This window comes from Mirounga angustirostris, unplaced genomic scaffold, assembly GCF_029215605.1.
Source record: "Mirounga angustirostris isolate CCGP_5_RB_7025 unplaced genomic scaffold, mMirAng1.0.hap1 SCAF_8, whole genome shotgun sequence".
In the NCBI taxonomy this organism is placed as follows: domain Eukaryota; kingdom Metazoa; phylum Chordata; class Mammalia; order Carnivora; family Phocidae; genus Mirounga; species Mirounga angustirostris.
The window spans coordinates 23,033,217-23,609,099 of record NW_026991716.1 but is presented as its reverse complement, the minus strand read 5'-3'; the positions used below and the strand labels follow the sequence as shown (position 1 = coordinate 23,609,099).

The window sequence follows — 575,883 nt, the reverse complement described above, 5'->3', positions numbered from 1 at the left end:
AATTCTGATGAATGAAATCAAAGAACTAAATAAACAGAGAGATATTCCATGTTCAAGAATAGAGAGACTCAATATTGTCAAGATGTCAATTCTTCCCAACATGATCTGTAGATTCAGTGCAATTCCAATCAAAATCTCAGGAAGTTATTTTATGGATAGCAACAGATTCTAAAATTTTTATGAGAGGTCTGGTAGGAGATGGCTGTGGAGTAGGAGAACCGTAGGCTCCCCTTCTCCCAGGAATACAACGAGATAACTAATCATCCTAAATACCCCAGAAATAGACCTGAAGTCTGGCATCACAAACTCCACAACTAATGGGAGAGAAGAGGCCACATCAAGGAAGGTAGGAAGTGCAGAGATGTGGTTTGGGAGTGCTGCAGAGGGGAGGGAGCCATGGTCATAAAGATGGGCACTTGAGAGAGAAGCACACAGGAGAATGCACAAGGGGAATCTCTCCCCAAGTTATTGTCTTGGAAAATGAGAGGGGCTGCAAATCATAAGTTCTTGCAACCAGCAGGTCTTAAAGCCTGGAGTTTTAAAGGTCAGCAGGCTTGGCTGGACTAGAACCTAGAGAGCACTGCATTGCTCCTGGAGAGAAGGCAGGCAAACAACCTGGGGAGTGGTGGGGAGACAGCATGGAAACAGTGATCTGAAGACCACATAAAGCACCGGAGAGATTATTTGTTTTTCTCAGAGCACATCCCTGAGAGGCAGCATTCACAAAATGCCTCTCTGGGAACAAAGGAGCTGGCCTGAGCCACTTCTCTCCCCACAACTCGGCATAAATACAGACCCACCTGTGGGAAATAGTGCACCACCAACACTGCCTGCCTAACTTGCTTACAGCAAGTCCCACCCCCTGCACTGTGACAGGACTGTCCTTCTCAGTCAAGCTTGCCTCAGTCCCAGTATGATGCGTCTTTCCCCCAGAAAACCAACATAAATGCCTGTCCACACCACGTCTCCAGACCAGAGAGTTCTACAGGGCCTCAGTTCTGGTAGAGGTAGTGTCAGGTCTCATTTTACAAGCAGACCAGAGAATACCTGGTAAAAACTCCCATGTTCAGGCAGGGGACCAAACACTGCCCATGTGGGCAAGAAGAGCCTCTGTAGATGACCGGCTTGAAGGACAGAGCAGCCAAAACACAACTGTAAAGTACACACAGCACACAACAGAGATACTCCCTGAAACACCAGGCCCTGGGCACTACATGATCTCTTCTTCATAAGGCCATTCCTTTCAGGAGCAGGAGACATAATTGGCTTTTCTAACAAGAGAAGAAGGCAGAGACTTAGACAAATGCAAAGATGGAGGAATTTATCCCAAATGAAAGAACAAGATAAGGCCGCAGCCATATCTAAGTGAAATAGATATAAGTAACATGCCTGATGGAGAATTTAAAGCAACAATTGCAAGGATACTCACTGGGCTTGAGAAAAGAATAGAAGACATCAATGAGACCCTAACCACAGAGATAAAAGAGTTAATAAAGAATCAATCAGAGATGAAGAGTGCAGTAAATGAAATTGGAAACAGACTTGATACAATGAATGGCAGGCTAGAGGAAGCAAAGGGATGAATTAGTGACATAGAAGACAAAATAATAGAAAGTAATGCAGCTGAACAAGAGAAGGAACTGCACAACATGAGAATAGACTTAGGGAACTCAGTGACTCCATCAAATGTAATAACATTCGTATTATTGGAATCACAAAAGAGAGAGAAAAGGAGGCAGAAAATTTATTTTAAGAAATAGAAAACTTCCCTAATCTGGGGAAGGACACAGACATCCAGATCCAAGAGGCACAGAGAATGCCCATCAAAATCAACAAAAGCAGGTCAACACTAAGACATATTGTAATTAAATTTGCAAAATATAGTGATAAAGAAAAAAATTAAAAATAGCAAGACAAAAGAAGTCCCTAGATTACAAAGGACGACCCATAAGGCTCCTGCAGATTTCTCCACAGAAATTTGGCAAGCCAGAAGAAAGTGGCATGATATATTCAAAATGCTGAATAGGAAAAATCTGCAGCCAATACTCTATCCAGCAAAGCTATCATTCAGAATGGAAGCGGAGATAAAGAGTTTCCCAGACAAACAAAAACTAAAGGAGTTCATGACTACTAAACCAAACCTGGAAGAAATGTTAGAAGGGACACTTTGAGTGGGAAGGAAAGACCAAAAGTGACAAAGACAAGAAAGGATCAGGGAAAATCTCCAGAAACAATGACAAAACAAGTAATAAAATGGAACTAAATAGATATCTATCAATAACTATTTTGAGGGGCGCCTGGGTGCCTCAGTTGGTTAAGCATTCAACTCTTGGTTTCAGCTTGGGTCATGATCTCAGGGTCTTAAGATAGAGCTCCACATTAGGCTCTGCCCTCAGTTTGGAGCCTGCTGGAGATTCTCTCTCTCCCTCTCCCTTTGCCCCTCCCTCCCTATTCCCTCTCTCTCTCTAAAGAAAAATAGATACATAAATCTTTTTTAAAAATTATTATTATTATTTTGAGTGTAAATGGACTAAACCTTCCAATAAAAATATATAAGATGTTAGAATGGTTAAAAAAATAAGACCCATCTATATACTGCCTACAAGAGACTCATTTTAGACCTAAAGACACCTGCATTTTGAAAGTGAGGAAATGGAGAAACATTTATCATCCAAATGGATTCAAAAATGTGGATATATAAATATAAATATTTATGCACTAAACATCAGAACACCCAAATACAGAAAAAATCAATAACAAATATAAAGGAAATAATTGATAATTTTACAATAATAGTAGGGGACTTTATCACCCCACATACATCAATGGACAGATCATCTAAGCAGAAGATCAACAAGGAAATAATGGCTTTGAATGACACACTGGACCAGATGGACTTAACACATATATTCAGAGCATTCCATCCTAAAATAGCAGAATACACATTCTTTTCAAGTGCACATGGTACATTCTCCAGAATAGATTACATATTAAGTCACAAAACAGGACTCAACAAATATAAAAAGATTGAAGTTATACCATGCATCTTTTCTGACCACAACACTATGAAACTAGAAGTCAACCACAAGCAAAATTTTGGAAAGACCACAAATACATGGAGGTTAAAGGATATCCTACTAAAGAATGAATTAGTCACCAGGAAATCAAAGAACAAATAAAAACTAAAAGGAAACAAATGAAAATGAAAACACAACAGTCCAAAACCTTTGGGATGCAGCAAAAATGGTCCTAAGAAGGAAGCATCTAGCAATACAGGGCTACCTCAAGAAGCAAGAAAAATCTCAAATAAACAACCTAACCTTACACCTAAAGAAATTAGAAAAATAACAACAAATGAAGCCTAAAGCCAGCAGAGGGAAGGAAATAATAAATACTAGAGCAGAAAGAAATGATATAGATATAAAAAACAATAGAATATATCAATGGAACCATACCACTCACCATAATCAAGTGGGATTTATTCCTGGGTTGCAAGTGTGATTTCTTTGAAAGAAAGTAATAAAATTATCAAACAGAAAAAAGACCCCAAAATATAATCACAAAAGGGAGGGGAGAAATAACAACCAACACAACAGAAATACAAAGGATTATAAGAGAGTATTGTAAAAAATTATCTGCCAACAAAGTGAACAACCTCAAAGAAATGGAGAAACCTAGAATAAATTCATAGAAACATAAAACCTACCAAAATGGAAACAGGAAGAAATAGAAAACTTGAACAGCCTGATAACCAGCAAAGAAATTGAGTCAATAATCAAAAAACTCCCAGCAAACAAAAGTCCAGGGCCCGATGATTTCACAGGTAAATTCTACCAAACATTTAAAAAAGACTTAGTACCTATACTTCTCAAACTATTCCAAAAACTAGATAAAGAAGGAAAACTTCCACGTTCATTTTATGAGGCCAGCATTATCCTGATACCAAAACCAGACAAAGATTCCACTAAAAGAGAGAAGTTCAGGCCAATATTCCTGATGAACATGGATGCAAAAATTCTCAATAAAATACTAGCAAATTGAATCCAACAATACATTTAAAAAAATCATTCACCACAGGGCGCCTGGGTGGCACAGTCAGTTAAGCGTCCAACTCTTGGTTTTGGCTCAAGTCATGATCTCAGGGTCATGGGATCAAGCCCCACAGCTGGCTCCACAGTCAGCGAGGAGTCTCCCTGAGATTCTTCTCTCTTCCTCTCGCTCTGCTCTTCCCCCATGCTCTCTCTCTCTCTGAAATCAATAAATAAATCTTTTTTTAAAAAGGTGAATAATACTGTAATAAACATTGGGCTACATGTATCCCTTTGAATTAGTGTTTTTGTATTTTTGGGGTAAATACCCAGCAGTGTGATTACTGGATTTAGGGTAGTTCTATTTTTAACTTTTTGAGGAAGCTCCGTGCTGTTTTACAGTGGCTGCACCAGTTTGCATTCCCACTAACAGTGTAAGAGGGTTCCCCTTTCTCCACATTCTCGCCAACACCTGTAATTTCTTCTGTTGTTTTTAGCAATTCTGACAGATGGGAGGTGATATCTCTTTGTGGTTTTGATTTGCATTTCCCTGACGATCAATGATGTTGAGCATCTTTTCATGTGTCTGTTGTCTTCTTTGGAGAAATGTCTATTCATGTCTATTCATCCATTTTTAATTGGATTATTTGGTTTGGGGGTGTTAAGTTTTATAAGTTCTGTATATATTTTGGATACTAACCCTTTATTGGATATGTCATTTGCAAATATCTTCTCCTATTCAGTAGGTTGTCTTTTAGTTTTGTTGATTATTTCCTTTGCTGTGCAGGAGCTTTTTATTTAATGTAGTTCTAATAGTTTATTTTTGCTTTTATTTGCCTTGACTCAGGAGACATATCTGAAAAATGTTGCTACAGCCAATGTCAGAGAAATTACTGCCTGTGCTCTCTTCAAGGATTTCTATGGTTTTAGGTTTCACACATAGGTCCTTAATCCATCTTGAGTTTATCTTTGTGTATGGTGTAAGAAAAAAAGTGGTTCAGATTCTTTCTTTTTCATGTGGCTGTCTGGTTTTCCCAACACCATTTGTTGAAGAGACTGTCTTTTTCCATTGTATATTCTTTCCTACTTTGTGGAAGATTAATTGACCATACAATTTTGGGTTTATTTCTGGATTTTCTATTCTGTACCATTAATCTATGTGTCCATTTCTGTGCCAGCACCATACTATTTTGATTACAATCGTTTTGCAGTATAACTTGAAATCTGGAATTGTGATTCCTCCAGTTTTGTTTTTCTTTTTTCAAGATTGCTTTGGCTATGAGGGTTTTCTTGTAGTTTCATCCAAATTTTAGGATTGATTGCTCTAGTTCTGTGAAAAATGCTGTTGGTATTTTGACAGGGATTGCATTAAATCTATAGATTCACAAGGTATAAAATTTTTTAAAAATTTAAGTAGACTATATCAAAATTAAAAACTTCTGCTCTTCAAAAGCTACTGTTAGGAAAATGAACAGACAAGCCACAGACTAGGGAAAGTACAATTGATTCTCCTTCTTTGCTGTAGTTACATTCTTTTTTTTTTTTTTTTTTACAGATTTTATTTATTTATTTGAGACAGAGAGAATGAGAGAGAGAGAGCACATGAGAGGGGGGAGGGCCAGAGGCAGAAGCAGGCTCCCTGCCGAGCAGGGAGCCCGATGCGGGACTCGATCCAGGGACTCCAGGATCATGACCTGAGCCGAAGGCAGTCGCTTAACCAACTGAGCCACCCAGACACCCACTGTAGTTACATTCTTACACGAAGTTGCCACGAACATTGAACTAGCAAATGCTGAACTAGGGAAGATACAGGGTTAGGCTCCGGTGGGTGGGTCTGTGGTCACGTTATCATTAACCAGTCAACAAATAGCCTCGTTTTATGTTTGTTTCTGTTTAAAGACACCTTATGTAATATATGTTGTTAATTTATTAACATTGAACTCATGGCTGACAGCACGATAGCTCACGCCTGACCAAAACTAATCTAATACATGTACTTTCTCCATAAGGCATGTCACTACCTTCTTGCACTCAGGAGCATGAGATAGCTCTTCAGCACTCTGCTTGGAGGCCATTTTAAACAGTGAATCACCAACAAAAAGGTCCGAAATGTGAAAAACATGATACTGAATAGACTATGGAAAGGATGTTTGTTTATAGCATGAGAGTTGAAACAGATGGCAGAGCATCACCTTGTTCATTCTCATTTGGCAAGATGCATGTCAGACAACTTGAATTTTTTGCCACTCTACGTGACTGTGAATAACTGCAAAGGTGCCAGGAGTATTGATTTTGGAATTACAAATACATCGTAGGGAGAAGGCAACTGCAAATAACACAGATGGGCTGCACTGCTAGCAAAGTGGATGGAAGCTGCCGTAAGTGGGGAGGCTTGCTCTTGTCTGAACGCCATGCACGGCCACCAAAGGGTTTTAAACAGTGACATGATCTTTGCTGTAGAAAAAGCACTTTTCTCTAAATGTAAAGTGTGGTTTGAAGAGGTGAAGACTAGAGACAGGTAGGGGATGGCTGTGCTGGGGGAGGGTGAGAGTGAATGAACTCAGCCAGGGCAGAGATGTGGGGAGCTGGTCTGAGAGCCATTAGAATCCCGGTGTCAGCATTGGGTTGGGTGTGCGTGGTGAGGGAGGAATTGAGGACAACTCCCAGGGTTCGGGCTTGGGCAAACGAGTGGGGTAGGGCCATGGGTGAGAGCTCTAGTCTCCCAGTCAGAGGTGCTTGAGTTTAAATCCAAATTCCACCAACTCACTAGCTGTGTAGCCAATAGACACTCTCCTTCACTTCTCTGAGCTTCAGTGTTTTCTTCTCTATATACAGATTCTATATAATGGGAAAATAACATCTCAGAGTTATTTTGAGATTCAAGTAGGTGCTGGTTTTTTCACTTAAATAAGGAAAACAGGGAAAGCAGCAGCATGTGGGGTTGGGGGGAGAAGGAGAGGAGTCCCACTGGACACATAAGTTGGACGTGCCTGTGGGCATCCATGTACAAAAGCTATTTGATATGCTCCCAGGAGGCCAGGAGCAGAGAAGCTGGGGAGAGACATACAGACTTGGAAGTGATAAGCAGGCAGGTGGCTACAACAACCACAAAGGATGGGTAGTTCCAGCATCAGAGGTCTGAAGACCAAGCCTGGGGAATTCGAGCACAGAGGAAGAGGCTGGAAAGGAGCTCAAGAAAGAGCAGCAGGAGAAGGAGGAAAACCAGGAGAGTGTGGGATAACGGAGGTCAGGGAAGGAGAGTTCCCGGCAGGGAGTGAGTTCAGTTAGTGTTCTGAAAGCATAAACCTAAAGTCATAGAAATTTTGCGCTGGAAGGGACCCAAGAGATCTTTTAATCTAATCCCCTTAGCTCTTCTAATGAATAGATCGAGATTCAAAGAGGTGAAGTGAGGTGCTTGAGGTCACACTGTGATTTCATAGCAGGATCCCTGATGCCTAAGGAGAAATAAAACACTTTTTCTAACAAATATTCTGAAATTCAAAATTGTTCCTCTTCAGTCACCCTGGACTTTTTCCCAATGTGATAAATTAGTGAGATTTTATTGATGTATCAGAACTGTTAACTTTCCCATGTACTAAGATGCCATATAGTCAATCTGTGCAATAGATCTTAAATCTATTTATTTTGTACCCTTAACAAATTTTGCTCTAAATAAGTTTAGAAACAATAGGAGTCATAGCTTATCAGACTGTACATTTAAATTTTAATGTATGTAACATTACCTCAATAAAACTTAGTTTTTAAAAAAACAAACAAAAAGTTTAGCTATTTAAAGTAAAAAAGTAATCATTTGCTAAATTATTTTGTATATAGAGAGCCAAGGAATAGAAACATTTGAATGTTTGAAACTTGCTCCTTCTTACAGCCTTGAAGAAACCATTTACTCCTTATTCCGTCTTAGTGGGTATTAAGGAGGGCACGTACTGCATGGAGCACTGGGTGTTACACACAAACAATGAATCGTGGAACACTACATCAAAAACTAATGATGTATTGTATGGTGACTAACATAACATAATAAAATTAAATTAAATTAAAAAAAGAATGAAATGAAAACAACGTCATCTTGCAAGACTGCTCATAGTTAATAAATATGTGTGAAACTGTTGAACATAAGTATTAAATATTTGATAAATATTGTCTGGAAAGTATTACTTAACCACACTTATAAACATGAAGTTGCATTTTTACAGCCAACTTGGAGTTACAAATTATAGCCCATGTGAAAATATATACAAATATATGCATGCATATATACATCAAAAGAAAAAGAAAGCCAAAATTATCAAAGAACAAAGTGGAAAAATATCTCCTTCACATAAGACTGAGTATTTGGGTTGATAAACATAATAAAAAATTTAGAAATCCAGGAGTCCACAATGATAGAATATTGCTATAAATCAGGGTTTCTCAATCTCAGCACTATTAAGATTTAGAACAGCTAGATGGTTCTTTGTTGTTGGGGGGGATCTTCTGTGCATTGTAAGATGCTCAGCAGCATCCCTGCCTCTACCCACTAGATACCAATAGCACCCCCTACCCCAGTTTGTGACAACCAAAACTGCAGACATTGCCAAATGTCCCCGGGAGACCTTTAAGAACCACTCGAGGACCATTTCTACAATAGCATTTCTGTGCACAAGTTGGGCCCCTGCTACATGCACTGAAGACAAAGGTCCACATGTGGAGGTTCCAAACATTGTGTTCCAAACTGTCATTTCCCATTGGTTGGGCAGATACAGCAGCCTCCAGATGCTTGGATGCCCCCACTTCTTAACCCCAGGCAGAAGTAGAGGCACAATAGGGCTGTCTGCATGGCAACTGGGAGGCGTTGGGGTTATGGACAAGTCTTGTCTGCTCACAGCACTGCCCAGGTCCTCCCAGGATTCGTGACTCTCTCCCTACACTCTGCAGCTAGGGCATCCTTTTGGTTTTTCCTTAGTTCTCCAAAATAATTACCTAAAAAGTTTCCTTTATCATTAATTATGTCATAAACATGTTGATATTTTGTACAAACAAAAATAAAAAAGATCTTTGAGTTTTCTATTTTCATACATTAGAACTTGAAAATAAGACTAGAGGAAAGAATGTACAGAAACACATAAAGAAAGTCGTATCTTAAAGCTGAGAGGGGTCTTAGAATTGAGCTTCCAACACAGTCACACCTGCCACATTTCAAGGTCTCAGTTGCTACAGGTGGCTGATGGCTGCCACACATGGGACACTTCTGTCACCTGGAATTTCTTGCAGGTGGCACTGTCTCAGAGAGTGCCTAGGTCACAGGCCTTACTTTATAGATTAGTAACTAAGTCCTAGAAGTTGTATAAAATAATCCAGCTAAGAGAAACAGCAAGCTTGTGGCAGAACCAAGACTGAAAACCTGACCAGTTAATTCTATTCCTGCGCTCTTTCTCCCACACACTACCTTGCGGTAGGTCCAAGCTTGGAACGCCACAGGGAGTTCTGGACATTGTAGTGTAAAAATGGGTGTCGGACAAATGAATAAGGAAAATGTGGAATACACACACACACACACACTGGAATATTACGCAGCCATAAAAAAGATCATGACATTTGAGACAACATGGATGGACCTAGAGGGTATTATGCTAAATGAAATCCAATCCAATCAGACTGAGTGATGAGCACTGAACAATGTATAGAATTGTTGAATCACTATGTTGTATACCTGAAGCTAATATAACACTGTAGTTAATGATACTGGAATTTTAAAAAAGAAAGAAAGAAAGAAAGAAAGAAAGAAAGAAAGAAAGAAAGAAAGAAAGAAAGAAAGAAGGAAGGAAGGAAGGAAGGAAGGAAGGAAGGAAGGAAGGAAGGAAGGAAGGAAGAAAGAAAGAAAGAAAGAAAGAAAGAAAGAAAGAAAGAAAGAAAGAAAGAAAGAAAGAAAGAAAGAAAGAAACCATACTGAGAAAGACAAATACTATGCAATTGCACTCATAAATTGACTCTAAAAACAACCCCAAACCAAAAAACAAATGAAAAAACAAACAAAAAGCAAAACTAAGCCTATAGATACAGAGAACAAACTGATGACTGCCAGAGAAGAGGGGGCAGGAGTTTGGGCAAAATGGGTGAAGAGCATTGGGAGATACAGAATTCCAGTTATGGAATGAATAAATCACAAGAATAAAAGGCACACATAGAGAATATAGTCAACGATATTGCAATAGCAATATATGTAGACAGATGGTAGCTACATTAATGGTGAACATAGCACAATGTATAAAGTTGTTGAATCACTCTGTTGTACACCTGAAACTAATGTAACATTAAAAAATGCATGTCAGAGGTGGGGAAAACAATTCCAAATAATTAAGAGGATGGACCAACTGTAAATAAAATTTGAGTCAAATTCAATAACCATATGTTACATGCCTGCCATGTACTAGGAACTTAGCTTTGGATACAATCCCTGTTCTAGCTAGGGATACAGACTGCAAACCATTTACTTTCTATATCATGTAGTCAGAACAAAGATAAAGAAAAACACAAGATTGTTTTCAAATATAGGCTTTATTATTATTAAGAGTGAGGCCAACAGATAAGGAGACAACTAATATTTAAAAGGAAGCTTATTAGAATCACAGAAATCAAAAGGAAGCATGCCACACCACAGGGGGCCACACAGGGAAGCCCTGGGGTTGGTCAGGAGGCAGAGGGAGAGGGGAAAACTGCTAAGAGCCCTTATTATGGTTTCCATGGGAAGAAATGGGTGAAATAGCGTCAGCAGGTTTAGATTGACTAATTTCAAGAGGCCCTGGGGCATAGGGACTATCCGGTATCTGTCTAGTTGTCTGGGACCTTGTTCCGAGGTGATTAGGGTCAGTAGCTAGTTGCCTAGAATGTGAGAGCCTGATAAAGAGGGTGGGGTTGGGTGTAAGCTGGTTTGCATTTGAAAGGCATGCTTATGGGGTGGGTTGTTTTTTATCTCTAAAAATTGGCTAACCCTTGGAAGAGGCAGTCACTTCAGCGTCAGCAAGCCCTCAGATGTCAAAGCATCGGAATACAGAAAATAAAAGATGTGATTAATACAATTGGCTTTGTGATACTTTGACATCATATGAGACCTTGGTGGAAGATGGGGGAAGAGAGCAGGAACAGGCACTAGGGAGTGGGCGGTCCTCTCCTCAAGGGCTCCAGGAGTTGATTAATATGAGGCAGGTACCTGCTGGGGAGAACAATGATCTCTTTAGAATGACACTAATCATAGTAACACTACCAGATTTCCCTTTATTGTGGGAGAATAGGATATATGTTTTGGCAGAGAGCGAGAAATATACCAGGATCATGGGCTAAGCAGAAAGTAGATCAAGAAACATAATGGAATCCCTAATATCAAAGGAAGGATGGCAATTAAATGTCCTATGTCCAAACTGTTAGCACCTTAAGAGAGGCAGTCCACAGGCATTGCTGGGATGGAGGGGTTTCTCCCTTCCCCCAGTTTTATTTTAAGAAATAATTTACATACATCACTGTATGTATAAGTTTGAGGTGTACGGTATGATGGTTTGACTTACATATATTGTGAAATGATTACCACAGTAGGTTTAGCCAACATCCATCTTCTCATACAGATACAATAAAAAGAAAAAGAAGAGGAAAAGAAAAAGGAAAAAAAAAAATTCTCCTTGTGATGAGAATTCTTAGGATTAACTCTTAACAACTTCCCTACCACACAGCAGTGTTAGCTACAGTCATAATGCACATTACATCCCTAGTACTTTTTTATCTCCTACCTGGAAACTTTATACCTTTTGACCACCTTTCTCCCATTCCCCCTCCCCACATCTCCTGCCTCTGGTAACCTCAAGACTGAGGTCTTTTTTCGATGAGTGTGGTATTTGTTTGTTTTAGATTCCAGATATAAGTGAGATCGTACACTATTTGTCTTTCTCTGTCTGACATTTTTCACTTAGCAAAATGCCTTCGAGTTCCATCCATGTTGTCACAAAGGGTAGAATTTCCTCATCTTTTATGGCTGAATAACAGTCCATTGTGTGTGTGTGTGTGTGTGTGTGTATACATATATATATATACCACAACTTCTTCATCCATTCACCTATTGATGGATACTTAAGTTGTTTACATGTCTTGTCTATTTTAAATAATGCTGCAATGAACGTGGGGGTGCAGATATCTTCTCAAGTTACTTTTTTGTGTCCTTTGGCCATATTCTCAGAGTGGAATTGCTGGATCACCTGTAGCTCTATTTTTAAATTTTTTGAGTATCTTCCATAGTGTTTTCCATAATCTCTGCACCAATTTACAATCCCACCAACAGGACAGGCACAAGGGTTCCCCTTTCTCCAATCCATTTGTTATCTATTGCCTTTTTGATGATGGCCATTCTCACAGGCATGAGATGGTATCTCACAGTGGTTTTAATTTGCATTGCTCTCAACAGTGATGTTGAGGATCTTTTCATGTAACTGTTGACCCTTCCTATATCTTGTTTAGAGAAATATCTACTCAGGTCCTTTGCCCATTTTTTAATTGGGATATTTGTTTTTTTGTTATTGAATTGTATGAGTTCTTTATATGTTTTGGATATTAACCCCTTATCAGATATAGGGCTTGCAAATATTTTTTCCCATTCTATTGGTTTTCTTTTCACTTGCCGGTGGTTTCTTTTGCTGTGCAAAGCTTTTTAGTTCGATGAGCCTTACCTGTTTATTTTTTATTTTGTTGCTTTTGCTGTAGGTGTCATATCCAAACAATCATTTCTAAAACCCATGTTAAGGAGATTTATTCCTATATTTTCTTCTAATAGTTTTATGTCTTCAGGCCTTAAATTTAAGTCTTTAATCCATTTTGAGTTAATTTTTGTGAGTGGTGTAAGATATGGGTCCAGTCCCATTCTTTTACATATTCAACTATTCCAGCACCATTTTTTGAAGCTATTATCTTTTCTCCATTGAGTATTCTTTTCTCCCTTCTCAAGTATTAGTTGACTATATATGCTTGGGGTTATTTCTAGGCTTTCGATTCTATTGGTCTATTTGTCTGTTTTTATGTCAGTACTATACTGTTTAGATGACTATAGCTTTACAGTATAGCTTGAAATCAGGAAGAATGATGCCCCCTGCTTTATTCTTCTTTCTCAGGATATCTTTGGCTCTTCAGGATCTTTTGTGATTCCACATAAATTTTAAGAGGTTTTTTTTTGTTTTTTTGTTTTTTTGCTTTTGTAAAAAATGCCATTGGAATCTTGACAAACATTACATTGAATTATAGATGGCTTTGGTAGCATTCACATTTTAACAACATTAATACTTCTGATCCATGAACACAGGATACTTTTCCATTTATTTGTGTCTTCTATTTTTTCATCAGTATCTTGCAGTTTTCAGAGTAGAGATCTTTCACTTTCTCAGATAATTTATTCATAAGTATTTTATTCTTTTTGACACTATTACATATGGGATTAATTTCTTTATTTCTTTTTCAGAAAATTCATTATTAGTGTAAAGAAATGCTACTGATTTTTGTATGTTAATTTTAATCTGGCAACTTTACTGAATTCATTGATAAGATATAATAATATTTTGGTTGAATCTTTAGGATTTTCTATGTATAAAATCATGTCATCTGTAAATAGAGACAATTTTACTTCTTTCTTTCCAATTCTGATATCATTTATTTATTTTTCTTGCCTGATTGCCCTAGCTAAGACTTCTAGTACTATGTTGAATAGGAGCAGTGAGAGAGGGCACTCTTGTCTTATTCCTAACCTTAGAGGAAAAATTTTAATCTTTTTACAATTGAATATGATGTTAGCTATGAGCTTGTCATACATGGCCTTTATTATGTTGAGATATGTTCTTTCTATGCCTAATTTGTTAAGAGTTTTTATCATGAATGGATGTTGCATTTTTGTCAAATGCTTTTACTGTGCCTATTGAGATAATCACGATTCTTTTCTTTCATTTTTTTTAAAGATTTTATTTATTTATTTGACAGAGACACAGCGAGAGGGGGAACACAAGCAGCAGGAGTGGGAGAGGGAGAGCAGGCTTCCCGCCGAGCAGGGAGCCCCATGTGGGACTCGATCCCAGACTCTGGGGTCATGACCTGAGCCGAAGGCAGACGCTTAATGACTGAGCCACCCAGGTGCCCTCTTTTCTTTCATTTTATTGATGTGATGTATCACATTGATTTGCTTATGTTGAACCATCCTTGCATCCCAGGGATAAACCCCACTTGATTATGGTGAATGATCTTTTTAATGTGCTGCTAAATTCAGTTTGCTAGTATTTTATTGAGAATTTTTGTTTCCATATTAATCAGAGATATTGGCCTATAGTTTTCTTTCATGGTTTTAGTATCAGGATAATGCTGGCTTTGTCAAATGGAGTTTGGGAGAGTTTCACCTCTTCAGTTTTTTGGAAGAGTTTGAGAAAGATTGGTGTTAATTCTTTTTTAAATATTTGGAAAAATTCATCAGTGAAGTCATCCTGGGCTCATTGGAAAATTTTTGATTACTGCCATAAGCTTCTTACTAGTAATTGGTCTCTTCAGATTTTGTAATTCTTCCTGATTCAGTCTTGGTAGTTTGTATGTTTCTAGCAATTTATCTATTTCCTCTAGGTTGTCTGATTTGTTGGCATATAGTTGTTCTTAGTAGCCTCTTATGATCCTTTGATTTTCTGTGTTATTGGTTTTAATGTATCCTTTTCCATTTATAATTTTGTTGATTTGGGTCCTTTCTCTTTTTTTCCTTAGCAAGTCTAGCTGAGAGTTTGTCAGGTTTGTGTATCTTTTCAAAGAACCAACTCTGAGTTTGGTTGATTTTTTCTGTTCTCTATTTCATTTATTTCTGCTCTAATCTTTATTATTTCCTTTCTTCTGCTAACTTTAGGCTCAGTTTGTTCTTATTTTCCTAGTCCCTTAAGATGTAGAGTTAGGTTGTTTATTTGGGATCTTTCTTGCTTCTCAATATAGGTGTTTATTGTTATGAACTTCTCTCTTAAAACTGCTTTTGCTGGATTCCACAGGTTATAGTATGCTGTGTTTCCATTTTCATTTGTCTTAAGAAGCTTTTTATTTCTGAAGCTCATGGGTGGCTCAGATGGTTAAGCGTCTGCCTTCAGCTCAGGTCCTGATCTCCAGTACCTGGGATCAAGCCCCACCTTGGGCTCCTGGCTCAGCAGGGAGTCTGCTTCTCCCTCTGCCCCTCCCCCTGCTCCTACTCTCTCTGTCTCTCTCTCAAATAAATAAATAAATAAATAAATAAATAAATCTTTTTTTTAAAGAAACTTTTAATTTCTTCTATGATCCATTGGTTATTCAGAAGAGGATTATTTAATTTCCATGTATTTGTGAATTTTCCACTTTTCCTCTTGGTGTTGATTTCTAGTTTCATGCCATTGTGGTCAGAGAAGATATGTGGTATGATTTCAGTCTTCTCAACTTTACTAAAACTTGTTTTGTGGCCTAATATATGGTCTACCTTAGAAATTCTACTTGTGCACTTGAGAAGAATGTGTATTCTTTTGTGCTTGGATAGAATGTTCTGTACATGTCTATTAGGTCCATTTGGTCTACACTGTTGTTCAAATTCAGTTTCCTTATTGATTCTCTATCTGGATAATCTATCCATTGTTGAGAGTGAGGTATTAAAGTCCCAAACTATTATTGTATTACTGTTTATTTCTCCCTTTAGTTCTGTCAGTTTTTCTTTTCTTTTTTTTTTTAATTTTTTTTATTGTTGTTAATCCCCATACATTACATCATTAGTTTTAGATATAGTGTTCCATGATTCATTGTTTGTGCATAACACCCAATGCTCCATGCAGAACGTGCCCTCCTCAATACCCACCACCAGGCTAACCCATCCTCCCACCACCCTCCCCTCTAGAACCCTCAGTTTGTTTTTCAGAGTCCATCGTCTCTCATGGTTCGTCTACCGCTCCAATTTCCCCCCCCTTCATTCTTCCCCTCCTGCTATCTTTTTTTTTTTCCTTAACATATATTGCATTATTTGTTTCAGAGGTACAGATCTGAGATTCAACAGTCTTGCACAATTCACAGCACTTACCAGAGCACATACCATCCCCAGTGTGTATCACCCGGTCACCCCATCCCTCCCACCCCACCCCCCACTCCAGGAACCCTCAGTTTGTTTCCTGAGATTAAGAATTCCTCATATCAGTGAGGTCATATGATACATGTCTTTCTCTGTTTGACTTATTTTGCTCAGCATAATACCCTCCAGTTCCATCCACGTCGTTGCAAATGGCAAGATCTCATTCCTTTTGATGGCTGCATAATATTCCATCATAAATATATACCACATCTTCTTTATCCATTCATCTGTCAATGGACATATTGGCTCTTTCCACAGTTTGGCTAGTGTGGACATTGCTGCTATAAACATCGGGGTGCACGTACCCTTTCAGATCCCTACTTTTGTATCTTTGGGGTAAATACCCAGTAGTGCAATTGCTGGATCATATGGTAGCTCTATTTTCAACTTTTTGAGAAACCTCCCTACTGTTTTCCAGAGTGGCTGCACCAGCTTGCGTTCCCACCAACAGTGTAGGAGGGTTCCACTTTCTCCGCATCCCTGCCAACATCTGTCATTTCCTGACATGTTAATATTAGCCATTCTGACTGGTGTGAGGTGGTATCACATTGAGGTTTTGATTTGGATTTCCCTGATGCCAAGCGATATTGAGCACTTTTTCATGTGTCTGTTGGCCATTTGGATGTCTTCTTTGGAAAAATGTCTGTTCATGTCTTCTGCCCATTTCTTGATTGGATTCCTTGTTCTTTGGGGGTTGAGTTTGATAAGTTCTTTATAAATTTTGGATACTAGCCCTTTATCTGATATGTCATTTGCAAATATCTTCTCCCATTCTGTCGGTTGTCTTTTGGTTTTGTTGACTATTTCCTTTGCTTTGCAAAAGCTTTTTATCTTGATGAAGTCCCAAGAGTTCATTTTTGCCCTTGCTTCCCTTGCCTTTGGCGATGTTTCTAGGAAGAAGTTGCTGTGGCTGAGGTCGAAGAGGTTGCTGTCTGTGTTCTCCTTTAGGATTTTGATGGACTCCTGTCTCACACTGAGGTCTTTCAACCATTTGGAGTCTATTTTTGTGTGTGGTGTAAGGAAATGGTCCAGTTTCATTCTACTGCATGTGGCTATCCAATTTTCCCAATACCATTTGTTGAAGAGACTGTCTTTTTTCCATTGGACATTCTTTCCTGCTTTGTCAAAGATGAGTTGACCATAGAGTTGAGGGTCCATTTCTGGGCACTCTATTCTATTCCATTGATCTATATGTCTGTTTTTGTGCCAGTACCATGCTGTCTTGATGATGACAGCTTTGTAATAGAGCTGGAAGTCCGGAATTGTGATGCCACCAGCTTTGCTTTTCTTTTTCAACATTCCTCTGGCTATGCGGGGTCTTTTCTGGTTCCATACAAATTTTAGGATTATTTGTTCCATTTCTTTGAAAAAAGTGATGGTATTTTGATGGGGATTGCATTGAATGTGTAGATTGCTCTAGGTTGCATTGACATCTTCACAATATTTGTTCTTCCAATCCATGAGCATGGAACGTTTTTCCATTTCTTTGTGTCTTTCTCAATTTCTTTCATGAGTATTTTATAGTTTTCTGAGTACAGATCCTTTGCCTCTTTGGTTAGATTTATGCCTAAGTATCTTATGGTTCTGGGTGCAATTGTAAATGGGATCGACTCCTTAATTTCTCTTTCTTCTGTCTTGTTGTTGGTGTATAGGAATGCCACTGACTTCTGTGCATTGATTTTACATCCGGCCACTTTACTGAATTCCTGTATGAGTTCTAGCAGTTTTGGGGTGGAGTCTTTGGGGTTTTCCACATAAAGTATCATATCGTCTGCAAAGAGTGAGAGTTTGACTTCTTTGCTGATTCGGATGCCTGTGATTTCTTTTTGTTGTCTGATTGCTGTGGCTAGAACTTCTAATACTATGTTGAATAGCAGTGGTGATAGTGGACATCCCTGCCGCGTTCCTGACCTTAGGGGGAAAACTCTGTTTTTCCCCATTGAGAATGATACTCGCTGTAGGTTTTTCATAGATGGCTTTTATGATATTGAGGTAGGTACCCTCTATGCTTATGCTCTGAAGAGTTTTGACAAAGAAAGGATGCTTATGATTCTTGTTCTTTCTTTTGTTAATGTATTGTATCACATTGATTGATTTGCGGATGTTGAACCAACCTTGCAGCCCAGGGATAAATCCCACTTGGTCATGGTGAATAATCCTTTTAATGTACTGTTGGATCCTATTGGCTAGTATTTTGGTGAGAATTTTTGCATCCATGTTCATCAGGGTTATTGGTCTGTAGTTCCTCCTTTTAATGGGGTCTTTGGTTTTGGGATCAAGGTAATGCTGGCCTCATAAAATGAGTTTGGAAGTTTTCCTTCCATTTCTATTTTTTGGAACAGTTTCAGAAGAATAGGTATTAATTCTTCTTGAAATGTTTGGTAGAATTCCCCTGGGAAGCCATCTGGCCCTGGGCTTTTGTTTTTTGGGAGATTTTTGATGACTGCTTCAATTTCCTTAGTGGTTATAGGTCTGTTCAGCTATTTCTTCCTGGTTCAGTTTTGGTAGTTGATACATCTCTAGGAATGCATCCATTTCTTCCAGGTTATCTAATTTGCTGGCATAGAGTTGCTCATAATATGTTCTTATAATTGTTTGTATTTCTTTGGTGTTGGTTGTGATCTCTCCTCTTTCATTCATGATTTTGTTGATTTGGGTCATTTCTCTTTTCTTTTTGATAAGTCTGGCCAGGGGTTTATCAATCTTGTTAATTCTTTCAAAGAACCAGCTCCTAGTTTCGTTGATCTGTTCTACTGTTCTTTTGGTTTCTATTTCATTGATTTCTGCTCTGATTTTTATTATTTCTCTTCTCCTGCTGGGTTTAGGCTTTATTTGCTGTTCTTTCTCCAGCTCCTTTAGGTGTAGGGTTAGGTTGTGTACTTGAGACCTTTCTTGTTTCTTGAGAAAGGCTTGTATTGCTCTATACTTTCCTCTTAGGACTGCCTTTGCTGCATCCCAAAGATTTTGAATAGTTGTGTTTTCATTTTCATTGGTTTCCATGTATTTTTTTAATTCTTCTTTAATTTCCTGGTTGACCCATTCATTCTTCAGTAGGATGCTCTTTAGCCTCCATGTATTTGAGTTCTTTCCGACTTTCCTCTTGTGATTGAGTTCTAGTTTCAAAGCATTGTGGTCTGAAAATAGGCAGGGAATGATCCCAATCTTTTGGTACCGGTTGAGACCTGATTCATGACCTAGGATGTGATCTATTCTGGAGAATGTTCCATGGGCACTAGAGAAGAATGTGTATTCCGTTTCTTTGGGATGGAATGTTCTGAATATTTCTGTGAAGTCCATTTGGTCCAGTGTGTCATTTAAAGTCTTTATTTCCTTGTTGATCTTTTGCTTAGACGATCTGTCCATTTCAGTGAGGGGGGTGTTAAAGTCCCCCACTATTATTGTATTGTTGTCGATGTGTTTCTTTGCTTTTGTTATTAATTGCCTTATATAATTGGCTGCTCCCATGTTAGGGGCATAGATATTTACAATTGTTAGATCTTATTGTTGGATAGACCCTTTAAGTAGGATATAGTGTCCTTCCTCATCTCTTATTACAGTCTTTGGTTTAAAATCTAATTTGTCTGATATAAGGATTGCCACCCCAGCTTTCTTTTGGTGTCCATTAGCATGGTAAATGGTTTTCCACCCCCTCACTTTCAATCTGGGGGTGTCTTTGGTTCTAAAATGAGTCTCTTGCAGACAGCATATCGATGGGTCTTGTTTTTTAATCCAATCTGATAGCCTGTGTCTTTTGATTGGGGCACTTAGCCCATTTACATTCAGGGTAACTATTGAAAGATAGGAATTTAGTGCCATTGTATTGCCTGTAAGGTGACTGTTACCGTATATTGTCTGTGTTCCTTTCTGGTCTATGTTGCTTTTAGGCTCTCTCTTTGCTTAGAGGACCCCTTTCAAGATTTCTTGTAGGGCTGGTTTTGTGTTTGCAAATTCCTTTAGTTTTTGTTTGTCCTGGAAGCTTTTTATCTCTCCTTCAATTTTCAATGACAGCCTAGCTGGATAGAGTATTCTTGGCTGCCTATTTTTCTCATTTAGTGCTCTGAATATATCCTGCCAGTCCTTTCTGGCCTGCCAGGTCCCTGTGGATAGGTCTGTTGCCAATCTAATGTTTCTACCCTTGTAGGTTACAGATCTCTTCTCCTGAGCTGCTTTCAGGATTTTCTCTTTGTCTATGAGACTCGTAAGTTTTACTATTAGATGTCGGGCTGTTGACCTATTTTTATTGATTTTGAGAGGGGTTCTCTGTGCTTCCTGGATTTTGATGCCTGTTTCCTTCCCCAAATTAGGGAAGTTCTCTGCTATAATTTGCTCCAATATACCTTCTGCCCCTCTCTCTCTTTCTTCTTCATCTGGGACCCCAATTATTCTAATGTTGTTTCGTCTTATGGTATCGCTTATCTCTCGAATTCTGCCCTCGTGATCCAGTAGTTGTTTATCTCTCTTTTTCTCAGCTTCTTTATTTTCCATCATTTGGTCTTCTCTATCACTGATTCTCTCTTCTGCCTCATTTATCCTAGCAGTTAGCACCCCCATATTTGATTGCACCTCATTAATAGCCTTTTTGATTTCGACTTGGTTAGATTTTAGTTCTTTTACTTCTCCAGAAAGGGTTTCTCTAGTAACTTCCATGCTTTTTTCAAGCCCAGCTAGTATCTTTAAAGTGATGATTCTGAACTCTAGATCTGACATCGTACTAATGTCCGTATTGAGTAGGTCCCTGGCAGTCGGTACTACCTCTTGTTCTTTTTGTTGAGGTGATTTTTTCCATCTTGTCATTTTGTCCAGAGGAGAATAGATTAATGAGAGAACAAAGTGTTAACAGGGTAACAACGTTCCCAGAAAATATACTCTAAACAAATCAGAAAAGACCTGAAGCAGTGGGAAAAGAAATGGAAAGAGAGAAAAAAGAAAAAGAAAAAGAGAAAAACAAACAAAAACAGAACAAAACAAAAAAACAGAATGTGATCAAATATGATCAGGCTGGTATATAGATCAGTGCCACCCACTAGATTTTGGGTGTTTTTGGTCTGTTAGAGGAAAGTGCCTCCCAAAATTTTAAAGAAAGAAAAACTTATATATGTACAAAAATAAGGGTTGATATGCTGAAGGGATGGAATATGACTGTAAAGATGGAAATTATAAAAAATTTTATAAAAGTAATTGATAAGAAGTTGTTTGAAAAAAGAAAGAAGAGGATTTAAAAAAAGAAAAGAAAAGAAAAAAAAAGGGAGAGAATGTGATCAGGCAGGCGAGTAGAAAAAAACCATACACTAGAGATTTAGGGTATATTTTGATCTGTTTGTAGAAACTATCTCAATATTTTAAAGAGAGAACCACTTATATATATATGCCAAAAATACGGGTAACTACTATGAAGGGATAGAATATGACTCTAAAAATGAAAAATAAAAATGAAAAATAATTTTTTTTTTTTATAAAAGGGATTGATAAGGGTGCCTGGGTGGCTCAGTTGGTTAAGTGACTGCCTTCGGCTCAGGTCATTATCCTGGAGTCCCTGGATCGAGTCCCGCATCGGGCTCCCTGCTCGGCAGGGAGCCTGCTTCTGCCTCTGACCCTCCCCCCTCTCATGTGCTCTCTCTCTCTCATTCTCTCTGTCTCAAATAAATAAATAAAATCTTTAAAAATAATAAAAAATAAAATAAAAAGGATTGATAAGATGTTGGTTGAAAAAGGGAAAAAGAAAAAATCAAAAAAAAAAAAAAAGACAGTTAAAACAAAAGTAACTTTGAAAAACTAAAAAATCATGGTAAAAAAGCCATGAATTCTCTGTGCATTATTCCCTTAGCGCTGGAGTTCTGCCATTCTCATTGATCGGTAAACTTGGTCTTGGCTGGCTGTTCTCGCTGATCTTCTGGGGGAGGGGCCTGTTGCCATGGTTTCCAAAAGTCTTTGTTGGAGGCGGAATTACCCCACCTTTGCCCCCTCCCGGCTAAGTAATCTGCTCGGGTTTGCTCTCCGGGGCTTTTGTTCCCTGCGAGCTTTCCCTACAGCTTTGGAGGCGGAGAGTGAAAATGGCAGCCTCCCAATCTCCGCCCCAGAGGAGCCGAGAACTCGGGGCCCGCTCCTCAGTGAGCCCCCAGAGAAAGGCCGTCAGTCACTCCCGGCTCCCCGGTCTCCGTTCTCACTCCGTGCTCACCCGGCCTGTGACCGCGCGTTTCTATCTCTGGCACCCGACCCCGGGTGGAGTCTCCAAACCCAGCAGATCCCTGCGGTGCGCTCCCACGCGGCTCCTCCCGGGGGAGGAAGGTGAGTCTCCCCGGATCTGCCGCTTGTTGGGTCCCTGCTGGAGGAGCAGGGGCCCGACGGTGCCGCGGATCCCGGTTTATGGCCACCCCGAGCTGAGAGCCCGCGCCTGGGCTCCGCCTCTGCAGCCGGCTTCCCTGCTCCGATACCTGGGAGCTCTGCCGCCCTCAGGCACCCCCGGTCTTTCTGTGACCCCGAGGGTCCTGAGACCACACTGTCCTGGAGGGTTCCACCCCCCGCTTAGCCACCAGAGTGACCTCCCTCAGCGGAGCAGACTTCTAAAAGTTCTGATTTTGTGCTCCGCGCCTCTATCACTTGCCAGAAGCGGCCGACGGAGGCCCCTCCCCCGCCGTCTATCCTCCCGAATATCGCCTCGGATTCACTTCTCCGCACGTCCTACCTTCCAGAAAGTGGTCGCTTTTCTGATGAGAGAGTTGTTGCTCTTCTTTTCTTCGATCTCCTGTTGAGTTTGTAGGTGTTCAGAATGGTTTGATCCCTATCTAGTTGAATTCCTGAGAGGAGACCAAATCCAGGTCTCCTACTCCTCCGCCATCTTGCTCCGCCCCCCTGTCAGTTTTTCTTTTATATACTTAGGTGTTCCAAGTTGGGTGCATAAATATTTATAATTTTTTTATATGTTCTCTATTTTTATATGTTCTCTATTATCCTTTATCATTATATAATGACCTTCTTTGTCTCTTTTTACCATTTTTTGCTTAAAGTTTATTTTGTCTGATATAAGTTGATGGGAGTATAGCTAACCCTGCTTTTTTGTTGTTGTTGTTGTTGTTACCATTTGCTTGAAATGTCTTTTTCCATCCCTTCACTCTCAATCTGTCTGTGTCTTTACACTGAAGTGAGTCTCTTATAGAAAACATATTGCTGGATTTTGTTTTTGATCCATTCATCCATTCTATATCGTTTAATCAGAGAATTTAATATTTTTACATTTAAAGTAATTATTGATAAGTAAAGACTTACTATTGTAATTTTGCTAATTGCTTTATGGTTTTGTTTGTACCTTCATTGTTCCTTGTTTTTTATTCTGCTCTTCTGTGTGTGTGTTTTGATGTCTTTTGGTATGAGTATGCTTTGACCTCTTTATCACATTCTTTTGTGCAATTCCTACCAGATTTTCCCTTGTGGTTACCATGAGTATTACATAAAATATCTTTAATTTATAGCAAACTATTTTAAACTGATAACAACTTCAATAAGCTTTATACTTTTAATTCTGGGGTGGAGATTTACACTTTTAATTCTGGGGTGGAGGTTTTAGTGTTTGGGGTGAAGTTGTCTTTGGTGAAGAGGGCTAAGTCATCTCCAACAGTGAGAACTTGGGCTAGGATGAAGTCTTCTGAAAAGATGTCTTCTCCAAAGCAGGCATCTGAGCCACAGTGATGTCAATTGAGATGTAGAACTGGTGTATCCTTTCCAAGTGGATATGACTTGAGTGGATGTGGGTCTTGTTTTTGTGGCGCTTTGTGGTATTATAACAAGGCTGACCCACTTGTGTGATTTGAATGCCATGCTGGGCTTAGGAATTTAACTTGTAAATATCTTATATGTCAAGCGGCTCACAGGTGAAAAGCTAGCAAAGGTGATATTGGCACCCATCCCAGAGCCCAACTGGCTTGACTCAAGCCCCAGTTAGGGATGGGCAAATCGTAGTTTCCAACAATCCAAGGTTTTCCCCAGATTGGTGATGAGAGGGGTTCTGTTGCAAATAGGTTTTAAATCATATGGCCTGCTATCAAAATTCCAATGGCATTTTTCACAGACATAGAACAAATAATCCTAAAATTTGTATGGAACCAGAGAAGACCCCAAATAGCCAAAGCAATCTGTAGAAAGAAGAACAAAGCTGGAGCCATCACACTTCCTGATTTCAAACTATATCACAAAGCTATAGTAATAAAAATAGTATGGTATTGGCATAAAAATAAACACGTAAGTCAATAGAACAGAATAGATAGCCTAGAAATAAACCCACATGTACTTGACAAATTAATTTACAACAAAGGAGGCAAAAATATACAACGGGGAAAGGACAGTCTCTTCAGTAAATGGTGTTGGAAAAACTAGATAGTCACATGCAAAAGAATGAAACTGGACCACTATCTGACATTATACACAAAAATTAACTCAAATTGGATAAAGACTTAAACATAAGACCTGAGACCATAAAATTTCTACAAGAAATCATAAGCAATAAGCTCTTTGAGATTGGCTGTGGTAATGATTTTTTGGATTTGACATCAAAACCAAAGGCAATAAAAACAAAAATAAACAGATGGGACTACATCAAACTAAAAAGCTTCTGCACCAAAAAAAAAAAAAAAAAAAAAAAAAAAAAAAAAGGCAGTAAAAGGAAAAAGAAAAAGACAAGGCAATACCAAATGAAAATATTTGCAAATCATAATCTGACAAAGGATTAATATCCAAAATATATAAAGAACTCATACAACTCAATAACAATCTAATTAGAAAATGGGCAGAGGGTCTGAATAGACATTTTTCCAAAGAAGATATAGAGATGCCTGACAGATCCATGACAAGTACACAACATCACTAATTACCAGGTAAATGCAAATCAAAACCACAATGATGTATCACCTCACATCTGTTAGAATGGTTATTATCAAAAAAGACAAGAAATAACAAATGTTGGTAAGAATGTGAAGAATTACTTATGCATTCTTGGTGGAAATGTAAATTGCTGCAGCCATCATGGAAAACATTATGAGGTTCCTCAGAAAATTAAAAATAAAACTACCATATGATCCAGCAATTCCAAGTTTGGGTATTTATTTGAAGTAAACAAAATACCTGACTTGGAAAGCTATGTGCACTCCCATGTACATTGCAGCATTATTTACAATAACCAAACCATGGAAGCGACCTACGTGTCTATCAGTGAATGAATGGGTAAAGACGTTCTGGCATATAGACAATGGGATATTATTTACCCATGAAAAAGAAGAAAATCTTGCCATTTGAGACAACATGGATGGACCTTGAGGGCATTGTGCTAAATGAAATAAGTCAGACAGAGAAAGACAAATACCACATGACATCATTTGTATGTGGAATCTAATATGGGTGGGGTGGGAAGTGGGCAAAATGGGTAAAGGTGGTCAAAAGTTACAAACTTCCATTTGTAAAATAAGTAAGTCCTGGGTACATAAGGTAGAGCCTGGTTACTAGTTAATAATACTGTACTGTATATTTGAAAGTTATTGAAAGCAAATCTTCAAAGTTCTCATCATAAGAAAAAAAATTCTATGTGTGTGATAGATAATTAACTAGACATTGTGGTGACCATTTTTTCAATACATACAAAGATTGAATCATTATGTTGTACAACTAAAACTGATATAATGCTATATGTCAATTATATCCAAAAAATATATATGGCCTAATTTGGGTGCATGTTGTTAATAGGGTGTAAGATTGTTTGCCAATTAAAATATTGTAGCTAAGGTTGGAAGTTTAACATCACCCTGTAGGCAGGCCTTTGGATTGGCCAATTACTATAAGCCCTTTACCTCAGTTTTTGGTATGGTTGTAGATGAGCAAGTCAGTGAGGGTGGGGGGGGCTTGTATTAGTCAAACTTGATGACATGTGGGCTTCATTCAGCACTTGTCATGTCTGGTTGAAACAATGGCTTACTTGGAGGGTTTGGGACTCCACACTGCAAACCAATGAAAGCACCCAGACCAACTGTAATGAGATAAATAGCCAATGGCATGGTGTACAGTTGCACATAATAGGTGTTTTTGTTTGTTTTTGTTTTTGTTTTGGGGGGTGGTGGAATTTTTAGGCTCAAATGGACCCATATCAGAGGAGCAGCTACCTGGCCCATGGGACATTCTCTGGTGAATGAGTCTCAGGAATGTAGATGTCCCTGACCTCCAGCCCTTATGGAATGGAGAAAAGATTAAAAATTTATACAGATGAGAGACATAATTAAAAGGCCTCATATAGTGAGTCCTTATATACATGGAAGAGAAATATATCCACCTTTAAAGATAAGAAAAGGTGATGGAAAAAGTTTAGCTTTTTTTTTTTTTTTTAATTTAGTGTAAGGTGTGAGTTGGTCAGGAGGCAGTAGATTAAGAGAAATTAAGGCTTGGAGCAAGATAGAGACCCATTTACTAGACTGGAATGTGAAAACGAGTTGTTTGAGGAGACTATTAATGTCTCTAATTAAAGTGGTTGGGACACCTCAGGGACATGAAATTTCTATTGAATGCCTTTTCTAAGAGCCTAACACTGTATATTTTGAGAAGTGAAATGTGTGCCTTGGTTATTATTAGTAATGTCTATAACTACTAAAGGGGTAAAGAGTATCCTGGTAAGACCTTGTATTGTGGCCTTAGTGTAGGTAGAGACATTCTGAGCATCTGTGGGGCAAGAGACTTCCTTAAGGGTACAGCTCTTGGGTGATGACCCAATAATTTTTAACAAATATGAAGATGGGGCCACTTGTCGGCCAGAGCATCCAGAGCTAAGATGATTGCCTGAAGGTGTTTCATCTCTTATCAGAGACATCCTGGTTAAGGGATGGAAAGCAGCAATATTTTATTGAACTTCATCATTTTTATGAGAGTGGTAGTGGCATTCTTAGAGTCTTCAAATTCCTATTGCTGTTCACTCAGTTAAAGCCCAAGGGGTTCCTCAGTAGCCAAGGGGTCTGGAGGAGGGATGCCATCTCTGGCAAAGGACTGAGGTCAAGAGAGGCCACCCCCTTCTACAAGTGAAATATGCCATAGGGCCACGGTTTGGCTCCATCCTGTATTAAGGAGGTGTCCATACGTATGCCAAGCTTGTGGGATGCTGTTTCTGTGATCCAAAGTGTAATGAGCAACTAAGTATGAAGGGTCAAAGGCTCGGGGTCTATAAGAGCCTCCATTTCCAAGAAAGCCCAGTATGCATCCAGCTTTTTGTTTGTTTTAATGGTGTATAGCACAGAGCTAGAAGGGGCACTTTCTCGCTTCAGAAGACCTTTAGGAATTTACAGCCATAATAGGTGGTCCAGAGATTCCAGGAGGCCTGAGAAGAGGCTGTCAAAGCCTCTACAGTGATGGAGCCTCTGAGGCACTAATGAGAGTGCCTGCTGATTTGAATGTGGATGGATTCTAGAGCCTTTTTTTATTATTATGTTATGTTAATCACCATACATTACATCATTAGTTTTTGATGTAGTATTCCATGATTCATTGTTTGCATATAACACCCAGTGCTCCATGCAGTAAGCGCCCTCTTTAATACCCATCACCAGGCTAACCCATCCCCTCACCCCCCTCCCCTCTAGAACTCTCAGTTTGCAGGGATGCTCCTTTAAGCTGGGCTGACTCGCAATTAGCAGCATCAGTGAGATAAGCAAAATCTGTAAATGAGGAATACACTGTCATCAGAACCCCAGGCAGGGCTAGAAGATATCGGACTTGTATATCCTTTGGGCATGAATCTCCTGGGACGAGGATGGCATTGATATAATGTTATACCTGTGCTCCTAGATGAAGATGGATGTAGTTAAGGATCTTGTGCAAAGATAATGTGGGATGGCAAAGCTGTTCACGCACTGATAGCCTGGAAAAGACGGATCGGGTCTGCTCAGAGAGAAGGCTAACCGTGACTGAGAGGCGGTTGAAATAGGCATTGAACAGAACGTATTAGTCAAATCTATATCAGTAATTTTTAAAATATTGGATATTGAGTATGGCAGCCTTAACTGCTGGGACCACAGCATTAAGGTTGCAGGAGACATTTATTTTTTCCAGGTTGAAGAACAGGCAAAGTTTAGAACAGGGCTGTCAAATGGGTAAACAGTGAGGATAATAATCTGTTTATTAATTAGGTGTTACACAGTAAGTTTTAAACCCTGAAGGCCCTGTGTTAATTTACATTGGGCCATATTATCTATTTTAGCTGGGGTTCGTGGGTCCCATTTTATCAAGCTGATTTGTAAGTGCTAAATACTTCATCTAATTTTACTTTATTATTCATTTTGTTCGGACATCTATGTCCGAATAAAATATTTTAGGGCAATGGGTACTAAGAGTACAAGAAATTTAGGCAAGGCTACAACTACTGTGAAGCATGCCTATTTTTCCTCTGATTTATAGTTATTTTTCTAGATTATAGGGGGTATAATGTTTAAATTTAGTGGGGTTCCCATGCACTCCACGTATAATATCAGCCCCCATACTGGTTAAGCATGTTAAGTTTTGTCAGCTGTTTTATTTTAGCCAATGCTAAAGTTGATTTAGAACCCATGCTGTTAAAGGCAGAAAGGCCAGTCGGTGCTCTCATTTTTTGTTGTCGTTACATAAATTATTTTAATATAGAAATTTTGGTTTTCCACTTGGATCAAATTATGAAACTTTGTTTTAATTTAGTTTTAATGTATGTACGCATATATCATTTATTCTATGTATTAAAATATTATATATTTTTAAAAATAATTTGCTTATTTACCTGTATTTTCTCCCTCTGCATTTAGGTGGCTTTTTTTTTCTTTTCTCTTTTACCTTTTTTTTTTCTGCTGCCATTGTCTTCTGGGTTTTGCTTTAGGCTGTTAGCCCCTGGAAGCCATGTTTTTTTTTTTTTTTTTCTTTAAAAGATTTTATTTATTTATTTGACAGAGAGAGACACAGCAAGAGAGGGAACACAAGCAGGGGGAGTGGGAGAGGGAGAAGCGGGCTTCCCACTGAACAGGGAGCCCTACTTGGGGCTCGATCCCAGGACCCCGGGATCATGACCCGAGCCGAAGACAGACGCTTAACGACTGAGTCACCCAGGTGCCCCAGCCATGATTTTTAGTTCCTGGTTGATAACTCATAGTGTGGAACTTATGGGCAATTATAGGAAAAGAGATAAGGGGCCTGGTGAGGGCCTCAAAGGCAGCCAGTTTTCATTCCAAGGCTGCTCAATCCATCAACCAGAGATTGGGGTTTGCACTTACAGCTATAGAAGCCTCTTCCTGGAACAATGCAGTTAGCTCTGTTGTCTGAAGGATCAGTCCATTTCCACTGGCTTTTTTTTTTTTTTTTTTTTTTAAGTTTCCTATCTATCTCAGACTGTTTTCACCCTTTGGCAGCTTACTGGATAAACTCATAGTGGTCCTGAATAAGTTCTGTCCATAGAGAGTGGCCTCCCTCTCTGGGTGCCACAATTGACCTCTGAGGGGCTTGATCCACTTTAGGAGAGTAATGGTAGCCTAAGGCCCTGGATTTTTAGTATAAGGCCCTTGGCTGGTAATCAGAAATGCTCAGTAAGGCCCACGTACATTATCTGGGCTGTTTACATTCTTCAATCAATTGTACGACCTCCTCAAGGGTCTTAGGCAGGATAGGAACAAAATGTTCTCTCTCTCTTTTTTTTTAAATTAAGCATGATGCCCCTGGTCTCCAAGGGTAAGATCCCTTGAGCAACAACACAAGAGGTCAGGTCTAGAACAGCACCTTTTGTGAAGCACCTTGGTTCCTGAAGCAATACCCTCACACTGACTCTGTGCATGGCTCCCAATACCCCAGCACCTCCAAAGCACATTCTCCCTCTCCTCAATGGGTTAGGCTAAGATGTATGAAAAAATAGCAACTCACCTCCCCCACAACTTGTCAGTGCTGCCTGGTGAATCAGGCCCATCCTCCAACACTCTGAAGAAAGTCACACCTTATTCCCTTCAGGGGAGTGTTTTGTAAACTTAGCAAGGTGCCCCTAGGAGCGTATTCCAGAATCTCAGCAAGTAACTCAAATAGGAACTAGAGAGCTTTGTTTTCAGTTCCTGAATTTAGGGTGGGAATCAATGGCAACAACTAGCGCTTGCAACAAACAGTAGTCTTGCCACAGCAGAAGCACATATCAGCAAGTAGTGATACCTCCCCTGGCTGTCACTGCTGTCTGGTAGAACCAAGTCAGTAAGCAAAGAGCAGTCTAGTGGCATATCATTCCAGTCTAAGGCTAAACTACTCTGTTCACTGTGTTAATTGTTTTAAAATATAGGGTATTAATAGAAAAATTTAAGGTATAATAAGGCCAACAGATCAGGAGATGATTGCCATTTGAAAAGATAATTCATTACTCATAAATCCCAAGAGGCAGGGGCACCAAGTCAGGGGGCTCACAAGGGGAAGCTCCAAGGTCGATCACAAAGCAGAAGGAGGGGGGGACAGTGGGCAAGAAACTTTACTGTGGTTTTCATGGGAAAGGACACCTGGTTGATTTTTTAAAATTTGCATAGGGTAAAACTTACTCTTTGTGGTAGATGGTAGATTTTATATATAATTATAGTTATATATCTGTATAGTTACATATCTACTTCCACAGTAACATACTGTGAGATAATTAAAAATATATATATTGATCTCTCTTCTACTTCCTGGCACAGACCTCCTAAATCCCTTGTAATTTCCTAAATAATAAGTACTGTAGGAGCACATTTTCCAATAGCTGGTCTTTGACCCCAGTTCCTGGCATAAAGCTACTAAATCACTTGGAATTTCCTGGGTGATAGCAGTATCTTTTGTTCTAATGAAGTGACTAATGATGGGCCCCTTGAAAAAGGCTGGTCAACAGAAACACCAAGCTAAGATGAGAAGCTTTGGATTTTCAGCCCTACCCCCCATTTTCTAGACAGAGGAGAAGGGCTGGAAATAGAGTTAATGATCAATCATGCCTATGTGATAAAGCCTCCATAAAAAATCTCCAAAGTACAATGTTCAGAGAGCCTACAGGTTGAACATGGAAGGGTGGCAGAGTGATATGTCTGGCCATTCCCATGTACATACTTTGCCCTATGCATCTCTTCCATCTGAATGTTAATCTGTATCATTTATCATATCCCTTCATAGTAAATTGGTAAACAGTAAGTAAACTGTTTTTCCTGAGTTCTGTGAACCACTCTAGCAAATTAATCAAACCCTAGGACAGGGTCCTGGGGACCTCCAATACAAGCTCCAAGATCAGGAGCACAGGTAACAACCTGGACTTGTAATTACATCTGAAGTTGGGGGAATGGGGCAGTCTTGTGGGACTGAGTCCTAACCTGTGGCATCTAATGCTATCTCTAGGCTGATAGTGTCAGAACTGAGCCAAATTAGAGGATACCCAGCTGGTGTCACAGAAAATTGCTTGTTGTGGAGGAAAACCCCACACATCTTGTGCCTGAAGTGCTGTGTGGTAGTAGTGTGAGAATAGAGAAAATAGAGAATGAGAAACCTCAGAAGGAATACTGAGGTTTTCTTTACACATACAAAACTATTTCATCAGCCTCCAAATTCTCTCATTCTGCCCCTTCCCCCACATCATGCCTTGACAACCACTGATCATTTTCCATCCCTATAATTTTGCCTTTTCTAGAATGTCTTACTAATGCAATTACATAATATATACAACTTTTGGATATGACTTTCTTCACTTACAGGAAGGTACTTAAAGATTTTATTTATTTATCTTAGAGAGAGAGAGAGAATAAGTGGGGGGCAGGGAGAGGGGCAAGCAGACTCCAAACTCAGCACAGAGCCCAATGCGGGACTCGAGATCCCAGGACACTGAGATCATGACTTGAGTTGAAATCAAGAGTCAGAGACTTAGCTGACTGAGCCACCCAGGTGCCCCTAGAGGGATGTCTTTAAGATGCATCCATGCTCTTGTGTGAATCAATAATTTGCTCCTTATTATTGCCAAGTATTATTTTATTGTATGGATGTGTCAGTCTGTCTACCTATTCATCTACTGAAGGACATTTAGTTTATTTACATTTTTTGGCCAATATGAGACTATAGTAGACATAAACTTTCACATAAGGTTTTTGTTTAAATATTACCTTTTAATTTGCTTGAAAATTGAAATACCTAAAACGATATTTGGGTCATATAATAGGTGTATGTTTAATTTTATTAAAAAGCTGCTAAACTCTTCTCCAAAGTTCACTGTACTATTTTGTGTTTCCAGTTCTAACTGCTCCAAATCCTAACCAGGACTTTGTATTTACAGTAATGTTTTCATTTTAGCCATTCTAATAAGTGTGTGGCATCTCATCTTGGCTTTGGCCTCATTTTTGAAAAAGAGTTCTGCAAATATAGAATCGTATGTTGACATTAGGTTTTTCTTTCTGCACTGTAAAGATGTTGATTTGAAGAGACTTCTGGGGAAGATAGAGGAGTAAGAGGACCTAAGCTCACATTGTTCCATGGATACAACGAGATAACACCCACATCAGTGTAAATAAACCAGAAAATGACACAAAGACTGGCAGAAAAGACTCCACAGCTAAATGTGGAGAAGGGGCCACATCGAAGAGGGTAGGAAGGGTAGAGATAAGGCCAGGCCCTAAATGTACCCATAGGACTGTCTGTGGGAGAGAGGGATGCAGGGAATGCAGAGAGAGGAGAGAAACAGACTCTCATCACATCCATCAGGGAATCTTCTTGAGAAAATGAATCCCCAGAACATTTGGCTTTGAAAACCAGAGGGACCAAATTTCACAAGTTCTTATAATCAACAGGGCTTAACACCTGGAACTTTAGAAATCAGTGGGCTTGGCTCAGGGAGAGCCAGGAGGGCAAGAGGAAACTGAGTCCCTGCTCTTAAAGAGACAGCACAAAAAACAGCCCCATGGAGATATAGTGTAGAAGCAGCAGTTTGGAAAATGCCTGGGATATATGAGAGGCAGATTTGTTTACTAATCTCAGAACATGTACTGGAGAGGCAGGGATCATTGAAAGACTTCAAGAACTGTCAGGCACCATTTCCTCCCCCCATCCCGCAAACTAGACACAGGAACACCTGCAGGAACCAGCAAAGCACAAACACTTGCTACCTAACTTGCTAACAGCATGCACTGTCATTGTGTTCTCCTACAGACATGCCCCCTCCAGCCAGGCCTCCGCTCCAGGACCCCTCCCACAGCAGACCTGCTTAAACCTTGCTAACCCTGGGTACCCCACCCCCATGTTCTCCTGCAGACTGCCCCCTCCAGTATGCCCTTAGCTGGAGTCACTCTGAAGTATGCTACAAGCCTGGCAGTGTGCAAGCAGCCCCAACGTGGACAAGCACCACTCCAAAGTGACTCTTGCCCCAAAGAGAGGGGAAGATAACGAACCACACACACACCAGTTCCACTGCAAGCCCAGCAGTGAGCTGGGGGCAGACAACTGGTCTGATTGCAGGCCCCACCCACCAATAAAAACTTCTCAGGGAACAACACAGGGAAAGTGCCCTGCAGCTTGGTGCTACTGTGTCTCTGGCAAACACCTGGTCTGATTCAACTCAAGCCCAAGGCAGCCCCAGACTGGCCTACTAACAAAATAGGGACCAAACCCTGTCCACAACAGGCAAAGAGAGCCATTTTAGATGACTGGCCTAAAGGCAAAACAGTAAGGCACACACAGTGCTCTAGAAGACAACTCTAAGCTCCAGGTTCTGGTGAACAGGGGACACTGCACTGCAGGACACTACAGGACCTCTTCTTCATAAGATCACTACTTTCAAGAACAGGAGACATAAATAAAATCTAAGAGAAAAAAAAATGTGGAGAGTGCCTGGGTGGCTCAGTTGGTTAAGTTCTGCCTTCAGCTCAGGTCATGATCCCAAGGTCCTGGGGTTGAGCCCCACATGGGGCTCCCTGCTCAGCCAGGAGCCTGCTTTTCCTTCTCCCTCTGCCCCTCCCTCCTGTTCATGTTCTGTGTCTCAAATAAATAAATAAAATCTTAAAAACAAATCAGGAGACATAGCTGATTTTCCTAACACAGAGAAACAGACACAGAGAGTTAGATAAAATGAGAAAACAGAGGAAAATGTCCCAAATGAAAGAAGAGGAAAAAAAATCACAGCAAGAGAGCTAAACAAAACAGAGATAAGTAATATGCCTGATAGAGAACTTAAAGTAATGGTCATAAAGATAATTACTAGACTTGATAAAAGAGTGGAGGACCTCAGTGAAACCCTTAACAAAGAGATAGGAAACATAAAAAAAGAATGAATCAGAGAAGAAGAAGAACTTAATAGCTGAAATTAAAAAGAGTAGAATAGAGGAAGCAGAAGAATGGATCAGTGACCTGGACACAGAGTAATGGAAAGCAACTGAGCTGAAAAGGAGAGAAAAAATACTAATGAAAAGTGAAAATAGACTTAGGAAACTCAAAGACACAGTCAAGTATAATAACATTCATATTATAGGGATCCCAGAAGGAGAAGAGAGAGAGAAAAGGGGGCAGAAAATTTATTTGAAGAAATAATAGTTCAAAACTTCTCAAATCTAGATCCAGGAGGCACAGATTGCCCCCCTCCAAATCAACCCAAGGAGGTCCACACCAAGACAAACAGTAATTAAAGTGGCAAAAAGTAGTGATAAAAAGAGAATTTTAAAAGCAGCAAGAAAAAAGAAAATGGTTACATATGAGGGAAATCCCATAAGGCTACCAGCTAAATTTTCAGCAGAAATTTTGCAGGCCAGAAGAGAGTGGAATTATATATTCATACTGCAGAGAGAAAAAAACATGCAGCCAAGAAAACTATCCAGCAAGGCTATAATTCAGAATAGAAGGAGAGATAAAGAGTTTCCCAGACCATAAAAAGGAGTACATGACCACTAAACCACCCCTACAAGAAATGTTAAAGGGCTCTTTGAGTAGAAAGGAAAGACCATCAGCAGGAGCAAGAAACGTAAGATGCATAAAAGCAGTAAAATTGAGTATAACTTTAAGAATCAGTCCAGGGAGTCACAAAATAAAAGGACATAAAATATGACATCATATACTAAAACTTAGGAGGAGGAAAAATAAACAATGAGTTCAAACTTAAGTGACCATCAACTTGGGAACTCTGTTTCTAGTTTGCTGAGAGTTTTTTGTTTTTTGTTTTTTATCATGAATGGGTATTGGATGCTTTGCATCTGTTGATTCATATGATTTTTATTCTTTAGCCTATTGATATAATGGATTCAATTTTCAAATGGTAAGTCAGACTTGCATGCCTGTAATAAATCCCCCTGGGTTGTGGTGTATAATTTTAATACATATTTGGATCTTATTTGTTAATATTTTGTTGAAGATTTTTGTGTCTGTGTTCATGAGAGATATTGCTATGTAGTTTTCCTTTCTTGTGTTTGTCTGAAGCCTTGGAGCTGCTGTGGAAAAGGTGTTCACCAAGAGAATGGTTCAGAAGTTGTTCTTACTACAAAAGAATTCCTAATTCAATATTTAATATATGCCATTTCTTGGAAGACAAAAGAATAAAATATAAGACATCAGGACATCATAAATACATCTCCATTAGTTATTACTTAAAACTACAAATTAACCCTAATAAAAAGGTATGGACAGTATATTTCAGAGGTGTGATGAAACATAGGGATCAGCTTAGGAAATTGAGGCAGAGGTTGCCCATTGTCGTATGGGAGCTTTTGGGATAGGGAACAGCCAGGACCTGGATCTCCTGAGTCTCAAGCTGTTAATCTTTCATGATATGACATGGCCAATGAAGAAGATAATTCAAGTTCCCTGATGTTAAAGAAAAAAATTTTCTTTTATACCATTCATGCTTAAAAACTCATGCGGTGGCAATATAGCTCTTCGAGATTACACCTTGTTCCCTAGAATGTCATTCTTAAATAACTATGCTCACATTGAATTGGAGTGGGAGGTGGTGAGAGAGAGGGAGTCTTCAGGAGTTCCTGCTAAAAACTTTTTTTCTATATTCTTACAGAAAAAGCTAATAGGTAGACTCTTGCCAACTTATTCTCCTACAACTTGGGGAGAGGGGAGATGGGCACTTATTAATGCTGGCCTATCTTGACATCTAGTATAAGTGGATGTCTGATTTAACAGCAACAAAAATAAAAAGTATACATTTACTTATTTCAAGATCTATCAAGCTCAGTATTTTCAGGTGATCTGCAAAGAATAGCACGAATTTGAAGGACTCTGTCACTGTTTAAGAACTGATGTCTCCTATTACCTGCCTGATTTCTGAAAGGGGTAAATTTCCCAAAATGTTATTAAAAGTCCAGCTCTACAAACAAGTAGTCAGTATGTTATTTCAATAAAGGATAATGTCAACACCCAGTGGAACCTACAAAGTGGGAATCAACACAAGGCAAGGGGCAGTGCAGGTGTAGCTGTCCCTTGCCCACTCTCCGCCCCAACTTTCCATTCTCAAGTGAGGCAGATTGCGATCTAGTCACTCCAGGATTAAGGTTGAGAAAGGAGAAAAGAAGGAAAAGGTCATCTCAGAGCTGAATGGCGTGAAAGGACCCAGGTTGGACACTGCAAACCCTGCGGGCAATCTTCACCGCCTACAACATCACCTTTTCTGTGTTCTTCTCTTCATCAACTTCACAAACTAGATGTCACGTCAAATAACAGGAAAAGTGTGAAATAATAACTGGTAGCATTAGTGCCAACTTAAATGAAAGACTATAACTAGATTTATTTAAGTAAAAGAGAAATGTTTCTTTATTTCTTCTTAAGTAAAAGAGAAATAAAAGTTTCTTTTCCTTCCTTGTTTTTCCAGGGTGGGGGTTAACTCAGCTGAGGGCTAGAAAGGCACGATCTCCCTCACGAGTGTTAAATGCACTATCACCCCAGCATAAGGAATCAGGCTAAGGAGCAGCTGCATCCGTGAGGGGCCTGGGCTGATTCACCATGCTCATGATTATGTTTTCGCCGATCTTTTCAGTTTTTCATGTGTGTAATGCCCTAAATATCAGGTCTGGCTACCACAGTGGTTAGCTGCACTAACTAGTTGAATTCATGGAAGGGTATTTAGAGCTAGTTATCAGAGGTTGGTATGTAAATTAATGCAAAGTATATGTAAATAGGTCTCGAATTCAAAATGCTGCCTCTTGGGAAAGAACAGTCCACACCCCAGTGGCATGCTCCCCACACTCACTACTCCAAGCATCTGATGGAGACACCGCTGCTGGGAGGGCTCACTCGGGGTCTCCCATGTGGCTGGTACGCTCCGGGCCCAGGTTTCAGAGGGAGCAGAGTGACAAGGCCATTGTCCCCAGAACACAAAGCCTTAACAAAGGTGGCAGAGGAGTGAGAAAAAGGAGCCCCAGGCCGAACCAATCTGTAGCCCCTGCTGGTGCCAGCTAGAGGGGGAGAAGCCTGACCTGTCCTGGATAAGGACCTCCAGGAGGATCTCACAGTGGCCACTGGAACCCTGAGGACATCAGCCATGTGCGCAAGGCTCCCTCCACAGACTTGCCAGGATGGTCCTGTGCCAGAGGCTAATGACAGAGGGAAATGAAAAGTGTTTCTCCCAACATGTCAGGGTCCCTGCTCTAGAATCTGTGATCACTCTGCCCAGGGCAAGAGAGATGTCCTTTCAGTCACCAGCCCAGCAAAGTGGGCTTGCGCTGAGACCAAGCAGAAGTCCTGAGTCCGGTGACTTACACATCAGAGAGAAGGGGGGAGGGGAGGAGGGCCAGAATAAGCTCTCCACGGATGGTTGCATGAAATAAAAAGTGCTGTACTGAACCGTCCTGGACGAAGGTAACCTCCACGTCAAAAGATGTGCGTGCACCTTCTAGACTGCATGATATATTGGCAAACACCCTCACAAAGACATAGTACCTGTGAATCTCCCACCGAGAGCGGGTGAGAAGGCACATTGACAGCTCCTCTCTGACACAGAGTATTTTGGGTTTATTTCATCTCTGCCACTCTGACGCTTAAAAATGTATGCTTTTATATTCATTTCTTATTGGTGATATTTAAAATCTTTTCATATTTTTATTAGATTTTTGTATTTCTTTTAAACCACCTATTCTTTTTTTTTAAGATTTTATTTATTTATTTGACAGAGAGATAGAGAGAGAGCACAAGTAGGCAGAGAGGCAGGCAGAGGGAGAGGGAGAAGCAGACTCTCCACCGAGCAGGGAGCCTGACATGGGGCTCGATCCCAGGACCCCAGGATCATGACCTGAGCCGAAGGCAGCTGCTTAACCGACTGAGCCACCCAGGTGCCCCAACCACCTATTCTTGACAGTTTATTAGCAAGCTATTGTTTTCTTACTGATTTGTCTATCAGGTATATTGCATTTGTTGGAAATATTTGGCCATTTGTCTTTCATCCTTGCTTATGGTGTTTAATAATTAAGTGGATCATTTAAAAATTTTTATCACAAAGCATTAATCATGGCACCTTCCTGAGCAAATGTACATTGTTTTTTCATGACTAGCCTAAAAATGTATGCAAAATAGTTCTACCTGATACTTATTTTCTCAGAAACTTGCTTTAGCTGTAGAAAGATAACACACCCTATGATAAACCACCAGGAATGCTTGTGGTCCCTGCTTTTCAGCAACTAAGTGATCCTTTGTACTCCTGACACTTGGAAGAAGCTGGACACTGCTGAAATTGGCGGGGCAGGCAGCACTCAGTATATCCATTAGGTGCACTTAGCATCAGGGAGGGAAAAACAATGCACCATTCTGGCAAATTTTTTTAGCTGTGGTATTCAAGCTGAAAATAGATTTGCTTCAGGTGCTCTGGCACACATTACATCAGCAATTCCCCTCCCTTTCTACTACGGAGGGAAAAAACAAAACAAAAATGCCAGACTTTAAAACATCCACCAGAGCTGCCAGTTTACAAGGGGTTGAGATACCCAAAAGAACCGATATGCTTTGTTATCTCCGGAGTAAGCCAAGCAACATAGACACATCCTTTTTTTTTTATCTAAAAAGACTAACCAGAACTAGAAAGAAACATTTTAAAAGTTAAAGCCATTTTTTGAAAAATGCTCAGATTTCTCGGGCTCTGCACCCACGAGGTGCATGGGAAGTACAGGGAGCCAGATGTTTGCAGGTGCTTGCTAACAACCCCCTCCCCGCAGCAAGATGGCAGGTCTTCCCACGTGACAATCTAAGGAGGCAGGGACGTGACAAAGGAAGTGTGTGGTCGGTTCTCAGTGGAAAGCCAGTGTGACTCCCCTTCAACTGAACATGGTAGCCTTTGGGCCCGTCTTCCCGGAAGCAGGACTGCAGCTCAGGGGCTGCGAGCCAAGCCGGGAAGGCAGAGGAAAGCCTAGCTGCCACCATTTGTGACACTGAGCTGTTAGAGGAAACAGCTCGATTTCCCCAACACTGTGTGCACACGGTTTATCACGTACCTATGTTTGGGGCCCCTGAGTGTGCACTCTTCATACACCGGTCAATGGAAATTCATTCCACCAAAATGGCTCAACTGCTCCTTCACCAGTATGTTCAAAACACGGGCAAGTTGCCGAACAAGAACTGAGAAAGGGAAAAGGTGATAGTTAAGAGGTAAGAGGGTCCACATTTTCACATTATAGTAGAATTAAATTATAGCAAGCACCTTGGTAGAAAATCATAGTCTCTTCTCTGTAATTATTACTAAAAGGAGTAGTGATTGGCAGGTAAGGGAAGAGAAAGTAGAATCAATTATAAATATACTGGTATAGAGAATAAATCCCAGAAGTAAATTACCAACCAGTTTCAAGCAGGCATAATGTATATGCATTATCTTCACTCTGAATAATTTTACAGCCCAGTACACTATCACTGCAGAACCATGATCAGCTGTGCTAAACCTTGGCAAAGCCAGTTTCCTCCAGCTCTTCCCTACAGCCCAGCAGTAATGAGCCCTTTACTACCCTGGCCATTCTCCTCTGGCCTCCAGGTGGCTGGCAGGAAACCCTGGGAAGACTCTGGGTGATCACTGCTCTCCATCCTAGATGTTCATATTTCAGCAGAAACTCACGATGAAAAGTCTTCAAGACTTAAAAGCCTAACTCACTACTTGTGTAATTTGGGGTGTAAGGAAAGCAGTAGAAGGTCTTTCCAGCATCTCTCAAATCATAATGGAAAAATAACCCTGGTTTCATAAAGTCAGCCCGTGGTATCTATTGTGCAGAGCAGGGTCCTAGGTGGTACAAAAGACTGGGTGTATACAATATTATCCTGTCCATCAGAACTATGTCACTTTAAATGAACCACTGGGTGTTTACTTTTTTTTAATTTAAATTCAATTAACCAATGTATAATACATCATTAGTCTCATTTGTAGTGTTCAACAATTTATCAGTTGCATGTAACACCCAGTGCTTATCACATCAGGTGCCCTCCTTAATGCCCATCACCCAGTTACCCCATTCCCTCACCCACCTCCCTTCCAGGTCCCTCAGTTTGTTTCCTATTGTTAAGGGTCTCTCATGGTTTTTCTCCCTTCTGTCCCATTCAGTTTTCCCTCCCTTCTCCTATGATCCTCTGTGCTATTTCCTATATTCTACATATGAGTGAAACCATATAATTGTCTTTCTCTGATTGACTTACCTCAATCAGCATAATACCCTCCAGTTCCATCCACATCGATGCAAATGGTAAGTATTCATCCTTTCTGACGGTTGAGTTATATTCCATATATATATATATATACCATATCTTCTTTATCCATTCATCTGCTGAAGGACATCTCACCTCTTTCCACAGTTTGGCTATTGTGGACATTGCTGCTATAAACATTGGGGTGCAGGTGCCCCTTCGGTTCACTACATTTGTACCTTTGGGGTAAATATTGATAGGTCATAGGGTAGCTCTATTTTTCACTTATTGAGGAAACTCCATACTGGTTTCCAGAGTGGCTGCACTAGCTTGCATTCCCACCAACAGTGTAAGAGGGTTCCCCTTTCTCTGCATCCTTGCCAACATTTGTTGTTTCCTGTCTTGTTAATTTTAGCCATTCTAACTGGTGTAAGGTAGTATCTCATTGTGGTTTTGATTTGTATTTCCTTGATATCAAATGATGTGGGACATTTTTTCATATGTCTGTTGGCCATTTGTATGTCTTCTTTGGAGAAATGTCTGCTCATGTCTTCTGCCCATTTCTTGACTGGATTATTTGTTTTTTGGATGTTGAGTTTAATAAGTTCTTTATAGATCTTGGATACTAGCCCATTATCTGATATGTCATTTTAAAATATCTTCTCCCAGTCCATAAGCTGCCTTTTAGTTTTGTTGACTGTTTCCTTCTCTGTGCAGAAGCTTTTGATCTTCATGAAGTCCCAATAGTTCATTTTTGCTTTTGTTTCCCTTGCCTTTGGAGACATGTCTAACAAGAAGTTGCTGCGGCTGAGGTCGAAGAGGTTGCTGCCTGTGTTCTCCTCAAGGATTTTGATAGATTCCTGTCTCACATTTAGGTCTTTCATCCATTTTGAGTTTATGTTTGTGTATGGCTAAGAAAATGGTCCATTTTCATTCTTCTACATGTGGCCATCCAATTTTCCCAGCACCATTTATTGAAGACTATTTTTTCCATTAGATATTCTTTCCTGCTTTGTGGAAGATTAGTTGACCATAGAGTTGATGGTCCATTTCTGGGTTCTCTATTCTGTTCCATTGATCTATGTGTCTGTCTTTGTGCCAGTACCATACTTGATGATTACAGCTTTGTAATACAGATTGAAGTCCAGCATTGTGATGCCACCAGCTTTGGTTTTCTTTTTCAATGGTCCTGTGGCTATTCGGGGTCTTTTCTGGTTCCATACAAATTTTAGGATAATTTGTTCCAGTTCTGTGAAAAAAGTTGATGGCATTTTGATAGGGATTGCATTGAATGTGTAGATTGCTCTGGGTAGCTAGCCATTTTAACAATATTTATTCTTCCAATCCATGAGCATAGAATGTTTTTCCATTTCTTTCTGTCTTCCTCAATTTCTTTCATAAATGTTCTGTAGTTTTTGGAGTACAGATCCTTTACCTCTTTGGTTAGGTATATTCCTAGGTATCTGATGGCTTTTGGTGCAATTGTAAATGGGATTTATTCCTTAATTTCTCTTTCTTCTGTCTCATTGTTAGTGTATAGAAATGCAACTGACTTCTGTGCATTGATTTTATATCCTGCCACATTGCTGAATTCCTATATGAGTTCTAGCAATTTTGGAGTGGAGTCTTTTGGGTTTTCCACATTAAGTATCATGTCATCTGCTAAGAGTGAGAGTTTGACTTCTTCTTGGCAAATTTGAATTCCTTTTATTTCTTTTTGTTCCCTGATTACTGAGGCTAGGACTTCTAGTACTATGTTGAACAACAGTGGTGAGAGTGGGCATCCCTGTTGTGTTCCTGACCTTAGGGGAAAAGCTGTCAGTTTTTCCCCACTGAGAATGATATTCACTGCAAATTTTTTGTAGATGGCTTTATGATATTGAGGTATGTTCTCTCTATCCCTACACTGTGGAGAGTTTTAATTAAGAAAGGATGCTGTATTTTGTCAAATGCTTCTTCTGCATCAATTGAGAGGATCATTCTTGTCCTTTCTTTTATTAATGTGATGTACCACATTGATTGATTTGTGAATGTTGAACCGTGCTTGTAGCCCAGGTATAAATCCCACTTGGTTGTGGTGAATAATCCTTTTAATGTACTGTTGGATCCTATTGGCTAGTATCTTGGTGAGTATTTTGGCATCCATGTTCATCAGGGATATTGCTCTGTAATTCTTTTTGATGGGGTCTTTGTCTGGTTTTGGGGTCAAGGTAATGCTGACCTCACAGAACGAGTTTGGAAGTTTTCATTCCCTTTCTATTTTTTGAAACACCTTCAGAAAAATAGGTATTAGTTCTTTAAATGTTTGGTAGAATTCCCCTGGGAAGCTATCTGGCCCTGGACTGTTGTTGGGAAATTTTTGATTACTGTTTCAATTTCCTTTCTGGTTATGGGTCTGTTCAGGTTTTCTATTTCTTCCTGTTTCAGTTTTGATAGTTTATAAATTTCTAGGAATACATCCATTTCTTCCAGATTGCCTAATTTGTTGGCATATAGTTGCTCATAATATGTTCTTAAAACTATTTGTATTTCCTTGATGTTGGTCGTGATCTCACCTCTTTCACTCATGATTTTATTAATTTGGGTCCTTTCTCTTTTCTTTTTGGTAAGTCTGGCTAGGGGTTGATCAATCTTATTCTTTCAAAGAACCAGCTTCTACTTTCATTGATCTGTTCTACTGTTCTTCTGGTTTCTATTTCATTGATTTCTGCTCTAATCTTTATTATTTCTCTTCTCCTGCTTGGTTTAGGCTTTATTTACTGTTCTTTCTCCAGCTCCTTTAGGTGTTCTTTCTCCAGCTCCTTTAGGTGTAAGGTTAACTTGTATATTTGAGACTTTTCTAATTTTTTGAGAGGCTTGTATTGCTATGTACTTCCCTCTTAGGACCGACCACCTTTGCTATAACCCAAAGGTTTTGAACAGTTGTGTTTTCATTTTCATTTGTTTCCATGAATTTTAAAAAATTCTTCTTTAATTCCTAGTTGACGCATTCATTCTTTAGTACGATACTCTTTCACATCCATTTCCTCCTGTGATTGACTTCAAATTTCAAAGCATTGTGGTCTGAAAATATGCAGGGAATAATCCCAATCTTTTGGTATTGGTTGAGACCTGATTTGTGACCCAGTATGGGATCTATTCTGGAGAATGTTCCATAAAGTATCATGTCATCTGTGAGGAGTGAGAGTTTGACTTCTTCTTTGCCAGTTTGAATGCCTTTATGTCTTTTTGTTTTCTGATTGCTGAGGCTAGGACTTCTGGTACTATGTGAGAAGAATGTGTATTCTGTTGCTTTAGGATGGAATGCTCTATATGTATCTATGAAAGTCCATCTGGTCCAGTGTGTCATTCAAAACCTTGTTTCCTTGTTGATCTTCTGCTTAGATGATCTGTCCACTGCTATGAGTGGTGTGTTGAAATCCCCCACTATTATTGTATTATTATCAATCTGTTTCTTTAATTTGGTTATTAACTGGTTTATGTAATTGGCAACATCCTAGTTAGCATAAAAATTTATAATTGTTAAATCTTCTTGTTGGAAAGACCCTTTAAGTATGATACAGTGTCCCTCTTCATTCCTTAATACAGTCTTTGGTTTAAAATCTAATTTGGGGGGTGCCTGGGTGGCTCAGTCTTTAAACGTCTGCCTTTGGCTCAAGTCATGATCCCAGGGTCCTGGGATCAAGCGCTGCAGGCTCCCTGCTTGGCGGGATGCCTGCTACTCCCTCTCCTACTCCCCTGGCTTGCATTTCTGCTTTCACTAACTCTCTGTCAAATAAATAAAATCTTTAAAAAAAAATCTAATTTGTCTGATATGAGGATTGCTACACTAGGTTTCTTTAGAGGTCCATTAGCATGATAAATAGTCCGCCACCCCTTCACTTTCTATCTGGAGGTGTCTTTAGGTCTAAAATGAGCCTCTTGTAGACAGCATATGGATGGATCTTTTTTTTTATCCAATCTGATATCCTGTGTATGTTGGGGTGTTGATCTATTTTTATATCTATTTTGATTTTGGGAGGGGTCCTCTTTATCTCTTGGACTTGCCTGTTTCCTTCCCAGATTAAGAAAGTTCTCAGCTATGATTTGCTCAAATATACCTTCTGTCCCTCTCTCTTTCTTCTTCCTTGGGAACCCCAATAATTCTAATATTGTTTCATTTTGTGGTATCGCTGATTTCTCAAAGCCTACCCTCATAATCCATTAGTTGGTTTTCTCTCTTTTCCTCAGCTTCCTTCCTTTCCATAAATTTGTCTCCAAGTCACTTACTCTCTCTTCTGCCTCCTTTACTGTAGGTTGTAGAGCATCCAATTTAGAATGCATCTCAGTTAAAGCATTTTTAATTTTGGCCTGATTAGATTTTATTTCTGCACTAAGAGATTCTCTAGTGTCTTTTATGCTTTTTTCAAGCCCAGCTAGTAACTTTATAATTGTTATCCTGAATTCCAGCTCTGACATTTTACTTATAGCCATATTGATTACATCTGTGGCAGAAAATATTACCTCTGGTTCTTTCTTTTGTTGTGAATTCCTCCTTCTAGTCATTTTGTCCAGAGGAAAATGGATGAACAAGAAAATAAAATCAATAATTTCAACCACAACTCAAGTTGTGAAATACACACTAGACAAATCTGAGGAGGTCAGGAACCAAAAAGAAAAGAGAAAGGAAATGGGGGGGGGGAAAGAGAAAGGCAGGGGGAGAGAATATAATCTCCCAGGTGGACAAAACAGGATGATCCACTAGGTCCTGAGTGTATTTTGGTCTGCATATTAGAAGACACTAAATCTCAAAATTATAAAGAAAGCAAAGCTTATATACACACAAAAATAAAATCAAATACAATGAAAGGAAGCTAAAAATGAAGAATATATCTATTAAATATAAATGTAAAAAATGAAAGTTAAAAAAAGACTTAAAACAAAGAGTTGATAAAGTAAGAAACTAGTGAAAAGAAAAAAAGGAAATTTTTAAACTGAAAGATGAATGAATTGTGAGGAAAAAAACCCTCAACTTCTATATACTATTTTCCCCTAGTGCTGGAGTTTTACAGTCCTGTGTGCTCTGGAAACTTGGTATTCCCCTGATGTTCCAGCTGGTCCCATGGGGGAGGGGTTTGCTGTGCTGATTTTCAGGTGACTTTGTTCAGGGTTGCACCTCCCCTTGCCTGGAGGCCAGGCTCAGTGTGAGCTGCTTCTGGTTGCACTAGGTGGCTTTTGTTCCCTGAAGGACAGCAATTGTCTTCTTACATCTCAGGTTGAATTCTTGGGTGTTCAGAAGGATTTGATAATTACCTAGCTAAATTCAGGGGGCCAGATGAACCGAGGTCCCCTACTCTTTTCCATCTTGCCCTATCTCCCCATCACTGGGTGTTTATAATCAGTTATAGAATGTAAAGAGAAACTTCCTTGGGGTAGGTGGAATATTACAGATCAGAGGAACAACCTCTAGAATTTTCATACCTTATAACAAATTATATGCCCTACACCATCCCTATGGGTATACTAGCAGTTCCTTCATAATAAATACTTTTAATTTTCAGCTTGAAAATGTCCAGCTGTTTAAAAGTCCCAAAAGAACAAAATGAAAAATTTGGAAACAGAATTATTTTTTTTCAGAATTATTGTTTTTTAAAGCCAACAAAAGTAATAACACATCAGTGAGTTCCAAGAGAAAAGCTCTCAAACTAAACAATCATGTTTGATGAGGATGGTAGAAGATGGCAGTTATCACTGTGAATGATGGAACTAATCCAGAACAATCCAAATACTGATTAATGACAAAGAGATTAAATCAAATGCCCAGGAATACTGACTTGGAAATCAAACTCCCATCATCATCCCTAGAAGCATTTCTGGAACTTTCCATCTGGACACAAGTTTTTATCTTCCAATATAGACAAACCCCTAAACAAACCAAGACCCACAGCAGACAGAGGAAGAGGAGTCCCTGCTGGAGCAGCATTGAGAGGGACTCAGTGCCTGGATGTCACATCTCCAGGAACCCCACTGGATGAGGGCTTCCACCAGAACCATTCTCCCGCTCAACAAGAGCCCTCAGGGACATTTAGCTTCCTTCATCAAAATCAGAAAGAAACAACTAAAAGAGGAAGAATACATTAAAATGTTAGTTCTTCATTTGAAGCACGTAAAGCATCTAATTATAAATTCAACAGTTGAAAAACAAATCTACTCGCTAGCTGGCAAAACCAGTATGTGAGAACATGCTTTATGCTCCACAATCTCACCAGCAGGGATAACCATTGTTCAGTGTGCTATATAATCAACTTTCCTATGCATAGGGAAACTTCCATTTGTTTTTATAAAGGAGGGACTATACCCTACTTTTTATGCACCCAGTGTTATTGAAAACATTGTACAATTCTTTAACTATAAATTTCAATGACCGCATAACATTAAATTAAAAGAACTGGTTATAATTTACTTCACCATTTTCTTACAGGACATTTGGGTAGCTTCCCATGTAAATTTATATGTATTTATGTGATTATTTGATGAATGTTTGCATCTCCAGACTGTAAACCTTTGTATTTGTTTTGGTCATTACAGTCTCATTCCATATCAGTACCTGAAATACAATGGGTAAGACTACAGCATCTGGTCAAATTATCCTTCAGTCCTTAGCTCCAATCAGCCTCATCCACAAAACATTCCTGATCCCACACACAGCAGCATGAACACGTTGCACAGCCCCTACCCGTAGCTGTTTGTGTCCAGCACCTGGCCTCCTGCACCTCGTCTTTGGGCCCCATAGAGCTCAGGATCTTCATGTTCCATGTAAGGTGCAGGGAGCACAGCCCAACCTGACATTCTTTATCACCTCGGTCATCCACCACGGGATGTTTGATGGGCTCCACTCTGTCTTGAGCTGCAGGCTGGGTCCTTGCAGATGACCTGAAAAACAGGTGTCTATGAAGGTAAGGAAACCTCCAGTGGCCCCCTGCTGGCCCTGGCTGTTGCCAGAGGGAGAGGCTGGGGTCATACCTTCAGGCAAATTCTGCGGGTCCTGACCATGCTGCCCAGGGTGGAGGGAGTTTCCTTTTGGGGACAGTTGGTTATTTCTGGGGCTCTCCCACTGCTGCTGGTGAGGGTGGAGGATGAGGTCACGGGGCCCCCTGGGAGGCTGGGCAGCAGGTGGTGGTCTCCAGGCCACGTAGGGAACTGACAGGCACTGAGGCTGTTCTGCTGGCCTTCCACCTGACTCCCGGTCCTCATGGCACTTATTTTCTGTGTTAAAGAACAAAGTAAAAATGGGAATGGCAGGTTCCTGAAATTCCGGGGCCTTGAGGTAACAGAGATCCTAGGCTCTACCTCACAGGAGGAGGAGGGACTCAGCTGTTGGTGGGATCAGCTGAAGCAAGGGCTTCATGGTGATAGTGTAGCCCTCAGGCTGGTGTGTCTTATAGCCCAGGAAGTGACAGGTGGTCATCGTTTGTCATGCTTCAGGCCCATCAGTGAGTCCTGGATTTCTTCCTATTTGTAGTCCATGGACAGCATTGACTCAGTCTGTGGGGTGTCTTTATAGTCAGAGAATGGCTCAGTCCCTATTCATGACCAATGTTTATCCATGGGTCCCTCATGATTTCCTCTAAAATGCCTCTGTCACTGGGGTTAAAGATAAGAATTTCTTAAGCAAATTTTTCACACTCCACAAACATGTAAATGGGAATGTGGCATATTTCTCTCAGTATCCATTGCCACAGCTCTCCGAAGTTCTGACCATTAAAAGGCAGGGACCCAGTGACCATTGTATAGAAAATGACACCTCTCCACATACCCACTGTGGGGCCATCAAAAGAGCTCTGGGGAAACATCAGGGGAACTGCCACAGAAGGTATCTTCCTTGTTACCACAGGTAAATTTGTTGCCAAAGCCGAAGTCCATGACCTTGACATTAAGGTCAGTATCCAAAAGCAGGTTCTCTGGCTTTGATGCCTGTGGCCAATGCCCTCCTGGTGGCAGCAATGCACAGCAGACGCTATCTGGAGGAATTTGTTATAAGCCTCTTTCTTTCATGTGGCTGTGGTACAGTGGGTAATCAACCATCTCTCCTTCACTAGCATATTCCATGGCCAGCTGGAGTCTTTCCTGGGTATCAATCACCTCAAATAGTTTCATGATATCGGGGTGATTCAAGGCCATTGTGCTCTGGACTTCAAGGAAAAGTCACTGGAGGAGCTCTGCTGATCTTATTAATGACCTTCATGGACACCTGTTCCAGGCAGGATGCTCCAGATCAACCTCATCTCAGCACAGCTGATCTGGCTGATGGTCTAGAGGAGCCAGTAGTTGTCAATATAGGTTTCCTTTTCAGCAGAGGTGGCCAAGAGGCCTGCAGCATGGTGACCTGATAACTACATTAAGAATACTAACAATGCTAACTACATAGCAATACCAAAATACTAACCAACTATATAAAAAATCAAAATAATAAAGAAAAAAATGAGATGAGAAAGATAAAAGGTGAGAAAAATAAAAATCAAAGAATAAAAAAGTAAAAAACAAAAATAAAGAAAAATTAGAATAAAAAGAAAAAGTAAACAAAAAGAAAAACAAAAAGAAAAAAAGAATAAGAAAAAATCAGAAAAAGGAAAAACAAGAATAGAGAAAAATAAAATGGACAAAAAGTCAAAGAGGGATAAAGCTAACTGTAGTCCAGTTCCCTCAGGTCACCAAAATGAGCTTTGTAGGTTAAAAGGACAAAAAACCTAGGCCAACCAGGTACTTCTACAGGTGCTTGGAATTCCCTAATAGTTGTTGCTTATGAGATCATAGCAAAAAAATGAACCAGTCACAGCTGGGAATAATCCACAGTGGTTTCCTCACCTCTTGGTTTCAAGAACCACTATACTCTTTCAAAAAAGGGGATGGGGACCCCAGTGATTTTTTGTTTTTGTGAGTAATACCCAATCAAATTTACTTTATTAGAAATTAAAACCTGTAGGATGCTTTAGTGACCTTTTCATTTCTAATTTGAAAAGCTAAGCATTCTTGTTTTTTAAAGAGCTTATTATGTCTATATTTAAATAATTCAATTTCTTTTCTTAAAAAAAAACTCTGAAAAGTTGGTCTCAAAATGGAACCACAATATAAATGGCATCACAATGCTATAAAAAATGTTCTGTAGCATAATACACAATAAATACATTATTAATACTAATATGCAGCTTCATTAATATGGCATAGTACATACAATACATTAATATACGTCTGAGAGGGAGACCACTACCATCATATTTTCATTTCTTAGTTGCAGTTTTGTTGAGAATATTTGGAGGAGATTCTTCCCTCCCATGAGCCAGAGAACTCACTACGTCCATTTTGATATCTTTAAATATAGAGCTTATTGTTGTCTAGAAAGTCTATTTATCCTTCATTTTTGAAGATTTTGCTAGATACAAAATTGCAGGTTCATGGGTATTTACTTTTTTGCTGTTTTGGTCTCTTGCATAGTTTCTGAAGAGAAGTCTGAAGTAATTTTTATCCTTGTCCTTTTACAGATAAGTTGTTTTTTCCCCTCTGGCTTCTCTCAAGATTTTCTCTTTTTCTTTTGCTTTTTCTGCAGTTGAATTCCTAAGTATCTTTTGTTGTTGTTGTTGTTTTTGTTATTTTTCTGCGTATAGTTTGCTGAGCTTCCTAGATCTGTGATTTGATGTTTATCATTATTTTTATAAAATTCTCAGCCATTATTACTTCAAATATTTCTGTTTTCTTCTTTTTTTCTGGTATTCCCATTATATGCATGTTATACTTTTCAAAATTGTCCCACAGTTCTCGGATATTTTCTTCTGTTTCTTTCATTCTTTTTTTTTTTTTTCACTTTGCTTTTCAATTTGGAATGTTTCTCTTGACACATCTTCAAACCCATTCTTTTCTTGGCATGTCCAGGCCACTGACGAACTCATCAAAGGCATTCTTCATTTCTGTTACAGTGTTTTTGATTCTAGCATTTCTTTTTGTTCTTTCTTAGAGTTTCCATCTCTCTGCTTACATTACCCATCTGTTCTTACATTTTGTCCATTTTTTCTATTACAGCCCTTAGCATATTAATCATAGTTGTTTTAAATTCCTGGTCTAATAATTCTAAGATTTCTGCCATACCTGAGTCTGGTTCTGATGCTTGTTCTGGCTCTTCAAGCTGTGTTTTTTCCCTTTTAGCATGCTTGTAATTTTTTGTTGAAAGATGGACATGATGTACTAGGTAAAAGGACTGAAGTAAATATGCTTTTGGTGAGAAGTTTTGTTTATCTGGCTAGAAGCTTGTCTGTGTTTACTCTTTGCTGTAGCTGTAGGTGTTAGAAGCTAAAATTTCCCTGGTGTCCTTGGTTTTTTTCTCCTCTGTTGTCTCTGGGTTTTCCTAGAGACTTCTTCAATAAGCTCTGAGTCTTGTGGTCCTTTCAGTTGTAATCTGTTATTGTGCAGGAGCCCTGCTGCTGTTGGGGGGAAGGTGTGGAGGGAGGGGGAGTGTTCTCAGAACTAGTCAATTAGATCTCAGTTTTTAATGAGCCTGTGCCCTAGGCTATGACTTTCACAAGGTGCTTCTCAGGCAACCATCACACTTCCCTGCCCTTAGGTAAGACAGGGGAGCTTTGGGGGACTGCAGTTGGGTATTTCCCATGCTTCAGGTCTGTTAGACTCTGGTAAATCCCAAGATGGTTAGACTCTAGCAAAATAGAGTTCCTCGAGGGCAGGCTTTTGTTAGGAAGAATAGAATGCTCTGGCTCTGTGCATATTTCAAAATGGCTACTTCTCCCCCCCCCCTTTGGAAGACAGGAGGGAGTTTTTCTTTGATTTCCACTCAGAACACCTGGTGGGGCTCCTGGGAGTAGGTTCACGAAAGTGTGAAGCCCCTTAAGTAAGATTGGGCCCCTCTTGGGTGCCTGGGTGGCTCAGTTGGTTAAGCGACTGCCTTTGGCTCAGGTCATGATCCTGGAGTCCCAGGATCGAGTCCCACATCGGGCTCCCTGCTCAGCAGGGAGTCTGCTTCTCCCTCTGACCCTCCCCCCCTCATGTGCTCTCTCTCTCTCATTCTCTCTCTCTCTCAAATAAATAAATAAAATCTTTAAAAAAAAAAAAAAGATTGGGCCCCTCTTAATTTTTAATTATCAAGTTTACGAACACTGAGCCTCCAGCAATTTGCCAATTAAAGTTTAAGTTTCCTTTTTCCAATACTAGATCCAATAATTAGTCTCTGTTCCTAGCCTTCTGCTCCTGGTAAGCTATAATTCTCTGTAGTCACTTGTCTCTCCAATTTTAGGGGCAGCAGTTTACCCTGTGACCTTAGTTCTCTGATGAACCTAAGGAAATTTGGTTGAGAATGATGTCAGCATTGTGGTGGCATAAGACACACAGAAAATACATAGAATCATAAGAAATAACTAGAAACAATTATATGCCAACAGACCAGATAATCTAGAAGAAATAGGTAAATTCCTAAAAACATAAACACACCAAGACTGAATCAGAAAGAAATAGAAAATCTGGACAGACCAACAACAAGTAAAGCGAGTAAATATGTAATCCAAAACCTTCCAAAACAGTAAAGCTCAGGACTGGATAGATTCACTGGTGAATTGTACCAAACATTTAAAGAAGAATTAATACCAATCCTTCTCAAACTTTCCAAAAAACTGAAGAGGAGGGAACACTTTCAAAATTCTTTTATGTGGTCAACATTATCCTGATACCAAAGATAGATAAGAACATTACAGGGGCACCTGGGTGACTCAGTCAGTTAAGCATCCAACACTTGATTTCAGCTCAGATCTTGATCTCAAGGTCATGAGATCAAGCTTTGTGTTTGGCTCCATGCAGAGCATGACTCCTGCTTGGGATTCTCTTTCTCTCCCTCCGCCCCTCCCCCACTCAATCACACTCTCAAAAAAATTTTTTTAATAAAAAAAAGAAACTACAAGAAAACTATAGACCAATATCCCTGATGAATATAGATGCAAAAATTCTCAACAAAATATTAGCAAACCAGATTTAACAACACATTAAAAGGATTATACACTATGATCAAATGGGATTTATCCCTAGGATGCAAGGATAGTTCAACATACACAAATCAATAAATATGATGCACCACATCAATAGATTGTGAAATAAAAATAATATTTACATTTTGATGATGTAGAAAAAGCATTTGACAAAAATACAACATCTTTTCATAATGAAAACCCTAGGAAAAAAATACCTCAACATAATAAAGGCCGTATATGACAAACTCACAGCTAACATCATAATCAACAGTAAATGATTAAAAGTTTTTCTTGAAGACCAGGAAGAAGACATAGGTGCTGTTGAGAGAGGTCATCAATAGGACTTGACCACCAGATGACCTGTGGACTGGATCCAGGCAACCAGAGGCTCCTAACCACCTCCCTTTCCTGTTCTTACAATGTGCATTCCACTTGATATCTCTGCTCCCAGAAGCTACATCAAATATATAGCTTTGAGATAGTGATGTGGTACTGAGACCATCTGAACCAGATGTGACTGAACCCAGTTAAGACCTCTATATAAATTTTTAAGGCTTGGTGGGCAGGTGCAGAGATCATCTCATTTTGCAGCCATCCAAGACAACATCTCATTTAAGTTCCCTTGCTTATTAAACTTGTCACCTACCAATCCGGAGTAGTCTGCCTCTTTCTTTGGTCTCTCTCTGGCCTCTGTGTTTGGGGGCCAGTTTCAGATTATACCTGGGAAGCATCTGAGGTTGTGAACCAATAACTGGTGAACCAGGCAGGAGAGGAATGGTCATTGACAATGAGGCATCTACAGGGGAAATCCTGAATTGGCCATCAATGTCTATGAATGGAGAGGTGGCCCGTATGTCAGATGCTTATGGACTGCCACATGAGTGTGGGGATGCCCCCAAAATGCTGGCTGTTTTAATGCCCTTGTTTGAGGAACTGTGCACAGTTGCACTATGGCAGAAAAGAAAAACAAATGGTTGCTGTAGTAGGCTGGCTTCTACTTTGCATAGTTCAGCTGGACACCAACCCAACTAGAGACTGAAGATTGAGTTAGAAAGTTGGAAGAAGAGCTGATATTAGACAAGGACATGTGGTTATCCACTATTCTGCTGGCTTTGGGGTTGGGGGATAACTTGGGAAGGCAGGATAATCAGTTGGAGACCCTAGCATGTTCTTTTGCAAAGCCAGGAGGGTGCAAGCTGCTGGGTGAAGATCTGAGCTCTTGCGGCAAAGCCTAATTAAAACACTAAGAGGTGGAATCCCTGGGAAAGTGAAGAGGGTGAAGAGGAGGAGAGGATATTGTGGTGATTGATGGGGAAAAGAATGGAATGTCCCATGCCATCCAACCCCTAACACCAAGGAAAATTTTAAATAGCAATTACCCAAAAAAACTCCTAGCAGAAAATTTGCATTCTTTCTCTATCCCTTGAGGTTGTAAGTCTTATCTTGTCTTTGAAATGTAAACAACCCAAGAGATCATCAAAACACTTCCCACAGAGACTGAAAAAAGGAGAAGAGGGCACCGCTCTGTTTTCCACCAGTAGGATCATTTGACTGCATTTGTCTTTTTCCTCCATCAGCTTAGAGCATATTACAGCACATGTGGAAACCCTTAAAAAATTTACCCAGCAAGCCTTAAGTGATACCCAATAAAACCTGTCCTCACTGAACACTGAAATGTCTCTACTAAGAAAAGCTGTCTTCCAAAATAGGATAGCCTTGAACATTATTACTGCCTTGCAAGAGGGCACCTATGTCATTACCCAAACAGAAGGTCATATGTTCATAACTGATGAGTCTGTTAATGAGTCATCTTTAGGAAATCACATGAGGATACAAGCTAATGCTCTGAGTGATCTGAGCATAAGGACTCAATAAATCAGTGGTTCAGATCATGGGGCTCTTTGTAGAAAAAGTTGTCACTAATTTGGGGAATCATTGTCTTAACATGTGTTTTCTCTCCATGTGCTTGTACTGTTGCTGTGGCATCTGCCTCTAATGCTCCAGATAGCAGCCAAAGGAGCTGCCTCCATTTGCGGCTCAGGGCACACTGTAAGAGAGGGGAGGCATGTGAGATTTTAAGAGCCAGGCACAAGGGGTTGAGTGTTGAGGAAGGTCACCAAGAGAACATGACTTCTCGTTGACCCATAAACTAGACCCAGGCAATTGAAGGCTCCCTTATCCTTGGAGTGTGCATTCCACTTGCCTTCCCATCTCCCAGAAGCTTCCCCAAGGACACAGCCTTGAGATAATGATGTGGTATGGAGACTGGTATATGTGACTAAACCCAGGTAAGGCCTCTATATAAACTTTTGAGACCTGGTGGGCAGATGCGGAGATCCACTCATCTTGAGCCTCCATAAGACAAGCCCTGTGTGTAAGTTCTCTTGCTTCTTAAACCTGCAACCTATCAATCTAGAATGGTCTACTTCTTCCTTTAGTCTCTCCCTGCTATCCACATACAGGGCCCAGTTTCAGATTATACTGGGAGGCTCCTGAGGAGGTTGTGAACCAACAGATAGCCATTCTGACCCTTATTCAACATAGTACTAGAAGTCCTAGATAGAGCAAGCAGGCAAAATAAAGAAATAAAAGACATCCAAATTAGAAAGAAGTAAAACTGTCATTATTTGCAGATGATATGATCTTATATATGATCTTATATAGAGAAAATCCTAAAGACACTGTTGGAATTAATCGACAAATTCAGTAAAGTTGCAGTATATAAAATCAATATACTGAAATCTGTTGTGTTTTTATATGCTAACAATGAAATATTTGAAAAAGAATTAAAGAAAACTATCCTATTCATTCACAAAAATATCAAAGATTAGGAATAAATCTAACCAAGCAAGTGAAAGATCTGTATGAAGAAAACTATAAGACTGATGAAATAAATTTAAGAAGACACATGTAATGAAAAGATATCCCTCATTTCTGGATGGGAAGAATTAGTATTGTTAAAATGCCTATACTACCCAGAGGTATCTATAGATTCACTTCAATCCTTTGCAAAATTCCAATTTTTCTCAGAAACAGAAAAAAAAATCTAAAACTTTATGGAAATACAGAAGACCCAAATAACCAAAGCAATCCTGAGAGAGAACAAAGTCAAAGACATCATACTTCCTGATTTCAAACTACACCACACGTGTTAGTAATTAAAACAGTATGGCACCAGCATAAAATACACACAGAGACCAATGGAACAAAATTGAGAGCCCAGGAATAAACCCCTGTGTATATGGTCAATTATTATTTGACAAGGGAGCCAAGAACACTCAATGGAAAAAGGAGAATCTCTTCAATAAATGATTTTGGGAAAACTGAATAACCACATGCAGAAAGATAAAACCGGACCCCTATCTTAAACCACTCACAAAAATTAACCTGGAATGGATTAAAGACTTAAACATAATTCCTGATACCATGAAACTCCTCGAATAAAATGTAAGGAAGGAGCTCCTTGACAATGGTTTTGGCAATGATTTTTTGGATATGACACCAGAAGTACATGCAACAAAAGCTAAAATAAACAAGTGGAACTAGATCAAACTATAAAGCTTCTGAACAGCAAAAGAAACAATCACAACAAAATGGAAAAGGCAACTTATAGAATGAGAGAAAATATTTGCAAGCCAAATATCAGATTAGAATATTCAAAATGTTTTGATGTAGTTGCAATAGTTTATTTTTGCTTTTGTTTCCCTTGCCTCAGGAAACACATATAGGAAAAAGTTGCTATGGCCAATGTCAAAGAGGTTACTGCCTGTGTTCTCTTCCAGGATTTTTATGGTTTCAAGTCTCACATTTAGGTCTTTAATCTATTTTGAATTTATTTTTATGTATGTTATAAGAATGTGGTCCAGTTTCTTTCTTTTGCATGTTGCTGTCCAGTTTTCCCAACATCATTTGTTGAAGAGATGTCCTTTTCCTATTGGATATTCTTTCCTGCTTTATCAAAGATTAATTTACTGTATAGGCGTGGGTTCATTTCTGAGCTTTCTATATGCTGTTCCATTGGTCTGTATGTCTATTTTATGTTGGTTCCCTACTGTTTTGGTTATTACAGCTTTGTAATATAACTTGAAGCCCAGAATTGTATGCCTCCAGCTTTGCTTTTCTTTTTCGACATTGCTTTGGCTATTTGGGGCCTTCTGTGGTCCTATACAAATTTTAGAATTATTTGTTCTAGTTCTGTGAAAAATGCTGTTGATATTTTGATAGGGATTGCATTAAATGTGTACATTGCTTATGGTAGTATGGACATGTAAACAATATTTGTTCTTCTAATCCATGAGCATGGAATTTCTTTCCATTTCTTTGTGTCATCTCGAATTTCTTCCATCAGTGTTTTCTAGTTTTCAGAGTACAGGTCTTTCATCTCTGGTTGGGTTTATTCCTAGGTATCTTATGGTTTTTGGTGCAATTGTAAATGGGATTGTTTTCTTAATTTTTCTTTCTGCTGATTCATTATTGATGTATGGAAATGCAACAGATTACTGTACATCGATTTTTATATCTTGTGACTTTCCTGAATTCATTTATCAGTTCTAGTAGTTTTTTGGTGGAGTCTTTAGGGTTTTCTATATATAGTATCATGTCATCTGCAATTAGTGAAAGTTTTACTTCTTCCTTACCAATTTGGATGTCTTTAATTTCTTTTTGTTGTCTGATTATTGTGGCTAGGACCTCCAGTACTATGTTGAATTGAAGTGGTGAGAGTAGACACCTTTGTCTTGTTCTTGTCCTTAGCGGAAAAGCTCCCAGTTTTTCCCCACTGAATATGTTAGCTGTGGGCTTTTCATATATGGCCTTTATTATGTTGAGGCTTGTTCCCTCTAAACCTACTTTGTTGAGGGTTTTTATCATGAATGGATGTTTGTACTTTGTCAAATGATTTTTCTGCATCTATTGAAATGATCATATGGTTCCTATCCTTTCTCTTATTGATGTGATATATCACGTTGATCAGTTTGTGAATACTAAACCACCCTGCGACATCAAAATAAAAAGCTTCTGCACAGTGAAGGAAACAATTCACAAAACCAAAAGACAACATATGGAATGGGAGAAGATATTTGCAAATGACATATCCAATAAAGGATTAGTATCCAAAATATGTAAAGAACTTATAAAACTCAACACCCCAAAAATAAATAATCCAATTTAAAAATGGGCAGAAGACATGGACAGACATTTCTCCAAAGAAGACATCCAGATGGCTAACAGGCACATGAAAAGATCTCATCATCACTTGCCATGAGGGAAATACAAGTCAAAACTACAATGAGATATCACCTCATACCTGTCAGAATGACTAAAATCAACAGCACAAGAAACAACAGGTGTTGGCAAGGATATCTAAAAAAAGGAACGCTCATACTCTGTTGGTGGGAATGCAAACTGGTGCAGCCAATGCGGAAAACAATATGGAGGTTCCTCAAAAAGTTAAAAATAGAACTACCCCATGATCCAGCAATCACACTACTGGGTATTTACCCAAAGAATACAAAAACACTAATTCAAAAGAATACATGAACCCTTATGTTTACAGCAACATTATTTACAATAGCCAAGCTATGGAAGCAACCTAAGTGTCCATTCATAGATGAATGGATAAAGAAGAGATGGTATACATATAGAATGGAATATTACTCGGCTATTAAAAATAATGAAATCTTGCCATTTGTAATGACATGGATGGAGCTAGAGAGTATAATGCTAAGGAAATAAGTCAGTCAGAGAAAGACAAATCCCATATAATTTCACTTGTATGTGGAATTTAAGAAACAACACAAAAGAGCAAAGGGAAAAAAGAGAGAGCAAGACAAACCAAGAAACACACTCTTAGTTATATAGAACAAACTGATGGTTACCAGAGGGATTGGGGGTGGAGGGATGGGTTAAATAGGTGATGGAGATAAAGGAGTGAACTTGTCATGATGAGCACCAGGTGATATATGGAATTGTTGAATTACTATATTACACACCTGAAACTAATAATACACTGTATGATAACTAAGTAGAATTAAAATTAAAACTTAAAAAAATTAAAACAAGCCAAAAAAATATCCAAAATATGTAAACAATTCATACAACTCAATAACAATAAAACAAAAACCCAGTTTTAAAAAAACAGGCAGAGGAACTGAATTTTTCCAAAGAAGACATCCAGCTCGCCAACAGGTCATAAAAAGATGCTCAATATCACTTTTCACCAGGGAAATGTAAATTAAAAGCACAATGATATATCACCTTACACCTGTTAGGATAACTATCATCAAAAAGATGAGAGACAAGTACTGGTGAGGATGTGAGAAAAGGGAACCTATGGGCACTGTTAGGGCAAATGTAAAATGGTACAGCCATTGCATAAAACAGTATGGAGTTTCCTCATAAAATTCAAAATAAACCTACCATATGATCCAGCAATCCCATTTCTGGCTATATACACAAAGGAATAAAAATAGAATATGAAAAAGATATCTGCCCTCAACCATAATTTGGTTTTTTACATATGGCTATCCAAATGACCATTATTCACAATTGCCAAGATGTAGAAACAACCTAAATATCCATCAAGAGATGAGTGGATAGGGGCGCCTGGGTGACTCAGTCGTTAAGTGTCTGCCTTCGGCTCAGGTCATGATCCCAGGGTCCTTGGATCGAGCCCCGCATTGGGCTCCCTGCTCAGCAGGAAGCCTGCTTCTCCCTCTCCCACTCCACCTATTTGTGTTCCCTCTCTCACGGTGTCTCTCTCAAATAAATAAATAAAATCTTTAAAAAAAAAGAGAGATGAGTGGGTAAAGAAGATGTGGCACATATAATTAAACATTATTCAGCCATGAGAGAAAAAGAAATCCTGCCATTTGCAACAACATGGATGGACCTTGAGGACATTAGGCTAAGTGAGATCAATCAAACAGAGAAAGACAAATACTGCATGATATCACTTGTATGTGGAACCTAAAAAAGTTGAACTCATAAAAACAGAGTAGAAAAGTGGTTCCTAGGGGCTCAGGGGTGGGAAAATTGCGGACATGTCATTTAAGTGTACAAACTTGCAAATGGAAGATGAATCAGTTCTGGAGATCTAATGAACAATATAGTGGCTATAGCCAATAATACTATATTACATACTTCAAAGTTGCTAAAAGACTAGATTTTAAATGTTCTCACTATAAAAAAGAAATAATTATGTGATGTGATAGGTGTGTTAGTTAACACTATAGTGGTAATCATACTGCGATAAATAAATACATGAAATAACACGTTGTCCACCTCAAACATACACAATGTTATATATCAATTATGTCTCAAAAAAAAAAGTTGTTTACTTTACTTTGTTTAGCTTTGTTTTTTTTCTTGTGAAGATGGTAGTGACAACTTCCATGCTGGAAATCAGAAGTCTAGTTTTTTTTTTAAGGTTTCTTTTTCTATTACAAATAATGATGCTATGCACATTCCTGTACATATCTTTTAATATGCATGCATTTCTGTTACCCTAGGAGTGAAATATCGGGTCCTAGAGTATGCTAATTTTTACATCTAACATATAATGCTAAAGACAATATACTCCCTCTAGCCCTAAAAGTCTCATTGTTCTACATCCTCACCAACACTTGGTATTGCCAGCCTTTTAAATTTTAGCTATTCTGGAGAGTGTGTGGTGGTATTTCATTGTGATTTTAATTTGCATTTGCATGACTACTAATGCATCTGAACACCACCTGGGTATCTTCTTTCAAAAATTTCCTGTTCGGGTCTTCTATCCGTGTTTCTATTAGGTTGTCTTTTTCTTATTGATGTGTAGGAATTCTTTATATATTCTGGATATGAGCCCTTTGTCAGTTTTGTTTGTAGCATACATCTGTTCCCACTCAGTAATTTCCTCTTCATGCTCTTAATAGTGTCTTTTAATAAACAGAAGTGCTTAATTTGAATGTAGCCAATTTACCAATCTCTTCCTTAAAGCTAGTGCTTTTTGTAATCTATTTAAGAAATCTTTCCCTAACTCACAGTCATAGAAATAAATTATCTTACAAAATCTTTCTTTTTCGCATTCATATTTAAGATACCTTCTGTAGTCAATTTTTGTGGAGGGTACAAGAGAGGTCTGAAGATTTGGTTTTCTACATATGGCTATCCAAATGACCTAGCACCATTATATATATATATATATATATATATATTTTAAGATTTTATTTATTTGACAGAGAGAGACACAGCAAGAGAGGGAACACAAGCAGGGGGAGTGGGAGAGGGAGAAGCAGACTCCCCGCTGAGCAGGGAGTCCGATGTGGGGCTCGATCCCAGGACCCCGGGATCATGACCTGAGCCAAAGGCAGATGTTTAACAACTGAGCCACCGAGGCACCCCACTGTTATATTTTTTAAATGTATTTTTATCAATAATCTATAGTACTTCTTTTGTCATAGATCACATGTCCACATGTGTGGGGGTGACTTTTGGGACTCTGATCTTTTCTATTTGTCTAGTTTCCATTCTTCATTCGACAACACTGTCTTAATTCCCATAAATTTATAGTAAGTCTTGTGTCTGTAGTTACTTTTGTTTTTTGAATTCTTTTTAGAGAATGTCTTAGCTTTTCTTGGCCCTTTGTATCTTATGTACCTTTTAGAATTAGATTATCAATTTGCATTTTTAAAGCCCTGCTGGAATTTTTTTTATTTAGTGTTAATTGTTCATCAGATTTTATATTTTTTCAGAATGGTATTTTTCTGTTTCTGATGATGATGATGATGGTATTTAATAGGTAATGAGAGTAGGATTACAAACTATCAGAAAGCAGTGACAGTATTTTACAGAATCTTTATGTGTTAAATATATCCTGCAAGAAGAAAATCCTCTCAGAGTTTATAACTGGTCATTAGGACAGATTTGTTAGCATAACCATCCAGTCAAGATTGGTGGGTCAATCTGGCATTTTGTGGGAATCTCCAAATCCCAGAAGGAACAAATGGAACTCTTAATCATTTCCACAAAATCAAATTATGGCCGGATTCTCAAACTTCCAGGGGTCTCAGGACATATTCTCAATGAGTTCAGGCTTCTCAAAAATATTTTTCAATTTTTTATTTTAACTAATAATCTTTAAAAAATTGAAATAGCATATTCTTGATCTTCTAGATGAACTTTATTTTTATAACAAAATCATGTCATTTCTATGCCCAAAATTACAACAAGGTAAGCCAGAGAACAATATGTAAATTTCTTTATGTTTCCATATGTGTCACAGATTCACCAAAAACCTATAAACCTCACTTCACATGGTTGATATGAAATAACTATTGGATGAGGGCTTTAAGCTGCCCAGTGTTTTATCTATCAGAAAGTTATAGACTTTAATAACAATTGACATTATTATTATTTTTAAATACAAATATAGATTTTCAAAATAATAGTGAATATGGCTTCAGGAGAATCTATTCCAGTGTTACAAATTTACTAGTGTGACAAATATTTTAATTTCATTCATGATAAATGTGTTGTCCTAAGACTGACTCCAGCAACCTGCCTACCAGAGCAGGCATGAAGCTGCCCAGACACTTCACTCTACGTGTGAGTTAGTCAGTGTCCAAAGTTGAACTATCCATCAGGCATTTGAATGTAAGAGTGGCTTCCAGGTGAATCTGACTGCTGGCTCATTTCCCAGAGGCACAGGGGGTCAGGCACATCTTTCTACAGGGAAACTGCCCTGTGGTTCAATATCCTTGGGGTGTTTACCTTTGCTGTTGGGGTTTATAGTACTGTCTAAATTGGGAGCAGCTAGTGTGGGACTGAGGAGGGGGTGTATCTACTCATTATGTACAGAAATGATCCAGGGGTCAAGGGCAGGGAGAGCCTTTGGTTGAGGAAGAAGAATATACAGACTGTGTCAAATACAGAAGCACAGAGGGGTGCTTCTTCAGCTCAAAGGTATAAATCCATGTCCCATTTTAAGTGCTATGAAAAGTGTGAGGAAAATGTTCAGGCACATGGCAAGGTTTGACTTTTGGGCTCAGTATCCTTTGTCTTGGGGAATGATGAGGTTGTCATCTATTGGCCCTGATCAGGGGTTCAATGCTCTGGGCAACAGGGTCCCCCCCACAGGAATGTAGGCCTTTATCAGTTCTAGGGGATGAGTTGTAGATGTCAAGTTATATTCGACATGCTTTCCAGAAATCTGCTGCTGAGACTCCATAGGCAGGAGTGAGCAAGCCCTTCCTGGTATAGAGAGTAACAATAGAAAAGAGTGCCCCATTCTTGGGTCTGTGCTTGGGAGGTTCTAATGGATCTGTTTTAAGGGAACTGCTTGGTGAGCAGTGATGAATCTGCTGCAGATAAAGTAAATCAGGGCTGGAAGTAGGACAGGGCCTTCCATGCTGGCCTGGGGCTGAGTAACTCAGATGGATGCTGGCTGAGCCAGTAATGAGTCTTCCGTGATGGAAACTGGTGACTGCCTGAGGTTCTCATCATACATCACTGTGTTTATGAAAGTCTATAACCAGTCCAATAATTAACATGTCTACTGCTAATTATTCGTTGAGGGTTTTTTTTTTTTTCCCTTTTAGTCAGGGGAAATGAGAGTGGGGGAGGAGGAAAAGAAAGAAACCCCAATGGGCGAGAAGCCCACCGATGATTAACAATATCATTTTGGCATTATTCTGACTCACAGCTTGCTTCAGCTTGGAGTTAAATTGCTGTTTTCAATGTTCAAATTTCTCATTTGGTTGCTTAAGGTCTTTCATTCACACTTTAATTAGAAAATTTTGGTGCAGGACGTTAGGACTTACTTTCAACCCTTACTCCACTCCTTGCCCTACTCTCTATTGTCCTGAAAAAAAAAAAAAAAGGAAAAACAGGTTGATTGAATATATGCTGTTTAAGTTCCATGAGAGCAGGGAATACATCTGTCATGGTTACTGCTGTATTCCCAGGGCTTAGTACAATGTCTGGCCTGTAGTTCGTTCTCAATAAATATCAATTAACTAAATACTACTTTACACACTGCCTTTCTTCAAACTTCTGAAACAATACTAATAGCTTCTAAGTTACAGCAACTTCTGGTAAGCTTCATACTAGTTTTCCCTCGCAGTGTTACCCATTTATTTTTAAAGCAGCAACTCCTTTATGTAGATTAAGGAAAACAAATGAAAATAAGCAATATGTTGTCAGCCCACTTATTCAGTGTTCCAATCATATCAGACATCCTTCATTTTCACCCAGACGTAATTCTGATAAAAGATCCACTGGCATATATTTAGACAATCCATAAACAAGATGTGCCTGATCAATACAATGAAAAGGTAACTTACAGAATGAAAGACAATATTTGCTAATCACATATCTAATAAGGGTTAATATCCAAAATATATGAAGAACTCATACAACTCAATAACAATATAACCATCCAATTAAAAGAGGGAAGGAAATTAATAGATATTTAAAAAAAAATTATCCAAATTTCCAACAGGTACAGGAAAAGGTACTCAACATCACTCATTATCAGGAAATGCACATCAAAGCCACAATGAGATATCACCTCACACCTGTTAGAATGGCTATGACCAAAAAGACAAGAGAGGGGCACCTGGGTGGCTCAGTCGGTTAAGCGTCTGCCTTCGGTTCAGGTCATGATCCCGGGGTCCTGCTTCTCCCTCTGCTGCTCCCCCTGCTTGTGCTCTCTCTCTCTCTCTCTCTGACAAATAAATAAATTAATAATAATAAAAAAAAGATGAGAGAACAAGTACTGGCGAGGATGTGGAGAAAAGAGGAGCCTGTGCACTGCTGGGGGGACTGTAAATTGGTTTAGTCACTGTGGGAAATAGTATGGAGGTTCCTCATAGAATTAAAAATAGAACTAACATATGATCCAGCAATCCCACTTTTGGGTATATATCCAAAGGAAATGAAATCACTATCTCAAAATGATATCTGCACTCCTATGTTCCTGCAGCATTATTTACAATAGCCAAGACATGGGAGCAACCTAATTGGCCATCGAAGAATTAATGGGAAAAGAGAACGTGTATGCATGTATGTATGTACATAGGTATTTATATATTCAGCCATAAAAAAAGAAGGAAATCCTACCATGTGCAACAACATAGATGAAACTTAAGGGCATTATTCTAAGTGAAATATGTCAGAGAATAAGGCATATAGAAATGAAATATTGTACAGTCTCACTTATATGTGGAATCTAAAAAACCCAAACCCATAGAGAGAACAGATCGGTGGTTACCAGAGGTGGGGGGTGAGGAGTTGGAGAAATGGGTGAAGGTGGTCAAAAAGTACAAAACTTCCAATTATAACATCAATAATTTCTGGGGATACAATGCACAGCATAATGACTATAGTTAATAATACTATATTGTATATTTGAAAGTTGCTAAGAGAATACCTTCAAAGTTCTCATCACAAAAAAAAAAAATTGTAACTACATGTGATGGATGTTAACTAAACTTAGTGCAGTAATCATTTAGCAATGTATACATATATTGATTATTATGTCATATACCTTAAACTTGTACAGTGTTACATGCCAGAGGAAACAAAATGAGAGGTGTCTGTTGATGCCTGCAGGCTTAACCCAAATATTTAGAGCGGATCAAAAGAAATTAGTCAAATAGGCAAGTCTTCTCAAAATCTGGCAGATGACATCCTTCAGAGACCTAGATCACAGTGGACTGAAAGGACCCTCCTTGGAACGACCCACCTGACTTTCCAGGCTTCTATGTCTGCCTTTGTTGACTCAGAGAGGAGCTCCCAGTGATGTGACTTGAGTGCATCCCATGCCCACAGGCCTTCTGAGAAAGCAGCTGTGCTTCTCATCCCCCTGGTTCAAGAAAAAGGGGCTGGCCCCAAGGGCAGCTAATTTATGGAGTGGTCTTAGGAGGTAGATTGGTATGAGATCTCTTCTCGGCAGGAAGGAGAGTAACTATCTTTCTTTATGGTGATTTAAATTTGAAATGAGGGGATCAGAGTATGCTATTCCAAACTGCACAATTTTGACAAAGGATTGTTTTTAGGAGAAGGCAAATGAGAAACAGAAGATGCAGGACAAGCTCTCTACCCTCCCCAAAGGTGGAGCATACATTTCTTTTTGTGAAGGTGTCCCCCTTCTCTTCCCCATACCAGGAAGAGGAGATGACTATCAGCTTGAATCTGCATAACAAACCTTACAGGAATAACCTTTATCCTCCATTAGTTCCCCCCACATATTTACCTTCTTAGAATTTGCCAACCCTTCAAGCCCAAAGCCTTTTCCTTTGTCTTGTGACCTCTCCACAAATTTATTGCTCTTCATTAAAATGGTATGCAAGATCTCAGGCCTAACTACTTCCGTGGGTTTTCACTTCCTTTTCTGTGAGAGCACATGTACACACAAAAATTAAAATAGTAACATCAAATAAAACTTGTATGCCTTTTCTCCAGTTAACCTGTCTTCTGTCAGTTTAGTTTGCAGGGCCCCAGTCACCAAGCCTAAGAAAGAAGAGGAAGAAGTTTTTCCTCCCCTACAAAGACCTGCAGAGACCATCAGCACTTGCTAATCTGGGCAGAAGCCTAAGGCAGGCAGAGAGAAAAGTGGCAGAAGGGACGAGTCCGGACAAGCCACGGCCAAGCATTGTCTGGAGCAGCTGAGTCTTCCTAATAGCAGCCCCAGCTCCAGAAGGAGCTAAGGTCCAATCTCGAAAAGACAGCAGGCGGTGGAGTCCCCCGGTGGCTGCCCGAGGGCCAGGGCACATCTGTCCACCGATGACCTTCCTGCCAGGCCCCAGAGCCCCATACAGAGGGCGGTCTCTGTTCTTTCCCCTCCTGTCGCCTCAGCTAACCTGGAAGAGCCTAATCAACACGCATATAAATAAGAACTCCCTGGTTCTATGGGCGCCTGGGTGGCTCAGTTGGTTAAGCGAGTGCCTTCGGCTCAGGTCATGATCCTGGAGTCCCTGGATTGAGTCCCGCATCGGGCTCTCTGCTCGGCAGGGAGCCTGCTTCTCCCTCTGACCCTCCCCCCTCTCATGTGCTCTCTCTCTCTCTCTCATTCTCTCTGTCTCAAATAAATAAATAAAATCTTTAAAAAGAAAAAAAAAAAAAAAGAACTCCCTGGTTCTAAAATTCTAGAATTACACTGAGCACAGTAAGAACTCATTAATGCAGCCCACGTGTTCCAAGCTTCTAATTATTTCTTTTGGATGAAGCTTAAGTTTATTTTGCTCAGCAAAATTTTCTTATAGATAGCTCAAATTAAAGAGAGGGCAGGCAGAACAATTATTTAGGATATTGAAGGGAACCAGCTGTTAATTTAATGTGTTAATTTTAAACTATTTTATCTCTTTATTAAAAATTTATTACTCAAAAAACTTCAATGGGGTAGAATGAATAAATATTCTTAACATTTATGCTTTTATTTTCAACAAATATTTACTGCTCCTATCTATGGGTCAGGCTCTGTGCTAAGTACCAGAACTCAGAAACGCAAATCAATCAAATGTGGCATGGTACTGTATGTTAGTTTAAAAAATAAAACAGAAGTACAACCAAAGAAATATCTTTGAGTGTTGGGTTTTGCCACCCACAAAATATATATTTATATGTGTACATGCATACAAATATACATATATATGTGTGTGTGTGCATGTGGATGGATAGATGGATGGATGGATGAAGGGATAGGAAGGAGGGAGGGAGGGAGGGAGGAAGGAGAAAGGATGGAGGGAAGGAAGGGAGGGAGAACCTTGCCCTCAAGCAGCTTAGAGACCGGTGGGGGAGACAGAGAAATGTATGAGCTGTTGCATCGCCAGGACAGAGATATACACATGGTATGTTAGCACAGAAGAGCAGTATCTCAGTCACCCTGGGGCCGGGGTCCAGAGAGACTTCCTGGGGACAACTGGTAAGGAGGTTTGAGGATGGATCAGGTGACCAGATGGAGAGAGAAAAGAAGGCACCTCAGGCAATGACCAACAGTGGAGCCACATGGCAGGCATAGTGGGAGGGACGGTCAGTTCTCACCATCCACAGTAGTTATGTTGTGTGAACTGACTGCAAATACTGAATTAGTGAATAGCAGAGCACTGCTCCTAGGGAAACACAGGGTTAGGTTCCTGGGAGCCTCCAGGCACAGTTTTGTCAATCAAAACCCCATTCGTGTTATGTAGGTTCGTGTGCCAACATCCTTGCAAAAGAAGCCTGATTCATCAGCATGGAGAACCTGCTCTTCCACATAACACCTTTCCTGCATAATGTGTAGCAGGTATTTTGAAAATTCTTCCAGGGGCGCCTGGGTGGCTCAGTTGGTTAAGCTTCCAACTCTTGATTTCAGTTCAGGTCAGGATTTCAGGGTCCTGGAATCAAGCCCCATGTTGGGCTCTGCACTCAGTGGGGAGTCTGCTTGAGGACTCTCTCTCCCTCTCCCTCTGTCCCTCCTGCTTGCACTCACACACACTAACTCTCTCTCTGTAATAAATTAATAAGTCTTTAAAACAAAGTCTTCCAGAGCCTCCTGATCTGCCTCCCTTGCCTCCCATGCAAGTTTAATGCTTCTCACACCATATCACCTTTGAAACAGGCAAGTGAGCCAGCCCTAGCTGAGAAGGGTTATTTTTTTTTTTTTAAGATTTTATTTATTTATTCATTAGAGACAGAGAGAGAGAGGCAGAGGGAGAAGCAGGCTCCCAAGGAGCAGGGAGCCCGATGCAGGACTCGATCCCAGGACCCTGAGATCATGACCTGAGCCGAAGGCAGACGCTTAACCATCTGAGCCACCCAGGCGCCCGCTGAGAAGGGTTTAACATTTCCCTGGCCATCAATTTCTTTGGCTTTGCTCACAATAATAATGCCTTCTTTGATCTTTTAAATCAGTCATCATCTCACGAATCCACAGTTAGCCCCTCTTCCATCTCTCCCATAGCTTCATCAAGCACTATAGATGTTACTTTAGTGCTGTCCAGAGCAGCCTCTTAGACAGATTGGCTAATTTCCTCTTCTTTTTTCTGGAGGTACTGTATTGTTGCTTCATTAACATTGAACACGTCGCCAAAAGTGCTATAACTCACTCTTAAATGAAGTTCATCTAACACACACGTTTTCTCCGTAAGCCACATCACAGCCTTCTTGCACTTAGGAACACCAGAGATCACTTCAGTGCTATGCCTGGGGGCCATTTTAAACAGTGAAATTACCAACAAAATGCACAAAAATTTTAAAAACGTGGCACTTAATAGACCTTATAAAGGATACTTGTTTACAGTATGAGCTGAAACGAGAAGGCAGTGTTGCCTTGTTTGACCTCAGCTGAAAATATGCACATTGGGCAACTCAAAGTTCTCACCACTTTGGGTACGTATGTGAATGACCATGGAAGCACTGCAAGGATTGATTTTGGGGGTTACAAAAAAATTTAGTGAGTATGCAATTTCACAAATAAGAAATTCACAAATAATGGGGATCAACAGTATCTGCAAATCACTTATCTGGAAAGGGACTGTGTCCAGAATATATAAAGAACTCTAACAAGTCCAATAAAAAGATAAATAAACCAATGAAAAAATTGGGCAAAAGATTTCAACAGACACTTGACCAAAGATAACATATGAATGGCAAATAAGATACTTAAAACCATTAGGGAAATGCAAATTAAAACCACAATAAATTAGCACAACAAACTCATAAAATGGCTTAATTAGACTGACAAAACCAAGGATTGGCAAGGATGCTAAACTACTGGAACCTTCACACACTGCTGGAATGTAAAATGGTGCATCTGCTCTGGAAAACAGTTTGTCAATTTCTTACATGGTTAAAAATACACTTACCATGTGACTCAGAAATCCCACTCCTAGGTATTTACCCAAGAGGAAGACACATGACCACACAATGACTTGTATACAAAAGTTCATAGCAGCTTTATTCAAATTGTCAAAAACTGGAAATGACTCAAATGTTCTTTTTTTTTCCCCTTCTATCCATTCTTCAACAACTCAAATGTTGTTATTACTCAGCAATAAAACAGAGCAAACTACTGATACATGCAACAATGAATGATGCATAATGAATCTCGAGAGCATTATGCTAAATGACAGCAACCAGACCCAAAAGACTAAATACTGCATAATACCATATTATAAAATGTTACAAAAAATCACAACTTGAATGACAGAAAGATCAGTGGTTGCCAAAACCCAGGGCTTGGAGGAGGGGATTGAGTGCAAAGCAGCAGAAGAAAACTTTGTGAGGTGGCAGAAATATTCTACATATTGAGAAGGAGAATGGGGGAATGGGGCTGAAACAGGAAGTGTGATTCGAAGTTTGAAAAGCAACTAGAGCCCGGATGAAGGATGGTCAGATAATATAGGATGCCCAGTCCTATTGGAATTCCAGATAAAGAATGAGGGACGCCTGGGTGGCTCAGTCAGTTGTATCTGCCTTCAACTCAGGTCATGATCCCAGGGTCCTGGGATGTAGCCCCAAATCAGGCTCCCTGCTCAGTGGGGAGCCTGCATCTCCCTTTCCCTCCATCTCTCCCCCCTGCTCGTGCTCTCTGTCCCTCTCATTTGCTCTCTCTCTCTTGCTCTCTCTCAAATAAATAAAATCTTTAAAAAAAAGAATGAATGATATTTAGTATAAATATATCCCAAATACTACATTAGACATATTTACATTAAGAATTACCTGCTATGTATCTGAAATTTAATTTTAACTAGGCATCCCATATTTGCTAAGTCCATCAACCCTACTCAGATGCCGTCTCCTACTTTGGCGGCAGACTGGAGGGTGAGTCTCCGGAAAGAATGAAACAGTGTCACACATGCTCACTAGGGTGGAAAACAAGAGGATTGACTGCAAGTGTATGTAATTGACAGCTATATCCTCACCGTCTTCTCAGAGCACTTATAACCATGCCTATTATCTCCAGGTGGGAGCTAGAAGATTCTTCCCTGGGAAAGACAATCAGCTTGAGTCAGAAGATCTAAAAATACTGACTTTGGAAGTTCTCCAGTGAAATTATCCTGTCAGCACCCCCTACCCCTGCAGTGAAGACTGTAGTTGACGAACCTCCCTGCACTGCAGGCACGTGGGACACTCACCCAGCATTGTGGGCTCCGCTCTTAAATATGAACAAGTAGCCAAGAAGCACCAGATGTATGAGGTAATCTAATGTGAATCTAAAATGAAAGACGTGCACGCATGCACACGCACACACACACAGGATAAAAGACAATGCAAGGAGGAGAACCTCTAAAAAGCCTGTCATTTGTATCTTCTTATAAACAAGAGGATATTGAGTACCTGAAAAAAAAATAGTATGTTACAAAAATTAAACACAGAACATAAAAGAGCTCCTAGAAACCAAAAATATGATAGAAAAAAATCAAAACTCAGTACTAGAGTTACAAGATAAATTTGAAAAAATTTCCCAGAAAATAGAACAAAAAGAGATAGGAAATAGAAGATAAAAAAAAAGAAATGAATAGCCCCAATGTAGACTAGAGGTCAATCTTCAATTGTAGGAAGGGGGCACAGGAGAAAAATGGATGGGAGGAAATCTTTAACTGGGTGACCATGTGCTCAACTAAAAATTCTGTTTCTATGTTTGAAGGGAAGAATGCATCCTGGGAACAACTCACTGACAGTCTCCAATAATAAAAGCACCCATGAGGAAGATTAGTCTGCTAAAAGTATGTAGGATGGATTTGGAGGAGAAAGGCTTAGCACCCTCTGTTTGCTGACTGAGGAGACAACTGTTTAGCCCGTGGATATAATTAGGAGATATAATAAGAATAAATACATGTGTGAAGGGGTGAAGATCTGGACTATAGACAGACAGGACCAGAAAACTTTGAGAAGAAATTTGAAAAACAAAATGATACTTCTTGGTGAATTCAGAAAGTTAGAAGACTAAGGGCACCTGAGTGGCACAATGGGTTAAGCGTCTGACTCTTGATTTCCTCTCAGGTCATGATCTCAGGATCGTGAGATCGAGCCCTATGTCAGGCTCCCAGTGCAGTGTAGAGTCTGCTTGAGGGTTCTGTCTCCCTTTCCCTCTGCCCCTCCCCACCTCAATAAATAAATAAATCTTTTTTTAAAAAAGAAAGAAAGAAAGTTAGGAGATTCACAGGTCCTATAGCCTGGTAGATAGCAGAGTGCCAGCATTCCTGGAAATGGAGGTCTAGAGGGGCCGCCTGCCAGAAGCAAAGATGATGACTTCAGTTTTGGATATTTTCAGTTAATAGAAGGGGAAACGAGTCCTGGCGATGAATAAGGCTCTATTCAAATAACATACATGTAAAACTGACTAGTAAAGTAATCTCAGGGGAGCGCTTATCTCAAACAAAAAGAACATTCTCTAGTTATTTTTTTAACAGAGAAAACTTAACCTCTGAGCAAATGTAATGTATTAAAATAGATCAGGGTCGTATCAGACAGATAAAAGCAGGACCATTAACATAAAAAATGAAGCCAGAACTTAGTGCCCATGCTCTCAGGTAGGGAAAGCTAGACTGCAAATTTGTTCTGAACTCAGACTGCCAGTAAATCCAGCTTCAGCCTGCTGGAAGATGATAGAGGTATTATGGGCCATTCCACAGCCATTCCTGGACAACAGATGCTTCTAGCCATTGTAGGACACCATTCAGGTTGGTGCACCAACAGGGAGGGAAGGGAACATGGCTCAGTAACATGGGGGTGGTGAGATACTGTAAATCAACCCAGAAAGTGAGATTTGTTTCTCCGGGTCATTTCAGGTGATCCCCCCACCCTATTCCAAGGGTAGAAGGGGTTCAGAATTCCAGATGCAGGACTCTGGGCTTCTACATGTCAATGGAACCTCATAGCAACTGGAGATCTGTTCTTTTTGTCTACTTGTTGATGTTTGGTATTAATCCTATTTTCTTTTGGTGCCATAACTTTACAAGAACAGACTGGGAGAACGTCGTTAGAAAATATTTCAATATAAATGTCAAACTTTGACAGGTGTTATATTTATACAGGGTTTTAGAGTTAAGCTTCTAAAAGAGAATAATAGAAGAATTATGGTCATCAAAGTAACACATTACTGGCAATATATATGCTAATTCCAAGGAACTGTTGGCTAAGCATGACTCATAGCCTTCTCTGAGTAACAACAACAACAAAAAATGCTTCACAACTTCTCCTTTAAAAAAAATCACCGGGGCGCCTGGGAGACTCAGTCAGTTAAGCGTCTGCCTTCAGCTCAGGTCATGATCCCTGGGTCTTGGGATCGAGCCCCGCATCGGGCTCCTTGCTCTGTGGGGAGTCTACTTCTCCCTCTCCCTCTACCTGCTTGCCCTCTCTTGCTTGCTCTCTTGCTCGCTCGCTCACTCTCTGTCAAATAAATAAATAAAAATCTTTAAAAATATATTTTAAAAAATCACCGGGTGCCTGGATGGCTGAGTTGGTTAAGCTTCCGACTCTTGATTTGGGCTCAGGTTGTGATCTCAGGGTTGTGAGATCCAGCCCCTCGTCAGGCTCTGCACTCACTGGGGAGTCTGCTTCAGATTCTCTCTCTCTCCCTCCCTCTGCTCCTCTCCCAGTGTGCACTTTCTCTCTCTCTCAAATAAATCTTAAAAAAAAATTACAAAACTAATAAGCCCTGAACACCAGAAAGCAGACACAAGTGTGAGCAATTGAGAGCTCCTTCCCAAGAACTGCTACAGAGGTGAACAGTGCACCTTCCTGAGGCACTTTGAAGACTAACCAACAGGCACTTTTCATTGTCTACAAGAGTCATGGCAGACGTTCTGAGAAAGTGCAAAACAGTATAAACTAACAGAAAATGGATAACGCTAGTCGGAATGAACAAGGCACAGTTACTGTGGATAACACGAGAAACTAGAACACAAATGGGGCTAAATAGTTAGCCCATTCTCCCTTTGGCTTCAGTCACTCCCCATTCTGCAGCATGCCAAGCCTGAAGGAGGCAGAGGGAGGCAAAAGCATGCTGGCAGTCCTAGGGGACAGACCGTGCAGCCCTAGGGGACAGGCTGTGCAGCCCTAGGGGCCAGGCCAACAATGAGCTGCCTGCTCTCGGCACCTGCCTGTGAAGTGTAGCGATCAAAGGTGAATGGTCCAAATTACTCGTAAAGCGCTGTGCGTATACAGTGGCAACTTCTGCCGTACCCTAAGCAAAATCTCTTTCTAGACTATGTGGCTTATTTTTTGCTTTTCTATCCTGCTTTTTAAAAATCTACAGTGGTGAGTTGAACACGAGTTAGTATCTGTAAACTCAAAAACCTTCATCTGCTGAACAGGAATATTGCACAACGGGGGCTATTGATAGTAATTATCTTAAGAATCCCTATCCTTTTGGAGTTTTGAACTTCTTATATTTGATTTTGCTACATTCTCTCCTGTGTTCCACTCTTTACGTCTAAAAGTAAAGGGTAGCACATGTCAGACTTCCATGTGTGTGTAATCCCCTGGAGATCTTGGCTGATTCCGATAAGTAGGTCTGGTCTGCATTTCTAATAAGCTCCCATGTGATGCTACAGTTGTCCAGACTTCAAGTTGAGTACCAAGGCTGTAGAGAATATATATGTACTAAAAAAAAAAAACTTTATTGTGCTCACAGAGTAGGTACTAAAATTCTAACAAACGGGAAGCTATTTTATAAAAAGGGATGATTTTACAAGTGATTACTACATGTATTCAGTGGTGCCACATACAGATGTGCTGGCGATGAGCAAGGATACAAGGGGACAAAGCAGCTCCAAAATCAGCTGAGCCCTTCTCATCAGAACTGATGAGTTCCGAGGCAAAGCTGTGCCTGCCGGGAAGGGGCGCCCTCCCAGACATGCTTCTATCTTCCCAAGGAAGGATCAGCTTTCTCTCATTTGCACAAAGGCCCGAGCTCTGCATGGGCTTTGCATGAGCGAATTGTGGCAATTTGGGAAATTTCACTTCAAAGACAAGAAAATAAGAATTTATCATCATCGAAAAGAAAAAAAAACGGCCATTTTAAGAATCAAGTTATTTTTATTAATTTAAATCCTAACATAAGATTCTTTGAACAATTTTGGGGCGCCTGGGTGGCTCAGTTGGTTAAGCGACTGCCTTCGGCTCAGGTCATGATCCTGGAGTCCCTGGATCGAGTCCCGCATCGGGCTCCCTGCTCGGCAGGGAGTCTGCTTCTCCCTCTGACCCTCCCCCCTCTCATGTGCTCTCTCATTCTCTCTCTCTCAAATAAATAAATAAAATCTTAAAAAAAAAAAAGATTGAACAATTTTGAACATTTTTGAACAATAAACATGTTTTGTGATTCTTTTTTTTTAAAGTTTTTGTTACTGAAGTAGAGTTAACATACCATGTTATGTTAGTTTCAGGTACACAACATAGTGATTCAACAATTCTAAACATTATAGGATGCTCACCACTTAAGTGTAGTTACCATTCGTCACCAAAGAATTATTATTAAAATGCTATCGACTATATTCCCTATGCTGTACTTTTCATCTCTGTGAGTTATTTGTAATTGGAAGTTTGTACCTCTTAATCCTCTTCATCTGTTTTGTCTTCCTCCCCATGCCCCACTCCCAGTCTCAGTTTGTTCTCTGTATTTATAAGTCTGTTTCTGGTTTTTGTTTGTTGTTCATTTGAACAATAAAAATATTTTAATTTACTTATATTTTACCCCTCTAGAGGGTGCAAAATTTTCAAAGAACAGCATTAGTAAACTCGGGATTAGCAAACAACAAAAAAGTTGTGTTTTTTTTAACTACCAGCATATTAGATTGTATTTTTATTCCCCAAAAGCAGTTGATTTGCCTGACATAATCGACATCTTAAAACATTTCTGTATTTTACTGTGTTTCTGGGTAAGAAATTTAATTAGAAACAGAATCAATGTTTTTTTTCTCACACTGTATCTATGTGTATATACATATTGATGGGTTCAGGGCACACTACCCCAAAACATGGCACCCTAAAATATTGAATATTTTAAGCAGGAAGGTCACCCTGATCTCACCCCCTCACCCTTTTCCCTGAAACAGATCATAAAATTCTCATGTGAGAGGCGACCTTCGTATCCCCGGAGGAAAGGTACATCTTTATGTCCAAAGAGGACACCAAGAAGAATCCTAAAAAACAAGCCTTGCTACATTTCCCCCAGTATTACAAATACTTTATAATCCTTAACCTATCATATTCCTCCACAGCTGTGCACTATTCATCAAACCTAGCATAAAAATACACAGGTCTGTTTCTTTAAATCTTTATTTCCTCCTGAAGATTCCCATGTCACATAAAGCTTATATTAAATAAATTTGTATGCTTTTCTGCTGTTAATCTTTGTCAGCTTCATTCTCAGACCCATCCAGAGACCCCAATGGGGTCAAGGAAAACATTTTCCTCCCATGCAATGTATCTATTCTCTAATTTCAAAAGGAGTTTAATATCTATTACGGTAAGAATATAACCACACTAAAATCATAAACTATTAACCTTCAACAAGAAATGAAAACAAAGAAAAGTAATGAAAGAAAAAGAGAGGTGAAAATTATTTCCATTCACCTTGGGGAAAACAGAATTCTGGTTTCAAGTTAACAAACAGGTTGAGCCCATATTCCAGTTCTCTCCCTCACATCAAACACAGAAATAACAGAAAAGACTATATGTGTGTGTGTATATGAATTTTTTTTTAATATGGGGCTTGAACTCACAACCCTGAGATCAAGACCTGAGCTGAGATCAAGAGTCAGATGCTTAACTGACTGAGCCACCCTGGCGCCCCTATGGATATTCTTAAGCTTGACCTAAAGGGCCCCATGTGAAGGCTGGGAGTTGCCAGGGGTTATAGAGAATTCTAGATAAAGAGGAGAAGCCCATTTTTAGGTAAGCATTTCTGGTCATCTTTAAAGGATCTCTGAAGAAAGGAAACTGAAGCTCCAAGACTCCTGAAATCTGTTGTGATTTATTTTTACATTCTAAATAACTACTCATTTTCATAAACAATTTTGTATTCTTGTCCTTAGAGGAAGTATTCCAAATTGGAGAAGCTTCAGAACCCACAAGACTTAGATGACCCCGTATCAGAGAGATGAGGAGTGTCATATCCATGGTGCAAGTATAGGTCATTATGAAAAACAACAGAGTAGAGGTCTTGAATGTGAACATTATAATTGCTGAAATTTAAAAATAATTTAATGGATGGTTTGAAAAGCAAAATGGACATATATGAAGAGTGAATTAGAGGGCAAGAAGGCCTGGGAAGGAATTCTTCCAGAGTCCATTGATGAAAATTTAAAAGTTGAGAAACATATAAGATATATCTGTCTCACAGGTTTTATAAAAGGGCAAAATAGGGTAAGTGGAAGCGAGCAACATGTGAAGGAATGATGGCTGAGAATTGCCCAGGAGCAAAGAATCATAAATCCTCAGACTGAAAGGACCTACTGCAATAAAATAAATAAATAAAATAAAATAAAAAGAAAGGCCCCATTAAATATGAGAGGGTAAATAAGAAGAAAAACAAACAAATACTCAGGCATATAGTATTGAAATTTTAGAATATCAGTGATAAATTTCCAAAAGTAACTAGTGAAGAAGCAGATTACCTGAAAAGAACCGGAGTCAAATCAACACTTGACTTCTCCTCAGGAACACTAGAGTCAAGAAGATGATGGCGCACTATCTTCAAGAACTGAAGGAAAAACAATGGAATCCAAAATTCTATATTCAGGGAAAACACTGGTCAAATTTAAAGGCAAAATCAAGACATTACTAAGCATCTAAGAACTCAGGAAGTTTACTACCTACATACTTTCTCTAAAAGGTATGCCCCAGCATGAAGAACAATTAATCCAATAGACAGCAGTGATATACAACAATCAATGGTGAGTTTAAAACTTAGTAAAATGTAGTGTTGTCTAAATAAATATAGTTTTTAAATTAGAATTAATAATCCCAAAGATACCAAAATGGAGAAAGGTTTTGGGGGGAATTCCATGGAGAATGGAGTAAAACAAAAGTGTGCTTGGGTTCCTGTTTTGCTAACTCTAGAGGTTAGAAAAAAGTAACTTTAAGCATATGCATGATTATTTTAAAAATAACTCTTAGGGGGGCGCCTGGGTGGCTCAGTTGGTTAAGCGACTGCCTTCGGCTCAGGTCATGATCCCAGGGTCCTGGGATCGAGTCCCACATCGGGCTCCCGGCTCGGCGGGGAGCCTGCTTCTCCCTCTGACCCTCTCCTCTCTCATGCTGTTTCTCTCTCGCTCACTCTCTAATAAATAAATAAATAAAATCTTTAAAAAAAAAATAACTCTTAGGAATAGAATGTATAAGTTTTAGATCAGTGGAGGTAAAAAAATTGAACAAAGAAAATTAAATGCAATAAAAACCAAGAAATCAGGAAAAGAGAAAAAAGTAAAGAGAAAGTATTGTAAATAACAAGAACAAAATGAGATGCCAAATACAGATCTAAACTTGAGTGGTCACAATAAGTATAAACAGGATATGAAAAAAGCTAGAAGTTGAATGTTACATATATGAAAATGTTCTATATATTAAAAAAACTACACAGAAAACAATACTATTTATAGATATATGTATGCATTAAAACATCAATAGAAGGGCATTCATTAAACTCTTGATATGATTGTCTTTGGAGAGAGGAGTTATTGGAACCCATGGTAATAACTAAAGGATTATTAACTTGAGATTTATTTCTTAAATAATAATAAAAAAGACTGGAAATAACATGACTGAATATTAAAGATTGTTACTTCTGAATGATGTGAGTGTGGTCATTTGTCAAATTGATCCATTACTATTCTGTTTTCTTTCAATTTCTCAAAAAAATATTATTTTATAAAACTAGAAAGGGAAGATAAGAGGGAGGGGCAAGCAAGTGACATGCTCTGGCTGCTGACTTCACTCTGACAGCCAAGAAGTCCTATTCTTTCGTGGGCAGTAGTGGTGGGGGCGGGGGGGGGACACGAAGACAGACAGAGGTGGGAGAAGGTGTTGGCCGGCATGATCAGAGTAAACACATCAGCATAATGATGCTGCACACATATGTAATACATCAGGGGTCACTCACAGATGTCCTACAATGGAAATCATCACTTCACCACTGCAAACAAATGTATTCCCAACTTTTCAAAAGAAATTCAATATTTGAGGGCTCCTGGGTGGCTCAGTTGGTTAAGCGACTGCCTTCGGCTCAGGTCATGATCCGGGAGTCCCTGGATCGAGTCCCATATCGGGCTCCCTGCTCGGCAGGGAGTCTGCTTCGTCTTCTGACCCTATCCCCTCTCATGTGCTCTCTGTCTCTCTCATTCTCTCTGTCTCAAATAAATAAATAAAATCTTTAAAAAAAAAAAATTCAATATTTGAAACTTTTCCCCTAGCTTTTATAAATAGAAATCAATATTAACTGAAGAATAAGGAAGCCTTTCCTACAAGTAATAGCTTCCTATTGACTCTCTTTACCTCACTTCTTGGTGTTGCAATTCTTTGCTGACTCTTTCTCTGGCTCTTGGTGGTTAATTTGCTACTTTTCAAAAGTAATGGCCCATTTGTTGCTTGCAGAAAGAAAACTAAACTGGAGCTTGAGCAGCAAGCTGTGGTCTGGGAGCTGGAACACTGTTTAAAATTTTTTTGAGCAGAAGTTCTAGAGTGCTTACTACATTCCTTAAGCCCTAAAAATGGTTATTAAATTTGTATTTTGTTTGTTTTTCAATCTTAGTGTTAATTATAAAATATGAAATATTCCACATTCCTGTATGAGGATTTCATATGGACTCATACATCATCTTCTGCAAAGTTGTTCTGTACATTTTCTTTCTTTGACTTTTTGAGGAGTTGAAGAAACCACCTAAATTATAAATGTTGAACAAAAATCATTGGGGGAAATACAGTCTGTGCATTGGAAAGGACCCATCTAATAGCATCCTTCCATACTTTCAAGTCAGAGAGCTCAGAAAGCCATAATAAAAATGTTTCATTACATTAAGAATACAATTTAGCAAGCTGAGTGACAAAATTTGTTGAATAGTGTTCTAATGTTCCAGAATTAGTATATATTCTGTCAGCAATTTCCCCTAAGTCGGATGGAAATAAGGCTGATAGAATCCAATGCCCAGTGCAATGTCTGGCACATAATAGGTAGTTAATAACTTTTTTAATAAGTAAACAAATGAATTAGTAAATAAATATGGGATAAAAGGCAAATGGGAAGAAAGATTACTGATGTATACAGCAATGGTGAGGACTGTACCTGATCCCATAGAGCTACAGTCACTTTTAAGAACACTTCTGTAACAGAGAAATAATAATCAAACACTGTCCATCACTTCTCAGGTCAGCAGAAACAAAAAGATAATAATAAATAAAACAACTCAAAATTTTAAAATTGAAATATTGGTCTAGTGAAACACCATTCTCAGAAGCTCAGTGTTATGGGTTGAGTTGTGTCTCCCAGAAAAGATATGTTGAAAACAGAGTCTTTCTAGAGGTAGTTAAGTTAAAATGAGGTCATTTGGGTGGGCCCTAATCCAAACTGACTGGTGTCCTTACAAAAATGGAATATTGGGATACAGAGACAGACATGCACTGAAAGAAGACTATGTAAATAGACCCAGGAAAAATAGCATGTGACAAAGGGAGTTATGGTCTCACAAGCCAAAGCACATCTAAGACTCCCAAAAGCTGGAAGAGTCAAGGAAGTATTTTTCTCCTACAGGTTTCAAAGGAAACATGATCTTGCCAACAGCTTGATTTTGGACTTCTGGCTTCTAGAACTGTGAAACAATAAATTTCTGTTGTTTTTAGCCACCTAGTTTGTGGTATGTAGTTATGGTAGCCCTCGGCAACCAATACGCTCAGCATAATCACTTTATATTGCAGTTAGACCCATCAGGGTATTAAAAGATAAACTGAGATCTATTACAATTAAGAGTTTATTGAGCAAAAATTGATTCAAATCAGGTAAGCGCCAAACTGAAAGTTGTTAGAAGCACTCCACTGACAGGAGCTAAAGGAAAGACTTTTACAGAGAAGAGGCAGAGGCAAAGCAAGGAAATTGCCTGTAGCTTAAGTGGTTGCATTACTTGGGAAATCCCACTTGGCTGTTTGTGATTGGTTGTCATTAGGATTCAATTTCTTAACCTTGAGGCTTTTAGGTTTTGGTTTGCTTACCTAGGGCATTAAAGCCATCTCAGTCTAATGGCCTCCTTATTGAATTAACTTAACAAGGGTTTCCCATCCAAGTTTATAATTACATATAAGGAAACATTGTTTTCCTTGTCACTTCATTAGGATCTCATTTGTCAAGCATTATATATGATTTTGAAATTGTTTTTTTAAGTATTTTTTAAATTTATTTAAGAGAGAGAGAGACAGACCACAGAGGGAAAGGGGGAGGGAGGAGCAGTAGACTCCCCACTGAGCAGAGAGCCAGATGGATGGGGGGCTCAATCCCAGGATCCCAAGGTCATGACCTGAACTGAAGGCAGATGCTTAAACTGACTGAGCCACCAAGGTGCCCCTTGAAATTGTTTAATGTCCCTGTGGAATGAATTAGTTGCCAAATGAATTTATTTCATCTTTAAATCTTATGTGAATAGAAAGAACCATCAATGACAGGTTGTCAGTTAAATGTTTTTAAATGACCTGCATTTTGGGTGCCTGCGTGGCTCAGTTGGTTAAGCGACTGCCTTCGGCTCAGGTCATGACCCGAGAGTCCTAGGATCGAGTCCTGTACCGGGCTCCTGGCTCGGCGGGGAGCCTGCTTCTCCCTCTGACCCTCTCCCCTCTCATGCTGTTTCTCTCTCTCTCACACACATAAATAAATAAATAAAAATGAAAAAAAAAATAACCTGCTTTTTATTTTGAAAAAAAAGTCAACAATTTCAAATTGTGACAATTTCACTAGAAATATATTAAGTGAAATTAAGTATAAAGAAAAATTATGGCACCAACATAAGGACAGATAGATTGGTGGAATAAAATTGAGAGTTCAGAAATAAACCCATATATTTATGGTCAATTGCTTTTTGACAAAGGGGCCAAGGCAATTCAATTGGGAAAGAATAGTCTTTTCAAAATGGTGCCAGGTGGGGCAACATGCAAAAGAAAGCAGTTGGACCCCTGTTTCACATCATTCTCAAAAAATAACTCAATACAGATCATAGACTGAAGCATAAAAGCTAAAACTATAAAACTGTCAGAAGAAAAACACAGTAGTAAACACTTGAGACCTTGCATCAGGCAATAGTTTTTTAGATATGACTCCAAAAGTACAAAATGAGATAAATTGGGACTTCATCAAAATTAAAAAAATTTTGGACTGCGAATGATATCATCAGGACAGTGAAAAGTCAACCTACAGAACGGAAGAAAATATTTGCAAATCATGTATTAGATAAGACATCTGTATCTGGAATATATAAAGAATTTATACAACGCAACAATAAAACATCATCCCAATTTTAAAATGTCAAAGATATGAATATCTTGAGTATCTTCTCTAAAGGAGATATACCAATGGCCGATAAACACATGAAAACATGTTCAACGTCACTAACCATGAGGGAAGTACAAACTGAAACCACCGTAAGATACCCGTCAACAACCACTGGGTTAGTTATAACCAAAAAGATATACAATGACAAATGTTAGTAACATGTAAAGGCTTTGGAATCCCCACACATTACCGGCAGGAATGTAAAATGATGCAACGGTTTTTGGCAATTCCTCAAAAAGTTAAAAACAGAGTTACCGTATCACCCAACAATTCTTCTCCTAGGTATATACCCAAGAGAATTGGAAACGTATGTCCATACAAAAACTTACACAAATGTTCATAGCTCCAAAGTGGACCTGAAATGCCTACCAACTAATTAACAGATAAACAAAATGCGTCATCTATACAATGGAATATTATTTGACCATAAAGAGTAATAAAGTACTGACGCATGCAATGGTGTGAGTTATTTACTTACTCCTGTGTAGCTGTTTTTTATGTTTATCGATTTGACTATCAACTCCGGAGGCCAGATTCTGGGTCTGGTTTTGTTTACTATTGTATCTTAGTATTCAGTAGGGTACCTAGATATTTGTTGGATGAGGTAAAAAATAACATTCCAAAATTCCTATACTATAAAATAATCTGAACATTCTCAGAGTTAAAACATTCCAGAGCAGGAGCTGTTGAAGGTAATGGGCAGTTCCTCCAAGAGGGAAGGTACAGGTTCACATGAAGAAACCTCCTCCATTGCCAAAACTGGGGACCCAGCAGGTCCATCAATATATGGAGCAGGGGATTGCCTGTGTTTTCCAATCTTCATCGTAGTTATCCTATATACATTGGGTGTGTGCAGGGTTGGAGGATGGAGCACAGTTCCTACGTCTTTGGACCAAAAGAAATTCCATCAGACTTGATGACTGCACATCACCTAAAGGACCTGGTATGTTTAATAAATGTTCAAAAATAGGTACACCGGAGTAAATAGCAGGAAGATTTGACCCAGCTATGGAGGTCAGGGAACTCCGTTTTTTTCCTTAAATATGACTAATCTGAGGTCTGAAGGAAGAGTAGAAACTCATTTCACTGAAGAGAGGGGAGAAAAGTGTTTCAAGTACAAGACACAACACAAGAAGTCCCAAGAGGGGCAGAGAAAATGCGAGGAAGCACGGGGCAAGCTAAAACGAAGAGAGAAGTGGGTTTGTGAGGCACTTTAAAGCCCATGTTAACAATTTTGTATTTATCTTCAGAGTATCAGGAAGTTGTTTAAATAGTTTTACACAAAAGGGGTTAATGCAGTCAGGTGTCATTTTGAAAAGATCACTCTGCCTTTTAACTCCTTCCTGGGGCCTTTTGCTGGCCAAGGTGCACACCAGCATCTCAGCTGCTCCATTACAGTTAAGTGCATGATATGCAACAAATGAGCACCAAAGCAGTACTGGGGCTAACAGCAGAAGGCTGTGGTGGAGGAAGGTAAACTGCTTTTAATTTCCAAGAACTTTTGTTATTTTTTTGTTATGAACCCAAATGGCCTTATGAATACTTTTTTTTTTTTTAAAGATTTTATTTATTTATTTGAGAGAGAGAGAGAGAGAGCATGAGATGGAGGATCAGAGGGAGAAGCAGACTCCCTGCCGAGCAGGGAGCCCGATGCGGGACTCGATCCCGGGACTCCAGGATCATGACCTGAGCCGAAGGCAGTCGCTTAACCAACTGAGCCACCCAGGCGCCCTGAATACTTTTGAAGATAATATACTTATTTGGGGGGCTTTTCCTGTTTTCTCTGTTCATTAGTTGTTCTTTTTATTACATTTCTTTCTTCTCTCATGATGTATTTTTTTCAAATATATGGTGCTTTTCTGTTCTGCCTCTCTGTGCTTTTGAGGATCCTTACTTGTTTGTGGATACAGCTTCTGACAACGTATATGGAGGAGAAGGAAATACTATTCCAATATTATTGGAAAAAGGGTGTTGGTAGTTTACAGTTAAGAGGTTAACTACCAGGAATCTTCCATGTCTCTCCATCCCCAGAGCCCACAGTGTCTGCTTTATACCGATAGCAAATACCACTGTTGTTTGTTGCTCAGTCTAAGGAGAAACCGGCCAAGCCGCTCCAAGCGCAGTTCTCTGATGAATCATCTCAATGATTGTGCCCAGGGCCCCTCCTTGTAACTTCATATCCCGAGGACATGCCCTAGACTTTTAAAGAAGTTCTCTCTTGCCCTTATTTTGGAGAAAATTTCCTGTAGACTTGGTTCTCTCTAAATGTGACCCCGTCTCTTTTCCCTCTTTCAGGAATTTCTCAGTCTCAGCTTACTGATGGCTCCTTTCACACTTCCCAATGCACAAAGTTATTCAAGTACACTCCTTTTTCAAGCCATGCCAAAAAAATTTTGATTGGTGGGGAAGGTAGATATCATAATCAATATAATTTTGTTTCCCTTCATGGTGTACAAAGGAAACCTAGACTGTTGTGGATACTCAGGGTCACATTGTGAAGCTGTTACAGAGTGGTACGCTCCGCAGTAAATCGGGTGGCGCCATCAAGAAAATGTTCTCGGCCTTTTGGCTAAGATCAAGTGTAAAAAGAGCAAGTTCCACAGGAGCTACACTGACATTCTCTTATGGTCAAAGTTTCTTTAAACATTTGACTTTAATAATTTCCAGGCTAAAACCGTTTATTCCGTGTCAATAGGCGGCAGTAGGCTCACAATGAAGAATCTGTACAATTGTTAGAGCAGATGCCAAGTTGTTTTTGAGAGAAAAAAAAATTCATTCTAACTGCATTAGCCACACATGTAAAAGACTTTTGTGTCATCAGGAATATAATTCTATTTCTTACAATACTTGTACAATTCAACAAACTTACCCTCTGCCCCATGGTATCAAAAGCATTTTACTTGTATTTTTTAGTATAAATTAATACCTGCACTCGAGGGGACTATGACTAGGGTAACCATATAATTTGTTACCCAAATAGAAACGCTTTGAGAACAAAAGTAGGGGCTATTAATAATTACTTCCAGAAACCGGAATAAACTGAGACTGTTTCAGACAAACCAGGATGTATGATGACCCTAAGCATAACCCAGCACCCTTTTCAAACATCTAATAAGAGTCTAATGTGTATATTACATATTCATTCTTCCCAGTCCCCTTTCCACCAATGTAATTAGGCAGATTAATGGACAGGAAACATGAAAATTTCCTTCCACTTCTACTTCTACTGAATCACATGGGGGAATATTTTTACAATTTGAATAATCTAATTATTTAAATAAAAGAATGTCAAATGGGAAAACTGACACTCTCTTTTTTAGCATTATCTGAGTGTTGCAACATGGAGACAGCTTTCTTAACTTTCATTCCTTTGTAGTCATATTAAGAGCATAGAGTTCCTGAGCATTACCTCATTGCATCCTTGAAATAAATTAATCAAGGCAAGTGGTATTACATATTCAATTTACTAAAAAAGGAAAACAATATTCAGAGAAGTAAGGTTATTTTATAATCTAATAAGAAAATATATATGTATGTATATATATATATATATATTTTTTTTTTTTTTTTAAATTCCGGTATAGTTAACATACCGTGTTAAATTAGTTTCAGGTGTACAACACAGTAATTTAATAATTCTATATATTACTGAGTGCTCATCAAGTTAAGTGTACTGTTGCACTTGTTGTGATGAGCACCAGGTGATATATGGAATTGTTAAATTACTGTATTATATATTTGAAACTAATATAACACTGTATGTTAACTAAAAGGAATTAAAATAAAAACTTTTAAAAAATGATAAATGTACTCTTAATCACCCTCACCTATTTCACCCATCCTCCCACCCACCTTCTGGAAACCATCTGTTGGATCCCTGTAGTTAAGAGTCTGTTTTTTGGTTTGTCTCTTTTTTCTTTTGTTCATTGTTTTGTTTCTTAAATTCCACATATGCGTGAAATCACATGGTATTTGTCTTTTTCTGACTGGCTTATTTCACTTAACATTAATCCATATCATGGCAAATGGCAAGATTTCATTCTTTTTTATGACTGAATGATATTCCATTGTGTATGTATGTGTATATATATGTGTATATATATACCACATCTTTATCCATTCATCTATCAATGGGCACTTGGGCCTCCTCCATAATTTGACTATTGTAAATAATGTTGCAATAAATATACGGGTGCATATATCCTTTTGAATTAGTGTTTGCATATTCTTTGTGTAAATATCCAGTAGTGCAATTACTGAATCATGTGGTAATTCTATTTTTAATTTTTTTGAGGAAGCGCCATACTGTTTTCCATAGTGGCTGCACTGGTTTGCATTCCAACCAACAGTGCATTAGGGTTCCTTTTTCTCCACATCCTCATCAACACTTCTTGCTTCTTATATTTTTTATTTTAGCCATTCTGACAGGTGTGACATAATATCTCATTGTGGTTTTCATTTGCATTTCCCTGATGATGAGTGATGTTGAACATCTTTTCATGTGTTTGTTGGCCATCTGGATGTCTTCTTTGGAGAAACGTTTGTTCATGTCTTCTGCCCATCTTTAAATCAGATTATTTTGTTTTTTGATGTTGAGTTTTATAAGTTTTTTAATATATCTTGGATACTAGCTCTTTATTGAATATGATATTTGCAAGTATCTTCTGCCATTCAGGTACTGCTGTACAGAAGCTTTTTATTTTGGTGTACCTATTCTTCTCAAACTATTCCAAAAAACAGAAAACTTGAAAATCCATTCTATGAGGCCAGCATTACCCTGATATCAAGACCAGATAAAGACACTACAAAAAAAGAGAACCATAGGCCAATATCTCTGATGAACATTAGATACAAAAATCTTCAACAAAATATTAGCAAATTGAATTCAAGTGAGAGTCCCACAATCAAGTGGGATTTGCTCCTAAGATGCAAGGGTGGTTCAATATTCACAAATCAATAAATGTGATACATCACATCAGTAAGAGAAAGAATAAGAACCTTATGATCAACAGACACAGAAGAAGCATTTGACAAAGTACAATAACCATTCGTGATAAAAACCCTCAACAAAGTAGTTTTAGAGGGAACATACTTCAACATAATAAAGGCTAAATATGAAAAGCCCACAACTAACATCATACTTAATGGTGAAAAACTGAGAGCTTTTCCCCTAAAATCAAGAACAAGACAAAGATGTCCATTCTTACCCCTTTTATTCAACATAGAACTGGAAGTCCTAGCCACAGCAGTCAGATAAGAAAAAGGAACAAAAGTCATCCAAATTGGTAAGAAAGAAGTAAAATTTTCACTATTTGCAGATGACATGATACTATATATAGAAAACCCCAAAGACTCCACCAAAAAACTATTAGAACCGATATAAATTCAATAATGTGATAGGATACAAAGTCAATGTACAAAAATCTGTTGTATCTCTATACATTAATAATGAAGCCACAGAAAGAGAAATTAAGAAAACAATCCCATTTACAATTGTACCAAATAATAAAATACCTAGGAATAAACTTAGCCAAGGAGGTGAAAGACCTGTGCTCTGAAAACGATAAAATGTTGACAAAAGAAATTGAAGACAACATAAACAAATGGAAAGATATTCCATGTTCATGGATTGGAAAAACCAATATTCTTAAAACATCCACACTAGACAAAGCAATCTACAGATTTAATGCAGTCCCTATCAAAATACCAGTAGCATTTTTCACAGAACTAGAACAAAGAATCTTAAAATTTGTATGGGCCCACAGAAGACCCCAAATAGCCAAAGCAAACTTGGAAAAGAAAAACAAAGCTGGAGGTATCACAGTCCCAGACTTCAAGCTGTAGTAATGAAAACAGTATGGTACTGGCACAAAAGCAGACATATAGATCAATGGAACAGAATAGAAAGCCCAGAAATAAACCCAAAAGTATATCGTAAATTAATCTTCAACAAAAGTGGCAAGAATATGCAATGGGAAAAAGTCTCTTCAACAAATGGTGTTGGGAAAACTGGACAGCTACATGCAAAAGAAAGAAACTGGCCACTTTCTTTCTTACACCATACACTAAAGAAACTCAAAATGGATTAAGGACCTAACTGTGGGACCCGAAATCATAAAATCCTAGAAGAGAGCACAGGCAGTACTTGCTCTGACATCAGCCATTACAACATTTTTCTAGGTATGTCTTCAAGGCAAGAGAAACAAAAGCAAAAATAAACTATTGGGACTTTATCAGAAAATATGTTATTATGTGTATTTTCGTTTCACTGATTTTTTAGTGAGAGTAAGCTTTTCTTCATGTCAACTGATCCTTTGTGTTTTGCGAATTGCCTGTCAATATCCTTGCCCATTTTTTTCTATTAAAGAGCTAATTTCTCTTATACTTTTCTCTGTTTAATCATTAATTTTATTAGAGTAATAAATATATCTATTTTTTAAAGTCAAATAATATTCTAGGCTTTATAGGGGGGAAAAAGCAGTCCCTCGCCTTACTCTTCTCCCAGCTTCATATCTGCTTCCTAGAGGCAATTCTTTCAATTCTTTTAGGTGTTTCTTTTGCTATTTATCTCTATATTTCTAAATAATATTCTTTAGTTTCTACTTATTTCTTTTTTTTTTAAAGATTTTATTTATTTGTTTGACAAAGATAGAGAGAGAGCACAAGTAGGCAGAGAGGCAGGCAGAGGGAGAGGGAGAAGCAGGCTCCCCGCTGAGCAGGGAGCCCCATGCGGGGCTCGATCTCAGGACCCTGGGATCATGACCTGAGCCGAAGACAGCCGCTTAACTGACTGAGCCACCCAGGAGCCCCTCATTTCTTGATTATTTTAAATATTATATACTGACTTCTTCTGTGATTGAGCATAAGAATTTAGTACTCTTATAAAACACTTGCCCACCTCACCCACATACATGGAACGCTTTTCCCAGTACAGTTATATCATAATTCTTGATTAAATTAAAGTTTAATATTTATATTGTTATGACTATATAAATACTGTTTACCAGTGACCTTTATAGTACAATGGACAAACCCACCTCAACTTATCATGGGATTATGTCCCAATAACGCCATTGTAAGGTGAAAATACCGTAAGTCAAAAATGCATTTAATACACCTAACTTACTGAACATCAATAAAGTCTTCTCCATGTGGCCAAAGTCATCAGGTAATCTATTGATTTCACTTATTTATCCCTTGGCCACATCTCTCCTATAGCTTTCTATCTTCCTGCCCAATCTGACCTATCTGCTCTGCATGTGTATCACACAACTGCCATACTTGGAATTCACTCTGCTATTATCTTCTAAATTCTCTTCACCTCTCTCCTGTGTAGGCATCCTTCTTTTCCAGATCTCATATCTGTTTCTTGGGTTTTCACCCTCATTTCCTAATTTTAATGTGTATCCTTCAGTAACATCCTGAGAAAAGGAGACAAAAGGAAAAATTTGGAAACTGAATGTCTGAAAATGTCTTTATTTTGCCCTCACTATTGATTAATAGTGTACTTGGATATAGAATTCTGGCCTGGAAATTAATTTCCTTCAGAATTATGAAGGCTTTGTTCCATTTTCTTCTACCTTACAACATTGCTGTTGAAATGTTCAATGCCATACTGATTTCTTATTCTTTGTATGCAATCTGGTTTTTTCTCTCTGAAAGATATTAGAATCTTGTATCAGTCAGGGTACTGTCAAGAAAAAAAAGAGTCATCTTATGTATTCTGTATATGACAAATTTAATACAGAATTGAAAAATTTTCATGACTGTTGGAAGAGCTGAAGGAGCAGAGGTCATGGGAGCCATCACCAAAAATCAGAGGAACTCATGTTAAAGATCTCAGCTTAAGCATAAGGCAAGTGGTTCTCAAAAACATACTGAAAGTCTCAAAAATTTCCGAGAAGCATCCACCAATCATCTCAGAATTCAGTAATGAAGAGGGTAGTTCTCAAGAGTTTGCCAGGAAACCACTGTGAATCTCTTCTCTACCCACATATTTGAAAGTTTCTCTCACCAGCATATTCTAACCAAAAACTGTGTAGGAAAGGGGATTCTGGAAAATGTAGTTCAGCCTTAAAGATGAATGATAGTAGCACTGAGTTAACAACAGACTGTGGATGCACAGTCTACACCTCTGTCAGCTCAGCATCCAAAGACCCTCATTTTCAACATTTAACTTCCAAATGAAGATATTACTTCCTCATTATATGATTTAACTCGTCATCATACAACCAATCCCAGAAGAAGAAATCCAAAGGTCCACTTTTCCATCTTTAAATGTTTCTTTATCCTCCGAAATACAATCCTCTTTTGCAATCATATAACCTAAAACTGAGATATGGAAATAAGCATGATTTACACATTAATACTCTTAGGTGGCATCGGAATGGGAGAGGAGAAAGAGAAAAATATCAGTATATATACAAATGTCCAAATATAGGAACAAGACAGGAAATATATTTAACTACCACAGTGCGTATTTCTGTAAAGGGCCATATGGCCATAGGTGGTATTTATAATCCCCTTCTTTTACCATACTTTCCCTTTTCCACTTTTCCCCAGCAAGTGCCCAAACCAGTTCATTTTTTTTTTTTCCAATCTGGTAAGGTGACCTAAATCTTATTCTCGAACTCTTTATGCCTTAAAGGCCCTACCTGTTCTGGTTGCTGTAGTTTTCTATTACTTCTACTATAGAACATGAGAGCACTAAGAGATTACCAAGAGAATCTCCTGGACCCCAGGTATCCCTCCTTGCCCTCATTGTGTAGTAGCAAACCAATTTACTATTTTTAAAAAGATTTATTTATTTATTTGACAGAGAGAGAGAGACAGCGAGAGAGGGAACACAGCAGTGGGGAGTGAGAGAGGGCCACCCAGGCGCCCCGCAAACCAATTTACTATTGATAATCAAGATCAATTGTCACATCCAGTACAGTAAGCTTTTATTTTTACCTGACAATGTGGCCAAATGGCAATCTCAGCTTCCTGTTTAATGAAACCATTGTTGTGCCCCTGGTAGAAGCATTCCCTACCCTATAAACCAAGATCTCTAAGACAAGCAGAGCTCAATACCATGGAGATGGAAAGCCAAAACTTTGCTAGTATATCATTAGGTGTAACAATTTAAAAAGCACCTGTTTATACCCTTTGATTCCTGAAATTGCATATCTACTGTGGGGGAAACTGCTTTATAAATGAATCTCTGGTTCATAGCACATCCTGTATCTCAGGCATTATGCCAGCTCCACAAAGTGACTTAACCCAGCTGACACCATGACTGAATTTCCAGAGTCCATTCTGTCACGCCAACTTCAGGATGATGGGAAACATGGTAGACAGTGAATTCCAAATAACAGTATTAACAACATCATGCTTTCATGAGACAATTGCGGCACTTCATTTGCTTTTAAAAGAGTTCCCTGTCAGAAGTAATGCTAAGAAGAGTACCATGATCATAAATAACACGCTCTGTAAGTCCAGGGATAATCATTACGGCAGAGGTATTATGGGCAGTGAAGACAAAATCCATATCCAGTGAGAAAAAAAAAAAATTGCTCCTGAAAGGAAAGAAATGATCCAATGTACTTACTTGAACTACCACCAGGTGGCTGGTTGGTTCCCCCAAATAATAGTGCCGCATCATGGGCTCAATGTTGGTCTTTGCTATTGGCAGATCCGGCACCCCTCAGGGGCCACTGTGCTGTTATTTCATGAAGGTTACATAAATGGAATTACACAACATGCATCCTTTTAAAATTGGCTTTTCTTCATTTGACATAATTTCATCCAAGCTGTTGTATATATTAATAGGGCATTCCTTCTTATTGTTGGTTTAGGTGTATGACAATTTCTTTAACCATTCATCCATTGAAGGATATTTGGGTATTTTTCAGTTTGGAGCTATTACAAATAAAGCTGCCATGAACATGTGTATACCTATTTCTTTATCTTAGTTTCTGCTATATTATTAATTTCCAAAAGTTCTTTCTTGTTCTTTGATTGTTTCTTTTTATAGCACTTTCTTTTTGCTTTATTGGTAAAAAATTTTCTCTCTTATTTGCAGATACTAATTATAATTTACAACAAATGTTTTCTACTATTCTTTGCATTGTCTCTGTTCCCTAGGAGTTCCTCTGTTTCTTTTTTTGCAAAGGCTGTTTCTCATGTGAACATTTTCCTCATTATATGATCAATGTTGGTTAAAAATTTGTATTTTTAAAAGTGAGGTACTACAAAATTTATTGGAAGGGCTTCTTGACTAGTTAGCTTCACTGGGAGGAATTGGACAGCTTACTAGTTACAATAAATTAAGGTATGTTGTGGTAACAAACAACACCCAGATCTTAGTGGCTTAGCACAATAAAAGTTTACTTCTCACTAATGTCACAGTCCAATGTGGCTTCCACAGAAGTAGAAGAAAGAACACAGGAGATTGTGTAAAGTCTGGGAGTTTATGTCATTGTCAAATCTCCACAGAGCCCTCTGTATCTGTCGATGGACATCTGGGCTCTTTCCATAGTTTGGCTATTGTGGACACTGCTGCTATAAGCATCGGGGTGCACGTACCCCTTCGGATCCCTACATTTGTATCTTTGGGGTAAATACCCAGTAGTGCAATTGCTGGGTCATAGAGTAGTTCTATTTTCAACTTTTTGAGGAATATCCATACTATTTTCCAGAGTGGCTGCACCACCTTGCATTCTCAAGTAAAGTATTTTTTTATTAAGATGTGTACATTATTTTGTTAGACATACTGCTATTGTGAACTTAATAGATAACGTTATAGTGTAACTAACATAGCTTTTATATGTACTGGGAAACCAGAACATTCATTTGACTTACTTTATTGCAATATTATTGGTATGCAATAGGTATGCATATATATACAATGAATTATTATTCAGCTACAAGAAAGAAGGAAATCCTGCCATTGGTGACAAGGTTGGACTTTGAGGACATTATGCTAAGTGAAATAAATCAGATAGAGAAAGACAAGTACTGTATGATCTCACTTATATGTGGAATCTAAAAAAAAAAAAAAAACCAATCTGGTAAGAAATGTGGTTTCAGGAGCTGGAGGGAGAGGTAATAGGAGTGATGTTGTTTAAGGATAAAAACTTACAACAAGTAGATAAATAAGTCCTGGAGATCCAAAGCACAGAAGAGTGACTGCATACAACAGTACTGTATTATTAACCTCAAACATGTTAAGAGCCTAGATCTTAAGTATTCCTACCACAAAAAGAAATGATAATTATATGATGTGACAGGGATGTAGCTAAGGCTACAATGCAAACATATTGCAATATATAAATGTATCAAACTGAGACTTCTATACCTTGAACTTACACAATGTTATATGTCAAATATATTTCAATTTTTAAAAATATCAAATTAAAATTTTAAAATATTTTAATATAAATCACTAATTTTTAGAATATTGTTTGACATTTTGTTCTTAATGTATTTAGAATTTGATAGCCAGTTGTTCAATACCAGGAATAAAGTACTCTTTCACCACTGGCTTTACATAATACACCTGCATATAAAAGGGTGTATTTCTAAACTCTTTTGTCCCATTGAGCTTTCTGTCTTTTCTTGCACCAATACTAACGCATTTTAAAGTGTGTTAAAGATACAAATGCCTAACTCCGTGAAAAATAAATATAAACATATTTATATGTTTTATGCTTGGATTCTCTAACAATTGCAGACATGTGAATTAATGAGTTATAGTTTTAAGTTTTCCCAGATTTATAATTTAAAAGATGAATAATATCTCAGTTAGCAAAAATATAAGGAAATAAATGACCTAATTGAGGCTCAGTGATGGTATGGACTGGGAACAGCCTTTTTGAAAGGGAAGTTAACATTATATACTTATTTTTAAAACTTGCACTTCAGAAAAACTTAGTCCATAAAAAATGTTCCAGAAACAACATTTGTAATGGCAAAAAAATGGTAAATAACTAAATGTTAACAGTAGTGGAAGATAAGGTAAACACGGCATAGCCTACCATGAACTATGCTGAGCAGGTAGTACTCAGCACAAAGGGGAATTGTTGAATTGGACAAGGAAAAAGTATCAAGATTAGTTAGAAGAAATAAATTCATTGTTAGTCAATTTAGGAGAAAGTGAATAGGTTACCATGACTGTGGGAGTAAACAGAGGAAACAGAGAAACAGAAGTGTGAACTCCGTGATGTTTGTCATCTGGCCACAAGACGAGGATAAGCCAGGAGTCAGTGGGAGTTCAGACAGGGAGAGTTAAAATTTTAGTAAAGGTTCAGCTTCATGTACACCATTCCTTGTTGCTGTAGCAATGATACCTCCATTTTTTGTAAAGACATCGTAGTGAGGGGTGCCTGGGTGGATCAGTCGTTGAGCGTCTGTCTTCGGCTCAGGTCATGCTCCCAGGGTCCTGGGATCGAGCCCCACACCAGGCTCCCTGCTCCGCGGGAAGCCTGCTTCTCCCTCTCCCACTCCCCCTGCTTGTGTTCCTGCTCTCTCTCTCTAGCTCTCTCTCTCTGTCAAATAGATAAATAAAATCTTAAAAAAAAATTGTAGTGAGAAAAATCACATGCAAATAAAGCAAGTGGTATCTAGAGGTAATACAACTTGTGGTCTAGTTAGCTCTATTTTGGTAGGAGGCCAGGGTCACAATTAGGTGGTAGTTTTGAACCCATAGGATAAGCAATACTCGTTACAGGATAAAGCTGAACCTGTACACTTGATTCCTATAATGATAAATGACATTATTAATAACAATAAATAACATGATTAATAAACAATATGACTTATAATGTATTGTTTCAGAGGTACAGGTCTGTGATTCAACAGTCTTACACAATTCACAGCGCTCACCATAGCACATACCCTCCCCAATGTCTATCACCAGCACCCCATCCCTCCCAACCCCCACCACATAGCATTTAGAGACAGGGCATTCAGGATCTTAGCCCAGTTTCAATACTGGGTACTACTAATACAGCTCCTAAGTAAATGGAGAGAAAGAAAAATCCACATTCCTGGGTAGCAGTCTTGAATGGAATTTCCTCCTCTTTTTCTTTCCCTTCTTCTCTTAAGATCTATTAAACACCTAGTTCGTACTAGGCATTGTGTTAGGCACTAAGAATCCTCACACAAAACAGGTCCTACTGGGGAAAATATATATTAAAGTTATACAAGAATACTGAATGAAATAAAAGAGAAGTGCAGGGTGCTATAGGAAGATCTAATTAATCGTCTCTTGCCTCACTTTCTGGTGACTGGGCCATGGAAGCAAGACCTAGCACTTCAGTCCTAAAGACAGTTGACTCAATATTACAAAGATGTAGATTGATTCCTTATTCAAATGAAAACCTCACAAATGTAGCATGGTTAGATCTCCTCCTTCACCCATGTGGATTTTTGTCCATTTACTGTCACCATGGGCATTTATAAATATAAGTCCAGCCTATCTTCTCTTCCCAATGATTGTCTGGGTCCTGTGTATGTGGCTGAGTTCAGCATTCTAAATTTAAAAGTGCCATTAGGATGCAAACAAATGATGCCCTTTTCTTTGAAATGTAGAGAGGTCTTTTTCTTTTAAAAGGTGGGTCAAAGTGCATCCAGTTAATCTTGCCCATCAACTAGTTTATAATCTAGGTCTCTCCACTTTTGATAATCTGCACTGTGAATATCTCATTGAGCACACTGTAATCAATTTGAAATGTTATCATTATTTTTGATGAAAGGGCCATGGAAAAAATTGAGATAATGTTAGCCTGCAGTGGCCTTTGTCCTTGAGAACAAATTGCTCTAACAATACCAATTTCTGTATTTTTAAAGAATTAGTGCTATTTAAGCTGATGCAAGTGTAAGGCATGTAACTGGAGTGACAGCAAGTTTGCTTTGTGAAGAAAATTGAGAGGTTGTTTACTTCCATGGAGAGCTTCCACAAAAAAAAAAAAAGAAGAAGAAGATGAGATTGAGAGATGTGATTCCTCCCAGAGATGGGCAGGATGACCTCTTTCAGGTCCATGGTATCTTCTGGTCCTTTCTGGTCACCTTGCTGCCCCAGTTGACTTATTTTATTAGTGACTTGTCCTTGAATTCAACTTTGATTAAACTTGATGCTGGTCATCATTCTCTCCTGGGACCAACATTCCTCACCTCCTCCCCTTCTGCCAGTCTTTCCTATGCAGTCTTCATTCTGAAGAATGTGTGTAGAAAACACTATGCTTGATGCTTAGCTTTCCCTTTCTTCTACCTTTCTTTTCTGCTTTAACCAACTCAAGAGCCCAAATGACTCCCTTAGAGAGATTTGTCCTTTTTCCTCCTGGCACACCAGACATTTTCCAAGTACCTGATCTACAGAGTGCCAGCTTAATACTATAAACTCTGGCACAGATATGAGAAGCCAAAGTCAGGATTTTCCATAGGACAAGACAGACCACAACCCAAAAACTGGTTCTTTGTTTTTTTTTTTCTGGCTTTTTCATATTGAGCACCATTGATGATAGTAACAGCTACACAGCCTCTATCATTCATTGGGGCCAAGGACTTTTAAAAAACTGAGTGCCTGACTCTTGGTTTCGGCTCAGCTCATGATCTCAGGGTTGTGAGATCAAGTCCCGCATCAGGCTCTGTGTTCAGCGCAGAGTCTGCTTGAGATTCTCTCCCTCCCCCTTTCCCCTCCCCACTCAGCTCACACACAAGTGCTCTCTCTCTCTTCCCCCTAAATAGAAAAATAAAATCTTTTTTAAAAACCTGAAATATAAAAGTGTTACAAGAAATAAACTGTTAAATGTTTTTATATATATGTTGGAGCAGGGAAATGTTTTATAGGCACAGCAGGAAACCCAGAAGCCACAAGGGAATTTGACTAAATAATCTGAAGCTTCCTCAGAGCACAACAAACAAAACCCTCCATAAAGTTAAAAGATAAAAGACAATCTGGAACGTAATGTATTATCGTAGCTTGTGATGTGCTTTTGGTTGTCAATGAAGCCTGCTTGAATGCCAGCTCTAAAACTAACTGTATGAATTTGGGTAAATTACTTAATCTCTCTGAACTCCAGTCTTCCTTGTATGAAAAGTGAGAATAATACCAATATTCCGCAAGACTGATGTGAGGCTCAAATGGGATAATGTATGTAAAGTATTTAGCACAGAGCCTAGCATAAGCATTCATTAAATGCAAGGGGAAAGATCTGTAATATTTGCAAAAGCAGTTATTACAAATTAATAAGAAAAAACAAAGCATCTTTTAAAAAGGGCAAAGTATGTGAACAGGAAGCTTGAATAAGTAGAAATGACATTGGTAAATAATTATATGAAAAAATGTATAAACTACTAATAGAAAAGCAAAATAAAAGAACAATAAGATATATGGTTATACTGTTTGCACGGGAAAATAAAGTTTTCTTTGACCTTCTTATGGTCCCTGTCTGGGTCTGAAAATTAAATTGGCAAAGACAGATTAACAGGAGAAAAACATGTAAATTTATTTAATATAAATTCCATGTGACTTGGGAGCCACAAAAGGAAATGAAGACCCAAAGGAATGGGTAAGCCTGTGTGTTTTTATGCTAGGTTCGATGAAGAGTGGAGAGTCATGGGAAGATATGATAGGGTAAAGATTATAAGTATAGTAAACTGGGGGAAACTTAGCAAGGCCTGTTTGTTCTAGGCAGTCCCTTGTCTTCAGAGATGAAGATGCTTCTTTCCTCCAGGTAAGGCAAGGGCACTTCTCACATGAGGGTTTTATGATTGCTTCAGGAGGGAAGGGTAGGAGGATGTCAGCATGACCTTCCTGCTCTGCCATTTTCTCAAACTCCTTCAGCTTAATATAGTCAATGTGCCAAGGTTGTATGTCCTGAAACCCATCAGACCAGCAAAGATTTAAAAAAAAAATTGATAATGCCCTGAGCTAGTAAGAATATATAGGAAAAAAATCACTCTCTTACATTTTGTTGGGAATATAAATTGGTATACTTCTCAAGATAATTATTGGTATTTATTAAATTTAAATGTTCATACCTGTTTGATCTCACAGTTTCAACTCTAGAATTTTTTTTTTTTTTTAAGATTTTATTTATTTATTTGACAGAGAGAGACACAGCGAGAGAGGGAACACAAGCAGGGGGAGTGGGAGAGGGAGAAGCAGGCTTCCTGCCGAGCAGAGAGCCCGATGCGGAACTCGATCCCAGGACCCCGGGATCATGACCTGAGCCGAAGGCAGACGCTTAACGACTGAGTCACCCAGGCGCCCCTCAATTCTAGAAATTTTCTACTGAAATATTTATTCAAGGAAGCACAACATATTGTAGCTATAAGGATGGCCATAGATAAAACCAAAATTGCAAATAATGAAGACTATCTATAAATACTATAATTGAAATTCAAGATATATACAAAAGCAAGTCATACGCTAATCTGCATAATGTGATCTCCTTTTGGAAAAAAAAAGAAATTATAACATATATGCTAATATGCTCATAAAATATCTCTAGATGTTAAAATTATAGAGCTTTTCCCCTTTTAGTATGATTTTATGTCTAAACTACAATCATTTATAAACCAATAATAATTATACACTAGTGATAATTTATAATTGAATTAAGATGGGGTAGGAAAGGAGATACCAAAATACAGGAGATACCAGAATATAAGAGGTGATCCCTCAGGAGGAAAAGAGATAGGATCTAAAGTTCAAGCAAAATGGAGAGATACCAGGTTATAAAAGTCATTTCAAAAATTTTTTTAAAGATTTTATTTATTTATTTGAGAGAGGAGAGAGAGAGCACGAGCGGAGCAGGGGGGAGGGAGGGGGAAGGGGCAGAGGGAGAAGCAGACTCCCCACTGACTCCCACTGAGCAGGGAGCCCAACACAGGGCTCCATCCCAGGACCCTGGGATCATGACCTGATCAAAGGCAGATGCTTAATCCGCTGAGCCACCCAGGCACCCCTAAAAGTCATTTTAAATACTTGAAAATAAACCTCCAGCCAAGCTGTCTGCATACCAATAGTTAATATTCAAATTAAATTTTTCATATACTCATTGAGAAATGTAGTATAAATTAATCACTACTTTCACTTTTAAAAAAAAAAAGCTACACAACTTTTTTGTAATTTAAATTTGCTTTAATTCGGAGGAGGAGGTCCTTCTCTTGCTCCCCCATCTTACTCGAAATTATCTCATGAGTGTAAATTCAAACAAGTCTGTGCAAATGCTTTGCAGTGCTCTGAAAAGTGCTAGATTGTACATGTCATTAGACGAGGCTTCAGTGGAGTGGCAGTAAGCATACAAATTGTTCCCAGGAAAAGGGAGTGTTACTGCTCCATATCAGTAAAAGTGCATATGTTTATTATAATAACTCCGACATGAAGCTTTACATTTAAAAAACCAAACACTATATTTGAACACAATAGTCTTTCCGACTGTAGTATTGCATCCTCACACATGTGTGTGATTACCGCCCAAAGCTCCTATTTAGTCTGGCCCCTGACCCAGTCTCTCCCTTCATATACTGTACCTCCAAACTCAGCTGACATTGAGTCCAAACCATTAACATAACATAGGCCATACCCTGTTTAATTTGCCAAACCAAGTCATTTATTCCTAATCTTAAAACATGCTTCATTTTATAAAAGCGTTCAAGGGAATAAATGCACGGAAATGAAACTTGCCCAAGAGTTTCATATGTAGGCAGATACAAAAGACATCTGTGTAGTAATCCAGGAATCAGATTACTCTACTTGTCATTTTTTTTTTTCAAGAATGGTAGAAGGAACGGGTGTAACCATGGAAATGTTCCTTCCAAAAACACAAATCTTAAACAAAACCTCAAAGCCTAGGAACATCAAGGAAACCAAGAGCCCTAGACTTTTCAACAGAGAATTCAACATTACCATGACACAGAGTAGCTAAAAAGAAATGCTTTCCAAAACAGAAAGAAAACGCTACAAAGACAAGTCCCTTTGCATTTACTCCAGGCAAGATGCCTTTTATTCTGTAAAACAAAACACTTGTCAGCAACTACAGAAATAAAATACGTGTCTAAAATTTTCCTAAGAAGAACTATTATTCAGTAGCTAGACTCAGCCACTTTCCTTAGATAATTGTGGTGCAGCATCTTAATCCTAAAGTAAAGCAGGATATTCCTCACATCCTGCTTGAAAAGGGGCTAGTCTTTGGGGGGACACGGATACTTCTTGGCCTAAACTTAATTGGAAGCAACTTAAATTTGTACAAATTTGTATAAAGACAATAAACACTCGCTTGCCAAAGTGGCTGGAGCATAAACTAACAACACTGAAATTAATTCATTAATTCAACAAATATTTATCATATACCTATTGTATAGTAAACACGGTCAAGTGCTAGGCAAACAGCTGCCAAGAAAAGTAGAAAATCTCTCTAATTTTATAGAACTTACATCTAATTTAGTGAACCATTATTAAATAAAGCAAAAGGGCAATTGTAATACAGTCTTAAGCAGTGAGAAGAAAATAAAACAGGGCAATTTGATGAAGAAGATTTCTGGGTTAGGGGTGGGAGGCTACTTGAAACTGAGAAGTCTTCGAAGATGTGACCTTTGAGCTAAGACTTGAAAGCCAGGAAGACTGACCATGCACAGATGTAGAAAACAGAGTTAGAAGCAGAGGAATAGCACACAGAATGGTTTTGAGACAGAAAGAAGCTTGGAGGATTATCATAAAAGAAAAGAGGGTGTTGCTGGAGCTTAAAGAGCATAAGAAAGAATTTAGGGAAGGCCAGATCGTGTAGTGCCTTACAGACCAGACTGGTGGATTTTGGCTCTGGTTAATGTTCTAAAACATCGCTCTGCTGCTTTGGGGAAAAGGAATAGAAGCAGAGAGACTAGGTAAGACATTTTGGTGGCTTAGACTAGAGTGATAGAAATGGAAATGAAGATAAGAGGAAATCATGCAGTATAAACATATTTTATGGTAAAGTCAATAGGCAGGCACTTGCCTTCCTCTCATCTAAGTTAATTAACGGAGGGAAAGAACATCATTGCTGTAGTAGAAGCAGGCTGACCTAGACCCTAGAGTTATTTTAAACTGTGGCGGCAACAGATCTGACCTTGTAAGAATTGAAGAAAAATTATCCTCTTGGGGCCAAAAAGACGCAACTTGGAAATTTGCAATAAAAAGTTCACAGCCAGGGGTGCCTGGGTGTTCAACTCTTGATTTCAGCTCAGGTCTTGATCTCAGGGTGGTAAGTTCAAGCCCCACGTTGGGCTCCACGCTGGGCACGGAGCCTACTTAAAAAAAAAGAGTTCATAGCCATTTCATAAATATGTTAAAAGCAACCAAACGAAGAAACCAAGAACAAATCCTGGAGATTAGGTTAATAAAATTTTGCAGGTTTCTTTCTTTCTTTCCTTAATAAGCCTTATAGCTAAGCTGCTTATTAAAACAGATGAAAGCTGGTAGCTAGAATGAAGACAAATGTAAAAGGTTAGATTTTACAAAATTAACCATATAATGTGAAATATGAAATTCTAGTTGAGACTGGGAAAATATGAAAGACATTGCAGAAAAACACATGTGGGTGTATTAGAAAGAGGTAAGTGAGGAAAGAAAATAAAGAAGTATAAGATAAAGCTGTACTGGGGGATGGTGATCTGTAATTACTATTACAGCAAAAAAAAAAAAATCATATTTAAAGAGAAATTCATTGAATGTCTGAAATATAAAGTGACATAAAAACAGTCAATTCCGCCCAAATGCCTTCTCTACTGAGAAGGAAATAAATTCTATGTTCTAGTATAAACTGAATTTTATATATATTAAAAAAAGTTATATATTATTACGCTAATGGTGGTGATACTTTCAGAGAACAATTTTCCATGAAAAGACATGGATTCCTCAAGATCTAAAATTTCAGAGAAGCCAGAAGAGACTTTTAAATATATATTTAATAGAAAAATACTTTCCAATAAACAGATGAAATTTCACCAAAAACATGGTAAATTATGATTAATTCAGGGATGATATCCAAAACCCCTGGTATGGGCACTGACGCCTCAGAAAGGAGGCTGGCCATAGAACTAGAGCAGGTTCCAGGAGGTCCCTGACATAAGCTGGGCAAGGAAGGAAGGAAGAAAGGAAAAGTGGGGAGGGAGGAATAAATCAATTCTCCATTTTCAGGACTTTCCCTGAGTGACTTGTTTTTATCTATGTGTACTGTGAATCTTCATGCTGCCACCTCACCACCACTACAAGGAAGTTCTGACACAAATCTGAAGATTATCTGCAAATGCATTGCCTATAGTTATTTACATCCTGTTGCTTTTCAAAAATGTAAGTGCCTGTCATATAATGAATATCAAGTATTTTTATTATTATGCAATTCTTAATTTAAAAAAATTTGTAAGTATGTATTTCATAATTTATTCACTTCACAAATATTTACTAAGTATCTCCTATGTGCCAGATACTCTTGAAGGCCCTGGAAATACATACATAAACAAAAAAGATAAATCCCTCCCATCCATGACGGGCAGGATATAGGCAGGCAGACAAGCTAAACAAAAATTGGCTTTCCAGGGTACTGACAAACTGGAGACAGAGGCACTGTTTGGCAACACCTGAGCAATGATTCTCCTTCTTACCTTAATTAAGAAATGGCTTTCTATTCTGAATATGGCTTGAAAACTACAGAAGTCTCGAAGCTTTGATAATATTTCTTATTAGAGACACAGCTTGTCTAAATTCTTGCTTAAAATAGTGCTGTAAGTCCCAAGAATAAAATATTTTACAAACTTTCATGATAAAGACACTTAAACTAGGAACGGAAGGAACTTTCTCCACCTAACAAAGGTCACATATGGAAAACCCAAAGCTAACAAATCAAGTAAAAATAGTTAATGGTGCAATACTGAAAGCTTTGCCTCAAACATCAAGAGCAAGACAAGGATATCTGCTGCCGCCACTTCTATTCAACATCCTACTGGAGGTTCTGGCCAGGGCATTTAAGCAAGAAAAATAAATAAATAAATAAATAAATAAATAAATAAATAAATAAATGGCATCCAGATAGGAAAGAATTGAAACTGTATTTGCAGATAATATGATCTTGTATGTAGAAAATTCTGATGAACCCACAAGAGAATTATTAGAGCTAATAAGCAACTCCAGCAAGATTGCAGGATACATGATCAATATACAAAAATTAATTGTATTTCTGTACACAAGCAATGAACAATCCAAAAATGAAATTTAGACACTATTCTACTTACAATAGCATCAAAAAGAATAAAATATTTAGGATAAAATTTAACAAAATAAGTAGAAGACTTGTACACTGAAAACTACAAAACATTATTGAAGACCTAAGCAAAGGTGTAAATACAAGCATACCCCAGAGATACTGAGGCTTCAGTTCTAGATCATTGCAAAATAAAGCAAGTCAAATGAATGTTTTGGTTTCCCAGTGCATATGAAACTATGTTTATACTATACTGTAGTCTATTAACTGTGCAATAACATTAAGTTTAAAAAAAACAATGTACATACATTAACTTAAAAATACTTTACTGATAAGAAATGCTAACCATCATTTCTTAACCATGGTTAAGAACTGCTCACCAAATGCTAACAATCGACCAACTTGCTTTCAGCAAGTTATAATCTTTTTGTTGGTGGAGAGTCCTGCCTCCATGTTGATGACTGCTGACTGATCAGGGTGGTAGTTGCTGAAGGCTGGGGTGGCTGTGGCCATTTCTTAAAATAACACAACAATGAAGTTTGCCACATTGATTGACTCTTCCTTTCAAAAATGATTTCTCTGTAGCATGCAATGACGTTTGATAGCATTTTATCCACAGTAGAACTTCTTCCAAAATTGTAGTCAGTCTTCTCAAATCCTGCTGCTGCCTTATAAACTAAGTTTAGGTAACATTCTAAATCCTTTGTTGTCATTTCAACAGTCTTCACAACATCCTCACCAGGAATAGATTCCATCTCAAGAAACTACTTTCATTGATCATACCTAACAAGCAACTCTTTATCCATTTGTTTTATTATAAGATTGCAGTAATTCAACATAATAAAGAAAATGTTTGAAATCTTGTGAGAATTACCAAAATGTGACACAGAGATTCAAAATGAGCAAATGCTATTGGAAAAATGGTGCCAATATCATTCAGCAACTATGCCCTGAGCTCTGACCCTACACCAAGTGCTTTGGCAGGCCCAAGTACAGTGCTGAAAATAACCAAGTGTTCCCTGCTACTCTGGAGGAGAAAAGAAAAGAAAAGAGAGGAAAAGAAAAGAGAGGGAAAGAGAGGAAAAGAAAAGGAGAAGGAAAGAAAAGGAGAAGAGAAGTAAAGAAAAGGAGAAGAGAAGAAAAGGAAAGAGAAGAGGAGAGGAGAGGAGAGAAGAGAAGGGATGAGATGAAAGAGAAGAGAAGAAAATGGTAACAATAGCCTTGCTCAATGTAGGATTGCCACAAACCTTCAATTTATAAAACACGCAGTATCTGTGAAGTGCAATAAAATGAGGTATGCTTGTAAAAAAAAGACATAAATAAATGAAAAGACATTCTGTTTCATAGATTAGACAACTTAATATTGTTAAGATGGGAACACTCCCAAATTGATCTATAGATTCAATGCAAACAAAATTCCATCTAGCTTCCTTGTAGAAACTGAGAAACTGATCTTAGAATTCATATAGAAATGCAAGGAACCTAGAATAACCAAACCAGTGTTGAAAAGGAAGAACAAAGTTGGAGGACTCATACTTCCTGGTTTCAAAAATACTACAAAGCTACAGTATCGAGACTGTGTGATACTAGCAAAAGGATAGATACATAGATCAATGATACAGAATTCAGAGTCCAGAAATAAACTCATACAATGGGAGAAAGAATAATCCTTTTAATAAATGGTGCTTGGCAAACTGGATATTCACATATAAACAAGTAAAGTTGGTTGTATATAAAAAATTAATTCAAAGTGAGTCAGACTTTAATAGCTAAAATTTATATATTTCATAACTTTGTGTTTTATGAATTTTGTAACTCCTAAAAAAGTGTAGGAATAAACCTTTATGACCTCAAATTAGGTAATGGTTTCTTAGATATGACACTGAAAGCACAAGCAACCAAAGGAAAAAATGGATAAATTGAACTTCATTAAAATTAAAAACTTTTATACATCAGAGGACACTATCAAGATAGTAAAAAGACAATCAATAAAATGCGAGAAAATATTTGCAAAGCACATATTTGATAAGGGGTTAATATCCAAAATATGGAAAGAATCCCTACAACTCAACAACAACAAAAACCCAAACAACTCAACTCAAAACTGGACAAAGGACCTGAATAGATATTTCTCTAAAGAAGATATATGAATGACCAATAAGCACACCATAAGATGCTCAACATCAACTACCCATTAGGGAAATGTAAATCAAAACCACAATGAGACGCCACCTCACACCCAACAGGATGGCTATTATCAATACAAGGAAAAATAACAAGTGTTGGTGAGGATGTAGACAAATTGGAACCTTCTATCGCCATTGGGAATGTAAATGGTTCAATTGCTATAAGAAAGAGTTTGGTGGTGCCTCAAAAAGTTAAGCCATATGATACAGCAGTCCCATTTCCAGGTATATACCTGAACTGTTTTTACTCATAACACTTCTGACACCAAGTATTCCGTGTCTTTCCCAATACCATTTCTCTCTCAGGCATCAGCAGGGTGTCCTACAATTCAATTCAATTCTGACATTATCTACGTGGAGTTCTCAGACTCCACAAGTTAAGGGCTCAGGCCCACAGGTCCCCACTCCAGGTGACAGTCACAAGTCCCAGGTTGTCGCCAGTACTTCTAAGGACTAGCTATAAATTTAGGGGGATTCTCACAACCTCCTCCTCAGGTTCTATCATTTGCTAGAACAAGTCACAAAACTCAGGAAAGCATTTTATTTACTATTACCAGTTCGTTATAAAGGGATGCATAGGCAAGGTATGGGGGGAGAGAAGCAGAGCTTCCATGCCCTTTCTGAGTGCATCATCTTCCCAGTACCTGGATGTATGCATCCACCAATGGGAAGCTCTCTGAACGCTGTCATTTAGGAGTTTTTATGGAGGTTTCATTATGTAAACATGACTGATTAAATCATTGGCAACTGACTCAATCTCCAATTCCTACCCCTGCCTGAAGGATAAGGAGTGGGACTGAAAGTTCCAACCTCTAATCATGGCTAGTTCTTTCTAGTGATCAGTCCCAATCCTGAAGCTTTCTAGGGGCTCTCAGCAACCAATCGCCTCATTACCATACAAAGACACTCTTATCACTCAGCAGATTCCAAGAGTTTTAGGAGCTGTATGCCAGAAACTGAGGACAAAGACCAAATACTTACTTCTTAATACAACTGCCCTTAAACGAAGTGGAGGTTTAGAGACTCCCCACCCCTTAGGTGAAAAGCCACAAACAACTTTTGACTCCCCCAAAACTTAACTACTAATTGCCTACTATTGATTATAAACCTTACCCCTAACACGGTCAATTAACACTTATTTTGTATGTTATATGTATTACATACTATATTCTTATAATAAAGTAGGTTAGAGAAAAGAAAATGTTATTAAGAAAATCATAAAGAAAATACATTTATAATACTGTACCATATTGAAAAAAATCCATGTATAAGTGGACTGATGCAGTTCAAACTCATATTGTTCAAAGGTCAACTATATTATCACAATAGCCAAAATGTTGAAAGCAGGGACTGTCAGGTATTTGTAAGCCAATGCTCATAGCAATATTATTCACAATAGCCAAAAGGTGGGAACAACCCAAGTGTCCACTGATGGATGAAAGGATAAACAAAATGTAATATACACACACAATGGAATATTATTGGCCTTAAAAAGTAATGAAATTTTTATCCATGTTACAATAGGGAAGAACCTTGAAGACATATGCTACGTGAAATAAGCTAGACCCCAAAGGACAAATATTATAGGATTGCACTCACATGAGGTAACTAGAGACAAAAAGTAGAATAGAAGTTCCCAGGAGCTCAGGGGGAAGGAGAAATATGGAGTCATTGTAATGAGGATGGAGTTTCTGTTTGGGGTGAAAAAAAAAAGTTGTGGCAATGAAAAGAGGTGATGGTTGTACAACAACATTGTGAATGTACAAAATGCCACTGAATTACACACTTAAAATGGTAAATTTTATGTTGTGTGTATTTTACCAATATTAAAAGATGTGGAGAATGTGGAACCCTCATATACTACTGGTGGGAATGTAAAATAGTGCAGCCACTTTGGAAAACAGTCTGGCAGTTTCTCAAAATCTTAAACATAGAATTGCTATATGATTCAGCAATTCCACCCCTAGGTTCCCAAGAGAAATGAAAACATATGCCCACCAAAAAATTTTACATCGATGTTCGTGGCAACATTATTCATAATAGACAAAAAGTGTAAACAACTTAAATGTCCATTAGCTGATGAACAAAGTGTGGCATGTCTATACAATGAAATAGTATAGTATTCTGCAATAAAAAGGAATGAAGTACAGACACCCACAACATGGATGAACCTTGAAAACATTACACTAAGTGAAAGAAGCCAGTCACAGAGGGTCACATACTTCATGATTCCATTCATATGAAATGTCTACAATAGACAAATATATTGACAAAAGTAGATTTGTGGCTGCATGGGAGGGACGAGAGGGCTGGGGACAAATGGGGGGGGTGATTGCTAATGAGTCCAAGGTTTCTTTGTGGGGTGATGGAAATGTGCTAAAATAGATTGTGAAGGTGTCTCAGTCGATTCAGACTGCTATCACAAAATACAATGGACTGGGTGGCTTATTAAAAACAGAAATTTATTTCTTATAGTTTTAAAAGCTGGAAGTCCAAGATCAGGGAGTCAGCATGGTCAAGTTCAAGCTCCAGAATGGAGAGCGTTGTTTTCTTGACCCCTCACATGGCACAGATAGGAAGAAAGAGCTCTCTAGAGTCTCTTTTATAAGGGCACTAATTCCATTCTTGAGGGTTCCAGTCTCATGACATGACCATCTCCTACAGGCCCCACCTCCTAACACCATCACAATGGGGGACTAGGATTTCAACAAAAGAATTTTAGAAGGACATAAACATTCAGTCCATTTCATACAACCACTTTGGAAAATATTTGGTGCTATTTGTAGAGTTGAACATTCACAGCAATTTTACTCTTTGGCCCAAAGAAATTACTGTTTAAGTACAACAAAAAGTAGAAAAAACTTTGGAAAAAAACCACCTAAATGTCTATAAATAGAAGAATGGAATATCTATAAATAGAAGAATGGAAAATAAACTATGGTATATTCATACAATGGAATAGTGTCAGAAGATTCCATATAGTCCTGGAAGATTACATACAACACAATTCTTTTTTAAAAAATAAAATTAGAAACAACTATTTCAAATTATGTTTTAGGAAGCATAGAGATAAAATACAGCCATGTAAAGCAAAGGGAAAATGGGCAAAATTTAAGAAACGAACAGGCCCCAAATTCAGGTAGGCAAAGAATGAGAGGGGACTGCACCATATTGCTAGGTATGGGTTAATATTAAGATCCAGGCTGTTGAATTGGATGGCAACTTCATGGATGCTTAATTGGTATTAAAAATAAGTAAAAAATAAATGAGGGCCTTGCATGGGCCAACGGGTGAGAATGTGTCAAGAACCAGATATTAATGATCTATTTCTGTGTACCACTTGAGGTCCATTTTAAAAATACACAAAAAACAAATAAAAAGTAACAATCACCTCAGGCTAAAATTTTCTATTATTTCTCAAAATATAGGCATGTCAGAGGGGAAATTAAAAAAAAAAGTAGTCTAACTGTCTGACTTGAGACTTGGAAGTTACTCAATAATTCCCAACACTGATAAAAAGATATATGTCAAATATGGCTAGTAAAAATTTAAGTACAAGAGATAAAAAGAGAACCATAATTAGTGAAGTTTCACAGGCAAAGGGGAAAAAAAAGAAATAATCAAGAATGCTTAACAAATGAAAAACATGAAAAATGTCAGAAATAAGAGACATAATTATCACAATAAATTTGTGAGAATTAAATGAGGATGAAACAAGCTCACTTATTTATTCACTTAGAAAATAATTGGAGTAGCCAAATTAAGACATCCTATTGAAATAGCACAAGATTTTTAATTTATTTTTTTATTTTTAATTGAGGTATAGGTTGACTATATTAGCTTCAGGTGTACAACACAGTGATTCAGCAGTTACACACACTATGCAGTGCTCACCACGGTAAGTAGTTACATATCTGCCACCATACAAAGCTATTTCAGTATTATTGACTATGTTCCCTATACTGTACTTTTCATCCTTGTGATTTATTTTATAACTGACAGTTTGTAAAAAATTAAATGTATTTAATTGGCTTTAGAAATTATATGAATAAATGATAATTGATACATAAATATATGCTGATTTAAAAATATAGAAGTAGGGGCGCCTGGGTGGCTCAGTCGGTTAAGCGGCTGCCTTCGGCTCAGGTCATGATCCCTGGGTCCTGGGATCGAGCCCCACGTCCGCCTCCCTGCTCTGTGGAGAGCCTGCTTCTCCCTCTCTCTCTGCCTGCCTCTCTGCCTACTTGTGCTTTCTCTCTCTGTGTCAAATAAATAAATAAAATCTTTAAAAATAAATAAATAAATAAAAATAAATAAATAAATAAAAATATAGAAGTAACTACCACAGTAATGGCCTATACTTTCCTTCATCAGACCCTAAACAGGATTTTAAGCAAATAGCATACATTTGAGACTGGTAGGTTATCGGGTTAGTTTTTTCTATCTCCATCTTTCAGCCTCTCCAGGATACAGAATTTCAACTGTATTTATTAAAACCATTTGAAGTAGACGCTGCTCTTCCCTAAAATTTCCCCTCTTTTTTTAACAGATGAAGAAGTTGAGGCTTAGAAAGGTGAAGTAGTCTTTCCAGGTTACACTGCTGATGTCACCCTGCTAGCTTTCAAACTCCAACAACTGACCCCATGGCCAACATTCAATGACTAGACTATCACTGATACCACAGTCCTTGTGAGATAATCTACTGTGTTGTACAAAAACCATATTACACCATAGAAAAGATAACCTAGAAACTAAGTAAAACTGTAACGATGCCCTCTGTTTTCCCTTACTCTTGGAAGATTTCCATTACTTAAGTTTTTTCTGTGAGCCAATCTCTTGCAAGGCTACACAACAAAATCATGCTGGTCCTTTGCTGCCCCCTTATGGGAGACGTACACAGATACATAAAAGTCCCCAGCCAATAACTACAGTCTCATTTGTCACAACTATTTCAGATATACCTAGCTTTAAGTGATATTGTTCAGCTTCTAGAACAAAGCAACCAGTACGTAAAAGGGACTCAATGAATGTTTGTAGATTTGAACTGATAGTTTATCCACAGAATCTCTGATATGTACTAGGAGGTTGATTTATAAGAATCCTATAAAAAATAACTTATTTGGTCAAATGACTACACACCTTCCAATTTAATCTTTTGGGGTATACAGACTGGCTCATATCATGCTTATTTAAAATTATAAAATTGCATCATGTAACCAATTGATGCATAATAAATAAAATCCTGAAATTTACAAAATAAATAAAAATTATAATCAAAAATTTTCAGTTCAATCACTTGTTTCCAGTACTTTTGCTTCTTTTTAGAGCCCAAATTCAAAGCAAATAGTTCAAGTTTCTTCTTATTTCCTGCTCTTGTTTTTGTCTCTGTTGGTTGTGACCACAGTCTATCTCAGAAGAAACAAAGGGTTTTGAACTCTGCAATAGGCCAATAAAACCTCAACAAAATCTATGAAGAACAGCAGTGCTTTAAGTTTTAATGTAGGTAGAGGCGCCCGGGTGGCTCAGTTGGTTAAGCGTCTGCCTTCGGCTCGGGTCATGATCTCCGGCTCCTGGGATGGAGCCCCACATTGGGTTCCCTGCTCAGCAGAGTCTGCTTCTCTGCTTCTCCCTCTCTCTCTGATCCTTCTCCCTGCTTTTTTTCTCCCTTAAAAAAAAAAAAAAGGTTTTAATGTAGGTAAATAGTTATCTCCCCAGCTACTTCCTCAAACTGATAAGGCTATTAATGATTACACTAAACATTAAAGCCCATAATCTTATGACTTCAAAACAGTAAGAGATTTTTGTAGCTCAATGGTAAAGGTAATTATTTCACTAATTCATGGATAAGTGGCCTTCCAAAGTCATGGATGATTTTCTACAAGGAAACCTCTCCAGGCTTTCTACTAGAGTGGGGTGTTTAAATCCTTAGAATTGACTTCACGTGGCTTTCTTCACAAGTACTGGGAAAGGCTATACACATCACTGAGATGTGTGATATATATTGTTCCTACATACTGGGCAGATTCCATAAGTATCATTCCTACATGTTGGGTAGCTACCACAAATTAAAACACACAAACACACATACACATATAACAACGACAACAACAGCTGCCAGTGTACTCACCAGAAATATTTCCTGGATCCTTCCAGTAGCTCTATCAAAACAACTTACTATGAGTTCATCAGGAGCTTTCCTACTCCTATTTCCCTTCCCATTCTCAATGGTCCCCCACTAGTACAGGCTCTTATCTTCTTTTGTTTTTAAAGATTTTATTTATTTATTTGAGAGAGAGAGAATGAGAGAGAGCACATGAGAGGGGGGAGGGTCAGAGGGAGAAGCAGACTCCCCGCCGAGCAGGGAGCCTGATGCGCGGGACTCGATCCCAGGACTCCAGGATCATGACCTGAGCCAAAGGCAGTCGCTTAACCAACTGAGCCACCCAGGCGCCCCCAGGCTCTTATTTTCTTAACACCCACTCACCAAATACTGAATTTCTTGAGCACTATGTACAAACATTGTGCTTGGAGCTAGGTACAGAATGATAAGCCAAAGATACATGATCTGCTATCATGTAACTTACAGTCTAGAAAGAGAAAACGGACACCAAGCAAATAAACATACAAATAAATATACTGATTGTTTGATAAGGTTTGATTAAGGAAAAAAACAGAATGTTTTAAGAAGAGTTAAAAGGAAGGTAGTTCCTTATATTTCTATTCACACCAGGCTGTCATTCAGGGAAAGGCCCCTCTCTATAGAACTGACATTTAAGTCAACACCTGAAGAATAGGTTGTAGTAATGAAGGTAAAAAAAGAGAAAAGAGAAATCCAGGTTAAAAAAAAAAAATAGCAAAAAGCTTAAGCCTTAAGATAAGAAAAAGCATGGCATGTTTTAGGATGTATATAAGGCCAGTGTGGCTGAAAAACAAGACTAGACAATACAGCCTAAATTATCAGGGCTTTACGGGCCATGTTAAGAAGTTTGACTTCAAACAACCAGGGTACCATTAGATGGTTTTAAGCAGTAAAGTGACATGATCTAATTCATGCTTTTAAAAGCTTACTTCATTTTCTGGGTAGAGAATTGTTTGGAGCGCAGAAAAGGCAAAAGCAGAGAAATCATAATGGAGGCAACTGCGGGCATTCCAACAAGATGGAGGCTTGGGTTAAGAAAGTTAAAATGGAATAGAAAGGAAATAGCTGAATTTAATATGTTTTAAAGGTAAAGTTAATAGAACATTGATGATGGACTAGATGTTGATTGGTTTGAGCAACTCATGAATGGAGGTATCTCATATATTGAGATAAGAAAGACAAAAGGAGCCTACATTTAGTAGGGAGGGGGAATGAGAATTCAGTTTTAGGCATGTTCATGTTCAGATTTCTGTGACATATCCAAGTAAATATGTCAAGTATTTAGTACATAAATGACAAATGATGGCAAAGGATGAAATCACTTAAAAAGATCATAGAGAGAATAAAAGAGACTCAAGACTAAGCTGTAAGGGGAATGAGTATAAAGGAGTAAGAGCTCCAAAGACCCAGACAGGAGGAAAGTCAGGAGAGTATTATGCCACATAAATTTATACTTAGAAATTAGAGCTGCTAAATGAATACACGAACGGCAGGTTAGTCCATCTGACCATTTCTTACAGAGATCTTATAAAAGAATTGAATGCACAAAACTGGGATGTTTTAGTGGTTTGTCTGCTAGCATTATGATCTCATAAAATGAAATAAACTGTTTTGAGTGGGAAAACAAGCCTTCTTCCTGTCTTTTGAACACATCAAATGTATCTCCTTCTCAGGATTTTTACACTTGCTGATGTTTGGAACATCCTTCTCCCTAATGACTCCCCATTTGTATTATTCAAGGCTCAGTTCAAATAACACTTCCTCAGAAAAGCATCAGAGAACCATCCTCTAAAATGGCTTTGTCCTGCTTCATCTTTTCACAGCACTTCCTATTGCATGTTTCCTACCAAATAGAATATAAGCTACATGAGAGCAAGGATCTTATATATCTTGAGTTCACCATCATTTTCCCAATGCCTAAACAGTGCTTAAAACAGAGTAGGCACTCCAAAAATGTATGAAGTAAATAAAATTAAAATATATAATATTTTCCAATAAGTATAGAAGATCATTGTTATTATGGTTTGAAAAATATAATAAAGATAGACCTGCATTAAGTAATATGTATATCTAGAATTGTGAATCTATTATTGGAGTCTTCATCTTTCTTCTAATCAACAAGGACTCCACTAAACCTTCATACTGCACTCCTCCTACTGACTTCTCTGAGGTCACACTTGGCAATTCACTTCCTCTCCTGATGAGTATGTCTAGCATTTCCTGGGGCCCAAGTCTAGCCTACTTATGACACCTAAACATGAAACTAAGCCACTGCCTCTTTATCCAAAATCACAGCCAATACTGTGCCAAAGAACCCTGGACTCTTTCCAATCCTTCTGATGCCAAAGGCTGAGGGCTCATTTTCATCAAAGAAGTTTTGTAATAGGTGATTTACTAATTGAAATATCACTTAGAGATAAACAACCTGTTTCCCAAAGCAAGTTCTACTAAAAGTGAAATTTGTAACTGTATATATATTGTTAGCAAAAACCATGTAAACTATATATTTCTGATTTTTAAAAATTGGTAGGCATTTATTCAGAAAACATTTCCTAAATACATTCTAGATAGTCAACCATGTATTTTCAGAATGCAGAAGTGCATAGTGGGAAACAAAGTAATTTTCATTAAAAATTGCAAGTTATATTAACATATAATGGGCTTATAATTGACATTTTAAATTAATTAATCAGTATTGTTAAATTTCTCTATTTTAATATCTATTACAGCAAATATCAATAGGCATAACCTGCCTAAATAAAAGTTTTCCATTAATTTTTAGGGATATAAAAGGTTCCAAAGAACAGAATGTTTGAGATCCACTATCATAGGTTCAGGAAGAGAGTAAAAACAGGAAAGAAAACCAAAAGAATGGTTTTGTGAGCATGAATGCCTGATTTAGTGTGACTATAAAGAGAAAGAATAAAATCTGATATAATGTGGATTAAGAACACTAGCAGCCCTAAAATCTTAAAGACTGATGGTGCTTCCCTCATCATATCAAAATAAAACAATATTAATGCATAGAATGAATGTAAGGAATTCAAACAAATATCTGAGATTTCCCTTGTATTTCTTTTTTTCCCAGCTTTATTGAAGTATGATTGGCAAATAAAAATGTTATATATTTCAGTTATACAATGTGACTTTTTAAAAGACATACAATGTGATGAGTTAATATATGCATACACTGTGAGATGGTTACCATAATCAAGTTAACAAACACATCCATCATCTTACATAGTCAGCTTTTTTTTTCTTTTTTGTGGTGGTGGTGGTGGTGTAAGAAAAATTAAGATCTACTGTCTTAGCAAATACAGTACTATTAACAATAATCACAGTGCTATACATTAGAGCCCCATCTTTTAACTGGAAGTTTGTATCCTTTGACCACCCTTCCTCAGCCCTCAGTCCCTGGCAACCACCACTCTACTCTCTGGTTCTATGAATATGACTTTTTTAGATTTCACATATAAGTGAGCTCAAACTTGTCCTTCTGTGTCTAGCTTATTTCACTTAGGCATAATATCCTCCAGGTTCATCCATGTTGTCACAAATGACAAAACTTCCTTCTTTTATGGATGAATAATATTCTACTACACGCCCACACACACACACATTTTCTTTATCCATTCACCTGTTGATGGTGAAAGCTGAAAGTGTTTCCTCTAAGATCAGGAACAAAACAGGGATGCCTACTTCCACCATTTGATTCAACATAGTACTGGAAGTCCTAGCCAAAGCAATTAGGCAAGAAAAACAAATAAAAGGCATCCAGAAAGGCATCCACATCCCAGAAATAAAACATGCTTAGCAATCAACTCATCTTTGAGAAGGGCTCCAATATAGAATGTTGAAAAGATAGTCTCACCTGTTATTTCAATGATATTTTTAAAGTTTCAAATAACAAAATCTTCTGTTCACCTTGTAAACTGGTACCCTTGCTTTGACAGACTCTAAACATGTTTCAGAGGGAATAGGTCCTACATCATTCTATTATACATTATTACCCTTATACCAAAACTAGTTATACAATTTACAAGAAGAGAAAATTATAGACTAATATGACTCATGAACATAGATGTAAAATTCTAAAACAAAATATTAGCAAATCTAACCCAACAATGTGTAAAAAGAATTATAAACCATGACCAAGTAGAATTTATACCAGGAATGCAAAGCTGATTCAACATTTAAAAATCAGTTAATGTTATCCACCACATCACCAAGGTAAAGAAAAAAAATCATATCGAAGATTGATCAAAAGATCTGAACAGACACCTTACAAAAGAAGGCACACAGGTGGCAAATAATCACATGAAAAGATGACTTACTATCATATGTCATTAGGTAATTGCAAATTGAAACAACAATGAGATACCACTACACATCTATTAAAATGGCTAAAATCCAAAAACTAATAATAACTAAATCTGGTGACGATGTGGAGCAACAGGTATTCTCATTCATTGCTGGTAGAAATGCAAAATAGAACAGTCACTTCGAAAGACAGTTTGGCAGTTTCTTACAAAGATAAACATTGTCTTTTTTTCCCTTCCAGGTTTATTGAGATATAAGTAACATATAACATTGTGTAAGTTAAAGGTGTACAACATAATGATTTGATATATATTGCAAAATGATCACCACAATAAGGTTAGTTAATGCAACCATTACCTCATCTAGTTACAAATTTTTTGTGTAGTGAGAAGTTTAAAAAAAAACAAAATACAACAACAAAAAAATCTACTCTATTAGCAACTTTCAAATGTACAATACAGTATTGTTAACTATAGTCACCATGCTGTACATTACATCCCAAAACTTATTCATCTTGTAACTGAAAGTTTGTACTCTTTGACCACCCCTGCCCATTTTCCCCACCTCCTACCCCCCACCCCAACAAACTCTTACTGTATGTTATAGACTGAACTGTGTCCTCCAAAAATTCATATGTTGAAGCCTTATCCCCCAGTTTGACTGTATTTGGAGATAGGGCCTTGGAGTGGGGGGTGGGTAATTAAGGTTAATTGAGGTCAGAAGGGTTGAGCTCTAATCTGGTAGGACTGTCTTTATAAAAAGAGGAAGAGACACCAGAGATCTCTCTCTGGAATAAGTGAGGACACATCAACAAAGCCAAACCAGGAGGAGAGGCCTCACCAAAAACTAAATTTTCCCACACTTTGATCTTGGACTTCTGGCCTCCCTGAACTCTAAGATACACTTCTGTTGTTTAAGTCACCCAGTCTGTAGTATCTTGCTATGGCAGCTGAGTAGATTAAGATACTGCATGATCCAGTGATTGTTTTCCTACATATTCACCCAGTTGAGTTGAAAAGTTATGATCAGGGCGCCTGGGTGGCTCAGTTGGTTAAGCGACTGCCTTCGGCTCAGGTCATGATCCTGGAGTCCCAGGATCGAGTCCCGCATCGGGCTCCCTGCTCAGCAGGGAGTCTGCTTCTCCCTCTGACCCTCCCCCCTCTCACGCTCTATCTCATTCTCTCTCTCAAATAAATAAATAAAATCTTTAAAAAAAAAAAGAAAGAAAAAGAAAAGTTATGATCATACAAAAATCTGCACATGGATATCTCATAGCAGCTTTATTCAGAACTCACTCAATAGGTGAAAGGATAAACTGTGGTATACCCAAAGAAATATTATTTAGCAATAAAAAGAATGAACTATATTAAGCCCCACACACACATACAAAAAGACATGTAAAAAATTTAAATATGTATTGCTAAATAAAAGCAAATCTGCAAATACTGTATAATTCTAAGTATATGATATTCTAGAAAATACAAAACTATGCAGACAATAAAAAGATCAATGGCTGCCAGGGGTTCAGTGGAAGGAAAGAAAGGATGAATAAGAGGAGCAGAGGAGATTTCTAGGGCAGTGAAACTAGTCTGTATAGTGGATACATGACATTAAACATTTGTCAAAACCCTTAGAATTATATGATGCAAATTGTGAACCCTAATGTAAACTATGTACTTCAGTTAATAATAATGTACTAGTATTGATTCATTGATGGTAACAAGTGTACCACATTACTGCAAAATGTTAATAGCAGAAGTTGTGCAGGTGGGGGAAGAATATGGGAACTCTGTACTGTCTGCTCTATTTTTCTGTAAATTTAAAACTATTCTAAGCAATAACATCTGTTAATTTAAAAACCATATGACTTGGAAAGGAAGAAGTAGAAGTTTTTATTTGGAAAACAAGATGTTTATATATACAAAATCCTAATAGATCTAAAGTAAAACTACTAGAAATAATGATTTTACAAAGTTGCAAGACACATAGTCTATATACAAAAATCATTTATATTCTATATACAACAGTAAACAATTAAAAATTGATATTTAACAAATACCATGGCACCAATAAATGTGAAACATGTAAGGATAAAATTAACAAAGTGTATGTAAGACTTGTATACTGTAAACTAGAAAATACTGGTCAGAGAAATTTTAAAAGATCTAAATAAATGGAAATCTATACAATGTTCATAGACTAAAAGACTCAATATTGTTAACAGGTCAATTCTTTCCAATTTGAGCTATAGATTCAGCACAATTCCAATCAAAATCACAGCAAGATATTTTGAAAAATCAACAAGTACACTTCTGCAGTTTCTAGTCAGACATATAAAGTGCTTTGAAGTTTACTCCCATCCTCACAAGAAAAACACTAAACTGAAAATCAAGAACTCTTCTTTGATACATCTGAGAATTGAGATGACAGGGTAAACTGCTGCCCCCAAAACTGAAGAAACAAACAAACAGATACAAAGAATCACAGCTTACTGGGAACAAAGGCCTAGCAGAAGCTGGCAGCTAGAGTCAACATTACAAGAATCACTTTAAACTGTAACTGATGAATTGCTGGAGGCTTAGTGTGGGGAAACTTGAAGGTTAAAATACCTAAAAGGGTCAGTTGTTTTGGGGGGAGTTCCACATTTATTTATTTATTTATTTATTTTAAGATTTTGTTTATTTATTTGAGACAGAGAGAATGAGAGAGAGAGAGAGCACATGAGAGGGGGGAGGGTCAGAGGGAGAAGCAGGCTCCCCGCAGAGCAGGGAGCCTGATGCGGGACTCATCCAGGGACTCCAGGATCATGACCTGAGCCGAAGGCAGTCGCTCAACCAACTGAGCCACCCAGGCGCCCCGGAGTTCCACATTTAAAAGAGGTTTACCTCCAGGAGTCCTACCACTGTGAAGGTCAGAGAAAAATTCCATGTTTATAGGTGTGGTACTGGAAAAGGAACCATATAAAAAATGTCCCCAGAGCATTTTGTTCTTTTTAACAAGTTCTGCCCTCAAGGGAAGCTATTTTATCAGAGCATAACTGACTTGGTGGAGGGGGGCAGGTTTACCTTAGCCTCCTAAGGGGAGGAAAATAACTCCATCCTCCTATAGCCTTCAATGTGGAGGAAGAGAAATACCTAAATCACGATCACTAAAAGACTGAGACCTAATCACAGGACTATAGAATGCCTCCCCCCCCACCCCGCCCCGATACTTTACCACCATATCAATAGAGCTCCTATACAATCACAGGATATTACAACTAAAATAACTGCAACTCTCAGGACTTATTTAGGGAATCTCTAAGGATACCCAAAGACAATAGGGAACACAAAAACAAAAATACTGAAGGAAATTTTAACCTCTGACACCACTGCTAGAGCAAATACAGCCTAACTCTCCGCCAAATAAACATAAAACCTCATAATAAAGGCTTATCTATCTCATTTCAAAACCTATGAATTTCAACAAAAAATTTCAAGTCATGCTAAAAGGCAAAAAAGCACAGTGTGAAGAGATAAAGCAAGCATCAGAACTTGAGTTAGATATGCCAGGGATTTGGGGATAATTAGATCAGAAATTTTAAATAACTATAATTAATATGCTAAGAGCCATAATGGAAAAAGTAGATAACATGCAAGGGTAGATAATGTAAGTAGGTAGATGGAAATGCTAAGAAAGAATTTTATAAAATTCTAGAAATCAAAAACACTGTGAAAGAAACAAAGAAAAGGGGCGCCTGGGTGGCTCAGTTGGTTAAGTGTCTGCCTTCCGCTCAGGTCATGATCCCAAGGCCCTGGGATCAAGCTCCGCATCGGGCTCCCTGCTCAAAGGGGAGCCTGTTTCTCCTTCTCCTGGCCCCGCTCATACCCTCCCTCGTTATCTCTCTCTCATAAATAATAAAAAATAAAATCTTAAAAAAAAAGAAAGAAAGAAAGAAATGAAGAATGAATGGGCTTGTCAGTAGAATGGACAAGGCCAAGGAAAGAATCAGGAGATGAAAACAGATCAATAGAAACTAACCAACTAAAATGCAAAGAGAAAAAAGGATTAAAAAAATGAAACAGATTGGGCACTTGAGTGGCTCGGTCGTTAAGCGTCTGCCTTCGGCTCAGGTCATGATCCCAGGCTCCTGGGATCGAGCCCTGAATCATGCTCCCTGCTTGGCCGGGAAGCCTGCTTCTTCCTCTCCCACTCCCCCTGCTTGTATTCCCTCTCTCGCTGTGTCTTCTCTGTCAAATAAATAAATAAAATCTTTAAAAAAAAAAAGGAAACAGAATGTCCAAAAACTATAAGACAATTACAGAAGGTATAATATATGTGTATTAGAACTGCTAAGAAGAGAAAAAAAAGAACAGAAGAAATATTTGAAGTGATAATAGCTGAGAATTTTCCAAAATTAATGACAGGAAATGCAGATAATTAGAAGCAGGATAAATACTAAAAAATATATATATCTAGGCATGTCATATTCAAACTGCAGAAAATCAAGGATAAAGAGAATATTTGGAAGAAGCCAGGGAAAAAGAATACCTTACCTATAGCAAAACAAGGATATTAGTTATATCAGATTTTTCACCAACAAACATGCAAGAATGAAGAGAGTAGAGTGACATACTTTAAATGTTGGGAGAATCAAAAATAAAAACACCAACCCAGAATTCCACATCAAGTGAAATTATCCTTCAAAAGTGAGAAGGCTTGGGGTGCCTGGTTGACTCATTTGGAAGAGCATGTGACTCTTGATCCTGAGTTCAAGCCCCATGTTGGGTGTAGAGATTACCTAAATAAATAAACTTAATAAAAAAATTAAAAAACAAATAAATAAACAAAAGTTAGAAGGCTTATCCTCCTATGTCCAAACAGGGAAGGTAGGTAGCAGAGTTTACTCAGGGTGAGTATTTTAGGAGGGAGAAGCTATGAAAAGCAGATAGACAAGAGAGTTAAGCACATAATCAAGAAAGAATAAGTGAAATAATGTAACATGAATCTAAACTAGGCAGAGAGAAGAGCAAAAAGAAAAGAGAACATGGAAGGGTCAATGAGTTTAGGGATCACAATGAGATTGAAATTCTTAATTGGACAGCTAACATCATAATCAATGGTGAAAAACTAAGAGCTTTTCCCCAAAGGTCAGGAATGAGACAAGGATGTCCACTCTCACCTTTTATTCAACATAGTACAGGAAGTCCTAGCCATAATAATCAGAAAGGAAAAAGGAACAAAAGGCATCCAAATTGGTAAAGAAGAAGTAAAACTCGCTATTTGCAGATGAGATGATTCCATATATAGAAAACCAGGAAGACTCCACCAAAAAACTACTAAAACTGATGAACGAATTCAGTAAGGTCGCATGATACAAAATCAATGTGCAGAAAGCTGCTGCATTTCTATACACTACAAAGCAGAAGAAAGAGAAATTAAGAAAACAATCCCACTTACAACTGCACCAAAAATAGTCAAATACCTAGGAATAAACTTAACAAAGGAGGTGAAAGACCTGTGCTCTAAAGGCTATAAAACACTGATGAAAGAAACTGAAGACAGCACAAACAAATGGAAAGATATGCCATACTGATGGATTGGAACAGAAAACACTGTTCACAGGTCCATACTACCCAAAGCAATCTATACATTTAATGTAGTCTTTATCAAAATACTAACAGCATTTTTCACAGAACAAGAACAAATAATCTAAAATTTCCATGGAACTATGGAAGATCCCTCATAGCCAAAGCAATCTTGAAAAAGAAAAACAAAGCTGGAAGTATCACCGTTCCAGGTTTCAAGTCATATTACAAAACTGTAGCAATCAGGGGTGCCTGGTGGCTCAGTCGTTAAGCATCTGCCTTCGGCTTGGGTCATGTTCCCAGGTCTTGGGATCGAGCCCTGCATCGGGCTCTTCGCTCACGGGAAGCCTGCTTCTCCCTCTCCCACTCCCCCTGCTTGTGTTCCCTCTCCCGCTGTGTTTCTGTCAAATAAATAAAATCTTAAAAAAAAAAAAAAAAAACCTGTAGCAATCAAAACAGTATTGTACTGGAACAAAAATAGACACATAGTTCAACAGAACAGAATAAAAAGCCTAGAAACAAACCCACAATTATATGGTCAATTCATCTTTGACAAAGAAGGAAATAATATATGGTGGGAAAAAGACAGTCTCTTCAACAAATGGTGTTGGGAAAACTGGACAATTACATTCAAAAGAATGAAACTGGACCACTTTCTTACACCATACACAAACATAAACTCAAAATGGATTAAAGACCTAAATGTGAGACCTGAAGTCATAAAAATCCTAGAGGAGAACACAGGCAGTAATTTCTCTGACATTGGCCATAACGTCTTTCTAGATAAGTCTCCCGAGGCAAGGGAAACAAAAGCAAATATAAACCACTGGAACTACATCAAAATAAAAAGCTCCTGCTCAGCAAAGGGAACCATCAACTAAACAAAAAGAAAACCCTCTGAATGGGAGAAAATATTTGCAAATGACATACCTGAGAAAGGGTTAGTGTCCAAAATATACAAAGAACTTAAACAGCTTAACACCAAAAAAAAAAAAAAATCCAGTTTAAAAATGGGCAGAAGACATAAACAGATATTTCTCCAAAGAAGATATCCAGATAACTGACACATGAAAAGATGCTCAACATCACTCATCATCAGGGAAATGCAAATGAAGACCACAATGAGATATCACCTCACACCTGTCAGAATAACTAAAATCAAAAACACAAGAGGGCGCCTGGGTGGCTCAGTCGTTAAGCAACTGCCTTCAGCTCAGGTCATGGTCCCAGGGTCCTGGGATCGAGTCCCACATTGGGTTCCCTGCTCCACAGGAAGCCTGCTTCTCCCTCTCCCACTCCCCCTTGCTTGTGTTCCCTCTCTCACTGTGTCTCTCTCTGTCAAATAAATAAATAAAATCTTTAAAAAAAAAAAACTAAACTAAAAAAACCCCACAAGAAACAAGTGTTGGCGAGGATGTGGAGAAAAAGGACCCCTCTTGCACTTTTGGTGGGAATGAAAACTGGTGCAGCCACAGTGGAAGACATTATGCAGGCTCTTTAAAAAATTAAAAATAGAACTACCACATGATCCAGTAATTTCAGTACTGGGTAATTATTCAAAGAATACAAAAAACACTAACTCGAAAGGATATATGTGCCCCTATGTTTATTGCAGCATTATTTACAATAGTCAAATTATGGAAGCAGCCCAAGCATCCATCAATGAATAAATGGATAAATAAACTGTGGCGTACATACACACAAAGGAATACTCTTCATCCATAAGGGTGAATGAAAACATGGACAGACCTCAAAGATACTATGCTAACTAAAATAAACAAGACCCAGAAGGACAAATATTGTATGATTTTACTTATTTGAGGTAGCTAGAATAAGCAAATCATAGAGACAAATAGCAGAATAAAGGTTACACTAAGGCATGGGGAAGGAGAAAAGGAAGAGCTATTGTTTAATGGGAATACAGTTTATGTTGACAATAAAAGGTTGGAGATGATGAAAAGCGTTTGTGTATAATTGGTAGTGATGAGTACACAGCACTGTGGATGCAATTAATGCCACTGAGTTGTACATTTACAAATGGTTAAGATGATAAATATCATGGTATGTATATATTACCACAATTTTAAAAACTGTTAAAAAATAAAGGAGAAATAGTTATTCAGAAAACTAAAAATTGACAAATTCTAAAATTCATATGGAAATAGAAATGGAAGGACCCAGAATAGTCAGGCAATTTGGAAAAAACACAAAGTTGAAGGACTTACACTACCTGATTGCAAAACTTGCTATAAAGTGGGGCACCTGAGTGGCATAGTTGGTTAAGTATCCAACTCCTGGTTTCAGGTCAGGTCGTGATCTCAAAGTCGTGATCGATCCTCCACACCCTCTGCCCCTCCCCCACTCCATCTCTAAAATAAAAATACATCTTTAAAAAAAACATGCCATAAAGCTACAGTAATTAAGACTGTGAAGTTTTGGTGTAAGAACAGACACACTGATCACTGGAACAGAATGGATAGTCCAAAAACATACCCATACAAATATATCCATTTGATTTCTCAGCACAAGGACCAAGGTAATTTAATAGTGTTGGAACAACTGGATAGTCATGAGAGAAAAAAATAAAAAGAATCTTATCTCGCACTGTAACAAAAAAATCACCTGGACAAGCTAAAATTACACTATGCCTAAAACAAAACATCAAAGAAAAAAAGTTTCCTTCACTGAAAATACATTTCTTGCATAACAAACTGTATGTGTTGTAACAGATTTAAAAAAATGGAGGGGGGCGGAGCAAGATGGTGGAGGAGTAGGAGACCTGGATTTCGTCTCCTCTCAGGAATTCAGCTGGATAGGGATCAAACCATTCTGAACACCTACAAACTCAACAGGAGAGCGAAGAAAAGAAGAGCAACAACTCTCTGAACAGAAAAGCGACCACTTTCTGGAAGGTAGGACGTGCGGAGAAGTGAATCCGAGGCGATATTCGGGAGGATAGACGGCGGGGGAGGGGCCTCCGTCGGCCGCTTCTGGCAAGTGATAGAGCCGCGGAGCACAAAATCGGAGCTTTTAAAAGTCTGCTCCGCTGAGGGACATCACTCTGGTGGCTAAGCGGGGGGTGGAACCCTCCGGGACAGTGTGGTCTCAGGACCCTTGGGGTCACAGAAAGACCGGGGGTGCCTGAGGGCAGCAGAGCTCCCAGGTATCGGATCGGGGAAGCCGGCTGCAGAGGCGGAGCCCAGGCGCGGGCTCTCAGCTCGGGGTTGACATAAACCATGATCCACGGCACAGTCGGGCCACTGCTCCTCCAGCAGGGACCCAACAAGCGGCAGATCCGGGGAGACTCCCCTTCCTCCCCCAGGAGGAGTGGTGCGGGAGTGCACCGCAGGGATCTGCTGGGTTTGGAGACTCCACCCGGGGTCAGGTGCCAGAGATAGAAACGCGCGGTCACAGGCCGGGTGAGCACGGAGTGTGGCCGGAGACGGGAGACGGGAGTGACTGACGGCTTTTCTCTGGGGGCTCACTGAGGAGCGGGCCCCGAGTTCTCGGCTCCTCCGGGGCGGAGATTGGGAGGCCGCCATTTTCACTCTCTGTCCCCAAAGCTGTACGGAAAGCTCGCAGGGAACAAAAGCCCCAGAGAGCAAACACGAGCAGATCACTTAGTGCGGACCGGGTAAGGGCGGGGCACTTCCGCCTCCGGCAGAGACATTTGGAAACCACGGCAACAGGCCCCTCCCCCAGAAGATCAGCGAGAACAGTCAGCCAAGACCAAGTTTACCGATCAATGAGAACGGCAGAACTCCAGCGCTAGGGGAATACTGCACATAGAATTCATGGCTTTTTTTACCATGATTCTTTAGTCTTTCAAAGTTAATTTTTTTTTAACTGTCTTTTTTTTTTGAATTTTTCTTTTTCCCTTTTTCAACCAACATCTTATCAATCCCTTTTTTAAAAAAACATTTTTATTTTTCATTTTTAGAGTCATATTCTATCCCTTCATAGTAGTTACCTGTATTTTTGGCATATATATATAAGTTGTTCTCTCTTTAAAATATTGAGATAGTTTCTTCAAACAGATCAAAATATATCCTAAATCTCTAGTGTATGGTTTTTTTCTACTCCCCCGCCTGATCACATTCTCTCCCTTTTTTTTCTTTTTTCTTTTTTTAAATCCTCTTCTTTCTTTTTTCAAACAACTTCTTATCAATTCCTTTTATAAAATTTTTTACAATTTCCATCTTTACAGTCATTTTCCATCCCTTCATCATATCAACCCTTATTTTTGTACACATATAAGTTTTTCTTTCTTTAAAATTTTGGGAGGCACTTTCTTCTAACAGATCAAAATACACCCAAAATCTAGTGTGTGGCACTGATCTATATACCAGCCTGATCATACTTGATCACATTCTGGTTTTTTTGTTGTTGTTGTTTTCTTTTGTTCTGTTTTTGTTTGTTTTTATCTTTATCTTTTTCTTTTTCTTTTTTCTCTCTTTCCCTTTCTTTTCCCACTGTTTCAGGTCTTTTCTGATTTGTTTAGAGTATATTTTCTGGGGACGTTGTTACTTTGCTAGCATTTTGTTCTCTCATTAATCTATTCTCCTCTGGACAAAATGACAAGACAGAAAAAATCACCTCAACAAAAAGAACAAGAGGTAGTACTGACTGCCAGAGACCTACTCAATACGAACATTAGTACGATATCAGATCTACAGTTCAGATCATCACTTTAAAGATACTAGCTGGGCTTGAGAAAAGCATGGAAGTTATTAGAGAAACCCTTTCTAGAGAAGTAAAAGAACTAAAATCTAACCAAGTTGAAATCAAAAAGGCTATTAATGAGGTGCAATCAAATATGGGGGCACTAACTGCTAGAATAAATGAGGCAGAAGAGAGAATCAGTAATATAGAAGACCAAATGATGGAAAATAAAGAAGCTGAGAAAAAGAGAGATAAACAACTACTGGATCATGAGGGCAGAATTCGAGAGATAAGTGATACCATAAGATGAAACATGAGAATAATTGGGGTCCCAGAAGAAGAAGAAAGAGAGAGAGGGGCAGAAAGTATAATGGAGCAAATTATAGCAGAGAATTTCCCTAATTTAGGGAAGGAAATAGGCATCAAAATACAGGAAGCACAGAGAACTCCTCTCAAAATCAATAAAAATAGGTCAACAACCATACATCTAATAGTAAAACTTATGAGTCTCATAGACAAAGAGAAAATCCTGAAAGCAGCTCGGGAGAAGAGATCTGTAACCTACAAGGGTAGAAACATTAGATTGGCAACAGACCTATCCACAGAGACCTGGCAGGCCAGAAAGGACTGGCAGGATATATTCAGAGCACTAAATGAGAAAAATAGTCAGCCAAGAATACTCTATCCACCTAGGCTGTCATTGAAAATTGAAGGAGAGATAAAAAGCTTCCAGGACAAACAAAAACTAAAGGAATTTCCAAACACAAAACCAGCCCTACAAGAAATCTTGAAAGGGGTCCTCTAAGCAAAGAGAGAGCCTAAAAGCAACATAGACCAGAAAGGAACACAGACAATATACAGTAACAGTCACCTTACAGGCAATACAATGGCACTAAATTCCTATCTTTCAATAGTTACCCTGAATGTAAATGGGCTAAATGCCCCAATCAAAAGACACAGGCTATCAGACTGGATTAAAAAACAAGACCCATCGATATGCTGTCTGCAAGAGACTCATTTTAGAACCAAAGACACCCCCAGATTGAAAGTGAGGGGGTGGAAAACCATTTACCATGCTAATGGACACCAAAAGAAAGCTGGGGTGGCAATCCTTATATCAGACAAATTAGATTTTAAACCAAAGACTGTAATAAGAGATGAGGAAGGACACTATATCCTACTTAAAGGGTCTATCCACAAGACAATCTAACAATTATAAATATCTATGCCCCTAACATGGGAGCAGCCAATTATATAAGGCAATTAATAACAAAAGCAAAGAAACACATTGACAACAATACAATAATAGTGGGGGACTTTAACACCCCCCTCACTGAAATGGACAGATCGTCTAAGCAAAAGATCAACAAGGAAATAAAGACTTTAAATGACACACTGGACCAAATGGACTTCACAGACATATTCAGAACATTCCATCCCAAAGCAACGGAATACACATTCTTCTCTAGTGCCCATGGAACATTCTCCAGAATAGATCACATCCTAGGTCATAAATCAGGTCTCAACCGGTACCGAAAGATTGGGATCATTCCCTGCCTATTTTCAGACCACAATGCTTTGAAACTAGAACTCAATCACAAGAGGAAAGTCGGAAAGAACTCAAATACATGGAGGCTAAAGAGCATCCTACTAAAGAATGAATGGGTCAACCAGGAAATTAAAGAAGAATTAAAAAAATTCATGGAAACCAATGAAAATGAAAACACAACTATTCAAAATCTTTGGGATGCAGCAAAGGCAGTCCTAAGAAGAAAGTATATAGCAATACAAGCCTTTCTCAAGAAACAAGAAAGGTCTCAAGTACACAACCTAACCCTACACCTCAAGGAGCTGGAGAAAGAACAGCAAATAAAGCCTAAGCCCAGCAGGAGAAGAGAAATAAAAAAGATCAGAGCAGAAATCAATGAAATAGAAACTAAAAGAACAGTAGAACAGATCAACGAAACTAGGAGCTGGTTCTTTGAAAGAATTAACAAGATTGATAAACCTCTGGCCAGACTTACCAAAAAGAAAAGAGAAATGACCCAAATCAACAAAATCATGAATGAAAGAGGAGAGATCACAACCAACACCAAAGAAATACAAACAATTATAAGAACATATTATGAGCAACTCTATGCCAGCAAATTAGATAACCTGGAAGAAATGGAGGCATTCCTAGAGATCTATCAACTACCAAAACTGAACCAGGATGAAATAGAAAACCTGAACAGACCTATAACCACTAAGGAAATTGAAGCAGTCATCAAAAATCTCCCAAAAAACAAAAGCCCAAGGCCAGATGGCTTCCCAGGGGAATTCTACCAAACATTTCAAGAAGAATTAATACCTATTCTTCTGAAACTGTTCCAAAAAATAGAAATGGAAGGAAAACTTCCAAACTCATTTTATGAGGCCAGCATTACCTTGATCCCAAAACGAGACAAAGACCCCATCAAAAAGGAGAATTACAGACCAATATCCCTGATGAACATGGATGCAAAAATTCTAACCAAAATACTAGCCAATAGGATCCAACAGTACATTAAAAGGATTATTCACCACGACCAAGTGGGATTTATCCCTGGGCTGCAAGGTTGGTTCAACATCTGCAATCAATCAACGTGATACAATTCATCAACAAAAGAAAGAACAAGAATCATATGATCCTCTCAATAGATGCAGAAAAAGCATTTGACAAAGTACAGCATCCTTTCTTGATCAAAACTCTTCAGAGTATAGGCATAGAGGGTACATACCTCAATATCATAAAAGCCATCTATGAAAAACCTATAGCAAATATCATTCTCAATGGGAAAAACTGAGAGCTTTCCCCCTAAGGTCAGGAACGCGGCAGGGATGTCCACTATCACCACTGCTATTCAACATAGTATTGGAAGTCCTAGCCACAGCAATCAGACAACAAAAAGAAATCAAAGGCATCCAAATCGGCAAAGAAGAAGTCAAACTCTCACTCTTTGCAGATGATATGATACTTTATGTGGAAAACCCCAAAGACTCCACCCCAAAACTGCTAGAACTCATACAGGAATTCAGTAAAGTGGCAGGATATAAAATCAATGCACAGAAATCAGTGGCATTCCTATACACCAACAACAGGACAGAAGAAAGATAAATTAAGGAGTCGATCCCATTTACAATTGCACCCAAAACAATAAGATACCAAGGCATAAATCTAACCAAAGAGGCAAAGGATCTGTACTCAGAAAACTATAAAATACTCATGAAAGAAATTGAGGAAGGCACAAAGAAATGGAAAAACGTTCCATGCTCATGGATTGGAAGAACAAATATTGTGAAGATGTCAATGCTACCCAGAGCAATCTACACATTCAATGCAATCCCCATCAAAATACCATCCACTTTTTTCAAAGAAATGGAACAAATAATCCTAAAATTCATATGGAACCAGAAAAGACCCCGCATAGCCAGAGGAACGTTGAAAAAGAAAAGGAAAGCTGGTGGCATCACAATTCCAGACTTCCAGCTCTATTACAAAGCTGTCATCATCAAGACAGTATGGTACTGGCACAAAAACAAACACATAGATCAGTGGAACAGAATAGAGAGCCCAGAAATGGACCCTCAACTCTATGGTCAACTAATCTTCGACAAAGCAGGAAAGAATGTCCAATGGAACAAAGACAGTCTCTTCAACAAATGGTGTTGGGAAAATTGGATAGCCACATGCAGAAGAATGAAACTGGACCATTTCCTTACACCACACACAAAAATAGACTCCAAATGGTTGAAAGACCTCAATGTGAGACAGGAGTCCATCAAAATCCTAAAGGAGAACACAGGCAGCAACCTCTTCGACCTCAGCCACAGCAACTTCTTCCTAGAAACATCGCCAAAGGCAAGGGAAGCAAGGGCATAAATGAACTCTTGGGACTTCATCAAGATAAAAAGCTTTTGCAAAGCAAAGGAAACAGTCAACAAAACCAAAAGACAACCAACAGAATGGGAGAAGATATTTGCAAATGACATATCAGATAAAGGGCTAGTATCCAAAATCTATAAAGAACTCTTCAAACTCAACACCCAAAGAACAAAGAATCCAATCAAGAAATGGGCAGAAGACATGAACAGACATTTTTCCAAAGAAGACATCCAAATGGCCAACAGACACATGAAAAAGTGCTCAATATCGCTCAGCATCAGGGAAATCCAAATCAAAACCTCAATGAGATGCCACCCCACACCAGTCAGAGTGGCTAAAATTAACAAGTCAGGAAACGACAGATGTTGGCGGGGATGCGGAGAAAGGGGAACCCTCCTACACTGTTGGTGGGAACGCAAGCTGGTGCAGTCACTCTGGAAAACAGTATGGAGGTTCCTCAAAAAGTTGAAAATAGAGCTACCATATGATCCAGCAATTGCACTACTGGGTATTTACCCCAAAGATACAAAAGTAGGGATCCGAAAGGGTACGTGCACCCCGATGTTTATAGCAGCAATGTCCACAATAGCCAAACTGTGGAAAGAGCCAAGATGTCCATCGACAGATGAATGGATAAAGAAGAAGTGGTATATATATACAATGGAATATTATGCAGCCATCAAAAGGAATGAGATCTTGCCATTTGTAATGACGTGGATGGAACTGGAGGGTATTATGTTGAGCGAAATAAGTCAGAGAAAGACATGTATCATATGACCTCACTGATATGAGGAATTCTTCATCTCAGGAAACAAACTGAGGGTTGCTGGAGTGGGGGGTGAGGTGGGAGGGAGGGGGTGACTGGGTGATAGACACTGGGGAGGGTATGTGCTCTGGTAAGTGCTGTGAATTGTGCAAGACTGTTGAATCTCAGATCTGTACCTCTGAAACAAATAATGCAATATATGTTAAGAAAAAAAAGAAGAAGAAGAAGGTAGCAGGAGGGGAAGAATGAACGGGGGGAAATCGGAGGAGTAGACGAACCATGAGAGACGATGGACTCTGAAAAACAAACTGAGGGTTCTAGAGGGGAGGGTGGTGGGAGGATCGGTTAGCCTGGTGATGGGTATTGAGGACTGGGTGTTATGCACAAACAATGAATCATGGACCACTACATCTAAAACTAATGATGTAATGTATGGGGATTAACATAAGAATTAAAAAAATTAAAAAAAAAGATTTACAAATAAAGAGAGAGCATGTGCCCACATGCAAGTGAGGGGAGGGTCAGAGGGAGAAGGAGAGAGAATCTCAAGCATATTCCCCGCTGAGCCCAGAGCTGGATGTGGGGCTTGACCTCATGACCCTGAGATCATGACCTGAGCCAAACTCAAGAGTCAGACGCTTAACTGACTGAGCCACCCAGGCTCCCCAGGTTCTGCCTAAATTTTAAATGATGAAAAATAACCTACAAAAGTGTCACATTAGATCTAAAAAAAAAAAAGAAAAAAAATTAAGGAAAATGCCAAAAAAATGGAACTGGAAGAAAAGTTACCAAATGTTAGTAGGACAATGTCTTGGTGGGAGAAATATAGATAACCTATTTTTCACTTTATAATGTTCTATATTTCCTAGCTTATCTCCTAATAGCAAGCCACTTACGTATGTTGCTGTTATTTTGTTTCCTTCACATTCAGTGTGCAAATGTGAATAGAAATTGTAGGCATGAGCACTGAAATGCTTGAGAATCTCAGGTAAAATTTTATCTGTCTAAAAAAAGCACGGGAGTATACAGATTATCTATAATCTTCAAAATGTTTGTGAAGACTAATCTGAAATGTTATTTTAATTCTATGAATTTTAGTGACTACAGATATCATTTAAACCTGCATCTATATACTTACAGATCAATATATGCTGACGATAATAAGATCAATATATCAAACTAAGTCCTTTATAGATGAAAAAAGCACAAGAATAAAGTTACAATTTATAAAAGGGTATAACACTGAAAGATGGAAATCCAGCCTCAAATATAAAAATCATCCTTTCATATTCATACTGACCTCATATTTCTGTTTAAGGTAGTCTCCTCTTCATCCAAGTGTTTTACCCCTGCTCTCATCTCTTTCTCTTTTACTTTGGTAACTTTCAGTAACTAGTATTTGTATATACCCTTATAGATTACAATGTACTTTTCAATGTATTGTGTAATTAAGAGGAACCACTCAGAATATCCAAGTAAAACTGACATTTATAAATTTTGTTCCTGGAAAAATGAATGAACTTATGTGTACCTAAAAATTAGAAGTGATCTCACTGGCACCTTCCGGTATATATCATTTTAGAGTTTACAAGCCATTCTTATACACTATATGCTTTTAAAAAAGTTTCTAGTATTGAAGTATAGTTGGCATACAATGTTCATTTCAGGTGCACAACATAGTGATTCAACAATTTTATACATTAACACAATGATCACCACAGTAAGTGTAGTTACCATCTGTCACCATACAACGTTATTACAATAATATTGGCTATACTCCCAATGCTGTACTTTTCATCTCTGTGACTTATTTATAACTGAAAGTTTGTACCTCTTACTCCCATTTACCTATTTAGCCCTTCCCTCCATCCCCTCCCCTCTGGCAACCACTAGTTTGTTCTCTGCATTTATGAGTCTATTTCCATTTGTTTGCTCATTTGTTTTTCAGATTCTACATATAAGGGAAATCATATGGCATATATTTTTCTCTGTCTGACTTATTTCACTTGCATAATAACTTCTAGGTCTACCCATCTTGTCACAATGGCAAGATCTCACTTTTTATGGTTGAGTAATATTCCATTATGTATATACATACTGTACCATCTTCAGCCATTCATCTATTGATGGACACTTGGGTTGCTTCCATATCTTAGCTATTATAAATAATGCTACATGAACATAAGGGCGCACATATCTTTTTGAATTAGTGGGTTCTTTTTTTCCTTTGGGTAAATACCAGTAGTGGAATTATTAGATCATATGATATTTCTTTTTTAATTTTTAAGGAATCTTCATATTGTTTTCCACAGTGGTTGCACCAATTTACACTCCCATAAGCAGTGCACAAGGGTTCCTTTGTTTCCACATCCTTGCCAAACTTATTTCTTGTCTTTTTTATAATACCTATTTTGACTGATGCGAGGTGATATCTCATTGTGGTTTTGATTTGCATTTCCTTGATGATTAGTGATGTTGAGCATGTTTTCATGTATCTCTTGGCCATCTGTATGTCTTCTTTGGAAAATATCTATCCATGTCCTCTTACTACTTTTAATGGGATTATTTGATGTTGAGTTATAGCAGTTATTTATATATTTTGAATATTAACCCCTTATTGAATATATCACTTGCAAGTATCTTCTCTTATTCAGTAGGATGCCTTCTCGTTTTGTTGATGGTTTCCTTTACTGTGCAAAAGCTTTTTATTTTGGTGTCATCCCAATCTTTGGGTTAATCTCTGTACACATTAGGACATTTAATACAAAGCAATTCCAATTTCCCCCAAAATACTACCTAGGACTTAAAACGGGGCAGTGCCAATCAACCAACCAAAGGAAATAGTGGACTTCCTTCCAGAGAGAACACCAAAGTTGCTACCAAAAGAGGAAGGAGCTCTCAACTGAAAAAGCAGAGTCAGGTAGCCAGTATCTCTTTCAAGATACAGGGAAAGTACAGAAATAGTTCCCTTGTAGGACTAATCCAACTCTGTAGCAGATCTCTTCACTGATAATCTATCAGACTCTTTACTAATAAGAATCAGATTTTTGGGGCGCCTGGGTGGCTCGGTCGTTAAGCGTCTGCCTTCGGCTCAGGTCACGATCCCACGGTCCTGGGATCGAGCCCCGCATCAGGCTCCCTGCTCAGCGAGAAGCCTGCTTCTCCTTCTCCCACTCCCCCTGCTTGTGTTCCCTCTCTCACTGTCTCTATCAAATAAATAAAATCTTAAAAAAAAAAAGAATCAGATTTTCTACTAATAATCTACAACAGGATGTCAGTCATCAGTTTAATAAGCACCAAAAGGAGGCAGTATCGATTCCAAATAGTTTGTTGAAATGGCAGAAGACTATAAATAGATGGAAAATAACTGAGGAAGCAGTGGCAGAAACTGACAACATGCTTCCCCAGTGTATAAAAATGGCATATGTCCCGGAAGCTTTGATTTTATGCTTTCTTTGGTCTCGAGGACATTCGTAGTACATAGCTATCTAGCATTTCCTCACTAGTTTGGATTCATGGCTATTAGGTTATAAAATTTAACTTATGCCTAGTTCCCTACTAATTTAAAAAGTTTAAAAGCAAACATCTATATAATTACATTTTATAATAATTTCAACAAGAAAACATTACAGAATACATTAAAACAAAACGATTTAACAGAAAAGAAAGTAAAGCACAGAGCGTAGGCTAGCTCAAGAGGAGCAGCAGGGAAGACATGACCTTTGGGAAGGCAGTCTCATGCCCACAGTCCTTCTACCCCACTCAGCCACATAAGAACAGGCCGTGGGCAGGAACACTTCCTTACCAAGGTAAAGAGTCCACACAGCCTGTGTTGATCTTATCACCTTGTGTAAGAAGATATATCCCTGTTTCAGGCTCATTGTGTGCTCCTTTGTTCTGCTGAAGTGGGCACCTCAAAGGCCCTCAGACGTGCCCCTAGCGTTCAGTATTTCAGTCTCCACAGGGGAGGTGTCGGCGTCCTTCTCCCACAGCATACGCGGAGTTGGTGCAGGCCATTTGTCCTGCACTGGCTGCCAGGGGACCTGCTGGCCAGGGGGACCAAAGCACACTGTTAGAGCTGATCTTGTTCTGCCCCTTCTATACTTGAGTAAAAGCATTGTTTCATCTAGTGCTTGACTGTGTTCTGTTTTCCTTGGCGACTCTGACATGAAGATGCTGTAGACAGGAGTGTCTGGACTTCTATTCCTGGGGGCTGGCACAGTGATGAGCTTTGCTATCCTCCATATAGTTGGAGTCTTCTGGCATTGGTAACCGGTGCAGTGTTCGGATTAACAGTAACGGCAAAAGTCATCCCTCCCTCTTTTGTCTATTTGATTAACTTTTCTAAGTATCATTGTAGTTCTCAAAGTATGGTCCATGAATCATTAGGGGTTCCCAAAACTTGTATGGGGGGTCGACAATGTCAAAATGACTTTCATAATACAGGTATCCCTCATTATCTGAAAGCAGAGCGTTCCTATGAAACCTTCCATTAGGCAAAATGGGGTAAAGCGAAGAAACGATTACCATTAATTTATACAAAAAAGGTTCTAAGCGTTCCCAGACCCAATAAAACCCTCTTAGGCTTTTCTGATACCTTGCAACACATCTTGCCAATGGATGCACAAAATAAATTGAGATAAGGCACAAACGCTCACAGACACAGTTCAAAGCTATAGCGGCTCCGCACTGAGATGGCGAGGATAGTTCCTGGGGAAAGCGCTTGGCAGTGCCGCCCGCCCTACTTGGGGAGTATAGCTGTTCGCTGCAAAACAGATGCTGAACACTATTTTTGCTTTATGTAAAAGTGGAAATCCTCTATGGCTTTCTTTCGGTTAGTGAGGAAAGAATATAACGTGGGTCTTTCATAAATGCAAGGTGGCATAATGCAAACTTTCAAAAATCAGGGGATACCTGTAATACCAAGATGCTGTCTGCTTTTGGCTGTGCTGATGTTGTACTGATGGCACAAAATCAAAGGTGGTAGAACTGCTGGCACCTTAGTATAAATCAAGTGGCACCAAACTGTACAAGCAATTCTCGTATTCTTCACCAGTTTTAATTCACAGTAAACAGACTGTAACTCTATTGAGGTATGTCTTTAACTCTACAAGATTAGGGACATATATTCAAACATAGATTAAAAGGAGACAATGTAATACATACACTAGAAAATCATTTTCTACTCCTACACACTTTGATTATACCTAATTGTATCAAACTGCCTGAAATTATGCAAACAACAAGACGCTAATCATACGGTTGCACTAACACATGCAGGTGCCATTACTGTTCGTGTCTAAAATACAATTTGCCGGATATCATCGAAGACGAATGAATAAGAACAGCAATAACAACCAAAAGAAATGCTCTAAACGTACCAGTGAAATTACTGTGCAGATTTAAATAAGTTATCATCATGAGAAGTCTCCTGTGATTACGTACGTGTTCAGCTTCACAGAAAGCTAAACATTCTGGACACTAAAAAATACTATGATGACTGATTCCTTTTCTTGGTGACTGATTCCTATGCAGCCCCCCAAATCATTTTGTGTCAAGAAAACTTTTTCCGTATCAAGCACTCCAACCAGCATGTGAAATTTTAGGTGTCCTCCCTTTGAGTTCTATTCAGTCATTTGTCAATTACAATAGAAATGGACAAATCCAAAAAGTCTCTTTTGACATTCACAGTGTAAGTACACTTTGGTCTAAGATATCAGGCTATATAGAAGGCTTCTTTCATCGTAACATTTTAACAGGTGAATTCTTGTCATTTCTTCCTTCTTTTCTGCCTTTTTCAATTCTCTGTTTGGAAACTACTTTGGACACTTAATTGTACCAAGGTTTTGAGATTATATACTATAAACTCTTTATAAACCAACAGTTGTAAAGCACTCAGACTAGGTCTTTTATCTTTCCAACCTGATTTTAGCTCAGAGGATATTAGCCACAGAGAGAAAAGCCCTTTAGCAGGAATTGTCCAGCTTCTTCAAATAGTGTGCTTGCTTCACGTGTGTGGGGTAGGTACATGAGGACTGTTGCTTTGACCACCTGCAGTTAGAATCAGCACACAGAATTCAGGTTTGGGCGTACTCTACATTGATAACAGAAAAGGTATCTTTCTCAAATTTTCTTTGTTTTCTGACTAATCTACACTCTAAAATTGTTGATGTTTCATCTGAGTCAAAATTTATTTCTAGTTCAAAACTGTAATGCCACCTATCCTTTAGAAGAAAATTAAAATGTGGTTCTTGAGGTTTTTCTTTGTGCTGCTGGTAAACTAGCAAATCTTGCACCTTATATCTAATGAAAGTATTTCAACCAGTTGCAACTGGAGCTTCAAAGTCCTTCCCTAGGGAAGAAAAAGGATTGAGCATTATGCTTTCCTCTGATAATTGTCAGGATCACATGAAATTTACTTGAATTTAAATTTGAATTCATTAACAACACAGACCAAATAGAAAAAAAAAAACAAAAACAGAGAAATGAATGTATGAGAAGGCATTTTAAATGACTGGTGTTAAATTCTTTTGTTCTCACAGTTTTATTGAGATATAATTAACATACCGAAGGGCTAATGTTAAATCTTTACTACAAGGCATAAAATTTTAAAAATAATCTATCGTGTGCGGTGCCTGGGTTGCTCAGTCGGTTAAGTGTCCAACTCTAGATTTCAGCTCAGGTCATGATCTCAGAGTCATGAGATTGAGCCCCCTGTTGGGCTCTGCACTCCGTGCAGAGTCTGCTTGAGATTCTCTCCTTCTCCCTCTGCCCCTCCCCTGCTCGTGTGCTCTCTCTCGCTCTCTCATAAATAAAAACTAAATAAATAAATAGATAAATAAAAATCTTTTAAAAATAATCTATTATGAATGTGGAGGGAATAATGTTGCTGAAATGACATCTAGTTATCTCTGATTCCACCCAGTAACACAATGATACACTTAGAACATATACAGGTCTATCTCACAAATTTGCTAGCTGAGAGGTTTTTTTTTTATAGATTTATTTTTTAGAGCATTTTAGGGTTACAGAGAAACTGAACAGAAAGTACAGTATCAATATATACAGTAGTTTCTCCTTACCTGCAAAGAATACGTTCCAAGACCCAACAGTGGATGCCTGTAACCTCAGATAGTACTGAACCCTGTATATACTGTTTTTTCCTATACATACATACACCCCTATGATAAAACTTAATTCATAAATTAGACACAGTAAGAAATTAACAATTACAATATATTATAATAAAAGCTATGTGAATGTGGTCTCTCTCTCAAAATACCTTATTGTACTGTACTCACCCTTCTTCTTGTGATGATATTTGATGATAAAATATCCATGTGATGAGATGAAGTGAAGTGAATGATGTAGGCATTGTGACAGTGCTAGGCTACAACTGACCTTCTGAAGATATATCAGAAGGAGGATTGTCTGTTTCTGAACCGTGGTTGACCATAGGTAACTGAAACTGTAGAAAGTGAAACCATGAATGAAGGGGTGGGGAGGACTACTGTACTCTCTCTCCCTCCCACCCTCAGTTTCCCCTATCATTAACATCTTGCATTGGTGTGGTACAGTCTTTATAATTAATGAACCAAAATTGATGAATTATTAACTAAAGTCCATAGTTTACATTAGGCTTCACTCTCAGTGTTGTACATTCTAAAGGTATGGACAAACATATAATGATGTGTATCCATCATTATAGTATCATACTATGCCATGACTTCTTTCATATACTAAGATTTCTTTCACTTAGCAATGTGCACGTAAGATTCCTCCATGTCTTTTCATGGCTTGATAGTTCATTTCTATCACTGAATAGTATTCCAATAGTATCACATTCCATTGTATGGATGTACCACAGTTTATCCATTTACCTACTTAAAAACATAGCCAAAGAAGAACATAGCCTATTGAAGAGCATAGCATACAGTACATACAGATGTCTATTTCACAAACTGCTGCAATTAAAATTTTTTTAAATACAAAGTGCTTTAAATTCAAGGTAGATTTATTAAATTTTAAAAATTTTAGTGAAATGAAATTTCATGAATGAATGAAATGAATTTAACGAAAAATTAAATCACAATGTATTGTTGAGCCTCTAACACATGGAAATATAACATATTTGCTAAAGGAGGTGGGTAGGAGAAAAGCTGTACTGGGCTAAAGAAATTACTCTGAATGGTAACACGAACTCACAAAGACAATAAATGAAGAGAACCAGAAATCATAAATAAGAAGGTCAAGGTCAGGGGTGCCTGGCTCCCTCAGTTGGTAGAGCATGTGACTCTTGATGAGGTTGTAAGTTTGAGCCCCACGTTGGGTGTAGAGGTTAAAAATCGTATTTGTTTTGGTGTTGAGTTGTTTGAGTTCTTTATATATTTTGGATATTAACTCCTTATCAGACATATCATTTGCAAATATCTTTTCCCATTCACTAGGTTGCCTTGTGATTTTGTTGATGGTTTCCTTTGCTGTGTAAAAGCTGTTTCTTTTGGTATAGTCTTAAAAAAGAAAAGTCAAGGTCAATATAACAAAAGCTATAAATATGTATATACTTGCTCTCTTTCTTTCAGCTTCTTTAAAAGATATAAAGTAATCATTGTAACAATATATTGTTGGGTTTGTAACATCTATATATACAATGTGTATAACAATTATACCACAAAAATGCAGAGAAATGGAATAAAACTACATTAGAGTGAGGTTTTTAATCTCATTGCAATTAAGTTAGCATAAAACTAAAGCTGAGTCTAGTAAATTAAGATGTTTATGGCAAGCCCTAAAGCAACCACTAAAAAAATGCTTTAAAAAAGTGAAAACAAAAACAAAAACCACCTATGAATAAACTTAACCAAGGAGGTGAAAGACTTGTACTCTGAAAACTAAAAAACATTGATGAAAGAAATTAAAGATGACACAAATAAAAAGAAAGGTATTCTATGCTCATGGATTGTAAGAACCAATATTGTTAAAATGTCCATAACACACAAAGCAATCTATAGATTCAATGCAATCCCTACCAAAATACCAACAGCATTTTTCACAGAACTAGAACAAATAATACTAAAACTTGTGTGGAAACACAAATGGTCCTGAATAACCAGAGCAACCTTGAGAAAGAACAAAGCTGGAGGTATCATAATTCCAGATTTCAAATTATACTACAAAGCTATGTAATCAAAACAGTATGGTACTATCACAAAAATAGACAAATAGATCAGTAAAACAAAATAAAAGAGCCCAGGAATAAACTCATGCTTATACGGTAAATTAATCTATGACAAAGGAGACAAGAATATACAGCAGAGAAAAGACAGTCTCTTTAACAAATGGTGCTGGGAAAACTGGACATTCAAAAGAATGAAACTGGACCACTATCTTACACCATACACAAAAATAAACTCAAAATGGATTAAAGACCTAAATGTGAGACATGAAGCCATAAAACTCCTAGAAGAAAACACAGGCAGTAATTTCTTTGACATCAGCCATCACAAAATTTTGCTAAATATGTCTCTTAGGCAACAGAAATAAAAAGCAAAATTAAACTATTGAGACTATACCAAAAGAAACAGCTTTTACACAGCAAAGGAAACCATCAACAAAGTCACAAGGCAACCTAGTGAATGGGAAAAGATATTTGCAAATGATATGTCTGATAAGGAGTTAATATCCAAAATATATAAAGAACTCAAACAACTCAACACCAAAACAAATGAACAAATAATCTGATTAAAAACGGGCAGAGCACCTAAATAGATATTTTTCCAAAAAAGACACACAAATGGCCAATAGACACACGAAAAGATACTCAACATTACTAATCACTAGGAAAATGCAAATCAAAACCACAATGAGATATCACCTTACACTTGTTAGAATGGCTTGAATCAAATAGACAAGAAATAATAAGTGTTGGCAAGGATGTAGAGAAAAAGAAACCTTTGCACACTGATGGTGAGAATGTATATTGTTGCAGCCACTGTATAAAACATTAAGGAGGTTCCTCTTAAGATTAAAAATTACAAATAGAATGATCCAGTAATTCCACTACTGAGTATTTATCCAAAGAAAATTAAAACACTAATTTAAAAAAGATACATGCAGGGATGCCTGGGTGGCTCAGTCAGTTAAGCATCCAACTCTTGGTTTCTGCTCAGGTCATGATCTCATGGGTGCTGAGATCAAGCCTAGCACCAGGCTCCACGCTCAGCGGGGAGTCTGCTTTAAGACTCTCTCACTCTGCCCCTCCCACACATGTATGCTTTCTCTTTCTCTCTCTCTCTCTAAAATAAATATATCTTAAAAAAAAAGATACATGCACCCCTATCATTATTTACAATAGCCAAGATATGGAAGCAACACAAGTGTCCATCCATAGATGAATAAAGACAATGTGGTACACATATACAGTGGAATATTATTCAGCCATATAAAAGGATGAGATCTTGTCACTCACAACAACATGAATGGACCTAGAGGGTATAATGTTAAGTGAAATAAGTCAGAGAGACAAAGACAAATACCATATGATTTCATTCATATGCGAAATATAAGAAACAAAACAAATAAAGAAAAAAAGAGACAAAAAAATAGACCCTTAAATACAGAGAAAAACTGGTGGTTGCCAGACGGGATGTGGACAGATGGGTGAAATAGATCAAGGAGGTTAACAGTACACCTATCATGATGAACACTGAATAATGTAGAGAATTGCTGAATCATTATATAGTATGTCTGAAACAAATATAACACTGTATGTTAATTATACTTCAACTTAAAAAAAAGGAGGAGAAAATGTGAACAAAAATCATTAAAGAAAGTAACTGCTCCATTAGGAAATAGTCACCTGATGCAAAATAAAGCAGTAAAAGAGGGATAGAGGAACAAAAAACACATTAGACTATAGGAAACAAAGTAACATGGCAGACATAAATCCATCTTTACCAATAACATTGAATGCAAATGAATTAAGCATTCTAATCAAAAGGCAGAGATCATTAGACTAGACTAAAAAGATCCAAGTATGTGCTGTCTATAGGAGACACTACAACAATGATCTCTCATGCCAGCATGAACCACTGGACAGCTGGAATTGTTGTATAATATGAGACAAAGTAAACTAAAATTTTTTAAAAAGTTACTGGAGGGACATTTGGTAATGATAAAGGTGTCAATCCAAATGGAAAAGGTTTGTAAACATGAATGCATCTAATGAGAGAAGTGAAAGGAGAAACAAGTAACTCAACAATAATTGAAGTTTTTAAGACCTCACTTCCAATTAGACATCTAACAGACTCCAAAGTATGATCTGACTAAAACAGAACTCTTCTTTCCCCCCACTTAAAATCTGTTCCTCCTTCAGTCTCTATCTCTGTAAGCAGCAACTGCATCCATCCAATTGCTCAAGCCACAAACCTCTAAGTTGCTGTCTCTTGCACCCCACATCCAATGAATCATTGAATTCTATAGCTTGTCCTTTCAAAATATATTCAGGATCCAGCACTTTTTCCATTTCCACCCTGGTTGAAACCACCACCATCACTCACGAGGATTACTGAATTACACTCCTAACTGGATTCCATCTTTCCCTTTCTGGTGCCCTGCTGTCTATCTCCATACATCAGCCAAATGAACCCTCCAAAACAAATTAAATCAGGTCATTCCTCAACACTGAACTTATTCCATAAATTCGAAATGAAATCTAAATTCTAAAACCTCCCTTTCCAGCTTTTTTCCTACTCCTTAATCACTGTACTCTCTTCACACTGAACACTTTATGATGCAATTCTTAAAAATAACAATGTATGTATATATGTATAAAAGGTGAGAAAGAATAGGCCCTACCATAAAACATGAATATTTATAAATTATAGCCAAATATAACTTTTATTGCAAAAAAGTATTTCTAACTTATGTTTTTATGAATAATTTATATAGTAAAATATATAAAAAGCCTATGTATAAAACCCCTTAGACCCAGTGTGGTGATAGTATTTAACCATATACAAAATCTGGGAATAAACCATGCATGTTACCAAAAAAATCAGAACAAAAGAAATTTAAAAATACAAAAATCGAAAAAAACTTTACATGTAGAAATAGTTGGTATTTACTAATATATGATCCAGGCATTTTCATTCATTATTTCAATTAATTCCCATAATAACCCTTGTGATGAGAACTATTACCCTCATGTTACTGATGTGTAAAATGAGGCTCAGAAAGGTTAAATAAGTTGCTTGGTAGAGTGGTGAAGCCCAAGTCAACTCCCCTTGAATGGTCACGTTCTAAATACTATTCTAAATATCGCTTCATCATAGTCATATACAATAGTGCAAAACTGAAATGACATACACATCCACCAACAAAGGAAAAAAGAGACATCACCTGGTTATAAAAATGTTTACTGAAACTAGAATTATGTAAAAATAGATGGGTGTGTTACATGAAAAAGCCAACTATCGCATTCTACTCATGAGTACAAGAAAACTTAGTATTTCATATGGAAATAAGTCAAACCAAGCCAATATATTAATGTTGGTTCAGTTTGGACAACAGAACTCTAAGTGGTTTTGTTTGTTTTCTTTTGCTTTTTGTATTTTCCAGATTTTCGTGAATGCTTCAGAACTGTTTTTAAAACAACAAAAAACTAAATTTCATGGAACAAAAGTCAAAGTTCTTGATTAGTAATAAAAGAAAATTCAGTCTCAATGTCTTCCAGCTACGGATTCGAAATCTAGATCTAAACTAGATAAAACCTTAAGTATTATCTAAAAGGCGATCTACATTCTTTTAACTGACATCTGAGAACTCTCCATGGACCAGGAGTTTTTTTCAAAGGATTTTATGATACTCTTTATTTTGTTTGTAGCCTACGTTAGGATGAGCTAAATAAGAGCTTATCGGGATTGATGACTATGTAGCTTAGGTGGTCCAAACGTTAATAATCTCTTTCCATAGGAGGAACATAATTCAAAAGCATTTTCAAACTACCCCTGGAGTGTGTATCTTGCACGAAAGTAATAATACTTAAAAGGAAGCAAAGATGGTTAAAAAAAAAAAGTCAAAAATGCATGCTTGTTCTCAAAACCTTGTCTCCGGGCCAGAACACTTTTTTGGTATTGTTCGGTAGTGAGGCTCCAAGCGTTGCGGGTTTTACGCTCCCTGTCTGCAAAAGAGAGTCAACGTCCGCTTTTTTTGAATTCGGCTTTTCGCGGCGGTCAGCAAGGCGTGCCAGGTCCCCCCGGCCGCAGGCCGCGGATTTCGGACCTACTTACTAGTAGTCGCGCCGGCCCTGCGGCTCCGGAAAACCGCCTCAGCTCTAAAGGTGGCAAGAGCGGCGAAACTGACAGGGGCAAAAGAGCGCGGGCTCAGGGCCCGAAGGAGTAGCGCAAAGGCTGGGCGGCTCCGCCAGGCGCGACGGAAATGTACTGACCATAGAAAACCAGCTCTCAACCTACAACCGCAGCTACAGAAAACCTACCGCCGGCGGCGGCGGGCCGCTGCCTCCCTCAGGCACGCCCACCCCTTTCGCCAGACGCACGCATGCACGCACGTACGTACGCACGAGCGCGCTTCTCTGGGCGCGCGGACGGAGTGCCCACGGTCGGGAAGCGCGTGCTCGCCGAGGCCCCGCCTGTTCAGGGACTTCCGGCCGGCGGGTTCAGCCGCTTTACTGTCCCTCCCGCGCGGGTCGGGTCTAGCTGTGTCTGCACGTTTTCGGTGCAGCGGTTCCCAAACTCTGGGAGGAAAAGCAGAAGAGTGAAAACCTGGACTTAAGTTTGTCTTTTAATAAACGTTTGCTGACTTATTTAAAGTAGTACAGGATGTTTGCCTTAATTTTAACTCCGCCTTCCCTAAACCCCATTCTTCCAAAACTACAACACAGTTTTGGGTGAATCCTTAACAAATCCCTCCTAGTGCGGTCGGAACTGGTAGTAACTGTGCAAGGGAAAGCGAATTGGTGAGAAAATCTTAAAGGAAATTTGCCAGCATCATTTTCTGAAATGTTTTGTTTTTGTTTTTACTATGCTCTTTTTAAAAAATTTGAAGGGTTTGCCCAAGTCTAAATTTGAGCCAGTCATAATGTGGCTTCAAACCTGAACAACTTAGCGTCTATTCTCCCCACCTATCCTCCCTCAACCACACTCGTACGGCATGGTGAGCAGTGTCAAATCACTATGTATACATTTGAAACTAATAAAACATTACATGTCAATTACACTTAAATTAAGAAATTTTTTAGAATCAAACAGCAGAGGTGACAAAGGAGATAATATTGTGGTTGAGGAAATTGGGATTTGCCTATGAGCTTTCAGCAATAAGCTACTCAGCATTAAGGAAGAGACCCGGGGAAAATAAGGTATATCTGGATGCCCATCCATTGCTCTTTCCATTACCTTTAACTGAAAACACATTTGAATATCAAAGAGCTGTGTAGGTGGGTGCTCAATAAGTAGATGCTAAACAAATGACATTTCTGTGGGAAGCAGCGTAAGGAAAGAGCACAGAAAGGAGTTAGATTTCATTTCATATCCTGGCTTGGCAATTGGGAACTAAGTCATCATAAGTTACTTTACCTCCTGGTGCCAGTGTGCTAGGCTTCTTTTGCCCTAACGTACATTCTACTTTATATCCAAGATGAGATCTCTTGCAGGTTTGCACTTATTTCCAAGAATAAATCTGAAATAGGGTTGTACATACATAACTATGTTCATCTATTTTAATTTTAAATTTTATTTTAAATATTTTTTGTTATTTTAATAACATTTGAGCCAATCGATACAATGACACATGGCCTTGCCTTCATGGGGGCTGGGGCAGAGAATATAATAAACCATAAATATAAGAATAAATTCATGAATTCATACTACTTTTGAAAAGATACATAGAGATGAGAATCTAGAGGCAGAAACAATTAGAACTCTGAAATCCCAACCTACACACTATTAGTAAATAATAGATATAAACCATCTTTAACATACTTCCGAAAACTTTTTCCTATGAAAAAAGTCTTCCAAGTTATTATACCTGAATCTCATTGTTAAGGAGAAAGAGAAAAATCCTTCACAAAGAAAGCAATGCAATTAAGGACCATATAAAGAAATGCTACAGTGGAGTCAGGGGAGGAGAGGGAATCCCCAAAAATCAGTGTTAGTGTTCCATATTAATAGAGTCCACGAAGGTAAAACGTTTAACATTTTAAACACGTTTAGGATTAAGCCAACGAGGGACTCATTTTGTAAGAATATTTGTATATCTTCCCCTCTGAAAACCAAGATACATAGCAAGCCCAGATATTCTGAGGTCAAATTTCTATGGTGAAACCAAACTCAGTTGATTACAAGAATGAAAGCGATCGTCACCCTGATTTCAGGTTCCAGAGTATAAAGAAAGATATTTTTGAAAGAGAACGAATATACAAACCTACGTGGTGTTAAAAGCTCTCCAAGAACCAGTAAATATTTTCTCATAAAATATTTCATTTAATCGATTACTGTAGAATTCATTATAGAAAAACAAAATCACATAAAGTGATTTGGACCAAAAATATTACTGAACCAGCAAACCTAACGACTCCCGAATCGTTACCCCTAAATTAAGCAAAAGCTGAAAGGAAATGCAAACGTTTCAAATAAATGTATTAATAATAATTCCGTATTAAAAGACATTTACGTTCTAGATACAGTCCTAACCTCCCAGTATTCTCAAAATGTCTTTCTACAAACTTTCCCTTAATGCCACTTCAGATTGGGTTATCTATCCAGTAATAAGGCATTTACTATGTCTCCTACTCAGCCCAGCAGCAAAATCATCATCTTGTCCTAGTTTGAAAATTAACTCAACTTGTGGGTCCCTCAGTGAAACTAGTTCTCGGAACCGCACACAAAATACCGGTATCTGACTCCCTCTGTCCCTTCTTTAGCAAGTTTTCAGAACCAAATGTTCGGTGCCAACACTCACTAGCGGGTAAGCCTAAGTCACTCACCCCTAAACCCTTAGCAGGTGCCGTCTATAGCTCCTCACGCCCAACCCCCGCCCCGGAAGTTGCGTCATGGCGCTCGTGCGCCATGTCCCCGGATGCACTTCTATATCCGGATTCTTAGAGCGGACTCAGAGCTCCACGGTTCCCTACGCGGTTAGCACATGCGCGACGGCTCTGCTCCCTCTTCCTCCACTTCCACTACCTTATACCGTCCGGGAAGCCGCCGCCACCGCCGCCGAGGAGTCAGGAAGTTCAAGATGGCCGCCGCGGAGACTCTGTCGGTGCGGGAACAGCCAGAGTAAGTAGTCTCTGTGAGCGGTGCGGAAGGCCGGCGCCCAGGAGGCCGCCGAGTGGGAAACCGCGGAGACCTGCATGGGCGGGCGGGAAAGTTCAGGCCTAACGGCGAGAGCCAAACTTTGTCTTTCCCCGCGCGATACGTTGTTGGGCGGGCGGCCTTCGAGCTTCGCTCTCCCGGAGGCCGCGGCTGTTGGGTCGAAGGCGGCCGCGGCCTGCCGCGCGTCGTTTCCCTGGGAGGCGTACGCGCGAGCGGCCTCTACAGGTCCCGTGCGCGAGGCGGCTGCCGCGACTGTGCGGTCGCGCCTTAGTATTTCTCCCTCTGGGACCGAGCCGAGCTCCCTGGCTGCAGCACTCAGTGCATCGGTTTGGGGCACCCGAGGAGCAGTGGCGGGAGAGGGGCAAGCCCTAAGACTTTCTGCCGTCGTCCTGCTGCTGGTGTCAGTTTTAGGACCTGAAAGCAGGGAGGAGAAGGGATATAGGGCTAACCTCTTTGACCATCCCAGAGCTATATAATAGTTTGTCGCTAACGGGGTACTTCATTTCCCCATCTCTGTGCTCTTAACTCCAGCATCATTCGATCTGTTTTTTCCCCCCTCTGCCTATTGGCAGCTTATTTGCCAACTTGCCAACTTGAGGCAAAGTAAGATCAAGTTCTTGGTTTTGAGGCCTGACATTTTTGGCCTGAGTTTGTAGGGCTTCTTTGGGAGTACAAGGGGAAGAAGTAGTAGCTACTTCCAAACCCAAGCACTTTAATGTCTATAATTAAGCTAACGTAAGAATCGATGCGGCCAAGTGAAAACATAACTTGTATATGCTGCAAAGTCTAATCGTTGCTTAAAAGCAGTATTTTGTTCTCCTGTTCATGTTGGGAAAACTCAAACAAGAACCCAAAATAGAGAGTGCATTTTAAAACAGAATTCATAGAGCGATCGTTTTGTGCATCAGCATTATCTGATTTTTTTAAAAATCCGTTTTAGGAAAGAGATACAGTCTCCCAGCAACTAGGGACTGAGAGGAGAAATTTTTACTACCAGGCGCCCCAGCACTTCATTGCTAGGCATTCAGTTCTGGACTCCTCAATCATTTGTTTTACTCAGAAAATTAAACTAAGTTGAAATTAAGGGCTTTTGAAGACTGCTCTGTTATCTTCACAAATTGACTTAGAAGAGAGCAGATGGATTCTAAAGTTTTAACTAGACTTCACCTCCTTTTGTTTCTCATCGAGTTCACAGCGTGGCACGTTCCAGTATTTATGCCAGTACAATACAAATGTTATGCAGCTGTTTTTTCTAGCAATCTCTTCAAAGTTCTGTAGTATCATGTCCATTTATTTGATTTCAGGGACCGTTCAGATTAATTTTGAGGAGTGCTGGGATCATATTTATATGCATATTCAAATACTAGACTTGATAATTAGCATTTATTTATGCCTTTGCAACATGAATGCCCCTGAGATAAATAGTCTTTAATTCTACCTCGCCTCCTCACAGGACTCTTGGTATAAATGGAGTATTTGGTCTGTTAAGTGTCGCACTTAAAATGTTTAACAAAGATAAATTTTGTATGAAAGCAAGTACTGTGCGCTGCTCATAGTGAATGCTGGAATATAGTGTCTGAACAGTTCTTTAGAGGACACTGAGTAGTTTACAATTGTATGAACTCTATTCGAAGTGGAACATTTGGGACGAAATAAAAAGTTAAGTTCCCTGAAGGCTTTTTAGTGGCTTTTACGTTTGTCCTTTAGCTCTCTTTAGTTCAGCCTCTTTGATGGTTTTAAACATTTAAATTTTTATCGGCATTCACTTATTTGCACTTACCAAGTACCAGATACTGTTCAAAGCACTGAACAAATATTTTATCCTTATAACGACCCTATGGAGGTAGATGCTGTTATTTTCTATATTTTACAAATGGTTAAACTGAAGCACAGAGAAATTAACTTACCCAAGGTCACACTAAGTGACAAACCCAGGATTTAAACCCAGGTAGTCTAATTCTAGAGCCCTGCTCCTAACTATTGTACTGTGTACTCGCCCACTATACATTGTGGCTCCTTTTAAAAATAGCCTTTAAGGTTTGAAATCCTTTTTATTGACTTCCAGTGTCCCAGAAAGGTCCCTTTTTTTTGATGTGACAGTTCTAATTCTTTGAAGCTTAATTTTCCACACCTGATTTGGAAAAGGAGGGATGGAGGAGTTCATTTTAAGACTAGTTGGTCTTTTGAATCCATTCTTATTTTTACATCTACATTAATTCTGTATTAAAGTAGTTGAAGTTGTCAGAGAAACAGGCTTAATTACTTTCTTTGTAAAGAAGAGAATGCTCACCATTCTGTTTCCAGAGCATAAATTGAATGCCTCCCAGATAAAATGTCATTAAGAGTATTCTTTTTAAAAATTTGAAAGACGAAGTTAAAATAACACTAGTGGTTCGTAATCAGTCTTTATTTTAAAGTTGTTTCATTGTGCCAGATGCCCAGAGACCCCTCTTTGAAGGATGAAACTTACACGTTGCATTTAACAAAATAAATGATAACACTCCTAACACTTCCATATAGTCTGCACTTCAAATCAGCTTCATTTCCAAATAATGTGATTTGAAGGATATTACTCAATTCTCAGTAAGTACTGTTTTATGACAGTCTTGTTGTAGACAATTTTAAATGTTGGTTTAAACATAGACCTGCTAAATGTGTAAATTGTAAAGTGTTAAATTGCAGAACGTAAATGTTAAAATGTAAATTTACATATATGGAACTTAAATACCTGTATTTATTATAAACATGAACTATGCAAGAAGACTATGAAGTTTCTTATCAGGGTAGCTTTCCGTAAAGTTTTAGAAGAAAGTTGTTGATGATGAACCTAAATTAGCTGTTTTAGCACAAGCTTGTTACGTGTAATATGCCATCAATTCATTGAGTTCACGATTTCCTGATGTACCTAGTCAGACTTCAGTTGGTATTTTCTATGGAATTTGCATTGAGAGAGCAACTTGAGGAGGGTGAAGGTCTACTAACCCCAGTGTAGGAGAACTCTAGAATTATTAAGGTTAAACTAATGGGCCCTAAGTGCTTATAGCATCTTTATCAGTAGTGTAGTCATTTCTTTAGATAACATTCATTAAGTTACGTTAGAAACTAGGGACACTCATGGAAATAACTCAAGTGACACTGGACATCTTGATGTAGCTTCTAATTCTCAGAAGCTTTAGGAGCTAGGTTTTCTTTTGAAGGGAATTACTTCCTCTGTGGGTAAACTCTTAAGAATTTTGATTTGCAATTCCTTGAAGACTTCTAAATTGTAGAAAGCACTAGAAAAGAGTTCAAAGAGTAGATTTTTCTTGGGGAGGGAGGTAATTAAATTTAAATCATTTGGGGGCACTGCATTCACCAGATAGGTGTATGCACTGTGTGAGGCACTGGAGATAGAACCGAGCAAAAACAAAATGGTTCCTGTCAAGAGATGAGTGTAGTGTAGCCAGTAAGCACAGCTGTAGTCCAATGAATACAATTTTTATGTGTTATTCTATATAAATCATTTATTGACACAACAAATTACTTATTGAGTACCTGCTTACTATAGGTTAGAAAGTTTACTAGGCCTTAGGGATAGAGCAGTGAACTAAGTAAATTAAAATTCTGCTCTCATAGGGCATGTGTTACAATACGGAGAGACAAACAAGAATTAGGTGGTGGCAATTACTTTAGAGAAAAAAAATAAGCAGAGAAAGGGGATATGTGGTAGGGTAAGGGTTGTGATTAAAATGAATTGGTGAGGAAAATTTGACTGAGAAAGTAATTTAAGCAAAGACCTGAGGTAGGCAAAGGAACCAGCAATGTATATGTTTGGGAAAAGCATTCCAGGTGGAGAAACAGCAAGTACAAGTACCAAGGCCCTGAAGTAGGGTTTACCTATTGTTTAAGGGGAGCGGTGTGGCTAAGAGCATGTTAAGTGTGGGAGGAAAGTAGTAAGATCAGTGTGTTGGGGAGGTTGGGCAGATAGTATGGGGCCTTGTAAACAATTTTGGTTTTTATTCTCAATGTGATAGGAAGCAATAATCAAGTTTCACACAGAGTAGTGATACGATCTGACATTTTAAAAGCATCTTCAATCAAATGGAAGAGCTCTTGACTGACTTGGAATGTAATACTAGCCTTCTCACTAGCTTGATGTGTGTTTGACCGAAGGCAGGACCCTTAAACTTCCTTGAAACTTAGTCTCCTCTGTCCTGGAGACTTAGTATTTCTTCAGTACTTTGTGTGGTAGCCTTTTATATATGAACTTATTGCTACAACAAGCCTGTGATTTATCAATACTGTTATTTCCCCAGTTTGTACAGTTGAGAAAACTGAAGCTTGGAGGAGCGACTTGCTTAAGGTTAGACTAGGTGTGTCATGTTGGAAACACCATTTGAACAAGGTAGTTTGACTCAATCCATGCTCTTTGACCATATTACTGAAAATAACATTCTTAGTATCAGCCCTGACAGCTCCACAGTGTCATGGTGAGTAAATATTAATCCAGTTTCTGAGGAAGAATAATCTCTTACTTTTGAGGTGCTTGGTTTGTGCTAGGCACTATTATGAGCCTTAATAACATCTCTTAACAACCATGCAATCCTTACAGTTTGCTTTGAGGTAGGTACTATTTTCTCCAGTTTGTAGATGAGGTGCCTGCAGACTCGAGGCCACACAACTAGTATTGGAATCAGGATTTGAAACCAGATAGTCTGGCTATGGAGACTGGTTCCTAAAGACACATTAGAGGATCTTTAGATAGTTTGAGTTTTAGCTTATTGACTAGAATTTTGTACTTTGGGCACTGAGATTTTATATGCCTGAAAATCATTGTCGGCCTTTAAACAGGTTCTCCATACTTGTCTCCATATCTTGAATTAGCCTAATTCAGTTTTTCTCACACGTTTCCCCCTATAAGTCGAGTTTCGGCGGGGGGAAAAAAAAACCTATACTACCACTTTCTAGGTTGTGTGATGGGAGATTTCAGGGTAAGGGAAGTGGTTACCTATATGAGAATATAGCCTATATAAGGAACAAAGTTGAAAAGTCTTTGTATCGGGGCACCTGGGTGGTTCAGTCGGTTAAGCGTCCGACTCTTGGTTGCAGCTCAGGTCGTGATTTCAGGGTCCTGGCACGAGCCCCATATAAGTCCCCGTGCTCAGCGGGGAGTCTGCTTAAGGATTCTCTCTCTCTCTCTCCCCCTCCTGCTGCCTCTCCCTGCGGGTGCGCTCACATTCTCTCTCTGTCAAATAAAAACCTTAAAAAAAAAAAAGAGAGAAAGAAATGTCTTTGTGTATTCTACTTAAATCTGTGGTTTCCCCCCTCTTCCCACCATAATAGAACCATGTTGTTTGTTTTTGTTTGTTTTTGTTTTCACATAAAGATATTACACTTTCTTTTTCTAAGTCTTTGAGAAAATTTGATGATCCAGAGAACCCTGGAAAGCCTCTTTGCAAAGCCTCTTTTCTCCACCAGTGCCAAAAGTTCAGTTGCAGCTTCTGCAACCATTCGGTATGGTCAGGGGGGATTTATTTTTTCCCAACAGAGAAGAACAACCATTAGCAGCCTTCTATTTTTGATGTCTCGCCCAACTGTGAGGAATGTGCTAGTTTTAATTCATGTTGATTCCTGTAAGCATTTGACTGTCTCAAGTATTTCCCCCAGAACTTTTTCAGGAAATGGAAGTCATTTGGCTGATATTTGCTTCGTGACTCCAGGTTCCTTAATTTATTGGACAGAGGTAGTAATTTATTTTAAGGACAAAGTGATGAAGTGGGGAAATTTATAAAGCTAAATATTATATATTTTATTTTTCATACGTGTTTGAAGTGCAAGTCTGTGGAAATTCCATTTGTAGGACCAAGTTGACATGCCCATCTTAACATTGTATGCTACAAGAACTCTTCTGATGACGGAATTTTGATTAAAGTGCACTGGAAGATGCAAATATATATGTATATTCTGTCGTCTTTGTTATATATTTATTTTTTGTTTGTTTATTTATTCTGTCGCCTTTGTTCCCCATTAGAGAGAAGTCAGTCCAAACTAAAACCTCTCAACCAGAAGATACAGCTTTCTCTGCAGCTGTCTTCAATACTTTCTTCTTTCTCACAGTCCACAGTACCAAAATGGGGATTGGCAGTCTGACAAAAATTTAAATTTCCTGCCATGGGGTAGTTGTATGTTCTTCATGTTCTGCACACCACCTCATTGTTATCAACTAAGAACTTTTCAAAAATACCTCTAGTATGTCACCTCCCTCCTCAGCCCTTCCAACTTTACTGAAGACTGAGACCTGACTGGAGGACCAGATTTTCCTCTGACTCCTGCCATAATGGCAGTGTCTTTACAGACCACTATCCGGCAGCCTAATCCTGCAGTTCCTGGGCCTCTGACCCCAGTGAGCCTCTAACTCTATCTCAGCCATTCACTCCCAGAATCTCCTGCAATATCTTTTCATCTCCTGGAATTGGTCCATTTGAGATCTTAACCATTAGACCAGTTTCTTCACAAGTTTGATGCCTGGCAACACTGATCTGCTTATAGTTTGCTATCTATAACTGTACCTTTTGTCACCTTTTTCTTTTTTCCTATCTAAAGTACTCTTTTCCCTTCTCATTAATTTCTTACTCATTCTCTAGGACATTTTTACACAACCTTTATTTTATAATCTATGTACCTTCTCAATAAACATTCCTTCTCTCCTTTCAAAGTCTCTGCTTAACAAGTAGCTGGGGCTTTTCTGTGATCTCCTTGACCGTTTTCAGAATGATTTTAGTTGATCCTTCAGTGTTCCCGTAATGCCCTTATTTGTGTCTTTATCATTGCATTCTTCCAGTGTTTCATGTGACTTTCTTTTCCCCTGAACTATAATTTCCTTGAAGTGGCAGGTACAGGTCTTGTACATCTTTGTTTTCCTGCTACCTTTCTTAATGCCTGCGTTAAGTGTAGTGATTTAAAAAAAAATATTAAAAGAAATTGAATTCTGAGGCACCTGGGTGGCTCAGTCAGTTAAGGATCTGACTCCTGATTTTGGCTCAGGTCATAATCTCAGGTTCATGAGATTGAGCCCTGCATCTAGCTTCACGCTGGGTGTGGAACCTGCTTAAGATTCTCTCTCTCCCCCTCCCATTTCTCCCCTTCCTTCTCTTAAAAAAAAAAAAAAAAAAAAATGAATTCCTTAGTTCTTAATTTTGGCACAAATAATAAATTTAGTAAAAGTACAGGAGTATATAACTTGAAGGACTTGGACAAAATAATCCATATCTTCCTCCAAAAATAGTGTGTCTGAATCCAGATGATTTAAAGTCTTACGTTAGTCTCACATTCTGGGATGTGATGTTTTAGTATGGAATGATTTTAAAGGAGAAGGTTAAATAATACTATTGTAGTCTGTGTTTAACCTGGGATTAATGAACAGCAAGGATTTAGCAAAATAATTTAGAATCATAAACTCTTTCAGCATAGTCTAAGCATTTAAGCATAAAAGCTACCCCTTTGATGTAATTAATTTTATTAATATTTTTTTTTTGCATGGCACCAATCAATATGAGTGTATTTTGGGAAAGTAATCTTTCATTTGAAATTTAAAGAGACTAAATAGCCTGTTGAACAAATACTGGTTGAACTGTGTAGGCTTTTGCTGATATTGGACTATTGTTGACCTGCAGGAGACCCTTTGATGTGATTCAGTGGTTGCTCAGTGGCCACTACAGGCTGAGCATCCTAACTCCTTGTCAGCTCACTTTGAAATTTTAAACCTTTGGGGGGTTAAAACATCAGCCACCAGTGCACACTTAGAGTGCTTTTTTTGGATATAGCTGAATATTGGTTGTAAAGATTATAAAAAGAAAAAGTATACTTTTCAATATAAAGTGGAGAAAGAGATTAGTCTCCCAATATATGGCAGTATGTTTTCTGGAAAAAGAAAATAGGGGGTGGGGCATGCCTTTGGTGTTAAGTCTGTGTGGGAAATTATGGTTTAAAAACAAGTTACTGAGTGACTTTAAATCAATATTAACATTTTACTGTACTGGTTTTGGATTTTCTTTTTATTAAGCGTGATTATTTTGACTTCCCTCATTATGTATGTATTCTGTGTATTTGAGTTCAACCATTGGAAACAAGTTGAAGTTAAATCACTAAGTCAGTTTTTGCCATATATCTTTGCAATTAAATGTCTGAAGCTGTTCTGAAAATATTTCAGTGACTAACTTCATGTATTACATTGAGATGTGTTTTATCATTATTTTGTTATGACTAAATGCTTGATAAATGATGGAATTTTAAAATGTGTTTGATAAATTTATAGGATGGAAGATGCTGATAATTCCGAAAAGAGTGTAAATGAAGAAAATGGAGAAGTATCAGAAGACCAGTCTCAAAATAAGCACAGTCGTCACAAAAAAAAGAAGCATAAACACAGAAGTAAACATAAGAAACATAAACATTCCTCAGAAGAAGACAAGGATAAAAAACATAAACATAAGCATAAACATAAGAAACACAAAAGAAAAGAGGTTATTGATGCTTCTGACAAAGAAGGTATGTCTCCAGCAAAAAGAACTAAACTTGATGATTTAGCTTTGCTGGAAGACTTGGAAAAACAGAGAGCCTTGATTAAAGCTGAACTTGATAATGAGTTAATGGAAGGAAAGGTCCAATCTGGGATGGGGCTCATATTGCAAGGCTATGAGTCTGGCTCTGAAGAAGAGGGGGAGATTCATGAAAAAGCAAGAAATGGAAATAGGTCTAGTACCAGATCATCAAGTACAAAGGGGAAACTTGAACTAATGGACAATAAAAATAGTACGAAAAAGCGAAGTAAAAGCAGATCCAAAGAACGGACTAGACATAGGAGTGATAAAAAGAAAAGTAAGGGAGGTGTTGAAATAGTTAAAGAGAAGACAACTAGGAGCAAGTCAAAGGAGAGGAAAAAGTCCAAAAGTCCATCCAAGAGAAGTAAGTCTCAAGATCAAGCAAGGAAATCAAAATCTCCTACCCTTAGAAGGCGATCTCAAGAGAAAATTGGGAAGGCCAGATCTCCTACTGATGACAAAGTTAAAATTGAAGATAAAAGTAGGTCAAAAGATAGAAAAAAATCCCCAATTATAAATGAAAGTAGAAGTCGTGATCGAGGCAAAAAATCCAGATCCCCCGTTGACTTAAGAGGTAAATCCAAAGACAGAAGATCACGGTCCAAAGAGAGAAAATCAAAACGGTCTGACACGGATAAAGAAAAGAAGCCAATTAAATCTCCCTCTAAAGATGCTTCTTCTGGGAAAGAAAATCGGTCACCCAGTAGAAGACCGGGTCGAAGTCCTAAAAGAAGAAGTTTGTCTCCAAAACAACGGGATAAATCAAGGAGAAGTAGATCTCCACTTGTAAATGACAGAAGGTCTAAACAAAGCAAATCACCTTCCCGAACTCTGTCTCCTGGTAGAAGAGCCAAGAGCCGATCCTTGGAAAGAAAACGAAGAGAACCAGAAAGGAGACGACTTTCTTCTCCAAGGTAACTTGTTTTCAAAATGTTAATGCTTTTTACCAATGCACCGGATTTTAAAAAGGAGAAACTAGAACTTGTGGACAATAAAAAATGAGGTAGTGCGATCAGTCTTACAGTTTTAAGTAGATCATGTCCACTAACTAAATTAATATTTGTACTTTTTTCAGTGAGTAGCTTGACTGAAAGATTTACAAATACTGAACTTGGTGACAGAATCAGTTTTTTTTCCCCCAGGTTCTTAATTTAGTATCAATTTTGCAGAATCACTGCTTTAAATCCAAGTAATTTGGCTGATAAATCTATGTATACCCATTCATGTATTCCCATTTATGGGAAGTGAGGGGAATTTCTAGAGCAGGGATTTTTCATTGAACAGTATAGGCTGAAATTTTTAACTTTAAAAAAGGAGGTGTCAATTTAAGGATTGTGATGTATCCATTCATTTGAATTGGCATGATTTTGAATTCCAACAATGTAAATTGGAACTACCAAATTTTTTTTTGCCCCAAAAATAAAATTAAATTGAAAGTGGACATTTTTTTGTTACTAATTCATATACCTATAATCTCATTGTTTAAAAAAAGTAGTATGTCTTAAGTTTAGGAAGAAGAATAGTGTAAGAAATTATTTTATTTTTTTACCTATAATAATGAAAATAATTCATATTTGTATAATGCTTTTAGCCCATCGGTTTTTTTCCTCAAATTCTCCTGATTATCTCTCCTCATAAAATGGAGTGACTCTCATATTCAATTTATAAAAGAGAAAATAGATTGAGAGATTATTCCATTTACCTAGCATCATAGAACTAATAGGTAATCAAGGCACATGAAGGATTTTAGCAGAGTGGGTGGGGATTGTTTAGATTAAACTATTTTAGAAACTGATTTTTTTTAGTATCCTTATGTTGAATAATTGGACATGTGAAATTATCACCCAGGTTTAGCTTAAAAGAAGGTTGGCTTATACTATGTAAAGATATAAATTCCTAGCCACGTATTGTGTGTGAGTATAAATACAAGTTGACCTTGAGGTTTAAATCGTTTTTTCTGAAAAATTTCAAGAATGCTGTTTTCACAAAGTGCTGCATCTTAGATACTCTTAATTCTTCTAAGTAGCATTGTAATTAAATGGCCCCTTCTTCCTTTAGCTTTCTAAATTGAGACAGTTGTTAGTGTTGCTGATTATGTCCTCTAAAGTGTTTCTAAGTGATCTTTGTCTCTTTCAGTTTGTCTTCCCTTTGAAAAGGAAGTTCAGAGCAGTTTATTAAGGACTAGTGTTGAATATTTGAAACAATTTTAATTACAGAAAAGATACTAATTAAAGAGAAATTCAGATAAGGCAGAAGCCTGTAAAGTCTTTACCTTTTCATCCTTCCACTACCAGTCATAAGAATACATCCTTCTAGTTCTTTTTTTATGCACGTACAATTATATGAATGTTCTTTCATACAGAAATGGAGTCCTACATGTTAAAATGTGATTTGCTTTTTTCATGAAACATTTCTGTGACAGCAAAGATCTTTTTTAGCTCTTTATATAGCAGCACCACATTTCACAGTATAGATATACAAAGTTGAGCTTTGAACAACACAGGGGTTATGGGCACCAGTTGCCCACACAGTCAGAAATCGGCATATAACTTTTGACTCCTCCAAAACTTAGCTACTAATAACCCACTGCTAACTGGAATCCTTACCAATAACTTACCACGTATTTTGTATGCTCTAGTATCATATATACTGTATTGTTATAATAAAGTAAGTTAGAGGTAAGAAAATCCTAAGGACTAAATACATTTACAGTACTGTACTGTGAAAACAATCTGCATGTGAGTGAACCTGTGCCGTTCAAACCCATGTTCAGGGGTCACCTCTAATCAATCCCTCACTGAAACATGAAAATTTTGGTTGGTTCCAGTTTTTCAGGATTGTATGCAAAGATGTCCATTGTTTATATGTGAAGTTTTTTGTAGAATATATTCATAGAAGTGAAACTGCAAAGTCTAAGGTAACGTACATTTACATTTTATGAAGTACCGTCGAATGTCTTTCCAGGAAAGTTACACCAATATGTATTTCCTTGACTAGATGGACTGTCCCTTTCTCTAAACCCTCACTTTGATTTTCTTTGTTGTAAGGGTAACAGTAATTGTAAGATGCTGTTGTATGTAATATATTAAAAATAAGACTATATTACAAAAATGTCAAGATTTAGGAAGAAAACAGTCTTCAAACTGAGGAAATGGAATACTGTCACTTAGACAAGTTTTATTTGAGTTGTTTATCTGGAATTAGAATCAGTGGTTTAACAACGTGAATAACCTTTATAATTTTTCAAATTGTGAGACCAGAGGAAGTAGACCTTCTACTGTGTGCATACCATAACACCAAAATGTCATTGTGATTTTCTGAATTCAGGTTTTGTTGCAAAACATGTTAATCTGTGTGTTCTGTCTTCAGGTTAGTGTGCCCTTAAGATGTCTTTTATGTGCAAAACAAATTCATTAATTTAATGTATTTTTCTATTAACCTGTATTTGGTCCCCTTAAGAACACGACCTCGAGATGATATCCTCAGTAGACGTGAAAGATCAAAAGATGCCAGCCCGATCAATAGGTGGTCTCCAACCCGAAGAAGAGCAAGTAGATCTCCCATCAGAAGACGGTCTCGTTCCCCACTCAGACGTAGTAGGTCACCCAGGAGAAGAAGCAGGTCTCCTCGGAGGAGGTAGAGATATGTTACATATGTTGACCTTTTTAATTCATTAAACTCTGTATGCTTCTGAAGCTTCATATTAGCTCATTAGGTGAGTTTCCTTAAAGACCATTTTTCTCTGAAAAATTGAAGCTGTGATCCCATATAGTTTCCTTTTTACCAACATGTGATATTTCACACACACTGATTTTTCTTTATCTTTTTTTCAAATTTAAATCAGTGGTTCATTAAAAACTCAATCTTTTGAAAAGGGAACACTTTTTTTTCCCTAATTCTTAAGAAAGAAATACTACGTGAGCTATGCTTACTGGTTTGTTTTGTTTTGTTTTAAGCAGGATAGATCGTAAGGTAATAAATAAGTAGCCCAGTTTCCAGTCATTATGTAATTGCAGGTCTCTATTTTTCTATTAACTTGTATTTGGTCCCCTTAGAACATGACCTCAAGATGATAGCCTCAGTAGTTGTGAAAGACTCTTGGCAAAAACCTCTTTAACTTGTATTTGGTCCCCTAGAACATGACCTCAAGATGATAGCCTCAGTAGTTGTGAAAGACTCTCTTGGCAAAAACCTCTTTAACTCACAGTAGTAGAAACTATTTTATGTAAAGCACATGTAGTGAATTGGTTAATCAAAATGTTGGTTTGTAAAGCAGGAATCATTTTAAAGTATACACATTAAATTCTTTTTTAAAGGTGTATCTATTTTAGAGCATGCATGCAAGTGGGGGGAAGGGCAGAGGGAAAGAATCTCAAAGCAGACTCCCTGCTGAGCACAGAGCCAGCCTCAGGCTCCATCTCACAACCCGGAGATCATGACCTGAGCTGAAACCAAGTCTACCACTTAACCGACTGAGCCACTCACACAGCCCTGTGTGTTAAACATTTTAACTCAAACATAAGTGGACTTTTAATTTGCCAATTTTTTAACATTTTTAATTGAGCTAATACATGAATGTAGTTTAAAAAGACAGCACACCAATGGCTTATATTCTAACCAGTGGATACATCTTTACATTATCTCTGAGTATTTTTGTATACTAGATTTCTTGAAGTAGAAGTGCTTTGTCTGAGGTTGTGTATGTTTAAATTTTTGAAGTTATTGCTATGTTATCTATTGATTCAATCTTACTTTGGACAGTTTCTTTTCTTTTCCTTTCTTAAGTAGACTCCGCGCTCATAGTGGAGCCCAGTATGGGGTTTAAACTCAAAACCCTGAGATCAACACCTGAGCTGAAATCAAGAGTTGGATGCTTAACAAACTGAGCCACCCATGCACCCCAACAATTACTTTTTTTAATTCCACCCATCACACTTTCTTTTCTACCTAATTGTATCACATTTCTCTATGTTGTTGTTACAGTCATTATGCTCTTGTGCCTATTGCTCATTGCTGAGCAAGTAGTCAGGGGAAGGGGGCAAGGAAAGACCTTCCTCCTAATGCTTCTAGCCTTCTGTCTCCAAACTGACTAATAGGCCTGCTTGTACAGTTATTGTAGAATTTTTTTCCCTTTTCTGTCCTCTGGATATTCCCTTGTTTCTGTCTTATTTTGTGGTTCCCTTTCCTGTATCCAGCATCTTCAGGTTTTACTTCCTTGCTTTGTTAATGCATCTCCAACAGCTTCCTATGAAAAGGACATTTTTGGGGACTTTTGTTTCTTAAAAGCCCCCCCCTTTTTTTTAAATCCCCATTGCTGATTTGATTTGTCAAGGAGTAGAATTGCAAGTTGAAATAATTTTTTTCTTAAGAACTTTGAAATTGTTATTCCACAGATTTCTGGTTTCCAATATTGATTGCTATTGAGAAGTCCTGTTCTGATGCCTGGGCATTTCTTAGAGGACTTGCTTTTTCTCTCTCCCTCTCTTTATAATAAATGTCCTGCATTCTGGAATTCCACTATAACGTGCCTTGGTGCATGTCTCTTTCCATTGATTTTGCTGGGCACTAAGTAGGCCCTTTAAAGCAGAAATATTATGGCTGCCTATTCTGGGAAGTTTTCTCTCTTTTGTTTTGGTTTCCTTCTTGCCCATTGTCTCTTCCCCCCCCCCCCCCCCCCACTGGACCTTCTGTATTGTTCCACTGATTTCCCCCCCCACACAGTCATCTTTGATGTTTGTCCTTTTGTTCTACTTTCAGTCTAGGAGATTTTCCCATTCACCCTTCTTACCTTTCTATTGATTTTTTTCCCCTGTGCTCATGTATATTTATTTTTATTTCTAAGACTTGTTGGCTGTTTAATTTTTTTATGACATTTTACTCATGTTTTATAGAAATAGCATCTCTTAGGTCAAAGATGATAATGAATTTATTTTATGGAGTTTTTGTTCTTGATAGTTTTCTTACCTATACTTTGTTTCTTCCCAGATTCCTTTTGTTGTTCCTTACCTTTTTTCATTTGAGGACTTTACTCATAAACAGCTGGATCCTTCTTGTTGCCTATTCTCATTTAAAACTTAGCCACTGTGAAAGCTGAATGGAAGCTTTCTTCCATTCTGAGAATGTAGAATTTGTGGATTAGTGGGTATCACTTCAGTGTAACTAAATCTCTTTAGCATATCAATGACTATAGTCCTGTTCTTTTGGGCTAGCAGTTTTCCAGAATCCTCTCATCTGCTGGAGAATATTGTCATGTTTGCCTGGAGAGTGGTGGTTCTTCATAATGTAGACTTTCCCTTAATCCTTTAATGTTCAGTACTGTGCCTCCCTGCTACCTTGGGTCAGTTTTTATAACAACCAACACCTCTCTATAAAATAAATTTTAAGTATTATGCCAGAATGTGAAGGGGGGTTTTTGGCATTTGAACTATACAGAGGCAAGTTGTTGCTAAGGCTTTCAACCAGTTCTTTTTAGCTTTTACCTCACACCACATCCAACAGAATATGGTGTCTCCAGTTCGTGAGGCTTTCTTGGGTTTTGTGGCATGCATTTACTTGTTTCTTATTTACCTTGTCTATTCCTGTTGGACTGATATTTAAATTTGATTTATTGCTATTCTATCCAATTTGCACATCAAGATTTTGTTGACATTTCTGTTGTCATAGTTCTTCTCATTCTCTTTGCCTGAGGGTTTTCTTTTCAGTTGTTCCTTTCATGTTATTTTAGTAAGGTTTCTTGAGAAATGTGACATAAGCATGGTAGACAGATGTGACATTAACCAGAGTTTGCCAATTCTTTGTAGACTTAGCAGCCTTTTGTTTGGAGTTCCATAGCATCTTTCCAGCATAAACTTCACCTTTAATGCTTGAGCTGTAATATCAGTTTCTGTTACACATGAGGCAAGATCTTTATGCACTTATAAAAATGTCTGAGGGGCATGTTAATTAGACTTGGAATTTTTGTCACATTTGTCTTTTCTATACCTTATTAGCAGTGATCTCTTTTTAAACTCGGTTTTATTGAAACATATTCACATAAAATAAATTCACCCTTTTTGCTGTAAAGTTATATGAGTTTTGACAAACACATAATCACCATAATCAAGAACATTTCTGTTGCCCCCAGAGTTCTTTTGTGCCCCTTTGCAGTCCAGTAAGAACAATACCTGTATTTTAGTTCTCTTCAATTAAGCTGATTAACCCAATCTTTCTGATGTTATTTTACTTTTAAATTTTTAATTAACCCCTTTTTAAAAGATTTCATTTTTAGAACAGCTTTAGGTTCACAGCAAAATTGAGCTTTTGAAAAGTAGAAAGAGTTCTGTATACTACTGCCCCCAACACACCCACAGCTTCTCTACCTTTAATTGACCTTTAAAATGTGTGTATGTATGTTCCCCCCCCCCCCCCATAGGGACAGAGGTCGGAGGAGCCGGTCACGCTTGAGAAGGCGGTCTCGATCACGGGGTGGTCGTAGACGTAGAAGCAGAAGCAAAATAAAGGAAGATAAATTTAAAGGAAGTCTTTCTGAAGGAATGAAAGTTGAACAAGAATCTTCATCTGATGATAAGTAAGAATGGAATTTCCCATAATTTCCTTTTTCCAATTTAGACAAGTACTGTTTGACCTGGAAATCTTTTAATTTCCACCTGGATATTGTAAGTGAATCTATTAATTAGGTCCTGAATTTAAAAATTAATTTTTGTGTATATTTTATAGGTTAAAATTATATGGCAGAGGTCATGGTTTTCTGAATTTAGAGGTTCCAGTTTTGACTGGAATGAATATCATGAGCCTTCCCTTTTTCATTTTTGTTAGAGACAGCAGATCTATTAGATAGCCTTACCAATCTTGATTACCAGTTTTACAGTGGTTGGGGGTGGGGGGTATAGTAATTTTTAAACTTTTCAGTTCGTGTAAAATGACACACATCCTTTGCAGTTGAAGCTATCTGGTGTTAGGTATGCCTGTTACAGTGTGGAAAATACAGAAACATTTCACTGTCTAGTGGATAAAATTTTTTTAATGTGAATTTAGTTGTCTAGATAGAACATCTCAAAAAATAAGATAATTTAGAGCAGTGGTCCTCAGCTGGGGGTAATTTGCCTTTCTGAGGACATTTTGGCAATCTCTAAAGGTATTTTTGGTTGTCATCTTGTGGCTAGAGACCAGAGATACTGTTCAGCATCTGCTAATGCACAGGACAACGCCCTCTTCCATAACAAAGAATTATCAAAATGTCAGTAGTGCTAAGGTCAAGAAAGCCCAGTCAGAGCTAGGTGATATGCAAGTTAAGGGAAGGGTGTTAAACATAGATCCTGATACCTTGAGAATGCAGTTTGCTTACTGGTGTGGAATGAACATTCAGCAGATCATAAAAGAGGCCGTGCGGGGAGGGATTGTAAAGATTCGGAGTTCTTACGGGAGGAAATTGGGACCAGTGGGGCAGTGTCTGCGGGTAGAGCCACATTCCTCGTCAGATTGTATGCGAATATTTACATACATATTTTTGATAGGGAAAGGATCCATAGCTTTCCAAGGATCTGTAGCTTTCTGTGACCCAGAGAAGGTACTAGTTTTCTTACGTGTCTCTTACTCTGTTAGGGGTTAAAACTGAGGCTGGCTAGGTGAAATGACTTTAGTAATAGCAAGGTCATGGTAGAGCCAGGGGTCACTTTTTTGAACTTAAGGATCTTTTTGTTCCCTAGTTTGGTGCCATGAAACAAGTGAGGAGGAAAATGAGATACAGAGGGTTAAATTACTTGCCAGGATTCCAAACCAGGCAACTGAGAGAGTTTAGAAACAGGATAAAGAGAGTAAGATGGCTTAAGACATTTGCTGGAACTTGCGGATGACCTATGTTTTCTAGTTTTTATTTTTAAACTGTGTAATAGTTATGGTTTGTGACTGTCTAAGGATGTTTGAAATTGTATGTATATATGTGCAATTTTTTTTTTTTTTAAGCCTTGAAGACTTTGATGTAGAGGAAGAAGATGAAGAAGCCCTAATAGAACAGAGAAGAATACAGAGGCAGGCAATTGTTCAGGTATGTGATATTAGTAAAGTTTGAGCAATCTTTTTAAATAATTACTCTCTTAGCAAAAAAGGTTTTTACTTTAATAAAGAATCGATGGTAGTAGCAATTGATTAAGTCTTAAGGAAACGTATATGTGAGATTATGAGATTTGAAAAGATGATAATTTCTTAAGTTGAAATGGTTGCTCTTTTTTTGTTATATATTAGGATTCAGATATAAACTATAAGGCAAAATTTGAAGTGGTTTTTTTCTTTTGGTTTGTTTTTGTTTTTTGGAATTTCATTTAGCAAAAAATTATGTAATTACATCTGTTTCTATGTTGGGGGGGAAACCATTTTAATGTCTAAAAAAATAACAGATTTTCTTGTGTAAATGTGATTGCTTAAATGGGACATCTCAAAAATAATTTAAAAGTAGTTTAGAGGTAGGTGATTAAGCAAATGGGGTGGGGAGAGGGTGTTGTATATAAGTCTTTGTGTAGTCATTTAAGATTACCTTCCTTGGAAGATTGTCCGTTGTGCCTCGGGCATCCTGAGATAGAACCATGACCACTAGATCCTTTGTGGATGGCAGTCCCTGTAAAGTGTAATGCTTTCTCTTGATCATGGGAAGGTGAGTGATGGAGTAAAGAACACATTCTGGAAGAAGTGAAAAATGTTTAGATACTATAAGGAGGATAGCAGGCAAAAGGAAAGAATAGTTGTGCCAGCTTACACATACATAGCAAATCATAAATCTAGCACTGGAGGTCAGAGCAAAGGAAAGAACTTGAATCACCAGAGGATGTAGGGCAAAACTGGAATTCCAGAGAAACTTGCTTTTCTGGGGCACTGATGAAATTGTTGTTATTAAACTGATATCCCTAGAGACTTGGTTGAATCTTTTTTTGTTCTTGCCCAGGTCCACAATCCCTTATCTCCAGCCCTTGGGGCCAGATGTGCTTCAGAACTCAGAACTATTTGAATTTTAGAAAGGTAATATGGTGCATCTGTGTATATTATTTAGCCCCATCAGTGGGGTCTAGAACAGCACCCCACTATCAAACACATTAGTATTTCTGCAATGAAACATACTATGTTCACACTGGGGGAGATAAAAATAAGACTACAAATAGTATCGCATCTGTTCAGGTGAGGTTTTGTCACCTAATGAATGTGCACCAAACGTAGAAAAACTTCTTCAGAGTTTTGTGGATTTTGGAAATACATGTAAGGGATTGTGGATCTGATTCAATCAAGACATCAATACCTTTTTAAAGTTTTTAACATTGACAGTCTTTTCAGTGCAATACCTCTTAGCAGATATGCATCAGATTTTACGAAAATAATATGTTGTATTATTGTTACAGAAATACAAATATCTTGCTGAAGATAGCAATATGTCTGTGCCATCTGAACCAAGCAGCCCTCAGAGCAGTATCTGTACACGGTCACCTTCTCCGGATGACATTCTGGAAAGGGTAGCTGCTGATGTGAAAGAGTATGAACGGGAAAACGTTGATACATTTGAGGCCTCAGTAAAAGCCAAGCATAATCTAATGACTGTTGAACAGAATAATGGTAAGTTAGATTTTTGTTTTGACATGCTTTTCTCTGAATTTTTAGCTCTGTAAATAATGAAAAAGATTGTTTTGAAATGGGTAAAAGTGAAAGGGATTAGAAATGTTGCCCCTCCTAAATTTTAGGGTAATAACAATGTTAAATGTGTCCCAGTGAATGTCCTTTATAAATGTTTTGATTAGTTCACATAACCTAAACAGTATTGTACTGAATCTCATGTATTCATTACCTTCTGTTTGGGGCACCTGGCTGGTTCAGTCAGTAGAGCATGTGACTCTTGATCTCGGGTTTGTGAGTTCAAGTCCGGTGTTGGGCATAGAGCTTATTTAAAAAAAAAAAAAAAAATGTCATGACCTTCTATTTTGCTTGCTAGAGTCATTTAAAGCAAAACACAGCCATGATTTCATTTCATAAATGAAATTGTGTATCTCTTCTAGATAAGGACTTTAAAAAAAAAAAAATTACTTGGGTACCTGGATGGCTCAGTCAGTTAACTGTTCAACTCATGATTTCGGCTCAGGTCATGATCTCAGGGTCCTGGGATTGAGCCCCATTTTGGGCTCCATGCTGAGCAGGGAGTCTGCTTGAAGCTTCTCTCTCCCCCCGCTCGCACTTTCTCTCTAAGTAAACAAATAAAATCTTTTAAAAATAAAAAACATTATACCTAAAGAATTGATCATTTTTAAATATCTTTCGAATTACAGTTGGTTGGTTTGAATCAAAATCCAAATAAGATGCACATCTTTTAATCTCCAAGTCTTTAGTAGTTATTCTCATCCTTCCCATTTTCTTGTGAGGATGCTGAGGCCATGTGTCCTATAAACTTTTCTCTTTTGTGATTTTGCCACATTCTTGTTTCATTTATCTTTATTTCTTCTATCCTCCAGGTTTCTTATAAACTAGTATAAGTGTAAGAGACCTGAGTACATTTACATTAATTTTTTTTGGCAAGAATACTGCCTAAGTGGTGGTGTGTACTTGCATCGCATCAAGTGGCATGTGCTGTGTGCTTGTCCTATTTTTATTGATATTGAGATTGTGTGTTTAGATAAGATGATCACATCTGTCTAACATGAAGTTGCCCTTCAGCTGTTCACCTGGCAGTTTCAGCAGCCATTGGTCATCATTCCTTAGATCCACTGTTTCATGAGGGGTGGGGGCAGGTGGGCACACTCCGAAGCCGTGATTCTTAAATTTCCATAATTCCTTTTGAATTATTAGCTATAATTCTGTAAAAGAAGAGGTTTCCATTCTTTCGTTAACCAAGAAATATAGTTTGTACAGGAAAGTCAGGATAAGTGCTTGGTTATTTTCTTTTATTGACTGATAACTTAGGGTAGAATAGAATTGGTACATTAACAACCTCCAGAGATGACCAGTGAGATTTGGGCTGTTTCTGTTAGGTTTTTATTATTTGGTATCATTATGTACTAAAATTCTCTCTCCAACTGAGATGGGGAGGGAGGGAGCATTTTTAAGTTGGTTTCCATTGTCTTTTTGATCTAAACCCTACAGGATTTATTGGTATTAATATATTATGTTTCTTTCTAGGACGGGCTGGCAACTGTTTAAGGTCAGATAGTCAATATTTTAGGCTTTTGTAATTTATGCGTTTTTTTTCTCTGTTCCAACTACTGAACTCTGCTGTTGTAATGCCAAAGCAGCTGTGTTCCGAAAAAAACTGTGTGGACATCAAAACTTAAATTTCATATAATTTTCACATGTCACAAAATATTCTTATGTTTTTCCCTAAAACCTTTAAAAATGTAAAAATGGGCCATATAAAAACAAGCAGGGGACCAAATTTGCCCCACTCTGTAATTTGCAAACTCCGTTCTACCACATTGTAAGATATCACAGGCTCACCTTGTGCATATCTTGTCCCAGAATAGAAGCAGCTATTGCTGCAAGGAACCCGGGTTCCATTTAATAGGAAATGCCATTTAGACTTCACAAAGCACTTAGGAGTGCCCATTATTCATGGGATTTTTCAGTGGACCAAGCTAGGACGTGCATTTCTGCATTTTTGGAAAGGGGAGGTTCATACTGAAAAATTGCCAATTCAAACTTGAGATTACAGGGTTCTTATTAACCTCTTTGATTTTTGACTTACTTCTTTTATAGTGAAAAACATGATTCCCAATAACATTGATTATTTAGGTTATTTTGAAGCTTTTATTTACAGTTACCAGTATGATCACCAATATTCAATGTAGTGAATGCAAATTGAAAATTTAATGATTCTTTTTATCCTTGGGATACATTCCAAGGTGTAAAGTCATTTGAAATACTTTGGTATGGTTATACCACCCATTTGATAGATTTGGGTTTATTTTAATTGCTTTTGATTTTTAGGAATTTTCTATTTGATTATTAAAATGTCTTTCACATGTGTATTTGTATTTTGCCTACACAAGCACACACAAATATATACACACTCATCAGTATGAAAAGATCTTCATTCCTTTTTACAGCTCTGTGCTATTCCAGTGTAATGAATGTGCCAAGGCTTATTCACTGTGTCTTCTAATGGTGGATGTTTGGGTTGTATCCAGTTGTTATTATTCATTGGAGCATTAATTATAATGGCATTGTGCATTAAGTCATTTTTTTAATGCTAAAACTGTATCTTTGAAATAATTTCCTAGAAGTGGGGTTGCTGGGTCAAAAGAGTATAATGTGCTATGTTTCCAAATTTCACTCTGTAAGGCTTGCACAGTTTTGCCTCCTGCAAGTAATGTTTGAGTACTTGCTTATCAGGGCCTTGTTACCAGGATGTTATCATACTTTCAGGTTTTTTAGCCTATCTCAAAAGAGAAAGGGTATTTCTTTATAATTTTAATCTGTATTTCCCTTACTATAAGTGAGATTGGGTGTGTGTTCATATCCTTAAAGCCCTTGCATTCTTTCTTTCTTTCTTTTTTTAAGGAACTCCTTTTATTTTGCCCAGTTTTTCTTGGGGATTATTGGACTTTTTAGGGGAGAGATACATAGAGATCTAGATCTATAGTGGGGGTATTAACCTTTTGAGATTTTAAGTTGCAGTTTGGAAATGGAATTTTTTAAAGAGGAACTTTGAATGTAATACATAATTAATTTAGCTATTAGCATATTAATTTAACAGTGGAGAAAATACTGACATTAGGTCTTTCAACTTTCTAAAATGCATCCTTTTAGTAAAAAATGGATAGCTTTCTAGATTTTAAGTGTTACAAAGTGACTTTAAGTTGGGTATTAGTGAAAAACTGATGTGCAGGTTTGAATTGCTAGTGATATTACATTAATGACTTATTTGTGTTTTAATTTGTATCCCTTCATTTTTCAAATATTACTGTTAATTTCCATTAAGGTTCATCTCAGAAAAAGCTCTTGGCACCTGATATGTTTACCGAATCTGATGATATGTTTGCTGCCTACTTTGATGTAAGTAATTTTAAGTCATAAAAACATAACTATTAAAATATATATAGGGGTGCCTGGGTGGCTCAGTCGGTTAGGCGGCTGCCTTTGGCTCAGGTCATGATCCTAGGGTCCTGGGATTGAGCCCCACATCGGGCTCCTTGCTCAGTGGGGAGCCTGCTTCTCCCCTGCCTGCCGCTCCCTCCTGCTTGTGCTTGCTCGCCCCCCTCCTTCCCCCGTGTGTGTCAAATAAAATCTTTATTAAAAAAATAATTATACATATATATAATAAGTATGTGTGTTGTATATAGAGAGAGAAAAGGATAAAGCAAATTAATAAATGTTAACACTTGGACAGTCTGAATGAATGGTATCTGGAAACTCTTTGTACTAGTGTTGCAGCATTTCTCGAAGTCTAAAATTAGGTTAAGATTTTAAAAAGTATGGCAGAACGATTTGAGAGCTTCCGAAAAGTTAAACACCAAATGACTTAAACGTGTAGTTATTTTTTTGAAACAACTTTTTTTTGGATTTACAAACTGGGGCAGGGGGGCGGGGATACATAGTTAGCTGAGACAAGATGATGTCAGTAATTTCCAGGCCTGGTTTAAAACAGAGTCCACTTTGGGCTTCTATATTGTGGGTGAATGAGAACTTAGGATTTGGATCCTAATACATTCACTGAAGAGTTGGGAATGTTATTACAAAGAAGGGGTTAAGAAATTTTGGTTTTTTAGCTATTAATGACTTTTCTTGAAAAAGTTTTAACATATTTAAAAGTATGAGACCATTTTCATTATAAATTCAAGAGAACATGAGAAATAAGGAGGCTTTGGCAAGGGAAGGTGGAGGGCCAAACATAAAATAGAGAAAAAAATAGAGTAAGATTAAACAGTCTGTGTCTAGGACCCTGAGGACATTGTCATTGGCTTAAGTAATGTATCTATATTTTGCAACCGGAACACCAAAACAAAGCTAGGTTAAGAGAGGATGAAATGATTAAGCCAGTGAAAGTATCCCCGCCTATCATTACTTGGATGATAGTGAAGGGTCTTCCGGGTATCACGGAAAGTGATGTGTCATGCTCTTCAGAAGTTACACATACTCTTAATTTCTCACACCAACTGTTAGTGCAGCATATATGGGAAGAGAAATCAAGGGGTGTTTCGTGGACAAAGCAGTAAAAGAAATGTGAAAATTGTAGGAGAGAGAGTTGAACGCTGTTAACTGAGTGCCCATCTATAATTTTTGTCCTCCTCTGTCTATTAATAACTGTAAAAACCAGATCTGGTTTTGAGTTTTTATTTTCATTTATAATCCCCTAGTCATATTACTAAGAGTTTTTGAAGATAACTTTGTTAATTTTTTTCCTGAGCATTACTGTGATGTGAGACTTTGGTAATCAGTCATGTTTTCAGCTGTATTGCATTTACGTAGGTGACGGTAGGAGTTGACTTAATTTGGCTAAAATGTTTTTATTAAATTATAGCTGGTTTTCCCCATTTTGGTTTTAAAGGAAGTGCTTTAAGAATCTGCCTGATGAGTAGTAGCTGTTAGATAAATGGCTCTCTTGTTGCCTCCTCCATTTCAGAGTGCCCGTCTTCGGGCTGCTGGCATTGGAAAAGATTTCAAAGAGAATCCCAACCTCAGGGATAACTGGACAGATGCAGAAGGCTATTACCGTAAGTTCACAGTTCTGATTAATTTTAGGGTTCATTACAACATTTTGTAGAAGTATGTTGCTTGATGAAGTTACATGTTGGAGAACTCTGAAAGTCACGTCACAGTGCCATCACTTAAAATGTGTGGCACATCTAATAGCTGCATGAACCCATGTTGTATTTTAGTAAGCAGCTCAGGAGCTTCATGAATAGAAGTGAGGTGAAGACTTGATGTGCAACTTAAATCTAATCAAAGTTGTTTTCAGCCATGAGATAATCCTCCAGAAGGAAGGGGGAACGTCACTTGCTCGTCTTGATCTGAAACCAAGAAAAACGACATACAGGAACTTGGGATGCCAATCATGCAGTATTTGTCATGCAGGACTACAGTTGGAAACACTTCAGTGAGCACATTTCTTCCCTACTCAATGTTAAAATCCTTAGCAGTTGATAGGAAGTGGGCATGCAGCTTGAACCACATTATGAAAGAGTGACTGATGGAGGCTCGTCTTTGATTCTCCGTGGTGTCTAGGAAGCCAGGCACACAGTAGAGATTTGACACGGTTTTTTTTAAGTGACTGCGCTGTGTTTCTTTTTGCTTTATTATATGTATCTCATAGTTTTGTTAAGTAAGTATTTACTATGGTCGAAATTCCCGTTTCTTAATTTACTTTTTCAGGTGTGAACATAGGTGAAGTCCTAGATAAGCGTTACAATGTATATGGCTACACTGGCCAGGGTGTCTTCAGTAATGTCGTACGAGCCAGAGATAATGCAAGAGCCAACCAAGAAGTGGCAGTAAAAATCATCAGAAACAATGAGCTCATGTAAGTTCAGAAGACCTATGTAATGAAACCTAAAAACACAGGTAGTCACAAATGAACATTTTTAAAAAGTAACACAATCTGTAAAAGTATTGAAGTTATAAAATAACAGAAGTCTGGTAGTGAATCTGCTGCCTTTTTTTCTTTTATACAATAGAGGTAATTGCCATACCCATAGGTTTTAATAAGCACAGTCTATACCACACACTGAGCTGATGTTAAAGTCAACTTGCCATCGGCTTTAAAACACTGGGCATAATGTTACAGATGTATATTAACATCTTCAGCTGCCCTAGGCTTAGAAAATATTTTAAAGCCATTTTAAAAATATGGCCTACTGACAAATTATAACTAGAATTTTAGAGGAAAACCAAATGTTAATACTTGGTAAGACATCCATTCTTAGTTTCTTATATAGTGTGGTTCCATTTTTGTTAAAATAGCATTTACATCAAGACATTTTTTAAATAAAAATATGCAGGATTGGGGGCACCTGCATGGCTCAGTCAGTTGAGCGTCCAACTCTTGATTTCAGCTCAGGTCATGATCTCAGGTTTGTGAGATTGAGCCCCACATCTGGCTCTGAGCTGGGCGTGGAACCTGCTTAGGATTCTCCCTCTCCCTCCACCCACACCCCCCCGCCCCCAGAGAAAAAAGAAAATGTGGAAGATTGAATTCCCTTCAGGCAGGGTAGGTTTGTTCCTCCAATGTTTTTTTCTGTTAATTATTGTGGAAATAAGCTCCGTGGAAACCATATTTCACTAAATATAAAGTATTGTGTGAGTGACCTACAGACTTGTCATTCCTCAACAGATTTACTATTAGTACTTAAAAATCCAAACTACTTATCACCTATGGTAAATCAGACTGGAACTGGTAAATATTTAGTTTTCTTAAATTCTGTATTCAGTTTTGAACTAATTTTCTTTTCAGGCAAAAAACTGGCTTAAAAGAACTAGAATTCCTGAAAAAACTTAATGATGCTGATCCTGATGACAAATTTCATTGTTTGCGACTCTTCAGACACTTTTATCACAAACAGCATCTCTGTCTCGTATTTGAGCCTCTAAGGTACACTGTCAAACCTGTACATTACTAAAAATTTAGATAAACACCATGACAGATTTCTGGATGTTTATTTTTTCCAGTTAGCTCTGGTTTTGTTTTTTTACTTTTGGTTAAGAACTAGCTTCATGACAATCATTAATGTAAAGACCGTAATTGACCACATACTATGTGTCAGATAGTAACCTTATGTAGCCTTCAGCTCAACAGAGATTCTCTGAAAGTTAAATACTTCCAAGGAAGGATCACAATGTAATAAAAAGAAATGGGAGTAGTGAAGTAGAAATAGTTTTGATCTTCAAAAGTATGGCTTCAGTTTTGGGCTTTCAAATGTAAACCCATTCTAAAATCAATAGGAATTTTACCATTGTGTGTCTTCCCTTCCATTTATTTTGAAAATTGAGTTTTATTGGAAAACTGTCTTATTTATATACAGGTTCATGTGCTCTCATTTTAGTGTAGAATAATTCATTAAACATCTGGGCTCATGAACAGATACTTTCATTTTAGTTAATGTTTTGGATTTGATTTTACTTCATGCTTGAACATGGTTTTGCCTTTTTTATTTCCATTTTGCATTTTAAGCCCTAATTTTGTGGGTTTTTTTTTCTCTCCTAAAAGTATGAATTTACGAGAGGTGTTAAAAAAATATGGTAAGGATGTTGGTCTTCATATTAAAGCTGTAAGATCCTACAGTCAGCAGTTGTTCTTGGCATTAAAACTCCTTAAAAGATGCAATATCCTACATGCAGATATCAAGCCAGACAATATCCTGGTAAGTCAATCAATCAGGCCACCTTGTATATCCATATAGGTTCTTGCCAGTAATGTGATAACCACTGTATTATTCTAGAAATGATGTCTTAATAACTCAGCATATTACTCATTACAAAGGACTTAACCAGTGTTTACTTTTTTGGAAATTGGTCCATGAAATTTTATAGTAAAGTATAAAGAAAGAGGAAATAGGCTATTTTCTCAATTTTTTCCCTTAGATTGATGGATTTGGAGTACACACAAATCCCAAAAGTGCCTTAATGTAGTAATGATGGGCTTCCTCTGGTATCTAAACACAAAAATGCACATGTTGCTGTTTTGAAATGGTGTTCACAGGTCTTTGTTCTCTAATTTGTGGTCTGACAGGCTTAGAGACATTTAAGGAATTATCTTTTAAATAGAGGTATGGAGTAGTGTTTTATAGGTGCCCAGGAGGGGCCCAAAGACAGCAGAGCTAGGTTGTGATTAGATGTTACGTTGAAAGGCGTTCCTTTCACATTCTTCATCTCTTAACTAAAGACTTCTGGGATGGTAATATGCAGCTTTCACAGGGTTTGTGTTTTTTAAATTTAGAAGTAATACATTATCATAGGGGAGTGATGAATACACACATACCGCTTCCTTCCCTGGCACCATTTATTCACCCCTGTTCTGAGGTATTCAGAGTTGGGGGTGTGTTCACAACTTGGGGAATTCCTACCTTGTCTGCTAATAACATTCTACACTTTTTTTTTTTTTAATGATTTTATTTATTTAAGACAGCACAAGCAGGGGGGAGGGACAGCGGGAGAGGGAGAAGCAGACTCTCCACTGAGCAGGGAGCCCAAAGTGGGGCTCGATCCCAGGACCCTGAGATCATGACCTGAGCCAAAGGCAGATGCTTAACTGACTTGAGCCACCCAGGTACCACTTTTAGAAGATTATGATGCCATTAAAGTTTGTTAAGGACTCCTCATCAGTAGCTTAGCTCTTAGTTCAGATTTTTCTTCTTTTTTAATATCTTAAAATATATCCTTCCAGACTACCACGTTAATAATGAGACATTCCATCTTAATAGGTTTTGTTTGACTTTACAGTGTGTTACACATCTAATATAACCTGGGGTTAGAGGAGCTAAGTAATTACAGTGAAATAAATGAATTGTAGACTTCATGTTAGGATTGAATTGTAGACTTTTCAACTTCATAGTTAATTTTTACCTCAGTTTTGTTTCTCTATTTTAAATTGTGAAGTATACCATCTGTATCAAAGAACGTATAAAATACGTAAAATGTAAAGGTAACTATGCAGTGAACATCTGTGTAACCACCGTAGAAGTTAAAGAGTAAAACATTTGCCAGTATTTTAGGAGCTCTTATTTTTAAAACTTTATTTTCCTTGAGTTACTGCTACTCTAGTATAAGTTTACACATGGACTTCAGACATTGAATGTTGTCTCCTTCCTGAGAAAGGAGGAAGTAGACATCAGAAGCTAGAGGGAGCTGTTTGTGAATGAAAATCCAAAGCTTTTAGCCCAGGATTTCAACCATCAGTGTGGTAGGAGCACCATGTTCCTCAGGGAGGATAAATGTTGTCTAGGAGTGCGTATAAGTGTGGATACCCTGAGGTTGTTGAAGGCATTTTAGCCAGCCCAAGAGTCCTACTGATAGGTTTTAATTTTAAAATTGTCTTGGGATTTCTCTGGGTTTTAAACTGCATCCTTAAATAGCTGAATGCAGTTTAGACTTTAAAAAGTTTCGGAAGTACTTGTGCATTTGAAGATACCGATTTTCTTGATTCCCCAGGTGAAGAGAATGGTTATGAATATGGCAGTGAAAAATAATCATTTCCATTAATAGCTTAATTCTGTGGATATCCTCTGTAATGGGCCAATCTGTAACACTGACCAAGCTTTATGATATCCCAGTAGAAAGTGGCTAGGACTATTTATTTAAAGTGTTAAGTTTCTTTGGGGTGGGAACCGTAGGCCAAGTTCAAGTCCCAACTCGGAATTTGTGTGTGTCTCTTTTGAAGGGGGGAAGGGACTCTGGAATATGAATTACCTTCACTTGTTAATCCTGAACATGCTTCTGACTCATGAGTGGCAGCAGCCATGGGAGCAACTCCAGCCTTTCTCAGCAGATGTCACTGTTACTGTGTATGTTGAAGTATTTACAAAGGAAAAAAAGAAACAAATGACTAATATAGAGTTCATATTTATCAGTTGTGCCAAATATATTTAACATTTTCTTGACTAATACCTTCTTTATATTTAAGGGATTTAATATTTTTTAGACTTGAAGTGATTGCTAAATTTGGGATGGTCTAGCAGCTTCGGATGAAGAATGTTTTTATTCCGTTTTTGTCCAGATTTAATCTGAATCATCCTCTGCTTTCATTGCTATCGTAATTTTCTGGCAACTGAAAGTTACCTTCAGTTAATTGAAAGTTAATCTAAGTCTGATCCCTTATTAATGAATTGTCTTCATGTTCCCTTAAATAGTAACTCGACTTTATTCAGGTATTCTGGGGATTTTTAGAAGATGCTTTACTTCAATAAGATTTTTCTCTTACTACCCCTCCCTTTTCAAAGTAGCATTGGTTAAAATTAAGTGTACTTGGTATTATCCCATATTTCCTCACTGAAAAAGTTATTTTACTAATTATAATCAAATATTTGATAGCTCTTAATTTTTTATAATTAGGAAATTGAGTTATAATTAGAAAAGGAATTATAAATGGGTAACTTTGTTTTCAGTATTGGAAGTAACTTCTCAAAGCCAATTATTTTTATCTGATTACTTGTCTTAATTATTTCTGGCATGAATTAAACTTCCATGATAAAATGTTTTGCAGGTTAATGAATCAAAAACTATTTTAAAGCTCTGCGATTTTGGGTCGGCTTCACATGTTGCGGATAATGACATAACACCTTATCTTGTCAGTAGATTTTATCGTGCTCCTGAAATCAGTAAGTTTCTTCAAATGTTCTTTGACCTGGGCCATCATATGCAGTGGAAACAGCATATGTAATGTCTAAGTACTGTTTTCCATCGCACTTCAGCAGCTGCACGAGGTCATTGATGAGGAAGGGAACCGTAGCAAGTTCATCCTCCTCAGGTGGAATGGTGGTAGTTGTGACAGGAGTCTTGATCATGTCTGACAAGAGTAGCAAAACAATTGTGGAAAATCCTCGGCTTTAGAAGACTGCTCTTGATTACTCAAGGTCTGATTATCAAATTTATGGATTGTATGGGACCTTTGTTTTTGCTCTTCCTGTTGCCTTGGTTGAGGCTGGTTAGCACCTCCACCAAAGGTGAAATGAGAAAAGAAATACACATTTCCTTCTACCCCTCCCCCCATTCCTTCCGCATTCCCTCATTTTTTAAGGTTTTTAAGTTTAAGAGTCTGTTAAGAATTAGTGGGGGAAAAACATGAGGTTAATGCCAAAGCGAGGTATTAAGATTGCAGTTATGTAGGCCAAGCTAGATTAATCCCCTATTAATGAAAATAAATAGTTGATTGTTTCTGACATCATGTATTAAACTTCCATTTTGTTTTCAGTTATAGGTAAAAGCTATGATTATGGTATAGATATGTGGTCTGTAGGTTGTACCTTATATGAACTCTACACTGGAAAAATTTTATTTCCTGGCAAAACCAATAACCATATGTTGAAGCTCGCCATGGATCTCAAAGGAAAGATGCCGAATAAGGTAGGACATTAATGCGAGCTGTTATTTTTTTTTTCCCCCCCAAGGCCTTAGCAATAGTTTACTGTAGACCAGTGGATTGCTGACACTTTACTCATCACTAATGGCTGTAAAACCATTTCAGAAAGGCCGGTGTATGGCTACTGTAATTCCTTAGCTTTTGTTTATTTCTGCTGTTTAAAAAGTAGTGGGTCTAACCAGCCAAGAGCTATCAGAAGTGAATAAGAGAACTCCATTTTCCTGTTCCCCTCTAATGTCTCTCTTTGCTTTTCTTTACCCTCTTAAATTAAGCAGGAGGGTAGGGGGCCGTAGTTTAGAGTTGGAATTGAGGAAGAGAGATTGATGAGCATAAATTTGTTAAGCAACATACATGTATATTTGACTGTTTCATATCTTTGTTCTTCCCTTGTTCCATTTATTATCCTTTAATGATGGGCAGAGAAGCAGCCTTGGGAGCACACCGTTATTGGTAACAGCACCAAACATGCTTGAGAGGTGGAGTGAAAAAAGATGCAGGTCAGGTTAGTTCAGATGTGAAGAAGGGCTCAGTTGTCAGAGAATGACGGGTGAATATTGGAAAAGGAGCTTGATGGCAATCAGTTTATTAAAGATTGGAAGTTATTTGGGATAGGAAGATACCAAGAAAAACTCCCTTAAAATTGACATCTTTCTAACATAAAACTCACCCTTAATGCTTCAGCCACAATAATTAGTTTCAGAAATGAAGCAGAAACTTTAGGCATTTATAAACCTGAGGGCCATATCTTAAACTTTGATGATTTCAGCTTATTTGCTGAATTTCTGAGAGATTATACAGATTTTTCCCCATATAGGTCAGAAGCCACTACGTTTTTTAGGTACTGTCCAAATTCTCTCATGTTGGACTTGTTTAGAATAAGTTACACAGAAATTAGTTATGTTGGTATTTGTTTTAATGAGGTCTGACCTGTATCATTTCAGGGCTATTGGAACATAATTTGTAAAACGTCATCGGGTTTCTTAAGCTGCCAAGAAAAAAGGCCCCAACTGTGTAATATTTTTCCTAGGAACAAATGATTTTTTGTTTTGTTTGAGTCTCAATTTTGAATAGTGAAAGCACAACGTGATATTATAATTGGTTTAAGTCACTGCCTGGGAAAATATAATTTCAAGTTACTGAGTAGTTTCAGGCACAGCATTTATATTAGCTTTTTCAAAGATGTTAGACTCTCCAGAGCAAGGAATCTAAGTGAATCCTTAAATGAAGAGACTAAATAAGTCCTATTTGTGACTTGTTATGTATCAAATTGTTGGTAGGCCAGACTGTTTTATAATAGTTCAAAACCCAAGTTTTATTTTGCTTTATTGCCAGATGATTCGGAAAGGTGTATTCAAAGACCAACATTTTGATCAAAACCTCAACTTCATGTATATAGAAGTTGATAAAGTAACAGAGAGGGTAAGTCTCTTTTAACTGTGCTACAGTAAATGATTCTTATTGTGAATGAGCTGAATACTGGGTGGTAGTAGGAGCTGTGAATATTTAAAACACTAAAAATAAATCCTTTTTGCTGGTGGCCAATTCCTGAATAAAACACAATGAGGTTATGAGAAAGAGGAAGGATTTTAAAATGTTTGTCTAGTATAATGAGTCTGTTTTTATCATAGGTCATAATTAGACCCTCTTCCTCTGTTCTTTGGATCATTTTCTTTCTCTGGCCTCCCATCCAGCTTCTGGACTGCTTACCAGAGTGATCTTTTTGAAAACAAATCTGATCATGTTATTCTCCGTGCTTAAAATCCCTTCATTGGGTTCCTCTCTGATGAACTCTACCTCTGCTGTCTTGAGCAGTTTGCATACCCCCTCATGGTACTCTGTAAACCACCCCTGGTCCATACTTGGCAGGCAGCTGTGTCATACCTCTCTGCCTTTGTTCACAGACCATCCTGACCTTATTTGCCTCCTCTCCTTCCTCATCCCCTAAAAATAATTTATCCAACTTCAAGCCTCAGGGGAAATACACATTCTCTATGAGCCTTTCCAAATCCTCCAGGTTGAAGTAAGGACTTCTCTGTTTTTGCCCCCTTATATTGTCTGTTCCTAACTTTGTCAGAGCCCTTAACAAACACTTCCATGTCTGTCTGTCACCACTTCGGGGTAGGGAGAGGACAGTTAAAACAGGAAGTGCTTACTGTTAATTATTATTAATTACTTAACGGTGTGGGGATTTTCATAGACTTCTTTCTGTTAGCAGTTTGGTCTTTTTACAAACTTGGAGTATGTTTTTTAAAAACTATCATAGCTAACTTGGGGTTGATTTTTTTTCATTCAGGTTTTTCGGTTACTTCTTAAAAAGATGTAGGGAATAGAGGAAGTCACGTAGAAGTTTTAAATGAGTAGATAATATATATATATGATATATATATACACACACACATATGTATATATATTAGAAGTTCTGAGACGCCCAAGCAGTCTGATTTAAATTAAGGTACATATGTTTAGTAACTCATGTAGACATACACATTTTTAAAAATTATTTTTAGGAGAAAGTTACTGTCATGAGCACCATTAATCCAACCAAGGACCTGTTGGCTGACTTGATTGGGTGCCAGCGACTTCCTGAAGACCAACGTAAAAAAGTACACCAGCTAAAGGACTTGTTGGACCAGATCCTAATGTTGGACCCCGCTAAACGAATTAGCATCAACCAGGCCCTACAGCATGCCTTCATCCAGGAAAAAATTTAAACGAGATGAAAGAAGCTCCAAGGGTTTGAGTAATTAAATACAAAGACTGAAGAAATTTCACAGCAGTTTATTAATGTATATAAACTTATAAATATTTCTCCAGCAAATTTGAGGAAGCATGATATATTTGAATTAACACCAAGGGTGATATTTCTTTTAGAAATGTTAGTTAATCTGTTTTGTGTCTTATGTGAAATTTCACTGTAGAACTGTTTTAATTGCCAAGACTGCACAAAATTACAGTGCTAATGTATATGGTTGCAGTTCACATAAAAGACAAAAAGCATCTGTTATAAAATGAGTAGTAATATTGGGTGGTTGATTTATTTTTAGCAAACTTGGCTTCATATTGGTCTTCAGATAAAATGGCCAGCATAAATGCTGTTTATATTCACGTTTTCCTAGGTGTGTGTGTGCAGGCCACAGCAGCATGCCCTTGGTGTAGTCAGTGCCGAAAGGGGTCTGTTCCTTCTTGAGCCTGCCTGCAGGGATGGTCTCCTCTTTTAAAGCAGGTTGTGTACAACATTCAGTACACTGAAGGTAAGCTAAACCATCAACATCACTGGTGTTTTAAGATGTTATTTTACTGGAACAGTTGACAAATGAGGGATATTAGCTTTGTGGCGGAATTCCCTGCATGTGTGGTAACTGATCTTGTTTTATTTTTTGGCATTGCAACTGTGGCATAGTTACAGTTTCTGTTCTGTTCATCACATTTAAAATTGGAAGAGTACGCGCTTGATGGATAGAGCGCCTTCAGTGTACTGTTTCTTATTAACTTTAATTTTTTTAAATCAACTTGCTATAGACTTTATATACATTTTGTTAAATACAGTTCGTAGTGACGTAGAAACAAGGCATAGTTTTCCTTTACTAATTACACATGTTGAGGCCTAATTCTGAAAGTCCTCATATTTAAAAGTTAGACAACATAATGAAATTTTTAACTATTTGTATGTCATTTTGAAAGTGTACTGCTTTATGGTAAAAGTGTTTTTCATTTGTTCATTGTTTTCATTATTTGTGATCATGTTGTCTTTCAATACAGGCATAAACCTTCCACTCTTGAACAAAGCAGCTGCTTTTTAAAAGCGGTAATTGCTTCTTTACCTTTTATTTCTTTTGTAAATGAAGCTTTTCTTTAAGAATGTGACTTTAAAGTGTTGTCTATTGCATAAAACAGTTGACACTCACTTATTGTAAAGTGAAGATTGTTCTCCTGCATGTGAAGTGGACCATGCAGATTTCTGTATGTTCTCAGTATGCATCACTAGATAATAAAGTCTTTTGTGAACAAGGCATTTGTAGCCATTTTTAAAAGTTTTTGTCTTCAGTGCTGGTAAGTCAGGTAAACCATACATAGTTAAAAAGCAATCTTTCATTTCTTCCTTTAAGTCTTTAAAAGATTTATTTGTTAAAGATGTAAGCTTAGCCACAAGTTGATCATTTTATTAATAATCAGGATCCTAACTATTTCATCAAAAAAAAAAAAATCCTACAGATATTGTCAGCTTTCAGTGTAGTGAGATAATTCCTGTAGGTTACAGGGTGTAATTCAGGATTTAACTAATGTTTCTGCTATTTTCTCACTTTTCCTTTTGATGGTGCGGAAAGAGAAAAGGAAAACGGGGCACAGGCCACTCACCGCCTTCTCCAAGGGGTCTGATTTGCTGAGACACCAGCTTCACCTTCTTAACAAGGTTATTTCTGACAGCATGTGTAGTTAAACATTTAGCAACGATTTAAAACAAAATCCTGTAAATCAGCTTGGTTTTGCAACACAAAGGAATTTGTATTTTTAACATGGTAGGAGAGCATTTTCAGAAATGTATGTACATCTTTTCTGTTTGGGTGGTAAAATTAATGCTTGTCTTCCTGAGCATTGTGGAAAATAACCAGATTTTGGGGGTTTAAATAATATTTTTAAATTGTAAATGGGATTTTTTTATTCACCCAGGCACCTAATTACAACAAGCATGCACATTTTGGTGCATTCAAGAATGGAAAATCAGAATAGCAGCATTCTTCTGGTGGGTTTTGCTCCATTTAAAGACATGAAATGAACTACAGCCAGGAAGGTGATAGATGATATAATAAGCCAACTTTGAATCTACACCCCGTCTCTTCATGGTTTAGACTTACTAAAAATAAATAAAAGGTGGTTTCCATCTTCAGGTAGAGTGAAGCCTTTTAAATAAGGCATCACAGGTGCAGCTGTCTACCTTACCAAAATGGGTAGTGATTTTCCCACCATGACTTACTTTATTTTGGTGATAATATGCTGCATATTCAAGTCTTTGGTAGTTATTTTCACTCGAAATAGTTAACATTTTGATGCTTCTGGTGATTTTCGTGACTTCATTTTATATAATTATTTAATAAGTAAGTTAACTTCCACTAGAAACAGTTCATCTTATGCCTTCAAAACTGTTACCTATTCTTTAAAAAACAAAGTTGCTTGTTACTTGTTCTTTGTGTTTTAGGTGCAGTTCAGTGGAAGATGATGACAGCCAGAAGACATGAGCTAAGGTTTCTGTCCTATAAAAGATTTAAAAAAAAAAAAGAAAGAAAGAAAGAAAAAAAGAGTTCTCCATTTAATTTTTGTCTAATTTTTTAGTTTTCAGCATTATGATTTGGGTTTCGTTAATGTTTGGCACTTAGAATAGTAGTGCTGTTGTGGTGCACATCTGTAAAGTGCTTGTTTTATCATGCTTCCTGCCTCCTTCCCCTCCCCCCCCAGTAAAAACAGTAGTCAAATTTAGTGACTCTTTATGAAAGAGTCTTGAATGGTGAGATTCCACATAACACATGGCCATCAAAATTGGTTCCTAGGGGTTATTAGAAAAATAGAAACCACCAAAATCACATGTATCAAAAAGTAGTCTTTAGCTTTAGGTATCTTATCTCCTTGGCAGATGCAAAAGAATAGAAAGTGGAACTTTAAGACCACTGTTACTCAACTCCTTTAATACTCTAGTCCCCAACTTTCCCTTTTAGTAACTGTTTTTGCGAGTGCTCCAGTCATGGTCTTAAGATAGACAAAATATTTAGAACCACTGTCCGTTTTTCTTCTTAAGTGAGAGAAGTAGATCTTTGTTCCCAAATTTAGCATTCCTAGATTTGTCTATTCTAAAAACCCATAAACATTCTTTATGTACATATACATGATTTTATTAGAATTAATAAGTTTGCTGAGGCAGAGATTTGGAACTTTGTAAGACCTCTATTAGATGATGGTCATAATTTAGTGAATTATCTTTAGCCTGCATTCATATTTCAGAGTAGCTGTATAGTTTTCAAATAAGTTAATCTCTGATGAAGCATTTGTTTTATTATACTTCACAGCAAAAATATCCCGTGATTGTCAGATGTCAGGGTTCCTAAGTCTTAGGATCTAACCCTCAAAAAGATCATAGTTTTTTCTGTAGTCGGGGCAGGTGAGATCCAGAATGCAGATACACTGTAGACCCTGTTCTCTATGTGAACAGGGTCATGGTTTTCATTTCATTTCATTTCATTTCATTTCAACAGGGTCATTATTTTCAAAGTCATGGTTTAGAGTATCAAGGTTGGAGTATCAGGTTGGACTATCGAGGTTTTGAAGGAAGGGAACATCTTAATTTTAAAGACCTTCCCAGTATTCCCATTCACCCCTTAGTCCTTATTAGTTGCATCCTGTTTATTCCCCAATGTATAACTCATTCCACTCTACTACTTTCAAAATAAGTTTGTTTTTAAGATACTGTAATTTTTTTCCCATTATAATAACCACCTTTTTTCTCCAAAACAAATACTCAGGACATTTCTACAATACAAAAAAATGTATGTTTTATGGTATGTGGTAGAGGCAGAGAAACGTGTAATGTTCTCAGATCTGTTTCATATTTGCATTCCTCCTACTATGCTTTACCTGTTCTTTATCATTTTGTAACGCTAGCTGGGTAGGTAGAAATAAATCTCTGGAGTGAAACAGAGGAATCACATATCTTCAAATTTAGGCCAAGTAGTTAAAGAATGCCCTTTTAAATGTTGGAGATAACTCAAGTAATTTCCTTTCATTAATTATAATGACATTAGAAATTGGGCTTCATAAAAAGTGTTTCTTTCCTTGTAGTATCGTAGTTCAAGCATATATTCAACATGAGTTTATCATCCTCCTAGATGGAATATCTTCCTTATGGAAATGTTCACTACAAATTCATTTGTGTTTTTTTACATGTCAATAGTGTACACTAAATTGACTTTTAAAATGTTTTCCAGTTATTTGATAGATATCATCATGGCATCCTTAATTTTTTTTTTCTCCTTCTGTATGTAGGGTAAGGGGCTATTCTTCTGAAGAATCTTTCCATTTAGTGATCAAGATATGGAAGCTGGTCTCTGAAAATACTCAATATGTATCCCAGTTACTCGTGGTATCATTTGAATTGTAACTTGCATTTTAGAAGCAATGTTTCCAATTATTGGGAAAACTTAATAAAATATGCCTCTTGTTACCATATTGTTTCCTGATTTTTCCTCTGCTGGAGTTTGCTATTTTACATTTAGTTTTAAGTTCACCATTTCCTACCTAAGGTTTCTTAGATGCTATTTCACTGGTGTTCATAGATGTGCTTTGAAGGGTATTCTGTGCCCAAATATGATTGGCAACTGCCAGATTAAAGTTAGATATTTATGTTAAAACTTCTCAGAAGATATCTGATGTGCATTGTGAACCTCTGAAGGAGAAAGGTGTGGAGAGAAGTTTACCAAACCACTTGGCAGAACCTGCTGCATGGAAACGGCTAATTTAGTATGATCTTCCTTACAAACATCAAAATCTTTCCTAGCAACTAAGTACAGAACACATGCCAAAGGGTGTGGTATTCATGTTCTTGTTATATACATTTCTGATTTGGTTACCTAATAATGAGATAACACTCTTTTCTGTAATGATTTAAATCAGTTGGTTCATTATAGATGGGGAAGCCTGACAAATAATTGGACTGTATCCTTGGTCTGTCCGCTCCTCATTTTCTTTTAAGGAAACATTCTCAGCTTAGAACAAGCAAAAAACCTGTAAAATACCTAAGAGGAATGGGGAGATTGAGTGAATCTTTAATGCAAAGCAGGACTGGAGGAGGCAGGGCCAAGGGTCTGGCTGTGTGGGGTACACCTGACCAAGCAGGTGCCACCTTCTCTACCTAGTTGTCGAGCACTGGTTTTTGTAAGAGATGGGCCGTAAAGGCAGTGGCCCTGGACAGCCGCCTTGCAAAGGCCCCAGTTGTAGTTTTCTACTTGGGCTGGCAGAGGATTAAGAACTACATACTCGTCTGTCTAAAGCAACTGACAAGGGTCGTGAGATCATCTTTTGTTAGGGAAGGTAGTATGCAGGGTGCATTGGGTTTGGGAGGCGGTCACGGCAAAGAAAGTCAGAATCTGCCTCGGGTTAAGATCCAAAAAGGAGCTAAGAAAAGGTGTCCGTACTGGACAGCCAAAACATGGGGAATGTACAAGCAAGCCAGAGAGCCAAATTCAACTAAAATTTCCTGAACAGAATTATTTCAGTTTATATGCGTCTGTTAGAAGCTGCCAAGTGTTTCTTCAAAAATAGTGGTAGAAGTTGGCTTCCAACAGGTTTGAAAAACAGCCGAGTCTTTCAAATTTGTTGGTAACTATAGTGCTCCCACCCCCCAATGGTAAGTTTTTCTCTTGGCCAAATGTTTCCTGTTTTACTCCCAACACTTCACAAGATAAACTGAAGATGGCTATCTACTTCCTATGTAGATGTCTCTTCTAGCCTCATTTCAGGGACTCCATTTAAAAAATTTCAATTATTGGGGAACCCTCCTGCACTGTTGGTGGGAATGCAAGCTGGTGCAGCCACTCTGGAAAACAGTATGGAGGTTCCTCAAAAAGTTGAAAATAGAGCTACCATATGATCCAGCAATTGCACTACTGGGTATTTACCCCAAAGATACAAAAGTAGGGATCCGAAAGGGTACGTGCACCCCGATGTTTATAGCAGCAATGTCCACACTAGCCAAACTGTGGAAAGAGCCAAGATGTCCATCAACAGATGAATGGATAAAGAAGATGTGGTATATATATACAATGGACTATTATGCAGCCATCAAAAGGAATGAGATCTTGCCATTTGCAACGACGTGGATGGAACTGGAGGGTATTATGTTGAGTGAAATAAGTCAAACAGAAAGACATGTATCATATGATCTCACTGATATGAGGAATTCTTAATCATAGGAAATAAACAGGGTTGCTGGAGTGGGGGGTGGGGTGGGAGGGATGGGGTGACTGGGTGATAGACACTGGGGAGGGTATGTGCTCTGGTAAGCGCTGTGAATTGTGTAAGACTGTTGAATCACAGGCCCGTACCTCTGAAACAAATAATACATTATATGTTAAAAAAAAAGAAGATAGTAGGAAGGGAAAAATGAAGGGGGGGAAATTGGAGGGGGAGACGAACCATGAGAGACTATGGACTATGAGAAACAAACTGAGGGTTCTAGAGGGGAGGGGGGTAGAGGGATGGGTTAGCCTGGTGGTGGGTATTGAGGAGGGCACGTTCTGCATGGAGCACTGGGTGTTATGCACAAACAATGAATCATGGAACACTACATCTAAATCTAATGATGTAATGTATGGGGATTAACAAAAAATTTTCAATTATTTTTACTAATGATCATAACATTAAAATAAGTACCTTTGCCTCATAATTGAAGTCAGCATTGCTGCTAATGCATTTTTTACATAGTTATATTTAAAGCAATTTGGGACTAATTGAAAACTGGTAGGTGTGTCAGTAACTACTTTTTTAGGTCTAATGGCATCCTAAATAAAGTAGCCTGGTTATGTTTCCAGTGAGAAATTTGCCCTACCTATCTCTTAAGACATCGAAGCCCAGAATCCGTCTCCTCCCACCCCCCCAAAGCAATCCTTCAGTGCAGGAATGTATTTTTTGGAACTGCTGACACAGTGATCTATTACCTCTACCTCTGTAGTACTACTCCCTACCTCCTGTTTCCCGTCTCCCATGTCCACTCCCACTCCTGGTCTTCCTGGAAACCAGGGCTTGTGTCTTCATCACTCCACAGCATGTTCCTGACGCCGGACACATGCCTTGCAAGAAGCAGGACGTGAACCATCGGAGTTGTTACTCCAGTGACAGTTAATTCAGTGCTGAGGCAGCTCGTTCCATCCAGTGTGCCCTCCTGTGTCATTCCGGTTTTTCCCCTGATCTATTTTTTTTTAATTTGTCAGGCGCTTGATTCAATCCTCACATGATTATATGAGAGAAAAGGTCCGAGCCGAGGTTAAGGAACCTGCCCGAGGTGCAGATGTGTTAAGTGGCAGAGCCTGGCTGTGGAGCGGTGATGCTGAGCCACATAACCGGCCTCAAGGCTGGGCCAAGTCCTTTCCTTAATCCAATACTTGGAAGGGATCTACAGACCAGGCGATGGTTGTTCAGAATAAGAGTGGTGAACTGAACAGGCAGGTCCCTTTCCTGGCGCTTTTACAGATAAAAATTACATCATTACGAACCTAAAGGTGAGGGGGTGAAATCCAAGCAAGTGAAGAAGGCACAAATGAGAATGGGTAAGAGGTCTGCCAAATAAGGCTCGGGACTCAAGTTAGAGTTGTAACAATGAGAGGAAAGGGGGTTGACGGGAAACAAAGACCATTGCAAGCTGGGATGGAGTGAAAGCATGAGTCCGTTTTTACATTCTGTTCTGTGAAAGGGATGTTCTACCTCTTTGGATAATGACACCAACTGGGATTTAGGTAAGGTTCTGTTCTATGATAAGAACAGTTAAGTTTATTTTTCTATTGCCATGTTGATACAATTCCAGAAAATTCTTTGAAATTAATCTAAAAACTGCCTACTCTCTTTGACCTCTGCTTCTAATTCTTTGAGCCTTATTCTTTTACTAAAAATAGAATAGCGGGAACTGAAGCCACAGTTGCTCTCTTCAATATGCATTTGAATTGTCTTTTAATTCATCTCCCCCATCCCTATCTCAAATATTTCATCTGGCTTGGCGGGGGGGGGGGGGGGGGGGGGGGGGGGGGCGCCCACAGGGAAGATGATACACAATATTGACTGTGCCTTGGCAGGGGGCTGGGGAGTAGGGATCCTTTTACTTCTCAGTTTCCTTTGGGCAACGCTTGAAGTTTTCATTGTGTTTTTTTAATGTTTAAGAAAAACTCATTTGAATTCACCAAACATCCACTGAAACCAAAGCACACTATCCCTACCCCCGCCCGCCCAAACATCCAGACTCTGAGCTATGCATTTTACACCAACTTTTTCCTTTACAATGTTTTTCAAAGTGTGATCCAAGAACCACCCGCATTAAAATCACCTGGGATATTTGTTTACAATGCAGGTCCCCAAGCCCCACTCTTGGGTTCCGTGTCCTTGGGCCTGGGACAGAACCCCGGACTCAACTTCTTTGTTTCCCTGATTAGGTGCAGTAAGGTGTGTCAGTCACATAGTCTCCCCTACACACACACACTTTCTATTAATGAGATAAGAAGCTTTAGCTGTTTGCTTTTCAACTAACTGAAGTTAAGACTTGCAGCAACAAAGAAATTTGGGGAAAAGTTCCATTAACATGAGATTTTTGGCTGCTCTGTGGACAGCAACCTTTTCTCGTTTTTCCTTTGACATTCTAAAACTGTTAGGTCTGAGTGGAAGAGGGTTGTTTCATGCCTACAACTATCATTCGGACCCAAGAAAACTGATCTCGCTTTCATGTATATGACAAAGGACCTGGGAAAGGAAAAATTTTTAAGATTCACTGGAGGATCTAGAGGATCTTGCATATTAATTCAACAAAATCACAAGTATCTTAGCTTTTAATGGCCAAAAAAATACTCAAAAGATAGGTCAAGATGATAGACAAAGGAGATTTTAGAGCTAGCAAAGGAAAGAAAAAAAGGTACCAGAGCGGGAAGAACTAAAAAAATTAATTTGCTAATAGAGCTAATGTACTCTTAAGACTATAATGGGGGGCGCCTGGGTGGCTCAGTTGTTAAGCATCTGCCTTCGGCTCGGGTCGTGATCCCAGGGCCCTGGGATCGAGCCCCGCATCGGGCTCCCTGCTCAGCGGGAGGCCTGCTTCTCCCTCTCCCACTCGCCCTGCTTGTGTTCCCTCTCTCACTGTGTCTCTCTTTGTCAAATAAATAAATCTTAAAAAAAAAAAAAAGACTATAATGGAACACAAAATACACCAGCAATCAGTCGATTACAGCATTTACTGATGATGGAATTCTACTGGGAAACACAACAAAAGAATAATCTTTTGAATAGTTTTGAAACATTCCTTTGAAACATGACACGCAAAAGATTGTCAAATATGTCAGGATGGAAGCCCTTGGATTTATATATAGACATCTCAGCAGTGCTTTTCACAAGTTCCACTCCACATCACATCAAGTTATTCATGTGTGTAATACCTGTATCTCGGCATGATGAACCGTATTTTAGCCAAGCTTCTTGGAAATAGATTTGCTCACATTGAGATGCAGGAGAGAAAAGTTATTTTTGGTCAATGGGTGAACACTTATCCTTACCTACAAAGGAAGGCGATAGACAGTTTAACTTCTGAATATAGAATGGTTTGTTCAATTCTATGTTTTTTTGATAAGGTTTCTTTTTGGTCCTTGGTGCCTTAATGTCTTCTCTGTGATTTTCGGGAAAAGAGAGAGGTGTAGGTGAAACTGGTATTGGAGACCTTGGTGGCAGACATCTTGTTGAGACCATCTTAACCAACGATTGAGTTGTTTGGGAAGTAGTGGGCTTGGCTGAGAGTTCTTGGCATGGATTCAAAATGGAGCTTTTGAGATTCCTAATGTCATCACAAGTTGCCATCAATTGTTTGGTGGCAGATGAACTTTTTAGAGACGGTGGTCTAGAAGTCCATTTGTATGTATTGCCGGCATTGCTCCAATTCCATTTGGAAGCATTTTGTTCAAGCTTGCAAGATCCAGAACTGCTTTTTCTTTTTTCGCGACTTTTATCTACACAAGTTGTCTGAAGACTCAAAGAGTCCGAAAGTTTTGGTTGTCTCATTTTGGAGATAGCTTTGGAGGAAAAGGGTCGCTCAGTAGCTGCTGGAGTGCAGAAGGTAGTTTGAAGTCTGGGCCTCTCTTTTTGTATAGTCATGTGTTGTAACCTTTCCATTTCCAGTAAACGAGTTATCAAATGTTCAATAGAGCTTTCGGGAGGTTCCACTGTCGCTTTCCAATTTTCAGATTTTGAGAGGGCTAATTTGTGCAAGTCCAGAGTATTGAAAGGAGAAGGGAGAAAATCAGGATATGGAAATACTTCACTTGGTTCCTCTGTGAAAGATTCCTCAACATTTTCTATTGTTTCTGGCTTTAAGTTCAGGTCCATCTTTTTAAAATAGCTGAGCAAACTATCATTTGCTTTTTCATTTTCTGATAAATCACTTTCATCTGTTAAGTTTTCTTCCACACTGCTGTTTCCATATTTCAAATTCCAATTTGGGGCAGATAAACTTTCACCATTATTGTTTTCCATGGCTGAACATAAATTAACATAAGGCTCATTTCTGTCCTGAAAAAAGTCTCCATCAGCATAGGGCCAGCAGAGACCCGATGGTATCTGGAGGCCAGAGTAAGAACCAACTTGCTTATCGACCGAAGCACTTGTCAGGGCGGGGTTCAGAGTGAAGAGCCTCATGGGATTATTGGCTACATTAAAGCCAGTTTCCACTGCAGACTTCTTGAAATCCCTTTAAAAAAATGATTTAAATAGTGAATGGTGTGTTGACTAGAATTAAAATGCTGTTAAAATGATAATAAGCAAAATTATCAAAGACTGGATAATGTTTAGTTCCTAATGGCCTATGTGTACCTATCTGTAACAGAGATATGTTCATTTCCAAATATGGCCAATTATATAAAACTATATACATTTTTTAAAGTATAGATTAGAATATTAACTGGACACCCCTTTGTGCATGCACAGGTGACGAGATCATTCTACCCACAAATGGGCTAGCTGTGTCTATGAATGGCCACTAGGTTAAAAATGGCTAATTATATCTATTTGCCTATGAACATATTGTACATGCAGTGATGATGTCTAAGAAGGGGGCTCTCCAACTCAAACTGAAATTATGGTGAAACATTTACGGACACAAGATTAGATAAAAGGAAACTCAAAGAATGTAATTAGGTTACTCAATAAAGCCTTCTACTTTAGCCATTGTGGTTTTAAAAATTGTGCTAACATAAAAGGAAGCAAAACAATGTTTACCAAATCTTATCCCATAGTAAAAAAGAAAGAAAGAAAGAAAGAAAGAAAGAAAGAAAGAAAGAAAGAAAGAAAGAAAGAAAGAAAGAAAGAAAGAAAAAGAAAAAGAAAGAAACTGTATAATTTAAAAAATTAGGGGCGCCTGGGTGGCTCAGCCGGTTAAGCGTCTGCCTTCGGCTCAGGTCATGATCCCAGGGTCCTGGGATCGAGCCCTGCATCCGGCTCCCTGCTCCGCAGGAAGCCTGCTTCTCCCTCTCCCACTCCCCCTGCTCGTGTTCCCTCTCTCGCTGTGTCTCTCTCTGTCAAATAAATAAATAAAATCTTTTAAAAAATAAATAAATAAAAATAAAAAATTATCCCATAGTAATTTTCATCTGAGGGTCTTTTATTTTATGAGTAATGCTTCTAGGTGCTATATTAGAATGAAAACTGCAAAAGAGCCGTGTTGTAGAATACTGAGTTTATAGTTTGTTTCTTTTAAAAGCTTATTAGAAATTCTGACATTGGGGGGCGCCTGGGTGGCTCAGATGGTTAAGCGTCTGCCTTCGGCTCAGGTCATGATCCCAGGGTCCTGGGACCGAGCCCCGCATCGGGCTTCCTGCTCAGCGGGGAGCCTGCTTCTCCCTCTCCCTCTGCCTCTCTCCCTGCTCATGCTCTCTCCCTCTCTCTCTCTCTCTGTATCTCTGTGTCTCAAATGAATAAATAAAAAAATCTTAAAAAAAAAAAAAAGAAATTCTGACATTGGAAGAGTTGAAACATTAATTGACATATATAGTCTCATTATCTTCTTGCTTCCTTTAATGCCAGTTTACAGTAAAGACAGCAAAGTGTTCTTTTTTTTTTTTTAAAGATTTTATTTATTTATTTGAGAGAGAGAGAATGAGATACAGAGAGCATGAGAGGGAGGAGGGTCAGAGGGAGAAGCAGACCCCCTGCCGAGCAGGGAGCCCGATGCGGGACTCGATCCCGGGACTCCAGGATCATGACCTGAGCCGAAGGCAGTCGCTTAACCAACTGAGCCACCCAGGCGCCCAAGACAGCAAAGTGTTCTTGAAGGATTTTGAAAAATACTTTTATTTCTATAGAAAATGTAAAAATTTATTGATTTAGCTAAATATTAGTTAAACTCATTTGCTTTTGTAAAACCATGGGAAAGTCATTTTAAATCTACAATTGATAAGAGACAGAATCCATGCTGTTTAGTGAAAAGAGCATGGAATCTGGGGGTGAGGACCTAGGTTTGAACCCCTTTGCCACCAGTGAGCAGAATGGTAATGACAGCACCAACCTTGGGGTTGGTTGTCTGAGAAGCAAAACAATTGCATGAATGTACTTTGCAAAATGTTAAACACTAAATCAAAGGTATTTTATTCTTGATGGCATACTGAGGAGAAAAATTTCAGTGATAGAGTATTTCACTGATCCTGGACTTCTTTCTTTTTTTTTTTTTTTTTTTTTTAAGATTTTATTTATTTATTTGACAGAGAGAGACACAGCGAGAGAGGGAACACAAGCAGGGGCAGTGGGAGAGGGAGAAGCAGGCTTCCCGTGGAGCAGGGAGCCCGATGCGGGGCTCAATCCCAGGACCCTGGGATCATGACCTGAGCTGAAGGCAGTCGCTTAACCAACTGAGCCACCCAGGCGCCCTGATCCTGGACTTCTAACACTGCAACATACTTAGGCTTCCCCAGGATTAATAATAAATACCTATCAAACACATGATTCTGTTTAGTCCTCACAACAACCCTATAAGATAGGCGCTTTTATTTTCTACCTTTTATGGGCAAGGGAACTGAGGCACAGAGTGGCTAAGGTCACACATCTGGTAAGTGGTGGAGCTGGGATTTAAACCTGAGTGGTGGCACCCCATGTTGGTAATCCTAGCCACTGCCCTCTACTGACTCAGTTTATGTTTGCTGTATGTTAGTATGATAAAATTCAATTTATTTCATTTGACCTCTTACCTTGAAATCCTTGTTCCCAGCAGAGTTCATTCTAGTAAAAGTAGCCTTTCCTATGCCCCTCACACTGACATTCCTTTGGGACATTAGTCACTACGGTCCCTTTAGCGCTTCTTGGACTCATTTCAGCATTAGGTTGAGTTTTATCCTGAGCCTCACCGAGGTAAAGTCCTCTGACTGGGAGACTGCTACCAATGAGCCATCCTACTGTCAAAAGTGGGGACAAAACTGAGGAACTAATTCTAGTTCTGATCCAGAACTCAAGATCTCCATTAAACAACACACTGTATGTAAAAGTGAGCCAGTATTCAATAAATGGAATCTCCATATAGTAGTAATCTGTGTTTGTGAGAAGCATTCCAGCTGGTTCTAACACACATTCAGTTTAAGAACCAAAAAATAAGAATTCAAACCCAAGTAAATTCTGAGAAACAATATACTGTAGTGCTTGAGAGCATGAATCTGATTCTGCCATTCATTCATTGTATGACTTTGGGCAAGTAACATAGCTTGTCACCCTGACTCAATGTCCTCATCTGTAAGATAGGGATGCTGACAATAGTGTCTTATAGGATCATTGTGACGTTTAAATGAATTAATATATGCAAGGGACAGAAATCATTCCTGCCCCATGGACTGTTATTTTTCTATCACAGTTTCTATTACAGTTCCTTTTCCCTTCGACAAGAAGCCCCAGCTCTATCCATGGAAACTCTCATTGTTAAGGGCACAGGAAACTGAATTCTTCTTACACTGATGATCTCTGGGGTGTACGCCAGCCACTTCCTATTTTAGGGTGAGTTTCCATAACTTCCCACAAGTGGCACACAATACTTTTTCTTCTGGTTGTTCTTCTCTTTGTCTTTCAGATGAGTAGTTAACTCATTTGCATTTAAATGCATCTCACTAATTTAGGGGGTTACGAAAATAGATATTCTCTCACCTGTTCTCCATGGTACTTCCTTCGTTAAGAGGATAACTCCATAACTGAAATATCCCTTGTTTACTATTCTGGAAACAGAAAAACCATGGACAACATTTTAGTAACTGCATGCATTTAAAAAAAAATACTTTGATTATGATGAATAACATCTCACCTGTGTTCTTTTGTGAGCATGCTCTGACAAATTTAGTTCTAGCATCAGTTGCTCTATTGGAATTTCCAAATGGTTCTATAAAGCAGCAGAAGACTTTTAAACACAATACATCTCTAGTCCCTGTTACTGTTCTAAGAATGTATAGTTCTTGTTCTAACCAACAAATATATTGTAAATATATTGTAAAGTCATAAAATACTCCCGTTTATACATACAGATATCATTTGTTTTTACTGACTTCAGCAGGAACTAGTTACAAATACCAACAGTGTTAACTAATGAGCCTCGAATATCATTAAGATTATCTTTATTTTACTAACAGTTAAGTGTCTTATATTTTGACCCAAAAAAGTAGATGAAAGATAAATTTCCTCACTATTTCAAAACAAAATATTAACCATTTTAACTGCCTCAGTATATCTTAAGAGCTGAGACTACTTCTCTTTTGGAAATGACTACAAAACACTATAGTCACTACAGTGTTAATTTCCATTTCTGGTATTCTTATATTGAAAAAATATATAATAAAATGTTAACTTAATGACCAGTTTGCAGCCCTGCAGAACAGAAAAGGCTTTGACTTGTTTGAAGAACTCTACAGAAATGAAATTGAAATTTTTAAAAAAAGAAATTTTTTTTAATGAACATACATATAATTTTAAAATAATGTTTTGTGAATTATTTAAAACCAAACATTTATCCTTACCTTGTTAATTTTGCCTGAAAGAATGTGTATGGAAAAAATGACAATTAATAGTTACATAAAACTGGTTGTATTAAAAACAAACCCCCTTTAATATGAGTGGTTATTCATATTATAAATATGAATGAACATAAATTTGCAGTATTTATAAATATAAATACACACATCTAGGATTTCTTACCACCTACTGCACTGTCCTTTCCAGGTGGGAGATTTTTATTTTCAGGAGCAGGTACTTCTGAATCCAAATTCCAGTGAGACAAGTTCTAAAACAATATTTGTTTTAGGATGAACTTAACGTTAAGAACACTTTAAAAGCTCAAGTACATAATTTTTCATGTCTGTGGCTAAAGTATGAGAAAGGCATAAAGTTTCATGACACATTCCCCTTCCTAGAAGGACACTACCAGAATTTTTGAGAAGAATGCAGTGTTCTCTAATCAAACTTATTATCAGCTTGATAACACCTATTAGGAGATAGGCTTTTACAATAATTTACGGTTTCGTTCTCACTTTGTTAAAAATAATGACACACGGGTTTTCAAAATTGATTTTAAAAATATAATAAGATATCCAGTTCAGCGTGTCCCTGGTACACAATGGCACATTCGCCAAATTTTCTGTATCTGAACACCAGATCTGATAACCCTATAAAATCTTTCCAACCACCAAAGAAAATTCTCTAATCTTCACATTGTACTCAGCACTGACCAGCCCACTACTCATTCTAGACTCCAGACATTGAAACGCACTCAGGAAATATTCAAAAGCAAGCCAAAAAATGAATAGGGAAAGGCACGAATATGTACTATTTATGTTCCAGACATTGTGCTGAATGCTGTGGCGGAAAAATGTGGAGTGTGTGCAGGAGAGGATTATTAACAATTTATCCTGGAAGAGGGAAAGTGAAGAGGTGAGGAGTTTATTAAAGAAAAAAAATAATAATTTTTTGAGAGCAAACTCCGTCGTTTTCTATCTCCAAAAGAGAAAAGCCTTTGTAAATTACACAAGTAAAATGTTAGGTATCATCCGCAAACTAAAGGAGGAACAGGGAGAATAAGCTTAAATACAGTATGAGGATTTAATTGGCCCACAAGAAAATTATCTCCTGCTGGGAAGGGTAGCTGAACATTGGAAGGTAGGCTGCAGATTATCTTTTTCTGGAGGTTAATTCCCTGCTCCCCAAGATGATACATAATTAGGTCTAGTCTCTACGAGAGAATCAACTGGGGAGCGTTTTAAAAATGATACTTGAGGGGCACCTGGGTGGCTCAGTCGGTTAAGCATCTGACTCTTTTTTTTTTTTTAAAGATTTTATTTATTTATTTGAGAGAGAGAATGAGAGAGAGAGCATGAGAGGGGGGAGGGGGAGAGGGAGAAGCAGGCTTCCCGCCAAGCAGGGAGCCCGATGCGGGGCTCGATGCCGGGACTCCAGGATCACGACCTGAGCCGAAGGCAGTCGCTTAACCAACTGAGCCACCCAGGCGCCCAAGCATCTGACTCTTGATTTCAGCTCGGGTCATGATCTCAGGGTCGTGGGATCGAACCCCGGGTTGGGCTCCGTGCTGGGTGTGGAATCTGCTTAAGATTTTCTCTCTCTCTCTGCCCCTCCCCTTGCTTGCGCGCTCTCTCTAAAATAAATACATCTTTAAAAAATAAAAATACTTGAAAAAAATTACTACAAGGTCTGACTCAGTAGGATGAAGGTAAGTCTCAGTTATTTGTATTTTTAAAACCTCCCTGACAGATTATCAGGCTTCTTTCAGCTCTCTGATCCTGGCCCACTAATGTACAAAATAACATGTGACAGAAATACCCTTACAGTGACACGTAAAGGGAAGCTGATGAAAACTGCAGTTGAGATCATATAATAAGATTAATATAACCAAATTTGTCAACTGGTAAGGGAAGCTATCAACTACACACGAGGTGTGCTAGATTGCAAACTCCTTACAGGTTGGGAATTGATTATGCTTTCTGATACCGCCTCCTGCCTTACCAACATTTCTCATAGAATATGTGTGAGAGAATAAAAAAAAAAGGTGAGCACAGCCTGAGGGAGCAAGGCAGCATCTTTCAGGAAATCCAGTTGCAATAAGAACCGGTTTGAGATTTGGAGAGAAGCTGGTTAATTTTTCCTTTGTTAAAAGAAAGAAAGAAATTTCCCACTTGATATTCCAAATGTGCCAAGAGGAAAACTCAGTACAAAGTGCTCACAAAGAGAGAAAGCAGCAGGGATGTGGGCAGATTCAGCGGGAGTGAGATCTTGACCAGGGGAGGGGCCCAAACGCTCAGGTTAAGCCATTAGCCTTACCTCATGGGAGATGTTGGACCCACGCGGGTTGGTACCACTGTTCTCACCATTTCTTCTCCCCATTTTGGTCCTCTGTTTCCTTAAAATCCTACACAGGTTGTGACAGGCACATTTATGGGTAAGGTAGAACAACGATTGTTTTAAAAGCTTGAGCTTTGGCTCCCTGTCTAAAGGAGGTCCAACAATGCTTTGAGTGCAGGAGAATGGGGACTATGAGGGCAGAGGAGGGCTAACAATATGAAATCAGCCAGAAACAAGGGGGACCAGACCCCCCCCCAAGAAAAACACGGAGAAAGCAAATTGTAAGATCTGACAGAAGATGAGGATATTAAGGTCTTAGGTGAGAACAGAGACATTATCAGACAGAAAGATAAAATACAAATCAGAAAAAAATGATGAATTATCTGAAACTTATAAAGCAGGGCCATGAACTCTTCTTTTAATTATTCAAAACAGGTGCTACGTTTGAAAGCAGGATTAACCTCGCAGGCAGAACAGGCACCCCATGCGTGTTTCCGGGACACTAAAAGGCCCACAGGGACAAGCAGGGACAAGCATTACTTTCCACGCCCAACTGTCATAGTATCTAAGCCCGCTACTGTTTTTTTTTTTTTTTTTAAAGATTTTATTTATTTATTTGACAGAGACAGAGACAGTGAGAGCAGGAACACAAGCAGGGGGAGTGGGAGAGGGGGAAGCAGGCCTCCCACTGAGCAGGGAGCCCGATGCGGGGCTCGATCCCAGGACCCTGGGACCATGACCTGAGCCGAAGGCAGTCGCTTAACCAACTGAGCCACCCAGGCGCCCTAAGCCCGCTACTGTTTAAGGTAGAAGGATCAGAAAACTATCAGATAACAGGTAAAACAATCATTAAGGTAGGACTATCCGGAAAGAATCACAAATTAAAGCCACCGCGGTAATCAGTATATTTGCGAATCGTTTACAATTTATTGTCTCCTAGAGGGAGAGGTGTAACCTGCAGAAATAGAAGGTACAGTTCAGGTAAGTTTTGAATCAGTAAGTATTGATCCACCCGCTCTGTGCCGGGCCCTGGGATGGAACGGTGAAGGCGGAGGGGTTTGCTGAAGAGGTGGCGCTGCGTGGGGCCATCCACGTGTGTGCCACGGAGTAGGGCGCCGGGCGCCTGGACGAGGCCACCGCGCCTGGAGGAGGGGCCCGAGGACAGGGGGCCTTCGAGACAAGGGGTCGGGAAAGGAGCCGCGGGGCAGGAGAGCAGGGCGGTGCAGGTGGGCGGCCCAAAGCGCGCGGGCGAGCACCCCCCCGCCTTCCGTGCCGGGGTGGGGGGCGGGGCGCAGAGCGGGGGCAGCAGGTGGGGCTCGCGGGGGCGCCCCGGGCCGGCCTCTTACCCCACGGCGCCGCAGGCCCACGTGTCGTCCTCAGCGTCGTCTCCGAGGGCGCTGCCGCCCCGAGGCCCCGGCCCGTCCGCGTGCGGGGCGCGCGGCTGGACGGGCGCCCCCTCGGACCCGGCCTTCCTGCGGCGGGAGGACAGGGAGGGCAGCGGGCGGCGGCCGGCCGGGAGCACGGCCCCCTCGGCGCTGGACGGCCTGCGGGCCGCCGGGACCCCGGCGGGGCCCCGCGCGGCCAACCTCGGCCGGGGCTGCGGCTCCGCGGGCCTCCCCCGCGGCCGGGCCGCCCGGCAACTACCATCGAGCGCCCGCGCCCGCGACGGCGCCGCGTTGCACCGCGGCCACCGGTCCCCGGGGGCCACCAGGCCGCCAGGCCCGCGGGACGGGCGACGCGACCGGGGGAGGGCGCTGAGCCGGAGCCCGGGCCCCTGCGCCCCTCCGCGCCTCCTCCGCGGCGGCCCGGCGCACTCGGCCATCGCGGGCGGAGGGGGCCGCCCGGGGGCCGCGCGCGGGCGGCGGTCACGGCCGCCGGGCCTTCCCCGGCCTTCTCCCGCCCTGGCCCTGGCCCTGGCCCTGGCCCTGACCCCGAGCTGAGAGCTCTGCGCGGCGCCCAGGGGGTCCCTGGCCCCTGTTCGAATAGAGCCAGGAGCTCGGGCGTGTAGCGCGCTAGGCGGAGCAAGCTGTGTGTATTCGCGTGGATATATGCACAGTTCTGTCTGGGCTGATAGTGTATACCATTTAAATAATTACAATGGAAGAAGGAAAGTATCCCAGCTGAGAGCAAGCCCACCTCTGGTCGTTCCAGATCAGTCACTGGTGTTACAACAGGAAGAACAAAAGATGATTTTTTTTTTCCTACCTGGGATACATGTACATGATAGGCCAGTTTTGCCCTCCAAATGCCTGTCTCTGACTTCAGTTCCCTGAAATAAGTGTGTGGGGTGGCAGAGGAAGGAGTATATATACACGTATATAATATGGATATATTATTATATATGCATTATGATGTACATACATATATAACATAAATATGTAAGTGAACACTTACATATTTCTGACTGATATATGTGTGTAAGTAAGTAAACGAATACTAAAAATGTCAGAGATATTCTTTATAATAAAGCATTGACATTTGAGGAAGACATTTTGCAATCCTTTGCTGATGATACTATTGCATTCTGTTGGGTTGAACATCCAAGCCCCAAAATGTTTCATTAAGCATCTAAATTCAAGCCCCAAAATGTTTCATTAAGCATCTAAATGCACTGGTTCCTAACATTTGGGGGAAAGAGAGGCCATCTCAGGTTCTCTTCTGAGAATCTTCCCAGGAAAATGCACATATAAACCAGATGTCCAACCCAATTTCAAGGGTGTGTCAGCTCTTCTATCTCCCATCTCTATCCCCTGCCCGGAGGTGTCTGTCTCCCTCCTCAGCACGTCCATTTTCCTCTCAGAAAGGCCGGCTCTGACTCAACTTCAAAGACACCTTTCCACCACGTTACTCTATTTCGTAACACCCTATTTTCTTCTCTATACTCCTCACAGTCTCGTTAATCATGTGTGCTTTTCTATCGCCTCTTCCCAGTAGAGAATGAGGGCAGAGGTCTTGCCTGTCTAGTTCACTGATACACCCTGTCACTTTAACTTTTTTCTTTTTAATTTTATTTTAGTATGTTATGTTCATCACCAGACAGTACATCATTTGTTTTTGATGCAGTGTTCCATGATTCATTGTTTGCATATAACACCCAGTGCTCCATTCAGTACGTGCCCTCTTTAACACCCATCACCAGGCTAAAACTGTGCTAGGCATGGGACACCTGGGTGGCTCAGTCGGTTAAGCGTCTGCCTTCGGCTCAGGTCATGATCCCAGGGTCCTGGGATCGAGCCCCGCGTCGGGCTCCTTGCTCAGCGGGGAGCCTGCTTCTCCCTCTGCCTGCCGCTCTCCCCGCTTGTGCTCTCTCTCTGACAAATAAATAAAATCTTTTTTTAAAAACTGCTAGGCACATAGCTGGAGCACAGTAAATATAGGAGAATGAATATAAGATTAGCATAGGCCTCCTTGGCGGGCTCCCCCCTGGGTTCCCTCCTCCTTCAGACTGTTTTCCATTCTGCTGATAAAAAGCACAGATCTGCTCTAATGCCCTCCTAACCCCAAAGAATGAGCCAGGCTTTAAGTATCTGCTTATCATTTTCAGGGCCTACATGTTCAACCCCTCAGATATTTTGCAATTTTTCTAAACGCTCTGTCTCCTCCAGGACATACATCATTTTTCTTTTCCTATAATAGCTTCTCCTTTTTTTCCTCCTCCCTCCTTTTATCCACCTAGTTAAGTCCTATCCATAGAAATCTAGCTCACAAATCATCCTCCTTGACCCCTCAAGGAAGAATACATTGCTACCTCTTCCTCTTCCAAAATCCCTGTCAGGTTATTATGATTTATTTGCTTACAATTCCTTTCTCACTGTTACATTATAATTATTCATTTACAATATCTCACTCACCATCTTTTCCGATGCCTTAAAGGCAAGGCCTGGCCTTATTCTATCTGGCCTGGTACCTGGTGTATAGTAGGCATTCAGTAAATGTTCGAGTTAATTTAATTACTCCAAAAAATAACATTTGTGGTGATATGGTTACCATGTTGGTTTCCGCATTTTCCTTTTGTTTCAGAACATGAACTGATCCTGATCCCTTAAAGTCCCTCTGAGATTTGTCCTCCATAAATACATCCTCTAAGATTCTCTCTCTCTCTCTCTTTTTATTTTTCCTTGACAGAACATATTCCTAAAAACCTTCTTTATCAACTTGACCCTCCTTACTTTCCCTGGAGACTTTCTGAATGCTTTGACATCGGCATAAAAATCATGCCCCACCCCTCACTTTTTGAATTGATAAAGTTGTTAGTATTACAGGTTTAAAACGATAGTGACAGCCTAGTCCCTGTAGAGAGTTCGGCAGGAGAACATGCAGTCTAGGTGGTGAGGAGACAAGGCTGAGAGAGAGGAAAAGTAAGCGTGGGATGTTGTGGTCGTGGACAATATAAGGGCAACAACGAAGAGAATCGCCCTCTCCACGGCTTTGAGTCTGGACTGGCTGTCATCCAGCCTTGAGGACAATCATTAGACAGTGGACTGTTCTCCACAGCAGCTCGGGGGCAGCCCTAATGTCAATCCTTAGCCCAACAGAATGCGCCTTCCTTTCAGGCCACCCCAAGACCCCTCTGGGAATTCAGGTTTTAGGGGTAGCATCAGGCTTGCCTTACTTGAAACCTGTACTTCTTAGCTAATCTAGTGAGGTAAGGTGAGGCAGATGTTCTGTCTCGGCATGGCATTCAACACGCTCTTCCATTCATTACCATGGAGGTGGTCTGGATTGGTGGAAAAAAGGAAAGCCTTGGGCCAATCCCTCAGTAGGTAAGCATGCCTTGCTGCTCACCTGTTTCCCCTACTCTGAGAGAGGTGACAATTTGGGCCCACAGGAAACTCTTTTGGAAAGCACTTTGATAGACATTCCTTTTTTTTTTAGCCCAGGGTGATGCAAAGAAATGTCAGTGACTACATTACTTAGCTTCTAATTACCCTGCAGGGAAATCCTCCTAGTTCAGTCCACCTCTTTCAAAACCTTTCATATCTTTTATATCACCCATGTGTTTGCCCCCACTTCCCTTTATTTGTCCCTGCTGTATTGTCAACCTCACGGCTGGCTGTTTACTGCAATGGAATCTTGTTCGGTGTAATTATGTAACTATTTTCAGAAAGTCAAGGTCATATTTTCTAATTAATAGCATGCATTTTTGTTCTCAAGTAAATAAGATGCTATTCAGTGGGAAACATTTCAGTTCAATTCTACGTGATTTCAGTTCAATTTGTGTGTGGTTAGGTAACTAGTCCTGTGTTTCCCCTGTTTGCAGCTTCAGCTTTCTCTTTCCCTCATGGCCAATTACCTTAATCCCCGACTTAGGTCTCCATTTCTGTAAGCATTTACCTGAAATGTCCTAACTTGCTTGGGTGTGTACAGTTTCTTTTTAGGAAATATGTAATATGTATAAAAATATTTTTTTAGTTAGAAGTTGTGTTTCTCTTTTAAAAATTAACCTTGAACTTTTTACTCCCTTGTTTGGGAGACCACCATTTTGTTGCAAAAATGTAACAGATCTTGTTTAAAATCTATTCATTCCTAGAAAGAATGTGATAGTGATGCCCAGGAATATCTTTCCAAAAGATAAACAGACACTTTGGCTGCAGAAGTGGTAGCCAGTACTTTTGGATAAATTCTCCATGGTATATGTCCACCTGTTTAGATTTTTCTTCAGGACTTGCTGCCTGCAGTTGGAATAGCCTTATGGCTTCCTGTCCTTCAATGCCTATGCTCTGCAGTCGTGTTTTCTTAGTCTTACATCAAGAGTGTACTTGGGGGCGCCTGAGTGGCTCTGTTGGTTAAGCGACTGCCTTCGGCTCAGGTCATGGTCCTGGAGTCCCGGGATCGAGTCCCGCATCGGGCTCCCTGCTCGGCGGGGAGTCTGCTTCTCCCTCTGACCCCCCTCCCTCTCGTGCTCTCTGTCTCTCATTCTCTCTGTCTCAAATAAATAAATAAAATCTTAAAAAAAAAAAAAAAAGAGTGTACTTGGAAGTTTTAAGTTTCAGGATCAAGACTTACTTTCTGGTGCCAGGAAAGGTGCAGCCTGGGTCCTCCTTACGGCGGCCGGAAGCCTCCCACCTCATCTGCTTTGAACGGAACACTCTCTTTAGAACACTTTCTTTAAGAAACTTGGAGATGATCTTTTCCCTTTGAACATTACTGAATACTTTGCCTTCTGGAAGCCAGCTGGTCTTGTCACATCCACTGTGGCAGAGGGGAAGGGGAAGGTGCTCGGGAGACACAACAGCCCTCTTTGGAACAAAAAAAGGAATTGCCGTTTACCTAAAAGTCATGAATAAGACATCAGCCTAACTAGATAAACGACCCAGTGTCCTGCAGGTGCTATGCTGTGGGATCAATTTAGTTAATAACACAGAGCTACTACCTGAGCGGCGTGGCTGGCCCTTCCTAGCAACTCGCTGTCACCATCAGAAAGGGAGTGCAGGCTTAGGAGGATTCTCTCTCATCTTTTCTTTGAGAAAATAATAATACATTGCCACTGTGGTTGTGGAAATGGAAATGTATTGATCATGGAAGAACAGAATTGGAAATAAGCCAAATCGCAAACAAGATACAAAAGAGAAGGATCTGTTTTGTCAGAGCACATCCGTTCTGCAGGCTGAGACCTGGCTGGCTGAGATCAAGATCACACAGCTGGTTAGCCACAGGGGTGTTAACTCTGGTCCTGAACAGTGTTCTTTCCAGCACGATTAGAGAAGATGAAGGAGATGGATTCCTTGGAGAAGTCTTATCCATTGCAAAAGACATTTATCCATCCATTCAATAAAGTTTATTTAAAAATAAAATATCATAATTGTGGTCTACTTCTGATTTCAGCCAAGGTCAATAAACCAGATAACTAGAAACATTCCATCAGTTGCTATTCAGAGCAATGATTAAGAACATATGGTGGGGATGAAGGGTACAGTAGAGGGAATATAGTCAATGGTATTGTAATAGCATTATATATATATCATATATGTATCAATTTATATATATTGATATATCTATATATCAATTTACATGCAGTATAAAGAATCAATTTTAATATATCACTTCCTTGGCCTGTTGAATGGCTTAAAACATGGCTTGTTCTTTTCGATTTATATAAATATTTAGAGTAATACACTCAAGTTTGCCTGGAAGAAAGAAGTCTCCGTCTATCAAAATATTCTACCACCCTCACTTCCACCAGCTCCCTTCTCTTTCCAAAAACATCCACGACATTATGAGAATCACATTCTATTCGAGTGGCTCTGATTCTATATCATATTTTAAGTTTATTTAAAGTATACCTTTTTGTGTATGTTTAAAAGTCTTACTTTTTAAAGTTTGCAAATGGAAAATGAACTCGATAGTTAAGAAGTGAAAGTTGGTATCTTCCGCTCTGGGCACTAATGTACCCTACGATATAATCCTGAAGTTTTTATAGTCTTGGTCAAGGGTTTTTAAGTTCGGTAAAAAGCTGGCAAACACTCCCAGCTCTTGCCCTGGCATGCCTGGCTTCCATGGTTCTCCCTGATCACTCTGAGGTGCGATTCCCAGCCAGTGCACGGGCCAGGGCAATGACAGTGAACCTGGCTCCTTGGGTGGAACATGCTGAGATTAAGGAGTAGCTAGAACAACGCTTATTATTTGCACGTTTGCCCCAAATCTGGGAGTATCTCTTGGCACCTTCTATCTGGCTCAGGGCTGTGCCATCGAGTGTGGTGGCTTAAGATGATATAGTACTTCTGCTTGGGGCCCACGGTGAAGAATGGCTTCTGCTGCTCAAGCTAGAATTGAACATTTTGTTTCCTTTGTCAGTTTGGATAAGAGAATACGCAGCAGGTTGGCTTCTTACCTGTGTTAATCTGGACATTTCCGCAGTTTGGGGCGATGGAGCTCTTTCTTCAGTTCTGCTCGAGAACTGTGTGGATGTAAGCGGCCTCCCGTAGGGCCCCGTGGGTCTGTGGAGTCTGAATTACATGCACCCAGGGTGCATGGCCCGTGCGGAGTGCCAGCCGGAGAAAGAGCCCTGGAGGCACGCACACTGGCTTCCCCTCTTCCCTTCGAGAAAGCACCTGCTTTCCTCAGGTCTTGCTCATGTTCAGACAGGAAACCGGAGTTTCTGCCTGAAATCCCTATTAGACTTGGCAAGGTGTTTTTGACTGGCTGATTTCCTCTGGTTTGAAGATCGGATAGCCCTCAGGGTTCCAGGAGAAGGTCCGGGCCATTGTGACTCTCAGAACGCTAAGCGATCAGAGACCAGAAAAGGGATTCCATGACATCTCCGCAGAGGAGTAGAAAAACATGGAGAAAGAACAACGGCAAGGGGCTCCACCCTTCCAATTCTTTATTTGTTCTTCTCTCTAACTCCGGCGGGTGGTCATGGGAACGGCCAAGAACAACCACTTCACACTGAAACTTCCTCTCCTAGACAAACCGAAGACACCCAAAAACTACGCACAGCCTGAGGTTCTGCATCACACCTTTGAGACTCTGTCCAACCTTCACAGACTGCTGCCAAACCATCTGATGGAGACACTTTATTCTTACAAGAGGGAAGAGGACAAACAAAATTGTACGTGGGTAGAGGGTGGTGTGAGCTCTTTTAACAAGCACACACTTTATCTTGGTGCAAACTGCTTCTTCTTTTAGCCACAAGTAAGAACTGGCTTTTTTTTTTTTTGAGAGAGAGAGAGAGAGAGAGAGCAGGGAGAGGGGCAGAGGGAGGGAGAGAGAGAGAGAGAGAGAGAATCCCAAGCACACTCCCCGCAGAGCGCGGAGCCCCACGGGGGCTCGATCTCATGACCTTGAGATCATGACCTGAGCTGAAATCAAGAGCTGGATGCTCAACTGACTGAGCCACCCAGGTGTCCCAAGAACTGCCTCTCTACATGGCGGGTGTGGTCCGTCCTTGAGACCCATGGCCCCGTGGATAGTGTGCCCATCGATGGACTCCACCATCACTCCTTCACATTCCTTTTCTTTCACTGGTCTTTTATGAATGGAGATAGGTCTGTCACTCCTCTTTCGGCAAAGCTTACCTGTGGAATGATGGAAACTGGACTAGGTGGGAAATTACCACTAAATTTACAGGTGTAAATGTGATTTTGAGATGAGTGAGAGAACTTCCAAGTTGAAGGTGGGGCTTTGACATTTATTCCTTTGCTCTCTTTCCCGCTGCTTCTTCCTCCATTTGTACCACCCCAGAGAGAAGCCAGATATTCCCCCCAAAGATTACAAATGACCTTCCCTTTCTGGAGTTTGGAGTGGCCCTCCACTTCTGGAATTCCATCAGGGCAGTGGATGACTGAACTGATTTGCAGAATTGGGTGGAGCCTGCCTCCTGAATTGTTTATGCTTCAGGGAAGGGCAAAGGTAGCTGGTAGCCCATGAATTTAGAAACACAGTAGCAGCTACCACGGTAATGAAGACACAAGTCAGGGGTAGGAAGTTTTGATGGCAAATTTGTCTATTTGTATTCTGGTTAGTCCCTGGTCCCTGAATGCACAGTATTATGAATTGTCCCCAACATCCAGATTACACTAACAATTACATAAAAACAGTCAAGGAAAATATAAGGAACCTACTACAAGTGATACATGTCATAGATAGGCAATTCACAAGATGAAATGCAAATTATCAATAAGCATCAAAGATGTTCAAACACTCTGGTAATCAAGGAAGCAGAAGATAAATCAAGGTGGCATTTTTTAGGCCATCATACTGGTCAAATCTTGAAAGATCAATAATGATGAACATGTGGGGAAATTAATACCCTCCCAGTCATTATTAGCATGCTTACTGATTCAGGCTTTTTTGAAGATAATTTGAAAGTCTTTGTCAAAATTTGAAATGTGTGTTACTGGCTTCTTAAATGAGTTGAACTGGGCAAAGAGTAAGTAGAAACTAATTTTCTTTTTTCTCTCAACTTCCACCTTTTGGCCCATTCTGTTGCTCTTTGCTCATCAGCTTTGGGTGAAACTACAAGCAGATCTCAGAGCTTTCCTGGTCGTATTCATTCAGATAACAGAATGTCCACTCTAATGCCCACATTCTAAACTCTCAACCAGAGTAAAGACCTCTCTGCTCCCCACCGCTCTGGCCTGACGTAGACTCAGAGACTGGGAGTCGGCCTGTTTTTTACCGTTCCATCCCCGCTCACTGGCTGCTGTTGGGTTGACAAGGGTGAGGGTGGGAAGAACTGAAAAGGTTTCCTTGATGTGAAATATCAGATTGTCACCTGTCATTCGTGCCTTCTAGGGGTGGCAGCTTTCCAAAGCTGGCCTCTTCTTTCCTGGGCATTTGCTGGGTTCCCTTGCTGGAGATCTCTCACTCACCCAGCCTCCTGCTGACGTTTCCCCTCCTCCATCCCCACCCCTGGCCCAGCTTCTGTAGGCTGTGCTCCCAACGTGTTTCAGTGGAGACTGCCTCACTGGGTGACAGAAGCCCTCTTGAGAGCCTATTCAAGATGACTCAAAACTAACCCATTTCCAGGGGGTTCGCATATAACATGTAGAAAACTTGACCCCCTGTCCTTCATACCTTCACCCAGCTGGTGAAAATACAAGTGACTCCCAACACTGTGGGAGTCTCTGTGTCTCTGTGGCCACAGGCAGCTGTGGTCCTAACCAATTATCTTATACTTTCTGAGGTATTAGGGCTGAACTAGGTCCCCCAAAATGATATGTTGAAGTCTTAACCCCCCAGTATCCCAGGATGTGAATTTATTTGGAAATAGGGTCTTGAGAGAGGTGCAGATGTAATTAAGAGGAGGTCAACTGGAGTGGGGTGGGTTCCTAAACCAGTATGACTCTCCTTGTAAGAGGACAGAGACACAGAGGGAGGAGATGGCCATATGACAACAAAGGCAAAGATTGGACTGATGCATCTGTAAGTCAGGGTAACATCAGGGATTGCCAGCAAATATTATAACCTAGGAAGAGGTAAGGAAGGATTTTCTCCTAGAGGTTTCAGAGGGAACACAGCCCTGATGACACCTTGGTTTCAGACTTCCAGCCTCCCGAACTGGGAGATAATACATTTTTTGTTTTAAGCCACCCAGACTGTGGCACTTTATTATGGCAGTCCTAGGAAATGAATACATCAGGTGTTAGGGGACACAGCCCAGCTCCCCAGGTAGTTCTCTTATTTATTTACTTATTATTTTTTTAAATTTAAATTCAAATTATTAAATATAGTGTAGTATTGGTTTCAGGAGTAGAATTTAGTGAATCATCACTTACATATAAAACCCAGTGCTCAACACCAGTGCCTTCTTTAATGCCCATCCCCCATCTAGCCCATCCCCCCACCCACCTCCCCTCCAGCAACCCTCAGTTTGTTCTCTTAACTATAGTCTCCTATGGTTTGCCTCCCTCTCTGTTTTTTTTTTTTTTTTAAGATTTTATTTATTTTATAGAGAGAGATTGAGAGTAAGCAAGCAAGTGGAGGGGCCGAGGGGTAGGGACAGGGACAAGCAGACTCCACACTGAGCAGGGAGCCTGATACGAGGCTTGATCCCGTGACCCTAGGATCATGACCTGAGCTGAAATCAGGAGTCGGGTGGGTGCTCAACTGACTAGGCGACCCAGGTGCCCCTCCCTCTCTGTTTTTATCTTATTTTATTTTTCCTTCCCTTCCCCTGTGTTCATCTGTTTTGTTTCTTAAATTCCACATAAGAGTGAAATCATGTATTTGTCTTTCTCTGACTGACTTATTTCACTTAGCATTATATCCTCTAGTTCCATCCACATCATCGCTAATGGCAAGATTTCATTCTTTTTCCATTGTAAATATATGCCACCTCTTCTTTATCCATTGTTGATAGTGCTGCTATAAACATTGGGGTGCAGGTGCCCCTTCAAATCAGCACTTTTGTATCCTTTGGGTAAATACCTAGTAATGCAATTGCTGGGCTGTAGAGTAGTTCTATTTGTAACTTTTTAAGGAACTTCCATACTGTTCTCCAGAGTGGCTGCACCAGTTTGCATTCCTACCAACAGTGCAAGAGGGTTCCCCTTTCTCCACATTCTTGCCAACACCTGTTGTTTCTTGTGTTGTTGATTTTTACCCATTCTGACTGGTGTGAGGTGGTATCTCATTGTAGTTTTGATTTGTATTTCCTTGATGCCGAGTGATGTTGAGCTTTTTTTCATGTGTCTCTTGGTCATTTGTATGTCTTCTTTGGAGAGATGTTTGTTCATGTCTTCTGCCCATTTCTTGACTGGATTTTTTGTTTTTTTGGGTATTGATTTTGATGAATTCTTTGTAGATTCTGGTTACTAGCCCTTTATCCAACATGTCATTTGCAAATATCTTTTCCCATTCCATAGGCTGCCTTTTAGTTTTATTGATTGTTTCCTTCACTGTACAAAAGCTTTTTATTTTGATGAAGTCCCAGTAGTTCATTTTTGCTTTTGTTTCCCTTGCTTCCAGTGATGTGTCTAGCAAGAAGTTGCTATGGCCAAGGTCAAAGAGGTCACTGTCTGTTTTTCACCTCTAGTGTTATCAAAATGGGTTCCTGTCTTACATTTAGATCTTTCATCCATTTTGAGTTTATTTTTGTGTATGGTGTAAGAAAGTGGTCCAGTATCATTCTGCATGTTGCCCTCCAGCTTTCCCAATACCATTTGTTGAAGAGACTGTCTTTTTCCCTTGGATAGTCTTTCCTGCTTTGTCAAAGATTAGTTGACCATAGAGTTGTGGATCTCAGGTAGTTCTCTTAAAGCACCTTCAGTTGCCAGGGGGAGCAGAGATGCTAGAGTGCACAGCATTACAACAACTCAGCCTAAAGTAATCTCCACATGCCTTAAAGAATGTTTAGCTTTTTCTCGTTTGTTTTTTTTAAAAGATTTTATTTATTTGTCAGAGAGAGAGGGTGCGTGCACACAAGCAGGGGGAGCGGCAGGCAGGGGGAGAAGAAGGCTCCCGCTGAGCAAGGAGCCTGATGTGGGGCTCGATCCCAGGGCCCTGGGACCATGACCTGAGCCGAAGGCAGACGTTTAACCGACTGAGCCACCCAGGTGTCCCATGTTTAGCTTTTTCTTGTATACATAGGTATGTTGTGCATAGGTGGGTAACTGCCACCTACCAGATTTTTCTCAGACTGTGTGGCCTTAGGACAAAACCAAGACAACAGAAAAACTCACTTTTTAACATCCCATTACATACTCATGCCCTTTGACTTAGCAATTCCCCTTCTAGTTAGTGTCTTAGAGAAATTCTTGCACCCGTGCACACAGATGCAGGAAGGAGTGTGTGCGCTGAAGCATTGTTTATCATGATGACAAATTGTAAACAGCCTCATGTCATTCAATAGCAGAACACTTGAATAAACAGATACGTCCATATTGTGGAATACTATTAAAAAGGAAGCTGATGTTAAAATATTTATAAAATGCCCTGTAGAATATTAAAAAATACGCTGCAAAATAAGAAACACTGGTTCCATTTATACCAAAAGAAGACTGTATACTTGTACGTACAGACATGTACGTACATGCAGAGGGAAGAGTTCTGGAAAGAGACACATCACATTCAGGCCGGTGGCTACCTCTAGAGAAAGAGGAATAAGGACATTCCCTTTAACTATGTACACTACTTTAAGTTGTCTGATTTTATTTATTCCAATGGAAATCTTTTCATGTATTTTTGTAATGAAAATGCAGTTTTACCATTGAAAATGCATTCAGTGTTTATGTGAGGTTGGGGAAGCGGGTTTTGATTTTCTAGTGATATTCCAGTTATATGTTGATTTCAGTTTTGTTCCCTTAGCGTCCCAATGTAGACACGGATAGGTATTGATACCCCTTTAGCCACTGGTAGTGTTCCTGCCAGATAAAACCTCTGCTCATGATCACTGAGGTCCCTCTGTTTCAGAGGGGCTGGGCTGCAGGGGCTCTTCGCTGGTTGGAAGTCAGTTGAAAGTGCATGACGTAGCTGACGTGAACGGCATTCGGAGGAAGAAATGTTTCCTCACAGTCCTGGGTCTGAGGCAGAATCCAGTCATTGAGGGGACATTAGCCTCCGAGACCCTGAATTCTTCATTGGAAGGCTGCTTCATTTCCAGAATGCCATTTCCAGTGATAGCCTTGAAGGGGTTCTGCAAGAGATTACCCTATTTCTCACACTTTCATTGTCAGATTATGAATTCAATAATGGATACCAATGGCTCACTGCTACATGTCTAAAGTCTTCCGTCTAGTTGAAATTTCACCTGACCTTAAAAATGGGTTTTATTTCTTCTCGTGCCACCCCCATCTGCACCTGCAGGGAAGCTTTGCCTGCATTAAACTATATTTGTTACCCAGAGCCATCAGAAGAAGAAAGAAATAGAAAAAAGAACTGAAGATTTGTAGTTAGAAACACAGGGTCTTTAAAAAAAAAAAGAAACACAGGGTCCTTTTTCTGGATTTTAAATAATAGGAACTTAAATCATACGAACAATGTAAAATGAAGAATGAGGATCCATTACACTATATGCGTTTAGATCTACTGTGCCCACATAACTGTCCCCCAAACATCACAAGCCTCCGTGAGTGACCCTCTTCCTCCTCTTCCTCCTCCCCCACTACATCCCAGCACAGCAGTGTAAGGAGCTATCCTGAGATCACTTTAGGATTGGTTTGATGATGTTTAATACATTCTCCAAACCAGTCTTTTCAATGACTGGTACCAAACCAAAAAGTAGGACATGGGAGGAAGTTTAAAGCTTTTGTATGTTGTTTTTAATGCTTAAGAAGATGCCTCTCTTGGTTAATTCCCTGCTCCCCCTCTCCAGATACTTTGGGAGATTGCATAATTGGATGCAGGGAGAGATGAAGCAGGCGGGAAGAGTGGTTTCCACAGAGTGAGTGGGCTCAGGCGGAGAGACCAGTGGGGCAACTCTCTAAGCAGTGTGTGTGTGTGTGTGTGTGTGTGTGTTCGTGCTGTTCACGTGCCAGCCGGCCACTGATGGCCACCAAATCCATGACTTCCATGTGCAAATTAGAGAAGACATTTATGAAGTGTGAAAGCAACAAATCATTTTAAAGCCTGGAGTTCTAAGTTACCTATTTTTACTGCCTCTGGTACACATACACACACACACACACACAGGCTTGTGTACTTGGCTCAGGTACTTGTGTACCTGATCTATGCTGAATTGTTTTGTGATTACTAATTCATCCACCCACCCATTCTTCCATCCATCCCTCCACCCATCTAACATGTATTGCATTCCATACATTAAAATAAGAAATACAAAACCATCCAAGCAGCTCACAGTCCAATATAGCTAAAATTTCATCTATAAATTGATAATCCATATTATTATACTTCCAATAATTTTTTTAAAATTTTTTTATTTATTTAAGTAATCTCTACACCCAGCGTGGGGCTCAAATTTATGACCCCGAGATCAAGAGTCACATGCTCTTCTCACTGAGCCACCCAGGTGCCTCTCCTTCCGATAATGTCTTGAGGCATCCTTATAATTTTTGTGCTTTCTTTCAAAACCAGGAAACTTGCTTATAATTTCAAAGAAGGCCAGCAATAAGATCTAATTAAATATTGAAAGTGAGTTCTGAGTTTTTATCTCATTTTGGTGTGCAGTACTGAATACTGGAGGATAAGATAATTTGTAATATTTGTGAAATACTAGTCTCTCTAATTTATTCCTGTTTCCTTACATAAAGGATTTGAAACAGTTTACAATACCAAAGTATGTGTATACAACAAGACAATAAAAAACAATTCATTTGAGGCAAAAAAATAATATTTTTAGCTGGATGTCATCCAGTACCTGAATTGGGTTAATTAATTCAGTTTAATATTATATTAACTTTAGCTGTGGGGTCTGACAACCAAAGCAAACCATATGCTATTCCTATCATTCCAGTGCCGGGGAGAGCTTCTGGATGCCCCATTGCGGGATCCTGAGCTAATAAACTGTCTGTAAGAGCAGTATGTGGAAGCTGTTTGGGCCGGGCCTGAGACCACCGGGCAGGAGCCCCAGATTCCAGCCCTGTTTCTGACTCACTGGAAGGATTTTCAGGCCTCTAAGGATCAATCTATTCATCATTACATCATTTAGTCAGATTGCCAAGCTATGGCCCCTTGGGCCAATTCTTGGTTCTTTGGGGTCTGTGCCAATTACCTTGTCTGGGAGGGACCTTCAGGCGTTCAGTCTGAGAAAAAGGGAGGCTGGATGAGTTCTGATCTAATTGCTGTGCAGGGTCACGCTGAATCACTGGGGCTCAGCTCCTCTTCCTGCATTAGGTTGATGACAGTGTCTTAGTTTCTCGTACACCCAGATGGATCGCAGAGCTACGCATAGAGCAGCCTGCACGCTGCCTTTTGATTCTCAAATTGTTGCTAGTTGGCAAAGAGATAAGCTTGTACCACAATGTAAGATAATCATGTCACTAAATCCACGATGTAGTTTTACTGACTCCCTTTCCTTCCCTCCCTCCGTCCCCCTCTTCCTTCCTTTTGGTAGCAGGACTGTTTTGATGAAGGATGCAGTGTACTGAATTACATTCTGGCCCAAGCTCTTTGTCCCATTAAGATGAGCCATTTGGTTTGGGGTCAAACGAGGTCCACGTGAAGCAGTGCATGTGACGTAAATGCAGAGTGTGGTTAACATCTCCGGAGATCAAAATAATTGTGCAATCAATTGCCATTGATTTGAGAATCAGGCACGGATTGCTTAACTAGACTTCAGTATTCGTGGTGGTGCCAGCACATTGGTTTGCATGTTCATTCACTCATTCATTTGCTGTGCGTCTATCGGACGTCCAGGACCAGGCTAGGGTCTCAGTGTTGCTCAGTAATATTTTTGCAGGGAAGGGATGGCAGAGCTCAATAGCAATTATGTAGTGGCATAAATATTCTTTCTCAAATGAGTGCCATGTTACTCTTGCTGTGCAAAGATGAAAAGGCATGTCGGATTGCATTAATGTTTCTTCTATTACCAGGTCAGAATTCTGAATTCTCTGGCTTAGAAAGGATCTTAGCAAGACATGAGTTTCCAAAAGAGATTAACATGACCCCAAAGCCAAGTAGCATGTCCCTGTGGAAAAGAAAATCCATCAATAATGCAAATCGTGGGTGGAAGAAATGCCTCTTGTGGAATATAAACGTGGAGGAACCTCCGATGTCAACCATAGTTGTCAGGTAGGTGTCTAATTTTTGTCTGCCACCAACATATTTAGAGATATCCAGGATGACCACAAACTCTCTTTATGCCTTAGCTAAAAAATGACTTAATGTGGTCTTTGAGATACATGGGAAGCCTGAAAACAAGGATGGCTATGTATTAAAGCACATAAGCCCCATTTTCACACACCCAAGTGTCTGGAGGAGCCCTCACTGAGAGAAAACTCAGGGAGACAGGAGCAGGTGTGTAGGTCCCCCGGGAGCCATTGCATTGCAGGCTGGTGAGCAGAGATCTAGCAGGGCTGCAATGGGATTCTTAGAGAGGGAGCCAACCACTGAACTGTAGCTCTTTTACGCTGCATGAGTCAGGAAACACCAGCTCACCCCCAGCATGACCAGCAGCCTAGGGTCCAACAGTATAAACAGTAGAAATTTGGCTTGATCTGTAATCTGCCAGATTTTACCTGGACAGAAATGGGAGCCATTTCAGGGTCTTAATGAGAGTGGTGACGTGATCTGATCTGAACCCTCCCTGGCCTGTAGGGGGACAAGGGTGGACTCAGGAGAGGGGTGGTGGGCCTCAGACCAGGTGGTAACAGCGGGGATGTGGAATTGCCTGGATTCTGACACCTGAAGTTGTAAGCTTTGGGGGCACCTGGGTGGCTCAGCTAGTTAAGCGTCTGACTCTTGACTTCGGCTGGGGTCATGATCTCAGGGCCCTGGGATCGAGCCCCGTGTCTGGCTCCGCGCTGGCTGTGGAGCCTGCTTGGGATTCTCGCATCCTCTCCCTCTGCCCCTCCCTGCTCTTGCACACGCACTCTCTCTAAAAAAAAAAAAAAGAAGCAAGTTATAAGCTTTGGTTCCTTGGCAAATTATCTTTGTTGGTTGGTCTTCCTCCCTAATTATGCCAGACAGATGATGTCTTCATATTTGTTTCTTTAGTATTGCTGCATGTGTTGCTGTACAATACCTAATAAAGAATTTCTACTCAGTACTTAGTAGGTATTCCAAAAATGTTGCCAAGCTGACAGGAGAAATATATAATTTGCTATAAAGACAGAGTTCTCTCTCCTTTGAAGGTAGCAGACACAGGGAGAGACTTCCAGCTCATGAATTTGCCTGTACGGGACACTCCCACTGGGACCATTGTTCTGTGGAAGTAATGTCCTTGCCTAGTTTTCTCCCCCCAGTGTCCTCAGTGGCATAACCTGACAATTTGACTTAAAAGTCCATATTTGAAGAAGGCAAAGAAATGTTATAAAAGAATTAGAATGGTGGTATTTTCTTCTTGGACAATACAAGGTACTAAATTTGCATCCAGATTAAGGGTATACGTTATTTTAAATGATGATTCCTGATTACTTGAGTTAAAATTATTTGACCATACTTTAGAGGCCTATAAAAAAAAAAAAAAGAAAAAAACAACTTCACAATCATGGAAAGTTTATATACCTCAATTTCAGGCCATAATGTCTTGACATGAACTAATATATTTTAATTTACATCTTAGTTTGTGTGGTTTCTGAAAAGATAGCTCCATTGTTAGAACATAAGAAATGATCTATTTATTCACATTTTCCTCTATGAACATTCATTTGCTTTCCTTAAAAGCTAGGACTGGTAAAAGCAGGCATCCTGTACTTGTTCTTAATGTCAGGGGAAAATAATTCAATATTTTGTTGGCTATTGGTTTTTGCAGGTTACTTTTATCAGTTTGAAGAAGTTCATGACTGTGGCTGTTTGCTTAGTTTTTATCATAATGGATACTGAATTTTGTCAAATGCTTTGTATCCATCAAGTTGATCATATTTATCTTTTCTATTAATATGGTGAATTGTATTATTTTTAAAAAATATTTTTATCATGGTAGAATGTACATAACATAAAATTTCCTATTTTTTCCCATTTTTTTTAAGTGTACAGTTTGGGGGCATTAAGAACATGCACATTGCTGTTTACACCATCATCACCATCCATCTCCAAAACTTTTTCATCTTCCCAGACTGAAACTCTGTCCCCATTGAACACTAACTCCCTATTCCCTCATCTCTCCAGCACCTGGCAAACACTGTTTTACTTTCTGTCTCTATGGATTTGCCTAATTTAGACACCTCAAATAAGTGAAACCATACAGTATTTGTCCTTTGGTGTCTGGCTTATTTCACTGGGCAGGTTTTCAAGGTTCATCCATATTGTAGCCTGTCAGAAATTCCTTCCTTCTAAAGGCTGAATAACATTCCATTGTCTGTATATAACACATTTTGTTCTATCCAAACAAAAATTCCTCACCATTTACTGAAAAGATCATCCTTTCCCTATTGAATGGTCTTGGCACCCTTGTCAAATCATTTGATCATTAAAAACAACAACATTTGATCACATATGCAAAGGTTTATTCTGAGTTCTCTATTCTATTCCATTGTTTATAAGTCTGCCCTTACGCCATCCCACACATGGTGTGTGTGGGTATATATACAATTATATATTATTACATATTGAAGGTCTAATATTTGGCATGTAAATGTTTATGATTGTTATATCTTCTTGCTGTATTGACCATTTTACCATTATATTATGTCTTTATCTCTTGTAAGAGTTTTTTAGTCTCCTTTGATATGAGTATAGCCATCCCTGTTCTCCTTTGCTTACTATTTGTGGGGAATATTTTTTTTTCACCCTTTCATTTCTTTTTTTTTTTTTTAAAGATTTACTTATTTATCTGAGAGAGTGAGAATGAGAGAGAGAAAGAGAGAGAGAGAGTATACATGAGAGGGGGGAGGGTCAGAGGGAGAAGCAGACTCCCCGCTGAGCAGGGAGCCCGATGTGGGACTCGATCCCGGGACTCCAGGATCATGACCTGAGCCGAAGGCGGTCGCTTAACCGACTGAGCCACCCAGGCACCCCTCACCCTTTCATTTCTAACCCATGCATGTCCCTAAATCTAAAGTGAGACTCTTGTAGGCAGTGTATAAATTGAATCCTGACTCGTTTTATTATCCATTTTATCAGTCTATGGTTTTTGGAGAGTTTAATCCATTTACATTTGAAGTAATTACTAACAGGGAAACACTTGCTTTTGCCATGTTTTCTGTATGTTTTACCTATTTTTTTGTCCCTCGTTTCCTCCATTACTGCTTCCCTTTGTGCTTAGTTGATTTCTTGTACTCACACATTTTGATTCTCTTTTCATTTCTTTCTGTGTATCTTCTATGGGTATTTTTTGTGTGTGTGTGCTTACCATGGGGATTACATAATAACATCCTAAAGTTATAACAATCTATACTATAGATTATTAACTATATCTTATATGTAGTTACAACAATCTATAATAATATATCTTTAATTGTTACCAACTTAACTTCAATTGCTGCTCTGTCCCTCCACTTACATTATTGATGTCACATATTACTTTTATATATTGCATTCCCATTAACATAGATATACAATTACATCTTAGGCATTTGTCTTCTAAGTCCTATAGAAAATAAAAAGCAGAGAGGCAAACCAAAATTATAAAAACACTATTTTTATATTTGTGCATATATTTACCTTTACTGGAGAACTTTATATTTTCATGTGGCTTTGAGTTACTATCTAGCATCCTTTCATTTCAGTTTGGATGCCATTTGATATTTCTGGTGGGGGCAGATCTAGTGGTAATGAATGTCCCCAGTTTTTGTATAGGAATGTCTTAAATTTCTTCCTCATCTTTGAAGATGTAGAGTTTGCCAGATGTAGAGTTATCAGTTGACAATTGTTTTTTTTTCTTTCAGCATTTTAAATATGTCATTCTAACTGCCTTCTGGACTGCAAGGTTTCTGGTGAGAAATCTGCTAATCTTACTGGAGATCACTTTATGTGATGAGTGGCTTTTCTCTTGCTGCTTTCAAGATTCACGCCTTGTCTTTGGCAGATCTGATTATAATGTGTCTCACTGTAGGTCTCTTTGTGTTTATCCTACTTAAGTTCATTGAACTTCTTGGATTTGTATATTCACATCTTCCCTCAAATTTAGCCCTTCTTTTTTTTCAAATAATCATCCTGTCCCTTTCTCTCCTCCTCTCTCACCTCACTCCCCTCCTTCTCTGTCTAGGACTCCCATTGTATATACATTGGTTGGCTTGATGGAGTCTGTCCCGTAAGTCTTTTAGGCTCTATTCACTTTTTTTCATTCTTTCTTCTTTTTGCTCCTCGAACTTGATCATTTCAAACAACTTCTTTTTAAGTTTGCTGATTTTTTTTCTACTTGTTTGAATCTGCTGTTGAACCCCTCTAGTGAATTTGTCCATTCAGTTATTATAATTTTCAGCCCCAGGATTTGTTTGGTTTAAAAAAATAATAATGTGCACCTCTTTGTCGAGACTCTTATTTTCTTCACGTACTGTTTTCCTGATATCCTTTAGTTCTTTGGCCATGTTTGTCTTTAGCTCTTTTAAGGTACTCGACATTTGTTTTAAAGTCCTTGTCTAGTAAATCTGATGACTTTTTTTTTTTTTTGGAATTTTTTCTGGAATTTTTCCTCCTTTGAGTGGGCTATATTTTTCTGTTTCTTTGCAGACCTATGACCCTTTGTTGAAAATTGAGCACTTTTGCAAAAACGAGCCCCTCTTACACTGATGGGGAAGACCCTCTCTCACTGTGAGTCTTCAGATCAGCCCAGGAATTCTCAGATCTTTTCTAGGTATGCTTCCTGTCTAGGCCTGTGTTTGTTTCTCTTTTTTTTTTTTTCTTTTTAATTTTCCCTCAGCTGCTTTTAAATGTCTTAATTTCCTGAAGAGTCTCCAGCTTCTTCTCAGGGCCTTAAGTGCTCTATTGGATTCCTTTTTTGTGATCTCCTTCCTGGCACCTGAGGGGCTGTAGTCAGCCTTACCTTTCAAGTGTTTGTGCGCGCTGCCTCTTGGGGTTTCTTATCTCACATCCAAACTATGCCAGCATCTCCCTCCTGAACTGTGAGTCAGGCAAGACAGCAACCAGTCCCTCAGATGGCCTGCACATGGCCAGAAGGTTGCGAACAAGTTCCACTCTGCTCCTTCTATCCCAAGGGAGGGAGCTGGGAATTAGGTGAATTTCTTCCAACCCCACCATGCAGGGTAGCGGTGGGGCGGGGGATGGGGGGTGGGGAGGGGAGTAGGGGTAAGAACACCACACAATTTCCTACAAGTTTCAATGTAATTTTTCTTTGTTGGACATTCACTTGTTTGCTGTAGATGTTTAGTTTCTGTAGTTTGATGCTTCTATGGAGAAATGAGGGTATTTAGAAGAGCAAACTATTCCATGCCAGTTTGGTAGCTGCTGAAATTATGCCCTCGTCCTTGTCACTAGATATGGCTCTAATCAAAACCCAAAGTTGCAAGGACTGTTAAGGCGGCTTGTGGGTATGCCTTTTATAACATACCACGTTACACAAGAACAAAGACTACGTAGTAAATAATTATGTGATAACTGATCCAGAACACTGCTTTTATTTCCAGTGAAATAACCCAGTTTTCCCTTCATGGCTTTTTTATTAAATTATAGGGTTTAGTGGAACTATTATTGTTGTTTCTTTTCTTTTGTGTGTGTGTTTCTTTTTTAATACTACTACTGTTCTATCTGCTTGCTTGCTAGGTGGTTGAAAAAGAACATGCAACCCACCGAAGACCTTCAGTCAGTGATCCAGAGGCTGTCGGTGTTTGGGCCTATTAAGTCCGTCACCCTCTGTGGACGGCAAAGTGCTATCGTGGTGTTCAAAAATATGACTTCAGCTTGCAATGCTGTGAATGCTTTTCAAAGCAGGACCCCAGGCGCAATGTTTCAGTGCTCCTGGAAACAAAGATTCATGTCGAAAGACGTAAGACTCCCTGTGACCCAAATCCTATGTAAATTCTTAAAGCTTGTGGTACATAACTGGTTTGTCATCGGGGCTCTAGTGAAATATGAGAACCATAAATGGTATGTTAGCACTGAGAAAAGGCACAATTTATTTAGTCCGAGTACTGGATCAGAAATGACAGCACATCCCTTCCTTTGAAATGCGTAACTCTGCTGTAACAGCATCACAGCTTGGCTTTTTGGGACAAGAAGTTCATGACTGCATTCACGCATTCGTCTGACAGCCATCTTTCCTGGAGGATGCTGCTTTCTTCAGCATTAATAGCGTGCAGCTTTTCCTTCTCGTGATTTCTGATGATCTGTTTCGAAATACGCATGGCCTGAAAACACAAAACCAACAATAAGGTTAAGGGCATTCCAGAGGGAATGGGATTATTCCATAGTGCTGATTTTTGTTTCTCCATGGTTCATGGAATCCTGTCACACCCTCAGATGTATGTGTAACATAGGACAGTGCTTCTCAAACTTTAATGTGCATATGATTCATCTTGGTAGACATGGGAGAGGGCCTGGGAGCACACATTTCTAAAAAGCCCCAGAGAGACTAAAGCTTCTGGTTCCAGGACCACATTTTGAGCAGAAAGAATATAAGAGCAGTCAGTCACGAGTTACCACATATAAAAACCAAAGTGCTACACAGTAAGAATCTCCTAACAATCAGCCTATCTGGCTTCTCACCTGGATTCAAGAATAAAAGTGCTCAGCAAATACTGCCCATCCTCCTCCTCAAAGTTATCCCCAGAAAGAACTGTCCCTCTCCCTTCATATGTATCATAGCAATAAAATGCCTATCTGAGAAGTTTTTTAAAAAATCAGTACTTCTGACATTATTATGGTTATTTTTAATCTCAAATTTAGATGTGCTTACAGCCAACCAAGGTATACCTTGTTTTTTAAAATGCTTATTATCTCTCTTTTTTTTTTTTTTAAAGATTTTATTTATTTATTTATTTGAAAGAGACAGAGATAGCGAGAGCAGGAACACAAGCAGCGGGAGTGGGAGAGGGAGAGCAGGCTTCCCGCGGAGCAGGGAGCCCGATGTGGGACTCGATCCCAGGACCCTGGGATCATGACCCGAGCCGAAGGCAGACACCCAACGACTGAGCCACCCAGGCGCCCTAAAATGCTTATTATCTCTTAAGGCAAATAAATTATTTCCATGGTTTCTACTAGGAAAAAAACCCCCAAAAAACAAAAGACAACACTAACATTCCTGGGGAGCTTTGAATATGCTTTCAGCCTGGTCCAAACTTCTTTCTCAAAGGTGCTATCAGGAAAAACTTCAGTAACAAGTCCTTGAGCATAGGCTTCTCCAGCGGTTAACTTCTTCCCAAAAATGAGCATCTCTACTGCCTGAAACGAAAAGCAAGATTAAGACATTAACTCAATGAAACACAGGTCAGTTAACCTCAGAACTAACTGTTTTCAGGAGACAGAGGGCAGTTCCCTTACGGTCTTCTGAGGTTGCCAGTATTTCTTGTTAAGGGAGAAACTGAAGACCTCAATAGGCAATGTTTTGCAAACTGTGCTGAGAGCATCTCAGGCTCTCTGGAAGGTTTGCAAGGATTTTTGCTTCTCTATGTGTCTGTGCTGGGAAGGCAAAAGCAGGGAGCCACAGGTCCGCAGAAAGGACCTGAAGCAGATGCTGATCCGGTAACCCACACAACTAGAAATTTCTGTTTTATACACTATAAACAATTACAAAAGAAAACAGAACTTAAAAAAAAAGGAAAATCCAGGTCACAGTGAATGCCAACCAAACTTTAGACACCCTAACTTTCAAACTTCCCTTCCTTGGAAACTGTATGCAGTGGTCCAGCTCTGACAGTTTTCTTTACCTGCACAGGTACTACTAATTAGTTCTACCTGACCAAAAGAAAGGGAGGAAGGACTATTCAGGAAGGGAGGAATATTCAGCTTCTAACAAAACTGAGCTCACTAAGCGGATATCCTCTGTATTTCCAGTTGTGCTTCTGGAAAAATATTATTTCATAGTCAAATGCCCTAAGCCTTAAGAGTTGGTTCTGCCCAACTTTTCAAAGTTAAAATCTGTAATAATGTGACAGAGTAATGAGCTTTAAAAACTATATATTTGCAACAAAAACCTAGCAGTCAATGAAAACAGGCTCCGTTCCAACCCCACCACGTTCAGACCTCCAAGAATTGGCTAAGCCTTCCCTTATCCCCGGCTACCCACTGTTCGGTCTCATCATGATTACCCTGGAGTCATGCACACTGAGCCTGGGCACCCAGGCTTCCGTAGACACGGGGACAGACCTGGGCAGCCACAGAACCCCTCTGGGAGCCTGAACACACGGCTAAACTTACTGAATGAAGAGGCTGCTATGACTGGAAGCAGCTCTGGAAGGCGTAAACCCCCAGGAGGACTCGCATCTGCTGGTACCTCCCATGACTCTCAAAGTCAAGATGTCATCTTATGGCTTCCAGAGGATGCTGTTCATCCACACAGAAATCAAGTGGGGCCGCGAGGTGGCACAGCCCTGGTCCTCTAATGACTCATGCCACACAGCAGTGGAGGACAAGGCACCGGGCACCCAGCTGCAAGAGCAGATCCTAGTCTGCAGAGTCATGGAGAGTTTCTAATTTTCCCTCACACCAGACATTTCCCATAGCCTAGCTCTTCTACATTTGGAAGTTTTAGAGTGGAGGAGCAAATAACTCACTTTTCTTCTGTCTATATTATCAAGGAAAAGAAAAGAGTATAGAATTACTTTTCGAACAGAGGTTATTTTTTTTTTTAAAGATTTATTTATTTATTTGAGAGAGAGAGAGTGCAAGTGGGGGAAAACATCTGAAATCAAGAGTCGGATGTTTAACTGACTGAGCCACGCAGGCTTCCCCAGAGGTTACTTATTACAACTTATTCTTAGGGTTTCCAAGAGTTACCTTGGCTAGGCCCATTATCTTCGGAAAAGTGTAAGAGGAACATCCTTCTGGAGTTTGGCCAAGGTGACTAAAAGGGGTGTGAAATGTTGCCTATTTGGAGAAAAAAGAAAAGAAAGACAATTACTTTTTGTATGTGATTTTTAAAAATCACTATTTGTATATATCCTCACAATACTTGAGAAAGTTTTTTTAAAAATTAGGATTGCTGTGGTATCATATACACACCAAGTTCACTCTCAGATAGGCAGCTTGGTGAGTTTTAATGAAGGTACACAGTTACGTAGCCACCACCATGTCAAGATGTAGAATATCTCCATCACCCCAAAGGGCTCCTTGTGCCCTCTGCAGTCAATCCATTCCTGTCACTACCAAACCACCACCGATCTGTTTTCTGTCCCCTGTTTTGCCTTCTCTAGAATGTAATATAAATGGAATCATACATTCTGTAGCCTTTGGTCCTTAGCATAAGACTTTTTGAGAGTCACCATGCTATTGTATTGGTAGCTTGTTCCTTGTCATTTCTGGGTAGAATTCCATTGTATGGACATCACAGTTCCTGTATCTATTCACCAGTTGAACCCACTGGTGATATTTCTAGTATTTTGGCTATGATGAGTAAGACCGTTAATGAAAATTTGTACACAGGTCTCTGCATGAACGTGTTTTCAGTTCTCTTGGGTAAATACTTAGTGGTAGAATTGCTGGGTTGTGTGGTAAATTGTGGTTTAAGACCAAAAGAATTTCCAACGTGGTGTATCATGTACCACTCCCCCCAGTTGCTCCAACCCCTTGCTAAACCTTGTTACTGTCAGTTGTTTTAACTCGAACCATCCTGGTAGGTGTGTAATAGGGTCTTGTGGTTTTAATTTACATTCTGTAATGACTAATGATGTTGAGCATCTTTTCATGTGCTTACTAGCTCTTTTTATATCTTCCTTGGTGAAGTAACTATTATAATATTTGCCCACTATTTTTAAGTTAGATTGGTTGTGTTTTTATTATCACGACATGGCTGGGGGGAGTGGTACATGATACACCTCTAGAGCCAGCCCTAGTTTTTTTTTGTTTGTTTTTGTTTTTTTTTTAAGATTTTATTTATTTATTTGAGAGAGAGAATGAGATAGAGAGAGCATGAGAGGGGGGAGGGTCAGAGAGAGAGGCAGACTCCCCGCTGAGCAGGGAGCCCGACGCGGGACTCGATCCCGGGACTCCAGGATCATGACCTGAGCCGAAGGCAGTCGCTTAACCAACTGAGCCACCCAGGTGCCCCTGTTTTTGTTTTTAAACAGACTCCATGCCCAGCATGGAGCCCAATGCGGGGCTTGAACTCATAACCCTGAGTAAGACCTGAGCTGAGATCAAGGGCTGGATGCTTAACTGACTGAGCTACCCAGGCACCCCTTGTTTTTTAAATTTTTTAAAGATTTATTCACCTATTTTAGAGAGAGAAAGGGAGGGAGGGCAGAGGGGCAGAGGCAGGGGAACAGAGAACCCCAAGCAGACTCCCTGCTGATCATGGATGCAGGGATGGATCTCACGACCCCGAGATCATAACCTAAGCTGAAACCAAGAGTCAGAAGCTCAACCGATTGTGCCACCTAGGTGCCCCCCTTTTTTTGATTTAAGAAATATTTTTGTGTATTTCTTGATCAATGAGAAGTCCTTACGAAAGGAAATTAATTTATACTTGACAATATGCATACAGAACATTTAGACTTCACTTCCCATTATCGGATCTGGTGCTATTTCTTAATGAATATTGTTAGAAGACATAAATATATAATATACGCAGTATATAAGTGAAAAGAAAAATATAAAATAAAAACTTACTAATGTCACCTATCACCCCCTCCCCCCAAAAGCAAGCTTATTCAAGAAGATGTACTGAGAAGTCACAGCCTAAGGAGGATAAGTGGGAAAGCGAAAGAAAACGCCAACCATAGCTAAAGGGCTGCCAACAGGTATGTGAAGAACTGACAGTAAGCAGCATTTAACTTATTTTCAGAAATAGAGCAGTAAATGTAATTAAGGGTCAGGCTCTGGCATCTGACTTCCTGGTGACTCTGGGAGCTTCTTAACCTCTTTGTGCCACAGTGAACTCTTTTGTAAAATGGAGACAAAAATACCTATCTCACAGGGCTGCTGTGTGCATTAAATATGTATCACGTGCATCAACAGAGTGCCTAGGATGTGGTGAGTACGCAAATACTATTTTTATGATTTCTACCCTTTTAGTACCTCATAGGGGAAATGTATAATTTGCTGACAAAGAAGCTAATGGGCATTGTTAACTCTTACCCACAATAAAGGATAATTTGGTTGTACGAGTGTTAAACCCACATTTAATATGGTATTTGTTTATGAAGCCAATAATGATAAATCCTATCAAACGCATTCCTCTTCACAGATTCTTTCTTCTGTGTCTTTCTCTGGTTTTAAGTTGAACCTTGGTTTAATTCAGTTGGTGAACTCTTAGTAGTGGTCAGTACTTGTCAAATATTTTACTCTGGGCCAAATGTTTTAGCATTGGAAGTATCTATGTACGCTTTCTTTCTATTTCAATTCCAATTTGTATCATAGAACCGAAATCCTAGAAACCTTGAAAATATGATGGATGTGACAGGCGTTTTGAATTCTGAGGGAGAACCAGGAGAATATTCAAATAGGATGATATATTTGCCCTCTAAGTACTGAAGAATGAGATCCCTAAGTTCAGGTCAGGAACTCCTGACCCCACCCCTGGTCAAGACCGGCTGATCAATCAGTCCTCTAACACACATGATGTGACCACAGCCTATTGATTTCTGCCTTTGAGCAGAAGCTTCCACCTATGAAGGTTAGGCAGCCTAGCACTTAGAATCTCATTTGCTATTTTCATGGGATAATTATTAAAAACATTTAGGTCTGACAACATGCCCAACCCCATCAAACTGTATCCAGTAAAAAAAAAAAAAAAATGAACTCCAGAGATAAGGGTCTTAAAATATGGTCATGTCTATTGGTAGGGAAAACACCTCCAAACAAAGCTAGGAATCTCTTCAGGGGTAAAAACCAAATGTTTCCACAAGGTTGTAGAGCAGGATATTGTACGACTGCATAAGAAAAAATTACTCTAAGAATCTGATAACCTTATAAGTGGTTCTTAGTTCTACAACAGAAGTTCTAAAACAAACGGTCATCACATCTTTGTTCATAATGACAGAACTGGAGACAGCCTAGGGTTCCAGGAGTCAGGGACCGGTTATCTGTGAGTGGTAAGATAAGAAGTGATTTTTAATTGAACCCTTTATGCTTTTCCACATTTTTCAAAATTTTATTCTACTACAGTATATATTAATACTGTAGTGAGAACAGAAATTAAAAATCAATGCAATGCAATGGTGAACACAAGGCTAAACTGTTTTGGCAAGTAACTTGAACTTCGATTTATTTATCTGCAAAAAAGGGAGTGAGGGTAGTTACTGCTTCAAAGTCCCTTCTTATTCAAAAATTCTAATATTCTTTTTTTTTTTTAAAGATTTTATTTATTTGACAGAGAGAGACACAGCGAGAGAGGGAACACAAGCAGGGGGAGCGGGAGAGGGAGAAGCAGGCTTCCCGCCGAGCAGGGAGCCCAATGTGGGGCTCGATCCCAGGACCCCGGGATCATGACCTGAGCCGAAGGCAGACGCTTAATGACTGAGCCATCCAGGCGCCCCAAAAATTCTAATATTCTAAAATTCTAAATTCCAGAATTTGTTTACTTGGAAAAAAGTATCAAATTATCCACTTGCAGAACATGCAAAAATGCTGTTCCCCCTGCCCCCCCGCCCTGATAGCAAGCTTTCAAGATCTCCTATTTTAGATTAATTGGAAAATCAAAATTTGAGTAACTGTTACGTAATTTGATTAGAATATAGAACCATAATAGTTGAGACAATGTTCACAACAATATTGGTGTTTAGGAAAACCAAAGTTAATAATGAAGGACAAATAAAACAAGTCGAATTAAACTAAGAGTAATTCTTTGGGAAAAAGGGAAATTTAGTCCATTCTACCATAAATCATGCAATCCATTTACTACCAGCCAACAATTAAAGAAAATTCAGAGGACCTCATTTTTACTTCATGACTTTCTACGTTTCTGGGGGCTGACTTACCCTGTCGGATGCATACACAAGATCAAATAGCCCGAGAACGGTGACGGATATTCCCACAGCTGGACCATTGACCACTGCAACCAGAGGCTTAGGAAAATCTATGAAACAGTCTACAAAATCCCTACAGAAATGGAAATACAAAAGCAGAGTTAAATGAGCTGGAGGGGATTATGCTAAGTGAAATAAATCAAGCAGAGAAAGACAATTATCATATGGTTTCACTCATATATGGAACATAAGGAATAGCATGGAGGACCACAGGGAAAGGGAGGGAAAACTGAAGGAGGAGAAATCAGAGAGGGAGACAAACCATGAGAGATTCTGGACTCTGGGAACCAAACTGAGGGTCACAGAAGGGAGGAGGGTGGGGAGATGGGGTAACTGGTGATGGGTATTAAGGAGGGCACGTATGGTGATGAGCACTGGGTGTTATATGCAACTAATGAATCACTGAATGCTACATCAAAAACTAATGATGATAATAACATGCTGGCTAGTTGAACATAATAATAACAATAAAAAAATGTCCCAACGTGGCATGACTGAAGTACAATGAGGAAGACAGCATGAGTCTGAAATGAACTCTGGCCAGCCTGGATATCCATCTGGATGGCATCTGATGGAAACTCATAGACTGAATCTTCTAAGCTTGACCTTGGTTCAACCGTGTATTCTGGGTAACCAGGTCAGGGCTATATGTCAGCTGCAGACTTGGAGATTAGGAAGGCTGGCTGAGCATATACAAGAGCTGCAATATTACGGCTTTGTGGGAATCAGGAACCCCGTAGCGATACATGAGTTAGGAGGAGAGAGGCCTTCATGTTCTCTGTGCTGAAACTACTTCACATGTCCCATTACCAGCAATCATGGAAATCATGCATTCCTCTGGCCGAATGAGAACTGGCTAAATCTCTCTGCTTCAATAGGAGAGAACTTTTTTTTTTCAACTGTAGTTGACTTTTATGCTTTCTGATCGAATCTCATGTAGAGCAGCAGGATGAATGGGTAACAGAAGTTAAAGTGATAGAATAAATGCCCACATATTGATAGAGGCGGTCTGGAGAAATATGCTTGTCCAAAGCCACATTAATGACACTGACACAAAGAAGCATTTATCTTACTTCTGCTGCACGAAATACCACTTTGAGGAATATGAACGAGTCCGCTGGGTTCAGACAAATGTCACTCTTACCTCAGTAAAATGGCACCATTTTTAGCTTTCTCCTCTACTCCACCAGGGGGAATATCAGTGAAATTGGTCAGATCATTTCCACTAGAGTAATAATCACCACTTCCTGTAAATAAAATCAACAGATTCACCATTCATTCATTCTGTCCATTACTGAGTATCTGCTATGTGCCAGGCTCTCTAGCAAGCACTGGAAATACATCGGTGAACCAGCCATGGCTCTTGCCCTAATTTACAGACAGGTGAGTAAGCTGGACATTGATTTAAAAACATACAAACAAATGTAGGTAATGCAACTCTGATACAAAGGGAAAGTACTCGATGATGATATGAGAGTGTGTAACAGGGGATCTGTTCTAACCTGGAGGTTTAGGGAGGGATGTTTCTAAGGAAGGAACAACTGAACTGAGACATGAAGGACAGGCAAAGTTAGCTAGAAGAAGAAGGGTAGGAAGAATTCATGCAGAGGGAACAGCATGTGCAAAGGTCCTATGAAGGGGGTAACTCTGGCCACTGTGCCAGAGCAGAATAAGCCAGAGGGGAAACTGGTGTAGGATGAGGACAGGCAGGATAGTCCATGTAGGGCTTTGCTGACCCATTAAGAAGTTTTGACTTTTAGGGCGCCTGGGTGGCTCAGATGGTTAAGCGTCTGCCTTCGGCTCAGGTCATGATCCCAGGGTCCTGGGATCGAGTCCCGCATCGGGCTCCCTGCTCCTTGGGAGCCTGCTTCTCCCTCTTCTTCTCTCTCTCTCTGTCTCTGTCTCTCATGAATAAATAAATAAAATCTTTAAAAAAAAAAAAATTAAAAAAAAAAAAAGAAGTTTTGACTTTTATTCTAAGAGCCACTGAAAGTGTTTTGTGTTAAAGCATAATTTACATACAAGAACACCAATTTTAAACACTCAGTTCAATGATTTTTGATGATGGCAAATACCTGCGTGATCACCATCTGAAACAAGATATAGGAACATTCTACCATCCCAGAAAGTTCCCTTAAGCTCCTTTCCAGCCATCCCACCCCGCCCTGCCCTGACACAACCACTTTCTGACTTCAATCACCACAGAATGTTTTTGCCTATTTTAGAAATTTTATAAATGGAATTCTATAGTATGTACTCTTGTGTCTGTATTCTCTTTGCTGAACTGTGCCTTAAAGATTTACCTATATTCTCGTATCAGTTCTTCATTCCTTTATATTGCTGAGTAATATTCCATTGTATGACTAGTCAACAATTTGTTTATTCACCTGTTGGTGGACATGAGTTGTTTTTGGCTCCTGTGAATTGGATTACAAATCATTCTGTGGATACATGCTTAATTTATCTGAAGTAATTGCTTAGGAGTGGACTGATATGCCGCTGAGCTGGTATGTTTCACTCCATAAAAAGCTGCCAGTTTTCTGAAGTGATCTCATATTAGAAATGTGTAGAGGTTCTAATTGCTCTGCATCATCACCAATATTTTGTATTGTCTGTCTTTTAGATTTTAGTCATTCCAGTGGGTGAAATATCTCATTGTGATTTTAATTTGCATTTCTTTGAAGCCTAATAATTTTGAGCACCTTTTCATGTACTTATTGGCAATCTGTGTTATCTTCTTTTATGAGGTGTCCAAGTCCTTTATCTAGTTTTTAAATCTGGTTGTTGTTGTTATTAGTTTCTAAGGAGTTCTTTATATATTCTGAGTAATAATCCTTAATCAGATTTATGTATAACAAATATTCCTCCTACGCCAGCCTGTAATACCTATATATTCATTTTCTTACTATTGTCTTTGATAAGCAGATATTTTAAATTCTGAGGAAGTCCAAGTTGTAAATTGTTTCTTTTATGGTTAATGCTTTTTGTGTCCTGTCCAAGAAATCTCTGCCCACCTCCAGGTCACAAAGATATTGTTTTCTTCTAGAAGCTTTATGTTTCTGAGTTTTATGCTTATATAACTTTCAAATTAATTTTTGTATAGGGTGTAAGATGGGGTTGAAGTTCATTTCCCCCATATGAATATTTAGTTGCTCTGGCATCATTTGTCACAAGATTTTTCTTTTTCCACTGAATTGTCTTGGTGCCACTGAAGAAGTTTTAAATGGAGGAGGAATAAGATTTTTATTTGGAAAAAGATTCTATTGGATGTAGTGAGATTGGATAAGGCAAGGGAGAGAGGAGGACAAAAGGGAATCAGAAAGATGAGAAAGGGTTTATTTCATTTCAGACAAGAGTCCACGGCGGCTTGGACTAGTGCAAAGGAGACAGAAAAAATGGCTGACTCCAGAGCTACTGATGAAGTGAAGTGGGACATGGGAGGAGAGAGAGAGACAAGGTCAATCATGAATGTTAGGATTCTGGTCTACATAACAGGGCAGATGTGAAACCACCCGCTGTCATCTGGAACACTGATAAAGCTCCAGAGAGAAAGATGTGGGAGGTGATACCTATGAGGAAGTGCCAGGTGGGCACATGGGTCAGGAGCCCTGGGGAGTGTCCTGACCAAAGATACCAAGGGAGGAAGCACCAGCATATGGACTTTTGTTGGAGAGTGGGCATGGATGTGGGGTCCAGGGAAAGAGAACAGTGCCCAGAACTAAGCCTTCAGGAACCCTCCCTTTGGATGGCCACGCAGAGGATGAATCTACAAAGGAGATCAGAGACAGCAGATCAGAGGGGCAGGCTGGAAGGGAAGGCAGGGAAGGCAGGGAAGACACAGGTTTAAGATGGGGGAAGAGTCTGATGAAGCCTAAGAAATGTCCCTGGATTTAATGATACAAAGGTCAGGGTGGGGATCTAAGCAAAAGGTAGAGACCACACTGGAATGGGCTCAAGGGCAAGTTTTAAAGGAAAAATTCAGAAGACATGTTTGTTTTGTAGTAGGGCTTTAGATAGTTATAGCTAGGGAACTGAGAAACAAAGAGCTATATTTGTTATCGACAGTATTTTAACATAATAAATTTGTTCTTTAATTTTTTCTTACATTACTATCAGGAGCAAATGGTATCATAAATAGTATTTTTGATAATTTCATGAGTAATAAAACTTCTTTTCCAAACACACTCTATGCTGGTCCTCAACGTATATATAAAAAGTTAACAGCTGAGCTTTTCTACGGACTCAAAACGGAAGTGATAGATGAGAGAAAAAAAAGAAAAGTACCTGAGAGCATTCAGGAAAAGAGGTAGAGAGAAAACCACAACCACTAAAGAATGATGTCATCAGAGGCCATAAAAAGGACAGACATTGTTAAAAATGCAACCAGAGGGGCACCTGGGTGGCTCAGTCGTTAGGCGTCTGCCTTCGGCTTAGGTCACGATCCCAGGGTCCTGGGATCGAGCCCCACATCGGGCTCCCTGCTCTGCGGGGAGCCTGCTTCTCCCTCACCCTCTGCTTGCCTCTCTGCCTACTTGTGCTCTCCCTCTCTCTCTGCTAAATAAATAAAGAAAATCTTAAAAAAAAAAAAAAAAGCAACCAGAGTACAGGATTGAGACTAGTGAGCAAAACAACAGAAGACAAGAGTTAAGAACTCGGAGAAAATAAAAGATAATAGTCCCAACAGTCCAGACATTCTCTTCTGTAACTAGAATTTCTTTCAAAAAGAACAGACCAATTGAAACAAAAACATTCAGAGATATTATCAAAGAAAACTTAAAACAAGGCGTTACTAATCAGTTTTAACAGGATACATATGTTCTATGAAAAAGTGATAAAGAACGGAAAGTATCCCCTGGTCTTCCAGGGGGAAAAAAAGATCTTATAAAAACCAAATTAATGGTAGCCTCAAACCTCTCCGGGGCGACATCCTAGGCTAGAAGACAATGGAGCACTACTTAACTGACCATATACTCGGAAAAGAGGTCTGTGGGATGTCGGGAAATGCATGCTCCCTTCCTCGACTCTCATAGGGGCAACCAACAGACCCTGTCCAAGGGGAATAATACAAGCTAGAGTTATTGATGGGTACCACACAAAGCTATAAAAGCAATTACTAAAAGCAGGGAAAAAACTTTCAAACCATGAGAAGTAAAACACACACTAAGGAAAAAACAGACCATGAAGTAAAAAACAGTCAAAGAAAGTATTCTAAGGAGTAACCATGTAAGATGCCAGAGCTAAAAGGTAACAGATCTGTCATATACATAAATCTAAACAGGTAAAGGGGCCTTTACAAAAAAAAAAAAAAAAAAAAAAAATTCAGACTGGATCAAAGAGGGAAAATCTAACAATGTGTTCTATGAGACACAGACTGTAAGGAGTAATTCGGAAAGATAGAAAGCTGAAAGGGTGGTAAAGGTTTGCCAGGCAAGTGCAAAGAGTACTGAGGCAGGTGTTATGGCATTACTATTTGACAAGGTTGACTTCAAGGCAAAAAGCAGTAAGTGAGACAAAAGATGACCATTTTATAATAACGGATAACCATTCACAAGTCTTTTAGTGTCAATAAGATAAAAACTTGCTTTAAAGCAATTTGTTTTTTTGACACGAAGGAGACACTGAAAGAAACATAATAGCAATAAATGCCTTTACGTTACTTTTTTCAGTCTAAGATTAATTAGAAGACAAAAACAGAAATGGGGGAATCTTAACATAAATTAGAAAGGTCAGTCTAACTGATATATTTTTAACTCTATACCTTAAAAGAATGAACTTATTTTTTGAATAGTTCCTGGATGATATAAAAAATTGGCCATTTTCCAGTTCTTTATCTTCAAGGTAGAGAGTTCCATATGGAGCAATATACATAAAACTTAATAGGTTTTTTTTAAAGATTTTTTATTTATTTATTTGACAGAGACACAGCAAGAGAGGAACACAAGCAGGGGGAGTGGGAGAGGGAGAAGCAGGCTTCCCATGGAGTAGGGAGCCCGATGCGGGGCTCGATCCCAGGACTCTGGGATCATGACCCGAGCCGAAGGCAGATGCCCAAGGACAGAGCCACCCAGGCGCCCCACTAAACTTAATAGATTTTTTTTTTTTTTAAGATTTATTTATTTGCGAGAGAAAGAATGAGAGACAGAGAGCATGAGAGGGAGGAGGGTCAGAAGGAGAAGCAGACTTCCTGCTGAGCAGGGAGCCCGATGCGGGACTCGATCCCGGGACTCCAGGATCATGACCTGAGCCGAAGGCAGTCGCTTAACCAACTGAGCCACCCAGGCGCCCAAACTTAATAGATTTTTAAAAAAGTAAATCTAGTGGGGCGCCTGGGTGGCTCAGTCAGTTAAGCATCCAACTCTTGATTTCAGCTCAGGTTATGATCTCAGGGTTCTGAGATCAAGCCCTGCATCGAGCTCCACCCTGGCTTTGGGAGCCTGCTTAAGATTCGCTCTTTCCCTCCTCCTCTACCCGCCCCCCAAATAAATAAATAAATAAATAGTAAATCTAGTAAAACTGATCATCTCTGATTATAATTCAGTGAAGCCAGGAATCAATAACAGAAATGGAAAACCAAAAACCAACCAAATAAACAACAACAACAAAAACCTTTGTAGAAATTAAAGGAACCATCATTATTGGGGCACCCAGGCGGCTCAGTTGTTAAGCGTCTGCCTTTGGCTCAGGTCATGATCCCAGGGTCCTGGGATCGAGCCCCGCATCGGGCTCCCTGCTCAGCAGGAAGCCTTCTCTCCCTCTCCCACTCCCCCTGCTTGTGTTCCCTCTCTCGCTGTGTCTCTCTCTGTCAAATAAATAAATAAAATCTTAAAAAAAAAAAAAGGGAATTATCATTATCATGTAAAGCTTGGATCAAAGAGGAAATAGAAACCAAAAGTGAAGAATATATAGAAAATAACTATAGTAAAAGCACTATTTATCAAAACTTAACCTTTCAGTGTTCCCATGTATAAAAGAAGAGTAATTATAGGGCCTATCTTCACTGGGTTTGTTGAAAGCAAGCTTAGAAAAAAATAAAAATTTAAAAAAAATCTTTAAAAAGAATAGAGTATCTCAGTACTGGAAAATACCTCAGAGCTACTCAATTTCCTATCTGGTAGGAAATTCCCCCAAAAGAGAAATTATTAAGAAATCCAAGAAAATGTCTTACCTGTAAAAACAGTTATGGTAGAGTCATCCTTGCTTGCGGCTTCGAGTGCAAGCATGATTTCCTGATACATCTATGTGAAAGGGGGAAACGAGAAAAAGAAAGGAACTCTGAAAATGATAACCATTGCGTGGGATTCACTAAAAGTCAGTCTGTAAGCCTGTCCTCTGCAAAGCGCTAACTGTTAATGTTGGTTGCATTTACATAACCAAAAAGGCAGCCCAAGTTGAAAGGACTTTCATTCGTTTTACAGTTACTTGGTGTGTATCACGTGCCATGTGCGCTTGTGGACACTGGGGGATATATCCACCTTTCCCCAAAAGTGAACAAGTAAGACCTAGTCCTTGAGCCTTTGGAATTACTAGAGAGAGGGAGCTCTAAAGTGGGTGGAAAGTATGACATGGCAGGCAGACTGGAGGAAGCACTGACGTCTAGCATGGGTAGGACGGGAGGTGGCCAGAGGAAGATTTCCATGAAGCAGTTTGTCAGTTGGGACCTCAAAAAAGAGCACGTGTGTCCCAGGCACTCTGGAAAGTGTTAAAGGCTGGGATTTCAAGACACTCTAATGGTAGCCAAAGACAATAGGTCCAATATTTTAAATCAGCAACGTCTCTGAAAATCTTGGAGGTGTCGTTGTTATAGCTTTTAACGCACTGGTGCCCTTTCTACCTCAGATAAGACATCAGTGCGGGAGAGAATGATGAAGAGGGTTATTTATGGATACACAGACACTGAAAAAAAATATGGACTTGACATGATATGTGAGTAAAGGTGAAATCGTATTCACTGAGGGAGGGAACGAGGAAATAACTCCATTATTATTATGGTTATGATGACGCAGCATGACAGGGTATTTGGCCAGAGCTGGGATTAGGAGATGGATATATTAGGGTTTTGATTTAGGTTTTCCAGCTTATTAGTTATGTGAATTTGAGCAAGTTACTGCTTAACCTAATTATTTTATTGTTAGTATTAAAAGTAGGCTCCTTGTGGGATTTAAAGAAACCTCTGTGTGGAAAGGGCTGACACACACTAGGCACTCTGTAAAGAGTAGATGCTATTACTATCCTCCTCCTCATCACCATCATCACCATCATCACCACCACCATTATCACCACCACCATCACCTTCATCACCATCATCACCACCACCATCACCATCATCACCATCATCACCATCATCACCATCATCACCATCATAACCATCATCATCCCCATCACCACCACCATCATCACCAATCACCACCACCATCATCACCACCACCATCACCATCATCACCACCATCATAACCATCATCACCACCATCATCACCATCATCATCACCACCACCATCACCATCATCACCACCACCATCATCACCACCACCATCACCACCACCATCACCACCACCATCATCATCACAATCATCACCACCACTATCATCACCACCATCATCACCATCACCACCACCATCATCACCACCATCATCACCACCACCATCACCATCACCATCATCATCACCACCATCATCACCACCATCATCACCACCACCAACATCACCACCACCATCACCACCATCATCCCACCACCATCATCATCATCATCATCATCATCATCATCATCATCATCACCGTGATTACACAGAAATGAGGCAAGGGCAATGAAATTTTGAGGATCAAATGTTTTACTAAGTCAATGGCACATATCCAACTCCATGGAATTCTTATTTAACACCATTTTAAGTGATCACACTCTTTCTGCTACAATGTAGATGATAAACCCAATGGAAAGGGTTTTAGCCCCTCAAATTTTACTTGCAATTCAGCACCAAGCATCCAATTAATTCCCTATATTTTTTTCAAGGGTAAGAGGTAGAAGTGGTTATTTTTATTATCATTCTAGTTCAATGAAAGACTCAAAGGTCAAAGGAGCTCCTGTCAGGCGGCTCATTTGAAGCAGAGCTGGGTTATGCTATATTTAAGATGAAGGTCTTCTTTCCTTTCTCCCTCTACTTATATAAATAAAGGCCCATGCAACTTGAACAGTACTCACTCTCAAGTCTAAGTGACATGAGCAAAGTCTGGGGAATCCGGTCTATATCAACCTTGGAGAACCTCTACACCTATTCTCTTATATCAATGTATGTTTCATTTGTATTAATTTAATTTATTTGTGCTTCCATCATTAGGAAAGTTGCAGTGCTTTTTTGGGCACAGAGAACCTACCCAAAGCCAACAAATTCTAAATAACAAATGCCCAACTCAGTTGTATAAAGAAGTAGGCACCATTACTAATCCTCTTGCACAAATCAAATAAGAGATCACAAAAATAGCAATGATGCTGAAACATTCTAGCTGTTCAGTGAAACAGACAGAGGGAGGAAAGAAAAGCAGGACAAACTCCCAGGGCAGGTCATGTTACCTGTGTGTTCAGTGCATTCTTTTTGGCGGGACGGTTCAACATGATCTTTGTGATGTGGTCTTCAGAGGTGATCACCAGCGTTTCATACCCAGCTTGTTTTTTGTCTGCTTCAGGCTTCACTTGGCTAGAGGAGTCAGATGAAGACCTCAAACCAGACACCAAATCCACATAGTTTTGCCTAGCAGTTTCCTGAAGAGAAGATGACAAATAACTGCAGCCCATGGTCAACAAATAAGCACTTCGCGAAACTTACGACGCTAAGAAATGGCACCTTGCAATGAAGAAAGTAGAGAGGTCTGATTCAACAGAATCCAACCAGATCTCACAGGTTCCATCTACAATGGTTTAATAATGAGAAGCACTCATCTTCCTTCAGGAATATAGCAAGTAAAATAAAAGCAAAGTAGTAACTAAAATAAAAGCCAAGTAGCAAGTAAATTTACCTTGGGCAGACTGCCAAGAGCATTCCATGCATCCCATTTGGCATTATTGATCAAGTCGAACAGACCTGGTTTAGGTGTATTACAAGGCCCTTCAGTGGCCTGTGAAGAGGAGAGGGGCAATTATCAGTCAAATGTCCATGCAAACTGGAGTGTCAAATATTTAAGATCCATAAAATGGACAACTAGCGTGAATGCGCCTTCCCCTCCCAAACACTTTGAGAAGATACATAAATTCATCTTAACCTTCCCCTTGCACTGTCTTTGATGCTGCAGGTAAAAATACACAACAGAAAAGAGACTGGAGAAACAAAATGTGCCATCAGCTATCAGTCCCTAAAGTAAGTTATAAGTGCCTGCTTATGAAAACAATGCAAGGCAAGGGTTTTGGCAAAGTACTTTTTAAAAACGTCTAATAGTTCATTAGTTTTATACCGATGATCCCATTTTTCACACACAATCAAAATATTCACGCAAACCATCTTCAAAAGTAACCAGCCAACAAACATTTGGAAACCTACTGTATATTCTGAAAGCCCACTCAAAGATACAAAAAATACCACTTAATTCAGTGGTGGATTTCTGCCAACTGAACAGAGTCCTACTTGGGGTAGCAAGGATAGGAGAGTGTCAAAGCCACCGGCCTTCTGGAAACTTAAATGAAGGCCATGTAAATAGGAAGCATAAAAACAACTCAATTTTACTTGTTTGAGAGTAGGTGGAGTGAGTGTTTTGAGATGAGTATCCCATGCCACTTACATAGCCACATGTAAAAACTTCAAATCCTATAATTAGCTAAAAGAGGAAAGAAGAAAGAGGCTTTGAGAAACAAAGGCAGTGGAGGAGGCTTAGACTTTCCAAAGACAAAGAGACACCAGTCACCCTGCAAGAGGGAAGTGAGAGGCAACACGGTCCACAAGCCTCCTTCCCCAACCCAGCCTGGAGTCAGGAAACAATACTTCTCCCAGAATAGATGTGTAATAATGCACACGGAGTACTGCCCACCAGGGAAGCTCACTCAAGCCCTGGTGTTCAGAGTTCTCGTATGGGGCTCATGGTGTAGGCATGACTGAATACGCAGCCAGGAGCCCTGACTTGAAATCACATTGTTAGACTCTCAGGCCGACAAAGACACTCCTTAGCAGGCATGATCTTTTGAGGGCTTAGGGATTACCTCCCAGAAGTCAAGGGCAAAGTCCTGGCCTCTTTCTGAAATGTCAAATTCTTCACTGTACACACCCATAGGACACTAAGGGAGGCTGGTACCGATCATGGGAAGAGGAAAATAGATCACACACAGGAGCCCCAAACCAGCTGACTTCCCAAGGTTGTCTTTAGACATCACAACTTAAAAATTTTAGTTTTAAATTTTTGTTATACAAATTTTCAAACATGTAGAAAAGTAGAATATTATAATGAATTCCCAATACTCGACCTAACTCAGTAACTATCATTTTTTGGCCATACTTGCTTTGTCCATTCCTTCCCTTCCCCTTCCTTCCTCCCTTCCTTCTTTTTTTTTTTTTTTTTTGCTCATTTTGGTGAACCCCAAACGCCATGCTATCTCACCCCTACATATTTAGTGTGCATTCCTAAAGAACATCAACATTTTCTTATATAACCATGGTGCCATTAATAATAACTCCTAGGTATCACCTAATACTCAGTCCACATTCAGATTTCCCCAGTGGTCTCAAAAAATTTTTTTCAGTTGATTTTTTCTAATCAGAAGCCTTTGGTGGTTATCTCTTTTAAGTCTCTCTGACTCCAGAGTGATCCTGATACGTTACTTTTTGCCTTCACGGTACTGCAAAGACTAATGTACAAAAACTCTCATGTAGACACTCTTCAGAGGAAAGGCAGTAATACAAACCCTAAAAATATGAAAGCTGCATTTCAGTAAAACACACGGCAGATCTGTCTGAGGAGCCTTCTGCTCAAAATGTCTCTAAATTACGTCAGACCTCAGGCATTTACCTGCTTATAGAGCGCATAGAGTTTGAGCTTCACTTCATTTCCTGGGTCCTTCTTCAACAGCTTCACCTGATTCACTGCACTCTCAAAATCCTTCTGACTGGCTCCCATTGCTGTTTTGCTCACGTGCAGCTGAAGTGCTGGGACCTGCAGGGAACTGCAAACAGGCAGACTGATTTCTAATTGCTGCCAGTCCTTACATACCAAAATGCTCTGTTTCTCCTGAAATATGTTCTCTATACCTGCCCCTATACAAGCTGGCTGCAAATGGTTAGTGGTGTAGGGGCCAAGGGCAAACAGCCCCAAGATGGGCCATGTTGGCATGAGCAATATTTTGAGTTAAAAGCAAGCAAAGCCCAGCAGATGCAGGAAAAGCTCTCTGACTCCCCACCAACTGCTTAGGTTTACATTGGAAAGAAGAGCTTGTACTAGGAACAGTGCCATTAACAGAGATTCCCCTTTATCCAAGAAACTTATTTGTGTAATGGGACAATCTTTGTTTTCCCAAGATCTCCTCTCACCTTCCTGCTAATGGTCTTCCTCCACTTTGTATCCTCAGACTCCTAATCCCTCTCCTTAGCTCAGAATATAAGCTTCAAAATATAAGTCATGTAAGCCACCTGCTGCCCATCTTTGGAATTTCATGTCTATGTGGATTCCCCATATGTATGAAACTAAATTTGATTTTCTCCCGTTGATCTGTCTCTGTCAATTTGATTCTTAATCCAGCTAGAAGGACCTTGAAGGGCAGAATAAATCTCTTCCTTCCCAACAGTGGTTTTCAAAATGATCCCCCCGCTCAAAAAAAAAAAATCAATACAGAGGCTAACTGTAGTAATCTTAAAATAAAGGAAAAGGAAGTTACAATCCAGCACAGCATTTGTAGCAATTCAAATTACTGATAAAAGCTTCGAGAACCTGAATGGCCATGTAAATTTTGCCACAGGCAAGAAAGTAAATGAAAAGCACTGCGAAATGGAAGTGAGCAGGAGACTGAGCCTGAAGAGGTCAGCTGTACAGAATTTGGTCCTTTGTGTCCTAAGGGCCAGAAATCCTGTCTGCCCTCACTGACGGTTAACAAAGTATAAACTATTATCAGGTCAATCCTTTCTGTTCAGCAAAATGTGTGTCCCAACATACAGGTGGAAGTGATGTAGGAAAGAAGGTGGGATTCAGGGCCTACAGCCAAGAAAGAATTCTTGAGACGTCTTTGGTGCATAAAGGTGGTTTTATTAAAGCATGGGGACACGACCCGTGGGTCAAGAGGATGGCTGATTATACACTTTCAAGTTGGGAGGGGGTTAGGGGTAGCCTAAGTCTCTAAGGAATTTTGGAAGCAAGGTTTCCAGGACCTTGAAGGGGCTAGCTATTGTTAGGAAAAGGTCATTTATTACTGTCTAATAAAACCTTAGTCATGAGACCCTTCAGATGTATATCGGTGAGTCATAAGCTTGGGGGGTGATTGTCAACACGTATCTTGGGGGGTAGAGATAAAGGACATTTCCAAAGGAATTTTTATATGTTAAAGTAGACTAACAGGACCCTGGGGGTGGGGCTAAGATTGCCTTTTGCCCTTAGCAAAGTATTAACATCCAGGCAGCTGAGTTCCTAGAGGAAGGTCACTCTGCCTGTTTCAAGGACTTGTCAGTGGGCTGTAAGTGGTAAGGAAATTTAATTTTTCTTCTGCCTTTGTTTCCCACATCAGAAGGAGGGGAGAATGGGTTAGGATACAAGAAATGTTCAAAAAGACGGATGAGCTGTTGTTGGCATTCCAGACAAAGAGCCACTTCCTAGTAGGTGGGGGACCTACCCAGGCAAAATCTAACCCCTGTGGCTGCTAGTCTGTGAAGCTGCCCTGAACAGACATAACTAAATACTCACCCCAGGAAGCTGAACCAGCCAGCTAGGAGGAGACCAGAAACAGCAAGCACAACCAGGTACGGTGTTTAGTAGGCAGAGGAAAAGAAAATTTCAGTGCACAGTACTGGGGCCACAAGCAAAAAACTGAAGTTCACAATGATGACCCTGGCATATAAAGTTAAAGTTAATGGGATCAAAGATGATTAAAATAATACAGTTTTAATAACGCCCACACCTGATGTATCACTTCCTCTGCAATAATATGCCTTTCAAAGCCTATAAAGAACCCTAGGTTCAAACTCTGAAATACTAGTAATTCAATAAAGTCTTCAATAATTTTTATATTAAGTAACTGAATTCGTTTCTTTCCAAAAAGGGAAAAACTCTGCATCCTACGTGATGCATGTGAAGTTCCCAACAGAAAGGAAAGCAAAATGTCTATTAGAAGGCCTCAATGTGCAAGTTCTCACAAATAAAGTGAGTTTTAAAAAAAATGACAGAACACTACCGTTTAATATATAAAATCGGGAAAATCATTCTTAACTCCACCACCTCAATTTTTACATAGATTGTGTATGCCGTCACTTCACATTACAGAAGTGTTCCCCAGGAAGCAAAGAGTTTAACCCCCCCTGACGATAACGGCTTGCGTTTCTACAGCATTCAGCAGAGAAGCCAAGCGTGCTTACATGTTCCACCGCGTTTTAGCAAACTACGGTGGCAACCTCGCGGCAGCCAGGGCGGCGACGTGCACCCGAGGGCTGGGTGGCGCGTGGCCCGAGGTGAGGGCTGAGGGCAGCTCAGGCCCCCCCCCGCGCGTCCATCCGGACAATTTCGGGCCCAGCCGAAGAAGAGGGCGCGCGTTTAAGGACACTTGCCTTCACTCTCTCCCGGGAAAACCGTAAAAGCAAAGCCCTGTTGCTACCGGGACAAGATAAGAGAGAGGGCACCTCCCACGGATGGCGACCGCCTCTGGACGCCGGGGTCCCACGGGCGACCTTGGACCCCCGGCTCGGCACTTACCTCCTGACCGCTCTCAGGCAATAGCACCGGGCCAGTCGGCCGCTTGGCCCCACCACGGCCATGGCTGACCCGAAAGCTGGGGCGGGGACAGCATTCGGGGGCGGTATTTAGAACCTGGATGGCCCGGAGGCGATGGGGCGGGGAGCGGAGCGGGACACGATAGGTCAGAATGGGGGACGGGGCGGGACGGGGGCGGTACCAGCGCCCAGGGTGACGCCGGGACGGGGGGCGGGGGGAGGGGAAGAGAGAGAGGAGGACGAGGAGGAGGGGGAGGAGGAGGAGGGGGAGGAGGAGGAGGGGGAGGAGGAGGAGGGGGAGGAGGAGGAGGGGGAGGAGGAGGGGGAGGAAGAGGGGGAAGGGGAGGAGGAGGAGGAATGGGGAGGAGGAGGAGGGGGAGGAGGAGGAGGAATGGGGAGGAGGAGGAGGGGGAGGAGGAGGAGGAGGGGGAGGAGGAGGAAGAGGGGGAAGGGGAGGGGAGGGGGAGGAGGAGGAGGGGGAGGAGGAGGAAGAGGGGGAAGGGGAGGGGAGGAGGAGGAGGAAGAGGGGGAAGGGGAGGGGGGGAGGAGGAGGAGGACGAGGGGGAAGGGGAGGGGGAGGAGGAATGGGGAGCGTCGCTGGGATTAAGGTGGGCTGTATGGACGCGCATCCACTCCGGGCGGGAACCGGAAAAACAGAGCTTGGAGGCGCAGGCCGTCCGAGCTTCTCGGGGTGCGTTCGGAGCAGCGAAGGTGTGTAATGGGAACACTGGAACTCTGCCAGCGCTGGGGCGGTCGCTTTCTGCCCCCCCAGTGCCCCCCAGTCCCCCAGCCACCTAAAATGGGCTGTGCGTTAAGGGGGGAAACAGTGAGGGTGTGTAACACACACACACGCACACACACACACACACGATTTACCGCCAAAGATGAGAGGTGTACAGACCTGGTAGAACACCTGGGGATCAGAAATGGTCTGCTGAGTATTTTTAAACCCGTCTTTTCATGTCAGTAACTCTCCCTGGATATTTTTGAGTTCTGCCAAAGCATTTAACGAAGTATTTTCTTTGGGAAAGAATCCTTAAGAGTTGGAAGGGCCTTTAGCCATCACCTCCCCCAGTTCAAGAACAGTAAAAATCACTGCTTTAAACTGGGCTCAAAAGAAAACTACAGGTGCAAAATAGAGTCACTTGTGGTAAAGCCCCAGGGTCAGCAAACTAAGACTTAATACCTAACTAAATTTTACCCCCCTCCTCCCCATGTAACCTTTAACCAGTCAATAGGAAATTTACTGATAAATCCCTTCTGTTCTCTTAGGAGGGTGAACTTGCCAAAAACAATGCATTCTTTGCTAATAATTTCCTTTTTTTCTGCTCCCTTTCTGCCTTTAAAAACATTTCCTTTTCTGCAGCCCCACAGAGCTCTTTTCTATGTTAGATGGCTTGATACCTGATTCATGAGTCATTTAATAAAGCCAATTAGCTCTTCAAATTTACTCAGTTTAAATTTTTGTGATTTACAGGGCTCAAGGTACAACATCCAAGTAGGCCTGGGGCCAGTCAGAATTTGAAACTGACACTGAATTACTTTTTTTTTTTTTAAGATTTTATTTATTTATTTGACAGAGAGACACAGCGAGAGAGGGAACACAAGCAGGGGGAGTGGGAGAGGGAGAAGCAGGCTTCCCGCCGAGCAGGGAGCCAGACGCGGGGCTCGATCCCAGGACCCTGGGATCATGACCTGAGCCGAAGGCAGACGCTTAACAACTGAGCCACCCAGGCGCCCCCTGACACTGAATTACTTATATATAGTGAGCCAGACTAATTATAATTCTTTCTGTAATCCCATAGGAAGAATGGTGTTCCCCTATTTTGCCGTTGTGGAAACAGAGGTCAAGAAAGATTTATTACATGGCTTGCCCAAAGACCTGAGACTTGGAAGTAGTCAGAATCCTATTTCAACTCAGAGCTCAGAGTTGAAGTCCGCAGTAATTTTACTATTTCATGTTGATGGCCTGTTAGTATTTGTGCCTCATCAGGCAGATCTGGGTAATAGTGCAGGCGGGGGCAGGACAGAAAGCCAGGGTAGAACAATTTGGAATTATTCTAAAACTTCAGGTAGTACAAGGTGTGGCTGGTAGGCCGAGCTGTCTCTCAAAGACCTGGATCCTCTCCCCGGCGGAGTTAGGTGACCCTCAAAGGCAATGGAAATACACTAGTCAGAAATTGCAGAAATACTGGGAAATTCTCTTGGACTCCAGAAGATGAAACACCTCTGAAAGAAATATCAATATTTTTAAGAAGTCCCTTAATGGTGAGCATTTTGAAGACGTCAGATACTGTTATGACATACAAGAAGGCTGTCATGTTCAGTCACGAGGAATGATTTTTGGTACCATTGTCCCGTTAACTGCATGCTAGGAACCTGGAAATAGCCCAGAATCCCTCTGTCCCACTGACACCTAACTTCTATCAGTTGCCAAGCCCTAGTGACTCTGACTCCTCAATATTTGTTCACTTCTTTCCCTTTCCCATCTATCAGTGTCTTAACTCAGGCCCTTGTTGTGTTTGGATTACTGTTATTTGGATTATCATTACTAAAGTTACCATCCCAGCCACTTACCAGTTTTGCTGACTTCAGCACCGCATCTGCAGCCCATTGTCAATCTGCTTCCTCACTGGTCTCCCTAAATAGTAAACCTGACACTACACTCGTAATTCTCCCCAATCTCCCCTCATGATTGAATATCTTATGGTGGGTCCCCTTGGTCTTCTGAAAAAATTCAAACTTCTTCGCCTGACCTAAAGGCCCTCAAGATTTGGCCCTTGCCTCCCAGTCTAGTTTATCTCTCACCAACCCCACACTTGAAACTTCCATTTCAGATGAACTTGGGATGCTCTGTTTCTCTGAATCTTCATATTACCATCTTATCCAGGAAGTTGCCTCTGACCCTCCATTGGGTATATTCTCTCCTTCTGAGCTCCTATAATCCCCCTACTTCTCTTTCTCAGAGCACCTGTGTGTCTGGTTAGGGATTTGTCTCGTTACTCACCCAAGGGCACACACTGAGAAGAATTCCATGTACAGTAAACCCCAGGTCCTGTTTCCTGACATGCTGCTTGATACAACATAGTCTGTAAATGTGTGTTGAATGATGGATGAGCTATTGAAAGTGTCTCTCTAGGCCATGATTTTCCACCTTTGATAATAGGTTGTGAGTAAATTTCTATGTTTTTATTAAGTTGTCAGAAGAAATTAACATCAATGTTTTTGTGCTTTAAACTATTTCTTTTTCAGGGAGTGGTAGCTCAAGGAGAAGGAATTTGACTATTGCTGGGTTCCTGCATTAAAACAAACTAGAAAATGTGGGATCAGGGAAACCGTGGCATTGTTTAAATCTATAAATTTCTGGGGGAGCGGAAATATATTTTCTTCAATTAGTCATTAAAAATCACTAGTCCATGTTCTGTGCTCCGTATCATAACTATTTCTTGCTTAAGTTCTACGACATTGCTTGCGATCGGTTAAGCCTCTGCTGCTATTATGTTTTCTTTACCAAATTAATCCTCTTTTTTTTTCTATGTAGGCTTTGTATCATCTTCCTATACAGTAGTATGTTATTAAAATATATGATACATATATGATATTAAAAATAATATTCTGGAATTGTGTATGTTTTTGCACGTTCTTTGTCTTTTCAATTATTATGATATAGAGAAGAAACACATTTCAGAAGTAAACATTTGACTCTCTGTATCACCTCTGCCTAAGTTCCCTATGCTTGAATGATTTGTTCATTCACCCACATCTATTTTATCCACATTTATGTGTGGGTGTGTGTGTGGCACAAACATTAAACCAGTCTTGTGCTGGAGGATTACCCTTTAACCCCTTTTCTCATGCAAAGAAACCTCCCTCAGGTATTGTGCTCTGAGAATGATTGGAACTGATAGATATTACACGTGTAGGAAATGGCTATTGTTTCCAGAGGAATTCCCAGTTTTTCTTGTTCGCACCAAAGTTTAACTTACAACCTGTCCAAATGCATAGAAAAGAACAAGAACAATGGCTATAATAAAAAAAAATGAGCCAAGGGGAGTGACAAAAAGAATCATCAGCGATGTATTCAGCACAACGTTAGATAATTTACAATGATCCCAGGGCTCAGAAAGAGGTCAGAGAATGGCATCCCCGGTTGGGGAGGCAGATGACATCCTTGTAGACTAGCAGAGGTTGATCTGGCCTCTCCTTTCTGTATAAGGAAAAAGTAAATTAAAAGTTCTATCCATAAACCACCAAATTGAGACTTTAAGAAGACACAGTCAATCCTCATTATTCTCAGACTCTGTACTTGAGAATTCACTTACTTGCTAAAATTTATTTGTAACCTCAAAATCAATACTCCTGGGTTTTTCACAGTTATTCACAGACATGTGCAGAGCATCAAAACATTGGAGTTTCCCTACATGCATGTTCCCAGCTGAGGGTGAACAAGGTGGTGCTCTGCCTTCTTGTTCCAGCTCTCATACTGTAAACAAGTGTCTTTCTCATGGTCTATTTAGTATCACGTTTTCCACGTGTGTGTGTGTGTGTGTGTGTGTGTTTATTGTTGTTGGTGGTGGTGTTGATTTGCTGTTTAAAATGGCCTCCAAGTGTAGTGTTGAAGTTCTGTCTAGCGTATCTAACTGCAAGAAGGCTGTGATGTGTCTTATGGGGAAAATATGTGTGCTAGATAAGCTTCATTTAGACATGAGTAATAGTGCTGTTGGCATGAGATCTATCTTAAAGAAATTTTCAATGTATATTAAATAAGTTGTCTTTAAACAGAAACATGCATAAAACAAGGTTATTTATTGATTAGTTGATGAAACGTCATGACCAGAGGCTCACAGGAACCAACTGTATTTTCCCTTGGAGCAATGTGGTTCAGCATTCGCTAATTCAGGGCTTGCAGTGACTTTAGAAAATCTCACTTCCACAGATAATGAGAATTGACTGTACATGCAGCTGTGTTAGCTTGGGCTTCCAGAAGCAGACCTCCAGAAAGGAGTTTATTTGGAAATGACCCCAGGAAACATTGGTGTGGGTTGAGGGAAGTGGGACAGAAAAACAAAAGCAGCCAATAAAGGGTGAGTTAATCAAGCAAATGACTTTTGTGGGCAACTGAAACTCAACCCAGGCACTCTGAGAGCCAATGAAGAACACATGCCGTGGAGTTTAATTCCATTATGGTCCAAGAGCATACTTTGTATGAACTCAATTCTTTTAAATTCGTTTTAAATAAGTTTGTCTTAAGGCCCAGCTTATGGTCTATCTTGGTGAATATTCCACGTGTCTTAGAAAAGAGTGTGTATTCTATTGTTGTCTGGTAGATATTCTTTAAACTACACTGATTTTCTATCTACTTGTTCTGTAGATTACTAAGAAAGGAATGTTGATGTAACAAAGTATATTTGTGAACTTGTCTATTTCTCCACTTAGTCCTATTAGGTTTTGCTTCATGCTTTGTTAGTTACATACAAATTGATGATTGTATGTCTCCTTGATGAATTGACCATCATTATGTATTGTCCCTTTTTATCCCTGATAAGTAATTTTCCTTGATCTGAAATATAATTTATTTGATATTAGTGTAGGCAATACAGTTTTCTTTTGATCGGGGTTTGTGTGGCTTATTTTCATCCTTTTAATATATGTATATCATCATAATTAAAGTAGGTTTCTTGTAAGTAGAATATAGTTGGGGTTTTTTTTGGAATATAGGTGTTTTTTATGGAAATCCAATCTGACAATCTTTTTTTAATGGTGTTTTTAAATCATTTACAATTAATGTGATAACTGATATGGTTGAATTAAGCCTATCATTTTGTTATTTTTCTATTTGTCTCCTGTGTTGTTTTTTTTTTTAAGATTTTATTTATTTATTTGACAGAGAGACACAGGGAGAGAGGGAACACAAGCAGGGGGAGTGGGAGAGGGAGAAGCAGGCTCCCCGCAGAGCAGGGAGTCCGATGTGGGACTCCCTCCCAGGACCCTGGGATCATGACCTGAGCCGAAGGCAGTCGCTTAACTGACTGAGCCACCCAGGCGCCCTGTCTCCTGTGTTTTTTGTTCTTCTGTCACGTCTTCCTGTCTTCCTTTGAATATTTTTTGGTATTCCATTTTAATGTATTTGCTAGCATTTTGGCTATATCTGTTTGTGGTTTTTTTTCCCAGTGGTTGCTCTACAGATTATAATATATATGACTAAGTTTCCAGTCTACTTAGAGATCATATTTTGTAGCTTCAGGTAAAATACAGGACTTGTAACCATATAGGTCACTTTATCTTCCCCCCTTTATGTTATAGTTGTTACATGTATCACATTTGCACCTTCTCAGACAAAGCTGATTTTTTGCTTTCAACCTTTATACATATTTTAGAGAACTTAAAAAAGAAAAATATCATTTAACCAGACATTTATCACCTCTATTGTTTTTCTTTCCTTCCTAAAGTTCCAAGTTTTCCTCTGGGAACATTTTCCTTCAGCCTTAATTCCTTTAGCAGTTTCTCTTATAGCAGATAGATTGGCAAGGAATTCTCTGTTTTTCTTCATCAAGAATAACCTTATGTTACTTTCATCCCTGGAGGGTGTTCTCACTGATTATAGAATTTTGAGTTGACATTTCTTTCGGCACTTTCAAGATTTTACTCTACTGCCTTTATAATCTCTGATGAGGACTCCTTAGTATTCTCTAGTGACTGTAGTGTTCGAATTGTTGTTCCTCTTTATGTAATGCATCATTTTGTTATGACTGCTTTCAAGACTTTTCTTTATCTTTGTTTTTCAGCAGTTTGGTTTTGATGTGTATAAGCATGGTGTTCTTTGAGTTTATTTTGTTTGGGGCTAACTAAACTTCTTGAATTTATAAATTTATATCTTTACCAAAGTTGAAGAGTTTTTAGTCATTATTTCTTCAGATATTTTGTCTGCCACAAGATCTCTCTCCTCTTCTTTAGGGACTCCACTGATATTATCCCATGTGTTCCTGTGACTGTTTATTTTTTAACTGTTTATTTTTTAATCCTTTTTCTGTCTATTCTTCAGATTGGATCATCTCTATTTTTTTTTAAAGATTTATTTATTTATTTTAGAGAGAGAGATGGCACACATGAGTGGGGGGAGGGGCAGAGAGAGAGACTCTTCAAGCAGACTCACCACTGAGCATGGAGCCCAACTTGGGGCTTGATCCCATGACCCATGAAATCATGACCTTAGCCAAAACGAAGAGTCAGATGCTTAGCCAACTAAGCCACCCAGGCGCCCCTGGATCATTTCTGTTGATATGTTTTCAAATTTACTGATTATTCTATCTGTCATCTCCATTGTTATTGAGCCTACCTAGTAAATTATTTTCTTTCAGACATTCTATTTTTTCTTTTTTTTTCAAGATTTATTTATTTGTTTGAGAGCGAGTACATGAGTGGGGGGAGGGGCAGAGGGAGAAGGAAGGTAGACTCCTTGCTGAGTGCAGAGCCCCATGCAGGGCTCTACCTCAGGACCTTGAGATCATGACCTGAGCCAAAACCAAGAGTTGGACTCTCAACTGACTGCCACCCAGGTGCTCCAGACACTCTATTTTTTCATTCTCAAATTTCCATTTGGTTCATTTGACTAGTTTCGCTTTCTGCTGACAACACCTATGTTTATTTTCATTTCAGAAGTGTTCACTTTTACCTCCTGGAGGAGGTTATAGTGACTGCTTTAAATTATTGATTGCTGTTGGTTTTATTCTGCACTGCCTTATGGGTTTGGTCTCTTGCATTTGACCTCTTGGATTTTCTCTGTCTCTGATGCCTTGGCACTCCTGCTTGCTTGTCTGATGGGCAACTCCACCTCATGGCTCAGTCCTGCATTGGGCAGTCCTGTGTTTGACAGCGCCACATCAAAGGTATGTCTTGGGCCCTCTCAACTAGGCTATTAGATCTTTGATGATTAGATTAGGACCGTTAGTTCTTCCCTCAGCAGTGTCTTCAGTCACACTGGACAATTTGAATTAAATTGAAGTGAATGGATTCATTGATAGAAAATTCACAGGTCCAAGCCAGCCAGTGTAATACTTCATTACAATGTGATTATTATCTTGAATAATGCTCTTCATTCCAAGTATCTGTGGAATTTCATGGACCAGAAATGTACTGCACATTCCACACTTCTCAACATTTTCAGCCCAATTATAATTGCAGGCAACCCTTATAAATCTAATTCTATATTTTACAGAGACTTCATAGGTACCCAGGCCAGATGGAATTCATGTCTTTGAGTATTGCTGTCAATCACAGGACGTTCAAACAAAGCATCCATTAACATAATCTGCCATTCATCTGTCATGCTCACCTGCTTCATTAAGATACTGGCAGCATTTAGCAAGGTTGGAAAGTTGATCGATTGATCGGTTCATTCATTCACTCATTCTTCAATCCTTCCTCTAGCAGACATTTATTATGTGTCAGGCAGCAGCAGAGAACTCTGTTGGAGTGGGGTTGAGGCTTTCATGTTGGTTATCTGTGGAGTGACAAGTTTGTTGAGGAGAAGCTAGGCAATGGTGGATCTCCACTCTTTCTGCTGATACAGAGAGGGGAGGGTGAGCCTGCAGCAGAACAAATCCGGGAAGTCACACACCAGGGAGGAAGGATCTCAGGGCCCCATCCGCTATAACAACAACAACAACAACAACAACAACAACAACAAGAGTCCGTAACCTTTAAGTTCAACAATATTAATAGGCCACAATGTACCATGCGTATTATCTGCAATTACCTTAGGGATACGTACAATTATTCTTGTTGTTTTACGGTAAAGAATTTGACGCACAGAGAGTCTAAATATTGCCCCAAATCTGAGTCAGTAAGCGGCTTTCTGATCTGGAAGCTCGACCTCTGAACCACGGTGCTCTCTCTGCTGATCACTCCCACAGTGATCAGAGAACCAAGGAAATGATTGTTGTGCAAACATACAGAGTTTCTGCTGAGCTATAACTTTTTAAAAAGCCAGAAAATACAAATATTGTGTAAAAAGACCAAATACCTTACTATTTAATCTGACAAATTTAATCTATGCTAAACTGAATTTAGATAAATGAATTGATATGAATGGAATGGGATTACAGATTAGACGGGTGTGAGGAAAACTCAGGAAAATATATTGAAGGGTCTGAGACCATCTGACACTAATATGTGCAGATTTTATTTTCTTAAAGGACACATGAATTTAATGGATTGCAATTATTGTTGATTGTTTTTTAAAACTGTGGTAAAATACACATAACATAAAATTTATCTTCTCAACCATTTTGGGTGTACAGTTCAATATTGTTAAGAACATTTACATTATTGTGTATCCGGTCTCCAAAACCCTTTTCATGTAGCAAAACTGAAACTCTATACCCATTAAATAATAACTTCTCATTCCTTCCTTCCCCCCAGCCCCTGACAACCACTCTTCTACTTTCCATCTATACATTTGACTACTCTAGGTACCTCATATGAGTGGATTCATACAGTGCTTTTCTTTTTGCAAAAGGATTAATTCACTCAGCATAATGTCTTCAAGGTTCATCTATGTTGTAGCTTGTGTCAGAGCTTCCTTCCTTTTTAAGGCTGAGCAATATTCCATCGTGTGTGTACATCACATTTTGATTATCCATTCCTCTGTCAAAGGACACTTGGGTTGCTTCCACCTTTTGGCTATTGTGAATAATGTTGTTATGAACACAGGTGTACTCTGTGTTCAGTTCTTTTGGGTATATAACCAGTTGTCGATTATTTTTAACCAAGGATCTCCAAGTATTTTGTGACTATCTTTCCTAAAAGATAAGTTCTATGTTGTAGTAAGTGAAGAGAATAGATAATTTCTGCAAATTTTCTGGGAAAAAAACTGCTCTTGGTTTATAAGTTGTATGAGTTAGCTTTCCATTTTCTACAGAAAAATAAGACTAGAAAGCAATTATACTTTGTTGAACCAAATGAGTTAAGAGAGGTTTGGTCGAGCCAATTGAGTTATGATAATGATCACCACCGGCCCATAATTTATGCCCAGAGCAAGTCAAAAGACTTATGAGTAACTTCCTACTTTGGAGAATGTCCCAACAGGGTAAAGACATTCACCTGGGAAACATGATACTCCCTTTGTCATCAACCTTCAGTTAAATGAGGAGCACCATCCAGACAACTGAAGGAGCAGTATAGGCAATATCTGAATTTTTCCCAGCACTGCATCTGTTTGGGAATGAAGGGACCATAAAAACCCTTTGGGCCAGTCTCTGACCGTGATATCCTGTGATTTCCATCTCTTTTCAATGAAAAAAATAGAAGTTTGGTCTGAGAGGAGAGATCACCTCCTTGTTTTACAGGTCTTAGGAGAGTTGAAGAATCTTGTTTTTCTTCTCTTAAGAAGAAGAACAAGGTCAATATTAATCCACATGGCACATTTTTATTTGAAATAGAAGGGATAAGTCAGTTGGGCATATGCAGTCCCATGAACACATGGTTTAGGCAGCACCTGGCTTGGGAAATTGAGCTGGCTGGATTTCAGCACCTATTTGTCTCTTTGCCCTAGTACTACAGATAATGAACATTCTTGCTTGTTCCAATCTCTTTCTGGTGGCCCCACTTTCCAGTTACACCATGAGACTGAATAAATATTTGTCTATACAATGTGCTTGTTATTTGGCTCAGCAAGCAGTAAAGAATGACTCAGAAGATTGGGGCACCTGGGTGGCTCAGTTGTTAAGTGTCTGCCTTCGGCTCAGGTCTTGATCCCAGGGTCCTGGGATCGAGCCCCGCATCGGGCTCCCTGCTCAGTGGGAGCCTGCTTCTCCCTCTCCCACTCCCCCTGCTTGTGTTCCCTCTCTCGCTGTGTCTCTCTCTGTCAAATAAATAAATAAAATCTTTAAAAAAAAAAAAAAGAATGACTCAGAAGAGTTGGTGGTGGGAGTAGCCGCTGTGGGTGGGTGTAGTCAGGGAAGGCCTTCGGAATGAGGAAAGAATGTGGATACATGGGAACTGGGGAAAGACGCTCTATCTTCAGAAGATTTTTATCTATTTTCATTTAGGAGTCAAAGCCCACACTACATGGCAAATAGCAGGCTTTTAGATCAGTAGTATGGACTGTTGTAGGATATACACTACAGTATGCACTATTGATCTTCTTTAAGAACTCCATGGAAGGTAGAGAGTTCTAAAGTTAAGCATCTTACAGGGGACTCTACTATGTAAAATATTCAAGGGAATAAGGACTCAGTAAAAGGGTATATATTTAAAGAGAAATAGTACATAAGGTATGAGATGACCCATGGGCTCTTTTCTATTGCTGATGCTGGGTATTTAATGGCAATAAATTCCTTCTTAACTCAAATAAAGTGAGGACAGATAAACCAAAGGCCACAAATCATTTTTTGTTTTGTTTTTGTTTTTGTTTTTATATGTTATGTTAATCACCATACATTACATCATTAGTTTTTGATGTAGTGTTCCATGATTCATTGTTTGTGTATAACACCCAGTGCTCCATGCAGAACGTGCCCTCTTTAATACCCATCACCAGGCTAACTCATCCCCCCACCCCCCTCCCCTCTAGAACCCTCAGTTTCTTTCTCAGAGTCTATAGTCTCTCAGGTTCATCTCCCCCTCCGATTCCCCCCCCTTCATTTCTCCCTTCCTATTATCTTCTTTTTTTTTTAACATATAATGTATTATTTGTTTCAGAGGTATAGGTCTGTGATTTAACAGTCTTACACAATTCACAGCGCTCAACATAGCACATACCCTCCCCAATGTCTATCACTCAGCCACCCCATCCCTCCCCCGCCCCACCACTCCAGCAACCCTCAGTTTGTTTCCTGCAATTAAGAATTCCTCATATCAGTGAGATCATATAATACGTGTCTTTCTCTGATTGACTTATTTCACTCAACATAATACCCTCCAGTTCCATCCACGTCGTTGCAAATGGCAAGATTTCATTCCTTTTGATGGGTGCATGATATTCCATTGAATATATATACCACTTCTTCTTTATCCAATCATCTGTCGAGGGACATCTTGGCTCTTCCATAGTTTGGCTATTGTGGACATTGCTGCTATAAACATCAGGGTGCACGTACCCCTTTGGATCCCTCCATTTGTATCTTTGGGGTAAATACCCAGTAGTGCAATTGCTGGGTCATAGGGTAGCTCTATTTTCAACTTTTTGAGGAACCTCCATACTGTTTTCCAGAGTGGTTGCATCAGCTTGCGTTCCCACCAAAAGTGTAGGAGGGTTCCCCTTTCTCCACATCTTCGCCAACATCTGTCGTCTCCTGACTTATTAATTTTAGCCATTCTGACTGGTGTGAGGTGGTATCTCATTGAGGTTTTGATTTGGATTTCCCTGATGCCGAGCTATGTTGAGCACTTTTTCATGTGTCTGTTGGCCATTTGGATGTCTTCTTTGGAAAAATGTCTGTTCATGTCTTCTGCCCATTTCTTGATTGGATCATTTGTTTTTTGGGTGTTGAGTTTGATAAGTTCTTTATAAATTTTGGATACTAGCCCTTTATCTGATATGTCATTTGCAAATATCTTCTCCCATTCTGTTAGTTGTCTTTTGGTTTTGTTGACTGTTTCTTTTGCTGTGCAAAAGCTTTTTATCTTGATGAAGTCCCAATAGTTCATTTTTGCCCTTGCTTCCCTTGCCTTTGGCGATGTTTCTAGGAAGAAGTTGCTGTGGCTGAGGTCGAAGAGGTTGATGTCTGTGTTCTCCTTTAGGATTTTGATGGACTCCTGTCTCACATTGAGGTCTTTCAACCATTTGGAGTCTATTTTTGTGTGTGAGGTAAGGAAATGGTCCAGTTTCATTCTTCTGCATGTGGCTGTCCAATTTTCCCAACACCATTTGTTAAAGAGACTGTCTTTTTTCCATTGGACATCTTTCCTGCTTTGTCAAAGATGAGTTGACCATAGAGTTGAGGGTCCATTTCTGGGCTCTCTATTCTGTTCCATTGATCTATGTGCCTGTTTTTGTGTCAGTCCCATACTGTCTTGATGATGACAGCTTTGTAATAGAGTTGAAGTCCAGAATTGTGATGCCGCCAGCTTTGCTTTTCTTTTTCAACATTCCTCTGGCTATTTGGGGTCTTTTCTGGTTCCATACGAATTTTAGGATTATTTGTTCCATTTCTTTGAAAAAAGTGGATGCTATTTTGTTGGGGATTGCATTGAATGTGTAGATTGCTCTAGGTAGCATTGACATCTTCACAATATTTGTTCTTCCAATCCATGAGCATGGAACGTTTTTCCATTTCTTTCATGAGTATTTTATAGTTTTCTGAGTACAGATCCTTTGTCTCTTTGGTTAGATTTATTCCTAGGTATCTTATGGTTTTGGGTGCAATTGTAAATGGGATCGACTCCTTAATTTCTCTTTCTTCTGTCTTGTTGTTGGCATATAGGAATGCCACTGATTTCTGTGCATTGATTTTATATCCTGCCACTTTACTGAATTCCTGTATGAGTTTTAGCAGTTTTGGGGTGGAGTCTTTTGGGTTTTCCACATAAAGTATCATATCATCTGCAAACAGTGAGAGTTTGACTTCTTTGCTGATTTGGATGCCTTTGATTTCTTTTTGTTGTCTGATTGCTGTGGCTAGGACTTCTAATACTATGTTGAATAGCAGGGATGATAGTGGACATCCCTGCCGTGTTCCTGACCTTAGGGGAAAAGCTCTCAGTTTTTCCCCATTGAGAATGATATTCGCTGGAGTTTTTTCATAGATGGCTTTTATGATATTGAGGTATGTACCCTCTATCCCTATACGCTGAAGAGTTTTGATCAAGAAAGGATGCTGTACTTTGTCAAATGCTTTTTCTGCATCTATTGAGAAGATCATATGGTTCTTGTTCTTTCTTTTATTAATGTATTGTGGATGTTGAACCAACCTTGCAGCCCAGGGATAAATCCCACGTGGTTGTGGTGAATAATCCTTTTAATGTACTGTTGGATCCTATTGGCTAGTATTTTGGTGAGAATTTTTGCATCCATGTTCATCAAGGGTATTGGTCTGTAATTCTCCTTTTTGATGTAATTCTCCTTTGTCTGGTTTTGGGATCAAGGTAATGGTGGCCTCATAAAATGAGTTTGGAAGTTTTCCTTCCATTTCTATTTTTTGGAACAGTTTCAGAAGGATAAGTATTAATTCTTTTTTAAATGTTTGGTAGAAGGCCCCTGGGAAGCCATCTGGCCCTGGGCTTTTGTTTTTTGGGAGATTTTTCATTACTGCTTCAGTTTCCTTAGTGGTTATAGGTCTGTTCAGGTTTTCTATTTCTTCCTGGTTCAATTTTGGTAGTTGATACATCTCTAGGAATGCATCCATTTCTTCCAGGTTATCTAATTTGCTGGTATAGAGTTGCTCATAATATGTTCTTAGAATTGTTTGTATTTCTTTAGTGTTGGTTGTGATCTATCCTCTTTCATTCATGATTTTATTTATTTGGGTCATTTCTCTTTTCTTTTTGGTAAGTCTGGCCAGGGGTTTATAAATCTTATTAATTTTTTCAAAGAATCAGCTCCTAGTTTCGTTGATCTGTTCTACTGTTCTTTTAGTTTCTATTTCATTGATTTCTGCTCTGATCTTTATTATTTCTCTTCTCCTGCTGGGTTTAGGCTTTATTTGCTGTTCTTTCTTCAGCTCCTTTAGGTGTAGGGTTAGGTTGTGTACTTGAGACTTTTCTTGTTTCTTGAGAAAGGCTTGTATTGCTATATACTTTCCTCCTAGGACTGCCTTTGCTGCATCCCAAAGATTTTGAACAGTTGTGTTTTCATTTTCATTTGTTTCCATGAGTTTTTTTAATTCTTCTTTCATTTCCTGGTTGACCCATTCATTCTTTAGTAGGATGCTCTTTAGCCTCCATGTATTTGAGTTCTTTCCGACTTTCCTCTTGTGATTGAGTTCTAATTTCAAAGCATTGAGGCCACAAATCTTTTTAATTGTAGTTTTTTAATTTGCTTAATTGTGGATTTCAAGGCAATGATTTCTTCAAGTTTGTACTTACCTTTATTAATTTTCAGAAACCAGGATCAACTTGTCTCTTGCTACTATTTTGAATTTGTATTAAATTCTTTTTTTTAAGATTTTATTTATCCATTTGACAGAGAGAGAGAGACCATGAGCAGGCAGAGCAGCAGAGAGAGGGAGAAGCAGGCTCCCCACTGAGCAGGGAGCCCAATGTGGGGCTTGGTCCCAGAACCCTGGGATCATGACCTGAGATGAAGATAGATGGTTAACCGACTGAGCCACCCAGGTTCCCCAAATTCGTATTAATTTCTAATTGCTGATCTCAAGCCCTTTTAAAAACATATGTTCTGGATAACTTTATTTCTTTTTATTGAAAATTTCCACAGAAATCTGTTAACTTTTTTTGATAAATCACAGATATTGAAAATTGGAGTTTATTCCTTTACGTCTTTAAGAGATGTGTATTGAAGAATTATCATGTACCAGGCCTGTCCTAGGCACCATGGAGATGGTGGTAAACCATATAGATAGAGTCTTGCTTTCATAGAGTTCATATTCTAGTGGAGGGAAGCAAAAGATAACAGGCAGAAAAATAGAATAATTTCAGGTATTGTATAGGAAATAAAAGAGGGTACTAATTTTATTTTTTAAAAAATAATCTCTACACTCAACATGGGGCTCAAACTCACAATCCTGAGATCAAGAGTCACATGTTCTACTGACTGACCTAGCCAGGTGCCCCAAAGAGGGTACTGATTTTAAAAGGTGCTAGGAAGGATTTTGCCAAAAAAAGACTTCTCAGAGGAGGTCAGGTTTGAGTTGAAACCCTGGCAATAAGCTACACATGTGAATATCTGAGGGAAGAATGTTCCAAGCAGAGGAAACAAGTGACAAGGCCCTGAAGCAGGAAGAAACTTGGGAAACTCAAGGAACAGAGGAAAGACTCATGTGGTGTGAATCTGGCAAGTGACTGGAGAACAGACAAAGTCAAGAAGGAAGGGTAGGAAATGACCAGAGCACTTTAGGACCTCGTAGATTATTTTCAGAGTTTGGATTTTATCCTAAAATTCAAGAGAAGTCATTGGAAAATTTTAAGTAGGAAGATGTTTTATAATGACCAGTCCAGCTGCACTGTTGGAAAATGGATCAAGGAGGGAAAGAGTAGTTAAGGGGTCAATGTAGTAGTTCAGATAAGAGATAAACCTGAACCCAATGGAGCAGAAAAGATGAAGAGAAGTAGTTCAATTTGACATGTATTTTGGAGGGAGAGCCTTAAAGGCCTTAGGATGAATGGATGGATACGGGAGATGAAGGAAAGATAAGAATTATGGATAAATTCTAGGCATTTGGCTTGATATGGTGGTACAATTCAGATAACACTAAAGCCTAGGACAGGAACAGTTGAGTGCGGTGGGAATGAAGAGAATGAAGAGTGTTTTATCTCAGGTAATATGCCTTTTAAGATAATGTAGTAATTATATAAAACTATAATGTGATGCAACTGCTATAAAAATGCATATTAGACTTCCAAATGGAGGTGTTAAGTCCCAGTTCAGACAATTAGATTCAACCACAGTTCTTGAGCACCCATTTGTGGTTGGGACTAAGAAAGACCAAAGAGAACAACCCGGTCCCTTTGCCCTCAGCAGCTTCCAGTCTACTGTGAGATTCAGATAACTAGGTAATTCCACTTGGAAAGTTAACTTGGTAGTCATAGATTTAACTCCTAGCAAGCAGCTCCTAAAGCTCTGTGTCTTGTAGGAATGGGCCAAAGAGGTAACGTCTCCTTTCCAGGGCTGCCGTGAAGACATAAAGCCATGGCTGACTTTGGTCGCAGGGGCTGCAGGACTGGGCTGTGGCTGGGAGTGTCTCACATTGGCTTTGCCCAGGAACCAGCTGCTTCAGACCTCATCTGCATCTCGCCAGTGTTTCTGGTTTTAAGGTTTCCACTGAGTTCAGGTGGATTTCTGTCTAAGGTCCAGGAAGTTATTTGTGCTATCACTGTGGTGCAATCAAGGAGAAAGTGGGAAAGACACAGAGAATCCCCTTGAAACTGAGGAGGGGTTCTGAGAAGCTCTGAGAATGGATCAGAGTTGAGCAGACTTTCACAGGTGGAGATGAGTAAGGTGTGGGCATGGTGGAGGTCAGTGCTTAATCAAACTTTCAGCTGAAGGAGAGTAGGGTGTATTCCAGGAACAGTATGATCTTTGTTGAATTAGAAGAAAACATTATTACTGCAAATATAATCTGAGGACAAAACTGTTAGCTTTAAAAGACCCATGTTTGAATCAGCTCTTTGCAAAATATTAAAGTGACTTTTAAAATTATCGTTGTATCAGAGAAGTTGTATGGAAAGAATGGGTGAGACCGACCTAATCAAGATGGAGGTCTTTAGGAAGGACGCTGGCAGCCTGTCACTTACATTGCAGAGTTCAATGTCTATGGTTTTTGGAAAACCCAGAGACCACTAACATTTGTTTTCAAATCCCCTGGTCAACTTGCTCAAGGACAGATTACTTAAACTGACTACTATTTTCTAACTAATTATTTTCGTTGGAAAGCATAAAGTATGATTCACCTTTTTCACTGCAGTTATCTTCTGTCCTGTCACCTCCCTCTCCTGTAAATCTTGTCTTTTATCTTTGTTGACCAGACTACAGACTGTGTTTCCCCTCATATGAATAAATTGCATGTAAATAAGTATGTCTCTAAATTTTTCCTTGGCACCTGTCAAGCCCCTCAGGTTGTGGTAGACTGGAATCTAATGCATGTTGGTGTCGACATGCAAACATTCTGGTCTGGCGAGGGGATAGTGTGTGGCAAGAATTGCCTGAATCCTTCCTTCAGGTATTCTAGAAAGCACCCCAAGTAAGATTTTTAGATATTTTCTCTTAAAAAAAAAAAAAGGAAGCTTTTGATTTATTTTTTTAAATTATAAAACTTCCTGTTTCTTCATTTATTTAATGAATGAGAACAACCTGACTTACTTCACGTGTTACAAAAATCACTCTGGTGTGGAGAATCAGTCGGAGAGATAGAAGGTATAGAGGTGGAGAGCCAATATGGCCACCATGTTGGTATTCATGGGGATGGTAGCACCTGGCTAGTAGAATAGTGGAGGGGAGTGAAGTGGGCAGATTTGGGGTATATTTGGTGAGTAAAGTGTTCCTGATGGGCTATTGGGAGAATTCAAGAAAGGGGAAGAGTTAGGGCTGGCTTTAAGTTTTTCTGGGCTGAGGAACACTGAGGGCTAGGTTGGGAGCGTTCTGAGAGAACAGAAAACATGTTTGGTGGATTATAAATCAAAAGTTTAATTTTGAATGCAGTAAGTGTAAAATGATTGTAAGAAATACAAATTACTATATTAAGTAGGGAGTTGGAAAAATAGGTTTGGAGTTCAAAAGTCAGATCTGAGTTAGAGTTGTTTTCTGATTGTTGCTGGTATTTAGGAAAGCCATCAATATTTATGCATAATGACTCCTGTTTTAATATATATATATATTTTTAAGTTTTATTTATTTAGATAGAGAGCACGAATTGGAGGGGAGGGGCAAAGGGAGAGGGAGAGAGAGGACCTCAAGCAGACTCCACACTGAGTACAGAGCCAGACGTGGGGCTCTATCTCAGACCCGGAGATCATGATCTGAGCTGAAATCCAGAGTCAGACACTTAAGCAGTTGAGCCACCCAGATGCCCCCTGTTTTAATATTTTTTATGTATTTCCAAGAAAATTTGAAATATCAAAAATTATATTCTAAAAGTATTTCAGTGAGAAAAACACCAGAGCAGAAAGTTTCCAACATGTAATAGCATTTTTTTTCTGACAGCCATCTCTATGAAATTGATTCTTGCAAATTATATTCCCTAGTGATAAATCACATGCCAGGGGCGCCTGGGTGGTTCAGTCATTAAGCGTCTGCCTTCGGCTCAGGTCATGATCCCAGGGTCCTGGGATCAAGCCCCGCATCGGGCTCCCTGCTCCGCGGGAGGCCTGCTTCTCCCTCTTCCACTCCCCCTGCTTGTGTTCCCTCTCTCGCTATCTCTCTGTCAAATAAATAAATAAAATCTTTAAAAAAAAAAAATCACATGCCATTAAAAACTCAAATAGAAAAGTCTCATTTATCTTGTATCCAGATATCTTTCTAATATTTAAAAAATATTTAATAGTTCTTGCTCTTCTGTTGCTGAAAAATTCTATCCCAAAGCCACTAGGCTGGTAGAGTAAGGTCAATATCTGCATAGTGGGGAATGGGGAGGTGGAGGTTTTTACAGTTATATTGTTTTTATGTTGGGGAATGTCCTTGTTTATAAGAAATATTTGCCAGTGTATTCAGAGGTGAGGATTATCACAACTACAGCTATTCTCAAATGGCTTAGGAAAAAAGTTTTTTGTACTGTGCTTGTAGCCTTTTTGTAAGTTTAATGTTATTTCAGAATTCAAAAAAGAAACGAATATTTTTCAGCTGATTCACTTACACTTTCTAGGTGCACAAATTAAAACATTTTCTGATGCAAGTAACAGAAATCATAAACAAAAGGAAAATTATTAGGATTTAAGAAGGCTTCATGGAGTCCAAGAACCCGAGAGAGTCTCAGGTGTGCACTGGAACCAGGGACTGAAGGTAATTAGAATACTTTTTGTCTTCACTTCTCTCTGTATATCCTCTTTGTTTTTCTCTCTGCAGACCATTCTTTCCTGCTTCTCAGCCAACTATGGCTACCACCTACTTCAAGGTTTCACATATCACCGTTTAGGTACTCAGAGAAAGACTAAGGCAGGGTCAAGTCCAAACATCTGGGGAAGGGGCTTTGCTTAGCCCAGCTCAGGCTAAGGGTTTTTCTCCATCAGTCAGTCAGCTGTTGTCAGATGGTGGAGTCCCATTGTACTAACCTGGACATTCTTTAAATGACAAGAGGACAAAATGGTAGGGCATAGGGACAGTTTCCAGAAAAGGGGAAAAGTTTCCAAAAATGAAGGGAATTCTACAGACCCTAAAATAAACTTTTAGGGCGCCTGGGTGGCTCAGTCAGTTAAGTGCCTGCCTTCGGCTCAGGTCATGATCCCAGGGTCCTGGGATTGAGCCCCACATTGGGCTACCTGCTCAGCGGGGAGCCTGCTTCTCCCTCTCCCTCTGCTTGCTTCTCCCCCTGCTTGCTCTCTCTCCCTGTCAAATAAATAAAATCTTTAAAAAAAAATAAAGTTTTAGATGACTAGAAATATAATTATATTGTCCACAAATCATGACTTGTTTTCTTTTCCCTCCTATTCATAGAATTCTTATTTCTGTTTCATCTTCCTTTTTGTATTTGCTACCATTTCCAAATATTATAAAATGGTTAACGGTTGTAGAGGCCATCCTTGAAGGTTTTATGTATGAAGCTGGCTTTTGGTTTAAGAGAGGGAATCTTTCTCATATTGATGAATTATCGTTCTGGGTCTAGTTTCTGAAGAGTTCAACAGAAATGGATGATGGAGTTTATTGAAGATATTCTTGGTATGAATGAAAGAATTTGCCTTTTTCCTGATGCCTTGTGTAAAACTAATATATTTCTTTTCTTTTTTTTTTTTTTAAGATTTCATTCACTTCTTTGACAGAGAGAGACACAGGGAGAGAGGGAACACAAGCAGGGGGAGTGGGGGAGGGAGCAGCAGGCCTCCCGCTGAGCAGGGAGCCCGATGCGGGGCTCGATCCCGGGACCCTGGGATCATGACCTGAGCCGAAGGCAGACGCTTAACAACTGAGCCACCCAGGCGCCCCAAAACGAATATATTTCTTAATATTCAACTGTTCTTGAATTCATAGTTCAAACCAGGGATTGGCAAAATGCAGCTGCTGGGCCACTCCAGGGGGCCTGTGTTTATAGTGTCCTGGAGGTAAACATGGGTTTTTACATTTTTAAACGTTTTTTTTTGAAAGAAAGAAAGAAAGAAAGAAAGAAAGAAAGAAAGAAAGAAAGAAAGAAAGAAAGAAAGAAAGAAAGAAAGAAAGGAACATGGAAGAAAAATATGCGACAGAAAACTTACATTCTTATTCACATTTTTCCCCTCATTTTAGCTTTTGTTTATTTTCCTCTTACAACACAAATAACTAAAACATATTTGGATTTTTTGGTCAGTTCTACAAATGTTCTGCTTTCTCATTCATTAACTGCAACTTTGGCCTTTTTTTTTTTTTTTTTTTTGCTTTTGCTTTTTTCGAAGATCCTCTTGGTGTTGTTTCCTTTTGTTTTTCTTGCCTTTTTGAGTTATTACTATTTTCTTCCTTTTAAACTAATTGAAAGTATTTAAGTGTAAGACTTCCCTTTTGAGTACAGTTTTGATCATATTTCATATGTTTTGAATATAGTTTGTAAATAGTAATTTTAAATTCCCTTTTGTCTCAAGAGGAGAGTTCTTTTAATCTCCATGTGGTTGTTTTGCTGTGTGTGTGTGTGTGTGTGTGTGTGTGTGTGCGCGCATAAGCATGGACAGTCTCATTTCTTTTGTTCTCTTTTCCCTTGGTCCTTCCCTGCCTTCCTCCTTGTCCTTCTCTTTCGCATGCACACTACATTTTTTGTTTTTTTTTTTTCACCTTGTGTGGTGATTTCAATAATAGATGTTTATTTTGTTTGTTAAATATATAAGTAAACATGCATTTCTTGATTTATAAAAATCAAGAGTAAAACCACACTTTAAACTCATCCCCATGCATGGAAACACATTTATCATGCTTTATTTCTCTAATCCTTTCTTTTTCAATTTCTAGCCTTTTAAAATGTATTCAGGGACTGCAAACACAGATTTCTCTTTCTGTCTGGAAGTATAGTTTTTTAAAAAGCTTTTTTTGGGGGGTGAAATACACCATCATTGTAAAAAAGTACATAAAATCTATGTACAACCTATCAAATATTTATTACCAATTTTTCATTATTAAAATATTTTTAAGAATAGTTCTGTGTTTTGTGGTCAATTTAGTATCATCTCTATGATGACTATTTTAACTTAATGTTCATTTTAAATTAGTTTCAATGCTCAGTGTAATTATTTTTATAGTATGCCAGTAATTCTAAATCTATGTAGAGTAATGGAATGAGAACCTAATAAAATCGCCAAGGCTATGATACACCTTCCAAAGATAATGCATGCATTCACATGTACAGTTTGGTACAGTTTGCCTGCCCTTTTCATGGGATTGAAGGGTACCATTCAACATAGTGAAGAAATAGGGACTTTGGTCTCTTGCTTATCGAGTTCCTATTTTTCATTTATCTCATAAGCTCCTGGAGTACAGCTGAAGCCATGTAAAGCTACGTTCGTGGTGAAATTCAGTCTTGGATCCCCTTTGTGGTAAGTTAGCACAGAAAAAAAGTTTGATGATTTAGCTGGAACTTTTGTTCACCTTTTTTTTTTGCTTGGATTAGGGAGAAAATTTATAATGCTTCATTTCTTATTCGTGCGTGTGTGTGTATAAATAAATACCTATATAACCTCCTTTGTGAAATTGTTCTTATTAGATAAATTCTGGTTAACAGTGTCCTTTCAGTAAATAACTTTGCAGCATAGGCTAGGACAGATCACTGATACTCCTGCTGATTTTAATTGACAAGAAAGAAGCCTATACATTTAAAGAGAGATGCTCAGTGAGCCGGAATGGTAGTAAGAAAGAAAGGTACATAATGCAGGCAACGGAAAGTGGCACTTACGGTTTTTTTCCTCTTAAAAGAGTGTGTGTGCAAATTAGAACAAGTAGGGAGATTAATTTAGGGGGAAAAAAATTAATGTTGTGAAGAATGAGTGAGGCTGAATGAGGTAAATTTTTAAGTGAAATATGACTGACTTTAATGTTATGATAGAGCAGAACATGGGGAAAATGCAAAGGTTGACAATGGAAAGAGGATTTATAAATGTAACAGCAAGAATGGGGATAAGTAGATGTAAATTATAAGGAGAACAAAGACTGGTATTTCATGTGAAATTGATCATTTTCATGCACCAATTGCACAGGCTGATTTGTCAAATTTGTCCAGCCTTTCACCTTACCTTCATCTTCTTGCTTCCTCTCCCCTCCACTTTCCCTTTCCTGTTACTGGATCCTTAAATTTGTTTATCAGAGTGTTCCCCAATAGGCAGTAATGGCTTATTTTTAATAAGGCTTTTATTTTATTTTTTAAAGATTTTATTTATTGACAGGGAGAGAGAGAACACAAGCAGGAGGAGTGGGAGAGGGAGAAGCAGGCTCCCCATTGAGCAGGGAGCCCGACATGGGGTTCGATCCCAGGACCCTGGGATCATGACCTGAGCCAAAGGCAGACACTTAACTGACTGAGCCACCCAGGTGCCCCACTTAACAAGGTTTTTAAATAGAAAACATATTTCCTTTTGGAAATATCTAATAAATCTAATAAAAGAACCAATAATGTTGTGAGATTAAGATATTTTATATTGCTGTAGTTATATTATGTATGTATAGCTTAATAACATAAGCTCTTAGTCAATATATGGCAAATTAAAAAGTTAGCCAATCAGCACAGACCCTCAAAATCATTGACTAGCTAAATTATTGAGGCTCTATGCTAGGATTTTAATATATATAAAAACTGTATCAAGTTGAACCCTCATAAAAGATACAAATGAGAGCAAACCATATGTGGTTGGCCTCTCATTGGAAGTTGCTAGCTTGCTAGTGTCAACCTTGTAGCAAGAATTCTACCACAGGAATCTACTCCACAAAATATTCGTGAGAAACGTACATCATACTGATCATTTCTTTGGAGTGGTAGAGGAGGTTCTCCTTAACATTAGAAAGCAAACGAATAAATAAAAATCCTCCGAACTTTTTAAATTTTAAGTTTTTTTCAAGTTTTATATGCATGAGATTTGAGGAGCCCACTGATATTATAAGATTTGTCAAGGCAAAGAGCAATCTTCAACATAGCTCCCCTACCATGTCAGGTACTTTCAACTCTTTTAGCTGATTTTGGTATTGCCTTCCATATTTCTAAATGGTATACTTATTTTTGTTTTTTAATTTCTGAGTTTTAGGTATTTGCCTATTGACTTCCCACTCCTGATGATGATTTATCTTACTTCCTTCCCCCTGCCTTCCCCTCCATCCAACTTATCCTGTCCCTTCATCCTAATATAGTCATGTTGTAATTCTAATTAGATTAATATTCAGAGTTTAATTATTCTGATTCTTTTTGCTATTAAGAATCAAACTATGTAGTAATTGTGATTATTTTTCTCTCCTGGACAGGTTTTGTTTTTCCTAGAGATTATGAGGTTCTCATTGTTTGCTTGGTAAGTTTTCCATGTACTTACTACTAACTCAACCCTAAATTCTTTTGTCTAAGTCTCCTCTCAATACATTCATCTGCATGAGGTAGTTTATCATTTTATCTTCCAAAAGAAATCTCTCCTTAAACCTTTTACCTGTTTTAGTCTTGACTTGTTGCCTTCTGTAGGTGCCAGATGTCATCCAAATTCTCCCTTCACCATTGTGGTAGATACTCCCTTTGCCTCTATCTCTAGTGTTGGAAATCTTGTTTCCTATGTTATGTGTCATTCTCTTTCTTGATTCATTTACTTGTTTTTGTAATGCATATCTTCCAGTGGCTTTCTGAACATTGTGTATAGAAAGGAAATTTTTTTTTGAGTTTATTTCATTTTATTTTATTTGACAGAGAGAGACACAGCCAGAGATGGAACACAAGCAGGAGGAGTGGGAAAGGGAGAAACAGGCTTCCCGCAGAGCAGGGAGCCTGATGCGGGGCTCAATCCCAGGACCCTGGGATCATGACCAGAGCCAAAGGCAGACGCTTAACGACTGAGCCACCCAGGTGCCCCAAAACTAAATTTTTGAGATGTGAGCATCTCAATTATCTTCTACCAGTGTTACTACTAAGAAAGCAAGGATGTTCTTATAACTGACCTTTTCATATGTGACCTGTTTATTTTGTCTTGCTTTCCTCTCTGAAAGCTTGTAAGATCTCCTCTCTATGTCCAGTGTTCTGAAACTTCACAACGAATCATCACCCTTTGTTGAGTAAATCTTCACTATCACGTTGGGCCTCAATAAAGGACTACCATAGTGGACCAACTGAACATTTTCCCCAGTCCAGATTTTCTTTAGAAAACAGTTCTGGACCCATCTAGCATGATGACCTGAAGATCAATTCCATGCATAATGCAACATGCATAATAGAACATGCATGATGCAACCTATCCCAAAAGTAGTCGTGAATGTCTTCCACCAGCTATATATAACCTATAAAAGAAAGTTTCCCTAAACTCAGGCACTCAAAGGAAAAAGAGAAAAGCAGCTTGTGTGTATGTTGGCACCATTTAATATTTGCAAAGTTGACTCCCAAGAAGTAATTATGGTACTGCAGTGTTTCTCAAATTTTGTTGTGCATTGGAATCACCTTGGGATCTTTAAAATGTACTGATGCCTAGTTCCCACACACCAACATTCTTATTTAATTGCTATGGTGTGAAATCTGGGCATTGGAATCATTTAAAACTCCCCAGTCTAATGTACCGCAAAGTTTGGAAGCCTATAAAGAGAATGGCTGATTGGGAATCCTGGATTGTGGTCTACATAGTTCTATGGGCAAACATCACTAACTCAAGGTAGAGTTGAGGGGGGGTGATTAAATTTAAGTGCTTTGGAAGAATGCAAAAGATCAGACTTAAAGCCCAACAAGTGATGTAATGAAAGTGAACCTCACTGCTAGGCCAAACAAATCTTTTAATTAGTTTTTTTGACATGTAATTTTGTGTTTCTATGAATATGTATTAGGTAATGATTCTGCAAATAATGGCTTTCTATGATATCTTGCTGAAGTCTCACAAAATACCCCTAAAACCTCAGAAACTATGGGTGACTTCAGTAGTTCTCAGGCATCGACCAGGTGTAATATATGATATGTACAAAATTGGTGTTCTCTGTGTCACTTTGCATAGTTTGCAATGGAGACAAGGGTCGGATGACTCCTGGGAGCAGAGTTATTGCAGATCACTGTGGCACTGAGAACACTTTCCAGTTCGGAAAGTATTATTGAAGAAGCACTTTTCCCAAGTTTCAGTCTACAACATGCTATGATCAGCCAAGACTGGGCAGTTTCCTTTTTCAAAATGTTTATTTCTTTTACCTAAAATCTTTATGTTTTTCATTAAGGTAATACACAAAGTTTTGAAAGTCAATAGTATGGCAAAGCTTATAATGAAAACTAGCTGTCCCCTGATATATCTCTATCATACCTGAGGCTAGTTTCTCAAAGGCACTGCTTTTAATTCCTTCTGGCCATTAATTCGTTTATTTCTAGATAATACTCTTATTTTTAAATTTCTGGATATCTCTATTTTAGTGGTTAGGGATTGATTTTGTGCTACAGAAAATAGAGATTTTTACCCTCTTCTCTCCTCTCCCTTCATTCGCTTTTCCTTTTTCTCCATTCTCCCAGTGGAGTTTTACCACATTTTTTGTTAAATAATCTTCAGTCATTGTTGTAATTATATAAAAATTGTTCACAGCTGAACCACCCTATGTACTATGGTGATATTTCCGAGTCTTTTCGGCATGGGAGCAATTCAGTAGGGAAAGAAAGGCCCCTAGTTTGCACCAGTGCAAACAGGGATGTCTTTTGTGATTGGTCCAAATGCAGGTTTGAGTGAGAAAAGAATCTCTTGTGAGGAAAAAATAACTTTCCATTCCACAGTGAGGAACCTCCTTTCAGGCATACTCTTCATGCATTTTTTTTAAAAGATTTTTTATTTATCTGACAGAGAGAGACACAGTGAGAGAGGGAACACAAGCGGTGGGAGTGGGAGAGGGAGAAGCAGGCTTCCTGCGGAGCAGGGAGCCCAATGCGGGGCTTGATCCCAGGACCCTGAGATCATGACCTGAACTGAAGGCAGACGCTTAACGACTGAGCCACCCAGGCGCCACCCTCTTCATGCATTTTTAACATCATTTTAGGGGAAAACCATCTCTAAAACTGTAATTGAAGTGGGATCTGAGCATTTTTCATGGGGATCTGAAAATTTTCACCTGTGCAGATTTTTGATTCAGCCACACAAGTTCTGATTTATTTCAGGAATTGAAATAAACTCCACCAACCACCACCACCACGACTACCACCACCAACAAAACAGAAGAGAGCCTATGTTGGGTAATATCATTTAGAGTCTTTTCACTATTTAAATAATCTGTGCTCATCGCTGTACTGTGCACTGAACACATAGACATCTCAAGCTTCATTTTTATTCCTGATGATATTATATCTTTCAACCCTAAGTACCTAGTAAGCTGCAGCGTCCTATAGCATACTTATGTTCCTGTAACATGTATTGCTTCCTAACATTTCTCAACTACCTGATTTCACACATCACCCCATAAGCAACTGGAGGTCAGGGGCTATGGCCTTTTCGCTTTGAAATGCCTAGTACAGGGCTCAGCCCATGGGGAATGCTCAGTACTTTTTTGTTAAATAAAAAGCAAGAGTAAAGACAGATCCCCTGAACAATAGGATTTTCAGTTTTGCCCTCACACAAAACACTAGTTTTTTAGCCCTGGAGATGAACACCAATTTCTGCTTATGGCCCTGGCCCTATGAAGGATAAAATGATAGAACCCCTTTGGTCTTAGTCCCACCAAGGCTGCTAGTGGTCAGGACCACTAGTCAGTTTTTTCTAGGCTAGTAATTGGTAGTAACGGCTCTGACTGAAAAGAAATAAGGGGAGAAGCACAGACTACCTTTTGGAAATGTGATGTCTCCAGCAGGAAGACACTCTTGACAGAAAACTGCCTTCTTTCCCCAAGAAAGCAGACACCTCCTTGGGGGTGAACACACATGGAGTGATGGTTGAGTGGGACTCCGTAGTTTTAGCCAGATTAGTTGCTCCTCAGTGATGAATAAAATATTGAATACTGATGACTGCTGCTTTCCCAGCTACTCTGAGGAAGTATACTGATTTTTAAAAGGTACAAGTTATCCATTACTGCTATACTTTTAAAATGAGGATAGAAGTATATTATTTAGATTCCAAATATTTGAAGATATTTTTTCAGAGATCTTTCTGCTGTTGATTTTTTTTCAATGTGAGTTCTCTCTTTTTTTAAATTTTATTTTATTATGTTATGGTAGTTTCCATACAATACATCATTAGTTTTTGATGTGGTGATCCACGATCCATTGTTTTCAAATAACATCCAGTGCCCCATGCAGTACGTGCCCTCCTTAATACCCATCACCAGGCTAACCGATCCCCCCACCCCCCTCCCCTCTAAAACGCTCAGTTTGTTTCTCTGAGTCCAGAGTCTTTCATGGTTCATCTCTCCCTCCGATTTCCCCCCCTTCATTTTTCCCTTCCTTCTCCTAATGCCCTCCATACTATTCCTTATGTACCACAAATAAGTGAAACCATATGGTAATTGACTTTCTCTGCTTGACTTATTTCACTTAGCATAATCTCCTCCAGTCCCATCCATGTTGATGTAAAAGTCGAGTATTCATCCTTTCTGATGGCTAATATTCCATTGTATATATGGACCACATCTTTATCCATTCATCTGTTGAAGGGCATCTCAGCTCTTTCCACAATTTGGCTATTGCGGACATTGCTGCTATGAACATTGGGGTGCATATGGCCCTTCTTTTCGCTACATCTGTGTCTTTGGGGTAAATACCCAGTTCTGCAATTGCTAGATCATAAGGTAGCTCTATTTTTAATTTTCTGAGGAACCTCCACACTGTTTTCCAAAGTGGCTGTACCAACTTGCATCCCTACCAACAGTGTAAGAGGGTTCCCCTTTCTCCACAACCTCTCCAACATTTGTTGTTTCTTGCCTTGTCAATTTTTGCCATTCTAATTGGTGTAAGGTGGTATCTCAGTGTGTTTTGATTTGAACTTCCCTGATGGCTAATAATGATGAACATTTTTGATTTTTTAATTGTGGTCAAAGAATGTACTTTGTATGACCTAAATCCTTTAGAATGTGTTGAGACCTGTTTTATGGCCCAGAATGTGGTCTGTCTGGTAAATACTCTATGTACGTGTATTTTACAATTGTTGCATGAAGTGTTCTATAAATGAATTCAGTTAGGTTGATTTAGCTGATAGTACTGTTCAGGTCTTCCCTGGCCTTCCTGATTTTCTGTTTATTTGTTCTCGCACTTACTGAGAGAAGAATATTGACATCTCTCACTATTGCTGGGAATTTTTCTACTTATCTTTGCAGTTCTATCAGTGGTTGCTTACATACATAAATTTCAGGATTCTTATATTCTCTTAATCATTATCTTGACTCCTTTATTATTACATAATGATGCTCTTTATCTCCTATAATATTCATTGCTCTGAAATCTACCTTGTCTGATGTTAATATAAGCACTTCAGCTTTCTTTTGATTAGTGTTAGCATGATATATCTTTTTTCCATCCTTTTACTCCTAACTTATTTGTGTCTCTTAGCGAGTTTCTTGAAAGCAACATATAGGATGACATTATTCATCTTTAATCCAATCTCTGCCATTTAATGTGATTATTGATATGTGTGGGCATAAATCAATCACCTAGATATTTTTTTCCTTTTTATTTCCCATCTGTTATTGTCTATTTACCTTCTTCCTATTTTTTTCTTTTTTTTGGAGTTATGACTATATTTTATCCCACCTTTTATTACATTTCCTCTTTTATTGGCTTATTGACTTTTATTAGCTATAACTTTTTTGTTGTGTTATTTTAGTGCCTGCTTTAGAGTTGATAGTATACTTCTTTAACTTTTATCATTCTCTACATTCAGGTGATATTGTACACTTCACATATAACATCAGAACCCCACAACTGTAGGGGTGCCTGGGTTGCTCAGCATCCAACTCTTCTTTTTGGCTCAGGCCATGATCTCAGGGTCCTGGGATCGAGCCCCACATTGGGCTCCCCACTCAGTGGGGAGTCTACTTGTCTCCCCCCTCCCTGACCCTCCCCCCCTCTCTAAAATAAATAAATATATATATATTTTTTAAAAGTTGGGGGGCACCTGAGTGGCTCAGATGGGTAAGTGTCTGCCTTTGGCTCAGGTCACGATCCCAGGTCCTGGGATGGAGCCCCCCATTGGGCTCCTTGCTCAGTGTGGAGTCTGCTTCTCCCTCTGCTGCCTCTCCCCCTGCTTGTGCTCTCTCTGTCAAATAAATAAAATCTTTAAAAAAAAATTTTTAAAAAAGAACCTTGCAACTGTATCCTTCCATTTTTCTTCCCCCCCTCTGACTTTTGTGCTATGGTGTCCTATCTTTTACTTCTACATGTGTTAAAAACTCAACAATACATTGTTATTGTTAATTATCTCTTAAAGAGATATAAATAATAGGAAAAGAGTCATGATATTTACTCATAGTTACCATTTCTGATGCTTTAGTTCCTCTGTTTAGCCCCAGGTGTCCATGTGGCATCACATTGTTCCTCGCTGAAAGACTTCGTTAACTTCCTGTAGTGCAGGTCTGCGGGCGATGTATTCTCAGCTTTTGTATGTTTGTAAAGTCTTCATTTCCCTTGAATTTTTAAATTTTAGAATAATTTTAGATGTACAGAAAAGTTATAAAAATAGTAGACAGATCTCCTTTATGCGCCTTACTGTTTCTCCTATGTTCCTACCTTACATTGTCATGGTATACTTGGCAAACGAAGGAGCTAACGTCGATGCATTACTAATAACTAAACTTGAGATTTTATTCAGATTTCACTTGTTTTCCACTAACAGGTTTTTTCCTATTCCACGATCCCATCCTGGATACTACATGGCACTTAGTCCTCACCTATCCTTAGTCTCTCCTGGTCTGTGTCAGTTTGAGATTGTCTTTTTTATTCTGACGAGACTAAGAATACCACAGAGGAAGTGCCCTTCTTAACATCGTATCAGAGGTACATTCTACCGTCATGAATTCTCACTGGGGATGTTAACGCTGATCACAACTGTTAAACTAGTCTTTGTTGCCAGGCTTCTGGACTGTAAAGTCACTGTTTTTCGTTTTTCATACTCTGTCCTTTGAAGCAAGTCACTAAGTCCAGCCCACACTCAAGAAAGCAGGAGGTTATCTTAGCACCTGGGTGGCTCAGTCAGCTAAAGCATCTGCTTTTTGCTCAGGTCATGATCTCGGGGTCAGGGGATCAGGCCCCAGGTCAGGCTTCCTGCTCAGTAGGGAGTCTGCTTCTCCCTCTTCCTCTGCACACCCCCCCGCCCCCAGTTCGTGTGCTCACTCATGTGCACTCTCTCAAATAAATAAATAAAATAAAATAAAGAAAAGAAAGCAGGAGGTTATGGTCCACATCCTGGAGAAGGAGTATCTACTTAAATTACTTGAAATTTTTCTGTCAGGAAGATTTGTCTATTCTCCCCAATTTAAAAATTTATGCTATTATTTATTCATATCAATGTGTAGCCTGAAAGCAGCTTCCCAAAGATGTCCATGTCCTAACCTCTAAAGTCTGTAACTGTTATCTTATATGGCAAAAGGGATTTTGCAGATGTGACTTGGGGACCTTGAAATGAAAGATTATCCTGGATTATCTGGGTGGGCCCAATGTCATTATAAGTGTCCCTTTAAGAGAGAGGCAGAAGGGTTAGAGTCAGAGAAAGAGACAATGAAAGCTGAGACTGGAGTGATACAGACAGCTTCTAGAAGCCTGACAAAGGTGAGGATTTTCCCCTATCCTCCAGAGGGAACACAGCCCTACCAACACCCTGATTTTAGCCCAGTGAGAGTGGTTTTAGACTTCCAACATCCAGAACTATAAGATAATGAATTTCTGTCATTTTAACTGCTAAATGTATGGCAATTGTTAAAATAGCAATGGGAAACAGATACAATTAGTATGGACTCATACATAGTTATTTTATACTTTGGGTCACTTTTGAAAAATATTTTTGTTGCATAAAGAATTATAGATGGGTGCCCGGGTGGCTCATTCGGTTGAGCCTCTGACTCTTGATTTTGGCTCAGGTCATGATCTCAGGGTCGTGAGATCGAGTTCTGAGTTGGGCTCCGTACTGGGCATGGAACCTGCTTGGGATTTTCTCTCCCTCTTTCTCCCTCTGCCCCTCCCCCATTGCTTGTGTGCACTTTCTCTCTCTAAAAAAGAAAGAAAGAAAGAAAGAAAGAAAGAAAGAAAGAAAGAAAAAAAAATTATAGATTGACAGCAGTTTTTTCTTTCAGCAGCTTAAAGGTATTATTTTACTGTCTTCTAGCTTATGAGAAATCTGCTATCATCCTTCTCTTTTTTCTTCTGTATGTAATGTGTCTTTTTCTCTCCAGCTACTTTTAACGTATTGACTTTATCCCTGGTATTAGGCAATCTGACTATGATGTATTGTGGTATAATTTTCTTCATGTTTCTTATGCTCAAAGTTTATTGAGCTTCTTGGATATGTGGATTTATAGTTTTCAACACATTTTTTTTAATCTTCAAGTATTTCTTTGAATTTTTTTCCCTGTCACCTTCTCTTTTCTCCTTTGGAGACCACAATTTCATATACATTAATCTCTTTAAGTTGTCCCACAACCTACTGGTACTCTGTACATTTTCTTCAGCCTCTTTCCTCTCTATGTGTTTTATATTTTGGTAGTTTATATTATTTTGCCTTCAATTTCACTTATCTTTTCTTCTGCAGTGTCTGAATTGCTGTTAGTTCCATCCGGCGAATCTTTCATCTCAGATATTATATTGTTATTTGTAGACGTTTGATTTGGGTCTTACCATGTTCAGTCTTTTCTCTAGTACCATGAACATATGGAATACAGTAATAATTACTGTTTTAGTATCTTTGTCTACTAAGTTCATTGTATGTGTCTTTTCTGGGTCACTTTGGATGGGTTGATTTTTTTCTTCATATGAGTTACATTTTCTTGCTTCTTTGCATGCCTGGTAATTATTAATTGGATGCTAAACCTTGTGAATTTTGTCTGGATGGGTGCTAGATATCTTTATATTTCATAAATATTCTTGAGCTTTGTTCTGGAATGTGGTTAAGTTATCAAAGAAACAGTTTGCTTCTTTTGGGTGTTGTTTCCAGGCTTTGTTGGGGATGATCAGAACAGGGTTTAGTCTAGCATTGATTTTCCCCACTATTAACGCAAAACCCTTCTAAGTACCGTACCCATTTTCCGTGAATTATGATGTTCTCCACTCTGACTAGTGGGAGCACGCATTGTTCCTGACCCAGTGTGTCACTGATGGTAGTTTCTTCTAATGCTTTTGGGTAGTTTTCTCCTTGCCCTTGGGTAATTTTCTCATGATCATGTACCTGGGGAGGACTATCTGCATGTCTCTGGAATTGTCTCATTGTTCAGCTCTCTCTTTTGATATTCAACCCTATGAACTTTAGCTGTCTTGACCTCCCTGGACTCCCCCATCCATCTCCTCAACTCAGAAAAATCAGTGGGCTCTGACCAAGATCCTCCTTTCTATGCCATGGTCTAGAATATTCCCAGGCAGTAAGTTGGAGGTAACTGTAGGCATCACTTTATTTGTTTCTCTTCTCTCTGGGATGACTAGTTTGTGCTGTTATCCATTGTCTGAAAAGCATTGTTTCATGTATTTTGTTCATTTTTTCCAGTTGTGTCAGATGAGAGAGTAAATCTGGTCTCCTTCACTTCATCTTGTCTGAAAGTAGAAAGCTTCTTATTCTTCCCACAAATCATTTTTTAATTGGATGGCTGAACTGTAATTTATTTAAGAAGGCTTTGTTGTTTATTTGTAATTACTAAATAATATTTTATTGTATTGATGTGCTATCACCAATCATTTAATAAGGAACCTGTTATTTGACATTTGGGCTGAGATTTAGTTTTCCGTTTAATAAACAGCCACATATTTGTGACTTGCATAGTTTATTTCCCTACAATATATTTCTACGTATGGATGACTGACTGTATGTTAAGGGCCAGATAGCTGGCTTGCCCCAAATGCCGCTATTAATTATTATCTTGAGAGTGTATAGATCCTGTCCTCCGAACATCATTTCCAACAAGCAAGATATGCAGAAATGTTCAGCATTCCAGGTCAGAGGTTCCAGAGGTGGCCAACCTGGGCCATCTCCTTAGTAAAGAAGGATGTCCAGACTTCGATCTCCTTGGAATGTTAGCCACCCAAAGAGGGGCAAAGCTACAGATAGCTGCTAGGCTAGTTGCTACACTATAAAAGCTTACTGCATGTAGATTCCAGCAGGGGGTGCTTTGTCCAGTCTGCTGCTCCTGGACTTCCTATCCATAAGTTCCCCCAATAAGCCTATGTCTTGATTGTTGGCTTTGGGTTGTTTGTTAGGTCTTGCTGGGTCATCACCCTCCCTTGGCTTAGAGTTGGCTTGGGTGTGGCTACATACTGGCTCACTGGCTCACATCTCAGTCAGTCATTATGCGTTGTCGGGTTGGGCTCCAGAGAGAAGGAGCCAACTTACATGTTGCCCACATGTAACTTTTTGGATGTCAAGTCTTCCTCAAAATCACCTATTCTCTTGACTCTTTTATGTCATCTTCTTTGGTACATATCTCCTTATTTTGATGGAACCCTCTGTCATTCCAAGTTCCAGAATTATTGGCACATCTGGCACTCTGAAAACATTAACATTTAGGCCATTCTGTGGGCCAGAGTAGTCTTAATTGATATGGTCTTCTTTCAGCTTTAGCACTCCCCATACTATGTTGCTTAATAACATTCTTCTTCTTCAAGTAATTTGGTTTATATGTACTCATATTCTCGCTTATACCGAAAAATATTTTTCTACTGTAAAACACAAAGCTTGGCATTACTCTTTTTTTTTCTTTAAAGATTTTATTTATTTATTCATGAGAGACACAAAGAGAGAGGCAGAGGGAGAAGCAGGCTCCCAAGGAGCAGAGAGCCCGATGCGGGACTCGATCCCAGGACCCTGGGATCATGACCTGAGCTGAAGGCAGACACTTAACCATCTGAGCCACCCGGTCGCCCACATTACTCTTACCTATAGTAATCATAGCACTCAGAAGTCACCAGTGGTTCAGTTCTACCATGAGTAGGCCTGGAGAAAGATGTAGCAACAGATAAAACATTATACCTGACTAATGAGGCATTGTTATTACACTAAGATTTTAGAACTTTCTTCTTGCTTTAGGATGAGTTCTTTCCCTCCAGCATCCTCAGTTTGGATGAACCTGTTCCATCAGTGCTTTTCAGTAGAATTAAACCAAGCTGGGACTCAAGATGACACATACAGCATAATCTTTCATACGAGGAAACTCCTTGTACTCAGTGGCATTTATACATCAGCCTAACATTTAGGGCCACAATTAATGAGGCAGAGGAATTTTCTTCAGATGTTTTTAACAATGGAGACTCCAGATTTGAGATAAGATTTGCAGTTAGAACAGGGGAAATTGTTTTAGAAAGCTTTGTTTTTTATTTTTCACTCATAAGATTATTTCTAGAGACAGACACACAGTATAAAGAATCAGGTAGGCCCCAAGATACAAATGTCATGATCCAAAGGGGCACGTGCACCCCAATGTTTACAGCAGCAATGTCCACAATAGCCAAACGATGGAAAGAGCCTAGATGTCCATCAACAGATGAATGGATAAAGAAGATGTAGTATATAGACACAATGGAATATTACGCAGCCATCAAAAATGAAATCTTGCCATTTGCAACAACGTGGATGGAACTAGAGGGTATTATGCTAAGCGAAATAAGTCAGTCAGAGAAAGACATGTATCATATGATCTCACTGATATGTGGAATTTGAGAAACAGGGCAGAGGATCATAGGGAAAGAGCGGGAAAAAGGAAACAAGATGAAACCAGAGAGGGAGACACACCATAAGAGACTCTTAATCTCAGGAAACAAACTGAGGGTTGCTGGAGTGGTCGGGGTGGGAGGGATGGGGCAGCTGGGTGATAGACACTGGGGAGGGTATGTGCTATGGTGAGCGCTGTGAATTGTGTAAGACTGATGAATCACAGACCTGTACCCTGAAACAAATAGTACATTATATGTTAATTAAAAATAAAAAAGAATCAGGTAGGAAAGTCCAGAAGCATCAGGGGTCAGATGTGGTAGAATCAGAGCCCTATCATAACAGGCCTTTTGACTCTTGATATTATATTTCCACCGTGAACTGGTTAGCCTGTTTAGAAGAATTAATGATAGCTCAAATGCCCAATGTTGCTCTAAGTCATTCTTTCCAAAATGCTTATTTACTTTGCCTTGAATAAGTTCTTTCTCATTGTATGTACATATTGCAGAACATTCAATCATCATGGTGATAGAAGAAATCTAAGTGAGCACTTATTCCTTTTTTAGTTGAGAAATTTAGAGCCAGAAGAGGAGGAAGGGCCTTGCCCAGAGACACACAGCCAGCCATGACTGAAGCAGGAGCTCATCAAGTAGACTGACCACTCAGCCAGTGACTTTCTTATCTCCTTAAGTAAATTAAAAAAAACAGGAACAGCTGACCAGAGTGAGCATCTGTGTGTGTATGTATGTGTTGAGCAAGAAGGCGAGGCAGGTAGAGAAGAGGAGACAGGTAGAAATTAGTAAAATAATCTTTAAAATATGAACTAACAAATCTGAAATGACATGACCACAATAGGTTTGGGTACATGTGCTGGACAACTTATTTTCGAAATAAAACACACACACAAAACTATATACATTTTTTCAAGCCCCTTTACATTGAGGCCTAACCCTGTAATTATTATACTTCATATCTGTGTGAAAATATATGTGGTTTCTAAAGGAAAAACAATGTGTATAGCTCTTAATGTCTCAGTAGGTGCTATAGACTGATTGTGTCCTCACCAAATTCATATACTGGAACTTAATCCCTAATGTGTTTGTATTTGGAGGTGGGGCCTTTGGGAGGTGATTAGGTCATGAGAGTAGAACTTTCATTAATGGGATTAGTGTCCTTATGAAAGGAGACTCCAGAGAGCTCCTTCATTCCTTTCTACCATGTGAGGGCTCAGGGAGAAAATAGTTATCTAGGAATCAGCAAGCGGGTTCTATCTAGACACTGAATCTGCCAGCACCTTGATCTTAGATGTCCCAGCCTACAGGGCTGTGAGAAATAAATGTTTAAGTCTCCTATCTAAGGTATTTTTGTTATAGCAGACTGTGTGGATTAAGGCAGTAGGCCTTCAAATTAGAAACATATACAAAGATAGGCAAATAAAACAACAGAGAAAGGAGGCTTCCTTTCATATCTCTCTGGTCACTGGCCAGTACATGAATGCACCAGACCATGAAATTCCAGAAAGAACATCTGACCTCAGAGTGACTACAGGTAAATCAAGTTCTTCAACACCAAAAAGGAGCCCATCACCCCTTCCTGCTCTTGAGGCAGAGATCAAGGGTTGTGAGGCAAACAGAAGCTCTCTGCAGCCTTCCTACAGGAACAGTGATTCCTTGGAATGCTAAAAAATGCTTGGCTCTGTCTTGGAGTTACTATTTTTCTTTAAAAAACAATTCAACACGCAAACAATGAGTCATGGAACACTACATAAAAAACTAATGAAGTAATGTATGGTGATTAACATAACATAATAAAAACAAAACAAAACAAAAAAACAGTTCAACCACTTATTCCTGAGAGCTTACTCTGTGGGTGTCCTAGAGTAGACTTGCAAATTCCATGGTCAGTAAAATAGACATAATGCCCACCCTAATGCATTTATGATCTACAGGGGTGAGCCAGGTATTACTTTAATATAATTATGGACTGTTCTTTGACTTTTCTTTCATCACCCAATTGGTTATATGTATAGATATACATATCTGTAATATGTATCTGTAATATGTGTTTATACATGTGTAGATCTGTGTTTGTGTGTGTGTGTATTCCTTGAACTGAAAATTTATGATTATTGCTTTTTGCTCTTGGAAATATAGGAATAGTGTCTATTAGATACCAAATATCTTCCTTTTCTTTTTTCCTTCTTATCTTCCTCCTCTCCTTTTGTCTTTTTTCCTTCCTTATGTTTCCTTTTTCTTTCCTCCTCCTGCCCTGGGAAGTTGGTGGATGAGAAGAGGAACAAGATGGCGCCCACTGATGAATGCAACAGCATTCCCTTCCTCAGCACTGACATCAAGGGGATTTTGTTTACATATAGGCATCAATCGTCTCCCTACAGGGCTCAGTTCAATGTTAAGTGTTAGCCTCTTCTCTTCCTCTGCCTGGCCCCCAAGGGCCATTACAATGGGGTCCCACTTTGCTTCTCTTCTCCAGCATTACTCCCTCCATGTCTGACCAGTACCAATATGAATGTTAGAAAGCTCTTTTAGACTTTCTATTTTTTAAAGCAACCATTTATTAGAACCAACACAAGAGTATGAAAAGAGAAAAGAGGAGGATGAAAGTGGGGAGAGAATGAGGCCTGAATTGGATGTTCATTGTGGAAACACATTAATGCCTACATTGAAAATTTACACTTAAAGTGTGAAAAAAATATATATACTATTTGTCCTTTAAAAAAAAATAATATGTTTGGTGGAAATAAAACTAAGAAACACAACCAAAATTCCCCCACAAACCAAAAATCTCCTGTTTCAAAACTTCTAGACAGCTGAGTCTGTGGCTTTGGCTTTGGAAGAGTGGAGAAATGGTGTTATTGACCTTGTTTGGGGGTTTAGGTGACAGTACTATGCTGTTCCCTATAATAGATATCATGTGTAAACTTCACAGCACTCAACACTGAACTCGTGACAAAAACAGCAGATTGCCTTTCTAAGCAGTACCAAGTGCTACTGCTCATCACCAGCACTGGGACTCTCATCTAGTGAAGATGGTAGAGAATTCAATTTTCCATGCAGAAATCTTCAGAGTCAAAATCCGCCTCCTTATCAATTCCAGTCATTGGTTCGACTTTGATGCACATGGCAGGTGGTCCTCCCAGTACTTGATGATGGCTTCATTTGTCTAAAACTTTATTTTCCAGCCACTTCTTCAATCAGCAGTTTTTGAGTATCATCAGAATTTTGGCTGCCCTCATGTTTTGGCTCTGCGATCAGACAGAAGCCTTAAGCCCTTAGCTCTGTCACTTACCATATTGGTTAAATGGGTTTCCAAATTTGTAAGATGGCATTATGGATGATGTAATATAAGGTAAGGCAATGGAAGATAATGGCATAAGTGCTTAAGAGAGTGCCTGGCCATGGCAAATGGTAGCTACTACGATAATCATTACAAGGGTTATTTTTAGCTATCTTTGTCAATGTCCCTAGCCACAACACTCCAGATGTGGTCCTACAGCTCAAAGTAGAAATGAACTATTAGCTCCACTCCCTTGTTCTCTGCAGGGTGCTTCTATTAATGCCGTCTACACGGTTGTGCTCTAAGAAGACTCACTTTTCTTAATCTTTAAATATCAACTTAAATTCAACCTAAATTCCATTCAAAGTTTCCATCTTGTCTGATGCAATTTTTCAACACTATTTCCGTCTCTAGGGTCACAAGCTTATGTGATAGAGAGAAGATGAGGGTGGATCCTTTGATCCACAGGGTAACATAGTTTCTGCTGGCAGCTGCATTGATCGAGCCTACATGATGTTCAAAGTCCTGGGTAGTTATTGCAGAGCTGGGACTACCTTTCAGTGCCTTGGAGGTCTGCCACTTTCCCGCAGAGGACCAAGGAATATGGTCTGGCTGTCCTCTTGGATCCAAAGTCCCTTGTTTCCACTTGCCTAGGGGAAAATATCTATTGCATGCCTCCAGCCACCCTCAAAATTCCTCTTCAGTTCTTCCTCTCCTCATCAACCCTTGAAATGACCATTGCAAAGTCCTTGGACTTTTACAGAGGACTTTGACTTTAAGCCACAAACTCAAATCTCAGGTAAGAGAGACAATGCCAATCTTTCTGCTTGATATGGCAGAGTGGGAACAGGCACACGTGGAGAAAACCAACAACCCAGGACCGTAGTGCAATGTTGGCAGTAAAATCATACATGTAAACTCATTCCGTCTTATTTAGAAGGACTCTTATTTAGAAGGACTTTTATATATTTTTTAATTCCTATTTTTTTATGGAGGTGAAATTTGCAAAATGTATTAACCATTTTATTTTTAAAAAAATTTTTAGGGATGCCTGGGTGGCTCAGTCAGTTAAGCGTCTGGTTTTGGCTCAGGTCATGATCCCAGAGTCCTGGGATCGAATCCTGCATCGGGCTTCCTGCTCAGCGGGGAGCCTGCTTCCCCCTCTGTCTGCCACTCCCCCTGCTTGTGCTTTCTCTCTCTCTCTGACAAATAAATAAATAAAATCTTTTAAAAACTTTTTTTAAAATAAAAAATTCTAAAGTTTTATTTATTTATTTATTTATTTATTTATTTATTTATTTATTTATTTATTTATCTCTACACCCAATGTGGGGCTTGAACTCACAACCCTGAGGTCAAGAGTCACATGTTCTTCTAGCTGAGACAGGCATCCTCTAAAATTAACCATTTTATTTTATTTTTAAAGATTTTATTTATTTATTTCATAGAGAGAGACACAACGAGAGAGGGAACACAAGCAGGGGGAGTGGGAGAGGGAGAGAAGGCTTCCCATGGAGCAGGGAGCCCGAAGCGGGGCTTGATCCCAGGACCCTGGGATCATGACTTGAGCCGAAGGCAGATGCTTAATGACTGAGCCACCCAGGCACCCTAAAATTAACCATTTTAAAGAGTACAGTTCCATTGCATTTAGTGCATTCACAATGTTATGTAACCACCACACTACCTAGTTCCAAAACATTTCATCACCTTGAAAGAAAACACCATTAGGCAGCTGTCAATCTGCTTTTGATCTCTATGGATTTACATATTCTGGGTATTTCATATAAATGTAGACATACAATATGTGGCCTTTTGTGAGTGGCTTCCTTCACTTAGCATATGTTTTCAAGGTTTACCCACATTGCAGCAGGTATCAATATTTCCTTCCTTTTATGGCTGAATAATATTCCATTATGTGTATATATCACAGTTTGTTTATCCACTCACCTGTTAGATATTTGAGTTGTTTCTACCTTTTGGTTATTATGAATAGTGCTTCTGTGTACATTCATGTACAAGTATTTGTTTGAGAATTAGTCCCTATTTTTAATTCAAGTTGGGACATTATATTTGCCTCGATTATTTCCCATGCTGTAGATTCGGCTCAACTATTTTGCTCAGGGGTTCTTAATCCTGTGTGCACATCATATGGGGACATTTAAAAAAATACATGCAGGGGGGCACCTGGGCAGCTCAGTTGGTTAAGCAATCCAACTCTTGATTTCAGCTCAGGTCATGATATCACGATTGTGACATTGAGCCCCACATCGGGCTCCATGCTGGGCATGGAGCCTGCTTTAGATTCTCTCTCTCCTTCTGCCCCTTCCCCCACTTGCACACACTTGCTCTCTCGCTCTCTAAAATAAATAAATACAATCTTTAAAAAAAAGATATGTTGAGATCTCTCCCCAGGACAATTGTTAAAAGCTCCCCAGGTGACTCTACTGTGCAGCCAGGGTGAAAAAGTATTGGCCTCCTGCCCAGAGTTCTCAGATTTTACCATGCATCTTTAACAAGATGCACTTGGACATCTTGTTAAAACACAGATTGCTGAGTTTCTATCTCAGTTCACTGGAGATGGCAAATGCACATTTGTATTTCCAATAAGTGACCAGGTGATGCTGATGCATGGGGGCCACACTTTGAAAACCACTGACCTCTCACCCATAAAAATGGGGGTGGGGGCATTAGAATCACCTGGGAAGGTCTATCAAATCATACCCATCTCCTTATGTTATGCTCTGGTTGGAAGAGGTAGCATCCATATTTTAGAAAACTTCCCAGCTCATTTTACTCACACTCCTCTTCTCCCACTTGCAATTGAGAACCACTGTTTTAAGTCTCCATGTCTTTCTGGGTACGGCTTCTGCCACTCAGATGGTTACTTACCTCTACAAGCCTTCATTCTTGTATTCACATAGTTTCTCACAGCTAAAATGCCTTTCTCGGCATCCAAATTGGCAAGGAAGAAGTCAAACTTTCACTATTTGCAAATAACATGATACTCTGTGGAAACCAGAAAGGCTCAACAAAAAAATTGCTAGAGCTCATACATGAATTCAGCGAAGTCACAGGATATAAAATCAATGTGCAGAAATCTGTTGCATTTCTATACACCAATAACAAAGCAGCAGAAAAAGAAATCAAGGAATTGATCCCATTTGCATTTATTCCTATACCTAGGAATAAACCTAACTACAGAAGTAAAAGATCTGTATTTTGAAAACTATACAACACTTATAAAAGAAATTGAAGAGGACACAAAGAAATGAAAAAGCATTCCATGCTCATGGATTGGAAGAACAAACACTGTTAAAATGTCTATACTACCCAAAGCAATCTACACATTTAATGTAATCCCTATCAAAATACCATGAGCATTTTTCACAGAGCTAGAACAAACAATCCTAAAATTTGTATGGAACCACAAAAGAATCCGAATAGCCAAAGCAATACTGAAAAAGGAAAAACAAAACTGGAGGCATCACGATTCCAGATTTCAGCTATATTTCAAAGCTCTAGTCATCAAGACACTATGGTACTGGCACAAAAACAGACACATAGATCAATGGAACAGAATAGAGAGCCCAGAAATGGACCCTCAACTCTATGGTCAACTCATCTTTGACAAAGCAGGAAAGAATATCCAATGGAAAAAAGACAGTCTCTTCAACAAATGGTGTTGGGAAAATTGGATAGCCACATGCAGAAGAATGAAACCGGACCACTTTCTTACACTGTATGCAAAAATAAATTCAAAATAGATGAAAGACCTAAATGTGAGAAAGGAATCCATCAAAATCCTAGAGGGGAACAAAGGCAGTAATCTCCTTGACCTTGTCCATAGTAACTTCTTATTAGACACGTCACCAGAGGCAAGGGAAACAAAAGCAAAATTGAACTATTGGGACTTCATCAAGATAAAAAGCTTCTGCACAGTGAAGGAAACAATCAACAAAACTAAAAGGCAGCCTGTGGAATGGGAGGAGATATTTGCAAATGACATATATGATAAAGGGTTGGTATTCAAAATCTATAAAGAACTCACCAAACTCAACACCCAAAACGCAAATAATCCAGTTAAGAAATGGGCAGAAGACATGAATAGACACTTTTCCAAGGAAGACATCCAGATGGCTAATAGACACATGAAAAGATGCTCAACATCACTCATCATCAGGTAAATACAAATCAAAACCACAATGAGATACCACCTCAAACCTGTCAGAATGGCTAAAATTAACAACACAATGAGCAACAGGTGTTGGTGAGGATGTGGAGAAAGGGGAACCCTCTTACACTGTTGGTGGGCATGCAAACTGGTACAGCCACTCTGAAGAACAGCTTGGAGGTTCCTCAAAAAGTTAAAAATAGAGCTACCCTATGATCTAGTTAAGTATTTACCCAAAGATACAAAAATACAGATTCAAAGGAATACATGCACCCCAATGTTTATAGTAGCGTTATCTGCAAAAGCCAAATTATGGGGAGAGTCCAAATGTCCAACCACTGATGAATGGGTAAAGAAGAGGTGGTATATATACAATGGAATATTATTCGACCATCAAAAAGAATATAATCTTGCTATTTACAATGATGTGGATGGAGCTATATTGTATTATGATAAGTGAAATAAGTCAGGCAGAGAAAGACAAATACCATATGATCTCATTCATATGTGGAAGTTAAGAAAGAAAACAAATGAATATATGGGAAGGGGGAAAAGAAAAAAAGGAGAGAGGGAAACAAGTCATAAGAGATTCAACGATAGAGAACAAACTGAAGGTTGATGAAGGGAGGTGGGTGGGGAGATGGGCTAGATGAGTAAAGGGTATTAAGGAGGGCACTTGTTGTGATGAACACTGGGTGTTGTGTGTAAGTGATGAATACTGAATTCTACTCCAGAAACCAATATTGCACTGATGTTAACTAACAAAATTTAAATTAAAAAAATGGAAAAAAAATAAAACCGTGCAAAGTGAAACTGCAGATAAGGAGGAACTACTGTATTACTGGATTTATTTATGAATGTATTCCATTATAAACACAATTAAAATCTCAGTCTCAGATGAAACACTAAAAAAAAAACAAACCTAAAATAAAGTGCTTCTCTCCTTCCACTGCCAAAGCTCCAGCCATCTTTCACTAACTAAACCCTTATATTTTCTCTGATGTGGGCTCTAATCTTTTTTTTTAATATGCAAACTTTTTTTTTTGTAGGGGGAGCAAGGGGCAGAAGGAGAGGGAGAGAGAGAATCTTAAGCAGCCTCCATGCCCAGTGCAGAGCCAGGTGCAGGGTTCGATCCCAGGACCCTGAGGTCATGACTTGAGCCTAAATCAAGAGTCAGACGCTTAACCAACCGAGCCACCCAGGTGCCCCAGTCTCTGATCTTTCTATCTATCTCATTGAATTCTCATTGTATCTACAAAGTTGTGAGGCACTAAGATGTAAAATATAGTGCTTAATGATGTACTGTTTTTTTTTTTTTTAAGATTTTATTTATCTATTTAAGAGAGAGAGTGAGTGGAGGGGAGGGGCAGAGGGAGAGAGAGAATCTCAAGCAGACTCCCTGCTGAGCTCAGAGCCCAATGCAGGGCTGTATCCTACAACCCCGAGATCGTGACCTGAGCCAAGAGTTGGTCACTTAAACGACTGAGCCACCCAGGCAACCCTGATGTACTGTTTTTAATTATTCATGGGTTGTTTCATCTGAGTTATGAGTAGCCAAGTCTGTGTTTCTTTTATATTTTTCTTGGTGCCTTTTGTTGTGCTATGTGTTGTTGATTAGGACCTCAATAAAAAGAATCATAAGGGGCGCCTGGGTGGCTCAGTCCTTAAGCATCTGCCTTCGGCTCAAGTCATGATCCCAGGGTCCTGGGATTGAGCCCTGCTTTGGGGTCCCTGCTCAGCAGGAAGCCTGCTTCTCCCTCTTCCACTCCCCCTGCTTGTGTTCCCTCTCTTGCTGTCTCTGTGTGTCAAATAAATAAATAAAATCTTAAAAAAAAAAAGAATCATAAAATGTTAGAGTATTTGTCTAGGAGAACATTTGCCCCAGTCAGCCTGTTGTACAGACAAAGACTGCAGAGTCAAGGATCTTGAACTCTATGCAAGGGACATTCCACAGCACAGGGATCAGCAGGCAGGGACTTTGTGGTGGTAGGCTCTAGCACTCGGTTTGCTTTCCTATGCACAAACAGTTCTCATTACTAATCAGAAAATGAAACAACTTAGAATTATTATTCTCCTTGCAAACCATACAATATCTCCTCAAGTACAATTAAGAGAAAAATCTGTTTTTTTTTTCAGAAGCAAATTGGATACAGAACAGTGTTAGGTGTCATAATGCCCGAAGCCTTGAACTTATTCTGACTTGTGTTTTCATCCACTCACCGGGCCAGTCGTTCTCATTTATAGTTTTAAATCTTGCATAATTAATGATGCTCACAAGGGATGCCATGAATCCAGCTAGATCAGGGGTTGACGAACTATGGTGCCTGGGTCAGATCTGGCTCTCATCATCTTTGTAAAGAAAGTTTTATCGGAACACAGCAGCACCCATGTGTTTACCTGTTGTCCGTGGTGGCTTTCACTCCACGATGGTAGAGCTGAGTAGTTACAGTGGAGACTGTATCAGCCTGCTAGGGCTGCCAGGACAAATACCACAGCCTGAGGAGCTTAACCGCAGAAATGTATTTTCTCACAGTTCGGGAGGCTAGAAGTCCAAAATCAAGATGTCAGTAGGGCTGGTTTCCACCGAGACCTCTCTCCTTGGCTTGCAGATGGCTGTCTTCTTCTCCTTACATCTTTATGTGGTTGCCCCTTGGTTTATGTGTGCCTGAATCCCAACCTTTTCTTCTAAGGACACCAGTCAGATTGGATTAGGGTCCATCTGAATAATCTCATTTTAACTTAATCTCCTCTTTTAAGACCCTATCTCCAAATTCAGCCACATTCTCAGGGGTTCAGGACTTCAACATGTGAATTTGGTGGTGGTGGGAGCCAGGAGTGGAATTCAGCCCATAATAAACCAAATGGCCACCAAGCCTAAAATATCTACTATCTTGTCCTTTATGGAAAAAGGGTGGTGTTGACCTCTGTTATATACTGTAATTTCTCCTATGAAAACACAACTCCAGAAGGGAGCCACCAAAGTTGTCCTCCTCCTTCCATGAACAGCTTTGGCTCTGGCTGGAGCTCTCATCGAAAGAGTATCCTACACCATGCTGTCACTCCTGAGCAGAACTTTTAGTGGGTCCATTCCCTTCAGAGCCCACAGCCACGACTATTCCATAATTAACTAAAACTTCCACTTTCGGGAAGAGTCACTGTTTTCTCACCCCTAGCCCCTCTCTTTTTCAACTTCCACCACCAGTGCAAGCACTTGGTCTTCTTTTGAGGCTGTGCTTATCAAAGAAGCAAACTCATTATCACTTTGTGATGGTTGCTAAGTATGTTATGGGGAACAGGGAAAGCAAGGCCCCCCCTTTCCGTGGTGGCAGAGGCAGGCTGGCCCATTTACTGGCCAAGTGTCTTGTTTCGTAGCAGCTACCCCTCAAACGGGGCCCCAGAGAAACTACCCATTGTTCCATATCATGAAGACCTTTGGCAGTGCTTCAGGAAATTCAAAATGCAGGTGGTAAATAGAGAAATGACAAGGGTCCTTTGGATTCTTATCATTTGGAGAAGCAATTTGACTTGGCCATGGTCAATGTGCATCCATGAGACTCAGCCAAGGGCATTTTAAGGAGAACTTTAAGAATCTAGGCAAAACCTCCTAGAATTTTCTATTACCTTTGGAGATTAAGATATGTCTACTAAAGTAGGTCTTCAACTGGTATTTCCAAAAATGGGCTCAGCAAGTAACTTCCTCTGGAATGAGGTTGCTCTCAGAGCGTATGTCCCTGGCATAATTAGAAATTTACTAGGAGGGGTAGAGATATTATCTGTCCGAACCTTCTCTTTTTACTGAAGAGGAAACTAAAACCAACAAATGAAGAATCAGTTGAAGGTTACGTTTAGGTCATGTCCTAACTGGGCTGGCACCCTCCCCTCTGCACTGTCCAGTGTCCTAGTAAATATTTTCCATCTGCTGTCCCTGCAGCTATGAGGGTAAATGCAGTTTCTCAGGGAAGAGTAACCATTGCAGGAATTTGGAAGCATTACCAGAATGGTAGTGCTGTGGCAGATTTTGATAAAAGATGGTGAAGTTTGTGTTAATTGTAGACACAAAGATATCCCTCCTGAATGCAGGTGGCAGCCCGAGGCACCAATGCCACAATGTGATGGAACAGGCCCAAGAGAAGCCTTTGTCTTGGCAGGGCAAAAAATGTAAACTTTGCAGGTAGGAAGTTTGCTCAAGGAGATCATGGCTGCCCCAGAGATCCCAATCTCTCCTACGGGTATTAAGCCGAGCTGCAGAAATCTGGGACCAAAGAACTGGGCACAAAGAAATAGGCCGCAGATGGCTTTCACCCAGGAAAAGTGATGAGCCCGAGGTGGACATTCATGTGGTCATTCACCGAACCATTGGGCTCCTACTGTATGCAAAGTCCTGGGGATATTATGCCGAGCACAGTCAGACCTGGTCTCAGCCCTGTTGTAGCTTTCAGGAAAGGAAAGGAGGCAGACATTGATAAAGTACACAAATAAATGTAAAATCCTGGCAGCCATAAAGGCTTTAGAGGAAGGGTGGATGCAGGGAGAGAGGGGCTGGCTGAAGCAGCGACTCCAGTCTGAGGTGAGTGATATAAACTGTAGCTACTGCTTGGCCTGAGCCTTCCCTAAGGGGATGTATCCCCAAGGAAGGATCATGGTGAGGCACTGGGTGAGGCATATGCTCTGACCAAGTGTTTGTATGAGCCAGGGACTGTTAGACTGAGCCTTCTCCACCCACGAACCGTCTCTACAGCATCCCTAGCAGGGGGTTATCCAGTTGCCTCCAGGCCTAGGGGACAGAACGCTGTGTCTCTGTCCCTTTAGTAAGACTTCTCAGGATCCAAGTCAGGAAGCTGGGGACAATCTACTCTGCTGTACAAAAGTAGTCTCAGGAGAAGCGGATACTCTTGAACCTAGGGGTGTCTGGGGACAACGGGCTGTGAAAAAGACACCTTCAGAAAACCCAATAGCTGTAAACTGAGATATCACTACCACTCAGGAATGCCAAGGAAATGCCACATAAGGCAAAGCGCATTTGGGATCTAGCTGGTCCCCCTGGCCAACCCCCCAACTCCAGCCCCCGTATTAACTTGATAATGCTGTATTCAAATCAGTTCTACACCGTGGGGTCCTTGTTTTTGATATAAGTAGGCACTACGGGGGTTTGACATATTCAGTGCCAACAGGAAAAAACACCACGATCACCTACAGGATCTGCATTTCCACTCACTTCCTTCTCCTTCCGGCTCCAGTCAATGGACAGAAATCACAGAAGTCCCTCTGCTGCCACCTACTGACAACAGTAGGTACAACTACACATTTGTATAGCGCCTTCTGGGAACACAAAGTTTTCATCGCGGTTACTTCTTCCAAATGAAGGCTGCATTCCCTCCTAATGCTGTGTTTTGACTAAAATAGGGCTTGATTAAACCTAAAAATGGGTTTTTTTAAAACTTCAAAAGTCTTACACATGTTTAAAAAACCTGTAACCAGGAGGGATTAATCCTCACTTTCAAGAACCTAAAAGTTTTGCCAACAATTCAGGGAAGAGACAGAAGATGCATTTAACAGCAGTCTCTAAACATGCTTCTATATTTATCTGAATATAAGTGCCTCTGGTTCTTCAGCACTTAAATTCCCTTATGCCCCGGGGTATAGTCGCCTGAAGACTATGGGTTGTCAAAATTTGGCTTCCAGTTGGTGATCTATGGCTTTTCCTTCTATAGCTTCTCCTTTAAGTGGTTCCTGAAAGGATTAAAAAAGTAGTTGAAATTCTAATGTCTAGATGATGTTTTCTGTTATGAAGAAAAATAAAAGAAACTGGACATAAGATTCTGATCACCCGGGGGACAGGCTGTGTTTTATTACTCTTTGCATCCCTTTAGTTCCAATACCAGCTGGGTCACAGTAGGTGCTCAATAAATGTTTATAAATGTGGGAGAGGCAAGGGGCTGATGCATTCATTGGTGCCTTAGAGATGGCCTGGGTTGGATTGGAACTTTTTGCTATGGTCCCTTCCTGTCACTCTCATACGAAATCCAGCAGGGTTGGAAGCCCCCAATTCTCAGAGGTGAGTTGAGATGGGCACTTATGTTAGAAAAAGATCACAGAAAGCCTGAGAGAGGGGCTTGCTATTGCCACCCAACTGCTTCCCACCTTTCCTTCTGCTCCACAAAGTGACAGGTTCCAGAAACCACTCGGGATTTGGGACAATAGGCACTGACCGTCAGTCCTGGGGGCAGAGTCTGGACAACACTGCTGAAGACAAGCCAAGTGTATTAGTCAGGTTTCTCTAGAGAAACCAAACTAACAGGATGTGTGTGGGGGGGTGGGCGGTGAGGGGGAGAGAAGGGAGGGACGGGGATTTTGAAGAATTGGCTCATGTGATTGTGGAGGCTGCAGGGTGGACCAGAAGCTGCAGGCCTAAGGAAGGAAGGAGGCCTAGGAAGACCACCACCTAGTTGTGGTCCAAATACAGAGGTGTGGGAAGAATTCCTTTGGGAGAGATTAGTCTTTGTTCTATTAAGGCCTTCAACTGATTGGATGAGGCCCACCCACATTATGAAGAATAATCTGCTTTACCTAAAAGTCTACTGATTTATATGTTAATCTCATTCAAAAAATTCATTCACAGGGGCTCCTGACTGGCTCAGTTGGTAAGTGTCTGACTCTTGGTTTCGGCTCAGATCGCGATCTCATGGTTCGTAAGATTGAGCCCCCTGTCAGGTTCCACACTCAGCAGGGAGTCTGCTTAAAGAGTCTCTCCCTCTGTCCCTCTGCCCACTTTCTCTCTCTCTCTCTAAAATACATAAATAAATTTTTAAATTTTTTCTTAAAAAACCTCATTCACAGAAACATCCAAAATAATATTTGACCAAATATCTGGACACCATGGCCCAGCCAAGGTGACATAAAATTAACCATTACAGTAAGGCAACCAGGTAAACATTTAGCAGATGTGTTTAGTTACCAACAGTTAGATACCATTTAGACAGTTGTGTGTCTCCAGTTACAGAGTAGCAAGCTGCCGATGAAAAGCATGTACCATTCCTGAATCCAGGACAGCTAGAAAGGCTTTCCCCTCGCCTCTGCTTTCTACTCTTCAGAGCACACCTCATATTTTCAAAGACATTTTCAGAGTACATTTCTCAGGATGAGTTTGGCACCACCATTTTTTGAAAATGGGTGACTGCAGGGATCTGTGTATCTCTGAAGATGCAATAAATTACCCTCTCGGTCCAGGACTGGGAATAGCAAGGAGTAGGAGTTTCCAGATTTCCTGCCTTTGATATACTCCCAGGGCTTCTCTGGTGTTAGGGCAGATGGCAGTCGTGGGAGTGACTGGGGTTCATTTCACAACCTGGCTTTCTATTGAGTTATGTTTTCATCAATTTGTTGTTTATCGCAGCCGTTTACAAACTCCCTTCAGTTACTGGGTGTTCAGTAATGTGATATATATTCATGTATGAAAATAAATAGATTTATTTAATTAAAACAAACTAAAATGACTATGGAGGAGGAACTTTTTTGGTAATTTCGTGTCTTAGTGTGAAAATTGAAGACCTCTGGAGAGTTGAAAATACAAACTTTAGGGATCACAAGAAAATGACATTAGGAGAATATTGAAAATCATCTCTAATCTTTCTTCCATTTAGGTCTGGCTTTTGGCCAAATCATAATAGTAAATGAGGAAATTTGCTGTAGTCCTCTTACTGTATACTTAAGTAATAGCACATTATCTTAGTGCACAGTGTTCCTTTGTTAGCTTATCTCTACCAGATGGCAGGTCGTTAAAGATAGGGCTTGTGTTAAGTGCTATATTCCTAACACCTGCACACTATAGGTGGTCAGTAAATGTTTGATGAATGAATGAAGGAATAATGTTACCATTCTTGCTGTTGTTTATTTAGACTTGGGGTAGATTTGTGGCTTTAAGACCCTGGGAAGCCTCATAAGAACCTCAGACTCCACATATCTCAAACTGCACTCACCTTTTTTTTGTCTTCTTCCCAAGCTACTTCTCTGCCTTTGTCCCCTGGTCACTACATATTGAGTCATCAAGCCAGAAGTCTTGTCATCCTAGATTCCCTGCCCCCATTTCCCATGTCCAGCCATCAAGTTCTAAGATTCCATCCCAACAGTCGTTCCTGGTTCCCCTCCTCCCTACCCTTCCCCTCCCACTTTGCTCCTTCCCACCCTTCACCCAGACCTTGTAATAGCTTCCAAATAGGTCTGCCTCCTTCCAGGTGGCCCCCTTCCGGCCAGTTCCATCTCTGCCAGGGGAAAGTTCCATCTTTTTAAAGTACACACTCATCATGTCACTTCCCTGCCTCAAGCCTTCCAGTGGTTCTCCAGGCTATTGGGAGAAAGCCCAGACTGTAACTTGGCCCAGAAAATTCTTTGCAGCCAGTACCCACATATTCCTCTTGCTCAATCTTGACATTGGCCTTTTGCTCCAATAATAGAAGCAATTGCATCTCCATGAAATTGCCAGGATCTCCCCTTTCTCCTCGCTTAGTTAGTTTCTGCCATACTTACTGTCCTTTCCTGTTTTATTATCAGCCTCTCTTCCTCCTTATTCTTTAGGGGACATTTTCTCTCCACCAGTATGTGCAAGATTGTGGATCTGCCGGGTATAGGTTTTAGCCTCCCCTGGCAAAGGGGAAGGTACAGGCCTTAGGCTGGGCCCCTGGATCCTCATCTCAGGATTTGGAAATATGACCGAAGGTAGAACAAGAAATTCTAGGAGCTCTTTCACCCAGCTCTGACAGATGGTCAGCAGTCTCTTGCTGGCTTGACCCCTGGTTCCTGTCTGCTCTGACTCCTACCTTTCCTGAGTCTGTCTTCATTAGGGTATTTCTACTATGATCTCATTTTGCTTGAGTTGGTCAGAGTTGAATTCTGTGCTTGTGACCAAAAAACCCAAATCAACACCTTCTTGCTCTCTATATTGCAGCTCCTGGAAGCTTCCAGATCTCTCACCCTGACCAAGAACACTCTATCCTCTGCTCCTAAGGACCCTGCCTGGCCTCGGCAGGCTGTGAATGCCTTTATGATAGCTAGTACTGTCTTTATCCATAATTGGCATGTGGTAAGTGCCTTCATTAAAAATAAACAGAGAAGGGAATCAGGAAAGCACAATTTCATAGAAATCAAGGAAATGGATATTTATTTTTTCATCATTTTAAATAAAAACCTTAAAAATATATACATTCTCTGCTTTAAACAACATAAACTAAACACAATCGAGCCTTTTTTTGATGATTTTGTGAATACTCTTGGTTGCTGTAAGCTGGCATGTGATGCTGCCCTCAGGATCTTCTGAAGTGTGTTATCTTCTGCACCAATGGCCCAAGAGCTGCTTTGTAGCTGTTGGGTCTGCAGCCTCTCTCCCATCACCTTTGTATTGGACCTTATTTTTCAATGTTTCTTTGTTTCTACCAACAAATTTTTATGAAAAGCATGTCATGTGCCAGGCCCTGGGTTAGGTGTTAGAAATGCAAAGAGGTATGGCCACCATTATACTCTCAAGGAGAGCACAATCTCAGGTAGAGGGCCAGGCAATCAACCAGAAACACAGTAGAGGGATAAATATATGTGCTGGGTACTGGGAAGTGCGTAGGCAGGACACTAGGCAGGACTGGCGGTCAGAGAAGGTTTTCTTGAGGTGAACCTTGAGGGAAAATGGGAGACATCCAAGTGAGGGGTTTTCTGAACTTGCAATGGACATCTGTGTTGGGGGACATCTAGCCTCTCCCCTTCCTCTGGGAATGGCTGCTACTCTATTCTATCTCTGTGGTTCTCCTGGGAGCTGCCATATTCATGGAGAGCTCTACCCTATCCCCTCGCCCCCCAGTTAATTGGCCTTTGTGTTGCTGGCCCTGTGGAGAGAGCTATCCAGCAGTGAGGGAGAGGGGAGGCCACTGAAGGAAGGCACAGAAAGAGATGAAGAGTCCTGGGGACATCCAGACTCTGACTCCAATTATTCCTGGGGCCCAAACACATCTCTACTTAGGGCTTGCTGGCTGACCCTTCTCTGGATCACATGATGCATTTTAGTACCTTCCAATAAATTCTTAACTATTTAATAAATAGGGGAGGGGCAAAGATGGCAGAAGAGTAGGGGACCCTATTCCAACCGGGCCCGGAATTGAGCTGGATATCTACCAGCTGAACACCCCCCAAATCAGCCTGAGATGTGAGAAGATAGATCTGGATCTCTACAAACAGAATATCGCAGGCAGTTGGTTTTGAGGTATGAAGCAGGGAGCCATGATTCTGCAGATATCAGAGGATAAGTGGCAGCAGGAGGGAGCCTGGCCATGGGGATCCTACACCACCGGTGAGTGATAGCCTCCCATGCTGGGGATGGGGCACAGACTCACAGACCGGTAATGGTGGGGAAAGGACTTTAGGGCAGCCCCTGGGATGGAAACCTGGAGCGGTGGGGACGTGCATGTGAACTGGGGGCGGCTGGTGGTTTTAGAAGCACAAAGGGCAGAGACGTGCCCTGACCTGGAGGCAAGGACTGGGAGCACAGCTGAGGGGGGCATAACCCAGGATGCTGCAGTTTATAGCAGCACGGACAGAAACGGAGATAGTGTGGCCTGGAGACCTCACTAAAGAACAGACTGCGATCTCTCTGCTCTGAGGCAGAGGGTTGGAAATGGTCTCTTGTGCTCTGACTCTCGGAAGAGATGCAGAAAGCTGCCAGAGAACAAAAGCCCCCAAAATCGGTTTTCACTGAGCCCATCCCCCCCACAGGGGCAGGGCAACTGCCCAAACAGGGTTACCTGAGTAACAGCCCGGCAGGCACCTCCCCCCAGAAGACAGGCTGGGAAAACAAGAGGCCAACAACCCTAAGGTCCCTAGAAAACAAGTGCATCTTGCTTGGGTTGTGGTCAATAATTTGGACTCTATACATTCCCTCAACCACCCCTCAACAGAATGACTAAGAGGAAGAACCCCCAAATAGGAAAGACTCAGAGAATGTGACTTCTGCGACAGATTTACAAATGGATACAGATATAACCAAGATGTTGGAAATAGACTTCAGGGTAACAGTTATGAAGATGATAGCTAGAATGGAGACATCGATTAACGGCAACATAGAATCCCTAAGGGCAGAAATGAGAGCTGAACTGGCAGAACTTGAAAATGTTATCAATGAGATCCAATCTAATCTAGATACTCTAACAACTAGGGTAAGCAAGGCAGAAGAATGAATTAGTGATCTAGAAGACAAACTGGTAGAAAAGAAGGAAAACGAGGAGGCCCGGGAGAAATAGCTTAAAATCCATGAAAACAGAATTAGAGAAATAAGTGACACCATGAAACGTTCCAATGTCAGAATTATTGGGATCCCTGAGGGAGTGGGGAGACAGAAAAGACTAGAAGATATATTTGAGCAAATTGTAGCTAAGAACTTCCCTAATCTGAGGAATAAAATAGACATTTGTGTCCTAGAGGCAGAGAGGACCTCTACCAATCCATCTACAAAAAAGCCACAGAGAATACCATTCTCAATGGGAAAAAGCTGAGAGCCTTTCCCTTAAGATCAGGAACACAACAAGGATGCCCACTCTCACCACTATTGTTCCACATAGTACTAGAAGTCCTAGCAACAGCAATCAGACAACAAAAAGAAATAAAAGTATTCAAATTGGCAAAGAAGAAGTCAAACTCTCTCTCTTCATTGATGACATGATACTTTATGTGGAAAATCCAAAAGACTCCACCCCCAAATTACTAGAATTCATCCAGCAATTCAGTAATGTGGCAGGATACAAAATCAATGCACAGAAATCAGTTGCTTTCTTATATACTAACAATGTAACTGTAGAAAGAAAAATTAGAGAATCGATTCCATTTACAATAGCACCAAAAACCATAAGATAACCTCGGAATAAACCTAACCAAAGAGGTAAAGGATCTATACTCTAGGAACTACAGAACACTTATGAAAGAAATTGAAGAAGACACAGAAAGATGGAAAAACATTCCATGCTCATGGATCAGAAGAATAAACATTGTTAAAATGTCTATGCTGCCCAGAGCAATCTATACCTTCAACGCCATGTCGACCAAAATTCCAATGGCATTTTTCAAAGTGCTGGATGAAACAATCCTAAAATTTTTATGGAATAAGAAAAGACCCCGAATTGCAAGGAAATGTTGAAAAAGAAAAACAAAGCTGGGGGCATCACGTTGCCTGATTTCAAGCTATATTACAAAGCTGTGGTCACCAAGACAGCATGGTACTGGCACAAAAACAGACATATAGACCAATGGAACAGAATAGAGAGCCCAGAAATGGACCCACAACTCTATGGTCAAATAATCTTCGACAAAGCAGGAAAAAATATGTAATGGAAAAAAGACAATCTCTTCAATAAATGGTGTTGGGAAAATTGGTCAGCTATATACAGAAGAATGAAACTTGATCATACTCTTACACCATACACAAAGATAAACTCAAAATGGATGAAAGACCTCAATGTGAGACAGGAATCCATCAAAATCCTAGAGGAGAACATAGGCAGTAACCTTTTCGACATCGGCCACAGCAACTTCTTTCAAGACATTTCCCCAAAGGCAAGGGAAAGAAAAGCAAAAATGAACTTTTGGGACTTCATCAAGATAAAAAGCTTCTGCACAGTAAAGGAAACAGTCAATAAAACAGAGAGGCAACCCACAAAATGGAAGAAGATTTTTGCAAATGACACTACAAAGGGCTGATATCCAAGATCTATAAAGAACTCAAACTCAACACCCAAAAAACAAATAACCAAGTCAAAAAATGGGCAGAAGACATGAACAGACACTTCTCTGAAGAAGACATACAAATAGCTAACAGACACATGAAAAGATGTTCATCATCATTAGCCATTAGGGAAATTCAAATCAAAACCACATTGAGATACCACCTTACACCAGTTAGAATTGCAAAAATTGACAAGGCAAGAAACAACAAATGTTGGAGAGGTTGTGGAGAAAGGGGAACCCTCTGACACTGTTGGTAGGAATGCAAGTTGGTACAGCCACTTTGGAAAACAGTGTGGAGGTGCCTCAGAAAATTAAAAATAGAGCTACCTATGACCCAGCAATTGCACTACTGGGTATTTACCCCAAAGACACAGATGTAGTGAAAAGAAGGGCCATATGTACCCCAATGTTCATAGCAGCAATGTCCACAATAGCCAAACTGTGGAAAGAGTCAAGATGCCCTTCAACAGATGAGTGGATAAAGAAGATGTGGTCCATATATACAATGGAATATTACTCAGCCATCAGAAAGGATGAATACTCAACTTTTACATCAACATGGATGGGACTGGAGGAGATTATGCTAAGTGAAATAAGTCAAGCAGAGAAAGTCAATTACCATATGGTTTCACTTATTTGTGAAACATAAGAAATAGCATGGAGGACATTAGGAGAAGGAAGGGAAAAATGATGGGGGGAAATCGTATGGGGAGACGAACCATGAGAGACTCTAGACTCAGAGAAACAAACTAAGGGTTTTAGAGGGGAGGGGGGTGGGGGGATATGTTAGCCCAGTGATGGGTATTAAGGAGGGCACGTACTGCATGGAGCACTGGGTGTTACATGAAAACAATGAATCATGAATCACTACATCAAAAACTAATGATGTATTGTATGGTGACTAACATAACATAATAAAATTTAAAAAGAGAAAAAAATTGCTTAATAAATAATTTGTGATAAATCACTAAATTCCTAAGAAAGAGCTTACTAAAAAAAGTACTGACAAATGCAGTGCCCTAATCTCTGGGGCCCTCAGTGTCCACAAGTCAGTGTAACCATAAGACACGCCCTCTACTTAGAAAACTGGCCCGCATGATGGAGGAATGGTTTCATGTGCATGCTGGGTATTGTACTCCGACAGTACTTGAGGTTTCCAAGCAGATGGCTTTATAAATCTGATTTATTAGAGCCATGTTGGAGGCTTTAGTCACATCCAGGCTAGATTACTTAAAGGTCATCAAAGGAGGGACTATCAGATGCTCAGTTCAGAGACCCGTGCCTTCCGTACAGGTGCAAACCCCCCTTTCCTTCCTTGCCTCTTCTTGAGCCTCATTACCTCAGATCTCAGATTGCTCTTAGCCTTAGATGATCACATCATCTAGATTAGAGCTGTCTGCTATTAACTCAGTCCTTGACATCAGCCTATTTCTTTAGAGCATAGCCTTTGATGTTGTACTTCCTGTTTTCTGGTTGGTTGGTTTGTTCGTTTTAGCTTATGACCATTCTCTGAGTCTGTTCTTGGCTTGGCCGCAGTTTTGGCTTTTTATGCAGGGGCCCACCCTCTGCACTGTCTGCTCAGAGGCTCATTGGCTAGAAGACCCGGTATAAGTTAAGGCAGTCTTTCTTGCCGTTGAAGAAGACCAGAGAACAGGATTATAAATAAATCTCTGGGAAGTGAAAAGCAAAAATAGTAACAAGGAGAAACATCTGGGGTCTACAAGCAGAGGGTGGGAAGGGTAACTGGGGGAATGAGGCCAAACCCTCGTGGGACTATCATCCAAGTCATTGATATATAAACTTAATATAAGTCAGACTTATATTAGTTCTTTTTTTGAGATTTTTCCAGGCATCTCCGGAAGAGCATTTATTCCCAAATTCAGGAGCTCAGCCCTGAGTCTCAGCTGTTGACAAGAAAGTTCTACAAAGACCTTGACTCCAATCCTTGTAGGGGGGAACGAAGATCAGTCTAATTTTCAATACCAATATCAATTCTGTTTGTCCTCAAACTTTGGTCTCCTACTCCAAACCTCCCTGAGGCACTAAGAGGGTCAGGAAAACAGCAGGGCTTTTGAGATACTTACATCTCAAAAGCGCCACATTGAACAGGTTTTCAATGGTCACATTCACCTAGACGGAAATACTGCCGCTATGAATGCGCATTTAGGCTCTCGTGGCAAGATATAAAGAGTTTTCTTGCCGCTGGGAAAGGTGTTCTGGAAAGGCACCTTAGTGGAGAAAGTGAGGAATGACAGAGGTGGACTCCACCACGTGCCCTGCATCTTCCTCAGCGCCGTTGGGCTGCAGGCGCTCCCACCTGACTCGGGTACCCTGCCACCTTCATTTTCTTCCTGCTGTAGGACATCTGGAGGAGGGATCAGACACAAGATATGGTGATGAAATACCTTTTAAATAGAGAGTCAGCGCTCCCTTCTCTGAAGTGAGCAGGGAGCAGGGGGACAGGGGCAGCTGCGTGGCCTCCCTGCAGGTCACGGCCTTCAGGGACCTGGGGCCAGTGGAGGGAGGCAGCCTTAAAGAAGCACGGGAGGGAAGTGGAACAGCCTGGGAAGTTCTCAGAAGGAATGGAGCCCTGAATTAATAAAACATTGGTGTTCAATACGTTGCCAAAAGTTTGCAAAATGCTGAATGATGAACGACCTGCCACGAAAGAAGTCAGGAGAACAGGCTCCAAGAGTCTCCACGGAGGCTCAGAGGGGAGTGGCTCAGCCGAGCAGAGCGAGCCGCCCTCACCCAGGGGCTCACGCCTGCCCCCGAGTCACAGGGAATGGGCTTCCGTGCAGCTCAGACCGCAGGAAGCCCGTGGCGGGTCCCTTGTCGGGAGTCTGGCTACGTGGCTTCCGCCGACCAATGGCTTCTCAGTTCCGAAGGAAAAGGGCAGTGTTGGAAGCAGGCCATGAGAAAATCTGCAGACTCTAGTTTCCATGCAAGCGAAGGCAGATTTCCAAATTATTATTTAAATTAAACCCAAGGATTTAAGGAAAGACTAAGACTTGCCAGGTGAAGCAGCGGCAGTTCTCAGTAATTGTTTGCCTTGATCCACCTTTCAGGCTTCCTCTTCCAGCTCTGAAACTCCCGGTCTTCCTTGATTTTAGTTCTTAGTCTTTCTGAGCAGGAAGGGTTACAGAGAGGAGCCTGTTTCAATGCATTTAATTAGCCCATGGGCTGAGAGGGGGCAGCCCTTTCTTACTTCTACAATGTTGCTAGATACATGATCAGACACGGAGGGTTGGGCATTCTTGCCATTCCTTCAAGCTGCTGAGTCTGCAGCTCAGTACTAGGGAAGTTCAAGTATGAATGTAACCACTTTATTTACAAGATTTTTTTTTTTTTTAATTTAAATGAAAGGAGGTTGAGGTAAAGGTGATTTCACTGACCAGGTTCGTGAGTTACAGATGCAACATTCATTGGGAGACCTGGGTGATGGTCTTTTGTGCTCCTTGATTTGTACATATCCCAGTCTCCATATGTATCTGCACAGATGAAGAAAAACAAGCTCCTGCTTTCTGTTATTGCAGGGTCTCCAGGACTGCGTGTCTGCTCCTGAGCTCTGTTCTGTGTATGTGTCTCCTTTGCTTGTATTTTGTATTAAAAAAGATAAGAAAGGGGCACCAGGGTGGCTCAGTCAGTTAAGCATCTGACTTCAGCTCAGGTCATGATCTCAGGGTCCTGGCATCAAGCCCCAAGTTGAGTGGAGTCAGGCTCTGCGCTCAGTGGGGAGCATGCTTCTCCCTCTCCCTCTGCCCCTCCTCACCATTCATGCTTTCTCATTCTCTCTCACAATAAATTAAAAAAAAGAAAAAAACCCTTTTATTGTTGAGCATGTTGGCATTGTCCCCTTTATTTTTTTTCGCCTTTTGGGACACATGAACCAAGTTATTCTTTCTGTATCTTTTTTTCTTTTGTAAACTTTTGTTTTGTTTAAAAATAGCTTTATAAAAGGGTTTTTATAAGACCTCTCCCCAAATAAATTATATACAGGTTTATCTCTTGCAATATTGAGATTATATAAAGGAGTGGACGGTAGAGAGTGGTAACAATATGGGGATGAGATGTCCAGCAAAGGGGAACCCTCATCAGGGGTAACATCTCCAGGACAAGAAGCTGAGAGAGCAATAGTGGGAACGTAGGATCCCCAAATCCTTGGACTCACAGCCAGTGGTGTCTCCAGGCTTTGGGGACAGCTGTGCAGGGAAGATGAAGGGACACCAAGCAAAATCTGTTTAACTCCACAGCTCTGGCCCCTGGCCCAGGGGAGAAGCTCCCTGCCTGGATCATTGGGCCCCAATCAATAATTCGTGAGCCTCAATCAACAACTCAGCACATTGACTTTTGGTGAATCAGCCCTTCAGTGAATTTGGTCATTTGGTGAATTAGTTTTTGAAGAATTGATTTTTGGAGAAATGAACGAGAACCCTCCAGAGCCTGTCTCACAGTCTGGTAGACACAGGTCAGAAAGTTTAAATAGCTCAGCTTCTAGGTTGAGTTGGAGCTTAAAAGGGATACGTTTGTTGCAGGTGGGGCAGAATTCTCCCGAGGCCCCTGTGCCCTCCACGCGCCTCCCGAGCTGGGCTTGCGTAGGAGTCGGCTGGCAAAATGTGCAGAAGAGAAGTGTCTCTGGGAAATGACATGAAGTGAAAGGTGCTGGGAACCAGAAAAAAGGAAAGGACTGCTTTGAACTGCTGTTGTGGGTGGGAGGGATCAGACAGAACATTCTGTGTCTTCACCGTTGTGCGGGCTGTGTGGGGGTAGCTTGCTCATTTCCATGCAACTGCTGTCCTCTGCTTGCCAAGACCATCATTATCCGAGACAGTTTGGCTGCCCAAAGCTCCCCTGGAGGACGAGGCTCCTTTGGTCAGGCGGGCCTGTCGGGTGTCCCAGGCTCTGTGATGGCTGCCCACGCTCATCAGCTGCCTCTGGTTAGCCTCCGCATCGATTCTATGTGTTCATGCACCTTCCACGGCTAGCTCTGCCCTGCTGTACCAGGGCCATTCGATTTGCCCTGGGCTTTGTGCTGTCATATCTTTGCAAAGGTATGCTTTGCACTCCTGAGATGACTACCCTTTCCTACTCACTCCTCTTCCCATTAAACAAAGCTCAGAGACTTCTAGTTAAACCTTCTTGCAATTACGAAGCTCTCGTTTACACAGCTGCTGAGTTGGCTCACACCCCACCCCCCTATACCCACCTGGGGGGAAAGATGTCTTCCTCCTTTCCTTTTCTTTCTCTTCTGTAAAATGATGGGGGTGGATTGAAATATCTTTGTGTTCTCTCTCTTTGTGTTTTTAAACATCCTTATCGATGTAAGATGGACTCTGAACCATATTACCTTGAGTGAGGTATGCGGAGACAAGATGCAGATCAAGAGAAAGACGATCAGAGAGTTTTACAGTTTAGAGGTGCTCCCGGCTCCCTGGGAAGAACACACCAGGCCATGCCGGGCAACACGGGAAGCAGCAGGGTCAGTCAGGAGCAGAGGGGGAGGGGAAACTGTCGGCAAGAGTTTCTATTGTGGTTTCTGCAGGTAGGAACAGGTGAGGCAGGGTAAGCAGGCTTAGGACTGGCCAGTTTGGATAATTCAGTGGGCTCTGCGCTGATGGGGCACATGGATAGTAGCCTGGAGTGTGAGGCTGTGTTAAGGGAGGAGGTTTGGGTTTAACCAGCTGCTCATGAAGGGACCCACCACCAGCCTCTAGCCAGGGTCTCAACTGGGTCAAGACAGCATTTAAAAACAAACATATTATGTTGACATAAAATAGATTGCATATATTTAAAGTGTACAGTTGGATGGTTTTGGATACCTGTAAACACCTGTAAAAGCATCACCACAATCAAGATTGTAAACATATCCATCCCCTCCAGAGGTTTCCTTGGGCCCTTTGGGGATCTCTTCTCCCCAAGCAACCGTTAATCTTTCTGTCACTACAGTTGAATTTGCATTTTCTAGAATATTACATAAGTGGGATTATATGGTATGTACCCTCTTTTATCTGACATCTTTTACTCAGCAATATGATTTTGAGATTCAGCGATATTTTTTTGTTTGTGTCAACAGTTTATTCCTTTTTATTGGTGGGTAGTATTTGTTGTATGAATGTACCATTCACCTGTTGATGAACATTTGGTTTATTTGGGCTATTATTACAGATAAAGCTTCTATGAACATTCAGGCACATTTGTGCACATACATTTGTAATATACATATACTCATTTCTCTTGGGTAAATACCTAGGAGTTGAATGGCTGAATTGTATGGTATTGTGTATGTTTGGCCTTTTAAGAAAAGCTGTTTTCCAAAGTGGCTGTACCATTGCTTGTTCTCACCTGCCATGTTTGAGCTCTCCAGTAGCACCACGTGGTATCCCAGCACGTGGTATGGTCAGTCTTGCAAATTTTATTCATTCTAGTGGGAGTGTGGTGGTATCTTATTGTAGTTCTAATATGCATTTATCCAGTGACTTTTGAGGACAAACATCTATTTGCTGTCAGCGTATATCCACTGGTAATGTGTGTGTTCAGATTTCTTGGGAGTTATTTTTTTAACTGTTATAGGCATATGTATTTAGAATCAGAATGAATCTTTCCATACCATGCCAAACCAATCAAAACCAAAACAAAACCATGAAACTCTGCTGGGATTTTGATTTGGATCTTATTGAATCTACAGTTCAATTTGGTGAGAATGACATATTTACAACATTCTTTCAATCTGTGACCATGGAAATTCTCTCTATTTCTTCAGGCTTTTATAATTTTTTCTCTAAAATATTTTATAGTTTTCTGCATAGAGTTATTACAAATCTTCTGTTAGATTTATTCTACAGATTTATTTTATTCTAATGCTATTTTATAGTATTTCTAAAATGTCATTTTTTATTGAGATATAATTGACATATAACATTATATTAGTTTTAGGTATACAATATAATGATATGATATTTGTATATATTGCGAAATGATCACCACAATAAATATGGTTAACATTAGTCATCATACGTAGTTACAAGAATTTTTTCTTATTTTTTTTTAAGTTTTTATTTATTTGTCAGAGAGAGAAAGAGAGAGAGAGCAAGCCCAAGCAGGGGGAAGGGCAGGCAGAGAGAGAAGCAGGGAGCCTGATGCCGGGCTCTATCCCAGGACCCTGGGATCATGACCTGAGCCCAAGCTAGATGCTTAACCAACTGAGCTACCCAGGCATCCCCCCCTATTTTTTTCTTATGATAAGAATTTTTAAGATCTATTTTCTCAGCAACTTCCAAATATACAATACAGTATTATTAACTATAGTCACTATGCTGTGCATTACATCCCCATGACTTAATTATTTTTTAACTGGAAGTTTGTACCTTTTGACCCCCTTCACCCATTTCTCCCACCTCCATCCCCAGCCTCTGGCAACTACCAATCTGTTCTCTGTATCTATGAGCTCACTGTTTTATTTTTGTTTTTATGTTGCACATATAAGTGAGATAATATGGTATTTGTCTTTCTCCCTCTGACTTATTTCACTTAGCATAATACCCTCAAGGTCTACCCATGTTGTCCCAAATGGCAAGATTTCTTTTCTTTTTTACAGCTGAATAATAATTCCATTATCTATTGATCTATTGATAGATCAACAGACAGATAGATATAATTGTTTTTATCTATTCATCTGTCTCTGGGCCCGTGGATTGTTGCCATATTTGGCTACTGTAAGTACTGCTATGATGAACATAAAGGTGCAGGTATCTTTTCCAGTTAGTATTTTTGTTTTCTGCAGATAAATACCCAGAAGTGGAATTATTGGTTCATATGGTATTTCTATTTTTACTTTTTGAGGAACCTCCAGTTTGCATTCCCACCAACAGTGCAAGAGGGTTCCTTTCTCTACAAATCCTCACCAACACTTGTTGTTTCTTGTCTTTTTGATAGTAGCCACTCCAACAGGTGTGAGGTGATATCTCTTTGTGTTTTGATTTGCATATCCTTGATGATGAGTGAGGTTGAGCACTTTTCATGCATCTGTTGGCCATCTGTATGCCTTTGGAAAAATATCTATTCAGAATAAAATGTCATTTTCTAATATTTGTTTGGTAGTATATAAAACTAAGTTAATTTTTGCATATTGTCTTTAGATTCTACAGCATTACTAAATTTACTTCTTTTTAACATAAATTTTAAGGGGTGCCTGGGTGGCTCAATCAGTTAAGCCTCTGACTTCAACTCAGGTCATGATCCCAGGGTCCTGGATCGAGTCCCGCATCAGGCTCCCTGCTCAGCGGGGAGTCTGCTTCTCCCTCTCCCTTTGCCCCTCCCCCCTCTTGTGCTCTCTCTAGCTCTCTCAAATAAATAAGTAAAATCTTTAAAAAATAATAATAAATTTTAAAATAGTAATATAAATAGTAAATAAAAGCAGTAAATTTTTCCTTTTTGGTTTTATATATACCCAAATTTGTCTGCAAAATATGATAATTCTACTTCTTCCTTTTCAACCTTACACCCTCAACCCCTACCTTCTTGCCCTATGGCAAGACATGCTTGCAAGCTAAGACCCCCAGTGCAATGCTGAACAAAAGTGATAAGAGCAGACATCTGCCAAATGTCCATAACATCAAGGTTGAGAAACCCTGAGCCCTCCCCAGTCTTTGCAGTTAGGGTACCAGGTTCATGATGAGTCTAAAACCTGCAGGCTTAGATTTGGCTGCATCTTTTTATCTCACTGACTTTGCCATCCCCGAGGCAAACATTATTTACAGAACACCGACAGCCTGCTCTCATTTCCATCACATGTTGAAGCAAGGTCCAGCCTGGATGTCTGTCTAACTGCAGGGGCACAGTGAGCGGGAGAGTCTAGAATCCAGGATTGGGGCCTGTCTTTGCCCTCTGGAGGCCCTGGAAGAGCAACTGCAGGAACAAGACAGAATTCAAGGGTGTGGAGACAGAGAAGTATCCCGAAGGCCTCCCAGGGGGTAGAAGGGCCTTCCAGGTGGACAAGACAGGGCTGGGGGGAGTCTGGGACAAAGTGCTATGCAGAAGTCTGAGGACAACAAGGGGAAGGGGGTGGGGCGCAAGCCACGGTTACGCTGAGTGCACCCCTTAGCGGCAGGCAGCGCAGTAACATGCACTTTTCATCTCTTTGCTCCTCACGATAAATCTATGAAAGAACTATTATTATGATCTCTATTCCTGATGAGGAAACTGAGGCCCAGAAAAGCAAAGTAACACGCTCGGAAGCCACAGAGCTTGTCTGTAGGAAGAGGAGCTGAGATTAAATAAAACCTGGAGGCTTTCTCACCCAAGCCTGGGCTCGTGAGCAGCATCCCGTGAGACCTCTGAACAGATGGGGACCCCAGGCTACAGGAGGTTGGCCCCGGGTGCCGGGCAGGTGCTCCAGCAGACACGAGACAGCTTCCAGGCTTGGGGTATGGAGGTAGGACCGTGGCAGCCGCAACGTGGACTTGATGTTGCTACTGTGGTGTTGGGCCACTTGGGGCGAGGATTGTCTCAGAGCGAGGAGCAGCCTTGTACTGTTAGGGGAACAAAACTGGGGTGACATGGGGAAAGGAGGGAGCATTAGAGCAGGAAGTGAGAGTTTACACGTCCCTTGTAGGGAGGTCCTGTGTTCCAAATATGACTTTCCTCCTATTGAGAGTTGGGGCAGCTCCAGGTCCCCGGGCTGGAGCAGCACCGTTTGACCGCCACCTGCTTTATGGAAGATGCGACCAGCTGATAGTGACACCGATCCCCAGTGACGCTTCCACCTGAAATGGAGGCACCCCTCTGTGATCTCTTCCTCTTCCTTTCAAGAATTCTTTTATTCTCCTCCAATGCACACCACCAAAATAAAACACATAAAGTGATAATAACTCAAAGTCTCAGGTTGGAACTTCGGCTTCTCCGCAAATGCTCTTTCCTATAGGAAAGAGGGAACTCTGGCTTGGAGAAAGATGGACTTCAGTCTAAACCCCAGCTCTGCTCCCCAGTATTGGTGAGAAGCTGACCAGGCTCTCTCACCCCCTGGCATCAGTTTACTTACCTATAACGGGGGGGGGGGGGGAGAATAATAATGATAATTTTATATAAGTGTGTAATTCTGGACATGAAATTATAAAGTACACAATCTAACTTACAAAATTAGAAATCTGATTACATTATAAATAAAATTTATAAGTACAAGTATAAAACAAAATGTTATATAATATACATATCAATATCAATAAAATAATTGCTGAGGGAAGTTATATTAGCTTTTTTTGGGGTTATTTATCAATGAAATAATATTGTAAGCCACAAGATTGGCTTGTCCTGAGTTTAGCAAATCAATCTGATTCATACTGATGACTTTTGGGGCAAAAGAACGCTCTGTGGAAAAGTGTGGGAGATGAAGATCAGGGACCATCTCAGGCAATAGTGATGTTCTGAAGCATAATGACTATCCAAGTGTGGAAAGATCCCCAGGGTGGGACCTCTAGGGTGACTGCTATTCTTCTGACTTAGTAATACCTTAACATTTTAAATTAGGAAATACTCCGAACATCCCCAAAATTATAAAAATAATATAACGAGAACTTATGTACCTGCTACTGATGTTAAATGTAAGCTAAGATTTTGCCATATTTGCTTAGATCTTTTTTTTTTTTAAGATTTTATTTATTCATTTGAGACAGAGAGATTCACAGAGAGAGAGCGCATGAGCAGGGAGAGAGGCAGAGGGAGAGGGAGAAGCAGGCTCCCCGCTGAGCCAGGAGCCTGATGCAGGGCTTGATCCCAGGACCCTGGGATCATGACCTGAGCCGAAGGCAGACGCTTAACCATCTGAGCCACCCAGGCGCCCCAAGCTTAGATCTTTTTAAGAAGCATTAAAACATTCCTGAGCATCTGTCTCCCTCCTTCGGATCTTCCCGTGAGGACAGTTTCCAGAGGTCACTGACATTCCGTCGTGTGGTTTGGCTCTTTTGTATCCATAAACAATTAAACTGTTCTTTGTTTAAAAACTTTATGTAGATAGTATCATGACATAATCTAAGTATTCTTTGGAATTATGTCAAATTCCCTTCCCACTCCACCAAACAGTATGCTTTTTGAGATCTAATCATGTTCCTGTGCATATACTTACCTCAGCCATTTTAACTGCTGAACATATTTCATATATAATGTAACATAGTTTATTTATATATTCCTCCTACTCAGGAACATTTAGATCCTTCCTTCTTCCCTCACACCCTCTCTTTCTTCTTTCCTCTTTCTAGTTTCCATTACACACAGCAGCAGACATCCTTTTGGATGTGTCCTGGGTTATGTGTGGGAGAGTTTTTCTAGGGTCCATCCTTAGAAATGGAATTCCTCAATTGTACAGTACATGCATCCTTCCCTCACTATCGCAAAATTGCTTTCTCTCTCCCACCAGCGACGAATGGAATTTCCTGCTTCTCCACATCCTTGCTAATACTTGGGGTTACCAGACAGAAATTTCTACCCATCTGATGTGTATGACACATTATCTTATTGTTTTCATTTGCATTTCCCTGAGTTTTATTGAGATTGAACATTTTTTCATATGATTATTGGACACTGGTTTCCCTCTCTGTGAATCCTGTTTATGGCTTTTGTTCATTTATCAACTGGGTTGTCTTTTCCTTGTCAATTGAAAGGATAACTTTGTATATTGTAGATATTAATCTTTTATCATATTTGTTGGCTGCCAATAATTTCTTTAAATCTGTAGATTGGTTTTTCATGTTGTTTGTGGTTCTTAGTGATACAGATGTTTTAATTTTTAAGAAAGTCAAATACACATATATTCTTCATTTGTGATTTTCACATCTTAACAAATCTTTCCATATCTTCATGTTATAGATATTTGCCCATGATTTTTTACATATTTTTTTCTTTTTTTAACATCTAGGTCTTTAATCCATCTGGGCTTTATTTTTGTGTAGAGTGTGAGATAGGGAACTAACTTTATCTGTGCCATATGGATAGTCATTAGTCCCAACATAATTTATTGAATAGTCCATTTTTCCCTCACTCACATGTATGGTTACCTTTTTCATCCACCAAATTTAACACATATGTTGGACTTTTACCGAACCATAGAAGCCTGAAAGAGCTGGGGAATTAACATCCTGTGGAAGCAGTTCACAACCAAAGTCTAAAAGGACTTGGCTTATTCCAGTTCCCTTCCTCGCTCTTCAGGTGAGATAATCCTGAGACATGGTTTAGACCTATTTCCCTGAGTTTCCCCAGGGAAATATTTCCACAGTCCACAGTTGTAGCTGACTTAGCTCCCTTATTCCCCCCTCCACCCCATAGGGACTGCCTCTCTCCCTATCTCACTGCCTCATGCCTCCCAAATAAACAGCATGCACTTAAATTCTTGTCTCAGAGTTTACTTCTAGAGGAACTAACCTGACATGTGTGGACATACTTCCAGGCTATCTGTTTTGTCCCATTTATCTGTCGTGTCCCACTCAGCTTCTTAAGGCCGTTAAACTCACCCCCATGTCACACAGCAGGTGAGCATCCTGTTATCCTCTGCTGTGCACACTCATCTGTTGGCCTTGGCATTCTGCATTGATTTTGGTTCTCCTGGCTCTTGTTCTGTGATTTACTCACCTGGTTTCTTACTCTGTTACCTCAGCACAGTGCCATTTCTCTGCTGTGACCTTAGACTTGCTTCACTTAAAATAATTTGGATTTTCCTTTAGGCGATGGACTTTGACTTAAGTGGATATCCCACAGCCTTTCATGAAAAAATAAAACAAAACTAGGGAAGGAGAAGGGTGCAGATAATTGGTAGTAATCAACATGGTGTCCCTTGGGGTTCTCCTTGGGTCTTTCTATTGTATCTGGAAGAAAAAGTTAGTTTCACTGTGCAAGAAGGAGTAGAATCATCCACTGATTTAACAATTTACTTTGTTAAACTTATGCATTTTTTATTCTTCTATTAGGCTTTGAAAGGTTATTTGTACCTTCACCTTCTACTCCTGTACTTCACTGAAGCAATGTGGCCTAGAACTTTCTCATCTGTCTCAACATTCTCCAAATCAGAAGACTTAGAAACAATGTGGGGCACCCAGGGGAGGGCTCAGTCTAATTATCTCTAGTTTCCTTGGAGAAACTAGGAAATTGATTTCAGAATGCAGTGTATCTCCTTTATAACCATATGTTGTGGTTTGAACATAATTCTTGTTATGCAGTAAGTGTAGTCATTCTCAACTAACACTTTAGTTGTCTGCTTAAAGTCTTGAGTTTTTTTTTTTTAAAGCAAACTGCTATAATTGTTATATGTAAATATCTGGATCCTGCAGACCCTACCTCAACAATCATATTTAAAAATCTAAAGTCCAAGGTGAGCAAAACCAGGAAAAGAGCCCCCACGTAGAGTTCTTAATGCTTTTTATTTCTGCCAGGGGAAACTGTACATCACTACAAAAAGGTGGGAAAATCTAAAAAAAAAGGAAATGGCCATACAATGATAGGAAGCATTACTAATATCAGGGAAGGGGCTTAGTACAGTGAAGGTGAGAAAAATTAAGGGTCAAGAAGAACCACCTAATATATTCCTTAGTCAAGTTTTAAGAGCACCGGAAAGTGCTAATCCCTTAAGAACATCAACTCTGCTCAATTTCCATTTTCTTTTTCTTTTTTTTTTTCTTTCTGGGCACTAGCACATGATCCTTCTCAGCCCCGAGTAGAGCTTAGTTAAGCTACAGAAAGTACCAGAAGTATAAGCTATGAATCTACATTGTGTGGTAAATCTGACAGAATTCATCTCAGACTTTTCTGTTAACTGTGGCCATGTTGTTGTTGATCTATAATAAACATTATTCTTATGACACAGTCATGGGAGTTTTACTAATTTTATATATATGTTTCCAAAGTTAGCTTCAGACAGCTTCTTCTTTCCTTTTTTGTAAATTTTGCTGGAGTTACCATTCCATTCAGTCTGTCTTCCCACAGTCATTTCCGGATTTTCAAATAAATGACTTTCATTTACTTCTGCTTTGAGGCTCTTTGTACAATGTTGGAAGTGTTATTTACAGCAAAACAGCAAATTGGCCAGCATCCTCCTCTTTTGCTGATTCACCCCTAGTTTCCTCTAGGCCATCCAGACTAGACTTCTGTGCCCATGGGCACAGTGGCCAGTGCCAGAGGGGTGCAGCCATGGCCCAGCTGGGGTGTGAGGGGGTTGTCCTAGTTCCCATTCCTAGTCCTGCTGCGTTGTTACACTTTTATCCCCGGGAAAGGCCCCTGCTTCCAACCACATGATATGCTTAATTCCGAAAGCCCCATGGACTCCAGAAAACTGTAATTAAGGAGCAAGAGATTCCTTTGCAGATAATTGAAAGATGGTGGTAGAGACCCGTGAGTTAAGTACTTTTTAGACCACATTTACCTGCACATTTTCCTCTTTGAGTTTATGTTCCTTGCCTGTAAGCACTTTCCTGGGTGACCAAGGGCAACTTCACTAAGTGTTTGAAGCAATTGGTTTGGAGTCACCTGAGGATTTCTGCATGCTTTTGATCAGTTCCATGGTGTCCCCCCCACACCCTGGACACCCGCCCTTGCCTGATTCTGTCAGGCCCCCCTGACCCCTGGGGCTCCACATGGCCACCAGGAGAAACCACTATCAAATGCAAAGTTCAAGGAAAAAATGAAACAAGAGGAAACCAGAGAGGGAGACAAACCATAAGAGACTCTTAATCTCAGGAAACAAACTGAGGGTTGCTGGAGGGGAGGGGGGTTGGGGGTGTGGCTGGGGGATGGACACTGGGGAGAGTATGTGTTGTGGGGAGTGTTGTGTATTGTGTAAGACTGATGAATCACAGATCTGTAACCCTGAAACAAATAACACATTATATGTTAATAATAAAAAAAAAGAAAAAAAAAAGCAAAGTTCATTCCTTTCTTGCTATCTTTCCCCTGAGGACAAGAAAGAAACTTCTCTATGCTCCCACCTGACCTTGTTCCTGCCTCTATTAATAGCATTCACCACACTGTGTTGTAATTACCTAGGTGTCTCCAATTTCCCTCAGCTACATGGGCACACTGAAGAATAACTCCGGCACCAAGCTCTGTGGAGCTGCCCCTTCTCTAAACCCTTTCTTATCCTTTCTTTGACTCTGGGTTCTGATTGTGCTCCACCTCTGTAGGCTTTAAAATGTTCTTGTGGTGCCATCATTGGCTTTCTGCTTCCCTCTGTCCTGACCCCAAGTGACAGTTCTCCCCCCCTCCATGCCTGTTCAGTGCCCAGCCATGTGATAGACCTGCAAAAAGCATAACAGATGAAGTGAAAGAGCTCTGGTATTACCTTTGCTATTTTTCCCCCTCTTTTTTTTTTTTTTGCTACAGTTATGACCACTGGGGTAATTGGGTGGAGGGCAGAATTTCACCCCAAATTAATCAATGCAACTCTTCCAGGAAAATCTCAGGTGTCACAACTTTTGTCAAGAACAGTTCCCCCAAAGTAGTCTATTCTTTCATTGATGCAACCATTAGTGAATTCCTACAGGACGAATTTGGGGGGACATTTCAGTAACTTCACCCAAGGTCACTTCCCGGACTTCATGCCAATCTGCATGCCAATCTCAAGGTTTTGGACTTGAAGATCCTTGTGAATATGTTATACAGACAGGTTCATGACCATGAAACAAATATCCTTGAGGAGGGCTTCCCCTAGCCCATGTTGGTAAGTGCTCATCTCTCGAAGATTCAACTTTCTTCATCCAAAAAACACACAGGTGCAGGAGATAGAAGAGGGATACTCAACTGCTCTTTGAACTTATTGGATCCCAGCAATGGATGAACTAGCCTTACATGGGCAAGCTAAGAGCCTAAGAGCTTATTGTATCCAAATCTCTATGCAGGTGCACTTTAGCATCACCATGGAAACATCTCAACAGCCAAATAACAAGATGATAATAAAGAGATGGGATAGAATAAACTAAAATAGAGTTTCTACTAGAATAGAAGGACAGAAGAGGCAGTGGAAGAAGGCAACAAGAAGAGGGAGTCAAAGAGAGGCAGAGTCAATTATATTAAAATCTAGTATCAGCACCTAGAGTTTGAGTGTTACGCATTTTGAACCTATCTATGATGCCCTGTAAACTGAATTGATTTCTAAACTTTAGCCTCTTGACTTATTGCAGTGCTCAGGTCTCAATGGGTACATGGGGCTCAAATAGGGATGCCTAACTGATTGGGTTTCTGCTGGCCCTAAGTCTCAGCTTGCTGGGCAGACCACCGGAATACTGCCAGAACAATAACAACTACTGGGGGGCAGCATACCCCCCTCCGCCTACGAATTCCCACTTCACTTAAAGGCCAGTGTGTTTTCCTCTTAGGACTACTTACCCCAAACAAGAGCATCTCTTTTTGCCCCTTGTTTGAGAGTAAATACTAACTAGTGCTCAAAATCCCCAACATTGGCTCCCCCCAGGAAATAGAGATAATGCCCCAATAGTTAAATAGTCTCACAACCACCACCATCTTTTTTTTTTTTTTTAAAGATTTTATTCATTTATTTGACAGAGAGAGACACAGTGAGAGAGGGAACACAAGCAGGGGGAGTGGGAGAGGGAGAAGCAGGCCTCCTGCTGAGCAGGGAGCCCGATGTGGGGCTCAATCCCAGGACCCGAGGATCATGACCTGAACCGAAGGCAGACGCTTAATGACTGAGCCACCCAGGGACCCCCACCACCATCTTTGGTTATAAAACTATCTCCACACCTAGATCTTGAGTTCCTAGAAAGGAGGTCCCCAATATTACTTACCTTCAATTCCTCAGCAATTCCACATTGCATGTGTCTAGTTAGGTGGAAGTTTATAACTATTTATTAAATGATTAAGCAGAGGAGACAGGGAAAATAGCTCTGTGTAGGTGGAGTGGTTTATTGTAAAGTTTGCTATTGTAGTCAAGGCAACAGGGAGGGCTCAGAGACGGACATCTCCACCTGGGGTCTGGGATGATTTCTGAGAATTCTGAAATATAGCTGGGCAAGTACTTTTACCCCCACCTCCTCTGACAGTTAATTTCCAAATGTTCCTGACTGCCTGGTTGAAAAAAAAAATAGTTATTAGGTTCAAGGGTAGTTTTAAGTGTATGCATATTTAAAAACCTAAATGAAAGCATTTAAAAACTTAAGAGAGCTACGGGGCACCTGGGTGGCTCAGTTGGTTGGGCATCTGCCTTCGGCTGGGGTCGTGGTCTTGGGGTCCTGGGATCAAGCCCTGAGTTGGGCTCCCTGCTCAGAGAGGAGTCTGCTTTTTCCTCTCCCTCTGCCCCTCCCCCCAGCTCATTCTCTCTCTCTCTCCTCTTGGATAAATACAATTAAAAAAAATTAAGACAGCTATTACAATATCTCTACCCGTCACTGTTCCTATTAGTAATGAGTTTGAAACCATCTTTGGTGCTGTATCTTAAACTGTGGGTTCTATGGAACGGTAAGTACATTCTAGGTGCACTGGGGAGCTCTGTTTGCATGGCTTCTGTTCCTGCTATCATAGCTTCCTTTTCAATATACCAACATTCCTGGATTTTCTGAGATTCTCCTTGCATCTTTGAAGACTACTAGCTAGCTATTAGGTTGTTACTTTTTTTTTTCCTCATAAAGATGAAGAATAACCTTCTACAGAATCACTGTGACACCTTGTGGGCATGGCTAGGGATTGCATCCCAGCCTTCGGTTCTAAATAATAGCCCCGACTCTTCCTGCCTGAGGCAGGCCATTGCTCACTCTTCTCCACCAAAAGCCTCACTGTGTCTTCCATTTCTCTCCACATCATTCCCTGAAGAGCAAGCATTCTAGAATAGGAGTATGGGAAATTGGTATTGTTAAAAACAAGACAACAGGCCCAAAATGAAGTCACTTGTGCTAAGCTCCATGTCACCAAACCGAGACCTAATACTTAATGACAGTTTTGTTCTCTCCCTGGAATGGAATCTTGAATCAGTCAATCGGGAATTACCTGGTCAGCACTAGCGAAGTAATCTGTCTGATAGACCCGCTTTTGCTAAAATAATTTTCTCGTCTCGCTCCTTTATGCCTACAAAAGTCTTCCATTTGGTACAGATCCTCAGAGCTCCTTTCTATCTGCCCAATAGGATGCTGCTCAATTCGGGAGTCACTGAATACAGTCAATAAGATCTTTAAAGTTTATTGGTCAAATTTTGGTTTTTAAGTGTATTCTTGATTGTGTATGACAAGGCGACTGTTAATTTGCTTCTGTCTTGAGTTGAGCTTTCAGAAAAATCTCTGCCCTGTAGACCCACCCGGATGGAACCAGCATGAAGAGCATTGCCTTCCCACTGGGGCCAGAGCCAACACTTTGCTAGCTCTCTCTCTCTCTCCTCCTGTGGTGACTTCATTACACCAGGAGGCAATGGGCTTTTATGGTTCTCCTTCAGCAGATACACTTTTCTCCCCCAGAGACAGATTTCCATGGAAACCAAACCCAGAGGGAACATTCTGGAGAGGCAGGGTGTGGCAAAAACCACAAGAGAGGTAAGGCGAGAAGGCATTTATCTCAGGATTACATTAGAAATGTGAGCAAAAACATAGTCAGAGGCAGCAGAAAAGTGTTACGTTTTAAAATGTTTTTCATTGTTTCTATATAATGGGAGTGGAAGACGCTAGAAAAATCAGAAGGCCAGACATAGAGCACCTATTGTGTGCAAGGCATGATGCCAAGTGCTGGGAAGGGGCCGGTGTCAAACGTGATCCTTTCCTTCGGGAGTTTGTGGCTTCTATGAACACAGATAATCACACCAAACTACAGCACATTAGAGTGCCAGATGAATGGGACCCACATAAGTGGCAAGAGGCCGGTATGACTCTCACCTTCAGCCAAGGTCAATCTCTCAAAAATAAGCAGTGAGAAGAACAAAGCCATGCCAGGGTGAACCTAAGGGATCTGCAACCCTGTTTCTCAACCCCGGTCAAAGGAGTTTTAAAATAGAGCAGAGAGTAAGGCATGATTTTCCAGTACTGGTGATGGTCCAAGAGAAAGGCAGAGTTCAGTGACTTGTGGGAGAGAACAGTGATTCACAGTGTTGGCTACACATGTGAATCGCCTGGGGAGTTTTACACATGTGATGCCAGGAGATTCTGAGGAACTTGGTTTGGGGAGGAGGCAAGAGCCAGTGCATCGGGATTTAAAGATTTTCCCCAAATGATTCTAACTTACAGCCAAGCTTTTAGAAACACTGGAAGATCCTATTCTTAACACTGTCTCCTCTAGGTACTGCTACACACACACACACACACACACACGCACGCTCTCTCTCTTGCTTTTGTAATTTTCAGCTTTGCAGAAATGGATTAAATATTAAATGGAATGGGACAGACATTTCAGAATACCCGAATTCAGCAGGCACCGGATTACCTGCCTACTAATGCTAATGAGGAGAGGGGAGTGGCCGGGGTGGGGGGGTGGACTGCTGCGAAGGAGTAAGGAGAAGGGCTTACAGAGAGTAGTGCTCTAATACGGGCCTCTGACCCTCGACATACTTTCCTTCAGCCAGCTGTGCTCCTGATTCGGTGTCAGTGTTAGTGAAGTGAGGCGTCTGTGCCAAGGGTCGGGATGACCATGGTTTTCAGGGTCAGGTATAATACAGCACATGTCCCTGATGTCCCCTGTCCCTGTGGCTGTCTTCTCTGTGCATGCAGTTTATACCTATGCTTTTCCTTCCAAATCTCCCCCCAAAAATCAAGAGTGTGACAACAAGGAGAAGGAGTTTAATTTTCTGATAACAGTAAACTATTGCCCATACAGGAGTATTGTATTTATTTCACATCTGCCACGATACATGACACATGACTGGTTTTCCTTTATTTGAATGATGGTTTGTTATAGTTGTTGAGGAATTACTTATTTGGTGTGATTTTAGGAATGTGAAGAAAATTCTGCTTTCCCCTTACAATCAAAATAACTGTTCTGGAAGAGCAGCCTGGTGGTAGGCAGGATGGAATGGACCAGAAAGTTGTTGTAGTAAGACTGCAGTGGGGTGGAGGTGGGGTGGGGTGGGATGGGGTCAGTTAGGAGATCCTACACTGGGGAAGTAGCAGGAGAAATAGACAGGTTGGTTCATGAGACATTCTGAGGGCAAACTTTATGGGACAGGGCACTTTTTAGAAAGGAAGGAGAAGGAAAAGCCTGGATGACCACAAGATCTCAAACTCATGTGAAAGAAAGCATGGTGACTGTATCTATAGACTCCAGGGAGGCAGGAAGAGATGATAGTTGGGAGCTGACTGATTTGGTTTCCTAGATACTGGCTTTGGAGCGCCATGGGAGTCCTCGTAGGGATGTTCAACAAGCAGTTGGAGCTAAGGAGAACATTTAGAAGTAGAGACACAGATTTACTACCTTAGATATGATAGTAAAGTCATGGGAACATTAGAAATTGGCACAGGAGAATGCCTCAAAAGGGAAAAGAAAATAATGACTGAATGTCAGAAGAAATCCAACATTTATAGTATCAGAACAGGAAAATGTTCCAATGAAGATCCAGGCTACAGAGTGAGAACGGGAACCAGAACATGACCTAAGTCAGGGAAAGAGAGCTTCTCAAGATGTGGGTGGTCAATCCTGTGAGAAGCCACTGTGAGGTCATATAGGAGATCAGCGGCCTTCAGGAGAACCACCGTATTTCATTTGGCCTCCACGTGGCTCATGCCTTCCTTCTTTCCCTTTGGGTTCTAGACCACTTTATTCTGGTTTTCTTCTACATCTTTGTCCACTCCTCTTCCATCCCCTGGTTTCCTTTCCTTCTTCCACTCTTGCCCTAAGTATTGATTCTCTTGCCAGCCAGCATTCCTTTGCCCACCCTCTTCTTTCTCAAGCCACACACACTCTCTCCTATATGGCACTAGCCATTGTAACCACCATCCAGATCAAGGAATGGGACCTTGGCAGACATATTTCCTGATCAGTCCCAAACCTCTCACTATAAGTAACTACTCTCTGATATATTTTTTAAAAGATTTTATTTATTTATTTGAGACAGAGAGAATGAGAGACAGAGAGCATGAGAGGGAGGAGGGTCAGAGGGAGAAGCAGACTCCCTGCCGAGCAGGGAGCCCGATGCGGGACTCGATCCTGGGACTCCAGGATCATGACCTGAGCCGAAGGCAGTCGCTTAACCAACTGAGCCACCCAGGCGCCCCCCACTCTCTGATCTTTACCACTTACTTACTTTTCTTTATAATTTTATCACCCACATGCTATCACTTTACTAAACTATAGTTCAGGTCTGCCTGTTTGCTTTATTTCAAAATAGAGCTCCTAAGTCTGTTTTAATTCCTAGGTGTCCCCTTAGGTGGTGTTTTGTTCTTCACTGAGAGGCATATAATGTCTAATGTCTATGCTGTTAGCAGCCACTGATAATCAATGCCTATATCCTTCACTTCTTTAGATATTGCAAAATGGTGATCGTCCCATTCATCATTTCTTCTTTATTTATTAGCTGGAATACTTTTCAAGAGGGGAACTTTCCCTCATTTACAATTTGATTACCCAGTGGAAGAGTTTTCAAAGGGAAGGCAAAATGATAGCTGGAAATCTTCCTTTTATTTACTGGCTTTCAAAATAGTCAATTCCCTAGCATCCTCCAAAGGCAACTAATTAGGGTTAGGGTATTTTTTTAGGGGGTTAATGGTTACACTTTATAAACCCAGGGAACAAATAATATTTGGTGTGTTTTAACTGAAGACAGGGATTATCTTTATTGATGGTCACATTGTTCTACCTTTGGTCAGTAGGAGTCCTTTCAAGTTGGTTTCTGTATTCTTTGACCAACCCTAATAGTCTTTGGTAGCTTTTTTGCTGTATGACATGATTATCCAGGTTCGTCTCATACATTTGTTGCACCATGCCTGGAATCAGCCATTTCTCCAAGACTACAAGCTGGAAACTAAGTGACACTCATTGTTACTGGTTAGGCTATCATTTCAGGGCTTTTCAATGGACAGAACTAGGGTATTAGAAGATTAAAAAAACACCTCATGAGTTTAGGATGTTACTTCCTTTTCAAATTCAGGAGTATAGAATAATTACCTTTTTTTGTTTTACATTAATATCCATTTGTTCCCAAACTAAGAATCCTGGTTCTCAAGGACACACTGATGATAGAATTAGATATTACGAAGTCATTAATTTGCTTTTCAGAATAACAATCCCAACACTTTACCAGTACAATTATTTTTTTTTTAAAGATTTTATTTATTTATTTGAGAGAGAGAGAATGAGAGACAGAGAGCACGAGCGGGAAGAGGGTCAGAGGGAGAAGCAGACCCCCCGCTGAGCAGGGAGCCCGATGCGGGACTCGATCCCGGGACTCCAGGATCATGACCTGAGCCGAAGGCAGTCGCTCAACCAACTGAGCCACCCAGGCGCCCTACCAGTACAATTATTAAAGGCAATCAAAATTAAACATTTTTTGATATATGCTTTCCTCCTTTTCCACAGTTATCCTATAATCTACATTGTCAGAGCACAGAGCTCTTTTATGCTTTTGCTCTCATATCTTTCATTTAAATATATTGTAGATTTAAACTGTACATTTTGGGGCACCTGGCTGGCTCAGTTGGTAGAGCATGCAACTCTTGATCTTGGAGTTGTGAGTTTGAGCCCCACGATGGGTATAATGATTACTTAAAAATAAATATCTTTTAAAAATAAAAATAAATAAATAAATACATACAAACATAAATAAGTAAATACTGTATGTTTAAATATATGTTTATTGTACATTTAAACATATATTCTGTACTCACTGTACATTTAAAGAGATATTTAATGCTCACTGCCAGCATTTAAACTGCTGTCTCTTGAAGACATTTTGGTTGATTAAAGCTCTTTCTCTAGTAAATTCTAAAGAAGGACTCCTGAGAACAATATTCTGTTAGTTCTCGCATGCTGGTGACAGTTTGTCTGCTGCCTTTATACTTGAACATAAGTTTTGCCTGGATGTAAAGTCCTTGGCTCACATTCTTCCCTTGGGTACCTTAAATATATTACTTCCTTTTCTTCTCAGAAAAAAAGTATTGCCATAAAAATTTCTGGTAGTAATCACATTTTCTTTCCCTTTTATGTGACTCATTTTTACCTGGATAACTAACATTTTTTTTCCTTTTTCTTTAATGTCTAATAATTTTGCTAGAATATATCTTGATATTGATGAATCTGAGTCAATTTTCCCAGGCATGTGAAGTACCTTATCAATATGTAGGTAGATTAAAATCTCTTTTTATTTCTGAAAAGTTTTCCTGGATTATAGTTTTTAGTATTTGTTCTATTTTCTCACTTTAATTTTCTTTTGCAGGGACTCCTATTATTCATTTATTGCATTTTCTTTGCCCATCTTCTATATTCGTCACTTTATGTCTAATCCAATTTATCTTTTCATTTTTTATTTTAATTTTTCATGTTCTATTTCCCTATCTGTTGTGTTTATGTGCTCTTGTGTTCCTTCTAATTTAGTTTTCACTTCTGAAATGATTTTTCTATATTTCTAATCCTTTGATAGTTTTATCCCTTTCTGGGATTGCTGGTTCAGATATATTTTTTCCTTCCATATATTTTACCATTTTTGATATATTTTTGCTCATTTTAAATGTTCTGTAATATTGTTCTTCTGTCTTTGTGGGATTCTTTCTGAGGGATGTTATTCTGCTTCTTTATCTCTTTCACCTCAATTATTTCTATTGATCATATTAATGTGAAATTAGTTTAACCGAACTTTTAGAGCAAGCTGGGTTCAAGAGAGCTCTCCTGACTTCACAGACCTCCCTCTTTTATTGATTTACATTGTATTAAAAAATATGGCAATTTGCTTCCTTATATTTCCTGGTTCCATTCCCCTCTCCCACACTTACTTGCACTTTCTTCTTCTTTGTGCCAATTGTCCTTGCCCTGCTCCATTTGGATTCTGTTTTCAGCAGTTTCTCCTCAGTATGGGACACTTGGAGGGGAGTTTTGGCTATTTTGTTTTGAGGAGAATTCGTAGACCATTTCAGCCCCTGCACACCTTCCTCAAGACCCCTCCAACCCATATGATATTGGGATGAGCAAACCCTATCCAGTTTCATCTGCTGTTCTCTATTTTGGCCTGCTGAGCTTTCAAAGTGGCCACTGATAGTTATTTTGGAGTTCCTGGGTCCATCAGATACCCTGTTGCTTGCCTCAACTTCCTTTGGTACAGATGCTAATACCATGCAGATCTTGTAGTTGCCAACGTTTGTCTGCATCCGCTTGGATTTTGAAACCTGTGGAACATCTTGTCAACCTAGTTATATTGTAGATATTGTCAATAGGCCTTTGTTTTTGCCATCCTAACTTTCTTTTATTACTTTTATAGAGGAGTTTGAGGAAATTAAAAGTATGCTACCACCACTGCTATCTTTCCCATCCCCATTTCTTAAATGATAATTTCCTCCAGACTTCAGTCTTTGACCATCTAGTCCTTTTACATACATATTTTTAAGTAAACTCATCACATCCTTTGCTTTCATCTTGATGCCCTCAACTTCCTGAGCCGTATCTCTAGTCTCAACCTCTCCCTTGTGTATAAGTCCTTTATTTTCTGCTGCCCCTGGGCATCTTTACTTGGATGCCCCATGAGCACCTTAAACATTCATCTTTGTTACTGTGTTTCCTCCATATTCTCACACCTGTTTCTCTTTTCTTGGGAAAAATATTTTTGTGGAAAGAATTTATTTTCTAACCAATTCTGTGATGTTGGCAAGAGATTCTCTCATCATCTCAAAATCTCTGGAACAGAAATTACTTGTGATATTGGTCTAAAGAACAGAAATAAGTTTTATTAAAATAGGATTCTTTCAAGGAAGTTGCTTATTTTGCTTTCCTTTCTTTTGTCAATATAATATTTAAAAGTTTTATAACATGTATCTTTTATTATAAAAACAATACAGATTTATTATAGAAAATTTGGAAAAAATACAGAAGTCTCACAATCCCATTATCCAAAGATAATCATTACTAACATTTTGGATTTTTCCCTTAAAATTTTTTCTGTTTGGATATATACTAACTACTTACAGTTTTTGGTGAGTGTTTTTCTATGTCATTTAGAAATCTTTGAAAGCATGATTTTTTAAATGATAGTGTAGTATTCCATTATATGGATGCACCACAATTTATTTATATTCTAGTTGGCATTTAAGATGTTTTTCAGCCATTTTGCTATTATTAATAGTACTGTGATAATGATGATTATATATAAAACAATTATTTTCCTTTAAGATTAATTTCTAGAAATGATATTGTTGAACCGAGTGATATTTATATTTTTAGCTCTTTTAATACATATCACTACATTTTTCTCTAAGAATTGCACACCAATTTACTATTCTATCAGTACATAAAATTAAAAATTTCTTCGTGCTGCTGTTAAAAAGTCTTTGCCAATCTGATAGACCACAAATGCATTTCACTATTGTTTTAATTTGAATTTGTTAGATTTCTAGGATGGCTCAATATGTTATCATATACATAATAGCCATATGTATTTCTTAGGGTATCTCCTTGCACATGATTATAATGGGTGGGAAGAGCCTATTCTGACCAGGTGTCCACATGTTACAATGCTTGAAGGACTTCTTCAGCTGCAATCTCTATGTCATCATCAAAATGATTTGTTGAAACAATATGAATGAGTACATATGTATATATATATATACACACACACACATGTATGTGTGTATTAAGAGTACATATATACATGTGTACATATATGAGTACACATATATGTGTGATATATATCACACATATATACACATACACATATATACACATACACACTTGTATATATATATATACACACATACACACATACACATACACATATCTCCAGTAGGATTTTGATATGAGTGTTTAACAAGTTCTTTTTATCTAACAAGATTATTTAAAAGATTGTTAAATAATCAATGGTCATCAATGAGAACAGCAGGTCTCCCTCACACATGCCAATAATAATAACAGCCAACATTCATCCTACACTTGCTAAGCACTTTACAAACAGTGCCTCATTTATCCAGCTTCATGAAGTAGGCATTTGTTTCTGTGTTTTACATGACTATGTGAGTCTTAGACATCCTAGGCACATTAGCTGAGGTCACATAGCTACTGGATGAGAAAATTGGAACTGAAGCTCACTTCAAAGCTGGTTTTAAAGTCCACCTTCTGAACCATTATGCTCTGTGGCTTTTTCTCACTCAGTGGTTTGTAACCCTGCTGCACATTAAGATCACTGGAGAACTTTTAAAAAGTACTGATGCCAAATCATATAATGCAGACAAATTGCATCAGAGTCTCTGGGGGTGGTGCCCAATCATTTGTATGTTATAAAGCCTTCCTAAGTAATTGTAATATGAAGCCAGGGTTGAGAGCCACTGCTAGTAATTATTAACCAGTGTGGCTAAGGGAATAGTCTTAATTTGTCAAGTTTGAATTCTCAATGTTCCATGCTATTCATATCCCATCTGTGTGTTGGAACAAATCCCTTTCTCTCAACTCAATCCAGTGTTCTTATTACTTCTCTCTCTCTCTCTCTCTTTCTCCCCCTCCTTATCCCTCCATCTCTTTCTCTCTCTCACACACACATACACACATGCTCACAGAGTCACAGATATGCTCTAGCTCAGAATCTCTGTTCATACAAGTGGTAGTAGGGAGGCCAGACCCATACTGGGGTGTATTCTCTGGATACCAAGGTCAAACAGAGGTAGAGCATCGCTCGTTAAAAGACTGCAATGGATTAAGCCAAGAAAAATGATTTGAAAGGCAAATCTAAGGAGAGGCTAAATAAAAGTTTGGCAGAGAGTTTTCCATCCAAAGAAGCAAGTCAGAAAGAGTTAATCTGGGGATGAGGCATCCAGGGAAGGAGATCAGATGGTCTGAAAGAGGGATTTTTATAGAGCATCAGCGATATTGGATATGAGAAGAAAGGCAGCCATCAATGCAGAGGTCACAAAGTGTTGGCTTATAGATGTGCTTTGTTAGCCTTTCACTGACATTTCAAAAAAACGGAGTCAAAGTTAAAACCAGGAGATTGCCCATGCGAATTAAGATTCCAGCTTAAAAACATTCTGAAGACTTGGCAACACGAGGCCATTGTTCTCTCACGGCAGCAATCTGCAGCTCTGGGAAGTGGCTGCCCACCTTCAATGGAATAGGGATTGTGGTTCCCCACAGCCCCCACAGGGCTCATGACACGTAGGCGATGTGACTTGCAATACTGATGTTAGCATTCGTGGCTTCAGACTGAAAATTCCAAACCAGCCTGGACATGAAGTAGTCACTGAACATCAACTTTCATTTGTTGATTTTTATGGTAGCCTTCAACTTCCTTCCAAATATCTCTACAAGATGTTTTGGCTGCCTGTTTCATGGGCTAATGGGACTGGCTGCATGGTCCTATGACTCCTTATCTCTCTGATTCATTCAAGTGCTGCATTCTGCCTTGGTGTGTTCTCTCTTGCTTGTGATCTCCCTGTGTAATTGGCATTCAGTGTTCAGAGCCCCTTTCTGCCCAAGTCTGAGCAAGGGATGGTTCCCCCATATACTTCATCATGGACCTTCCCATGTAACTGCCCCCTCACTCCTGTAGCAACAGACAAGGACTGAAGCATGCTCACATCCCCAGGGCTATCCCAGCATCTGTTTGCCTTTTCATAATTACTTTTCCTAGTAAATTTTGATAGGTAAATTCCTACAGAAAGTCAAATGCACTTCCATTCCTTTCAAGAATAAGCTTTCCCCCTCCCTTCCCTTCCTCTTCCCTTTTTCTCCCCTTCCCCTTTTCCTTTCCTTCTCCTTCTCCTTCTCCTTTCCTTTCCTTTCCTCTCCTCTCCTCTCCTCTCCTTTCCTTTTTTTTTTTCTGAGTTGGCCTAACCTCTTTTCCTGAAGGTTTGTTCCTGTATTTTTTTTTAAGGACATAATAATCAAGTTCTTTAAATCTGGCTGTCCAGTTTAGGGAAAGGTCTGAATATTCTGAACTCTGTACACTTTCTGGCAGGGTCTTTCCTCCCTAAAGACATCAGTAATAGCAAAGGAAAGAAGATCAGATATTTCCATAAAGAGTGTGTCCTCTGGGGAGAGCAAGAGCCTTGGAGTCTCTGCTTATTGCAAAATTAAATAAGCGATCAAACAAACACGCCAATAAAAACATAAATCCTGGTGAAACTTGTTGCCATTTATAGATTGAAAAGGCTAAATGCTTACAAGCATATACTTCAAGTTTATTTTATTCATTCTATTATGAATTTTAAGTGTTGAGAAAAAAATACCCTAACGTGGATATAAAGTAAAAGGATGATCACGTGCCTTTGTTGTGATACTCAAGTATTGCCTAGGGGAGTTATACCTTTGTTTCACTTACTATGTAGTATTGGTTAGGACTCAAATTCTGTGAAATCAGATGTTAACCTGTAGACTTATAAGGTGGAAGTGATTTTTGCCCAGTAGAGATGCACATGATTTTTCTCCTTTAGAAAATGTAGTGACAAACATTAGGGTTTTATTGCCCTAGTAACCAGCTTTATATCTAATGTAACAATCTTATTACAGCATTATTTCCTTCAATACCTGTATTTGCTCGGTATCTCCAATTCTCTTTGAACCAGTTTTATTTATCATTCTGCTAGTTCCTTCATTAATGAGTAAATTTTTGAAGTATGTTCATTTGCTACTTGTATGAGAGTCATGTTTTTTAACTTTTCAAAAATGATACTTTGATGCTAGCCTTATCCCAGAAAAAAATTTTAGAGGTCCCCAACCTCCTGCTCACGAACGGAACTTCTTTCCTTGGTTGCTGTGGGCTGCATCAGGCAAAACTTTGAAAGTACTTTTGTAGTTAATGTAGAGGATGAACACTTTGTTGAGGGAAAGAGAACCGAGCAATTAGCTTCAGTTGAGGGGAAGAAAAACCAGATGAGGTTATACACTGATAAAGCAAATGCCATTTAATGATGCCTCTGCTCATCATAAACAGTGCTGCCATAGAGATCACAGGTTCACATCTGCTGGGGGAAGTGGGATATTTGCTGCATTTCACTTTTGGCCCAGGAGTCTTTCTAAGCTTCTCTTTATTCACTCTATTCCACTTCCACACCCCGTCAGATCTGCGAGGAGGAGGCTCAGAAGACCATCTGGCCTATGCCACTAGAGATATCAGCAAGGCTCTCTAATAAAGATGTTCCTGAAAGATTGGGGACAAATTCAATTTAACACAACCCTATTTCAAATGACCTGAGATGTTTGCTTTATTGTAGAAAGAATGAATTATTTAATAATTGTAAATAAATCACTGTATAGCTTTATTTTAAAATGATGTTAGGTCCTGTTTAAATACCATTAAGTATATTATTTAAGAAAAAATATATTGTCTCTTCCAAATATGGGGATAGGTTTGGAAAGTAAAACAGTAAAGAATTACCTGTGAAATAATATAATAAAAAAGTGAAAATGCTTTGCAAATCAGGTCATGTTATATCTTCACACAAATGTTATTTATTATTGATATAGTAATAAAGCATAACCTGAATGTCTTCGATTCTATAAATAACTGAGGGGGGTCACCATTTTTTGGATATCCAAATGAAATAATCTGAGTCCATATCGCATATTTGGTGCTAATAAACCCAGTCCCCTCCTAAATATTTCTAATTCCCAGAGAGTGTGTGTCAATTGCAAACCCCAGTTATTGGCTTCTTCTAGACCACATCTGGCTCTTGGGTTGGTTCTCTCCCTGGTCTCCTCCCTATACCTCTCTATTGCCTTCTGTCTTTCTGCGATCCAGCTGACTCACCAACATGATCACAGACTCTCCTTTATTTCCCAAGAAAATACTAAAATAAATCTGACTAATTTAGTAGTTACTAAAGGTTTGCTGAAGCCATTGGAGGAAAATGGAGAGGAATTAAGATACAAAATTGGAAACAACTCGAAATACTCTCTCTTCAGGTCCTGAGTCTCTCCATATTTGTGGAGTCTACTTTCCTTACCCAGGGTCATTTCTACTATCTTTTTTGCCCTTTTTCCAGAGAGAACTGAAAATCATTTGAAATTAGATCATACTCCACCTCACAGAAACTAGCCTCATATTACTATCAACAGAACTTTAATTCACTTTTACTGCATCTCTCCATTGTAGTCAATACCTTGGATCTTACCTTTCCTAACCAACAGCACTCTAAAGATTTATTCCCTTAAACAAAAGACTGCTCCCCCTTTGGGAGCACCCTTCACCCTCCTCCAAGGAATGCAGAAGTTGCTCTTGCCATTTTTTCTCCCATCTGTACTAAGAAAATCACCTGAATGGAGAAAATGCATTGCCAAGGGTAGGAAGACTCCGAGACAAGTTTTAGAATATTGACACTACTTTCTAGATAATTTAATTTTTCTATATTAATCATGTGTCGAATAACCTTGCTGAATTCAGCCATTATTCTAAGTTTGTAGATTGTTTTGAATATTTTATGTATATAAATATTATTTTCAAATGAGTTTTGCATTTTTCTATGGAAACTTTATACCTTTATTTTTCTAGCCACACTACAGAGATTAACCACTGACACAAAGTTGACAGAAGTGACAATTGTGGACATCTTTGTCTGGTTCAGTCTGAAAATCAGGGGCAAGTGTTTGACATTCTGACTTTATGTATATTGTTAGTGGGAGGTTTTCAGATAGTCCCTTTATCAGTTTAAGGAAGTATCCTTCTAGTTCTAGTCCACCGAGGGTTTTTATTATTATTATTATTATTATGAGTGAGTATGGAATTTTATCAAATACTTTTTCTGAATTTACAGAGTTGATTATATATTTATCCTTTATTCTGTTAGTGTGGTGAATTGCATAGGTTGATTTTGAATGCATCAATCTTGCATTCCTGGGATAAACCACACTTGCTGGATTTGATTTGATTTGATTTGATTTTGTTTGTCTTAGTCTGACAGAAAAATCAGCCTATAATTTTACTGTAATATCTTTGACAGATTATGGTCCCAGGGCCTCATAAAACAAGTTGGAAAGTGTTGCCTCACCCCCTGGTTCTCTACAGAGTTTGTCTAAGAGGGGTATGATTTCTTCCTTAAATGTGTGGGGGAATTTACCAGTGATGCCATCTGGGACTAGAGTTTTCTTTGTGGAAAGGTTTTAAACTATGGATTCAATTACTTTGACAGATATAGGACTACTTCACTTTGCTTTTGTGTATGTGTGTGTAACTGTTTCAGTAAGTTGTGCTTTTCAAGGAGTCTGTCCATTTCATCTAAGTGGTCAAATGTCTTGGCATAAAATTGTTCATAATATCATTTTATTACCTTTTTAGTATATATTGAATCTTGATATTCACAATTTATCTTCTCTTTCTCTATCTTTTTCTCTTTTTTCTTGATGAGTCTTGCTAGGGGCCATCAATTTTATTAAGCCTTTCCAAAGAACTTATTTTTGACTTTGTGGATTTTCTCTCTTGTTCATGTGCTTTCTATTTCATGGTCTCCTGCTCTTATCTTTATTATTTCATCCCTTTATTTTATTTGTGCTTATTTTCCAGTGTTCTTCTAGCATCTTGTATGGATACTTGGATTATTGATTTTTCAACCTTTCTTCTTTTCCAGTATAAGCTGTGGCAGACATGGAGAGTGCCAATTGGATAACCCTTCAAGAAAGAACCTGACCAATTGCTCTGAGTATGGTCATCTGCCAGCTGCCAGCTATTATCTCCCTCAGGATCTACCCTGGTTTTTAAGCCAAGGTCATACTGTTCTTGGAGAAACTTCCTGGCCAATGTCTGAGCAAAGCAGTGGTAACTGATTGCATGCTTTTCTTAGGGTAGCTCCCAGCCGGTGACTGAAATAGATAGTGGGACAAGGGCTCTTCTAAAGGGCAGTCTTGGCGTTGGTACTCCTTTTGGGGCACAGAGGCTTGGGGTCAAATGGCCATTGTGGTGTGATGCAGGATAAATCTCTGAGGAAGTTATGAGATATTAATAAAACGTAGCGTTCTTAGGGACAAAATAGCTAGTACCCAACAAAGGTGTATGTACAATGATCTCTTGTCATTTTGGGGTATTTTCTAATGACCTTAAAATAACTTGATTTCTGGTTTAATTCCATATTTTGTGTGATTTCAATCCTTTGAAATTTGTTGAGGCTTGCTTTATGGCCTAGCATGTAGTCCATCCTGATCAATGTTCCATGTGCTCTTGAAAAGAATCCATAGTATATAATTGTCAGATTTTGTGTACTACACAAGTCAATTGGATCAACTTGGTTAATCATATTGTTTAAATTTACTATATTCTTGCTGATATTTTTACCTGTTTGGTCTATCAGGCACTGAGAGAGAGAGTGTTAAAACCCCCAATCATTCTACCCAAATACCTGCACATTGATGTTTATAGCAGCTTTATTAAAAATTTCCGGGCGCCTGGGTGGCTCAGTTGGTTAAGCGACTGCCTTCGGCTCAGGTCATGATCCCAGGGTCCTGGGATCGAGTCCCGCATCGGGCTCCCGGCTCAGCGGGAAGCCTGCTTCTCCCTCTCCCACTCCCCCTGCTTGTGTTCCTGCTCTTGCTATCTCTCTCTGTCAAATAAATAAATAAAATCTTTAAAAAAAATTTCCAAAATTTTGAATCAATTAAGATGTCCTTCAGTAGGTGAATGAATAAATAAATTGTAGTACATCTAGATAATGGAATATTATCCAGTGCTAAAAAGAAATGAGCTATCGAGCTATAAAAAGACATGAAGGAAACTTAAATGTATATGACTAAGTGAAAGAAGCCAATCTGAAAAGTCTATATACTGTGTGATCCCAACTATATGATATTTGGGGAAAGGCAAAATAATGAAGACAGTAAAAAACAATGGAGCAGTGGTTTCTAGGAGTTAGAGGGGAGGAAGGGATGAATGGGCAGAGCACAGAAGATTTTAGGGACAGTGAAACTATCCTGTATGATACTATAATGGGGGATACATGTCATTATACATTTGTCCATACCTGCAGAACCAAGAGTGAATCCTTAGGTTAATAATGGATTTGGGTGATAATGATGCATTAATTAATTAAGGTTTATTGATTGTAACAAATGTGTCACTCTGTGGGGTGGGGAATGTTGATAATGAATGTGTTATGAATGTGTGGGACAAGGGGGTATATTGGAATTCTCTGTACCTTCCCTTTTGCTGTGAATCTAAAATTGCTCTGAGAAATAATGTCCATTAAAAAAGTCAAGGGAGGGAGAGTTGACTAAGGAGGGGTTTTAGAGAGGCTTCTGTGGTACAAAATGTTCTTTTTTGAACTGGGTGTGTTCACTGTGTATAAATCCATTAAACTGTATACTCATGAAAGCAATTCCCAATTATGACTGGAAAATCGATTTCTCTTTTTAGCTCTGTCATTTGCTTTTTTAAAATTTTTAAAATTTTTTTATTATGTTCAGTTAGCCACTGTATCATTAGTTTAAATGTTACTATAATAGTCATTAGTTACATATAATACCCAGTGCACATCACAACATGTGCCCTCCTTAATATGTCATTTGCTTTTTATATTTTGAAGCTGTTAGATGTATATCAATTTATGATTTCCATGTTGTCCTATTGAATTTACCCTTTTATCATTATGAAATGTCCCTCTTTATCTAGTAATACTTCTTGCCCTAAATACTACTTTTTCTAATATCAACATAACCTCTCCAGCCACCTTTGGTTAGTGTTTCCATGGTATATATTTTTTATCGTTTTATTTCCAACTTTGTAAATAGCATGTGATTTTGTCTTATTTGTGTCATTCATTTATAGTTTAAGTACACTGTGGCCATTAAATTTGGGCTATATGATATACCAATTCTTTAAAATGCACTGAAGTCCAACATGTGATAAATTTTCATAAATGTTTAATACGTGTTTGAAAGTTACATGCTGTCCATTTAAACAATGGATATTATTTATTGTGCTGTTCCAATATTCTATATCTTTCCTGATTTTGTTTCCTTAATTTACCAAGTACTGACAGAAGAGTAAAATTTCCTACTATAAATATGGGTTTGTCAGTTTCTCTTTGTAGATCTGTCAATTTCTACATCATATACTTTGAGGCTGGCTGTGTCATTAACTGCATATAAATTTAGAATTGTGGTTAATTGAGACTTTTTATCATTTTTAAGTGACGTTCTTCATTGCTAGTAATGTCTTTTGCCTTAAAGTTTGTATTTTGTGATATTGATGTAACTACTCAGATTTTTTGTTAGTGTTTATTTGATTTATTGTTTTTCATATTTGACTTTCAAGTATTTGTACTTTTACATTATTTACCCTTCTTTTCAATAATATAGAGACCTTGAAATACATTAACCTAATCATCTCCATTCCAACTCATATACTACAGTTTACCAGTATTTTACTTGTAGCCTATTTTCCAACTTTTTATAATTATTGTTTGACAGAGTCAATGTTTGTTTGAATTTACCTACATGCTCACCAGAATCTTTGCTCACCATTCCTTCTTGGATCTCAGACCTTCTATCGGTGATTGCCTTTATTCTACCTGAAGTACAACCTTTAGAATTAAATTTACTGAGAATGTTTTGGTGACAAACCTTTAATTTTTGTTTGTCACAATAGTTTGTTCTCCCTCTTTGAAAGTTGGTATTCTGGGGGGAAAAAAGTAGTATTCTGGTTATAGAATTCTATACTGACAATTATTTTTTCTTTTGGCTTATTGAAGATATTCCATTATCTTCTTATTTCCATTGTTGCTGTGAGAGGTTAGCAGTCAGTCTAAGCATTATTTATTTGTTGATGATGACTTTGGCTTCTTGTTAAGATCTCTTTTTATCAATGTTCTGAAATTACACTATACTAAGCCAGATGTTGATTTGGGGTATATTTTTTGGACTTCTTAAGCATTGGTGTATTTCAATAATTCTGGAAAATTCTCAGCTTTTACCTGTAGAACATTTTCCATACCCCTATTGTCTTATTCTTAAACTCTGAGTAGATAGAAGGTAAGACCTTTAATTGTTTTTATGTTCATTAACCTCTATCCCAAGATACATATTTTAGATATCTTGACAATACCTTGCTTTCTTGTCAAATCTTTGATGCCTTTACAAATATTTTTTGAACCAAATCAGACAGTGCTATAATTTTTGCTCCAACCATCAAACATAATTTAGAAACTCAAGAGAAAGAGAGCTTCTTGTATTTACCCATATTTTGGCTTATGTTCTTTTTTGCATCCTGATATTCCAAGGTTCCTTCTTTTATATTTCCTTTCTGTTTACAGAACATCTTTTAGCCATTCTTTAGGGTAGGTGTGTTGGTGACAAATTTGTTTTATTTCCCTTCTGAGAATGTCTTGATTTTCCCTTTATTCCTAAAGGTCATTTTCCCTGGGTATAGGATTCTGAGTTCACAGGTTTTTACTTTTTCTTTCAGACCTTGAAAAATACCGTGCCAAATCCTTCTGACTTCCATATTTTCTTTATGCCCTCAACTTCTACAGCCATATCTCTAGTCCCAGACTCTCCCCTGAGCTTTAGTCTCTTATTTCCTGCTGCTACTGGACATTCTCACTTGAATGCTCCACAAGCATCTTAAACATACATTCTTATTATTGCACCCCATCTATACCCTCAAAACTGTTTCTCTTTTCTTGGGAAAAATACTTTTGTGGAGAGTATTTATTCTTCTAACCAATTCTGTGCTGTTGCAAGAGATTATCCCCATGTTTTTTTTAGGCCGAATTTTTTTTCTCTTTTTTCATTGGGAGGATTTGTCCATAAAACTAACTCATTCTTTAAGGGCATTAGAATATGCCTTATTTTCTTGTGTTTTGTTATTTTTTTAACTGTGAACTGTTCATTTTTACTAGAAATTTATCTATGGAGATTCTTTGAGGCCTGGGTTGATGTTGATGTGGCCAATCACCTTGAAGCAATACTAACCAATAACCACCTCAAGTTAACTTTTCCTTTTGAGATTTTTTCAGACTACATAGGTAATAGGATACCAAATCCATGTGAAGTTCAATTTGTGGTTATGAATTCCCAGGGGATTACTTTACTTTTTTTTCCTTCTAACCCTAGGACTGAGAGTCGGTTTCCCTGCTGTGCCCTTCTGCACAGAGGGGCTTCACTGTGAGTCCAAGCTTTTTATGAGAATCTCAATTTCAGTCCCTATCTGGGGTGTGCTCCAGACTTTACTTTCTGTCCCTTGTACTGGTGCAATCATTAAAGTACAAGCTCAAGGATTCTAGGTTTTGCCAAAATTTTCCAGGAAGGATGCCGGCTTTGGCACTTCAAGTTCCTGGTTTCACTTCACTTTGGAGATTGGCATGTACTTTACACAAGCTTAATGTTCAAAAAGGACTTTAAAAGATTTCTTATCAAGATAAAAAGCTTCTGCACAGCAAAGGAAACAGTCAACAAAAGAAAGAAGCAACCCACAGAATGGGAGAAGATATTTGCAAATGACACTACAGACAAAGGTATGCTTTCCAAGATCTATAAAGAACTCAAACTCAACACCCAAAAAACAAATAATGAAGTCAAAAAATGGGCAGAAGACATGAACAGACACTTCTCAAAAGAAGAGATGCAAATGGCTAACAGACACATGAAAAGATGTTCATCATCATTAGCCATCAGGGAAATTCAAATCAAAACCACATTGAGATACCACCTTACACCAGTTAGAATGGCAGAAATTGACAAGGCAAGCAAAAACAAATGTTGGAGAGGGTTTAGAGAAAGGGGAACCCTCTTACACTGTTGGTGGGAATGCAAGTTGGTACAGCCACTTTGGAAAACAGTGTGGATGTTCCTCAAAAAATTAAAAATGGAGCTACCCTATGACCCAGCAATTGCACTCCTGGGTCTTTACCCTGAAGACACAGATATAGTGAAAAGAAGGGCCGTATGCACCCCAATGTTCATAGCAGCAATGTCCGCAATAGCCAAACTGTGGAAAGAGCCGAGATGCCCTTCAACAGATGAATGGATAAAGCAGATGTGGTCCATATATACAATGGAATATTACTCAGCCATCAGAAAGGATGAATACACAACTTTTACATCAACATGGATGGGACTGGAGGAGATTATGCTAAGTGAAATAAGTCAAGCAGAGAAAGTCAATTATCATATGGTTTCACTTATTTGTGGAATATAAGGAATAGCATGGACGACATTAGGAGAAGGAAAGGAAAAATGGGGGGGGGAGAATCAGAGGGAGAGACAAACTATGAGAGACTATGGGCTTTGAGAAACAAACTGAGGGTTTTAGAGGGGAGGGGGATGGGGGATGGGCTAGCCCGGTGATAGGTATTAAGGAGGGCATGTACTGCATGGAGCACTGTGTGTTATAAGAAAACAATGAATCATGGATCACTATATCAAAAACTAATGATGTACTGTATGGTGACTAACTTAACACAATAAAATAAAATAAAATTTAAAAAATATAGTAAAACTGAAGATCCAGCTGAAGGGAAGGTGGTATTGAGAATACTCACCTCTTGGAGTGCCTGGGTGGCTTGGTCGGCTAAGCAAAAAAAAGAGAGAGATTTCTTATCCAGTATATGAGTTATTTTATTTGGGTGAGTTATTCAGGGTATCCAATATGCCATACTGCTGGAAAAAGAGATTTCTCACAATATATGATTTTCTGTTACAGACTCTTATCTTTTTAGCATATATCTCTTAGCTGAATATGTTGCAGCCATAAATATTTAATGATCAAACATTTTTTTTATCATTACTAGGGGACATTTTTTTTGAATAGCTTAAAATTTCTACTTTCAATTTACTGTCAGCTTTCTTTCTTCCTCTTAACCCTATAATATAAAACAGGCAATTGAAAAATGACCCTCTAAAAAGCTGTGCAGTCGGCCTGATATGATTAGATGTCATGACAGTGATGTGGCTTAATTTTTTTTTTCTGCATAATCATCTTGAGTTCTTTGCCTCTGGGTTGAGAACTTGGAGTTCAGAGGTGATTTATTTTCTTATTTACACATAAAGTGAAGGATAAAACCATTCTACACTTAGCTGGAAATGTTCATGAGAGATATAGTCTCTCAAAAAATCAAGTGGGGGTGTGGGGATTAGAAATGAGTCTGGAATGACTTCAGAAATTTTAGCCAATTTAACAGAATTCAAGGAAATATGTTCAAGTGGAAGAAGGTTGCCTTTCTCCAGATCTGCTGAGCATTATTCTGGGATTAGGCTCAGGAGATGGTTCAGGAAGATATACAGATACTCAAGTACACACATGCACACACATACTTGCATACTTATGCAGACATACACAGTACAAACATACATGTATCTACGTGGCTATATAAGTGGGGGAATTCTGACAAGTGAATCACTGAATTTGTTTTTTATTTTATCCTTTTGTCCTAATTCTCAAGGTAATATGTGTTTATTAGGAAAGCATTGGAAAGTCCAGAAAAATAACGCATAATGCTATTTCTTAGTAAAAACAATGGCAACATTTTGGTGCATTTCTTTTTTTGCATTTATTAAATATAGATCAACTTGTACATGCAATTACACTTTATATGCTTTTCTCTTCCACTGAAAAATTTTATATTAGGTACATCCCCATGTTTCTAAATAGTGTTTTCATCACAGTAAAATACACTTTCATGTGGGTTCACAATTTCCTCTCATTAGACATTGAAGTTGTTATAATTTCTTCAGTAATAAAATGAGTCACTATTGTTATATCTCCCTGTGTCCTCTGTCTTGGTCCTAGAAAAATAATTAAATGTTGCTCTTAGTTTCAAGTGTCAGTGAAATCCCTGAGAGGTTCAAGTTCAGCTCTCAATCTATTATTACCCCAACATTCTCCATGGGGGTTTCCCACTTTCATCCCTTACCCTCATCCTGGCCACAGTAAGCTCTTCAAAGTATTTCTCTCAACCATATGTGGTATGTGTTCCCCTTGGGGGGAGTTTTGTAAATTAAAAAAAAAATTCTCCATCTCATTATATTTCAAGTGCTATTTTAGCCCCCTGTTGTATAACGTGATACATTAGTGTCTGGGCACCATTTGATGACTTGTGAAAGTCCTGAATTATTCTAGATCCACCCTGTAGATGAGTATTTGAAATATGGCTTGTTAAAACTGAGATATTCTGTAAGTATAAAATACACAATGAATTTCAAAGGCATAGTATGATAAAAAGAACACAAATTATTCTATTGATAATACTATTAATGTTGATTACATGTTAAAATGATACTATTTCAGATATGTTGAATTTAATGAAATATTTTATTAGAATTAATTTAATTATTTTTATGTGTTTTCAATGTAGCTACTAGAAAATTTGAAATTACGTGTGCGGTTTGTGTTTGTGGCTGGTATTGTATTTCTGTTTGAAAGGCCAGTTTAGAGCCAAGAGTTGGAGCCTGGGGCACCATACTAACATTCCCTCTCTGGAAAGCACATCATCCCCCTGCTTTCTGCTCAAACCTCCAGAATCCTGGGTAAGGGAAAAAAACATCAACAGAGCTCCTCCTGACTCACTGTTTCCTAACATCCAACTGCACCACAAAGCATGAATTACAGCATGTAGAAACAGAGGGTTAGGTAGTGGATAAGAGAACTAACTTGGTTGGTTGGTTATGCTATTATATTAATTGTAAGGTCCATTCTGCATTAAGTTGGTTGAGTGACAGATACTCCCAGGTGGAATAGATGTAGCAGTAAAGTGCTCACCAAATGCTCTGTGTCTTTGGGGATTGGCTGCAGCTTTGAGTGATTTTCTTCATCTCCACCTGACTTCAAACTCCTTTTGCAAAAGCCCCAAAGCTCCCTTGTGCCTACTTTTAGGGACTCAGAGCTGGGACTCCACACACTTTTTTGCCGTTTCAGCTGCCAGACAGATAAAAAATGGTGCATAGCAGAGCTCCCTGCTCTGAGCAGCTCAAGAGGAGGAGACTGAAGCTGGCACATTTGGATTCAGGAGATGCCTGAGATAACTGAGCCATTTCCTTTAGATCCAGCAGTTTCCTAGGCCTGCCAAGACACTTCAGCCTCCCAGACAGCTCAAGGACTTAGACAGGAAAAGTTGAGTTAATGAGTGATGGTTGACACACAGTTCTGAACCCTGCAGCAGCAATGTGTCTGTGCTCAGGCCTTCATCGGGTGATGGCCCAGTGACATCACAGAACTCTTTGGCTGGGAGCCACGCCTGGCTGTGGCTGCATGTGGCTCCTGGTTTCTGCACTGTTAGGGCTGTGACTTCAAAGGCAGCTGAGGTTACTAGTTATTCTAACCCATTTATAAAACTGGTCAAGCTCCCATCCAACCAAATGTCCTTCCTGCTTTCAGTTATTTTTGTAGGGAACCTCTGTTTGCACACAGAGTCATATTTCTTGCCATGTTTGTTTAGTTTCTTTTTCCACTGGCCTCTTTCCTTTAGACTGGTAGAGGCAGTCTTTCTTGTGGCTTGATGCCAGTTGAATCTCTGCCAGGTATGGCTGGAAGGGGCCCGGCAGATTTCCCTCTGAAGTGGGAGCTTTCAGGCTGCTTAATTCCTAGGAACTAAAGTCTGGGAGAAGAGACAGACGTTGGGTATTCCCCACTCACACATAACAAATATGTGGGTACCTTCTTCTGTGGACTAAGCTCCAGACTGAGAACTCAGAAGAATCAGGTATAAATCCACCCTTGTAGACTCTGATAACCCATGAAAAGCGATGAGTGCCACTAATAAGCTACATACGGGGGAAATGGGAATTCAGCTGGGTCAGCAGATAGCTTTGAGCAAACAGGAATGGAAGAAGGAACTGTGGGTATTTCATGAAGGAGAAATTTGAGCTGACATTGAGGGATGGGTATAACTTGGCTCTATCCATAGCAGAGTTTCTCAACCTCAATACTATTGACATTTTGGACCAGGTAACTCTCTATATTCTCTAGAACATTCTCTATTCTAATTCCCAAGGGAATCTCCTGTACACTGTAAGATTTTTAGCAGCATTGCAGGCTTTTACTCATGAGGTACTAGTAGGTCCCCATCCTGTTGTGACAAATAAAAAATGCCTCCAGACAGTGCCAAATGTCCCCTACAGGAAAAAAAAAAAAGTCACCTGGTTGAGAACCACAGCTATAAAGGAATAGGCAAAAGAATATTCCAGAGAGAGTAAAAAAAAAATGAGCAAAGGAGAAGCCTGGGACAGACAGCAGGTGAATCAGTTTGCCTGGAATGAAGGGTATGTGAGAAGAATTCTCAGAACAGTGGAAAAATAGAATGTAAGCTCCACAGAGTGGGTGTTTGGTGTGTGTGTGTGTGTGTGTTAATCTGTTTTGTTCCAGGGTGGATCCCAAACACCTAGAATAGAGTCTGGCATATACTTGAAACTCAACAGTGTTTATAGAGTGGAAGAGCCTAGGATCACTTAGTAGATAGTTGAGCACTGGGTTGAGAAATACTGGTTTTCTTCTGTAAGTAACATGGAGACATTTGAATGTTTTGGAGTAAGAGAAAGAGGTGACCCATTCTAGATATCGAGAATCAGATAGTCATATGTCAGGAAGATTGGAGAAGAATATGACCCTAGGAAACAGCCAAACGGCTGTTGCAGGAATCCAGACAAGAGATAATAGGGGTTTGGCCATGGATAGCGTGTGGAGGGAGATGAAGAGAAGTCATCCATGACAGATTGGGAAAAGGAAATGGGGTGGAGAAAGAATGGCAATGCATAAAAGTAAGAAACACAGAACAGAGAGGGAATGTGGGAAATAATTTAATTATTTGCCTTTAAAGAAGAATCAACACTAATCCTTCTCAAACTCTTCCTAAAAGTTGAAGAGAAGGGAATACTTTCAAAATCATTTTATGAGGGCAGCATTACTAAATACTAGAGCCAGACAAAGCCACTATAGGAAAAGAAAATTACAGGCCAGTATTCTTTATGTGCATACATGCAAAAATCTTCAACAAAATATTAGCAAAATTAAACAGCACATTAAAAGTAGCATACACCTTGATCAATTAAGATTTATTCTGGGATGCAAGGACGGTTCAATATGTACAAATCAGTAAATGTGATAGATACATCACATAAACAGAATGAATAAAAAATCATATGATCATCTCAATAGATGGAAGAAAAAGCATTTGATAAAAATACAACACCTTCTCATCATAAAAATTCTCAACTATTTGGTATAGAGTGAATATACATAATAAAGTCCATATATGACAAGCCCACAACCAATATCCTATTCAATTGTGTAGAGCTCTAAGATCAAGAATGTGACAAGAGGGCGCCTGGGTGGCTCAGTTGGTTGAGCGACTGCCTTCGGCTCAGGTCATGATCCTGGAGTCCCTGGATCGAGTCCCGCATCGGGCTCCCTGCTCGGCGAGGAGCTTGCTTCTCCCTCTAACCCTCCCCCCTCTCATGTACTCTCTCTCTCTCTCGTTCTTGCTCTCTCAAATAAATAAATAAATCTTAAAAAAAAAAAAGAATGTGACAAGAATGTCCACTTTTGTTACTTACATTCAGTACAGTACTAGAAGTCCTAGTGAGAGCAACTAGGTAAGGAAAAGAAATACAGATATATCTCAGAAATATTGTGGATTTGGTTCCAGACCATCACAATAAAGTGAATATTGCAATAAGCAAGTCAAAAGAACTTTTTGCTTTCCTAGTGCAAATAAAAGTCATTTTTATATTTTACTGTAGTCTATTTAGTGTACAATATCATTGTGTCTAAAAAAACATGTACATTCCTTAATTAAAAATACTTTATTGGTAAAAAATACTAATCTTCCTCTGAGCTTTTTGATGATGCAGGGTCTTGCTTCCATGTTGATGGCTACTGACTGACCAGGCTGGCGGTTGCTGGAGGTTGGGTGGCTGTGGCAATTCTTAAAATAAGACAATGAAGTTTGCTACATCCAACTGATTCTTCCTTTCACGATTGATTTTACTATAGCATGCAATGCTGTTTGATAGCATTTTATCCACAGTACAATATCTTTCAGAATTGGAGTCAAGCCTCTCAAACCCTGCCACTATTTTATCAACTAAGTTTGTGTAATATTCCTTTGACAACAAAAATCCTTTGTTGTCATTTCAACAATCTTCACAGCATCATCACCAGTAGTAGATTCTATCTCAAGAAACCACTTTCTCTGCTCATTCATTAGAAGCAATTCCTCATACATTCAAATTTTATCATGAGATGGCAGGAATTCGGTCACATCTTCAGGCTCCACTTCTGTTTCTAGTTTTCTTGCTGTTTCCACCACATCTGCAGTTCCTTCCTCCACGGAAGTCTTGAGTTCCTCAAAGTCATCCATGAAGGTGGGAATCAACTTCTTCCTAATTCCCATTAACATTGATATTTTGACCTCTTCTTCTGAATCACAAATGTTCTTAAAGTCATCAAGAATGGCAAAGTCTTTCCAGGAGGTTTTCAATTTACTTTGCCCAGATCCATCAAAGAAATCACTATCTATGGCAGCTATAGCCTTAGGAAATGTATTTCTTTTATTTTTTTTTTGAGGTGCACTTTGTAGAATCCTTTTTTTTTATTCTTATGTTAATCCCCATACATTACATCATTAGTTTTAGATGAAGTGTTCCATGATTCATTGTTTGTGCATAACACCCAGTGCTCCATGCAGAATGTGCCCTCCTCAATACCCACCACCAGGCTAACCCATCCTCCCTCCCCCCTCCCCTCTAGAACCCTGTTTGTTTTTCAGAGTCCATCGTCTCTCATGTTTCGTCTACCCCTCTGATTTCCCCCGCTTCATTCTTCCCCTCCCGCTACCTTCTTCTTCTTCTTCTTTTTTTTTTTCTTAACATATATTGCATTATTTGTTTCAGAGGTACAGATCTGAGATTCAACAGTCTTGCACAATTCACAGCCCTTACCAGAGCACATACCCTCCCCAGTGTCTATCACCCAGTCACCCCATCCCTCCCACCCCACCCCCCACTCCAGCAACCCTCAGTTTGTTTCCTGCAATTAAGAATTCCTCATATCAGTGAGATCATATGATACATGTCTTTCTCTGTTTGACTTATTTCACTCAACATAATACCCTCCAGTTCCATCCACGTCGTTGCAAATGGCAAGATCTCATTCCTTTTGATGGCTGCATAATATTCCATTGTATATATATACCACTTCTTCTTTATCCATTCATCTGTCGATGGACATCTTGGCTCTTTCCACAGTTTGGCTATTGTGGACATTGCTGCTATAAACATCGGGGTGCACGTACCCTTTCGGATCCCTACTTTTGTATCTTTGGGATAAATACCCAGTAGTGCAATTGCTGGATCATATGGTAGCTCTATTTTCAACTTTTTGAGGAACCTCCATACAGTTTTCCAGAGTGGCTGCACCAGCTTGCATTCCCACCAACAGTGTAGGAGGGTTCCCCTTTCTCCGCATCCCCGCCAATATCTGTCGTTTCCTGACTTGTTAATTTTAGCCATTCTGACTGGTGTGAGGTGGTATCTCATTGAGGTTTTGATTTGGATTTCCCTGATGCCGAGCGATATTGAGCACTTTTTCATGTGTCTGTTGGCCATTTGGATGTCTTCTTTGGAAAAATGTCTGTTCATGTCTTCTGCCCATTTCTTGATTGGATTCTTTGTTCTTTAGGTGCTGAGTTTGATGAGTTCTTTATAGATTTTGGATACTAGCCCTTTATCTGATATGTCATTTGCAAATATCTTCTCCCATTCTGTCGGTTGTCTTTTGGTTTTGTTGACTGTTTCCTTTGCTTTGCAAAAGCTTTTTATCTTGATGAAGTCCCAATAGTTCATTTTTGCCCTTGCTTCCCTTGCCTTTTGCCATGTTTCTAGGAAGAAGTTGCTTCGGCTGAGGTCAAAGAGGTTGCTGCCTGTGTTCTCCTTTAGGATTTTGATGGACTCCTGTCTCACATTGAGGTCTTTCAACCATTTGGAGTCTATTTTTGTGTGTGGTGTAAGGAAATGGTCCAGTTTCATTCTTCTGCATGTGGCTGTCCAATTTTCCAAACACCATTTGTTGAAGAGACTGTCTTTGTTCCATTGGACATTCTTTCCTGCTTTGTCAAAGATGAGTTGACCATAGAGTTGAGGGTCCATTTCTGGGCTCTCTATTCTGTTCCATTGATCTATGTGTCTGTTTTTGTGCCAGTACCATGCTGTCTTGATGATGACAGCTTTGTAATAGAGCTGGAAGTCCGGAATTGTGATGCCACCAGCTTTGCTTTTCTTTTTCAACATTCCTCTGGCTATGCGGGGTCTTTTCTGGTTCCATACAAATTTTAGGATTATTTGTTCCATTTCTTTGAAAAAAGTGGATGGTATTTTGATGGGGATGGCATTGAATGTGTAGATTGCTCTAGGTAGCATCGACATCTTCACAATATTTGTTCTTCCAATCCATGAGCATGGAACGTTTTTCCATTTCCTTGTGTCTTCCTCAATTTCTTTCATGAGTATTTTATAGTTTTCTGAGTAAAGATCCTTTGTCTCTTTGGTTAGATTTATTCCTAGGTATCTTATGGTTTTGGGTGCAATTGTAAATGGGATTGACTCCTTAATTTCTCTTTCTTCTGTCCTGTTGTTGGTGTATAGGAATGCCACTGACTTCTGTGCATTGATTTTATATCCTGCCACTTTACTGAATTCCTGTATGAGTTCTAGCAGTTTTGGGGTGGAGTCTTTGGGGTTTTCCACATAAAGTATCATATCATCTGCAAAGAGTGAGAGTTTGACTTCTTCTTTTCCAATTTGGATGCCTTTTATTTCTTTTTGTTGTCTGATTGCTGTGGCTAGGACTTCCAATACTATGTTGAATAGCAGTGGTGATAGTGGACATCCCTGCCGTGTTCCTGAACTTAGGGGGAAAGTTCTCAGTTTTTCCCCATTGAGAATGATATTCGCTGTAGGTTTTTCATAGATGGCTTTTATGATATTGAGGTATGTACCCTCTATGCCTATACTCTGAAGAGTTTTGATCAAGAAAGGATGCTGTACTTTGTCAAAAGCTTTTTCTGCATCTATTGAGAGGATCATATGATTCTTGTTCTTTCTTTTGTTAATGTATTGTATCACACTGATTGATTTGCGGATGTTGAACCAACCTTGCAGCCCAGGGATAAATCCCACCTGGTCGTGGTGAATAATCCTTTTAATGTACTGTTGGATCCTATTGGCTAGTATTTTGGTGAGAATTTTTGTATCCATGTTCATCAGGGATATTGGTCTGTAATTCTCCTTTTTGATGGGGTCTTTGTCTGGTTTTGGGATCAAGGTAATGCTGGCCTCATAAAATGAGTTTGGAAGTTTTCCTTCCATTTCTATTTTTTGGAACAGTTTCAGAAGAATAGGTATTAATTCTTCTTGAAATGTTTGGTAGAATTCCTCTGGGAAGCCATCTGGCCCTGGGCTTTTGTTTTTTGGGAGATTTTTGATGACTGCTTCAATTTCCTTAGTGGTTATAGGTCTGTTCAGGTTTTCTATTTCTTCCTGGTTCAGTTTTGGTAGTTGATACATCTCTAGGAATGCATCCATTTCTTCCAGGTTATCTAATTTGCTGGCATAGAGTTGCTCATAATATGTTCTTATAATTGTTTGTATTTCTTTGGTGTTGGTTGTGATCGCTCCTCTTTCATTCATGATTTTGTTGATTTGGGTCATTTCTCTTCTCTTTTTGATACGTCTGGCCAGGGGTTTATCAATCTTGTTAATATGAAATGTATTTCTTAAATAATAAGACTTGAAAGTCAGAATTACTTCTTGACCCATGGGCAGCAGAATGAATGTTATGTTAGCAGGCATTAAAAAACAAAAACAAAAACAAAAACATTAATCTCATTGTTTATTTCTATGACAGTTTTTTGTTTTTTAAAAGATTTTATTTATTCATTTGCGAGAGAAACAGAGACAGAGACAGCAAGAGAGAGCATGAGTGGGGAAGAGAGGGAGAAGCAGGCTCCCCATCAAGCAAGAAGCCGGATGTGGGGTTTGATCCCAGGACTCCACGATCATGACCTAGGATGAAGGCAGTGGCTCAACGAACTGAGCCACCCAGGTGCCCATTTCTCCACCAAGAGTTCTTGCATGACCAGGTGCTTGGTCAATGAGCAGGAATACTCTGAAAGGAATTTTTTTTTTTCCTGAGCAGTTGGTCTCAACAGTGGGCTTAAAATATTCAGTAAACCATGTTGTAAATAGATGTGCTGTCGTCCAGGCTTTGTTTTTCCATTTAGAGCATAGGCAGAGTAGACTTAGCATAATTCTTAAGGGCCCTAGAATTTTTGGAACAACAAATGAGCATTGGCTTCAACTTCAAGCCACCAGCTGCATTAGCCCCTAATGAGAGAGTCAGCTTATCCTTTGAAGCTTTGAAGGCAGGCATTGATTTCTCCTCTTTAGCTATCAAAGTCCTAGATGGCATCTTCTTCCAATAGAAGACTGTTTCATCTCCATTGAAAATCTATTGTTTGGTGTAGCCACCTTTATTAATTATCTTAGCTAGATCTTCTGGATAATTTGCTATAGTTTCTCCATCAGCACTTGCTGCTTCACCTTGCACTCTGATGTCATGGAGATGGCTTCTTGTCTTAACCTCATGAACTAACCTCTGCTAGCTTCAGACTTTCCTTCTGCAGCTTCCTCCCCTCTCTCATCCTTCACAGAATTAAAGAGAGTTAGGGACTTGGTCAGGATTAAGCTTTGGCTTAATGGAATGTTGTGGCTGGTTTGATCTTCTATCCAGACCACTAAAACTTTCCCCATATCAGCAACAAAGCTGCTTCTTTTTCTTATCATTCATGTGTTCATTGGAGTAGCACTTTTAATTTCCTTCAAGAACTTTTCCTTTGCATTCACAACTTGGCTAACTGTTTAGCACAAGAGGCCTAACTTTTGGCCTCTTTTGGCTTTCAACACACATTCCTCACTGAGCTTAATAATTTCTAGCTTTTGATTTATGGTGAGAGACATGTAACTCTTCCTTTCACTTAAAAACTTAAGGGCCATTGCAGGATTATTAATTGGCCTAATTTCAATATTGTTGTGTTTCAGGGAATAGCAAGACCTGAGGTGGGGGAGAGAGAAATGGGGAACAGCAGGTCAGTGGAGTAGCAGAACACACAAAACGTTTATGGATTAAGTTTGCTGTCTTACATGGACATATGGAGGTTCATGGCACTGCAAAACAATTACAATGGTAACATCGGGGAAAAGATGGCAGAGGAGTAGGGGACCCTATTCCAACCGGTCCCCAGAATTGAGCTGGATATTTACCAGACCACTCTGAACACCCATGAAATCTGAGATGTAAGAAGATAGATCTGGATCTCTACAAACAGAATATTGCAGGCAGTTGGTTTCGAGGTACAAAGCAGTGAGCCATGATTCTGGGCAGATATCAGAGGATAAACAGCAGCGGGAGGGAGCATGGCCATGGGGATCCTACACCGCCAGTGAGCAAGAGCCTTTTGTGCTGGGGATGGGGCACAGACTCACAGACTGGTAGCGGTGGGGATAGGACTTTAGGGCAGCCCCCCAGATGGAAACTGGAGTGGCAGGGTCATGCGAGGGAACTGGGGGCGGCTGGCGGTTTTAGAAGCACAAAGGGCAGAGATGTGCCCCACCTGGAGGCAAGGACTGGGAATGCTGCTGAGGGACGAACAACCCAGGACTGCAGTTTATAGCAGCACAGACAGAAACGGAGATAGTGTGGCCTGGAGAGCTCACTGAAGAGTAGACTGTGATCTCTGCTCTGAGGCAGAGGGTTGAAAACGATCTCTTTGGCTCTAACTCTTGGAAGAGACACAGAAAGCCCCCAGGGAAAGCTGCCAGAGAACAAAACCCCCCAAAACCGGTTTTCACTGAGCCCACCCTCCCCACACAAGGGGCAGGGCAACTCTGCCTAAACAGGGTTGCCTGAGTAACAGCGTGGTAGGCCCCTCCCCCAGAAGATAGGCTGAGAAAAGAAGAGGCCAACAACCCTAAGGTACCTAGAAAACAAGTGCATCTTGCTGGGGTTGTGGTCAGTAATTTGGACTCTATACATTCCCTCTACCACCCCTCAACAGAATGACTAGGAGGAAGAACCCCCAGATAGGAAAGACTCAGAGACTATGACTATGCCACAGATTTACAAATGGATTCAGATATAACCAAGATGTTGGAGATGGAATTCAGGCTAGCAATTGTGAAGACAATAGCTAGAAGGGAAAAATTATTAATGGCAACATAGATTCTCTAAGGGCAGAAATGAGAGCCGATCAGGCTGAACTTAAAAATGCTATCAATGAGATCCAATCTAATCTAGATACTCTAACAGCTAGGGTAAGCGAGGCAGAAGAACTAATTAGTGACCTAGAAGACCAATTAATAGATAAAAAGGGAGAAGAGGAGGCCAGGGAAAAACAACTCAGATTCCATGAAAAGAGAATCAGAGAAATAAGTGACACCATGAAATGTTCCAATGTCAGAATTATTGGGATCCCTGAAGGGGTGGAGAGAGAGAGAGGACTAGAAGATATATTTGAGCAAATCATAGCTGAGTACTTCCCTAATCTGGAGAATGAAACAAACATTCCTGTCCTAGAGGCAGAGAGGACCCCTCCCAAGATCAAGGAAAACAGGCCAATGCCCCAGCATGTAATAGTAAAACTCGCAAATCTTAGAACCAAGGAAACCATCTTAAGGACAGTTAGAGGGAAGAGATCCCTTACATACAGAGGGAGGAACATCCAAATAACGTCAGACCTATCCACAGAGACGTGGCAAGCCAGAAAGGGCTGGCAAGACATATTCAGGGTACTAAATGAGAAGAACATGCAGCCAAGAATACTTTATCCAGCAAGGCTTCATTTAGAATGGTTGGAGAGATGCAGAGCTTCCATGACTGGCAGAAACTGGAAGAATATGTGACCACTAAGCCAGCCCTGCAAGAAATATTAAGGGGGGTTCTATAAAAGGAGAAAGACCCCAAAAGTGATATACAACAGAAATTTACAGGAACTGTCTATAAAAACAAGGTCTTCACAGGCAACATGATGACAATAAATTCATATCTTTCAATATTCTCTGTCAGTGTGAATGGCCTAAATGCTCCCATAAAACGGCATACGGTTGCAGATAAAAAGACAGGACCCATCCATATGCTGTCTATAAGAGACTCATTTTGAACATAAAGATACATCCAGACTGAAAGTGAAGGGAGGGAGATACATCTTCCATGCCAACAGACCTCAAAAGAAAGCTAGGGTAGCAATTCTTATATCAGAGAAATTAGATTTTAAGATAAAAACTGTAGTTAGAGACACAGAAGGACACTATATCCTTCTTAAAGGGCCTATCCAACAAGAAGATCTAACAATTGTAAATATCTATACCCCCAACATGGGAGCAGCCATCTATATAAGCCAACTGGTAACCAAAATAAAGAGTCATATCAATACGTTAGTTGTAGGAGACCACAATACTCCACTCTCAGCAATAGACAGATCATCTAAGCAGAAAATCAACAAAGAAACAAGAGCTTTGAATGATACACTGGACCAGATGGACCTCATAGATATATACAGAACATTCCACCCTAAAACAACAGAATACTCATTCTTCTCGAGCACACGTGGAACTTTCTCAAGAATAGACCACATACTGGGTCACAAATCAGGTCTCAACTGATACCAGAAGATTGAGATTATCCCCTGCATATCTCAGACCATAATGCTTTAAAATTGGAACTCAATCACAAGAAAAAATTTGGAAGAAATTCAAACACTTGGAAGCTAAAGACCACTCACCTAAGAATGTTTGGGTCAACCAGAAAATCAAAAAAGAACTTAAACAATTCATGGAAGCCAATGAGAATGAAAACACATCGGCCCAAAACCTATGGGAGACTGCAAAGGAGGTCCTAAGGGGGAAATACATAACCATCCAAGTCTCACTCAAAAAAATAAAAAAATCCTGAATTCACCATCTAACTCTATACCTTAAAGAACTACAGAAAAAGCAACAAATGATGCCTAAGCCATGCATTGGAAGAGAAATAATTAAGATTAGAGCAGAGATCAATGAAATAGAAACCAGAAACAGTTGATTTGAGAGATCAGATCAACGAAACTAGAAGCTGGTTCTTTGAAAGAATTAATAAGATTGATAAACCACTGGCCAGACTTTTATCCAAAAGAAAAGAGGAAGGACACAAATTAATAAAATTATGAATGAAAGGGGAGAGATCACGACTAACACCAAGGAAATAGAAACAACTATCAATAATTATTATCAACAACTATATGCCAATAAGCTGAGCAACCTGGATGAAATGGGTGCCTTCCTGGAAACCTATAAACTACCAAGACTGAAACAGGAAGAAATTGACAACTTGAATAGGCCAATAACCAGTAATGAGATTGAAGCAGTGATCAAAAACCTCCCAAAAAACAAGAGTCCAGGGCCTGATGGATTCCCTGGGGAATTCTACCAAACATTCAAAGAAGAAATAATACCTATTCTCCTGAAGCTGTTTCAAAAAATAGAAACAGAAGGAAAACGTCTAGACTCATTCTATGATGCCTCTACTACCTTAATCCCCAAACTAGGCAAAGACCCTATCAAAAAGGAGAATTTCAGACCAATATCACTGATGAATATGGATTTCAAAATCCTCAACAAAATCCTAGCTAATAGGATCCAACAATACATTAAAAGGATCATCCACCATGACCAAGAGAGATTTATCCCCAGAATGCAAGGTGGTTCAACATTTACAAATCAATCAATGTGATAGAACACATTAATAAGAGGAGAGAGAAGAACCATATGGTCCTCTCAATTGATGCAGAAAAAGCATTTGACAAAATATAGCATCCTTTCCTGATTAAACTCTTCAGAGTATAGGGATAGAGGGAACATTCCTCAAGGTCATAAAATCCATCTATGAAAAACCCACAGCGAATATCATCCTCAATGGGGAAAAGCTGAGAGCCTTTCCCTTAAGATCAGGAACACGTCAAGGATGCCCACTTTCGCCACTGTTGTTCAACATAGTATTAGAAGTCCTAGCAACAACAATCAGACAACAAAAAGAAATAAAAGGTATTCAAATTGGCAAAGAAGAAGTCAAACTCTCTCTTTTTGCAGACAACATGATACTTTATGTGGAAAACACAAAAGACTCCACCCCCAAATTACTAGAACTCATCCAGCAATTCAGTAATGTGGCAGGATACAAAATCAATGCACAGAAATCAGTTGCTTTCTTATATGCTAACAATGCAACTATAGAAAGAGAAATTAGAGCAACGATTCCATTTACAATAGCACCAAAAACCATAAGATATCTCGGAATAAACCTAACCAAAGAGGTAAAGGATCTATACTCTAGGAACTACAGAACACTCATGAAAGAAATTGAAGGAGACACAAAAAGATGGAAAAACATTCCATGCTCCTGGATCAGCAGAATAAAGATTGTTAAAATGTCTATGCTACCCAGAGCAATCTATACCTTCAGTGCCACCCCAATCAAAATTCTAATGACATTTCTCAAAGTGCTGGAACAAACAATCCTAAAATTTGTATGGAATCAGAAAAGACTCCGAATCTCCAAGAAAATGTTGAAGAAGAAAAACAAACCTGGGGGCATCACGTTGCCTGATTTCAAGCTATATTACAAAGCAGTGATCACCAAGACAGCATGGTACTGGCACAAAAACAGACATATAGGGCAATGGAACAGAATAGAGAACTTAGATATGGACCCTCAACTCTATGGTCAAATAATCTTCAACAAAGCAGGAAAAAAATATGCAATGGAAAAAAGACAGTCTCTTCAATAAATGGTGCTGGGAAAATTGGACAGCCACATGCAGAAGAATGAAACTCGATCATTCTCTAACAGCACACACAAAGATAAACTCAAAGTGGATGAAAGACCTCAATGTGAGACAGGAATCCATCAAAATCCTGAGGATTTTGGAGGAGAGGAGAACATAGGCAGTAAACTCTTTGACATTGGCCACAGCAACTTCTTTCAAGATACATCTCCAAAGGCTAGTGAAACAAAAGCAAAAATGAACTTTTGGGACTTCATCAAGATAAAAAGCTTCTGCACAGCAAAGGAAAGAGTCAACAAAACAATGAGGCAACCCACAGAATGGGAAAGGATATTTGCAAATGACACTACAGATAAAGGGCTGGTATCCAAGATCTATAAAGAAGTTCTCAAACTCAACACCCAAAAAACAATCAAGTAAAAAAATGGGCAGAAGACATGAACAGACACTTCTCTGAAGAAGACATACAAATGGCTAACAGACACATGAAAAGATGTTCATCATCATTAGCCATCAGGGAAATTCAAATCAAAACCACATTGAGATACCACCTTACACCAGTTAGAATAGCAAAAATTGACAAGGCAAGAAACAACAAATGTTGGAGAGGTTGTGGAGAAAGGGGAACCCCCTGACACTGTTGGTGGGAATGCAAGTTGGTACAGCCACTTTGGAAAACAGTGTGGAGGTGTCTCAGAAAATTAAAAATAGAGCTACCCTATGACCCAGCAATTGCACTACTGGGTATTTATCCCAAAGACACAGATGTAGTGAAAAGAAGGGCCATATGTACCCCAATGTTCACAGAAGCATTGTACACAATAGCCAAATTGTGGAAAGAACCAAGATGCCCTTCAACAGATGAACGGATAAAGCAGATGTGGTCCATATATACAATGGAATATTACTCAGCCATCAGAAAAGATGAATACTCAACTTTTACATCAACATGGATGGGACTGGAGGAGATTATGCTAAGTGCAATAAGTCAAGCAGAGAAAGTCAATTATCACATGGTTTCACTTCTTTGTGGAACATAAGGAATAGCATGGAGGACATTAGGAGAAGGAAGAGAAAAATGAAGGGGGGAGAATCGGAGGGAGAGATGAACCATGAGAGACTATGGGCTCTGAGAAACAATCTGAGGGTTTTAGAGGGGCGGGGGTGGGGGGGCAGGTTAGCCCAGTGATGGGTATTAAGGAGGGCACGTACTGCATAGAGCACTGGGTGTTATATGAAAACAATGAATCGTGGATCACTACATCAAAAACTAATGATGTATTGTATAGTGACTAACATTAACCTAATAAAATAAAATTTAAAAAATAGTTAACATCAAAGATCACTGATCATAGATCATCATAAGAAATATAATAATCATGAGAAAAGTTTGAAAAATTGTGAGAATTACCAAAATGTGATATAGAGACATGAAGTGAGGAAGTGCTATGGAAAATGATGCAAGAGACTTGCTGGATGCTGGGTTACCACAAACCTTTAATTTGTAAAAAAAAAAAAAAAAAAAAAAGCATTTTCTATGAAGTGCAAGAAAGTGAAGTGCAATAAAACAAGGTATGCCTGTAAAAAGCATCCAAATAAGAAAGGAAGAAGGAAAATTGTCTCTGTGGATGATATGATCTTATAGATAACCTTATGACTTTGCAAAACAAACAAAACAAAACCCCAACCTGTTAAAATTAATAAATTCATGAAAGTTGCCAGATGCAAAGTTAGCATACAAAAGTAATTTGCATTTCTATTCACTATTAAACTATCTGAAAAATTAAGAAATCAATGCCATTTACAGTAGCATCAAAAACAATGAAATACTTAGAAATAAATTTAACCAAAACCCATAAGATACTGAATAAAGAAATTGAATAAAACACAAATAAATGAAAAGATGATTTGTGTTCTTGGTTTGGAAGAGTTAATATTGCTTAAATATCCATATTAACCAACACAATCTACACATTCAACACAAATTTTCAAAAGGCATCAAAATTCCAAAGGCATTTTCCACAGAAATAGAAAAAACAATCCTAAAATTCATATGGAACAACAAAAGACTTTGAATAGTCAAAGCAATTTTGAGGAAGAAGAGCAAAAGTTGATTTTAAACTACATTACAAAGTCTCAGTAATCAAAACAGTATGGTACTGACATAAAAAAAACAGGCACATGTACCAATGTTACAAAGAGAGAGCCCAGAAAAAAAATCCACACAAATGTGGTCAACTAATCTTTGACAAGGGCACCATGAACACACAATGGGGTAAGGATAGTCTCCTCAATAAATGGTGTTGGGACAACTGCAAAGGATTGACACTGGACCCGTATCTTATACCACTCATAAAAATTCACTTGAAATGGATTAAAGACTTAAATGTAAGATCTGAAACCATAAAACCTCTAGAAAAAAAAAAACAAGAAAAAGTTCCTTGACATTGGTCTTCACAATGATTTTTTAGACTTGACACCAAAAGCACAACCAACAACAGCAAAAATAAACAAACAGTACTATATCAAACTAAAAAGCTACTGCACAGCAAAGGAAACTATCGAAAAATGAAAAGGCAACCTACGGAATAAGAGAAAATATTTGCAAGCCATGTATCTAATAAGGAGTTAATATCCAAAATATAGAAGGAACTTATACAACTCACTGACAAAGAAAACTCCAAATAACCCAATGAAAAATATTAGCAGAGGATCTGAATAGACATTTCTCCAAAGGTGACATACAAATGTCCAACAGGTACATGAAAAGGTACTTCATATCACTAATCATCAGAGAAACACAAATCAAAGCTACCACGAGATATTACTTCACATCTGTTAGGATGGCTATTATCAAAAAGATAAAAAATAAATGTTGATGAGGATGTGGAGGAAAAAGAGCCCTTATATAGTGTTGGGGAGAATATAAACTGGTACAGCCACTCTAGAAAATAATATGGAATTTCCTCCAAAAATTAAAAATAGAACTACCATATGATCCAGCAATCCCACTTCTGGATATATACATCTAAAGGAAATAAAATCAGTATCTTGAAGAGCTATCTGCATTCCATGTTCATTGCAGCATTGTTCATAGTATCCAAGATAATGGAAGCAACTTAACTGTCCATCAATGGATGAATGGATAAAGAAAATGTGGTGTAATATACACAATGGAATTTTATTCAGCCATAAAAAGAGGAAATTTGCAGCAACATGGATAAGCCCTGAGGACATTATGCTAAATGAAATAGGGCCGACACAGAAAGACAAATATGGTATCACTTATATGTAGAATTAAAAAAAAAATTTGAACTGGCAAGTGTGGGGCTATAAAGATAAAGGACCAAGTCAGAATCTCTTATGGTGTGGACATCTATGGTATGCACAGAGACTAGAGGTTGTCCGTTCTCACCTACTTCCACAATAACAGACCCCACATTTTTAGTTGGGTACAGGATTATTTATTATTATATTTATTATTATTATTATTATTATTATTATAAAGACTGTATATCCCAGCTTCCCTTGTCACTAGGTGACTAAGTTTTGCCCAAGAGATGTAAGAATCATTGTCATGCAATTGCTTTCAGGAACCTGTCTTAATAGACATTTGGCATGTCTCTATTGTTTTCTTATTTTTCGTCCCATGTTCCATCTTGCTTCCTGGAATTCTGATGGGAAAGGCTGAGTGATAGCAGCCTCCTTGGATCACAAGAATGGGTGCTACACTCTAAGGATGGAACAGTAGAAGCTGGCATGGGGCCAGGGCTCTAGATAACTTTGTGGATCCGCTATCCCAGCCCTGAAACGCTGATCCCCAGGCTTTGACATGAGGGAGAGATGAACTTCTATCTTGTTTAAGCCACTGTTATAGGTCTCTGTTGTTTGCAGCCAAACCTAATCCCAACTGACACAGTAAAAGGGAAAGCAGACAGGGAAGAACTGGCCAGAGAGTTTGAACAAGAGTAATTCAGTGTCATGGAAACCAAGAAAGTCAGAGCAGTGACTGACACCGTGGAGGAGGATGAAACCTGAAGACAATGATACTATATTTGACAGCTTAAAGGTCACTGGTTGTTTAAAGTAAACACTGTCCAGGGTTAACTGCAAGCCAAACCATATGAAAAGTCTCTTCACAGCATCTGCAAACTCTCAGGACCTCCCAGATGACCCACATCTTGGGATCTGAGAGATGCCTATGTATTATGAAGAGCAAAAATATTTGCAGACTCATCTTATCTGCATAGACTGTATCAGCCTTCAGGGAATTGGTTAGAGACCATAGTCACTGTGAGAAAAGGTTGTCAAGATAATTAAAGGAGTGTTTCCAGCAGTGAAGTTGGAGAATAAATGAAGGACAAGGGTCTTCCCAATGGCACCCCCTTGTCATTTGGCCAATGCTCTCTGCTCCTTCATCTCAGCCTCGAGTCACTTCCTCAGACACACAGTCCCTGGACCCCCTGTTGTAGCCTCTTGTAGCTCCCTAAACTTGTCCTTCATATCTCCCCTTGTTTATTATCTGCCTTCCTCAATGGCGTATTCATCCCATGAGGCCTCGGACCCTGTCCGGTTCATTCATTGCTGTGTCTTCAGGGCCTAGCTGAGTGTCTGGCAAAGAATAGCAGCTCAATTTAGTGCATGAAGTTTCTCACTGCACGGCTGGCACCCAAACTCTCCATGAATCACTTGTATGTGTTTGTTCCTTGTGTTTGTTCCTTCGTGGTTGTTCCTTGTGCATGAGGAAAGACTTTTTGAAATTGCTTTCTCTTTTGGCTTCTCATTGTTTTCATCCTGAGAACTGATGAAGAGAGAGGGGAAAGTGGAATTCCTAGTTAATGTCTACCTATGTTAGGGGAAGATGGTATCTAACTTAATTTCCCATTCCCTCACCGAAGGCACCAGGGAGCCAATTAGTATACTAAGACTATGTGGTACCCAAGGGTCTCTCAGAATCTGGAAAAGTGAAGGAGGCTCCTGAAGATCCCCCAGAGTACCTTCCAGGGTGAAGGCATTCTAAAAAGTACTTTAGACCAGTGCCTATTAGAACATTGCTTCAGCTACAGAGAAAGAATTGCATTCCAATTCCTCCCATTTTGGCCTCTACCTCCCCTTGAGCCTTATCTCCTCATCCCCTTATCTCCTCATCCCCTCTGCTCCCAGTGAAAGCCATCACTCTTCCCCAACACACCTTGTGTACCTTGTGCACCTTGTGTACCTTGTGCACCAGTTCTGGTCCTTGACTCAAGTGGTTTCCCCTCCTGAATGTGCTCTCTCTCCCCATCCCTGCCCCCAAAATGCTACTTGTCCTCGACTCACAATAAATGTCATCCTCTCTGGGGAGCCTTTCCTGGTCACCCAGTCGAGGCACACATCTTTGTCCCCTGAACTCCAACCACTCCTACTGTCTGATGTTCCTTTGAAAAATGGCATATTCTGCCTCGTGCTGTTAGCCTGATTTTCAGATGGGTGCTCAGCTTCCTGAAAGGGTGCTACCTTGAACTTCTGCATAGCCCTTGGGAGGAGCCTTGTACAGAGCAGATATCAGTAAATAGCTATTGGTTGACTGTCACAGTGTCCTGTTCCCTGCTTTCATGGCTTCTCATGGACTGTCAGACATACTACAAGTTGTGGAAACCTTAATTTATTTTCCCATCTCAAGAAACAAACAAAAAAAAAGCAAAAAACCCCACAGCCTGCTGCGGCTAGTAACTTATAAACTGTAGTAGATGATTATAAGTAAGATGTATGTAATTGTTTACCAGCAAGCTTTAAATAAACATAAATTTCATTGTCTCTTCTTATTGGATTTTCTGACATGTTGGAATTGATCTGAGATCTCATTGAAATGTAAACTACAAACTAGCCTCTGAGGCTCTTAAATCAGAGGTGGGACTAGGGATAATAGAATGGTTAACACCTTTGAGAAACATATCTATTTGGTAGAATGGTTAGTCAGTTATATTTTGTCAGCCAAAAGAATGACAGCTTCATTTGCACCAAGCTGCAGAGATTGCCTCTAAGCTGTTCCTCCTTGTCTCCTCTCCAAAGGAGAGGCTTTTGGCTGAGAACAGTGGGGAAAGGCCACGGTCAGAACAGTAACCCCTTCTTGTGACATAGTTAAGATTCTCACTATCAAATGCTCCTTTTGCAACCATTCCTCATAGCGACTGTATTAGATGGGATTCTCCAGAGAAACAGAACAAATAGAGGAGATTTATGATAGGAATTGGCTCACACGGTTGTGGAGGCTGAGAAGTCCCACAATCTGCTCTTGGCAAGCTGGACAGCGAGGAAAGCCTATAGTATAATTCAGCCCAAGTCCAAAGTCCTGAGAACTGATGGTGTGACTCCCAGTCCCAGGGCAAACTCCTGAGAACCAGAGGGCTGCTGCCATAAGTCCTGACGCCCAAAGGCCCAGAAGCTCCAGAAGCTCCAGAAGATGGACATCCCATCTCAAGAAGAGGGAGTGAATTCACCCTTCCTTTGCCTTTTTGTCCCATTGGGTCCCCAGGTGGATTGGAAGATGCCCACCCACATTGGTGAGGGTGGAACTCTTTACTCAGTCTGCGAAATTAAATGCTTCCAGAAACACCCTCACAGGCACATCCAGAAATACTGTTTTTTTTTTTTTTTTAATTTATTTATTTGACAGAGAGAGACACAGCAAGAGAGGGAACACAAGCAGGGGCAGTGGGAGAGGGAGAAGCAGGCTTCCTGTGGAGCAGGGAGCCCGATGTGGGGCTTGATCCCAGGACTCTGGGATCATGACCTGAGCCAAAGGCAGACGCTTAACGACTGAGCCACCCAGGCGCCCTTTTTTTTTTTTTTAAAGATTTTATTTATTTACTTGAGAGAGAGAATGAGAGAGAGAGAGCATATGAGAGGGGGGAGGGTCAGAGGGAGAAGCAGACTCCCTGTCGAGCAGGGAGCCCGATGTGGGACTCGATCCCTGGACTCCAGGATCATGACCTGAGCCGAAGGCAGTCGCTTAACCAACTGAGCCACCCAGGCGCCCCAGAAATACTGTTTTATCAGCTATCTGGGCAGCCCTTAGCTCAGCCAAGTTGATACATAAAATGGAGGGATGGGGTGGCTGGGTGATAGACACTGGGGAGGATATGTGTTATGGTGAGCGCTGTGAATTGTGTAAGAGTGATGAATCACAGACCTGTACCTCTGAAACAAATAATACATGATATGTTAAAAAAAAAAAAGATAGTAGGAAGGAAAAAAGGAAGGGGGGCGGATCAGAGGGGGAGACGAACCATGAGAGACAATGGTCTCTGAAAAACAAACTGAGGGTTCTAGAGGGGAGGAGGGTGGGAGGATGGGTTAGCCTGGTGATGGGTATTAAAGACGCCACGTTCTGCATGGAGCACTGGGTGTTATGCACAAACAATGAATCATGGAACACTCCATCAAAAACTAATGATGTAATGTATGGTGATTAACATAATAAAATAAAATTTAAAAAAAAAAGAAAGAAAAAAAAATTAACCATCACAGTGACAGGCCCAAAATTCCATTTTAATTGCATTAAGGCTCATTTTAAGCAACTTGACTAAGTCAGAAACACGGTCTCTTCTGCAGAGCTCCACCTTATTCAGAGGTCAGAGAAACACACATTTAGTGATGGCGGAGGTAATACAGTCAAAGGTGACTCTACTGAACGTCTTGGGACACACTTCACAACGGGGTCAGTGTACTGACTTGTGCTAGTAGACCAGCTGTGATTGGTCAGGTAGTGTGCTTAAAGGCCACTCCCTTCTCTCTGGTTGACAAGCTTGAACTTGGGCGGGGCTACACCTCCTCCATGTTTTAAGCTGCTATGTTTGTTTTAAGGGTGTTATCATGGATTATGGACTGATAATCTCACACTGTTATCGAAAGCTTTCTTGCTGAAGCAAGTTGAGTCAGCAATTCCTGATGATTCCTAAGGGACAGATATTAGAACCCGTCTAAACGACATTTTCACGGGACAAATGGCCCAGATTAAAAGGAGAGGAAATGACTCCCTTCCTACAGGAAGAATGATCCTAACACAGAAATCACTCGATTTCCTGATAGCACATATCTAAATAGACAGCGGAATCATGTTTCACTTTTTTTTATCTGCATATAGAATTAAAAAAATTTCAAAAACACTTGATTGTCGGAAAGATGATGGGGAATCCTAAGCAGGCAGCTCTTTATTCGGAAAAAGTCAGGAGGCTTTGCTTGTTAAAAAAAAAAAAAAAAAAGAAAAAAAAAGTTCTAAGACTGACAGCTGTTTGCAAGGGTTTTTGCCATAGAAAATCACAAACAGATCCAATAAGAAGAAAAATTTGACATGATTTAGATAGTTGCATCCTCCTCAAATCAACAAGAGATAAATTAAGCCATGATTGATGGTGGTTGGTGGTTTTCTTTTTTTTTTTTTAAGTTGTACAAGGTGATGTTTTTCATTAAGGTGTACAACGTGATGATTTATACGTATACGTTGTGAAATAATTACCACAATCAAGCTAATTAACACATCCATCACTTTACATAGTTACCTTTTTTGGGTGGTGAGAACACTTAAGATCTACTCCCTTAGCAAATGTCAAGTATGCGGTACAGTATTGTTGACTGTAATCACCATGCTGTACATTATTAGCTCCCCAGAAGTTTTCATCTTATAGCTGAAAGTTTATACCCTTTGACCAACATCTCTCTATTTCCCCCAACCCCCAGCCCCTGCCAACCAGCATTCTACTCTATTTTTTATGAGTTCAATTTTTTTTCTTTTTGATTCCACGTGTAAGTGATGCCATACAGTATTTTTCTGATTTTTTTTCTGGCTTATTTTACTTACAGGGTTAAGGAAGAAAGTAAAGTCTCAAGGGAGTGATAGGTTGGATAAAAATGTAAGGTTTTCCTGCTCTTGAGGACTGGACTTGAAATTTTTTTTGATTGCCTGTGGGGTGGGGTGGGGTTGAGAAACCAGGGACCTGCTCTAACATTTCTAAGTTAACCCTTAAAAATTTTCACCTTAAATTCAGGCAGTAAGAAAAAATGTCATTTCTAGTATATTATAATTACATTTGAAAATAAAATGGTTACATTTCTGACTTAAATGTGTCCCATCTAAATGCCATACTGCCTTAATAGCCACCAGCATAGCTGTTCTCTAACAAAGGGTTTTTTTCAACATTCCTTTTCCTCCTTTTCATATTTTTATCCCACTCTCCCTGAAGAATTTTATCCCATTGTAGATTCTTGTGCTTGAAAGTCTTTTATTGTTGGCCCTATCACAGTTCCCCATAACAAAAGTATTTACATAAACTGAAATAAGATGTTAAAATATTTCCTCGGAACATCAAGTGGGGAACATTCACCCTTTTTCCTGGATTACACCTAGTGTACCATTGGTTGAACCACCTGCACCCCTGAGCCTTTCTTTGGTAAGAACACTTGTGAGAGAGGAGGTAAAAAGAAGGGCGAGTGGAATCAGGGCCCTGATTCTGAAGGAGACTCATTTTAAAAAGGAGAACTGCAATAGGTGGATTAGGTGGTTCAGTCCTACTTTTCTACTGCCCCATAATAACATCAGGCAGCCATACCCTCACCATGACCACCTGGTGGATGGAGTGTGCTTTCCACTCATGGCCTTGAGCATAATTTAGTGACTTACTTCAGTGGACAAATGTGAGCAGAGGCTTGAAAAGGGCTTGTGCAGTTTGGTTTGGGTTCTAGTGCTTCTGCCATTGTTATGAAGGAACCATGCTCTGGGGAGCTGCTGCCTTTCACTGGGCCCCAAATAAGATATGCAACTGAGCTGGCCCAGCCAGGACCCATTGCAAAATGAAAATGTGGGGCATCAGGATTCAATCCCTCTTTCTCCTGGCTCACCACCTCAATCCATGGTGGATGGGCAACACCCAAAGGGTAGAAACGTCCATGCAGGGATGTACTTGATACTTGGATTGGGAATGAACAAGAAGTCCCTGCCCATTGCCCACCAAATTTGCCCTGACTCTGCCAGTCTAAATAGCTACTACCTTGCCCCACCTCAAGACACTCCAGAGCCCATGCCTGCCTGGACCTTCCTGGGCTCATGTTCAGAGCCCCATGGGGATGGAGGGCAGCAGTGGTCACTCACTGGGCATGAACAGAGAGCTGATGGCTGAGTACCGATCCTGGAGGGCCAGGAGATAGGAGAAGCACCATGTGTGAACTGAGGCTTGAAGCCCCGGGTGCATGTTTCATCAGACTTCACTCACAAAACATGAATGTCTTTGGGTCCACCTCAGAGTATTAAAGCCCAAGTGCAAGGTCCTTCTGAGTGTAGGGCTCTATAAAATTGCACTGATCACACAACCTGGAGCCAGCCCGGGCGCAGCAAACTGCAGACCTGCAGCCAAAACTGGGGCATCCCACCTGACCCATACTTGTCATGAGTATGAATGACTGATGTTTTAAGTCACTGTGCGTTGGGCGCGGGGGGTTGTTCTGCAGCATTACTGTGGCAATGGCTGAATGACAAAGTTATGTTCTCAGGGAAATCAGGTTCTAAAATATGGCTCCCTAGGGGCACCTGGGTGGCTCAGTCGTTAAGCATCTGCCTTCGGCTCAGGTCATGATCTCAGTGTCCTGGGATCAAGCCCCGCATCAGGCTCCCTGCTTGGCGGGAAGCCTGCTTCTCCCTCTCCCGCTCCCCCTGCTTGTGTTCCATCTCTCGCTGTCTCTCTCTCTGTCAAATAAATAAATAAAATGTTTAAAAAAATAAAATAAATAAAATAAAATAAAATATGGCTCCCTAAAACCACTCATGCTTATTTGCCTCTTGGAGAGTCTCTGCATGCTCGCACAGATACCGGTAATCCACTTTGAGGTCTGCTGGTCTAGAGATCTAAGGTCAGGTGGAGTGGGAGGGAGTGTGTGAGACACCTAAAAGGGTGGAGGGTTGTGGTCAGCAAGGGGGATCCTGCAGCTGGTGAAGTCAGGGGAAGAGCAAGTCTGGGGATGGCCATATTGGAGGACAGAGGCTATGACCTGGAGAGTTAGCGGGTGGAGGCTGCAGGGCCAGTGGCACTGTAGGTCCCAGGGGACTCCATGTCACCCGCTAAGGGCAATGTCACGGAGTGGTGATGCACATGGGTTGTCGTCAGGCAACCTGCTTCTGCTGGTCCCTTGCGCTGGCCTGTGTGACAGTGGGCATGCACTTATCTCCTGAGGGCTCTCATTTCCTTATCGGTACCTGTGCTCCAATGTCTTTCTGAGAATTCCACACATAATCCATGAAAAGGCTTCAGCACAACCCCCAGCACTTTGTAAGAACTCAGTAAATATTAGCTGTTTATTATTATGCAAGATGATGGGAATTAGGTAACCTGGCCCTCCCTGTGGTTGTTTCCTGGGGTTGTTGCAACAGATGACCATGAACTGGGTGGCTTGAGACAACAGAAATGTGGTCTTTCACAGTTCTGGAGGCTGGAGGTCTGAGGTTAAAGTGTCATCAGGGCTGCACTTCCTCCAGGTGCTCGAAGGGAGATTCCAATCTTTGCCTCTTCCTCCCTCTGGTGGCTGCAGCATTCCTTCCTTCATTTGGGGTCCCATCTCTCTAACCTCTGCCTCCTTGATCACATTCACTTCCCCTTTTCTGTCTCTCTGTGGCCTTTTAATAATGACCCTCGTCATTAGATTTCAGGCCCACCAGGATAACCTAGGATGATCTCCTCTCGTGATCCTTAACTTCCTTACGTCTGCAAAGACCCTTTTCCCAAATAAATTCACGTTAATGGGTTCCAGGGATTAGGATGTGGACATATCTTTTGAGGGGGCCACTATGCAGCCCATGGCGATGCCCATGTCTCTAATGAATGTTCTGGAAGCACCAGCTGGCAAGAAAAGGCAGAGAGTGGCAGAGGCAGGTGACATGGGCCTATGAGAGGAAGGATTTCATAAGAATTAAGGAATAACAGTGAGGGAGTCGAGAGGCTGACCTCACGTCCCAGCAATACAGGGTATAGATAAGCTACATCTTTAGGCATAGGACTTCAATGGAGGTGCCACTCATGGGAAATGTCAGGCTTCAGCAGGGTCAGAAGGAGGGGGTGTGTAACCCAAAGAGTAACCCCCAAATATAGTAGATTCCTGATGGGAATGGGAGGGGATGCAGAGGAGCAGAAGATATTCAGGCACACAGAGTGAGAAAATGCCAGGGAATGTGTGTTAAGGCTGGGAGTCTGGAAAGATCTCAAAGCCAAAGCTGGTGAACCAAAAGCCGGTACCCCCCATCGTCCTTTGCAGAGCCCCCTCCCACTTTCCACTCACCTCACCACTTCGGCCTCTCACCTTGAGCTCTCCAGACCAAATCTGTTCTTACAATGTTTTGTGTGCCTTTAAGTCCCCATAAGCAGTGGGGTTGGTCTGCTCTGGTGTCTGGAGAATGAGTGGCTGAACTTCTACCGATTTTTTGTTTTCATCAGAATATCACTATGCAATCCTTACAGTAAAAGGATGGTTTTCTTTTCATAAGTGGTGCCATATCTGTATCAATGCAGTTAAATATATCTCACTCGGCTCTTTCCACGCTTTATCTCATAGGAAGCATTGTACTAATGAAAGGCTTCAGATCAACCCTGAAGGGAATGACTGGGTTTACAGATCATTGTGCCCTGGTTGGGATAAGTTATCACATACGATTTGCATGTATACAGGCCACCCTAGGAATACTCTGGCCTCTCCCTTTTTTGACTTAATACTTGGAGAGAAGGGAACAATTAAATTATACTAGAAAGGGAGATCTAGAGAGCCTGTAGTTGGTTCTAAGTTCTGAAGAGAAATTATGAAGTGTAGATAGGTCAAGGGAATGGAGAGATTTGGTGAAAGAAAAGCAGGGTATAAAATTAATTTTTAACTTTTGGGGGTTGGGGGATGCCATTGACTTCTTTGAGGATCTCATGAAAACTGTGGATTCTTTCTCTAGACAGACTCACATAAGCATATACATACAAAACCCCACATGCAGCCTTGCAAAGTACTCAGTCACCCCAAAGCCCACTCACCACCTCGTAGGGATGATCCCAGGGGGGCCAGTTAAGGCCTTCTGGAGCATAATAGGCTCAGGTAGTGATAAAACACCAGCTCCACTGGAACTGATGGTTGAGATGGGAGAAGAGAAGAAGAGGTTGGAAAGCTAGGTAGAGAGGCTCAAAGGGCAAGATTCAAGGAACATAACTGCATTCTGGAGTTGGCATGATAAATATTTGGGGCAGGATGTACACCAAAGATCAGGGATCCCAGGTGGTAAACCAATCACTTTCTTGGCTTTAATGGTCTCATCTGGTAAAATGGGAATGTTCTCAGGGTCAGCATGAGAACAAAGTGAGATAACATTGTGAAGGTGTTTTGTAAACCTTTTAGGTTACAAAGCATCAAATGGAGGCTCAGGAAGATTAATCGGGTGATGACTTATTGGGTATATGCCCTTATAGCCCTCAACTAGGGAGCCGGAAACATGTAATGTGGCTTCAGACTATTAGTCAGGGCAAGAGAATAAGAACATTCATGGACATATTACAAAGTAAGCCAGGTGGAATGAACTTAACATTTTTAAAATAAGGGGTAATATGCCAGATAGATTATTTCTTTTTAGTGTGAATGGAAAGGTCTTGAGTGAGAACAGGAAGAAGATAAGAAATGTTAATCCTGAAAGCCCCTGAATTTTTCCAGAGGTCCTTCTTCCAAAACCAGGTGGTACATGAATTAGATTTTCTGTGAATTATAGAATATTAAATTTTGTAACCAAACCAAATTGATGTCTTATGCCTGGAACCAATGCACCATTGAATCTATTGGGAACAGCTTAGATTATCTTAACTATTGATTCATGAAAAAGGTTTTGGCAAAAGGTCTCAGACAAGGAATCAAGCCAGAAACAGCATTTGTCATACCAGATGGGTTGACTCACCCTTTGGACTGAAAAAGTCACCTGTCTTTTTGTGAAAACTACCTACTGGTCTATTAAATGGAGCAGGGACATTTGTTATATCATATATCAATGGACGAGTCTTGATTATCTAATGTATATGAGCTTCTGGGATGCTTCAGTTTGGTGCTAAACGTTATCTGTAAAGCTGGTCTTTTAAAGAAACTTAATAAAAACCCATTTGGACATCCAAAGGTCAGCTATTTGGAAGAAGGGATGGGAAATTGGCCCATGGCCACTTTGGGAGAAAGAAGTCATATTAGAGGTTGAGAATCTACTACATGCAAGAGACAAGTGAAGTCATCTACTCTACAGGATAGTAAATAAGAGATTGTCCCTTGTTTGGGGGCCACAGCAAGACCTTAGTATCTTAATGCCAAAAGGTAACTCCCTAAAAAGTTATTTGGATTCAAAATTGTGAAGATTACTCTTCCTTCAACTTTCCCCTGGCAGTCTTATGTACATCATTTAAAGTTTGGCCAAATGTCACCTACCTGAGTAGCTACACTACCTTCCCCACCCCTGTCCTGCCCCCTGAACACAGGGTCAAATTACCCGATTCCTTACTCCCTTGTTTCTGTACTGGGTTACTTGTTTTGGGTCTGCCTCCTTCCCACAAAGGATCTTGTCTATCTTGCCCACTGCAATATTTTCAGCCCCTAGCACACATCTGGCTCATATTTGTCAAATAGATGAATTTGTGGAGCTTTTAAAACCTTGAAACAAACCCTGATTTGCTTACCAGTTCTTAGAGTCCCTTTTGTATTACTTATGTTGACCAGTCTTTTGGATTCTACACCTGTAAGATAGCTCCCTGTTTCTCCTGTTGCTGTCCTAAATTCAGAATTTCCTTACATGTGGACCACTACAATGATCCCTGAAGAATTCTGCCTGCCTTTGCTTCTCTCCATCCACTCCAGGGCATTCTGTAAACCCTGTGGTGGATCAATTTTCGATTTCCTATTCAAAAAACAAGTCATCAGTCTTTCAAGTACCCTCAAATCTGTCTCTGTTTCCCATCTTCTTTTTGTATCCTTTGACTCAGTTAAGTCAAAGTACTCTTCCCTTTCCACACACAGCCTGCATTTTCCTGCCTCCAAGTCTTTGCTCAAGTGGTTCTCTTTACTTGCCCAAATATTAGCCAACTTTAAGACCCAACTCAAATATTCTGTCCTCCAAGGAGTTTTCCCAGATTTCACTAAACTGAAAGTAACCCCTGCTTCTTTCAACTTTTCTAACACTTGTAATTGTTCCTCTCTTAAAGTATGCAACACTCTGTATAAATGTCTGGCTTCCTCCACTAGACGGCGAAGTAGTTGGGGGTGGGACTACATTTTATCTCCCGTGCATTAAAGCAGAGAGCCTCCCACATAGGAGACACTCAACAAGAGTCGCAGAACGAGAGACCATGTCTGCATTCTTGTTTGGGTTTAGTTTTATTTTAAGCACAGGAAAATGCAAAACATCCTGGAATACATTATTCACGATTATTGCCAAGGGAAAGAAATCTGTCTCCTATTTGAAGAACTGCCTGGCGATAGATTGTGGCAATCACACAGAACTTTGCAATTTGCAATGGGCTCCACTTCATTTGATCCCACAGGATTGTGAGCTAAGTCGGTGTCTCCTGTTCTTAGCTAAGAAACCTGAGACTTGGGCAGGAGAAATCACATGAGGTGCAATAGCTAGTATGTGGTGGGCCTGGTACTCAGGTCTTGTGATTTCTCACCTTTGTCCACTGCCCTCCTCCAGCCCTCATCAGGAGGTGGGTGGTGACTCTGATAAATTCTTAGTTCATCTTAGAGAGATGGCTCCAGAAACTCCAGTATTTCCAGTTGAGCATTCATCCTGGGGGAGAAAGACTGAAGGTAAATGAGCTAAGCTTTCAATTCCAGACCTTGGAATAAAGAACAATTTAAAAAGTGGTAGAGTTTGAATAGACAGTGATTGAGATATTTTATTTTTATTTTATTTTTTTAAAGATTTATTTACTTATTTTAGAGAAAGAGAAAGCATGAGCAGGAGGGGCAGAGGGAGAGAGAGAATCCCAAGCAGACTCCCTGCTGAGTGTGGAGCCCAACGTTGGAGCTTGATCTCATGACTTGGAGATCATGACCTGAGCTGAAACCAAGAGTCAGAACGCTTAACTGACTGCATCATCCAGGCACCCCAAGACATTTTATACATTAAATGGAAAGGACCCCTACCAGTGAACTACAGGCTGGTCAAGTGTAGGCATCTTTGTGCCTGAGTCTGTCTCCTCGAATATTGAAGGCAGCAAGAGCTAAGAGAAAAAGTTCAGGCATCAGACCTACAAAACCCTGGGCTCAAGCCCCAGCCTCACTACTTCTGGCTGGCTGGCTTTGAGAAAATGACTCTCTGAGCCTACCTTTCCTTATCTGTAAATGAAATTGTCGTCATAATCATGTCTCAGTGCTATGAATCTATCATCCCATTCAGTTCTCCCTAGACTCCGAGAAGTACTTTTTCCATTCCTTTCTCCTAGATAAGGAAATGGGTCAGAGAGATTAAAAGCCAGAGCAAGGGATTGCCAAGAAGATGAACTGCAGCCCACTCACCCACTATGCCATGTGCCCACTTCCATCTGTAGAACCCGCATGGGAAGACCCATCCCAGCAGGGTTCATGTGAAGGTTAGATAAGAAAATGTATTTGAAGTGTCAAGATGATATTAATTAGAACCCTTCTCATTTTTTTAAAAACAAATGTTTGTGAATAAATATCTCCAGGTATCTGTATTTCTTTAAATCATGTTTGAATTATAGGCCCTTTGTTTAATGATAATGATTAGTCAATCAAGTTCATGTTTATACTCAGCTTTTTTTTTTTTTCCATTCCTGGGGAAAGCTTACCATTAGGACCTGAGGCCCAGCCCAGCACTGCCCTCCACCTGGAGGCAGTAGAGTGCACCTGCTTGGAAAGGCCCGAAGAAGCAGGGAAGAGCCTTTGAAGTCCTGCTCTTGCAGAAACAAACCTATAAATGATAGTGTACATCATAAGCACGGTAATGAATTGCCTTAAAAGTGGTGTCTGCTCTGCTTCACTTTAGTGTTTTTTTTTTTTTATAGCAGTGTTTTCCTTTTTCTTTTCTTCTTTTTTTGAAAGTTTTAATTTTAATTCCAGCTAGTTAACATACAAGGTTATATTAGTTTCATGTGTATAAGAGAGTGATTCAATACTTCCATACATCAACCTTACGTTAATGTTTAATGGGGAGTTACAGATACTAATCAAGGAAAAAAAAAGCTGGGAAGAAAATATTGTTCAAGAATTGTTGATGGGTCTAGAAAGGGTCCAATTCTGTTTAACATAAATGTTTTCATTAGACTTTCTTATCCTCCCTAATGATGAGTCTAGCATCCATGGACTAGAGAACATTCCAGAGGAGAGAGGATGTCAGGACCTGAAAGAGGGCAGAACCACAAGATGGACAAGACCAAGACTCAGCCCTGATTCTGAACCTTTGCTCCAACTAATCAGCTGTGTAATCTTCAACGGATGCCTTTACATTCTTGCTACCCTGTGGCAGAGGTTGCCTGTGGTTCCTCAAATCATTTCCTTTTGTCTGGGCACAGAGGAGAAACCAGCAGTGGCCCTGGGATGGATTCTGGCCAATGGGATGTACATAGTACATCCAAAGCTGTGTTAAAATTCTTCTGTTTTGCCACCTGGAATTTCTCCCCCAAATAATTATTTTTTCCAATAACAAAAATATGACATACTTACTGTGGAAAATTTGAAAAGAAAATTTAGAATGAAAATACCTGCCAACTAAAATGACCACTATTAATATCATGGAATATTTCCTAAGTATATTTTTACCAGAGTTGAGAACATAATGCCTGTATGATTCTGTATTTGGTGTATTTTTTGCTTGCCATTATCATAAGCATTTCCCTATATCACTAAACATTATTTATTATACATTACTTTCTGGAGTTCCATAATATTCCATTGTAAGGACGTACCATAATTTTCCTAACCAATTCCTTATTGTCAGATAGTTAAATCAGTTTCCAGTTTTTCAGGGTTATACAACATGTTGCAATGGCCATGTCTGTAAACTTCATATTGTTTCCTTTGCAGTCTGAATTCTTTAAGGTGATTGAGGTTTTAGACTTGGGTAAAACATGGGAAACCATTACATGTGTTAGAAACAACTTGATTGGGGCACCTGGGTGGCTCAGTCATTAAGCGTCTGCCTTTGGCTCAGGTCATGGTCCCAGGGTCCTGGGATCGAGCCCCACATTGGGCTCCCTGCTCAGCGGGAAGCCTGCTTCTCTCTCTCCCACTCCCCCTGATTGTGTTCCCTCTCTCGCTGTGTCTCTGGCAAATAAATAAATAAAATCTTAAAAAAAAAAAAAAAAAAAGAAACAACCTGATTTCTGGAATGTAACAACATCGGGAGGTCAACTGTGGGAACTGGGCTGTAAGAGGCCCTGGGGAGGGTAGTCCAGATTCTTGAAAGAGATTGGAGGGAAATTTTCTTTTCTTTCTTTTTTTTTTTTTTTAAAGATTTTATTTATCTATTTGAGAGAGAGAATGAGACAGAGAGAGAGAGCACGAGATGGGGGAGGGTCAGAGGGAGAAGCAGTTTCCCCGCCCAGCAAGGAGCCCGATGCGGGACTCGATCCTGGGACTCCAGGATCATGACCTGACCGGAAGGCAGTCGCTTAACCAACTGAGCCACCCAGGCACCCCGAGGGAAATTCTTTTCTGAACCGGCTCTAGGGAGAGGTGCTCAGCTGTCTGAGCATGAGGGACAATGGAGAAACCTCCCTCCAGGTTTCTTTGAGGGTCAGACAAGCCCTTTTCCTTGGGACACTCTAGGTTCATATCTCATGAACTTGTGGCTACGCTGCCACACCATACTTCTTGAGTGTTACTCCTTTTTGCTTATTTATTTTTTTGACCTACACCTAAGTTGTTTTTTTTTTAATTGAGCTGTAATTAACATGCTGTAACATTCACTCTTCTAAAGTGCATAATTCAGTGGTTTTAATATAATCACAGGGCCGTGCAACCATCACCGTTATCTCACTCCAGAACATTTTCATCACCCCAAAAAGAAATGCATACTCATCAACAGTCCTTCTCTCACTGTACAAATCCTTCGCTCCTAGCAACACTAATTTATTTTCCTGTCTCTATGGATTTGCCTATTCTAATTTTGTAGAAGTGGGTTCTATAATATGTGGCCTTTTATGTCTGGCTTCTTTCACTTAGCACAGTGTTGTCAAGGATCATCCACGTTGTAGCATGTATCAATACTTCAATTTTAAGGCTAAATAATATTCCACTGTATGGATATATATTTTTGTTTATCCACTCAACAGGTGATAGACATGTGGGTTGTTTCCATTTTTTGATTATTATGAATAATGCTGCTATGAACATTTAATTTTTTTTTTTAAGAGAGTGTGTGGGAGCTGGGGGACAGGAACAGCAGGGAGAGGGAGAGAGAGAATCTTAAGCAGGCTCCATGCCCAACATGGAGCCCCACACAGGGCTCAATCTCACAACCCTGAGATTATGATCTGAGCTGAAATCAAGAGTCAGATGCTTAACTGACTGAGCTCAATCAAGGTGCCCCATGAACATTTAATTCTAACTTAAATTGTGTACAAGTTATTGTGTGGATACTTAGTTCCAGTTCTCTTGGGTATATACCTAGGACTGGAACTCCTGTTTAACTCCATGTTTAACTCATTAAAGAACTGCCAAACTGTTTTCCAGAAGGGAAACACATTCATGTCCTCCAGCAATGTATAAGTGTTCCGATGTCTCCACATCTTCCTCAACGCTTGCTATTTGTCCATCTTTTTTATTTTAGGCCATGCTGGTAGGTGTGAAGGGAGATCTCATTCAGGCTTGGTTTGGTTTTTTTTTAACGATTAGTGATGATAAACATCTCTTCACATTCTTATTGGGTATTTGTACATCTTTTTTTAAATAAATATGTATGCAAATCCTTTGCCCATTTAAAAATTTGGTTATTTATCTTTTTGTTGTAGAGTTGTAAGAGTTTTTTTTATATTCTGGATATAGATTCTTATCATATATAAGATTTGAAAATATATATATTTTTTCATTTTGTAGGTTGTCTTTTCACTTTCTTGGTGATGTCCTTTAAAACACAAATATTTTTATTTTTGATGAAGTTTGATTTATCTATTGTTTCTTTCATTGTGCTTTCCGTGTCATGTCTAACTCAAGGTTACAAAGATTTACTCCTGTTTTCTTCTAAGAGTTTCATAGTTTTAGCACTTGTATTTAAGTCTCTGATTCATATTGAGTTACTTTTTATATGGCGTGAGGTACAGAACCAACTTTCTATCTTTCTTTCTTTCTTTCTTTTTTGCATGTAGACATGCAGTTATCCCAACACCATTTGTTGAAAAAACTATTCTTTTCCCCGTCAATTGTCTTGGCACCCTTGTTGAAAATCAATTATCTATAAATATATGAGTTTATTTTTAGACTTTCAATATATGTCTATCCTTATACCAGTACCACACTGTCTTATAATTAGTGCAGATTTGTCATAGGTTTTGAAATTGGGAAACCTGTATCTTCCAACTTTGATTTTTTTCAAAATTGTTTTGGCTACTTTGGGTCCCTTGCATTTCTATATGAATTTAGGATCAACTTGTCAGTTTATGTAAAAAAGGCAGCTAAGATTTTGACAGGGATTGTGTTGAATCCGTAGGCCAATCTGGAGAGTATTGCCATCTTAACATTATTTATTCTTCTCCAGTGTTATTCTTAAAAAACAAAACAAACCACAAACCTCAACAGCTACTTAACTCATATAACCACAATTATTGTTTTTTTTTTTTCATTTTTAAATCATTTGACTGTTTATGCCATAATCACATTAAAATTGGCAGAACTCCCATGACAGACAGGACAGAGACCTGTCATGAAAGGAAAAATAGTGAAGGTTTCATAAAGCTTGAGAGAAGTACCAGGGTTACACAGGATGGCCGCAGTGATCTGAGACAACAGGGCCACAGTGTCAGAGCAGGTAGGAACAGGGACTGCTACAGGAACAGTGGCCTGAGGCCACTGCTGCTTCCTAAGGGGGATTTCCTAATATGCTTGATAAGCTTATCACTCGAACAGATATACATGGAGTAGGGTACCACTTCTGCTGGATAAATTCTACAGGTTCCTGGGCAGGGTCTACAAATCTCATGTGATAAATGGTTGCTGAATTAGGATTTTGCAAAGGTAGTCCCATAACCAACATCCAGGGAAATTTTGCCACCAGTGAAACTCTTAGGCCAAAAAATAAATAGCCACACATACCAAACCTACACACCATGAATTAAAAAGGTGCCATGTTGGGGCTTATGAAAGAACCAGAGCGGGAAAGATTATCCAAACAGAAGATCCTCAGCCGAAAGATTAGCAGGCTCTGTCACCTCACCAGCTGCCCTCCGTTACTCCAAGTCCTTCTCTGATTTTTCCTTGAGAACTTTTTCTTTTCCTGTATTTTCTTTAATCTATAGAACTCTTCTCACTTTATCTCATCCAGCTCTGTGCAGGGTACGTTCAACCCGGGGAATGATGACATGTTCAATGGCACTGACACACCTGTTGGTTATCTTAATGGCTTCATCCAAAGTAACAAAGGAAGTCTGAAGTGAAGCTAGTTCCTCCAGTAACTACGCCACAGCTTTGGCATAGTTCCTCTTTAATTTTGCCAGCTGCTCCCCACCTCTGGCTAAACCACAATTATTGTTTTTCTACAGTGTGGATAGCTCCTATTTCCTCCAACTACCTTTTAAAATGGAATGCTTTGCCTTCTGAATGAATTGTTTTCTTTTACCAGACAAGCTCAACTATGTATATTTCTGTATTAGACCGTAATGATTCTTTTTGCTGAATTATTGGGAGTAAATACTATATGAATTTCACTAAAAGGTAGAAATGCCAAGGCAAAAAACAGACATTCAAATGATTGGTCAATTCGCCACAAAAGAATAGGTGGGTGTGTGATGAAAAGGAAAGGTTGAGGGTTTGCACACTACGACACTCTCCCAGAGTATTAGCAAGAGCAATTTTGAATCCCACCTGCTCTCCGTTGCTCTCCTTTGCACATCATTCTTTATTGTGCAGTTTTTAAACAGTACTTAATTTCCCCGAAAGTGGGGTGACCCAGGTATTCAGGTGATTTCATGGGCTTGTGTCTATAATGTAGATCGCATTTACTTTTTTTTAAGATTTTATTTTTAAGTAATCGCTGTACCCAACATGGGGCTCAAACCTACAACCCTGAGCCCAAGCGTCGCACGCTCCTCTGATGGAGCCAGCCAGGTGCCCCGAAGTCACACTTACTTTTAATGAAAAATTATAGTTGCCTGAGCATCCCCAGGTCTGGCTGCCAGAAACTAACCCCTCCACAGTGTCTGGGACTTGTCGCTATGAGTCCCTAGAGGGTGCTTCACATGTGCAGAGACAGTCTGTCAGCCGCAGCTACCTGCTCATCGTATTTGCCCCCTGCTGCCTCTTCTGCACTTGGCCCCCACCCCCACCCCGCCTTGTGTCTGCTCCAGGAGACACTCATGATTGCATTGTCAAAACCGTGCAAGGCTGCTATTTGAAGATTCATTTAAATCTCCCCAGAGGGGCAGAGATTGGGCACCAGAGCAATGCCATTTCTTTTTTTTTTTTTTTAAAGATTTTATTTATTTGACAGAGAGAGACACAGCGAGAGAGGGAACACAAGCAGGGGGAGTGGGAGAGGGAGAAGCGGGCTGCCCGCTGAGCAGAGAGCCCCAGATCCCAGGCCCCCGGGATCATGACCCGAGCCGAAGACAGACGCTTAACGACTGAGCCACCCAGGCGCCCCAGAGCAATGCCATTTCTGTATAGACAAAGAGAATGGTCTTCCCTACCCTAAATGTAACAATCAATTCTGCCCAGTCCTGAGTCTCTCTGAGTCACTCTTGAAAAATCCAAAAAACCTCGGGCCCTTTTATCCCTAACCGTACTGCAACCGCACTGAGGCACCTACAGGGGGAAAAGGCAGCATCTCATCTACATCATTTTCTTTTTCTTACTTCTACCTCACCCCAGCCTCTCCTTCTTCCTGGTGGCCAAACAGAAGCTGAATGAGTGTAAGAAAAAGACGGCTGGAAACCACCTTACTAACTCAGTGAGGTGTCTGCTCTCTGGGACAAACGTGATTTTCTGTTGGTTGAAAATGGTACCTACCCCCAAAAAGCCTTATGAGGATTAACTGAAGTAATGTAAAGTAATGTAAAAATACATGAAAATAATGCAAAATAAAGTAGTGCAAAAAAAAAAAAAAAAAAAAAAAAAAAAAAAAACCCTGGCACAAAGAAGACATTTTCTCTTGGGTTTTAATTTTTTTTTTTTTTAGAGAGGTGGGGGAGGGGCAAAGGGAGAGGGAGAATCTCATGCAGATTCCCTGCTGAGCGCAGATCCTGACTCAGAGCTCCATCTCAGGACCCTGAGGTCATGACCTGAGCTGAAATCAAGAGTCAGATGCTTAACAGACTGACCCACCCAGGCGCCCCTCTCCTGGGTTTTAAAATATCAAAAGTGACAAGATTCCTTTTCTGGTTGAAGGCACCTTTTCCAAGTATTTCTCACTGCCCCTAGGGAAATTTCCCCAGGGCCTGTGAGTCCAGAAAAGACTGCTGAGGTAGCCCCCCTCCTTCCTACGGACTTACATGGCTCCATCCAGTCTAGAGCACAGATCAAACTTAGAGTTAGAATTTCTTCCTTCTCTGCTCACTTGCCAGGCACTTGGGGATGATGGACTGCCTGTGTGTGGGTTTGGCCAGCTGGTGCCAGAACATGGGGGCATGGTGTCTCTTCTGAGCTTTTTGCCCAGGGCAGGAAGGGACAGAGGGTGTCCCAGCCCAGCCTCCTGCCCACAAGGCCAGGGCATTTCAGTACAGTCACTGCCCTTGGCTTTGACAAAAATAGAAGCTTGTTTCATCCACCCTGTGCAAGGTCTTTTCTGTGACTCCTCCTCCTCAGAGATCCCCACTGGCTATCAGGAAGCTGGTCCTCCTCCTCTACCCCCTGGGCCCTGCCCCTGCCCTTTCCAGAACCGCTTCTGAGGCAAGCACTGGTCAGCCACTGCATTCCTTTTCCTTTTGCCCCAATTTCAGCACAGGTGCTGCATCCAGGCACCCTGACAAAGTTGTTCCTTCTCCAATCTGGCCAGAAGAGGCCCTGCATAATTGTGCTCTGCCGTTCACCTGCTCCCCCACGGCTGTCCCCGACCCCACAGCAGGTGCTGCCCATTGCAAAATCTCCCAGGCCGAGTGAGGCATCAGAAATGCCAAACTGGGTTACATAAGTGGGTTAGGCAGGTGGCGGGTGAGGTACATTCTATAAGGAAGTTGTGAGTCAGGAGCCTGGCAACGTGAATTCTCAGTTCTCAGCTTGGTTTCATTTCAACAAGCAGTTACTGAATGTCTGGTGTGTTCGCAGAAGTGTGAGAGATGATTCTAGATGTTGGAATACAGAAGTAGAAGGAGGGCTCTGTGAACCAGGCCCTGAGGACACAAATACCACAAGACACAGGCTCCAACTCAGATAGTCCCCTGTCTACGGGGGAGTCAGACACAGGAAGCAGTATATACACTACATTGTGACCGGATGATAGTGACAATGCATACAAGGTACAGAAGGAAAAGGGAGTAATTCTCTCTGGAGAGTTTTCAGGGAGGCAGAGGTGATATTTAAGCTGGGTTTTGAAAAATGAATACAAGTTTTCCGGGTGCATAAGAGCATAGAAGACCATCTTGTTAGAGCCAACAGGGTCTCTGAACTCCCAGAGGGTGAACTAGAGGGGAATGTGCACCAGGAAGGAACCTGAGGGGGACTTGGTGCCTCCTGCAATCTCTACCAGCACTCTTCAAGGCCATCTGTAATAAGCAACCTGAGCAAAAATGGTGAGCTTGCTCTGTGGACTCCACTTCAAAACAAGTCCGTACCCTCCCCTTTCAATTCTGTATATTAACTTGAGTTGCCCCTGGGGGATGTGGCGCCTCGGGGACAGAGAAAGTGACAAGTGGTTCCAGACGACTGGGACAGAAACAAGAATAGATCAGACCATAGAAGGCATTGGATGCCATGTGAAAGGGCTTACATCTCATCCTGAGGGCTGGAGCGTGAAAACTAGTGGCCATGAGATGGATTTATTTATTTATTTATTTTTTTAATCTTAAGGACTTGTTTTGTTTCACTCTTACAAAGTTTTACAAGTCAGTACCTCCCTGGCATCCCTTGGAAGAATCAGATCTGGCATCACTGGATTCCTGGTCCTGTAATGAGCTGCCTCCTCTAAACCAGGTCGGGGCTTTTTATTGGCCCCAATCCCTGCCATTTCCTCAGGCTTCCAGGCAACCTTCTGGGCTCTGCAGGCAACTGGGAGCCACTAGTTTGAAGTAGGAGAATCCAGTGGTAGGATTTGGATTGATAAGATTGGTTGGTGACTGGATTTGAGAGGAGGGCATTGGAAGCAGGGAGACCTGTGGGTCAGCATTAGGGAGGAGGGGACAGATTCAAGTAACATCAGAAACGTGCCCCTCATGGGCCCAGGTGCAGATGTATATACACACTCTCTAAATATGGCAAAATAGTTCCTGCTTCCTCAACACTTTTGAGTTCTTGGATTTCTTACGATTTCTTTACCCTCTCTAGATTTATGTCCAATTTAAAGATGATTTCTTTTGACAGAGGAGGGAAGTACAAATATTTTTTTTTCCTAGGGCTCGTTGCTCCTCTCTGTCCCCTTCTCTCCCCTCAAATGTGGAGCTGGGTTGTGGCTGAGAGAGAACATCAAATCTTGGATCATTGATTTTCTGACCTCAGAGGACCCCTTGCAGGATGAAGCCTCATACTTTTCAAGCTTCCCCAGTGTTCATCCCCCAGAGAAACGTGTCCTATTCGTCCCATATCCAGCAAACACCTATTAATTAACTGGAAGGAGAAAAAAAAAGAGAATAGTAGGGGAAGTATGGTGGGGCAGTAAAAGAGTAGGTACCCTCACTGACCCCAGGGCAGTATGTAATCCACAGCAAATCTCTTTCCAAATTATAACAATGGCTTGTAGAGGAAAGGAAGAAGAGAAACCCTAAATTCCAGTCCTACCTCCAACATCTGCTCCCTCTCCATTGTTGGGTGACCTTCCTAGAGTGGCTCTTGGTCTCCATTTCTGCAGCAGGATGGAAGAAAGATTGTGTAATGCCAGTCAAGGGCCAAGCAATTGAAAAGCAAGTGGTATTATTCATCTGGAAATTGATCTAGCCAGGCTTTGTCTCAGCTGCTAGAGCTAATTTCATTCACAGGTGCCATGTTATTTACTGATTTAACAATCTCTTTCAGTGCCACTTCTCAGCATTGCACTTTTAAGTAAAATAACCTTCCTGTGTGTGTGTCTTGATTACATATGTCACTGGAGACAGAAATAAAGGTTTAAGATTTCCTGCTAGGTGTTTGCTCTTCCTGGCTTGGATCAGGCATGGCTGCTGGCTATCGGGTTGCATGCACCAGCTGTGGTGTGGGGAGTGGGGGGCAGGGACTAGAACAGAGACTCCCTCGTTCATTCAACAAACATTCTGTCTTAGGCTGGGTTCTCAGGAAGCAGATCCCGAGTCAAGGACTTGAGAGCAAGTCCCTTACTGGAGAACCAAAGAAAATGCCAGTTGTGAGGTGAAGAAGGAAGACAGTTGTGAGGTGAGGAAGGAAGACAGCCAATCAAGAGTGGATTGTTGGGTCAGCTGGGAAACTTTGCAATCTGGTGTAGAACACATGCCTCAGAGTTATTCCACCCAAGGGTTGAGGGAACTGGGATATTTGGACACCAACTCCCTAATCATTGATTGAGGACTGTTCCCAGGGAGCATGAATTCCCTGGAACTTCAGCCCTGCTACTGGAGTAGGCAAAACAGGCTTTGGTGGCCAGAGAAAGTGTTCAGCCAAAGGAGTGCAAATACTGGTAGCTGGAATTGGGACGAGCCTGGGCTAAAATGATAAGGACAAGAGACTGTGGATAGGGCAATGACAGCATCTGCTCCATATTCACTGAAGACTTCCTGTGTGTCAGGCACAATCATATAATGGCCACTGAGATGGATTTTGTTTCTGTCTTCACAGAATGTACAGCTTAGTGGAGGAGACAAACAAGTAACCAGGCAGTACCCAAAAGATGGGGCATTTTGTGATGGTAAAAAAGAGAAGTGTGTCAGGGAAGGCCTCCTGGAGAAGGTGTCATCTAAGCTAGACCAGCATTAGGACTAGAAATAGCCTCATTTGGGAAGATTAGCATATGCAAAGGTCCTGAGGAGAGTGAGTTTGTGGCAAGCTTTGAGAAACCACAGAAATTTGGTATGGACAGAGTTCAAGGTGAAGATTCTGGAGGAGAAGCAGATGATGGAGAACTTGGAAATCTGGCTGGACAGTTCCTAGAGCCAGTTTCTTCCTAAAACCAAATCTACTTCCAATGACTATTTCAAGTCCTCAAGTGGTTGTCGCTAGAATCTTCCTCTCTATTTTAATCTTGCATGCAACCATTTATTTTATGCATATTCTAACAGAACAGAATCTTTTAGACACTTTAAATAGAAAACCTAACAAAGGTTTGTTTGATCTTGTTACAGATTAAATTAACATATAATTGGCAAATTATTCCTATTCTTAGATTCAATGGCTGGTTCAAATAGTATTTATAAAGAGCTCCTGCCCTTAAGAGACTCAAAATATGTAATGGAGTGTGGCATATTGTATTTCTGAAAGATGGTTACAATGATACCTCCTAACCCACACTCTTTATAATATGATTTGCTACTCCTCCCTTTGAGTGGTGGGCCCTCTGTTTCTTCCTCTTGAATTTGGATGGGCTTGTGACTACTTTGGCAGAGATACTATGTGACTTTTGAGGCTAGTTCATAAAAAGTAAGCCCCACCTTGGTTTTCTAGGGATACTTGTCTTTGGAGCCCTGAGCCCCCATGTAAGAGGTTGGAGGCCAGCATGCTGTGAGGTCACAGGAAGAAGTCATGTTTGGTAGTTCAGGCCCATAGTCCCAGGCGCAGTTCCAGTTGCAGTTCAACTGCCAGATATATTAGTGAAGACACCTCTAGGTGTCCAGGCATTTAGTCAGTCCCAGGCTTTGAACTCTCCTAGAAAGAAATGCTTCATGTCTTTTGCTTAGAGGATATCAGAATATACTCAGTATGATATGAGGCAGTGGGACAACTTTTCCTCTACTTCAAAGGGGGAACCCGGGGCAGGATGTGGGCACAGGGAGGAAGCCTCACCGTGGAATGCAAATAGAAGACAGGGGAGGCAGGGAGAAACCAGGCCACTGGTGACATCATTTGATTTGCTACATAAACCCTTGCTGGAAACTAGTCCTAGCTCTAGACTAGGAGTCCTTCATTATGCGAACTTGTTTTAATTGGATTTTCTGTGGCTTGCAACAAAAAGAGTCCTAAATGATAGTGAGAGATAGGATTTGTTATCTGTGAAGGCGGTGAAGCATTTCAGGCAAAGGGAAAGGGAAATATCTTCTAAGTGTGTATCATGGTGGGGCAGCACCTGTTGTATAAGAAGGGAGAAAAGTTCTCAAGCCAAAATCATGCATTTGCTGTAATGTTTCCCAAAGTTACTTTTTTTTTTTCCTTTAGTTGGTGGATAATGTGTATAAGCCCACTGTAAGACAGGCACTGTGCTGTGTGTTGGGGATAAGACATCAAATAAGAGAGTGGTGGTCCCTGCCTTTGTGGAAGTTGCATTCCAGCTGGAAATACGGACATTAGGATGGTTACAAATAGAATGGTCAGGTTGCAGGAGGAATGGAAGATGCTCTAGAAGCTGTAATAGAACCTCACCTAGGTTGAGAGGAGGGGTGAAGACAGGCTTCCTTGAGAAAATGACATTTAAGCAGGGCCTAAAAGATGAGTGAAGATTTAGTTAGTTGAGGGTTCGGGGAATATTAGGGGTGGAAAGAATAGCACATATTTGGCTATAGGACTTCTAAAGGCTTTGAAAGTATAAATGTGCATTGTGAACCCCAAAAGGGGCTAAGGTATGCAGCATCCTCCAGGCTTGTTGACATGGGGCTGTGATTTATTTGAAGAGCATCCTGTAGGACTTAGAAAAAACAGGCAAGGCTTGGGGAATGAACAGAAGTGTTCTGGAGGCAGAGGGAACATGGTCCTGATTCAGATAAAGACCTATGTATTAGAATAGAGGGTGATGATAGATGGATGGATAGATAAATAGATAGAGATGAATGAAATGGATGGATGGATGGATGGATGGATGGATGGATGGATGGATGGATGGTGGATGGATGGATGGATGAAAGGATGGGTGGATGGGTGGATAGGTAGATGGGTAGAAGGATGGATGGATGGTTGCATGGTAGATGCACAAAGAGAGAAACATTAGATAGGGTCCAGAGTGGTCAGCATAGACAGGACTTTGAATGTTAGGATACATAGTGTGTTGGTGTCTGAGTGTTGAGTCATAGCTGAGGTTGTATGTGAGAAGTCTGGGAGCAAGGAGGAGGGTTGCAGCAATCCAGGCATGAAACAATGAAATTCTAATGGGAAAGTTGGGGTGAGGGGGTGGAGAGAAAGGGATAAATTTAAGAGACACTGCAGTGGAGGAACAGGCAATTAACAATAGATATCAAGTGAAAAGAAGGCAAGAGGAAGGAAAGTTTAGAGACTGGCTTTTGGGAGGAAGAAGATCTCTAGAAAGAAATGGAAAACTTCTTTCTTTCTATCAATTAATAGTTCACTGTGCAATGGCAGAAAAAAATCTCAAGTCACCAGGTTCCTAGGCATTTGCCAGATCATTGGCAGTGCTGGTAAATCCAGGAAAGCAGAGATAGAAGACAAGAGTTATGGTAAATAGAAGCTGGGATATTTCCCGTGGGTTTTGATCATCTGTGTCATCTATTACCTCGGCCCCTGAGAGCTGCCTCTATTTTTGTTCACAATGGTCCACATGAGTGACATCGTCTACCTCAAACCTGTGCAGCCCCATTTCAGTAAGAGGAGAGAGTGATAGAAATTTCCTTTCAGGTCAGGATGTTATAACAGATAAAAAAGAGAAGATATTTAAGAGAAAAATAACCCAGCAGTACACCATTCATCAATTTCTCCCTCTCCCTCCCTCTTTCATCTTGCCTGACCTAATACCCTGAAACATCCATGATAAGAAATGTAGGCACAGATAGCTTTCTATGGAACAGGATCCTCACAGAGCACAACCATGATTAATATAGCCCCACACACAGGTGATGTTTTTATTCCCTAACTGCCACTCATTCCGCTGGGGAATCGGCGCCCTTCTCTCTGTCAGAGTCAGGATCGGCCGTGCGGGCCCTGGAGATCACAGCCAGATGCACAGTGCTGCCTGTTGTGGACTCTGAAAGAGTCTTCCAGAAACCCATGACCCCGAATCCTTCTGCCATTCCCTAATATTTATATTTGAGGTTGAGTGCCACCCTTGACACAAACATTTCTTGTGGTCACCCTTTGACATCCTCTATAAGGAGCTGTCGACGAATCACTGTCACCTGGGATCCTGACTCATGGCTCAGAAACATCCAGTGGGGTTTTGCTGGGGTTGGAATGAGCATTCACATTCCATCTGATTCAGGGAAAGTCTCCTGAGCATCTCTTTTGCACTAGACCCAGTGCTCAGTGCTGGGCTAGACTAGTGACAGGGACAGACATGGGACAATTAACACAGAAACAGCCTGTGACCAGGCCTACAGAGGCTGGGACTAGGGGCTGGAGACACAGGAAGGGGATTATGGCAGGTGCCAAGAGGAAGTGATACTTGACCTTGCAGAGTGAGTAGGATTTTGGCGGCTGGAGAAAGATATCCTGGAAGAGAGACCCGCATGACTCTCTGACCTTATTAGAGGCAAAAATAATAAGAGTAGGCCCAGTCTCTGACATCAGGGAGCAGAGGGAGCCATGTGGCCTAAAGATAAGACTTTGTAAATGTCATGCTCACTTCTTTATGAATAACAATACAATAACAGCGGAATTCTAAGGGGTGTACGTGCCAGGCACACTGCTCTGTGCTGTACCTGAAATTTCTTTCAATTCTGGACAGTCTATGGAGGCAATGAACGGTATTACTTTCCTTTTATGGGCAAGGAAGCTGAGACTTGGAGAGTTTCGGTAAGGTGTCGAGGTCACACAGCCGGCAGCCCTCACCCCAGCTCTGCCTGCCCCACAACCCAGGCCCCATCCCCTCTGGCTTGCAGGCTGGGAGGAGGGTTGTGTGCTAGAGTCTCCAAACCTCGGGGCTCCTGGGTGGCTCAGTCGGTTAAGTGTCCAACTCTTGATTTTGGCTCAGGTCATGATCTCAGGGTTGGGAGATTGAGCCCCACGTGGGGCTCCACGCTCAGCAGGGAGTCTGCTTGAGATTCTCTCTCTCCCTCTCCCTGCGCCCCTCCCCCCACCTCTCTCTCTAAAACAAAAAATAAATAAATCTTAAAAAAAAAAAGAGTCTCCAAACCTGGCTGAGCTCTTAAAATATACAGATTCTCTGACTCCATTCCCAGAAATGTGATTCAGTGGGTCTCAGGGAAAGGCCAATGCTCTGTACTTTTAGAGACTTCCCAGGATGATTCTGATGGGAAACAACACAGTACCTGTGAACCTTGCAGGGCGGCTTCTGTCCAAACCAACCTCTGGAGCTTTGCTGCCTTTTCAGTTCCCATCTCAGTGGGAAGGATGTTTGACACAACTTAAAAGTCGGTCTTCTATACCTCGCCCTGCTGCCACCAGCTGTCTGATTTTGGACGAGTCACATGGCCTTTGGGGTTTTCATTCTTTGTATGTCAGAGTTGGGGGTGGACCAGATGACTCCTGATATTACCTCAGGCTTCATCATTCAACAATTCTGCTGAGCAATGACAGAGCCCCCGCTATTAGGATATGACAAATTCAGTAACTGGAGCTCAGAAACTGTATTAGTTTTCTAGGGTTGCTATAATAAAATGTCATAGACCGAGTGGCTTGAACAACAGAAATTTACTGTCACACATTTCCGGAGGATGGAAGTACAAAATTCAGGTGTCAGCAGGCTGGTTCCATCTGAGGCTGTGAGGGAAAATCTGTTCTAGACTTGTCCTCTGACTTCTGGTTGTTTGCTGGCCATCTATGGGGTTCCTTGGTTTGTAGAAGCATCACCCCAATCTCTGACCCAATATGATGTTCTTCCTGCGTGTGTGTATGTGTGTGTGTGTCTGTGTCCAATTTTCCCCTTTTCGTATTGGAGTAGGACCCACCCTAGTCCACACTGACCTCATCTTAACTAATTATATTGGCAATGACCCTATTTCCATATAAAGTCCTATCCTGGGGTACTGGGAGTTAGGAATTCAACATATGAATTTTTAGAGGACCCAATTCAAAACACAACAAAGTCCAAGTGAAAAACACCACTAAAGAAAACACCACAGTCACTTGATATTGAGTTGGATTTCTACATCAGTCAGAATGATTTGTTGCAAACAATAGAATCCACTCATGCCAATTTATGCTGGGAAGGAATTTATTAAAGGATGTTTGCTAACTCCAGAGGGGCTGCTGGGTCAGGAAGGACACCCACATTGCACTGTGGTCCTGCCTTAGTGCCTATGATTAGGCACAGACACATAGTTCCCAGGGCATCACTTGCTGCTGGGTGTAGGATCTGGGCCACCGCCACCCAGCATAGCCAAGGGATGAGTACCGTGCAGGGCCTGCTGCCATGCATGGCTTCCTTCACAGCAGAATCTCACACAAGTGTGTCTTATACTCTCTTAGTGGGATACTGTGGCAAAACTATATTGAAATGGAAAATGTACATACCCTTTGACTCAGCAATTCCTCTCCTAGGACTTTTGTCAGTGCCCAGAGATATATTTATGAATATGCTTAGAGTGTGGCTTATATAAACCAAAACACCTCAATATCCATCAGTGGTAGACAGTTAAATAAACCATGATAAAAGTATGCCCAGGAGTGAGGTTATATTAAATGTAATGATATAAATCAGTGGTTCTGAGCTCGGTCATACCCCCTGACCCCTTTTTATAATAAATGTTTATAATGCTCCCTTTACTATCCTGAAACAAAATTCATAGATAATATAACCTACACACGCTTCTTTAAAAATCAATATAATGACACAATGAATCACACACATAAGTTTAAAAGATCAATATATTGCCTTCACTGTAACAGAAAAGAGAAATGGGAGGAGGGGAACTGACAATGAAATGTTTCAATATATAAATGTACAGATGGGAGCACTCTGGGAGACATACGAAAGCCAAATGCAGACCCTTTAGCTGTGTGCACAGGGAATTCCAATCTCATTAGCTGCTTTGCTATTGATGATGGGATTATCCACAATGGACAAAGCAAGGTACAACCCTCCCTAGATATCCCTCTACATTTCCGGAATATGTAATGTATGTTAAAACCCTGCAAAAAGTATTTGTGTCTAAATTAAAATGAACTTTGGATCTTAGCTCAAATTATTCTAAATAGGCTTTTCAACGTCACAAATGTCTTGGGTGATATTTCAAAATTATGACGGTTACTTCTTCATGTGAAGGACTAACTTACATGGTATAGAATGCTCTCAGCATCACTAGGCCCCCACCCACTAAATTCCAAGAACCCCTCCTACCCAAAAAAAAGAACCCCCACAAATTTCCAATACATTTCTGCTATGGGGGAGAATGCTTTGAAAACCAGTTACCACTGATCTGTGTTTATTGACAAGGAAAAAAGTCTACGATACGTATTTTTATTACAATGTATGGTTAAGTAAAAATGTTGGCGTAGGGATCAGTATCTATAATATGATTCCATTTTTGAAAAAGGAGAATCATAAATAAAGAAAGCTGGTGAAAGAAAAATGCGTGTGTGCACATGTATACCCACAGAGGAACAAATCTGAATGTATATAAACAAACCTTAACCATAGTTATCTCTGGTGGTGAGATTACAGGTAATTTTCATGTTCTAATGTCTTTTTCTGAAATGACTGATTTTTTTAATAATGATATATTACTTTTATAATCAGAAAAATAAAACTATTTCCATTTGGCAAACAAGGCAAGTCTCTCAACTTCAGCACTATTGATATTTGGAGCTGGATAATTCTTTGCTGTCCTGTGTGCTGTGGGATGTTCAGCAGCATCCCTGGCCTTGACCTATTAGCCACTCAAAGCACACACCACCCCCACCCCCAGACGTGAACAAGAACATTTCCAGACATGGCAACTGTCCCTCACGTTGAGAATCACTATTGGGGAAGAATCCAAGCTCAGACTGTGGAACCCCGCCGCCTCAGTTCTAACCTGGCCACACCATTCGTAATCTGGGCAAGTCACAAGATAAGTCTGCCTCAGTTTCCTTGTCTGTAAAATAGATGATGGTGCATCATAAGGCCGCTTGAGAATTAAATTACATTTGAATGATTAGCACAGTTCCTGGAATAGAGTAAAATGCACAAAAATGGGAGCTTTGATTTTGAAAAGAAAAGGTCTCCTTCTAGTTTTGCGGGAGGGGGGGGACATTATAAATAGATAAATGCATCAGGTATAAGGAAGGAGCTGAATCCCATACACTGCTGTCCTCAAGAAACTAGACTCTTCCCACTGGGTCCTGGAAGTCCCTCTCTGGGCTGGTTCTTCCCTGGGACCTGAAAAAAGTCTGAGCAATGTCCCAAGCATTTTCCTGATGCCCCAGCTACCAGAACAGTCTCATTTCCATCATTAAAATGTTTTGTCTTAGGGCACCTGGGTGGCTCAGTCGGGTTAAGCGTATGCCTTTGGCTCAGGTCATGATCCCACGGTCCTGGGATCGAGCCCCACGTCACGCTCCCTGCTCAGTGGGGAATCTGCTTCTCCTTCTGCCCCTCCCCCCCGTGCTCCCCCCCACTTCTCTCTCTCTCTCTCTCTCTCGTGCATTCGCCCATGTGTGTGCTCAAATAAATAAATAAAATCTTTTAAAAAAGTGTTTAGTCTTATGTGTAAAACTCCAAACTTAATTCGAAGGTGATATTCCCCGCTCCCGAGCTGCATGGGGGAGGGAAACTGGGGGGCTTCTCTGTTATTCACCTGTCCCCCACAAGGCTGCAGCTGGGACCTCTCCAGGTTCTGCTTATGCGAGAAGGGACAGAGCCTTCTGTGACTGGCACTGCATGCTCGGCTCTGAAGGCCTCTGGGCTTGGCAGATGCTCAAAGCTGTGCTTTCGGGCGGGGGGAGTTCTTTGTTTCTCAGGGGCTCCCCCACTGCCAACCCTGCCACAGACTCCAGGACACGGGTGACTCCCCTCCCTCTTGCTGGCTGCCCTGGAAGCTCCTTCAGTGCCAGGAGCTGCACGGCTCCGGCAGGCAACGTGCAGTCGGTTCAAATCTAATCCCCAAGAAGGGGGACCAGTGGCCCCACTTTCTATGGTGGGTGAATCCCATCCTCCACTCAGGTCCTCAGGGAGTGTGGGACTAGTGCATAACTGTCCCTCTGCACCCTAACCTAAGGGGAGCCCCTGAAGCTCGGCCACTTGGCTTCATGTGACAAGGAGCAACCTGCCCTTTAGGCCATAGAGCAAGTGGAGAGGGATGACGGTGAGGGGGTCTGCAAGACTCCATCACTTCTCACTTCTTCTCAGAGGAAGCTCTGGCTCTTGGCTGCCCTCACCCTGTAAGAGACCGCTTATGCTGGTGGGACCCAGGGGTGCTGCTCCGCCAGACTCGCATCATTCAGGGCACGGGGGTCGTGGTCTTGGAGGCCTCAGCCAAAGCACAGAGAAAGGGTTCATCTGAGCATCCTGATGGCCTCACCTCCTGGGTCACCTACATCACAGACGGCTTCTCTGTGTCCTGAGGGGTCCTCGCCACGTTCTCTGATTCTTCTCAACAAGGCAGCAGCATTTAGGGGAGGCAGACCCCAGCTAACATCTAGGCTCGACTGGAAGTTTGCGTCTCACGGGTGACAGGCTCCTTAACTGAGCAGGAGGGATTTCTCTAGAAACTGGGCTGCCTGGGCACTGTGCCAAACGCCACCAGTAATGACTCCCTGGCTACAAGACTCCTTGGGAAGTCACATTCAATCCCCAAGTCCACACATTTAATGTGAGCTGGGGCCAGCATCAGACTCTGAAATGCACAAAATAACCAGCACAGTCAGGTGATGAATCAGATCCTGCTGGGCCTGAAAGAGCCACATCAGCTCCCAGAGCTGCTTAGCTGATGGCCAAGAGACACTTCCAGAGCACAGGGGTCTGGTTTGCTGTAGGCTAAGGCATTTAAATGTTCTCAAGTACAAAAGTGATTTATAAATGTGGTGGAGGGAACTTGAGGACAACTGGGGCTTCTAATGGGCCCCTGGGGTCAAGTTAGAGCAGAGGTTCTCCAGTGGGTTCTCCAGACCAGCAGCGTCAGCATGGCATTGCCTGGGAACTTGTTAGAGATGCAAATTTGAGGGCATCACCCCAGACCTACCCTGGACACTCTGGGGATGAGACCGAGCAACCCCTGTTTTAATAAGCCCTCTGGGTGAGCGTGAGGCCACTGGAGTCAAAGAAGTGCGAATCAGAGATACCTGGGAGGGTGCTCTAAGCACACCCTGTGCTTTGCCTGGGATCAGGCATCCTCAAGATGGAAATCTGAGCTTGGTCCACAAGTGGGGTTTAACAAGTGCTGTGAGTAGTGCGAGAGTGAGAAATCGTGTTTAATTCACCATGGCCAACTTCTCCTGGAGTGCTCACGAGCCCAGAGAAAAAAGGAGTATGTGATAAAAAACAAAACAAAAAACAGAAAAAGTCTATCTTTCTGGAGCCCAAACAATCCACAACAGGGGTAGCTTCTAGAATCACCCACCGGGAAGCAGAAGTTGAGTGGTGAGGGCAGTAGCAGAGTGGCTAGCCAGATCTGAGCCTGGGTGGTACAGCCCCCACTCTGGGGACTGCTGTCATTCATCAGATATTAATCAGGCACTGCTTATGAGTCACTTCTTGTGTGCTCAGCCTGATAAATTAGGCTATAGCATCAGTATTTGCATTTAGAAGCAAATGTACCACATGAGGTGAAAAGAGAGGCAGTTTGTAGATAAGAGCACTAGCTCACACCTAGAAAATATCTGTGGGGCACAGGGAGTTCTCAGAGCATACCCCCCTGCTAGCATTTGGGGCAGAAACCTCACTTCCCATCACCATTGTGTGCCTTTCTAACCTCCTCTCAGAGAAGAGATTTTTTTTAAATTTTTTATTGTTATGTTAATCACCATACATTCCGTCATTACTTTTTGACGTAGTGTTCCATGATTCATTGTTTGTGCATAACACCCAGTGCTCCATGCAGAACGTGCCCTCTTTAATACCCATCACCAGGCTAACCCATCCTCCCACCCCCCTCCCCTCTAGAACCCTCAGCTTGTTTTTCAGAGTCCATCGTCTCTCATGGTTCGTGACCCCCTCCGATTTCCCCCCCTTCATTCTTCCCCTCCTGCTATCTAGAGAAGAGATTTTTGAACTTGACCGTGGGATGCTAAAATTAAACAAAAGATTGAATGTCTTGATTTAGGCGTCACTATTCGGATTATAGCTGTCATTTCTCTCTCCACGGGGGAAAAATAATTAGTCTCCTCGTAACATTCCTATTTGTGCTGAGATTATGACAGCTCTAGAAACAAGAGGACATCTCAATGTGTTCCCTCCTATTTCCTCTGCATCGTAATTTCCAGATCACTCCAAATCTCCACTTAACCATCACCACCCTCAATTAAAAAAAAATTGTCAGGAGTTTAATAGGGCCTTCAAATCCATTTAGCTTAAATAAGGCATTATTGAAGGGCTAACCCTCAACCACTGACACAGCTCCCTAAGACGATTTCACTGAATAGCCCCAGGGTGAATGCATTTCATTTAAGCAGCGTTTCATTTGTGATTGGATTATCGTAAGTAGACGGGGAATTCCCTGAAATAAGGCTTATTTCAAATACAGTCAATCTATTTTCAATTTTTGTGCAAAAATAAAGGTGTTTGTCAGATAAACTGAGTCCTCTTTGAGGGTTGGTCTCCCCCACTTTTGTTTGGTAATTATTTCCGAGGTTTTGGATGTATTTCAGACTCGAGCCCTTGACAAATGAAGCAATCTCTCCCGACATTCACAACTGCGTTGTATGAGAAATCCTGAGATCCTCAGGCCGACAAGACAATGAAATTCACAAAGATAACTCCTTTCTTGGTCCAATTGTGCCCTCCCAGGACACCCATGCTGTTTCTCTTCACGGGTATTCATCCTTTTCTTCAAGGTGTGAGGTTTGGCCATGGCATTCATATTTATTTTAATTCAAGAACCCATGGGCGCCTGGGTGGCTCAGTTGGTTAAGCGACTGTCTTCGGCTCAGGTCATGATCCCGGAGTCCCTGGATAGAGTCCTGCATCAGGCTCCCTGCTCGGCGGGGAGTCTGCTTCTCCCTCTCCCGCTCCCCGCTCTTGTGCTCTCTCACTCTCTCTCTCTCAAATAAATAAATAAAATCTTCAAAAAAAAAAAAAAGAAAGAACCCAACCTTTCTATCAGCAAGGGTCTTGAGATCAGAAGATCCATGTTTGAGTGCCGGTTCTGCCATTTACTCTGTAACTGTTGGCCATGTCACAGTATCTAAATGATGTTACACTTAAAAATACAAAGGGCCTTTTATGTGTATAATATTAGATCATGTAATAGAATAAGAAAATCCTGTCTCATTATATTTGAGGCTTGCATTCAAGGCCATTCAATTACCAATTAAAGATAACAGAAGCAACAATTTTCTATTCTTCTTAAACTCTAGATGTCTACCTTAAGTTGACTTCACAAAAATGAAATGTAGGAGAGGACAGGGAGATTGGGCCTTGGGGGTGATTGGCACAGAACCTCGCATGTCACAAAGGAACTCACTAAATAGGACTCAATAAATACTTGTTGAAATGGTCAGTGAAAGACATAGGGAGAGAAGTCACATCTGACTCCAGCTGGTCACTGTACTCCCCCTTCCACATCCCCCAGGAGCCCAGGCCAAGCCTGGCCCAGCTGGTCATCACAATTCCATGCCGGGATATTTACAGCTCCAAGGGGGCACACCCACCACTGCCTGTCAGCCCACCACAGCAGTTTTGAAGGTTTGGGGCATCCAAAGCCCCCTTGGGAGTTATAACTATTATGAGCAAGCTGCCAGGAAGAGTAGTTGTTAACCATCACTCAACGGAAGTGGGGGGATTTTCTCAGCATTATGCCTCAGTGGCGGGGTAACTGAGAAGTGAATACTCCTTTGCATTGTTTTTCTTGACTCCTGCGTTTCCTTACAGAGAGCTCCGTGCTGATCCATTGCATTCCCCTCTGTCTTAGAATATTTTGCCTTGATTGCATTAGTCATCTGATCTGTTCATTTTTAACGTCACTTTTGGGGCTCACATGATATCACTGGTACCCAGTGTCTGAGGAGATTCAGATTCCCTCAGACCTTGTGTCTGGACGGCCTCCCAAGGGCAATCACCCATAAGGAGAAGGTATGAGAGGAGATCCAAGACTAGACCCCCGAGGAAGTTTACTGTGACTGAATGACTACTCTCACGTCTCCTCAGAAACACGTGCCCCAGTCTGTGTGTCATGCAGACCTAACGTTATGGCGTTGGGAGGGGGTTGAAACTGGAAGGCAAGGTGAAGTGGGAGAGTTTGATTTTTTCTTGTTTAAGCTTTGTTCAGAACTTGTGCTTTGGAACAAGGTGGCAGACAAGCTTGTCCAAATGGGTGTCACGGCACCAGTGAAGGTCATCAGCATGTCATCAACTTGTGTTGTTTGCTTTTAAGTCACTCCAGGGTCTTCATAGGTGCTTTTTAACACTAAAGTGCAATTTTAGAAACTTGAGGTCCCGTAACTGGAAACATGGGGCAAAGGGATGCAATGTGGGTACCCGGGGTGCTTTGTTTGGATGGGACTGGAGAGAAAAATGGGGTTCCAGGAAGAGGAAGGCATTGACTGAGGTGAGAATAACCATGGTGGCCTCCTACCAATTCCACAACCTTGGCTCAAGTGCCCTACCCCTCACCCCCCAACAACATCGGCTTAGCTGGGAGGGGCGAGGGCAGGCTCTCGCTATCTTGATCCAGCCTGCGGATCATCCATTAGCAGAAAGAATGGTGAGCAATGCCTGGTTTGGAAGTTGCACTGACCTGCTCAGACTTTGTCCTTACAGGGTAGCCCCCGCTCACATTTCCACAAACTGGCTGTCTGGTTTCCAGGAGGACTTTCAACCACTTGCAATCTCATCTCAACTGAAATGAATCAGCCTGCCTTGCTGCGTTCCTCTGCCCCCATGCAGGCAACTGGTTTGCTGTACCAAATGCACTGGTGATGAAGGGCGGGAGGGAGAACAGCAGTGACCTTTGCAGGGTGCCTGTTGTCCTTTCTAGAGTCATGAATAGCTCCATTCCCAGAGGGGAGGCTTCTCAAGTTCATCCTTTACAGTTAAACCTTGGTTAAGATGGGAAGGTTATTCTGAGTAATAACTATTTCCTTCCCTCTGAGCCCCCACAATGAAAAAGTGATACTTCCTACTTAGGACTTCCATGTTCAGTAAACATAACTCTCCGTTCTAGAAAAAAATATAAATTGCTTTCTAAAGGGCAATGGGATTTTTGCTGCCTGCACTGATCGTACAGTCTTTCAGTCCTGGGTGGTTTTCATTGACCTCTAGGAGGATTGCACACCCCCAAAGACATGACAGGGACTGAATTTCTAAAACATTAGTGACTTTCCAGGCAGGCTGTGAAATTTCTCAGTAAATCTGAAACAACATTTTTGACTAAATGACGAGGTAGGTGCTATTTTGAACACAGAGGGAAACTGTTACCTACAGGCTATTTTGTCCGTGGCCAGACTGCACTCCTTGGAGTTTCAAGTTCCTTCTAAGTGAGTTGCCATCTGTCACCTTGTGCCCCTCACCCCACCTAGAATGTCCTGGGTTACAAAGGGCTGGGCAGGAGCATTTGGGGAGCATATTTTCAATTTCCCTGATCACCTCTAGCAGGAGACCTACTGCAATCCCAGACTTTGGTGTTGTAATGAGTTCCAATGATCAAGACATTAATAGTCCCAGGATTTAAGAATGGTGTGAACAAGAAGCAGCAATATTGCAGTTCTGTAGGAAATATTCTTTTACTATTATCACTAGCAGGCCTTGCTGAAAGCTCTGGGTCTGAAGGTGATCACAGAAGAAGGCCTGGTCAGAGAGTCCAGTCTCCTTCCTACTGTTCACCGGCTGGACAATTCCAGGAACATGCTTAATCTTCCCCATTTATGAAACAAAAGGGCCAACCTAGATCAGCGGTTCTCAAACCAGAGAGTTTGTAAGAATCACCTGAGCAACATGTTAAAAACAAGGGTCTCTAGGGCAACTCCCAGAAATTCTGATTTTAAATACTGCCCATGGATGTTGATGCTGATGGTCTATGGACCACAGCTGGGAAAATGCTGGACCGGAGAGAAACCTTCCAGCCCCCAGAGTCTCTGAGGGGCCCTAGCTGTGATATTAAGTTTGATTCTCTCTGGTTGGCTTTGGTGTTCCATTTATTTTCATCCACACAAACTATTTTTTAATTACTGGGGAATTTACAATCTATCACAATTATATTTGGAAACATTTAAGAGACTAATAGTTCTAAGATGAGTTTCTTTGGGCAAAGAGCTAAGGATACTAAGGAGACAGATGAGGAGTTGACTATATAGCAGTTATTCTACAGAAAATGTTCTAGCAAAGAATTACAAGTAGTTATAATTCTCCTTTCTGCATATTTTTTCTTCCTCATTTTCCTTCTCTCCTGCCTCCCGCAGCAGACCCTATGCTTTATTTTTAGGCTCCCTTGATTACATATGGTAAAGGGTATAAGGAAAAGTCTGCTCCCAAATGTAAAAGCGAGACTTGATCTCAAACTTGACCTGGTTGATGTACGGATCCAATGTCGTTACAAAGCCCCCTTTCTTTGGCTTTTGGGGATTTTTATTAGAACAGCAGGGGCCATCAGCAGTTTTTACCTTGCCCTGACAACATCGAATCTTGGATCAAAAAACTTGAGAAAAACAAAATCATCTGCTCATTAGGAAAAAAAATTAAGTATCCAGCTTAATCACAATAAAGCCAGAATTCCCAGCTAAGACATTTTTGGATCTCTGCATTGGTGGTTCAGGTACTTCAACAGCAATTGCCCTCCTAGCGATTATACATATCCTCCTATCAGTCATTCATTCAACAAATGTTCATTGAGGTGCCCTAAAAACATGGTGTGGACTAAAATCATGGACCCTGCTCCATGAATGCCACTTTGACCAATGTTACAAAGAGAGGGACGAAGGCATTCTGTTCTGGGACACCAAGGGAAGCCTTCCTGAGGAGGTGACAATGAGCTGAGATTTGAAGACCAGTAGGAGAGAACTAAGTGAAGAAAGGATGGAAGGGTATCCTTGGTGGAGGGAACAGCATTCACAGAGCCTGTGGCAGGGAGGACCTAGTCGGTACAAGCTACTGAAAAATAGCTTTCATGGGGAAATAGCAAATCATATCCACCTTGGACAAAAGAAGAGGGCAAAATCATGACCTGTCAGCCTCACATGGGGATCTCAGAGATGTCTTCTAACCATGCTGCCTGATACATGGTCTAACATGATACTTGTTATTGAATTTTGCGATAGGAAATTTAAAGCGTATGTTGTTTTATTTAGAAATTCTATTAAATTTTATTAAATTTTCCTTTGACTTGCACTTCCAAATAATAAGCCAAATGCTGCTTAGTTTAATTTTCAAGTTGATGAAGCTTCCTTTTCTGTTGTTAATTTAAGTCACTTAAAGTGACTTTTGATTAATCTGGGATAGGAAGTTTTGTCTTAATTGAAAACATTTTGAACCAATAGAATACTGCACTAAATTATGCAAGAAATAGCAAGGCTAGCACTAAGGAAATCTTTTTTTCTTTTCCTTTTTTTTTAAAAAAAAATCCCAGTTTTCAAAGGATTAATTTCTCCAAGCTCTTACAACAATCTTACCGAAAAGAGTTATTAAACTCTCAGTTGGCTACAAATGACTTATTTCTGCTAATTAAAAATAAAAATCTTTGTGTTGATGTGCATAATTCCAATAATGATTATATTCTCTCTATACACAAGGGCTAATTTACCACTTCTATGAATTTCTTTCTATCTTCCTTAAACTGCTCAACATCCTATAACTGGTGGACAGTAAGGGAGATGATCTCCAAGAATGCTAAAAGAATTTTATTTTAAATTCATTTTAAACCATAAAATTGTACACAGTGAATCAGAGCTGAACTGCCAGTCATCTTGAAAGGAGAGATAGAGCTTAAGGTGTTAGCTCAAGAAAAAATGTCTTATGTCAATCAGGAGACTGAAGGGATGCCTGCTATGGTCCACAGGCTGGCACTGGAATGCTCTAGCTCCTGCCCAGTCCTCCAGACTGACTTTTTGCATCTCTCTCACACATCACAGTGTCCTGCTGGCTGTCCCTGGAACACACACAAAGCTGATTCTTGCCTCAGGATATTTGCACTTATTGTTCTCTCTGCCTGGGATGCTCTTCCTCCTGATATTCTCATGGCTCACTCCCTCACATTCCCTTCAGGTCTCTGCTCAAATGCGCTTCCTCAAAGAGGCCTTCTTGGACCAAGCTCTCAGGAAAAACATTTATCACTTTTCATCTTCTTCTATGCTTATTTTTTTCTATAACACTTACCACCAGCTGACACATTTTACATACATACATATAAATACATATATGTGTTTGTGTATGTGTATATATATATATATATATATGTTCACAGCAAAATTAAGTATAAAGTGTAGAGATTTCCCATCTACCCCTTGCCCCCACACATGCACAGCCTCCCCCATCATCAACATCCCCCACCAAAGTGCTACATTTGTTAGAATCAATGAGCCGACACTGACACATTATCATTATCCAAAGTCCATACTTTACATTAAGGGTAGTTCTTGGTGTTGTATATTCTGTGGGTTTGGATAAATGCTAATGATGCATATCTACGATTATGGTATCACACAGTGTACTTTCACTGCTGCAAGACTCCTCCACCTACTCATCCCTCCCTCCTCCACCCCCTGCCAACCACTGATCTTTTCACTGCCTCCATAGTTTTGTCTTTTCCAGGATGTCATGGAGTTGAAATCACACAGTATATTTTCAGATTGGTCTCTTTCACTTAGTAATGTGCATTTCAGTTCCCTCCATCTCTTTTCATAGCTTGATAGCTCATTTCTTTTTAGCATTAGTCTATTAAATAGACAATAGTCTATTGTCTGGATGGACCATCTTTATCCATTCACCTACTGAAGGACATCTGAGTTGTCTCCAAGTTTGGGGACATATATCTTGCTATTTTTTTGTCTGTCTTCCCCCCACCACCACCCCCCCCCCAGCATTCTAAGGGCAGAGACTGTGCCTATTTGCTCAGTCTTATATCCCAATGTCTAGAACTCTAACTGCACATGATAGGTGCTCAATAAATATTTTATCAAATAAAGAATTGATAAATGAGAGTCAGAACATAGGAAAAAGGTCAAATGAAGGTACATTAGAAATAACTGTGAAGTGCTGTCCAGAAGGAGGTCTTCCCTGGTCAAAGGACCCAAACTGTCCAGTGTCTGACAGGAATAGGGCCTAAAGAGGCCACTTCATTTAGTGACTAGGTGTGCAGCCTGTGGCCAAAGACAGAGACTGCAGGAAAGAAGATACACACACACACACACACACACACACACACACCCCACAATGGAATATTACTCAGCCACTGAAAAGAATGAAATCTTTCCATTTGCAATGACATGGGTGGGACTCGAGAGTATTATTCTAAGTGAATTAAGTCAGTAGGAGAAAGACAAATACCATATGATTTCACTCATATGTGGGAATTTAAGAAAGAAAACAGATGAACATGGGAGAAGTGGGAAAAAAAAAAGAGAGGGACGCAAACCATAAGAGACTCTTAACTATAGGGGCGCCTGGGTGGCTCAGTAGGCTAAGTGTCAGACTCTTGATTTCGGCTCAGGTCATGATCTCAGGGCCTTGGGCTCTGCTTAACATTCTTTCTCTCCCTCTCCCTCTGCCTCTCTTCCCTCTCTCTCTTTCTGTAAAAAAGAGAGAGAGAGACTCAAATATAGAGAACAAATTAAGGAACTAAGGGTTGATGGAAGGACATGGGTGGGGGATGGGTTAGATGGGGGATGGGTATTAAGGAAGGCAGTTGTGATGAACACTGGGTGTTTTATCTTACGTGATGTATCATTGACTTCTACTCCTGAAACCAATTTTACCATATATGTTAACTAACTAAAATTTAAATAAAAACTTGAAATTTTAAAAAAATGAGGGACCGGGGCGCCTGGGTGGCTCAGTTGGTTAAGCGACTGCCTTCGGCTCAGGTCATGATCCTGGAGTCCCTGGATTGAGTCCCGCATTGGGCTCCCTGCTCGGCAGGGAGTCTGCTTCTCCCTCTGACCCTCCTCCCTCTCATGCTGTCTCTCATTCTCTCTCTCTCAAATAAATAAATAAAATCTTAAAAAAAAAAAAATGAGGGCTTTGAGTTGACAAGTGAAGACCAGCAATCACAATGGGAAAAAAATGGGCAAAAGACATGAACAGCAATTTACAGAAGAGGAATCCCACAAGGCTAGTAAGTGTATAACTTGTTTAAAAGGCTTTACTAATCAGGAAAATGCAAGTAAATCTACAATGAGGGGTAAATTTACAAGACTGGACTTGACAACATTCCATGTGGGTTGATAGAGCCTTGAGGTCAGTGAACCCTCATCCTGTACCGGTGGCATCACAAATGTATTTGTAGCACAGGTAATCGATTCTTCCTCCAAACATACCCACAGAGTGGGTACTATTATTACTCTATCTTACAGGCAGGCAAGATGGGGCTCATATACATTCTGCAAGAACATTTTGTTAAGTTTATTTAAGCAATCTCTACACCCACTGTGGGGCTCATAATCACAACCCCAAGGTCAAGAGCTGCATGCTCCACCAACTGAGCCAGCTAGGCACCCCACATCCTGCAAGAACATAACCAAATAAAAAGAAACACATTGGGACGCCTGGGTGGCTCAGTCGGTTAAGCGGCTGCATTCGGCCCAGATCATGATCCCAGGGTCCTGGGATCGAGTCCCACATCGAGCTCCTTGCTCAGCAGGGAACCTGCTTCTCCCTCTCTCTCCCTCTGCTTGTGCTCTCTCTGTCAAATAAATAAAATCTTAAAAAAAAAAAAAAAAAGAAACACATTAAGAACATAATGGTGGTTGCCATTGGGGTAAGAAAGGAATGGGATGGAGTTTGGGAGGACAGAGAATGAGGGAAATGTGGCCTTGGTAGGGACCACAGATGGCAACTGGCCCTGAACTAGGGAGTGCTAAGCTCAGCTTGAAGGCTCAAAAAAGAGAAAGGGAGGGGAAAGAGGGAGGGAGGGAGGTGATGGAGGAAGGGAAGAAAAAGTCTGCAGACTCTAGAACCTGGTTGTCTTGTTTGAATCCAGGCTCTGCTACTTTTGAGCAGGATTACCTAGAATAAGTTAACTTCTCTGTGCCTCAATACGTCTGTCCATAAAGGTATACAATAATAGGGTCTATTTGTGGGCTACACAAAGCTCACAGAACAGTGTCTTGGCCTAAGTTGGCACTCCATAACGGTTGACTGTTTATCTTACAGGAGTGGAGTAAGGATGCTCATCCTGGCTGGTAGGGGAATGGGCAAGACACTGCCAAGTGCAGATGCCAAGTCCCAGACACAGGGGAGCAGCAGAGCTCCCAGAAACCATAAAGAAGCTCAGGGGGAGGAATGGTGCCCTGTATTATTTTTAACATTCATGACACTATGTGATGTTTATTATCATCCCATTACATTACGAGGAAGTCTGGCATCAGAGTTGAAGCCGAAACTGAATGTTGCACTCCAAAGCTGGTGCCCTTGACTAGTGTTTCCAAGTTCCTGACAGTAATCTTCAGGATTTTGGAATTCCAGAAATCATGTCATGCTCAAAATAATTCCAACATTCTTCATACTCTTTACTCATTATTATGAATATCTAAAAAATTGTTTTGTAAATTTTAAAAGGTTTCATTGTATCTACAAGGAGCTGTAACCTATAGATCAACACTGTCCAAGACACAGGCGTATTTTAAATGTTCTTATAGCCATGTTAAAAAAGTAAAGAGGAAACAGGTGAAATTAATTTTAATGATATATTTTATTTAAACCAATATATCCAAAATGTTATCATATCAATATATAATCAATATAAAAACTACTAATGAGATATTTTGCTTCTTTTTATTCATACTTATTCTATGGAGTCCAGCTCATCTCAATTTATATGAGCCACATTTCAAGAGTTTAATGGACACGAGTGGCCAGTAGCTACTATATAAGCACAGCTACAGAGAATATTCAAACATTGAAAAATGCCAGCAAATATTGGAACAGTACTTGAATCATGTAACACTTGGGTCTCCTAGCATGGTTATTAGCATTACACAGAATCACTTTTGAAATTGCCAGTTGAAGAACTAATTTTGCTTCTAAAACTTGTTATTCCTTAGAATACCACTTACAGATTTGTAAAGTATACAGTGCACACAAACTTAACATTTATTTTATTTACAAGAGTGACTCACCACGAGCCCCAGACAAGCCATGAACACACCCACAAGGCAACAGCTATAGAAGCTCTGATTGATGAGATCATGACCAATCTGCGTTCCTGTTCCCAGTTCCTGGAAATGTCAACCTTAACCTTTGCCTCCCGACGTCAACTCTTGCTTGATGTCATTGAATCACTCCGAACAAGCAACATCTCTAAGTAGATTGTTAAGCTTTAATGATTGCAGGAGAACTATACTTTTTCCAGTTTCCTCATTTTCTTGATTGATTTTTGTTGAGATTCATTAAAACATTTACACTTCCTAGGAAATGCCTGGAAGAAATTTCTGCATGGAATCACCATCCCTAACCTGGAAGCTTTGCTGTTATAATGGCTATAACAAAGATGATCCAGTACCTTTGGATGGCTGTGTGGAGTGGACAAGACTTTGAAGAAGACTACAAGTGACTTCATCTTCTCTCTTTGACATGATTAAAGCTTTTCCTTTCTTTCAGTTCAGCCTAGTGACTCTATCAAAAGTACACTACTTTTGTGCTAATAATTTAAATGCTTGAACACTCAGTGATAATTTAATCAGAAGAGGGTGGAAAGAACTGTTCTATGAACAAAGGTTGACTATTGGGAGCTTAAATCAATAAGTAACCTTAATGTCATTATCTTGACCTTGTTGCATAGCAACAAAGGCCCTAAGCTGGGAACAAACACTGTGTGGTTTTCACCCATACCTCTCTCCCAGGACCATATATTCTTGAACAATATTTTGCCTTATCCACGGAATCCATTTGCATTAAGGGCATATGGTGTATACCTAAAACGCAAATTTATTTGTCTTAAGATGAAGAGTAAGATGTAACAAAACACCATTAAGAAAATTTGTTTCAAAATAAAATATTTCACATGAATAGACTATCAGATACTTTTAAAAAAGTAAATGGCTGCAATAAAAGATCCCTAATAAAATTATTATCCAATGAGATTATGAGCTAGGTGGTTAGTAGAAATTCATAGGGAAGCATAAAAAGATTATAATTTTAATTCAAAATACATAAACAAGCACTCAGTAATCTTTTGATATAAGGCCAAGATCTTTTCTTTCTGTATGGTCTCCTGACTGGAGTTCCTCATTATCTTTCTTGAATAAATCCTGCCTATAATGTGTCTTCCACGATTATTTCAGCATATTTAAGTGCAGGCAGAATTTAAAACATTTTCAAAACAACCTGATGCAGAAATCTAGATATAGATTAGATCTCCTCTATTTTTCAATGATTGTCCTGACCACACCTAATTTTTAACATTTATTTTTTAAATTATCATACACTAAAATTGGCTTCTTGTTTTTGATGTACAGTTCTACAAGTTTTAAAACATGTATAGAGTCATGGAGCCACCACTATAATCAAGATACAGAACAGTTCCACCGTCCAAGAAAATCCCTGCACGGGATTCCTATAAGCGACACTTTCCCCTAACCTATAACCTCTGGCAACCATTAATCTGATCTCTATCACTATAGTTTTGTCTTTTCAAGAATGTTATATAATGGCATCATAGAATATATCAACTTTTGAGCCTGGCTGCTTTCACTCAGCATAATGCTTTTGAGATTCATCCAAGCTGTTGCTTATATTAGCAGTTCATTCATTTTTATTGCCAGGTAATATTCCATTGTACGGATGTACCACAGTCTGTTTATTCACTTGTTGAAAGGCATGTGGCTTGTTTCCACTTTTAGCTATTGTGATTAGAGCTGCTACAAACACTTGCGTTTAGGTTTCCGTGTGAACCTAAGTTCTCATTTCTCGAGGGTAAATACCTAGGAGTGGGGTTGCTGGGCCAGAGAATAAGTATATATCTAACTATCAGAAACTGCCAAACCAATTTCGTGAGTACATCCCCACCAATAATATATTAGAGTTCCAGTTGCTCTGATTTAAACCAGCACTTAATATTTTCAGTATTTTTAACTTTAGCTATTCTTAGAGGGGCATACTTGTATCTTGTCATGGTTTAAATTTAATGGCATTGCACATCTTTTCATGTGTTCATTTATTACCTCTATGGTGAAGTGTCTGTTCATGTCTTTTACCTATTTTTAAATTGCCTTGTTACTTTCTTATTGTTGAGTTTTAAGAGTTCTTTATATATTCTGAATGAAGTCTTGTTGATATGTGATTTGCAAGAATTTTCTCCATTAGTAGCTTATGTTTTCATTCTTTTAACAATGTTTTGTGCAAAACTGCTAGAACTCATACAAGAATTCAGTAAAGTGGCAGGATATAAAATCAATGCACAGAAGTCAGTGGCATTCCTATACACCAACAACAAGACAGAAGAAAGAGAAATTAAGGAGTCGATCCCATTTACAATTGCACCCAAAACCATAAGATACCTAGGAATAAATCTAACCAAAGAGACAAAGGATCTGTACTCAGAAAACTATAAAATACTCATGAAAGAAATTGAGGAAGACACAAAGAAATGGAAAAACGTTCCATGCTCATGGATTGGAAGAACAAATATTGTGAAGATGTCAATGCTACCTAGAGCAATCTACACATTCAATGCCATCCCCATCAAAATACCATCCACTTTTTTCAAAGAAATGGAACAAATAATCCTAAAATTTGTATGGAACCAGAAAAGACCCCGCATAGCCAGAGGAATATTGAAAAAGAAAAGCAAAGCCGGCGGCATCACAATTCCGGACTTCAAGCTCTATTACAAAGCTGTCATCATCAAGACAGCATGGTACTGGCACAAAAACAGACACATAGATCAATGGAACAGAATAGAGAGCCCAGAAATGGACCCTCAACTCTATGGTCAACTCATCTTCGACAAAGCAGGAAAGAATGTCCAATGGAACAAAGACAGTCTCTTCAACAAATGGTGTTGGGAAAATTGGATAGCCACATGCAGAAGAATGAAACTGGACCATTTCCTTACACCACACACAAAAATAGACTCCAAATGGTTGAAAGACCTCAATGTGAGACAGGAGTCCATCAAAATCCTAAAGGAGAACACAGGCAGCAACCTCTTCGACCTCAGCCGAAGCAACTTCTTCTTAGAAACATCGCCAAAGGCAAGGGAAGCAAGGGCAAAAATGAACCCTTGGGACTTCATCAAGATAAAAAGCTTTTGCAAAGCAAAGGAAACAGTCAACAAAACCAAAAGACAACCGACAGAATGGGAGAAGATATTTGCAAATGACATATCAGATAAAGGGCTAGTATCCAAAATCTATAAAGAACTCATCAAACTCAACACCCAAAGAACAAAGAATCCAATCAAGAAATGGGCAGAAGACATGAACAGACATTTTTCCAAAGAAGACATCCAAATGGCCAACAGACACATGAAAAAGTGCTCAATATCGCTCAGCATCAGGGAAATCCAAATCAAAACCTCAGTGAGATACCACCTCACACCAGTCAGAATGGCTAAAATTAACAAGTCAGGAAACGACAGATGTTGGCGGGGATGCGGAGAAAGGGGAACCCTCCTACACTGTTGGTGGGAATGCAAGCTGGTGCAGCCACTCTGGAAAACTGTATGGAGGTTCCTCAAAAAGTTGAAAATAGAGCTACCCTATGACCCAGCAATTGCACTACTGGGTATTTACCCCAAAGATACAAAAGTAGGGATCCGAAGGGGTACGTGCACCCCGATGTTTATAGCAGCAATGTCCACAATAGCCAAACTGTGGAAAGAGCCAAGATGCCCATCGACAGATGACTGGATAAAGAAGATGTGGTATATATATATATACAGTGGAATATTATGCAGCCATCAAAAGGAATGAGATCTTGCCATTTGCAACGACGTGGATGGAACTGGAGGGTATTATGTTGAGTGAAATAAGTCAAAAAGAGAAAGACATGTATCATATGACCTCACTGATATGAGGAATTCTTAATCTCAGGAAACAAACTGAGTGTTGTTGGAGTGGGGGGTGGGGTGGGAGGGATGGGGTGACTGGGTTTTGGACACTGGGGAGGGTGTGTGCTCTGGTAAGCGCTGTGAATTGTGCAAGACTGTTGAATCTCAGATCTGTACCTCTGAAACAAATAATGCAATATATGTTAAGAAAAAAAAAAAAGAAGAAGAGGAAGGTAGCGGGAGGGGAAGAATGAAGCGGGGGAAATCGGAGGGGTAGACGAACCATGAGAGACGATAGACTCTGAAAAACAAACTGAGGGTTCTAGAGGGGAGGGGGGTGGGAGGATGGGTTAGCCTGGTGGTGGGTATTGAGGAGGGCACATTCTGCATGGAGCACTGGGTGTTGTGCACAAACAATGAATCATGGAACACTTCATCTAAAACTAATGATGTAATGTATGGGGATTAACAGAAGAATAAAAAAACCCTATAAATAAATAAACAATGTTTTGAGCAAAGTGAGTGTTTTTAATTTTGCAAAAGTCCAATTTATCAATATTTTCTTATATGGATCATACTTTTGGTGTCATGTGCCTTTGCCTAACCTCAGGTGACAAAGATTTTCTCCTATGTTTTCTTCTAGAAGTTTTATAGTTTTATATTGTACATTTAGAGCTCTGATCCATTTGAGTTAACTTTTGTATGAGATGTGTACAGGTAAAAATTCATATATTTGTATATGGATGTCCAAGTGTTCCAACACATTTGTTAAAAAGCTATCCTTCCTCCATTGAACTACTTTTGTACCTTTGTCAGAAATCAGTTGGCCATGCTTGTGTGGGTCTATTTCTAGACTCAATTATGTTCCTTTGATCTATCCTTTCACCAAATTGCACTGTCTTGATTACTGTAGTAATGTGATTCATTCAAGTTTATTCTTTTTCAAAATTGTTTCAGCTATCTTAATTTCTTTGTTTTCCCATATCAAGTTTAGAATCAGCTTGTCTATGTATGATACAACTGGAATTTTTATTAGGATTGCACTAAATCTATAGATCTATGTGGGGAAAATTGACATTTTTACTATGTTGAGTCCTCCAATCAATGGATATGATTTGTCTCTCCTTTTATTTACATTTTCTTTTATTTCTTTCTTTAGTGTTTTGTAGTTTTCTACTTACAGATCATGTACATGTTTTGTTGGATTTATACTTAAACATACCATTTTCTGTGAGCTATTATAAATGCTATTAAAAACAAATTTCAGTTTGGAATTATAGATTGATAGTGTATTGAAATAATTGATTTTTGCCCACACCTGTTTTTAAACAAAAATATTCTAAGCAACTTGCCTTTATAGAGTATTTCCAAAGCATTCTCTTTTATATTCATGGAAATGACCACTCTTTTCACACTAAGGTTTCACTGGTTTGTATGATATATAAGTAAGTTGTGTAATTATAATATGGGCAGAAGCATGTCCATGTATTTGGCAGTCTACTAGCTGCAAGAATTCAGCCTGCCCATGGAAGAATAGAGTAAATGGAGAATCAATTAATCATAGTGTTAGTTAACCAAAGGTCATCTATGAGAGCTTCTATTGAAAGACCTACATAAAAGAGACTAAAAGGAGACAAGAAGGCCAAGTTTCTGGAATTGCATTAAAATATACAACTGATCATATATCTTGAGAACACAAGCAATATATTTTATACTCACCACAATATTTCCACTGAAGGAACATGAAAAAGGAAGAGAGCTATTCCATCATGTTTTTGAAGAATATTTAATAATAGTTGAAGAAACGTTAATTATAATAGTATGTAAAAAAAAGATAGAAAACATTATATGCAATATGATCCCAAATGTGTTAAAAAAGTATATTTATTTATAGAAAAAGAGGAAAAATACATCAAAATGTTAGTAATAATTATCTATGACTGTTGGGATTATGGTTGGCTTTTATTTTATTCTTTTACTCTTTTTTTTTTTACATTTTTACTAGTTTTACAATGACCTTGTGTTATTTTTGCATTTAGAAGAAAGATTACTTTTTTTAAAGAGGAATTCTTTACCTACATTATTTGCCTCATTTGAATGTCTGACAAGAAACCCCCATTGTTATCTGGGGTTATAATAAAAACCATTACAAGGTTTTGGCATTTTCTACCAATTTCCTATGTCTTTTAAGGAATCAGGAATACTGCAGAAGTTTCTGCCATTTGGTAAATTACATTAATGATTGTGACAGCCATAATTATAAAGCTTTTACAAAGCTTCTTTTAATAGCTATTTATTTAATTTAATAATATTAATAATGGCTCTTTATAGATATTAATACTTATTTAATATTTATTTCATGACTACAAAGATTTTAAGGAATTATAGGTAGAGGTCATGTTTGTCCCCTTCACCACCATGCAACTCTTCATTTTAGCTGAAAGCGTACACCCCATTGTGGAGTGTCAAACCGGAAACCATTAAAAACAGGTATTTCACACTGTCTCCCCATTTCCTTCCATGGGCCAGAGCTTGAGGATGGTTGTCAGAGTTACACAGGCAATTCCCAGGTCAACAGCAGGGACATTTAAGAAGAAGCTTCAATATACCTTACAGTTTCTAAAGCAACTCTCTCTCCTGGTTAGTGACTCTTTCCCATGTCAGTTTCCTTAGACTAGTGATTCTTAACATTTCCTGCGTCATAATGTCCCCAGTCATCTGGCTCAGACATTCAGATCTCCCTAAATTCTTTCATCACCAAACCTGTTACCCATCCACCGATTCTATTTCAGACAAGCCTTTCATATATCTGTCTTCTCCTCCTGGTCCTGGTCTTAGCTGAAGCCATCATCCTCTCTGACCTTCCCCATGCCCTCAGCCTCCAAACCGGTCTTCCTGACTCCAGTCTCCTTATTATCCTCCATCGTCCATGCCCATGGGCAGGGGTCATTTTCCTGAAAGCAAACCCAATCACATCCCCACTCGCTTGAAGACCATTCTTTACAGCGTCCCTCCCTTTATTTTCTGTGGCTATGGGGAATGTGGCATTGGTCCAGCTACTTGCAATAGCACAGCCAGGCAGAGAGGGTTAGAGAGAGAGCACAGTTTCACACACTGATAAGTGAGCATGCTTTTCTATTCCTCCCTTTAAAGCAATGTGAGGTTGCTTGGGCTGTGTTTCAAAGAGAAGGACCATTTTCAGGGAGTCATTATGTGTCTCTCCAAGGATCGCTTTCCCTGTGACAGATCTATCGATCCACTCAGAAGCAGGGCTCAGGCCCAGGGAAGTGAACCACAGTGGTGTGTGGCCACATCTGTGAATGTGCCCGGGAGCCCCACGGGTGGTAAACGTAACTAGAGTTTGGAGGAGCATAAGCTCTGGGCAGTCTGGCACGTGACAAGGGAAGGACGGAGGAAAGCCCATGCTTTAACAACGGTTTGCAAACTTCAGTGCACATCAGAACCTCCTGGGGAGCTTCGAGAAATCCCCGGGCCCAGGCCACCTGATGCCATTAAATCAAAATCTCTGAGGTTGGGCCAGGCACCTGCCTTCTTTTTAACCCCCCAGGTGATGGCATTATACAGCAACTCTGACAGGTTTGGGTTTGCTAGGAAAGTTTCTAGGTGGAGGGTACTGACCCCTTTACCCTACTGGTGGAATTGACACCCACCCACATTTCTCCTAGAGCTTTTTGGTGATTGTTTTTAAAAGGCTCTCTTTGTTCCTCTCCCCATTCAGCAACAGCATTTTCATCTGTTTTGTCTTTGAAACCCATTACATTTTTAAAAAAATCATCTAGTCCTAAGTGAGATTTTCTAAAACGGGTTCAGCTTGCTGTCGCTAGTCAACTGGCTGAGGAGGGAGAGGGAGCAAGCTGCCAGGCCTGGGTTCTTATTCAAGGGAACAGAAGGGTGGGGTTAGCCCATCTTCAAGGTCCCTTTGTTTCTAGTCCTGGGCGACCCTCCCCCCAGGTTTCTGCGGCTGTTCTGAGCTCTCCCTGCTCACTTGTGTCTGGCTGATCTCTAGGCACACTTCCCTTAGTGCCCTACTTCCGGCTACCCATCTACTGGCTTCAGAGGGAGACTGAAGGATGAAAACTCAGGGTGACCAGCAGCTCCAAATACCCTAAGGGTGGCACTGCTTTATGAGGGAGCAGCTTCGTGTCTACACAGCTGCTGAGGAGCAGGGGGTCAGTCAGGGTGGCAGGTGGTGGCTACGACCAGCTTCCTCCATGGGGTGGCACTGCCGGAGCTGCTGGAGGCTAGAAGGCAGAGCGTGATGGGCCCCTGATTCAGCCAGTATCTGCCTGCATTTGAGAACACGGAATGGCAGGATACCACATACAAGAAGCACTTTAATCACATTAGCTTGAGAACCTATCCATCTGGGGTTCAAAGTCACATCTGCGAATACAGCATGTCCAAGCAACCTGGCTGCCCATGAGGACCCAGAGTTTTTTTTTATTTTTATTTTTTAAAGGTTTATTTATTTATTTGAGAGATAGAGGGTGTGAGAAAGAGAGAGAAATCATGAGCTGAAGGGAGGATTAGAGGAGAAGCAGACTCCCCACCGAGCAGGGAGCCCAATGCAGGGCTCCATCTTAGGACCCTGAGATCATGATCTGAGCTGAAGGCAGACGCTTAACTGACTGAGCCACCCAGGTGCCCGAGAACCCAGAGTTTTTATATCAGAAGACCAGTCTCTGCAGCTCACCTCCCCGGAAGGAAAACTCACATGGTCCCATGTACTTATAGGCATGTAAGCACACATAGGCACACATAAGCACATACATGTGCACACATGCATGGTAAAACCAAGTGAGCTTAATTCATTTTGGCTAGACTGAAGACAAGGTCTTGCAAATGTAAAATGGTTAGATTTCTGGGCCAACACTAATGCAGGAGGTGGCATGTTGGTTAGGATAGGGAAGTGATCCTACCCTGATTATATTTTCTGGTGAGGAAATACTTGTCATATTTTTTTTCTGTACAAAAGGCAGCATTTATTCAGATTTTTAACAATTACATTTAGGCTTACATTTAATGAATTGTCTTTCTGGAGAAGGATACAAAGACATGGAAGTCAGCACTGTCTGGGGAAGTCTGGAACATATAGCATCTTTGGGCCCCCTGACAATGCCGCTGGATTCTGTTGTGTCTCGTTGGAATGATTCTTGCACTAGGGGGGAGACAGAAGTGGGGGCCATGTCTTTTGGAGCCCAGGAGGCCCACTTTTAGATGAGGGGTTGTTGGGCAAGGCTTCATTTTAGAGCCGTTTGCAGGCAGGTGACTGTGTCCAGATGGCACCTTGCTAGGAACGGTGGAATGAGCCCCAAGGAAAAGTGAAGCCAAAAGCTTTAAGCTGGTACAGAGGAAGTGGGGAGGGCATGTCTGGCCTGGCCGTGCCTTCTCCCCCCGCGGGACACATGGGCACCGGGAGGCCTCCTTTTAATGATATGTAACTGTTTCACTAGGATTGAGAGGGCAGTTTGCCCAATGGGAGATGCTAAAAATACACTTGTGGGAAGAAAGGAAAGAGGGAGAAAAGGAGGAAGGGATGAAAAGGAGAGAAAAAGAGATAATTCAAAGCACTCCAAATAAAAAGTTTGCTCAGCTCAAAGAAAAGTGAAATATAATACCAACTGTAAATAGCAACTGTGTCATGGAGTAAACCAACAAACACTCTTTGGCTCTTCCTTTCTAATCGCCCTGAGTGAGTTATTTCACCCTTCTAAGCCTCAGCTTCCCCATTTGTAAAATGAGCCTTCCTTCACATGAATTGAGTGAGGATCGACCAACAAAGAAAAGCTTTATGTCATTTCGTAGCTTGATACATACCAGCTCATCTAATTTATACAACAATCCTGTAAAGTCAGTTCCAACCCCATTTGATGGAGAAGACTGAGGCAAGCTCACTCAGCTAAGCCAATAAGTGGCAGGGCTTGGATTTGAACCCATGGGAGTCTGGCTTCCTGATCCATGTTGGGTTCCTTCCCTTCTTTGCCATTCTATTTTGCAAAGTCTCCTCTTTTGACAAGGTCATGGGTAAGATGCTAATTCTCACAATTTTTAAGATTTCAAACCACATTTAAAAAAAGTTTGGTTGTGGGGGCACCCGGGTGGCTCAGTCGTTAAGCGTCTGCCTTCGGCTCAGGTCATGATCCCTGGGTCCTGGGATCGAGCCCCGCATCAGGCTCCCTGCTCTGCGGGAGGCCTGCTTCTCCCTCTCCCACTCCCCCTGCTTGTGTTCCCTCTGTCGCTGTGTCTCTCTCTGTCAAATAAATAAAATCTTTAAAAAAAAAAAAAGTTTGGTTGGCTAAATTTGGGCTTTGGGCAATTTAGGAATTATCAGTGGATTTAACGTATCTAGGCTATGTTCATTACTAATGGACATAATTGAGACATGCCTATACCTGGTAATCCAAGCCCCCAAACTATAAAAATTAAATACATTAATATTTTCAAAGTTCAAAATTTGCATTAGTAAAACAAGGCAACATAAGTTTGGCTGCAGAATGGCAACTTTCCAAGAACAAATACTTCCTTCGGTGAGGAAAATTGGCCTTTTGGGTCACTTAACTCTAGCTCTTCAAGGAAGAACAACTATATAAAATTGACCTTATGTTGTGATGTTGAACAGCTGGGCTACAGCACATTTTAAACCAATGTTTAAAAATCACCCCATACAGTGAGAATTGATGAACTCCTAAGGGGAAACAAACCTTGGGGAGTGTCTGGTTTTCTCTGGGCTTGCAAGAGACAGGCAGACCTCATCAGCTCTGGTTGGTTCTCTAGAAATTAAGACATTATCACAGGCAGGAATGGTTCACTGAAAATGTTGTGGCAATCACAGATTCTTCCGGGTGCCTGCCTGAGAATTATTTTCTTACACTGAGGATTTTCCAACTGGGCATAGACTTGTGTGGAAATATGATCCTATCACTTCTCAGATATTTTTAGACTATCTACCTAACGGCAGCTCTTTGGTAGTCCTACAGTGATCATGTTGATTTAATACCTGTAAGTTTTAGGATGTTAAATACAGGCCTGGGATTTACTTGAAACACAGATCTGGGATTTGCTTTTTATACCTGGGGTCTGCTAAATCAAGTTAGCATGGCTTCTGATGAGAATAATTGGAGATAATGTGGTTAACCATTCTCAGAAGAGTGTTTGTTGTTGAGGCCCACTGCCCGATGTCTCTGATCACACAGAGATCCATTGCTCTTCTTCTCCCTTCCTCCCTCACTGACACATACATTCACTTACGGGTTCAGACCATCACAGTCTTTTGCCACTGTCTTGCTGTTACCATTCAACCCCTAATGAAACAGTTGATTAGGTAGAATTTCTCCGGAATCAGTGTTGAGCTGAGAATTGACTTAAACGTGAATCATGATAATGTGTCTTACTGTTTACGTAGCAATGAAGATTATCAAGATGAATGGAGAGGAACCAACTACCCTCTGCATTCATCACAGACTCGTTCGGCCCTGTTATTTCTCATGCTGAGAGATTTATTGGTAATTATTGCAGCCGATAAGCAGTCTTGAAGGGAGCAAAACCTTTCAGGAATTGAGGTGCTTCTATACCAGAGGGAACTAGGATCCGTCATTAACTCTGATACTGAATTATGTGGAAGAAATGCAAAGACTCATAAGCATTTACAAAACTAGTAATCAGTATGTGTTGACTATTTCAACCAGAGTGTACATTTTCTTTCCACCACACATTTCCAGGGTGATTTACACTATATTTTCATGTTTCACATTGGGGAAAAGTGTGTTGGGGGTGGTGGGGGCATGGATTAGCATATCTTAACAAAGTATGTTCAGGCTTGTTTTGTTTTGTTTTTTAACCTAATAAACCTAGAGCATGCACACATAGCATGCATTATACTTCCTGCTTTCAAAATAAATTTCATTTTGATTTTTCTAATCAGTCCAAAGATTTGAAATCTCAACATTAACACTTTGAGTTTAGAAGAGTTTTTTTTTTTAATCAATATCAAATCAATGAATAGATAATGGGGATGCATTTGCTAATGATCCTGAGGAGTTGACCATCCTCTAGTTATTCATCAGATGTCTGGCTCAGAGTCAAGACACAGACTGCTCCATCTCCAGAATCATTTTACAGCAGACCTGCAGAGACCGAGTTGGTATTCTTGGCCTATCCTATAAATGTTCAATTAATAGAAGTCTATTAAAGGTCAATTATTTGACACTAATGGTCAAGCTGGGATTTGTTATATAATTTCTGCAGGCCACAATGAATGATTTGTGATAAGAGGTTGTTGTGTTGGAGGAGAAAGGGCAGAATGAAATGTTCCAGAACAATTAGGAGGAGAAGTTACTTGAGTAAGTCTTCCACCAGAGCAATTTATTGATTGCCAAAAGGTGGGAAGTGTGTATGTTTTGCACACAATTAACTCAACCTGACACTGAGGAACAGAGACAAAGGTTAAGCCAATGCTTACATATTTCAGGGCTAAAGTGCTGGATGCTCACTTTCTTCTGAGGCATGAAGCAGGCCTACTTGGGGAAATGACCAAGTTGATTGTTCACTCTCAAAGCTTGTTTGAGAACTTTCTGGAAAGCCAATGAGTGAATCCACTTTATCTGAGAAGCCTCTCCTACACGGTGGGTTGCAAAGACCACCTGAGTTGTCATTTTCCTATCATCCGATCATTTCATAGTCCTTCCTCTACATATAGAAATTTCCAGAATAATTTGCTACTTCCTTCCTATACAACTGTAAAAAAGTCCTTGCTGTCATCATAAGTACTGGTCTGAGTGTCAGGAGAACAGAATTCTAGTCTCATGTCTGCCACTAATTCACTGTAACACTGGGTAACCCCCTGACTGTCCTTGTCCTACTTTCCTTAACTATAAAATGAGGAGGCTGGAAGCAGTAAGTTCTGTTCTTGCTTTGAGCTTTCAGCATTCCTGCATTGTCATCTAAAGTACCCATGAACTAACCCAAACTCAGCTTTCCAGCGTTATCTTGTATGCCCTGCTCTGCCACACTAGCCTGCTTATGTTGCATATTACAAACCTCTCTGTCCCTGCACTTTTATTCCTACTACTCTATGGTCTTCTCTTCTTTTCTTGCCTTCTCTGAACTCTGCCATTGGGGCAGTACTTGGGGTCCCAGTCCCACCTCAATTTCCAGCACAGCTTCCATTGGCTGCTTCATATATTTATAATCCAAATCCAGGTTTTATTTAAAAAAAATGTCAAGGCAAAAAATTAGTTTGAAATCCACTGACTGGAACGATCATGGATGAGCATAGGCTGCTGTGTCTCTCCCTGAAATTCTACCCAAGAAGCCAGAGATAGTTTATGGTTCTCAGAATCTAGTGCAAAAATTGTGAGCCACCTTTGGGAAGACAGAAATAAAGTGGTCTCAGGTGCAGTGGAAACCCTAGAGTGGAACCAGCACTTGGTATTGGAGAATGGGTTGTCCCTTCTTTCTTATCCAACATTACTCATGCTTTCATGGGAAAATGAGCATAGGAAAAATAGCAGCAGCAGCTTAGAGCCAGTCAAAGGTGAGAGGATAAAATTAGGGAAGTCCCAGAGCCTGGTTGAGGTAAGGGGTGAATGAGTAACAACAGGCGGAAGGATCAGGAGGCTCTTGAACATTCTTCTGTCCTCCCAACCGGTTGTGATCCCTGGACTAGTCATTGCATTTTATGGGGCAGATCTTGGAAGACAGAAGTGCACAAGGGACAGGTTTGCCCTTGGCAAATAAGGGAAGGGGTTGTTGAACCCATCCTATAAAACCTGAAGATCCTTGCAAATCCCTACCCCTACTAAACATTCATAAATTTAGGAAAAGGCACAAAAACTAGGGCCCTGGATTTTTTTTTAAATTAGCTTTATTAAAGTACAATTTAATACATAAAATAAAATTTACTGAAGTTTTGACTGATGGGAACATTCAATTAAGAAATAGAACAATTTCATCATCTTTTCATCACCTTTTACAGAATGCCCCTCCTTTACCCTCCACTCTGCCCTCTCTCCCCTGCCCCCAGCTCCAAGTTAGATCTGCTCTTTATCATTTTCATTTTGCCTTTTTTAAAATTGTACAATTTTATATAAGTAGAACCATGCAGTATGTAGTCTTCTGGGTCTGTTCCCCTCCAAGCATAATGCTTTTGGGATTCCTTCATGTCATTGAGTGTATCCGTAGTTTGTCGATTTTTATTGCTGTGGTATTAACATTATATGGATACAACAAAATTAGCTTAGCCATTCACCAGTTCACAGACTTTGTAGTTGTTTACAAGTTTGGGCTATTACAAAGCTGTTGTAAGCACTTATGCCGTGTTTTCCTTTTTCTTGAGTAAATATTTAGGAGCCAGAGTGCCATATCATATGGAAAATAAAGTGTTAACCTTATAAAAACAACTGCTCAACTGCTTTCTAAGATGACTGTACCATTTTTCAGTCTCAACAGCAATATTTGAGAGTTTTAGGTGCTCTGTAACCTAGTCAATACTTGGTACGGTCAGGTTCTTTTTAAAACTTTAGACTTTCAAATAGTGTGTATTAGTATCTCTGTGGTGTTTTTGTTTTTGTTTTTTTGTTTGTTTGTTTGTGTTTTTATTGTTATGTTAATCACCATACATTACTTCATTAGTTTTTGATGTAGTGTTCCATGATTCATTGTTTGCACTTAACACCCAGTGCTCCATTCAGTACATGCCCTCTTTAATCCCCATCACTATGCTAATCCATCCCCCACCCCCCTCCTCTCTAGAACCCTCAGTTTGTTTTTCAGAGTCCGTCGTCTCTCATGGTTTGTCTCCCCCTCCGATTTCCCCCTTTTCATTCTTCCCCTCCTGCTATCTTCTTCTTCTTCTTCTTTTTTTTTTTTTTAACATATAATGTATTATTTGTTTCAGAGGTACAGGTCTGTGATTCAACAGTTTTACACAATTCACAGTTCTCACCATAGCACATACCCTCCCCAATGTCTATCACCCAGCCACCCCATCCCTCTCACCCTCCACCACTCCAGCAACCCTCAGTTTGTTTCCTGAGATTAAGAATTCCTCATATCAGTGAGGTCATATGATACATGTCTTTCTCTTTTTGACTTATTTCGCTCAGCATAATACCCTCCAGTTCCAACCACGTCGTTGCAAATGGCAAGATTTCATTCCTTTTGATGGCTGCATAATATTCCATTGTGTATATATACCACATCTTCTTTATCCATTCATCTGTCGATGGACATCTTGGCTCTTTCCACAGTTTGGCTATTGTGGACATTGCTGCTATAAACATCAGGTTGCACATACCCCTTCGGATCCCTACATTTGTATCTTTGGGGTAAATACCCAGAAGTGCACTTGCTGGGTCATAGGGTAGCTCTATTTTCAACTTTTTGAGGAACCTCCATACTGTTTTTCAGAGTGGCTGCACCAGCTTGCATTTCCACCAATAGTGTAGGAAGGTTCCTCTTTCTCTGCATCCCCGCCAACATCTGTTATTTCCTGACTTGTTAATTTTAGCCATTCTGACCGGTGTGAGGTGATATCTCATTGAGGTTTTGGATTTCCCTGATGCTGAGCAGTGTTGAGCATTTTTTCATGTGTCTGTTGGCCGTTTGGATGTCTTCTTTGGAAAAATGTCCGTTCATGTCTTCTGCCCATTTCTTGATTGGATCATTTGTTCTTTGGGTGTTGAGTTTAAGAAGTTCTTTATAGATTTTGGATACTAGCCCTTTATCTGATATGTCATTTGCAAATATCTTCTCCCATTCTGTCGGTTGTCTTTTGGTTTTGTTGACTGTTTCCTTTGCTTTGCAAAAGCTTTTTATCTTGATGAAGTCCCAAGAGTTCATTTTTGCCCTTGCTTCCCTTGCCTTTGGCGATGTTTCTAGGAAGAAGTTGTTGCGGCTGAGGTCAAAGAGGTTGCTGCCTGTGTTCTCCTTTAGGATTTTGATGGACTCCTGTCTCACACTGAGGTCTTTCAACCATTTGGAGTCTATTTTTGTGTGTGGTGTAAGGAAATGGTCCAGTTTCATTTTTCTGCATGTGGCTGTCCAGTTTTCCCAACACCATTTGTTGAGGAGACTGTCTTTTTTCCATTGGACATTCTTTCCTGCTTTGTCGAAGATTAGTTGACCATAGAGTTGAAGGTCCATTTCTGGGCTCTCTATTCTGTTCCACTGATCTATGTGTCTGTTTTTGTGCCAGTACCATACTGTCTTGATGATGACAGCTTAATACTAAAGCTGGAAATCTGGAATTGTGATGCCGCCAGCTTTGCTTTTCTTTTTCAACATTCCTCTGGCTATTCGGGGTCTTTTCTGGTTCCATACAAATTTTAGGATTATTTGTTCCATTTCTTTGAAAAAAGTGGATGGTATTTTGATGGGGATGGCATTGAATGTGTAGATTGCTCTAGGTAGCATTGACATCTTCACAATATTTGTTCTTCCAATCCATGAGCATGGAACATTTTTCCATTTCTTTGTGTCTTCCTCAATTTCTTTCATGAGTATTTTATAGTTTTCTGAGTACAGATTCTTTGCCTCTTTGGTTAGATTTATTCCTAGGTATCTTATGGTTTTGGGTGCAATTGTAAATGGGATCGACTCCTTAATTTCTCTTTCTTCTGTCTTGTTGTTGGTGTATAGGAATGCCACTGATTTCTGTGCATTGATTTTATATCCTGCCACTTCACTGAATTCCTGTATGAGTTCTAGCAGTTTTGGGGTGGAGTCTTTTGGGTTTTCCACATAAAGTATCATATCATCTGCAAAGAGTGAGAGTTTGACTTCTTTGCCGATTTGGATGCCTTTGATTTCTTTTTGTTGTCTGATTGCTGTGGCTAGGACTTCTAATACTATGTTGAATAGCAGTGGTGATGGTGGACGTCCCTGCCGTGTTCCTGACCTTAGGGGGAAAGCTCTCAGTTTTTCCCCATTGAGAATGAAATTCGCTGTGGGTTTTTCATAGATGGCTTTTATGATATTGAGGTGTGTACCCTCTATCCCTATACTCTGAAGAGTTTTGATCAAGAAAGGATGCTGTACTTTGTCAAATGCTTTTTCTGCATCTATTGAGAGGATCATATGGTTCTTGTTCTTTCTTTTATTAATGTATTGTATCACATTGATTGATTTGCGGATATTGAACCAACCTTGCAGCCCAGGGATAAATCTCACTTGGTCGTGGTGAATAATCCTTTAGTATCTCTGTGGTTTTAATTTGAATTTCTCTAATGACTAATGGTCTACTGTTGTGCATCTTTCTTGTGTTTCTGTCATGGTATATTTTGTTTGGTGAAGTGACTGTTCAAATGCTTTTCCTACTTTTTCATTATGTTGTCTTATTATTGAGTTGCAAGAATTCTTCCTACATTCTGAATACTAGTACTTTACGATGTATATGTTCTCTCAGTCCTTTTATTTTCTTAACTGTCTTTCAAACATTCAAAGTTTTTAACTTTGATGAAGTCCATTTTTTTCTTTTATTTTTGTGCCCTTTTTTTGGTAATATCTAAGGATTCACTGTTTAACTCAAGATTGCAAATATTTTCTTCTGGAAATTTTATAATTTTAGCTTTCACATTTAGGTATATGATCCACTTTGAGTTACTTTTTTACATGGTAAGGTAAGTGTTGAGGTCCATATTTTTTCATATGGATATCCGGTTATTCCAGCACCATTTGTTGAAAAGACTGTCCTCTCCCTATTGAAATGCCTATTGAAACACTGAAATATTGAAATGTGCATAGTCTATTTTTGGACTCTATTCTGTTCCATTGATCCACATTTATCCTTACACAATTGCCATACTGTCTTGATTATTGTAGCTTTGTAGTCGTCTTTCCTTTTTAAAGATTTTATTTATTTATTTGACACAGAGAGAGAGAGCACACAAGCAGGGGGAGCAGCAAGAGAGAGGGAGAAGCAGGCTCCCCACTGAGCAGGGAGCCCGATGCACGGCTCAATCCCAGGACCCTGGGATCATGACCTGAGCTGAAGTCAAAAGCTTAACCAACTGAGCCACCCAGGTGCCCCTGTAGTAGTCTTTTAGTTTTAAAATTAGGCAGTGTTCTTTCTCAAAATTGTCTATTCTAGGTTTTATTTTTCATATATATTTTAGAAACAGATTACTAATTTATATATACATATATAGTAATATATACTATACATGTAACATATATACTAATATATGTATTTATACACTAATGTATATATGCATATATACACTAATGTATATATGTGTATATATACACTAACTTATATATACATATATATGTACACATATAATTTATATATACATATATATTGAGAAACAGATTACTAATTTCTACCAAAAAAATTTGTTGGATTTTTGATTGAAATTGTATTGAAGTATATATTCATTTGAGGAGAACTAATATTATAATGACATTGAAGTTGTCTTATGGGTGAACATGGTGTAACTCTCTATTTAAATTATTTCTTTAATTTCTCTTAGCAACATTTTATAGTTTTCAGTGTCCAAGTTTTTAACATCATTTTTCAGATTTACCCCTGAATATTTCATGCTTTTGGATGCTAACAGAACTGCTTTCTTAAAATTTAAATTTCTAATTTATCGTTGCTAAGAGATAGAAATGCAGGCAAGTAGCCACAAAGACCCTACTTTCAATGTTTGAAGTGACTAACAGAATGAACTGCATAAGGTCTGAAGTATGCATTCTCAATGGGGGTGATTATTGCCTTCAAGGGGGCAGAAAAATCTTACTCTTTTAATGCTTAAAGCATAGATATACATATGCATATGCCAGTGTACAAAAACTTATCAGTATAATTGCGATATTAAAATTTCGTGGAGTTGGAGATATTAAAAAAAATATTTTAAAAAGCGTCCTTAGGGGGACAATAATGAAAAAAGTGGTCGAGAAGCACTGCTTTAGAATGTTGTTCATAGTTCCTAGGATGTATGATACTAAAAATATACAAGTATTGTGCTGAGTATTTTGGTACCTAATCTGTCCCAATTTCTTATGTGCTGATCAGATTCTAGCATGGGAAATTAGTCTTATTGACTTGTAACTCAAAACTGTATAATTTCAAGAAAGTTTAATTGATACAAATAACAAATTTAAAACGTTAAACAGCAAGAATTTTATGTTAGTGAATGCTGGATTTTGTTGTATTCCTTCAAAGAGTCCTGGTCTGTGTTCTGGCTTGCAGTTGAGTTATTTGCAGATCAAGCTGATCCTTTAGAGTCTTGCCTTTCAGGTTTATTAGGGTAGATGCAGAGCAGCCTTTACTCTAGGGCTAACTTAGCCTCACTACTGAGGTGCAGCCCTTCTAAGAACTTTATCCAGTGTCTCCTGTATTGAGGTCTCTCATAATTGGTAGGATTGTAAACTTTTCCAAGCCCATAAGAACTCGAGAAATTACTGTCTATTGCTTTTCAGTGGTTCCTTCCCTGGTGTTGTGGAGTTTCTACTCATATACACTCAGGTCACTATTTAGTGAAAGACTTCAGAGGACTTCTCTGTCCTCTAAGCTCTTGCTCCATGTAGCTCTGCCTCTTCTACAGTCATCTATCCAGCCAATCCTAGCTGCCCCTGCTTCTCCAAACTCTGATCTTTATCTCTACTCAGCTAGACTACTCAGCTTTTTTGGGTTCCTCCTCCCTGCATTCTAGCCTAGAAACTGCCTTCAGGCCATAAGCTGATATAATTGTAAGCTCGCTTCATTTGTTTCCCTTCTCTCCAGGGTCACAGTCTTGCACTGTTTATTGTCCAATATCTGAAAACACTCATTTAATATATTTTGTTTTCCAGTTTTCTAATTATTTAGGAGGAAAAATTATGTAGGAGGAAAATCACTAGCTTTGACAGAATCATGGAAATATGAGTTCAGAGCAAAAAATAATGAGGTATTTAAAGAACACAAATACCACAAAATAACACAAATTACAAAGTAACAACAATTTACACCAGAGAAATCGGAATTAATAGACCAGACAGAACAAAACAATTTAAATAAGCTTATACATATCTTCAAGTAGCTAAGAAATGATACTTAAAGCATGAAGTTGGGATAATGAGAAACAATTGAAGTTACTGGGTTTGAAAAACAAAATATTTGATCACTTTTGTAAGTATTGCAGACCAGATATTCTGGAAACCACCCCCTCCCAAGGAAAACATCTTGATAAATTTTTAAGTGTTTTAAAGTATAATTCTGGATCCAGAAGCAAGTAAGTCTAGCCTATACTCCCTCCTCTTCCAAAAATGAAAAATTGAAAAAAATGTAGTCAGTGAAATTGGAAATGAAGGCTACCCTCATTAAGATGTAAGGGATTTATGATTGTTTTATTTCTGATGGAGCACAAGCCCCGGAACAAAGTCTGGAACAGAATTAAGTGTTGAGTATATATATGTTGAACAACTGGTTGGATGAATGAATGAATGTTCTAGGGCAAATGGTGATCCTAAGAACCTAGAACTTTGAGTATTAGCTTGTCATGCTGAACTAGGGGACTAGACCTGGGGGATACTGGAAATGCTGGAGGGTCACTGAACCTCTTTCTGTGAAGCTAAGGCTCTCAAAGTGGCTGTAATTTTAATGAAGGGGTTGGCTTTTGAAAAAAAAATCATTTACCCAAGAGGAAGGAATTGCCCAACATCAGGAAATTCATTTGTCTCCAGCATGATGTTAGGAGGAAAAAAAATCCAGTAATAATCATCTGAGAATTTGCAACCACTGGCTTTTCCTCACTTGGATCTGGTGTTGAATTTATACTTCCTGAGTGGTTAAAGAAACATTATGTTATAACTAAATTAAGATAGTTCCAAATGTAGCAACCTTGGGTACCCAGCAGAATCAAACAAATTTCTTGGTGGAAACCATCCCAGATTCAAGCCCTTCAGGTCTCCTACAGATTAAATTCAACCAAATAAGAGCTCACAATTTAAAAATATATAGATATTCCAAAATCATAAAGTTGCAAGCTTCCCTAAATCAAAGTCAGAGGAAACAACCCAAAATAGATTTAGATGCCAAAAATTTCAGACACTGAGATTATCTGAAATAAAGTATAAAACAACTATGAATAATATCTTTAAAAATAAAAGATTGGGTCAAAAAATGAGCAGGAAAAAATAGACTATTAAATATAGTCAGATTTGAGATAGAAGCAAATAAATCTTCTAAATCTGAAGGGAAAGAAGTTCAAATTTAGTATTTTATATGTAGCTAAATAATTCTTTAAATATAAGGATGAAATAAAGATATTCTCAACCATCCAAGTCTTCATAATTTTTAACATACAATAAACATATTCTGTAAAGAAGTACCCCAGCAAAGAAAAGAAATAAATCCAAAAGGAAGCAATGAGATATAGGAAGAAAGTATGAGTAAATAACTTAGAAAAATCTTATTGTTTTGGATATACTTGGTTAAATAAAATGTATTATTAAAATGAATTCCACCTCAAGTTTTTATTTGTTTTACTTTTTAATGTGACTGCTAGAAAATGCAATAGGGCAAGAACAAAAGGAGATGTAGGCTTAAAGATTTAAAAGGGAAGAGATAAAACTATCACTATTTCCAGATTATCTTTATATAAAATCTACCAGATTCAACAGACAAACTATTAGCATATTTAGAAAGTTTGGCAAGGTAGCTGAATACAAGATCAATTTATACATGCACTTATACCAGAAATAACCATCTAGAAAATTTACTAGAAAATGAGCTACATTTTGCAACAGCAACAAGAGTGAGAAAATATCTAGGAATTAACCTAGTGAAGAAGGTAAAAAAAATTAATGAAAACATATTTTAAGCCTTATTAAATGACATGACACAAGACCTGAATACATGAAGAGTTACAGCAAATAGAGGCCACAGATTACAATGGTTTTGATGTACAATGTACTGGTGATGAGAAGTAGTTTAATCTGGACATATTTTAATGGTAGAGCCAACAAAATTTCCTGATGAATTGGATGTGAAGCTTGAAAGAAAAAAAAAAAGAGTTAAGAAAAGATCTAAGATTTTTTGTTCTGAACAGCAGAATGAATATAATTATCCTTTAGTGAGAAGACTATGGAGTGCATTTGGAAGAAAAGGTTAGAAGTTTGTTCATGAGCATGTTAAGTTTGAGATGTCTTTTGGACATCCAAGAGAAGATACTGAAGATGCAATGGAATATATGAGTCTGGAGTTCAGGAAAAAGGTACAAACTGGAGATAAGTGATCAAGGGAGTCATCAATGAATAAATGGTATTAGTCATAAGACTGGTGGAGCTCAGAGTGGGAGTGAGTATAGATAGAAAAGTGGTCCACACATTGAACCTCCAAGATGGGCAGAGAGTGGGGAGGAAAATAGGTGGAGAGCAACATTAAGTGAAAATGTTTCCTGGAGGAGGGTGAGGTCAATCATTTTAAGTGATAGGTAGAGTAAAAGGAGGACTGAAAGTTGGTTGAGTTCAGGAATATGGGAGTCATTGGTGACTTGAAAGGAAACAATTTACATGAGCAAATTCTTTTTTTTTTTTTTTTGGCTTTTTTTTATTATTATGTTATGTTAATCACCATGCATTACATCATTAGTTTTTGATGTAGTGTTCCATGATTCATTGTTTGTGCACAACACTAAGTGCTCCACGCAGAACATGCCCTCTTTAATACCCATCACCAGGCTAACCAATCCCCCCACCCTCCTCCCCTCTAGAACCCTCAGTTTGTTTCTCAGAGTCCATAGTCTCTCACGGTTCATCTCCCCCTCTGATTTCCCCCCCTTCATTTTCCCCCTCCTGTTATCTTCTTCTTCTTTTTTCTTTTTTTTAACATATAATGTATTATTTGTTTCAGAGGTACAGGTCTGTGATTCAACAGTCTTACACAATTCACAGTTCTCACCATAGCACATACCCTCCCCAATGTCTATCACCCAGCCACCCCATCCCTCTCACCCCCCACCACTCCAGCAACCCTCAGTTTGTTTCCTGAGATTAAGAATTCCTCATATCAGTGAGGTCATATGATACATGTCTTTCTCTGATTGACTTATTTCGCTCAGCATAATACCCTCCAGTTCCAACCATGTCGTTGCAAATGGCAAGATTTCATTCCTTTTGATGGCTGCATAATATTCCACTGTATATATATACCACATCTTCTTTATCCATTCATCTGTCGATGGACATCTTGGCTCTTTCCACAGTTTGGCTATTGTGGACATTGCTGCTATGAACATTGGGGTGCACGTGCCCCTTCGGATCCCTACATTTGTATCTTTGGGGTAAATACCCAGAAGTGCACTTGCTGGGTCATAGGGTAGCTCTATTTTCAACTTTTTGAGGAACCTCCATACTGTTTTCCAGAGTGGCTGCACCAGCTTGTATTCCCACCAACAGTGTAGGAGGGTTCCCCTTTCTCTGCATCGCCAACATCTGTCGTTTCCTGACTTGTTAATTTTAGCCATTCTGACTAGTGTGAGGTGGTATCTTGTTGAGGTTTTGATTTGGATTGCCCTGATGCCAAGTGATGTTGAGCACTTTTTCATGTGTCTGTTGGCCAAATGGCCTACATGAGCAAATTCTATCAGCTCTACTTTCAAAGTGTATTTGGTTGGGGCAAAATCATGATTAGACTGAGCTTAAAGGAAAAAGAAAAGAGAGAAATTGGAAAGAGTGAGTATAGACAGTGCTTTGGAGGAGTTTTGCTGTAAAAGAAAAAAAGTGAGGCTGTAGATTCAAAAGAGAACAAATCATATGCTTCTAGTATAATGAGTTAGATCTAGCAGAGAGGGAAAAACTGATGATGAAGGAGAGAGAGGCAGGTATTAAGTAGATGAAGGAGCTAGAATCAAGGATTCAATTGAAGGAGTTCACTTTGATAGGAATATGAATAATTCATTATAGACCTTATATTTCTTTTTTTTAAGATTTCATTTATTTATTTGACACAGAGAGAGAGAGAGCACAAGTAGGCAGAGTGGCAGACAGAGGGAGAAGGAGAAGCAGGCTCCCAGCTAAGCAGAGAGCCCGACATGGGGCTCGATCCCAGGACCCCAGGATCATGACCTGAGCTGAAGGCAGATGCTTAACCGACTGAGCCACCCAGGCGCCCCTATTTCTTTCATTATTCAAACACTCAGAGCTATCCTTGACTCCTCATCTTCTCTTCCCCCACCCCATATTTAATCCACTAACAAATTTTATCAGCTCTATTTCCAAAGTGTATTGGGATCTGACCACTTCTTAATATATCCATTACTACCATCTGGGACTAAAAATCATCATTATCTCTTATCTGCTCACCTGAATTGTCACTTTACTTTCCCTCCTAGATTCCATTCTTCCTGCCACCTCCCATTCTCTACACAGCATCCAAATAGTTTAAATACATAAACTAGATCATATCACTCTCCTGCTCAAAACCCTTCAATATAAAGTCTGAGGATGGATACTACCCAGCTTTAAGACTTATTATAAACCTACAGGAATCAAGATAGTGCGGTATTGGCACAAGAATAGAAAAGTAGATCAATGGAACAAAATGGAGAGCACAGTAATAGACCCATGTAAGTATAATCAACTGATCTTTGGCAAAGGAGCAAAGATAGTCTTTTCCACAAATAGTGCTAGAGCAACTGGACATCCACATACAAAAAAATAAATCTAGACGCAGATTATAGCCCTTACAAAATTAACTTACAGCTCACAAAAATTAATTCAAAATGGATCATAAGACCCTGAGTGTAAAATGCAAAACTATAGAATTCCAAAAGATAAAATAGGAGAAAACCTAGCTTACCCTAGATATGGTGATAACTTTTAGGTACATCAAAGACATGATCCATGAAAGAAATAACTGATAAGCTGAACTTCATTAAAATTAAAAATATGTGCTCTGCAAAAGACACATGTCAAGATAATGAGAAGACAAGCCGCAGACTGAGAGAAAATATTTGCAAAAGACACATCTGATAAAGGACTGTTATCCAAAATACACCAACAACCCTTAAACCTCAACAATAAGAATACAAACAACCTGCTTTTAAAAAATGGGCCAAGAACCTTAACAGACACCTCACCAAAGAAGATTCACAAGTGACAAATAAGCATATGAAAAGATGCTCTATATCATGTCTTCAGAGAAATGCAAATTAAAACAATGAGATACCACTAAACTTCTATTAGAATGGCTAAAATCCAAACACTGACAATACCAAATGCTGATGAATGTGGAGCAACCTGAATTCTCATTCATTGCTGATGGGAATGCAAAATAGTTCAGTCACTTTGGAAGACGGTCTGGTGGTTTCTTACAAAAGAAAATATACTCTTACCATATGATCTAGCAATCATGCTCTTTGGTATTTACCCAAATGAGTTGAAAACTTATGTCTACACAAAAGCCTGCACAAGGGTGTTTATAGCCGCTTTATTCATAATTGCCAAAACTTGGAAGCAAACAAGATGTCTTCCAGTAGGTGAATGGATAAATAAACTTGGTACATTTTGAAAAGGTTATATACTGTATGATTCAAACCCTGGAAAAGGCAAAACTATGGAGACAGTAAAAAGAGCAGTGGTTGTCAGGAGTTAGAGGGGAACAAGAGATGAATAGGCAGAGCACCGAGGAGTTTTAGGGCAGTGAATTTCTGTATGTCAATATTTTGGTCAATATTCTTACTAGTTTATAAACTCCACAAGAGTTTTCTTCACCACTGTACCACCATTTGTTAAATGATCAAATGAATGAGTGAGTAGATACATAAATGACTAAACATAGTAATGTGGATAGATCTTATAAATATTGTGTTAAGTGAAAAATTAAGAAACATAAGGAAAACTGCAGCCCAATAATATTTATGTAAATTATAAACATAAGCTTCAATGAAATTTAATTGGGGAAAAGAAAGTATTTTCAACAAATGGTGCTGGAACAATTGTATGGAAAGAAAAATGAATTTCAACCCTTACTTCATATTACACATAAAAATTAACTAGAGGTAGGTCAGATTTAAACACAAAAGCCTAAAATATAAATCTTCTAGAAGAAAATACAGGAGAATATCTTCATGAACTTAAGTGAATACAGGCAAAATTTCTTAGCACAAAAAAGCACCAACCATGAAATAAAACAAAAAATCCCGATACAATTGATTTCATTAAAATAAAAAAGTCTGCTTATCAAAAGACATCATTAAGAAAACAAAAAGTTAAGCTATATACTGGTAGAAAATATTTACAATATATAAATCTAAAATATGTATAGAACTTCTAAAAATCAACAATAAACATATAAACAACCTGAATTTTTAAACGGGCAAAGGATCTAGACTCTTTATAAAAGAAGACATACGGATGGCCAATAAGCACATGAAAAAATGTCCGATACCATAAGTCATCAGGGAAAGGCCAATCAAAACTACAAGGATGTATTCTTACACACCCACTAGGATAGAATGCTCATACATAACTGGTGGCAATGTCTGATGGCAACATGCAAAAAAATAAATCTAGACACAGATTATAGCCCTTAACAAAATTAACTTACAGCTCACAAAACTTAATTCAAAATGGATCATAAGACCCTGAGTGTAAAATGCAAAAGATAAAATAGGAGAAAACCTAGCTTACTCTAGATATGGTGATAACTTTTAGGTACATCAAAGACATGATCCATGAAAGAAATAACTGATAAGCTGAACTTCATTAAAATTAAAAATATGTGCTTGGAAACTGTTTTCCGGTTTCTCGTAAAGTTAAACATATACTTTCCCAATGGCATAGCAATTCTACTCCTGGGTATTTACCCAAAGAAAATGAAAACACATGAATGAATGGGTCATGGCTTTGACTTCAAGGGGCTTGGGGTCTCAAGTGAAAGACAGAAATGAAGAAAATTCCAGAATGAGGCAGCAAATGCTAAGACAACCATGGGGCCTGGAATTGGGCACGGGGCCCACCTGTGATTCCCAGGAGGTCTTCTCAGAGCTGCTACCTGGGCTGAATCTCAAAGCTCACAGACTTCCCTCTTCCTGTAGAGCAGTGCTGAGCTCCCTAGACATTCCTGGGCCTGTAGGGGTCAGCCATGCTTCTAGCAGCCCTTGCTCCTGGCTGTCCACACTGCACATTCATCATGGACTTTAATGTTGGGGGAGAGCATTACCCCCAAGACACTCTAGCCCTCACATCAAGCAGACCTCACATGAGCTACCATGAGCTACAAGAACCAGGAGAGCAGGGCTCAAGTCTCACTTACCTCTTACTAGCTGAGTGACTTGTGGCAATTAACTAAGCAGCCCTCAGCATCAATTTCCCAGTCTCTAAAATCAGGGCAGTAACACTGTCCTCAGAAAATGGTCTTGGGGATTAAGGGGGCCATTTTTTAAAAAACATTTACAATCAGTTGACTTTATTATTTTTCTTAAATTCCAGTATAGTTAACACTCAGTGTTATATTAGTTTCAGGTATACAATATAGTGATTCAACAATTCTCTTTATTACTCAGTGCTCATCATAAGTGTACAAGGCAGTCATGTTTTTACCACTCGTAGCCCCAAGGTTGGAGCATGGTGTGTAGTCAAAACCATCTTCCTACTTTCCTCTCCTTCAGTGGGTGAAACAAGTTTTCAAACTTGGCTTCACAGGAACCTTCAGTAACAGTTGTACCTGGCTTGCTCATTGGCAATCAGAGGGGATTTAGAAGGGGAAGCAGGTTTCCATACCTTTGTGAAAGTAGGATTGGCATTTTTTAGGCAACAGTGGAGACATTATTTATGAATCCAGTTTCTCTTCTTATTCTATCTGTAAATTGTATTCTTATCATCCTGTAGAGAAAAATTTACTGCCAGACATAATCAGAGATTGGCAGAAATCCAAAAGTATATGTATTGTCACCTGTGGATAGGGAATTTATTACATTTTTTTTTCAATGACCCAGATATGGTGCAAGAGAGCATGCGTGAGAATGAAGAAGAAGAAAGAAGAAGAAGAAGAGGAAGAAGAAGAAGAAGAAGGAGAAGAAGAAGAAGAAGGAGAAGAAGAAGAAGAAGAAGAAGAAGAAGAAGAAGAAGAAGAAGAAGAAGAAGAAGAAGGAGAAAAAGAAGAAGAAGAAGAAGAAGGAGAAGGAGAAGAAGAAGGAGAGGAAGGGGAAGGAGAAGAGGAGGAAGAGGAAGAAGAAGAAGAAGGAGGAGGAGGAGCAGCGGGAAGAGGAGGGTCAGGAGGAGGGGGAAAGGGAGGGAGAGAGAGACAGAGATATGTCTCCCAAACTTCTATCTCAGCTACTTATTACCTTAATAGTTATATCAACCCCACCTTATCAGATCTCAATTAAAATACTTTCTAAAATCTGGTTCTATGATTACAAAGTATGAAAACACTCTAGGCATTCCAGCTCTAGGTTATTCATACAAAATCAATATACTGAAAGTCAATTTATCAAAGGATCGTTTCCATAAAGACCAATTTGTCAAATGTCCCAACTTTATAAAATACATGTTCCTTTCAACTACTCTTGAAGCTTATAGCAACTCATTACAGATGCACTGCCAGGAACGGAGAGAGCCACCAAGAGAGTCAGGCCTCTGGGGATCTGGAGCCCTGCAACTCTCCTTCCTCCTCAGTCTCCCCTGCTCTGCTCTTCTGTCTCCTCCCCTGTCTGTCTGCATAACCAATTATCCCCAAATATGGCAGCTTAAAATAAACAATAACCATGTATTCTCTCCCAGGGTTCCTGGGGGTCAGGGATTCAGGGCGGATTAGCTGGGTGATTCAGGCTTGGGTCCCCTACAAGGTTGCAGTCAAGATATCCTTCCATCTGAGGTCTGCAGTCAAGATATCCTGCCATCCAGTTCCCAGATGGCTAGCTGTAGTGTTAAGTGCTGGGCGATTAGCTTGTTTTATTGTAAGTGCGTGACATGAAGCTTTGGGTTGCTGAGGCATCTGCTTCAAAGACAACCATCTCTAATAAACAGGCCACCAGCAACACAACTAGATAAAGAGCCAGGCCACCCCACTGATGAAGTTCCCTTTTTTAGTGACCCTACTTTTCCCTCCTGGAACTTTAATTCCTGCTCTTAAGTTTTCATTTCACCCATAAAAAGTGAACCCTTGAGACCTTAGGCACCCCACTCTCAATCCCAGTAAAGGCAGAACCCCAACCATAACCTTGTGGTGTGGTCCCCCAGGCGTACCATGTACCCTCCAGGACCTGTGAATGATAAACCTTGTCTTTGCAAAGTTCCCTGATAGCTGTTGCTGAGGTTGCAACTATTGCAGTTGTAGTAAGAACCACAGGACTGGCCCAGCTACCACACTGGCCTGGGTTAGGGAGATGTCTGGGGGGGCTCTTACAGGTAAGTGTCCCAGGCATTCCTAGCCCAGAGCATCTCTATCAACAGGCTGAGATCCAAACACACATTCAGGCATTCACAGCTATTGGTGGGCAGCTTCAGTTCCTCCCTGGCCATGTGCACCTCTCAGGACAGCTCAAGTATCCCACAACATGGCATCCAGCTATCCTAGAGCTAGTGATCCAAGAGAGGGTGTGGTGGAAACTGCAGGCTCATTTCTGCAACATGCTGTTGGTACACAGCTCATCCCCACCCAACGTGGAGAGGACTGGAGGCTGGAGGCTGGCTCCCACACTCCCTCCTCCCTCCTGTTCTGAGGCTTAGCCTCACTCCCCTCCCTCTGCCCTTCAGTCATCCCTCCTCTCTGCTTCTCAGACTCTCCCTCTGTCTCTCCTCCAGCCTCTCCTTTCTCTGGGTTCAGCAGCCTGGCAGTGTCTAGCATTCATTCTCTCCAAACCCCTGCCCTCCTGCCCCCTCCCCCAGGGACCCCTTCCCACTCCAACCCCTCCCCAAGTACAGCAGCAGGGAGTTGAGGCAGCAAAGTGACATTCCTTGAAATAGGAACAAGTCAACCAAAACCTGTTAGAAATAACCAAATCTCTTGAAGACAGTCCAAATCTATTACTGTTAGAAATTTTATAAAAAGCTAAAACTTTTTTTTTTTTTGGTAAATCAGCAAATTCAATAGAATTGGGGGGAGGGTCCTTAAAATGCTCCAATTTTGGCACAACAGAAAATGGCTTTTCAAAGGATTAGAAAGAAATGAGTAAACCCTGAAAGCATGAATAAATGAGTAAAACCTTTCCCAAGCAAAGCACTGAAACTTTGGTCATAGGCATTAGAGGACTAGGTTAAAATTCACTGATTGTCTTCTGAAAGACTGTTTCTTAAAACTAGCTCATTGTAAGCAGGTACATGGGGCAATGGTCATCCCAAGAATCTATCCTTTTATGAACTGGCTTTCAGGGAACTGGCCCGCCACAGAGTCCTCCCCTTTTGGCTGTGAGATCTGTGTTAGCTTCTAGATGTCCTTCTGGTGTAGCACCTTGAACACACCACCAGCCAAGGGCTTCAGCTCCTGACCCTCCGACAAAGCCCCCCGGAATCTCAGATATGCTACAACCCACCCCTGCACACCTCAGTCACCAGTTAAAGCAGTCCTGATCTCATGGGCTCCACAGAGACTATCAAAGCAGCTTAATTCTTACAACTTCTCTATTGCATACACATTACCATCCTTCACACACACAGCACAGACGCTGGGTGGCTTGTCACACAAGGTCCCACAAGAACTGGACGGGAGAATATTCAAGACCAAATCTGGCCATCTGGATGCTCCCTCCACTTCTGACTGTAAGTGGGAGAACCGCCTCCTTCAGTGCCTTTGGTTACCATCCTGCCTTCTAGTCATGGGATTCTAGGTCCTGGAGACCCCAGGCACAGGCAGTGTGACACATGATGGGAACTCCAGGTCAGGTCGGGAGGGGTGGGTTTGCCTTTGAGGGGAGACCTCTTCCTTAACACCCTCCTAGCGGTGTGCACTGTGACTGCAAGTCCCCAGGCCATTTGCCTGCCCACCAGCAGTGGTTACTAAGTGTGCTGTGGACCTTAGGGACCAGCCACTTGCCTAGTGAGCTGCAAGCAGCACGTTCTTCCCACCTGTTCCAGAGGGTTCTCGCCAGGGCAGCAGAGCCCAGAAGTCCCCACCATGGCTTTCTCTTCTGACGTGGCAAATGGGCATTTCAGATTAATCACGGCAGTTGCTCTCTCCAGAGGAAACAGAGTGAATCACTCTAAAGGAAATTTCAAGCCCCCAGAGAGAAAAAAAAAGGAAAAAATAATTTTCAATCTTCTCGCCCCACCCTCTTTATTCCACTTTTTTCTTCCTCTCTTCACCTTCTTAAGACCTTTCTCCCTCTATCTTTCTGACTTTCCATCTCGCTGTCACTCTGTGTGCCTCTATTTCTTTCTCTGTTTCTCTTGCATCTCTGTGCCTCTCATTTACATTTTCCTTTGAGATCAGGGACAAACTGGGTCCCCAAGGCATGGCCTGGCATCCGGGACCGAGGACAGGCCGTAGCTGAGGAAGGGGAGGTGTCACAGAGGTGACAGCAAACTGCACAGTGTGTTTCTTAGGAAGTCACACCTCTCTCACCCATGTCCTGCACCACTGCTTTGCTGACCCCTGGGGACAAAGATCGTCTGAGGCACAGAGAGAGGAGTTGTGAGAGCGAGGCTGACAGGCTGGAGGAACCAACCTGCTGGGGTTCCTGTTTTGCAGGAAACCACAAGAGCAGGCTTTGCTTTTTCAGCAGACTTAGCTGCCCTGCGGAACGTGACAAGGCTTCGTTGACAGCACTGCAGGGCATCACGGATGGCCATGGTCATTTGTAGGTGGCAACCCAGGGGCTGCTCTCTCTTTACTGCATTGAGAAATGGGCAGAGGAAACCCAGGCCATCCCCATGGGTGTATCTCAGGCAGCCCTCACCCCCAGCTGGGGCTCTACAGCAGTGGGGTGTTGGAGTGCATTCACTCTGTACTCCTTTTGTCCATGGGTCTACAGAGGGGTGCCAGGGCAGCAATAAGCAGTGAGTGTCCTTTGAAAACACCAAGTATATCACAGGAGCAAATAAGGGCGGTTAGATCAGACAGCTATGCCTCAATGACAAATCATGAACACCTAATTTTTATTAAAAATATATCATTTAAACACATTTTTCCTATTCATGAAGCTTTATTTTTCCCTCAAGTGCAACTCTCTGCTCTATAATACCCTGACAGTGTATTTTCAGTCACAGTAAATATTGTGAATAAGGCAGTCATCAAATTTCCACTTTGGAGGTTATTTCTAGACTCTGTCTCATGCTTCCATGAAGATGGCTCATTTCTTCCTAAAGTGACTCTTGCTCTTTTTCATTCCTCTCTTTCTTTTCTTTTCTTTTTTTTAAAGGGAGAATGACTAGCTAGCTCATTATACCCATTTTTGCATAGTTAGGAAGGGTCTACTGCATTTCCGTTTTAGGGTGATGTATTTCATGGCAATGGTTGAAGCTGGTTGGAGGGAGGTGGGGAGCTGTAAGAAACCTCAGCAGGAGAGTAAGGGATCTGTAGAAGAGGAAGTGGAATTGACAGAACATTACTTTCAAACTCAGTGACCTGCTATCCATCTTGGGGCCAGCGCTGTCCCAGGGCAAAACCTTGGAACTGCAATTTTTGTCCTCGAAATCTTGCCGCCTCTCCCTCTCCAATTTTGGCATTGCTCACTTTATTTATTCCAGAACAGATAGTGAATATCTACTGTTTACATGTTGCTAAAGCTCCACAAGAAGTCTTGAAGTGGTCTTTATGTTGTATTGAGTGATAAAGTGTCTCTCCTAAGGTCTGTTCTTTGCCATAGCCCTTCCATATGTGAATCAGAACTACAGGGCAGAGGAACAGGAAGAGGAATGCACAGCTCTCTTCACTGCTGGGTGGCATGGACGTGTGAGATAGGGCTCTGTGTTCTTGGACGGAGGAGACCCATGCATCAGCCCAGGCATTGGCATTGAACTTGATGGTCCTATCAGATGAGCCCATCAATGTGAGAAAGTTAATTTAATTTGACTAGACTCTACATCAATGCCATCGAGGTGGTAACAGATACGCCATGATGAAACAGCACTGCAGGGGAACGATGCATCACACGGACACTCAGGAGCTGCCTAACAGAGCTGAAGCTCATACACGTTGAAGATACAAGGCACAATTTAGTAGGTGCCATAAGAAAAGCTCAGAGGCTAGGGGAGTTCAATGGAAGACAGATGACAAAAAGAAAGTTTTAAGCTGGAGGTGGTTTTCGCCTTGAGGGCTACATAGCATTTCAGTGGGCATAGGAAGCAGGTTATGGATGATCTAGGCTGGCAGACTAAGGAATTTTGCTCTATCTACTAGGTTAAGAGAAGGAATGCCAAATGCACTGCTCATCTGCCACCACTCATCTCACTCCCATACCTACGCTTGCCGCACAAAAATACCAGTAATTGATTGTGGCGCTTCTTCCTGACCTGAGTATGGCCTCAGAATCCATGTGCTTCTCAGCATACAAACACGAAACTACCCGATGTCTTATGGCAGCCATGGAGGTGCCCGTTCGGATCTGCCTTCAAGGGAAACTTTTGCAAGGAGCACACCTGATTGACACCCTCCAGCAGCCACACCTTCGGATCCTTCATGGCGTCCATATCTGGTCTACTTCTTCCAGCTGCTCCTGGCCAATGACCAGGCATGGCAGGGCTACTGGAATTGGGCCATTCTTGCCCTCAGGGACACCTTTTATGGGCAGCTTTGGCTCAAGGACTCCGCATCAGTCTGGCAGGGACTCACTGAGCACTACTCTGAGGTCTGAGGCTCTTCCCACCCAACTCCCGCTCCCTCCCCTGCACAGGTGTCTGACTGTCAGACCTGCATTGTGTGAAGGCCTCCGCCTACTCCTGCTCCCACTCCCATGCCCTTCTTTGGTATTGCTCCCTCAAATCTCTTACACCTTTTTTTTAAAGATATTATTTATTTATCTGTCAGAGGGAGAGAGAGAAAGAGAGAGAGTGAGCCCAAGCAGGGGGAGCAGCAGGCAGAGGAAGAGGGAGAAGCAGGCTCCCCGCTGAGCAGAGAGCCCGACATGGGGCTCCATGCCAGGACCCTGGGATCATGACCTGAGCCGAAGACAGACGCTTAACCGACTGAGCCACCCAGGCGCCCCAGATCTCTTACACCTTTAACCCCACCTTGGTGTTTGTTTCTGGGAGGATCCAAACTGACACATGACCACTCCCAATTGATTGAGTTGCATTTAAGTCAAAACCCCTTTGGCATTTCTGCTCTTGAGAACGGGAATCCATTGACAATTTGGAGACAGGGGAATGACCTGGCTGGAGCTATCTAGGAGCAGTGTGTACAGAATGCATTCCGCTAGAGTCAGGGAGACCAGTTAGGGGGCCGTGGCAGTGGTTCAGGTGGTGGAGTCCTGGACTAGGACAGTAGAGTGGGAATCAGGAGGGTTGTACAAGTGACAGGGCAATGTTTACCTGAACCGCCTGCCCTTGTCACCTGTGTCTCTCCTACCTGTGTGGAGAAAAATGATACATACTGGCATTTAGAGGAAAGAGCACCGATGTAGAATGCAGGAAGCCTGGGCTCAGCTCCAGCACTCACTAATCAGGCACCCAGGAAATGACTGCCCCTCTGACCTCAGCTTGTGTCACCTGTGAATGGACACTGTGGGTGGGACGACCCGATCTTGAAATTGCACTCCTGTCTCACATGCTCCCCTACCTGTTTAGCCTTGTGGTAAAACATACATATAGCACGACATTTGCCATCTCACCCATTTCTTTTTCTTTTTCTTTTTTTTTAAGATTTTTATTTATTTGAGAGAGAGAGCGTGGGGGTGGGGCGGGGGCAGTGCAGAGGGAGAAGGAGAAGCAGCCTCCCTACTGAGCAGGGAGCCTGACATGGGGCTCAATCCCAGGATCCTGAGATCGTGACCAGTCAGATGCTTAACCAACTGAGCCACCCAGGCGCCCCCCCGCATCTTACCCATTTCTAAATGTACATTCAATGGTGTTAAGTACATTCATGTTCTGTGCAACCATCTGTCTCCAGAATGATTTTCTTCTTGAAATTGAAGCTCTATACCCATAAAACATGAACTCCCCATCCTCTCCCCACCCTCTCCCACCAGGCCCTGGAAACCACGACTCCATTTTCTGTCTCTATGAATTTCACTACTCTAGATACCTCACATGAGTAGAATCATATAGTATTTGTCCTTTTGTGACTGGGCTTACTTCACTTGGAATGATGTCTTCAAGATTCATCCATTTTGTAGCATGTGTCAGACTTTCTTTCTAAGGCTGAATAATGTTCCATTGTAAGTCTGTACCACATTTTGTTTATCTATTCATCCATTAATGGACACTGGATTGCTTCCACCTTTTAGCCATCGTGAGTCATGCTGCTATGAACTTAGGTGTGCAAATACCTGTTTGAGTCCCTGCTTTCAATTCTTTTCAGTGTATACTGTGATATTGTGATTTATAATAAGAAACATATATTTGGTCTTCATCCTAGTTCTTGGCACAGAGCTCCTAAAGACATTGGAATTTCCTAAGTGACAGAGAGAAAAAGGTGTCTTTTGTTATGTTAACGAGGTAACTTTTGGAATGCCTCTAGGTAACAGAAAGAGGAGTGCTGGTTGCCAAGGGAACCGACTGCATTAGAGGGTTGGAACTTTCAGTCCCCTCACACCCCTGCCTCTGGAGTAGGGAGAAGGGCTGGAGGTTGAGTTCAATCACAATGGCCAACAATTTAATCAATAATTTCTGTGTGATGAAGCCTGCATAAAACCCCAAAAGGATAGAGTTCGGAGAGCTTCCAGATTAGTGATCCCTTGGAGACTGGGGGAGTGTGGCACACTTAGAAGAACATGGAAGCTCTGAACCCTTTATCTGTACCCTGCCCTGTGCATCTCTTCCATCCGGCCATTTCTGAGTTAAATCCCATTGTAATAAACCAGTAATCAACAAAGTAAAATGCTCCTCTGAGTTCTGTGAGTTGCTCTAGCAAACTAATTAAACCCAAAGAAGGGGGTCTGGGAACCTCCAATTTACAGCCAGTAGGTGAGAAGCACAGGTGACAACCTGGACTCATGATTGGTCTAAAATATGGGCAAAGGGCAGTCTTGTAGGACTGAGACCTTAACCTGTGGGATCTGATACTATCTCCATGTGGACAGTGTCAAAAGAGAGTTAATTGCTTGGTGATATAGAAAAAAAAAATGATGTGGGAAACAAAGGCAGAAGAAAAATTATTAAATTTCCTTACTACCTAGAGCCCACTGACAAATCCTTGAAACAGACAGAGTGACATTCCTCTAGGGACTCAACTGCCTCGATGTTGACACTTTGCTAAGGGCAAAAGGCCATCCTAACCTAATAACCCCCATCCCGATCCTGCTATTCTACTTTAACGTATAAAAATTCCTTTGGAAACATCCTTTATCTCTAAAGCCCCCAAGATACATGTTGGTAATCATCACCCAAGCATATGGCCCACCGATATACATCTGAAGGGTCTCATGACTAAGATTTTATTAGACGGTAATAAATGACATTTTCCCAACAATAGCTAGCCCCTCAAGGTCCTGGAAACCTTGCTTCCAAAATTCCTTAGAGATTTACGCTATCCCTAACCCCCTCCCAACTTGAAAGTATATAATGGGCCACTCTTCATGATCCCATTGCAGCTCTTTCTGCCCATGGGTCCTGTCCCTGTGTTTTAATAAAACCACCTTTTTGCACCAAAGACGTCTCAGGAATTCTTTCTTGGCCGTCTGCTTCGAATCCTAACACCATCTTTCCTACATCAAAAGGACAAATCATAATTAGAGTCAAAATTCTAATACCCAGAAGTGGAACTGCTGGTGCACATTTTGAAGCAGTATATTCCCAAACTTTCCAACAGAGTACCCACAAGAGCCATTAGGAGTAAATTCATACACCAGTAGTTGTCAAGAATCGGCCAACAGATGACAATCTTTTAAAAATTCACATAAATGTTGGCATTCTGCACCACATTGTATCCTTGTTTGCTTTAATATAAAAGTGATGTTTTCAGTTACACCCCAGTCGGAGGAAAATGTTACTCTGCAGAGCACAGGGAAGTCCCTGTTCCAAGGCGTGCCTGTCTATTCTGTGGCTTCCCCAGGCTCTGCCATGCCTGCGGCATCCAGTTTGATGAGCACACAGAACTCGGTTGTCTTAGTATATGTGCTGCCGAAGCGAGCACAGAATTCGGTTGTCTTTAAGACCGCTTCTAGCTCTCACATTCTATGAATGACGTAAAACTGCACCCTCCCAGGGGAATCTTCATGTTAAACAAAGGCGAAGTAAGAGAAAGACTCATGTTATTAGCCAAGGGAGTGAGTCACTAGAGATGGGAATTTCAGGCGTTCACGTGTCTGGGATGGAGACTAGAAATGGAGAGAGGAACATTTCTAGAGCTGAAATGTCAGAGGCACAGTGCCTAGTGGTTCTGCACAAAAGGAGCATTATATTAGGAGAGGCTGAGTCCTCTGGGCTTGTTTCCCAGCTTCCGAAGCTCTGAGGGGTTCTAGAAGATTATCTGGGCTATGACTCATCCATATGTTACCGTAACAGAGAAGTAGTTAACCCCGTTACATGGGATGCTGTGGGGAATTAGTGAAGAATCTCACAGTGGATTCTATGTTGGATTTCATGTTTTCTGAATTGATGGATTCTCCTTTGGGGGTGTTTATGGGCAGAGTGGGAGGTATGTGACAAAGGAGCTGTAATGGATCAGCAGAGCCTCTCTGTGACTCGGTAGCAGCCATGCTGGGAGAAGACCCTGAGAAGATACTCTAACGATGTAGGCAGGCATCTCTAGGTCTTATCCAAGGAAACAGGGGCAAGGAGCTGTTGGAAACACTTGCAAATCAATTTAGCCAATACTGTAGCTGACTCTTCCCATTGATTTTGAGCCTATGGCCAGAGCTGACAATGAACTTGTTTGCATTTCACTACTTTTGATTTCCCCTGACAGCCTGTGGTAGAAGTGCAAACAAGTGGGGGCCTGTGGGTGGGGGGGCGGGAAGCAGGAAAAAAAGTGAAGGGAGAGCCACGAAAGGCTTGGGAACTCTCCCAAGTGAGTCAATAGTCCTTGAATGAGTGAGCGGTCACTTTGACATGAAGTCTGTTGAGGGAGAGGAATGAAACTGAAAATCAAAATGAACATGAATTATTAATTAATATTAATTCCGTGTTTCAGTATTTTCACATCCTCGGGGTGTGAGGGAGATCGTAATGGCCTACGCGCTCACGATATCGACACACAAGTATACTCATGCTCAGGAGAGTCCTCCCAGATTCCCTTTCAGGAATGAAGGATCTCTTCCCCCAGCCGCTGGAAGTCTCACCAGCTGCCAGCTCTCTTCTGGAAATAACACAGCTGAAGGGAGCTGCTTTGCCCAAGGTCATGGCCCCTTCACAAGGCTGGCTGCATACCCAACACGATACAGGGCAAAACTTGCAAGAGGCAGAGAGAGAGAAGACAGGTCAGAAATGACCTTTCCTTGCTGACTGGCAGTGGCTGTGAGGTGGGTGGTATGTTCCACAGACCTTCCAGGGATAGGATGGGGGGGTAGGGCATGGGTAGCAACGGGAGAGGCCACCAAGCCAAAGGCTGATGATCTGCTGGAGAACATCCCCAGTGAAGCCAGGGCAGGGCAGTGGACCAGGCATGCCATTTTCCCCTAGTGCCCGGAGGCAGGTGAGACCTAGAACATGTGACCCCAGGGAGGGTCAGGAGCAGGAACACCCCGAATTAACTAAGATGACTCCAAATTGGCAGAGAAACTTTGAACTGACAGAGAAACGACTTAATTGCCTAAGAAATCACTGATTTATTTTCGCATACCTGTGGCTATGAACTTCATACTTGCTACTTGGTGTTGGCCATTTGGATGATGCCTTAATTGCTTTCCATTGCTAGAGTGCAAGTGTACGAGGGCATGCTTGCCGAACTGGGGGCCAAGACTGGCAGAGGCTGGCATACAGAGAGCCTGCTTCCTCCTGGGGTGGAAGTCAAGTCATGTTAACTGCCGGGAATCTGACACAGCTCTGTAAGCAACCCAACAAAATTCTCTTTGCAAGGGTGCAGCTGCCAGGGAGATGCCCTGTTCAAATGTCCCTGCAGGAGAACCTTCTGCAGAGAGTGCAGCTGACCGACAGCCTCCAGGTACTGCAGGCCATATTTCTGCCAGATGCCCAGAGGGGTATGAGAGCCAGGCCATTCCCTCCCTCTAGGGGAGTCCCCATCTGGGCAGCCCTGGCTCAGCTGGGACCCACAGGACTGCTCTGAGATATGAGGCCCCTCGAACACTTCTTCCCTCATTCCCCTCACAGGTGTCATGCCTGTATTGCCAGATGAAGCCCCCCCCCCCACCTATTCTTGTTCCTCCCCTCCATCATAAGTGTTTCCTCCAATTAATCTTTTGCATGTTTTAATCCAGACTTGGCACCTGCTTCTCAGAAGACCTTAACTGACATGAAGGAGAAGGAAGAAATTCTCTGGAAATAGCTATATAAGGAAATAAGAAATGACATGACTATTTTGATCCAGGAACAAGACCTTGCTAGAGAGAAGAAGGGATTCTGAGTGTAGCATGTTATCCCTTATTTGAATCCATCCCTGGCCAACTTCACTGAACTCCTGTCTGGGCTCTGAGGTTAGAGAATATTGACACAAAATATTTTCATTAAACCTGGGGGGCCCTCTGCCAGAGTATAACCCAGTGGGGAAGGGGAGTCATTCTCCCCAACATTGACCATGAACCCAGCTTAGATCCCTAAGATCTCTAGATGTTCCCAGTGGAGATCCATCCCCCAGGCCTGCGGCCGCCATGCTAAAAAAGCAGCCATGCCACAGGAAGTACAAATCAACTGAACACTTGTTTGTTTGTTGTTTCATTTCTCTAACTATGTCCCTCCAACTTCAAAATTTCATGATTTTATTCAGTAGAGGCCTCGCCACTCTGACCTAACTGCAAAGTCCTTGATATCAGGAATTATGTGTGTGTTTCATTCTAGACCTTTATTTCATTTAACTCGTACAGCCCCATGCCCATGGGTATTATAGAAATATTGTTTAGTGATGGTTATGTCTCCAGTTCCTCTTCTTCCTAATAGTGAGGGCTGTGTTTGTGATGACCATGATCATCACATTCAGAGATTTAGATAGAAACTGTTTCTTCAAAAGACTAATTTATTGAGTGATAGGGACAGGCCAGGTGTGGGAATAACGACACAGATGAGTAAGAACTGATCCCTGCCACGAGCTTGGAGCCTGATGGGAAGACAGACACGAATCAAGAGGTCTGATAGAATCAGATAGGAGCGACAGCAGGGCTGGGACCAGAGTACTTTGATGGCACAGGAGGGAGAATGACTAGTTTATCTTGAAGTGCTCAGGAAGGCTTTGGAGAGAAGCAGTAATTGAACTGGATCTTAAAGGCTGAGTAGGTGTTTGCCAACTGTCTCCATCCATTCGGGCTGCTATAATAAAATACCACAAACTGGGTGGCTTAAACGGCAGACATTTATTTCAGGAGGCTGGGAAGTCCCAGATCAAGGTGCCAGCTGATTTGGTTCTTGATGAGGCCTCTTTTCCTGGCTTGCAGACAGCTGCCTTCTTGTCTCATGCTCTGTGGCCTCTCCTCAGTGCATGCAGGTAGAAGGGAGCAAGATTTATCTGTCTTCTTCTTTTTATAAGGCCACTGGACCCTCAAGACCTCATCGAACCCTAATCACCTCCCAAAGGCTCCGCCTTCAAATACCATCACATTGGGGATTAGGGCTTCAACGCATGAATTTTTTGTGCAGGGAGATAAAAATATTTAGCCCATAGCCCATAACTCTAGCTGACAACAAGGTGTGAGGGGAAGATAGCCAAGAAAAGGAGAGAAAGATTCTACAAAAGCAGTGAGTGATTCTTTTCCAGAGTGTGCGGGAGCACAGAGGCTTAGGGAAAGGTCATGGTTAACAAAGCAGCTTAGCCCTAAATTTTTAAGGCCCTTGAACACTGTCCTGAGGGATCTTGACTCTTGGAGGTAATGGAGAGCCCTCTGGTTTTTTGTCGTATTTTGTATATTAATTATAAAAGCACCCCTGCTTTGTTAAATACAGAAATCTCAATTATTGGCTTTTTGCATACCTTACCCTTATTCACTCAAAGACTCCAATTTATAGAGATGGCCGATCATCCTCTGACTTTTGACTTAGAGATGAAATCACCAGTTTGTTCCTCTTAAAAAAAAATATTATGTGGAACAGATTTTTTTCTTTCTGAGAATAAAGGTCGGGTTTTTTTCCCCCCAAGGTTACAAAGAGCCCGTTATTTAAATCGTGTGTGTTTTCTTAGTTTCCCGGGCCTCACATCTAGGGAATAAGAACAGTTTCACAAGAATCGAAACAAAACACTATTTCCTTTGTTCTGCTTCCCCTTACCTAGGGCGGGGCAGGAACCCAGGGCCCTCAGAGTATTCCCGAACAGCTTGCAAGCCCCTGGAGGGGATCTGCATGTGCTCGGAGCCCTGCCTCCTCAGCTCAGCCCCTGTGCCTGGTCCCTGCTCGGCATGACGGTGTGAGACGCCCTGCTTCGCAGCAGTCAGCTCCGCCACCGACCGCACGCTGCGCACCACGGAAACCTTAGAGGGTGCTTCGGAGCGGTGATTTGCAATCGGTGCCCCCAGTCCTAGAAAGGGATCTGGCCAGGGACAGGGAAAGGGTTGCCGGCAGTGGGGGCAATGTGTGACCACCAGGGTTTTGGTCCGCACCCCGAGGCCGCGCGTTAACCAATGCAGGGAAAAGCAGACCGATTGATCCGGGATTGAGGTGGGTGGGGTGAGCCCCGCTGGACTGGGGAGGAGGGGCTTCGCGGTGCCGCGTGCAGAGGTCTCAGCCAAAGCCTCAGGCGTGAGAGGACGAGAGGGAAGCCGGAGGGCTGTGTGTGGATGGCAAGGAGAGAGTGCGAGCCTGGAGTTGAAGAACTGGTTGGGTGAGAAGAGGGAGTGGGGACGTGGGGGAGGGGCACGGGGTCAGAGGTCCAATGTGTCATTGTTTAGATGCCCCGGATCAGAGAGGAGAATTGCACAGAGGAAGTAAGGAGGTTTTCAGATGAAAAGTCAGCAGGGGCCCGTACGCAACTTTTTATCCCCTGAGAACTGTTTGCTCTTGGAGGTGTGCTCTAGAAAATGACAGCCAGCCTCTTAGGGCTGAGGCTGAGCCCTGGCTCATCTGAGACCTTGGGATCCATATGGCCAAACCGACGTCTTCTCTGCAGTGCTGTTACTGAAAAGCAAAGCCAAAGCCTCTTCCTGATGTTCCAACCAGGGCTTCCCCTGGATGGGCTCCCAGCTCTGCAGGGACGCTGCCGCCGGGCCAGAGGACCACAGGGCAGTGCGCAGCCGGCCCTGTAGGATTGGCAGCGCCCGGGGAAGGCCAGCTCCTGGGTACCAGCCTTGGTTATCCCAGGCAGCGCCCAAAGCCCGGGACCAGCCCAGGGGAGGGGAAGTGGATGGCCCAACGAATGCTGAGTCACCCTGGAGGCCGTGAGCCAGCGGCCTGAAAGCGTGCTCCGCGCGCGGCCTGGAGAGGTTGAGTCCGAGCGTCCGCGTTGGCAGGAGCGCTGGGCTGTGGCTGTGTGCTCCGCAGTCCTGCGCCTTAGCCACCACGAGCGTCACCGACTCCTACCCCGGGGTGTGCACGAGCCGGCCACGTGGCCGCTTCTCCTGGCTCAGGACCCGCTGGGGGTTGGGGCTGGGAAGGAACGTGCTCCCGTTTCAGTCTCACCCTCAGCTCTTCTGTGCCCTTTCTCTTTGTTCCCTAATATGCCCGTCTCCCCTTAACACGGTTTTGCAGGTCATCAGGCTTGAATCTTAATGGACTCTTGTAGCTGCACGATGAAGTTTCAGCCCTTGGCCTGGCATTTAGGCGTCTACCTGGTGGGGCCCAACCATAAAAGCCTCAGGCACTGGGACAGCCCTGGTCTAAGGATTTGGTCTATTCCCAGGGCGAGTCTCCACTGCTGTTCTGGTGAGCCATCTCCTCCAACCGCCTCACGCTGTGTCCCCTCCTCTCCTTCCTTCCACTTCCTAAGTCCCTAAGCCTTCCCAGGTGCCGGCCCCACCGTGGTCTCTCTTCAGTCGGCAAAAGTGGAGGGCAAAGAATAGGGACTTTGAGACTTTCTGAACTTAATCCAGAGTCATCTTCCTATAACTAGTCATGGTTCTTATTTAGCCATCCTTCTGTGATTCTAGCTGTATGCTCTTGTGTAAGACACACACCTCTTTGACCTTGTTTCTTCTTCTGTGACATCAGTCTCAGGCTCACTGGAGAAAAAGGGTGATGTCTTGAGGGTCCGGAACTCATCATGTTGGTCCCACCCCCTTCTGCCCAAACCCCCTCTTATTCGATCACTCCTTTGGCACCCAGTGTATCTATATAATCATAATATATTAATATAATTATAATATTTATTATTATTTTATTATGCTTGTGTCCTGACTCCCACTGAATTGATCATACATTTTTCATTCATTCTTTGTAAGAATTTTTGATGGAGGGTCTCTTATATTCCACACGTTGTGCTAGGCACTAGGGATTCAAAGAGAAAAAGCACTGTTCCTAACAGGAAACCTTGTCTTCCACTTCAATTTGCTTGTAGAGTTACCATAAATAGTTTTTAGGGACAGGCAGAGTAAAAATAAAATATTTCTCCACTGGAGTGCCTGGGTGGCTCAGTCGTTAAGCGTCTGCCTTCGGCTCAGGTCATGATCCCAGGGTCCTGGAATCGAGCCCCACATCGGGCTCCCTGCTCAGCGGGAAGCCTGCTTCTCCCTCTCCCACTCTCCCTGCTTGTGTTCCCTCTCTCGCTGTGTCTCTCTCTGTCAAATAAATAAATAAAATCTTAAAAAAAAAAAAAATTTCTCCACCTAGTGATATGCTAATAGGTGCCAAATAAATATTTGTTGAGTCCTTAGCTTTGGAGTTTTAGAAGAAAAGTGCGAAATGCCCTCATGATATCCTTACTGTTTTATTTCCAAGCTTAATACATACCAGGTGTGACCAAATAGGAAAATCTGGACCTTCAAAACAAATGCTAGGAAATGATGGCTCATGGCCTGGAAGGATTTGCCCCAGGCTTCCTGTAAAAGCCATCAGCCTCATATGGCTCCGTGTGCGTGCCTCTGTGTGTGTGTGTGTGTGTGTTTTCCCTTGTGTGCTACAAGAGAAGCATGGGATGCAGAGTCCTCGCTAGCCCCCTGACCGCCTCCCCATCTCGCCGACTTCTTCCTGCTCCAGTACATCCAACTGCTGGTAGCTAGCAGCCACACATCACCCTTTCTCTCCTCCTTCGTAGCTTGGCTTTTGCTGGCCCTATGATCTTCCCTCACTTTGCCTTCCTCTTCCCTTCCCACCGCAGCCTCTGCCAGCCCCCCCGCCCCATGCTAGGCTAGGGCCCCTTCTCAGAGCACAGAGTATCCTGGGCCTTTCTGACAAAAGGCACCACGGTGGGCGTGTGCTTTCTTCATTGTGGTAAAACCTGTATAATAAACAATTGGCCATTTTGGTCCCTTTTAAGTGTACACCTCGGGGCTTTAAGGAATTACATTGTTGTTGTTGCTGCACCACCACCTGTTTCTACAACATTTTTGTCATCCCAAACTGAAACTGTACCCATTTGCCTTAGTCTTCGAGGGAAGTCATAGCAAAATACCCCAGGCTGGGGCTATTATGTGACAGATATTTATTTTCTCCCAGTTCTGCAGGATGAAGTCTAAGATCCAAGGGTTGTCGGGGTTGGTGTCTGGGGAGGACTTTCTCCTGGTTTGCAGACGGCTCCTTCTGTGTCCTCACATGGCCTTTTCTGTGTTCATGTGGTGGGGGGGGCAGGGGGAGAGGAGGGCGAGGGAGAAGGAGGGAGAGCGCGAGCAGGGGTAGGAGGGGAGAGCAAGCTCTGGGATCTCTTCTTTTTTTTGTCTCCTCCTCATCTTAAAAGGACACCAGTCTTGTCAGATTAGGGCCCACCCTATGACCTCATTTAACCTTAATTATCCCCCTAAAGGCCCCATCCCTAAAAGAGTCTCGTTGGGGATAAGAATTTGGGGAGAGGAGACATAATTCCGTCCATAACACCATTCAAGAATAACTCCCCATTCTGCGCTCCCCCAGCCCCTACCACACACGATTCTGCTTTCTGCACTATCAATTTGACAACTTCTATATAAGAGGAATCATGCAGTATCTGTCCTTTTGTGACTGGCTTATTCAAAGAGTATCATGTCCTCAAGGTTATCCATGTTATAGCCTATGTCAGAATTTCCTTTATTTTAAGGTCAAATAATATTCCATTGTATGTATGTAACCATATTTTGTTTACCCATTCATCTGCCAATGAAACTATTGTGTTTTACAGGGTCTGTGTTCGTCTCTGCCCTGAGGTTGGAAACTTTGCCTGATATTTCTCTGCATCCGTGTGTCAGACACAGTTGTTGTCTCAATAAATGTTGAATGAATGAATCAATCAATGAACATACCCTCAAAGTTAGGCAAACTCCTCTGGTACTACTTCCATTTTCAGATGAATAACCTGGAGCCGGAAAGGTAAAGGGACTTTCCATTATACTTGATTGCCTTTCTTTTATCTTACTGGTAATTATACTGAGTAGAAATCATCCTGCTTTGTCCAGACCTCATGTCCTATTCTAGACATCAGTCATAGAGTTTCATTTCTATGAGGGTGGCTCAACCACCAGGGAGAGAGATCATGTAGCTTTTAGATGAGGCAGAAGCAAAGCCAGTGATATCCTGGGCCTGCAGATGAGCAAGCAGTCAAAGCCTGGACTCCATTATGGTGCAAGATCCTAAATCAGTGGTTCTCAACCAAGGGTAATTTTGCTCCCCGAGGGACATTTGGCAATGTCTAGAGACATTATTGATTGCCATAACTGTGGGGTAGGTACCACTGGCATTTAGTAGGTAGAGGCTAGGGATGCTGCTAACATCCTACAATGCACAGGCCATCCGCCCTCCCCAATAAAGAATTATCTACCCCAAATGTCAATAATGCATAGATCAAAAAAACCTTTTCCCAAAAGGAGTCATTAGGAACTAAGTAGTCTCAGCATTGGGGAAACAAATAGAAGGGACTGGGGGCCTTTGAAGAGAAACAGATGGGCAGACCTCTGAGGGGCCACAGCAGGCTGACTAATAGTCAAAGGCTCCTAGCCGGTGGACCTAATGGTTTGGTGAGTCTTGGAGCTCAGGGGCTTTTGGGGGGCAAAGAGTGGCAAAATGGGTAAGTACCTCCTCCAGCTTCTTGTGATATTCTGTATGTGTTGCCTTCAGAGATGATATATAAAAATGATATACATAGACTATGCCAAAACATAGACATGGGTGTGCAAAATAATGCTGAATAGGAAAAAAAAGCAGGATGTAAAGTGCCATGTGTGTGTTAGTACATCTATGTTCAAATATATATTAAGGTACATAGGGAAAGATAAGGAAAGTTTGTAATAATAGAGTCCATATTCAGTCGTGATCTTTGTAAAATTTTTACTTTAAAAATTTATTATATATACACTTAGAATTTCAAAAATCTGGAGTGTGGCCCTTCTTTCAGATGAATAGGTGCCATTCATTGGGCTCTTACACTCTCCCAAACACGGTGCTAGGCACTTTGTAGACATCATATTAAACCCCAAATAACCCAATAAGGCAGGCAGTATTGTGCCTATTTTTCAGATGAGAAACCTGAATTTGGTGATTATGTAATTGATCAAGGTCACAAAACAGCAAACATTGGGCTGGGATGTTCACCAACTGCCCTGTGCCTGTATCAGGGCTTGTGGAATATGCCATGCTACCTGTGGGATTTGGTGGTCTAACACTGTGGCCAGTTTTATCAACAGGTAATATGCAGTTCCAGTATGCCTCACTAACTCTCCTTGCAATTTGGCAGCCATACAAATAGTTGGTATTTTCTCTAGACTTCTGTGGTCATGAACCTTTAGATTTTAACTTCATGTGATACAGTGGTTTGTCATTAATGCATTGATATTATGACCTGTATTGGGTATCAATCATTTCACAAAACCAAAAGGAATTATAAATCTCCACAAAACAGAAGTAGTTGAAGGTGTCTCCCCAAAACATGATCTAGTCTTAACCATAAATCATTCAAATTGTCTATTGCCATACCGTAGAAATAGTTTAAAATTTGTCAGAGAATAAGATTTTATTCTTCATTTTTTTTAAGATTTTATTTATTTATTTGAAAGAGAGAGTAAGTGAGAGAGAGAGAGAGAGCACAAGTAGGGGGAGGGGCAGAGGGAGAAGAAGAAGCAGACTCCCTGCTGAGAAGGGGGCCTGACACAAAGCTCAGTCCTGGGACTCCAGGATCATGACCTGAGCCAAAGGCAGACACTCAATCAACTGAGCCACCCAGGCACCCCTTTTTCTCATTTTTCATTGATGACCTAATATTTCAGCGTTTTGAAATGTAAACAACACAATGCTGTTATTTTATGGGACTCTGATCATAAAGTTAGGGTTCAAAGGTTATGTGTTTGCTGTGACAGACTGTGGGACCAGGCAATGTGCCTTCCTGTGAGGCTAGTGAACACACAGAGATTCCATTTGCTCTGTGGTTATTGTCTTGGGTCAGAGTGCCCTGGAGCAGAGCCCGAGGCAGGGATTTGGTGCACAGTATTTATCATGAGAATGTTCTCCAGGAAGAACTATAGGGAAGTGAGGGAAGCAGACTAGGGGAGGACTAGGGAGCAGGGATGTGACTCCCTTCCACAGTGGAGACCTCTGGAACATAAACTTCACCCCAGCCTTGTCTTCCACTTAGGCAAGGGAGCCAGCCTTTTATACTTTCCCCTGACAGTCAGTCTTTAGTGTAGGCTGACCACCCCCTGCAGTTGGGGATGTAACCTCCCCAGCAACGGGCCACCCCTGAACCCAGAGCAATTAGTAGCCAAACTCCCTGGGAGAGGGGTGGGAAAATGAGAGTCAGGGGCAGTGAGTGCACTGAACCAAGGAAGAGGATAATCGTGGGAGTACCAAGAACATCTACCAAAATTCTTTTTTCTCTCTCTAAGATCAAGCTTTTCTTTTTTTTTTTTTTTTTAAAGATTTTTATTTATTTATTTGAGAGAGAGAGAGAATGAGAGAGAGCACATGAGAGGGGGAGGGTCAGAGGGAGAAGCAGACTCCCTGCCGAGCAGGGAGCCCGATGCGGGACTCGATCCCGGGACTCCAGGATCATGACCTGAGCCGAAGGCAGTCGCTTAACCAACTGAGCCACCCAGGCGCCCTAAGATCAAGCTTTTCTAAAGAACATTATTATAAAAGATTAATGTATAAAGCAAGAATTAAATAATTTTCTCACTAAACTTTCACTGTTATAATTGTTTTTATCTTATTACTGCTCATAAATCTTAATGAGAATATATTTTTGTAGCTTATCTCAACATGAAACCCAAATTCATGTATAAGACCCAGGGCTTCAAGGATCTGGAGACCTCACTCCATTTTAATAACTGCTGCCTTGAACTTCCTTAGCCAGAGGAACTAGATTGGCCTGGTCTGGCTCCTTGTACCCAGTGTTGTTCAGGATCTTTGCCACTCAACCCAGAGTCTCATTTTCTTGGCACAGAGAAGACATTGCAAGGGCTGGAGTTAGCATCTCTTCCTTAGCACCCTGGTCTAGTTTTTCTGACAGATACAGTGAAAGAAAGAGCTTAGTCCCATCAGGCTTCCCTAGCCAGCAGGGAGAGTCCCCCAGCTGTCTTCATCAATCAGAAGAAGCTTCCCCCACACCCAACCATCTCTTCATCTTTACCTTTCATGTTCTATTCAGTGGAGAAAATCATCCTTCTTGGCCTCTTGCCTCTGACCATACTAGTAAGGCTCTGGTAAGAGCCAAAATTTACCTATGACGATCCCCATAACAACAGTTTCTTTCCTGACACTAGTGTTTTCAGTTAACTACTGTTACAGAAATCTCAGTTTGTACCGGAACATTACTTTTTAAAACACATTTAAATAGAATTTGACAAAGGTTTTATAGAGAGCAATAAAGCAGTTTCACCTCAGTGATTCGTAAATATCTAGATGTGGTTTATGATTATGGTCCTTAATTTACCCCATAATCATCATCATCATCCTAACGATATGATGAATGACACAGAGGTCGGTGTGAAGATTTATATATTTAAGATGTAAAAACGTTTAGAGAAAATGATACCATGTGAAGAATCTTCACGGATAAAGATTTGAAGAGTGAATTGGCGTATCAAGACCTGAATGATAAGTTTGTAATGGGTTTCTCTATTTCCTACTTGTGCTACCATGTGAAAATGCTGCTGCCATATTTTTATCTACTGATAAAAGTGACAGAGCACTTTTCGTCAAGTAGTGAGTCTCCATCATCTGTTCTGCTGTAGGGCCATCTGCAAATTCCATTTGGACAACATCACCATCTATCACATCGTAACTTAGAATGTACCAATCAGAGATAGCTTGTGGCTGAACTGCTGGCAACGACAGAGATCGACCAGGCTGCCCAGCAGAAGGAAACTTCTATGCTCTCAGACACTCATTTTGTGGACCACTTCACTCATTTGCACCACCTGTAGTTACTGCTGCCAAGGCTGCCCCTGGAAGAAGCCATGAAATGAAGAGTGGCCAAGGGGTTGATTTCATGGTTAGTAAGCAAGGGTATGAGCTAATGTGCATCCACTACATAAAGGATGGCCCTCTAAATCCTGAAATCCTTTGCATATGCATGTGGAGATCATCAATAAAATTCGTACAGAGGGACAGTGAATGTGGTTTAGGGAAAAGCAAGAGGCATTTTATAAGGTCAAGAGCCTGCCAGCCAAGGACACTGGATTCCTGTTGGAACTCTAATCAGTTTCTCTCCAAAGCCAATATTCATGCTTGCCTGATACTTGCTTCTAACCAAACAGGAGGGTAATTCTCCTGTTGGGGTCCCGAAAGCTTGACAACATGCCTTGTCTGGCAGCTGGGGAAAGGAGAGCCTCCCTCTAGTTGGAAATCCTCTTTGGGAGCATTGGGTAATGACAGGGAGAGGTCCTTCCCTCTGGTGATTGAGAAATGAGCACATGGATGAAATCCAGGATCCTGGGCTGGGAAATCTCCATAGCAACACATTCCTGCTCTAACCTTTCTTGGTCCAAAATTTCCAAACCAGACCTTTCTACAGAACTCGGAGGTGGGAGGATGTGCTTATTACTAAGAGAGAGTCTTGGCCTCTTCTCTCTCTTCAAATCCCACCACGTACCCCACAGATTTATAAGCATGCACCAGGTGTCCACATGCACACATATACCCATAGATCTTAAAGGAGAAATTCCTTCCATGCTTCTGACTCTCAGGTCAGATATCTTTATCCCAAGAGACCTCATGTGATGAGAAAAGAGAATTAACAGAGTCTTTACTTGTAAATACAGTAGCTATTTCAAAAGGAAAACAAGAAAGTAATTTCTTCCCAAAATGATGACTCTGGATCTGCTGGAGGAGGAGAGTCCATCTCTGTGTTTGCCCTATGCCTAGCTGCATGGACAGTGAACCCTGGAAACCAACCAAGACAAGCCAAACAACCCTTGCTAAGCTGCTGGAAGGTGCTGGTAGCAGGGTGGTCTTGAACCACATTGTGAAGATATAAAACCTGCGGTATCCATGGAGTGGGAGAGTCCAGTCAACCAAAGGGACAAACCTGGGCAAAAATGGGGAGAAGAGCGCAGCTGGCAATTCCACAAGTCATCAGCAGATAGAGGAATGTCTAGATTGCTCGGTCTCGGACTTAGCATGAATCAGAAACATCTGGAAGATTTGTTCCCTGAATCCTAGCATCACTTGGGGACTTGCTAGAGCCCCAAATCTTGACACCAACAAGTAACCTCCAGACCCCATCTGGTGGAGCCTCCTAATCAGACTCTGATAGTTGACTTTTACACAAGTAGACTGCTCTATGAGCACATCTTATTCTCAAAGCACTCTGGAATATTTGGTGAGTGTTGATGCTTCTACTCTGCTAAGGAGGAAACAGATCCACAGTGGGTCATTGGCTCACCTAAGGTCACCCAGCACATTAGCAGGAGTTCCAGAATTGAACCCAAAGCTCCTGAGTCATGGCCCAGTGACAAACCCCATTTCACCATGTGGCTATAAAAAGATCCATCTCTGGAGAGAGCCTCCTCCGAGGTTTGCTGAGATAAGCCAAGTTCAGGGTGCTGTGCATGTGCCTTAACTGGGCAGTGAGCCACCAGCCACCTGACAGGAGGAGTGACTGTCCAGAGGAGAGGAAAGAGGGGAATGCCTCAAGGAGGAGGTGTAAAAGGAAGTGTTTTGCCTTGGATAGCTGAAGGTCAGATCAAGACATGACATAGCTAGTCTGTGAGAAAAATCTTTTTTTCAATTGCACAAATATTTATAACATTTGCCAGTTCTCTTGGTGTAAATATGAGGCCACTGGACACAGAATTGAGAAGACGTGTGCACAATCAGCTCCAGCCAGCCACTGCCCCAACCTCACCTCCCACTCCCCATCTTTAGGCAAGGACCATCAATTTGTACTAATGGTGAATTTTCCATCCAGAGCTAATCATGTGTGATGCCCATCCCAAATAAGTAAGGATTCTAATGCCATTGTGGACAAAGTGGGTATGAGTATTATCTTTGTCAAGTTATGTTTGGAAATAAACACAGCCTTACCATTACAACATCTGCTCCACAGTTTAAAGGTCAAGGGCATGACACTGCCTGGCTTTTAATCCTTGTTTTGTTACTTACTAGTTCTGTAACCTTAGGCATTTACTTAATTTCTCTGTGCCTTAGTTTCCCCATCTAACTAAAGGGAATAATAATAATAATACAGATCCCATCGGTGATTATGAGTCTTAAACTATCTAGAAGATAGAAAGCCCTTAAAATAGTGGCTGGTAAAAGTAAGCCCCCAATAAATGTCACATATCATCACTATTTGTTGATAGATGGAAGGTACTTCTGTGAACACATGGGGAAGGTAAGGGAAGTTGCACTTAGATCATTCTCAGGTATAGTGAGGATCAGGAAAACACATAAAGAATGATAGACTCTCTGAAAAAGGGTGTTGAGGACTTTTAGTCCAAGCTCCCACACAATGAGGAAATCCCTTCTGCTACACCAATTTCTTTTTTATCTAATTTAAATTCAAATAGCCAATGTAGTACATCGTTAGTTTTTGATATAATGTTCAATGATTCATTAGTTGCTACACCAGTTTCCACTGGAACATCTCCAATGACAGGATTTCCTTCTGAAGGTTGCTTCTTCCATTGTTAGCTTTGCCCCCAATTCTGAATCAAAAGCAACCTCCATGTGCCCTCCTTAATACCCTGTGATGAGCACTGGGTGTTACACGTAAATAATGAATCATTGAACACTACATCAAAAACTAATGATGTACTATACAGTGGCTAACTGAACATAATAAAAATAAATAAATAAATATCATTTTTTTTTAAAGTGCAAAAAACAAAAACAAAAACAAAACAAAACAAAAAAGCGACCTCCAGGAGTGTACAGTTCATTGCTTCTAGTTGGTCCGGCTGGAACCACATGGAAAAGTTTGATCCCTCCTTTCCCTAAGGAGAAATAAGTTCAAATTTCTGGATTATCACCAGCAGTAACCAACTCTGTGAACCAGCTCTAAATGCAAGCTGTGTTAGTTCACAGAGTTGAGTGACTGAAACCTAGCTCTCTGATGATCTCAATGCTCAAAACCACTGGACAACTCCTCAGGCCCCGTGGGTCAGGTACAATCACGTTCCCATTCTGGGTGACCCATTCTGTTCACCATTGGGAGTTGCCCAGAGAGGGTTAAAGTGGCACAGTTCAGCTTAAATGTCACCCTTTGGTTTGGGGAACAGAGGGCACTTTGATTAAGAGTCCCACTGGGACTGCACACAGTGAGAATGAAGTAGATCTCAAAAAACAAAAACTTAAACCATAATAGTAAGGTGGTGGGAGGGTGATGTCTTTTTTTTTTTTTAATTTTAATTTTTTTTTATTCTTATGTTAATCCCCATACATTACATCATTAGTTTTAGATGAAGTGTTCCATGATTCATTGTTTGTGCACAACACCCAGTGCTCCAGCAGAATGTGCCCTCCTCAATACCCACCACCAGGCTAACCCATCCTCCCACCCCCCTCCCCTCTAGAACCCTGTTTGTTTTTCAGAGTCCATCGTCTCTCATGGTTCGTCTACCCCTCCGATTTCCCCCGCTTCATTCTTCCCCTTCTGCTATCTTCTTCTTTTTTTTTTCTTAACATATATTGCATTATTTGTTTCAGAGGTACAGATCTGAGATTCAACAGTCTTGCACAATTCACAGCGCTTACCAGAGCACATACCCTCCCCAGTGTCTATCACCCAGTCACCCCATCTCTCCCACCCCACCCCCCCACTCCAACAACACTCAGTTTGTTTCCTGCAATTAAGAATTCCTCATATCAGTGAGATCATATGATACATGTCTTTCTCTTTTTGACTTATTTCACTCAACATAATAGGGAGGGTGATGTCTTTTAAAATGACCCTTCAAACCACGACCCATGCAAGGTACTTCTTCCACAGGCTAAATACTTTAAATACCTTCTGTAGAGAATAGTAGAGAGCATTCATGATGAGTTTGGCTCAGGCACTAAACTGGGCTCGATTCCTTGGATCCCCCACTTATCATCGGTGTGACTTGAGACAAGTCATTAGCTTCTGAGGTCAGTGTCCTCAACCGTGATCATAGCACAGACCTCAGAGTTGTTGGGAAAATGAAATGAGTGTACCACAGTAGAGTTTGGTGCCCAGGAGGTACTCACAAATCATTAGTATTGTGATGACCATTCTACTCTGGTACAATTATGCTTTTGTTAACATTGTAGAGGGCATTTCTTTATAAAAAGCAACATCATCGGGCGCCTGGGTGGCTCAGTTGGTTAAGCGACTGCCTTTGGCTCAGGTCATGATCCTGGAGTCCCTGGATCGAGTCCCGCATCGGGCTCCCTGCTCGGCAGGGAGCCTTCTTCTGCCTCTGACCCTCCCCCCTCTCATGTGCTCTCTCTCTCTCATTCTCTCTGTCTCAAATAAATAAATAAAATCTTAAAAAAAAAAAGCAACATCATAAGTTATTACTAAACATTATTTAATTATATTATGTAGATATAGCAACACTATGGACTGATTTGAAAAGAATTACAAATGCCAAGACAGTCTGGTAATTTATTATGTTTTAATTGTTACTGAATGTTTTTTAATATAACCCTCCTTTTTCTTTCCAGGTCTAAGTAGTAAATAGTTTCTACTAATTCTGAAATTTTCAGAATTATTATAGCAATACTCTTTCCCTTACTGATCCTCCCCACCCCCACTCCCCCAGCCATAAAAAACCCCAAAGTTATTTCACCTGGGTTATTGGGTCAATATATATTTAAATCATTACAAAATATGAAAAGCTTAAAATCAAACAAATGACTATCTTAGCAACAGAAGGATGCGATAGAAGGATCCTTTGGCAAAATGCACCAAGTACCAGTATGCTGTAGTCTTTAGTGAACAAGACAGACACTGAGATCCTGTCCTCATGGAGCTTACATTCTATTCATACTTACGCAGTACCTCTGCCCTACACTTAACTACATTATACTACAAATATATGTACATATATATTTTACCCTGCTGCTCCTCGGTTCTTCCAGATGCTTTACCTCATTCATTTCTATTTCTGATGCCTGGAGTATACAAGGTGTTCAATAGCATTTTGTATTAACAAATAAACAAATGAATGGTAGAAGGAATGGAGGAACCCATGGATTTACTATATTCCTTGCTTCCAACATGCAATGTCAGATTTTCTAAAATAAAATTTTCCTTTATGGATGAACCATTACAGGTGGTGCTGAAGTATTGAGAAATCCACTCCTGGTTGTCTTTCCTTCTGAAAGGAGGCCGAGAATGGAGCAACACTGGGCTCCAGGACGAGAGCCTGCGTGAATCGTCAACTATGGGCTGTTTCTCTATTGAGAATATGCTACCAAGGGACACCACTGATAGCAACATGACCTGTGAATACAACTGGGCTCAACGTCTGCTTCCAGGAAACCAGGAGCCAGTCACTCCTCCCCAAACACTTGAGTTTGAGAAATGCAACATTTATTTGGCTTTTCTTCATCACCCTCTTCAGGGAAATGAATCTTGACAATGGCTTTGATGAGCCCCATCACTGCACTTTCAGAGATTTTCCTTCAATGAACTCTTCTCTAGGATAAAAAGCAAATCCAAAGTATGGTACTAACTAGGAGAATAATTCAGAGAATTGAGGCACTGTTCACTCATATACTTCAGGCAAAAAGACCTCCATGACAGGTCTAGGAGAACTGAAGCAAGAGGAATTTGAATGTTGCCTGGAGTGTCTCTTCAGTCCACTTCTGTGAACATTTGCTACACGCCCACTGAGTCCCCAGCACCAGATTCGGCGCCATGGGCTCACAGAAATGGGAGTTTATAGCCACAGGGTCTGATTTGGGTGTGCCCCTGTTCACTTGGATGTAGAAACCCAGCCCCCACCCTGAATTCTCCCTCAGCCACCTGCTCATCCCACCTCTACTGCATGCTAAGCTGTCACTTAGATGGAGCGTCATCAAATAGTGTCTGCCACCTACTTAATTTAACATCCTCCCAACTTCCCTGCAGATTTTATTTTGGCTGTGTTCGGGGAATACACTGCAGATGGCTTGCGGTGAGTGATTCTGTTTCACACCAGCTGCTGTGGAGGCTGAACTGGGCCCTACTTCCGTGCACTCTGACCAGGCTCCCATCTTCTTTAGACCACCTGAGGTGACGCCCTGGTGAGAGCCTGTCAGGGTCACCTGTGTGTTTGTTCCCAGGCCTGCCTGGCTCAGTGAGGGCACCAGCCCTGATAGCAGCTGCAGGTGCCCAGCCAATTACGAGGACAAGCTGAGGGCTCCACGGGTACTGTGGTGTCTCTAACTCACCGGCAGCATTCTGCTGGATTCAGTCCTTGGTCATCCTTCACCTTTTCCCTTGCTGACCTCATTCATTCTCACAACTTCAGTTACTACAGCCTGATAATCCCTACAGCTATCTGTGCAACCTCTGTTCTGCTCCAGATCTGGGGGTCCACCACCCCAGATGGCCACCTGAACCAGCAATCCAAACACCTCATAGTCACGGCGGTCCCGCAAGCTCACCTCTCTTCCCGAACATCCAGAGCTTCAGTACCTGAGATGAGATGAGTGTTCCCCCAATTCCTGCTCCCCTGAGGCTCCCCAATAGCCAAGAGGTTGCCTGATCTTCAAGCCCTTTTCCACAGAGAAGACTGTGACCACTTTCCAACATACTGTCAGGGAAAGATTTTTTAAAAACAGATTTAATCATGAGATTGCTCCCCCCTTAGGGCCCCACAATGGCCCGTCACATGGAACAATGGTGAAAGTGACAATCAGCCCTCAGTCAGTGCTTTCTGGGTGCGGTAACTCATCCAACCCTCACAACAACCTGTGAGGACAGGACTATTATCATCCCCATTTTAAAGACAAACTGAGGCACAGAGCAGTCACTTAGCTAAGAAGTAGGGGAGCCAGAATTCAAACTGCTATCCATGTTCTTAATCCCTGGGCTACACAGCCTCTCAAGCTTTTGTTACTTCCTTTAGGAGAGGGGCCCTTTTTACTCTCAAACAAAACCTCACGCAGAATCCTATAGCCCTGTAGACAACCCACGTCAGGGAAGTTCTGGGGATTCAATGGGGAGGGGCCGCAGGATCCGAAGCCATGCCCATTCAGTCTCTCGCTCCCCCTTCATGGCCCTGAGGCTCCTCCTGGGGACCCCAGAGCTCTGTGGGGACCTATTTGAAAACACTGGCCCAGGGGCTGAATTTTGGCTTAGCTGATAGTATGGTTCAAAAGTAGATCGCAGGCCTGGGGTCCTAGGGACGTGGTCTGCAAAAGGTCAAGGGGCTGTGGAAGGGAGCAAATGTCATCAAAGCCAAGATATGAGAATAAAAGCCCTTCCTGGGTGAGAACCACTCATCCCCCCCATCAGCCAGGGGCTCCATGAGGATCATCAAAGGGTCACGCGGGCTGGGGGCGGAGTCATTGCTCGCCTCTCACCCAATCAAGGCGTTTACTGCCTGCTAATTCCTGCTTGTCCAGTTTACCAGGAATCCCACAAACCCAAGAGAAGGAGAAGTGGCAGGGTGGGAACGAAAGATATCCACGCCTGCTGCCAGAATGAGGGGCACTGAATCAACCCAGTGAAGAACTCCGATCTGCAAGCAAAAGCCTAACTCTACCGAATTTGCTTCCCCCCGTAGGAGATTCTTTATCCCAAACGTGCTTCGGGATGGATGACCGCCCACTGGCCACCATTCACTCACAGTAACCCCCCGCAAGGCTTCTATTTCTGGGTGACTACTGTGTGACCCAACACTTCTTTTCTTTGAGTGGACAGCCCCAGTCCCCACCACTGAGGCAGGGTCCAGACCGTCTGCCCTCGTCGGCCCCCATCCCCAATCCACACTCCAGTTTGTGAAAACCCCTTAAACCGAAGTGCCCAAGCTGGTCCAGGAGCAGTGGCCGCCTGCTGCACCACCTCTCTGTGGGGGAAATGCCTTTAGCCTTTTAAGAGGAGCCATTGCTGAGGCAACCCTTTGGCCCTTACCCCTGCCGAACTGAAACTCCCAGTGGGAGGGTGTCTGCCATGTCCCATGTCGCCATGTCACCTGTGCATCAGACATTCTCTTTAATTGCCAGTAAAGCCAAAATAATGAGGTACATTGGCTGAGTGCGAGCCATTCTTTGTTGGAGACAAGAAAACATTTCTGTGAAGACTAGATGGAATAATTAATACAACCTTTCATAAACATCCAGAAAACATTTTCGTTTTGTATATCCTTTTTTTTTATTTTTATTTTTTTGGCTTCTAAGAAAATTCATAGCACACTTTCACCAAGGGCTGTTACAACTGTAAAATGTTATTGCTTTAGTGTAAACACGCAATATTCCATCTAGATCCCAACAGGGAAAAACCATTTTTAAAGTCTACTCAATCTAATTAAATGCCTTCCTGGTCATCTGTCTGCTGTGTCTATTATCCTAAAATTAGCCATTTATAAGAATGTGTATCCAGGTACCCGAAGCACTGGGTGTCAAGCTCCTGGCTGTGGAGCCAAAGGTCTTAAAGGGGTATTGGCTGTTGTGGGAAATGCTTAAGGAAAATCCATGAGATTTACATCGGGGGTGGGGGGGTGGGGGGGAAGACAGAGGCAGGGAGAAGTGAGTGTGAACACAAGGTGTGCGTGTCTCATCTTGGAGGATGGGCACGTGTGGTAGGGAATAATGAGGCTCCGAGAGACCTGGGAAGGAAATCTGGGAAATGATGCCCTCCTTCCCCCGCCCTTCTCTGAAAGTCAGTGTGAGCAGATTGTTCTGTTTTTATACCAAGTTATTCATTACGCAGAAGCCTGAGTACCCAACTGGCTGCAATTCCAACAGGAGGATCATCTGTTTATCTTGGAGCAATGCTGGCTGCCACCCTCATCCCTGCTGGGCCTGAGGTAAGGGAACAACCCTAGAAGCTGATTCACCTGACAACCGGGAGTCTCCTGGGATGGGTGGTGACTGGCCTAGTGTTTCTAGAATGCCTCGCTGAGAAGGCAGGCTGAGAAATGAACACATACATGTGAACAGTTTGAGAAGGCATCCCCCACCCGTATCGGCTGCTTGGGAGTTTTAAGTGTCCGCAGTAGGGTCCAATGAAGGGGGTGCAGAGGCAAAAGGTAACTGCAGGCAGGTGTACACTGGAGAAGTTATCCCCATATTTTCATTTGTACAGACTTTAATGTCTTCAAAAGTTTTCATGGGTACTGTTCCATTTGATGCTGGTGGTGATAATACCATTACACAGATATGGGAAACTGAGGCTCAGAGACTTGCACACACTGAGACCACTGAGACTTAAATCCACGGTTTGTGGGTTTTTTGTTTTTTTTTACTCCAAACCCAGATTTTAACAAAGCTGGACAGTCTTCAGACAGCAAGAGAAAGCTAGCATTGACTGAATACCTACCTTGTGTGTGGCACATTTTTCCCATGAAATCCTCTCCCAGTCCTGTGTATGAGCTTGCCTATTTCATTGAAGAGGAAGCCAGCTCAGCATTAAACAATTTGACCAGCTAGAAAGTGATAGGAGTTGGGGTTAAAACCCAGTCTGCCCGCCCGCCTCCCAAGCCAGTTTTCTCTCCTCTGCTAATCTAGTCCTTTTATGTTAGATATGAGAAAACAAAGCCCCGAGGGGTTAAGTGACTTGTGGGATCACACAGCCAGCTAGAGGAAGAGCTGAGCCTGGAATCTGACCCCCTACGCCATAAGAACCTGGGGCCCTGTTATTATCTAATTGTTGCTGCCCTGAAATCAAACAAGATCGTAATGAGGTACCCGGCTAGTTCTTTTAAAGCAGCGCTAACATTTAGCAGCACTAAGTGATGAAAGAAGCCTGGGACTTCAAAATACCCAAAAGAATGGTATCAAAGCCTGCGGCCAGGGGTGGATCCGGGTCAGTTCTATATATAGATGTAATTGTTCACCAGCATTTTCAACTAGTTTGTCTGAGTAGCCTTGTAAATTCTTTCAAGTCCTGTTTCTCCACAGGCGCCATGCACTGTGCTGGGAATAGCTGTGGTTGCTGGATCGTTAACCCTATTGAGTATCTCATTGTCTGAAGGTAGCCCAACTGTGACTCTATTCAAACAAACAAAGGTGCAATAACCTAATGGAAGCCACCTGAATTGTGAGCATACAGTCCAAGTGGTGACCAGAGATGGCCTGGGCCACTGAGACACAAAGCCCCGGAGAGCTGCGGAGAAGGAAAGAGATGCACAGGCTATTCTCAGATTCTCACTTGCAGTCCTTATAGCAGTGACAAAAGGAGACACAGACGGGGGAGGGAGTTGCGACAGATGGTCTCTATCCAGGGAGTAGCAGAAGAGAATGCTGACGTCAAGAAAAAACGGGGGCTGTGACCCTAGTGATGACTCTATTTCCTGTTCCAGGCTACTTGGCAGGGATTCTGGTAGGAGGAACACTTATTCATTGTCAAGATTTACTGGACTCCTCTCTTCACAATTATTTGAGCATCTGCAAAGATGGGAGGCTCTTACAACAGGAAAAGGTTATTTTGCAAGGACACCGGTTGGGGTTCAGATGCTTTGTGAGTGGAGTTCTGGCAGCATCTCTTTGCTGGTGAATATTTTTATAAGGGCTAATTAGTACCCTGGAAGTGGAGGAGGGGTGGGAAGAAAGTGGATCTCTGAACCTCTTGAGGGTCAAGGATTGAAAAGTAGATCTGAGCACTGGGCGATATTGTAGTGAAGACAGCAGAGCCCAAGGGAGCTCAGTTTGTCATTAGGAAAGCACTCAGGACCACTGTGAACGGTTGTGTAGGTTGTGCACTGAACAATCCTCGGGGGGCACCATTAACTTTTTAATCTCTTTTTGGATTTGTGCAATGCATAACATACGAATTGTATATGATGGCCCTGGGAGTCTAGAACCTTATACAGTTCCAAAGCATGAAGATCAGAGAAGATTGGTTTTAGTCATAGTATATTGCTTACCCTGGAATCCACCCTAACCCAGCCACCCCAATGCCCTGATCTATCTGGTGGAGATGGCTTCAGGTTTATTTGAGCATACAGAGTTGTAGCACCATGCACTTACAATTTAGGACACAGGCAATTTTTGTATGGAACACACCATTGTCTCCCTCACTTATCCAGAGCCAGGGTGAATTAATAAAGATTTACCTTGAGGCCAGTAGGAGCAGATAGCTAAACAGAAGCCACTGCTCTAGGGGACAGTGGGAGCTGGGCCATCCAGTCCTGGTAGAGCTGAGAGCACCAGTGTGGTCAACAGTTTTCACTGGTGGTCATGGTGGCATCAGCAGCAGCCCCCAGTTCTGTCAGCTCCAACAGCCACAAGGTCCCTGGCTCTGCCCCAGCAGTCGCAGTGCCCAGGGAATTCCCGCTCAGTGGGAGCGACATCTCCAAGGACTGTCAGAGAGCCAGTGGCTGTGGTTGTTTGCATTACAGGGGCCCAATAGAGTTCCCACTTGGCCACCCATGAGTGCCGATCAGAATGATTTCAGGAATCCATGGAAGTAATTCTGGGAGTCTTGCACACATCTGGGGTGGGGAGGAATTGTGGAAGACAGATAGGAGCTCTGCGGAGCTCAGGTACAAGGATCTATGCAGCAGGACCTCACTGATACCCAAAGGCTCCCAAAGCCCAACGCATGCTGGCTACACAGATACGGAAACTGAGATGCTTCATCCTGTATCCCTAGGACTCCTGAGGGCGAGCACAGAGGAAAGGTGCTAGACCAAGGTACAAAGAACAAAGCAGCATGTGCTTCCCAGGGGTCAGAGTAAAGCTAGTGAGAGGACAAGCAAATGGGGTCAGGGAGCCAGCAGGAATGAAGCTACCAGGCATCAGGTGAAGTGGGAGGTAGTACTCTAAGTCTTTTTACCCAGAGTGTCTTGACTGGGGGTTGGGTTTGTTGCTAAGAAGAGGACCTTAGGGTTTCCTGAAGCTACTTCCTCAATGACTGTGGCCAGAATCAGGAAGAGAATAAAACCTACCCTGCTTAGCTGACATGATAGTTATTGCACTAAGCATGTTGACGGTTTCCAGGGTTCTCCAGAAAGTCCAAGGAGGAGTATCTAAATTAATCGAAATGAGGGACAGCCTTCTATGAGAGGAAACAAAAATGTGGCCTCTTCTGTTCAGAATGATAATGCTGAGAGGGAAAATCATAAAATTGTATCAGATTCATCCAAAGAAAAGAGAGGGAAGTACTATTTTAGTCCAACAAGAAGAAAATTACAAGAGGCAGTACCCCAAAAGTTAGGAAGGGCTGGAGTTCCATTTCCACAGGCCAGTGTCCCTATCATTAAGAGTCATGCTTCCTCAGGAACTTCCATGGTGACACTGCGGTCAACACACATTCTTTGAATGGAGTGTTGAAAGGGACATGCATCTCACACACTTCAGTGTTTTGTTTTGCTTTAATGTGATTTGGGGAGTAAAGGGCATTTGGAAGGATGCAGGGGACAGAATAAAGTGGGATGTTTGCCGTGGACTCCATACTAATCAAACTCTCAAAGTCCAATGTGAGATTTAAAAAAGTAGTAAACAGTACCCAGAAAGCATCGACCTTATGAGGTCTGTGTTTCTTAAGAGTCCCTGGGGACGGTGCATCTGAACTGAGGAAGGACGAGAAAGACCAAACTGTGGCATGTCATATTTAGGGGATCATAAACATTTCTGGTGCCCTTTGCAATGGAGAAAAAGTCTTATGCGGTTTAAAAAATATTAGACTACCAGCATTAGCCATTTACTGCCTGGACATTTTAATTGGCAATTGACCAGGCTCTGCTTTGTTACATCCTTTCTTTTGTTGTCTCAAATAATTGGCTCCCAACCTGCAAGACAAAAATCATTGGCAGGGTTTCAAATCCCTTTGCACAGCACACCTCATCTGTGGATTTGGTAAATATTTCTCACATATTATATGTACTGTTATTTTTCATGTTGGTATTAATGGGATTGGTAAAATACAAATCTAATAGAAAGCTTTATTAAAAGTTATTGACCCTTTCTGCCATGTATATCCTCAATGCGTTCTAAGTAAATACAAAGGCTATTATAAATTTATGTCTTTCAAGTTACTGTTTAAAACCAATATTTATTATTACTTTTCTTTTTTTTTTTTTAAAGATTTTATTTATTTATTTGAGAGAGAGAGAATGAGAGAGAGCATGAGAGGGGGGAGGGTCAGAGGCAGAAGAAGGCTCCCTGCCGAGCAGGGAGCCCGATGCGGGACTCGATCCAGGGACTCCAGGATCATGACCTGAGCCGAAGGCAGTCGCTTAACCAACTGAGCCACCCAGGCGCCCTATTATTACTTTTCTTTAAGTATAAAAATAATGAATTCTTATCTGCCATTTGTTGAGGAGTCATTATGTGTCTGGCCATATGTGAAGCCCTACACATGAAGTATCTCATTTAATCTTCATGACAACTTTTCAAGGTAGGCATTATCGGGCATTATCTATTTTATAGATAAAGGAACTGGAGGCTTGAAGAGTCAGTAACTTACCAATGGTCCCACAGGTAATGAGAGGCAGAGCCGCGCCTTGAAAGCAGACCAACCTATATTTTAATTACCACACTCTACTACTTCAGGTGCTCTATTAGAAAATTTAGAAAACTGGCAAGTATAAGGAAACATAACTCCCATATCCCTTCTATTCAGTCATGGAGTGACAACATTTGAAATTTTATCCATCCAGTCATTTTTTCCATGGTTTTTTTTTTTTTTTTTTTTCCCACGGAAGTGGTTTTATGCAGTACATTTTGTTTTGTGCTTTCATAAGGGATCTTTCTCTATCAGATTTTTTCTGTAATATCACACATTATGGGACACCTAAGTGGTTCATTCCATTAAGCCTCCAACTCTGGATTTCTGCTCAGGTCACAATCTCAGGGTTGTGAGTGGGAGCCTCACACGGGCCTGGGCTGGGGGCGGAGCCTGCTTAAGAGTCTCTCTCTCTCTCTCCCTCTCCTTTTGCCCCCCCCCCCCAAAAATCACGCATTGCCCGTTGCATGGTTGAGTTACTTTTTATTTGACCACTTCCCTATTGCTGAACACTTACATGGTTTTTAAAGTTTATTATTAAATAATACGTGGCAGAGAGCAAAAGCTACCCACATAGTATATGCCTATTGTCAAGACGTGGAGTCTGTTTCTCTAATCCTCAAATCTGTTTTGGCCATGTGATTTGATTTGGCCAATGGGAGGTTAGGAGATGCACACAGGCTGACTTAAGGTGTGTTTGCGCACTGGGGAGAGCTCTCTTGTTGTTCTCAGGAACCCTGTAATTGTCACGTTTCCAGACAGTCCCCTCCTCCACCCCTGGCCCCAGGCAACCACTGATCTTTTTCTATCATTATAGGTTAAAATTATCTAGGCTTTTTGCTATATAAAATATATTTTAGGCTTTTTATTAGTCAAATCTAATAATCTTTTCCTTTAAATGTGCTGTTTTAAAAGACCTTTCCCACACCAAAGATGACATAAGTATTTACCTGTGTTAACCTCTGGTTCATCTGAGATTTATTTTAATGTATACAATGAAGCATCTGTCCCTATTATTTCCAAAGAATTTATCAATATTCGAAATTATCTTTTCCCACCAATTTAAAATGCCAATTTTATCATATATTGAATACTTACATACACACACATACATATTCTTGGATCTATTTCTATTACCCTTTTGATCCCAAATTATTACAGACTTTTTATAATGACAATGGTCTACTAGGTCTTCTGGATAACTGGTAGTATAAATACTCCCTCTTCCTAATCACTGTTTGTTATGCTTTTCAATTTTTTCTTGTCAGTTCTTACCCATTTTCCTTCCCAATGAAGTTGATTTTTTTTTTTAATTTTTTCCTTGGAAAGTAAGAATTCATTAAGAACATCAAGGTCCAGGGTTTTTTTTCCCCCTCATCTATCTTAAAAATTTGTTTTATTCCCTCCCCCTCCACACACACACACAAAATTCCCTATCATTTAAAACTAGATGTTCAAATTACATGGCTAACATTTTTAGCTAGCCAGTCTTCAGTGTCCATCCTAGAAAACAACCTTCAGTGGATCTTTGAATAATAGAACAGGACAGTGTTTGGCCATTGATATGAGGGGTGAAGGTAGGTAGTCACACCTTTAACGTTCACACCAGTAGTTGTGAAGTTTGGAAGGAGCGAGGTCTACTATCCTGCATCATCAGAAGTTGTATTTTCAGTGCTACTGGGTTGCATCTTATCTGCAACATTGTGTGTGTGCTCAAGAAACAAATCTTTCAGTACACTTAATTCCTTGGTCAGCAATTTAATTTTTGCTTCCAGCCATTCATTCTCTTCTTTGAGCTGATTTACTCTCTGCAGTGCATCCTGTGCTTTTTGCTTGCTTTTCACAGCCGTGTTTTTCCTCTCCCTATGTTGAGGATGCTCATCACTGTTGCGATCCAGGGGCGAACTCTTTTTACTTTGCTTGCTTGGAGGCACAGCTTTGTCCTCACCCCCAGGGCCAGCAGGCACCAGCTGAGGATGCTGTAAGTTGCTGGCATGAGCCTGAATATGAATAATACGTCTTCCCGGAGTACTGTTCTGCTGTGCTCTCTTGCTCATTTGGACACTTTCCCTTGCTGACACAGGACAGGTAGAAATAAGGGCGAGGGGAGCAAATGGTTTCCACACTAAGCTGCCAAAAATCTTCATATGAACCTGCACCTCCAGCCCACCCACCTCCAGGCAGCCTCCACTAGGAGCGGCCCTACGAGTCCACGAGGAGGAGTTACGGTTCCCCAATGAACTTTAGAATCAGTTTATCAGGTTCTAAAAAAATGCCTGGGAATCATGGGCTTTGATTATTATTTACATTTTTAGTGTGATTTACATTTTCATTTCTGTAAGTCTTATTTGTCCAAGTAGGTTGTACACTTCCTAAGGACAATAGTCATCTTTTTAATGATGTCTTTGACATCTCCATGATGCTCGCCTGGAATATAGAAAATGCCCAAAAAGTACATATTGATACAGTAACCAGTCCTCAGAAATTTATAACACCAGAATTTTTAAAAATATTTTTAAGCTCACCTGTCAAAAAGGGAAAGAATAGTGGATACTAGACCATCTAATTTTAAAATGTATTTTCAACAAACTCAAGTGAAATATTTTAAGATTGAAATGTTCACCAACAGTTAAATGATTCCATACAAAATAAATTAGTAGATCAAATTTGGAATTAATACCAAAAGACTGTCCAAAGTCTTTTTTTATACTCTGCTTTTATTGTTATGTTCAATATTACTAAGTCTAAATAAGGCATTATTCAGTCTTTGCATTATTTTGGATTTTGTGTGTGTGTGTATACGATGAGATTTAGTAACATTGAATTCTGTTATAAGAATGTCTTCATATACAAATTTTAAAAATATAAAACTTTAAGAAAGATGAACTAGATCTATGTGGCTGATGCATAGTCCTGACTTCTTAACTGTGACTGCATCCATTTGCAGAAAAACTTAAAATATTAGATCTGAAAGTACCCTCAGAGAGTCAGTTCCTTCACTTACCTGACAAGGAAATTGAGATCCAGAAAAATAAGATCAGATCATATAATTAGTTGATAGCAGAGCTGGGACCAGAATCACCTCTGGTTACTCCCACCTAAGTGATATTTCCATTGCATTAGGCTATAATATTGCAAATGTCTTGGCCTTTTCTCAAAACCAAATTAATTAAAAGGAAGCATGACTTGTAAAGTTTTTACCCTTGTTTTGTGGTGTGGGGAGGAGAGCATCATGAAATCAAACAAACTAACATCAAAGGCCCTAAAACTCTAAAAAGATTGGTGTTTGCCAAAAGATAAACTTGCTCTTTAAAAAAGAACAAGATCAGGGGTGCCTGGGTGGCTCAGTCGTTAAGCGTCTGCCTTCGGTTCGGGTCATGATCCCAGGGTCCTGGGATCGAGCCCCGCATCATTGGACTCCCTGCTCGGCGGGAAGCCTGCTTCTCCTTCTCCCACTCCCCCTGCTTGTGTTCCCTCTCTTGCTGCCTCTCTCAAACCACACTACACACTGGTGTGTTGTAAGCAGCCGTGTCCAAGTAGTAGAAGACAGAACTTGTTTGAAGCCTGCAAATGCCTCAGGCTTTAATGTAACCATTAGAGCTGATTCAAGGTTATTTCTGCCTTCACGTCCCTGTCAATCATTTGTGTTTCATCCTGGTCCCACAAGTGGACTTAGGGACAGCTACTCATCTGCAGTGGGAGACCCTTGTGGGCAGCCTGACGGATGCTGCCTTACGTTCCCTTTCCTCCAGTCCTCAGGGGAGGGAGAAAAACCCTTTCTATCTTGGTGATAATTAATGTAGACAAGAATGATGATGTTGGCCTTCAGCCCTCCCCCAGGTCACCTCCGTTCTCAGCCTGTCCCGATCAGGGTGACCCCTGTCCTTAAGTCTCAATGTCTACTTCATGAGGCAGGCGTTGTCATACCCATTGTATGGAGGAGATTTGCCAAATAAAGGCAGAGAGCTGTAATTAGGACTTAAACTCAAGTCTGACTCTGGCAATGACCGTGTTGGTTACTGTCTATCAATCTTTGTTTGGCTCATCACCTGGCTCAGACACCATTCCCAATAAATGTGGATCCAGTGGAATGCGTGATCTTGGAGCGTTGAAGGAAAGCAAACCGGCCATCTGAAGAAATTTAGACTTTGGTATCACTTTCTGAAGGGCGTCTTTACACTTTAAAAAGGTGGAGATGTTGCCCGGTGCCCCTCCCTGCCCCTCTTCCCTGCCCCAGCGGGCACAAGGGGACCAAACGATAGTTCTCCTTTGCCCTCTCGTGAGCCAAATGCCCCACCTTAGCCCAGTGGGTCCCCCGTGAGAGGTTACCTAGGCTATCTCGCTTCTCCGGGGTTCTCAGCAGCTGTAGGTCCCATGCTCTCATTTGGGGGGAATGTGAGCCGCGAGTGTCCTTGCGCCCCGCCCGGCGCGAGCTGCAGGTGCAGGGCGGTGAGCGGGCTCCGCGCGGCCACACCCGCAGCCTCTGCCTGGAGTGCGGCTCCTTCCGGTCCGCAAGGTGCTTACCAAAGGTCACCGCCTATCTTTAGCCGCTGTGACTTCACCAAGGGACGCCAGCCAACTGTGTCTTCCTGCCGTCTCAAGCGGCTTCTATATGTCATCTGACGGCTGGAAGCCAAGAGCCCTCCCCGTCCGTCTGCTTAGGATTTCCTCCTCCGTCAAAGTCAGAAACCAACCAACGGGCTTGGGCCAAGCATGCAGGGTGCAGAGGGAGGAAATGCCACCGCCAGGTTTCCCTGAGGACTCCAGCACGTACTTTTTAGCATCCTCCAACCAACACACTGCTGAGAGCTCTTTCCTCCTATTCCTTCAGAGCCGCTCAGCAAGGTGAAGGGCCCATCCTTCCCTTCATTCACTCATTCACTCATTCATCAGCCAGGCGTTTATTCATTCTCTGCCAATTTCAAGAGCGGCCGTTCCCTTCTTTTTAAACCACAAACATTTAGGTCAGGCTCTTGGTTCCAGAATTTCCACTGAGTCACCACTGTGAGCCGGCAGCGAGGGTGTCTGTTCAGTTCTCTAAATCGAATTCCCTGAGTTTGGCTTCCCGCTTTGGCCATTTGACCTTGACCTGATTGATTTCACAGAAGCCGGCTGGAATTAGGCAGGAAACAGAAGGCTCCAAGGGGGAAGGTGGCTTAGCTTCAGAAGAGCTGCCCAGGGTGTGCGGCTGAAGCAGGTTTGCCTCTGAATGCGAGTCTTTGTCCTCTCCTAGCATGGCTCAGGGCGGGACTGAGAGTGCATGCCTGGCCCTGTGGCCCCATGAAGGCAGGAGGCTAACAGGTTACCAGGACTTTTGGCTGGAAGCAGGAGTCGCTGGTGTGTGGCCTTCAGGCTTGGCTCCCACCCCTGCTGCTCGCTCACTCGGAATTCTCTTCTGGACTTGAAGATCTACGAGCAAAAGGAGAAAACACATAATTCTGTTCTTCTGTTTCTCTAGCGTAAACATCCTTTTTCTTGGGTTCTTTTTTGGGAGCAAAACAAAATGGAAAGGAAAGAAAGCCAAAAGCAGCAACACCCAGGGCTAAATTGTAGGCCTGAAAAAAACAAACAGGGAAGTCTGTGCAGCTATCTCTGTGAGGGCTGTGTGATTTTGAGCAAGTTATTTCACTTCTCTGGGCCTTATGCTACTCAGAAGATTCATCAGTGCTGTGGTAAGGAATAGCTGTGTGTATGTGTTCCTTGATTTATATATTCCTTATATTTCTGAGCCTGCTTACACTAACAACATAAAGAGCCCTAAAGGTACTCAATAATGCTGTCCCACCCACCATGCTGTGGGTAGTCCTGTGGTATTGCATTCAAGGAGCCAAGGTTGCTATTAGTTTCTATTTTGCCAGAAAGTTAACAGGAAACACAGAGTTCTATTGTTAGGTGAACCTTTTCCTTCTCCAGTGGGGCAAATTCTCTAGGCACACACCCAGCAGAAGGCATCAAGTCCCTGGCTTTGCCCATGGAGATACCAGCACCCTTTGGGATAGCTCCCAGAGTTTTTTCTCTCTCTGTTCCCCAGCAAGAGGAGAGAGGAGGGTTTCTTACTCAGCAATCAACAGAAATGAGGCAAGTAAGAGATTCTTCAAAAAATATATATATATACTCCCACTTTCCAGGAACAAACATTATTTGAAACTTGCCATTCAACTATCTGCTTTCCATCTTGATTCAGGTACCACGAATATGAAAGAGCCAAGGCAGGTGTAAGCAGGAGAAGAAAGACAAAGAGGGAAGGCTCAAACATTAGAATATGCAGATCAGATAGCACTAAGTAAGATTTACTCCTGAATGCCAGCAAGCAGGACAATGGTATGGTAAATACGTATCTTGCCAAGAAGCACAATGTGTCTTATGTCTTACGGATATTATTTCATTCTTCACAGATCAGCATATTCTCGGTTGAGTGTGGGGATGAGGAGGAGAGCATGTAACAGTCCCCTCGGAGTTTTTCAAACCTCACACACTAGTCACCCGTTTCCTTACCCTTTTGCAGAGATTTTGGTGCCCTCCTATGTGAGAGCCGTTGTGCCTTTTAGGGACATTCTCCCAAAGATAACCCATGGTACTTTCATACTATTAGTGGATCAAAGCATAGAAAAATGAAATTCTGCCACTTCCCACCAATCATGCTCTTCCCCAGGCCAGACCCCAGGCCGGTGATGGAGCCTTGACACCAACCCCCAGGCTTACCAGTGTTTATGAATTTGATCCTTTTCATTTAATTAAAAGAAATCATTTAAACGTACAGGGAACATTAAGTCAGTGGTAGCCATGGGAGACCAAGAGGTCATGGATAATTGATATCTACTGATAATCCCCAAACCTCAACTGGATCAGTGATTTTTAACTCCCCCTCCAAAGAGGCTTTTATTGGAGCTGCTAATAATGTCGCTACTTTGGCTGGTTTGCGCCCTATCTCTTATCCTTGTCTCAGTCCATCTCCCAGTGGAAGCGCTAAGTATTGAAAAGACCCATGGGCAGACAGCCAGTGAAGGAAGTAGTTCAATATCGCACAGCACAGAATAATTGAGTTGCTATATACGTGTGTGCCATTTCAAGTACAACTAATACAAAAAAAATCCAGATCTTAAAACCTACAGATAAGTGCACAATGAGTACTACAAACGTGTGTATTACAAACAGATGTTTGCTTCATAGACAGACTCACCATGAGATTCCCAAGGCCAATGGTTATTAATTTCTGTAGGTTCTCGGATTCTTCTGAGAAATTAAAGAAAGCTATGGACCCTTTCCTCAGAAAATTGCATTCACACATATATGCACAAAATTTCACTTACAGTGTTGGGGGTTTCACAGAACTGCTCAACCGCTTGTAGATACAATGAGAAATGTTAGGCTTAGTGTGAAGAATAAATCTTGTTTCTTCTACGCTTACAACCTATAAGAAAGAATAGTATACAATGTAAGACTGACTGTGTTAAGGATTATAATAAAAGATGTACAGTGCATCAGTAAAAATGTATACATGATCTAATAACATATATTTTATCAGGTAGGATGGACAGGTATTAACCAAATCTGTCCATCTCAGAGACTATAATATCCTTATAAAAATTACTGCAGGGTGCGGCGCCTGGGTGGCTCAGTCAGTTAAGCATCTGCCTTGGGCTCAGGTCATGGTCCTAGGGTCCTGGGATCGAGCCCTGTATTGGGCTCCCTGCTCAGGGGAAAGCCTACTTCTCCCTCTCCTCCCTGATTGTGCTCTCTGTAGCTATCTCTGTCTCTCTCTCTCAAATAAATAAATAAAATCTTTAAAAAATTACTTCAAAAATATATACCTGTTATAAATACCTGAAATCTATTGGGAACTTCTGCATAGCGACATAAGAGGGCAGTGTAAAGATCAATTATTTCTGACAAGAACAGGGTAGTCAAAAATGACATCACAGAGAAGGTGACATTTAAATGGAGCCCTGAGGGGCGCCTGGGTGGCTCAGTCGTTAAGCATCTGCCTTCAGCTCAGGTCATGATCCCAGGGTCCTGGGATCAAGCCTCGCATCGGGCTCCCCGCTCGGCAGGAAGCCTACTTCTCCCTCTGTCTGCCACTCCCCCTGCTTGTGTTCCTTCTCTTGCTATGTCTCTCTCTGTCAAATAAGTAAATAAAATCTTTAAAAAAAATAAATGAAAAACGCTTTATGAAAAAAAAAAATAATAAAAATAAATAAATGGAGCCCTGAGTGTGACTTGAAAAGAATTTTAATAGGTGAGAAGACACAACATTAATATGTTAAGAATTGTGACCAACAGAAGATGAACCAGCAATAAATATTCTGCCTCTCTGGAACTGAAAGTCATTGGCATTTATCAAAATTTAGAAGCACATCAGATGCATAGGTGATGGTTCTATTTGAAAGGTGTTTTCTAGTGCCTTGGCTCATATTCTTTTAATTTCACCTACAGAAATGTGTTCCCTCCTCGAAAGGGGTCTTTGCAAACTCCATCTGAAATGTTTGTTGGCCCTCCAGGTCTTGGGCAGTGACGGTCTCCCCCTATAGCAGAAGATTGAAGTAAAAAGCCAAGTCAACATAAGTGCACATGTACGAACTGCCAAAACCTCACCCCAGCCCAGGGAAAGAAGGTTGAGATGTACCAAAGAGTAACTGCAGTTTCAGAGGGACATGATTCCTGGGTCAGGGTCGTCAAAGATGGAGAATTTCACTTTGCAAAAGTGGGTACTAGACAGGCTCAGCCTTTATAGTGTTTTGCACAGAATAGCCTTGCAAAAATTATTTCTTAAATAAGTGAAAATTATAGCTGTAAGGAATTCCCAAAGTTAAACTCTTTACCCTTCGCTTAACAATGGGAACTGGAATTACTTGGTCATCTGTTCTTGTTTTTGTTTTTATCAAAATTCTGTTATGAATATTTAGACCAGGTGTTTTTAAAAATTAGATCTGTTTTAAATTAGAACTGTTTCTGTTTCAAACAAAATCTAATACAAGACTTCTATAAAAAGGGGAAGCTGCTCTGGTTACAGCAGAGTAGCTCAGCAGGAGTGGGAAAGGGAAGCAGGACCCACCACTCAGCCCTCTCCCGATATGGGAGCCATGGACCAGCAGCTGCAGCATCACCTGGGGGCTGATGAGACTTGCAGCATCTCAGGCCTCACCCCAGACCTACTGAGTCAGAATCTGCATTTTTATAAGATCCCATGCGATTCAAATGCACATAAAAGTTTGTAAAGCTCTGCTCTAATGGAACTTCAGCCTTGTGTTGTATGATGTTTATCAGTGGAAAAGATAGACCAGAGGTTGAGGTTATTTTCATTTTGACATGGAAATAAATCACAGGTGGCATTATTGTCTCTGGAAATTTATGAAGCACAGAGGGACCCTATGATAGATGATTCCCTGCCAAAGATGGGAGTAGGTAAGTCCCTCTGAATACCCTCAGGCCCGGCTGACTTTGCAGGAGTCACCAGGAGACACAGTACCTTGCCTCTGATGCTTAAACTCTGCTGCTGGGCCTCTTCCTTGGTGGTCCCATCCTCCCCATTGGAATCACTGAGCCCATTTCAGAAGCAGCAATCTACCACTTCCCCCCAGCCTACAATGGGCAACCACAATGGTACCTTTAAAGACACTGGCATCCCTGTCACCCATGTATTTCTCTGGGACATCCTGGGGACAAGGCAGATGAGCAAGTTAATAAATCCACTCCAATAGTCCTATCTCTTTGTGTTTGTATGCTTCTTTTGAATATATTTAAGAATTTCTGGCATCTTCACTTAATTTCTTTTTTTTTTTTTTAAGATTTTATTTATTTATTTGAGACAGAGAGAATGAGAGAGAGCACATGAGAGGGGGAACGGTCAGAGGGAGAAGCAGGCTCCCTGCCGAGCAGGGAGCCCGATGCGGGACTTGATCCAGGGACTCCAGGATCATGACCTGAGCCGAAAGCAGTCGCTTAACCAACTGAGCCACCCAGGCGCCCTTCACTTAATTTCTACTGACATTTTTGTCAATTAAACAAGCAAGCAGAATCATCCTCATCCCCAGCTATTCAAGAATCTAAAATCTCAAATAGGTGTACCCATATTGATATATTTTACCCCAAAATCACAGTGGGACTGTGATCCTGAGGTCCCTAAAGCTAAAATAGTTCTAGGCACCCCACCAAGGTCCTACTTGATTCATATCACCAAACAAACAAACAACCCCCTCCCCGCCAACTAACCAACACAACAAAGAAACAAGCCAACAAAACTTTTTGGCCTGATGGTGAGAGGCCTTCCCACTGACACTGAGGACTCACATCACTATTAGGGAGTCATGGCCTCTTACCCATTTCCGGGGGCAGTTCAGAGACACAAAAAGAGGAATGTGTTACCTTTGAAGAAAAATGCTGCAAAAGCACCATGAGTGCACAGTATTCATCTTCCCTTTGGCCATCTTGAAAAGGGGACTCTGGGCATTATGAAGTTAACTATCCTGTCATTGAATTCTGGCTCTAGGCTAATGTGGATGCCTGGGGTCCAGGAATGCCCCTGTTGTTTACCAGATAGATGGGGACTTACAAAGTTTATCCAATAAAATGTTTCAGATCAAGTATGTACTACTGAGTTCTCAATGAATTCTTGAAGTCATCTGTAGTTATTGTCCTAGTGCCAGGGCTGTGTATTTGAAATAGGCATTTGTCTCTGACCTGAGGAGTGAGGGTTATTACAGCAGGAAGACCCAAGTGGAAGCCTATGGAACTACCCCTCCTCCAACTAAAACAATCAATCAAAGGCAAGATATCATCCAAGGGGAAGTTTCAAAGAAGATTACCACTTGAAAGATGCAGGAGTGAGGATTCCTATCACATCCCCTTTCAAATCACTGTTGGCCTGTGTAGAAGACAGATATATGCCTTGGAGAACAACAGTGGGCCATTGTAAAATCAATCAAATGGGGATTTTAATTGCAGATGCTATTCCAGATATAGACTATTTATTGGAGCAAATCAATTTAACTGCTAGAACCTGGTATATAGCTATTATTGATCCAGAAAACACTTCTTCCTTTTACCATAAACAGAGAATACCGAAACCATTTTTATTTCACCTAGCAGAGATAATAATACACTTTCACTGCCTTACTCAAGACTACATCCCTTCTGTCCCTCTGTGTCATGTTTAATCTGCAAAACACTTCACCACTGATCCACTACATTGATTATATAATGCTGATAGGACAGCCAGAAATAGCAGGTACCTAGATACCTTGATATGATATATGTGTATTGGAAAGTGGGAGATAAGCTCCATAAAAATGTTAGAATATGGTGGTTTAATCAAGTTTCTAATGTACGGTATAGCCTTCTGGGGCATGATAGGATATCCCCTTCAAAATATGAAATACAAGTTCTGTGTTTTGCATCCCCATCATTAATAAAGAGGTGTAAAGTTTGGTGAGTATCTTTATATTATGAAAATAACTTATTCCAAATATAGTTGTACTAATCCAACTAAGGTATTGGGTAACCACAAGGTTACCAGTTTCAAGTGGGGAAGAGAAGTTTTTTCCAGCTGGTTAATGCTACAGTACAAACAGCTTTGTCACTTGGAACTTATGATACAGTATCTCAGAATGTCTGTAATAGAACACTGCTACATCGAGCCTGTAGCAAGACCTGGTGGAGGAAAGTATCTCAGGTCCCTCCGGTTTAGAATAAATCCATTTCTGTCCCTTTGAGAAGCAGCTTTCGGCTTCCTGCTAGTACCTTTTAGAGTCTGAATGCACATGAAACTTCAGCCGCACATCATGAACTTGCTTTGATCTATGAATCCACCAGTCAGTCATGTCCAAAAGTACTTTGTCATCAGTAGCAGTGAAATATCCAAATTGGACCTGAGCTAGTCCTGAAAGTATAAGTAATTTGCATTCACAAATGGTATCTTATCCCATGGCATCTGGTCCTGCAGTATCGTCATCCCTCTTTCAACCTACACCTATGGCCTCATGTGATATATCAGAGGACCAGATGACTGAGGAGGAAAACTCAACCTTAGTTCTGCATGATGTGTGGATTCCAGTCAGAGGAGGACCACTGTAACATTATATCCCCAGTTAGAGATGGCACAGTGGGGAAGAGAAATTGTCTCAAGGGCAGAATTTTGAGTGGTGCATCTGATTTCCACTTTACCTGAAAGGAAAGGTGGTTAGATATGCAGATCTACACTAGTTTGTAAGCAGTGCCTGAATGCTTAGCCAGATGGTCAAGGACATGGAAAGCTCAAAATAAGAGAATTACTGACAAAGAATGTTTGGAACGAATACTTGTGGATGGAACTCTCAGAAGGGTCCCAGAGCATGGAGACTCTTGTCTCATGTGATAGGAGACCCTTCAGCAGAGGTAGGTAGGTTGGCCCCGTCTATGGACCCCATTCAGCCTTTCTCCAGTCACCCATTCCTGGGAAGAACAGCCAGTCACCTGGCAACAGGTTGATAATGTTAGATCCCTTTCCTGGTGGAGGAACAAATGTTTCTTCCTCATGAAAATAGATACTTTCAAAATATGAACTTGCTTTCCCAACCTTTCTTTACTTCTTCTGAAGACATCATCAGTGGGCTTATTGAATTATGTTTCATCTGGTATTCCATTCAACTTTGCTTCTGACTAAGAAATTTCAGTTCACACCAAAAGAAGAGAGCCCGTGGCTTTTCCCAAGGAATTCACTGGTCTTACTCTGTTGCTCAGCACCCAGAAGCAGCAAATCTTAAAGAAAGTAGAATGGTCTATGGAAGACTCAGAGCATCAGGTGAGAGATGACACTCTGTGAGCTGCATTGCTGCCCCAAGGGAGGTAGGATGTGTCTTGAACCATCGATCAATAGAGCCAGAATACTGTAAGTGGGACAGCAAACTTCACTATTACTCTTAAAGACCATTTGCAAGGGAGTCATAGAAATCCACCAGATCTCAGACCCCTCACACATAAAGGTTTCCATCAATCTACAGGTAAAGAATCCCAATAAACTGATTGAAGGCTCTGATTGAAGGCACAAAAAAAAGAAAAAAAAGGTGAAAGGCCAGTAGAGGAATTTATACATACCAACTGTGGCCTTCTGGCCCATTGTAAAAATGAATGTTATAGTAACTACTCATGTAAGTTTTATTTGTTTCTCTGATAGGTATGAACTAACCAACTGTATGCATACTAACCAACTTTCCTTTTCCCTTCACTCTTGCCTCTGCTCCTTTACATAGAGTATATTGTCAGTTGTTTACTGTGTACTTTGATGTTTGGGTTTTGTGAAATTAAAATAGGATTGGAATTGAACTGGTGAAGGAGAGAACATCACCAGATGCCAAAGGCTGTCAGGAGAGGAGTTGGGTCTCTTCTTTTGAGGAAAAGATGAGCACGTTTGTACATGAATAGTTGCATTATGTGAGGGAGGCATGTTACTACTCTTGTTAGTAAGAAGTTCACAGAAGGGATGGTGTATGTGGATGTTGAGTTGCCCAAGACAAGGACTGCGATGGGTACCAGAGACCAGCTCTCTCAGCATCCATTCCGGCTTCCTGGAGGTGTGCCAACCCATGCTGCAAAAGCCAGAGAGATAAAAGTTGCACTTCCCATTATTGCATTGCCACTAGGATTTGTCAATTTGATGCATTCAGGCCAGACTTGAATTGGAAACTGAGAGGAGTGGAAAAAGAGGCAGGTGTGAAGCATCCATTTGGGATATAGATCTTGGCAGATCTTGTTACCAGCAACCTGCTTGGGCAGTTCCCTTCAGTTTTCCTCGTTGTTGCTGGGGCCAGCATTCTGATCCTTAGCCTTCTGCGGCCCCAGTGGTAAAGCTCCCATTCACAGCAGAAGCTACAAATGTGAGTTTAGGGGCCGAGAGTTGTTGAGACTTCCACATAGAGCCCTAGCAGCCATGTAAACACCTAAGTGCTGGTACCAAATCCATTTCTGCTTAAGCTAGCTAGAGAGGTTTCCTCTCTCTATCATGAGCCCTGGCTGATACTCTAGGAGGGGGTCACTGTTGGCAATAGAAGCTCCAGAAACATAAAAACTGATTTCTATTCATTTAGGCACCATGGACTATTTATGGACACTTATGAGAAATAAAAAGAATATACCAATTGTAGAAGCCTATTATGTAAAGGGCATTTTTCAAAAGGCTTTGGAAAATATATCGGTCTAGTGAGTCATTAGGACCCTTCACCTCTGAAAACAATTGTATGTTAGGGCTCAAAACACACACTGTATTTGTATTAAACAATGTGAAATCACTACAAATATAAATGTGCCCTCATATCTGAGAGGCAGCATGCCCAGTGGTTTGTGTGCTAGAGCGGGAGGCCTGGGTTCAAATAGTGTGTCTACTGCTTGCCAACTATGGGATGTTAAGCAAGTTGCTTACCCTCCCTGGGCTTTATTTTCTTCTTCTGTAAATTGGGGATAACTATAGCCCTGCATCACAGGGGTGCTGTGAAGGTAAACTGAATTAGCGTATGTAAAATGCTTGGAGCAGTGTCTGGGGACTAGTAAATACTCCACACGTTTGCTGTTTATTATTATTATTATTACTATTATACATTAACATGTTGGTTTCTGGACTTAACGATAAAAGGAAAATGCAGAAAATATGAGGACAGAAAGAAAAAGATATACTACACTTTGTTGGAGACGGTATAATACTTTAAGGTGTCAAATGCCCCCTAGACATGATTCCTTATAGAAGTACCTGATATCGTGTTGTCAGTCCTCAAGGCTGCAGTGCCTAAGGGAATGCCACTTCATGGAGAATTTGTTATTTCCATGACATGCTGCTGCAGCCAGGAAGTTCTCTGCCCAGAATCAGCATACCTGTGGGTGAGGCCTGCCTCTACTCACTGTGTGAGTCACACACTGGACTTCAGTTCTAGTCTCTACTGAGTGAATCTATTATCTGGAAATAGTAAGCCCTTCCCAACCACCCCCAAGGATGTCATCAGGCTGGATGTAATTATGGGTGTGAACACCTTCTGTGAGACTTCAAAAGACATGTGAGAATAAGGGGCATCCCTGATGCGTATGGCCATCGATCAGTGCTGGTCTATGTCTGCACTGTCGAATACAGTACCCACCAGCTTTATGTGGCTATTGAGTACTTGCAATGTGGCTGGTATGACTGAGGCACTGATTTTTACATTTTATCTATTTTTAATTGGTTTAGACTTAAGTAGCCAAATGTGGCACCATGACAGAACATTGGACCTCAGAGCTCTAGACTGTTAGCTCCAAAAAGTCAGGAACTGTGTCTGTCTTCTTCCCCAGTATGGCCAGGGTGCTCAGGTATCTGGTCATTGCCCCCGCAAATAATGTGTCAATTAAATTAATGTTCAAATGACAAAAAGTCTACCTGCCATCATTTCCATATATGTGAGAAGTTGATGATTCTGTTTCTGTCAGTATTGCCCAGAATGAAGGTAACTTCTCAGGGCAATGTAGCATGGATGGAAAGGGGAGAAGGGCAGATGTTACTTCTACTCCAACGAATCTTATCTCCTCCCATCTGCGAGTGAGAATTCACAGGGGTCACTGCAAGGTCACATGTAGAACCTGGCAGGTCAACTCTGGAGAATGACTTTGTAGAGGATAATGTCAGTGCTCTGTCTGATCTCACTGGATCCATTTCGGAGGGCACCCCCACCCCACTTTAGTGTGCCTTTGCTTCAAAAGCCAACACCTACAGCTCTTCTTGGCAGGACTGACCTCAGATTCCTTTGTTCCACCCTACAGCACACAGAGAGCCAGAAGTACCTAAAAACCCCCAGGCATTTCTCACCATTGAACGAAGGCTACACAAGCATGAAGCCTCAGCTCCTTTGCTGTGGGTTGGGAGACTGGGAGGTGAACCTACATTCCAGGGTTCCCTGCAGGATTGGGCTGAAGCTGCACTGAGTAGACTTTGCCTGAAAGTGCATTCTGTCCGGCTTCCTCCCATTCCTGGTTTTGCTGCCTCTACTCCCTCTACTCTCCCTGGGAACCCTTCCTTGCAAATGGGTTGCACACAAATCCACCTCCAAAGATCTACTCTGGGGAACTTGACATAAGACACTTTGCTAAACAAAGTCAAAACAGGCTAAGTAATTAATAAGATTACCAGTTTGCTAACTGAGTCTACAAGTAATATCTCAAGGCATAGCTCTTAACCACTGGCAAGTACTCTCAGGAAACCAAGTTGAAGTTTAAATGTCACTGGATGAATCAGAGCAGAGTGTGGGAGGATTTCCAGTGATGTTCCCACGTACACCAGGTACCCTGGTAGCTGACCAGTCATAATGAGAGAAATATTATCCTGGAGAGATGGTACTAGAACCAGCCTCCTTCTCCCTAGGCAGAGACACACAGACACATTCTTTGGCTCCCTTCAGGGTATGTGCCTAGAAGACCCCACCCTCTGCATTGGATGACACAGTGGAATGTTAGACTGTGACCACACACTTGAACTGCAACAGTCAGTTCTCTTTCAGTCTCTGCATTCCAGGCATGTTTTCTTAAGGCTACACCCTCATCTCCATGTTAGTCAGGATTCTCTAGAGAAACAACCAATAGGATATATAGATAGATTGATTTATTTTAAGGAATTGGCTCATGTAATTGTGGGGGCTGGGGAGTCTGAAATTTGCAGAGCAGGCAGCAAGATGTAGGCCCAAGGAAGAGTTGACATGTAACTCAAGTCTGAAGGCATCTGGAGGCAGAATTCCTTCTTCTTCAAGGGAAGTCTGCTTTTTCTCTTCAGGCATTTAACTGATTGGAGAGACCTACCCACATTTTAGAGGGTAATCTGCTTTACTCAAACTCTGCTGATTTAAATTTTAATCTCACCTAAAATATAGTGTCTTTATGGCAACATTTAGACTGATGTTTGACCAAAACCTAGGTGCCATGGCCAACCAAGCTGACACATAAAATTAATCATCACAGCCACCTTGATTGAATTGTGTTTTGCACTTAAATTTAGGATGCACTCTGTCCTCCCTTATGGAAATGTGGACAGCTCACTAGTGTTCCCAGCAAAAAGCTGTCACTCCATGTGGTTGATCTCATTCATCTTATGTTTGGTCTTGTTGACTTCATCTTTCTGACCTGAATCCCAAATTTGCAAATCAATATATTAATATATTATCTTATTGATTTGAAATGTTGTCTACCAAAGAAGTTCATTAGAGACTCAGCACCCCAGAATTTTACTGGGGAGTGGTCATGTAGGAATCCTCAGATGGCCATTTGAGTTTTTTAAAAGATGCAAAAGCAATTCAGTGGAGAGAGGGTAGTGTTTCAACACATGGTACTTAAAAATTGGACATCTGTAAGAAACAAAATGAACACTCAATTAATCTCATGTCTTATGTAAAAGTTAACTAGACTTCTGGTTTCTGCTCCAACATGGAGAGTTTAGAAGTCATCACTCTCACCCACAACAAGAAAAAAGTTGAGCAAACTGAAAATCCACAACTCTTCTGAAATCCATCAGAGAAGAATTGGATCACAGAGCAAATTGTTGCCCCAAAACTGGAGAGACAGGTAAATACAGATCATAGCTTGAATACAGAGGATTATAGCTTACTGGAAGCAGAAGCCACTGGAACAAGTAACTAATGGACAGGAAAACTTAAATGGCAATTGACTAATTGCTTGAGGCTGAGTGTAGACTAGCTTGAGATCCAAAAACTCCTGGGGGCCTTTGGTGATGGGGGGTGGGAGGTGGGGTGGGGGGGTGATGTCCACACTTTCATGAATTTTACTTCTAAAAGCCTCACCAAGTTCTCAGAGAAGAGGAAAACTAACCATTGCTAAATATGCCTGAAGAGACCTCTTCTTAACAAAGGCCTTCCCTCATAGGAAACTACTTTACTAGAGACTTAACAAATGTGGGGGAAAGGAAATATCCAACTTCAGCCCCTCTAGCCTTCCTGTCTCACCTCAGACAAAATAAAAAGCTGAAAAGCACTTGTGAAGGCCACAGCCCAGGGGCACAGGCTCACTAAAAGACTGAGTCCTAATCATAGGACCCACCACATCTTACTACCAAACTGACAGGCTCCTGTATATTAACAGGGAATTACAGCTGGAAGAACTGTAAGGCTAAGACTCTATTTAAGAAGGAGTCTCTAGGAAAACCCAAGACAACAGAAGGAAATGCAAAACAAGAACACTAGAGGAAATTGAAGACTTGGGTAGCTACAGGTAAACTACATTAAACACAAAATAACTCCTAGCCAGATAAACATAAAATTTTACATTAAAGACATTTTGCCTCAGTTTCTATTGCCAATGCATCATGTCTGGTTTTCAAAATAAAATTACAAGCATGCTAAAAGATTTTTTTTAAGTCTAAGAGACAAAGCAAGCATCAGAACCAGATTTAGATATGACACTAATTTTGGAATTATCACACCAGGAATTTAAAATAACTGAATAATATGCTACAGGCTCTGATGGAAAAAAGTGGACAACATGCAAGAACAGATTGTTAATGTAAACAAAAAGAAATAAACCCAAAAGTAAATGCTAAAAATAAAAAATACAGTCACAGAAATGAAGAATGTCTTTGTTGGGCACATTCGTACACTGGACATAGCCAAGGAAAGAATCAGTGAGTTTTAAGGTATGTCAATAGAAATTTCCAAAACTGAAATGCAGAGAGAAAAAAAAATAATTAAAACAAAAAGAACATAATATGTAGTAACTGTGGGACAATTACAAATTATAATTATGTGTTAACATATGCATAATGAGAATACCAGAAGGAGAAGAAAAAGAGGAATGAGCAGAAGAAATATTTGAAGTAATAAAGGTGGAGAATTTTCAAAAAATAATTACAGAAACCAAACTATGGATGCAAAGGTCAGAGAACACCAATCAAGATAAATACAAAGAATCTATTCCTAGGCATAGCATATTCAGACTGTAGAGAAACAAAGACAAAGAGAAAATCTTGAAAGAATACAGGTTAGGGGGAGACATTTACCTATAGAAGAACAAAGATAAGAATTACATCAGACTTCTCTTCAGAAATTTTACACAGTTGACATGATTGTCTAAATAGAGTATCTGAAAGAATTGACAAAAATACCTCTGGTACTAGTAAAAGATTATAGCAAGTTTGTAGGATACAAAGTTAATATACAAAAGTCAATTGCTTTCCTATATACCAGCAACAAACAAGTAGAATTTGAAATTTAAAACACAATACCATTTACATTAACACCCTCCAAAATAAAATGCTTCTTTATAAATCTAAATCATGTACAAGATCTATATGAGGGAAACTACAAAACTCTGATGAACAATTTCAAAGTAAAAATAAATGAAGAGATATCCCTAAATGGAGAGCTATCCCATAAATGGAGAGATATCTCATGTTCATGGATAGAAAGACTCAATACTGTCAAGATATCAGTTCTTCCCAAATTGATCTATAGATTCAATGCAATCCCAATCAAAATCCTAGCAAATTACTTTGTGGATATTGAGGAACTGACCCTAATGTTTATATGGAGAGGGAACAGACCCAGAATAGCCAACACAACATTGAAGGAGAAGGACAAAGTTGGAGGAGTGACGCTACCTGACTTCAAGACTTACTATAAAGCTACAGTAATCAAGACAATGTGGAATTGGTGAAAGAATAGACTAATAGATCAATGGAACAGAATAGAGAACACAGAAAGAAACCCACACAAATAGTCAACTGATTTTTGACAAAGCTGCAAAGGCAGTACAATAGAGCAAAGATAGTCTTTTCCACAAATGGTGCTGGAACAACTGAATATTCACAGGCAAAAAAAAAAAAAAAAGTCTAGACACAGACCTTTACACTCCCTTTACAAAATATTAACTCAAAATCCCATACCTAAATGTAAAATTTTAAACTATAAAACTCCTAGAACATAAAATAGGTGAAAACCTAGATGACCTCGGGTATAGCAATGACTTTTTAGATACAATAGTGAAGGTATGATCCATGAAAGGAAGAAGTGATAAGCTAGATTTTGTTAAAATTAAAGAGAAAATGTCAAGAGAACAAGAAGGCAAGCCACAGACTGACAGAAAATGTTTTTACAAAAGACACATTTGATAAAGCACTGCTTTCCAAATATACAAAGAACTCTTAAAATTCAACAATAAGTAAACAAACAAAAATTGGGCAGAAAACCTTAACAGATGTCTCATCAAAGAAGATATACAGATGGCAAATAAACATATGCAAACTTCATATGTCATCAAGGAAATAAAAATTAAAACAGCAATAAGATACCACTACACACATTAGAATGGCCAAAATCCGGAACATTGACAACACCAAATTCTGGTGAGGATGTGGAGGAACAGGAATTCTGATTCATTGCTAGTGGAAATGCAATATGGTAGAGTCATTTTGGAAGGCAATTTGGCAGTTTCTTACAAAATTAAACAAAATGCTACCATATGACCAGCAATAGCACACTTTGGTATCTACCAAAAAAAAAAACTAAAAACTTATGTCCACACAAAAACCTACACAAGCATGTTTAGAACAGCTTTATTCATAATTGCCAAAACCTGGGAGCAACCAAGATGTCCTTTAGTAGGTGGATGAATAAATAGACTGTGCTGTGCTACATCCAGACAATGAAATATTATTCAGCACTATGAGCTGTGAAACCATGAAAAGACATAAAAGTCCCTCAATGTATATTAGTTAGTGAAAGAAGCCAATCTAAAAGGGCTACATACTGCATAACTTTAACTCTATGGACATTCTGTCTTATGGTATCGCTTATCCCAATTATTCTAATGTTGTTTCATCTTATGGTATCGCTTATCCCAATTATTCTAATGTTGTTTTGTCTTATGGTATCGCTTATCCCAATTATTCTAATGTTGTTTCCTCTATGGACATTCTGGAAACAGTGAAAAGATCAATGGTTGCCGGGTTCATGATGGGTAGTGAGGAGAAGAGATGAATTGGTGGAACACCCCAGATTTTTAGAGCAGTAGAAATACTCTGTATGATAGCATAATGATGGATATATATCATTATACATTTGTGCAAATCCATAGAATGTACAACACGAAGAATGAACTGTAATGTAAACTACAGATACTGGGTAATCATGGTGTGTCAATGTAGGTTCATCAACTGCAACAAATATAGCACTCTGGCAAGGGATGCTGATAATGGGGGAGATGATGTATCTGTAAGGGCAAGAGGTATATGGTAAATCTCTGCACCTTCCTCTCAATTTTACTGTGAACCTAAAACTGTCCTAAAAAAAATAATCTTATAAAAAGAACACATTGCCATTTATATTAGCATTAGCTAAAAATGAAATAAGCCTAAATCTATAAAATATCTATAGGATATATATGAGGAAAACTACAAATCTCTGGTGAAAGGAATTTTAAAAAGATCAAAATGCATGGAAAGATATCCATGTTCATGGATAGGAAGACTCAATATTGTTAAGATGTCAGATCTTCCTAACTTGATCTTTAAATTTAATATAATCACTATCAGAATTCCAGCCAGTTATTTTGTGGATGTTGAGAATATGAGTCCAAAGTTAATATGGAGAGGTAAAAGACCCAGAATAGCCAACACAATACTGAAAATAAAAGAAAGTCAGAGGACTAATGCTACCTGACTTCAAACTTACTATAAAATGACAGTAATCAAGACAGCATGACATTGGTGAAAGAATGGACAGATGGAGCAGTGGAACAAAACTGAGGGACACAAAAGAGACCCTCACAAATATAGTCAATTAATCTTTGACAAAGGAGCAAAGGCAAGTCGATGGAGAAAAGATAGTCTTTTCAACAATAATGCAGGAAAACCAGGACATCCATATGTTAAAAAAAAAAAAAAAAAGGAAGGTAATATCTAAATGAAAATCCTCCCAAAGTTTGAATTACTGGTATTAGAGGCTTTCCTGAGAGCAAATTTAGAAGGAAGTTTTGCTATGTTTGGGTGGAGGTGGGGGTGGGACATCTGGGAAGACACTGTCATTGGAATAAGAAATGCAAAGACAGGAGACTGAGGTCCCTGAAGAAAGACATTCATCCCATTCTACCAAGGTGCACCTCTCCTTTACCCTTATCTTGGGTGACATCTTTCATGAATCCATTAATTCCAGAAAGCCTCACCCTAGAAAGCTCTCCCTGGTACCCTGTTCATCTGGGTGAGCAGGCGAGGCACAGCTCAGCACCACAAGCTGGGAATCCTGATGCTGCATCCCTGGCTGGGATGTGCTGGAAATTCCCCAGACTCCTTCCCTTCCTGGTCTAATGTAAACCCAGAGTGCCTGGCTCCTCTGAGGAGCCTGCACGACATTCCTGGGCCCCTCTTGGCCTTCCTGGAACCTCAAGCTGCTCCTCTTGGAGCAGGGTCTGCCCACTGGCTCCACATCTGGGTGCCACAAATGGATCTTTGGTATTCGGGTTAATTAATCTCATCAAAGTGTTCCCTTTACCTCAGAGAAGTATTTCTCACATTTGGGTTAGATAGAACATCGGGCCCAGGAGAAAAAGGCAGCATGAAAAAAATGTCTATTTATCCACCCACCAACTGCCTTTCCCTCCAGAAACAGCAGGCTGACAGAGATATCGCCTGCTGTCATTCTGATTCCTTTAGTCCTGAGGTCATGAATAGTAATATATGCAAATAGGCACCCCTTCCCCTGTCATTGGTCAATAATCTATTTCCAAATAAAATCTTACCTGGAGGCTTCCTCTCAGCCCCTAGTGAACAAATGAGGGTTCTAAACCTTAATTAAACCCTCATTGTTCTGGGTGGTATCTCCATAGGCAAGGCTGTCCTTTGAAATTCAGATTCCTTGCACAAACAGCATTCTGTCGTGACACCCCCCACCATGAGTTTGCTCGTCCAGCTATCTGAGACTAAATTATGCATTTGTCCAGGCTACAGAAACTAGTAGAGAGTCAGGTTTCCATTTAGTGCCTGCGTCACTCAACTCTTCCTGCACCAGAAATCAACTCCAATTCATTATTTGCATTTATAGATCACAGGGCCAAAACAAAGTTGTCAGTTTCCCTCCATCCCCTTCTTCTAAAAAATTTGGAAGCCTTTAGCCGATGTGACAAATGTGAAAAAGCTGGGGGAATGCTGAAGTTTAAAGTTGGTGCTGGCTTTCATCCTTGCCTGAATTTTTCCAAGCAGCTTTTGAAGCATGAGGAACTAAGTTTTCTTGAAAGAGTACATTTCCCACAGAGAGGTCACCCTTATACCTTGGATGTTTAAACTTTGTAGTCCTGGCTCTACACGCATGTTTCCACAACACTGGGTCCTGGGGATAGGCCTAGTCTGGGGCGCTTTAACAGCAGAAGGGCTCAAAGTTTGGGGACATTCTTTCTATCTATGGTAATATTTCTTTCAAGCCAGATGATCTGGCAAGTTCTGTGTTTCTAATATTGTGACAAGCCCCAAAAGATATTAGAATAAAATGACATTTTGTTAAGGTACTATTTTTAGACTGGGGTGATTGACACCACTAGGCTAGGCACCACACGTTGCGGGGGGCGCCCACTCTTGCCTTCTCCCAGATGTGTCCTTCCTCACAGGGCCAGGCATCCCAGGAGCAGAGGGGAAAGTTCCACCTGAGGACAAATTCCCCTTTAATAAAGACTGTGCCCAAGGAGTGACCAAGGAGTGGCTGTTTGCAGGATAGTAGGGGTGGGAAAAATCAGTACATATCCTGGTGAAGCTAAAGGTGCAGAGAGGAAAAGGGATGTGAGCTGCACATCAGGGTAGGATGTCCCTTGGTTGGGAGCAGGCTTCTTGACTTCTGCCTTTAATAAAATGCCTCTTTTGAAAATAATAAGATCACATGAAATAAAAGCTATCAGAAAATGCAGGATAAAGGGCACCTTTAACAGCATGAAGCATTTGTACCAAGGGCACTACCAGATAGATTTAGAGGGACAAGTCCAGGCCAATTCTCCACAAAACTGCAAAGAAGGCCAAGCTGGGCATCGCTATCCTCCCACCTCCTCCCTTAACCCTCCTCACTCTGGGCTCCTTGGCTATCAGCCACTTCTCTTATCTGCTTCTCCATTCCTCACCTGACTGTCCGAAGTTCCTGCGGAAGTGTTAACTGACCACTGAGATATTGACAGAATAATGTCTTATGATGTGATGTCTTGGCAAACTTTACATTGAGAAAGGAATTCTTGTTCCACCCCAGACTCTAATCAAACTTGTAAAATATATAAATATTAAAGAAGATCATCATCCCACCTTACAAGGGAGTGGAGAGCCTCCCATGGGTCTGAGGAAATGCCTCAGCAGGCCAAGTTCAGGTTAGGGGAACACACGCAGATGAAGGTGAACATGGGAGGCAACTGGGGGGCTCAGAAGGGGCCTGCTGGAGGGCTGTGACTCACCAGAGGAGAGGGTCCACCAGCACTCAACATGGACGAGGGAGAGGAGCTGGGCAAGCCATATGGGCACCTTCTCTTTCTTAAGAGATCTTAAGAGATCTTCTCTTAAGAGGATCTGTCAGGTGAGCCCCAGAAGAGGGATCTCCAGGTGGGCTAGAGGAGGAAGGACCTTTTGTGAAAGATGGATCCCCATTCCTCTAAAATGCCTTGCTGCCACCGCCATGCTATGGCCCCCTTCCATCTCCCAACCAGGGCCAATGACTTTCTCTCAGTTCTCCATAGCACTGTGGCTGCACTCTTAGAATGCTTACACCAGAATCCACCAAATCCCAGGGCTGCGTTTCTCAAAGTGTGGGCTTCAGAAGAGCTGTGTCAAAACTACTTGGGGCCCATCCCAGACTTCCCAAATCAGAAATTCTTGGTGTGAGGCCCAGAAATCTGTGTTAGTAAGCCATCCAGGGGATTCCAATGTGGAGCAGTGGTTTTCTCTAGAGGCAAGGCCCAGCAATTTTAGGGAGCTCCCCAGGTACTTTTTGACACATAGGTCAATTCAGAAAACATGGAAATTAGAGGGAAACAAAGAAAGTCCCATGACTCTATATAATCTGACTCAGAGATATAGATAGATCATTCTCTGTGCTGACAGCCCCCTTTATAGTCTTGCAAGCCTGATGTCTTCTCACCCCACCCTGCCTTCACTTGTGAGATGCCATCTTTAATACCCTCACTAAAAGAGAGTCTGTTTAAAGCTTAGAGCCTCTGGGTCTACACCAAGAAAGACCAATCCCTTGCTTATTCCTAACAGTGGCCTGCCCTCCTTGTTCTATTACTTTCTGATTATAAGTCTCATTCCAAATAAATGACCCTGGAGATAAAATAGCGTTGGGATTTGTTAGATGGAGAAGTAGCTCCTCATGCAATCTTTGCGTGACGTCTCTGTAATAACTGTTTTCTAGTTTCTGTATTTGATACTTAGACATCTTGAGGCCTTGGTGACCCTGGGAGGACTACCCCTCCTAGGACTAGCCAATTAGAGATACTAAGACTTCCTCATGAGTGTGCCTTTCTTATACAAACCAACCAGCTGGAGCCCACGCCCCAACCACCTCCTTTATCAGGTTCTCACACTCGAGGCCAATCACACCCAAGCCAGTTACCAGACCACTAGGGACAGCCCCTATGCCCCAGGGCCCCTGAAATTATTCAATCTAGTCAACCCTAAGCCTGTTCATCTTGCTTCACTCATTCCTTCCCACAGAAACCACAAAAGAGGCTCTTGCCACCATAGTTTCTCCTACTCCCTCTGCCTCAAGACCAAGCCTGGTGCTTCTCCATGTGGCCCCATTGCCATGGCCTGCCCTGCACCCTGGGATCAATGACCATAACCAGCTATCTCTTCAGTGGCCGACATCTGCTGATCTGTTGACCTACCATACTGAATGATAATAAAGCCTACATTTTATTATTTATTTATTTATTATTATTATTTTTTAAAGCCTACATTTTAAAGTACTCTCTGTTTTACATTAGGAAAGAAGTGGACAGCCCTGGAGACTCCAAGTTTTGGGCTGAACCCTGAGCTGCCTGGCATGGGGTGTGGGGCAGGGGTGTGCCCTCCACCACACTGAGAATAGGATTGCATTGCCTGTCTCCCTCAGGATCACAGCCTCCTCTCCCCCAATGACTTCCCTGGAAGATTCTTCCTTCTGTCCCCACAGGAGGGAAAGTAGTGCAGGGGCAGTGGTTGCATGAGCATTGGCAGGGGTGTGGTGGTTAAGTGGACTGATGCTCCACCAACTGCTGTGAAACCTCGGACCATTTACTTAAATCTGTTTGTGTCTCGGTTTGCTCATCTATAAAATCCACTTCATGTTAGGAATAAAAGAGATAATATACACATGGCTCCCAGAACTATGCCCAGCCCATAGCGATGGTCAGTGAATGTTAGCTGGGGGCAAGGTGCACCCAAGCCATGTCCCATTGGCCTCCTGCTCCTAGTAATGTCACTACCAGAAAGCCCTTTAATTTTAGAGACTTCAAGGGGTAAGACATTTCAGTATTACACGTGGGCAGGTAAAAATGGGCTGTCGAGTGATGGTGGTCATGGACCAATTTGGGGATGCAGAGGGCCACCTGAGATGGCCCCTTGGATGAAAGAGACTCCACTCCTTGCCTGACCCATCTTCCAACTGTCATTTCTTTTCCAACAGCAGTGGTTCTCAAAGTGTCCCTGGACCAGCAGCATCAGAATCACCTTAGGACTTAATAGAAATGCAAATTCTTGGTACCCCGCAACTGAACCAGCCACTCTGGATTTGAGATCTGGCAATCTATATTGTAACAGTCCCTGCAGGTGATTCACATGCACACTCAAGCTTGAGAACCACCACTCTGTAGGAATCAAATCATCCATGTACTGCTGGATCTGGAGCCAGCTTAGGGAGTAGGGCAACTTCCCCAAAGGGCTTGGAATCGGATTCCTAAAGCTCAGAACAAATAAAGACAATGTGGCCACATCTGAAACCTGCTGTCCCCAGGTCCACCCAATGTACATTAGCCCTGCAGATGGCGAACATTCCACCTAACACTTCTGTAGCCTGCCACAGGTGCTTCAGCTTACCCAGTCGCTTCTCGATTTTCAGCCCTCCCTGTAGACAGTCTTCCCCAGCAGCACTCAAACATGCTGAAGCTTCTACCACCATTTACTTTTAAATGTACATCGCGTCTTGTCTTTCCCTGATCAAACTCTCCCGTGGCACCTTATTGCATGTAAAATAGAATGTTCAACTATAGAAACAGACTCTTTGGCCTGGATTTGATGGTTCATGGGGTGCTCAGACATTTGGTTAAATGTCATTTTGGGGTATGTCTGCCAAGGTGTTTCTGGAAGAGATCAGCATTTGAATCAGCGGACTGAGTAGAGCAGATGGCTTTCCCCAATGTGGGTGGGCCTCATTGAATCCGTTGAAGGCCTGAACAACAACAAAAAAGGCAGAGGTAGGAAGAATCGTGTCTCTGCTTGGCTGCTTGATCTGGGACATCAGTCTCTCCTGCCTTCAGACTGGGACTTACAGTGCACATTCAACTCTCTTGCTTCTCCCTTTGGACTTGGACTGGAACTACACCACCAGCTTTCCTGTGTCTCCAGCTTGCAGATGGCAGATTAGGACACTTCTTAGCTTCCGTAATCAGGTGAGCCAGTTCCTTATAATAAATCTCATGTTGGTTCTGTTTCCCTGGAAGACCCTGAAAATACACTGGACACCCAATGTGGACACTTCTTCATCCCAGATACTTTACATGGCAATCACTTTTTAGGCTTCCTGAGCTCTGGGAATTAGAGACACAAATGCCTCTGCTCTGGATTCTAAATTTATCTAGGTTATTCTATCCCACTCCCCACCCAACACCCTTGGCCCCCTCTCCTGCTTCACCTCCTCTCTTCATCCTCCCCTCAGTCCAGAAAAATGTATGCATACTTAGGAGGGGAGGAATCACTGGGGAAACACCAGCTCTTGCTGGTGATGTAGACTTCCAAAACTATCAACAGTCTTAGGCTTTTGAAGTCGAAAAGGCAAGAATTTTATTCTTGGCATTATCATTCTACTATTTTATCCCTTCTCTGAAAAATGGGTAGCTAGCTGATTGAGTAGGAGGATATATAGGGAGAAAAGGACACATCAGTTAACATTTCAAAGTATCTTTCTCACCTCACAGGCTTAATAATGTAGCTGAAATTAGATCTTTTTTTTAAAGATCTTATTTATTTATTTGACACAGAGAGAGAGAGAGTGCACGCACACACATGCAAAAGCAAGGGGTGCAGGAGAGGGAGAGGCAGGCTCCCCATTGAGCAGGGAGCCCAATTTGAGGCTCCATCTCAGCCTGAGTGGAAGGCAGATGCTTAACCGACCGAGCCACTTAGGCGCCCCTAAAATTAGATCTTAGTAGAACTAAATCAGAGCTAACTAATGGAAAGCATGGTCAAAGGCACAGTGTGACAAAATGTTTGAGAGTGGTAGCAATTACCTGGCCAGCATAGTGGTAGGTCACTCCTATGGCAACCCAAATGAAGCTAATGCAGCAGATAGAGCCAAATTAATCACAGCTTATGAGACTGTTGATGTCCCCAATGCCTGAGCTCCCTTTCTTCTATAGTAATAGCATTTTTATCTAACACATGGCAACCCAGAACAAAGACTATACTTTCCAGCCTCCCTTGCAGCTGAAAGGAGCCTTGTTGGTTCTGGCCAGTGGAACATGAGTGTATGTGCCATGTGGTAGTTCAAAGAAACATTCCTTAGAAACAATGTGAGCATGCACTTGCCTTCTTCCCACTTTCTGTCTTTTTGGCTGGAATGTGGACGTAATAGTTAGAGTTAGAGCAGCTTTTTGGAACCATAATGTAGAAGCCACATATTGATAATGGAGAATTAGGAAAACAAGGAGTCTGGGTCTTTGATGATAATGGAACTAAGCACACCAACCTCTTTTTTAGCCAAACCTAATCTTAAGACACAATTTGGTATCAGGAGTGGGATTCTAGAGGTGATTTATTGAAAGCTGTGTGGCAAAAGGTGATTAAACTCTCAATACTGCAGGTTGGAAAGCAAGTAATTCCTATTATTTCAATTGCAAAATAGTTGGTGAAATTATCAACTGTGAGCAATACCATGCTGAGCCACACAGGAGCCTGAAGCAAAAGGAAAAGTCAGCAATATTGAACTTGTCTTCATCTAAAATTTTGATACTTTGTCACAGATTTTTTTTATTTTTAAAAAAATATCTCATTGAAATATTATTTATCTTTATCTTGGTTACTGCAGAGGGGGATGGGTGCCCCTTTAAATTTTGTGCTTGAAGTGAGCGCTTCACTCACCCCACCCCAGTCCCAGCCCTGGCCATGAGGTTACCCCACATGCCATCCAAAGGTATACCTGTAGGAGAGATTGAGAATATTTATATGTGTTGGCAACTTCTGACACTTTCAACAAAGTCCTACAAGAGAGAAGTAACTCTGATTATAGCTAGCTTATTGGCAGAGGATAACTTTTCAAAGTGAGACTCTTTGCTTGTGTTCTGCCATCGAAACTCACTGGAAGTTCATCACTGAGACTTTCTGAACTGAAAATATCAACTACTTCTGCAGCCCAAACTTACGATATTATAAGCAGGGGCTTCGAAGTGACAGCCTGTGGCCACAAGTTTTTTTTAAAAGCAACTTCCTAATTTAGGTTATCTTTCCTGGACAACAGGAACCTTTGCAGCACCAAAGTCAAATTAAGGTTTTTGTCTTCCCACTTACGCCTGTGGCATCAGGTGGCCACAAGGAAGCCTCATTCCTGTTGCAAGGGCAGTAGATAAGCAGAGCACAGAGGCTGTTAATTCAGTCTTCAGGTTAAAAAATTTGTGTAGACAGATATTCATTTGTGATTATTTGTACAGGAAACTGATTAAAGCCAAATAGATAGAAAGCTTAAACTTTTGAGAACATCGAACTACTAAGAAATCACAAAGCTGGCTGGAAACAGCTTGAATCTTGGAGCAACAATCAGAACTCCAAACTTGGTCCAGCTGAAGCGTGTGCAACCCATAAAAGACCCGGGTGGCGGGGAGGGGGGGATGGGGTGGGGACAGAGCATAGTGAGCACATGATCACAACCCACAAAGCAGAACCAGGGCTGAAAGGGAAAATGATGCTTCTCTACTCTGCCCCTACGTAGAGGAGAGACACCCTACTGTCTCCTTGAAAATATAAGTCCAATAAGAGGTCCAAACTTTTGGTTTTGCAATAGAAGGTCATGAGCCTTTTGACCCTTGGGGCTACAAATACTTACTTCCAATATAAACTTCCAAGTCTCTTGCAAGGGGTTACTGGAGACAATCCCAGCAGATAAGAGAAGATTTAATGTTCTTTCTCCTACTTTCTGTATAAATGTGTGAAGTTCAATCTAGACCTGCCATGCATGTGTTATATTAATGCTTACTCGATGTTAAATTGTGTTCTCTCTTTTGTATTGCTATGGAGTATCTTTTGTTGGCTGGATTGGTTTATTCCCCCAACAGGAGCTGCCAAATGGACTAACCAGGGAACACACTCTCTTAACAGAAGAGAATCTTTCCACTCTATCTCCAGGGACTGATACTGGTGCTTCCCATTATTTCTTTATTGAAATTTTTTACTGAAATTTTTATTGTGATTACCTTGTAATCAACATTGTATGTTGGACGTGTTGTTGGGGGGAGACATTTTATCTTTGGCTTACAGGTCACAGGTTAAATCTATAAAAATATAAGTATTTATCTCTTTTAATTCACTGATATTTTCAATTCTCTGACACTTACAGAAAAACCTAAGTTAACTAATAAAATAACCTAGATAAAGTCAAGATGATTGTGTTGCATCTCATCACCAGTTTAATATCCAAAGCAATTGAAAAAGCTACTTAAACCTTTTAAAATAGTCTCTAAAAAACACCAAAGTGGATTTTTACTCACAACATGCAGCACACTTGTTAAAATCCTCTTATCTTTTCTCTTACAGGGTAAACAGAGCAGCAGCCCCCAACTCTAACTTCCTGTACTGTCCTCTCTCTCAATTCCTCCCCATCTCCTTCTTCCTCCCTACCTGATTCTGCTCCAATGGTTTCTGGATCCATTTTTTCCTTTGTTTAAGTCTTTCTGCTCTTTGAAATAGAAATAAATTTATTTCAAGTTTCTTTCAATTCGATATCACCATGTTGATTAACACAACAAAACTCACAGCCCCACAAAGAATTCTTCCTTTAGAAGAGAGGGAGAAAACATCTGCAAATACTCACAAGTTAGCTCTTTTTTTCCCTAGTCAGTCTTTGCTTAAGGTTGATCAATTTGGGAAATTATAGATCCCCTGAAAGTCCACCCTAGCTTGAGAAACACCATATTAAAAGTAAAAGGTTGTAACTTTAAGCCATTACTTAATACCAACATGACCATGGATGTAAATGTTGCTTCTAAGGTGCTTATCCAAATAATCTAAAACATGTTTACTTTATCATCACCAAAATAAAATCACAAAATTTAAATATTCTCATTAAGTTCTCTTGAATGACGCAGAATATATCTGCATACCTGCAGGGGCCTAAAACATTTAATGAAGAAATGCTAGTATAATTTATTTCATACATTTTGAAAGTTTGATCACATTTTCAAGAGTTACAGAAAGGGAAAAACTTCCTCAGGAGTTTTGAATATTAGTTACCTTTCCCATAAAACAGAATTAATGATAACCACTTGGTATTTATTGTTGAATTAAATGAGAAAATGTGTATGGAAATGCTCAGGAAATTTCAAAGCTTGGTGCAAATATAAAGATTTTATATATTGTGAGTTCACAAGTTCATGGCAGACTAAAAGTCAAAGATTAAAAAAAGAAAAAAAAACCTGGCAATCAGCCCCTATACTTTAGAAGAACTAAAAAAAAAGAAAAATCACACCAATAATTTCTGGTCCACGGACCAGCTATTTTGCTGTTTGATAAACTTACTAATATAGTAGAGCTTATTGATATTGCTTCTCTGCTAAGTAGAAATATTTTGGGAACAGATGCAGAAAAGATAAATAAATATGTGGGTCTGGTAGAGGAGTTGAAACAAATGTGAAATTAAAGAACATCAAAACAAAGCCAATAATCATCTCTGAGACTATGATGATTCCACATATGCCAATTAAGCATCCCAAGATGCATCAGATCCATTAACTATCACTGGTCAATTCAGAATGCACCAATTCTGGGTACCTGCCAACCTAATGGATATTTTTGTTTCTCCAAGAGATAATTACAATGTGCTTATCTTGTGTTATGTACACATTGAGATCAAGTTCATCTGAAAATATACTAATAAGTATCCTGGGACTCACTCAACTTGGAGAACATTTTCCTCTACAAAAATGAGGTACATTCAGGTACAGAAATGATTTCCCTGACTATGGTCCAGATAAACAAATGAAAGCATGTTGAGATGAAACTAAATGGCCCAGTAGCAAACCTGAGTATTTTAGGACACACCTCTAGAATGTTCTTCACAACACTGTGAACAGTAAAACAACAATTTTACTCTTTATTGTCTTGATAATCATTTTCATATGATCTTGAATTCAGTTTTGTTAGTATTTTGTCTAGGATTTTTGCATCAATATTAATCAGGGATATTGGTCTGTAGGTGTGGCATGAAGCCAAACTCCTGGGTGACAAATTATGATACACTGTTAACGTATCAAGGAGATGGAAGGTAAGCATGCAGGGAAGGTAAAATGGGAGACTGCACATATTGCATGACAGAGGTGGTAGAATCTTCCATGTGGTCTAATCTACTGGATTCTCTTGGAAATTAACCCTCTGGTTCTGTAGATGTCCTGTATATTCACAATAGAATGGCTAAGCCAACAGAATCTGAGATCTTGACTCTCTTTGGTGGATCAGGGATCCTTTAGATTAATGTTGTCCAAAGTAGAAGACATGGGTCCAGATAGTGCATAAGATAATCCATTTGAGATTTGGGCGAAAATATTAGAATTTCTATTTATATCAACTTTAACATTTTTATTGTGGTAAAATATATATAACATAAAATTTACATTTTAACCATCTTTAAGTGGACAGCTCAGTGTCACTAAGTAACTCTCATTTTTGCAACCATCATCACCATCCAGCTCTGGAACATTTTTATCTTCCCAAACTGAAATTCCGTCCCCATTAAACACTAACTCCTACATTCCCCTCTCTCCCAGCCTCTGGCAACCACCATTCTTCTTTCTGTCTTTATGAGTTTGACTACGCTAGGTACCCCATATAAGTGAAATCATACAATATTTTTCCTTTTGTGGCTGGCTTATTTTACATAGCATAATGTCTTCAAGGTTCATCCATGTTGCAACATGTGTCAGAATTTCCTTCCTTTTAAGGCTGAATACTATTTCATTGTATATATAAGGGACATTTTTTTATCCATTCATCTGTTGATGCACACTGGGTTGCTTCCACCTTTTGGTTATTATAGATAGTGCTGCTGTGAACATGGGTGTACAAATATCGGTTTGAGTCCCTGCTTTAATTTGGGGGTATGTACCCAGAAGTGGAATTACTAAGTCGTATGGTAATTCTATGTTTAATATTCTGAGAAACCACTATACTATTTCCCACTGCAACTTAATCATTTTACATTCCTACCTATAGTGCACAGGTGTTCAAATTTTGCCACATTCTCATCAATACATTATTTTCTGTGTGTGTGTGTTTTTTTTAAATAATAGCCACACTAATGTGCGAAGTAGTAGTTCCCTGTGGTTTTGATTTTATTTCCCTAGTTTCTTTTTCATACACCTACTGGCTATTTGTATATCTTCTCTAGAGAAATATCTATTCAAGTTCCTCGCCCATTTTAAAACTGGATTATTTGGTTTTTTTGTTTGTGTAAGTTTTAGGAATTCCCTATATATTCTGGATATTAATCTCATCAGATATATGATTAGCAGATATTTCTTCCCATTGTGGATTGCCTTTTCACTCTGTTGTTACTTTCCTTTGATGCACAGAGATTTTTAATTTTTGATGTATTCCAATTTATCTGTTTTTTTCTTTTACTGCCTTTGCTTTTGATGTCATATCCAAGAAATCATTGCCAAATCCAACGTCATAAAGATTTTCCCGATGTTTTCTTCTAAGAGTTTTATAGTTTTCTTCCACATGTTTAGGCTTTTGACCCACTTTGAGTTAATGTTTGGGTGTGGTATAAGGTAATGGTCCAACTTTATTTTTTTGCTCACAGGATAGTCAGTTTTCTGGCATCATTTGTTGAAAAGACTGTTCTCAGTCCATTGAATTGTGTTGGCACCCTTGTCAAAATTTATTTTTTATGGTTGAGTAATATTTCATTATATATATACCCCACATCTTCTTTAGCCATTCATCCATGGATGGAAACGGGTTGCTTCTATACCTTGACTATTGTAAATAATGTATCAATAAACATAAAGGTACATATATCTTTTTGAATCAGTGTTTTGTTTTCTTTGGATAAATTCCTAGTAGTAGAGTTTCTAGATCATATGGCCATTCTCTTTTTTTTTTTAATTTTTTATTGTTATGTTAATCCCCATACATCACATCATTAGTTTTAGATATAGTGTTCCATGATTCATTGTTTGTGCATAACACCCAGTGCTCCATGCAGAACGTGCCCTCCTCAATACCCATCACCAGGCTAACCCATCCTCCTACCCCCCTCCCCTCTAGAACCCTCAGTTTGTTTCTCAGAGTTCATTTTAATTTATTTTATTTATTTATTCATTTGACAGAGAGAGACACAGCAAGAGAGGGAACACAAGCAGGGGGAGTGGGAGAGGGAGAAGCAGGCCTCCCGCAGAGCAGGGAGCTTGATGCGGGGCTCGATCCCAGGACCCTGGGATCATGACCTGAGCCGAAGGCAGATGCCCAACGACTGAGCCACCCAGGCTCCCCATCTCTTTTTAATTTTTTGAGGAACATCCATGCTGTTTCCCACAGTGGTTGCACCAGTTTGCATTCCCACTTATAGTGCACAAGAGTTCCTTTTCCTCCACGTCTTTGCCAACACTTGCTATTTCTTGTCTTTTTAATTTTAGCTATTCTGACAGGTGTAAGGTGATATTTCATTGTGGTTTTGATTTGCATTTCCCTCAGGATTAAGTGATGTCAAGCAACACTTTAGGATTTTTTAAAACGTAAGATCATGTCTTCTACAAACAGATAATTTTACTTCTTCCTTTCCAATTTGGATGCCTTTTATTTTTAATTCTTGCCTAATTGCTTTAGCTAAGACTTTCAGTATTATGTTTGGTAGAAATGGAGAAAGCAGGCATCTTTGTTTTGTTCATGATTTTAGAGAAAATCTTTTCATTTTTCATCATTTAGTATTCTGTTAGCTGTGAAATTTTCATATATGGTCTTTATGTTGAGGTGGATCTTATTTCTAGCTTCATATATGGCTTTCATGTTTAGGTACTTTTCCTTCTATTCCCAGCTTGTTGAGTGTTTTTATCATAAAGTAGTGTTGAATTTTGTCAAATGTTTTCTCTGAATCAGTTGAGATGATCATGTGTGTTTATTTTTTCTTTCTTTTATTAATGTGGTGTATTATATTGACTGAGTTTCACATGTTGAACCATCCTTGCATTCCAGAGGTAAATCCCATTGAGTCATGGGGATAATCATTTTCATAACGTCTTGAATTCAGTTTTGCTTGTATTTTGTCTAGGATTTTTGCATCAGTATTGATCAGGGATATGGTCTATAATTTTCATTTCTTGTGGTGTTTTTGTCTGGTTTGTTTTCAATGCTGCTCTCATAGAGTTTGTTAGAAAGTGTTCTCTCATCTTCAATTCTTAGGAGAGTTTGAGAAATATTGTTAATTTTTCTTTAATGTTTCATAGAATTTACCGAGGAAACCATCTGATCCTGTGCTTTACTTTGGCAGGAGGTTTTTTTTTTTTTGATTACTAATTCAATCTTCTTACTAGTTACCAGTCTACTTAGATTTTCTGTTTCTTCATGACTTAGTCCTGGTAGGTTGTATGTCTAGGAATTCATCCTTTTCATCTAAGTTATTCAATTTGTTGGTGCATAACTGTTCATAATACACTCTTATAATCCTTTTTATTTCTGCAAAATTAGTAGTAGTATCCCCTCTTTCATTTCTGATTTTAGTTATTTCATTGTTCTTTTTTCCTTAGTCAGTCTAGTGAAAGATTTGTCAATGTTGTTAATCTTTATGTACAACCAGCTCTTGGTTTGTTTATTCTCTAATTGTTTTTCTACTCTCCATTTCATTTATCTCTAATCTTTATTTTTCCTTTCTTCTGCTAGCTTTGTTTTAGTTTGTTCTTCTTTTTCAAGTTCCTTAAGATATAAAATTAGGTTGTTGATTTGAGATCTTTCTTTTTAAATGTGTTTACTGCTATAAATTTCCTTTTTAGCACTGCTTTTGCTTCATCCAATAAGTTTGAAAATGTTGTGTTTTCATTTTCACTTGTCTCAAGATATATTCTAATTTCCCTTTTGATTTTTTCTTTCACCCACTGGTTGTTAAGAGTGTGCTGTTTAATTTCCACATACTGAATTTTCCAGTTTTCCTTCTGTTGCTGATACTTAATTTTATTCTATTGTGATTGGAAAACATACTTTATATAATTTAAATCTTACTAAATTTATTAAGACTTGTTTTATGGCCTAACATATGGCTTATCTTGGAGAAAGTTCCATGTTCCCTTGAAAAACAGTGTATATTCTGCTGTTGTTGGTTGGAATGTTCTGATAAGTCTTCTAGGTCCAATTGGTCTACAGTATTGTTTAAGTCCTCTCTCATCTTACTGATTTTCTTCCTGGTTCTGGTTGTTCTACCCATTATTGAATGTAGGGTATTGAAGTCTCCTACTATTATTGTAGAGCTGTTTATTTCTCACTGCAATTCTGTCAATTTTTTCTTCATGTATTTTAGAGTTCTAATGTTTGGTGTATATATAATTATTATATATTCTTGGTGAATTGACCCTTTTATCTTTATATAATGTCCTTCTTTTTCTCTCATAACAATATTTTCCTTAGAGTCTATTTTATCTGATAATATAGCCACCTCTTCTCTCTTTTGGTAACTATTTGCATGGAATATGTTTTTCTATCTTTTTAATTTCAACCTATATGTGTCCTTAGATCTAGAATGACACTGTTATAGGCAACAGATAGTTAGATCCTGTTTTTATGGGTTTTTTTTTTTATCATCCTGCCAACTTATGCCTTTTGATACTGAGTTTAATCCAGTTACATTTAAAGTAATTACTGATCAGGAAAGATTAACTTTTGCCATTTTGTTATTTGTTTTCAATGTATATTATAGCTTTGTTTCCTTCATTTCTTCCATTACTGCCTTCTTTAATGTTTAGTTGATTTTTGTAGTGTCATTTTTATTTCCTTCTCATTTTCTTTTGTGTGTAGTCCATAGATGTTTTCCTTTTGTTTCCCATGGGAACTGCATATAACATTCTAAAATTATAATGATCTATTTTAAATTAATTGATAGCAACTTAACTTCAGTTGAAACAAAAGCTGTACTCCCTTACAGCTCCACTCTCCCTTCCTTTATGTTATTGATATCACAAATTATATCTTTATATATTATGCACCCATTAACCTAGATTTATAATAATTTATATGCCTGTATCTTTGAAATTCTGTAGTAAATAAAAAATAGAAATATAAACTACAATTATAATAATGGTTTTCATATCTTTCCATGTATTTACCTTTACCAGAGAACTTTATATTTTTGTGTGGTCTCAAGTTTCTGTCTTGCATTTCATTTCTTGTCCTTTCTTTTCAACTTTAAAAACTTCCTTTAGATTTCTTATGGGGCAGGTCTAGTGGTAATGAATTCCTTTAGCTTTTCTTTATCTGGGAATGTCTTAATTTCTCCCTCATTTTTAAAAGATAGTTTTGCCAGATACAGAATTCTCAGTTGACATTTGTTTTTCCTTCAGCACTTTATTTTTTTTTTTAATTTTTAAAGTAATCTCTACACCCAACATGGGGCTTGAACTAATGACCCCAAGATTAAGAGTTGCATGCTCTAGGGGCACCTGGGTGGCTCAGCTGGTTAAGCATCTGACTCTTGATTTCAGCTCAGGCCATGATCTCAGGGTTATGAAATTGAGCCCCATGTCAGGCTCTATACTCAGTGCGGAGTTTGCTTGAGATTCTCTCACTCTCTCTCTCTGTCTTTCTCTGCCACTCCCCCTTCTCTTGCTCCTTCTCTCTCAAGTAAATAAATAAATCTTAAAAAAAAAAAAAGTTGCATGCTCTACTGACTAAGCCAGCCAGGCCCCCTCTTTCAACACTGTAAATATATCATCCCACTGCCTTCTGGCATGCAAGATTTCTGCTGACTTATGCTAATTACCAGGACATATTCTGAACATGAGGATCAGCCCAGAGTGAAAGCTTAAGGTCTTATCAGGGTTTTTTTTTCTGTGACTCCATCCTGCGTGGACCTGAGTGAGGAATGGGGGGTGGAGGAATGTTTTTTTTCCTACATATACATGACTATTTTTAAATGTCTTGATTTCCCAGAATCTCACCTCCAGTTTGTTCTTGAAGCTTTAGATGTTCTGTTGTATTCTTCTACTTATATCTCTTGCCACAGACATCAGCAGATCTGCATTCCCCCTGCAGCTTTCACATGCCCCAGTGTCTCCCATTGCCTTCTCTGGCCTTTCCCAAGCTGTGATCCAAGTCATGCTACCTTTGCTCATCAAACTCCAAATCAGGCAAAACTGAAATCAGTCCTCTGAGCAGAACTGCAGACAGGTCATAAGATGGCAGATAAGTTTTACTCTTCTCCTTCCATCTCAAGGGAAATAGGAACTGGCTGCTTATTCCTGATCATACTGGTAAGAAGGTGGGTCAAGACAAGTAAAAATGCCATGAAATCCCTACTGATTTGAGAGTGGGTTTTTAGGGATTGAACACTTTTTTCTGTTGCTGCAGATCTTTGACTTATTTCCAGAGCTCCTAGAAAGTTATTTTAGTCAGTATCTAGTTTTTGTTTTGTTTTAATGTTCCTGTGGGGAAATGAGGGCCTGGAGTTTCCTAATCTACCATCTTTCTGATATTATTTCCTTGTATTAATTTTAATAAACCTTTTAGTTTAGAATAGTTTTAGATTTACCCCCAAAGAATAGCAAAGAGAATTTCCATATGCCAGTTTTGGTTCTCTGACATTACAGAGGTTTGTTTGGATCTGGATACTAAAGGAAGTGATGTGGAAAGATTGGAGGAATAGTTAGAGAAAGGGAAGGAAGCACAAAATGCTACAGCAATAAACAAACCCAAATTCTCAGTAGCTTTAAATAATAAAGGTTTATTTAAGTCAGCAGGAGCACTCTGTCCAACACTAATGAGAACTCATGGTCCCAGATGACAGGGAAGCCATCATCTCAAATGTTGTTGGTCACACACAGGGAGAAGGGTAATAAGGCTTTTCATCATAAAGCTTATTTTGGCCATTTCACTGGCCAAGGAAAATCTTGTGGCCATGCCTAACTTCTGTGGAAGAAGAAAGTTCAATTCTACCATGTCAAAAGAGTCAGAAATATTAGAGTTGGAGTTATTGGTAATGACAGGGTCTAGGGTATATGCTTGGGAGTAAAAAGAAAAGGTAAGGTGGAGGAAAATGACAATTGAGAGAGAGCCAAGGAAATGAGAGTTTAGAGTGTGGAACAGATTATGTGCATATTGAAATCATTAAGAATGAAGACAAAGGGAATGTTGAATAAAATTACAGAAAACCAGGAGCTAAAATTAATTAGAAATAAGGTGAAGTAAACTAAAAGGTCAGCAGACAGCTGTAACCATGAGGGCTAGAAGAGACAATATGATTTTCAAAGCTGAGGTATTTCAGGGAGAGGAGAGAGAGAATGGTCTGAGACAATGATGAGTGACAGAGAAGATATTTAGGCCACCTCCAGACCCAGCGGTTAAAGCACTCTGGGAGAGAAAATAGTGATCCTGGGCGCCTGGGTGGCTCAGTTGGTTAAGCGACTGCCTTCGGCTCAGGTCATGATCCTGGAGTCCTGGGATCGAGTCCCGCATAGGGCTCCTGCCCAGCGGGGAGTCTGCTTCTCCCTCTGACCCTCTTCCCTCTCATGTGCTCTCTGTCTCTCTCATTCTCTCTGTCTCAAATAAATACATAAAATCTTAAAAAAAAAAAAAAGAAAATAGTGATCCTGTAAGAGGGCTCTAGGAGAAGCATGGTGCTCAGGGAAAACCCAGGTATCCTCAGGGCAAGAAAGTGAAAATATGTCCAGAGGAGAGGTTTAAAGTATAACAGATTTTGCTGAATGAGTTACAGAGGGCACAGTGCCAGGATTTCATATGTTGGGGAGGCATGGGAAAAGGGGCAAGAAAGGGTGTGCTGAGCTATGTGGGGATTCAAGTCCAGGAGCTGAGAGGTGACCTAGGAGTCTGGGACCACTGATGGAAACAGACATAAACATAGATAAAGGTCATTATGAGATTAGCCTGGTGAGGAATATAGAGGGACAGATGCCGTGGTTCCCTCTTTACTTCTGTAGATGGAGGCAGGGGCTGGGCCATCTCTTGACACCTGTGGACAGGAGTAGCAAGGTCCTAATTTAAGCAATCATGGAAAACTCTCTCTCTGCCCACAGATGGGTCAGGTGCACCTGGCTGGGTGAGTACAGAGGAGGCTGTATTGAATGTAAATACCACTGCTCCTGACAGAAAAAGCCTCCAAAGATACACTCAACAAGACATATGTCATAACTTTTACATACAGTTCCAAAAAACTGCTGCTGAAATTTTCACATCACCTACGGTAGCTGAAGTTCTCTGACTGCTGCATTCTTCTCAGTGGAGCAGGGAGAAAGTGTATCCACTGGAAGAGAAGAGAGAGGGTAAAAAACTGTTGAAACTGAGTCTCTCTGACTCATGAACATTATTTGCCTCTCCATTTATTTCACATTTCTTTCCCAGTAAGTTTTCAAAGTTTTCTCTATAAAAGCCCTGCAGACTTTTCTCACGCTTATGCTGAAGTAATTTATTTTTGTTACTACCGTCAGTGTATCTTTTTTAAAAATGGCCTTTTCTATTTATTGTTGGTTTATAGAAGTGATTTGATTTTTGTATATTGATTTATATTCTAGTCACCTTGTTAAATTCTCATTATTCTAATAATTTTTCTGTGAGTTCTTTTTTCTATATAGATAATTATATTACCTGGAAATAATGACAGTTTTGCTCCTTCTGTTCCATTCTTTATATCTTCTATTTCCTTTTTTTAAAGAACTTAATTTTTGCTGGCTAGACCTCCACACAAGGGAGTATGGAGGCAGTGATCCACTGACTTTTAACTTTAATGATATTTTTCATTTCTGTAAGTTCTAGCTGTTCACCTTATAATCATTTTATAATGGTAGTTTTGCATTCTTATTCTTTCCTTATTTTTATTTTCATCTTTTATTGAGTTTAATTCCTCCTTGTAGAGCCATTGTGTACTGTGTATCAGAAAAGTGAAAAATACCTTATGTCTTCGGGAACCTAAATCTAACATTTATTGTATTCATTTATTGCGCTCCTTTATGGTGGCTTGTTTCCTTGTAATTTGGTCATTATTTTAGTAGGAACTTCTATTTAGGTGAACTTAACCTATGGGGATCCTGGTGGCCTAAACTGGGGGTGGCTTACTCCCAAGATATTTAAGAAATCTAACTTAATTCAAGATCCTTCATTTTGCCATGGACTTAACATTTACTCTGCTGACCGTAACTGCTGTTATTTGTATTTGCTGGGCAACCTTAACTTTCAAGTTCACTTATAATTCATCTTCTGGTTTTAAAGCACTGTTTTATTTATTTACTTTCTAAATGAAACATCTTGTTTTAAGATAATTGTAGATTCAGATGCAGTTCTAAGAAATAATATAAATATCTGGTGTACCCTTTACTCAGTTTCCCCTAATGGTAACATCTCAAAACACTACAGTGCAATATCACAACCAAGATATTGACATTGATACAGTCAGATACAGAACATCTCCATCACCATAAGGGTCCCTATGTTGCCCTCTTATAGCTGCACCCCCTTCCCTTTCATTCTTATCCCCCCTTAATTCCTAGTGCTAATCTGTTCTCCATCCCTATGATTTTCTCATTTCAAGAATGTCATAAAAATGGAATCATACAGGGGCACCTGGGTGGCTCAGTTGGTTGGGCGACTGACTCTTGATTTGGGCTCAGGTCATGATCCCATGGTCATGAGATCAAGCCCCACATCAGGCTCCATGCTCAGCAAGGAGTCTGCTGGAGATTCTCCCCCTCCTCTCCCTCTACCCCCCAAATCTCTAAATAAATAAATTCATCTTCTAAAAATGGAATCATATGGTATGCCATTTGGGGGACTGACTTTTTTCAGCATAATTCTCAGGAGATCCATCCAGATTGCTGTGTATATCAATAATCTATTCCTTTTTATTTTTTATTTTTATTTTATTTTATTTTTTTTAATTTTATTTTTTTTTAAGATTTTATTTATTTATTTGAGAGAGAGAGAGAGCACAAGAGGGGGGAGCGGGAGAGGGAGAAGCAGACTCCCTGCTGAGCAGGGAGCCCGATGTGGGACTCAATCCCGGGACTCCAGGATCATGACCTGAGCCGAAGGTAGTTGCTTAACCAACTGAGCCACCCAGGCACCCAATAATCTATTCCTTTTTATTGGTGTATAGTATTTCATGGTGTGGACGTACCACCACTTGTTGAACCATTCACCTGTTGAGGAGCATCTGAACTATTTCCAGTTTGGGGCTATTACAAATAAAGCTGCTATAAACATTCATGTACTGGTGTTTGTGTGGATATAATTTTCATTTCTCTGGGACAAATGCCCAAGAGTATAGTTGTTGGGTCACATGGAAATTGCATGTTTAGTTGTTGTTGTTTAAGAACCTACCAAACTCTTTTCCAGAGTGGCTGTACCATTTTATATTTATATTCCCACCAGCAATGTGTGAGACACCCAGTTTCTCTTCATCTTCCCCAGAATTTGGGGTTGCCACTATTTCTTATTTTAGCCATTCTGACAGGTGTGTCACAATAACTCATTGTGGTTTTAATTTGCATTTCGCTAGTGGATAATGATGCTGAGTATCTTTTCATGTGCTGATTTGGCATCTCTGTATCTTCTCCAGTGAGATGTCTCATCATATCTTTTGACCATTCTCTAACTGGATTGCTTGGTTTTGGACTGCTGTGTTTTGAGTTATTTATATATTCTAAATTCTAGTCCTTTGTCAGATATGTGGTTTGCAAACATTTTCTCCCAGTCTGTAGCTTGACTTTTCATCCTCATAATAGGGTCTTTTGCAGAGCAAAAGTTTTTAATCATGATGAAATCTAGCTTATTGTTTTTCCTCTTATGGAAAGTACTTTTGGTGCCAAGTCTCAGAACGCTTTGCCTAATCCTAGATCCAGCAAGTTTTTCTCATATTAATTTTTCAAAAAGTTTCATAATTTAACATTTTACATTTAAGTTCATGATCCATGTTGATTACTTTTTTTTTTTTTAAATATAAGATGTGAGACTTAGTTACTTTGGTTCCTTGAAATTGAAGTATTGTTCCCAGACTTTCTTTCAGGCCTAGTAATGCATCAAAAATAATCTGGAAAAGGGGAATTTACGCAAAATCTAGCTTTATTATAGAAGAAGGTTACTTGAATGTCCCTTTAGAGTATCCAATTCACCGAAATCTGTATTTATTTTAATTCCTAAAATAAGTAAGTTAAGTTCTATTAACTGCCTAGTGTTCAGACTAACAATGTTACTTCTGCTCATCTGCACATTGCATATGGCCCGCCAGCTCCCGAGAAAGGGGAAGACCTTCATGTCTGGTGGGGGAGGAAGGTTGCGAAAACTCCCTTGTTTGTGTGATACCAGATCGGAAACTCCTTTTGCACTTTATGTTACTGATTACATGGATGTACCCCATTCTTTAATATAGAGGATTATATTACATATGCATTATAACCTTTTAATTAAGCTGATTTTCATAAGATACAACAATAGTGACTTCTAAAGATTTCTACCAAAACAAAAATTCCTTTGGACTAAAGGTAATACTAATACTGCAAGCATAAATGGACAGCAAGATGGTGGCAGAATTGACACCTTTGCTCCTGGCCTGAGCTCTAAATAGCCCCATTGTGAGTAAAAGTAGTGATAATCCAATCTAATTGAACAAGGGCCTGGCCAAACATCTTCAAGACAACTCACGGAAATGTAGGTTTACATTTACTTCTATTAAAAATGAGCCCTGTCCTAAGCATATCTTGTTCCTTAGGAAATTAGCCAATTATAGCTGTGAACATGGGTTTGAGGTAAGGGAACATTCAGCTGCCAGGAGCAGAAAATCCAAACACAGTGGCTGAAGACAGAAGATTATTTTCCTCTTGTAACAAGAAGTCTAGAGGCAGGCAGTCATGGGCCATTGTCAACTGCTTAAGGCAGTTATCAAGAACTTGGTTTCCTTCTGTCTTCCACCTCTACCTTTCTTACTTACTAAGTAGCTTTGTCTCAAGATTTCAGGACTGCTGTTGCATCTCAGACAGGGTCTCCTTTACTAAACCTCTCAGCTGCATTGCTAAGAAGAAGGAGCATATGGTGATGAGGGAGATACAATTCCAAGTTTTGAGCAGCTTTTCTTTCCCCCATGAAATTTTCTTAATTGTTTCCCATTTTTTACCTTCCTTCTCATAGGAATGAAAAACCAGAGTCTCTGAGGATGTATGCTCCAGTCTATACATGAGAAACTCTGGATTGCCTTCATTTTGTCATTTAAAAAAACCCAGCCATGCCCTGCTGTGGAAATCACTAGCCACTGGCTGTCATCTTATCAATTTGTCATTGTTAATGAGATAGCATTAGTTTTATAATTCTTAATTTACCATAAAAACTGTATGTCTACTCTCCTATCAGCAAAAACATATCAACAATGGGAAAATGTTAACATGGATGTAGGTTCCTTTAGGAATATATGTGGTTGACTTCCGACCTCTGAGTTTCTTTGAGACTGTGATTTGTAGGCACTTCTCCTCCTAGAGAAGAGAGAAAACTACAAATGTCATTTCTGGCAGGATACCCTGAATTCTGTGTTGTGTATGTGTGTGTCTATAAATGTAAAATATAAATAGCTACATGCATATGCATATATGTGGTTGATATTACAGCCCACATTTTTAACTGTGCAAGAAATAGAACATTCTTTAATTTCTTAAGCAATTTAATTCCTGTTTGGCGACTAAGCTATTAAGACATGTTAACTTGGTTCTTTATGAGCTTGTGCCTCTACCGTAATAGCCTGAGTTGTGTGCATGGTTTCAGAATCCTATACAGTGGCAAGGCCTAGGGAGTTAGAGGAAATCCCTTCCTTTGCCATCTGTCCACACAAGTTGCCATGGAGAATGTCCGCCTTTCTGTTACAACAGTTACTTAAGGTCCAGGTGCTGTCAATCTCTCAGTCATGTTTAGGACACTGGAGTCTTCTCAAGGATGCCCACCTTCCTCGATGCCCCCTCAGCCTCCTTTTCTAAGATTTTGCCACACCCCTGCAGTTTTCTTTTCTGTTCACCTCTCTCCTAAGCTCAGGTAAATCTTTTTCTCGCCTGGAGATGGAAAAATTCTGTTATCTATGGTTTCATGGAGCATTTTGTCTATGCTTCGAATCCTCTCACCTGCTCTGAGTTTAGACTTTTAGAAAGGAGAAGTGAAAAAAAGACATATAGGTTATTTCTGATGGTTTATTTTTTTAAAAAGATTTGTTTATTTATTTTGGAGGGGGCGAGGCAGGGGCAGAGGGAGAGAGAAACTCAAGCAGACTCCCCACTGAGCTTGGAGCCCAACTCAGGGCTCGATCTTATGACCCTGAGATCACGGGCTGAGCTGAAACCAAGAGTCGGTGCTCATCTGACTGTACCACTTGGGCGTCCCTTGTGCTTTTGATCTTGATACAACCCTCTCATCAATTAACCAACTCTCAATGAGCCAAGTATCTGATTGAAAATGGTAGAAAGGAAAAGGAGTAAAGTGGAGAGGGAATAAAGGTTACTATGTGAAAACATAATTTCCTGTGTGTATAAAATATTTTAACCAAAGTTAATATGTACTGTAACAGAAAAATTTTTTTTAATTATGGACTATGTTTCTGTTAATACATTCTACTCAATAGCTTTTGCCTCTCGCTTTGTATTTGGAAATAGGGAAAATAAAATATACTAAAGAAGTATAAATTCATTTCTTCCCCCAAAAATGTCTTAATTGAATTGAGATTTAGGTTATACAAGTGTAAGGATACATACAAAAATAAATAGGAAATTACAACAATTCAACATATACAGAATTACACACGGATGTGATCCAAACAGCATATGGTAATGTTGAGCAAAAAGACTCATAATAATTAACATTTGTAAATTGCTTTCCATTTTACTTGCATGTATAATTTAATTTGATTCTTGCAATAGCCCTGAAAAGTATGTTGTGATTATTATTTCCATTTTACAGATGAGGGAAAAAATGCCACATGAAGATTAAGTAATTTCTCCAAATTCACACAATTAGTCAGTAGGAACTGAAGAAGGGGGAGTACTCTGTGAAAAATGTGCCCAAATTATGGACTTCAAAAGAAAGTGAAAGATAAGATATATGAGTGCATTATATAGAGATACATTTTGTATAATTGAATGTTTTGTAAAGCTCTATACTGGTAAATTGAATTGTTGTAACACAGTGGTTCTAAATCCAATTTAATCAGAATTTCTGGGGATGAGTTCCAGGGATTGGTGTTTTGATACAGGTGGTCCCAATCAGCAGCCAGGGTTGAGAACCCCTGGGTTTTGTTGCTGTTGTTGTTTCGTGAGAATAGAAGGACTATATTAAGTGGCAGAGGGAGAGAGAGAGATAACCCTATCAGAGAAAAGAGGAGATAGAGAGTAAAGACATTGGACCTTTATAGCTAAGAGGGGGAGCAAACTTAAAACATGTTTTGTATAACTATGGAAAGTCATAAAATATCACTACTTCAGGGTATAGTGAAAGATCAATAATTTTACTTACTATTAATAATTCCAGGTATAACTGAACTTAAACTCACTCAAAAGTTTTTAATACTTTATTTTTTTCCATCCTTAGGAGTCTTTGTTGCCCAAAAAGCATAAAGTTCTATAGCAGTTTTCCCAATTCTTGAGATGGCTAGAACAATAAGCTATTTACTTCCCTAAAAATTTGTGAAGTAAAACCAAATAAAAGTTGTTCTGACAGTTTTCTCACCAAAATACAGAATGGACTTTGATCATTGTCAATGCTAGTATCACTAAATTAATCTCCCAGGCAGGTGTACAGAATTAAACCTGCATCAACATTGTATAAAATATTACATTTCCCTGTATTCTTACCACACTTAGTGTTACTGGATTTTTAAATTTTTACCAATTTGATGAAGTGAGCATAAGGAGATATGGGGACAAAGAAATATCTATAAGAATAAAAGGTAAACTTTCCATGGGTAAGAGGATAGATAAAAGAACTCTGGATGAAATAGTTGAGAGAATCCCATACAGCAATTAACATCTATTAATCATACCTATCAGTGTCAATAAATCAAAATTTCAGACATAATACTAAGCCATAAATCAAGTTGCAAAAGGATATACACAGCATGATGCCATTTCTGTGAAGTTTTAAAACACACTAAACACTATGTATTTATGAAGCAATACATATATAATAAAAATACAAAATCATGCAGAAGGAAATACACAGCAACTTCTGTGGTGTCCTAAAGTAGGGAGTAGGGAGGAAATGTATGAGATTGGGACTGTAGCTGTTTTTGAAACATCTTATTTCCTATCATCATTACAAAAAGCATGCACACAAAGCAGACATAGAAACATTAATATATTTAAATCTAGATGATTGACATATATATACATATATATATCTGCTACACTATTTTCTATATTATCTATATACTTCTATATATTGAAAAATATTTCAGATTTTTTTAAGTGTTAAGAAAGTGACAAACAGTGATACCTGGGTGGCTCAGTTGGTTAAGCATCTGCCTTTGGCCCAGGTCATGATCTCAGGGTCTTGGAGTGGAGTCCCACATCAGACTCCTAGCTCCTTGCTCAGCGGGGAACCTGCTTCTCCCTCTGCCTACCACTCCGCCTGCTTGTGCTCTCTCTCTCTCTCTCTCTCTGACAAATAAATAAGATCTAAAATTTAAAAAATAATAAGAAAGTGACAAGCATATTTTGACAGAGAGGATGAACAAAGGTATTTTTGTTAATGAGAGTAGCTTTAGAAAAACTGTAGAAATGTGACTAAATAGGACAAGCCCTTCTCTAATTCAGCCCTGATTGCCCTGCCAGATTAATTTTAAAAAAATAAAATTCCAATCATGCAATAGTTAGAAGAAACAAATTAGTTGTAAACATAACAACCTGAATTAATCTGACAAACATAGTTCTAAATTTTAAAAAGAAAGAATGGTAAAATACAGAATGAGATCTATTTATCACAATACCACTTACTAAAATTAAAAGTACAAGCAAAGGGAAGCTTTGCTTCCAGCCATGTTGGAGTAACTGATATTAGACTCCCATCTCATTATAACAGCTAAAAACATTGCACAAAAGGTAGCACAGAGCTATGATCCCTGAGAGAAGAGAAACATAAACGTAAGGCTTATAATCACAAGAAGTTTCTGCTTAGATACACACTCCAGACCAAGAGATGGAAAGAAGGAACCCAAACAAAGCATGGAAGCTCTCTGAATTGAGGAGATAGAGGTCAGAGTTCAGGGATTCTGAGGTAGTTGCAATTGACAAGTACAAGAAAAGAGACAGCTATACAGAGAAAAATGATTAGGGGTCCCCATGAGTCTACAGGGAGTGAAACCCTACAAGGCCAGGTAAATAATTGCCAGGAAACTCTAAACTCAACAATTCCTGGAGCTCACAGAGGGATGGGAGACACTGGAGTTCCAATAATCCAGAGTGGAGGATTCTCAAATACTCAAGGCATTCAGTGGAGACCACAGAAGTAGTGGGGGAACTTAACTAGCCCTAGAATAAATCTTATTCTAGACCTGCTATAACAAAACTTAAAAACAGTCCTTGAAAGGATCAAGCTGATTTGCAAACAGTTTAACTGCCTGACAAAACAAAGCCCAATACTATTGATAAGAAGACAACAAAATCCACACAAAAAATACCCCAATAACACAGTGGTCAGCATCCAATAAAAAATTACCAGAAGTTGAAGAAATAGTAAATGAGACCCACAGATCCACAACCTAGAAAGCAAAATCAATCAATGGAAACAGAACCAGAAATGACAACAGCTATTATAAATATGCTCAGGGTTTAAAATGAACCATGAACATGGGCGCCTGGGTGGCTCAGTTGGTTAAGCGACTGCCTTCGGCTCAGGTCATGATCCTGGAGTCCCTGGATCGAGTTCCGCATCGGGCTCCCTGCTCGGCAGGGAGCCTACTTCTGCCTCTGACCCTCCCCCCTCTCATGTGCTCTCTGTCTCAAATAAATAAATAAAATCTTTAAAAAAATAAAAAAATAAAATAAAATGAACCATGAACATAAGGTATAGAAAAGTGGAAGATATTAAAAAAAAAAAAAAGAACCAAAGGAAACTCTAAAGCTGAAAAGCATAACATGTGGAAACAGGTGGAGAAAACATCACTAGATGTGCTTGACAGCAGATTAGACACTGCAGAAGAAGAGATGAACGAACTTGAAGAAATAGAAGCTACCACAAATAAAGTACAGACAGGAAAAAAAAAAAAGAGTGAATAAAATTAACAGTTCGGAGACCTGTGGGGCAATAACAAGTTATCTAAATGCATAACTGGATCCCAGAAGGAGAGAAAGAGAAAAAAATATTTGAAGATAAAAAGGCTGAACATTTTCTAAATTTGATGAAATTATAAACTCATAGTTCCAAGAAACTCGGTAAACCCCAAGCAAGAATATACTCGAAAGCCTACCCTATGGTTTGTGGTGTTAGCACCTATCATTGCTTACCACCTGACCTGATTTATTAACTGAATGTTCAGCTGGCATGCAGTGTCATGCCCAACCTCACTAGTGGGACAGAGATGGACCCCAGAGACCTTGCCAGTTGCATGGTCTGAGGGCCAACATTGGGAACTGGTAACAGAATTCACAGTAAGGAGATCAGAAATTTTAAAAACTAGGACCAAGTTGAGGACAAGAGGATCCAGAAAATAAAGTAATAGGCCCAGGAGGATTACATCATTGGGAAGCACAGCTAAATTTCCCGAATCAGATGAATTTGTTAGTTTTTAATCAGGCTGGGCTCTTGTGTGGCAGTTTATGGTCATAAGCATCAAAGAGTTCTTCCTGACTTCTAACAGAAGCAGGGTTGAACAATATTCTTTGTGGCTCAAGGTTTTGTGTAAATTCCCTTGCTTCAAACAAGACAACAATGCTCTCCTCTCTTTATCCACTGAAATGGCAAATTCCTGGTCTAGGGTCTATGATTTACTCATCAAATTTCAAAGAACAGAGAAACCAATCAACAAATCACTTCTAAATAGAAAAGTCTCCCTGTGGGTATATTATGCCTGGGAGTTCTTAGACAGAAAGGAATTTTTTTTGTATCTAGGACAGACTAAGGCATTTTATATTTAAGAGGGAGGATTAGAACTTGTGCAAAGGGGTGATGAGTAGCTAATCTTTAGACAGTCACAAAGAATATGGTAAGATGTTAAAATTCACCTGGTATCTAGACTAGAATCTAAGAATTAGAGGCTCATTTTTTTCATATATAGAACATTTTGCTGATTTCAAAAGAATCTATTTCTTTATAGAACATATGAGATAAACACAAAAACAAAATAAAATTTGATTTGAAGATCTATTTTGGGAAAAACATATAATAATATTAAGATTATAGTGTAGAAGTGTTTTGCAAAATAATTCTCTTCGTCATGAAATTTTTCCCCATTCACTCAGTAAGTATCCATTTATTTTCCCCACAAAATTAGCACCATGCTCTTTATATTCTTTTTTTAGCCGCTATTTTTTCACTTAACAATGTATCATAAACACTTTCCCATGTCATTCAATTTTTCATCCATTGGCTCAAAAAAATCAATAAATACTGTAAGATAATTTTGCTTCATTCTTTACTATAGTTATGTCTCTTTTTTCTTATGATGCTGGTTAATTATAATGGCAAGCATCTCTGTCTTGTTCATGGCCTTAATGAGCATGCCCCAATGTTTCACGTATAAGTATAGTGCTGGCTGCCAGTTTGAGACCAACAATCTTTATCACTGTAGTTGTCTTTCTATTTCTAGGTTACCAGAAGTTTGTTTGTTTATTATTTTTGAATCATGAGTGGGTGTTAAATTCTGTCAAATTCCTCTTTGGGATACCTGGGTGGCTCAGTCAATTAAGCATCTGCCTTTGGCCCAGGTCATGATCCCAGGGTCTTGGGATTGAGTCCCACATTGGGCTCCTTGCTTAGCGAGGAGCCTGCTTCTCTCTCTCTGCCTGCCACTCCACCTTCTTGTGCTCTCTCTCTCTCTCTGACAAATAAATAAATAAATAAAATCTTAAAAAAAAATTCCTCTTTGGCACCAGTTAAGAGGTAGATTGTGGGTGGGGAATTGGGAATACCAGTTGAGGAACTATTTCATTGGCCCATATCAGAGGAATGAGGACTAAAGCAACAGATGTGGAAAAGGAAAGAGAGGTCTTTTATCAACACAGCAAAGGGAGTTAAGAAAAGGAAAAAGCAGAGATATCTGTGAGATTTTGAGCTGGTTTCCTGGGAGGTCAACTCCAGGAGAAGCAGAGGAGGAGGAGTACATGACAGAGGAAAGATAATGTGTTTTGTTTGAATGGTGAGATACCTGAGACATTCATATGGAGATGCCCAGTTGGCAGATGAAAATCTGAGTCTTTAAGAACAAGAAAGAAGAAAACCTAGATTCATAACTTACCTGCAGAGTTACATCAAGGTCACAAGAGCACGTGAACAGGCCAAGGGGAGAGCACACGGTGAGAAACACTAAATTTGAGGAACGGGGGCTTTTGAGAAGCTTTGGTGACTCCTTGGTGGTTACTGTGTTCATTTACTAAAAGCTTAAATGCTGCCTAACAGAAACCGGGAAGAGAAAAAAAAAAAATAGCTTGGTTGGGGTTTGGGAAGTATCTAAAACAGAAAACAAATTTTTCTTTTAAATAAGACAGAACGGTAATGATCTACATAAAATAGGAAAAGGAAAGAATGCATTGAGAGTTCACATTGGATGACTCTGATCTTTTCCATGAAGTAGGCAATGAGGTTTTCTGCTGAAAGGAGGGGCATGAGGGTAAGTTTGAGGTGTGAGCAAAGTGAGCATAAGAAAAACTGTGGTGGGGGGTTTGTAGGGGATTGACTGAAAATGAAATAAAAGATGACAGATTCTGGAAGCTCAACAGTGCATAGCAACAGCGTTGGAGGTTCAATCAGTTTTCACCCCTTAACTTTTTCCAGCAGGGCTCAGCAATTTGGAAATCAGAGGGAAGAAGAAGGATGAAGAGTGATGGGAAGCCATGGAATGTAGAAATGGGTTAAGTAGGGAACTGAAGGACTACGTTGCTCGAATTCAGTGGGGGTAGAGAAACAAGGATAGGGTCTCAGTAGGAAACAGTCGATTAACCAAACACACTTTTCCAAAGTGTGTTTTATGGAACACTAGAGTTGTGAAACATGCTTCCTTCAAAATAATAATAATAAACTTTTGTCAAATTATTGTGGAAAACCTTAGAGCTTCACAAGGGAGGTTAACATTTAAAAGGCCTACTAAGTCCAGAAAAAAAAACCCCACCTGTTTTGTAACCCAGAACTTCCTAAGCTGATTTGACCTTGAAGTACTTTTTTGTGTAACTCGTATCAACAGCACTTATAAGTATTTATATCAGTGAGGATAAGCTAGGTTATGCTGTTGTAACAAGTCAATCTCAAAATCCAGTAGCCGAACACAGCCAATGTGGGTCCAAATAGCCACTCAGGAACTCAAGTTAATGGAGGTTCCAACATCTCAAACATGTAACTCCAAGATTTGCCATGGCTAGAGAAGAAAGCACACAGAGAAGTGCTTACTCTTCATGCTCTGACCTAAAACAGTACACATCACTTCTGCTGACTACTCATGGGCCGTAATGGGTCATATGGGCCCACCTAAGTTTAAGGGACTGGGAAATACAAGAGGGAGGGAGAGGAAGAAGAAGCTGCCCCTCAGCAGCATTATTTATTGAAATACTGTTCTGTTTTTGGCATTTTGCTAAGTGCTTGTATGACATGCATCATGTTATATAATTCCCACAACAACATTATCAATAAGGTAGTTTATTATCCCTATTTTCCAAATCGGAAAATTGAGACCTAAAAAGGTTAGCTGAATTGTCCAAGGTCACAGAGAAGTAAGTAAAGGAGGCTAGATTCAGACCATCCCCTCTAGGATGGTAAAGCCCATACTGATCACCACTGTGTTCATGTCTCCCATGCTTCTATGCTGTGTTTTTGATGGCCAGGCCCTTTTACTCACAGCTTCTTATTTCATCCTCAGCAACCCTGCCAAGATAGCCACCTGTGCCTTCATTTCTAATGAAGAAAAGAAGAAATTTGAACCCAGTTCTCTTTGACTCTCAAAGCCCCTGTTAGTGCACTTTCTCAGACCTCTTTTTCTACCATTTTGGTCATTGCATGCAGATTATTTGGTCTTCCCCTGGTTAGATTTGGTTTACACACAATATTCTGGACAGACTTAAGATGTCCCTGTGTTTCATTGGCACTGGAATGATGGTTACAGCTTTATCTAGATCTTCCTAATGGTGATCTCTGGATTTGTTGACTGCAAAATCTCCTTCATACTGGAAGACTTGAAGTCTTTTATACCTAGAAATACCTACCCCCCCTAAATTATACATTATTCTGTACATGTTTCTTTTTTCTCTGGGAGTATCATGAGGTTTTCCTAGTATTTTTCCTTTATAAGCTTGGTATTCACTACTCAGGAAATCTTGTGTCTACTGCAAATTGGAAGATTTAAACATATACAGTTAAGACTCAAAAGCAACTGTCTTTGAGAAAGAAAATCTCAGGAGTAATAGGTTCCCAGCTGTGTGGTTCCTCTGGGTCCAAATTAAAGAGTCCATGGAAGCATCCTCCAGAGTTCCCCAGGCACAGTGGGCTCAGCAAAGAGTTTGAAGACCCATCTGGTTGATGTCGCAAGTGGCTAGTGAGCCCAGCTGCTGGCTTTCAGGTAACTTAAAAGATTGAATAGTCTTGGGCAGAAAGCCTCAATGACCCCGTGGAACTGGGAGCAGCAATAGTAAGAGTGGAAGGTGAATCTTGCCTCTCTAAGAGGTCAGTGAACAGCAAACAGGAAATCCATACTGGACAATCAGCTCACAAGACAAATGATGCCAGCATTGTAAATGTCGGGATTATACCAAAACCTATGTATCAGTGGCTTAAATTATATAGGATTTTGTGTGCTTGTTTGTCTTGTTTCCCACATAAAAGTAGTCTAAAGGTCAGCAATCCATGGCTAAAATGCTGGTTCTGTGATGTCACCAGTGACACTGACTGTTTCTAGCTTTATGCTCCCCACTCATGGCAACCATCCATTGCTACAGAATGGCTGTTACAGCTGCAATCCGTGTTCCTGGCTGCAAGAAGGAAGAGCAGAGGGCAGACACAGTGACTTCTGCTTAAATCTCATTAACCACTCCTATCCACAAGGGAGACTGGGAAATGCAATTTTTCAGCTGGGTACCATGTTGCTTTCCAAAAATTCAGATACTGAGGAAGAAAGGGGAAATGAATGTTAGGTCCTTTATTATTGTCACTGCCCCACAAAGAATCCAATAAACTGTGCACATTATGGAAAAGTCTTGGAGGCCAGTCAGTCTAGACTGCATGAATACTTAGTTTTACTGTGATGATTGTGCTCTGAGAGGCAGTCCCGACCCCCCCTCACACACACTGCTACCATAGCAGACATTATCACTGTCCCTGACAATCCTGGCCAGTTGGCAGAAGTCCCTAGACTAAGGCTGGACCAATGCTGCAAGATGTTCTGCCACCACTTTCTGCCTGGGTCCACTCTTTGCCTCTTGCAGAGCCAGTTAGCTTAATCCTAAAACCAGCAAGTGGTTGTCTTCAAATCTGAGAGCATTATGCTCACTGATATCCAAGAGGAACACTGAGGACATTTCTCTTCTATCTGTTGTACCCTTCATTAGGGACATCCTGACCACTGAAGAACAATGATTAGATCCCTCCCACTCTCAGCACCTCCAATGGCGGACCATTCATCAAGGATTTTGTATCCAATGCCCAAAATTTGTTACTGGAGATGAATGCCATCATGGATACAGTTGATGCTGAAAATCAGGTGGAACTGGAGGAAAAAAACACAACTTATTAATCAAGTGTTGAAACTTCAACACACACTTGAAGATCTGTCGGCAAGAGTAGATGCAGTTAAGGAAGAAAATCTGAAGCTAAAATCAGAAAACCGAGTTCCTGGACAATACATAGAAAACCTCATGTCAGCTTCTAGTGTTTTTCAAACAACTGACACAAAAAGCCAAAGAAAGTAAGGGATTGACATCCCTTCTGTTTTATGGGATTGCTGCTGATCTTTTTTTTCTTTAAAACTTGGATAGATTCAAAAACTTACAGTACTTTTGTTTGTAGCTTAATTGAATATTTGTAAAGATAATGTCAGATCTAGGCAAAATTAAGAGCATAATAGAAGATGTCCATAAGTTTGTGTGATATATGTTAGTCTATGTAAACATGCAAATGTCTTGTAGAGACTTTATAATTAGAAATGCATATATTGGGGCGCCTGGGTGGCTCAGTCAGTTAAGCGTCTGCCTTCGGCTCAGGTCATGATCAAAGGGTCCTGGGATTGAGCCCCACATCGGGCTCCTTGCTCAGCAGGGAGCCTGAGTCTCCCTCTGCCTGCCGCTCCCCCTGCTTGTGCTCTCTCTCTCTCTCTGACAAATAAACAAAATCTTAAAAAAAAAAAAGAATGCGTATATTTATGAAACTTGAAAGTGAATGATTTATCAAATTTGCTTTGATTTATAGATTTAACACTTTCTTTTATTATAGGCACAGTAAGAGATACAAGAAAATAACCATCATGTTGTAAAAAGTGACCTATCATGTACTGAATATACAGCTGTATATACCCTGCCCACCATGCTGATGCCCCTTTTCCATTTGCTTCTTTCTTCTCATTTCCTTTCCCCTAAGGAAAAAATAAGTTTCACATTTGTAAAAGTAATTTTAATAATAATCATCTGTGAGAGTAACCTCAGCTAGAATTGTTGAAACTTAACCAAAATAAGATACTTTCACAGTTAGGGCTTGCCTTAGTATTAAGATAGGATTTTTGGTTTCTCTTCACTCAATTGAAAACAGAGGCTTTACATATGAAGACTTTTCTTTGCCACTGAATTGCCAAACTGGGACAGTTTGTTGACAAAAACTTCCTTTTGCACAAAATAACCCACTTGGTATCTAAAAAATGAGCTCTGGTTATATATTTGTAATAGGAAATTTTGAGAAAAATGGAAATAGGATAGGAAAAGTACTTGGCATACAGTAGTAACCAACTCCAAATGTTTTTATTCCAGATTTGCATGATCTCTGGCACAGACTAGATCTTTTAGGGAATATATATATGAGAGTAGATTAAATGTGACTAATCTTTTGTCAACCACATCTAGAAGAGAATAGTTACAAAGAGTTTAGTCTCAAGGTTTATTTGTAGTACCCAGCAGATCAACTTGTGCAAAATCCCTTTAGAGTGTATTAGTATCAAAATCATGAATAAAATGCATGCATACTAGCTGATACTTTCTCAGTATTTTCTGTCACCATTTCTCCCAGAATTTTCTGTTAACCTAACTACTTGGTTTGTAGTGTTTAATCACTCTTCGACAGTTTCCAAAAATTTAGTTTGTAGATTCCATTTGGTAAGAAATTTAGTGTCAGAAGTAATGTTAAAATGTTAAATAGGATAAGAGAGTCACTAATATCATTTTGGTTATTAGATTTGAGCTACTTTTATTCATGGAACAATCTTATGTTTGTATTGGTGTAAGATTTGATGAATGACTTTAGCTGTATGAATATAATAGCTATACTGCAAACATTTTGCACCCTTTTGTGACCTAATTTACAAACACTTAAAATTGTGTTGCAATTGTGCTTTACTATTTAATAAAAAGCTGTTTTGGAAAAAGAAAAAGAAAGCAAAAGAAAGAGAGAAAGAAAGAAAGGAAGGAAGGAAGGAAGGAAGGAAGGAAGGAAGGAAGGAAGAAAGAAAGAAAGAAAGAAAGAAAGAAAGAAAGAAAGAAAGAAAGAAAGAAAGAAAGAAAGAAAGAAAGAAAAGAAAGAAAGAAAGAAAGAAAGAAAGAAAGAAAGAAAGAAAGAAAGAAAGAAAGAAGAAAGAAAGAAAGAAGAAAGAAAGAAAGAAAGAAAGAAAGAAAGAAAGAAAGAAAGAAAGAAAGAAAGAAAGAAAGAAAGAAAGAAAGAAAAAGAAGGGAAGGAAGGGATGGAAAGGAAGGGAAGGAAGGAAGGGAAGGAAGGGAAGAAAAAAAAATGATTAAGTACCACTGTGTACCAGGCACTGTGCTTGGTGTAGAGTTAACAAAGATGAAGGGCATTTCTCTTCTTGAGAATTCAGAGACTAGTGGGAACAAGCAAGTACACAAAGAAATTGCAATGGGATGGGGGAATGCTACAGTAGACGTGTGAAGGAAGCCCAGGAACACTGAGAAAGTCCCTGATAGCACACCACTTCTCTTAGTCCACTGGGGTTGCATTAAAGAAAACCACAGACTGGGTGGCTTGTAAACAACCAAAACTTATTTCTCAGCTTGGAAGGCTGAAAGTCCAAGATCAAGGTGCCAGCAGATTTGGTCTGGTGAGCACCTGCTTCCTGGTTCATAGATGGCTGTCTTCTCCCTGTGTCTTCCCATGGAAGAAAGTGCAAGGGATCTCTGGGTGTCTCTTTTATAAGGGCACTCTTTTATAAGGACTCCATCCTCATGATCCAGTCACCTCCCAAAGGCCTCACTTCCAAATATTATCACCTTGGGGATTAGGATTTCAAGATATGAATTTGGAGGACACTAACATTCAGATCACAGCAGTGATGGATTCCAAGCTTTAGAGCACATAAGAGCACCTGGGCAGCTTATAAAAGTGCAAGTTCCTATGTATTGTCACAGGGGTTCCAATATTATAGACTTGAAATCTAGATCTCCAGATTTGCCTAGCAATCTATTCTCTTTTTTCCCACAAAAAAAAAAAAAAAAATCCTGATAATGCTGACACAGTAGTGGATCCCACTTTGAGAAATTCTGCTCTAAGGGGTAAGGTGGGATGAATATGCTAGAGAAAGAAGGCTCAGAAGCAATAATTTATGAATTAATAGGCAGGGCATTCTAGGTGAATGGGACGGCTTAGGTGCAAAAGCCTGGCAGGGTCTGGTTTGTCTAAGAAAAATAAGACACAGGGACTAGAACATGAGCCTGGAGAGCCTCAGGAGGTGCCAGAGGCCCAAAGATGTTGAAGCCAGATTCTATTTATAGCACTTCATACAACAAAGTTTAAACAGTTTTCCTTCTGTAAGACAAAGCTGCAAATTGGGGAGCCAGGATCCTGAGTTCTGGGTTTCCCAGTGGAGGACTGGCAAAAAGAATCACAGTGCACTTGAATTGGTCCTGACTGGCCACAAATCAGTCCCAGCTCCTCTGCCTGCCTTTTGTTCCCTCCCTCCCCTTTGCATCTGTTCTGCCTGCCTACCACTCTCTGCCCTTACTCCTCTGAGAGTTGGTGTGTTCTATTGGGCATCTTTGGTTTAGCTACCTTTCAGTCTCTGTTTTTTTTCTTATGTTTGATAATGTAACATCTAACCATTTTCTCAATTTTGTCCTGGCTGCCTCTGGCAAGCCAGATTAACCTGCCTCACAGTGAAGATGAAGGCTGTCCACTCCGTGGAGCCAAAGGGGAGGCATGAGCTCCCCGGCCTGGACCAGTAATTGCTCATCACTCTACTCCAGCTCTCTTATTGCTAAGCCAGTACAGTGGGCCAGTATTCCTCCAACCGAGGTACACACTTTCTGGAAAATTTGAACAGTTTCCAAATGATACTCAGACAAGGATACGTATAAAGGCATCAATGCCCACAGGTATTCTTTGCTAATATGGGTCTGCTTGAAATGAGCCTATGCTGAGAATATACCTTCCTCACTCTACAAAAGAAAGATATATCCCTTGCCCATCCCAACTCTTGTTTTGGTTCTTTGCTGCAGGAGGGCACCTGAAACAATGGGATAAATTAAAATTAATGATAAACCAAGTCCCTTAAGCTCATAAGGCTTTGTGTCCTTCCCTGTCTTATACATATTTCTGCAAGAAGGGCATGTTGGCCCATGGGGGCTCATAATTCAGAATATCCAAAGTAGCATAAGTTTGCGATGTTGGTCCTTTAAAATGTAATTTTTGTAGGACTATTGGATTTTCCAAAATACAATAAATCAAACACACAAACAAATATTTCACCTGCTATCTTTCAGATATAGCATGCTTTATTCAGTAAAGTAATGAGAATTTATTTTATTCAATAATATAAAATATTTATTCAAATTATAGTCAATCCTTGTTTTATTTCAACATATAAAATAGTTAACATTTCCTATCTCCTATTAATAAAACTTATTTTTTTAAAGATTTTATTTATTTATTTGAGAGAGAATGAGAGAGAGCACATGAGAGGGGGGAGGGTCAGAGGGAGAAGCAGACTCCCTGCCAAGCAGGGAGCCCGATGTGGGACTCGATCCAGGGACTCCAGGATCATGACCTGAGCCAGAAGCAGTTGCTTAACCAACTGAGCCACCCAGGCGCCCCAATAAAACTTATTTTTAAAACGTGTGAAAAATTTTAGGTGTCAATTTAAAAATGCATGGATGAGCACATAGATTTTCAAAATTCTTTCACAAGGTGTAGAAGCCAACGTTTGAAGACCCTGGAGTAGGACACTTGCCATTAAGGATCACGGTTGTTCTTATTCTATTTCAAAGTGTGCTGAGTTTCTACTATGTGCCAGGCACAGTGAGCCTTCTTTGAAATAAGTGCATCTCTCTGTGCTCTGGAAAATGCTCAGTCTCCTGGTGGTGGATGACCTGGTCTCAAAGAGCTCTATAGTCTGCCTTCCACACTGAGAAATATGTTCATCTAACTCCAGGACCAGAAGTTGTGACTCACACAGAAGGTGCACAAGCCTGGCAGAAGGTCGCCTTGAGAGGGCAGTAGGCACCCAGTCACACGTTTTGGGCTTGTGTGTTCTGGTGTGTCCAGGTGCATGAAAGAAATGTCAACAACTCAAGAGGGGCTCCAGTGTAGGGTGCGTGTTCCCCTTGGGAGTGCACCTGGGATCCAGACAGCCAGGACACAGCAGGGCACAAACAAAGTTCACAAGTAATGGAATGTGCATACACGCTGGGATTGGTGCTCGAACCATGTCATCCCAAAGGTGCACCAGATGCAGAAGGTGTGGCTCCAGCCCATGAGCCAGCTGTGGATCACTGTGGGGTGTCATCCACAAAGACACTGTGGAGGAAGCTGGGCTTGAGCAGAACTCTGAATGATGGATAGGGTGTGGGGAATTGGAGAGAGGCAGGGAAGTTGCCCAGTTGCCATCAGTCAGGCAGACAGGTACTGAGCAGCTGGTCTGTGCTCAGGTCTGCTCAGGACCCTGAGAAATTGGGGGAGTTGGATACAGATTTAATAAGGGACTCCAGGCACAAACGCTGAGAAATTTCAAGTCTCCCTGCAGGAAAGTGTGTGATTAAGGCCTGGGTCCCTGGAGCAGTGAGCACCCCAGGAATTTGGAAGTGGGAAAGCTACCAATGGATCTGATGGGCTAGGGATGAAGGGTAGCCTTGGAGAGGAGAATGAGCCCAGTAGGAAGGGTAAACAGAATGTGGATTGTGGGGCATCCCAGGTAGAGAAAATAAAGGTGGCCTAGGCTTGGCCTAAAACTGACCTGCTGCGTTGAGCAAACAGCAAAATGAAATGCCAAAAGACTGGGCTGCTAAAACAATCACTCCTTCAGTAAGTGGACATTCTCGAAGCACCTATCTGCCAGATATTGCAGGTATCCAGTGAGGAAGACTCACTGAAGGATGATGAGGAGGGCTGGGAAGAAGAGGATCAGATCACAGGGAAGCTCACAGCAGGAGGTTGCAGACAGTCTGGGAAACAGGAAGAGCGGGGGGAGAGGGGTGGGCAGGGTACACTGGTGGAGTGAGGGGGGCTTTGGAAAGTAGGACTGGGGCAGAACGGGGAGGGTTTCGAAAGCCAAGGAGAAGCAACTGCTCTTCATGCCCAGCGCATTTCACATTGTGGAGGTTGAAGCCATCACATGTTCTTCTCCAAGGAGAGGGCTTATTGCTGGTTAGGCCCCAGGAAGACCCGAGCAATGACAGCTTGCAGGACAGGTTTGGACCGAGAGGGAGTAGAAGGCAGGGAGCCAGTCAGGGAGACATTACACAGCCTGCATTATTCAGTCCCGGACCCAGAGGGAGGACAAAAGCATCCGTGCAGTTGATTTCAGGAAAGATTTACACCACAGCTGCATAGATTCACCTCGTTGTCACTCTTGATATTCTTCCAAGGAAGAGCTTTTCGCCCTGGTGGTGGGGGACGGGTGGGGGTGGGCACATATATATAAATTTTGCTGGAAAGCAAAGAGGAGACAATATTATCATTCCGAAAATATGATTCAATTTCCCACATATTCATTACCAGCTATCATCAGCTTCCTTCTCTTTGTCTTCTTCTTGCTCTCTTTTTTAAAAGTGTTAAAGTTCTTGTGGTAGTATGAGCATTATATTCAAAGTATTTACAAGAAACACTCACTACAACTGCAGCTGTTAGAATCATGCCCCATTAGGGAAGCAAGGCCCAAGAGCTCAGAGAGGAGGAAACAGGGTTGGGTCTTCAACTGCCCAGTAATGAGACAATAATCCGGGACCATTTGGTTACATTCCAGTCCGGCCCTTAGAAAGCCTATGTGTTTTTACGCGGCCGTTTCTAGACCTCTCGGTTACAGGGAACATCTGGGATGCGTGTGTAAGCCATCTTCAACAAGGCAAGGCCCAGGGTGCAGGGTGGTGGCCGCTGGCTGAGCTCTGAGCACAGACTCCAGCCCGTGCAATGGGAGATCTGCTGAGAAGTCTGCTCTGGGTGCAGAGCCCTGTGTGCTGACGGATTGGCTCCTACATGACTTGGAACAGTTTGTTGTGTGGGTCTGTGGCTCGTGCCAGGAAGACTGATATGGCGGGTTTGATTGGTGGGGTTTGTGAATGGGTCAGTTAGCTTTGCACGGAGGCAAACTTTGTTCTCTTCACTTAGCTGCACCCCCAACCTGGCCGGGCACACGACAAATGGCAACCAGGTGACGGGAGTGGTGATCTCTCCTGGGAAAACCAACTGTGAGCTCATCCTCTTGGCGGGCGGGTCAGGAATGTCCTCCTTACCCATGGAGAATGATTTATTGTTTTTTCAAACACCCCATGTGTAATATCTTCAGTTGCCCTCCCAGGATCCGTGCTGTAAATACAAAATGTAATCTCATTTACACTTTAGGCAGGCAGCAAGATACATCGGGTTGATGAAAGGCTTGGACACAGGAGGAGCCAAGATTTGCTTCCCATCTTTGGGGCAGAGCATCGGTACTTCACATGAAAAAGTACTGAAGGCCAAGGGAGAGTTGATGGAAATCATTTAAACCAGAGGCTCAAGGCAGCAAATTGGGATACAACCCTACCCCTCTCCCCTCATGAACACAAGCAAACAGAAACTTTCTACAAACGAGGGTCTTGAGCATGAGATGTTGAAAGGCAAATGCTTATCAGTAACCTTTGAAATACTCCTGGCTGTTGAAGCGGTGTTTCTCTCTCTCTTACCATACCACCCGCTTAGATATGACAAGCGACTTGAACCGTTCCCTTTTCCTTTGAGATGTTAAATGTATGTGCAATCTGCAGCCACGAAGGTTTTCTTTCAAATGGGTCTCCGTCTACCTACAGAGAAAGAGAAGACATGAAATCGTTGCAGAGCCAGATGGTCTGGCTTTCTCTGCATTTGGCTAAGAATGAGACGCAGCCCATTCCGAGTAGCCAGGCATGCAAGGTGTATCCCCCCACGTGTGCCATGATCACTCTTTCTTTAAAGAGCCTCTAAGCTTCTGCAGTCAAAGTGGTGACTCCAAATGTTTTCAGGCCACAGTTCTTTTTTTTTTTTTTTTTTTTTTACTTTAAGAGGTCATCTCCCATAGGGAAGATGCGTTATTTTTTCTTGTTTTACTGGCACCTGTAATTCTTTCAATGACATTTCCTATTCTAGCTCCAAAGTTGATGCCAAGCCGCGATCTACCTCATATAGGTACAACATTCTGGACTCAGACTTGAGAGGGTGGGGGAAGAGAAGGAAGTGCAGAAGGGACAAATAAAATGCAAAAGCAAAAAAAAATTAGTCCATGGAACCATTAGCATGCTATTTTCATGACTCAAATACTTTCCAGATTATTGGATGCTCCTTTTGGAAATAAAAACATCTATATCAAAACATCAACAAAAATATTTATAGCCAATATATCTAAAGATTAATATTCTTAATGCATTTGAAAAAAAAAAAAACATTTGAGCTGATAGTCAACAAGTTTTTGACCTACAAAAAATGTCAGTTGCACATGGCTCATCAGAATACTAAAGCTTTAACAGATAAATGGGCCCGGATTATTAGTAGAAAATATAAATGGCTTCAAACATATGAAAAACCGTGCAACCTAATAACCAAAAAAATGCAAATAAAAAGCAAACCCAATCTATTTTCAGCTATGATAAATAGCAGGGATGCTTAGCGAGTCTGACTGTCCAGTGCTTGGCATAAAGAAACAAGAACAGTACTCCAGGGAATGCAAGTTGGCATAACCTTCTTGGAAAGCAAATTGGCGATAATGTAACAAAAAATGTGGGGTTTTTTTTGAATGTTCAAATCTTAGTTCTAGTAATTCCAGCTCCGTGAATTTATCCAGGGGAAAAATGATCTGTCCAAAGATGTATATCGCAGTATTTACAACAGTAAAAATGTGGAAGCAAGCCCCATATCCAAGAATAGAGAAATTAAGCAGTAATCAGAAACAAGGAAAGTAGACGTAAACAAACTTGTCTATAAATCTCCCACTGGCTATTTAATAATTGTGTGATGTTAGACACATTACTAAAACTCTGAGCCTCAATATTTTTTGTCAGTTTGTATCATGAAAATAATTCCTACTTTGTTGGGATCCTGTTGTCAGGATTAAATGGGAAAATGTATATAAATTGCTTGAAACAGTGTCTAGAATGCAGAAAATATCAGCTTCTCTGTATTATTATTTGGCCACCCTCAATATTCCTCAGCTGCTGAAAGAATATTTAAGCATAATTTGTAATAACAGGAAATTTCACATTATGTTATGTAAAAAATCAGAGCATAGAGTGAAATAGAGATCTTGGTCCAGATTCTGTGAAATACTCATAGAAAAAGGAAAAAAAAAACAATGGATGAAATAGAAATCAAAATTTAACGGGTTGTCTGGGTCTTAGAATTAGGGGTGATTTTCCTATGGGCTTTCAACTTCTGTGTCATTTCCAAGTGAGCTATAATGAGCATGCATTATTTTTATCATCGAGAAAGGATAAAATATATTTCCTAAAATACATCACCAGCCTCTGGTGTTGGTTTCCAGACAGAGCAGGTAGTTGTTTTTATCCATGGCTCCCAGGCAGGATAGAAGGGCAGCTGAGACTCAGGCACAGAGGTCCAGACGAGGAGCTAGGACCACTGGCTTTGGGGTCCTGGGTCTCCACTTAATACCCTGCAACCCTGGCCATTGTGGACTGTGCTGCTATGGGGAGAGCATCCAGCGAGATCAACACTTCACTGCAGAGCCAGTGGGGAAATGCCTCCTCACCCCCTCTCAGCATGCCACGCACCAGGCTGGGTTTTCTGTGGAGCTCTCTGATACACTTTGGTTCCCCTCTCCAGCTGCTGGTGGGATGGCATAATTTGGCCAAGATATTCTTTCAGCTCATATCCCTTGCGATGGGCTGAACTGTGTCCCCCTAAAATCCATATGTTGAATTCCTAACCCCCAGTACTGCAGGATGTGACCTTATTTGGAAGTAGGGTTGTTGCCAAAGTATTGGGTTAAGATGAGGTCATCTGGGGGGCCCTAACCCTATACAACTGGTGTCCTTATAAAAGGAAATGTGGACACAGAGACATGCAGAATGTGGGCACATTCTCCACACAGGAAGGGCACCCTGTGAAGGCTGGAGTTACACTGCCATGAGCCAAGGAACCACCGGAAGCTTGGAGAGAGACCCGGAACAGACCCTTCCCAGCACCTTCCAAGGGAGCATGGCCTTGCTGACACCTGGATTTCAGACTTCTGGCCTCTAGAACTGTGAGGCAAGAAATTTCTGTTGTTTAAGCCCCTCCCCGCCCCCATTTTGTGGTAGTTTGTGAGGGCAGCCCCAATGAACGAAGATGGCCCCCTTTCCCTCGGTCCATGTCACCCTTCCACCTTCCCTCCCTTCCAGCGACAAAAATAAAAGACTTCTGAATCAAAGGAGTGTTTTGTCATGGTCCACTGGATGGAAGGGTGCCCAGTGCCCTCCCCCAGGGCTCTGCACAGTCTGCAACTCAGTGAAGTTGCTCAGTGAACCAGTCAATGCTCCAACCACAGTGGCTTCTGGTCAGTCACATGTGGCGAGTCATATGTAAATTCTTCCACCTGCAGCATATAGGACTGTACGGTGAGAATCTGCATAGGCCCTCACGGAGTGGGTCTTTAACCCATATAACATAACAATGACAGGAGAAAACATGTGATATCAGTAAGAAAAAACTGAAAGTACTGTATTTATTATATCATAAATGTGTTCAAATGTGAAAGAGGCCCCCAAAGTGGCTTAACACACGTCTCTCTCATGTAGAAGCCCAAGGTGGGGCCTTGCTTGTGAGGATTTTGTTATGGACTGAACTTTGTGTCCCCTTCAAATTGCTATGCTGAAGTCCTACCCCAATGTGATGGTATTGGGAGGTTGAGCCTCTGGGAGGTGATTAGGTTTAGATGTGGTTATTAGGGTGGGGCCCCATGATGAGATTAGTGTCCTTATAAGAAAAGAAAGAGAGACCAGAGCTCTTTCTGTCATGTGAGTAAGAAGGTGACCATCTAGTGAGACCTTAAACTTCCAAGCCTCTGGAATTGGAGAAAGAAAGGTCTGTTGTTTAAGCTGCCCACTCCATGGTGTTTTGTTGTAGCAGCTTGAGTGACTAAGACAATCTTCTTGCCCTGTCAGCCTTTCCCTTACCACTGATTCACACCCTCATTTCCAAAACGATTCCCTGTCACACTGACATTTCACTCAGCAGGGAAGGAGAAAGGGACAGGGAGAACCCACTCTCTCCCACTGAGGCAAACTGCACACAACACTCCCACTCTGTGTCCCACTGGCCAGGAATTGATCCCATGACCATTCTCAAAGCCAAGGGAGCTGAAGAATATAATCTTTTATCCTGGGCAGACAGTGACCAGGTTAAAAAACTTTCTTCTTTTTCTGAGCATTTTTTTGAAGTATACTTGACACCATGTTACATTAGTTTCAGGTGTGCAACGTCATGATTCAACATCCCTCGACGCTATGCAATGTTCACTGCAAGTGTAGCTACCATCTGTCACCATACAACACGATTACAATACTATTAACTATATTTCCGAGGCTGGCTCTTTTATTCTGACTTATTCATTCCATAAGTGGAAGCCTGAATCTCCCACTCCCCTTCAACCATTCTGCCCATTCCCCCATTCCCCTTCCCTCTGACAAGCATCAGTGTGTTCTCTATATTTATGAGTCTGTTTCTGCTTTTTGTTTGTTTTGTTTTTTAGATTCCATGTATAAGTGAAATCATATGGTATTGTTTTTCTCTGGCTTATTTCACTTACCGTAATACCCACTAGGTCCATCCATGTTGTTGCATATGGCAAGATCTTATTCTTCTTATGTCTGAGTAATAGTCCACTGTGTATATATATATATATATCATATCTTCTTTACCCATTTATCTATAGGTGGACTCTTGATTAGTTTCCATATCTTGGCTATTGTAAATAATGCTACGATAAACACAGGGGTGAATATATCTTTTCAAAGTCGTGTTTTCACTCTCTTTGAGTAAATACCCAGTAGTGGAATTAGTGGATCGTATGGTATTTCTGTTTTTAACTTTTTGAGGAACCTCCATACTGTTCTCCAGAGTGGCTGCACCAGTTTGTATTCTCGCCAACAGTGCAGGAGACTTCGTTTTCTCCACATCCTCACCAACACTTGTTTCTTGTCTTTTTAATTCTAGCCATTCTGACAGGTGTGAGGCGATAGCTCATTGTGTTTTTGATTTGCATTTCCCTGATGATGAATGATGTTGAGCATCTTTTCATGTGTTTGTTGGTCATCTGTATGTCTTCTTTAGAAAAAATGTATATTTGAGTCCACTGTCCATTTTTTAATTGGAAAAATTTGGGTTTTTTTTGAAAAATTTTATTTCTATGGGAGAAGGGAAGATGACTTTTTGGGAATAACCTGCTGTCTTTCCCTCAGCAACCAAATAGATTTTTGTGACATGACCTTTTTGCTAAGGTAGGAGCACCTGAGAAGCACATAGCTTCCCTGGCATTGGGGAAATCATTGAACAATGTATTAACTGGGAGAGAAATGGAATCCTGTTCGTACTGTAGGAAATAGAGCCCCTTGGGCAGAATGAACCATTATACCTACTTTTCTCTTGCTCCCATGTTTATATCTAATGAGCATTTGTCTCTTCTGGGATCCACCTTCAAGTTACCTGTCAGCCAAGAAACTGGCTTGTGGGTATGTTTACTTCCTTTCAGAAGACTGAGAAGGTCAGTGGCTGTTCTGAGCCACCGGGTCCGATCATGCATGTAAGACAGCTACTAAATTTACTGTGACCCAGGCACTGTTAGAGGCCACCAAATTCTGCCCAGAAAGGACTGAAGAAAAGTAATCTTGATGTTTTGTGTCTTCTAGAAATTTAGCATTGTGAAGGGAGCTCCAGGAAGGAACTCAGAAGGGAGATTCTAGTTTTAGGTCTGCCGGTTTCAAGCTTGAGGTCTAGGAACCACGGCATCCTCATCTATAAAATGAGACACTGGAATTTATTATACAAACCGTTAGGTGTTTTCTATATGCTATGAAACAGATTCTATGCACCCTCAAAGCAAACAGCATGAACTGAATTCCCCTCAGGCTCAGGAAACAGTGGGCTCATATGACTTGGCTTATTTAAGGTGAAAAAGAAACACAGGTAAACTTACAGTGTCCACAGTTTAGACAGCAAGTTTTTACTCACAGGGCAACCACGAATAAGGTGATGTCCATATGAAGAAACACAGATTACAAGTCACAAAGGAGAGTACAAGTCTTTGCCGTTTAGCTTGGAGCCATGAATCCAATGGACACGGGGTTGGGTCCAGAATTACCCTGTGGGGTGGAGTGGAGCCCAGGTGTCCTTGACAGTCCCACTGATGGCTGGGAGTGACCTTCCCCCCCACTCCTACCCACCTCCACTCCCTCAGTGCCGAATCTCAGGGTCAGGGCAGGGTTAAAAAGCAAATTGTAACCAGCATGAAGAAGAAGAAGAAAAGTAAGTGTTTATGGTAAAAAAATTAAAATGAAAGCCTTCATGATAAGTCATGGGTGTGACAGACACAAGAGTTTACCCCTACCTTTACCTCTACCTCCTACCTTTACCCTACCTAAATGAAAGTAAGCTTTCATTTCTTTTTCTTTTTTTTTTAAGATTTTATTTATTTATTTGACAGAGAGAGGGCACAAGCAGGGGGAGTGGCAAGGAGAGGGAGAGGGAGAAGCAGACTCCTGCTGAGCAGGGAGCCCGATGCAGGACTCGATCCCAGGACCCTGGAATCATGAGCTGAGCCAAAGCAGACGCTTAACCGACTGAGCCACCCAGGTGCCCAACAAGCTTTCATTTCAATATCATTCCAAAAACACCAAAATTATAAGATGTAGGAAACACAGATGATCAATCCACCTGATAATTAAATTTAAAAAATGCTTTTTGGGGAAAAAATTGGGTTCTATTTTCAGAATCAGCAGCTTAGAGATGTGAATTATCTATTAATAAAAATCCACTTCATCTAAGTGTTCACCACCATAACTTTCCCTCTGCTTTGTTTCCACTGCCGTAGTATTGTTACAACGTTGTGTATGTACAAATAGAAATGTCTGTCGATATCAAATAAAAGATATCTTAAGGCTCTTTAAATTTTTCAGTTACTTTCTTCAATGTGTCTTGATTAATTTTGTACTTTCATCTTCAGGCTCCTTCCTGTTTTCTTTAAATTTCCATCAATGATTCACCACCATCTAATTCTCTTCGTTTCCAGTATATAACACAGTGCTGGCACAGATTAGGCACTGAATAAATATTTGATGAACGAATGAATCCATATCAGTGGTTCTTAATATTCGGAATAAAGGCTCCTTAGGGAATGTGATGAAATCAGTGGATTCTCTCCCCAGGTAACCGAACTCACGCAATTTTGCATGACAGTTTCAGGGCTCATAACGCCCATCCTCTGACCTAAGGGTTCTTCAAACCCCAGACATCACATTTAAGTGTGAGCATTTTTGAAAACACTAAAAACTATTTGCTATAGGTACCTGGTATAGGAAGGGAAGATGGTCTCCAATATTAAATTTATGACCTGGTAATTCAAGACACTGTTTCTCACTACTGGTCCCAGAGGCACTGTCTGTAATGAAGAAAGTCTGGAGGAATTGGTACCCAAAGCACCAACAAAACTAATTTAGCATAAATTGCCCAAAGGGAGGCCGTCTCTAGGTCTCCTGCCCAGTAAGCACTGCCTCTGATTGAAAGTATTGCTGGATGCTGGCATGATACAGGCATGTGAAGGATGGGGAATGCTCCTTTTACCAGTGTAGCTCTCTTTCTCAATTAACACTCATAGCCAGGCAATTCTAGCCCAGATCTGCCTTTGCTTCAAGTGTCTCATTGTTATGTAAATGAGTCTTTTAACCCATAGGTTTGGACATTTGTTTGTTTTCTCCCACATTAGGGATATTTGAAATGTTTTGGCTAATCTTGCTTTAGGGAAAGTGCTGAAAAGTAGGTCATGGTTCTTTCCCTAAACAGAGTTCAGACAGACAGCTCCCATGCAAACTTTGGTGTCTATCTTATAAACTCAGAAGCCGGGCTTCCTGGCAGTAGGGGTAATACTTTGGTCTATGCCAGGATTTCTCAACCTTGACGCTATTGACATTTTGGGCAGACTATTTCCTGTGCATTGTAGGATGTTCAGCAAGATCCCTGGCCTCTATCTACTAGATGGACAGTATCCTCCACTCACTTCCCATTCCCCCACCCTTAGCGTTGACAGTCAAAATGTCTCCAGACATGGCTACATGTCCCCCAAGGGGCAAAGTCACTCCCCAGTTGAGAACCACTGATCTATACCTATACTTGGTCCTTTGAGTATCATAATTATGAAGTTGAGAACCACAGGATTTTAAAAGTCCTAGGAGAAAAGCCACTTCCTGGAGATTTACTATGGACAGACCACCAGTGAGTTGCTTTTTCCATAACATACACATTTCCCACACCTGGCTTAGGGTCCTCACTGAGACTACAAAAAGAGAAAGAGAAAGCGACACCTCCTGTGAGGGAGTGGCTAGAGTTTGATGCCCTGGCCATTAATTCACATGAAAATTCGTTCTACCAAACTCACAAGTACTCTACAGGAGAGCTTCTCGGCAGAGGAGAGGAGCCCACTGGGCTACTTGGCAAAGGAGGCATAGTCTCTTCAAGGAAAATAGCAATTTACTCCCAGAAGACACAGCACAGCAAAAGGCTTGGGCACAATCGTCATGGGAGAGATGGCTTCCATTGCACCTGGAAAGAGAACACAGGTGAGCTGCCCAGAGTGGAACGAAATACATCTCATTTGTCAAGCATAACTATGCCAAGGAACAGCTTCCCTAGCATTTCTCAGTGGCCCATTATAGGGACCCACTATATCATCATTCCTGTTCTTTCCCCTTCCTCTTCCCTCCCCCAACACACACGTACACTCCCAGAAAATTTGGAAAGTAAAAGCAACGTGCTGCCTTCTTGCAGCCTTCCATTCCGGGAGCCCAAGGCCCTGCCAGGACTTCTAGAACTAGACATCCTCAGACAGGGTCCAAGACCTCCTCACAATGCCCTGAATGACAAAGGCTCTGGTGAGTTCTGACTTCGCACTGCACACAAAGTACCAAGTGTTTGCCCTGAAGGAAGCCAACCACCAAGGTTAAGCCCAAACCCACAAACACACCAAGATCAATATGTTTTAAATCACTTTATTGAGTTCATTACTAAAGGCAGCTTTCATGCCAGCCCAGGGCAGTCTGCTCAGCTCCCAAATCTCCCAGACAAAGGGAATTCTCTCTTTTTCTTTAACTCTGGAGTCATGGACCCTCTGACTCATCATCCTCCTACTCCACCTTCCTACCTAATCCCAGCTCATCTCCCCTCATTTCTCTCCCCCTTCCCCACAGTCAGATCTTTTCCTGCAGGGACTGTTATGCAAATATGTTAATGGCATAACCAAATCCTTGTGCTAAGCAGTTATTGTGCAAGGCTGGGTAACCTGGGATAAATGTCATTCTCATATTCACAAAGCCCTATGCCAAAGCACTTCAGCAGTATCTTGGTAAATAAACGCTTGTGGAAAAAAATTGTGCCCAAATAAAAACTGATTTTATTTTCCAAATAACCCACTCAGGTTGTGGATGTTTCCCATTTCTGATTGATTTCTTTATTGGCATCTGGTCCCACCACCTTAACTATCTCTGCCTCAAAATTTCAAGTGAATAGTGAACGCTGAATAAGCACTTAGAGATGCGGGAGGAAATTCATCAAGATTATTTATAATAGCAAAAAAAAATTGGAAGCGACCAGAGTGTACAAGGGAAAACAGTAAATAAATTGAATCCATATTCACACAGGGAGTACTATGAGCCATATTCATATTCTCAAAGAACACTTAATCTAATAGAAAAATCTAAAAAATTCTATATTGTAGTCCCAATATATAAAGAAAAATAAAAATGATAATAAGGTTTATATTTTAGGGCAAAAATGATGTTCCAACGAGTGGGTTTAAATTCCCTTTTTTGTACATATCTATAGCTTCCAGATTCTACCCCATGAGCGTATATTACTTTTACATTCAGAAAAGAAAAGGAGGGGCGCCTGGGTGGCTCAGTTGGTTAGGTGACTGCCTTCGGCTCAGGTCACGATCCCGGAGTCCCGGGATCGAGTCCCGCATCGGGCTCCCTGCTCAGCAGGGAGTCTGCTTCTCCCTCTGACCCTCCTCCCTCTCATGCTCTCTGTCTCTCATTCTCTCTCTCGCAAATACATAAAATCTTAAAAAAAAAAAAAAGGAAAGGAAACACTATTTTTTTTTTTAAATTTTACCTGATGTGATTGCTGGGGTAGGCAGAATTCCATGATGGCCCCCAATATTCCCACTCCCCTGGTGCACCTTCCCTGTGTAATCCCCTCCCCTGGAGTGTTGACTGGACTTGTGAATATCACCAGTGATGTTATGGTATCTGGCAAAAGTGAAAATATTTTGCAGATGTAATGAAGTCTCTATCAGTTGGCTTTAAGTTAATTGGAAAAGAGATTATCCTGGGTAGGCCTGACCTAAGGAGGTGGACCTTTGTCTGGACATAAGAGAACAGAAGCAGCAGAGATGCTCTCCTCCCTCCAGAATCCCTGGTTCTGCAACTCAGTCAAGTCACAGATTCTACCCCTCGTGGCCCTAGAAATGACTAAAAGCCTTCCTGGGCTCAGAAGAGAAGAAAAAGGCCAAGAAGGGCACATAGAGAGAAGGATGAATCAAAGAGAAGCCCAGCCTTTCTGTCCCTTCACTGGCTTTGAGGGAGGAAGCTCCCATCAGTTATGCAGCTGCAAAGAATTGAACTCTACCAGCAAATACCTGTACTTGGCATAGGACCCCAGCCCCAGCTGTCACCTTGAGTACAGCTTTGTGAGACCCTAAGTGTGCCTGGACTCCTGACCCATGGAAACTGAGATGATAGATGTGTGTTATTTAAAATTACTATGTTTGTAGTAATTTTTCACACAGGAAATTCACAATAGGAAACTAATACAAACATTGTTTTGAAAATATAAAGTAATTGTATTTTCAGTACCCCCGCCATTCCATTGGCACCTGCAGTCATGGCTGGGAGCAGCCGGGGGAGCAGAGTCTTATTGAGGGTGCAGGAGGAACCAAAGGGTGCCGTCACCAGGTTGCCTTGAAGGGAGATGGAGCAGTGTACCCTCCAGGGTCCCCACACCTCTCATCCATAATCCAGGCAGTCCCCCAACTCTTTATTAAAACTGTTAATCACCAAAGACACACAAATTCCAACCTGGGATGAAAAGCCCACCATTTCTCTGTGCCTACACCTGTGACTCCAAGCCTTGTTGGTGGGGACAAAGGCATACCCTGACAGTCACAATAAAGGCATGACCATCATCCTCAGATGGACACACAGTGCTGCCCTAAACTCACAACACTCTCCAATAAGTGTGTTCTCCACCCTCCAACCCCATGACTATCTCGGATAGTCTGTAAACTCCTTAAAACTGCCACCCCTCCTCCTCACCACCTCAACCTTTGCCACTCACCCTCAGCTCCTATCTGTTTAAACTCAATTAAGAAAATGAAATCTATCAGCTAAAAGTGCTCTCACTTTCCCATAACTAATTTACAAAGCCACTCAAACTGCCCTCTTCTTGTTCACTCCTCCTGCTAATAAATGGAGGGTGCATTGCTCCTTTTGTCAATGGCATCCCTCCTCATGCATACCTCCGTGGTACCATATCTCTCATTTACACCCCACCCCACCCCGATCTAACCTCTTTCTCCCCACCCTATTAAAACTGAGCCCTTCTTCTCTATTCGTATTTTGTCCCATGTGATTGCTTCTGTTCCTGTGGCTTTAAATACCAACCCAAATATCAATGGCTCCCAAATGTCTATCTGTGGCTCAGACTCACTTCTGAGTAATCTTTAAATCCTTCTGCTCCTCTGCCACTCATAACCAGAGTACCTGCTAAGCTGCTGTTTCTGTCTCTAGAATGCATCTCATTTATTTGTTCATGGCTTCGCTTCTCGTGGCTACAACCATAGCACACCGCACCCTCAAAATCTCTACCGGATCCTTTCTTGAACCTTCTACATTCAGAAAGTCTCAAATTTTGCTGCCCATTTGAATCACCTGAGGAGCTTTGTAGAATTCCAAGCTGCACCCCAGACCAATTAAATCAGAATGTCTGGGATGTGGGAGACCCCGACATCAGTATTATTTTGCACTCCCAAGGGATTCCAATCTGCAGCCATTTCTGGGAACCTGTATTCTGATTGGGCATCTGCGTGTGCCCCCTCCTGTCCATATTCCCCTTTAGAGCCACCGGGATGAACCTGGCACTCCCTGCTTAAAAGCCCTCGGAGACTCCTGATTTCATGGGGAATAAGTTCAAATTCCTACCATGGCCACAGGCCTCAATCTGGCCCCACCCACTCCTCCCACTCACCTTATGCTGCTCTTCCTTTTCTCTCAACACCCCACACTCTCTTCCTGCCATTCCTCCAGCACACCTTGCTCCCATCTCGGAACCTCCCTCTGTCTGCAGGGAAAGCAGGCTTTCTTATCCTTTGCCTCCCCCAAAGAGCCCTTTGTTGACCCCTCACCATCTGTTCTCTCCCAAAGCACAGGCACTTTTTCTTAGTAACATTTCTCGCCAACGGCAATTGTATATGTCCTCTTCCTTGTTCATTATCCCTCCCCAAAAGTTTGTGGGTTCCAGGAGGGCAGAAGCATGTGTGTTTTGTCACCACTGTATACCTAGCATGATGGCTGGCACAAAGTAGAAATGCTCACTAAAAAATAAATGGTAGGTGAATGGCTGAATTAAGGAGAGAACAAAGGCAGGAAATGAAAACATACTTATCCAACACAGGGTGATATTAATCTCAGACCTACAAGGACCCTTAACATCCACAAGAGAGTCACCTGGAGACTTTCTTAAATGCTCAGAGCCTTGACTATGACTGTAACATGTATTTTTCTCCATTTCCTAATCTACAACATAGCTTCTCATGGGGTCTTTATGAGACTGAAATCATGCTTTGTGTTGGATGAGTCATTTCAATGCAGAAGCTCACTTAACAGCTAAGGGGACTTGTTCCCACACCAGCAACACACTCCCTCATATTCACCCTGTGCCTTTGCAAAATTCCAAATTAGTACATGCTAAGGACCTGCCTATTCACTCAAGTATTACCAAAACTGCAAACATTAAATCTGAGATTGCCAAGAATCCACCATACCTAATTCTAGAAACCCAGCTTCCTTTGTCCTTGCTGTTCTATCTAGAGTACCTTTCTCTCTTGTTAGCCTAGTTAACCTGAATTCTTTATGATTCTGCTCAAAAGTCATCTCTCAAACCAACCATTCTTCACCTCCTCCCCACTGGGCCCACCAGCAGTGCCCCCATGGCTTCCCATAGGTCTCGGTGTACCCCTCTCTCAGAGTGTTCATCACACTGTCCTGCCATTATTTGCAAACTGGTCTGTCTCCCTCACTGGACTGGGAGTCATGGAGGGTGACTGGGACCAAATCAAGTTCAACCGCTGATACTTTGGGAGTATATTAGTCTGCTCTGACTATCATAACAAAATACCACAGACCAGGAGGCATGAACAACAGAAATTTGTTTGCTCAGTTCCAGAGGCTGTAAGTCCAAGATCAAGGTGTCAGCAAAGTTGGTTTCTCCTGAGGCTGCTTTCCTTACTTGTAGATGGCACCTTCTTCCTGTGTTCTTACATGGTCTTTCCTCTTGAACACACACCCCTGGTGTCTCTGAGTGTCCACATTTCCTCTTCTGTGAGGACCCAGTTATATTGGGTTAGGGCCACCTAATGACCTCATTTTAACTTAATTACCTTTTTAAAAAAAAAGATTTATTTATTTTAGAGAGAGAGAGCATGCACACCAACAGGGGGAGAAGTAGGGGCGGGAGAGGGAGAGAACCTCAAGCAGACTCCACACTGAGTGTAGAGCCCAACACAGGGCTCCATCCCATCAACCTGAGACCATGACCTGAGCAGAAATCAAGAGTCGGATGCTTTACAGACTGAGCCATTCACGTGACCCTAACTTAATTACCTTTGTAAAAGACCCTGTCTCCAATTACAGCCACATTCTGAAATACAGGTGGTTAGGACTTCATATGAATTTGGGGGTCATAATTCAGTCCATTACAGGAAGCGATTGCCTTGTAGATGTAAATAAGTGTTTCTGGGGTAATCAGAAAGGAGAGAAAAGAGAGATGGAGGAAAACAGAGAGTGAGAAGAGGCACAGATCTACCGATTACAATTAGGCCAATGTCTAATTGACAGTTCGGTGACCCCAATCTTGGAAGTTACCAGGAAGGAAGCAGGGCATATATTAGTCTCCAGCCAGGGCAGATACCATACCATGTATGATCTCTCTTTACAGTCTCTTAAATGCCCACCAACTACCTTGGACAAGTTACTCTGTCCCTCTGTTCCCTCATCTGTAAAACAGGGGATCAGAAGAGTCTCCAGTTCGTGGGGTGTCCGGAGGCCCAACTGAGATAATGCACACCGAAGGCCCAACGACATACCTGATACATTATCATTCACTTGGTGCAGCACGGACACTGCCAACCTTGTGGCCCCCACCGCTTGTGGCTCACAGAAACACGTCCTACAGCACATCATCCAGCTGGATCTTTGAAATGGCATTTTCAATGCTTGATAGACTAGAAGTGTTATTCACTAGCTATGATTTAGAAATGTGCACCACAAAATTGTTGCTGGAAAGAGTTTGAAATCCACATTAAGAGTCAACTATGAGGGGCGCCTGGGTGGCTCAGTTGGTTAAGCGACTGCCTTCGGCTCAGGTCATGATCCTGGAGTCCCCGGATCGAGTCCCGCATCGGGCTCCCAGCTCACAGGGAGCCTGCTTCTCCCTCTGACCCTCCCCCCTCTCATGTGCTCTCTCTCTTTCATTCTCTCTCTGTCAAATAATAAATAAAATCTTTATTAAAAAAATAATAAATAAATAAAGTTTCATTGGGTGCCTGGGTGGCTAAATAAAATAAAATCTTTAAAAAAAAAAATTAAAAAAAAAAAAGAGTCAACTATGAGGAAAGGAGCAAAGAAGAAAAGCACTTTTGAAAGCACCAGCTGACCTTGCCTCATGTGCATACTCCCCTATCAGAGCTGAGGTAACAGAGCCACTCTGGAGCTTTCCTTCCCCACATGTCTGCAGAGGCAAGGCGGTACCTGCAAAAGCCTGTTCGCTTCAGCAAAAGCCATCTTAAGCCTCCTAGGGAGCCCCGGTGACACAGATAGTATTCTCATGCTGTTGATGTGCTCTTTCTGGGCTCGTGATTTCTCCCTTTAAAATGACTACTTCTAGTGTTAGAGGGATCGGCAGCATTGCCGCCCTTGTGCCAGAAGCTGTCCTTTTCATGCGTGCGGAGCAGTGGGCCACCACGTGCGGCCTCGGCCAGTGGTGCATGCTCGCCCTCACCTTGGTCGCCCAAGGGCAGCCCTGGAATATCCCTCTCCTGAGAAACAGGTGGGCAATGCTTACCGTCTGCTGGCTGTGCTCGAACAGAGAGGCCCTCAGAACAACCCCAGCTCGGGAATCCCTGCTTCTGTAGCTCAGCCGAGTCACAGGCTCTGCTCTTGTCCGCTCCTAGAAATGGCTGCAGACCCTTCCTGGGGGAAGTGGGGACAAAAAGGCCAAGAACGGCACACAGAGAGGAAGGAATGAATCACCAGGAGGCCCAACCTTTCTGTACGTTCACTGCCTGCCCCCACCAGATCAGCAGCTCCTCGGATGCTCTCTTTCCTCTGCCCACTGACCTGTCCTGAAAGGGATGGCCTCACCGAGGGGCGGGTGACAGACAGCAGCCTCAGGCCACTAGTCAGGGGAACCTGGAAGTGTCCTGTCCTTGACTAACACTCCTACCATTAAAATCCCACGAGGCACTGAGGCCCCAAGGTTCACTGTCCAGGCTGTGGTGCCAGACCATGGAAGTGTGAGATCCAGGTGCTGCAGGCACCAGCCACATGTCTCCTGACCTCTTTATACCTGGAGCTGTCATCTGTGCACTGTGATGAAAACTACTTACCTCATTGGTTTGTGAGGTTGAAATGATGAGGATGAAATGAGCTGATTATGTAAAGCACTTGGAATCTCCATGGGACTTAGTAAATGGTATCAGGTGTCATGGACTTTGGGCATTGCCTTAGTCAAATACCATAGACTGGGTGGTTTAAGGAACAGCAATCTATTTCTCACAATTCTGGAGGCTGGGAAGTCCAAGATCAAGGTTCCACCCAATTTAGTTCCTGGTGAGGTCTCTTCCTGGATTGCAGACTGCCACCTTCTCCCTGTGCACTCACATGGTGCAGACAGAAAGGGCTCCGGTCTTTTCCTCTGCTTATATGGGTGCCAGCTCTGTCAAATTAGGGCCCCACCCTCATGACCTCATTTAAACTTGCTTCCCAAAGACCCCACCTCCAAATATCTTCATCCTGAGGTTGGGAGCAGAGGGTCACAAGCATGAAGTCCATAGAAGGTCAATTGCATTTCCCCCTGGTTAGGGCTTACATTCCCTAGAGGAATAACCTCTTAGGCGTGCAGCAGGAATGATCTTCTCTGATTAGCACATTCATGGTAATCAATTGCTAGACACATTCTCCTGATGGGAGGACTTTCTTAGGCTCCATCTCCAAGCCTCTGCTTTGAAATGTCTCTCTGGTTTGCATTCCAGTCCTGTTGGTTCACACATCTCCCTCTGCTTGGCCCCTCTACAAGAACAATGTGTTCAGCTTGTCACTTGATTTACCTTCTCCTGAGATACTGCCTCTTCAGTGGACCCTTTTGCTCTGTGCTCTGCAGCCTGGATAACTCATGAGCTCCATGGTAGATCCACCACTGACTTGACAGCCAGAGAGCCAGAGAGCCAGAGAGCTGGGACTAGTGAGTAGGACATGGGATGGGCTCAGTAGCAACTGGCAGGAAGGGAGATAGGAAAAGATGTGGGCTTAGTTTTAGGTCTGTAATATAGAGAAATAAAGGCTGCATAAAAGACACATGAAAATATGACAGAATAAAAATAAGGATATATTAAATAATGCAACTTTTTATAATTTCTCTCCTCCAAACTGAGTTCAGGCATGCTCAGAGACTTGGGTCCAGGCCCCTCCTATCAGGTAAGCAATGCATATTGTCCTTTTACAGATAAGCATATGAGATGGGGCAAAGTGGAGGCACTCTTCCTCCTGGGACTCAGGTCTCTAATTTCTGGAGCCCAGCAAAGAGGGAGCAGTGCACATGCACGGTGTAAGGACAGGTGCCCCTTTTGTGTGCGTCAGGTCAGTCTCTTGCAATGCAGCCTCTCACAGCTCGTGTTCTCTCCCAGGCCCACTCTCCTTTCACTCAGCTTGGTGCTCCAGCACCTGACTGCCCCACTTGACTCCCAGCCCTGGGAATCCATGGGAATCCATGGACCCAGAGAAGGCTGAGAAATGACTGACATTTGCTTGGCATTTGTTCTGGTTCTCCCCAGTCGGCTGCAGCTGATAACCAGAGACCCTGACCTACTTCATGGAGATGCAGTGAACAGGTTGGGAGGAACCAAGAAGGTCCTGGAGACACACAGTTCACACCTATGTGCTCACTCACGTGTGCCCAGTATTGTACGTGAATTGAGTTGTGTTCTTTATCTCTGCAATGGTTTTCGGGTTGCACACTCCCTGCCCCACTCTGCCTGTCTATTTATGGATAAACCAGGGAAGAAGGCACAGTTCACTACTTAATGGACTGCGATTGTACTGTGTGTACTGTGTATAATTTCGAGATCCAAGGGAGTGTGCCCTTCTATTACTGTGCTTACAGACACAGAGTACTGTTTCCCACCACTCACACACACCTCTGGTTTCTTTGTTTAACAAGCATGTCAGTTTATTAAATGCAAAATGGAGGAAGGGATAGGGAACATTTTATTCTTAACACATGAATGGTGGAAGCTCATTTTACATCCCCCCAAATCCTGATGATAGGATTCTTGTTGGAGACAAAACAATGAGGTTTCCAAATTAAGTACTCTGCAATAATTACCCTCAGAGGAGAAAATTTGGACTTCAGAAGATGAAGAAGGAGGAAGAGGAGGTGGGGCAGGAAGGAGGAAAAAAGGGGAAGGCAGGGAGGGAGAGAAACAGAGTCAGGACAACATATACTGAGGTATCCAGGTACCGGGAGACATCGGCTAGAAGAAGCCAGAAACTTTTGGAAAATGGCAGGCCCCTGGCAGTAGCTGAGAGCCCTGGTGCTGCCTTGCGAGCTGTCCCAGGTGCTGGAGGAGTGAGAGTGGGGCTTGATCTGTGCGTTCCTCATGCCAGAGGAACCAGTGTGCATTGCCCATGATGGCCTGATGGAGAGAGGCCAGCCACTGAGGCCACAGCGCTCAGGGCGTGGAACTCAGGCCCCCTGGCTCTGCTGCCTGTTCATCCTGCAGTGACAAGGCTGAGCACATGTGGCTCTCAGCTGTAGTGAAGATGGAGACAACCTAGTTCTTGATGCAAAGAAGTAGCTGCCCAGTGGGTCCCACGGCCATGGAAAGCTCACTTGAATGAGCCATGATTTGAGAGGGAAAAAGCACCCAGTAAGGAAGAAACCCTCTTTCTCTCCACTGGCCACTTCCTTAGATCATCTGTGCACTTGCCACAGGGATTTTTCCCTGGCTGGTTTGAGGGTAAAAGGAGAAATGGAGGGACTCCTACCTGGACTACAGCTCCTAGAGCAGAGGCGCTCCCCATCCCCACCCTTCCCCATCCATCCCTCCCCATCCTTGACAGTAAGACTCTCCCTCTTTTTCTGTTTCCCTCTCTCTCCATCTCTGCTTCTCCCTCTTTCTGTCTTTCCTTGACTCTTTCTCTTTCTTGGTTTCTCTCTTTCTTTCTGTCTCTCTCCCCTTCTCTTATAAATGGTGCTACTATAATTCAAGAGGTAGGAGACTCTCCAGACCGCTGGCTGGCTAGCTGGCTGTTTGGATGTCACTCTCCTCTGTCCTCCATGCTGCGCCAAGCACTAATTGAAGCCACTGAAGAGCTGAGTTGGCTTTATAATGCAATATCTATTTGCAAAGATGCATCATCTTTTAGCATTTTGAATAGGTTGATCTATGTCAATCCATGAAAAGAACAGTCACTCTTGTCCTTTCAGAAGGAAAATGTGGTTATTTTTCACTGGCAAGCTGCCCACTGGCAGCTTGGACATCAGTGTGACTCAGTGATTCATGTAAGTCACACCAGCCACAGCACTGGGGACAGATGCAGCCATACTCCATTTTCCAGGCTCAAGCACACTGATCCTTAAACCACAGGAACACAGACAAGATGGCCCCAGAGGAGAGGGAGAAGAATCAAAAAAGCTATCCCCCAGGTCTCTGACTCTCTTCCAGTGATGATGATGTGACAATGAGGGAGGGCTCTGGTGGGATGAGTCCAGTCCAGAGAAGTGGCAGGACACTTTGCCCTTCAGGAATCTACTTGGATACTGCCAGCTGGCCAGTCCATTTCCCAACAGGAGGAAATACTTCTGGGTAAGAGTATGGGCCAACTCCAGGAACCTTCCCCTGGGTAGATTCTACTGGTCTCATCATTTAGGAAACATGTTTTTTAAAAAGAGCGAACAGCAAGTTTCCTACTCCAACCAGTACTCTTCCTGCCACCAGGGATGGTCACTAGGCAGAGAGAACTTGGGGACAGAATCCCTGCTGGTGTGGGACAGTTTCCCTAGGAAGTATCAGTGTAGCATGCAGCTGGTAGTGTAACTCAGCACTGAAGACCCACAAGAAATCACCCGTTTCCAGACTAGACACCTGACACCCTAGCTTCCAGCACTGGCTGGGCTGATCACACTCTCCTTGTTGTCACTCATTGAAGCTGGAGCTTAAAAAAAGGGGAGACCCCAAGGAGGGGGTGACTATATGCAGCTAGCCCTGAATATAACCAGCATGGCTCCATGCCTTTTCATCCTGGTTGGAAGGGAGCCAGGACAACTAAACATGATCACAAAATGCCTCCATGTAAATCGATCAGTGGGAGACCCTTTTCACCTATACATTCTTCCCCAGGACAGATGCTGAGATTGCAAAGTTCGTATACCTTTTTGTCCCTAGCTTTATCAGATCTCCTCTGAAATGAGGCACCATTAATGAGGGGTAGAGGGCAGAGAGAAAGGGTCCTTGGGGAAGCTCACATCGGAGGAAAGAGTAGGTCCCTGGTTTACCAAGAGTCTGGACCCCCTGGGACCAGGGGAGGTGAGGGACAGTTGGAGACCAAACCACTGAGGGCCCCAGTACTGGCTAGGATGTTACCTTGAGAAGCTTGCCTTAGAGTATTCCGCTCACAAAGCTGGCAACACCAGGACTTGTTTGGGGGTGGTACACCTCAACCTACCCTCACTCAGACAATGCCTCCTCATGTAGGAGATACCCCATGCTTCACTCCAGGTTGACATGAGACCCCTAGACCAATCTTCAAGGAGAGGGGGAGAAGTAGACAGACTTCCAGTCTTGGAATTTTCACACTGTATGAGTCAGGTTTCCCAGAGAAATGGAGTCAATAGGATATCTATATGTCTATATCTATATATCTATATCTATATCTAAATATCTATATCTATATCTATATACAGAGAGGTTTTTTGAGGAAATGCTTCACACGACTGGGGGCTGGCAAGTCCAAAATTTGCACAGCAGGCTTGTGGGCTGGAAAATCTGGCAAGAGGTAATACCACAGTCTTGCATCTGAGAGCAGTGCAGAAGCAGAACTCCCTCCTTAGGGACCTAGGTTTTTCTCTTAAGGCCTTCAACTGATTGGACAAGGCCCACCCACAATACATAGGGTAATCAGCTTTACTCCATGTGTGTTTATTCCATCACAGCAACATCTAGACTGGTATTTGACCAAACGCTCGGGTACTATGGCCTAGCCTAGTCAACAGGTAGAATTCATCATCGCACATACCTTAGCTACTCAACTGTTCATACACTTCAATATGTTACCAGTCCTATGGGTTCCTCTAGTATCCTGACCCTTCTTGGGGAAAAAACAAATATAGCAATCAAAATAACAACAGAGTGGAAGTCACAAGGTAAACTTGATGAATGGTTTCAGTAGCAGATGCTATGGGCAAAGCTTCACAAGACTCCTGTAGGAGAGGACACCGCACACCTCCCAACACACACAAGGAGAAAAGGTCCTATTCCATCCCCTTTAACATCACCAGGCAAGGGAGGGGGTGCTCTTCACCCACCTGAGATAACACCTGCTCATTGTTTTCTTGTCCATGAAATTTGGGGATGATTAAAAAACCATAAACACCCTACTCATCAACATAGTTTGCCTTTAATTTCACCAGTTATGTCAATGGCTCTGATAAACCAGTTAAGTGCCATGCAAATATTTGGACTTAAACTCTTCAGAATATTAAAAAATCTTACAGTGGGGTGCCTGGGTGGCTCAATCAGCTTCTTGATTTTGGTTCAACTCATGATCTCAGGGTCGTGAGATCGAGCCCTGTGTTGGGCTCTGCACCGAGCATGGAGTCTGCTTGTGATTCTCTCTCTTTTTCTCCCTGTGCTCCTTCCCCCCCCCCCGACTCATGCATGCACTCTCTCTCTGTTTCTCTCTCAAATAAATAAATAAATGCAAATAAAATCTTTAAAAAATCTTACAGCAATAATGGATGGCTTATACATTCAATTCAATCCAACAAACACTGGACAGCTAATATGTCAGACGTCACACTAAGTCACGTGAGGGGCACAGAAGAGAATCAAAATCTCTGCCACCAGGCCTCTGCCTTCTCCTACACACTCACAAATTGAGACTGAAAGTACAGGTGGGCTTAGAATGTATCAGGTCATGCCATTTCTCCCACGACTCCTCAAACCATTTGAACAGCTTCCCAAGCCACTCAGTCAGAACGAAAGTCCTTATGGTGGCTTCCTGGGTCTCTGTGACCTCCCCAGTCCCATCCCTAACCTCCCTGACCTGCCCCAGGCCCACTCCACTCCAGCCACAGTGGCTCCCTTCTGGGCATCATGTAGGCTGGCACACTCCCCACCACGACCACGGCACTTATCACAGTCTTTGCTGGAATTATTCTCTCCACAGGACTGCCCATCCAGGAAGTGACAAACCCAGTGCTTTCCCCAGATCCTCTTTGAAGCATTTCTGTCACATCTTCTTTAAAGGATAGGCTAAGAAGCCCAAGCAGTCGCCTCTTCCTTAATGCAAATGGTGCTTCCAAAAGGGCTTCCGTAGCTTGTCTTCTTTAGTGGCTACATGACACCCCTGGGACATTGCATTCTTTACTCTTTCACTCCACAAATCCCTTGTACTAGTCATCCACTGCTGCATAACAAATGACTGCAAACTTAACAGTTTTAAACAACACACATTTATTATCTCCCAGTTTCTGGGCATTAGGGATCTGGGCTTTAGGGTCTAACTGGGTCCCTGCTCAGGGTCATAGGCTGCAGTCAAGGTGACAGGCAGTCTCTGTTCTCATCTAGAGGCTTGGCAGGGGAAGAATCTGCTTCTAAGCTCTCTCAGGTTGTTAGAAGCATTTATTTCCTGTGGTCATAGGGCTGAGAGCTTCACACTGCTTGCCGGCAACCAGGTAGAAGCTGCTGTTCGCTGCTAAAAGCCACAGCAGTTCCTTGCCACAAGCCCTCCATAGGCAGTCACAACACATAGCTGGCTTCTTCAAGGCCAGCAGGAGAGTGAGATGAGTCGGCTAGGAGGACAGAGTCATAACATAGTCTTGTTGGTCTCTCAGTTAGTGGCACATCACAGAACCCACCTACAATCAAGGGGAATGGATTATGCAAAGACACAAACATCAAGGGAGGGAATCACAGGAACCACCTTAGAGTCTGTCCGCCACACCTTTTTTTGTATCTAACTCATTCCAGCCTAGATGATCACAAATTTCAAATTAATGGAGAGGAGATGGCTCTTAACACTGAGGATTTACTCTATTTGATTTATTTGGGCCAGAGCTTGAGCCTTCCCAGATTTCCACCCAAATCACAAGAAGTCCTGATTTGCAACAACATAGTTGCCCAGGAGGGGTGGGGGGGCATGGCTATGAGGAGAACAGGGGATTCCTGTGTTTCCCTAAAGGAAACATGGCCCCAGGAAGGTTGGAACTAGCACTTAACCAAGAAGCAACTTTAGCAACCAGATAATACCTAACTGTGGCTCCCAGAAGCAGCTTCCAAACCCCAACCCAGTTATTTTCTCTGCCATAGTTGAAGAGCAGAAAGCCCTGAGCAGCAAGAAGCATGGATGGTGATGGACAGCTTTCCATATTAATAACCATTAAGTGTCAGAAATTATTTCACCTCAATGGCAGTCTGTTGCTTACCAGTTGCACTTGACTTGATAGCTATGAAATGCCCCTCTCATGACAAATGCCTTCGCACCGTGCAAATGAAATAAAAAGGACTTAGAAGAAAGAACTCCAGCTCACATTCTTTAAATACCGCTGCCTTCCAGCAGCAACTCTGCTAGAGTCCTGCTAAAAGGTGATCCTTCTGAAAACTTAATCACTAGGACAAGAGCTTTTCTTCTCCCCTTACAATAAATTGTGAATTAAAAAAAGAAAACATGCCGAGCTTTAATTTTAAACAGAGTCACCCTGGGGGTGGTGGAAACACAGCCAGCTTTGACTTTCTGCTTGGCTTCTGGCTGGGAGGACTTGAAGGCTGTCAAAAGTGGGTGTTATTGCTGTCGACCTGGCAAAATCACATTCTTCTCTCTGTAGAGAAGAGGGGAAAGCTAAAGAGCTCAGGGAACGGCGGGTAGGTTCTCAGAGGCAGACACAACCATTGGGACCCCAGCCCTCAGCTCACCCCCACCAGGGCGGGGATGGGGAAATCTCAGGATTTTCACCAAGGGAGGGGCCACAGGAGAAATGGACAGCAGGAGCATGTGCACTGAACACTGTGCAGCTCCAGGGGCAGAATCTGGGCTCCATCCCCATGTCTTACCCTTTGAATGCCTTTGGGCAAGACATTCACCTTCACTTGCCTCACCTGTAGAGTGGGGAGAAGAATGGCTGTTCTGTTCACTAAACAGCATTGATAATGGCCATCGGTGTTAAGTGTTTAGTAACGTGTAGTGTATTTTGCAAATAGGAGGTGATATTACTACTATGAATGAGGGTTTTTCCCTCCTTCCCTCTATTTTACTTTGTTTCTTCTATTCTCTCTATGGATTTTTTTTTTAAGTCCTAAGTGTAACCTTTATAAAATTTGGGAAGCAAGATCCCACACCACTGGTATACTGCTCAGGGAACATCCTTCACGTGTCTTCTCAAACCGACCTCCCCTTTCTTCCCGCCTGACCTTTCTATGATTGGGACTTGGCAGCAACTATGTGAACATAGGGCTTTGAAAGGAGGGCATGTGGTCTTGGGCAAGGATAGAGTAATCCCACCTGGAATGCTGCCTTGGATTATCCCTAGCCCCTGTCCATTTCCCTCACAATCTACCACCAGAAGCCTCATACGAGACCTCATGATGACCTTGATGTGTGAGAACAGGCCATTTTAGTTTGCTAGTGCTGCCAAAACAAAGTAGCATGGCCTGAGTGGCTTAAACAAGAGAACTCTATTTACTCACACACCGTTCTGGAGGGTGGAAATCTGAGATCAAGGTGTCGGCAGAGTTGTTTCCTCTGGGGCCTCTCTCCTTGGCTTGCAGATGCCACATTCTCCCTGCGTCCTCACATGATTTTCACCCTGTGTGTGTGTGTGTGTGTGTCCTAATTTCCTCTTCTTATAAAGACACCAGTCACATTGGATTAGGGCCCACCCCTATGACCTCATTTTGCTTTAATTATTCTTTGAAGACCGTATCTCCAATTACAGTCACATGCTGAGGCATTGAGCTGAGCATTAGGGCTTCCACATATGAATTTGGGGAGAGACATAATTCAGCCCATAATGAAGACACACCTGAGGATGATAGTTCCATGGGTCAGGGGTAAGGGATACATGAATGTTTTAGTTTCCTCATCTTTAAAAAATCTCTTAAAAGGAGTAAATTAGATCACTATGTAGATGTTCGATATATGGTGGTCGAATGGGAATTAGAACTCTGGAGAATCTCCCAACTTCTCTTGTTGACAAACTGGTTTTTCTTGGCACCCTCTTACTACCATTATGACCCCAGGGAAGGGAACCAGACATGTTTAGTAACCAAATAACATAATACTTCAGTGCTGCTCTTTGAAGATTATGACATCTGTAATTGAGATCTTTATCTTTGCAGCAAATGAAATAAGGGCCAGAACTTCTCACCAACCAAACGTGGGGGGAACCTAGTGGGTGGGCCACAGGAGAGAGGAGCTGATGAGAGACATGGGAAGGCAGGGGAGTCTATTCCTGGCTGAGGCAGGAAACTAGGAGACACATCCCAGGAGAGATGGAGGCTGCTTTCAGGGCTGCACACCTTCCAGGCAGCCCTGGAGTCTTCTGGGGAGGACAAAAACCCTCACTGAAGGGACCAAGCCAGACAAATCAAAAGGGAGATGGAGCCATGGGGACTTCCAGGGCAGGACCAAAGGGCCCAGGAGGGCAAGGGATCAGGGAGAGGAGTCCTTCAGAGCCAGAAGGGGAAGTCCTTCCTCTACTCAGAAGGGTGGACCCTCCACTCAAAGGGTCCCTGAGGTCTGGGGTGGTGCAGTGGGACCCGCTGTAGGAGGTGGGAGCAGGTACAGGGAGCAAATGAAAGTCACACCTCAGAAAGCACCACCCGATTTTATCTCAGGGTGTTCATCGGGTCCAGGAGAATTGAAGAAATGCCTAAAGTCCAAGGCTGACTTCCTTGTGACTGTGCCAAGCAGGCTGTTCTGTGTGGGTGGGGAGTGAGGACTAGAAAGTGATCACTGCAAACAGCCATTTATATGCTTTTGATTCTTGGCTTTGCTTTAATTTTCCTCCATTTTCTAAGAAGGAAAGTTCCTTTTTAAGAGTGTACTTTCATCTCAACTAAAGAGAAAAGGAAACTTGTTCATTTCCATGAAGGGCTGACTGAGGTTGCCATGGAGAGGGCACCATTCCCCCTTTGGTGACTCCAGAGGTAGGGCCTCGGTCCCGATTAGCTCCCAAGCCAAGATCATCGCAGAATAAAATGCCAGAATCCAGGAGCAGATGCCAGAGGCTGAGAGTTTCTGGGGCAATAAAACTCCCACTTGTTGCCCGGAAGGCTTCACTTTTCCATGCTGCTTTCCATGAGACCAGTCGGAGAAACATTCCCGCAAAGAAGCCAAAGAGCAGATGCTCCCAGAGGAGGCCAGTCCATCTGTCAGCGATTCACATCATGTCTCCTGGTGGTCACCTGAGGTGAGGGTGGGTTGTGCAGAAGGAAGGAAGAAAGAAGTAATTCCGGAGCACACTTGGCCCACAGACCCAGGAGAGTTTCTGATGGCCAAAGAACATCAGGAGAAGCTCTAGGTTCCTGGAAACTGGGTAAGGGCATGTGACAAAAAGTGGAGAACGGGGCAGAGAAGGAGGGACAGGGAGCAGAAGACTCACTTGACCCCACCAAGGAAGGGCCCAATGTCCAATGAGAAACACTGTCATTCCTCATTAACTTGGGAAATGGCTCACCTAGAGAACGGTCTTTAAAAATGAGTCCCAGACAAATATGGTTTCAGGACCCCAGAATGGCCAGGACCCAAGCACCCCTACAAGCACCTCAGAAGTCCTCCCAGAAGCCTACAGTTGGGTTTCCAGACAAAATACAGGATGCCCAGTTAAATTTGGATTTCAGATACACGAGGAATAATTTTTTAGTATTAGTATGTCCCATGCAATATTTGGGACATGCTTATGCTATAAAAAGCATGGGACATGCTTATGCTATAAAAATTATTCCTCGTGTATCTGAAATCCAAATTTAACTGGGCATCTTCTGTGTTTACTTGCTAAATCTGGTGGCCCTGGCCTGCAGGGTTACCAGCAGTTGTCATTTTTTAAGTTGTAATGAATGGATGTGGTTTGGACAGGCTGTTCCTGTGGGCTGCCAGATAATGTGACATCACAGATGGTTGGCTGGGCTGATTCAAGGGTTTGTTCAGCCCTTCCTAAATGTATCAGTGCTCTTGGCTGCCACACATAAACAACTGATTCAACTAGTTTAACCAGAAGAACATTTATTGTCCCCCATAACTGGGAATCCAGAGATAAGCCATGTTCCAGATGCAGTGTGATCAGTGGTGTATGTCCTCACGGGTTTTCCATTTGTCCACTTTGCCATTCTCCATGTTGACTGTATCCATGGCTGAGAGCAACATGGCAGCAGCAACACCAGCATCACTCCCAAACATGGTCTCATTTTTGGCACAACTTCTCAGTTACAGTGGAAGAACAGGACAAAGGTAAAGAGCTATTCAGTGTCCCATGACTTTGGACTTGTGGCCAGTGAAGAATATGAAAAGAAGAACAGATTGAGTAAACATGCAGTTGGAAGAAGTTATCTGACATATGTATTAATATACAAACACTAACAGTGAAAGTGATTGCAACTACATTTAAAAAGTTGAAATTGACTAATGAATATAGTAAGGAGTAGGGTATTGATGGGACTATCTGCACCACATTCTTACACTGTTATCTGAAATTTAGTATGACTCTCAAAGAATGGACTAAAACATTTGGTTTGCTTTATTCTACTTTTGGGAAATTACCTGTTGCTGACAAATGCACCAAGTGCAAGACTCAGGAACAGTTTTCTCTGTGGTTTACATTGATTTATGGAAATGCTTCCCTGCTGAGTCATCTCAGCAAATGAGACACCACATGAACTTGACCCTCATTCTCTCTTTTATCTAGTCTCTTCCATAAGTCACTTCCATAGAGGACTATTTATCCAGGAACTAAACTATGAGAACAGTGTAGATGCTTTTCAAATGTCATTTAAAAGCAACTCTTTGAGAAATATTGCCAAAGGGTCCATACTTTAACACAGTGAGAGAACACCAAGAAAATACACACTGGCACTTGTAGCTCCAGCCTTTTCTGACTTCTTTAAAAATAAAAAAATATAAAAAAATAGGGAAGGCTTTGTCAAAGTTTTGAAATATCAAATCCCAAATCAAATTTATCAGATCTGATTTCCGATTTTCTATGAAATATGAGGGCAGAGTTAACATGGGTAATGGGAATCTGAAGGAAAACACTTGGGGCGCCTGGGTGGCTCAGTCGGTTAAGCATCTGCCTTCAGCTCAGGTCATGATCCCAGGGTCCTGAGCAGGGAACCCGCTTCTCCCTCTCCCTCTACCTGCTGCTCCCCCTGCTTGTGTTCTCTCTCCCTCTGTCAAATAAATAAATAAAATCTTAAGAAAAAAAGAAAAGAAAAGAAAACCCTCTTGGTGTTTTATTTTCTCTTCTACTAAGTAAATATCCTTCAAAGAACTCACATTTAGACTAGAGCGTATATTAGAAAAGTAAAACTTTTGTGTTCATAAGTGTCTTCAGGTACGCTTTGTCTACCAAATCAGTCAGAAACCAATATTTATCAAGATATGTATCAAATCTCTTCCAAAAATACTTGAAAATGTATTTAATCTCAATGTACTTTTGGGAACACTTCCAATCTAAAATTGGTACCACCAGAAAGAAGTGTTGGGGGAAATCAGAGGGTTGGTTTAACTAAGTAGACCTGGGTCCTGGTCTTATTTCTGGCCCACACTGTCATTGTGACCTTTTAGGCAAGATGAAACTCCCTGGGTCTCAAGTTCCTCGTATAGGAAGGATGGCATTCAGCTATGTGTCATGAAAACCCGACCACCGTGGCTTATAGAGAAAGGGTTTAACTTTCTCAAAAATGTTATGCCTGGGGCTGGTGCAGCAACCGCACGATGGCATCCCAGCTTGCCATCTTTTTATTCTCTGTCTTCTTTAGCTCGTGACTTCATCCTCACCTTTGTCATCTTTTGGTGGTAAGATAACCCTTCCACCTCCAAGCTCACAAAAAATAAAGAGGAGAAAAACAAGAAAGAAGAAAAGCAGCTTTCTCAGAAATTCTGGGATTATATCTGCACAACCCATTGATCCAAACTGTGTCACATAGCCCTCAGACTCATCTTCCCTAGATGCAAGAAGCCTGGGGAAATGAGATATTTCACTGGTACACTGTAGCCACAAATAAAATGGAAGTTCAATTGATAAGGAAGAAGAGGGGTTTGGTTGGCAAAGAGCAATGTCAGCCACATGCCTCAAAAAAAAAAAAAATAAGGCCCCTGCTAGCTCCCATTCTACTATCCACTCATTCTTGCACTCAACAAATATATGTTGAATACCTACTCCCTCCAGACAGTCTTCTAGATACTGGGATGCAGTAGTACCTATCTATGGACATAATTGGCGGAACAATAAATATTGATTTCCTTGGACCACTAGCCCAATAAAGTGGTCCTAGAAAAACTGAGACCTGATAGAAAACAGAAACTTCCCTTCCACATTCAATTGACCACACAAGAAGCAACAATGGGTAACAGCTTGTCTCAAGAGTCTAATTGCAGGCCGAATTATAGTCTCCCCCTTCCTTCTCTGGTTTAGTGCTCTAGAATGCTCAACTTCATTCTGGTCCACAAGCAAAGGGGATCCTCTTGGAGGAGAGAAGGTGAGATCATGATTCTAGATTTTTTTTTGGTGACCCATGAGGTATTCCTACCTCCTCCTACCTGTTCCCTAGGGGTAACAGCTCATCAGGAGACCAGTTCAGGTAGTTTATATCACCATTTAAATAAAAACTCTGCTGAAAATCCTGGAACCTTCACCTGCTGCTGCTGCCAGGATAAGGTGATAGAAACCTTTTGGAAAGCAGTGGGGAATTCACATCAAGAGCATTGAGACATTTATACTCACTGATCCAGGACGCTGATTTTACTTCTGGGAACCATGCTAGGAAAATCATTCAAACTGTAGAAAACTTTCATGCACTAAGATGTTCACTGTGGCATTTGATATTACAGCACACCAGGGAAACAATCTAAATATTCATCAGTAGGAGAGTATGGTACATGTACTCAATAAAATGTTATACAACCACTAACCCTGATGGTTATAAAGACCATAGCTCATCAAGAAATATATGTTGGTGAATGGTTAAGTGGAAATTGCAAGATACAAACTTATACATAAATTAGCATTATAATATTTAAGTTATATGCACAAGGAAGAAATACTTTAAAAATGTTAATAGTGAGTAAGGGATTACATGACTATAGGTGGCCAGATTTTTTTTTAAAGATTTTATTTATTTATTTGAGAGAGAGAGAATGAGAGAGAGCACATGAGACGGGGGAGGGCCAGAGGGAGAAGCAGACTCCCTGCCGAGCAGGGAGCCCCATGCGGGACTCAATCCAGGGACTCCAGGATCATGACCTGAGCCGAAGGCAGTCGCTTAACCAACTGAGCCACCCAGGCGCCCCTATAGGTGGCCAGATTTTAAGTGAATTTTTTCTCTTAGTCTTCAGATTCTTATGAATGTTTACATGACTTTTTAATAGGAAAATTGATAATTTGAAAAAGTGTAGGGAAATCAAGGGTTTCATGACAACTCACCTTTTCTGATGTGATACATAAATTCTGGGGGAAAAATAACAACAAATAGGTCTTCTCACTGCTATGGCTCTGAAGAAAGATGGTAGGAAGAGATAGAAACAGAAAAGGTAATGCTTGCTCTGTATTTTACCCAAGTTAGTTGGTTCACTTTTTTTTTAACCTAATTGCTAGTACTTGAACAGCTCTTTTCCCTTAAAAAGCTCTCTTCCCTCTACTTAAATTCTTAAGTTCCAAAATCCATTTTCCTGAGTTGAGCAGAATATCATGGCAACAGTCCAGATTTACTGACCAAAAATCCACCAATTTACCCTGAATCATTTGGGTAAGCCAAGAAAAAGATTTCCTTTTAGCCCAACTTACAATTATATTTTTTTAATGCAGAGCAGGCATTACCTATTCTACCTTTTTCTCTTTCCACCAAAATTGCCTAAGCAAAGCTAGCCAATGCATCTGCAAGCCAGGTTGTTATTTCAACATTTTACCAACCTGTCCCAGCCTGTCCCAGCAATCATACTGGAGAAAAACTTGTTGTCCCACCAGGGAATGGAAATTAGTTCAGCCTAAAACCAGAATCTGGGTCTGAATGTTTCAAGTCTTCTCTCAATTCTTCTCTCAACTTGGGCTGCAGAGTGATGGCTCCTGGAGGTCTCTCCATGCATGGTTCTGGCAAACCCGGACCTCTGGTTACTTCACCTTCAGTCATCTCAGGTGGGTTTTCAGAGCACCCATCTGGTTTAGAGCTGTGCTTAGCCTCCTGTTTTGGGGGACAGAATAATGATTAAGTCCCCACCTTCAAAGAGCTTACAGTCTAGTCAGAAAAGCAGATGGCCACAATACACAATAGACACACAAATAATAAATGGCCATGAAGAAAAGGTGTGGGCTTAGGAGCTGGACATAGGCTGAGAATAGAATCAATATCAAGGTTTTAAGTTCAATCACAAGAGATAGAACATGGAGAGGGTTGATTTTCAACCCCATTCTGGAGGTTGTGACTAGGGTATTTGGGAGTTTTTCATTTTTAAGCATCCAAAGCAGTGGTTCTCAACTTTGGTGGTCTGGAGGGAAGAGACTTGAACTCTTTGAGAATCAGATGAGTGTTATGGAAATGTGCCCCAGAAAATGTACACATAATACATACGTAAATATTTGCATATAATTTCAGAAGATTCATGGATTGTATCCCTCTAAAGCCATCAGTGGGTTTCTAAGAGAACACAATTAATATTGAGCATTTTCTGTATTTCAGGATTTGAATTAATTCTGTCCATATATTCTTTCCCTTGATCCTCACAACAAAACAGTAACATATGAAGCATTGTTTCAACTGTATAGGTAAAGGAAACAGGTTCAGAAAAGTTGCTTGCCCAAATTAGAAGGTGGATTCCAGCCAAGTCAAGCAGCCAAATCTGTACATTTCAAATAGCAACTGGTTGAGGTAGATATCATTATGACCCTACCTCCTTCATCGCCACCATTTTACAGATGAGGACGGATAGTCTTGGAAGGTTAAGAAACTTGCCATAAGTCATGTGGGTCACAGATTAAGAACTCTTGACAAAAAGACAGAACAAAAGGTAGATGCTTTGACATTTCAAGTAAGGCATACTTGTAGGGAAGGTTCTTGAAGCAAAAGACTTAACATCTGGCTGGCCACTTGAAGTAGTTGTTTCTCTCTGGTGGGATGCAGAGGGAAGGAAGGCTACAATTAGCACTGTCCTTTTGCCATGACCCTAGAGTAGTTTCAGAAGTCCAGAAAGAGCCCAGATTCCCAGCCAATGTGAGTAAGAGGGAGCTGGAAGAGATGCTCGTGAGAACCAACCTGAAGTTTTGAACCCTGGGCCAGAGCTCAGCCCTTGCTCCAAAGAATAAAAAAAGAGAGGTGAGTTGGTACTCTCTGACTCACAAGAGATGATGTCATGCCATCACGCAATCAATCCATCAATATGCTGCTTATGGAACCACAATGCTGTGCCCAGTACATGGGGAGGTCATTTACTCCTTTAGGGCCAGGGATACAAAGAAGTTGGAGCAAGATGGGAAAATCCTCACTGGCCAGAACCATGCATGCATCTTCAAGTTCCCTTCACAATAGTTGCCTCCAGAGAGTCAATACTTTCTTCTATCATTGAATAAAATATTTCTAAACACCTCATTTGGCAACATTTTCAAGCCAGTGATAATACTTCAGTCTCACCACATTTTAGACTAGAAGTGGTATTAAACATCATATTCACTAGGCTTGGTGCCAAGGACTTTGGGTTGTTTTCAGAAGTCAAGTTCCCCGTCAGAGGATAAACACTGCAGTTTCAAGGATAGCTGAAAAATCTGTCTCTGAGAACAAGAAGTTACTTCTGATTGGAGCCATCAGTAATGCTTTGTTTTTACTTGTGCGCAAGTTTCATCTCTCATATTATACCTAAAGGGAACAGGATATAGCAGTGGTTAAATTATAAGCCTTGATGGCAAAGTATCCCTGTCCAGCCACTTGCTAGTTATGTGGCCTTAGGCACCTTCTTGCAGTCTCAGATTTCATCCATAAAACGGAAATAATAATCTTGATGATTTCAAAAAGGATTGTTGGAACAATTAAACAAAATTGTGTGTACAGGATCTGGCACAAGATAAAACTTCAGGGCACCTGGGTGGCTCGGTTGGTTAAGCAACTGCCTTCGGCTCAGGTCATGATCCCGGAGTCCTGGGATCGAGTCCCACATTGGGCTCCCGGCTCAGCGGGGAGCCTGCTTCCCCCTCTGACCCTCTCCCCTCTCATGCTGTTTCTCTGTCTCTCTCTCTCTTTCTCTCAAATAAATAAATAAATAAAATCTTAAAAAAAAGATAAAACTTCAGTGATAATAATAATAATAACAGTTATTATTACTATATACTTTTGAGAACAAAGACTTCATGTCCTTAGAATATACAGGTCAATGTCTAGACACTCAGTTATTTCATGAATAAAGAAATAATTCTGTAATTCTGTAATTGTGTGGAACAATTTCTCCCCCTAAAGATTATCCACTGGTATGTCCATTTTAGCAACAGGCTAGCATTTAACCAATTAGATATTTTTCAGGCCAAAGAAAACTATGCAACCATGATAAAATTATTCTTGAACCTGTCATTTGTGAGGGCATTCTGTTCAGCTCAGAATTTACAATTATTTCTACTGAACACAGAAATAAGACAAAATTCTTTCCCAGTAGCAAAAAGAACACTCAGAGACATCTTATCAGTCTCTTTGTCTCATTTTGATCTCATAAAATACAAGGAAAAGAAAACAAATGAAAATAAAACACTTCGAATGTTCCATTGCCATGAATTGAGCAGAATAGAAATTGTTGTCTCACTTGTCCAGCTCTTCCCAAGGCAAATAATTTGGAAGCAAGAATCATGGAGTTCCTGTGACGTTAGGCTCCCAGCACCCAGCAAACTATAAATCCACTGAAGACTTCAAGAAGTGATCCTCAGTAAAATCTTACTATTTAATGGCCATTCATAAAACAAAACAACAACAAACAAAAACCAGCACATCATCATTGTGTGCCAGAGCCCTGAGAAGGCAAGATTAGCTTCCTCCCCCTGCCACATCTCCTCCCCAGTGCTCTACACCCAGAGGGGCAGCCAACAACCACTACCTCAACATGTCCTATGAGCAAGAACTTGGCAGCATTTTTCTCGTAAGGTGCTCAGTTTATGATGATGACTGGCTCCCAGCTTCTACCTGCTTTTGCTCAGAATGCCTGCTCTTGACAAGGTGGGGCTTTCTCATCCCAAACATGTCCACAGGTCTTCAGGAAGCAACCTGATGCATTTTGCCATGACAATGACCAAACCTAAAGGGAAGATGATGTTAGCATCCAGAAGATTGGGTATCTCTGACTGTTGGACATTGTTTTGTATCTTTTATGTGGGAAGGGGCAGTTAGGTGATACCTTAGAGGTGAACTTAGAGATCTACAAAGCTGCACCTATCCAGTTAATTCAGAGTGAAACATCTGGTTTAAGTACCTCCCCCAACTAATAAAAGTCATACCAGAGAACCTCTGTAATATTGGCTCTGGGCGGGCAGGGCAAAACCACGATACTGTGGCTGGCACTGTCCCTCTGGGTTTGAGCTCCCCTTGGTTCTCTCTTATGAGTCACGGATCAGTTCTCAGTTTATATTGGAGGCATCTGACCCAGAACCTACAGATCAAATCCAGATATAGCTGCATTTGCTTGGTCTGCCTGGTGTTGGCCCATGTGGGGATTTCCAGAATTTTTATTAATTGCCAATACATTTTTTAAAAGATGTATTCATTTATTTTAGAGAAAGAGAGTAGGGGGAAGGGGCAGGGGAAGAAAGAGAGAGAATTGTCAAGCAGACTCCCTGCTGAGCTTGGAGCCAGACTCGGGGCTCGATCCTAGGACCCTGAGATCATGACCTGAGCAAAAACCAAGAGCTGGATGCTCAACTGATTGAGCCACCCAGGCCTCCCATATTATTTACAGATACATTTTTAAATTAAAATATCAGTATTAAATATCCAAACATCTGACTTCTCTTGAAGGCCCAGGAGATCTGATGATATGGGGCCATCTCTCCTAAACAGCAGCAATCATTTGGGTCTGATCAGTTGCTATCTCCTTTAGAATGAGCTCTCCAGCCCCCACCACACCCTGTTTTTCACCCATCTGACCATTACATCCATGTGTATTACTTTCTGGGTACCCATATGAATATGCTGTATGTGAATCCTACCATAAAACATTGATTTGGTCTCAGTGTTTCAGGCTAGCTGTCCACCAGGTAGGACTCCACTTCATTGGGGTGGTGTTGTTGGCTGACTCTGAGACACCAGAGCATAGATCACAAGTCTGAAGCACCTGGAACCCTACCTAGACTCTACCACACACACCCTTGGTCCTTGTCCCATTGAATGTGCCCAGCAGGCTTGGCAGCTCTCAGCAATGACACCAGTGAGTAATCCCTTATCCCTGGGACTTTCAGGAATCCCTAGGACATTCTGAGAAAGAAAATAACCAACTTCAACTTTATGAACCATTTTGGTCCTCAGGGGCCCAGAGTGCCAGTGGTGGATAACACTCACAATTTCAGCTATGCCATCTCTCTGGCTTCAAGTTGGGCTCCACTAAAAATTCCCAACAAACAGGGAAAGGCCTCTAAGAGGAAAAATATTCAAGAGCTGCCCTTGATAGCACATTCCAATGCCTGACAATCTTCCCTCTTTATGAGGGACTATTTTCATATGCAACCAAAATCACCCTTGGAGCAGTTTAAAGGCATTTTGTCTTAGTCAGTCAAGAGAAATAGGGAAGTATTACTCACCACTCCCTGCAAAACGTATCCCTTTTGTGGACAAAATACTATTATTAAATCACCATGCAGCCTTCTCCTCTAACCACTAAATCCTATTTCTCAATCTTTTAATCATTCTTGAAGCTCTCACCTGAACTTCTCTGAGTTCTCACCATCTTTCTCAATTCATACAACTCAACACTAGATGCCATATTCCGGCTAGGTTCTAAACAGTGCTAAATATAACGGGGCCTGCTCTGTGGTTTCTGATTGTGTGGTCTACTCTTACACTTGACTTCAAAACCAGAGCACTTCTCTTGCCAGTTCATGATCAACCCAAGATCCACATGATTTTTAGATATTTTTCAGCTCTACATGCATCTACCTTATCATTGCTCACTGTAGATTTGACAGGTTGGGTCTTTCCTCTGCAAGCACAATGCCCTTTGTCTCTTCTGAACTTTGCTTTTATTGGTTTCTCTCCATGTCTCCAAGCTACCAAGGCCATTTTGGATTCTGAACCCATAACATGATGCTGATTCTTAATGTCCCCCATCCCTGCTTGATGAAGTCATGTGGCACTTGTGAGGTGTGCTCTCTCTTTTACCACTGTCTGCCTGAGAACTCCCTTCCCACCTTCAGCAATGACCTTGTTAGCTCTTTGTCTAAGCTCTTCAATTCCTTATGCAACCCAATCTTTTGTGGACCTAGAACTTTGCTAGTCAGATTGTTGTCCATGGATAAAGGGCATCAGCCTTACTTGGAATCTTGTGAAAAATGCAGAATCCCAGGCCCCACCCCAGATCTACTGAGTCAGAATCTGCATTTTAACAACACTATCAGCTGATTCATATGGAGATTGAAGTTTGAGAAGTACTGGTTTATATTACAGTTTTATTGATATAATCTATTCTGAAAAAAATGGGAAATGTTCACCAAATCATAGCTAATAATGCGTCTTATGTTTTTGCCACATTCTAGTTCCACCAGCCAGTTCTTGGAGTGTTACTAGTTTTATGAGGCAAATTCGTTAGAAAGTAAAGATTATATAGTTCTGATGAAAATTCATTTTAATTCAACATTTATTAACTACTGTGGACTGAGTTATTTGTTGTAGGATATACAAATATACACAAGACACTTCCCATCTTTGAGTAATTTACAATCATGTAGTATGCATACATCAAGAACTCTAACGTGTTGAACTACGGTAGGTGGGTTAAACAATGTGCTGTACACTCAAAGAAGGAAGAATGTAGCAGGTATTAGCTCCTAAGGAAATATTTCTTTCTCTTGGTGTGCTCTCAGTAAAACATGGTTGGTTCTCCAGTAGCCATGCATGTGCCACACAGTCCTGCCCCCACACAGATGGTTGATTTCACTGAGAAAGACAAGTGTAAGAAGAAAACTAGCACCTCCTTCCATCAGCAAATCTACCACCCAACCTGCCTCTGTGTCCTCCCTCCTGCCCCAGTGGATGAATTATTTCTGCTGCCATCCAGGGCCTCTCACTACCAAATCCCATCTCCTCTTGCCTACTCAAGGACTTTGCTCTTGCAATTATCTTTTCTCGCTCCAGAATGATCAATTTTCTTCCTACTCTATCAGCGCTTCTCAGCCAAGAGTGATTTTGCACCCTCCAAGAAATATTTGATGATGCCTGGGAACATGTTTGGTTGTCATGACCAGTGGGGGAAGGCTACTAGGATATAGGGGGGTTAAGAGTGCCAAGGTTGAGAAACTCTGTATTAGATCATTCTCATTCAGCACAGAAATATGATGTAATCTCCCTGTTCTGGACTGAATCATGCTCCCCACCCCCAAATTCACATGTTGAAGCCCTAACCCCCGCAATGACTATATTTGGAAATAGGGCCTTTAGGGAGGTAATTAAGATTAAATGAGGTCCTAAGGGTAGAGCCCTAATCTGATAGGATGGGTATCTTATAAGAGGGGAAAGAGACACCAGATTTCTCTCTCTCTTTCTTGGTGCACAGAGAAAAGGTCATATGAAGACATAGTGAGAAAGTGGCATGCAAGCCAGGAAGAAAGGTTTCACCATATACCAACTTTGCGGGCACCTTGATCTTAGACTTCCAGCCTCCAGAACTGTAAGAAAATAAATTTCTGTTGTTTAACCACCCAGGCTGTGGTATTTTGTTATGGCAGCCTGAGCACAACGATACCATCCCCATCTTCAATAACCATCTTCCACAATCCAAATACGCAGCGAATGGTGAATAGAAAGACATAATATGGTATATCCTTCTGATAGAATACCATTCGGCAGTAAAAAGAAACAAATAATGATACATGCTATAGTATGAATGAGTACTATGCTAAGTGAAAGAAGCCCAACGTGAAAGACAATATGTTGTATGATTTCATTTCTACAAAATTCCCAGAAAAGGCAAATCCATAGAGACAAAAAGTAAAGTAGTGTTCGCCTGAGGATGAAAGAAGAAACTGGATTAACCGTAAATGGGTACAGGCTTTTATTTGAGGGATGGAAATATTCTAAGACTAGCTTATGGTGATGGTTGAATAAAAGGGGAAATTTACTAAACATCATCGAACTGCACATTTAAAATGGTTGAATATTATGGTATGCAAAGGATACCTCAACAGAAGTGTTTAAAATAAAATAAAGTAAAATTATATCAAATTGAAAAGATGGTTTTTAAAGTATTTAAAATCTCCTTTAATCCCCTTTCCTCTACAACTAGCAGCATGTTTCTCAGCTCCAAACCCCCCCCCCGCCCCAGAGTGTTATGCAACCCACCATCCCACGTTCTCAATTCCATCCTCCCAGCCCACACCAACCTTCTCCTAGCCCCACTCTTATACAGGCTCCAGCACCCCCACACGGCCAAATGTAATGGGCAACTTGCATTGCTATCCACAGCATTTCAGAGTTGAAATGGCTAGGCTTGGCTTGGCTTCCCTCCTGACTCTCTCCTACTTCTACCCCTTCTCAGGCTCCTGTGCTGGGTCTTCCCATCTCCTGACCTCTCAGTATCAGAGGTGCCCCTGGGATCATCCTCAGACCTCTTCTCTATCTACACTCGCTTAAGTGGTCTTAATCCTTCATGCATTCAAATGCCATTTACACACTGAAGAGCCCCAAATTTGTATCTCCACTCGACACCCTTCCCTGCATCTCAGGCTGCCAAGGCTGAGTAAAGCTTCCCTTGGTTGTCTAATGGGCAACTCAAACTTCAGTTGTCCAATGTTGAGCTCTGGATCCCCTGTCATCTCTGACTTGTGCCTCCTCCAATTTGCCATGTCCCAGTGAACACCACTACCATTCACCCATTTGCTGAGGCCAAAACACTGGAGTCATCCTTGACTTTGCACGCACACCCCCATCCAGTCCACCAGCAAATTCAATTTGACCTCTCTTCAAAATAGATTTTCAACCCAACCAACATCACCCCCATCAGCACCACACCCAGCTCTGAGTGCGAGCTGCCCTCATCTCCTGCCTGGACTATTGCAAAGCCTCCCAGGTAATCGCTCTTCCACTTCACTCTCCCACGTCTATTTCCCACGAAGCAACCACAGCAATGCTATTAACATGTAAGTGGGGCTCCTGTCTCCTCCCCTAATAAGGTGGGCCTGCCACCTGTGGAGGTGATGGTGCATTTTGGAGGAGGGGACAGTGATCCTGTCCTGAGGGGTCAGCTAGCTATAGGACAAAGACACAAGGACAAAGGGGCTAGTGTTGGTGAGAGATCACAGGGGAAGGTAGACGGATAAAGGTGGCTGAGCAAAAGGGGATGTTGAGCCCAGGCAGAGACCCCAAGGGACACAAGCAGTTGCAGTCACTCCTCTTGCTTGGGCTGCAGTCTGAGAAACCTCCACATGGATCGAGTACCAGGCACAGAGCTATCCTTAAAAAAAAAAAAAAAGGATAGGAGCAGTGGGTGGATGTTGCTGCATCACTCAGCCCCCATGACCATGCACTTCCCCAGGGACCTGCAGTGACAGCCTGCAGGGGAGACTGATGTATTCATGTACACACCGGTGTTTGACTTTCTCCAGATTAGCAGAGGAGGACACTGATATGCATGCCCCAGGCAAGGCATGGCCAGCCCCATTGCGCACGCAGGGTCATGCTGTTTACCGGACCAACCCCAGGCCATGAGCAGCCCCCTGCAGGTGACCAGCCAGGGGGCAAGAGGCCCCTTCCCTTGGACTCTGTCTCGATCTGCCCATGGTTGGGGTAAACAGGAGCAACCCCTGACACTTGCCACTGGCTGTGCCTTTTATCCTCAGCTGTGTCCCCTTCAGTCACCAAGGAAGACCTCATGAACTCCTGAGACCTCGATGGAAGTGCAGCAGAACCCAGGCCACCCCAGCCAGGGACACGATGGACACAGCTGGATTGCGGCAGATTGTGGCAGAAAGAAACCAGCGTTCCTGAGAACGGTCAGGCTCAGGTCAGCTTGAGGAATCGTCACATGTTCCCAAGGTGCCCGGGGCCACCTTTCCTGAGAGCACTGTAGTGAGAGAATCCACATGCCTTCACGCAGACTCTGCACATGGGACGCCCAGCGAATCCACCCCTCGCGCAGTCACCAAGCGCGCAGCTGTGGCCACGGGCCTGCACGTGAGCCACGGCAGGACCGGCCACGGGCCCCGCAGCACCCACCTCTGCAGGTGCGGGACGGACCCGGGCAGCAAGGGCAGGAGCAGTGGCCCAGGCCCAGGAAGGGACAAAGGCAGCACTGCAGGGGGAGCAGGGGCACAGCCCCCCCCCAACAGCCCCCCGGGGTCCTGACGCGGCACACCCGGCCCTCCCCCTCCGCGCAGGCTGCACGATGGGGCCGCTGCAGGGGCAGAGACGCCGGCAGGGGCATGGCGGGCACAGCCGAAGGCCGCAAGCCGAGCCGCGAGTGCCCCTGGCAGGGGTCGGCGACAGGAGCAGCTGAGGTGGAAGCCAGGGAGTCTCAGCTCCGAGCGGAGACCCAGGAGGGCAGCAGGGGGAGGTGGGGACCCCCGGATGGGGAGCTCCCCTCACCACAGGGCAGGGGCGCACACGACCCCCGCAGCCATCCTGCGGCCGCCCCGCCAGCGATGACAAAGGGAAAGGCTAGAGCAGCCCAGGGGCAGCCGACGCGGCTCCCCGGCGCACAGCGCCCCCAGCGCCCCGAGTCTGGCCATTCCCCAGCCGGCGGGGGCTGACACCACCCACCCAGGCCCTGCCGGGGCCGGGCCAGCAGCACCAGCTCCTCCGCGAGGAAGGTCAAAGCCAGCCGGGGGCAAAGCGGTCACCGGCCCACCGCGGGCTTGAGGGCTGGCGACCGTCTAAGGCCGTGCGGCTGCACACGGGCCAGTGAGGCGACAGCAGAGGGTGGCCGGGGCTGACATGCGGGACCAGAGAGCCCGCAACAGGAGCCAGAGCAGGACTCAGCGGCGGCCGGGGCCACACAGTGGCCCCAGAGCCAGTCGGCTTTCCTGACTTCGGGTCCGTGAAGGAACCGAGGTCAAAGAACCAACGAATGAAACACGTCCTCGGCTGGAGTCCGTGTCCCACAGCCCAGCGGTGACCACACAGTGGATTCTGTGATGTCGCCGCGCTGCAGCCCGAGTCCCCAGGCTCCGGCTGGTCTGAGAGCCAGTGCCAGGGCCCCGCCTGGCCTCGCTGTCCCTGCTTCGCCTCCCTGGGCTGCTGGCGGGAAGCCCCGTCCACACTGCCTCCCCTCCTCCTCCTCGTCCTGGGGCCCGTGACTGCAGACATTCAGGCCACAAGCAAGGGCAGGACTCCTGCCCCCTCGGGATGGTCAGGGAGGTGGGGGGGGGGTGGATGCATCTGACCTGCCAGCAAACAGAACCGAATCGTCTCTCACGCAGCCCCAGCGATTCCAGAGGTCTGTGCTCTGGACAAACGCTCCGGGTGTTCCGGGACACCAGCGGGGATGCTGGCAGGGAGGTCGTGCCTAGCAGCAAACTCCGGGAGCGCCCACGTCCCTGAACAGAAGGACAGAGGAAGTACGGATGCACACACAGCGGACACAGACCGCAGTGACAGTGAGCACAGCCCGGCACAGAAGCGAGGCTGCACCTCACCTAACGCTGAGTGGAAAGCAGGTCACGGAAGGAGACACACAGAACAATTCAGACAGAAAATACATGCTGAGGGCACATGTTTGGAATCACAGTAGAGAAATGAGAGCACGGGAAACACAGGAGCCAGGAGTGGGGATGTCTGCGGGACGGGGAGGACGGAGACGTGAGCGGGGAGGCCCACAAAAGGGCGTCAGCAGAGCTGGGGACTGTATTTCTGAAGCAAAGTGCTGGTACACAGGTGTTTCCTCTCATATCTTTTGACATTTTAATATCCCTGAAGTCAGGATGGTCTTTAAGTTGCTGTCAGCCAGGCGGCAGCTGTGATGTAGTTACATTGTCTTGGAAATACCTTACATAATTTCTGTCACTACTGCTTTCCTATTTTACGTATTCACAAGAGGAATATATCACAAAAGTCTGTTCTGGTCTGAAGGATCACTTTTAATATGGATAAAAAAATTCTAAATGACAAGAAAAACAGGTTAAGTTTGACCACCTCGCTCTCTCCTGAGAACTTCTCAATGGCTTTCCATTACATTGAGCCCCAAATTAAAGCTCTTACGGGGCCTTCCAGTCAGGATCTACTTCCTTCCTCTTGGGTCTCATCTGTGGCCCTCCTCCCTTCTAAGGGCTCTTCAGCCCTGGCCTCCTCGCTGCTCCCCAAGCATGCCAACCAACCACAGTCCTGCTGCAGAGCCTTTGCATCTACTACTTTCCTCCCTGGTGTGCCCGTCTGCTCGATATCCCGTAAAGGTTCTCTCTCACTTCCATTTATGAAGACACTCAATGAACCTCAGAGTCTCTTGACGTTGATGTCGACTTCCCCAATGTAGAAAATTCTGGAAAGAAGATACATCTCAATTGAAAATTTCATGATCTGTCTAATTACAATCCAAGCTGATTTTCAAAATTGATTTCTTGGTCAAACGTTGCATCACCAACAAGAGAAAAGCTGACCTCAGAGGCTTCCTGGTGTGACTCAGTGGGAAGTTTGAACTTCACCTCGGAGGTATTCTTGCCAAAACTGTTGTACTTGAATCTAATCGTGAGGATAATAACAGTTAGAGCCAGATTGTGGTGCATTTTACAAAACTGGCCTGAACTCCTCAAAAATGTCAGTATCATGAACAACAACAAAAGAGGAGGAGAATGTTGTACATCAAAGAAAAGTGAAGAAATGTAATAACCAAATACAAGGAATGAAACTCCATTGAATTCTGGAAGAGAAATCTACAAGGGATCATTGGGAGACAATTAGGAAAATTTGAACATGAAGTGTACATGAGGTTATATTAAATTACTGGATTTCTTAGGTGTGATCATGACATTGAGGACATGTCAGAGAATGTTGGTGCTCTTAGCATGTAGGCATAGAAGCAAATCAGAGGGCAGATCATGACATATGCAATTTTCAAATGTCTCAACAAAATAATGGGGTGGGGGAAGCAAATGGGGCAAGATGTTAACAACTGATGGATCTGGGTAAAAAGCTTTTTGATGTTCATGGTATTATTCTTTCAGTTTTTCTGTATGTTTGAAATTTCAAAATAAAAATATCTTAAAAATCAGTTTCTTCTATATTAGAAACAAAAGAAAGATTTTTTAAAAATATTTTATTTATTTATTTGACAGAGAGAGATACAGTGAGAGAGGGAACACAAGCAGGGGGAGTGGGAGAGGGAGAAGCAGGCTTCCCGCTGAACAGGGAGCCCAATGTGGGGTTCCATCCCAGGACCCTGGGATCATGACCTGAGCTGAAGGCAGACACTTAATGACTGAGCCACCCAGGCACCCCCAAAAGAAAGATTTTTAAAACCCAAAGAACATCATTGCCCTTTCAGTGTTTTAAGTAACTTACATAATATAAGGAATAACACAGAGGGCGCCTGGGTGGCTCAGTTGGTTAAGCGACTGCCTTCGGCTCAGGTTATGATCCTGGAGTCCTGGGGTCGAGTCCCACATCGGTCTCCCTGCTCAGCAGGGAGTCTGCTTCTCCCTCTGACCCTCCCCCCTCTCATGCTCTCTCTATCTCATTCTCTCTCTCAAATAAATAAATAAAATCTTTAAAAAAAAAAAAGAATAACAAAGAAAGTGTGTGAGACAACCACACAAAATTTCATCCCTGAAACTGAGGAATATAGTGAGGGAAAAGATGTTGATAGGACTTGGATACATGGTGTCAGAACTAAAATCCTTAACTTGTTTTCTGAAATCTAGGATGTCTCCCACTGAAGTCCTGCAATTTATTTCCAGCAATAATCAGCTGGATACATTTATAAAACTCTGTAGTTATCAGGCCCTATTTAATTTTCCCAATATATATCATTAGTGGAGAACAAAAGCTTCTCAACATTAAAATATATTTTAAAATAACTTAAGTCTACAATGTCATAAGAAAGACTATAAAATATGGCAACCATTTCTATAGAAAGCAAAATATGGGAACTAGTAAACATTGAAAATATCCCTCAAAAATGGTTTCCATGACAACAAGACATGTAACTATTTTATAACAAAGAATTTAATTCAAAATTTTCTAATTATTATGATTTAAAACTTGAACTATCATTTTATGTTCAATAATCTGATTTATATAATTCACTTGAAGTGGCTTTGTTGCAAGTATTACTTGTAATTATTATTAATGAGAAAAAAATAATATACTCTTTTTTTTCTTACTCAAGGAATGACCACTGCTCTCTCATTCACACAAAAGCACTGAATCATTATCAGTCCTGATGAGTAATGAAACAATAATAGTAAGGGTGATTATAAGAATAAAACAAAGAAGTTGTTGCAACTGAGGTCGAAGAGGTTGCTGCCTGTGTTCTCCTTTAGGATTTTGATGGACTCCTGTCTCACATTTAGGTCTTTCAACCATTTGGAGTCTATTTTTGTGTGTGGTGTAAGGAAATGGCCCTTCTTCTGCATATTTTTTTTTCTCCCAACACCATTTGTTGAAGAGACTGTCTTTTTTCCATTGGACATTCTTTCCTGCTTTGTCAAAGATTAGTTGACCACAGAGTTGAGGGTCCATTTCTGGGCTCTCTATTCTGTTCCACTGATCTATGTGTCTGTTTTTGTGCCAGTACCATGCTGTCTTGATGATGACAGCTTTGTAATAGACCTGGAAGTCCGGAATTGTGATGCCGCCGGCTTTGCTTTTCTTTTTCAACATTCCTCTGGCTTTGGGTCTTTTCTGGTTCCATACAAATTTTAGGATTATTTGTTCCATTTCTTTGAAAAAAGTGGATGGTATTTTGATAGGGATTGCATTGAATGTGTAGATTGCTCTAGGTAGCACTGACATCTTCACAATATTTGTTCTTCCAATCCATGAGCATGGAACGTTTTTCCATTTCTTTGTGTCTTCCTCAATTTCTTTCATGAGTATTTTATAGTTTTCTGAGTACAGATCCTTTGCCTCTTTGGTTAGATTTATTCCTAGGTATCTTATGGTTTTGGGTGCAATTGTAAATGGGATTGACTCCTTAATTTCTCTTTCTTCTGTCTTTTTGTTGGCATTTTTAAATCAAGTACCAATTAGCTTTATAATCTTTGAAATAGTGCTTGCATGTTTCGTCTCCTTCTTCAGTCATTTAAAATAACCAGAGTACTTGATAATATTAGATTTGTGAGCACCTAAATGAAATTTGTAATCAATATTTAAATGCAGGGAAGATCCAATTTGGTAAATGTGTAAGTTCTTTTTCATTTAATCATTGTGTAGCTAGTGTCTGAATATTTAGATAAATGTTGATGGTTTGAAGATTAATAAATTGGACATTCAACTAAGTAGAAATTGTATCAAATATTTCTCTCCATGCACACACACACACGCACATACAACAGGAAAATTCCAGATTCTGCCAAGATTCACCACATCCAGCAACAGATGCCTGGGCCATATATAAAAGGCTAGTGGTCTAGGAGGGACCCTGGCATGAGAAGTCTGCCTGAGAGAGACATTCTGCCCTGCATAGTAACTAACCAGGGCAGTCAGATCTCCTCTCCTACAGTTTGACTCTAAGGTAAACAGAGTCAACCGTCTATGTGTAAAACACAGACAGAAATAGAAGAGCAGAGAGACACTTGTTTGCAAGGTGAGTGAAGTCACTGAGCTAAAGACAACAACTGTTTCCAGGGAAGAAGCAAGGGGGTGTGGTCACGAGAGGTGCTACCGGGTCCCTCCAAACCACTGCTGGGTCTTGAACATCAATGAGCAGTCATCCAGGGCCCCCTGAGCCCCTGCTGTAATTTCCTGTACCTTCCACTTCTCTCCAGCCCCTGCAGTGCCATGGAGATTCCCAACAGGACCAAAGTAAAGTAGACTGTAGCCTAAAGCCAGGCAGGAAACACGGAGGGGCATCGATCATGGTCACCAGTGCTGTTTCAAGCACTGAGGGTAAGTAAAACACGGTTTCTTCAACCTTGAGACACTTGTAATTTAGCACTTAGAACATAACATCCTAGGGGCGCCTGGGTGGCTCAATCAGTTAAGCTTCTGCCTTTGGCTCAGGTCATGATCTCAGGGTCCTTCGATCGAGTCCCATGTCCGGCTCCTTGCTCAGCAGGGAGCCTGCTTCTCCCTCTGCCTCTGGCCCTCCCATGCTCGTTCTCTCTCTCTGTCTCTCAAAAAAATAAATGAATAAAAACCATAGCATCCTAAAGGCATCAACAGTACATATGAACCAAGTGTTCTGAGGGCACCTGGAAGGGAACAATGAATGCCTTCGAGGCCAGAAATAGGAAGAAATATGATTGGGAAAGAGTCCACAGAAAATGGGCCATTTAGGGTGGCCTTGAAAATCACCATAAAGGATCTTACCAAGAGGCAGAAAAGGGGAGGGAGCTCACAAACAAATGGTATGGGGGCAGCGTAGCCTGGGGGGTAAGAACACAGACTTCTGCCCAAATGCCTATTTTCAAATCTAGGCCCTACCGCTTAATAGCTGCATGATCTGGAGCAGGCTATCTAGCCCCACTATCCCTCAGGTTTCCCAGCTGTAAAATGGGGGTAGTAATAGTATTTACTCATAAGATGACCATGAGGAATAAGTGAGGTAAAATGCGTAATGCTCCTAGATCAGTGCCTCACCTGTGATGGGCACTAATAATGTTAGCTACTGCTAGCACCATTTCTATACCGCATGCTGATATAAGAACAACCAACTTTCCCTCCTTCCTTCCACTTTTGGTAATTTTGAGGACACTTTATTTTTTGTGTTCTGAGCTTCCATGAGTGTGTATTTTGGCTTGGCATGTCCAGGCCCCCCATCTGCCCAACATTGCACCATGCTCACACATGTGTTCTTATGCTCATCCCATCTGCTGACAGTATCTTCCCCTGCTTTAAACACTTTCCAAGCCAGGTCCATGGTCCACCTCAATGGGTCAAAGTGGTACCTTAACCAGGAACTCTTGATCTCGAGATGGATTCAAACGCAGCTCTATCCTTTGATACCTTTTGCACATCAAACTCACTGAACCTTAGTTCTTTAATCCATAAAATGAGGGCAACAACACCTACCCCATGGGATGATCATTGTAAGGCTTACATAAAAATAAATAAGTATGCAGAGCTGCTTGACCCAGTGTCCAGCACATAATAACTGCTTAACAATTAGTAGCATTAACATATAAAAAATAATAACCTTGTAGCAGTATACAAATTATTATATATTTGTTCATTTTTCTGAAGGGAGTCATAACTTTTATCAAATTATCAGAGAGATCCTTACTCCTGCTTGCTATTTTCACAGATAGAAGGAACCCGTGCTCAGATCGGAATGCATATCTTCTACTCCTGTGCTAGGACTCTCCCTTAAGCATATAAGCTCTGTAATGAGTAAAACAGGGAAGAGAAGCCTCCACAGACTATGTCTTCCATTTATGGTGTCACCCACCCTGAGGAGATTCAGGGAAGATGAATGTGGTATGGAAAAAAAATTTGAAAGTGGGCTAACTCATCCCCCTTTCTTCTTTCCTCACACCCTCATCCCCAGTTCCCAGGGACCTCAATTTGGTCAGCTTCCTATCCCAGCTAAACTTATTTCCAGGAAAGGATCTGAGAAATACATTGGTACTGAGACCAGGATGAAAAAGAACACAAGACTCCCAGGGATATTTGCATTTGAGTAGTTGAGCAAAACTAAAATCAAAAGGATGAAGGTCTAATTAGGGAATTAAGAGCTTCGGGAATGTCAGCAAGGAAAAAAATGTTGTGTTACTAGGAAATGTTCCCAGGGCCACTGGACTGAGAGTGCACAAGGCTTGTCCCAGGTGTGGCAGTCTGTGGCTGGCCAGAACAGGAGTGGAAAATGGAAATGAAATCTCATTGTTTGAAAAATTAAACTAAGATGTAAAAGACAAGACTAACAGCATTGAAAAAGAATGAAGGGGATATATATGAGTTGATATGGAAAGAGACATTAAGTGGGAGAAGCAAGATACAGATCAGTATGCCTAGAATGAATAAACGTATCATATACTTGCATATACATGGAAAATTCCAGAAAGATACAAAGCAAACTGGTAACAATGGCTATCTCTGGGGAGGGAGCCTTGGAGGATTGAAGTCTGGGGTGGAAGAAAGACTTGTTTCTGCTTGTTCATTTATATTATTTTATATTGCTGAGTTTTGTTTTGTTTTGTTTTACCATATGTATGTATCACATTTTTTATTTAAAAAAATAAGTTTGAGAAGACAGCATGAGTAAATTTAGGGAGTCATGAAACCTTTTGCTAAAACCAACAGCATGAAATATTATTTTTAAAAGACTGATGAGAGACCACAGTTAACAACAAAACAGGATGCCATGAATGAAAGCCCTAGCCAAAATATTTCACTACGATTCAGAATTCAGGTTAAAGTCTGTGATACAAAGTGTCATTAAAGGCAACAGAAGTACCAGGAAAGTTGAGAGGAAAAATCGCCAAAGCTTGAGCTGGCTTTCTTAGCGATGTAGGTTTTTATCTTAGAAAGACCACCCACTACATTTCCACACCCATTTTTGAACAGAGAAAGGGTTTCAGGAAGTTGTATTCCTCATTAGCCAAATTGGCCCCCTTGCCAAGCCTGCCTTCACTTGTGAGCCTGGGAACCAGCACTACACACACCAGCTGCCTTGTTCATTATAAATAGAATTTTCCCCACTAGCTTGGAGTGATAAGTACGAAGGCGGATCAAAATCAAAAGCCATAGAACATGTAGGTATTTGCACATTCACGGGACTCATCATCATACTCATGATTCTAGGGACCGCTCTGAGAATTTTTGCTCAGTTTCTCATGTTTCTGCTTTTGGGATTTGATGATTACATTTGATGATGGAGAAAAAGAAAACAAAAGTCCCACAAGTCCTGAAAATTAGAAAATTCCCCAGTGGAACACTCTATTAAGAAGGAGGGAAAAAAGCTCACGCCTCCACCAGCCAGACACCACCATCAATTCCCAAAGGTGTTGAGAACAGCAAGAGAAAGTACTCCTGGAGAAATTACTTAGAAATATTCTGCTTCACCAAATACTACACAACTCAAACCAAAAAAATGTGTTTTTTTTTAAGTTGGCTTTGAAAACACACTATTAACATCCAAAATACTCACATTCCTTCAGCATCACAAACGTAGTAAATAAATTTGTGAACTAAAAAGGCAACTGAGAAACTAAAAAAAGCAATTGATGAACATGTAAAGGCAGATGGATCTGTAAATTGGACAGTAGGTTTCACATTATAAGCAGTTGCCCGGTGAATTTCTTTAAGCATGTTGGCTCAAACATGCCAGTGACATTTGTTAAGATATAGATCCAGAGAACCAGATTAATCCATCAGAGAGTCTACTGCGTTTGGCACCATGGGACATAACAGGGAGATACTCCATCCTTAAGGAATTAATCTTTTGAGAGAGACACATACAAATGCACTGCAACAATCAGAACAACACAGCTGAGTGAGTGAGATCAAAGGGAAAGCCTTTATTTTTTTTTCAAATTGACATCTATGAACAGTTTACAATATGTGCCAGGCACTATGCTTAATGACTCAAATGTGTCATCTTATTTTCTTCTCATCCCATCTCCACGAGGTAGATGCTATTACCATCTCTTTCTCACAAATGATAAAACAGAGGCTTGGAAAGATCACTAATTACCACGTCCAAGGCTCGGGTCTTCAACAAGCATGTTCTATTTCCTCTGAGCATGAATCTGATACAAGCAACAATCAGAACTATTTGATATCCAAGCCACACATTTTCAAGCATTGGATCTGTGTCCAGTCCTCAATCAACATCAAAAACCAACCAAACAGAAACAAAAACAAAAACCTCCCTAAATTTACTAAGTGTTTCCATAATCTGTCAGACAGGCCTACATTCAACTGTGCCAAAATCAGATGGTAAAAATATCATCTCATTTATTGTGGTTATCTTTATAAATAATCCTTTGCCATTTTTGACAAACCAAACATAAGACTCAGCATCTTCTTGGACAGAAATGAAGGGGGAGCAAGTTGTCCTGCTATGTAATCTTTAGATTATTCTTTTAACGTTAGGAGGTCATGTACAATTTTATTTCTCTTCCTTGCTTTAAAATGTTCTGTTACTTATACAAGGAAAATTACATCAAATCAAGATATGTTTATTTCACATAATAAATCTGTTTTAAGAAAGTGATGTACAAACAGAATAGTAAGTTAAATACACTGGGGGAGTAAATACCCAGTAGTGCAATTGCTGGATTGTATGGTAGCTCTATTTTCAATTTTTTGAGGAACCTCCATACTGTTTTCCAGAGTGGCTGCACCAGCTTGCATTCCCACCAACAGTATAGGAAGGTTCCCCTTTCTC

The 575,883-nt window shown here is 40.6% G+C and overlaps 4 protein-coding genes, 2 long non-coding RNA genes and 2 pseudogenes across 29 annotated transcripts; 3 read left to right on the top strand and 5 right to left on the bottom strand.

Moving 5' to 3' along the window:
• Nucleotides 1-103,796: 103,796 nt before the first annotated feature.
• Nucleotides 103,797-346,963, bottom strand: LOC123837500 (tigger transposable element-derived protein 1-like; annotated as a pseudogene).
• LOC129045568 (uncharacterized) lies at nt 134,575-145,724 on the bottom strand. 2 transcript variants are annotated; one of them, XR_010413525.1, is made up of 3 exons: nt 139,195-145,724; nt 138,291-138,457; nt 134,575-137,341 (listed from the first exon to the last, which is right to left on the bottom strand). It is a non-coding gene; the product is annotated as an uncharacterized LOC129045568 (long non-coding RNA). The 2 variants fall into 2 exon arrangements; XR_010413524.1 differs by having other exon boundaries at nt 138,291-145,724.
• Nucleotides 147,089-185,139, top strand: PRP4K (pre-mRNA processing factor kinase PRP4K). Of its 18 annotated transcripts, none has more exons than XR_008505498.2 (19): nt 147,090-147,284; nt 155,614-156,813; nt 159,359-159,535; nt 163,311-163,466; nt 164,861-164,942; nt 166,282-166,492; nt 169,842-169,915; nt 171,483-171,573; nt 172,232-172,379; nt 173,310-173,447; nt 174,063-174,216; nt 177,054-177,168; nt 177,762-177,913; nt 179,262-179,348; nt 180,437-180,715; nt 181,046-181,180; nt 181,689-181,734; nt 182,255-182,340; nt 183,124-185,139. XR_008505498.2 is itself a non-coding variant. In XM_054505749.2 (15 exons), exons 1-15 carry the CDS (start codon nt 147,148-147,150, stop codon nt 180,638-180,640), a joined length of 3,126 nt encoding a protein of 1,041 aa, XP_054361724.1. In that variant the 5' UTR covers nt 147,090-147,147; the 3' UTR covers nt 180,641-185,139. The 18 variants fall into 18 exon arrangements, 3 of the variants coding, with proteins under 3 accessions (XP_064453321.1, XP_054361724.1, XP_064453320.1); XR_008505495.2 differs by having other exon boundaries at nt 180,437-181,180; nt 183,124-183,169; nt 184,959-185,139; XR_010413522.1 differs by having other exon boundaries at nt 180,437-181,180.
• Nucleotides 190,085-194,954, bottom strand: FAM217A (family with sequence similarity 217 member A). The gene is made up of 2 exons (XM_045866439.2): nt 194,829-194,954; nt 190,085-191,400 (listed from the first exon to the last, which is right to left on the bottom strand). The coding sequence occupies exons 1-2, from the start codon at nt 194,936-194,938 to the stop codon at nt 190,182-190,184; spliced, it is 1,329 nt and encodes a 442-aa protein (XP_045722395.2). The 5' UTR covers nt 194,939-194,954; the 3' UTR covers nt 190,085-190,181.
• ECI2 (enoyl-CoA delta isomerase 2) lies at nt 221,065-243,109 on the bottom strand. 3 transcript variants are annotated; one of them, XM_064597248.1, is made up of 11 exons: nt 242,957-243,086; nt 241,955-242,098; nt 240,077-240,230; nt 238,103-238,201; nt 237,660-237,848; nt 235,263-235,332; nt 229,242-229,344; nt 228,050-228,170; nt 223,911-224,000; nt 222,213-222,356; nt 221,065-221,323 (listed from the first exon to the last, which is right to left on the bottom strand). In XM_064597248.1, exons 3-11 carry the CDS (start codon nt 240,182-240,184, stop codon nt 221,168-221,170), a joined length of 1,080 nt encoding a protein of 359 aa, XP_064453318.1. In that variant the 5' UTR covers nt 240,185-240,230; nt 241,955-242,098; nt 242,957-243,086; the 3' UTR covers nt 221,065-221,167. The 3 variants fall into 3 exon arrangements, with proteins under 3 accessions (XP_064453318.1, XP_045722397.1, XP_045722396.1); XM_045866441.3 differs by having other exon boundaries at nt 241,955-241,976; nt 242,957-243,042; XM_045866440.3 differs by lacking the exon at nt 241,955-242,098 and having other exon boundaries at nt 242,957-243,109.
• A 93,863-nt stretch (nt 346,964-440,826) lies between the features above and the next one.
• LOC123837496 (uncharacterized) lies at nt 440,827-457,515 on the top strand. 4 transcript variants are annotated; one of them, XR_006789235.3, is made up of 4 exons: nt 440,827-441,022; nt 442,215-442,388; nt 444,772-444,959; nt 448,811-452,569. It is a non-coding gene; the product is annotated as an uncharacterized LOC123837496 (long non-coding RNA). The 4 variants fall into 4 exon arrangements; XR_010413517.1 differs by having other exon boundaries at nt 440,827-441,188; XR_006789234.2 differs by lacking the exons at nt 440,827-441,022; nt 448,811-452,569 and adding exons at nt 441,202-441,351; nt 454,319-457,515.
• A 6,767-nt stretch (nt 457,516-464,282) lies between these two features.
• LOC123836901 (CCAAT/enhancer-binding protein gamma-like) lies at nt 464,283-464,726 on the bottom strand. Its single transcript, XM_045865957.2, has one exon. It carries the CDS (start codon nt 464,697-464,699, stop codon nt 464,283-464,285), a length of 417 nt encoding a protein of 138 aa, XP_045721913.1. The 5' UTR covers nt 464,700-464,726.
• Nucleotides 464,727-517,943: 53,217 nt separating this feature from the next.
• LOC123837234 (short coiled-coil protein B-like) lies at nt 517,944-518,362 on the top strand (annotated as a pseudogene).
• The last annotated feature ends 57,521 nt before the right edge of the window (nt 518,363-575,883 follow it).

Excerpts from the sequence above, each read along its gene's own strand:
- PRP4K (XM_054505749.2), top strand. The coding sequence starts at position 147,148 with ATGCGCGACGGCTCTGCTCCCTCTTCCTCCACTTCCACTACCTTATAC. Across the intron at positions 147,285-155,613 it reads TCGGTGCGGGAACAGCCAGA|GATGGAAGATGCTGATAATT; the intron begins GTAAGTAGTCTC and ends ATAAATTTATAG. Across the intron at positions 174,217-177,053 it reads TCAAGCCAGACAATATCCTG|GTTAATGAATCAAAAACTAT; the intron begins GTAAGTCAATCA and ends AATGTTTTGCAG.
- FAM217A (XM_045866439.2), bottom strand. The coding sequence starts at position 194,938 with ATGCAGTTACTAAAATGTTGTCCATGGTTTTTCTGTTTCCAGAATAGT. Across the intron at positions 191,401-194,828 it reads GGAAGTACCATGGAGAACAG|GGATTTCAAGAAGTCTGCAG; the intron begins GTGAGAGAATAT and ends ATTTTTTTAAAG.
- ECI2 (XM_045866440.3), bottom strand. The coding sequence starts at position 243,018 with ATGGCCGTGGTGGGGCCAAGCGGCCGACTGGCCCGGTGCTATTGCCTG. Across the intron at positions 240,231-242,956 it reads TGCCTGAGAGCGGTCAGGAG|TTCCCTGCAGGTCCCAGCAC; the intron begins GTAAGTGCCGAG and ends GCCTGTTTGCAG. Across the intron at positions 237,849-238,102 it reads CTCTTGGCAGTCTGCCCAAG|GAAACTGCTAGGCAAAACTA; the intron begins GTAAATTTACTT and ends TCTTCTCTTCAG.
- LOC123836901 (XM_045865957.2), bottom strand. The coding sequence starts at position 464,699 with ATGAGCAAGAGAGCACAGCAGAACAGTACTCCGGGAAGACGTATTATT.